Here is a 539,439-nt window from a genome sequence, read left to right as displayed (position 1 = left end):
TTTTACTTGGTACTTTGAAAGTTGAAACTATGGCGCTCTTTCGTTTGTGATAAATTTTCTGGAGGCCATCTCTATAGCCTCCTTGTAATTCCTCTCGTGCACCATCGTGGTGCTTCATGAATTTCTTTTTGATTAAAAAAAAAAAGTAATTATATCAACCTGACTAGTTTTTGTTTATGTTGTTTAACTTCTCCAACCTTCAAAGCTGAACATTGATTCTTATTCTCACTTTGATTAGCAGAGAAGGGCTTTGGCTTCTAAGGATCCACATTCCATCGGTTATCAAAGGTTTCATGATTCACGGTGGGGAATTTGATAAAGGAAATGTGAGTTCTCCCTTCATATTGAGACGTATAAGCAGAATATATTTGATATGCCATCTTATTGCTCTAAGTAGCGTATTTTGACCATTTATCTTTCAAGAAGATATGTTTTAATAGGTAGCAAGAGGTCAAGAAACCGTGTGCAAAAAAGCTAAAGGTGGCAATACCATGAATACAGTTGATGGTATTTAACTTGAGGCTTCTGAATGCATTTTATATGGCGATGCTCGAAATTTGATACTTTGTGCAGGGAACTGGAGGCAAAAGCAGATATGGGCGTACATTTAAAGATGAAAACTTCAAGTGTAAGTTGATCCTTCCTTAGCCTTGTCGTTTGGTTGGGGCTCAGTAATACCCCTGCATGTTATTTTCTGCCTAAAAAGTAATGAGAATAGGAACATCTGCCTATGATTTATATTGCAATCAGAGTTAAGAAAGAATATTCTTAAGCTTCCATTATTCTTTTCTGTGGTCACTTTGTTTGTGTTATTGTTTACTTATCTATCCATCTTACCTGGAACTCTGAAGTCTATAATGTCTTGTACAGTGCATCAGGTGAGCTTCCAATATCTGAAGCTTGATCTCATCAATGATGCCTTTGCATGATTCCCCCCTTTCGGAACTTGGGACTATTTTACCAGGTTGAAAATGCTTTTTTTGAAATGAATTTGTTGCCGTTCCATCTATAGTTCTTCATGTCTTTTGTACTGGGAATAGGAATCAAGACAATAAATACAATTTTCTTTCTTCTGTTGGATTACCTTTCATACAGTTGAAAGCTCTTTGCAGATCAGAATGGAAATGGTTTCCTTCAAAACATGTTCCTTTTTTTTAGAATCGAATTTTGGGCACATCATATGCCTAAATCAGCCGATTACCAACCGATCGAGTTATTTCTCATTGGTCAAAAAATATGTTCATGTTCTCAAGACTCCACGTGATGAATGGTGGGGTTCTCCGAGAATGTTTACATTATATGTGGTCTGTTGTTTGCTTCAGGTAAGAGGCTAGGGCCCAAGCTTAGGGCAAATGCAATGAGAAACAACTTACTGGGCCAACATTTTTGTTGGCCCGGTCCCACCTCTATTACACAAAAAGTCAAGTCAAACACGTATTCTAATACAACCACATCAGCAAAACACAAATTTCTATACACTTTTTCTTTCCACACACTTTCTCTTTCCACCCAACCCAACAACATTCCATTCCTCCATATTATCCACAACAAAACTACACCAAAACATCAAATATCAATACATCCACATCAGCAAAACACTTATCCCAATACAGCCACATAAGCAAAACACATTTTACAATACAGCCACATCAGCAAAAGACAACATCTTTGTTGGCACAATATCAATTCACCATTGCATTTGCCCTTAGCTCAAAATGATGGAGGGATAGTTGTTCCATCTGCATAATTCGGATATAGGCCCGATTGATTGAAAATCATTGGACAGTTGTTCCATCTCCTTAGTGGGCTTTTGGGTTTAAAAGGATCCATGATCGGCATAATATTATTTTTACCAATTTTTTTGGTGATTATATTTTATTCTACTTGAACGTTTTGAAGTGAGAACTCATAATAATTGGTTCTCATAACTCGTAATAATTTATATAAAAAATAGTTTAATTGATTTTTTAAGAAATTCAAATTATAGAGAGATACCCCTACAAAATTGATAACCGCGTGTAAATGATTAATGGATGATAAATTGATAAGGATGACGTATTCTACTTTCGGCTACAGAGAAAAGGAAAAAAATAAAAAATAAAAACAGAAATTCATCGCACGTGGTCCGAGGAGGATCCGATACTATCACCACCACGTGACACCCCAATTTGGCAACTACTCCACCAGGAAGTGGTCCCCGCACATTACGTTGTGTGATCCCGATTCCGCCACGTTACGGTGATACCGCCATCGTACCCGACAAAGTTTAAAAATCGGAAAGCGATTGATCATGTGGTGGATTTAGGCCTCCAAATTCGTTGAGATTCTGTCGGTAGTGGTGGGCCCTCTGTCATGTCATCCAACACTCAAAAGCCCGTCATTACAAAATCCTTGTTTTTCCTTTTTAATTGTAAGAATTAAAAAGTCATTGTCATTATGTTCGTTTGATTTGTAAGTAATCAACTAATCACCATATACGGACAAAAAAAAAAAACTAATCACCATATACTGTGTATATATGTAAGTGAGCCGTTGATTGAATAACAATCACATTACATATAAGAGATCATTCACCTATTATGTCGTGGATTCAAATCTTACCCTCTCCCCAACTCCATGTTCTAAAAAAAATATTGTGTATATAATCATGATTTTTTATTCTAATAATCTTCTACTTTTGTCCTCTTAACTATTTTTTTTCACAAAATGTTAGGAATCACATTCATCCAATAATTCATCTTATTTCTTGATTGATTTAAGTATAACAACTCACAAAACCTAATGATTGAATTAGAGAGTGACATGTCAGTCACTAGAATCCCATTTACTGGATCTTATAACTTCTGTTTTTTTCATAGATAATGCTCGAGATCCCCCCAAAAAGCTATCCTCAAAGACTCTCAACTAATGTGGTCACGTGTGTTTTCAATGAATGTTACTTTAATGACACATAGATTTATCATCTTTTTTTTTTTATGTCTCAAGAGGATGTTGCATTTTATTTTTTATCTTCAATTACTGACATATCATTTTCTCATTATTATGTATTTTTCTCTCAACCCTTTATTTTTTTTGAAATACTTTTTGCAAATGGACAAAGTTTGGCTGCCAATTTTTTGACAAAAATATTATTTAATCAACCATGTGTATATCTCTCATACCAATAATATCCTAGTCAGCACATCATCACCATATCATCATCATCATCATCATCTCACATTTGGATGAGAATGATGAACCAACCACTGTCCAACTCATTATATGATAATATATATATATATATATATATATATATATATATATGTCCTTTCTTGGCAAAATGAATACACAAAGTCCAATGCATCAAGTAGTAGTATGCAAAAGGTATTTCCATATGTAGTTGGCATTTCTATATTGTCATAATGATGCTGTTAGAAATTTTTAATTTATGTGCCATAAAGGAAAACCAAATTTAGTGAACATAGAACATAGACTCCCTCTTCATCTTTTGTTTGGTCTTATTATTAGATAATAGAAAGCAACATGTGCCCATCAATTGAAAAATCAAATATTAATAACTCATAACATCAGTTTGTTTTTCATCTCCGAATGAAATCAATACTCGCGCCCACATAAATTTCTCACTTAACATGATGGTAAGCTTGATCAAAGCTTAACGAGTGATCATTAGGGTATTGTTTCCATTGGGTATTCAACTCAAGACCTCCCGAATAACCGAGTCGTTTATGATTTGACCCCATAAAAATTCATGAACTCAACTATCACCCAAATGATTTCATTCACAATGTTATGATCATGTTACAGAAGCTAATTTTGATGATGTCAGTACATGAAATGATCGTATAATAGAATACATGGAAAAGGTACCAGATTCAATAATATGCATTGAATGTGGAAGTGGGGGGAGCTTTTGGAGAATAGGTTCCCATTCCCACCCACACCTACTTGGAGAAGATGGAGCATATTAGGGTTACTGTTTTTTCTGGTAACCTTACCAACCGCACCCCCCCCCCCCCCCCCCACCCCAAACAACCAAATAATTGGTCATCTTCATCAATCATCATCACCACTTGGCCCCTCTTTATATATATATCTATACGTTTTGGAAAAACAAAATTCAGTCTTGGCGGCTACTTGTTCTGTCTAGATAGGGTTCAGACCAGACCAGACTTTTTTTTTTATTTGTACAGTTAATGTATGATGTCTGATCAAAATGTCAAATTTGTTTACCTAGGAAGACATAAGTGGATTATGTTACTGTTAGGGAGAATCTTCACACCAATATCTAAACAAAGATTCAAGTAAATAATTAAACAAGGTCAGTCAGTCCATAACTTGACTTCATTGAAGTCTATAAGGTCAGAGAAGCTTGACAATGTACTCAAGCAACTATAGCCTCAGATTCCTAAGAAAATCAATCTAGAAAACAAACACATTCCTGAACCCTGAATCCATTTCTTTTTCTAAATTAAATCTGCGATTCAGAATCCGCAACATAAGGGAAAAAGAATGAGATTCTGCACGGAGAGAACAGCCGTGTATGCATGTATGCACAAAAAAGCATTAAGAGAATCCAAGGATGAGCAGCTAAGCAAAGCATATTTACAAGAAGCTTTACAGTAGAAATCTGAATGGGAAGTTTCTCTTGAGGAGCTATCAGCATTTACAGAAAACCAAAAGCACCTAATTTAACTGACAACTGCTTAGGAAAATGATTTTATCAAGCCTAAGTTGTAAAGGAACTTCTCTGATCTAGATCGAAAGATATTACCGAAAGAGAATCTCCCGCTCTCCTGGGTCGGAGATTTTGAATAGTCATCTTCCTTCACGTGAAGGATAGTCGAGCCAATCTCCTTTCGAACTGCTTCAATTGTTTCCGTCTTCACAGGATATCCTGATGCATCAGTGACATAGAAAACATTCACAGCTTGGGTTCCCCTGGTCGTAACCTCTGCTCGGGTGACTGAAAGGCCATTTTCTCTGAATATTCGAGTCACGTCAGACAAAAGGCCAACCCTGTCGTCACTACAAAGTTCAAGTCTTATACCCTGTAACATCAGAGTCCAATAACATCAAATGTGAATCAGATTTTGGCATGAATAGAAACTGCACCAAATTTTAATTTCAGATGGTTTAGTACCTCGGAAATTCTCCTCTCAATAGCAGCTTCCAAGCAATGAATGACCCTTTCCCTCTCTGCTTCGGAACTAATTGGGCAACCATCCACATGCCTGATGTAATATTCCTGTCAAACATGAAGAAAAATTAAGTTGTCATAATGAACACAGAAAGATTCAAAAAGCATCCCCATTATCAATGCAATGAACAATAAATAAAATAAAATAAAAAAGTGAAAAATGCATCAAGAGATGGAATATAAAAAACCTGATAAGCCTCTGCTCCTTCAGATATGATAGTTCCATGGTATACCACATATTGCATATCTGTTAGCGTGCAAACTGTGTCAAAGAGTAGCTTAGGACGGTCTGGGCACCTCAGATTAACAACAGTGTACCCCTTATCCGCACAATTTTCTACGGTTACTTGGGGCTTGCTCCTGTCACTAGCTGATCCACATTGCGAATCATTTACGTCATAATCACGATCAGCATACATCATCTGATGCAGCCTCCTTTCCTTATGAGTTGAACCCACAGAAACAGCAGTATTAGCACTTCGCTTATCTCGGTCACCTTTCAGAACATATAGAAGAAGCTGTTTGATATTGGCAAGCCTATCAGGATCATCAATCGCCAAACCAGTAGCCTCATCAGTAATGTAAGCAACTGAGGCCATTCTTGAATTGTGGGTCCAGACTTCAGCAGCAACCACATTGCATTTAAGGTCAGTAAGAACAGCAAAGATCTCTGAAAGCAATCCTGGTCGGTCCCTTCCTGTCAATTCAATGTTTGTGTGCTCCGCAGCAGCTTGGACACCAACAGACCGTCTCAGGGAGCGAAAGCTACGTGCCCTTGGTCCAAGTGACTGTGACAAGTAAATTTTACTCATCAACATGACTTGGAAAGTCACATGAATTCAATACATAAACAAAATAGCTACACTTTCGTAGTACAGGCGAAAGAGGAATCAATGAGATCAGTTATTAAACTAGAAGGCCTCGGTGCAGTAGGACCATTGGACGAATTCAGCAATGAAAGATAAAGTCTCCAATCAGTACACCAGACAATGTGAACAGTACTCCTCTGCACTTCAATTTTAACTTATTCTAGAAAATTGCTGGTCTCTACCATGGTTACAAGTAATGATGATTGAATCTAATTCTGCAACTTTATCCTTAAGCAAGCAGGAATAGAAAGCTAAAGCCATTGAGTCATGAGCAAAACAATGGATGCTATAACCAGAAAAAAGGACTTAATTTCATAAATCCAAGCCTTCTCTTCAGTTCCAATCAGAAACAAATCAATCCCAAATTCAAGTCCCAAATCAAAACCCTGTATCCGACCATTGTTCAAGAAATTCTTAAGGTTTATCAGATATACCTGTTGAATTCTTTCAGCCACATCATCCTCGAAAAGTTTATTCCCTTGGTGATCTGTAACATGAAATACTGCAGGAAACCATGGAAGGGAAAAAATGAATCAGAAACCATTGAAGTATGGCATCGCGGGTTATGTAAAATGAAGAATCGAAGAGCTAACCATCCATGAACCATTCCCCATCTGAAGAAATGTACGCTCGTCTAATTATAAGATCCAAATCAGTCAAAGCTTGAACAACCTCCAATAAACTCCCTCGCTTATTTGCACTATCAACCTGCAAATTATTGTTTCCAATCTTTACATACGAATCTTCAAGAGTTACGAAGGACATTAACCACAACAAATATATACAAATCATAAACCACTCGATCAAATACCTTAATCAAAGTAGCTTTCCTGCTTGAGGCATTATCCACTGTAACCCTGCAAACCCACATCAAGAAGATTTCACCGTCAGATACCCATGTGAGTAAACCTTCAAAATCCGCTGAGATAATGAAAATTCAGAGAAAAAACACAACGAATTCGTTTCAATTCAGAAAATTCCAAGACCAATTCACCACACGAAATTATACCTTGGAGGGTTCATCCGAATTACGAGCTTCTCAAACTCATCATCCATGGCGACAGAAGTATTCCAGAAATCCATTTCAAAACAAAGACCAGACTTTTATCTCTTTCGCGTATCAAGGACAGGAGAAACGAAAAGGGTCTGCCCTATTTTTTTTTCCTTCAATTAAAGCAGAAGAGGAAAAACGTCTAGGTTTCTCGCACTTTCCTGGATTCTGAGCTCCGTTGTGGTACGTATGTATTATGCATTTGCTGGCTCTTGAGTTGGACGAAGAGTTTTGGAGGGACAGAAATATACCAATAACAGAACAAATGACACCAATACTAAATCAAATATATAATACTATGATAATGACAAACGAAAACTAAAAATCAAATCGAAACCACAATTAATTTTGCACAATTGAGAGAAGCGCATGTGGCTCCTCTATTGTCCCTGTCTGGGGCTGTCCTTCCTGACATGGGTCCCACTCACCTTCCCCTCCTACCATTTGGTCTCTCCACTCATTAGGGTTTTTGTGTATTTTTGACATGGCGGCTCGTTCGGTTGTTTTCTTGCTGGCTTTTACTTTCACTATGTTTCGTTTGGAACATTTAACAAACACTTTGTGGGGGTCTTTCTTACTTAACCACCCAGACCCTTCACTTGAAGGAAATCTAGCAAGATTTGTTGGGGATTTAAGAGATACCTAACCCCCCTAAACCTGACTAACCTTATCAATTTGAAATATAGTGTATATATTTTTACTGAGATTCGGAGTCTTCCCTTTCACCTCTCTCCCTATTCCCCTTATCACCTTTCCATATCTAGCAGGATTCTCTGCTATGCTGGGATGGATTCTCTTGTCTCTCCAATTCAACTCTTTAAAAAAAAGGAAATCTGTCATACCCAGATTTGAATTGTTAGGCCACTTGCAGAAAAAAAAATTCACCCACATTAACATTCATTGTTTCTTCCCAAAACAAACAAGAATCATTATCATATAATATGAGAAGAAAATCTGCCTGGTTATGGACATCCTTCTCATCCCCACTCGTTGGAGTTCAATATATTATATGTTTTTGTTGGGGTAGGGTAGGCCGGTAGGGGAGGAATCCATTGTATTTATGATATAAATAATGTCAATTTGCACTTGAAGTCAGAACTCTTGCAGTGCTTCCAATAAATAAGATTTGGATCTAGATTCTATCCCAAACTCAAAAATTCTTTTCTTTTTAATTCATACTTTCTGGGTTTTCTAAGAATGGAATTATCCAAATATAATCAATGGAAACACAATTATTTATACAGATCATATTACACTGTCCAGCAGGCAAAAGTGCAAATGTTTTTGTTGGTCACACAATATAGAAATGACCCAATAAATGATCTGAGGGAGCAGAGCCAGAGACCAGACCGATGAGTACAATGAATGCCACATAATTGCTTGTTCCAGCACATGGAGAGAGCAGAGAGGGGGGAGACGAGAGACTGAGAGGGTACTTGGTTTGATTGTCTGGGCATATTCGGAGAGTGTCACATGCTAGTAGTATAAAATGAAACTAGGGTTTTGGGCCTCCATGGTCAAGCCCTTCAGACAGCGTTTATGGTACAGACACAGACAGTCATATCATAGTGCTGTAATTTCAGTTTGTGTCTTTTAGTTTTTGTTAAATTAGAATCACAGGCTGTAACTGTTTCTTGTCTAGCAGAGCCATCAGTGAGTCAATCTTGCATTTTTTGGGGGGGAAAAGTACGGATAGACCACTCAAAGATAGGGTCGTTTACAATTGGGTCACTGAAGAAAAATTTTTTCCAATTAGGTCACCCAATGTTTTTAATTTTTCCAATTACGTCACTTCGGTCAATTTCCGATCAATTTCAACCGGAAATTGCTGACATGGCCAATCGCACCTATAGATCAGCGTTCTTGCTGACCTGGATTTTACATGTCATTGTGACATGTAATATCTCAATAATTAGAAAAAAACTCAAAAAGAAAAAAAAAAAAACCCCTCACATTCTCGTCCATGTATCCTTTGTAAGCAGTTCCAAATCCACCTTGGCCGAGAATGTGGTCTCCAGCTCGCACAAAGTAAAGGCAATAACATGAGTATAAAGTACCGCATTCTTACTGGCGTCCTCTAATTTACGAGGCGTAGGATCGCTCAGATCTGAGACGGAACGACTGTGCTTCTTCTCCGACGATGGATTTCCAGCTTTACCAGACACTGATGATAGCGTATTCAATTGTTGAACTGCCAACAGATGCATTTTTCAAATCATCACTACTCTACTCCATAATTGAATATACCGAACCAAAAGAAAGTCAAACTGCAAAAGAAAAAGTAAAGTAGAAGTTAGATCTATGAAAACCTTGAGCATTGGAGACAACGACAAATTTCTCTCTAGGACCACAGCTTCCCATCTCGGCCAATTTCCTGTGTTGCTTTATCGCAGATGAGTTCCTAAATCTTGATTTATCTTTCAACGGTTTCATTGGTCGATTGTCGGATTCTCAACCAAAAACCTTTACCCTATGACTTTTAGGGTTTTTTTTTTTTTCTTTTTGAGTTTTTTTTTTCTAATTATTAAGATATTACATATCACAATGACATGTAAAATCCACATCAGCAAAAAATGTTTATCTGTGGCCACGGTTAGCCATGTCAGCAATTTTCGGTTGAAATTGATCGGAAATTGACTGGAGTAACCTAATTGGAAAAATTAAAAACATTGGGTGACCTAATTGGAAAAAAAATTTCTACAGTGACCCAATTGCAAACGACCCTATCTTTGAGTGGTTTATCTGCACTTTTCCCTTTTTTGGGGTCAAAAGTTCATCTTGACTTCAATGCTCAGTGTATTAACGTTCAACCTGTCACCTCAACAGATTAATCGACCAAAATGACCCAATTCTATCCCGGTGGTTTAGTTGGTACAAATTGAATTTCCGATGACTATTTGGAACAATTGAACATTCAGTGGTCAAATTAGAACACTAACCATCTTTCGGTGGCCAATAGTTATATTAACCCTCTAAATTTCCAATCATGCTGAAATTAGTGCTTGAAGTTGTGAACCTAAAAAAGCATAATCAAAGTAAGCTTAGCTTGCTAAGCCAATAGGCCTGGTTAGTAGATCAAACATGGAATCTCACTAAAATGGCACCAATAGAGGTATACAGCACCAAGCATGTGCTTGGTCTTCTTCTATTACCCGGGCAGGGCAAATTTTTATAGGGGAGGGGATTGGGTGTAAAAGTTGTCCCGATATGTGAATTCACGACATACAATTTGAGGTGTGGGGAGGTCGTGATTCGCCCCCGATCCGTCCTATTGTCATCCCTAATTCTTTCTTTCAAAAGTAATGTTTTAGTCATGTATATTTTAGCAATCACAATAGTAAATTGTTGGAACAGTGGGGCTAAGGAACAGTAAAAGTCATGTTTATTTATCACTTCATTTCTTCAGTTTTTCTCCTGCTTATTTAATCATTTACAGGACAAAACAAGGCAAAATGGACTGGATCCAACTTCCTCTAGGTGGTCCAAATTGGAAGACCCACTGAGACTGGACCACTGAGCCCTTTCATTTCACTCATGAAGAATCCATGCCAGCCTAGTCTCTCCCAATTCCAGACTTGCATTGGCCCCAAAAGGAAAATTTGCAAAATTAAAATTGGGATCCATTTTGGAAATTGAGATTAAGGAGATTTTCACTATGATATTTTACTTTACCTACTAACATTAGTAAAATATCATTGACAATAAGTCATTGGGCTTCGGCCCAAGAATTAACTAGCCTATGTGATTTACGGGTATTATATGTGGCCCATAAATTTACCATTGGGTGAAACCCGATGGACAGTACTATGGGTGGATTCCCTTGTCACAAAAATTGACAAGAAGTCTCACCGGTAAGAACACGCCTCAAGACTTTATAAGAAGAAAACAGAAACCAAACCCAATCTTAAAAACATTGCTTTCTATATTATACAAACTTGCAAATACACAAACAATAAAGAGTGGTATTTGTAACAAAAGTTGCAAAATATCTGAGACACTTCAAGAAAAAGATAGATCAACCATTCAATACTCAGATGTCACTGAAGACTCAAAATTACTTGTCTAACAATGACAGATTATGGCATATCACTTGTTTCTGGGTCTACGATAAGTTGATCTACTGTCTTGATCCTTGTGAATCATCTTTATCAGGAGGAGATTGCTGCTCATGATCTGCAGAGCCAGATCCACCTCTGCTCTGCACCATCTGCTGATAGAAGTGTCCAAAAGCAGGAGAATTGAGTCCCCCAGCTTGACCATCCTGTGAAAGCCCTAGCTCCAAGCCTGGAACTTGACCATTAAACATTGAATAAAAACCCATCAAACCCATATTCATATTTGGGATTTCAACACTTTGCAACCCTAATTTTGACATTATATTCGAGTTTTCGTTCCCGAAATTCGTCGTCTGTGAACCTGATCCAAACCCAGTTCCCAGATGGTATCTACCCAAATTACCCGCCATCATTGACCAATTAGACCTATCTCTGGCTGGTACAATCCCTTCCATCTTTGAATGCAAACCTATAGAAACAGAGGAAACAGAGTTCCCCTGTTCAGAAACAGAGGACCCTGAAATTGCCATTGCTGAAGCAGGAATTGTTCCTGTACCAGTTACAGCAATGATTGAAGGCTCTGCTTGCTGTAAAAGCCATTGAATTGTTTCTCCATCAGACTTGTGACCCAATTCCCTTGTCAATTGAAAAATCTTGGCTGCACATAGTGCTGGCATCCTGATTCTTCTTCCTCTACCATCCACTTTCTTGTGCCTGTCCTTGTTTGAACTTCTCTTTGGTGGTAACTGCTTCTTTTCAGTGTTGTTTGCAATCAGAGCTTTGAACTCTCTGATCCCTGAATCCTTATTCTTGTTGTTGTTCTCTGCCATGTTAGCTTTTGGAGATTTCAAGAAGGTGGGCACCTCTTGAAGTTGGTGATTTTTAGGGGGCCTTGGATCCCCATGTGAACTGGAGAAAAATGGGTCCTGCCAGCTTCCTTGATTGAATAAGATGACCTAGAAAAAGGTCTATGCTTTTTGTATCCTTTGCAATGTAGTTTTGTCAATGTTTCTGGTTTCATGTTCAAACACTTGAACCACTCAAGTTTTCAGTTAAAGTTACTACTCAATAATTACACACTTCCCCTTCTCTTTCTCCCTACCTAAGTAGACTTAACACTTTTTTTAATAATCGAGAATTTTCTATCCCAACATGCCTATATCAGATAAATGGATCAGTTCTAAACTCAATTCGTCAACCCAGTTCGTTCCACATTGACGACATGTAAGACCTGGTCGAAATCAATGCGAGATGAACGAGGTCGAAGTCCACAAGAGGAGAATTAACTCCACAAAACCTTTGGGTCATATAAGGAAATAACATAAATATTATTGAGAGTATGAGTCAAATTTGCGACCTCCCATATTTATAAAGATTTACCACAACCAACTTTACCATTTTAAAAAATAACACTTCACAACAGCTTAAAATATAAATCTGTTCATTTGTTGGTGAATGTTTATCCACAACATTTACATGAAACCCATTTCTTCACCTAATTTTGCTTCATGTGCTATCAAGAATGTCTGAAGATAGCAAGTAAATTTACTATTCTGCTTCATGAAAGAAATTCAACATAATTGGACATGAAACAGTGAGTGCTCTGTTCAAGAATTTTAATCTAGAAAGATTGTGGGTCCTTTGCATACATTTCCAACTTTTATGGTTTCTATAAGAAAGGACAGTTTGCTTCTCAAGAACAGGATGTTGTCAACTGCAAAGAAAACCCGAGTGTTTTATTCTAAATAATTAGCTTAAATTGCAATGAGTTGTAGAGAAGACTTTTTGGAGGAGATCAAATTCTTTGGGTGGTGAAGTTTAATTTGGGGGTGCTTTCACAGTTTCACTTTGTGTTTGTCTATTCAATTGTGCTGGCCAGCTTGGGGACAGCAAAGTCTCCTTTACAAGTTTGTCATTTGACATGCAACCAAACATCACTTTTATTATTAAAAAAAAAATCACTTTATTTTATAGCCTTTCTACAAATGGCAAACCATTAGAATATATATAGTTTTATGGAGCTGGACAACAAATTTGTACCAGAAATGATGCTGCCAAACCCTATTTGTAGAATACTGACAATCTTCTATCCAAACAGAAACTAACGAAAAACATTGAGATTTTTTTTTAAAAAAAAAAAACCAGAAATAATTTTTGATGAGCCCACATGAGAATAAATAACAGGAATAAATTACTTATCCATGAAATTAAGAATCTTATTTATTGAGTTTCAAATCTTGAATTTTGAAAGAAAATGTATCATTGCCTACCCAAGCACATACACCCAGTTTTGTTTTTTTTTTTTATTATTAAAGCAAAAGGCTCCTTTTAACTTTTCTACTAGAAATTGCTTGCAGGCAGCAGGCCTGTGTGCATTTTGAGACTGCACATGGATTAATTGGTATACCGTATACTAAATACTAATTACAACCTCAGCTGGGCTGGGCTTGACATGAGAATCAGGCCCACATGAACAAAATACCATTGCACATGCCCTGGCTCCTCTGTTCTCCGCGTTCAACAATTGGGTCTTAGAAAAGAGTTCTAACTCATTTGGTGAAATATAACATATGAAAAATAGGCTGTGAAATAAACCCTCATATTTTTGTAGGAGCTGGTGCCTTAATTAAGGAGATTCGGATTCTCCGTACCCCAACTTGCAGGATTTGTTTTTGTTTTGATTTATTTGATTAATCCATACTCGATGTATTATTGCGAATAATAAATTATTTCTTTGCGTTATTCAATCAATCATTGTGTGTTATTTCTACGTACAACTGCTCATTACTATTTAAGACAACATAAACAAAATAAGAATAACAAAATGAAAATTTCAATAAGCAAGAGAGTCTTTTTATTGAATTAATGGATGACATGAAACTCCAACAAGTAATTAATTAGTTTCAAACCCAATAATACATATGCTTGCATCCCTAATCTCCTAGAGAGTAGCGACCAGGGGCTTTGATAGCACACAAGCAGTAAGCGTCGCCATTACAATCACACCATCCAAATTTCTCTTTGAGGTATTTATGGCAGAGTGTGTTGCACTCTGGAATTGTGCAGTGTTGCACGGGTAAAGATATTATCTGAGAAGAAGCTTGACTGAGCTCCACAACCATGAAACCCACAAGGAGAAATACCAGAACACATTGCATACTTGCTCTACTCATCTCCATTGATATCCAACAAGAGATCTAAGTCGTTGTGTTTTTCTTTTCTTTTTTCTGTTGAATAATTTGTAAGATTACAAAGGATGATCTCAATATTTATATAGAAGAATCAATATTTCTAGAAATGGTAAAAAAGTTAATTATAGATTCAATTGCAAACGATGTATCCTATAATAAATCTCTAATTTATGATATTATAATTAATTTATCACAAGATCTGTAAGTATCAATATTCCTAATTTATGATATTATATTATCAAAAAAAGAAGTTATTAGAAGATTTTGTGCCCCAAATACCTTTTAAAAAAAAACACACCCCAAATAGGCTATAACATTATTATGTAACCATGCAATTAAGGTTACAAAAAATATAATTAGATAGGAAAAAATAACTTTTTTTTTGGAGAAAAAACGTATTGACTTGAAAACACATAAGTTAGAAAAATCATTATTTCTTGTAATGGTAAAAATTGCAATTATAGTTCCATTGCAAACGACATATCCTATAATATTAAACCTCTAATTTATGATATTATAGTTACATTACAAGATTTTGTGCCATTTTAAGCACACCACAAATAGACAATAAACAAAATTTTACCCACACCAAAAACCCTTTTATACACTTTTTTAAATGTCAAAACACTAGTTTGCGTGTGTGTGTGTGTGTGTGTGCATATACACACACATTTATATATATAAACATGTTAGGTATGTTTTGGCACTTTTGGATCACAATCTACATAACTTGTTCATGGCCGTCCATTATGATCTCTTAGAAGCTAAGAAAAGCATATCGGCCATGCATGAATTGAAATGGTCAAAAAGCTCCCGAATGAATCTAGGCTATGTCCTTTACAATAATGTTCTCTCTCCCTCCTTAGGAACCTGACTTTCTCTTCAAATCAGCTTTAAAGAAAATAATAGATTAGTATATATATGCTCCTCTCTACCAGTCAAATTTTAATAGTTACATATATATATATGTATGTATGTATATGTATGTATGTATATATTGCCAAAGTCAAAGTTTTCTATGTATGGTTTTCCAAATTGATGAGACAACAATATTGCAATTAATGTTATATGGTACTATGGTGCTACTATAGGTGCAACATATAAATACTGAATTTATCCCCACTTGTTTGGTCCAGTGGTTTGAGGACTAACGGAATATTCGTCCACACCAGGTTCGAGTTGAAACATTCGCATTAATGCATCGTGAACGCTCGGACAGGTGTGGGTTAGTAGCTTGCTGGGTCTTGGGCCTCTAAGACTGGTAAGTGACATGCCTGGAGGTTCGGCGGAGGTAGCTAGACTCTCCCCTTAGGGTTTACAATATAGGGCTCGGCCCAAAGGACTGGGTCTTGTGGTGGTTCCCCAGTGGTTTAAAAAAATATAAATATTGAATTTAAATAAGGAAAAGACAAAGTCCAATGAAAAGCATCAAAATATTTTAAATGCTTATAATTTTTCTTTCTTATTAATAAAAGGAAAAAAAGAGAGAAACTAATTAAACTACATATAAAAATTAAAAAATGAGAGAAATTCATTAAACTACAAATAAATATTTTTCTACTGATCGTTTTTAAAAAATAATAAATTCAACAAATATATTATGAAATGATTTCAAGTATTATATGATAGTAATATAAGAAGAGAAAAAAACTGAAATATAAAATGTAATATTTGATTAATTTTAAATAAACTCATATAGAACATTGTTCATATTTTACTACGAGCTACAAAACAAATCTTTAAATTAATAGTTTTATATGGAAATTTTGAAAAAATTGAAATTATTCACTCATCATAATAATTATTAAGTTTTCGTTCAAATACTTTCTACACAACGTGTGTTTATCCGCTAGAGACTTTTTTATACGATTAATTGCACAAATTCAGTAAAAAAAAATCTGGTATAATAATCTCATGCATTGTACGGATACACGCCTAGTTAAAGTGGAACAAAGAAATAATCATTCAGGAAATTTAGAGAAATTTCATGAGAAAATACTTTTGATTAACATAAAGTTTACATGAATTTCATATCACAAGATGTTTAACTAAATATTTTTCTCTGTAATTACACATAAAAATTAATTAATCTTAATTAATCATTATTTCATGCCTTACAACAGACTAATGATTTGGCTTCAAGCCATCTTTGCTTATTAACTTTTGCAATAAAAGCTTCAACTCTTCTGTTGAGTTCCTCAGTAGGCATTCCATTCTGATCTTCATCATCATCTGCACTTCCTCTTCCCTTCTCTTCCTTCTCTTTATCTCTATCATCATCGACAACTTCTTCTTCCTCCTCTTCTTCTTTCACATCTTCAAATATTTCTTCACCTTCTACATCTTCAGCATTTACATTAGTATTTCTTTCTTCAACTTGTGGCTTATCAACCACAACCACACCTTTCTCTTTGATCAAATTCAATTCCATCTTCCTCTTAACATACTCCTCATAAATCCGATCACAACCAACAGAACCAGAAGAAGATGATGACGACGACGACTTTGATTCTCCAGCAATTAGCAACCCAACAATCACATTCACCACTATGAACAAGCACGTAGGGTTAACAAATGAATACCAAGAACAAGGGAGTGTGGTGAACAAAAAGTGCTTAATGAAGTCACTTTGAGATGGGAAGAAGCAAAGTAGAAAAGTACTACATGCCAATGCAATCACAGAATGAACAAGAATGTGATTGCACAGAGATTGGCTCTTCATGGGTTTAAGCTTTTGTGTCTTCATTGTATCCATTATTGTTGAAATGGGTACAAGAAGGTTAATAGTAATTAGTCTTTGTAATTGGGTTTTGTGATTGATGGAGACATAGGTGAGATTTAGATGAGTTTCATTTCATGGCATCAAAACATGGAACAAAGAAGAGAATTGTAAGGAATGTATATATAGTAAGAAAAAAGTGGGGTGTTGGGAAGATATTTTGGTGGAATTCTTGGCACCACTTTAGTTGTGTATATATATATATTTATAATTTAATGAGAGGCTTTTTTTTCTTCATAAAGTTATGGCAGGTTAATGCATGTGTTATATTTTTAAGTGCTTTTGTTTTTATAGCCTCCATTTGCTTTCCACCATCCTTGTTGATGGTTTTTGTCAATTTGTATAATGTTTAAGAATTTATTATATTAGTTGTTCTTGCTTCCTCTTTATAGTTGAAGCATTAGAAGGCACACATCTGTTGAATGGAAAAATAAAAAGGAGGTTGTGAAAGGAGATGGACATACCCTCTCAATGAGCCTTTACATTAAGGTCATTGTCAAAATAATTTTAGTTATTTTTCGGGAGCCCGCGCAATCTTTGCGAAACTGTCAATGAAATATAAATGTTAAGTTTTAACAAATACTATACAAAACATTCAACAAATATCGAATTGTGTTATAATAATATAATAATAATTATTATTAAATTAGTGTTACTATATATATGTTTATAGAATTCAAATACAATTATCATAGAAAATCACATAAATTATTTTTTTTCATGGCTCCAAACAGGTGAAGTAATCAAGTATGCTCTGGTGATACACGGATTTACTTTTGATGGGTATGATAGTGATGATGTCAAAGAGTCTTTGTATGTGACTAGTAGTTTTTTTTTAAAAAAAATAATCAATACGGTGCTTTTCCTTTTGAAAAGGTTGGTTGGTGTTTTATATTCCCATCTCACAGTTTCTTCTTTCCATGGAGTAAAAGAAATGGAGTCCATGTGTTTTGAGATGAATGAAGCTTCATGGAAGGCCGTTAAAGGTTAAGAAATGATACATATATAAAGGTTAAAAAGTAGGTTAGGTATCAAATTGCATCATGCATCAGTCATAGAGGGAGAGAGAGTTTATCAACCTATCGGAAATCTCACTTTGAATACATCAGGCTGCACGAATTTCTTCTTTTAAGATGTCGCTTATGGTATTTAGGCTTAGAAAAAGTCTTGTTGGATATTCAACCCTTTCACATAACAATACTGTTTGTTTTGGAGTCTAATTCACTATGAATACATCGGATTACCCTCACGTGAGATTACGAGTCTCGACCCACCAAAAAAAAAACAAATTTTTTTTCATAATTTGTTTATTTTAATTTTTGTTTTAATTATTTCCTACATGATTGAGCATGAGAAGACATTTTCGTCACTGAAAATCTGTGAAGGGCAAATATGTGTAGCATATTGGGGTGGGTAATGGAACATATTTTTCTCATCTGGGCCTTTCTCTTGGGCCTGCTGGGCTTTTCCCTTCACATCTTCTTGCGTCAAGATCTCCACGTGCTTTCCTAGTCTCTTCCTAATCAGTTCCACAAGCTTTGGAGGATCGAATAATCCTCTTATAACCACCGTTGATTTCTTCATGTCTGGTTCCACTACCATAATTCCTAAAAAAAATAATAATAAAAGCTTTAACATTCCAAATTTATTACCAACGAGAGGTGACTTAGTTGGCATTCAGCTGAGTTAGACATATGTGTGCCTCAAAATTTGATTCTAATAAAAAACATATTTCTTAGTGGTATTTCAAAAAATATATTTAAAATATATTTAATTTACCTTGCATTTTTTCCACCTTTTTCTTAATCTCATTTGCACAGCCTTCACAATGCATGTGCATCTTCACTACCAAAACCTTCATTTTTGGCTGAAAAAAACAAAAATTAAAACATAGAAAAAAAAATTAAAAAATTAATAATGATGATAAATTGTTAATGTAATTAACTAAGGACAAACCTCTTCTTTCTTTTCTGTCTCCTTTTTAGGGTTACTGGCATTAGGGTTTGGTTTAGGAGAGATCAACTCAACATGCTTACTAAACTTATCTTGAAGCCTCTTCAAAACCTTCATTGGATCAATCTTTTGTCCTTTCACAATCACTTTACTGTTTGCCTTGTCTATTACAACTTCTTCAACGCCTGATTATTAGCCCAAAATATCACACATTAAATTAAATCTTAAAAAAGATAAATCACAAACAAAAATTTTAATATCAGAAGAAGAAGATAAACAAATTGAAGTTTGCATTAATCAATTACCAAAATATCCTCTTAGACAATCAGAAACCTTGTTGGAACAGCCTTCACAGTGTATGTGAGTCTTAAAGACAGCCTCTTTATTGTTGTTGTTCTTCTCTTCTTTCTTTTCCTGGTTTGTTGTTGTTGCCTCAACCTTCTGCTCTCCATTGTTTTGATTGTTGTTGTTCTTTTTCTGTCACAAACAACAAAAATAGAAATTAACAAACGTAACCCACACGCGGTTCATTTTTTTGGTAACCGAGAATAACACTATACAAATTTCTTTTTTGAACATCCGATATGGGCCTAAACTTAGACCTTCATACCCGCGTGCATAGAAGTTTCCTACCTAACAACAGGGTAAGTTAGACCAACACTCAGCAACGCGGCCCATATGGTATTACTCCCAAGTGGGAATCGAACTCAAGACCTCCCGAGTCCATACTGTTTGATTCCAGAGAGATTCACCAACTGAGCTATCACCCACATAGTTCATCAATAATAATAAAATCAATGAGGGGTTTGTTGCTACCTTTGACATTATCTTTTCTGAAGTAGACTTTGATTTGTGTTGAAAAAAACAAACAGTATGAGCTCAATTGGGGGGCTAGGGTTTATGATTTATACATGGAGTAAAATTAATTTTGTGATTAAGTATGGTTATGGTGTTACCACATAGAGGGAACCCTTTTTTGTCAATTTTGGATTTGACAATATTGGAATTAAGCACCCCATAAGTGCAATGTTTGCAAATGATTTTCTTTTCTATTTTATTCATAAGGCGTTACAAGTACTCATTAAGCCTGAAACGTTTTGAAACTTTTAAGTCTTTTTCCCTATTTTTTGGTTTTCTATCTCTATATTAAGATTTTTCATATATTAGGAATTAATAATGTTTAATCATAATATATGTCTCCTTAATTTGTAACATTAATGTATTCTTTCATTATTATTTTTTTGCTATTTATGCCCTTTATTTTTTGACAAAACTGGAAAGTCGATATATGCAATTAATTTCAATGATTCAATTAGATTTAATTATTGTAAAATTAACATAAATATTTTGAAATAGATATATACTATATCTTTTCTTTTCTCTTTTTAATTACAGGGGAAGGGGATGGGGGATGTTCGAACTCGAGATTTCTATAAGATACCACACACATGAGTGCCATTTGAACTACTCGTGGTTCTCTCGGATATATATAATTTCATGAATGACATGACGATAGAACTTTTCATTTGTTTATAATTCGCAATAAACTCTTAATTATTCTTTCACTTCTTCAATCTCTCCTGATTGATGATTCTGATTATTGTCAACTTCCTCTTCTTCCTCTTCTTCTCTTATTTCATTATGATTTCCTCCTCCATTGTCACTAGGACTTGAACCATCAGCAGGTTTTCTTCTCGGCTTTTCTTCCTTCACATATATCTTCACAGCCTTTTTAGTTTTATTGGTTATGTGATGCATTAACCTTGTTGGATCAAACACACCTTCCACAGTTACTTCTGCCTCTGACGGGCATTCACTTTCTTTTAAATGAGAATTCACTTCTAAAACCCCTACCAACAAAAAAATTAATAAAATTAAGATGGTTAGAAATGTATACATAATTATTTTTTTAAAAAAATATTTATAATTAAATTACTTCCAATCTGCAAATCCAATAAAGTATTGCTTAGGAATATTGGATTTCAAATAAAAACAATGATTTTTTTTAGATATTTGGAAATATTGGGGGAAAATAACTATTAATTACTTTAGGAATCAAACAAATAAAAATCAGTTGCAAAGTTAATTTTATTTCTTAAATAATAATAATAATACTAAGTGTAAAAAGCACCATTCATCTTCTTGATATGCTTCTCAATCTCCTTCGAACATTGGGGACAATGCGCATCATATTTGACTCCAACAATAATTCCCTGAAAAGAAAAAAACACAACAACTTGAATTAATAAGTGTGGATACGATTTTTGCAGAGATTGTACGCTCTGGGGTATCTCTATGGACATTCCTATCCTCTAAATGATAATCGGGGTAATTACTTTTCCAAACTAAAGAGATAATGAGTTTGAATGGGGAGGAGTGATTATTTTTTGAAATAAAATCATGAGATGAGGGAACGAATGCCCGTAGAAGTACCCAGAACGAATAATCCCTTGAATGCAAAAATCATATTCACAATAAATTATAAACAAAAATTGGAATCAAAACAAATCAACTTTAATTTTAATTGACAAACGTTTTGTTCGTATTCTTCAGGCGAAGGTCGAACGACTTTTTTCTTTTTGATGAAAGAAGATGATACTTTTTCCTTAAAATTTAATTTCAACTTCTCAATTTTTTCGAATGCCGTCTTCATAATTTCTTATCTTCTTCACCTTGTTCTCTTGATCATTTTTTTTAATGGGATTTTTTGGGGTAAAAATAGAAGAAAAATATACCGGTAATTAAGGTACGCATGCGGTATAATTGAATTATAGATTAGGCACTTAAGCACAAAAAATAAATGGATTAATCAGTAATTAAATTTGTTTAAGCATATTCATGCATGATACTATTTCATTTGCAAATTGAATATGATAGATTCGTCAACATTAGCAACTTGAATGATAGCTTAATTGGTGAATCTATCTAGGGCTAATCCTATGAATTCATGACGTCCTGAGTTCAATTCCCACCTGGGGAAATGCCCTTATAAACAAGTTGGGCTTTGGCCCACATTACCCTGTTGTCGAGTGGAAAACTTCTATGCGTGTGTGCTTGCTTCATAACCCGAGTTTAGGCTCATATCGGATGTCCAAAGAACAAACTTGTATGATATCTTTTTCGGTTAAAAAAATCGTCTACATAGCAAGAATATATATGATTATCAATAAGCAGGGAAATTTTCAAGCCTGTACCCAAAAAAATTATTGGACATTTAAGTACCCTTAGAATTGCAAGTTATTTATGGGTACTAATGTGGTATTTGCCAATTGCCATTGGTTATTTAAACGAATTGCGTAATGGATTGTTAAAAGCACCCAAAGGCCCTGATTAGGCCCATATATTGGGCTGGGCTTCTGTAGTCCATTCCAAAGAGCCGCATTGATGACGTGTTCTATCTTCTATGTTTATCTGATGTCTAAATAGGCTTGGTTTCTTGACACATGTGGACCAATTTTACCCGCCACGTGTACAAGCATCCACGTGGCTAGCCTCAGAAGCTACACGTCAAGATGCAGCACGAAGCGGTGTCACCTAGTGTGCATTTTAACCACATAATCTACTCCCCCATGACCCCTTCAAATCGGGAGATCGGTGGCATTCAGTTCTTTCCAACCTCTCATCAGTTTTCAATCATCAGTAAGAACAGCTAGCTTCATATTTTCACTCTGTTCCTCTCTTTGTAGGTATGTTCATGTACATTATCGATTGTTCTTCTTTTCTTTTGCCTTAATTATGCTAACAAGATGATAATCAACTGGTTTTCCTTGTTAATGATCCTGAATTTGCATTGTTACTACTCAAGGTTTTGAATTTGTTCATCATAAAATCCTGTTTTTGAAGAACAATCTCATTAATTTTTCAATCAAATTGATTAAATTTAGACAAACCCAGAAAAATTATAACTTGGATTCACTTTCTCTTCCATGGTGGTTCTGATCTTTCACTAGGTAGAAGGAAGGAAGCAATGTCGGGCGCAACTGTATCAGTGGCTCCTAGAACAGAGCCAGCAGACACATCCACTTCAGATCACACAAAGCCCCAACCAGAATTGGTTGGTGGTTCCGTGATGGGTTCATTGCGAGTAATCGAACTCCAACTCGTAGCCTTCATTATGGTATTCTCCGTGAGCGGCCTCGTCCCGATCCTCGACTTGGCGTTCCCAATTTTCACAACCGCATATCTCTTGGCCTTATCGCGCTTCGCCTTCCCGAGCCACGGTAGAGACGCATCAGGATCGCCAGAGATCTTCCAAGGAAGCAAGTTGTTTAGGCTGTATGTTGTTGTAGGAACAACAGTGGGGTTGTTCTTGCCTCTGGCTTATGTATTGGGTGGATTTGCGAGGGGCGATGAACAAGCTGTCCGGTCTGCAACACCTCACTTGTTCTTGCTTTCGTGCCAGATTCTAACAGAGAATGTTATAAGTGGGTTGTCGTTGTTTTCCCCTCCGGTCAGGGCACTTGTTCCTCTGCTTTATACTGTTAGGAGGATCTTTGTCATCATTGATTGGATCAAAGATGTTTGGCTCAACAAAAGCCTTCCTGCCAACGCAGAAATTAAGGTATCATGTCCTTTTTTTCTAACATCATCAACAGTTGAGATAATTAGGATACCAATTGATTAGCATTGATTAATGTTATGATTAATCATATATGCAGGACGTTGTGTGGTATTGGTTCGGGAGGAGTCTAGCAATAGCCAATTTGGTGTACTTTTCAATAAACTTATTTGGGTTCTTGATTCTGCGATTCCTTCCACGAGCTTTTGAAATATATTTCAAAGAGAGGGATGAGATGCACTCGAAGATGGTGGAAGATAAGCGTTCTACTGCAACGGTTGTGAATGACAAATCTCAATCCACAGATAAGAAATTTGATTGAATGTTTACTTCTTTTTTTTTTGAACATTGGTTAAACCTTAAACGATGAATGGTAATTTTAAGAATTTTGAAGTTGATATGTCTACAACCAACTATTCTGTTTTGTTTTCTTTGGTAATGCTAGATGGCTATGATTTCGAAAATGATAAAAAATTCAGCATTCCAATAATTGATATCTCAGTAGTTGGTATCTCAGTTATCCCAACGGTTGAGTTGGACGTACATAATTCAAGTGTATTCGTGAGTTTCACATGTTCCACATGCATAGCAAATCTTGTGCGTATAATTTAGTAGTTTAGTAGTTGAAATAACTGGGTTCCCTGTCATAACTAATAGTAATGGCAATCTCAAATTTTTTCAGCAAGGGCAAACTGGTAATCTGGGAGTTCAAGATCTGGGCCTTGGGTCTTGTGACATGACTTTAACCGGGTGGGCCTATTAGTTCAGCCCATTTATTCATTTGGCCCAATTGAAGGCATTTCTTTCTTGTAACCAATCACTTGGCCCAATTTGGATATGGGCTTTTATGAAATTATTGGCTAGTACAAGACCAAAGCAAGAATTATATTAATTTATATTATGATAAGTAATTTTCCTACAAAATCCAGAACCATTCATGTGGGGGCATGGAAATGATGGAATGACACCATTCATTGTCAACCAAAAACACTAAGAGAGGCCCATCATTCTTACACTAAATGACCATTCACTATCAACAAAAAAACATCAACACAGGCCCATCAGATTGTACTAAATTGTTAAGTCTCACTCCATAAACCCTATCTTCTTCTGACACTTTCTGTTCGGCTTGAAATCCTCAAGTACTGTCCTAACTATCAATGGTATCACTAGTAGTTTTTTGTTATAAAATGTAAGCTGGCTTATTCCACCCCCACCACCACTCTGGTTTTTGGCTCAATTATGCAGTACTGCTACTGCCGTCTGGTTTATGCTGTCCGGACAGGCCTGGGATCTGTCCCGACGGATAGGATGCTGGTTGAGGTGGAGGCCCTTTACTGGAAGAAGCAGATCGAGGAAATCTTGCTGTCCGAATAGGCCTGGGTGCTGTTCGAACAGCAGGCGCGAATCTGTCCTATCGTGACAGCTTGTACAAATAGAAAATTGTAGGGTTTTGTTAAACCCAATTGAGCGAGGCTTCGAGAATAGAGAGAAAACACCTTGAGATTGAGAGGGAGTTTAAGAGAGCTTTATTCATTGTATTTGGTGAATTTCCACACTTGTATTCTTCTTTGACATAGTGAAATCAGCCTCTGTTGTCTGTGGATGTAAGCTTATGCCAAACCACATAAATCTCGTTTCTTTTACGTTTATTGCTTGATTTTTTCTGCATTATTTAGCTTGGGTTATCTTGTTTAGTCAATTCTTATATATTGTGCATTGTCAGTCGTTTTTGTGATTTTGCACAACAACCACTTCATTCCAAGTTGATTGATATGAGAGATCATGACAAGCACCACCATATTAAGGTCTATGATTAGTTGTGGGGGCTCAAGGTGTAAGTTGGTGAGGCTTTTGTATGATTGAAAGTGTCAAGAATGCCTTTAGAGTTGATTCCCTTGATGCTGTTAGCAGGAAAAGGTCTCCCACAGTGTGTTTTAGGCTTTTTTTTAGCTTTTAGTTACATGTTTGGTACCCAAAAAGAAATTGGCCCAGAAACCCACCTAACCCTACATTTTTGTTACTACATGATCTACATTTTTATTAAGTTGGAACCATAAACACATGGTTTGCTCCTTGTCCTTTTCATCCACTTTTTTTTGGGGTCAAAATTGGGGATTTTTTTAAGGATTTTTGTCCAATTAATTAAATGTCCTCACACGTTTGAGTCAAAGTCTTTCAAATGAGAGTGAGACCTATTCTTCTATTATTATAAACATTTGTGATTTTGTGATTTTGATGAGGGTTTAGTAAATAGTTGGTGTCTCACATATTAAGAAACTGTTGCTCTCGCTACCAATTAATCTACTGCTGCCCACCCTCTAGAAGGTCTCGTCCCTCTACACTAGTAACACTCTATTCGTTTTGAGTAAATTCACATCTTCCCTTGGGTGATGTGAGACAAGAGACTTAACTCCATCGCTACTCAGTAGCTTGCCCAGTCAGGGTTGTCGAAAAGAATCAAATCAAATCGTATGAAATCAAAATTTTAAATCGTATCGGATTATAAGATTAACTTAATTTTTAATAATTTATTGTAAAATATATGCATATTCATATAAAATGTGAATAATTGAATCTTTCGTCTTCCTCAATATCTAGAATTGTGTGCATCGAATCACGAATTGATTGACTCATCAAACTTCGCAATACAAGTTACGAATCGTATTGTTCCACTTCAAAGTCGAAAGGAATCGTACGATTCTAAAAATCATGCTCAGCACCACCAAGCTTGACACTGCAGAATCTTATTGTCCCGGCCATTTGAGCTGGGTGTTACATATATAGTCTTATTTTCAAAGAAATTCAAAAATGATCTATATATGAGGATTTCACATGATGTTGATTAGTGCCAATTGCAGTGGTAGTGTCTTTCATAGATAATTAATTAATGAACAATCATATGAAAAGATCATTATTCTCAAGGATGTCTTCATTCTCTGTGTCTCCAAGTAACCAAATCGATTCTGAATATTCAACCATTTATGCTCATATATACTTGCTGGTAGGCCACACTTTGTTGGCTGACCAAGCAACATACATTAATTATACACTGGTTCAGATGAACAATTTCGAAGTGATATGGTGGTTAGGGTCACTATCTTTCGGGTATGCACTGGATAAACCAATAGCTCATCAATATCCTGTAAACATTATACGAACTTAGTAAGTGTCGAATATTCAGATATGCAAAAGATAAACCTATGAACTCATACAATATCCTGCTAACATGTACAAACTCAGTAAGAATCGAATATTTGGGATGCACAGGATAATCCTATAGACTCGCACAATATCCTACAACACATGTATATACGAACTCAATAAACAAACATGTACGAACTCAATAAGAATCGAATACACGAGCTTGAAAGTACGACTTCTCCTAACTATTAGGTCAGCAACTGAATCTTTTATTTCTTTATAGTTTTAGTATTTTTATCTTATATATAAAATGTAGGATCATAGTTACTGTTAATAAGTTGATAACACCTCATGCAGCGATACTTAAAGGAATAGACACCATGAGATCATGTTCTTTGGCCTACAAAACCACACGACACGAGGCAGTGGACCAACAAGAATCAATGTGAATTCTTCTCAACACTCTCCTGCACTTGTGAGCAAGCCACGTCAAACTGGATCAATTGTTTTTGATACCATGTTAAAAATTCACAAACCAAACACACCAACAATATTGTTCTCTTTGAGTTTGCCAGATCACTATGAATATATCGGGCCCGTAAGATTTTGTTTTTCGTGAGTCGTCCCACTCAATGGTATTTGAGCATAGTAAACGATTATTGATGTGTAAGGAGTTGGATTTTGCTTATAAACTACTCGACTGGGTTATGTCATACCAATGTGGAATTTTAAGTCTTGATACGTGGGGGACCCACTCTCCAATTTGGTTACATGATTTGATCTTAGAAAACGAGTAGCCAACCCACACCTTGTAACTATCCCTGTGTTTCTCTTACCATTAGGTTTACCTTTTTATGCACGAGCATTTGATCATCTAATTGTGAAGAGTTCCCATTTTCTCTCCTTACTTTCCAGGCAAACTGATAATCAGAAGAGAAAGACAGGACAAGCAATGAAGGTAATGAAAGCCTTAGTCATTAAGGTTTATACTACAAATGATCATCTCTTTTTTTGTCAGTTCTTACCTGATTATCTGGTGCAGTTACTCGGCTGGATGCCGCGGAAGTTCCGGCAGAATGGCTGTGAAGCAATCAAGGATCTTGCCATTGGTAATTAAGACTAGTTTAAATGTCCGAATCAAGACTCGAGTATTTATCGTAGAGAGACTGTTTCCGTGGTTTGAACCAAAATAAATTGAGCTTAGAGCGCAAAACTTGCGATTTGTTTTTGTTTTCAGGAAACTCCTCTACTTGTCTGGCTGGGCAGCCATCACTGGATGACCAAAAGCCAAACTTCCATAACACCAAACCATTCAAGTTCAACCAGAAAGACCAACTTCGAAACTCTTTCGCTAGTTTCGAAGCAGCGGCGACAGAAGAAGAAGAAGAATACTATGAAGTAGAACCATCGGACGCAGTAACCGAACTCTTCCATGGCTTTCTAGCTATAGGAACGTTTGGTTCAGACCCTATCAACACTGACCCTTCCACACCAACCTTCTCATTCTCTGTTGAGAACATAACTGAGAAAGAAACTGAGGCAACGGAGAACGAACTGAAGCTCATCAACGATGAACTCGAGAAGGTTCTGATAGCTGAAGATGCTTCCAACATTTCATCAGGGAGAACTAGCCATGTCAGCAACGGAAGGAGTAGCCATGGAAGTACCATTACTCTCAGTGGCAAAATCCTTGAAGCTCAGGACACTAATGAAAGCAATGTCTGTCCTCTCCAGGGGTATTTGCTCGGGTCTGCTTTCGAGGTTTCGGAGACAACAAGGACTTCTTCTGTTGCAAAGAAGGAGAACAGGACTTCACTTGGTGAGCTGTTTCAGAGGACTAAGATTGCAGAGGAGAATCTCGGAGGAGCTAAACTGGACAAGGAAGATAAGAAGAGTGACAAGGAAACAGGAGCAACTGCTGATAAATCTGCAGTCAATCTGATGAAGAAGATACTTAAGAAGAAAATGCCTCATGCTTCTTCAAGGAACAGCTCTACTACTTCCACTGTTGATTCTGCTTCAGCAGCAGAAACCAAACTCAAAAAGGTATGTATACAGTCTACTACATTTCAGATTATCATGGGCTGGTCAGGCCCATGAATAGATAAGAGGGAGTTGAGAGGATAGATTTAGAAATGCCCAGCTTGGCTAAGCAAGTAATTTTAGGCCCAATAATATTTTGGGCCGAGCAACTCAAAACCCTGTCTCACATTTAGGGGTGTACATCTGGTTTCGAGACCCGGACCAACCCCCGAGTTTTATTGGGCAGGCCCAAAATCCTTTTTATCGCTCCATGTGACTCAGACCCTACTCGAGACTCCCAATTGAAGTTCCCATGAAATTTTTTTTTGACCTCCATTTGTTCAATCATGTCTGGCATTTGTACAGATACTACAAATGTTCCACAGGAAAGTTCACCCAGAGAACACAACAACTGCAAAGAATCAGCATGAAAAGCCATCTAAAAATGAGAACAACAAGAATGGTGGTCAGAACAATGGAGAAGGAATCACGGCAATGAAACCTCAGAGAGCCCTTTCAAAGGGGAGCATGAGGCGCTACCAGAGCCAATCTAACCCTCCCCAGTTTTCTCTTAGTGACTCAAATGGGAACAGGGAGTGCTGGATCAAAACAGATGCAGACTGTAAGTACCAAGGACTCTTACATTGATTTCACATTCTCATGAATCGACTATATTTTTGTGCCTACTTGCTCACTTCCCTGTTTATCACCAAAAGAAGAAGACTCTGATTCAGTTGCATGACTTTGCATTATAGATCTTGTGTTGGAGCTCTGAAGAGAGACAGCAGTAATCAGGCAAATGCCTTTTAAATGGTAAAGTCTAGTAAACTATCAAGTGTCACTCTACTTTGAAGAATATAATTGGTGTGCATGTATTAATGTATTGTGCTATGAAGAGGTTGAGGTGTCAACTGAGTAAATAAAAAGGTGGTTCTCCTGGGAACCAACCTACAGAAATCAGTTTGGAATTGTATGCTTCTTTTCTTCCTGTATTAAACATATTTTCATTTCCATCAATATAAACTATTGAAACTCTTGAGACATCATGGGTTTGGCAAGAATAGTGGGTTTTCCCATTTTAGTTGTGCATACTCCCAATCAAAGATAACATTCCCTTCCCCCATGCACATGAACCGCTAACGGCTACAATTCCATCAACAGACTGGAAGAAAAAATAGCAGTTTGAATCAGCTGCACATTAAAACTTGAGAAGTTTCCAATGTTTATACACCATCCACATAAATTGAAGGATTTTATGTGAAACAGCAAGATTATGAATTATTTCAGGGTATAACTTACCCAAAGAATTCTCACACTTGAGGGAAAAAAAAAAAAAAAAGAGCATTCAGAGAAGAAAGAACGCAACTAGCATGTACCATCCATGTAATTTACCAACAATTCCGAAACCATACCCCTATCTGGCATCCTCCCTGCAGCACCATATATGGGTGCTAGGCCTCCATTTAAAGGACCTGGATTTTCTTTCACCTGAAAGATTTTCAAAAGTATTTAAGATTTGATTAAAAAGGGTTACAGGTAATTCAAGCAATTCAGATGCCACCCTAAAAAACCCCATTATCAACTATCATCCCTTATTCACATAAAACTTTATGTTCCTGATGAAAGATTATTAAGACAAGGAAATTTATAGTAGTCTAATTGAATGGCAGAACTGATAATTTCTTTCAATACTAAAAAGTTACCTTTTGCACAGATTCTTCCAAGTCCCGGAGGAAGCCCTCAATAACTGGTACATGTTGAAGAGTAACACAGATATGAATGCTGGTTCAAGAAGATTTCATGAAAAGGGGATAACAATCAGCTCCAAGAACAGTAAGTAATCCGTGCTTAAAAAGGAACTAATAGAACAACCATAAAGATTATTGTGATTGGGAGTGTTTGTGAGGGAGTGAGAAATCCCACCTGTTGGGTCTTTGCAATGCATTCAAATGCCAACCTTTGGATGACAATATATCATTAACTTCAAAAATGTCAATAGTGTTGGATCCAAATGCCACGATTGTCATGTCTGGCTTCCCAATGACATGTAACTCTGGAATGTCCTTTATTCTGCACAAAAATAGCTCTCATTCTACCCAGTCAATGAAGATTGAAAAGTATGAGTGAAAAACACAAACCCTTTTTCTATTTTCTTTGATACTTCCATTATTGCTTTTGTATTCTCCAAGTATCCTATTCCGTGTAATGGAAACATCATTAGCAGAATAAACAAGCATTTGACAAATTGGAATGGGTAACAATTGCAGGAAAAGACTCAATAGCTTTAGGATTATCGATTTAAAGAAGTTCATTATCACCTTCTTCTCCTAAGGATATCATTGCTGCCCAAGCCCCAGCAATCAAACTTCCAGGCCTGCTTCCTGCCATGGTAGGAGATACATACAGCCCACCTGACCACTCCGTCACTGCAACAAAGACATTTGAAAAGGCATATATAATGGAACATGAGCATATACCAGGACCACCTATCAGTTTGATTTCAGAAACTAAACAGATTATTTGCTTCCATTATCAGATTGGTTAATTGCATTTCACAAGGTAAATGCCACTGCTTTGGTCAAACCTTGTTTGATTTCCAAATTGGCCCCTATAAATTTGGTTTTCAGATATCGTAGATATTTTTTTTATAGGAAAAGAAATCGTAGATACAAATCTCAATCTCAACTGGTTAAAAGTCTATCAAGAGAAAAAGAGATGCAAGAATTAGTCTTCTTTGTTTCTTTTGTTTTTAGGACAAATGAGATACACTTACCAGCAACAAATTGATGCTGTTGCAAATCAGGAAGCCATAATCCCAGCACGCACACCAAGATGCCATGACATGAAAAGCATATCAGAAAGAATAGAAAAATGAGTCTCGACAAATGAAAGACTGAATGCATGATATTTGTTATCACCATAAAACCTTAGCATTAAATTCATGTGGCTCTCAGTTCTTGAAAATCCAATACTACAGTTGAAAAATGAAAGAATAAAAAGCAGCAGGAATGAGAATGTTAAGAGGCGTAATTAGCTAATGAGATCAACAATTTATGGAACATCTATATAATCTTCACAACTACATTTTGAAGTTATCAAGTATATATTAAATCTTGACGCTAAAATTTTCAAGTTACCAATCATTTATGATTGTAGAGCCAGTTAAGAACTTCCATGAAAGGCAACATAAGCATGATTAGAATTTCCCAATGTGCGTATTTCGAAGATCCATTCACAGTTGGCAAGAAGGAAAATGCATAGCTTGCCAGTTTAAGCAAGCATACTTGGAGCAATAAAAGTTTACTAAAGGTTCAGATGCAACAATATATTACGCCCACCTTAGATTCTAGCCTAAAAAAAGGATAAACAACTCCCGTTCACAAGACTCCAACAATGGGCGCGGTTGAAGATAGACAATATATTCACAGACCTTACCCCGACATAATATGTGGAGAGGTTGTTTCCAAGAATTGATAAGTAGCTGGTAAGCTAAAAAAGTAGCTGGCAAGTTAAAAAATTTCAGAACTATATGGAAAAAGAATCTTGAGTATTTCCTATCTTTGGCCCTCAACAGTAACTTAGCATGCAACATTTGTATGTTTTCCTTACATAAGATAGACACATGTAACCTCGTGTGAAAACACATACACAGCCCTACTGACTCAATTTAGATGAACTTAAAAGGCTTTAACCAAAACCAGTCATCTCATGTATGCTTCCACTTGACACTCATGTGATGTTTTTTAAAATATAAGAATAACCTTTCGTATGTCATGATTCCTGTATAGAACTACACTTGTTCCTTTTGGAGCCAAACCGTACTTATGCACATCAACTGATATTGAGGTTACTCCTTTGACAGAAAAATCAATAGGAGGGATTGGAAACCTGAAAAAAGAGTTATGACTTGAATACATTGGGGTTGAAAGAAAGCAAGTGAAATTTTCCCAAGAAGCAGAGCCAGCAATATTCAGAATATGGCCATATGGGAAATCTAGAAAATAAAAAATTGCATGGAAAGCCTGCAAGACCAAGGAAAAAAGAAAAGATTTGGTAATACATACCCAAGTTTACGTGCAAATGGTAGTACAAAGCCACCAAGACAAAGATCAACATGGAGACAAATTCCAGAACTAAAAGCCAACTCACCAAGTTCCTATTAAAAAAAATATTTTATACTTTCCTGTTGAAAATGACAAATCCACAAAAACAAGAACATATGTCCTTCTTACCATCACCAGACAAAGGAGTCACATACCTCAATAGGATCAATGATGCCATGAGGGAACCCAGGCGCAGATCCAACAATCTGCAGTATGATGACAGCAATATTGGGTCAACAAATACAGATGAAACCTAAGTTGGGCAAAGCTGACAACACAACAATATATGTAACCACCAAAAAGTTGCAAATGACACCTCTGTTTCTGATACAAAATTGGGAGTTTGATGCATGAAATCTGATTTTGAATGAATGGATTTCCACATTTTAATTATTAGCATAATTGATAAAAGAATACCAAAATGGTGTTCCGGTTGATCCGTCGTCTGATTGCTTTGACATCTGCTTGAAATTCTTTATTTACAGGAACACGCCAGAGCTTGATGTTAAAATATTGGGCTGCCTTGTCATAAGCTGAATGTGCAGATTCAGGTATAATCCTGATTGGGGAAAGTCATGCACATATTAAATTCCAACTGAGGGACACATTGGCAAAAAGACAAAGAACATATCAAAAGCATACATTTCAGGCTGTGTAATCCCTTTCTTAGTGTTCATATAATCACGTGACGATTTTACAGCTAACAGTATACTTTCTGTTCCTCCTGATGTCATGTTTCCACAGACTTGTCCTCCAGAAGCCTTTTCTTTACTGCCAAGTAGTGCGGCAGTCATGGAAACAACTTCTGACTCAAGCCGTGTTACACTTGGGAATACATCCAAATGCAGTGGATTCGTATGTGCAAACCTGAATGTATTCAATAAAATTATGATGAGAGCTTTGAAAGAATGGGATATACTAGAAAGTTCTTATATATAGGACATCTAACGCTAATTCTTCAAAATTTTACAAAATTTTTGGGGCTTGAAAGTACTGCCTGACCCACTCTTCAACCTGACCCCTCCCCATGATGATGGTGGTATCTATTTATAATTTCATATTACAATCTTCATTGAACTTAAATGTATCTATGATATCTCACTTTTCTCCTTCAATCTCTGCATGACAATAAATCTTTCGTGACAAGTAATGAGAAGGTAAGCTTTTCACAAATCTACAAGGAGAAAAATGAAAGATTGAAATGGTACATGCTACGGGAACTAAAGGTTCGAGTACTAATGCCCCATTCATCTGATCATTTTAGGTCTAAAATTTCCTAAATATGCTATAATTAGCTAACATTACAAGCTTTTGTAAGGAACCAGCTGGGGGAATACATTATATCCTCCATTCCTTTTGGCCATTTTTTTTATAGCATGGAGAGAGAGGAACAGAAGAGCCTTCGAAAAGAAAAGGCTTCTTTTTCTTCTTCTTTTGGTGTCATTAAGGGAAGATGGCTTTTCAGTCTTTCTACTTGGTTCAATCGCTGTAGCAGCATGAATGAAAATCAACTTTTTGAATGTAACAGAATCAACATCTTGTAGATATCTAGGACTGCATTTGGGTCACACCCCCTTCGTGCCCTGTAATACAATTCCTTTTTTCACTTCTCAAAAAAATTAGCTATTGTTATATGTGCTTCTTTTCAGAGAATATGTGCAGAGAATTCTCAATAGCGCACATCAAGCAGCATCTGCAATCATTTACTTCTACATTATCCTAATGCAATAAAGCCAACACAGTCTTTGCACCAGCCAAGTTTCCAGTAAAGGGGTAAAAAAATACTTAGAATATCAATCCAAAGAGAATCTTTACAGGAAGATACAAGCAGAGAAAAATAGTAAATTCGTAGTCCTATCTTACTTACATTGAACATGCCTCATTTATCAAAGAGAAATGTCCTTCAGATTCACTTCCTCCTATGTAGCTGGAAAACAAAAACAAAAACAAAAGAACGACTCATAAAAAAAATCAAAACAAGAAAAAGGAAAACCTACTTGTCCATTTCAATTCACAAGAACATATGTACAGCTCCATGATAATGTACATAAACATACACTGTACCAGAACATTTCCCTTGCCAAACCACATCATTTCTTTTCTCATCTTTTAATTTCTCTATGACTCCAATCCCTAAACCTGTGATTGGCAACTCTGTCCTCCAACCTTCTCTTTTAGATTTACTGCCAGCTTGCAACTTGTCCACAACCTAGAAATTCAACAAGCCAACACGTCCAAAGAAAATTTAAAAAAAAAAAATTCTACCCATATGAGCAGTAATGATGAATAGTGAAAAAGTATCAGCTCTACTAAACCTCCTAAGCCCATGTATTTTTTTCCTCATAAACTTCAAGCTACTTTTATCATCCAAAGGAAAGGCACACAAAAGGGGATAAAAGATAAAATTTCCAGGTTGGACCACAAAAGGCCCACATGTGAAGAGCATAGAATAAAGAAAGGTTAAAAGAAATGCATTGGAGATAATATCATTATTAAACTCTAAAGCCCTATAAGGAATAGTATGGACTGAGTGACATGCATACAGGCAACTGACATAAAAGCCTCTCGTCATCAGGTTTATATTGGCACAAAATTACAAGCTTCTAGTTGCTAACTTGCTATTCATCAAATATCACAAAATAAAGCCACACCTTCTTCTAAGGGTATCCAAATCCCAGTTGGCCCTTTTATTGCTGAGAAATAAATTTCAACAATGAGGTCATGTTTGTGTTTGGCTGGCCGGTCTGGAAGGAAAATAATGGATGTACTTTTAAAGACATTGAAACTTTTGTGGATATCTTTACATAAAATTGGTTAGCTACCGTAAAATTCTGGCTTTCTAGTGTTTCTTGATATTTTTTCTTTGATGTACTTTCTTGGTGCCACTTGATAAATTTTTCTTCTTCAAACAAAAACGCCCTATTGTAATGTAAGGATGGGCATTCACTAAAACGAAAGTGGGCCATGGAGTTCCTAAAATTGGTTAAGTAAATGGTACAAAGGCCATCTAGTAACTCAACGCAAAGCATCTCTAAAGAAATTTCACCCATGTGTAAAATCATTTTAGTTGAACTCCAGTACCTGTTAGAACAAAGAACAAAATGGCATATAGGCATTAAGTAACAGCTCAAGCAGCTGAACTAAATTAACCCTTTGTGGAGTAGATTTGATTAACAATTGTCAAAAATTAGATACCAAACATTATGAGCAGTTGAAACAAATTCCTGTTCTGAAATGGATTGTCAAATTCAGGTTACAGTAACCAAAGACCATTAAACAACAGTAGAATCAAACCTACGACCAAACAGTAATTAATAGCAAAAGAAAATCCGCATTCGTCAAAAAAAGGTAGCATTTAGTGCAGCTCATAAAAAAGAAAACCACACAAATACCTCCCCTTACTCAGCCCCCACACACATTTAATGCAAACAAGAGAAACAATTCGCCCTATATTCATTTCTGACCCCACGAATCACAAGCAGTGAAACTAAAACAAATTCCCAGACAGACCTTCTGTTTCTCCGCATCTATGTAACGCTTGACTCCAGGCACCAACCTGTTCGTCACAGATAAATAAACAAAAATGTATAAATCACTAACACAACACAAATTCCTTCAAAAAATTTAAAATGAGTTGTCTAATAACAGAAATTACTTGATCGCAGTGAAGAAGAACCCTAACAGGATTGTTTTCAGCCCCTTATCGTGAAGAGAAACGACAAATGAGCGAATAATCCGAGCGACGAAGAGAGTGAGGAATGGAGCAAGAACAAGAACCAGAGGCTCGTATTGTGATAAGAAGGAATTCGCATGGGCTCTGAATTCAATCAACGATGACTCCAAAGAAGTGAAATCCATTGCTTGCTTCTCCGCTTCTTTGTTTTCCTCCTCTTCTTCTTCTCCTCCTTCACCGCTTCACATATACTCAATATATGATGATCTGTCTTTTTTCCCGTTTTAGTAGTTTTTTATCGCGTACAGGATACGTCGCCGTTTGCGTGCTTCAGCTTCTTTTCCAAGGATACGATTAGGTAATTATGCTAAAATTCGAATGGCATTTACACCAAAGAGAGTTTCCCATAATGTTCAAGTATAAGATCCCATTTATGTAATTATAATTAAATCAGAGACATTTTTAAAAATATAGGAATTTGTTACATTATTCCCACCTATTTAAATTATATAAAACGTAGATAATACTATATAAGTTAGGATTTCTTACTGATGTGGTCCGTAAGTGAAAGCTTGAGGAACCGGGGGTATATAAATTATATAAAACGTAGATAATACTGTGTAAATTACGAGTCTAATGTTATATTTTTTTGTCCCCAATAAAAATCAAAGTGAACATGAAAATTCTAGACCATTGAATATAAATTCGAAATATTCAATGTCTCTTTTTGATTTTTGTTTGTGCAAAAAAAAATATCATTAAGCTCTTAATCTTGATCAAAACAGAATTATTAGTTTTTTCAAGAAAAATAAAAAAAATTTGTAACATGATCTAATGAATTTACAACGGGATCCCGTTGTAAAAAAAAATTACAATAGACCCCACCATCCGATCCGAAGCTTGAAGTGTTATAATGCATTGGCCAATTTAGAATCTTCAATTAGGGGAGGATAAATCTCTATATGTTAGTATAATAGGAGAATAATTAAGAATTTAGATGGTAAAATCTGTTAGAAATTAAAAAAAGAAAAAAAAAAGTGTCCCACATCGGTTATATAAGAGGCAACCGACAACCATGTGGTTTATAAATTCGAGTTCAACTCTTTCCAAATGTAGGTAGTCCTCTTAAGGACAAACCAAATGAGTCTTAGTCCTCAAAATGAATTGGGTTCAAACCTCTCGGAGTCTCAACTGACCATTAACTCTAATGTGTGGACATGGTGGATACAGTGGGTGGGATGCGGTTATGGTGGACATGGGCCTTTTGAATTTGGGCCGATACTTATTGGAAGAAGGGAACGGCTGAGCGAGTTGTTAAATTTGGGCCAGAACAATTCATAATGGACATCGAAGGAGGACTACTACTCTCTTTCATGGCTCTCTGGCCTCTATTATTGGATGCTAAAGACTATTAAGTACCAATAATTATGAATTACGGTCATTTTTTCCGACTTGAGTGCCCTTAAACTCATTTCTTTTGAATTTTCAGTCAAACTTTCGTCATCTTACGAGAATATTCAACGTACAGAATACTCCACTTGAAGAAAAAATGTGCTTCTAATGCCTAGCCCTTGAAAATTAGCCATGGAAATATGAGATATGGTCAAAGGCTTACCCATATATATATAATATATATATACTAGTGATTATTCTCTCTCAGACTAAGTTCTTAATTGTCTAGAAAATTTGACTGGATTCATGGTCACAAAATCAAAATCTCGCTATTGTGATGTGTTGAATGTGTTGAATCTTCTGTGTCGGTTATCATTATTATTATAAAGCAAATTAACTTAGTCATCAACGTACACATCATATTTATGCGCATGTCCCTTCATGTGTAAGAACCGCAATTACATCAAATGAATTGGTGTTAGATGGATCCCACATTTCAGAATTTTCTTATTAACCTCCAAATGTTGACCAGCCAGCCATCACAATCTATATTTATATATATATATATATATATATATCTTTCTTAGTTTAATGTAATCCATTGCGCAATGCTAATTTGACTGACCAAAATTATTCCTTAACAATATTTAAATTTATCTGTCTAATCTAGTCGGGAGCCTATGCAATGCTTGAGAAGTGTTATCAACAAAAATAATATAAAAAAAATTAAGTTTTAACAAATATTATGCATAAAATTACTTTTACAATATATGTCATCGTACTATAATTATAATTAAATTAATATTATTATATATTTGTTAAAAAAAACTAGTTCTATTGGTCATTTTTGGACTCTATTTGAAATTTACATACAATTCAAATTCCATCCTAAGACGCCACATATATAGGGGTGGAAAAAAAATCGATTTCGGGTCAGACAACAACACGTGTTTACGAAATCCTAACCCGGATTGGATTCCGAAACAACTTAATTGACCAAACCCAGATTGTTTTAAATCCGGAAAAGTAAATTGGATAACAATCTAATCCGGGTTAGAGTCCGCACAAGTAAATCAAACAAGATTTTTGTATTTGGACCCGGACATGATTTTAAATCGGACAAAAATTTTGTGTTTGAACCCGGATTTCAGACATATAACTTATGTTCAAATTTGGTTTAATCCGAGTTTTGAAAATATTCGGTCATATATATATATGTGCATGTAATTGATACATTCAAACGGACTTACATCAATAGTTGATTAATTTCAGTGTTATTAATGAGAAGAAATGGTGACATGCCATGCATGCGTGCACTATGATAGATATTTGGACACAACACAACCAACAAACAAATTCACAAAATGGTTAGGATCGTGTAAACATCAGTCATCGTCTCAGTTCATGACACAACACGGTTTCACATATATGGTCCAATATATACATATATGTTGACATGTATATATCGACAATGAATCGATCAATATGACAATGACCTTAAAGCTAACACTAATGACATGGTCCTAGCAAAACCAATTCACGACGTAATTGAATTTTCTGATTAATTCTTTTTTCAAGTCTAGATAATATATACATTAATATTAAATATAATGTTCTAATTAGTCTATTGTTATTATCATTATCTCTTTATAATATATACACAATTAGCGATGTAGGACTAGGGATATGGTATTTACAAGATTGAAATGCCACGTTGTCATAATCGTACCTAATTTGACCTGGTGACTCAGATCGACGTAGTGGTTAAGACTAGTGATTAGCCACTTGTCCCACACTCTTTTTGGTAAATTTCACTGTTTACATCTTAAATTAGCCGTTTTATGTTTTAGGAATATTTTCATAATTTTATTTTTTTTTCACCCTTTTAGGATTGTAGTCAGCCCTAATGATCATCAACTTTGATTTTGAAGAAATATATTCTCTCAAATTTGGTATATTCTAGTGCATTTTCTTTTGGTTAAACGTTGGTTTGATCTCCTTCGTTGTTTCCGTTTGCTTTGGCCTTATGACGATTTAGAAACTTCTCGATTACGCAAAATTATATGGTGGTGTTTTCTTTGTTTTGGTTATGTGTGGTTTGAATTGATAATGGCATATAAGTCCCCACTAGTCCCTTTCCAAGCTGTTGATGAGAATATTAGATGGAAGAAAAGACCAAAAAAAGGAATCCAAAGCCTTATGCTTTTTATATCAATTATTTCCATTGCTCATATAGTTTTCTAATTAAATGATAATATGATAATAATAACAATATTTTTTTTTTGAAATAAGGAAGGGAGATTCGAACCCTGATCATTAGGATGATACACACCATTCTTATCACTCCAATTATTGGCTCGGGTGTACATTAATCTTATTAAATGAATGTGAATATATAACATTCAAAACCCATATGTTTCTTTGTCGTACCAAACCCTATCATAGTGAGGAAATTAATTAATGATCTCTCGTATTGTATTTGACTATTTGGTTAATTTCTTGGTAAATCAAATTATGAGCAAGACCTTGTAAGCTATATAATCGATTAAAAATAGCCGAAGGAAACTTAGTTTAGTTTTATCTATTGAGATATGAATACTTTTATATATTAGTCTCCTCGTGCGTGTATGGTTAAACATGGACTATGAATAGTTAATGCAACTTTTACACTTTTTTCACAATACATTGAATCTCTCATCAAATGTTATCATAAAGTGGAGATATATGGGTGCACCAATATCTCAGAACACTTTTAAACACTATTTTATTGAAAAATGAATAGCTGGTCATTGGTTAGATGGTGAATTTGATCGCAATAATTTTAGTGCAAGTGGGCAGTCATGAGTTCAAATCACATATGTATTTCTATTATCACAATTTGCGAGATGTGTCCTTACTCATCCTATGAATGTCACCATGCATTATATCTTATTGTACTGGGCCGAGGCCCATGTCTCAACTGATCCATGTGGCGTTGCTGGGTCTTCCATGTAACTCAAGATTTACCAGTTAATTATCTGGTGGGGGGCAATTTGGTGGATTCCATGTAACCAAAAAAAATTGAAACATGATTAAATATTTGTGGATGCATTTTTGCATCCATGCAAATGTATTGTTTATTATGAGGTACTAATTTTGTGGATATTCTTACCTTCCCCTCACAGTTTTATTTCAGGACATTGTCACGCCTCCCCTATTCAAACCCATAGCTTCTTTAGTTTGGGAGGCTGAATACCCAAGTACTCAAGTGCAAATATATTTTTTGAAGTTTGACCGAAAAGAGAAGTATTGTTGTATGAATTCGAACAAAATATAGGTTCGCTTTTCAAATTGGAGGGTCGTAGAATATTGAGTTAGAGAGTCAAGTGAGGGGAACTTCCGCCTCCTTCACCGCACTTAACTCTCTCTTCTATAATCCAAGCAAGGTGAAGTTACTACCCCTCCTTAATCCTCCTCATTTAACTATGTAAAACATCAATTCAAGCAAACCCTTAATCGTGATGGCTTATGAAAAATTTAACTTTGATTAAATTCCTTAAAATCTCATTAATTTAAGTTAATTTAGTTGACGTTTACACATCAAGAACAAGACAAATGAAATTTGGGGGGAAGGGACCCACCCTAGCTCGCCAAGGCAGCCGCCTCTCATTGTCTTAAACTTAAATTCCAATTAAAAACTAAATCCCTCTTCACTTTTTCTTCCTTCAAGAATGGATAACTACACGGGCCTAATCTTCCCATCTTCTTCTTCTTCTCCTCCATCATCATCTTCAACTTGTAGTTTGTCCATAAACATGTCTAGTAGTAGTACTATATCTCATGGGTTAGTCTCAGAAATGGAGGTTCTGAACAATAATCTGAATATTGGGTCTCCGGATCCAATTAGGAGCAGCTTAGGTGGGTCTGAAATGGAAGATGAAGTGATGAAGAGATCAGAAGGGAGTGATATGAAGAAGAAGGGAGCAGTGAAGAAGGTGAAGAAACCAAGATATGCATTTCAAACAAGAAGCCAAGTTGATATACTTGATGATGGCTATAGGTGGAGAAAGTACGGCCAGAAAGCTGTCAAAAACAACAAATTCCCCAGGTATACACATATACATACATACATACATACATATACATGATATACTGCTTTCTTGCTACATCTCAATAACCTTCTAGTCTCAATAACCTTATTTAGGAATCTAATTCACAAATTAATTCCATATCAAAAATTTGATCATATGAAAGTGAATGGTGACATATGTTATTGTGGAATTATTACAAATATATATATATGAGGGTTTATGTCTCGAATTACTGCATATAGCTGAAGATCATTATCCAGAGATGTTTAGGTAGTAATTTTTTAATGTGTTGGATATATTTTGGATCAATAGCCTGTAATGCATCTGGCATAATCGGTTGAAAATCTCAGCCCTACTCAGTACTCAGATCTCAGTCCTACTCAGTACTCGTATCAAAGATATTATCCATTTTGGATTTATCAGTTTTCATGGATACATAAGGGCCCACACGGCTTGATTATTCTTGAACCGTTTCAGTTAATGATATTTTGACTCAGGATAAGGTCTCTTAATGTGGTAGGGACTACCTGGGTTTCCTTATAAGCCACATGGTTTGGACATCCCAAATTGATGTGGGATAGTTTAACATAATCATGAGTGTTTCTTATACATGTTTTCTTTGGTAATTAAATTACCTATATACATACATACACAATAATGTCCTCCATATTATACATGTCAAGTTAGATGCTTGAGTACGAGCTAGTGATGGGGTCAAATTATGAAAACATGAGATCGAGGATTGCTTGCATCTAATTGTCGGTGGAATCAACAGTTATCATAGTCATTCATGCTCTAACTCTACGATTTGCCATGGTGCTTTTTAATTTGCTCGTTTGATACTAATGGTATATTGATCATTTAATGATAGTTCTATATATATATATATATGCATGAAATTGTCGTAATTGGAGCCAAACCATATGGACTCGGGAGGTCTTAAATTCGATTGTCACTAGGAGAAAATAGCAATATACCCTTGTGGTCATGCGCTGAGTTTTGGCCCAACTGACCCTATCATCAGATGGGAAATTTCCATGTGTACAGGCATGATGGCTCAAGTTTAAGCCTGTATCAAATGTCCAAATTTCAAATTTGTATAAAATCCTTCTCAATTTAAAAAAAAAAAAATCCTTCCCATACTATTTCAAAGTGCATGAAAATCAAAGCTATGTAATAACCAATGTCACATTATGGCAAAACTTCATTATGTTAATTTTGAGGGTTTAATTGAAGAGTGTGTGTGTGTGTATATACACACATACATAATTAAGTACTTAATATATAATTAAGTACTTAACATGTTTTTCTATGTTTGATTGTTTTATTAGTAATTATTATATATTACTGTTGTCTAATTGCAGAAGCTACTATCGGTGTACTCACCAAGGATGCAATGTGAAGAAGCAAGTACAAAGATTAACAAAAGATGAAGGAGTTGTGGTGACAACATATGAAGGAATGCATTCACATCCCATTGAAAAGTCTAGTCATGATAACTTTGAACACATCTTGGCACAGATGCAAATCTACACTCCTTCCTTCTAATTCTATAAAAGTTAAGCTTGTTGTGTTGTGTATCTCTTTATATATATATATATATATATATATATAGTAGTGTATGTAGTTTTGTTTTCTTTCATGTATTAAATTTCACTGCATGCATGCGTATATAAATATAGAGCCCTCAATGTACTGGAATCGAAAACAATATTGTAGCAGATTCGGTTTATCATTGGAAAGTTAATCACCTTACATATATATTTGCAAGGATAAACCCAAACACATCAGCAAATATTGTAAGCTATTGGCCATGACTTCGCACAAATTTGTTCTCCTGGACGTCTTCGGGGGTACTTAGGCCCAGAAAATGCATATGTCGTATGTGAGGTGTTTGAACTTCACTTATATGTCTCTCAATTGGGTTATGTCAATCCAATATGGGATTAGTCTTAACACTCCCCCCACCATACTTGTGGGCTCAACCTAATAAGTAGACACAAGTAGAGTCATGTCCAAATTGATCAAATCCTTGCTTTGATACCATGCACATTAGAAATCCAAACTCAAACACATAAATGAATATTGTCCGCTCTGAACCATGCGCCTGCACATATTTGTTCTCTTGGGTCGTCTCTGTGGTACTTAGGCCCAAAAAACGTGTTTGTTGTGTGAGAGGTATTTAGACTTTGCTTATACGTTATTTGATTGGATAATGCTAATCTGATGTGGAATTACAAGTTTATGTCAAACTTAAGGGTTAGCTCAATTTTTTTTTAAAAGAACTTTTAGTTCGTTGATAATAAATACATTTTTGTTAGGTTGAAAAAAAAAAGGGGAAAAAGAGTGAATCAAGTATCATCCAAACACATGAGAGCACTACAGCATTGATCAGAGCATCTTAGCTGAGCATTTACAATGGTGATATGTTGTTGGGTTTATTAGAAATCATTGGAAAGCGTGATATACTGACATGACATAGTGTGGGATGAAAGAGACATGTGACATGCTACAATGATAAAGAGAGAAGTGGTAGAGAGAGAATGAAAGATTTGTTCTTAACTGTAGTGTTAAGTGAGGCCCAATCAAGACAAAGAAAGTCTAACATCTAGGCGAACCAAAGTCCCGTCCTCTCTAGTCTCCATTGCACAACAAAAAAGATCGATCAAAATGTTATTAATGTATCCATTCATTCCTCCTTGCCTCATCAAATATCACACGAAATCAGAAATCTGAAAAACATGGACCTATATATATGGCTAGAAGAATAGTCTTTATCTTTTTTCCCGCGCCAGCTTTTATCATTATTGATTGGAGTACTCGTGGAGACCACCCATATATATAGATATATATCTTTGAGTGGCCAGTGGCCACTGACACTGTCACTGTTTCTTGGATTGATTCCCTGGAATCTATCACTGTTGCGATCGATTGTTCAATCACTTGCATATTTGAGCCAGATTGGTGCAATGATTGATATGTTGTAGGGTCATATATATATATATATATATATATATGTATGTGCAAAATGTGACATACAGACGACCCTAAAAACTGCAACAGCAAATTAATTATACTAGTTATATTTATCTTATATTACTTAATATGTCAGCCAAAACCCATCTGGAGGAAAAAGATGTATTTCAAATTATTCGGTCGGTGATTCGTGCGCTTGTGAGTATAAATTGGATTTGGACTCACTATATTTTTAACAGTCTAAAATTCCACATCAGTTTCCTATCTGTTTGAATAATTTTGATCATATGTGTATTTGTTAATGGGAGGGCTAGTGATACTCCCTGCGATCTCGAAGTTTCGGCTTAAGCTTCGTGCCCTATCTGAGTTGAAGATCTAAGTAATTGGGCTTCTCCAGACTTGGGCCTTAGTTAAATTCTAGCCTTATTCTCCTTTTACCTTTTGGGCTGCAGATTGCATTGGGCTACCAATTCAAGCCTTATTAAAACAAAATATTGTAGTATCTGTATATCTTTTATTTCTGTCTTGTCAACACTATTACCGTTGGCTTTAGTTCAAACTATCCGTATAAGGCTTATAGCCGCTTGCTTTAAGAGATAACTTTTACATGTATGAAATTCAACTACTACTCTCAACAACCTTCTTCTTCTTCGTCTCCTCCATTTGATCTCTAATTCTTCCTCAAAGACTTTGAACACTCTAAAGTATAACATGGTATCGGAGCACTCTGGTTCTCCACCTCCTCAAGCAGCCTCTGTGGCAGAAAAATGTGACTTCAGGCATGATGTTTGAGGTAGACAACTTGATCAGAAGGTCTCAAACCTTATCCTTAGGTATATCATCTGTTACTTCTTGTTGTTTGTCTTCGAACTCAAATGTCAGTGATGGAACTTTCTTGCAGCCCTAAGCCTGTAACTTTAAAAAACATTTGTGAATGTGGATAAGGGTGTGATGGTTGGTCGACTCCTAACGATTCTCGACCCAATTAATAAATGATGCCCAGTCCATATGCGCTTGGAAATTGTTGGATCTCTGTGGAAAAATCCCTTAGAGCGACGTAGTTTCAACTCTCCCTCTATAGAATGGCTTGAAGATTTTGAGCTCTTTGCCATGTATCGTCTATTTGTAATAACGTAAAATCCACCCAACTAGCTGTTCATTGGACAACTAATTGGTAAATATCGGACAACTGACTGTCCAAATGATCCCATTTTGGGAGGTTTTTGACGAAAGTATAATAAAATTTTTTCCCTCAATTCTTTTCAAATTCCTCCCCTTAATTTATTTCTTCTAAACTATCGAAACAAGAGAGTTTGAAGGAAATTTCTCTTCTCTTCCCTTTCCCCAAATCCCTCAATCAAAACACACTTTTATTGTTTCACAAAGCCGGTGATAAGAATTTTAGGGCACGCATTCGAGTAACATAATTTAGTGATTGTTTGTCTTCTTCATTGATTCTTGATGTACTAGCCATATTCGAGCACATAATAGTTGATGACTTAATCATGGATGATGAAATGCCAGAGATGCTAGAAAGATATGGACTGTGCCTCCTAAAACCCTTCTCAAACAGTGCACACAAACACACGCAACCTATCAAGAACAATCTGCATATATAAAGCACACAAAAAAAGAAGACAAGTTTCTTTCGGTTCTGGGCAAGTTTTTATCCATTTCTCACTGCTCAGAAATTACAAGTGAGGAATATAAGTGAGAAAGCACATCAAGGAATTCTATTCTTTGTCTTCAATAATTACTATACCAAATTTGACATACTCACCTCGTGTTCATATGACTTTTGAACTCTCTAGATCAACCCTTTTATTTCATTTACTTAACAAATTGGAATAATAAAAATATAAATTTTTTTTTAAAGAATTGAACTATATTCCTTTGGAATATGCATTATCCCCTTAAAACACAGTCTTAATTAAGAGCATTTTTATCAGTGTCTGTATAATTGATCTTATATGTAAAATAGAGCACAAAAATTAGGGGTGCCCAAGGTCGATTTTTTGAGAAAAATTTGACCTTCCATTCGATCGATTATTGTAGGTTGGATCGGTCTTTTCAGGTTTTCGATCGATTCTCACTAATATATATTTGACAATAACCAATTAATCGATTTGGCATGATTTTTTTTTTTTGGATAGTCCAATAAAAATTAAAGAATATTGACAAAAGTAATCGTGTATTAATATTTGAATAGGTAAAATAAAGAATCCGTTAAGATACAAAGAAACAAAAGAAAAAGGAATCTTTTGGTGAATAACACGACCTATCATTGACCAAGAAAGCAAAAGAAAGGGTCATATCTTCCTGGCTTGCTGTGAAAGCATCAACTACTTTTAAGTTCTCCATAATCTATTATATATCTTAAGTCAGTTCCAAATGCTTTAAAACAAATATATTGGAATATATTATCATCAATCAATCAAACCCACCCCAAAATCCAAGATCACAAGGGCTATTTGTGGGCCCTGTAGAGGTTTCAAGCCTATCCAAAACCCATTAATCCCACACATTATTCAAGGGCAAATATGTCATTTCAAGAGCCAAAATCTCTCTATATATATATAGATTCATTGTGTAGGTTTCTTTGAACTTGAAACATCCAAAAAATGGAGACTGCCCAAAACCAGAGAAAAGGCTTCATGAGAAGTAAGCTAGCCAAGTCCTTCTCTAGAGTCACAAAAACTATCAAGGTTAGACCAACCCCACCACCAACCCAATATGGTCCTAATTCTAAAGACTTCTTCTCTGCAAAAAACTTGCCAAATCCTCCATTAATAGTGCAAAAAGTCTCCTCTGCTGCTTTCAATGACGACTCTTATGGTGGTGACCCAAATGTGGACAAAAAGGCTACAAGCTACATTTTGTGTGTTCGTGAGCGATTCAACCAAAGAGAGACTAGCTGATTCTGGTTCTTGGTAGGAATATTGAAACACACACACACACATATATATATAATGGAACTCCTCTTTTGATTACTAATTAGTTGGTTATCATGTAGTTTCCTTTTAAGGTTTATTATCTATAGAGTTCATGTAATTTTAATGCCAATTTACTTACTTTTTAAAAAATACAAATAAAAGTCTTATATTTTTATATATATAATGTTCCTATGGTTTCCTATAGGTTTTGTTTGCGTTGATGCTAATATATAGTTGAGTGATAGCCTAGTCGTGAATCTCTAGGCTCAAACCAGATAAAGTCGGAAGCTTCTGAGTTCAATTCTCATTGGGAGCAATTTCATTGTAGCCATGCGCTAGGATTTGGTCCAACTTACCATGTTGTTAGGTGTGAACTTTTGTGCTTGGGGTTATGACGACTCGTGTCTATACCCATATTCGATGTTCAAAGGACAAATTTGTACGATATCATTCTCGGTTATAAAAAAAAGTTGTTTATGGTTGTTGATACATGTTATTAACAATGGTAGAATCAAAGAATTTGGGTCCATTTAGGCAGGAAGACATATACTCATGTTAATTAAACATAATACACGCACCTTTCAACAGAGAATGCATGCCAATAAGCCACTACTACTTTTTTTGTGATTAGTAGTTGGTGCATCTACTTAACAATATCAAAGTAGCATTATAAATATGAATATATTTTTTTTTCTTTTTTTTTAATAAGAAATGGATTCTAGAACATAGGGTTCGGTGTGAACCTAGTAGACCACACCACACCTGCTGCCATTGATGTGAGATTGGGAACCTACCAACAATTTTTGTGTGTGACAATCTAATTGAAAGAGCATGGTCTTTCTTGTTAGCTACGAGGTTGGGCCGGATAGGATATTTTAGTCAAGCCCAGCCCAATGACGAATTCTCTAATTATGAGCATGACTTCTATGTCGTGTGATTGATGGTCTAACCTGTTCAATTTATGGACCGTCATATCTGTGAGTAAGATTTGACGATCCCAGACAGAGGTTGTCCAAGTTTCAAAATAAACTGGTGAGAGTTCGGGATCCGATAAAGGAGTTTTTCTTGGTTATCTTCTTGTGGTAGTTGCCGTGTCAGGGCTAGCGATGGCGGTGGCAGCGGAGACAAATCGAGGCAGAACAGAGAGAGGAACGAAATCGGCACTTTGTATGCATGAGATAGAGAAAGGGTTTTGGGATAGAGACTTAGAGTTAGGTTTGTTGTAATGTTGTTGTATTTTTTAAAATTTTAATTTTTGTTGTCATGAATTGAATGATATAGACACTTCAATAGCATTCTTCTATATGGTGGTATTGAGCTATGCATGTTTAATAAAATCCTCAAATTGTGTGGCCTTAAAAAGAGATCCCAAAAACTTATTGCTCCAAATTTGGATCTTTAAGATGAACCAATACAGATTAAACTGGCCATATCTATACTTTATTTGGGTAATATAAAAGAAAATAAGGATTTTCCTATGTTTGCGTGATATAAAGTAGTGAAGGGTACCTCTTACCTTACAAGTTGTCTCACAATAAATTTTGTTTTTTGGAAAAAAAATATATATTTATTGTTTACTAATTTTGTTTTGACAATTTGTGGACCCTTTTTGAGGATACTAGTTATTGTATTCGCTCTCAATAATGGAACCACAGTTTGCAAACAATATGGTTTGCCTGCTCAATCACTGTCTTTTTACATGTTTGAGGTCACTAAAAAATATCTACAAATATATATATATATTATACTTTTTTGTGTGTAATATCATTTTGTGTCAAGAATATAATTTCACATCGATATGAGATAACTTAGTCAAGTGGCTTATAAAACAAAACTCGTATATCCACGTTTTCTTAGCATAAGTATCACTAGCGATGATCCATAAAAATAAAGTTTTACATATCCGATATATTTATAATGAACCGATATATCTAAAAAAGATAATATTATTAATGTGTTTGGGTCGAGAATTTTAATATTTTGACAATGAATTTTGAATTTTGATTTTAAGGGATTTTTTTTTAATTTTGATAATAAAGAAGCAATGTCCTGTTTGCTCTTACTGATGTACTCATTCTAGGACAAAAGGAGTGGTGTTAGAGAGAAATAATTGGGCCTAGGTTAGGGCCCACTGAGAGGTGAGATTTTCCAATACCAGTCAGAGTTCCACGTGTCGTTACATCTGACGTTGATGTTGTCTACCTTAAAACTGCAAGAAATTTGACGTTTGGATTTGGCCCACATCATTCATATCTTCAATTTGCCAAATATGACTGGGGTTTTCACTTTCTTCTATGGTCCCCAATTCAATTAAAGTACAATCTCTTAATTATAATCTCTTGGATTATTAATGTTGTAAAAAAAAAAGTGAAATATTGTATATTATTCAACCGAATTGTTGTATTTATAGTCAATTTAATTTATTTTTTTTTGAAATATACACTTTTAATAAACCTATATATTTTCAAGTAGGTCATATGGTAAATTTTCTAAATTAATCAGAATAGAGAAATTGATCGTTATCGGGTATAAATCCTTCCAGTTGAGAGATTGAAGTTTGACTCTATAAGTTAATATATTAGGATTCACCAATATGTTTGGAGGAATTGAGAAGATCCTAATACTTCAGAATTTTTTTGGGTGGATCATAAATATTTTTTTGTTGAAGTTTAGGGTTGTGGTTGACCTAGCAAATTTCTTTTTTGCTTTCACTTTAAAAGGCAAAATGAAACAAATTGTTAGAATTGCAAGTAGACACACACGCCCTTTCATCTCTATCCTTTCAACTTAAATGGTTTAAACCCAAGTATATCCAAAGGAGACGTACAAATTTCATTAAGAAAAGAAGCAAAATTTGGTCAAGCATTAGGGTTTTTTTTGGGGGAAAAAACATAAATAGAATTTGGCCAAACAAAAATAGAAGTTCGTGAACTTAGGTTTATAGTTTTTTTTTTTTATTAGATCCAACGGATGAGAATAAAAGCTCAGGAAAAAAAATAGAGAACCACCGTGTATGTATGTATGTATAAGAATTCTCGTATGCATATCAAATCATGTTTTGAAGGCATAAATAAGTGAAGTGACACATGAGACACACTGTTTTAAGTCTCACGTGTTACAAAATCGATGGTGAAAAAATAGTTCCATATTCACTTGTGTGAGTGTGTACTAGCTTTTACCAAAGTGAGTAGAAGCAATGATCTGTCTAGAGGACCCACTTTGATTGATCATTGAAGATGGGAAGGAGAGGTATTCGGTAGTCACGGACTCATAATCAAAGAGTGGGTTGAGTGACTTATGCAGCTGATTTTTCCTCCATATTATTTTCATGCTTTTTCTCTTACATTTTATATTTTAAAAACCAATTTCTTTTTATACTTGTTTTTGAGTTTTGACTTGGCTCTTTTTTCTAGTCAATTTGCACCTAATGTTGTTGTCTAGGTCAAGTTTCATGATAGTAAGTTAGGTTTAAAGCTCATCAAACTTGACTGACTTATTTTTTTTTTATTTTTTTTAGCATCTCATACTCTCTTTATATTTGCAATTTTAAACTACTATATATATATATATATATATTCTTTAAAATTTTTTGAAATATGATTGGATAGATAAAAAGGAGTACCAAATTTGGCATGAACCCAATTAGATTTTTGAGATTTGATATGCCAATTCAAAGGTGATGGTCATGTCAATAGAACTATATTCTTGGACCTCCTCACAGTGCTTGAAACTTGGCTTTCAATAGGAGCTCATGTGGGTCTTTGTTTTTTTTGTCTTAAACCACTTGCTATGCTTTCATTGGTCCCCCATGCTTATTAATGCTCTAACTTTGTTTTTTTTTTTTTTCTAATCAAAATATTCCCTCCTAATGCATTCCATTTTGCTATTAATCCTAGAATGGATTTAATTATGTGATTAAAGTAATTCTTACTGATATTACTAAAATAACCTCCATTGGGATCCTGGTATGTGGCAAACAAAATCGAGTTCCCATCAACTTGAGAAGTATCCTCGGTCACCGATGACCCCAGCTCAGGAGGAGGCATCTGAGAAGGTCGCACGGGACAAGGTAACTAAGCAGAGAGCATCCAGGAAATCGAGGAGAGAGTAACCCAACAAGATCGAGACGCTCCCTAGTTGGACAAACATATACCTAACTTAACTGATTGTCAACCGAACCATCTTTCGTTGGTTCAAGCGAAGACTTAAACCATGACCTTATAATCAATATCATCATGGATCAATATTTTGATGTTGCTGGTAAAGTAATTTTTGTTTAATCAATCTCCTTTCTTCTTTAAAATTCATCTTTAGTCAAAAGATTAAACTTCAAAGTCTCAAAAACTATCAAAAACAGAAAAACCCTAGGGGACTATCTTGGGTTGAAAAATTCAATGTTATTTTTTTGCCCTTTCTTTTTCTCTCAAGATTAGGAAAAAGAATATTTATCTTTACATAAAAAAAAGGCAAAATTATATTTGTCACATGACCCTTCTTCCCTCGTTACGTATCAAAGGGAGCTTTCTCTTTTTCATGCATTGTTACATATTTAGCAAAGTTGAAACTAGTTTCTTCAAACCCACTTTTGGATAACTAATTAACTCACAAGACACTCAATCGCAATTTCTACAATTCTATTGGAAAATAGTGTGTTTAGATTTCTATTGATAATATCTTTCTTCTCTCTCTAATTACAATCACATGAACACCAAAGATTCATATGTTCTTCATGGCAATATTGGCATGACTTTAATATATTTAATTTCTAACTAAATTGAAGGTATTTATAAAAAAAAAAAAACTAAATTGAAAGTATTTCGAGTTAGGACAAGTAATAAAGGGATTATACATACATATACATTAATTAAATGTAAGAACATGAGTTCAAATTACCCAACACAAACATTTTGGTTATTATTTAATGAATTTTGAATTACATACAATATGATAGTATCTTCAAAATAATGAGAACTTCTAAACTAAATATAATTATTGCAATTAAAGAAAGTTTAACTAGATTGAATATACCAACAAGAGGTGGCTCGGGTGATAATCGGCTGAGTTAGGCATATATATGCCCAATGCTCGATTTCAATGAGAAGCAAATTTCTCAAGGGTATTTAAAAAAAAAAAAACTAGATTGAATATCATTTGAGAGATTTTCTTTCATTTTTTTAATAGTTAACATTTTGAAAGGTTAAAAGATCCCGAAAATGTGCGACCGAAAAAATTGCAAAATTAATGTTCATAGTCCTACCCTTACGTTTATTTTTAGGAATTGAATGAGGCATTCGAAAATAATTGATTAAGACTAACCAACATTAAATCCAAAAAAGTTGCACTATAATCCATCAGATAGAGAGAAAACACTCTCAAATTTCGATTAATTTCTTCAATGACAAATTATAGGACCGATTACAACTATAATGAAATGAAAATAAAAAATGTAAAATTAAGAAAAATGTCCCTAAAACCCTAAAAGATCCATTTGAGGCCTTAAACAATGAAATTTGACAAAATTTAGGGCGGGACTAGAAGTAAAGTGGTTAGTCTTCACAATCACATCAAAAATAGTCTCCGGTCAAGTTTTGTGTAACTCTGACGACATGACTTTTCGATCCTATTAACTAATTTGCTTGTAATTAAATTGTCATTGGTCCTATTGAACTTCTACTGTTTTACAGAATTTGTTGTGAGTAACGCAACAGATAAATAATTGTGGTAGATCTTGATTCTTTCATGCTTGCTAGTGCACATGCTTTTTTAAAGACCCTTTTGCTAAATTGACATATTAGTGCATGTTTAATTAATTTCCTCTACAATATATGACTTAAGGGAGTCGGGTTAGGGGGAGGAGAGATCCAATTCTTCTCCTCCTCCTCATCTCTTCCTCCTCCTCCTCCTATGGGAGATATATGCTAATTCTTTATCTAAATATGTCGTTCTTTTATGTTTGTGTGTTGAATAAGGATTTTATAGTGTTTCTCTTCTCCGGCTTTACATCTCCTCCATCCATCGCGAATCTTTGATCATCGACATTTTTGGTGTGCTCCGACGACATATGCTTGGTATCTAGTGATGAGATTCTCAGATCTGAGGGAGATCAACCTCTCTTATTGAAGGAGAAACCAAGATTCTTGATGTAAATCCAAGGTGTAATTTATGTAATGTTTTTTTGTTCAGTCTTTGTAACCTGATGTAGAACGGTGGAGTACAGAATCGTCCAACGATGGTCGTCTTTGAGTTTTTCTATTTTTCTAGGTTTTTTTTAGTATTATATTCTAACTTTATAACTTTATGGTGACACGAGTATTTATAAGACTCGATTACCTAATTTACTGGATAACTTAATATAATACGGTCTATCATCTTTAAAAAAAAAGGAATAGGGTAGGGTGGTAATAAAACTGAAATTTGCAAGGCCATTTCGGTAAATAGAAGGGAACATAGTATGTCCAACATACGAGGATACACCATCTGAGGTTAGGTCACATGATTTGCCCGAACCCGAAAAATGGGTCAGGTGGATTTATCACAAAGACAAATGAAATCACCTTCACTTCATCTCTTGACACGTGTCACTGTCCCCAATACCCTTTACATTCATTGCATTTCTCTTCACTCCTACCCCCGGCGGATCACACACCGTCCATCCCCCAATCAAAGACCCACGTAGAAAATTAGAAATTACACCAAGATCAAATTTTGTTAATGTCTAATGCTAGTGTATGTGTGCGTGTGGGAGAGTGCAAAAATGTATATAACATAATAAATATATACATATTTAATTTGAGCTATATATATATATATATATACACACACGTAGATATACATATGAGGTAAGAAGAGGGTCATCAAAAAAGTGAAAAAGGAGGAAGCTTTATTGGTGAAGAAGCAAGGGGAGAGGGAAGGGAAGGGAAGGTGGGAGTTGGGTGTTGGTGTTTGGGTGAAAGGAAAATAGAGGGAGGGAGAAAGAGAGAGAAAGTGAGAAATTTAATTGGAATAATGGGGAGAGGTAGGGTTGAGTTGAAGAGGATTGAGAACAAGATCAACAGGCAAGTGACCTTTGCCAAGAGAAGGAACGGACTATTGAAGAAAGCCTATGAGCTTTCCGTTCTTTGTGAGGCAGAGGTTGCTCTCATCATCTTCTCCAATAGAGGAAAGCTGTACGAGTTTTGCAGTAGTTCAAGGTATATATATATACACATATATATGCATGTGTGTGTTTTTAATCACCAAAACGACCAACCAAAAATTGGTGTCTGTACCTTCTAAAAAGAACCTTTTTTTTCCTCTCTACCTATCTACACAAAAACAGATTCTTATTTCTTGTTTTGAATTCTAACTATAGATCTTAAGTGCTTTGAGGGTTTTTCTTTACTGTTTTTGATGAGTTTTTTTTTTTTGTTTTTGTGAAAAAAAATTGTTTCAAAAAGAAGGAAAGCAGAGCTGTTTTCTTATGGGTTTCAAGGTTTTCCGTTTCTGTGATTGTCTTGGCGTTTTTAGGAGGTTGAGTGTATATGTTGTAGGTTTTGATGTTAGATCTGCAACTGGAAAACAATGAAAAGAAACCTCACTGTTTTATTCACTCTCCTCTCCTTTCTTATTACTTAATAATTATTGATAATGATTTTTAGTTCCCAAAGCCTTTGCCTTTTCTCTTGTGTTTTATTTTCTTTGTTTATGTCATCTAAAATATTATATTTCTTTGCTGATTTTCTTTTGCTTTTGTGTTCATGATACACTGATCTTCCTTCTGTGTATTTTTTGTGATAATTTTCAGTTTTGGAGTAGTTTTGTTCTTCACATACATCATCATTTCTATGTTCTTTCTCCGAAAAAAAACATGGAGAATTTGTGGGTTTTCAGTTGAACCAGTTTTTTTTATCTCTTTTCATACTCAACTTTAATTGGGTACTTCATGAAGAGCCATACAGTTTATTGGATCTCTATCAAATTAGGGTTTTTTTTCCCTCTCATATCCATCTCTCTATCCCTTCTTTTTTCTGCAAATTATCTCAATTTTATTTATTTTTAAATTTAGTAGAGCTTGCTCTCTTGCACATGTTCTTGTTGCATATGTTTCTCATGAATATTCAAAGCTGACAAAAATGTCAAGTCCTTTCAGATTAGGAGCTCTCATTCTTTTTCCATTGGATCATAACTCTCTCTCCCTCTCTGTGTGGGTGTTAGATGGTGTTTTCTGAATAAATTAAAGAGATGGAGACATCTGCTTCAAGTTTTGGGTTTTGATCTTTCCAAGAGTACCTTGGATCTGATTAGGGTTTTGTTTCTTGTAAATCTCTCTCTTCTTCTCTCTGTTTCTTTCTCTTAGATTTTTCAAGTTAGGTCCACTTTGATGGGTTTGGAAGTCTGTTGTTGATTGAGAGGGTTTCATGCTGAGCAGTCTAATATCCACAAGATCTTGAATTTCCTTCTACTTTAAACCCTGATCAATTATTGTCATCATTATTCATTATTATGTTTTTTTTTATATATGTGCAATGTCCATTCACACAAAATTTTGATGGGAATAAATGGAACAATATTAGTTTTTTATTCTAGTATATTAATTTCAAACAAACCTACAAAATGTCAAATTAGGGTTTTAGATCTCATTGAATTCTTTGTTTTCTACAATAACTGAGATACTAGTTACTAGGATCTTCATCACTTTCGGTTTCATTATATGATTTTTGCATGAATTGTTCATCACTTGGCCGGTGATAGATATGTATTTATTCTTTATAATTGACATTTTTGTTTAATTTTGTGATCTAATCACAGCATGCTCAAAACCCTGGAGAGGTACCAGAAATGCAACTATGGAGCACCAGAGCCAAACGTTTCTGCAAGGGATGCCCTGGTAACATGCTTATATATATGTACTTGCTTGCTTGTTTGTTTGTTTGGCGCACAATTTTAAACCTTTTTTTTTTTTTTTGCCTGTTTTGAAGATGATTCAGGATTATACTAATAACAATGGCCGGAATTCACATTACTCTATCCAAATAAAATAAAATTATGACTGAAAATTAGGAAGTGAGATACTCAAACAAGAAGGAAACAAGTGCAGTGATGAGTTTGTGTTGTAATTAATTGATGACATATATCTTTGAAAGTAAACTCGAAATACATCTACAAACAATGTATAGTTCTTGAATTTGGCATGTAAGCAAGAGTACTGCGCTCTTTTGGTCATGTGTTCATGGAGCTTATCACCTGCTTGAATTGATGTTTTAAAAAGTTAAATACGAAAAATTAAGGAAGGAGTAAAATTTCACATTACTTGGATTGTAGAAGAGAGTTAAGTGGGGTATTGGAGGAGGAAAAAGTTCCCCTCACTTAACTCTCGAACTCAACAGTCGATATTTTGTAACCCCCAATTTGGGAATCATAATGTGAGGTAAGATAAAAATTTGTTTATTTTTTTCTAAATTATCCTTCTTTTTTTTTTTTATCATTTCAACTTTAATAAGGGTATTTTTGTGACTCACATATCTTTAACTCTCATTAACTCTACTTTCTATCTCCTCCAAGTAATGGTGAATAAATGTATAAATAGATATTTCCTTGATCATTTCCATCACAGCCTTAAACTATTTGGGATTGGCTAATTGGAATTAAACTCTTCCTTATATTGAATATATTTTCTAAACTCAAATTGAATGATATACATAATAACCTAAGTTATCATTCTCTTACTTCATGTCTTGGAAGTTTATCAAAGCTTTCACCTCTTGCAAATTGTCAAAAACAAGAGGTGTTGGATTCAACTTTCATGTCAAGCAAAATTTCTTTAGAGTCACTCTCACAGAATATACTGAAAATCCTGTAATTGCCTATTGCGTGTGTACTGTGTGACGAGGGATTCACACACCCAGAATTTACCATGTAACACGAGATTCATTGTAGTATTGTCTTGAATGAGTTCCTCATTACAAATAAGGAAAAATAGCCATAGAATATATTTCTTGCTGGAAATTTTACTGAAACCTCTCAAGCCTGTTCTTTCTTGTGAGAAACTTCAAAAAACTTGTCACTAATATAGGTTTCTTGTACATTATTTTCTCATCATGTAAGTCATGTACTGTGAAGTGTGAACTATACATGATGTAAATGAATTTATCTCCTGTGTGACTGCAGGAGCTAAGTAGCCAGCAGGAATATCTGAAGCTTAAAGCACGCTATGAAGCCCTGCAGAGAACCCAAAGGTAGGTCTGATCAGTTCCATTCATTTCCATGCAAATTGGTGTAAACCAAGCTTGTAAAGAACTTAAGATATATTCAGCAACTTGAATTATATATATACATGGTGGTGTTTGATGTCTGCTAGGAATCTTCTGGGAGAAGATCTTGGTCCTCTCAACAGCAAGGAGCTTGAGTCACTTGAGAGGCAGCTGGATATGTCACTAAAGCAAATCAGATCAACCCGGGTACGTGTCGTTGAATTGTCATATACATTTAACAGTAATGATAGGAATCTCAAATGCTAGGATCTTTATCATTTTCGTACCTTTAATTTGATTCAACATGTAATAGAATGAAACTTCAGCTGTTGCTTTGTAAGTCAGATGTATATATACATGCACTAATACACATAGTCAAAAGTGAAGACAATGAACTTCATTCTACAAGCAATGCCATAGAATGAAAAAAATATTGACTATTAGATGCATGTGAAAGTATATATATATTGTGTATTGACTCTGTTGTGAGACAAAGTTCAACAACAATACTAGTCTCACTTCATTTCTTTGACAGACTCAATACATGCTGGATCAACTCACTGATCTACAACGTCAGGTATGACAACTACTACTATCTTTCAACTGCTCACAATTTTGCTAGTGATATCTCTTTTGTTTTGTTTCTGATTCTTATATATGCATGCAGGAACACTTTCTTAGAGAAGCAAATAAGAACTTGAGAGAAAGGGTACGTATAGGTTCCATGATCTATATATAATCACTTTCTTGCCTTGTTGGAATGGTTTTGTATGTAACAACGGGTCGTTGGCTAAAATGGTAAACTTGAGCGCAATAACTAATAGCGCAAGTGGGAGGTCGAGTTCAAGTCTCATGGGTGTTTCCAATATTGCAATTTGTTAGATGACCCTTGCTCACCCTCAACATGTGTGAATGTCATCCTGCATTAACTGGTACATGAGGGTTGCAGGACCTTTCATGTGACCGGGGGTTTACCAATCAGTTGTCTGGTGGATAGCGGGGTAAATTCGACGTTACCAAAAAGGAATGGTTTTATGTACCTAGCTTTAGAAGGTTTAACTTACTGAGGACAACATGTGGAAATGACATCTATTTGTGTGGGTAATCGATTTGCAGTTGGTGGAAGGATACCATGTACAATCACTTCAACTGAATCCAAGTGCAGAAGATGTGGCCTATGGAAGACAACAATCTCAACCTCAGGGTGATGGCTTCTTTCACCCCCTGGACTGTGAACCCACCCTTCAAATTGGGTATGACCTAAAACCATTAATTTCCTTTTATCAAACACCTTCTGTGCATGAAATGTAACTTATCATAAGTGATCAAAGCTTGAACTTTTTTTTGGGTATTGTAAATTAACTAAGATTTGTTGCATACATTGCAGATATCCAACATACCCAATAACAACGGCTGGACCAAGTGTGAGTAATTACATGGCAGGATGGCTACCATGATCATCATAAGGAGATCAAGAGAAAGGTCTCAGCCAATGATGGTTTTCACTCCTTTTTCTATAGAACAAAAGTGAGCAGATCCTGTCTCTTTCTACAAATCTGCTTTGTTGTATGTTTATTTGATTTAAACAACAAAAACTGTAACTCTCTTTCTGCATTTAAGCAGGAGGAACACACTCTTGTTGTAGTAATTTAATGTGTGGGTGCTAATGCTAGCATGGGGCTTCTCTAGCTAAAAAATTTCATATCAAATTTGTTTAATTTGAATTTCTTGTTTATTTGTCCAAATTCGTAGATTTTTTTTTTTTTTGTTTATGTTTATAGTTATTGTCTTGATCAGTTCATCAATGGTTAATGACTTAGTATTGTCTTCATACTTTTGAAAACTTAATTAATAAATAATTCAAAAAAAAATTCCATTAGCACGATCCCTCAACTTCGCGAAGACTTTCCCACCCTAAATATTTTTGAATTTTTTTTATTATATAAATTTTTCTAAATTTAACCTCTTATGCTGAGGAGACTACATCCATCCCTGAGAGTTGTGCCCCTACTTTTGACCCATATAGACACTATAGTCTTATCTTATCTTGTTCATCCTCAACCCACCCACTTATGACTTATATCACTTATTAATTGACGGAATTACGTATCTTTAACAAATTTAATCATAACATCTAATTAGATAATGTAATAACAAAATTCAATATAATTAAACAACGTAATAACGAAATTCAATGTAATTAAATAACATAATACTGTTATGATCGATTAAGAAAAAAAATATTAGGCATATAAATCATTTTCGCTTATTAATAGGCAGCCTGCATAATGAGGGGCTGAATGACCAAATCATTGGAGAGGAAACTAGACCAACAAGGGTGTGGCTCAGATTGGAGTACTGGAAGGTGCAGCCCATGGACCCCATTACATAATTTACTAATTTAGTGTTCCCCGCTTCCCCTCATCTGCTAGACGTCGCTACATTTTCGACCTTATCCACACAAAAATTAATAAATTGTTTCCATTCTTTACCTTTTCTTTCTTTTCTTCTTTTTACTCTATGACCTTCTTTTTTGTCTTCATAATCATCACGTGTCTTTAAATTTTTGGTCGCTTTGTGTCTTGTCACACACCAAATTAAATGACCAATATGGACATTAATTTTATTTTTTAATGCCTTCCATCAAAAAAAAATTAAAAAAACTTTGTTTTCTTTTTCGATAACTATCCCAATTTTTGGTATCCCAAGTCATCCCAATTTTATGTAATATATAACAAGTGGATTTGTATGGATCCCCTTAGAGCAAATGCAATGGTGAATTGGTATTGGGCCAACAAAGATGTTGTCTTTTGCTGATGTGGCTGTATTGTAAAATGTGTTTTGCTTATGTGGCTGTATTGGGATAAGTGTTTTGCTGATGTGGATGTATTGATATTTGATGTTTTGGTGTAGTTTTGTTGTGGATAATATGGAGGAATGGAATGTTGTTGGGTTGGGTGGAAAGAGAAAGTGTGTGGGAAGAAAAAATGTACAGAAATTTGTGTTTTGCTGATGTGACTGTATTAGAATACGTATTTGACTTGACTTTTTGTGTAATAGAGGTGGGACCGGGGCAACAAAAATGTTGGTCCAGTAACTTGTTTCTCATTGCATTTGCCCTTACATTTAAAACAAACCATTCATGGCGTCTACATCAAATTGGGATGATTTTGAAATAAGTTGGGATACCAAGCAGACTGAAGCAGAGTCGATGCATTTTTTTTTAAATACTCTTTAAAAATTTATTTCTCATTACAATCGAAACTCTAGTACACATATGTCTAATCTAGTTTATTATCAATTGAACCACATCTCCTGTGTTTCCTTTTGTTCAATCACGTGTTAATCGATTATACAGTCTCACTATTTTGTTCAATCACGTGTTAATCGAGTATACAGTATAACTAAGATTTAGTGGTTAAAGAAAATCAAACCACAAATTGACAGCGACACAACCGCTTTGGTTGTTAGTTCACGCTCCCTGTTTATTTATAATTATTTGTATTTTTAAATTTGACATTTTTCCAATTAATAATCTATATCTTACCTTTAAATATTTACGATCGTTGGATACATGACACGACAGCCGTTCGATTGATATTGGCGTATAATTTTAGATAAGAAAATAGCGTAAAAGATTGATCAAGCCGGTCGAACCCGCGCTCACCAAGAACATGAGAGGTGGCAGATTTATACGATGTCAGTTGAAGATAAGGTACCACGTCATCAGGGGCCCACACCTAACTCCCCAAAACTTATGAACTTACCTAATCCACTAGCGCGTAGGACGCACGCTCTTCACTGATCATCAAAGCGTGCTTTATTATAATTGCTTCTTCCTTCCAGTTCCAGAACATCCTAATCAACAGAATTATACACCGCCGCGTCTTTTTCTCTCTCTTTCCCTCACTTTTTCTCTGGAATTTTCTCTGGAATCCTATCTCTTTTACTTTTCTAGAGAAACAAACAAACAAACATAACTGTTTTGCCCTATCGGAGATTTTTCTCCTGTTATTTAGTACATTACAACTCTGTGGGAGGAGATTTGGAATTCTCTCCAATCACGCAGCGGCGAACAGATAAAATTGACTGTATTTATCCACTCTTCTCGATCTCAGCAAAAACAAAGGGAAGGTTTTGATTTTCTGGATAATTTTCTCTTGGATTAGGTTCATAGATTGTCGCTCTTTCTCGAGAAATTGAAAAAAAAGAGAAAGGAAGATGAGGAGACAACAGCAACATCAACAGCATCAAGATCAGTATTCACGGGTTTTAAACGACCTCTCGTCGCTGGTGCTCAATCTGCTGCGATCGCCTCCTTCGCCGATACAGTTCTCGGACCAAGCTCCGGTGTTGGCCCCACAGCCGACGGCGGTTTCGTCGTCCTGGAGGAGGCCGTCGTTTTCTCAGATCTCTCCGGCGGGGTTCGCGTCGCTGATGCTGGGGATATCTGTTGCGTTGATGTTGTGTGGATCGGTGACGTTCTTTATCGGGTTCATATTGATGCCTTGGGTTATTGGATTGGTTATGGTGTTCTACGTCGCTGGGATTGTATCGAGCCTCTCGATGTTGGGCCGTTCTATTTTCTGTAACGCGACGGCCCCTACTTCGCCGCGAAAGGAGGTTCCTGGTGAGGATTCTTGCATGAATTCCATAGATTCAGTTCTATATGTTGATATGTTTGGATAGTTTGTCCGTTTCGAATTGGGTTTATTACTTTATTTGTCTTATCGACTTATGTGTTTTTTGCTTTCATTGCATTTTTTCAGTTATCGAGTTAAATTAGCACATCTAGAGTCACAAGCTAAGATTTATCCTTCAATCTCATCAGAAACCTTGCGAATTCACCTTGAAAACTCTGCAAATCTTGGGGTTTCTTGAAGATGTTTCAGTCTCTGCAACTATTAGGTGTATTTTCGTGTCGCATAATTCATTGCTGCTCAATTGACTTTTTTGGCTATAATTTCCTCTGTTAACTATAGGCTGTTCACCAATAATGTCCAACCCTAAGTCCCAGCCATAAATCTTATTTTCCCAAACATCGGCTCAAAAGTTACTGATTTCTGGTGACAAGATGTCTGTATATTTTATGTTTAAATATTTTGAATAACTGGTTATAAATGCTTTTAAGTTGCACATGATTGGTGCAATCCTTGGTGAACTGAAATGGCAAGGACCCTTAACTCCTTAAGTGCTCTGCTTTTGCTTATGTATTCTTCTCCTAAAGTGCTCTGCTACCATTTTTTTTACCTCTGAGGTCCTACAAGGACATGCCCATTCATCTAATCTACAGCTCTGGATGAACCATGTGTTGTTTATTCCTCACACTCGTGAAGTGCATTACATCTAAGTGATCAAGGTGGAATAAAACAGAACTTTGTTTTGCAGTTAGTTGGATGTGATGTTTCTGGGTTGAGCAACATCTTAGATACATAAAATTCCCTTAATTGGCTATTCATATTGAGTTATATTGACATGTAATGGAATTAGAAAACCAGGAAACATGGCCCGTGAACCTCCATTAGGTTCTCATGGCTTTTGTAAAGCATTGGTAGGACATTTTATTTGATCTATTATTGTACTGATATGTTTGAGGTAGATTGAATGAAAGATCAAATCCTTGAAGTGTCAGGATCATCAGTGAATTTGTGCTTTCTTGAGAATCAAACTTCAGTCTGAATTAACTAATCGGTGGTGCATCCTGCTTCCCCACATCTTGTTTTATCCTCCTGAATTATAATTTTCAGGTTTTTTTTCCTGAGCTCCTTATTTTTGCTTCGCATAATCGCATATATCAAGTATAAATGTTCACATGTTGGTGTGAAAAAACTTTCCACCTTCTGTGTTTTGTGTAGTTTAACTGTTCAAGTCATTCAAGTGTAAATCTTGTTTATTCTTGATGATTTTGCTGACGGACTGTTCCTCTAAATTTTTCACTGGTGCAGCATGGAAACTGTTGTGAAGTGGTGGTTTGGAGAGTTGGATTATGTATTGGAAGATTGAGCGGGCACTGGTGTTCTAGTAAGTGGACGCCGCCTCCAGAACTATATATGTGAAGGGAAATCTCCCAGCTTCTTAAAGTATTGATGCAGGATTGTGGATAACTGTTTTTCCTGTTGCTATCGAAATTTTATAGATATGTTCTCTTTGTTAAGTAAAAATGGTAAATTGTTGAAGGATTTGCATACAAATATGCTCGTGTGTGAGAGAGACAGATGGGAGGTTTGTTCCAGGATTGTTTTCTATATTGAATTTCTTCTATTCAGGTATATACCTTGTGGAAATCACATATATGATATATCACTTATACTTATAAATATCATATTTATATCACTTATACTTATGGAAATCATAAGAAATCACTGCTGAAATCTTCTAGCTTACAATTCTGAGATTGTTTCAGAAAACGAGCAAAATCACAAGAAAAACAAGACCTGAACCACAAAAAACTCAATAGAGGAAACACAAGGAAAGCCATAAACAGGTACAAACCAGGGGAGATCCGAGGGTAGTGCACTGATCATCCAGTGTAGATATGGACACCAATTGCAATAAGGAAGATTGTGATGAGACCAAAGAATATGATGGTGTGGACCAGAATCGACAACCCACTTGTCTGCATGTTCCCAAACTCCACCACTCTGTTTTTCCCAGGTAACTGAAACAACAATCCAGGACTCAGCAGCACAAACAGCACCACCGCTGTCACAACAGGGCCCCAATCTGCCATCTTTCCTTGATTCGATCACAAATCACAATACATATAATGGGTTGATTTGATCTAGCTGTGTGAGCTGTTGTTTGAGGAGAGGAAGGAAGGAATAAAATTGGAGAATCAGTAGAGAAGAAGATATCCTCTGCTTCTGACAGAAAGTCGCGCATATCTTATTCGATGTAATGCCTCAACGACAGCTACCAGAGACTTAACGAATCGTGGCACCGTTGGCGCAAAGCGATGTATAGATTATTATTTTGAAGGATAGAGGAGTTTTTGGTCGGTTTGTTGGCGCAATTGTTGAAATCTTCCATACACTGTTCGGCTAAGGCATCAACAGATACCCTCTTTTTTAATCTTTTCTTGGTATTGTTTTCATTCTAATTCGAATTCTGCCGCCGTCCCTGATCCAGATAAGAAAAAAAATGATGACGGTACTTGAATCAATTTAATTAGTTAAAAGATCTAATAATGATGTTAATAGATTGAGCAATGCCCAATTTATCACCCATATTTTATACTCAATCCTATATGACTGTGTCATGGTCTCTCTCTCTTTTTTTTTTATGACCGGGAAGGCCCTAGCTTAATGGTTACTTTGTGACTCCAGAACCAGTTTTAAATCAAGGCAAGCCCTGACTATCACAACCCTCATCACGACAGCAGACGTTTTAGACTAGATTAAAACTCATGCGGAAAAGTGAGCCAAAGCCCCCCAACACCCCCAAGAAGTATGCTACAAGGCCCATGGAATCAGGGAACCTCTAGGAAATATCTCAGTTAGTTTCAAACTCCCGACCTCGTGCTCCTTTAATCCTTAAGTTCGGAGAAGTAACCAATCAGGCTATCGCCCAGTTGATATATGTGGTAGTCATTGAATAAAATTACATAGATAGGACTCACTTAACATTAACATTAACACACCACATGCATTGGGGGATCAAATGAAATTTCATAAATTGGTGTCAACATTTTTCTAAAAAAATTGCTTAATACACATACATCGTTGTAATACCCATCTGAAAATGAGATAAATAGGTCAATTCTGCCCATTAGCGTCCATAAGCAATGTATGGCACTGCATTTTCACTCATCTAAGGTGTGATAATCATGTATGAGCTTCATCAATCATTGCATTCTTTGGAGTCATCGGATGAATAGTTAGCTTATGAAAGCTTAGATATCAATGCCGACTTATTTATTTTCAAGGAGGACGGTACCTCCATGTTTTATTTCTGTGCTCTCTTATTGTCTGAGGAAAATTGTGGTAACACAAACAATTTGGCATTGATAGAAGAAGACTCCCAAAACCAAATCATATACTTTGTGCAGAGCCCAACTGTTAAAATTTCACCCCAAAAGTAAATTGAATGGATAAAAGCATCATCTCCAACACCTTTAGAAATAAAATGGCTCAAGACGAACTTCCAGCTTAATTTAACTTATCAAACCCTTCAATCAGTGACCAAAGAAAGCATTTTTCATTAGTTCAACCAATCATCACAAAGCAATTCCCCAAGATATAGATAGCACGAACGCACAATGAAACAAAGTAAACAATGAGCCAAAATCCTAGTTTTCTTTATAAATGTCTTCGAACTGAACAAAGATAAGCAAACTGGACTAGATCTGGACATGTTGACCAAATATTGCTTGACCATGGTGTATCTTGTGACTCTTGTCCTCAAGCATAGTTCAAACGGAATATGTCGTTGAACACGTAAAAGCTCCCCTGCGGCGTTGGCATCAAGTGGAACATCTGATTGCATAAAGCATGGGAAGGAATTTGGTTAATATAACACCAGAAACCGAAGAAAATGTATAGCCTTTCCAAATATTTCATTAATGCCACGACAGGAAATATGAAAATGCAGCAAACTATGCACCACGAATGCGAAACCAAGTAATACCCACCCACAAAACACTGTATGGGCTTGACTCTAAATTTGCTCCAAAAAGTAAGAGATGGTGAACACTTAGGGTATGTTCATGCAGAGGATTTTGGAGGGTTTTTAAAGGACGATTGATAAAGAAATTATGTTCGCCAATTCGCACCCAAATTATAGAGGGGGTCAGGTTCCATCCTCACTAAACAAGTTTAACAACTTGGTCACTTTCATTCTCCTCCTCTCTCATGAACAAGGTTAATGACCTTCCCTCGCCTTCACATAAAAAAAATCCCTAAATCCCCCACTTTAAAAGACAGCCCACACACCACCTCATGATTCATGAGCATAACCTCAGAGATGCTAACTAATCTGGTTTGTATGGGTGACCAGTTAAAGCAAGCCGCCTCATAAGCTGGCAGAATAATTGATCAATAAGAGTCTTTTGCTTCATTTACCCAGCAATTATCACATCAATTCTTCTGTGGAAATTCGTCATGCTAAATTTCCCTCCCAATAGAACAAGTTCTTGAGCAAAAAATGCACATGCTCATTCCAACATTTCGGACATAAGCGTAACAAATTCAATCCCCAGAATGGCTTCAGCCCAAAGTACTCATAATGATATTTGAACTTGGCTTATAGAAAAAACTTACCATTCCTGAACATGCCAAACTATTCTTAGTGCCAACTCAAAAGGGATCAAGCATACTTCGTTTAAGTTTGTCATGTACTTTTACCCGACACATACGGTTTAGCAATTTCACTGTTAAGTGGAAGGAGAAAATTACAGCATGGGAAATTATTGAACACGCACAAGAATGTTTCCACAGTATCTTCATAAGCTGGAGCACTGCATAACTACATAAGTACATAATGCCATAACTTTTCAATGGATGCCAATGTGATACTTGCAGCGAAAAAGGTCAAGAACCAGTGCACCCATCAAAAATGCATCCTCAAAATGAACTTCAAGCATGTCTAAATTAGATTGAGAGTGGCATTGCTTATATTTAACTGTTTCTGCCTTAATTTTAGTTATCTTTACAGAGTTTTGTGACAAATCTAAGCAAAAGCAATTGAAGATAAGTAACACCAAAACTCCACCATACATGATAATAAAGACAGTGGGCCAAAGCGCATAATGACCACCAAGTAACAGGAAATTTTTGCAAAGTAAGATGCGAGACAACGCAAAATAGAGGACTGAATTTGATGTGATCTGGCAAGACATCATTGCTATATTTTCTAACAACAATAACAAATAAAAAAATAAATACTTATACACATGCCTTGCCATGCACACTTATACTTGGTGAAATGAAAAAAAAAATATATTCCTAAGAAACTATCAATTGCAATAGCAACACCCCATTCTTCAACTCATTCACCCCAATAAAACACGCATGATCTTCAGCAATTTAAAAAGAAAATCCCTCAAGGAAACAAGACTACTTCATATCCCAAATCTAAGGATTTATCAATGCATAAAATGAGATTCCATGTACAAAAAAATAAAACCAAATGCTTCAAACATAGAACCACATTGATGCAGGTCAAATATTCGGATTTACCAGATACCCTGGCAGCACAAACCAGTTTCAACCACCCAAGTAAGCACAGATTAGCGTGCAATACAAAAGAGGGCGAGTATTGATGATTAAAATGGCACCAATAATTATCAAAGGACTACAAATTAAAGGACAATTGATTCTAAGCAAGAGTAATGATCAAGACTATTCCAAGATCCAAAAAGAATAAGAAACAAAACCCTAGATCTACCAAAACTCAATGAAATAGCCTTCGAAACAAGAGGAGGGAAAATTTGATTAGGAAAACCAGTACCTCCCATTCCTAGTAAAACATATCAAGCAATCGCTCGACGATTACGAACTCAAAATCGTGCAGATCACCACCCACTGACTTTCCATCGCACCTCAATCACATATTATACAGCAATAATCAAATATGGAAGTCGTCTCATCTCAAATTCATTAAACCAAGAATAAACTTCACAAAAATCAAATAATCACGCCGATCATATCCAAAAAATACAAACACACAAATACCTGGCTAAACTTGAGCGCGTGCTGCTCCCCTGCAAGTTGTAGGGTTCCGGAGACGAATACAAGCATACCACCGGCTGGACCAGAAGGCTGGCAGTCGACGGTAGAGATGTTATGCTTGCACTGCTGGAAGGGCAGACTAGTGAGCTTGGCCACAATATTCGAAGAACCCTGAATCTTCTGGCCCTCAAAGGTAAACATCGAGCCTTCCTGGTACAGGTTCGCTAGGCCGGCTCGGTTGGAATCGAACGTCGTGTAATAGTGCTCCACGAAAGCCGTGGCCAGTGCGTCCGGATCCATCTCTGCTTCGCTAATCGCCCTCTCCTTCTCTTCCTCCCTTCTCTGCTTAGAAGTCACGCGATGCTCAGAGAGAGCGCAGACACTACCAACTACAAATCACCGAAGCGAGAAAGCATGAATGTAGACGGGAACGCCAGGGTGTTTTAATATTTCTTTATTTTCGCCTGATCTAACGGCTGACGCTGAGAGTTTGAAAATATGACGAGGGGTTTACGTTTTTGATAACCGTCATGATAGAGATCCTAGGCGTTTGAATTTCAGTCATCACAGCGGTCGAGTTGTACTCATGCATTATGTGGAGTTCATAAACTCACTTAAATCTCGTGCATTCAACTCATTAGGTGTGATAATTGGAGGATAGGAGGTTGGAATCATTCTAGCTGCTCCCATCCAGAAATGAATTGCTGACATCTTTATCATTTTTGTTTTGATAATTGTGCATTGCACTTTAGAATTCCTCACTTTGTTTTTTTAAAGGAGAACTTAATTGACTTAGAAGGGTACATTTGATCAAATATAGAGAATGGATGGAGGATGTAACCTCCTCCAAAAGAACAAACATTGATTCATAAATTACACCAACAGAGGTTCAGGTATTAGCCAATTTATTTTTATATTTTGGTGTATATTGCTCTCGCACTCCAAACACGACAACTGGAAATGAATCTCGTGTAAAATAAAATCATATGGGGATAAAGAAATTCTATTGTTGTTAATTGTTTGGACTATTTCTAGAGTATCTCCTTTCACGATAAAGTTTCTGAATCCATAGTCTTGTACTAGCCTAATTCCAAATCTAAACGCCATAACCTCCACCGTTGTTGAACCACCAGGACACTTCCATTATCTTCTCTAATTATTACAATCCACCACCCTGGCGTGTATTTATAGAATGTTGCTCATAAAAATAATACACTGTAGTAACCGTACACATTGACAATATTTGAAACTTAATGGGCTTTACGAATCTAATGATATTTTTTTTTCCAACCAAAAATCAAATTAGTTGTGAAAAAGACATGAAAAACTTTGAGTCCAAACCAAATTCCATCAAAACTGAACTGACTAAAACTAATACAGCATATGACAAATCCATTGTAATCAAAGAAGAAACTGAAGAGTATATTGCATCAAAGAGGAGGAGAATAAATGTACAGATTAATCACTGTTTTAAACCTGCATCTCCCATACTTCTAAGAAATATACAAGTTAACAAGAATCGAGAGATGACTGGGATCCAATATACTATCGACATATCGGTTTCGATAACTTTAATTACATCTTAGTTACAATAAGCACTGTTTTCTTTTCATTGTTAGAAGCAAAACTTGACAAGAGAAACAAGTGGGTGTGAATAAACATCATCTTTATTACTGAAAAATATAGATGAAGCATTCTCCTTCACGTCACCAAGAACTTCTTTTTTTAACCGAGAACGACACCATTCAAGCTTGCCCTTTAGATATCTGATATGGACCTAAACTTGGGTCGTTAAGCCCACACGCAAAGAAGTTTCCCACCTGATATTTCTTCAAGGTGTCAGCAGTTCTTATTGCTGTGTCCAGAAGAGGATGCAATCTTACACTCGAAAAGTAAATACGTGCAATGGATGGAAGGGTTCAAAATTCAAGGTCTTATTTTGATTTATTTTTTTTACCTTCTTCAGCAAAATTGTCCAAAGTACTCAGACAATGATCAATAAACAGCTCAGAGATAAAACACCAGCTGTGTAAGGAAAATACCCGGCTTTGTTAATCTGGCTCTGGAAACAAATGAATGGAGACTTAATCACCATTGGCTTCTATGTACGATCTCTGCCACAAAACAAATGCTCTCCTGAAAAAGTAGAGGATAAAGTTAGGGAAGTAATCTGATTTGTTCATCAACAAAAGCTAACAAGGATTTGATGAAAACAACATTGCTTCTCGAAGCAGTGGAAGTGAGATTCCCAGGGACAAGACTGAAGTGCAAAAAGTCAAGTTCGGATGAATGCAGAACTCACTCTGAGGAAGAATTTTTGAACATGTCTAAGCCATCAAAAGCATCGCGAAGAACAAGAGCCGGAGTTTGAGCCAACAGCATGGAGGGAATAATAAGTTCTCTCTATAAATTTCCATTACAAGTTGGTGGAAAAAAGCGCAAGACTTCCCTGTACAGTTGTTCTGCTTCAAATGGCTTTGACACATATCCATCCATTCCAACTTTATAGCATTCCTCTTGTGTAGCTTGAATAACATCTGCAGTCATGGCCAAAACAGGCACGTGCCAGTTCGAAATATTTCCGTAGGCTTCCAATGATACTTCTCCATTTTGAGTAAGGGTGTTTACATCCCTTTCTATTTCCCGTATTCTCCTCGTAGCTTCAAACCTGTCAAAGAATGATACTAGAGACGTTTTAGAATTTTTCTTTTAAAAAAGCACATTTTAGCATAAGATATTTAAATAACCAAACGAAGAAATCATAAAAGGAAGAAAAGTATCACATACCCATCCATTTCAGGCATTTGGATATCCATGAAGCACGCATCAAAATGGTGGGGTGGATTAAGCAGTGAGATTGCCCTTTTCCCGCTCTCCACGCACACCACATCGGCTCCATACTTGCTCAAAGCAGCAGCTGCTACTTTGAGGTTCACGTTGTTGTCATCTACGATAAGAATTCTCCTCCCAAGAAGTAGACTGCGAAGAGACATACTAGGGAGCTCCCCATCGCGGGGGTTCGCCTTGTTTCCGACACCTGTGGCTTGATGTATGGATGCAGCCAGCATGCTTGCTCTCAAGGGCTTTATGATGACAGTTGGAGATTGTACATGAGAAATAATGACATGTGATCTGGAAGAGCTGATGGAATTAGCAAGTAGAAACAGCTTTGGAGGTTCTCCGTGATCAATATTACTTAATCTTTTGGCAAACAGAGCTGTAGTGCTTGATTCCTGATCCCAAACTTCCTGTTCAACAAGGACCATGTTGATAGCCATATTACCACTACTTAAGCTAGATAAACCTTGATTCAAATCAGAAACTAGTTCAACTTGGATTCCGAGCCGTTGGATATGGTATCTGGACACCTCAGCTCGGACAGGTCTGATGTCCACAACCAATGCTCTCATGCCTTGAAATTCTGGAGACACAGAGTTCAACTGGTTATAGACTTTCTGGCTATTCAATTCATCTTCATTGGAACAGCCATTCGTGAAGACAGCAGTAAAAGTAAAAGTGGACCCGATTTTCGGTATGCTAACAAACCCAATTTCTCCATTCATCAGATTAACCAAGCACTTGCTTATGCTTAGGCCAATGCCTGTGCCCCCATGTGTTCTGGAAATGGATGGACCAACTTGCATAAAAGGAGTGAAGACACGAGACTGAGCTTCCAGTGGGATTCCCACTCCTGTATCCTCAACCGACACAATAAGATTGATAAGGTCAGATGGTGAGGATGAGAAAGGACAAGCAGAGCCATCTTGACGAAAAGCCTTAAATTCTGCACAACTTCGGCTCCTGTCTGCAACAGGCAAACCACTCAAGGTGTTCTTTGGTGACGATTCTGTCTCCACGTCAATTGAGTCAATCACCTCCCCAACAAGATGGACAGTGACGAAGACGTGCCCTTTCTCAGTGAACTGTCAAAGTTCAAACAAATAAGTCATTGTTCTTAAAAGTCTTCAAAACAAATAATACAAGACAACTCAGGTTCAAATTGTCCAAACAGCATATTTCCGTAAAACATGTATGCAGTTATAACTGCTGACATCGACAATAATGGCTTAAGCCTAGAGTAGAATGTCCAAAACAAGAATCTTCAAAGCAGGTCAATTATTTAAATCCAAGCTACTTAATCCTAGAACTCATCATCCTCAGATAGAAAGAGAAAAAGGCGAAGCATCCATTCATCAAATTCACCTTTTCCTTGCAAAGAGTTACGATTTGAATCATTCACATGGTATATTATTATTTTCATCTTATTTTTCTACTTGTTGGAAAACAGAGCGTGGACTCAAATTGCACAATAATTTTCATTTTGCATAAAAAAAGAAAGAAGAAATCTTGCACTAAACTTCATGTTGACCACTACTCATGAGATCCAAACGACAAGTGATTGGATGGATGCTTACTTTGACTGAATTCCCCATGAGATTGGTGATGATCTGCCGAAACCTTCCCGGATCACCAATTAGCATTTCGGGAACCCGATTAGAGATGAAAACAGCCAACTGCTCTTGCCCACAAAATTGATCATGCAAATTAAGTTACAGATAGTAGAAAGTGATCAGTAATCAAAGAATATCAAGTCAAAAAAGACTTAAATAAGCATGAGGGATTAGAAAAGGAGGTATTTTTCCCCTCTGACAAGGGGTAGAAGGTGTAGTCAAGGTTGCAGAAAAGAAACCACATGGGTATAGATGCACATTACCTCAACACCTTTTTCTTGAGCTTTCCCCGAAAAGAGCGATAAAACATCATCTAATATTGCCCGCAGATCAAATCTCACTGCCTCAAGCTCAAGCTTACCAGATTCAATCTTGGCCTGGTCCAAAACCTCATTTATAAGTGAGACCAAAGCTTTTCCACTTGCCTGTGCAATTCTGACATAATCCTGTTGAGTTACATCTAGATTTGTGTCCATGAGCATATCCAACATTCCTGGAAACAATAGAAGGAAAGTTATGCTATCAAGGCGAATGGACTGGAAAAACAAATTTTTTATGCAAACATATGATATCAATGAACAAACTGCAGTTTTTAAACTCACCAAGAACACCATTCATCGGGGTCCTGATCTCATGAGAAACTGTTGCAAGAAACTAGAGAAAAGTTTGAGTTTGTTAGAGCCCAAAAAATATCAGGTTTATATTTACACTGGTGGTGAAACCTAAACAAAGTTCAACTGACTGCAATTAGTATCAAGTACCTGCGATTTTGCAACGTCGGCTGCCTCGGCCCTTTTTTTCAGCTCCATCATCTCATGATAATCATCTTCAACTTTGGCAATTCGACTAACAGTTGCATGGAATATATGCCCCACAAGCAATGCAATCACAAGAAAGCCAATGGAAGTTGTTATTGCTAACCACGGGCACGGTGGTTTTTGTTTGAATCTGTATCCCAAAAGAAAGAAGTAATTCATCACACCTTTCCACTATGAAAAAAAACACATACATATCAAAAAGGACATAACTAAACCATAGGCACGATATCAGAAAATTTGGATTTAACTTCTCTAAGATATAACAATCTTGAGTTCATTGGTACGTTATCAACAAAAACATATAGCCACTTGAACTATATCTTACATCTCATCTAAAATATAATTCAAAAATAATTGAGCTTTGTCACATCTTAGGTTCCCAATCTCTCTTCTATGGTAACAGCAAGATATTCAAAAGCAAAAGAACATATGGGGAGATGGAAAACCCGTGCAAAAATACCAATAGTTCATGAAGCTTACTTTCTAATGAAAGGACAGAATTTTCACGGTAACTTGATGTGGCTCTATAATTCCTAACGTACAGCCCCGTAGGTCTGCATTTAAGTGAAGCTGAATCCTGGTACATTCAGAGAGAAGAATTATAGATTACCTGCAATGCATCTCATGTTTCCTGAAGGGGTCCCCAAAATTAAGGGAGCTCACATGCTGCAATCCATCATCTGATATATTTGAGCCGTACATGCTTATAGGATGAGAGGAACTAGTGATATCATATACATCCACAAGTATAGTCTGTTTGCTTGCAAGCTGTTGAAGCAGCTTCTCTACGAGTGACTCGATGTCAAAAACTCCACCAAGATACCTGTTTTAGAGAAGCAGGAAAAGAGACTTGATGATTTTTTCAGAGTACTGATATGTCATTCTCTATTCCTTAATAAATCATTTGAAGGAACTCCAGACCAAACAAGTATCAATTTAGATCACTGAGTTTTTTAAGTAAATCTTATGTCTATCTATTCGTTAATAAATCATTTGAGGGAACTCCAGACCAAACAAGAATCAATTTAGCTCATCCCCCCCAAGTACCCCTTATGAAATATCAGTAATCAATATTTCTTGCTAGCAATGGAAACATACCCATTAGTTGCCTGAATCCGCTCCTCTGGAGTTGCATTTGAGGGGAGATCTGTCTTGTAAACAGCAAATGTCAAAATAACTCCAAGGCGGTTTGATTTGAGAAGCCTGAAAGGAGCAGTAAGAACCCCCTTTACTGATGCTCTAGCACGCAATACATTTTCACGATCTTCCTGCTTGTAACAATCGTATCTTCACAAATGAGAGTTAACATCTATAAACTTCAGACTTTTCTTATGAATCAGTGACACAATTTTGAGATTTATGAATAAAAGGTTTTTATAAAGCAAGACTTTCTGGAAGGTGCCCCTAGGCCATAACTGAGCTGCTAAAAAAGCAATGACAACCATCGCAAGAATCTTAATTTGTCTACCATGAATTCAACTTAATTCATAATGCCGTAAAACTCATTCAAATCTATTGACACCGGAAGGAACCAAACGACAGAAAAGTCCAGCAATTGGAAAAGGAACTCACTTTTCCAGAGAGCATATCAAGAGAAACCACGTGTGAAATAGTATCCTGTGCAAAGATGACAGGGGCGTATTCTTCCTGCGTAGGGGATGGCTCCAATGCCTCTGGATTGTAATCATCCTTATGAACTGGGTTTTGTTGGAGAGTATCCATCCGCTTAATGGTCCACCCTTGCTGCTTCTCAAATTGTTCCCTTTCCGAGTGAAGCACCCTCACAGCATATGCCACACCACTCGTAAGGGGCCTCTCGAAAGCAGTTCTTTCCGTGTACCTTGCAAAAGTTCTCTGTGAATTCTAAAAGTTAGTTTTTCTCCCTAACTTGGCAACCAAGGGGTCACAGATCAAAAGGCTCGAATCTAGGTGCCGTTTCAAGCTAAATTGTCAAGATTACCATTCCAAGCTAGCATTGTCATACAAATGCACCAAATTCACCAATTTGACATGGCACCCAATGCAAAATCATTAAATTATTCACATAATAAAGTACACAAAGGCAGAGTTACACATAGACGTCAAGGAGGACAGTCTTCATGGAGCACCAAAGAAAAAAAACATCGGATCAAAGCAATCAAGCACATGAACTGGAGAATTATGGCCTTTTTACTGAGAAAAAAAAAATCGGATCCATTTACCTGATCAATTGCAGATGGGTTTTTGCCATGGTGGAAGGTTGAGATCAAAATGGACATCGCCTGCACATGATTCATGCTCACATTGAACTGATCCTGCAGCATCCCAGCCCTCTCATCACACATACTACCAAGGGTCTCCTTCCTCTTCTCGGTGGCTTGATAACTCATGCGCCAAAAGATCCACAAAGAGGCCAATGTCGAACCAACCACCCATGCAACCAAGAGCTTCCTCCACCAGGTCCTTCGAATTCTTTTGGATCCAATATACTGGTAGTAGTGATGGTGAAGCTTCCAACTACTCCCCATGATCTTCTCCCACAAGCAATTTAGCCGGGTCTTGACACCATCACCAAGCACACCAGTCTTAATTTCAATTATTTCACCTTCAATGAACCAACTCATGGAAATCACTGATGCAACCCAGCAACATAGCACCCAAAGTAGGTGTCCCACCTTCAAACCAAACCCAAATACATGGAGCAAACTCATCAAAAAGAAAAAGAAAGTACCCACACAAGCTACCTAGAAACAGTACCCAGCTCAAAGTGGGTCTGCCTTATTGTACAAAACTCCAGCTAGAAAATGAGGGGAAGAGACCCACAATCAAATCTACAGGAAATTAACTCGTACAACCCAACAGCAACAAAAATCCAGCTTTGAGGCAAGATTTACAAGAAATGACGATTAGCAAAGACCAAAATAAAGCCCTGGTTGTCTACAAACAAGTTGGCTGCAAAGGAGAAGTGGGTATTACAGAAGATGCTACCTTATCCCGCAAAACAGCTACGGCGTCAAAATGAAGGCGACAGAGGACCCAAAACTGAGAAGGAAATGAAATTCACACGACATAGTAAGGAATCAAAGAATCCCCAAAATACTCTTGGTTCCAATCCCAAACAGAATTTGATCCATCTTTCTAATCATGTTAGCTACCAACCAAAACCAACAGAAAGAAATGGGGGCAAAGTGGCAGACTGCCTAACAAAGATTCCAACTTAGTTATCAAATCAGAAAATGGAGTGTGTGTACTTTAAGGTTAATTTGACCCCTCAAATTCACCAGCTCCTACAGACTTCACTCACAGTATAAAAAAAATGATTACAAAAGGATGATATGACAAGTTGTTTTAGTTCAAAGAAAGCCAAGAACAATGGATTCGAGGAAACACTAAACACAAAGAATAATCTGTCAAAGAAAAGATGAGGAAAGGGAATAATAATATAAGTGTTTGTAATGTCTGCTAGCATAAGCCTCCACTCACCAGAAATAGTTGCTTTCTTTTTTTTTTCCCCAACTTTCTTCTCCGTCCACATCCCCATGTATGATCTATCTACCCAATATATGCACTACACAACTTCCACACGCATTTGTTAACTACTAGACTCTATTATGTGTGTACTTTGTGCGGCTGTACTTTCTGATTTGACAAAAATACCCTTTGCATGGTATCAAATTTACCAATAGTGGACGGACATTCAACTTTTGGGTTGTCCAGTGTGAGCATTCGATGCTCTTCCAACTTGACATCAACTTCAACCCTTACCCTAAAATGGAATACATCATTTCATTTTTCTTATTTTAATCCAACAACTTATTTTATAGGGGTGAAAACGATGGTTTAAGGTCGGTTTTTTTTTTAAATTATTGAAATTAATTTAACCGATCAATCAATTTGTAATTGTTGGTTATTTGGATTATCGAAAAAAATTTATGTTTTCTTTAAATAATCGACCGATCTTTTGATTATTGTTCGATTTGGTTATATCAAAAATTTTTGTATAGCTCTATTATTTAAAGGGATATCTATTCTAACACCACTCCAACCGTTAGAGCAAATACAATGATGTGCATTTACTTAGGTATGAAACGCAAAAAGTGGTTTTTTCTTTGCCCATTACAAATTTTTGTGCTCCAATAAGGCCTATTTGTTGGTCTCTTTCTAATTGCCCCAACATGAGGGGATGAAACATTGCACGTTGACCCAAAATGGGAGTCACATCTCACACACACTCACTTTTTTACTTTTAAATTAATACTGAATCTTATGTCTATTATATAAAAAATCAAGTCAATAAATTTACACTATTGTACCAATACATTTTGTTATCCTGGTCACATCAATAAAATATTTAACCACATCAACAAAACACATATTACAACTCATTTTGTTGTTCTCGACAAAAACTTATCATTGTGATTGCTCTTACCCTAAAATAAAAGGTTTAATTGAAAATTTGTCCACCTATTTTGGATACCCATTGGACATGCTCTAAGAGCACTAATAAGTAATAATTAGTCAATTGAGGTATAGTGAGGTGAGATGTCATTGATAGGAACCTCTCAATGCGTCTCACTAAATTATTGTTTACTATCATTTGTACCACTTTTTTTTGGCAATAACTCTAAAGATACATATATTCATCTTATCATCCATATCATTCAATTTTCATCACCATTATTATGTACCAACACAACTTATACTTTTTCTAACTTATAGTCTTATACAATGGTTTAATAACCCACATGGTAGAAAGGTTAAAGAAAAATACAATAGCTATGCCAAGTAGATTATCATAAGTTAAAAAGTGAAACTCTCCCACCACATATTAAGTAATGTAGTAGTGAGTGGTAACCAACCTACCCTTATAATATATCTTATTAATGGGTTTGGCACCTTCTTTGTTGGGTTTTTTGTATCATGTGTGTTTACCTCATAGGGCTCAAATGTGGCAACAAAAGAAGCACATGCCTTTTGACAAGCAAGTTTGTTCTATCTTGTAAAATAGGCCACCTTTGAGGGTACTTTAGTCATTATAAAAGCGGGTGATGATAACGTAGGCGCCAGGTGGATAACAAGAGTGGCAAAATAGTAAAATGGGAAGTAAAGTGGTGGCAAATGTATAATGGCACTCTACTCGAGGCTTGTCATGAAGTGATTAGGCCAACACTACACACTACCCAACTTCTTTGGTTGTTTTTGGTGTCTCTCTGAGGAGCTCTTCTGATAGTGACGCGCCACGTCAGCATTAGTTTGGGTGTAAATACTCAATTTGGTTACCAAATATATGACTCGTTTTAATTCACTGATAAGTTGGTTATTCACTCTCACATCCTATAATTAGGAGAGCATGAGTGAGTTCTAACAGTGAGGAATGTGAGATATATTAAAATAAATCTATGAGGGTGCTCTTTTGATAGTGACGCTCCACGTGAGCATTAGTTTGGGTGTAAATACTCATTTTGGTCACGAAAAATATAACTCGTTTCAATTCAGTGATAAGTTTGATACTCACTCTCTCATCCTATCATCAAGAGATTATGAGCTCTTATAGTGAGGGATGCGAAATATCTTAAAAATAAATTCATGAGATTAATGTGTTTACTAACCGTCATAATTCTTTGAGTGTGGTGTGGCTCTCACAAGTACGGAAAAAATCATCCATATTTACCAAGTTTTCAAATTTCTCAAAGTCACTTAGTTATCGAAAGATGATATGTAGTAGCCGGAGTGTCATGTGATATCGTCGGAGTGACACGTGACACTTTTTACCCAATCAGGCATGAGGCTGGGGATATGGCTTCGGGGGTTTGTTTGCTCCAACTTTTAAGCACCAAGTAAAGTTGTCAAACACTTAAAAAAAAATGAAAAAAGAAAAGAAGAAGCACTAATGTGTTGAGCCGTTGAAGTGATTGACGTTGATGACAGACTTCTCAAGTGTCTTTTGCATTGGAATCGGCCCTCCCAGCTCGTCATCATCCGAGCGACAGACAGTGAGACATACAACCAAATGGTTGTTTCAATCGTTGTTACTATTTATCCTCAATCACACAATAAATAAATAAAAACTCAAGCTTTTTTTTTTTTTTATGGTAGGCATGCATTCTCAATACTTTCATAACAGATCGCCAACGAGAGTTAACTCGATTGATAATTGATTGAGTTAGATATATATGTGTTTAAGATTCGATTTTAACTGGCCAAAGTTTGAGATAGATAAACAGTTGTTTCATTTCACACAGTTTGTACCTTAATTTTTCAGAATTCACATCATAAAGTGAAAAAATTTATCATCTTCAAACCAATAATTACAGTCTAATCAATTTGACCCACTTAGAGTAAAAAAAAACCATTGACAAAATGAAAAGAGGTCGGTCCGGCTAGCATAAGTAAAAAAAAACTTGGAATTAAAACAGGACAAGAGTGAGTTTGACAATTGCAAATTATTAAAGGGCCCCCAACATCATATGTATGAATCCAGGTGTTGATGCTACAACTCTATGGGAGCCCCTTCAGTTTTTCTATTCCGTTCAACTCATGTATCAGAATTAGGATAATGCCAACTTTTGGTGATGGAAAAAGTTTATCGGATCTAACTCAATCACCCAATTTATAAATAGGAATAAGTACAAAATTGAGCCGTTTACTTTGTTCTTTGGATAAAAAAGGTCCCTAAGTTTTTTTTTATGATCGAGAAAGTCTTCGCACTTTGAAGAATGGTACAAGTGAACCTTTTATCAATTCTCGGGTTTAGCCCATGTTGGGGTCATCTCTCAATTTAGTGTTCTGCAACTTTCTTTTAGGCACTAATGAACTGGGGCTTGGGTTGTTAAAGCCCATGAAGCTTTAGTCCAACTACACTAATGGGACCCGTGCTTCTTGGGCTAATACCAAAAGGCGTTAACATAAAAGAACATGATCCAAAGAGCTTAGCCCAGTACAACACTTTTGGGTCGCCGGGTCGGTCCGGGTTTTGAACCCGATATACATATACAACCCTACCAGAGACTTATTAGTCTGACAAAGCTTTAATTGAACATGGCCCCAATGAGCCACACAACAAGAGATATGGAAACCAAACCATAAAGGGGATTTTAAAGGTGCGGAACAAATTGTTATCCACGGCTTGCGAGCAACCCCTAATTTTTATACTTGTGCTTAGGGTAATGCAATTTTTGGTAATTGAAAGAGTTTATATGATCTAATTCGGTTACCAAATGTTCAAACATTTCAACTTAAAAATTTAAAATTGAATTTTTTTGAATATGAATATTTGGACAGATTTTCGATTATATGAACAATCAAACTGTTGATGTGACATAAAGAATTTATCTGATCAATGTGAAGCAATTTTTAATTTTACATTTCAAATTGAAACGTGAAACCGTTATTCAGTGACCAAAAATTGTATTACCCAATCTGTGCTTCAAAAGTTAAGAGGAGTAAACGAAGAGACTATCTAACCGTTTGGCTCGAAAAATACTGCAGTCAACTCAGTCAGACTCAGTTCGGCTCGGTCCTCTGCACAGAGTAGTACTATTTACCGACAAGAGAAATCCTTCTGAAACCGGCCAAAAAAAGCAAGGCTGTAAAAAAAGTGTGCAAATGGTGCATTCCACATGTCGCTTTTCTTGTGATTGATTGAAAAAACAATCCACAAATTTCTTCTCTGCAAATCCTTTCTTCACAGTCGAATCACATTCATGCAGCACAGCGGACCGATTTCTCTCCGCTTCCATGGTACTGACCTGACCCGGTAAGGATTATCATCTCCAATTTGTATTTTCCCTCAACAAAAATCGGACGAGGTGAAATGATTTCATTTGATTTGATTTTGTCTTTGCAAGTCAGAGAGGATGGAACAAGTAATCGCGGTGCGAGCGGATGGTGTTTTGTAGCTAATTTTGGAGAGGCATTTGTGGGTATTGTGGCTGATACAGCGAACATCATTTGCTTGTTACGTCCGAGTTTTTGAGCTTTGTTTTGTTTTGGAGTCTTATTGGAAAAGAGGGGAAGTAAAAAGGAAGACCTTTCTTTATCGTTGATTTTCTATCTTCCTCTTTAGGGAAAAGCAAAAGAAGCTAAACGACGCCTGTTCTGTTCTGAATTGGGGAAAAAAAGAACCCTAGCTAGAAACCAGACATTTCCCATCAAACCTTTAGCTTGTTCTAATGCCCTTATCCTAATGGACGTGCATCGATTAATTAGCAGCAAGAATTTATTTTTAGTTAATGATCTTAATTATTGCTCAAACTGTTGTCAATTGATGGGTCTTTTTCATCTGTGATTTTCTTTTTACTTGTTTTGAGCTTGTTGATTGCTTTTTCTGCCCGTGTTTTTTGTTTGTTAGCTTTGAACTTTCAATGGTTGATGTGCTCTGTGTCTCTTTCTTGCTAAATGGGATAGGCTTGTGGGGTTCGTTACGGAAGGTGTTCAAAAACACGGTGTTAGTTCTCAATAATTTATCGTTTGGTCTGCTTGGGTCTTATTCATTTAAGGGCCTACGTAGTTGGTTGCAGAAAACAAAACAAGGAAAATGTGATTGGAAAGTGAAATATTATGAGAGTGGGGTTCAGTTGGTGATGGTAAAAATTTAATCATTTCAATTGGGTTTTAAAGGCAGTTATTTCTGCTTGGATTGGACACAAAGGAAAAAGGATGTGGCCAAATGGGTGGTGGTCAGAAGTAAACTTCCATGGGCAATTGACCATCTTTTGAGAGAAGTAAACTTCCAGTACTGCTGTGAAATTTGTTGGGTATTAGAGTGGAAACTCATGGCTGGTAAAAAAACTTGAGTAGAAAATGAGGGGAATTTTTTTGGATTATAGTTCAATGAGGACTTCTGACTTTTGAGGGTAACTTGAAATTTGAGAGACCAGTTGCATCCAGTTGGCTTAAAACCTTGATTGGTTGGCCTTGCAGGGATGACGGAGACTGACCTCAACAAGGCAGTTCTTGGTTAGTTAATTTTATGATTGGCTTTTCTGTATGTTCTCCTTGTTGATCCTCTCTTATACTTTGATTGGATTCCCATTGAGCTGTGGAATTTGGTGGATTTGAGCAGCCTGAGCATGAGTTAAATGTTGGAAACAGTACCTACGAAGATGAAGATGACTAACGTTTGGTCTGTGAAGGTTTCCTATATCAGGCATATACCCTCTAATTTAGAGAAACTGGTGACTGTTTACAGATGTCAGATTTATGTGGGAGTTTTGCTGGGGTTTGATTGACCGAATTAAGGATTTCTGTTACATCGCTTATAAATTGGCAACTTTTCATGCATAACATCCTACAAATTTTGATCGTATTATGTCTTATTTATATATACCCATCCCCTGATGTTATAGTTCTTGCAGGATCTGATGTCTGGTTGCTTGTCTTCTACTTAAAGAAGTGTGCAGATTAGTTTTATGTGTTATATCAAGATGGAGTGGAACACAAAGCCTCCATTCCACTGGGATTGGGATAACTTAATTATGTTCAATTCAGCATCAAGTCCTAAAAAATTACAACCAACAGTGTGGGATTTTGATGGTGAGGGGGGAATTGAATCTGGGTCTATCTACTCATCTGGTGGAGGTGACGGCAGTGGTGTTTCTGGCTCAGATCTTGGACTTGCTTCTTTGTCAAAGAGCTCGAAATCTGCATCCATCGATTCTTCTCCAACAGTGGAAGTGAAAACATCCAAGATTACTTTGATGGCAAATCAAGGTACTCCAGAAGAGTTTACTACCACAAAAGAACTTGCTCAGGCCAAGCCAACTGGTACTTCTCCAGTGCTCGAGGCTTCAGTTGGTTCAGGTGAGCCATTCCTCAGTTTAAAGCTTGGGAAACAACCACACTTCGAAGATGGTTGTGCCGTGAGCAATACTAAGACATTATCTTTATCTGTGATTCCCGTGTTGTCTGTCGCTACGGCAAAGAGGTCAAAGTCCAATTTTCAGAATACTCAAGTTCCTCGCTGCCAAGTTGAAGGCTGTAACCTGGACCTCACATCAGCTAAGGATTACCATCGTAAACATAGAATTTGTGAAAGTCATTCGAAGTTCCCGAAAGTCATTGTAAATGGTCTGGAACGCCGCTTCTGCCAGCAGTGTAGCAGGTAAAGTTTCAAACAGAGCTGACAATTTTATTTAGAATATGCTTTATCTGAAATATTGATGCTCTCTTTGATTGATCTTTGTTAAATTTGCATGAAGATATAAGATTATGGAAATTTATTGCATATAATTATTTCTAGAAGGACTATACTGGACAAGTGAATGAGAAACCATGTACTGCATTTCAACTAAATTTCTCTTTATATGTTCATGATGGAATCTTAGTAATTTCTCATATGGATTCATATAGTTGACCCCAACATTGTTTGAGATGAGGGCTATGATGATGATGATGTTTCATTCATGTAGCGAAACCATGACGTATTGGGATAAGGGCTTTGATGATAATATTGATTACAATCTTTTAAGTTTAATATGGGGAAGATATGCTTTGCTTGTCGCTAATTGAGGTTCACATTGATGTGATAATATCTTGGTTTTCGATGTCAAAGGTTCCATGGTCTAGCAGAGTTCGACGAGAAGAAGCGAAGTTGTCGTAGGCGGCTTACTGATCACAATGCTAGACGACGCAAACCACCAGCGGTCCATTTTAATGCAGCAAGGCTGCCTTCATCTTTATATGGTACTGGCACAACTCGGGCTTTGATTATCCTTTTTTCTACTGAGATAGAGTTTGTGCCTTTGTGGAGTGACTGATTATACAAGCATGCTATTGGACATTGTTTACCACTGAATATCATACTCTGAGGTTAAAATCTTTTGTTTATGCACCAAAAATTTAAAAGTAAATATAGAATATGAAGATTAAGAAACTCCTTCATGGCAGTTATATATGTTCATACATGGTTGGCAAGTTCTGATTTGGATGTGTTCAGTGCACAAAAATGAAAGAAAAGGTAAAGAAAAGAAAATTGCAATGTAGCTTCTACTACTACAAAATTGTGCATGCGAGTAAGGATTGATTTATGTCCATCTTAGACAGCAAAGTATATTAATACTCTTACTTCTGGCAACCAGTTTATCTATCTGTTGAAGAAAACATGGGTATTGTGAAAGTCTGACTGCATTTGAACATGAAGAAGGATGTATGACTTTCTTTTTTCTTTTCAAAAAACCATTTAACGTGGGACATATTTGATGACGTCGATGGTTTTCTGTTAAAATATTGTTATTTATTTTTGCTTTTAATCTTTTTTTGGTGCTATATAAAAGTTTATTTTTGATTAAAGAAAAGGTCCTTCATTCCATTTCATGGTGCATTTTCAGGAAGTTTATAATATGATGTGTTGCAGATGTTGTTAGATATAGGCATATAGCGTTGCAGTTTGGCCAAGCAAAACTTTTATTTGTGACAGTCCCCCCACTTGATCGACTGACAAGCTGAAAACATTCATGATCATGCGATTAGTATTAGATTCCCCTACCCGTCATGTGACTTATAATGATCTGTGCTTTCCTGTGCAGATGAGAAGCAGCAGATGAGTCTTATTTGGAACAGAAGCCGAAGCCCACTTGGTAATACAAAGCCTGATGCAAGTTTTAAATGGGGAGGCACATGCAGCGACAAGGTCATACAAAGGAAAGATTATATGTCAAGACCTATACAAGTTGGAGACATCGATGGGCAGCTGCATTTATCCACCCATGAGCTGACAAATCACATCACTCTATCTCACCATGATTCCAATGGGATCTTGCCACCCAAGAACAAGGGCACCATAGCTGAGGTTCTCAACCAAGGTGTGTTTTTCCTTTCATATTGTGTTAAATGAGCCATAATTGTTGCTTTTAATCTCATTCAATGTTTGCATTCAAAAAAAATCTTTCTCATTCAATATTTTCTTCACTTTCTTAGATGGTAATACTTATCAGGATATGCTTTGAGATGACATATATACCGCTGAAGGTCTTTATTGCCTCCTGTGAGGTTTGGTGTTTGGCGTTATGTTAATTGGATCGAAATGGATATAAGAAAATCTTAGGGGCGGAGTAGAATCTCTATGTAGCTGGTTAGACATAAAAAAAAGCCAACTTAAGGTGTAGTTTTCTTGTTTCTTTAAAAAGAAAATGATCAAATGAAATAGTCTCTCCTCCTGGCAGGAGCAAGTCTGCGTACCCTTCCCCGACTCCACCTCTATTTCGGGAGCCTTATACAAGAGAGTTGTTCACCTTTACCAATGATAAAATGATACCGCCAACTTTAAGCATTGCTGTGAAGAAAACTAGCATTAGTCGTTGCCATGAAATGCTGTGTCGCCAACTAAAGACATGCTTATTTTACCTGACTTTATGCAAAAAGTTAAGAGGTGACTGAATTATGCAGGCTTAGAAGAACCCAGGATCTCCTCTAATGTAGATGCAACACAGGATCTTCATTGTGCTCTCTCTCTTCTGTCAAGTGATTCTTGGGGTTCATGCCAGCCAAAGTCCTCTTCCTTCGAACTTCCCATGCACACGCACCATGCCATCATGCCTCAGACTGCAGTGCATGTGATTCCCCGAGGTCTGCCACTTCCTTCGTCAGAGTGCTGGCGGAATGAGCAACACTCTAGCAGTTCCCAAGTTCATTCTTTGGCGTCGGCTAGTGATGGCAGCAGTTTTACTCAAGGATTCCAGCTGTATGGGAGTGGCCTCTATCCTAACCAGTTGAACTGACTTATCAGACCAGATCAACCAAGCCAGCAGATAGATTCACATGTTAATGAATGTCAGTTTCTGGCAATCTATTTGAAATCTGATGGATTTTCATTTCATTTCTGCCCTTTGAATTGAATCACTATAACAGTAAATGGATGCTAATGATTTTAAGTGTGCCATCAACTCAACAATATGATATTCTTAGTTCAACTGTTGGATAATGTATCTGGAATTTCAATGGATCAAATGGGTCTTCTGAGCTCACCATTCCAGGTACAGTGCCATTGAGTACAAATATTCTCAAAATAACATTACCAATGAACAATATCTCAAGAACAATGGGGATATCACATGCAAGCTACCTCCTGAAGGATCTTTCAGAAAACAAATGGCGTTCCGGGACCATCAAAATGTACCGAAGCATTCCTATCACAAACCTGAAATATCGAGCTAGACATCGGTGTGGTGTCGACTAGAGAAACTCCGACCATTAAGTCAATTGATGGTGGATGGAATTTGTGATGAGAGAAGTGAAAGATCTTTAGAAAGAGTGAGAGCAAGATACTAACGTAGTTTAGTCTTTTACGAGATTGAGACCTCATGTATTTATCATAGTTGAACTTGAGCATTATAGTTTGCTCACACGACTGGCACGTTATCCTTGAGATAAGCCTTGGACTCGGATTGTGTTGTGGGCCTTTTGTAGAGCAGACAACCTGGGCCATGGGCTTTGTTGGGCTGCACCATGGATTTGGCTCTCAGAGGCTTATTAAGCATGACTATTGACTTCGACTCTTGCGGGTAGTATACTTGTAGGCCATGGCCCTGTAGGCTTCGCCAAGAGATAAGACCGTCGATTGAGACTCTAGTGAGCTTTGCTTGGCAAATTTGCGTGTAGACAGCATTTGGCCCACACAACTCTTTGCTGCCAATTTCAAGTCACGGCATTTGTCCTTCATATTTTCCGCAAAAAATTTGAAATAACAAAGTAAAATACTTAAGACAAGTAATCGTCGTGGAACAGAATCAAAAATAATTCAACGGACTTCAGCGCCGCTATCCTCCGGAGCCGTCACCAATGTAATAACACGGGTCTCACGTGGATTTTTCAAACCAGTCAACGGCATATATACATTAATAACACGGAGTTCTCAATAACCAAAACTACTACACTAACACTGCGAGAACCATGAACAGCTTAGATGACATTCATATGTGTGATTCGAACCTCCCCATCTCCTTTCCATGTAATTAAAAAAACTACAATGACGATGACTCGCGGTGCTTATTTGATGCGAAAAGCAAATGCAGGGAATAGAATTTGGGTTACTCCCACTTTGATTGTCATACCTTGTAAAGTTTTAATGCATCAAACAATAAATCATTAAAAAAAAAAAAAAAAAAAAAAAAAAAAAAAAAAAAAAAAAACAGCCCTAGGATTTCATAGTTTTGACAAACTCAACCTAGCAAGAATTGAGGAGATAATAACACAAAACAAAATAGAAAAAAGAACATCACCAACAGCCAAACATGGTTATCAATCCAAGCCCCATAATTTATACCTGTAAGATGTCAATAGGGATGAAACAGATGGACCAGAGGACTCATTACTCCATCAATTAGGAGGAACTTTACAAATTATAAACAAAAGCAGATGCAGAAAGCTACGACTAAAAACTAGTCAAAAGGAATGGAGATAATAGACTAAGTCATATATCTTTAAACCACTTAATAAAGTGACTTGCACCAAAAACGAAAACTTCATCAGATTAGATCAGACTACATGATTTACCAATCTGTAATTGATGCTGAGACAATAAAAGTTCTGCTCTCAGTTCTATGATTGCAAGACCAGAATAATTATGAGACCGTTCCACATTGACAAAGTAAGCACATGCCACAAATATCACATCACGTCAGGCAACAAATGGGCAAGAATAAATAGCAAATCCTAAGACCAACGACCAATTGCCAGAAGATTTATACTCTGACAAAATTCTGGTCTAACTAGGTTAGGACTCGGGTACTCCATACACTTCTAACAGAAGCATTGGCTGGAATCACGATACTTTAACCACAATAAAACATATCCAAAACAGATATTGCAGTCTGTAGTTTCGTCTCTAATACAGATAACATATCTAAATTTATGGTAACATACCAGCTATAATAGATGAGCTGATTCCAACAGTACAGAAACCAACCAATCTGTGAAATCTTAGCCAGACCAAGCTGGCTGACACATTGCATAGGAGGATCCATAAAGACCACATTACCATCGCCTTTAACACAACAACTTGACACAAATCATGAGAAGGTAGAGTAACTCAACAACTGCTGCAACATGAGGACGACACGACTGACTTTCAGACACCCATATTGAGCAATGCTGGACGACAACTCTGGACCTTCCCAACCCTCACACATGTCCTAGTACTCACTGGAACAGTAGACAATTGCAAATCAATGGATGCAAAAGAAAAGCAATGACAATTAACAATGTGTGTAGCATTGAAAGAAAAGAGGGAGAGAGCGGGAGCGAAGAGATGTGTGGTGGATGAGAAGCAGCCTTCTTGAAAAACAAAAAAAAATAAAGTTTTTTATAATTGATTCTGGTTGAGTTTGGGACGCATACATAGACAAACAACAGAAACAGCAATTTCAGGCAACTAATGTTAATACAAAACATATACATTGCACAACAGACCTGATCATTCTCATCTGGCTCAGGTAAAGGAGAGTTCTTCGACTCATCAGGTTTGTCAGCCCCACAGTTTTGTCTATTACACTTGGTTCGGAATGGATAGTTTATGTTGTTACACTTATCACACTTCCAGCTGCCATCGGGCATCTTTTGTTCTGAAAAGCAAAAGGTATGTGAGATGGAATCCAAAACAAAAAACTTAAGACTTAAGCAACTAGGACTTACTGGAACTTTTATCAGATTTTGCAGCCTGCATGAAAAAGAGCATTCTCTCAAATCAGATAATGTTGTGTCAAACTATATAGAGCACTTTCTACAACTAAGTTGTACAGAACAATGACAATGACCCATAACATGGCTCTCTAGACTTATTTTACAGTCTTAAAAAAGAAAGCAAACCAGACCTGAGATCCAGGCTTGGGTGTATTGCACTTCCTCATGTTACAAACAGGTCTGAAAGAAAAATTGATGTTCCCACATTTCGGGCAGGTCCAATCATTATCACGAGTCGCATCTAGATGCATTGGAACAAGATAAATTAGAATACAAAGAAGTTTCCACTATACTCATTCATTTCATGAAAAAAGCATAGAAGTACAAACCTGCACCCCTTTTCTGAGATTTATCATCGGGGAAAAATCCTGGCCTTGGCCCCTGAGCAAAGGATTCTCATGAATTAGTTGTAATAAGCCCCAAGAGCACAAGTGTGTATGCATGAGGGGAAGGAGAAGAAGTCAGAAGGGAATGTAAGTTCTATCCAAAGATAAGAGGAAATTCATTAAATCTAAATAAGGAAAATGATGTTTTGTTCTGTATTTTATTGAGTGCGCCAAGGGGCAAGCCAATCTATACATGAACGGATATGGATACAAATACAAAAGCAATAGTTAGAGCAGCCAAAGCTCCATAAAGTACCATAATTAAGAAACTCGCATGAAGGCTGTATAAGACAACTAAGTAGAACTCCTGATAATACGAATCTAAGATTAGCATACCATTGCTGTGGGGCCCATGGGAATACCCAGGCCATACCGATCCATCAGGGGAGGCATACCATACATCCCACCTGGAAAAAGGAGGGGAAAAAAGCAAACTCAAAAAAATTGATCATAGAACAGAGTTCCACAAACTGTGCTGTTAACAACTCATAATAATGACAATTAAGTGCTTTGAAAAACCAATTTACTTATTAACTGCAATAAACAAGATGATCAACCATAAAGTACGACTGGACATCTACGCTAGGGGAATCTTTAAAGAAATGGGAAATCAAAGACAAATTATAACAATAGAAGGGGGAGAAGAAAATACCATTGCCCATCATTGATCCACTAGAATATGGGGCTGGTCCAGATATGTGAAGTGGTCGATAAGGACTTCCAGCAGAAAGGCGATTGCCATAGTTGTAGTGATAAGCTGAACCCCCAGAATATGGTACATCATATGGAGGAATTGGGGATCCATTGAAAAAAGAAGATCCATATGGTGGCACACCAAGATACATCGACGAAGGTGCACCAGAACCTACATAGGGAGCCGAGGATGAGTAGCCCTGTGGGGCTTGCACATGCTTGGGAGCAGGTTTCTGGAAGGAAAGGAAAATAATAATTAAGGTATACAAAAGGACACTATATCTCAACATGATCAGAGTGAAAGGTACAAATTCATCACAAAACATATAATGATGCATAGCCCTAAACGTTGCCAGCCTCCAATTTTTCAATTATTAGTAGTTTTCACGTTCAACAGTTCCTGCGGCACAAAATATTTTATTGTCTTGCCAAGGGAAAAGGAATGAAATACTATGCTAATTCCTAAATACCACCAAAGTGGTTCTCCCAAGTGAATATCCAGCATTGCATTCATCTCAAAACAAAAGAGGAAAATTTGCTCACTGAATTATGATCAGCTGGCCTAGACTGAGTGCAATTACGCATGTTGCAAGTTGTCCTAAATGAAAAATTAACATTGCCACAGCTTGGGCATGTCCAATCGTCCTCCCTGCGACTACCTGCCAAACACAAAGAAATTGTTTAGACGTCTTTGCAACCATAAGTTACTACCAGCATTTAACATGGAATAAATCCCAGAGCTATGCTAAATGGTCATCAAAGGAGGCAACACTTTTCATAAAATACATCATAAGTACATGGACAAGGTGAACAGATTACAACCAAACACATGCACACTGGAAGGTGCACACAAAAGGTTTTTGTGTCTTATGAACTGCTCATTTCCTTTAAGCAAAGTCAACGAAATGTGGTCTTATGCCATATGTCAAGTTGAATTCCTGTTCATCATAAAAGACTTTCACATTATGACACCATTCAGTCATTCACAATAAGATGAAATACTACATATACAAATACATCACATCTACCATTGGGATTTTTTCTCACAATTTACTCAGGCAAATCCTAGGCTGGAAAACAGTGCAGAAGAACCACATGGAGGGGAAAATACCCCTAAACAAAATGTCCAACAAATATCAAACCAGTGAGATAGCCAGTGATTGTGTACCCAGGCAGAGCTGGAACATTTTTTTGGGATAAATGCTTAGGATTATGGTGATGCTGATGATATTAAAGCCAGTATAGAAGTTTTTAGGGTAAATGAATGAGCATTTCAACGTCAACTACAGGGAAGTAGAGGATGCGAACGTATCGAAAAAATGGATGTGGTTTAGCCAAATCGGCTTTCATTGAAGCAACCAACGAATAAAATCAACCAAAGACCATTACATAATGTAACAGAAGTGCAAGTATATCTTGCAACAAATGCTGGATCTTCTAAAACTCATTAAAAAAAAAAAAACAGAGAGATTACTGCATACCGTCGGTTCTAGCACGCTTGGCTGCTGAGGAATTTCTATTATCCACCTGAACAACCAAACAACACAAATCAATCGCCAACTAACAAATCACAAAAATCAACAAGCCAACACCTTAACAGCTCTTCATGAATTATAAACTGATAGCTCAACAACCTCACTCTTAACTATAATCAGGAAACCACAAATACAAAATCAATTGTTATCAAAAAAAAATCATAGCAATACAATATTCGAGCACATTGAATATGTCATGAAGCAACAATAAACAACACAACAGTAGAAAACCCGAATTTCCATTAAATCTTCGAATTGAACCAAATTACCAACCAAAAAAAAAGAGCTAAGCTAACACCGGCTTTTAGGGTTCACGAAACAAGCAAGAAATCGAACGAATCGGAAAAAAAGTCAAACAAGATATCGAAAGAATTCGACGACAAGGTACCTGAGACATGACGACGGTGATAGACGATTCGCTTTCGAGTCGGGTCTCTTGCGATTGCTCCGGCCGAGAGTCGCGATCGAGTGAAAAAAGGAGAGAGGAACACTGTGAATGGGGATTATAAAGCTGATGCGAAAATATATTTGGGGAATATGGACGGCGTACGAGATCTGGTGGACCCACACACGGACGGTCCAGATGTACTTCTATTTTTCCCTAATATTTGTTAGGAATAAAATGTTGTATTATAATAGTTCTTGCTAATATGCAACTTTTAGACAATATTGGTAATATCACATAATGTTTTCTTTTTTATGTTGTTTTTTTTCCTTTTCCCAATGTAGCCTATGTATATATGAAAATTAATTTATTGAATTGAATATATTTATTTTGATTAATGTGATACATTAACTTTAATAATACATTTAGTATACATAATATACCAATATATGTAGGGAGACTATCCATTAATTTATAAAGATGAATGATAAATAAATATGAATTTATAATTATTATACTACACAAATAATTAAAAAGAATTTTGACACGTGACAATCTATTAGATACATTGAAAGGGGCGTGACAATATGAGAATAAAGTTAACTTTCCTAACTTCTGATTAAAAAATGATAGATAGATAGGTAGGTAGCATAAATAGTATTGACGGACTTTATAAAGGTTCTTCGTAACAAAAAAATATCAATCTATAGATGATGAGTGCATTTACATTCTTCAACCTTGTCGCTTACCCTAACAATATTTGTTTTGTCCATGCTACTTAAACATACATGAATACATGATATCATAAATATATATATATATATATATATATATATATATATATATATATATACACACTAAAATAACATCTTTTAGAAGCTATGGAAAATTAGTGATTTTATTTATGTGGAAGGGGTATGTATTTGGTATAGATTGTAAATAAAGAAGACTAAATTTATTTTTCATTATTTTAATTTAATTACCTATGTAACCATTTATTAATTTTATTTCATATAGTACAAAAGAAATATATAAAAGAAGAAAAAATGCAATAATAATCTTACGTTAAGAGGATATATACTGCCAATATTATAAGGCACTACTGTGTGTGTATTGTTTATAGCTATTTCATCACTCCCAAGGCCTTAACCCACTCGAGTACTGAACTCGCTTTCTAATTCCTATCGACTCTGTACCCTAAAACCTTCCCACTCACTCCTCTTATTCACTTCACTTATCTTCTTCGCCCTCCTGTGTCCTTTATATTTCCTTTCCTTGAACCAATAATTCACCTGAAACCGTATAGTTTTAAACCCAACTCGAGTTTTGGTACAGGAATGGCAACGACCTATCAAATCCACGATCAAGTGACCGCCACTGGTATGCGAATGACGGATTGTAGTTTTTCTTTTTGTTCCTCTTTTGGATTTTTGTTTGTTTGGAAATATTGTGGAGTTAATCGGAGTTGTGAACAGAGATAAAATGGCGTAAGTGTGAACAATAAAGGCTCTTGATTGTTGATTTTTCTGTACTGGGTTACGGTTTTTTAAGAACTTGAGACAAACATGGAAGTGATTTATCATCAAAGTTGGGGGTTTTGGTTGGGCTTGATAATTAAATTGTATTGGCGAAAGTAAGTTGTATGAATGTCATATTGTTTAATTTACGGTGTTTTTGTGGGTTGTTATTTAATGTTTTGATGATCGTGACTATCATTAGAATATACAGATGATGAAATTCATGTTGATATGCTTCTCCACAGCACATGTCTGGCAATCGAATGAAAATTGTGATTTAGCATATTTGATGTGAAATTTAGTAGCTTTGCTCTTTAGAAACCATGTTTTTATCATCCAACACTAAAGATGCTGTACAAAATTTTGGTTTATTAAATAATCCAGTTAGTATTACATGTTTTTCGTTGGTGCATGTGATACTCATCCGGGGTGCATTACTTTTTGCATGTTTACCTCTGCTTTTATCGTAGTTATCAATTAATTGTATTTCCTAATTCTAGAGTATGCTAAAGTCTTGGAACATTTCAATGCTAGATAGAAGAGATTTATCTGCTGAACCGAATATGCTGAAGGATCAGGTAATCTTTCGACTCTGTCCTTCCATATATCATGTTTATTCTGAACGTTTAGCATCCGTCGAAGTAATTTTTGTTCTTTGAATAAACTACTGCTGTAGATGATGAGAATTTATTTCATTCTATGCAGGCTGTTGTTAATATTGGTCCTCCTACGAATAATGTAACTCAATCAGAATATTTGAGCTCCGTTGGGGATCTTAATGTTAACTTTTCTCCTACCACATATCCAGTTCAATCCCATCCAATTTACCATGGAGGTTAGTTATTAATGTGGTTCTAAAGTGTATATCGTTTGGAAGTAGTAATGGCCTAATGGGTACGTACTGCACAAGTAAAATTTAACAGTATGAATGTATTTATATTCTTATACATTTTTCCATATATTTTCTTATATCAATGATATGACTAGCTGCTATTATTTTCCTAGATCGATAATAATAAATTTGTGTAGCTACATCATTATTAAATTGCAATTTTGCTGAGATGATGATGGGTGGATCTGCGGTGGGTTGTGTTGTTACTTCTGTTCGCAATAATATTTGAAAGCTTAATTTTACCTTTTGAATTTGTAACTGTATTTCCTCTCAATTTGCTATCTGACAACTCTTTGTGCGTCAATAAGCTTGCTCCTCAGAGTATGTTCTGTTTTCTTTTTCCTTTCTTTTAAATGCATAGGGTTGTGGTGGAATTTTGAATGAAAAAGGCATCGGGCTATGAACTGCTAAACGTTACATTTGCATTGCTTCTCATAAGAGCCGTCTTACCTAATTATTGCTTCAAATGGAGGGGCAAAATAAAATTACCTCTTCTATACTGGTCATGTTCGTTATTTTTGGATGCCTCATTTATTTTTATCATCCAGGTTATAATGATTCAACTGCCCAATGGGGTGCATTCCTTCCTCATTCCCATACCGAAGGCCTGAAGAACAGTGCTCATGTAAGTGAGCTATTGTATTTTCCTCTTTTAGTTTTTGGTTTTTTCGTCTCTTTGTTCAGCTTAGTAAATACCTCAAATGCAGGGCATTTACAATGAAACTTCATCTCTTCCATTTCATGGTTACGCAAGCAACTCTCAAATGGTCCAGAGACCATATTCTCCTATCGCATCACAACTGCCTTTTGTTCCTGGCCATGGCCAGTTTTACAATGAACATTATTATCCCGCCTCAGATCTGCCTCATCAGCAGCGACTAGTTCCTCCAAACCATCCATGCAATTTGCCACCAACTTCTATTTCTCAGTCAGAGCTGTGTGCAAACATTGATGTACAAGGGGCCAGTGAGAGATTTGTGCCAAGACAAGGTTACCTGCCTGTGTTGGGATCTTCTGGTAGAGGAAACATCCTCCCTGTAAACTCTGGCAGTTTTAACTTATTGCAACAAGGGTTTGACGAGTTTGGAGTTGGTGGATTGCGGTCAGAACGGTTGAAGTTCTTGAATGAGAAGAGTTCGTTGGCACAATTGTCAGCATCGGCACATTCTCCAAAACCGATTGGTTCACTAGGGTTCCCTAAAAATAATTTTGACATGGTTAGTTTTCTTGTTATGCACTACTTATGTAAAATATATTATGAAAAGTGCACTGCGCACCCTCCTCATAGTTATAAAATCTGGAGTGGATGATTCTATTTCTTAATTTGAGGGGACAGTCTTTTCTGTCATGTAATTTGAGTGGTTCTTTTGAACTATTTAGTGGAAAATAGGGAGATGTCTTTCATTTGTTATTTACATGCTTCGAATTTCCATAGTTGCAAACATATTCAAATTGTCTCCTAGTGAATGATAAAATCTTTAGATGAAAATTTTCATTAAAGCAGTATGATTTTCCTCATCTTGATGTCCTCTGGTGTTTCTAGATTAAGTGGGAAACTGGTTTTTCATCATTTTGTTTGCCGTTCATACTGAGACTTACACGTAAGTAATTGCTAAGTGAGATTTTAATGCAATATACTATGGACATTTAATGCTGCATCTACAACTACAATATGTGATCAACAATGGCACAGCTCAGTGTCTTGTTTATCAGTTTTTGCAGAATTTTGAAATTGAGGGTTTATGGCCATATCCTCAGATGAGATAAATAGGAACCACCATGAGAATCATGTAACAGTACATGACTTTTATGATTCATATTGTTTGCCTTAGTACCAGTATCATTACTATGCTAGATATTAATCATTTTTGGATTTGAATTGCTGTTGTTTTAAGTTGGATGGAAATGAATACTTCTGATCATTGACTGTTGCTGTACAAACTATCAATCAAATTTTTTTTAGTGACTAACAATCAAACACTGTGCAGGCTTCTCAACAAAAAGAACTTTTGTCTGGTTTTGGATCTCATTCAAGCTCCAGCTACAATGGCAATCCTCAGCATCAATGTGGTAAGGGCTCTAGCTATGGAATTACGTCCACTCACAGCTTGGGAATGAGCAATCAGAACTGGCCCACATTGGACGAAGCAAGACTAGGGGAGAGGTGCAGTGACTTCCCGTGTGGTTGTAGTATATCACTTGATACGCTTAGTGAGCGAAATAGAGGACCACGAGCATTTAAGCCAAGAAGTCAGACTGCAACAAATGGAACTATGATTGATAATTTCAAGAATGACACATTTGCTGACATTTATAGAGAGTGTTATAAGACTTTTGCAACAGACTATAAGGAGGCAAAGTTCTTTGTCATCAAATCTTACAGTGAAGACAATGTTCACAAGAGCATAAAGTATGGTGTCTGGGCAAGCACCCCAAATGGCAATAAGAAGTTAGATACAGCTTATCATGAAGCAAAGGAGAAAGAGACATACCCAATCTTTCTGCTGTTTTCGGTAATTCTGATCGGCTAGTTGTCTTGATGTTGAATGAGCAGAAGTAATGTGGAAGTTGATAATGAAGAATTTAACTTGGAATAAGTTCATTTGCCATCTGAAAGCGTTGATAGTAGTTAGAAATATGGTCATTGTCTGATTTTATTTTTTAATACAAAACTTTCTGAACCATGCAAATGTTGAAATCTTTCTGTGTTGCTGTCAGGTTGTCATTCAGGCAGTGGTGGAGAGTACTGATCAGTAATGTGTGTGTTTGATTTGCTCAGTAATGTGTTTGATCCAATGACCTTTAGTTTAATATTTTAGTGTCTTGTTTCTGATTGTATCAGAGAGGCACCCCCCTTAGAGCTTTGTTTTATAAATTCTTTTGTCTGCTAAAAAACATTCATTGTGTGTGTGTGTGTGTGTGTGTTTTTCAGATGTGTGTATTTTCCCCCTTTTTTCCCCTTTCAGCACGAGATGGATGTGCTTGCTTATTTCTTATCATTTCTGAATTAAAAGCATAATTTCCTGAGGTATAATTGCATTATTATTCAGCTGTAGTCTTATTTCTTTCTTTCCTTAGCCTTATTGCTTTCGTATTTCAATTTTGTCGTTTTAGTAGCATGGGGCATTTTGCCAACTAGTTTTCTGAACAGATGAAATGTGTGCTCTTTGTTCTGTATTTTCCTTCATTGATCATACATTGGCTTAACTTGTTTCCATGTGCTACTGAGACTATCACAAGAACATGGAACTCTATATCTTCAATCGCTGATGACAATATTTTCACCTTACAATTGTATGCAGGTGAATGCAAGTGCCCAGTTCTGTGGAGTGGCTGAGATGATTGGACCAGTTGACTTTGACAAGAGTGTCGATTATTGGCAGCAGGACAAGTGGTCTGGACAGTTCCCGGTCAAATGGCACATTATTAAAGATGTTCCTAACAGTCAGTTCCGTCACATTATTCTTGAAAACAATGATAACAAGCCAGTCACTAACAGTAGAGATACTCAAGAGGTAAAAACTCGTCACGGTTTTCCATCTCTCTCTGTTTTAGGTGGGAATGATGGTTGAAATGTTGATGTGTTGCCGAAGTTGTTCCATTTGGTTGTCATAGGAGGATAATCAGTCATTAGAAGCAGTTTCGAATTTTGTTGCAGGTCATCCTAAAGAATCTCATTTCATATTTTATTACTGCCTCAAATCATGCAGGTGGGATTGAGACAGGGTATCCAGATGTTGGACATATTTAAGAACTACGAAACTTGCTCATCAATCCTAGACGATTTTCAGTTTTACGAAGAACGCCAAAAAGCAATGCGGGAAAGGAAGTCCAAACAACAAGAATCGATTCCCGTGGCTAGTCATGTCGCTGAAATTAGCGAGCAACTTAGCTCCACTTCACTTTCAGATGACTTCGTAAAGAGAATGTCAAGGAGTTTTGCTCAAGCCTTGTTGTTGAGTGAGAGAGAGACAAAGAATACTGATTTCCAAGGGGTTGGCCGGAGAAATCAATCATAAGAAAGATGAAGCCGACACTCATCGTGACAAAGTACTATATTTCATAGGTTCTTTGGATGGGGATTCTTAAACCTTAACTCCCACCTATCAATACTTCATTTGTTTATTTCTTTTGGGGTTATTTTGATTGTTCGCATGCAAATCATTTTTGGATTGCTAGCCTGAAACATATATAGTATACATATATATAATGTTCAATATCTATCTTTGACTTTGATAATGAATATTCTATATATTATGGAAATCATTTGGGTGATCTGATCCTTCATCATCAAAACCTTTATCCCTAAACTCCCAAAAGTTTAGGGTCAGCTGGAAATCCGGAAATCTACTATGTGTATTCAAATGTAGGTGATTTGATTGTAGTTGGAATATCAGATGAAGAAAAACAAACATGAAAGCAAAGATAATGTTTACATTGAAGCAGAAAAGTTGCAGAAACTAGAAGAGATGCAAAAGAAAATGACAGGAAAGCTCCTAGAAAGTTGAAAGAAACAGACAAGTGAGTAATGCATGATTTTCGATCTCCAGTTTTCTAAGCCTTCATGCCCACAAGTTAAAACACTGAGGCAAACCCAGGAGGGAATGCACATAGAGACATGACCAGAGCAATCATCAGAGGAGCAGCCAGGCTAGGTCCGTGGTTGGTTCCATCAGAGTCATCAACTTTTGTTGGAGCTGCAGTCGTTGTTCCTGCTGTGGCTGGAGCTGCTGATGATGACGAATTACCGGAGAAGATAGCCGCGTCTGGTGATTTGGGATCCAAACCTAGAAGCTCTGTCAATTCAATGGCAAAATAGTTAGCCAACTATTGAAAAGGTGATTATCAAAGTTAATTAGTTTATGGATATATTTCTATGGCACAAACAAACCCTAATCCATTATAACTCGGGATAATCAGAATATGACAATGCATTGCATCAAACATGTCATGATCAATGGAGGAGCATGATATACATTATTGCCTCCATCAGGTACAATACAACACCAAATGAAATGAAATGATACACTTGATCATGTATATACATGTTTAACAACAAAGAAGTTTTCATGGGATGATGAAATTGACTTTGATAATTCCTTACAAATGTAGGAGATCGTAGGTTCAAAACTCTCACGTCCAACATTGTTTTTGGTACAGGACTCGACCGGTATTTCTTGTCTCTGATGTGGCGTGGGTTGGGTTGGGTTGGCAGAGCTGGCTCACTTATCAAGTGGGTATGTTGGGATAGGAAATCGCCGGCGTGATGCGGGCTGAATTGACAGGGCTGACTCAGCTGTTCATGTTGGACTGAGAAATTGTCGGTCATAAAAAAAAGACAGCATACGTGTTTAACGGACATGCAGAGGATCAACTAAACAGTGTTCATGGACAAATGGTTGGTATCTTCCCTGACAGGAACCAGAAATTAACACACATGACGTTTAAGGCTCACTACTTCTTCAGTGGATCTTCTGGTTTCCGAATTTATTTTCAAAAAAAAGAAAAAGAACGAACAAGAAGAGTCGACTTACTGGGGCAATCACTGGCAGTAGCATTAGTCAAGGCGCAAGCCGAAGGGAGCTGAAGCAACTTAGCCTCCTGAATCCCCAAGCTTTTGACCATATCGTTCCCACTGTGAACTTGCTGAATGATAAAGCAAAGGCACTGCGGTTGACTCCCCTTTATCTCCTTCACCGAACTACAACACTCCTTCGTCGGCGTCTTCTCTTTTCCCGTCACAAAGTCCAGACACGCCGTCACTTTCTGAAGGTTATCCGAGCATTCCTTGCTCAAATCCTTCGCAACAACCGCGCCGCACAGAAACAAACAAGCAGCGAAGCAGATAACAACAGATCCGGCCCTCATTTTTCGTCGCTCGATCGATCTGAGCTCTGCTTCAGCTTTTCCTCTGTATACAAGCAAGAGAGTAGATCCCGCTTTTATTTGAACGGCTAGGATGGTGTCGTAGGCTTTTAATGTTGAATCTGAGTGGATTAAAGCTATGATTGAGGCCCAATTTTTGTAGACCGTGGGATTTAATTTTGACGGTGGAGATGATGTCCTAAGTTTTAAATGGAGGCCCATGGGGTAGTTGGGCCTGCAATAAAGTTCGGAGTGGTCTGAATCTGAACCTATGTGTTGATGAGGTTGAACTGTTATCTTACACGTGTTGGGTTGCATGCACGTTGCTGAGCTGTAACATATTAAAGATTTGAAATAAAAGTTTGACTCGTTGACTCTCAAATTTAATGCAATCTTGGAGTTGTCTGTACAGTCGTCATCATATACTGCTCACATACGGACGCCAGAAAGTAGAGCGTCCGCTTTTTACTCAAGGCAGGGGAAGTGGAAGTATTAAGGGTGATAAAATTATGTCCGATCATAATTGAATTTGTTTGATCCGAATTAAATCGAGTTTGAATATAAATTATATATTCAAAATTCAAATCCCAACATAATTTTTTTGTCCAGTTTAAAATCGGGTTTGAGTCAAAATATAATAATCTTGATGGTTTACTTGTCTATACCCTAATCCGAATTAGGTTATTGTCCCATTTACTTATCCGGATTTAAACCAATATGAATTTGATAAATTAAGTATGTTTGAAATCCAATTCGGATTAAGATCTAGACATAAACACATGTTGTTATCCCACTGGAATTGATTTTTTTCCATCCTTAAAATGGAACCCAAACCAATAAACCCCACAAGAAAATCACTTTTCTATTTTTTTGTGAAAGGTAGAAAAGTGGACGCCCGTAAGTTTAAAACTTACAGCCATTGAGCGTTTCCGATACATCAAATAGCTGATTTTTTGGTTTTTTAGTGTCACCAAGATTATACCCATTGTAGATACCCGAATCTACAATCGTTGAATAGTCAACGTAATTTATATGGGGGCCTTCTATAACGGAATCTTGTGAAACAAAGCAAGGCTGAGATCAAAGAACTTGGGCACCGGTGGGGTACCTACCAAAGAACCTCCGACGCTCAAGTCAGTCAACCGAAACCGGGTTGGTCAAAGCAAAGATCTCAGAATAGTAAATGCAAATGTTGGTATGGAAAATAAAGAATGCAGGGTCAAGAGAGCTGTGAGTGAGTCGGAGGTTGAAGAAGGCGAGAGAGCAAGGGGTCTGAGTCTCCTCGATTGCGTCCCCCACTCCCGAGGGAGAGGGGGGCTTTTATAGTGGGGTGATTTGCCGACCAAGGCTGACATACTGGGTACTATAGTACAATGCGCAGGCAAATATGGGAAGGTGGTGTCGAATGTCAGGACACATGGCCTATTTTGGTTGGTTGAGGTCAAGGTTGTACAGTCGTCAGGAGGCTCAATGTTGTAAGTCAACTGTATCGGCGTGCTTGTGTCAGGGGTTGTATTTGTCTTATTGAGGCTAAGTCTGACAATGGTCTCAGAGGACCATTGCCTTAGGGTGGCCAAGTCAGAACAGGGGATCATAATTTAGTTATATGATGGATAATATGCACGTACAAACATGATATGTGATGAAGTTGAGTTGGGTGATTGATACCTAAGGCGAGCATGACCAACGCTCGTCAACTGTCCACAATGTTGATCGACTTGGGCGTTGGTCAAGCTGATCGTTGACTGATTCTGACGTCGTCCATGGGCGGTTGATGGTGTGGAATGCCTTTGGTTTGGTTGCCTGATGATGACCACCCGAAGATGTTGGACGCCTATGAGCCAGACCGCTTTAGACTTATTCCGATTATGTTGACCGACTAGGTGGTTGACCAATTTGCGCATTACTCGACTCGGTCGTTGATCAACTTAGGTTCGTCTCGTTTGACTCCATTGGTCAAATTGTGCGTTGACTGTCGTATCATCCAATTGTGCTAGTTTATACACGTTTGACTGAGAAATTAGTCCGTGACGATTTTTTGCCACTACACCCATCAATTCCCTAACCCCTCCTGTCCCGAGCCACTGGTCCAAGCCCACCAGTGAATAAGTGATCAATGTGAATCAATGGTCTGGTCCGGACCATTGGACCGACCAATGACGAAGTTGAGAACTATACCATTTTGAGCTCACTCATCCTACAAAAGCCCATTTTCCATAGGCCTGATTAGATATTATTGGGCTTGTATAATACAATGTTTTGGGCCAACTGGTACTGTAAATAGTGAGCCCGGAAACTTCACATGTAATGACTAAATGAGGTCCGTTGAATTGATTAGATGGCGGTCAAAGTGATCCATTTATTTTTTAAGTTGCGTTTGATCTTGTTTGGGCTGGAGTGGAATGGGTAGCAATTGTAGTCTTTGAATTGAATTTTCTAACATGATATCGAAACAAAAGCTCGATCCATTTGAACATAACCTCTACATGTATACTTTTTGGGTTTAACATAACTCAACTCAGAAGTGTAGGAGATATTAAGACTTTATCTCACATCGGATTGATATAACTCAACCGAATATCATATAAACAAAGATTAAGACTCTCCTACACAACCGATGCGTATGCCAAGGAGCCAACAAGGTCTTGAAAGTGGACTAGCAGTATTTAGGCTGAATTTTCTAAGACGGTTAGCAATAATGCAACCATGCAACTTACATGGGTGGTTGTGAGACCAGTCTTTAAGCTCCCAACAGAAAAAGTCATTCCTCATTATGAAGTATGAACTTGTCTTGAAATTTAATCAACAAATACATCAAAAGGTTGTCTTTTTTGGTCTTTTAAGTCAATTTAGTTGACTGGCTTTTGTGTGGAAAAAAATATTGTTTTATATTGAAATCATAGAACTCGTAAAGAAATTAAATATGCAATCGAGTCAAGACTTCACCAAAAAACTCGACCTCAAATACGACTAAATTGCATGACCCGGGTCATCTACTATCATTAGAAATACGAAATATATCAGATTGATTAGGTGAGAGACAATTGCGTGGTTTATAATTTGAGCCTAAACTATTCTTAATTGTAGAAGAGTTTTTTAAGGACAAAGCTGTTTGGGTCTTAAAGCTCAAAGCGGACAATATTTTTGTAAATGGATTGGATCGAACCTTTTTCATCTCGTTCTTCTGCTTAATCTACTTCTCTCCATTTAGAAATGTGTTGTGTTTTGACCTCCTATGATAAGGTGAGGTGAGTTCTGAAACTATAGTGAGGTGAGTAGTTGTGATAAATAAGTGTTTGACTTGTCACTAAAAATATTGTGGTAAGGTGGGGGTAAAATTGGATATCTTTCCTTGATATCAATTAATTTTTGATGAATTTATTGTTGTCAAAATATAAATAGAAAAATAAAATTGATTGAAGGAAAAATTGAAGAAAAAATATATTGTGTTTTTAATGTTGACAATATGGTCAACCATGTTGACTCGGGAGTGGAGCATCTCCCTGCAACTTCAGTTTCAATTTTGAACTCACCACGATGATACCGTAACACACCGTTTGGCCAAATATTTATTTGTTCGAATGCAGTGCATTCAAATCAAAAGCGATGCATTTGATATGTGCAAATACACTGCAAACGCATCTGTTACAATTATCCATAAGATCTAGGTTGAGCCCGACTCTTTGAATTCGAATATGTTACTAAAAATATATACACTCATCATCCATTATACACGTTATTAGAAAAACTACAAATATGTAGCTATTCCGCCAATCTTGGGTTTGAATTCCATTGGGACGTATTTGAGAATTTATTTAGTATTTTGGGTGGGGTAAGGATTGTAAATATAGGATTTCTCCTATCCATAATTAAAGCAAGAACTTTAAATGCGGACTAATTTTTAAGGGGTGGATAAATGAAATAATAAGTATGTGCCATTACATTGGATCCCATATGTATATATATATATTTTTTTGAAAGGCTTACAGGTCACACACGTTAAGCCATGACCGAGAGATATGAAGGTCACTACAGCGGATGAAAAATTACCCAAATCCCAAACCCCTTGGTGAGAATAGAACCCTGAACCTCAAGGTCCTGGACAGACAATCTGACCAACCAGGCTACCTCCCATTCTCGGATCCCATATGTTCTAAATTAACCGTGACCATATAGAATGTGTTAAATAACATTAATAAATGTTGTGTATTCAACTAATAATTAGGATAACCAAATAACTGTGATCTTTATCATTTTCGATCATCTAATAATATACTTTTACGTACAAGATAGGGCTCCAATTGGGAATCCCTTAATTGAGTTAATTGTGATTCCCCATCTTTGCTCAATAAGGGGGCTTGGAAAAGTAAGAAAATCAATCAAGACTCCCTCCATTGAAGGGAAACTCATAATTACTGTTCTCCGACCCCACCAAAAAACCAAACTTCAACCATAACTCTCCATCTGTCCAAACAGAATTTCTACTTGTGAAAGAACGTGCCACCCGTTTTAATTTTTAATTTTCTCTCTCTAAAAATTACCCCCCTCTCTCTCTATATATATAATTACATATATGAATCTTGACAGAGAAATACAAAATATCTTCACGGCAAAAGAGAGAATGAAGAGAGAAGACCTAAAACCTCGTTTATACCATCCGGAGAGGAAATGGTTTCTCGCCGCGGCTATAACTGGCTTACTCATCGGCGCACTGCTCATTTCCAGCTTCATCCGCGACACAGACAACCCTCTCTTCTGCTCTCTAGCCAGCTACAAGACTGGCGCAGCCGCTAAAGACGATCCTACGCCGATCCAGCTCAAAGCGATCGTCCACTACGCCACGTCGAGCATCGTCCCGCAACAGAACCTGGCCGAGATCTCAATCTCCTTGGAGGTGCTCAAATCCAAAGCTCCCTGCAATTTTCTTGTATTTGGGCTGGGCCATGATTCCCTCATGTGGGCCTCGCTTAATCCACGTGGCAAGACGCTATTCCTGGAAGAGGATCCGACTTGGGTCCAGACCGTCCTCAAGGACGCACCGTTTCTCCGTGCCCATCACGTCCCGTACCGGACTCACCTCTCCGAAGCAGACGACCTCCGCAACACTTATCGCTCCGAGCCGAACTGTTCTCCGACGAAGGCTTATTTGCGCGGCAACGAGAAGTGCAAGTTAGCGTTGACCGGCATGCCAGACGAGGTTTACGATACGGAGTGGGATCTGATAATGATCGACGCGCCGAGAGGTTACTTCGCTGAGGCGCCGGGGCGGATGGGAGCGATATTCTCTGCGGCGGTGATGGCGAGGCACAGGAAGGGATCCGGTGTGACGCACGTGTTCCTCCACGACATAGATCGGAGGGTGGAGAAGGCGTTTGCGGAGGAGTTCCTTTGTAGGAAGTACCGGGTTAACTCTGCAGGGAGGCTTTGGCACTTTGAAATACCGTCTGCTGCTAACGTGAGCCGTGGTGGAGAGGATAAGAGTGTTAGTTTTTGCTAGAATGCGGTTGCGGTCCCCAGATGTGCTGTGGCCTATCTTTAAGGTAAATTCGTATATTGGTTTGATATTTTTTAGAGTTTTTTTGATAATTAATTAATTATTATGTGATGTATTTGTGGCCTAGTTGGCTGAGATGAATCATTCTAGACGGAGAATGTCAGAAACTATCTTAATATTGAAAGAGCTGTCTTTGGCCATGTAGATTTTTTTATAATTAAATGTGTTATTTAAGAGGGGAGTGTGGCGCCGATGGTGGGGGAATTACATTTAAGTAAGTTTTAGATTTTTTTTTTCTAGTAAAAGCCGATATATTTGACTTATTACAGGTTTCTTGACGCGGTGTGTGATAGCTTTAGCCTTTGGTTGATACTTTTGAAATATGATGAACTGACTTAAATATGCGTAATTAATAGTAAATGTTTGTATGGGCCAAAACCCAAAATGCTCATTAGGTCCAAACAACAAAACGAGACAAGGCCCACGGTTTAAAAGACGCCCAACAGGTTCAAAGTCTCCCTCGGTTTCCTTGGGTTACTGCTTCAGCAGTAGAATTTATGACGGTGTGATTTGATGCAGGTGTGAATTAGAGCATCCACAATGGGATGATTTTGAAGTGCTTGAGATAATACTTTCTTGATAAATTAAGCGTTAGATGTTCACAATGGGTACTTGAGATGATACTTTCTTGATAAGTTAAGCACTACATGCACACTTGTGATAAAAAATGACACTTGAAAAATTAGTTCATACTTGATCTTTAAAGTGTATGATAATTGATGAATAGTGAAGAGAGAGGTGATGAAAAAGGAAGAGAGATGTGATGAAAAGTAAGAGAGAGATGATGGAAAGAGAGAGAGAAGATAAAAAGGAAGAGAGAGGTGATGAAAAATAAGAGAGAGATGATGAAAAAGAAGAGAGAGAAAATAAAGAAAATGAATATAGAGTGTTGGAATGTATGGAGTGTTGATGAATAGTATAGATTGTGGGACCCAATCACCCAATTAAATTGTGCCACCTAAGAGAAATGAGAAGAGAGAGAATATAATTTAGTGAAATTTGGAGTGTGTGCACAAGTAGCACCATTGTGGATGCTCTTATATATATATATTCATGGATTGGATTCAAAGTTGTACTACTAATATTCTTTCACCGATTCACTGGTAGACAATGTGGGTGTTTGGCAGTGCGTTTGTGCTGTGTTCAGTTACAACACACCTCACAGCACAATAGTTTTTTGTGACACACCAAACAGCTTTTGAGTTCCAACTCACCTCACAGCACCACAACTTTTTACCTCACAGCACTCCCAAACGCTTACAATGTATGTTGAATTATCCTACGTAATCAAATTAGGTCAATTATTTTATTTTAGATTAATGTACAATATAAACATTAAGTGATTTTATATTAATATTATTAGTCATCTAATATAACCGTAATTTAGATACGCCAAACACACCTCACAGCACCACAGTTTTAAAAGTGATGCGCCAAACAGTTTTTTACGTTTCAACTCACCTCACAGCACCACAGTTTTATAATTCACAGCACCACACCACACCTCACAGCACCTCACAGCATTCCCAAACAAGCCCAATGATTCCCGACAGGGTGAAGATTTTTTTAGGGATTTGAAAATTGTTGGTGATATTCGTAGGCACTTGCTAACGTGCGCTGGAATAATTTTAAAAATGGTGGGTAATTGGGAAGTGGCTTGTGTCTCCTGACAAAAATACCCCCAAAAAAGGAGGAGTCCTTCATGACATTGCCACGTGTTAAGGGCCTTGAAGTAGGAGTTACTTTAATTTTCTTAAATTTCACACACATTGTCCAATCCCAATCTACTCATTTATTAGTGTGCCGTTTATACAATTTTTTGAATTTGGTAAACAAATAGAACTATGTGATGACCACTATAATGACTTCTATTGCAGGCGATTAATCCGCGTTGCCACCTGTTTGGCAAAGACAATATAGGACGGCGAACTATTGGAGTAAACCAATACATTTTCCAATTTATACTATGATATGATTCAATCTATAGATGATAAACTCTCTCTCCTTTCTCTTTTTAGTATGGTGATTATAATGGATGAACCATTCTGTCTTTTGGATATGATTCTTGAAAGCAAGATTGCATCTATATGAGTATATGCTATATGAGTATATGCTTTGTCAGTAGGTTGGGCAGATCTGATTTCAGTTTCATTATTTATTTATGTTTTGTGATACGACATATCTATTTGTCAATAGTAAGGTGGGTGGGATTTCTTTTTCGTGGGTTCCTTTACAGATTTATGTGTTTCTTTCTCCTCTCCAATCATGCAAAGCTTTATGTTGGGTGTTAGTCCATCAAGGATAAAAATTAAGCTAAAATCCACTCTTTGTTTATGATCAGTAAGTACATTGTTAGAAACAACATGTACAGGTAAATTTTCCATACAATTAAAAGATCAAATCGGAGAGCTTCACGTGCCTCTTTGGATGGTTGTCTGGAACGGTAAGATGGTAATTGGGTACGCACATTCTCATATTTGAAAGGTCGTGGGTTTAACGGTTGAGGAGTACTTTCTCCATAATCATTTGGACAGTTTATTTGGTTCTTTCTAGATAAGGGCTTATAATGTTCGAGGTCAAGAGTTCAAAACAACTTATTGAGATATTTCCTTGTGAAATCTTAATTTTGTGGACTTGTCCCACTTCTGAATCCCTTCTTGCACGGGCTTCACCCTAATCTTATCTAGTGTGGAGTGGGTTGTTCTGACAGTCCAAGGTTTACGCCCACTCAACTATTCGAAAGACATAATGAGTTGGGTAACATATAAAAAGGGTAAAAAGAAGAGAGTTAAAGTGAAACATATACTAAATTTGAGAGGAGACTTTGAGGTAGCTGACAAGGAAGGATTCAATTTCTTTCTGGATCAATTGCTACACACGAAGCTGATAACTAATGATATACATCCTTTATTTTTGGTAATTTTCAACATAATTACCATATTTAACCCAACGCCTGAAACGACGTAGTTTCGAACGATTTTCTCCTGACGAGGCAAGTCACCTCGGACGGCTGGCCGTGAACATTCTCAAGCGTACATAACACGAAGTCCGGGCGGTGGAGAGCGAGCGCGAGCCGCTCCTCTCCGAAACTCAACGCAGTCGCATCAATCAAAACATGCCACGAATTCCGATGAGCCTCGGAGATCCAATGGAGCGAATATCTGGTCCCGTTCACCATAACCGGATACGAGAAAAGACCCTTCGGTACATGCTTACACTTTCGCCGGAAATGTTGACTCAATTGGGACCCTTTGATTCTCAAATCAAGCCAGGTCTCCGGCATCAGAACAACCTTCGATTCTCTCCGATTCGCGAATTCTTTTATCGGATCGATTTGGGGATCAATGATTGTCATGTAGTAATTCCCTCTGAAAAATGGGTAGCCCTCTCCAATCATGATCATCGCGTCCTTGTAACAGGGCATGAACAGGACTAAATACTCTGTTTCGCTTAGTCCACAGTGTTTCAATGCCCGATTTTGGGCTTGAATTTCAGGGATTGACATGAAATTGCCTCGAAATGAGGTTTTCTCGGTTAGAATGTCTAGCAATCTTGAAGTCTCCAACTGGGTTTTGTCAAGATCGGAAGAGACGCCATTGAAGGAAGCAGAAGACTCTCTACTGCCAGAACTGTCGGTGATGCAGAGATTGTTTAAATCAATGGAGTCTGCTTCTTCCACAAGACCATTGTAGTACTGTGGGTACTTTGCGAAGATATACTGTCTCACATATTGCATTTCACTTGGTGTTATAGGACCTGACCATCGAAGGTCAAGGCCATTGAGAGTTGATATGGCCTCAGCTACCAAGTGAGCTGGAATCACCTTATGAGCTCTCTGTAATACATCAGAAAATGTGATTAAACTTGGTTTGATCCCAATTCAATCACTAATTTTGAGAGGAGAAGTGATGCAACTTTTAGTCAAAGAGATATCAATTTTCAACTCAGTCACGGAAAGTTCACATGCTCCAACTTAGGAAATCAAAGTTGAAAATTGTTCTAATATACACACGAGCATATTTATCATTGTTAGGGCAGATTTCTTATCTTGATTTTTTATGTCATACCTGCAATTTGACTGCCCAAATAGTCAAAAGTCTGTCTGAATGTGCATATTGAAACAATGTTTTATTTTGAGTCCTCAAGTTCTCATGTTTGAACATTCAGTGACAAAAAATTGCATCAACTCAAGAAACAAAAGTATATAAGCAGTTAAACTTGCCTTGATGACCATGCTAGTTGGTCTGCTATTTTGAAGAGGGAGTTGATCACCTTCTGCCATAATACCCTAAATACAGTACATAAAAGCATAAACTCTTGCATCATTATTTATCAGAAACCTTGAAGCAGTGAAGCTATTGAAGATCAGATCGAAAACAGAGTCAAATACCTTAGACTCTCCATTGATAGCAAGCTCTTGCTCTGCATCACTAAACATGATCTCTACCTGCTCCTCAAAAACTTGGAAGACTGAACAATTAGCAATGAAGAATGGCACTAATAAAGAAATCAAAAGACATGTTGAAGCAGATAAAAAGTTAGAAAGTGATGACAGCAGTGTCCCACTCTATGGAGCTATGCAACAGTGTTAATATGCTTATTTAAACATATTATTCGAACAAGATGACTAAGGCATCTAGTAAAATTGCAAAAAGATGTAGAAACTACAAACATCTAGGACCCATTTAGAATTATTAATTACAGAATCTTAATTCAACTAGAAGAAAAATTATAAATAATGAAGAAACCATGACTGCTTGAAGACTGCTCATGTAGTTAGCCTGTGACTGCAAAAAAAAAAATTGTAAGAAATGTAAATGTTGCTGTCAATAAAACCCCCATAACATATTTTATTGTAAGAAGAAATGAATTAAAACCCTAAAAAAAATAAAAATCAATCGGTCAAAGTGGAATTCCTGACCTTTCCTGTTAGTCAAGGTCACTTTCTATTGATTATTTACGATGACTATCCTTTTGTGCATAATTGCGTGTGTGCATCCATCAGCTAATCCTTTCATTTCCGAATAAAAAAAGAATTTATCAAATAATAATATTAATAAAGTGAAGAGAATACATAGGCAACATGAGGCCCTGTGTTGCTGTTGGCACTTGGCAACCACTTGACGATAGATTTGTTGATTATCTCTTCGGACTTAGGGCCTATGGTGCATGAAGTCAAGAATTCAAACCAACCAGTTGAGATATTTCCTTGTTGAATCCTAGATTTGAGGGTTTGTCCCACTTCCAAGCCTCTACCCGCATCAGCTTTGGCCAAGTCTTACATGTCGCTAGCATGGTCTAGACTATTCTGATGGCTCTAGGTTTACGCTGCCCACTCAGCTGTCCGAAGGATATGTTGGGCTGAGTGATCCCTGATTACGAAAAAAAACAAGAAAGTGCTGCTGTTGGTGGTCGAAATTGCAGTTGTTAGCATGGAAGCATCTGGTCTACAACCACTCTGTAAGACCAGTCACAATCTTTAAGTCACAGGCTTGACCACACATCGACAGTTAAATAGGCTATGTATTTGGTCTTTTGTTGAAAGGGCATCTCAAGCAACCTTTCTTCAACCACTGTCCACTCTCTGTCTCCCCTAAACCACACTTTTAATCAAAGCTACAGTACCTAGATGTAGGCTTGATGCTTATAAAACCAAATTATATGTTAAGCATCCTGAGGTTAGCATGACACAATAACGCACTAATCAGTGCTTGAAATGGCTATTCAAGAGAGAACTAAAAGAATACAATGCTTACTATATAGAACAAATGATTTCTAAATATTAATCCTTATAGTTGGTTTTAAAAAAACATAAACAAGAGGTAAAGAGCAGAGAAAAATTGAAAGAAAGGATCGAAGAGCGGATCTTATAGATAACCCTGGATGATCAGCATACTATACAAAAGAAGAAAGAATTTCAAACTACAGAAAGTACTTCATGCGATCATCTCTCCGCATGGCATTGTATACAGCTTGGACCTGGAAAGCACAGTAAATATTACAATATGTTTCTGGAACTGTTTGCACAAGATCATACACACATCATATCTTTAGTCTACAATTACTTTGATACAAGCAAGCCCCGTAATTAATCTCCAAGTTCTTTATAATATGTATTATCCTCTTTCCTAATCTTTTCAGATTTTCAACAAGATAGAAGATTATCATAATATTTAATAGAAGTTAATTCCACATATTTGTACATTGCCCTTCATTAGCGCATGGTTTGCTCTCAATATCTCACCGGACAGATCTATGTATAAACGGAGAGAGGGAGAGAGAGAGGAACCTGCTCACTGGAGACAACTTGAACAGGACCGATGTTGACAGATACATATTTTCCCCTTGATGATACTTTTTGCCTCACACGCCCCTGTGAGATAGAAACATCATGTAAAATTCAATCCAAGAGCTTGTTTCTGAATAGTTTTGGGTGACTAAATTTAGATGCATGGAAGATGGTCATTTATCCAAATGAAGATCAAATAGGAAATTAGAATCCACCACTCACCATTGATTTTTAGTCATCCCAAAAGGCATCATTAAAGAGAGAGAGAATCACATGAACATAGAACTAATTAGTGCAACTTTACATTTCTCCGTAGAGCAAACTTTGAGGTTATAACTTTTGTCTTATGCGCAAAGTAAACAAGAATATAGTAAACATGGAAGGTAAATTACATGGAGTATGAAACTCCCTAAGCCTAATTACATTCTTGGATGTAACTATAATTTCAGATCAAGCTGACCAACCATGAAATTAAACCTTTCCCCAGGGTTTGGAATTGTTTCTAGGCACAGGGATGAGGATAAACATTGTTCAGCACGTATGTTCAAGAAAACAGTCTGAAACATCGATTATGTACCAGCGATGAAGAAAGTCCTGTGGAGTGGATTGACCAGATGCTAAAGATAGACTGTAATACTTGCACAGCCAAGTATACCAGCATTTATTCTCACATTACAAACTAGGGAAGAAAAAAAAAAAAGGCAATCCACAATACTGTGAAGGCCATCAACAACAAAACATGCTCAACAGTCTCTATGTCATAGATATTGAACCATTAAGTGTAGATCAAAGCACAATCAGACGCTGGAATCAAGTTTTTGTGCCCTGTAGATGGGATACGACATTTTGAATTCAGCAGCTTGTCTTCACACTAAACTTCTAAATCAACCTTTTCATACACTCATCCCATTGGGCCTTCTAGATATCTCTCTGATGCAGATATCTATTCAGTTGAGATCCTATGATTTCTTCACTCCAACTTTGCAATAGCTAAGAGGAAAGCCACTTTAGTTATCCTCCAATCACAAAACAAATAGTTATTTCTACTTAAGTCCAAGCAACACACAGGAGAAATCATTTATCAGATACCTTGGTATATTACTATCAATATGATCTTCGCCATACACCCAGTGGCCTTCCATCAGAACAACAGCAGTTCACAAGTTTCCGGCTAGATCAGTCCACGCCTGTCCATTCTAGCACGAAAAACCTGTTCTATAGAATTCTATAGTAATTTGGCAGGCAACAGCAGTTTTGTGCATTTTGCAGTCATGTTGTTACTACCCAAATCCACAATACAATAATGAACTGCTGTTACAAAGTTACTAGTACAAAATTTGTGATGTTTAATTATTCTCCTAATTCATATGACCACGTTGGGATAATCATTGCTGAAGTAAAACCAAAGGGCATGGGTGCATAAAAGAGGTATGTTCCCAGCATTAAATTAACTGCAGCTAACAGCAGGTTTACCTCAGGAATTGGCTGTTGGATTACAGATTCAACAGCAACAACCATAGCTTGCACAAAATCTTCACCTCCAGTTCCAATAGCTGTGAACCCTCTAACAGTTGGATACGAGTTTACCTGGTAAATTAGTGATACCGCTGTAAGATCAAGTCATATCAAGTTAATTTAAAAGCAAAAAAGTAAACCACTCTTTCTAGGAGCCTAAATGGCAAAGCCATGACAGCATCCATTTATCTAATTCTAAAAAAAACTTATTTCCCCCTCATCAAATAAGAACTCATTCATTTAAAAGCTCCAAATCATAAATGTAATAAAGTAGACAAGTCGCAGTTCTACATATCTTCCTCAGGAGCAGGTTTACATTATGATGCAATAGCAAGATTTTTCTCATTAAGGCTTTAAGAGCTGAATGAGCTTTTCCATGGATAAAAAGAACCAGAAATATACCTTTTGGTCTAAAGCAAGCCATTCATTTGTAGAATCATCTGCTACTGTACCTCCAATAACCACATTTGTGGTCTGTCCAACCCTTCCCTCTGTCTTTGACACCTCTACATCCAACACCAACAAGATACTCATATGAACTTGAGATACATAAGTACGAAATACCTGATTTGAGGAAACATTTAAAGGTACAGGAAAATTCAGAGAAAGCATCATGTCATCCTACTCTCTTTTTTTTTCCTGGAGCAATAAAAAATTATCAAGAGAGTGGAAGATTCCTAGAAGTATGATCAAATTAGAAATGTGTACACTATTACATCCAAAATTGGAGTTTCATTGATAACACTATTATTTCTAACTAATTGCATGGACTGCATAAGTATAAACCCTTGAATTAGACAAGCAAATTTCATTTCCTTCTAACGCCCTTCTAAACTACCCAGAGACAACTAATGGAATGGATTTGACAATACTTGACTTCAGGATTTGATCTCTTGCATGTACATACAAACATATCAACTAGGTATCTGAAGGCAATGCTCCCAAAGACAATTTCCTCTGCCTTTTATTGCAAGCTATTTACAACTCCAACAACCACATGTCAACACCTCTTCTACACTCATTCTGCTCCCTAATTCTTTTGAAATGGGTCTCTGGTATTCAAACCCTAAAAGTCTCAAGGAAGAAAAAAACAACCATGTCAACTTTGTATCAAAAGGCAATGCTTCCCAAGACAACTTCCTTTGCCTTTTTACTTTTAAGTTATTTACAACACCAATAACGTCATGCCAATTGCTCTTCCACAGTCCATGCTCATTCTCCCAATTCAAACCCCAAAGCTGTATGCATCATTACATTGAACTAGTCCTTATGGTAAATATTCAGATGTAGAAAGTTCATTCTTCAACAATTAAAGATATCTGCACCACTCATATGATTTAAAAGTCCCAAAAACTGCTCAATATTCATTAGCAACAATCCACTATGGTTCAGTACAGCAAGGAACTTAATCATAGGTTCCTCCAGAAATAAATCATCTATTAGCCCTAATTCTGTTTATCTATTAGGATCGCATATCAATTAGTTTTAGAGTTCAACACTTATACAAGAAGAACTACAATTGAATTATATAAGGCATCATCAACCTTTAAACTTCCAAATAATGGTAAAAAAAACCTGAAATGGCTTTGAGCACGGCTTCTTGAGGAGGACCTTGATCATGGTCGTCCCCGTACGACGTCGACGGCCCCTCCTTGTAAGAGCAACTAAGGCGATGAGCTCGTCTCGCAGCCAAGTGAAAATCTCGACCTCTAACGGTCCTATAATGCTTCACGGGAAGTTCTCGATCGGGACGGAAGGATAGACACGGCTCCATCAAGAAGACGGAACGCAACACCATCCGACACGCCATCTTCTCCGATTCTCTGCGGTTTCTTCTGATTTATTAAATCTGTGACAGTTTTTTTTTTTAACAGGCAGTTCAGTGGATTTTCGAGGTTTATATATGGATTTGGTTCTGATTATCCATTGGATCATTCAATCAACGAGATTTTTTTTTTCTATATAAAATATGATACGTGCGGCGAGTTTACACTTAATTGTGCAATTAATGATTTAATTGTCAATATTATCCGAAAGGACAAATGCCGTTAATATTATCCGAAAGGACACATTTGTCCTCGTGTGGACGGGCATTTTACAACTAAAATACCCCAACGGGATCAAATTCGTACAAGAAAAAAGCCCTAATTTTAGTTATGAGTAATGCTAAGTCTACTCAAAATAGAATTATCCCAAATCTATGTGTCAATGTGAAATAATCATTGATTATAAATATACATATAGGACCCACATCTATGTGTCATGAAATAATCATTGATTATAAACACACGTATATGACATACTTAACATCCAATGCTCAACATTAATTGGGGTGTACGGAATTTAAACTTGAGAATTTAAAATTGAAATTTGTTCTAATATGCACATTCGAGCAAATTTTTTACTAATCGAGTAGTCAAAAATGCTAATGTGGCATAAATAAATCGTATAAAAAAATCTGTTTGTCTTTGTGTGTGCATATTAAAGTAATTTTAAATTAAAAGTTGATAACTCTTTCAATGTCCAAAAATTATATTACCCGATTTTCTCTCTTCAATTTATAAAGGGCCTCAGATGGTCTCAATCCAAGAACAGAGAGTCAGCACATAAACAAAGAGCCCAAAAGTGCTGAGTACTAAGAGCTAGAGCCCAAAACCTAAAAAGACCAAAAGTTGAGCTAAAGAGCAAAACTATGGAGTCAGCCCAGACCCAAACAAAATGGCCCAAAATACAAGCCCAAGAGTCAGCACAAAAACAAAGAGCCCAAAAGTGCTGAGTAGTAAGAGGCAAGAGCCCAAAGCCTAAAAAATCCAAAAGTTGAGCTAAAGAGCAAAACTAGAGTCAGCCCAGACCCAGACAAAATGGCCCAAAATACAAGCCCAAAAAATGCAGAAAATGGCCCCAAAAAAAGTTGGGGTAGCTTTAGTCACACCCTGTTTTTTCTAAAGACACCCCAATCTAAGTTGACCATCCCTTGTAAAAATCCTAAAAACACCCCAATCTAAGTTGACCATCCCTTGTAAAAATCAGTTGACGGAGTGTCTTTAAAAAACATCGGGGTGTGACTAAAGCTACTCAAAAAGTTGAGCTAAAGAGAAAAACTGTAGAGTCAGCCCAGACCCAAACAAAAACAGATTGTTGAGAGTGGGATTTGAACCCACGCCCTTTCGGACCAGAACCTTAATCTGGCGCCTTAGACCAACTCGGCCATCTCAACTCAATGAGAACAAGAGTTTTGAGCCTTTAAAAACCTTTAAATCTTGTTCACGCACATGATACCATCGTTAACCGTTGATCGTATTCATTCATACACAAACTGCATCTATAAGTGGCACACCCAAAATAAACCCCCCAAAGAAAATCAAATCGTGTACGTCAAGCGAGGAACCAGGTAGCCACACAAAGCAAGCAAACGAGCGACGCCCACCAAAAGACAACTTCGTCTTCGCTAAACTCCAAAAGACTCATCAAAGCGAAGCCACCACCAAATACTCGCCGAGTCGACGTGTTCAACGCCGTCGCCACTATAAATCTCCTCCCAATTTTAAATACCAAGAAAAATCAGTACACTTCTTCGTATTCTCTCTCAATCTCTCTTCAGCCAAGAAAATGGGTGGACCGATCGTGTTGACTCAGTTGGCCACGGGTCTAAGCATGCTTGCCGGAGCGGCGCTCGTAAAATCGGTCATGGACCAGAAGCCCATGGCCGGCCAGTTCCCTCGGTGCCCTAGTTGTAATGGCACGGGTCGGGTTACGTGCCTGTGTAATCGTTGGTCTGATGGAGATGCTGGTTGCGGGACCTGCGCCGGGTCGGGTCGTATGTCGTGCAACAGCTGTGGCGGGTCTGGAACCGGTCGACCTCTCCCTGTTCGGCTCTCTGTCCGTCCACCGAACCGCCCGTCTTAACTGAATTGAACGGGTCTTTGCCGCCGGAGGAGTTCATCTGGGTACCGTTCCTCTCATACTTTTTAGATATATATTCTTTTAGAAATTCAACTATGTACTATAGATAGAGAGATGGAAGATTACAGGATTGTAATCTAAAATATCTGTGTAACCATTTGATACTGTTTAAGAATTCGTATAAAATTTATTGAGTTTATGGTATAATTTACGTTTTGGGTCTACTTATGGGATCTTCATTCTTCATGTTTGGTATCTATACTGTAGATTGAACTGAATCAGATTCAGTCTGTTGTCCTTGTAGCTAATGGTACTTTGAATTACGTTTGTGATTTTTTGTTTGTTTGTTGAAATGAATTATCATTCGAGTTGTATATTGAATGCCAGAGAAAGAACTAATCTAGTAGGCTCTTTATTTGCTGGTTGAGAAAATCTTTATAATCTTTATGATGAATTGATAGATAAAAGAACTGTAATATGCAGTACAGTTTAGACTTCGGGCACCTATTATTATCTCAGATTTAACAGGCATACAGGAGGTTTGTCTGTGAAATAAATTGTGAAAGCTATTTTGGAAGAAGAATTTCTTGGCACTTTAGAACAATGACAAAATTGAGGGGTGTAATTAAGTTAAAAGCTTATCCTTGTGTATTAGGTTACGGATCATCTTTGTATATTAACCACTTAGTTTTCTTTTACGTAGTCGAGCGGGACTCTAATCAGTTGTATATCTCAACATCTTTGACTCTTCGAGTGCTCACAATCCAAGCCACATGTCCCATGTGTCACCGCTTATTGTTACGTCTTCTTGAGCCACACTATAACTGAGTGTCCCCGCTCTTTCTTCATTAATAAACCAACGAACCAAGCCACATGCTGCACTCACGTATGATACCACTCTTCGTCGTTAACTTGAGTCACAATCTCATGTGCTCACTTACATCGGCTAACCACACAACACTAAGCCACATACATGTGTTTTCACCCGTCACCATCGCAATTCCAGCCACTCCTTACCAAGCCACGAGTCAGCCCTAACCATAACTATCGGCTCCCGACACCATTTGTTGGGGAGATAGACTGGGAAGTGTCCGTGTGCATACATGTGCGCCCATGGTTAGGTTATGGGCCACTTGTATATTAACCATTTGGTTTTCGAATACAACCAATGTGAGACTCTAATCACCTGTGTATCTCCCAACAATGCTTACCAGAAATGTTAGGATTCAGCCTGTTTAGGTACTCTCCTCTTCTGGTCCGCTGTATAATCAGCCAACACCAAAATAACCTTGTTGAGTGTCTACTTTTAAAGCCTATGAGGCAACAATGTCATCGTCAATAACCTTGGATCCATTGATATCATTTCTCAACCAAGGGGAAACCCCTTAGAACAGGCCATGTGTACTTGAACTTCTGCACATGGTTCTAAAATGTTAGGTACCAGACCCATATACATCTTAGCCGACAAAGGCCTGTTGTGAGTGGGTAGTTGTTGATGGAGAATGAATTTGTAGCTAATATATGAAGCATTGTTGTTAAATGCGCAAGGCGCAAAGGCCTCCAATCGCCTTGAGGCTCAAGACACACAGTGACCTTGCCTCTCAAATTCAGGGATTTCAACTTCTTACCTGTGAAGTCATAAGAAATATGTACTGTACTCTTTGCTCGAAAATAAATGGATTAGAGTCTAATCTGTTTATAGTTTAAAGTTGATAAATATGATCCACTGATGCTTGTAGAACAAGTTGTGACTCTAACAACTATATAGCAAACATACATTTTGTTGGACTAGTACTGTAGTCTTGTTTGCTAGGGTATTTCTTTGTCAGTTGAATATTGTTTGTGAACTTCTGATGGCTAAATTATTTGTAAATAGGTGCTTTGGCCTTTCTTAGTTGTCTCTTTTATAATGTTGCTTCTGAGTGATTTTTAGTTTGCTTTACATGAACAAAATATAGATTTGATCTGTAATTTATGTGAAATAAAAGAGGAAGATTGACACTTTTAAGGTATGATAAGCAATCTCAAAGTGCCTCTTCTTGCTTTGTTATCTCTGTTGTTGAAGATTATTTGCTATTAAAAGTTTGAGACTACCTTATAAACTCTTGCTCCTACATACTATCATACTATGTGAGGTTAGATACAACTATTATTGTATTTCTGGTTAAGTGAGCTTATGGTGGAAAGAACTCAAAAGACAAAAGCTCAAAGAAGAATAGTTTAATTTCCTCGTCATTTGGAAATAGGCATCACTTCTTTTCTTATCCAGACAAGGACAAGCCGCTGAGATCTCAAAGTAGATAATACTCATAATTTAGTCTTAATTTAAGCACACAAGAATGTAGCGACTTTGGGTGTAATGACTGGTTTTTTTGGTAGGCAGTGACCACTCAGGTCCTTGACATTGAACACTAATTACTCTCTTATGCTGATATGGATTCCATATATTGATCTAGAAAATATAGGTTACAGTATAACTCATCTTCCCCAGGTTATCAAAAGTTGATAAATTTAAAAATTCATCTTAGAATAATCATCCTAGCTTCTCAATGAATGACCTCAGTGAGTTCTGGTGCAAAACCTTTAACAAGTTTTTAAAAGTTGTCTTGTTTTGAGCTAATCAGCATACCAGTCCTTTTCCTTTCTAATTTTACACAAATACCTGTTATGTTATCTTTTTTAGTGTAGTTTTAGTGTTTAATCTTTATGCACGTTTTAATAAATTCACAAAACTGGTGCTGAAATAGGTCTGTTTTTGTAACATGTAAACCTTAAGTTTGCATATTTAAACTTTTCCTTTGACTACTAATTAAGATGTCACAAAAAGAGAACAATGTGAAATATAAGGCCTTATGCGCGCATCTTCTTGTGTCGTGTGCTCTATATCATGTTATTTGATGAGATGAAAACGCATGTGGGTTCTTTACTTCTCCTGTGATTCTTCCTTTCTTATCAATGATCACTACATTTTGCTTTGATACTTTAACCTCTAAAAAGGGCTAGGGATATGTACATTTGAATTAGGGTAGAGAAGAAGGGCTGTTCAGCATACAGAGTTCTGGTCATTGAGTACGTTCCCCTGATGTATGTCTCTTTATCCTTGAACTCCTACCACTGTTTACATTGAACTCGTGATGTTTATGTTACATGGAAGCACTCTTGTCACTCTTACAATTTAGGAATTAACCTGTTCTAATTTTGATTTGAACTTGTTATAAATAAGTTTTGTTTTCCTCAAGATTGAAAATTGCTGGTTCTGTATTAGTGCTACTAATTTCAATTTTTCCGGTTGGTTCTAAAAATCCAATATGCCACTGCTTTTGAGAACAATTCTTGCTACTAATCATATTTTGTATACTTAGCACCTAAAGTTAAAGAAGAGGTATTTGTACATTGCATGAACATTCCATAAAAGGCACAAATATGGGCATTAAAAGTTCTAGTGATACAAAGGCTCTTTCCGAGCACACAAATCTTCCAAGCTCCTCTCTTGGTAAATATCTTCATCAATGTCCGTCCCACTCTTATTGCCTTCTCACTTGGGAGTGAAAGCCTGAAATGGAGCACCAAGTATTTAGTATAAGTATGCAACTAAGATTTGAGTTTTTACTGAGTAGTTTGAGCTCGAGTTGGATTGAAACTAAGTACATGTGTATGTGTTCATTATGTGTTTGAGATCTTTGATGTTATTGTCTAACCATAGCCAAAACATGCAGGAGTCTGGGAGTGGTGTTACTCACTGCAAAAACGGTGGCATGACCAGGATCAGCAAGGTGAGCAAAGAGGTTGTCAATAGGTCCAGTGCCAGTGTAGATGTGTTGGAACCAAGCACCCATCACAGCCAACATAGCCAATCTCCCATTCTTGATCTCCTTTGTCCTCAATTCCTTCACTTTCTCAGGGGATCCACTTCCCCATCCAAGTGGGTCAAACCACAACCCACCTGGGTACCCAACATCAGTCCCAGTAAGCTTGTTGTTGGGGAAAATTGGGTCAGTGTTGACACACCCTGGTTTGATAATGTCAGCCCATCTTCTTCCCTCTGCCCACCCAATAAAGATCAGCTCAACAATGAAAAGAGTGGTGGTGTCAGTGAAGTATTCCTGTTCTCCAGCTGTGTACCATGAAGGAGTGTTTAGGATGCCAATCTTTGTCAGGAATTCTGGAATGAAAATCCCAGCAGCACCCAACATTGCCCATCTGCAGTGGACAATTTCTGATTGAACGTTCCATCTTAGGCTGTCAGGATCAGATGCTGTCAAAAACCCATTAACAAATCAAGTTAATCAACTCTTTTGTACAGTTTGTGACAGGTGATAGTTAGGTTATTATAATGGCTTACAAAGTCCAAGAGGATCAAATCCAAAGTCTCCAGGGAGACTGCCATCAAGCCATGGAGGAGGAGTGCTGCCTGGGAACCAGAGAGGCCTCTCACTCTCTGCTACTGCACATACAGCAACAGATGATCTTGCAACAGGTGCTGTATATTTCTTCACTGATCTCAGTTTCTTTCCACCAAGGAATGCGGTCTTTGTTGCCCCCACAATGGATCCACTCTTTTGGGAGCTGCAATTTTCACCATCTAGGGTTATTTTACTATACTTATGTTACTAGTTATGTTGAGAAAGAAAGAAACTTGCCTGGGAGAAGAGACAGCAACAGCTGCAATGGCAGAAGAAGCACAAACAGAAGCCATTTTTTTTCCCTGTTTTCTTGGTTTGTGCAGGTAATGGGAGAGGAGAAGAGGCAAAATCTGTTAAATGTATGGAGGGAAAGAGGGGCTTATCTTGAAGGGATAGGAGGGTGATTGTGTAATCAGCTAATTGGCTGCCATTTGGCATTTAGAATCTCATGTGGAGACCCTCCACCTCCAGTTGTTTTGCTTGTCCAAAAAAATCACAAATTGGTGGCTCACATTTGATCCCATGTTTCAGCTTCTTAGGCCTCTTATGTTTTCTTTATTTTGCAAGAAGTTATACAGGCTTTAGTTTTGGAGGCCCTTTGGAGTCTTCCCTTTACTGTTACTTCTTTAAGGTTTAATTTTTTAGTAATCCAGTCTTGGGTTTTACTGGACCGAACCAAGCTTTTATACCATTGAATTACGTAACATTTTTTTGGCATCATTTGTCGATAATCTCAAAATTGTTAATCACTTGGTTGATTGTCTAATTTCGATAGGGTCAAATTATATGGACTCGGAAGGTTTTGAGTTCGATTCTTATTGGGAGTGTGGACATGTTGAGCTTTGGCGTAAGTTACTCTATAGTCAAGTCAGAAATTTCGCTTTGACGCACGTTACGTTGTCATTAAGTTGGAAATTTTTGTGAGCGTGGGTTTGACTACTCGAGTTTAGACACATATTGAATATTCAAATGGTAAGCTCATATGATATGATTCTCGATTATCATTTTTTTTTTTCTTTCAAACAGACAAGATTGTAATATACATAATTTTTTGCTCATATTTTGTTGAATATTGTGTGGGAAGTTTTCTTCTTATATGCGATTCAGCTTAACCCACTGTGGAGAACGAGATGACATTCAAGCCTTTTCGGCCTGAATAACGTTTCATGGGGGCTTGCACTGGGGCCCAAAATTACATTATTTTGATTAATCGGATGGGCCATTACCTCAACAACTAAATTGGGCTTGTTAACCACATAGACAGTAGGGCCATCCTATCGGGCTTTATTATTAGTTCTACCTGAAACTCTGAGAGTTTGAACTTTGAATCCCTAAACTTCTTAATCATTGGGCTGGCCTATCAAAAGCATGACACAATTTGGGCCCCTGCAGCCCACAAAGCGAAAGGGACTTGCCACTTGCCAATACAGTGGGAGGGAAGTAGGGAAACAGAAAGTAGAATTGACTAAGAACTCCGAAATTCAAAGCCCATCTATCAAAATCTTCTAAAATACACACTATGTTTTTTTTTTTAAAAAAAAAAAAAAGGTTTAAAAACATGCAAAATACACGCACCACAAGAGAGGAATAAGAAACCCAAAAATCTAATCTCCCCCGGTATGCCACAACTTTGGCCTTATCTTAATTTCTGAGCCAGAATCATGACACCCATTAGGGCTCACAACCACACATGCTTAGATATGGCTTTATCTACCAACTTGTCTTCACAGCCCCAAACTTTGAAACTTATTTGATTGGATTGATTTTTGTTCGTTCAGATCTAATAGATCGAGTTTAAGCTGATATCGGATGTATCAAATACAAATTTATATGGTAGCGTTGTCGGTTAAAATAAATCTACCAAAAATATCAAAACATCTTAGATACAAAATCTACCTTTTCATGCAAATGCATGTGCATTGCCATCACTAATGTGATTATGTATCACAAAGAATTATAGTCATCTAATTATGTCTAATGAGAATATACATACATACATATATATATATATATGTTTCTTTTTTATTATATTTTTTAAAAAATTGCTGCTTAGTTGCGGAGTGAACAAGCGAAGAACTAGCACTAGCTGAGCATATTATTGGGTTGTGTGGGTTTGGGTTGTGTGAAAGTAGTAAATAATGTAACATTTGATTGTTATAATTACTGGAAAAACAAACTTCCCATAAAAGTAGTATTATTATTATTATTGTGTCGGGCACGTCTTCCTCCTGAGTTGGACCCAACATTTATCATCTTGTCTATGAAAGTCGTAAACAGTTAATTAGCTTAATTAGTGCAACTTTCTGTGCATTCAAGGACAATATAATGAAAAAGATATGTGATTAATTTCCCTCCTTTATTGATATTCTAAATTTGTAACCAATAGAGAAGAGAAGTGAAGGGAAGAAAAAAAGAAACCATCTATATATTCTTCGTTTGCACGGTACACTTGTTTGGTAAACGAGAACAAGAACGACAACAAAAGATGCAAGTTTGTCTTTTCAACATCTAATATTGACCTAAACTCGGGTTGTCAAACCCACGTATACAGAAGTTTCTCGCTTAATGATGGGGTAAGTTAGGTCAAAACCTCATGCATGGCCACAAGGGTATTGATCCCAATGAGAATTGAACTCAGAATCTGCCGAGTCCATACGTACCGTTTGGCTCCAGAGAGATTCACCAACTAGGTTATCACCCGAGTGGTTCTTTGCAAGGTATACTTGATATATGTACACAATTTTCGAATTAATTACCAAATAATTTGAAATAATTATGCGATTTTCTATGGATTAGGCAATGGATTCTCATTCTCCTAGGTATACCAACTCTTTCACATAGAGACAACATATTCAGTGGCTAATAATCAACAACCAAATTCACCATAAAATCGGAGGTTATTGATCAAACACCGACCAAACATCATAATTTTTTGTTTCTATTACGTGTTAATGTCACCCCATTTGATTTGCTTAGCCTACTAATCAACCTCTCATTATCTTTGAACAGGAATAAAATCAAGATGGCCGATCTTCAAGCCCACCAACTGGAATCTGGGAATTAAAAGTCAAATTATTCGGCATATAAGTTAGTTTATAAGTTATTAGTTGTTGGCGGTGTTAGAAGAGTTCACTCAAGCTTGTAAGGTCTTTTTTGGGTACATTGGATGTGGGGAGAGTGATCAAACTCTAAATTTAATGTCTAGGTGTGGAAATGCATTATCAATTAAGATGGAGGTAGTTCCCGCTCAAGCTTATAAGGTATCCCAAACTACAATCGAAGTTTCTATATTAAAGGAAATTAATTTAATGAATGAATGAGCGAGGTAGATGAAATATAGCTATCCATAATGACGTCCTAGTAGTTTAGTTGTTATAATTTGTCGAAATGTGTTTTCATAAGGGACAAGTATTAACATGGGCCGCATAATACTCATTTAGAGTTGTTGCCCTTTCAATTATATTATATTATATGTGTAATGGTAATCACTTGGGTGAATAGCGTACATGGTGAATCTATATGGGTTCAAATCATATGAACTCGAGAGATCTTCGATTCGACTGCATTGAGAGTAATACCATTGTGGTTACGAGTTCGATTCCCGCAATGAGTAATAACTTTGTGATCATACATTGAGCTTTTGTCAAACTTATCTTATTGTTATATTGAAAATGTGTGTGAACGCAGGACTGAGTACAAACCGAGTTTAAGTCTATATTAAATGTCCAAATCACAAGCTTGTATGGTGATGGCTTCGACCATACTCAACCTTGGTTTAGCATGCATGCGACCGTGCACGTGAGGCTCTCAGGCAGCTGCTTCGGTCTCGCTCAAATCAGTTTACGAGGTTAAGCCCATAGCAATTACGTTAAGTAACAACAACATCCTCTGCATTGTGTGGCTCTAAATTCTATGGTTTTCCATTTCAAGATAGATAGAGAGGAAAAACTTCCTCTTTTACATCTCAAAGGCATTCCTGGGACTGGCGAGACGGGCAGTCGCCCATGGCCCCAAATCCCCATAACCCATATTTTTTAGAACACACTATTGAGTTTTATAAATCAACTATAATATTTCAATGAAAATGATTCTGTTTCGTTTGTAAATAAACACAATGATTGTTGTATACCGTGGCAAGCTGAGCCCTGCTGTGGCGCCACCTAAGCAATTTTGCTCCAAATTTTTCTTACGTGGCATGTAAGTGATATTCCAACCAAATGAGAAACCAAAGATAGCCCCGTACTATTACCACGTATGTCGATACAAGAAGAGACGTGCACTCCAGGCTCCAGCGACTTGAAATCAAATCATTTTAACCAAAATCTTAAGTGAAGGGATGAGTTGACCGACATGGTAAACTTGATCGCATTAATTCTTAGTACATGTGGAAAGTTGTGAATTCAAATCTCATGGATATTCTCATTATTACAATTTATAAGGTGGATTTTGTCTTTCCGCATTGGGCCTCAACCCAAAACTCAATTGATCCGTGGATTACAGAGTTTTTCATATGGCTCAAAATTGCCGGAATTTGCCAATCAAATGTCGGATAGACATTTAGGTGAGTTGCAAGAATAGCTACTGAGAGAGATGATCATGTTCATACTTCATATTATACATGCTGAACGACAAAGTTATCCATCACGTGACGTTGATGGTGGAAACTTTTGCATGTGTTGTGTGATGCGTTACCTACTACTCCAGTCTTGTCTATATACATACCACTTGTCGTTTCACGTAGTTTCCTGCTGTCGTTTCTGAAATCTTCTATAAAGCATTATATAATAAAGTGCAATCACATGGAAGTTAAGTTTTCAACTTCAAAGGCAAGAAAGATGAGAAGATAGAGATAAAAAGATGAGAAGATAGACCCTAAAGCTTTCTTTACACCTTCGTTTTCAAATCTAAATACATTATTGTCTTACTCTTATCACTCTAGGTTTCCCGAGGGGCTTCCACGTGTCATTGAGTTAGGAGTCTAATCCTGACCAAATCCAATTTCTTTTTAAAGGATCTTTGTGTTGGGATATGAAGGTATATTACGACCGACAAATGGATTCGTAGTTCTACAATTTTCCTTAAAATTTAAAGTCTAAAATTCTCATCCGATGGTTCAAAATATGTTGAGTTATTTTTTTAATAAAGTCAAGAAACATATGTAATAAGCGAGAATGACCTGATATTGTTTCAATAAAATTGAGACATTACAAGAAACAACTTCTTTATCGGCATTTTAAAACTACCATTGATTTTTGTAAAGTGTCGACATTGATCAGAAACAACACTTATGAAAGTGCCGTAAAAACGCCACAACAGAAAGTGTCGATAATTAATAACAGCGTCTATTGAAAATTTTAGGACTCCATAATTATTGAGAGCACGAGTAATTCTATTGTTTCTAGAAACCACGTCGTATTATGGACCAGACAACAGTCTGATAGACGATTCACTGACTATACCACCGGTTCAATTATATTGAAGGTCCAACCCCAGTGACATATTTTTATTGCTCTCTTTAATTTTGTCTATAAATTGTAAGATATTTCTTTTTATATTCTCTGTAAATAGTATGATCTACGAATAGCTAGTGGAAAACAATGTATGTAGTTGTGACAAATTTTTTATTATTTAAAACAAAACCATAGTATGGTATAAATTATCAAGAAATAAATTTACAGTGCAGATAGGGATTACAACTGTTAAATTATAAACATATGATTTTATGTGCATCATGTAGTGTAACCCATAAATTAGGGTTGTAAAAATTTATCAACAAAATCGAACCGTCCGGTTACCAGACCGAAATAACTGCCATTAACAGATTGTCTGATTGGTTAAATTTTCGTCAAAAAATCAAAAATAATCGGCCGTGTTACCATAAATTAACTTTAAGTCTTTGCGTTAAACTCAACAACTGAGATAATTAGGATATCATTTGTTGAGATGTTTATGATTTTCGGTAAATTTAAGCATATTGATTGTGTAGTACACTCGATGGTACAACCATGGAATCAGAATCAGAATCAAAGTAAACTCCTTTAAACATAAATAAGAAATCCCAAGTACTTACATGTATATTTATTCTATTATTGACCCAACCACAACCTGAATTCTAGTGGTTGATACTTGATAGCATTAACTGGGCTGGGGCTGGGCCTGGACCACCCAACCAACCAATTAGTCCCCAATTTCACACAGCACCCAATAACAAACACTGATAATAAATGTCCATAAAAAGAAATATTTAAGTGCACTCTCCACCATTGGATGCTTCATCACTTTCCAGCTCTTTTTCATTACATAAATCTAGTAGCAAGTTGTAATACGCCTCTCTCTTTCTGTCTCCCATTTCATTACACTTTATTTTCCTTTTATAACTTATTTTCTATTTTTCCCTGGGATAGAGGAGCTTCAATTCTTGCTCCAATTCTCTGCCAAAACTTACGTTAAATCATGAATTAAAAAGTGTATTGGACTATTTGAGTGTTCATAATATTAGAATATAATAGATTTTGAATTTTTTTCTACATAATAAATTCTAAATCATAAACCCTAAAAACTAAAAGTGAAGTCATAAACTCTAAATCCTAAAATTTAAACCTTAAACACTAATTCTTAACTCTTAAACTCTAATATATCATTTTCAACAAAAAAAATCATGATTTAACATAAGTTTTGATAGAGAATTGAAGCAATAATTGGAGCCCCTCCCATCCCTATTTTCCAGTTATATATCTTGATATGTTCTAGCCTTTTCGACTAATTATTCGAGATTACTTTTTATATTGTATATTCCTAGTCTTTTTCTTATTTTTCGAACAGCTAAGTGGACATAAACTTCATACTATCAGAATAGCTCGTACCACATTGAAAATAAGACTGGACAGAAACTCATGTAAATGAAAATGTGACTCTTAATCCCTCCCAAAAAATGGATTGAAAGCCGAGGAAAGGAGGAAAATTTATGGGGAAATACTCCCTGTTGGGGCCTATCCCTAGCTGCTCGCTCTGTCACTGACGCCAACCATTCACATTTTATCTGAATCTGAATTTTCTCTACCAAAAAAAGAGGGCTATTGGATTTCCCTTGCCTTTGCCACAAAGCTAAGCCAATTTTCATGTCCTCTAAGTGACAAAATTTTATTTATCATTTCATGAATATTCACAAAACCTAATTATCTCAATATAAAAATATAAATGACAATCAATGAAAGATGATTCGATTGATAATCAATGGAATTACATATATACGTATCCAATGTTCGATTCTAATAAAAAACATATTTCTCAATCATATTTTTGAAAAAAAAAAAGGCAAAGGTCCGGAAATTGAGTTGTAATTTAATAATTTACCGCGATTGAAGCTAACAATTACTACTCTTCTGCTACAAAAATAAAAAACTGAAAAACAATACAAAGAAAATAAAAAACCTAATTACTCAAAAAGAAAAAACCAAAAACAATCCCCTTGATTTTACGGATTTACCCTTTTCCCTATACAATCAACGGGGAGCAAAATCTCTATTTGCCGCCTTCAACGGCCACAATGAAAGATTGGCCACCTCATTATCTCTCAAGATTTCCTTGTCCTCTACCTGAGCCGTTACGACTCCGACGTATGCCTTACGCCTTTAACCGTTAACTCTCACCCATAAATTCATCTTCGCCGTTACCCTCAACCCCGCCCTCGTTGCCATCGCCATCGTTGTCAAGCCACCGTTCAACGGGCGTGCAGTCCGCCTTGTGCCTCAACTTCCAGTCAAGCGCCTGACAAGCGCGTGAGCAGTAGTTCACGGCCCCACAAACCGAACATCTCCGAAACTCGTGCTTTCTTGTCTCGGGTCTCCCGCAACCAGCGTGCGAGCATAGTCTAAGACCCGGACCCGGTGATCCGCCCCGAGTTGCAAACCATTCGGTTAAGAATCGGCTCGATGGATGTGCCTCCGGAGCCGGGACATCATATCCAAAATCACTTAACAACGGACAACCCACTCCGTTCAATTCGGCATTATTGGGGCTGACGCTAAGACTCGGATTCGGGTGTGGATGGTGGTTCCAAGTGACCCATGGGCGCGGGGGGATGGCAGGAGCCACCGCAGACGAAGAAATCACGGCGGCTAACTCACGACCATTGGCTTGAACAAGAAATCTGCGTCCCTCAGCTATATTCTGACGCACGCCGTAGCCATCTTGAAGGCAGTGCCCAAGCTCCCGTAGCGCGTCGATATGGCCGAGGAAAGCGGCTCGAGCGCATAGAGCAACACCGGCCCTTAGGTCCTTATCATTCTTTGAGCCACCGCTGCCGTTGAATTGTATAACAGCGAGAGAGTACAGAGCCGGCGCGTGAGAACTAATCGCCGCTTTCGCCATTAACGAAGCTCCACTTCCGCGATTTTGCAAACAGTAGAATCGAATCTGCGGAATTCATAGAAATGTTCATTATAACTCAAAAAAACAGAATCTTATCAACAAAATTATCATCTCTTCCGATTGTTCAAGTGTCGAGTCTTTACCATGCCAAGAGTGTAAGAAGCCTCAACATTTCCGGCGTCAGCACAGAGTTTCAAGAACCGGTGAGCAGACTCCGACCACTTCTCCGCCTTAACAGTAAACACTCTCTGTGAAGCTCTGGATAATACTAGAGAATTAAGGGCTAAACTTTTAATCCTCTTGCATCTGTTTCCCGAAAACAATCGCGTTAGTTGTTTCAGAGAATCCAAAATGAAAAACAAAAAAATCATCAATAGAATAGAATCATAAACGTACGTAGACAAAACATTGATGAAATCGGAGGGGCAACCGGCGGTAGTACTAAGCTTGCAGAGAATAGAAAAAACAAGATCGTCCGGAAGAGAATCGAAAAGATCAATCTTTCCGGCAACCTCCGGCGAGAGCCTCTGCCTCTTTCTCCTACAAACCATGGAATCATCGGCGACATCTCTCTTCTTCACTATTCTCGCGTTGTAATCAACACCCACATCCGGTCTCGGATAACAAACGCTTCTCCTTGTTCTCATCTCTATCTCTGATAAAGTGAAGAGAGAAAAAGCAAAGGGAGACCTCTATATAAAAGAGGGAACCAAAGAGACCAAAACAACAACAAAGACAGAGCCGAATCCATGCAAATTACAGTATTGACCCTCTACTTGTCCTATATACGGTCAAACGACGTTGACCAGATCTATTCGTTCGACGTTAACAAACTCAGGCAGCGAATTCTGGGCTCTTCGTCGACGACCAAACCATTTAAAGAGAGGTCAAAAGTAAGAATGAGCAGTGTAACAGAAGAGAAAGATGGTTCAGTTACACTTTCAATTGTTTTTCCTATTATGCCCTTCCTTTTTTGGTTACAGTTTGTTGGCCATTTGTTAACAAATCACTGATCACATGTCTCTTGCCCTGTTTTATTCCAATTGAAGTCATCTTGGACACCAATATTAACATGGAATAAGTGCTGTTTTAACTTATAAGGAATGTTATATTCGAATGTACTAATCAGATAAAAAAGAAAATTTCAATGTCCTGGACAAATGTTTATGTTGAAGCAGCGACGACAGATCATTTAGTATATTTACTTGGTGATACGTGGAAATCTTGTTCTGTTTCCTAACGTATAATATGAGGATCAAACTACCTTCTTCGGATGTTGATGATGTTGCCTCCTTGTGAGATGAACAATATAAGCTAAGAGGTCTCCCGAAACGTGCTCTTAGGCAAAGACGCTTTGATGTTTAGGTCAGAACGCAACGTGAGGAAGTAGGATATTGAGAACTTGTAGGTTGGATATTGAGAATTTGTAGGTCGGAGCTCTCAAATATGTAAGTAAAAGAAGTAAATTGTGTGTAGATTATACCTGTTTGGAGGTGTCTTTTAATTTACTTTATAGTGGTAGAATAAATCCTACTCGGTTTTCGAGTATGGTTTTTGTTTTAAGGAAGTTCTAACTTTGCTAGGTAACAAGCTTTTTTGGCGTTCGAATTGGAGAAGGATTCCTCCTTGGGAGTTCCATTAATTCCTTTTTGGACTATGTGTGATCCTCCCGATTTTATCCAAGATAACCCTATCAGATGTCCTGAGGTACGTAATCAAGTTATCTGGACGTTATGTAGGTATGGACAGTGAAGTATTCTTTATTTTGGGTCTAACCGAGGTAGCCTTCATAGGGAATGTACAGAGATACGTTTTCAGAACTGTAACATAACTATCACGTGTTCACTATTGAGTGAAGGGTATTTTAGTATTATCACCTATAACTCAACCATGTAGATTGAAAAACAAATTGAGATTGATTGGGATGAGTCAAGAACTAAATCACTCTCTTTAAGACTTCAAACTGTATGTAGCAATGTCGCCCCAAGATAAAATAACTCAGTGATCTCTCTGAATACTAGTGATCGATCTCTTTATATTAGTATCCTCTCCCCATAATATCACTAAAAGAACTGCAGTATAATTTTTACGTCTTTCTCATCTGTAGAAACTATAGAAGTTTTTCCATATATTTATACATTCAAAAATAAACGTTTATGTTTTCTCTTCAAAATCTGATCGACGAGATGCAATAAAAGCTTCGCATATTTGGAATTCTTGCTATTATACTTGCTACAACAAGATCAATCATTTCGTTATACGCCAATTTCACACCAAATTTGTGTTTTATACCCAACACTTCATTTCATAATAACGTCACATTAACAACTTAGGAATTTACAAACCCTAGAAGATAAATTACAATGCCGAAGAACAAATGCCAGACTAATACCGAGCAATATCGAGATGAATTCACACTTTTATTGTTAATTTATACAACGAATCAAGGTTTAACAGATAACACGAGACAATCGACCTTTCTTTCTTTTCTTTTTGTTGTAGAGAGTCAAAATTTTCGCTCATTTCGCTTTCGGGCCTGATTTCATTGTTTGACGAAATCATGATTTACTGGCTCTTTTTTATATGGATCACATGATTTACTCTCTCTTACACGAACTCAATAATTACAAATTTGAAGGGGAAAAAAGGGAGTGGAGTAGAATAATTTCAGTATTTCTGTTTTAAACACTGAAATTCCGACGATAGAACAGAAAACGGAGGTTGTGGTGGTGTAAAAACGTGTGTGATGGTGTCACGTCGCCGTAATTTATACAGTGACCGTCACATCCGGCTACTGATAGAAAAGCTGAACGTGAATGAAATAGTGGAATCCGGATTGTGCGAGTAAAAGTGGATGCGATGGAGCCATGGAGGATGAGTTACGTTAGGGACTGACGTGGCAATAGAGGAGCGATGTCCACCATTCACGTCAATCCATGTAGGACACCACCTTGTCTACCTAGTGCTTTTCGTCATCGGTGGCAAAAATTTGATTTCGGATTCAACAACATCACATTATTATGAAAAATTTACATGTTCAGATCCTAACATGAATTGAATTTTTAACGTTGATCAAATTTGGATTGATTTAAATCCAGACAAATAAATCGAACAATAACTTAATATAGGTTAGGGTTCGGATAAAATTGATGTGTTAGGACCCAAACTCGATTTTAAACCTAACAAAAATTTTGTGTTTAATTTGGACCCATATTTCGGACATATAAATTATGTCCAAACTTAATTTAATCCGGATCGAATAAATTTAATCATTCGAACTAGAGAGAGTTTGTCACCCCTACCTTTAGTTTGAGGACTCTTTCTCCAAGTGGATAAACATAATTAAGACTGAATCCGACTTTTAACATGATATCCAAGTAATAATAGTTCTGGTTGCAAAAAGATTGCAAAATAGAGCTGCCACTTGCCCCTACAATTATGGTGAAGATGTTCTTAAAAATTAATGTGATAAGATTTTCTTATCTTAGGTTTACTGATTAATTAAGTTAATAACATAATTAAGCATGACTTAGTCTTCTTTTTTTTAATATATAAATTGGAACAACGCTACGAATGTGCATTGGTTAAATTTATGAGCCCCATGTAACAACCTACAAATCACGCATGCTAAACAAGTTAATGACAAAATTCACACACACTCTCGATGGTAATCGGACCCACGACCTTCAAAGATGATAAATTCTTTACTAACAAGTTGAGTTAGGGATTGATTCCATATTCATGCTATAGGTCTTGTTTAAAAAATTACTTTAAAAGGTGGAAGTTAGAGTGTTAATTCCTCTCTAATGTGATTTCTCAAACAAAACGTCAATGACGTAGAGCAGCTAGTTTCCTGCTTTTCTTTGTCAATTTTATTACTCTTAGCATTATTTAAACAAATATTTCTCTTTCGTGGTCCAGATATTTGTCTCCTTTGGATGGGATGGTTTTGGGGAAATATTGAATGATCTCCCAATTATTCTGTTTAGCTTATTAATGTTCAAACTTGTTTCTCTGTGTTAAGTAGGCATGATTGAGTTCAAAGACGAAAACGTTTCAAAGGTGTCAATACATGTATTTTCTTGAGACTATACATCATTTGTATTAGAGATTGATATATTAAACATCACTAAATACTAGCTTATAAGATGAGACTTGTTTCTGAACTTTTATTTCTTCTCTGTTTTTTTTCTCTCTTTTTTTTTTTAAATTTTTTTATTAAGATATTATTATAATTTTCTTCAAAATTAATTTCAATTTTATTTATAAAAAAATATCTTGTACGTTATAAGTTTGAAATTTAAATTAGTAATAATTTATAATTTAACATAAAATATAAATTTCACCAAATACCTAATAACTTATAAACTATCTTATTTTTTACGACATATAAACTAACATATTTTGAAGACAAATAAACTATACCAAACATCGTTACTAAGAAATCCAAAGAAAAAGAGAGAAACCACAAACTCACACACCAAACTTTCTCATTTATACACATCTAGCGATCCTAACCATTGTTAAGAACCACGCCAAATGCGAGCTCATACATACACCCAATAGGTCCATGTCATTCTTAATCAACTACGCAAGCTCAATCACCATCCACAATTGAACTGGTTGTAACCAACAGGCTTCATTGATTACCATATAGAAAACTTGTTGAGTGATTAAATAATGCATTTGTCTTATTTATCAATAGATACGAACATCCCACATCGCGTGTCAAAATCACAAAACAAATCTAGCAATCCTAACCGTACAATTAATTCACAAAATCACGAAACAAATAATCAAGAAAATTAACGGAGATGATTGATGAAGAACAAGATATATTGCCGACGTAAAGATTTGAAATGGATGACATCAAACCATTGAGATAGGAATGCCCCAACTAGTAAAGAGATTTGTTGCGGCGGGACCCACTTTTGTTGGAAGTTTGTAGGACAGCTGGACAGGTGGTTTGCTCCCTCTGCATGGTGCACTACTCTTCTTTTATCCCTGAAACGTGGCAACATTGGGGCCTTCTTGGCGTACCCTTCACATGCCACGTAAGATTAAATATTGAAGTGAAAACTAATCAGAGCCGTTGACACGTAACATGAACAGACCTTTATTGGTTTGACTATTCAACATATCACGTGAAGGAGGATTAGGTTTCCTTTGCTTCAAAGATTCTGAATTAACACGCCACAAGTACCTCATTATGCCTGACTCCGTGACTCGTCTGATCAATTTTGACATTTTATTGTTGGTCTCTTCCTATCCTCTTTGACTCTGTCAGCACGTCAACCATTCATTGCCCAGTCAAGAAAGGTTAAATGACAGAACCATCCCCATATATATCAACGGTAAACAAATAGGACAACATTAATGATATATCTTAGTTATCTTAATTTAATTGTTGATTGTGCATCCGACTTAACAATTGAGATAACTTGGAACACAATTGCTAAGATGTTTTTATCATTTTCGATCGGACAAGACTAGAAGTCATTACAATGACCATTACAGATATCCAATCTATTTACCAAATTCGAAAAGTAAAGCTCTGCAAAGCTTATACTGATAAAAAGATTGGACATCTGTGGAGCTCTTAATCCATACTCATCCTTTATGTGAATGGCAAGTGAGCTTTTCTGGTTAGTTATAAGATTAGCGTTATGAAAATTAATCAGCAAATGGAAGCCTCTGGAACCTTAATTTGATTAAAATTTACAAATGATAAAACAATTACATAATCACATTTTTGGCGTTACAAGTTTCAGTTACGTGTATATTGCTGACAGAGTAGGTATATGATAATTGAGTGAAACATTTGTTAAGTAATTAAGCATTGTTGATTAATCTTCGATGAATTATAAAGGGCGGTTTAGGAATATAAAGCAAGTGACTATAAAACTAATTAAGTTGCTAAGTGTGTACGAAATAAACCTCATAAATCATATTTTGTCATTCCATGCATGGTTGGTGAGACGGAGAGTAACAGTTTATTTTTTGGTAATCCAAAATCTCTTAACTCAACATGTTCATTGGAAAGCATGAACCAACTCTAAAATCGAGTCACCAACTCAACCTGCTCCACACTAACGATAGATAAAAATGGATCAAAACTCATGTGAGGAGAGCGAGGCTGAAGTCTATACCCATGAGCCTTTTTAGCCAGTGAAAAAAATAATGCCTGAACTACTGAGTTTCGAAGTTGAAGTTGAAGTTGGGCCCTCATACATTTGCCAAGGAGGTCGCATTTGAAGTTTTTGAACTCTCTAAGACGGTAAGACTCCAACCAATCTTAACATAAGCCCATGAAAGAGAACTTTGTTTTCTAATTTCCTAATTGGACAACAAAAAGACAAAAGTACTCGAGACTATATATCGATGAGTCTTCTCCATGTCCTTTGTTTATTAAGCATCGGAACGCATATTTAAAAAAAATATATTTAAATTAAGAATTACGGTAGCTGAAGCAAGGTAGCGTAAAATCTATGTCGTTCTCATATATTCCTTAATATACAATTAAACCCAATTAATTAATGAAGTTGGGATTAGTGAGCATTTAGCGTAACGAACCATAAATGAGAACTACAAAGGATTATTGTTGCTTAACGCATTTGGCATTTACTTTTTGGAGGGACCCTTCTTCTTCAGTATTCCACTCTCCTGGATTTCGTGTAGAATCCTAGTGAGAGAGTACACACGTGTCGTCTTAAAGCGCTTGTGTGATCTTCACGCCATCTTTACATTCTTTGTCCTCTCCATTATCGTTTCATTTCTTTAAAATAAAGCTTGATTATGGTTTAAAATACTACTAAAGAAAGGGTTTAATACGACCTTTTACAAGCAGCTTTTTGCAGGGGTCGTGAGGGCCGACTACATTGGAGATTTGAGAGAAATAAGATTTCAATATATTTCTTCAAAATCAATAGTTAATGATTATGATGGCGGACTACAAGCCTAATAGATAAAAAAATCATCAAATTACTATAATATCTTTGAAACATAAAACGACTCATTTAAGGCCTTAAAAGATAGAATTTCACAAAATTAGGGTGGTGTCATTGACACTTGTCTTGATCACCACGTCAATTTGAGTTATCCGATCAAATTTTTTGCAATTCTTATAACATGTTGTTTCAATCCTACTAGACGAATTTCTTGTAAATATGGTGCCATTAGTCCTCTCTCTCTCTCTCTCTCTCTCTCTATATATATATATATATATATATAATTACAATATTAAATTGAATCCAATAATTTGTGCTTCAATCACAACTAACGTTATCCAAAATTACTAGACTTACCATGCCTTTATCACCATCGGCGTTACGCATAAGATACCCCAAGCACAGACCTATGAGGTTTTTATTTTTTTATATGGTTCCCAAGAGGTTCGTTTTCACATATATGACGAATAAAAATGACTATATATTAACAAAATATTAATATTAAACGATTTTTTTTCCTGTATTTTGTGGCGTAACTAGAGTCTAGAGGAGTATTAATTAATGATTTCTTTAAAAAAGAAATTCCGAGAGTTGAAGTACAATACGAAGCATGCATGCTTTATAAGGAGATTGCTTAGTGCCTGCCAGTCTTGGAACAAAACTTTACGTGGATGGTAAGTGAAGTTAACCTCTATCCAAGACGGTTAAATTAATTCACATTTTAACGTAATAATTGCTATTTTGTTAATTAAGTCAGTATAATCCTTGTAAAATAGTGTTTATGTTTCTAACCCTAATTATCAATAAAACCAAAATATGAAATTCGCTTGAATCTTGTCCGTCCAACTCAATGGCTGAAATAACGTAAGATCTTTATCATTTTTGTTTTATCTAACTTCATCTCTTAGTTATTATTATTATTATTATTATTTTTCCTTTGGAATTGAAATTTAACTATTTCAAATATGATAACGATAATCATAATTATAATAAGGTTGAATGCGATGTAAGCCTGGTGACGAAATCCAACCGTCCAAATGCCCGGCATGTTGATCATATTCATCGGCTGAAAATGAAATGTGTCAATAAAAATTTGAAACCTAGCTATATGGTTGAAAATGAAATATTATTACTGATTTGACATCAATTAACATACTCTAAATTATTTTTATAATATGATAATATTTCTATGACGTTGACTAGTACTACAATAAAAAAACACTTGGTGGTTCTGCTTGGTCTCGTCAAACTTATCTATTAATTTTATTTTTCTTCAGTTTTAATCATAAACGTTCAATCAATCTCTTTATCAGTGTTGGATCCACACAATTTTCCGAATTCGATATATGTATTGGACATCTGTGACTAATATTGCTGTGACTTGTGCGGCATGGATTCTCGTAGAAGATTTTTATTTATTTGACGGGACATGTTTCGGTATTGTGAATGGATTTGCAAACAATTCTTCTACTAGTACATGGACAACTATGTGAAGCGATGGGCTTACCAGTCTTGATCGTTACAAAGGACGATGCTATGCATGTCTCCTTGTTTTTGGTTCATTCAATTATACAAGTGAGGTCAAGAACTAGACAAGTAGAGCACACAAGCTCAAGTAAATAATGCAAAAAGCTCTAGAGAATATGTAAATATTATATGTGGCTGGATCACTAACTCTTAACAGGATCACCACCATTATTAATGTGGATAATGATTGAGACCCTCAAAAAGTGACCCCAAAAGACTCTCATTTAATGTGGAGGGTTGGATGTGAAGTGGGCCCTACATATGTGTTTTTAATCAGTGACTATTTTAATGTCACATAGATTTGGGGGATTTTTGGGGTCACTAACATTGTCCTTATTAATGTTGGATGGACATTTTATTAAGTTGTCCTCCTATGAGTGGTGCACGTGTCATCTTCATTCGAGACACGTGTCAATAGGGTTTTTCTCTCTAGAGTGTGAGTTGGCATATCATTTACATGCCACGAGTCTTAAAGAGTTGTCCCACATTGGTTGACCTTGTGCCAAACAAGTGGTTTATATGAGCAAAGTCCATCCCCTACATGCAAGAAAGGTATTTTCCTAGGCTTGAGTGAGTTATACCTAACCCACTTTCTTGGACTTAAGGAGAAACAAAGCCGTGCGGATCTGATATATCCACAGGAATCGGACAATTTAAAGCAAACAATATTGTTGACATGGGGGGTGTGGATTTCTGATAACGAGAGACAAAAATAAGCAGCAAAATATCGAGCTGAGTTGTGGCGTATCATTTATATCTTGACAATTTCATAGTAGGTGAATTGTTAGGTGGCAAATTCAGGCAATTCTTCAGGAGATTGGTTGTGAAGCTAGCATGTGTGCGCCATGCACTAATTCTTGCATAAACATAGCTAATAAAACGAGTGAAGTGACCTAAAAGTATGGCAAACGGTGGAAGATATACTTAAGTTGCCTTAATTTATTAAAAGAAAATGCGACACCCAGAAGAAGCATTAGATGCTTATGTATACATTAAGTTTCAAGGCTTAACAGGTAGAATATATTGTACATTTGGCAGGTGAGAAATTTTCGTGTGCACAAGCCTATTGACTCGATATTTATGTTTACTCATTTGTCTTAAGGGTATGTTGGATTGGGTGGTTCCTTGGTTATCAAGAAAAGATAAAATTGTACGAATCTCAAGTAGCTTAGTTGGCGATCTGGATCGTACGTAATCTCAAACTCTGAATTCGAGCATCATCCCGTCCTTGATAAAAAAAAAAAGTAGAATTGTGATGCTATATATACATATCATTCCTGCACGTGCCTGTTGGGATTAGACAATTGAAAAGATTTAGGTTAAAAGATTATATATTTCTATCTCGAAATGGAAATCGATCGATGAATGTTGCTTAAAGCACTTGCTATGGACTTATCTCGTAACTCGCTGGAGATAGATTGCAAATGCATGCGTGGTCACGTGCATGGAAGCTAGTAAGATTAGAGGACTTCCGGTAAGGGGTTTATTGGTATTTCACTCACTCGCTGCTTGTCCGTGCAAGAAAAAGTAGTAGACTTTTTGCCTCCCAGTCTATAGACAAGTACTCCTTCGTCTTTGCGTGAATGGTAAGTCAACTTTTCTTTCAACCAAACCAACTTACCAAGGATATTATGGTCATTAGGTACGAAAAATGGTATAAATATCAGTCGTCGATATCCTAGTTATTTCCCTGCCGAGTTGGACGCTCAAGATTCAAATGAATTCGAGAACTTCACATGATGTTCACTTGATACCAAACTATTGGGATGTTTATCAAGTTTAAATACAAGGGTCAAAGTCCATGACAGAGATGAAGTTGGGTGCCTATATCTACTTATTATTTAGAATATTAAATTAAATTAGTCGTAAATATTTTTGGATAATAGATTATTTTTGGTCAACAATTTAAGTATACCTTTCTCGACATAAAATAATTAAGCATGTCATCTAATCTAGGCAGTCAATTTCATGCAATCGACACATATGGTTAAATATATTATTTTATCGTAAAATTAATCCTTATATTTCCAAAAACTTCATAAGGCCATGCCACCATTGGAACTAATTAATAGTGTACTATCTGAAATTCATCATATATTATCATATTTTTTATTACAGGGAAGGGATGGAGGAGGTTCTAATTCGAGACCTATGTGAGATATCACACACATGAGTGTCATTTGAACTACTCATGGTTCTCATTGTCATATATATATATATATGCTTACGTTAATATAAATATGTTAAGCAGCTTACTTCTCTTTATTTTTAATCTCAATTTAATATTCTGTTGATGTTACTCCTCCTAGAAGGAAATTAATAAATCGTTTATTTATTATTATTATTTTTTAGAAAAAAACCCCCTTGGCATAAAACCCACGTCATTGCAAAAGGGAGTAATCCTTTTTTAAACCTATAGCTTCCGTGTGCAAACAATCAAAACTAAATAAATGAATTAATTATATATTTGTATATTAAAATTATATATAAGCTTTTACATAGTAAATTAATTAAAAGTGCAAATAATTAGTATATGTGAATATTATATTGCCACCCCTTGAGCTATAATTGACGGATGACAAGTACTTTCATGTCATTGTTGATAGCTCCATTTCATCTAACCTTATTCAGTTCTCATTTATTTTTGTATAAATTAACATATATAGAAGTCTGTTTCATTAGTAATTATCTAAACTAATAATGATTATAAAAACTCACAATAAGTTTGTTTGGGACATAACATATATAACCTGATGACGGAATATCCAGCCGTCCAAAAGATCGACATGTCGATAGTATATTAGTATTTCGGTGATGAGATTATGGGTCCGTTTGGTAAATTGTATATGTTAGCGTAAATAAATTTATCAAACACATCATATACATTAGCGTAAACGCTAAAAAATATAAGCTCCACAATGAGTTTATTTTGAAAATATGCCAGTTTATGAGAAAATTATTAAGTATTAGTTAGCTTCAGCTTTAAAAATATCACCGAACACCCGATAACTTATTTAACAACTTAGAAACTAATTTATTTTTCATAGCTTGTAAACTAACATATTTTCCCCCAAATATAAACTCTCCCAAATGGATCCAATGAAATAGCTGAGATTAGTAGTTAAATTGATGCATCATTTACACATAATAAAAACAAAAGTCATGATGTTTGGTCGGTGTTTGATCTGCAAATTCCAAAATTTTATTGCAATCACGTCGAAGATTTTCTTAATTTGTTTTCATCATTTTCAGCATAATCTATCTGTATTTGTATTGAGGGTTGTTGTACCTAGCCATTACAATCCCTTGCGCCTAAGCCATACCCAATTACATTGCAAATAATATATATATATAAAAGAAAATTCTCAAGTGCGGGATAAAGTGTGGGATCCATCTAACACCATTTATTTAGTGTAAGTGCGACCCCCACACGTGATGGGACCCATGCGTAAATGGTGATAGAGAGATTTTGCACTTTAAATAAAGTGTGGGATCCTGCACTTAAGTCTTGCTCTCTATATATGTGTGGATGTCATAATAATGAGGGAAAATCAAATGTAGTAGAATTTTATAGTCATAGATTAACACTACACCGAAAAATCCATGTTATGATTAAGCTAATTAGTGAATTAAGCGGTATACCTCACTTTCTAATTAATTAAGGCAAAATCAACGACTTTCTATGATAGTTAATTATGTAATGAACTATGTACCCGTTATTCTGATAATTAGAGGAGCTTATTATGATGTGTATGATCGGCTGAACACCATGATTATGATTGAAATATAATTAAGCTCACACAAATATTAATTAATGAAGATAATCAAAACATTTAATCAATAAATCATGAGGTACCGTATATGTGTTGCACTGTTAATTAAGTATATTTTTTTTACTTCTTAATACTTATATAATTAGGTAAATTCGAGAAAGATAACATATATATATATATTATTTATTCATTTGAGAAGAGATAACATATATTTACAACTTTATTTGCTTGAATTGAAATATATGAATTTATATCTATGTATTTATCAGTCCGGACAAATTAAATAGAGAGGGAAAGGATTGGAACGCCAACTATAGAAGACTTATGCTTTGCACATCACATTTATATATATAGTAATATATAGTTTGTGCAAGTCAAATAATTAAAATTAAATAATTATGGACTTTCAAATTTTAATTGGAGGGGCAGTTAGCTACTTAACCTACAGGAAAGGTTATCTTGATAACATATCTTATCATACATATTTTTTTATTTTAATTTCTATCATGATTGTCTTTGATAAAGAGCTGGAACAACTACTATGCAAAAAATGATCCCAAAAGAAAAAGTAAGGGTCTGTTTGATATCACTTCTGTTTCTTGTTTTTTGTTTTAGTTTTCAAAAAATAGAAAAGAAAAACAAAAAACATTGTTTGTTTGTATTTTCTGTTTTGATTTTTATGAAAACAAAAAACAAGTATTAAAAATTTTTGAAAACAAGAAAAAAAGGTTTTTAAAAGTTTTGGAAACAGACGCTACACCTTTTCTCTCTATCCGTCCCTCGCACAACGAGCCGCCTCATTCTCTTTCTCGTTTTAGGGCTTTATCTGAACCAAAAGCATTGCTCGAGCTTTTCGATTATGTAGTTTTTCCATAACAATTCCTTGCAATCGGAGGTAGTTTTTCTATTCATCCTCATCCTCTCATATGTTCTTTAAGCTTGATTTGGCTCAGTACTTTTTGCATATTTTACGGTTTACTAGATCTATGAAAAGGAAAAGGAAAACAACATGGAGTTTCACCCTTTAATCGTGATGTCATCAGCTTAGCATCTGCTAGTACTTTTTTTCTTAGTTTTATGTTTTTAGTTTCAAGTGTTCAACCAAATAAGTTTTAATTTTATGTTTTTTGTTTTTGTTTTCAAAATTTTTGAAAGTGATACCAAACACAACCTAAGTTTTTAATTTTATTTGTATGGATACGCATGTTAGTTTTAGATTTATATTGATTTATTAAATATGAAAGAAAGTAAAAATATAAGACGCATAATTATACAAATTTGTCATTTGCACATATGATATTGTCTGTCTGCGCACAAATTTTTTTTCCACTAATGTTTTAAATACCAGAACGTACCAACCGATTCAATTGGTCAAACTGGGTACTATACTCCTCATCGGTACGAATCAATCTAAAATATCGGGTTGTTTTATGTCGGTAAAAAACTGGTCAAAATTGGTTGAACCAAGATTAAATCGGTTTTATAAATATTTTTCAAAAATTATAATTTTTTTAAACTAAAATTAGCTTTCTAGTTTATAGGTAAATAAAATTTTAACTAATAACCAGATTCTCCAAAAGGAGTCATTGAGTGAATTTTTTAACAACGGCTTTAATGAGAACCTAAATCTTTATTTATAAGAGTTATGGTTGTAAATTTTTTTCAATTTTTCGATGTGTGATGTTTGTTGTATGGATTAGAAAATATGTTAAAAGTAACACTAATGAAAAATTGAACTTGGGCAAGTAGAAAATCCGAATCCTTAACTACCAAAGGAACATGATTTTTGTTATTATTGTCCTTTGCACCAAATTTATATATTTTATTTTTGTGCCACTCCATCGTTTGCATCGATTAGAGCGCATACTAGTCGCTAGTATGATTCTCGTACCGATGTTTAAAAACACCATTTCTCACCTGACTACAGGGTACATTAGGTCAAACTTAACGCGTGACTACAAGGGTATTGCTTTTAGTGAAAATCGAAATCAAAAACTCCGAGTCCATACGCTTAGCCTCATAGAGATTCACCAACTTGACTATTACCCAAGTGGCTGTAAACCTATTAAAAAAACACACAGATATATTTGTGAAACACCTTTGGTCTTAATTAATTTTAACCTTAACAAATTACTTGGGTTTTCATTCATTCTATTATCAAAACATCGTACTAATCATAGCTAATAGAAGATCTGCTACCAAATCCCTAGCTAGCATGTGAATATATTATGAGTTCCTTACCAACAACAACGTCTGATCATCATCATCATAAGACAGCATGATAATTTCGGAGGACCAAAGGACTCCCCGACACAATAATCCCACTTTTATGGAAGTTGTTTCCAGTTAATTATAATAATAATCCAAACCTCCCATTATTCACTACTTTCACAAACCAAATCCACACAAGCCAATGAGTGCTCAAGGCACCACTACTCCTCATTATTCTTCGCTTGTTGACTCCGCTACTAAGCCAAAAAATCTTAAGGAAAACGAAGAAAAGGTTAATAATAATTCATATGAGATATAATTAGAGGACTGTATATATATATATATATATATATACACACACACACACATATATATAGATATAGATATAGATATAATTCTTGTGAAGAAATAATTGTAGTAATAATAGCTAAGCACATGCAATTTAAGGAATCCAAAGGCCTTTTTTCATAAAAACATGCCGCAGGCAGCTTTAATGTTGGGTTTATATGAACACTTAACCACCATTTGTTTCCTTAAAGAGAGAGTAATGGTTGGATTTGATTTTTTGAGTGTGAAATCCTTAATTTCTTGTTTAAGAAAAGAGTTGCAGCACAATCTCCTTGGTCGGTTGCTTCAATGCAAAGAAAATCATGATTAGAAATATATAATTGAATGCATACATTTTGTTCTTGATGAACAAATTTTAATGCATGCATGTTCATCTTTTGTAGAAATTACATGATTAATTTGTTGGCCTAATTAATTTAAAATATTATTTCTACTCACCACATAAACATTTGTAGTGTTCAATTTTTGGAATTAATTCAATTGTACACATTTTTTTTTGTTATATTGTTAGATAGTCAATTTCTCTAGACGAGGTCAGATAATAGATTTAGCCCCATTATAACTTGTCTAGCACTACCAAATTTGACACTGCAGAGACTCGGTTGTTATATATAATGTTTTGCAATCTTGCCTATGAAAATGATAATTAGGTTGTGTATAATATAGTCATGGGATATATTCAAAGGCTTGATGAGTGGTGTTGGAAAAGCCAATCTAATCATGTAATATCAACTTTGGGGCTGTGAGGGCAAGTTGGTGGATAATGCCATGAAAGTATGTGTGGCTGTGCACCTCTGTATTATCCATTTCAATGTCATACGGGCCAGTCATACCAAATTTTTTATTTTGCTATATTTTCCTGGACTGGGCCGAGATGCGTTTGGGTCGCTAGAGGCCTTGGGCTTTTTTTCCTATACTAATACTCGCCCACATATCTACTAGTTGGGTTTTAGCTAGAAAGAGCCAAGGATGCGCTGGACTTGTCCCTTTATGGGCCGAGGCCAACTTCACGATTCTGATCTCTTTTAAAGTTTTGGGTCACAGGGCTCGGCCCTTTAATAAAACAGGCCAGTAACAGAAGGCAGTCTTTTGTTTATGGGCCTTGGCCCGGATTCACAATTGTGTGGATCTCCTCACTTCCATAGTTCCATGGTTATATGATTATAACGTCGCCGTCAGAGTCTCAAACAGTCAAACTCAGAGCGATTCTCGATTTTTCTTGGAAGACGCTGGTTCTACTTTGCAAAGGTATGCTTTTGCTATGCTCTTTAGCGATTTCAGGGTTCTATGTCTGAGCCCCATCACTATCTGAAGTAATTTGTTTAAGCAATTCGGGTTTTGATTTGGATGTTCTGAGGTTTTTGAATTCGAAAAAATTAGTCGTTCCCTTGATCGGAGTTTCAACTCTGAATGAGAAACAAAACTCAATTTTATTCATTTTGGTTCAATTTTGTGTTTTAAGGAGGAACGATGGGATTTATCATGGAGTTTGCGGAGAACTTGATATTGAGGTTGATGGAGGATCCAGAGCAGAGAGACCGAAGTACGAGGGACCACTTGTACAAAATGAAGGCAGCAGGCAAGAGGTTTTCGGATGATAATAGCTTGCCTATTCGACCGTACGGGTTCTGGACGTTCGAGCGTCACAATGCTCAGCTGCGATGGGATCCTCAGATCAGCCATGCTTCTGGACGAAGGAACCCCTACGATGAAGTCCTAGAGCAGACCTACAAAGATGTATCCAAGTGAATGCAAGGTTTGTTTCATCTCCTTTTTATCCTCTAAACTTGAATGGACAGATGTTGTGATTAGGATGCTGAAATGTGGTGAGTCTCAGGCTGCTTGGTGAGTTGGGTAGTAACCTTCGGCTTCATGAATCTTGGAATTGTGCAAGTGGGATATTGCTTTTAATTCAATTTTCTTCTGAGTCAGTCAGATAACAGCATTCTTAATGCTGGATGTGTATCTCTTGATTGAAAATGTTTTATCTTTTAAATTCAACAATATTAAAATTTTGTTTTGGACCATGTCCTCGTTCTATCAAGCTTTGCTAGCGCCATGAACTGGATTTTTAAGGTAATCTATTGTCAGTTTTGATTAGGTATGTTATTGATCTTGAAGTTGTGAAGTCAAGCTGCGGAAGAGAGTAGTGATGGTCTTATCTTGCATTGCTATTTGATAACTCAAACCTTTTCGTTTTAAAACGTTTTGTTTTTTTCTCTACTCTTCATGAAACCAATTCATCCTTTCAAATTTGTATTGCTTTTAGAACTTCTCTGAAATCAGTTGAGTATATCCCACATTCGAATTTGATTTCTTATCTCTTAACTTATAGCAAAAGAAATGTGCCCTTTCTGTGTTTAGCTTTGTGAACTTAGGTATAAAGACATTCTGGGATGAAATAGCACATTTATAGATTTCTTTGTTTGATGCACTGTCTCAGTGGCTTTATGACTACTAGCAGTGGACATGAGTTCCAACTTTCGAACTTTCAATCTGAACATCTGTCAGATGGTCTACTGAATTGGGAAAGAATGTTTACTTTCAGTAGTTTATACTGACTGACCCCAAATTTCTGGTGTCAAGCTAAGCTGCTGAAAGGACAGTTAAATTTGTCAAATATCAAGCGCCATTTTGACCAATATTGTTTCATTGATGCAGAAAATTCTAGAGCCATTAGCCGGCGGATGTCTCTAAATTGGTGGGATCTTGTCTGTGGACATTTGAATGTAATCCTGTCGTAAACTATGCTTTATGCAACGGGTTTGTTATTTTTTGAATCTTCCAAACTGGTTCATAAGTTCAAATAATTGTCTGTATAACACTGTTATATTGGAATTTGTCCTCTTTTTTAAAAGAAGTTTGTTTGTCATTGACTAGATATTGTATTGAGTGGAGTATATCTTCCTGTTATCAATAATTTAACATGTTCATGTGTGATATCTAAATTCATATCCTGTCAAATACTTCATAAGAACAAACACACACACACATGAGAACTGCTATCATCCTGATTCCTGATTGAGTTCTGCACAAGGTGAGACTGTTATTATAGAACAGCCTTAATTACGTTTTTCATGCCAAAGTACCGAATTCTATCAAACACAAGAAGGCTTTATTTTGAATGCAGGATTAAAGGGTTTTTTTTCCTCCTAATTCTTGTTTCAGTGCTACTTGGATGGTTTGTTTTTCTTGTCAGGAGAAAGGAAAGGAAGGAAACCAAAGATTTCAGAACTTTTCTTAGCAATGTCCTCCACTGCACCAGTGACATTCTCTGCTGCAGACTGTCCAAAACCCAAGCCTGTCTTCGCAATGTCCTCTACTGTTCCGGCCACATTCCCTGCCGCTGATTGACCCAAACCCAATCCTTTCATGGCAATATCCCCTACTGCGTCTGTGACATCCTCTGCCAACTCTGACCCTTTCTTGGCAACATCTCCAACCGCGTCAGTCACATCCTCTGCCAATTCAAAGCCTCTCTTGGCAACGTCTCCAACTGCACCGGTGACATTCCCGACCAATTGACCGGCCATTGGAAGCGGAGACAGCTTCGACAACTGATCCGTTAACTCTGCCAAAGATGGAATTTGAGGCAAGAGGCCCAGTTTACCCAATGACTTCACGGACTGAGACATAATGAATAGTGTAACGTGTAGGGTAAGATAACCCATGACTGCACTTAACCCCCCTCTTCCAGCCTCTTCAATGAGTTCCACCACTGTGCTGATATACCAAATCATAAAACTCGCTAGTCTCTTTACAGAAGATGGTGCGTACTTATCAAATACCTGAGCAGCCTCATCCATCTACAACAAGATGTTACATGCTTAGACAAATTAGCTTACCTAAATCAAAGAAACAATAAGATTTCACATAACAATCCCTATCGAGTACTTGGCAATAACCAGCATCCAGCTTAGAGAATCTAATCTCATCGGAGGACGGGAATTCGATTTTAAGTTGGTGCTACTATTTTCAAGTAGCTCGCACTGGATCTTGGCCGAGCTAATATGTCAGGTGGGTTTGCACGTGCCTTGTCAAACTCTAAATTTGGGCTTAGTGGGCTTTTAAAAGGGCACGCTTGCGAAATTATTGGTTACTCAAAAAATGAAAAAAAAACTACAAAAATGAATTTGGTCTTTTAATTACCTTGTTATCAGCAAACAAAAGAAGATCGTTGGAAACGGCTATGAACTTCTCATATGCAGGATTGAAAGACCTCTCCGCAGTTGTTACTAAGGACTGCAGCGGCCCCGAATGCTGCTTCATAAACTCGTAAAGCTTGGACATCCATGCCAATACCAGTAATGAAGCAGATCTCACAAACCCTAAATGCTTGATTTCTTGCTGCTTCTTGCTCTTATTATTCTCCATCTGCAAAGACATCAACCCAAGAGGAATTCAACTAGCTCTAAGCTATACTGTCTTGCTCCGATGGCTTGGACCAGATAAACCACTGCACAAATGGTTTAATTAGTACTTCACCTTTTTGGTGCTATTGATTATATTCTCCAAAAATCAATTAGGAACCTTTTTTGAAGTTAATCAAATGGTTTAAAGATGGAGCATGTGATGATAATGCTTTTTTTTTTTATATATGCATAGTGTATTCAAGCATTGATGTTTGACCCCCGGTCATAATTAATCGACTTATGTGATCGAGACTATTGTATATGATAATTATTTTTTTATGTGGGTGTGATGATATATAGATCTATACACATGTGCGGGTCTCTGACAGTTCGAGTTTAGACTCATAATGGATGTCTAAAAGGTAAACTTGTATGGTGTCGATCTAGATCACAAAAAAAAAGATATATATATATATATATATCTATAAAACAATATTGTAGCTAGCTCACATTCCTTGTAATTTAATTACCCAATAATATTTAGGAAAAAAGTTTGAAGACAAACTTGATTGATAATTTTTTTATTTTTTATGTTATTTTTATCATTATTACTACTTACATAAATGTTAGGGATCCAGTAATTCATCTTGTCATTTGATTGATGTAAGTGTAAAGGGTTCATAAAACATGATAATTGAACCAAAGAGTGATATGTTAATCACTGAGATGACTGAGATCTCTATCACTTCTATACTAATTAGCATGAGAGGGGTTCAAACCTAGAACGTTATCCTTGTTCAAGTTCTTAAGAAGTAGGCTAATCTCAGTTGATAATTCATATTGCAAGGATAAAAACTATTATAATCTATACGTGTGGATTTACTTTCCATAGATTTTTTTGGGGATCAGCTTTTTTTTTTTCTTTTTTTTTTTATACCAAGGAAGGGATAACCCATAAGATCAAACAAAACTAACTACTCCTGACTACACGCCTAGGCCAAGAGACTCTAATAACATCTTCTCTTAACATCTCTATAATTTCCACAGGAGGTTGATGAAGGACCAAAACTTCACGATCATGCTGAAGAGCCATATTTGCTAACATATCAGCTTATTTATTGAGTAAAGGAATTGAAAAGCATATTTAATCATTGTGCAACCCTAAAGTGAGATTATCAATTAATTTTGTACAATATCAATGTTGAAGCAATTTAATTCTTTATTGGTTTGAAAATTACAAATAATTCATGTACGTAATCACGTGGTTCTATGAAGAATTAATCATCCCTTAGCTAGGATGGTATCGTGTATCTAGTTTCTGTAAAATTTTACGATTTGTCAATCTGAGCTAAAGCTGCACAGTGAAACCGCTCGAGCGGGATAAATTGAGTGCATTGATGAGCAAAAGTGTCCCGAGAGTATATTCAAGCGAATTGAAGTTACACTCGAGGAAAAATTATCAACAACTTTCCAAATAAAGTGAGATCAAGTGGAAACATTATCACATGAACGGAATCAACACTATTGGTCGAATTAAAACATGGACAATACTAGAGGCCCCCAAAATATGACCCCAAAAGTCCCCAAATTTATGTGACATTAAAATAACTATTGACTAAAAATACACTTGTACGCCCACTTCACATACAATATTTAACATTAAACGAGAGTATTTTGGGGGTCACTTTTTGAGGGTATCAAGCAATATCCTTAAAACATTGTTATGCTGCACGAGAAAAAAAAAGGGGAATAAAGAAGCACTGCACCATATATTTGATTTTTTAAATTAATTGAAGTATTATAGTTACGTGACTAATATAATCAATACGTCGAATATTTGACGGAAAACATGAAATGAATTGAAAAAAAAAGAAAAGAAAAGAAAAGAAGTTCTCTCAGAAACACGTGATAGCTGGGGCTTTTGCTCTATAAGTGCAAATAAAAATTAATCGGGTGGAACTACTAATACTATTACTAGCAGCTGCAAAATGTCAAATTATTCACTAACTGAGTTTTATAAAAAACATTTATTTATAATTCAACCATAACAGGAAGAGATCATTTGGGGTTCAGCTGTTGTTCCCCTCCCAACCAAGAGCATGTTCTTATGCATTACTCACCCGTGAAAATAAAATTACCAGTTTCCTTCACGCTGCCAGGGTTCATCCTCATCCTGAACCAGGATCGAACACATGCATTTATTAAGTCCAAACTTGTAAAATGAAAATATGTAAAATCTTGAGAAATACTAACAGATATAGTACAAAATAGTAACACAAACTCTGTGACTCTTACTATGGTTAAAACACAAATACACCGCGTCAAACATCACAATATGCAATAAAATGTAACAGATCTTATACATATAAAATCAATGAGCCAAAGTGTTCAAGTGACCATGCAATGCAAGAGAGCTAGCGTTGAACACTCTAGCCTCTTAGTGAGCTTACCATCTCTGTATGGGGCCAAAGGCTCTTGCATCTCTCCATGTTTTTTCTCCGGCAATAAAACCATGAAATATACCATTTGCTTTCGATGACAAGCTATTTCATGGAAATTTAAAAAATAAATCGTTCACTTTGATAAATGTTCATCCATAATACCATGTCAAGAGTTAAACTTCTGTAAATAGCCCTAACAATATTTTCGGGGTGCTGTCAGCCCCATACACGCAAAAAAAATTTCAACGCATGTCAAAATGATATTGTTTTAATATTAGCTCACCTCAATTTCTCCTCCTAGTGGTGCAGTTCCATCAGCAAAATGGTTCAAACCACATCGATGCGAAAGATCCTTTGAATTATGCTCAACAACAAACTTGAACGTACTTTCAAATATTTTGTCTCTCATCTTCCTCCTTCGCATCCCGGTACACCTTCTTGTGTGCCTCTTTCCATTCCTGAAAGACCTCCCTTGCTCGTCCCTGCAGCCAAACAGAAATTATCAATCAAAATGTCATATGATTCCCTACCTAAACATACATACAGTGTATTGGTTTCTTCTTCACCTCTTCCCAGCTGCGCTGCAGGAACTCCTCATCACCAAACTTAACAAACTTTGACAAATCCTCTTTTTCGCTTTCCTAAGCTAATTCCTCCGAGATATGCTGTTCCTCCTCCTGATCCAGGCTCATACTGCTCCAGTTCCTGGTAGTAGGCGCCCCGGCCTTCATCGAAGACGTCAGAGAGCGAAGATGAACCTCCCGACTATATGCACCCATCCAGTTCCTAGATGCCACCGAGCGAAAGCTGGGAGTTGAGAAGGATCGTCGGACCACAATCGCTAATCTGGACCGTACAAAGCTCATCGTCTTCGTGATTTTGTCCACTGGGGTTATCAGATATGGCAGATCAAGAAAGAGGCGTTGCCGAAGGTAGGGTTTCGCGAGACACTTTTGTGTATTTAAATAGTAACCCCGAAGTCTGAACACTCGCTCAAGACAATAACTTGACGTCCAAGCAATAAAGCCCACTCTCATACTGTACAGAAGAAGGAGAGTCTGATCCACTTTTCCGCAAACAGAATAACTACTTGCTGCTAACGCCCAATTCATGCAAACTGATTTCCAGCCCATAGCGGATCTCACCAGCTGATTATGGGTAATTGGGTCCGTATATGGGCCGGCCTTGGTCTAATAAAGAAATCAGGGAACAATGAATAGTTAAAAGGGCCGTAAGATCTAAACCCTAGATTGTTCGCAAGACACGTTACAATACCAGAAGATTAAACCTGCTGGAAGAACAATTAACCACCATTTGTTTCCTTAAGAGATATTACTGGTTGGATATGATTTTGAGTGTGAAAACCCTTTTTTTTTAAAAAAAGAGTGGCGGAAAAATTTCCTTGTCAGTTGCTTTTAGGATCGTCGATGATCGACTTTATTTTTCCTATGATTTTTTTATTTGAAAATAACTGATCAGTCGGGTTTTTCTATTATCAATTGATTTTTTATTAATTGTTTAAAAAAAATATGTAACTTTTTTAAAAAATAACCGACCAAGGTTCTATTATGATAAATAATTTTGGATAACCCTAATTGCTTCAATGCAAAGAAAATCGTGATTGGAGATAATTGAATATAAAGTTACGTTCCATTTTCGTCAAATTTGTTTGATTTTGATAACTCGGACAAATTTTCACAATTTTAATCAATCAACCCACTTATATTTGACCTGAGGCTGTCGTAGTCCCTACTCCTTAGTCCCGAGGGCAAGCCGCCACCCTTCTAGCAGCAGGCTGCAAGCACAACTAAATGGGTATGAAAAGCCTGTAAGGAGAAGTTGTACAGGGAAGGTGGACTAGAATTTGGCTCTCAGTGAGAATCAAGGAGGGGAGGAAATTAATTTAGGAGAAAAACGAGAAATTATTTTATTCTGAAGCTTGTAAAATAAATTAATGTACTACAACATCTCTGTATAAAAAAAAGGTTTCGACTGTTTCTCAGATCAATTGAGATTACAAATTATTCATCGGACAGCCAATCTCATGCAGAATTTTCTTAAAAGCAACTCCCCAAATACTGTAACGCTGGGTATCACCTTCAGAAGTCATGTACTCTATCTGGATTTGAACTTGGATAAGTAGCTGAAGCAACCTTCTCCCGCAGCTTGAACTTTTTAGCTATCAGCGGTCTGACATCTTCAACATCCACCAAGCTCTCCAAAAAGGGAAGCAACAAAAGTAATTCTTCATCGGAACGATCATCAAACCAGCTCTCAATGGGGATTCCATTGTCCACTTGGAACCCAAATGCCTTGCAAGAAACAGAAGATTTGAAATTTAATATAAACAGAGTTATTAGCATAAATAGGGACCAAAAAAGGAAAAGAAAAGACATAGTTCTTGTTATTTATGGGCAGAAGACAAACAATATCACTTGGAGAATAAAATGCTTGCCAGAAAAATAGTTTTTAGGACATTAAGAAATATGATGTCTTGATGCGTTATAGGCTTATAGCAACAAGATTTTCTTGGAATTGAATAATTGATCATGTCACTGTATCATTCCAAGATGATTTGCATATTCTGTTTTTTCAGGATGTTCAGGATCAAACCACCTAAAAGAAGCAATCGCATTGCCAATTGCAAAAAATTTACGACTCATAAGGTGATAGCCAGAGCCGCGAATACGCTACTGATTCCACACAAAGAAAACAAAGATAGCTCCTATTATGACGTATGCCACAGATTTTGTGCAGAACTCATAAAATCAAGCAGCTACAGCGATAACCACAAAAGGGAATTACGTCACCGATTGCAATCAAGAATCAAGTCCTCTAGATTGCTCCCAACAGTAATTAAAATCTTTATCCTCAGTGGTAAAAAAATGATTTGCAAACAAGAGAGATACAGCAACAGTACCTGAGGAGAATTGTCGATTATGATAACATGAGCCAAATCACGGCCAAGTACCGACAAATCCTTGAGGTAGTTCCCATCTACATATACACAGGAGTCACGAAAAACACGATGACGAAATATCTTCCTTTTTGGATCTAGCACGTTCAAGAGCTGCTCAGCATATATACTTTGACTGGCTGTAAATATAATGATTTCAAAAAGACGAGAAACTCTGTCCATAAAATCTCTTAAGTGAGGACGGCATCGAACATACACTGTATGCTCCTGGAGATTAAAATTAACAGGGAAGGTGAAATCTGCATCATCACAAGGTTCTAGTGTGGAATGCACCAAAGTTTCTGGAACATCAAAATATTTCAGTCAGTATCCTCAACAACCATTGGCAGACAAAGGAAAGGTATGTAAAATCCAGATTAATACACAAGCATAACTAATAAAATAGCAAAGAAAAAAAAATCTTTTGAATGCAACAAAGATGGAAAACTTCAGCGTTCCAAAGCATGACACAACATCGATTATGAAAAGAACCCTGAAACCCCAAACAGTCATCCCAGACAAAAAAATGCAAACCAAATGGACAATAATGATCAGATCTTCCACAAAAATACAAACCAAATATGATGCATTCTTTCATTTAAATTCCGGGAAATAAAAAGTATATAAAGGCCATATCTCAGAGAATAATGAGAAAAAAAGTGTTCCCACTACACCCAGGGGGAAGCAAAAAACTAGACCCAAACCATTGAGCTTACATTCACAGGTTTATGGGCAGCAGAAAAATATAAACAGCCAGCAATGATATGCATGAAGCTTGTGCAATTTGGAAGGGAAAATGTAATATCTAAGCATATCCCATCAACAACTGGTTGCGTAAACAACAACCAAGGGGCAAGGGGTACCGCTTTTTCACAAAGATTTCAGAAATCCCATTATTGTCTGTTTTAGATAAACCAGATAAAATGTCTTACCATCCAAGTCCAAAACAAGACTAGTAGGAGGGCAACTCCGAGTCTGTTTAGGAAGTAGCATACGCCGAAAAGTGGGGACAACAGATGACAAATCTGGTAGGTTCCTTATGAATAGATAAGGATCAAAGTCGTCAAATTCCTCATAGTCCTCATCCTCAACACAAACATCAATTGACATTGAATCTTGACCATGCTCATCAACACATTCTAGCTTTGAGTTCTTCATGGCAAGATAAATTGCTGAAACTTCAGATGAAAGGCCAGCTCCTTCTGAATCTGTATTACAACAAGTTGATATATGTGTATCTATGGTAAGAATCTCACTGCAGTGCTGCTCATCAAAGTTTGTAGCTGGTTCGTTTGTATCCACTTCTATATCACCAAGACATGATGCATTAATTGAAGTTAATGTATTCTCAATCCCCCTATGAAGAGTATCTTGAGCAACATGACCATGAATATCCGTCCGTGAGTTCTCTATCCCACAATTCTGCTGAAACTGATCTCCACTTCGAAAGAATTTGGCAAAATCAACTAATATGAAACAAACATAAACATAAGAAGAGAAACGAGAAGTATAGATGATGCGGCAGCTAAAGAGGACTCAAAAAAGTAAAATCAAATATCTACATCATGTAGATTCATTTCATGGTCTATCAGCAAGCTTATAGATCCTACTCTATCTAGGATTAAATATTATTTTTATGCTTTCATAAGTTAGTTTACTATTGGGTCAGTTTTTAATAAGTTTACATAAGTTTTTGAAAATGTTAGGAGATGTTAGGAGACGAATCTTTCATTATGTTAAGTAAAGTCCTAGGTGAAGTTGGAATCCTATTAGTTATTAGCTTACTTTTTCAGAAATTCTAGTATTGTTTGAAGTTAGTTTTTATAGAAACATGGTTCCTCAGAGTCTATGTATATATGGATGCAATCTCGAAGAATGATGATGATGAATGAATAATATTAAGATTACTTTCAAGCATGTAACTTGCTTTTCGATTGTGTGATGCCAGGAACCCTAGGTGTAATGCTTAGCTTATCTATCTTTTCCATACTTCATTCATCTTAATTTTTTTACAATTTTCGTATCTGATTCTACTGTTTAAAAGTCCTAATTGCTAGCTCTTCAAGCCCTAATCATCAAAAAGTGGACCAAAACCCTTGATTTAGCCCTAATTACTTAAAACCCCTTGCAAGAACCCTTTCATACGAGGTTAGCGAAACCTGTTCTACGCCCATACATTACCATATTAAGTATATGTACATTAGAAAAAGCACCCACTCTTTATTTTTAAAAAGAAAACGAAAAAGAAAAGGTTTTAACTTATCACCTACCTTCACCGGGTATTTCCCCTTCAGAAACTTTGGCAACATGAAAGGCAGGAGAAAATATGGTATCCATTACATAATGAGCAGTTCCATCGTTGCAATCCTGCAGTACAGTTAAGTAATCACATATTGCTATTACGACTGTTTATCAAGAAACAATTCAAGAGTGAAATCTAAAGGCAAATAGCAGTAGCATATCAAATGTCAAAGAACACAAGTACTAATGCGACATCTACCTCACCAGCCATGGAAGGACCAGCAATCTCATCATGCGCCACACAAGTATCAGAAGTCTCGTCTTGGGGCAAGTCATACCTCGTATTCGAGTTGGATGCAGCAACAGGTACAGCACTTCTCGTCACTGAAAGTTTGAGGAAATGACAATGAACATCACCAAATAAGCTAATTATCACTATCAAAAAAGAAAAATCTACCAACGAAGGTGATTCTGATATCATGGAACTTTGTTTTTTTATAGGCTAGTATCATGAGACTTAGCATGCTACAACACCTAGAGAACAGAATGAAAATGATAAACTTAAAATGTAGATAAGACCTAAATGTAGAAGCAAATTCAGGAAAAAAAAACCAATAATGGGTCAAGGGCAAATTTAAATTTATATTACTATGTAGTAGCGGAATGTATACCATTAGTAGGTGGAGAAATGTCAAACGACGAAGAAAATTAGAATCATAGTAGAAGGCATAACCATAGAAAATTCTGGAATCCATGAACTTAGTATCGTCCTCACAACAACACTAATCATGAGGTAAATTATAGTTTATCATTAAACAAAATTTGTTATGGTTAAAAATTGATGTCATGTCAAGATTTCATTTAGCAGACACCAAGAAACAGTTGTTTAATCATGATATAATGTGATTAAATAATAGGAATCGAGATACAATATACTCAATGCATGGGGACATGCATGAAATAAAACCAAACGCATGGAGAGTAAATTGGTTTTAACCGTTCCCATCCTAAATTTATTCAGTTAAAAAGAAAGATAATCATAAATGAAATTCCAATAAAGCCACCCCAAAAGTAGCTAGAAGTTCCTCTATTTTCTACATTTTGTTCTGCTTTATAATTGATCTACACAGGCATTAGTCACCCTACGCAGATAAAATTCAGACTAGTAGGAACAAAGGAATAAAGTACCACATCTCTGCCTTCTGGATGAAGACGTAATTAGCTCTGTAACCTTCTGTTCTGCAACTTGTGCATTTTCAGACGGTTTCTTCTGAGCTCTTGACACCCTTGGGCTTGCAACTTCTCGAGAAGAATTCCTTCCAGTAATTCTTTTCTTGGTTTGCATTTCACCAAAAATATATTGTCTACCCAATCCTTCTGGGTGTTATTGGTACCTTTTTCAGCCAGAAGATAGAGCATAGAATCAGAGCATTGTGCTCAGTAAAATATTCAGTCCACAAAAAATAGTCAATGATTCTAGACTAGTACAATAATTTGTACTAGTTTTTGATAATTAAATTTCTAGACTTCATAAGACAGAGAAACTGGATGTCCAACAAAAGAAACAAATTGCAACCAGCACTTAACATGGCCCTACACAAAAAGAGAAAGAACAACCAGAGTACTTATTCTACAGATGAAGATAAAACTGTTACAGCAAAACTGAAAATATAACTTGATACACAACTCAGAAAGCAAACGAAACCTTAAAGACATCAGTTTTATTCTTAATTTTTTCAATCCACATTTAAATGTAAATTCTGATTTTCTCTTCTTTTTTTTTCTTATAAGTTATTTGGTAATATTCTTCAATCAAACCTTGCACAAGCTGCAAGTATAAGCAGTTTTCTACCACTACGCCACGAGCTCCTTTTGTTCCAATTTTCTCTTCTTACACACAAGATAACAGAATCAAAATTAAATCTGCTAGTCCAAACTTTCTCCCAACTAATTAAATGGTCACCGTGGTCAGATTATAAACTTCTACCAAAGCAAAAGGTATAACAAATTTCAAATTTCCAATACAAACGAAGAATGTGAACTCAACGTTTAAGATTTCACGCCCAAATTAAGGTAAAATCAGCTAGAAGTGAAACCCTAAAACATAAACATTTCAAATTTCAAAGTAACAAATACAAGAACCAATACCCGAACCAGCCCAGAAATTCAATTAAACCTCGATAAAACCCCAACTAGAGGTCAGCACATCGCCATGCAGAGTTTTAGCGAGCCCTCATCGAAACAAATCCTAACTCATTAAACCCAAATCTACAAAACAGACAAGACTAAGCCATGAAAACTACAAATACTAGCAAGCTTAAGCTCAAGATAACTTCAATTCAAATAAACGCTTACCAGAATACGAGATCGGGCATGAAAAAGCTCATAAGCTCAATTAAAAGCAACTCCTCCTCTAATCGAACACAGAGAACAAAACAGTGTGTGAAATTAGAGCTGAAAAAGGAAGAAGCAGCAAAGACTGAGCAGCTGAAACCCTAGATTGGTTACAGGTAGAGAGAGAGAAGGACTTGGTTTTGGTTTTTCCCTCCAAGGATGGGAAAAGAGTGGGAAAGAGAGAGAGATCGAAAATTTTATTTTTGTCTGAACGAAGGCTTCGCGATGATAATTTAAATTGAAAATTTTTCTTGGACAGTCAAATTCCTTGTATGAACAATATCAGTGAGCAGCTCGCGACAACTTTACCTACTCGCCTTTTGAGAGAATAAATTACACTCGCTTGTTTGAGTGAGCGCGTCCCATGGGCCAAGTTGCCATGCGGCCCATGCCTTAAACGGCGCCGTTTGCTACTTTTGACCATGGAAGGAGGGTCTTCAATTCATCCTTAGACATTTTTACACCTGACCATGGAAGGAGGATCCTTTATAGTAGTGCATACAAGATTCAGATCAGATTGTCCCTTAAATCGTTTCAAATTTGATATTTCAAACCTAGTAATTCTAATTTCCCCTTGCTCTTTTTAACCGGCCCACTATGAAACGTTATTGGGTTATGGGCCGGATTTACGAAATGAGTGTATTGACCATCTGATTAGATGGGCTTCCGTGCTGGACGAGAAGCCCTCTAGTGGCCATCACAAACATCCAGTCCATTTACCAAAAATTACAATTACCCATCACTTGATATCAAAACTGCATGAATTTCTCTTGCAGGAGCCCTTGAACAACTTCCGTCCACAGCTGTTGCGGACAGACTAGAAAGGGCGAGTTGCGCATCGCCCATCACTTAAGACGGTCCATCGTCATTGCTAATTGACCCCTTCGAGCTACCCCTTATGACTTTCCTTCCAATTGAATAACATCACAATTATATGGTTCACAACAATACATACATGCACAGGTAATATATAAAATTATACATCAATTACAGCAAAGAGAAACCAAACCCGAATGAAAACACAAAACATTGCCTACAGCCATAGAAGATGATAAAGACATAATAGTTTTCCTCTTTCAGATACAATAATACGGTACATGGTGAACATACCTATGATTAAAAGTCATAATTTAAGAAGATATGATCAACTTAACAAATAAGCGGCAAGAATAAAAATAAACGCATGGCTACAACTCCACGTCTCCACATGCAAAATTGAATTTACTACAACTTCCCGTGTTCATTTGGTTCATTACATGATAAATTTTGAAAACATCGAACAAAAAACAAAGGCAGGCACGGTTATTTTAAACATGGAGCAAATTTATGGGCTTATCTTGGAGGAGGGGGAGGGATATGGGATTTTGCCATTCCCACCCATGCAACGATTCCAACTGCAAGGATTATCCATCCAAAAATGTCATACTTGAGATCACTGCTCTTCTTCTTCTTGGAACTCTGGAGGAAGAAGAACAAATTAAAAAAGAAACACAAAAAAACAAACTACACAAAAAAGGAGTGCCCATCAACAGGCAGTAGTCAGATCCAAAAAGACATATCACAAATGTTTGAGGTCCTTAGCATGGTCTTAACCCATGTCCACTCACAAGTTTGTCACGAATCACATATAACAGACCATCTCCAATTAAATTAAATCCTAGGTAAGAAAATTGCCTATTCAGGTGTCCAAGTGGGCTTGATTATAGGCAATCCATACTAAAAAGTAATTGCTCAAAACCTTCTACAAAAGTAAGTAAATATTGCACACGTCATCCAACTACAACGAGGATATTACAGATCAACCAAGTCCATTATCTCAACCATGGCTAGCGCTAAACCAGATTGAAGAAGGACTCAACTTCTTACTCGAATGTATATTAACATGGAAACATGTACTATAGCACAGGATGTTCTAGAAACATAACTGACAATAATAGGCAACGAAAACACCTAAATTAAGATTGTGATGGGTAATCATTCAAAAGGGTATTATTTCGATAAGGAAGATGAGGAAGGGTTGAAAGAAACTGAGAAAGTAAAACAATATAGGTCCAAAGTTTTATTTGCTGCGGAAGGTTAACATAAAGAGAGGGCGAGCCAAGAACCTCAAAAGAATGAAAAACTATGTCAAGAGTATAGTACACACCACAAAGGGCACAGCAAGAAAAGAAAAAAGGTAATAATTCCACCCAATTAGAAAAATGGGAAGTTACTAATAGTAAAGGAGGACAATATCAAACAAACCACCATCACCAGAAATTGATCATAGTTAAGGCAGCCACAAATATTCTTTCATTCGAATACTTTATACGCAAAACAGGGAAAAGCTCCCAAAAATGCAAGCTTAAAATAAACTTGCACTTAGGTAAAGCTGCATCTCTCTCACCTTTGCATTAGTAGAAGCAGATGATCCCCCATCCCCACTCTGCTGCTGACTAAATCCATGCTTATGGATCTCCTTGTGCAACTCTGGTGCCTAAAATAAACAGCAATGAGTTCAGCCACGATAGCTTCATGATGTCAATATAGTAGCAAAAGGCGCACTTAGGCATAGACATAAATATTGTCAAAATCATTGTTCAAGCAGTTCCACTAATCCTATAAATCAATGGTTAGAACATAAGACAGAAAAAAACAACTCAAGGCATCACAAACAAACACAAGTACATAACATCATCACCAAGGAATCATCCACACAAACATTTATCCCACTACTTATCACGCGACTAAACCTCAGAGTCCAAGATATTCAAGTCGCAAGACCAATCTGTAAACCCATGACTCCCCACAAAGAGAAAAATACCAGCATTTGCCAAATGCATGCTACCGACCACCCAAGGCCACTAATTTTTTAGACAAATTTAACCATGCATATAAGGTTGTGTTCCATATATCTAGCTTGTCAAGATACGCATTGATACGAGAAACATTTAAATTATGTAAAACAGAGCTGAGAAGAAAGGTTACATGATGACCACCGTAACCCTCATACTGTCTCACCAATTACATGGCAGATGAAGCAAAACTATTATGAATGCCATAATATCAAGCCTCATGGATTTGGGATCCCTAATGTATCACATCCACTATTCCTGCTCTAAAATCAATGGAGCAAAATTATCGAAGCAAAAATTCTTATGTTCATAAAGTACATGGATTACTCAAATACTCTTAGACCAACACATTAACTAAACTGGAAAATAAACTTCAAAGAATAATATAAACAGATACGTGTTCTGCATGTTCTTATTTTTCAAAATTAACCAAAAAAAAAAAAACTTTTACCCCATAATTAACAGCCAGCTTATTCATGCAACTAAATTAGAACCTTTGAAAAGTCATATTGCATCTATCTTAGTCGTGATTTCTTGTATGTCAAGCAATCACATGGCATAAACTACTAATCAGAGAAGGTTACAAGAGAATACCTTGGCAGCAACTTCTAAAGACTTGAGGTAGAGTTCATTAGTCGAATCCTACAATGACAGGTTCCAGCATTAAGCTTCCGTTAGCAGCTGCAATGTAACACAATGCATGCTCAGAGCTTTAAACTGAATAATTACCTCATTCACTGCTTTTTGGAAAAAAACAGCAGCTTTATCGAAATAACCCTTTGCTTCATCAAGGTCAGAGAGCATAAATGCGAAAGAAGTGTTTGCATTCCCCAGGTACCACAAAGCATCATGCTTCGCAGGGTTTACAGACAAAGCCTCCTCTAATTTCGTCATTGCATCTAAGCAATTGACATTCATGCTGTAAGTTAATAAAAAACTTATTGCAGACAAAAAGACATCTAAAAATGCCGAACCTTCAGCCAAAAATACATACCATTTAACATATTCTTTGCTTCTGGAACAGTTTGAAATTGAGACAGTTCAATCAATGATGCACCCCACTTAGCGAGATTCTGTAATCATATCCAGCACACCATATTATCAAGGAAATTTTCCCCGAAAATAATTTCATTAAATATCCGCCAACATATAGGAAAAAATGAAAATTTGACGACCAATTACAACAATCGAGAAACAAAACATCAAACATCAAGGCAGAGAAATAATTAAAATTACGAAGCTATTCAGACAAATAAAGGTAAGAATACGATCAGCAAACAGTGAAAAGAAGTAACGGATTCTGCGAAAGGAGACACGTACATCGGCATCCAGAGGGTCCTTCGTGTAGGCAGCCTCGGCGGATTTTCGAGTATGCTCGAAGAGAAGCAACCGATCGAAGTCGCTTTGTGAGAACTCCATTTCTCACGTTCAGGGATGCTGCAGTGACAAGTGCTAGGGTTTTCAAATGATATAAATTTCGCTTAAGAGGACGGGAAGGACTAAAAAGTAAAATGGCCGTGGCTCGGTGGCTGCTTTCTTTAGTGTTTGAATAGTGCGCCGCGATTACTGTACAGAGTATGGTTAAAGAAAAAAGAGCGAAAATTATCTTGGAAGGTTTTAGACTTTAGACTGCTGCCACGTGGACAATGCGGTGTCGCTCAGTGGGACCTCCTCAGAACCGGGTTTTCTCCTGCCTTGTCTGTCTCTTTGCCAATTGGGTAGTTAACTAATAAAAAAAATATCCAAAAAAACGAATTTAAAAATAAATCTTATTAAATTCATTTTGTGCGACATCATTTTATTTTATTTTTTAGAGGAAAAATGCAATATATGAGACTGAAAAATTAGATACAGCAATATCCCAACAAGCACTAAGAACTTGTCCTACAAGCATCTACAATGGATGCTTGATACTAGAGTTATTAAGCACTTTAAACACTAGTTTCAAACACTTAATGTCTACAATAGATCAAAATCAACACTTGAAAGAACTCTTAATATTAGTGAATACTTAACATCTCAAGAGCCCCTTAAGAGGATAAATTAGACCCACACAACCAATCATAGCTTGACACATTGCAAACTTTCTCTCATTTTTCTCTCTCTCCACTCCACTTCACTTTTTAAATTTGCAAAAAAGAGGAAAATGGTAAATTAATTCAAGTATTTGTATTGTCTACCATTGTAGAAGACCTCTTGATATTTTGGTGATGCACAACTACCAAGAGAAAATGGAGCACTTGAAAATGAAGACTATGAAGTCCCATTGGAGTTGCTCTCATGCACTAAAATTCATTCCCATATATGATTGAGAATCGGCTAATTTGTTACCGATTCCACACACATTCCACTATAAACTTTTTTTTTATTATTATTTGTGTTCATTCTGGAAAAAATATAATAAAACATATTCAAAAAAAAAGTGATTCATTTCCTCTTATTTGTATGCAAATAATTATTGTATAATCTAAGGGCCAAAGATCACTGCAATATTTATATGACCAAGGTGATCATAAATGGTTACGAAGCTTGAGGCCAAGAGGTAAAATATAATCGGTTTCAAGCTCTCATTTGGCAACAGGACAAATCAAGTACTGCTATCAGAATTGCTTTGAAAACTTGATGTAAAAGAAAATCATAGGTTTAAACATTATTAGATGTAATTCCAGATCCTCAGTATCAATGGCAAGTCCACCTGAAAGTGTTTCAAACAACCTTATTAGGGGGAAAAAAAACATATTATTAGGCTTTGAAGAGTTTAGGGGAAGCAGATACGATTTCAGGTGGATCCACCACTAGGCTTTGATGCAATAAAAGCTTCGATTTTCTGCGACAGCTCCTCCTTCACCGAACCAGGAACAGAAGCTGCATAGTAGCATAGCAATAAATGGTCAAGATATATGAATGAAAGATACTCTTTGCTTTAGTAACAAAATATAGCAGCCATGACCATAAACATGAAGACACTAATTAAGTTCTCATGAATGGAAAGAGCTCGTAGTGCTCGGAAAAGAATTTAATCATGCTAAATTACCTATACCAAAACTCAAAATAATGGGTAGAAAAATCCCTGCAAGCAAAATGTGATTAGAGTTTCAAGATCTCAAGCAAGTGAAAACTGAATCAGTTAAGAATTATTGACATTAATTTTTTTAACTGCAGGTCAACTGGATGCTAAAGATCAAAACCCAATCTGATCGTACATCATATTATTCTATCTCAAGCATTACACTGCATGATGCTTCACATGCTCCAAGGATCTCAAATGTCAATGAAAGTGAAAGACGGCACACCTATGCCTAGCGGTGTAATCTCATCCACGAGTATGTCCAAGGTGAGATCGTGGATCCCTTTCTCATTTATGAGCGCCCTTGTTAAAAGAGATTAGATGAAGTTACTTTAAAGTGCTTGAAAGATGCAATGTGAAGATAACAAAATCAAGTAAATTGCATGTGATGCTAAGAAACTGACTAAAAACCAGAATAAATCCAAGAGTTTAGCAGTGCACACTTAGAAAGTTTCTAAGTACACATAGATTGAACGAATCTGATTCATGACCACCAAAATGCCAGGTAGTGGCAAACTGGAAAAGCACAGAGGAGGAAGCTACTGTATAACCTTATTAAAGTAACTGCAGGAAAATCACATACATTACCATATTCATTCCATCCCTTAGTCACCATTACCTTTACTAAGAGTAGCAGAGCTCTATCATAAATTTAAGGCCAGGTTGGAAAGGTCATGTCCTCTTATATTTAGGTCATTTGTAATGGGGAAAAAAAACTTCCTCCACCAAAATAACGCGAGAATATAAATTATCTCTCATGTGGCATGAGCACCTCCAATTTTTCATTTCCCCTTGAACTGATCCCTCAAGCTTCATATTATAGTTGCGCATTGGCTTTGATTTTTCTCAAAGTCTCTAGCTTTAGTACACTTCAGCTGCTACGTCTATTTTCGTTTCATGTAGTGCTGCTAAGAGACAACGTGTTCAAAAATAAAAGTAGCATAAATGAGAATGCTGATTAGGCACATGGCAATACAAGAAAAGACATTATCAGGAACCGAGGTCATTCGGTCTAAGGTAGCAAAGGCTCCGACTTAAGATAAGATGAGAGCAAATATTTAAGATGGATAATGTCGTGTTGCACAGCGTGGAGAGTAAGAGGTGTGGAGAAGAGAGAGGAGAGGTCGAAAAAGACACAGATGGAAGTAATAAAGAATGATATGGAAGAGAAAAGGTTAATGGATAGTTACAAAGGGTTTTTTTTTTTTTTCATTACGATCCATATATATTGATGGCCCCAAATAAATGTCATCAAGACTAAAATGATGGTTTACAAACCTAGGACAAAAATCAATATGAGAATTTAACTTACTAACCATAAGCAGACATACTTGTGTTCATCACATTCATTTTAAGATATATACGACAACAAACCTTACATGTGCACATGAATCAACGTATAACACACATGCACAGACATATTAAGAACCAATTCATAAGAAAACATATAAATAAAAAAATTTAGTCATAAGCAATGCAATGGGAATAGTAATCCCCATCCTCTCCCTCACCATTTAAATTTTATTCTATGCATATTCTAATACAACTAAATTTTTACTCTTATGTAAAAAATGTGGCAGAGCATGTTTCACTCTCATCGGTGGCTATAATCTCTAGATTCTATACAAGTATCCCATCATATATCAACCGCGGGACTTTGAAGTTTGAATTCTTTTCAGAGTACTTGTCAGAATAACTTCGATTAAAACTTTCTTGGTGAGGAGATAAAATCTACTACAAAAAAACGCACTACAGTCACTTTGAGCTAATAAATTTTCCCATCATCAATGCTTAAAAAAAGAATAAAAATGGGTAAACACATAACTCGAAGTATAGCCACTTTCAATCCTTTCATCGTATGGAAAAATGGAGGCAATTGGGAAATGTAACTGGGAGAAAAACAATCAATCAATTATATCTTGATGATTTTGAAATCACAGTCTATGAACCATTATATCTTTTTGCGGAAGTAAAGCCCCCTACAAGTTACAACCTTACGATTGAAATGAAAAAAAAATCAGAATAAACGAGTAATTTTACTGTTGAAGAAAATACCTGCAACGATCCATCAGGCAGTCAATCCAACTACAATCTGCAAGCCTTTCCCTTAACATTTCCTTCAATAGCTCCCTCTTCTCTGCCTCATTAACCTGCATGCACCAATCAAGAGGACTCATTACGCCTGAAGTTGCAAAATGAGTTTAAAATTCAGCAATCGACTTCTAAAAAGTAGCAGAAAGAAGAACAACCTCGGTCTTAGGCTTGCGCCCTCTTTTCTTTTTCAGTGACCGAGGCTTGCGCTCTTGTTCTTGATCTTTGATATCATTCTTATCTTTCTCTGCAGCTGACGATTCAGCACGAATCGTCATAGTTCTCCTTCAAAATCAAAGATGATTTGAACAAGAATCAGAAACAGAAACAGAAACAGAAATCAAACTGTATCGCGCTGAAATGGAAGTTGTCATTGTTAGCTTAGCTTACGTTTGCACCATTTTCTCTGTCCGAGTTAGGGCAAGAAACCCTACGAAAACGCTCCCGATGCGGAACTTGACCACAGTCCTCTGTATGTAGAGGGGAATGCTTGACGTGTGTTGCGCTCCGCTGTCCTCCCAATTTATAGTTGGATACTAGCCTGGTCTGTAGTTTCTATTTTCTAACGCCCAAGAAGATTTCGGACTTCCCGGGGATCGAGTTACCGGCTATTACTTACACTCGAATGACGAAAGTACCCTTTGGTCCTTTTATTTTTCTTACTGCTTGAGATTTTTAACGAGGGTATGAAATGTCCAATTTAATGCCACCTACTCCTTTTTCTTTGTCTTTTTTTTGGGTCATTTACAGATAATGCAAAACCTTTTTAAAATTGTTTTAATATGGGAATGAGAAGTATGTAGGGCTATAAAAAAATCATGTCAAATCGAATTCATCATCAAACATATTAATTGGTTGATTATTATTAAATATATATTAGCGAGAACGGATAAAAAAAATTACAATAATCAATTAAATTTATGTAAAAAAAATCAAGAAAAAACGTATGAAATTGATGTGGACACTTTAAAAGTATGTTTAAAGCAAATTAATAGAGTGGCAAAACTCTGTGTGGTCTGGATGATTGAATTTGTCCGATCCGGATTAAATCAAGTTTAGACGTAAGTATTAAACCAAGTTTAGACGTAAGTTATATGTTCAAATTCTGGGTCAAAACACAAAAAAATTTGCCCGGTTTAAAATTGGGTTCGGGTTCAAACACATAAATCTTGTCTGATTTACTTGTCTGGACCCTAATTCGAATTAAGTTTCCGATTTACTTGTCCAATTTAAACTAATCTGGATTTGGTCAATTAAATACGTTTGAAACATAATCCAGATTAGGGTTAAAAAATGTAAATATTTCGTAATCATTAGTAGTTGTCCAACTCGGAACTGATTTTTTGTCGCCTCTAATTTTTGTGTTGGGAAAAAAATTCAAATAAATACATTCCAATTTTCAGTTTCCCGCCAGTCAAAGCCCTAGGGCGCGAGTTCCGTTCCTCTGTACACTTCTTCCAATCTTCTCATACAACGCTTAGCATCTTCTGATGGCGGACCAAGAACAGCCAGAGCACGCAATGGATACGACCCGATCCGCGTTCCCAACGGTTCGAGTCAAGAAAATCATGAAGCTCGACAAGGACATCAACAAGGTCAACAAACAGGCACTACTCCTAATCTCTCGTTCCACCGAGCAATTTCTCCGATTCCTCACCGAGAAATCTGCAGAGGCCGCAAAGGAGAAGAAGCGAAAGACGATCAAACTTGAGCAAGTGCGAATCGCCGTTAAAAGGCACCGGCCAACGAGCGATTTTCTCCTCGACTCACTCCCGGCGCCAACCCAGCCATCGGATCGGCCGGCGACGGATAAGACCCATACTCGGTCAACCGCTGAAAAGCGGGCACCTCCCGGTACTCGCCGAATTGATCATTTCTTCTCTAAGCCCGAAAGTGAAGCTCCGGTTCAAACAAACGAACCCTAAATTGTCTTTCATTTTCCATTGTCATTTTGTGGAATTTAAGTTCCATCTGTTGTGATTATAGAATGGCTAGATTTAATTCGAAATCAAACTTGCAATTCAATTAGTGTGTCGACTAAATTTTACATTTTCACTATATCTGCTTTTTGTCTAATATTTCCTCCATACACGATGAAAGTCCGGTGAAGTTCTGCCTTATAAGTTTCATGATATTTTGCATTTCTGATCTTGAAGGGATCCCCGTATGTGAGTTGTTGCATATCTTCTCCAGTTCATTCTGTTTCTTGAGAAAAAAATTACTTTATTTTGCTCTCTTTTAACTGATCCAGTCTCTTGAATTCAGTCTCGACCTTAAAAGGAATTTAATTAACTGTTATCTGTAGTTGTGTCCAAAATGTTGCAGTCGATAAATCATTTATACTGACCTGCTGAATTATATTTAACATAAGGCTTCTGGTATCTGATACTTCCACTTAGGAGACTGATCATAAACCAGTAACATGCGAGAACAATGGACAATCTTCATAGGGTGTGTCCATAAGATTCGACAAGTTTGTCAGGGCTGTTTCACGATGGTGATGCTGCCAAATTCAGTAAAAGCATGGTGTGCTGAAGCTTAGTGCTAAGAACAAAAGGGGAGGAAACAAATGAATGTGACTGGAAACCTGGAAAAAAACCTTGAGTTCTCTAACCATCTGATTAACTCCTGATTTTACTATATTGCTTCATCTTCACATTTCGAGTTACATGACATTGTTCTGAGTTTTTATGTCTATATATCAACTAGACAGAATGATTGTCTGCTGCTCAGGTGCCAAATCTTGTTGGAATATTTTGCTTAAAAGAGCTTCTACAAAAGACTCACCTTCTCAAGTCACTTTTGCTTTTCTTCCTCGAGGGATACGTATCACAGTGCTGTTGAGTTTTGCCAAAATGCTGTCACTTATTTTTTATATTCCGCAGAGTTGATTCAAGCTTTGGTGATACTTTGTTATAATCATGGAAGACTCCATACCCAATGTTGCAGATAAATTCTGGATTGTGCCTATATTCTCTGGAGCCTGTTGTTCTTTTCTTGTCAATAAGAGAGGGATACATGTTAAGAATCCTCATTAAAGGAGGGTAAAAGAACCGTGTATATTTAAAGAAGAAAGTCTGCAGAATGTACGCAAAACATTTCCAAATCATTGTTGTGGTACCTTCTCATTATGGAGTCTTTGTAGCTCAGTCTGATATTCCTCAAGTTTCTTCAGTGAAAGATCATTCTCGTTTATGATCACATTTGTTGATGAATCATCATATACTGACTGGTCTGCTATTTCTGCTGATATTCTCTGAATCTGCCCGTGCACAGCTCTGAACTGGTTGACCCTCTCTTCTTTTCTTAACCGCATTGCCCTCAAAGCAGGTGTGATGGCATCGAGCTGCTCCTTCAGTGTTCCAGAAATCTTTTCTGGCTTTTCAGACAGTAATGATAACTGGCATGGTACGAGCCAGTGAAAAATCATTAGGTCAAGGTGAGCACTCTCCCATTGCTAGAATTTGGCGATTAAAAGGTATTGTGATGCTTATTGGTTAAACTTTAACTAGGTAATATATGGGTATAGTATTTGCATCATGAAATAATTTTTTTTTCTTGATGTCTTTAGATAATATGCAATGCTATTCCTGGATTCATACACTGTTGAATGATTTGAAGTTCTGATAACACCACGGCTACTAAAATAGGTCTCATTTATGTGAAAGACAGAGATTGATGGATAACATAATCTTCCAGGAAGCGATCGCTCGCCAAGCGAGCGGGGAATTCAACTCCTGATGCAGGTGAGCTCTTGAAATATTTGGTATTGTCCACTTTTCTCCTATAGACCTCTAAAGTCTTAACACTCTTGTTCTAGATCCAACAGAACCTTTTCTCTTTCAAACTGATGCTCACCAACTTCAAAGTTCAAACCATATCATCTGCTTATTATTAAAGAAAATGAAAAAAGGGGGGGGGGGGGGGTTAGAAAAATCAAAGCTCATTAGATTATAAATATCGCTATAAACGACCACTTGCCTGCAATTGTTGAAGTAAATAGCCACATGATGTTTCTATTAACACATGGCCGCAGAGGTTTCCAACTTTCCATTTCAATAGGTGTATGAGTTGAACCCATCTACTGTCCTTTGGGTTTTTTGTGGAACTCAAAGAGATGCTAGGATATGTCAAAGGAAATGGTTTTGGAACAGATGCTTCCACTAGTTCTTTCAGCAAATAGATGCCTTTCCCTTTGGGAAAATCCGATAAAATTGGAACGATACATAGAAGATAGCATGGCCCTTGCGCAAGGATGACAAGCACAAATCGAGAAATGGTCCAAATTGTTTTGTGTAATTTTTTTTTTTTTTTTTTTTGCTGTATTTGATATATATGACAAGTATGCGTTTGGATTCTCTTTAGATCTGATGTATCTTTCGGTTATGAGGTGTAGGGTTCTTTATTATCTTTCTGGAATTGATAGGGTAATCCAACTCCTATAGGTTGAGGGGCGTTGTGTTTTCTATTTCTATTATTATAATTCCGCAATTTCCGTATTTTATACTATAGTGCGGGATCATATGGTGGCATGGCATGCCATAAAGGGGAACAACTTTTCAACCTCTGATAATGAACCAGGTTGAGCTTCCAAATTTTTTGAAAAACTTTAGTCACACCCCACTCTTTACTATCCACATCTTGACTTCCATTGACTTTGTGTTTTTTTAGTACCCAGCACTTAACGCCCCACCCCCATTGTCTTCAAAAAACAGAGTCCGACTTCTTTCTCTCAAAAGACAAAAGTCTGCAGTCATCTGAGCTTGTTGTAGATCACGAAGGAGAGTATAGGAAGAAGACACATATCATAGGAAAAACTTAGCTCTCAATGTCCTATCTACCTTCTTTTTTTCTTTTCCTTTTTTTTTTATGGGTTACACTTAACAATGGGTGTGCTTGGTAAAAAGTGCGGTGTGACTAAAGTTTTTTAAATTTTTTTGATTCCATGAGCTCGGGTTGGGCAAGGTCCACTGAAATTAACCGGCCTAAATGTCTACCCAAGCCCATTAGTTTTCAAAGTTTTTTGTGTTAAAAGACTTTAACCAAATGGCAAATACCACTAAACTCTCAGCCCATTAACAGCCCAATTTCTCAAATCACAACCGCACCAGCCTCATAATCTTGGGCTGAGATTAATGGGATTATCTTATTCTGAGCCCAGTACGGGCAGTGAAGCAAATTAGGGTTTACATTTTATTTAAGCCCCCCTGGCTACGCCTCCTCCAGCTTCAGATTCATAAAGGAAGGAGGAGGCAATTTAGAATCTCTCGAAGCAGCCATGGTATTCCTTCAATATTCCTATGCAAGGCTACGTTGTATTCTACATCTCTACAGTTCTCAACACAATTCTGTTCTTCTTGTTTTGATATTTTCAGGTGAAGTACTCGAAAGAGCCAGACAATCCCACCAAGTGTAAGTTCACCTTTCCATTTTGAAGTCATCTTACATCTTTACTAGTTTTCTTTACATCTTGGTTGCTTTATTGATTTGTTGTATTGATGTTGGATAACGGTTTCATTGATGGATTTGTATTTCATTTGTTGCAAGCCTTGGCTTTTGTGTGGTTTTGATGTAATTTTGTCGGCCTACTTTGCAGCTTGCAAGGCTAGAGGCTCTGATCTTCGAGTTCATTTCAAGGTATAATCGTTTGTTCTTCTCCTATATGCGGATTTTGCGTTTTCGATACAATTTAATAACAGTAATTGCCCTGTTAAAATTACACATACGAGTAAAGATGATCTGGCTTGTTTAGGTTTTGTTAGGTGCTCTTTTGATGTTTATCTTTATCTTTGTGATTACTTATTGTGGTTGGGCTGCCTTGGATGTTTGGGCGTGATTTAATGTTGTGTTGATTGTTGAACCTGTTGAAAAAAGCAGTGGTCTGTTGCCCTTGTGGATAGGTCTCTCGTAAACTTCAGAGAAATTACTTGCATTGTTATTGGGTGAACCCATGCATGATTCTGGTAACTAAAGGTTCAGTAAATGATGCCACATTTGATTGCTACCGCATGTATTTTTGGAGTAGGTTCTTTTCAGTGTTTTCTTAATTCTTGTTAGATTTATATGGAGGATTGTTGAACCTGATGAAAAAGCAGTGGCCTGTTGCCATTGTGAACTGGTCTCTCGTAAACTTCAGGGAAATCGCTTGAATTGTTATTGGGTGAACCCGTGTTTGATTCTGGTAACTAAAGGTTCAGTAAACGATACGACATTCGATTGCTACTGCATGAATTTTTGGAACAGGTTCTTTTTAGTGTTTTTATGCTCGTCAGAATTGTATGGAGGATTGTTGAACCTGATGAAAAAAGCAGTGGCCTGTTGCCATTGTGAGCAGGTCTCTCGTAAACTTCAGGGAAATCACTTGCATTGTTATTGGGTGAACCCATGTTTGATTATGGTAACTAAAGGTTCAGTAAACGATGCAACATTCGATTGCTGCTTCATGAATTTTTGAAGCTGGTTCTTTTAAGTGTTTTTATGCTCTTGTCAGAATTATATGGTGGATTGTTTGAACCTGATGAAAAAAGCAGTGGCCTGTTGCCATTGTGAACAGGTCTCTCGTAAACTTCAGGGAAATCACTTGCATTGTTATTGGGTGAACCCACGTTTGATTCTGGTGACTGAAGGTTCAGTAAATGATGCCACATTTGATTGCTACTGCATGTATTTTTTTTGAGTAGGTTCTTTTAAGTGCTTTGATCTTCTTAGATTTACATTGAAGATATTGTTGTTTGAGAGATCATATTTAAAAAATATAAGCAAGTGAAAGCTAATTTGGATTCACTACGCTTTTATTGTTTACTAAACATACAATTTTAATACATCTCATCTGTGCTCATCTTTTGTTGTGATTTTCTCTTCTCTGCTTGATAGAATACAAGGGAGACGGCGTTTGCAATTAGAAAATTGCCGTTGGTCAAGGCTAAGAGATACTTGGAAGATGTTATGGCCCACAAACAGGCTATTCCCTTTCGGCGCTTCTGTCGTGGTGTGGGACGTACTGCTCAGGCCAAGAACAGACACTCAAATGGACAGGGACGCTGGCCTCTCAAATCTGCTAAATTTATTCTAGATTTGCTCAAGAATGCTGAGAGCAATGCTGAAGTATGTATATTCTGCTGTTCAGATTGTCATCTGCTTCCCCCTGTACAATATGTTAATGTTTATTAATTGATTTCCAGGTGAAGGGCTTAGATGTAGATTTACTCTACATCTCTCACATCCAAGTTAATCAAGCTCAAAAGCAACGTCGCCGTACATATCGGGCACATGGAAGAATTAACCGTATGTTTTGGATTCTTGGTATGGAAATATATATTCACTTGTTTTGTTGTTTTACTGATTGGTAGCTTTTATTGTTCGACAGCGTATATGTCTTCACCATGTCATATTGAGTTAACTCTGTCTGAGAAGGAGGAACCGGTGAAAAAGGAGGTAATTGGTTTACTTTCTTCATTGAATGTTAGAAATGTTGTTTGGAGCGGGAAGTGTTTTAACTCTAGTGTTTAGTAATTGTTCTCTAATAATATACTTTGGTTTTGCAGCCTGAGACCCAGCTGACAACAAGCAAATCAAAGAAGTCTCAATCCCTGCGCAGTGGTGCTTCTTCTTAAGTCATTACCTGTTAAGCACATTAAGGAGTGTTTTTGTAGCTTTTCATTGGTGATTTCCAATTGATGCGAGTTTTGTTATAGAATGAGTTTTTATTCAGAAGAATCTAGACTCGCTTGTTTGTTTCAAGCTATTTTTTCGTTTAATGTTCTGTGTGAAAGATTTTCTAAATTGGATCTTGACATGCCTTTTGGTGTTTGCACTTGTGCATTAGTTGCCTGGTTGTGAACCATTTTACCTTGCACGAAATCAATCTTGATGAACTCCAACAATTGATCTATTTGTTTGTACGTCCAATTTGTTGAAGAAAAGGGTTGTGGTTTGGGAAATGTAGGTCTACGTTGCAGGATGTGTATGCGGTGATTTATTAACAATGGGGTATTGTTGGGAGTTGAATTGAGCAGCTATGGTGGTGGATGGGATTGTTGAATGGTTTAGTACTGGTACCATAGTTGATCCAAGGAAGAGTTTGGAGCTGAACAAAGAAGAAGCGCATGGGGTTCCAATTAGGTGCTGTGTTGGCTTAGACCTGATTTGGAAGGTGGGTAATGAAAAATTAGGCAATGATGAGTGCTTTACCTGTAGTCAAACTAAATTTTAGCACAGGTCCAAAAGGTTACCAATAAATATGTAAGATTTTCATTATGAGCAATATCTTTGTGATCACAAGTTGAATTTTAATTCAAATTGATATATCATATCGTCTAGTGAAAATTTTTTACGTGTGCAGATCTATTGTGTTCAAATAGCAGACTTGTATGACGTTCGAATGGCGAGTGGAATAGTTATAGTAGGAATTCATATATATAAACCATTTGAGTGATAGCTTAGTTAGTGAATATCTATGAGGCCAAATCATATGGACTCAGAAGGTCTTCAGTTCGAAGGGTAAATTTATATGGTCTCATTCTTAGTTATAAAAAAAAATTAAACTTCTCTATGCACGAATCTAAATCTAATGATCAAGTTTAAAGTTTAGGTTAACCCCCTCGTCTGTAGATGTAAACGTGATCCAACGGTTGTCATTCGCTAGAACACGTCGAACAAATTCTTCAATCGTCGGATCTACTGCGAAACACCGAAGACCTACTTCTGCTGCTCTCTCCGACTCACTCCCAATAACTCCTCCTTCGCAGGGCTTTGTCTCTGTATCATCGACGATCTGTTAATTTTTCTCGGTAAGTTGATTTCCTATTCTCTTCGATTGCCGTAATGATTTTTCTGTCTGATTTCGTGCTTTTTGGTACAATTAAACTGCTCCATGTCCGTTGTTTGTTTGTCGAGAAAATTGAGAAATCTAATTATGAATCAATTAAATTTGTTCCGTAAATCTGCAACCAAACGAAGCAATTGGATCTCTGTACTTGATTTCGAGTGTAACATTTTTCTGAAACTTGATACTTCGACTTCGTATTCCGGTTTAGGTTTAACAATTTATGTGATTGAGCGATAATTGTGTGCAGAGATGGATTGGCAAGGGCAGAAGCTATCGGAGCAGCTGATGCAGATTATTCTGTTGACGTTCGCGGTAGTGGCTTTTGTGACGGGTTTCGTGACCGGATCGTTTCAAATGATGATCCTAATATACGCTGGTGGTGTGGTGCTCACCACATTGATTACGGTCCCCAATTGGCCTTTCTTCAATCGCCACCCACTCAATTGGTTGGACTCCAGTGAGGCTGAGAAGCATCCCAAGCCGCAGAAAGGTGTGAGTGCAAAGAAGAAATCTGCTAAGAAATAGGTCAATTTTTTGATTGATCTTAGTATTAGCTCTTTCTAGGTTTACAATCTGTGCTAATAGTGATATTCCTGCGAGAACTCAGTGGATGGATATTAACAATTTGCTTGTTTTCCTTATACTCTGAACATTTAAACTATGATTATCGCCAAGAAATTCTGGGTTTTTAATCTGTTATTTTTCCATTTGTTCTTTTGTTCTGTTTCTCTGTTGATCTTGCTGTTTCTCTTGATTTTTATTCACTAGTCTTACTGAGAAATTTATAAAAAGACCAAAAGGAAAAGTAACTTCCTTTTGTGATTGTTAGTTTACTACTTCACTGTAGATCTAATTTTATTTTTTGTTAAGTGGGATTAAGTTTAGTTGGAGAGGCATTGATATTTGATAAGTTGTGTTGATATTTGAGGGCTGCTCATAATATAATGTTTGGTCTTATATGTAATATCATCATAGACTCGATCTTTTTATTGGCTGGATTGCTGGATATCATGAAGTAGCTCGATTTAGTTCTCAAGCTAGCATGTTTTCTATGGAAAAATCAATGACTATAGTTTAGTAGGACGTTTGATATTTAGTTTAGATGCATCTTTCAACCTTTATATGTTTCAATACCGTCGAATCATTTGCTGTTAAGAGAATTATATCCATCCTCTTTGGGCAACTAGTGAAGCCTTCGGGGATTGCAAATGGTTTGCCTACATGAATGTCTTCTCTGGTTGTGCAACGATGCGTATATCAAACACATGATATTTGTGAATCATGGTAAATCTGCACTTACTGACTTTAATGGATTAAAGCAAGAGAGATATGTTGTATCTGGTCTGTCTGCTGTTGGTTTTGTTACTGGAGAATTAAATGTAAACCCATTATTACTGATGTCGATTTCCGAGAGAGTGGGCTCTTCTTCGGGAGAAATGAGCGGGGGAGAGTGGGCTCTTTCCTTGAGTATCTGTTTGGCTATGAGGAGATTCTTGTCCCAAGGTTTCCTGGAGACTGTTATGCTGTGGCTTTGATGGTGTTTGGCTACGGGAACAGAGATGTGGTAGTGCAGGGCGTAGACTTGGCGGAGGAGTAAGCTGCCGGTGGTGGTTGGATGGAGGAAGAAGCGAGATAGAGACTACACGCAGCAGTGGGAGAGGAGTGAATGAAATGAGTAGGCACGAGCAGCGCGTGGTGGTTTTTATCCTTTTTCTTTCTTTTTCATGCCATTTTCAGGTATTTCCTTGTGTGCGAGTGTTAGGTCCGTGGTCGCTTAGCACTACGTCATTCAGCAGCGCATGATCCACTGAATACTCGATAGCAATTAGCACATTGCTCCACTGAATTGCTACCACACATGATCTCTACTGATTTATTTGCCACAGCCCAAGAGTCAGTAATCTCCGAAAAATTCATAAAAATCTTGCAGCTTACAAGTCGAAAAGGAATACAGAGACCCCGATCGGGCCTCTTGTTTCTTTGGGCCGGCCGAGATATATGCTTGATATCAGCCTCCGCTAATGGGCCTCCACCACTAATGTATTATACTGTACTATTATGTGACCTCGACTAAACATATTTACACTTGTTCACCAACAATAAGCAATTTATTATAGAAAACCATTGTACTTTGAGGGGGGAAAAAACCTTAAAAGGGCCCTTAGAATTAAGGAATTGGATTAGAATGCATTTTTGGAGGACCTTACTTCGTGGAAGTTTAATGACATTCTAACGTGGAATGGGGTAGGTGGACCAAACTATGACTAGTTTTATGTGAATATTCCAAGTAGTTTACCAACGAATGAAATTGATAAGGTTGAATGGTAGAGAAACAATGGCAAAAAAAAAAAAAAAAACACATAAATTTGGAGACAAAGTTTTGAGTAAATCATATGATGGAGTCATGGAGATTGTGTGATAGAACTATGTTTATTTAATTATGTTCCAAGTTCAAGAAGAACGACACCACACAAATTTACCCTTTGAACATCCAATATCGACCAAAAATCGAGACTACAGGCCCTCGCACACATAAATTTTCATCTAATAATAAGGTAAGTTAGGCTAAATCCCAACACATGGTCAGAGAGGTATTGAACTTTCGAGTTCATAAGGTTTGACTCCATATAGATTCATCAATTATCATCCAATCAAATCGATTGTCTGTGATACACACTAAATATAACTCGGACATTTGTCATTAAATGTCTTTTTATCCCTTAAATGTGGTAGCGGTACAACCACCATTCTCAACCGACATTTGTCATTAAATTAAAGTTGGCCGTGATTGACCCTCCAAAATTCTTACCAAAGTTTATCCTCTTCGTTGTTCAATAGAAACTTAGACTTACAGATATTCTAATTCTAGATGCCATTTGATAAGATAATGCCTTTGTTGTATTAATTAGACTTTCCATTTGCCAATCAATTCTAATCAGAACTGAAAGCCATAAACTGTGATCTTATCCCAGTTTGTGACATGTGATCGCATCTGCTCTGACTAAGCTAAGATAATATCACAATACTAACAATTATAATAATGATTGTCATTTACATAAATCATGCAAATTAAGAGTCAAACCGACCTACCATGGCATGTTAACCTCAGTAACAACTAGGGAAGGTGAGCTAGCGAGGATAAGAACCCCAAAAAAAAGTATAAAATGATGTGCTTAAACGTTACCTATATATATTTTTTGATCTTTAGGTAATATATATATATGTGAGACAATGAGATTTCTCATGTTGTTTTAATAAAGCAACTATGTTGTGGAAATTCTAAGCACGTGATGTTCTGCAAAAACCAAAATCACATATAAAGTACACAAAGATTGATTAAACCAATAAACAAATCCAAGCCAGAATAATTGCAATGAGTCAAATCAAAATAGTAAGAGACACAATATTTATGTGGTTCTGCAAAAGCCTAGATTCACGAGCAAGAGAGACCGATTTCACTATGTTAGAGAAGATTAAAAGAAATAATATACTTACACGAGACAATCGGAACTCAATAGCTGCTCTCTCGCCTATCTCTTAGTGATCCCTCACTCTCTTGATTTACAAATAGTGCTCCCTCACCCAAATGAAAATTTATGTGGGTGTTTGGCAGTGCGTTCGCACTGCGTTTAGTTGCACCGCATCTCACAGCATCACAATTTTTTGTGACACGCCAAACAGCTTTTGCGTTCTGACTCACGTCACATCATCATAGCTTTTTACCTCACCACACCTCACAACACTCCCAAATGGTTACAATATATGTTGAATTGTCCTACGTAATCAAATTAGGTCAATTATTTTATTTTAGATTAATGTACAATGTAAACATTAAGTGATTTTATATTAATATTATTAGTCATCTAATATAACCGTAATTTAGATACGCCAAACGCACCTCATAGCACCATACCACAGTTTTAAAAGTGATGCGCCAAACAACTTTTTGCGTTCCAACTCACCTCACAGCACCACAGTTTTATATCTCACAACACTTCACCGCAGTTGACAGCACTCCCAAACAGGCCCATAGGTCTATCCCGATGACATATATGCTCCTCCTGTCCAAACTAAGTGAGGACATGTTTGGACAATTCTTGTTATGTCCTTTGAAGTTTGAATGCATGTCTACTGTCCGAACATCATGAAGGCATGTCCGGACAACGGCTCAATTTGAGCTTAATATTTCCACACGTACATGGTTGTACGTTGGGTTTTGGCCCAACTTCTATTGTCGTCAAGTGATAAATTTATGTGTGTGTTGACTTGACAAAACGAATTTAAGCACATATTGAATGTACAAAGAATAAACTTGAATAATATTTTCTTCAGTTACCAAAAAAAAGTCATGGTTTGATAAAATTTTAATTAAAATGGCATCTATCTCCTATTTAAGACCATAATATGACATTGTTTCTATTACTAAAAGAACATGTCCTAACATTGGAGATAAGTTTATTAAAATGACTCATTCCTTGTTAAGATACTTATAGAGGGTGTAGTAAAGGGTATTGATAACGTATATTGTAAGGGCACTTGTTAAGAATTCACTACAGCATATCAAACTATACCATACGTGATGACCACTCTTTTACCTAATTTTTAAATTTAAAATACATATCTTTTTCGGAGTCCAATGCACATTTTTCATAATTATCTAATGTTTTAAGGGCACACATTATTATTTTTCATAATAAAAATGAAATGTAAATTACTTGGACCCAAGTACCCAACCTGTCATTGGACTATTATATTCTTTATGTATATAGCTTATCTAATTGTGCGCCACTGGCCATAGCCCATGCCATAGGCAGGTCGCTTTCCTTGAAACAGAGGCCATTCCTTTCGAATCCGCCTCAGGATTCAACTGGGCCAATCCGCCGTCAACTTCACGCTTGGTCCAACCCAAACCCACCATCGTCAATGCACCTTATCATCTTTTGGAAAATGCCACGAAACATTATCCAAATTACGTCAACACCACAGAGAATGTAGCTACAAATCCACCTCACATATTAATTGCTTTATCATTTCAAAAAACTATATTTTTCAAACAAGTTCCATATTCTCATCTCTCACATTTCGTTACATCGTAAAATCGGACACTAAGAACATACGATCTTACTAATTTTACGATTTTGAATCAATTCGGATTATTTTTGTTTGTTGTTATAAAATTGCCAGATCGTACGATCTAAAATGCAATTTTGACAATTAACCTCTTTTTTTTTGTGATCTAATTTTTTTTTATAGTTAATCATATAAAAAAAAATCAAAGGCAGCCACGCCAATCCACGTCCAATATTGTAGAATTGGACATGCACAAACAGATTAATCCTTGACCAGTCATGTATACGATGTTGAATAAAGAAAATAACAATTAATGTATGACATGTCCTAACATGACCTCCACTGAATGCTATTTTCAAATATTGGGTTTCTTTTTTTTTTTTTTTTCCGTAAAGGATTGAGAATTTGATTGTTTGAACAACAACTCCACTACATATAATTTAATTTGTGGTGCTTAACATAAAAGCTGTTATATTCAGAAATTGACTGCCAGACTAATATCAACTTCTCAAAACCAATGTTCAAGCTCCAAATAGATAAGACTTTTCCATTGTTTAAACAATTCAATCTAATGGGATAGGTTATGTATGTAATCTTCATTTTTTAACATGATATCAGAGCAAAAAAATTGTTTCATTTGGAAATGACCTCTATTCGTTTTTAGTTGTTGAGCCTCGGACAACCGAGTCTACAAATGCAGAGAAATGTCAATATTTGTAATCTCACGATGGATTGGAATAACCTCAATGAATGTTAAATTAAAAAAAAAAAAATGGTTCCTCTTGCACAAGTGACGCATTTTTTGGATTTAATTATATTTATGAAACTACTATTCTTTCTTTATTTTATTATGATAGAAATGCGTTATTGCCCTATTTTCAAGGTAATTGCTCTACTGGCAATAGGGGTGGCAAAACTATATTCAATTCGGATGATTGAATTTGCTCGATCCAGATTAAATCAAGGTTGGATATAAGTTATATGTCTGAAATCTGGATCCATACACAAAAGTTTTGTCCGGTTTAAAACTAGGTCCATGACCAAACAATGAAATTTTATCCGATTTACTTGTTCGGATCCTAACCCGGATTAGGTTATTGTCCAATTTACTTGTCTAGACTTAAACCAATATGAATTTTATCAATTAACTACGTCCAAAATCCAATTCGCTTCCAGACATATAAATATTTTGTAAACACGTGTTGTTGTCCAACCCAAAATCGATCTGGAAGACTAGTATCGATTTTTTGGCACCATTACTGGCAGTAGCACATATCTAATTTTCAAGATAAATACACTATTGGTAGTAAAATGTCATTTTGGTAAAAATATTAAAAGCATGTTATTTTTTAATTAAAATTTAAAAATATACTAGTACAAAGAAAAAAACTGAGTCCGAACATGGTAGGCCCCATCCAAATCAAGCGGCCATGGATAAAGCAACTGACACATGGCATTCTCTCCCTAGATTAGGACAAAGAAAATAGAAATTAAGAAAATTAGTATTAAAATTTATAATTATCTTATAATTCCCTTTTTCGAGAGCGCGCACAACCCCCCAATCATCGATCGATCAAGCAGGAAATCGACGTCTGTCGTGGCTTCAGCTGTGTCGTCAGTTTTATCCTTCCCTGTCCCTATAAATTGGCCGTTTTAAGCCCACGGAATTCTCTCATTCAACCCGGCCAGTCAAATTTCTCTCTCTTCATATTATCTATCTCACCAATTCTTACCGTGCTCGAGCTATTCGGATAATTTATTCTTCGGGTGAGATTTCTATCTTTTCTCGTCAGATCTCTGTTTGTCTAAGTTTTTCGTTTTCATTTTCATTTTTGAATTTTGTTCCCGTCAGATCTATGTTCAACATTTGTTGATGCTTTGCATATCGGGTTAATGTTAATTTTGATTTCTTTGCATATCGGGTGGTGCTTGTATTGTGGTTTTGTGTTAGCTGTGAGGGAAACTGTTTATCAGAATGATTTGGTTTTTGATGTTGTTTCGTGAGTCGTTTACAGCGACAAGGACGTTGATTTCTATGCCGCGCTTGTGAAATTTATACTTTACTTTTCTTGCTTTGATCTCCATTTTTGGTGTAATTTTGCCGATGGTAGACTTATTGTTTAATAAGCAGTTTTATCGAACTTAGATCTAAATCTGTGCTTTTAAAATTTGTTTTTGTGATGTTGGGTGAAGATTTTAGACGTGATCCGTCCCTTATTTAATAAAGGACTAATAAAATATACTTAGTTATTGATATGATGAGCTGGTGAATGATTACAATTAAATTATGTAGATATTTACAGATGCCCTGCTTTTCTGGAGGATGGAGGTTTGCAAATCTTATGCTAATAATTTGGGAGATGGGTTTTTTCTTTATATTTGATGGGTTTAGTGGATGAGCAATTTATTTATGCTTGAAGGACGTTAGGAGTATTATTAAAAGCTTTTGTCTTTTTGTATTGTGTTTGTTTCCGCTTGTCTTTGTTTCTGAATGAAGTAAGGCATGGCTGCCATCTAAGTAATGTAAATTAAAAATATAGTTGGCATGTTTGACAATAAAATTATCATATTTGCAATTTGATTTTTGTTTTGCAATGTTTGGTGATGTGAGAGCTGATTTAACTTCTTTCAAACTACTGTGCAGATAGTTATAATCTTTAATACAATGGATGTTAAGGGGGGCTAAATCTTTCTAAATTCTATGGCCTTGGCTGGTATGAACTTCCTCTATCTCTCTAACTCATTAATTGATAGAGATTTCGTACTTTTCATTTTTGATAAGTTTTCTGTGATTATATGTATAGATATTCGGGCAATGTGTGGCGGAAAAGGTTGTTTCAGAGGATTGAAATATTATTTGCATAGTACGACACCAAGGAACTATTTTAAAGGCAAAACTTCTGGTGTGGAATATGAATCAGACTGGACAAAACACAGAAATTCGTCAGCATTTACCACACAAGTGATCCGTCCAACAACAGATTTTATGCCTTGGTCTCGTAAAATCCCTATAGGGGATGGATATCATGAATTTCTTTAATCAAATGTCTTATCAGTCGGAAGTTTTGATAGACTGAGCAAAATAAAGTTGTTTGTTTGTATCACCATCCAAGTCTCTCTTGATTTAGAAAAAATGCCCGGCTTTATGACTGGAAAAAAGAGGCTTAGTGAACCGAATATGTGTTTCTCCATATCGACCAAGCAGGATACCCTAGCTCGTTCAAAAAGCATTTCTTCTCTCAATTCTCAGGTTACTGATGGTTTGGAAAGCCCCCTTCTACCTGGACTTCCTGATGATGTTGCAAAGTATTGCCTTGCACTTGCTCCTCGTTCTAGTTTCCCATCTATGGGTGCTGTTAGCAAGAAATGGAGGGCATTTATTCAAAGCAAAGAATTCATCACGGTGCGGAAGTTAGCTGGGTTGCTTGAGGAGTGGCTCTATGTCTTAACAATGAATCCTGATGGAAAGGATAGCCTCTGGGAGGTTTTGGATTGTTTGGGACATAAACATCGTACTCTTCCTCCAATGCCTGGTCCTGTGAAGGCTGGGTTTGGAGTTGTTGCTCTACATGGAAAGCTTCTTGTCATGGCTGGCTATTCGGTGATCGGTGGGACTAGCTCTGCCTCTTCAGGTGTTCACCAATACGATCCATGCCTCAACAGGTTTGTTTTTCTGTACATGAGCTGTCATGTTTTTGCTGATTATGTAATCTCAACATTGGGGTATATTAGTTATGATTTTTTAAGGCATGTTCTGGATAGTAGCGAGTAGGATACTGGATATATTTTTCGCCTGCTATGAACCTCTGGCATATTCAGCTAGTAGACTTATCATAATATCATGTATTTTCAGAGTCAGGAAATATATAAATAATGTCTTTGTGCTTTCACTTGATAGCTTATAAATCTGGTCCATCCATCTTGATTCATTTCAGTTGAGTTAGTTGTGCTATTTACAGAAACCATTTGTTGATGTATTATCCAGTAGAAAATGGAAGTCTGTTCACTGGATATATCAGAGACTAATGGCCTTCAGAATCTATTACTCCTTTAAGGCTTTAACAGTAATTACAGAACCTAACAAGGTTAGTTTTTCGGTAGGATGTGAACTTGTGGGATACTCTTATTATTTTCTCTGCTGCTGTAAGAAAGAGGAACCTATGGTATAATGGTAAATTTGCTTCGCTTAAATCTAAGGGTTACAATTCAAAACCTGGAAACAACGCTTCCCCGATGCTACCTCTACTGTATAAGCTTTGTGCATGAGATTTGTTTAACCTTTTATAGACTGCTGTTGTAACAAGCATACATTATCCTTGTGCATGTGAGTTGTTTATTTTTTTCTTTACTGCTGCCGTAACAAGGGATTATTGATTGCAGGTGGTGCAAACTGGCAAACATGAATGTAGCTCGCTATGACTTTGCTTGTGCTGAGGTTAGTGGCCTCGTTTATGCTGTTGGGGGATATGGGATGGACGGTGACAATCTATCTAGTGCTGAGGTCTATAACCCTGACACCAATAAGTGGACCCTGATAGAGAGCCTTCGCCGGCCGAGGTGGGGTTGTTTTGCCTGTGGCTTTGAGGGAAAGCTTTATATCATGGGTGGAAGGTCGAGCTTCACAATAGGAAACTCGAGGTTTGTTGATGTGTACAACCCTGAGAGGCATACTTGGTGTGAGATGAAGAATGGTTGCGTCATGGTCACTGCCCATGCTGTGCTGGGGAAAAAGCTCTTCTGTATGGAGTGGAAGAACCAGCGTAAACTCACAATATTCAATCCAGAGGACAATTCATGGGAGATGGTGCCTGTTCCTCTAACTGGGAGCTCATGTATCGGATTTAGATTTGGAATTCTGGACGGGAAACTTCTGTTGTTCTCACTTGAGAAAGAGCCTGGTTATTGTACTTTGTCGTATGATCCCAATGCAGCACCAGGCTCAGAGTGGAAGACTACAGAGATCAAGCCATCTGGGTTGTGCTTGTGCAGTGTGACTATCAAAGCGTAAAAAAAATCCGTCATCAGAAGTTTAAAGGATCTTCTATCACTCTAAGCCATTGCAGATGTTTGGACCTGCCTGCCAGATTTCTCTTTTCAGTGTCAAGTCGTGCTGTCTAAACCGTTGCAGATGTTTAATTTGTGGTTTTGTCATGATGTTTAAGACCTGCTACCAGATTTATCTTTTCAGTGTCAAATAAGCTTTATGGATTTCTGCTTCATACTAGTACGCATTGTGGTCAATTTGCCTACCTTGCATTCTGCGTGTAGCTGAGGCAGCAATGTGCAAAATATATGTTAGTATTGTTTGTTTGAAGTCATATTATTGTTGAATGGAAGCTCTGATGCTGTGCCTGTGTAGAATTTAAGCCAGGGAAGAAGTTTCTTCTCCACCATTCCTGATCATGCGATGGCCTTCATACACATTCAAATTTCACCCTGGAAGAGGCAAATAATCAAACACCTGAGCTGCAAAGCACCGTAAAATTGTAACTTTTCGAGAACATGTTGGTGTGGTTAGAGCAAATGCAATGATGTGCATTTGCTTGGGCATGGAAGGCAAAAAATGATTTTTTCTTTGCCCATTAAAATTTTTTGTGCTCCAATAAGGCCTATTTGTTGGCCTCTTTCTAATTGCTCACGTTACATTGCATTCCTCCACGCTGATCCAAAATTAATACTGAATCCTACCTCTATTATACAAAAATCAAGTCAGTAAATTTACATCATTGTACCAATACATTTTATTGTCCCGGCCACATTAATAAAATACTAAACCACATCAACAAAACACATCTTTCAACTCATTTTGTTGTTCCCGACAAAAACTTACCATTGTGATTGCTTACTGTACTGATATCGTTTATATGGCATAACTAAAAAATAGTGAAGGCTGTATCTTGTTGCAGGTTTTATAACAAGAACCATGAAGAGATTAGTACAGTTTGAAAGATGTAAACAACAATTCTCCGAATGGAATACAACAATACAATAAAATTCCGGCATGATTAATACTACAATACAGTAAACTACCACCTGTTTTAGGCTGGTTGTATTCCCAATTTCCCCATAGTGTGTTGGAGATGCAAAATGTATGGGATTATATTGGCTCCGACCCTCCGTGATGTATCGTTTTCCATTTTTTAATAAATTTAGAGTATTGCTTCATACTCCAAAATATGACCACCATTTTACTCCAAATTTATGTGTCATGCAAAATAACCATTTATATTTATCATAACACACCAATTGAGGTGAAATAGTGATTATATTTTGGACGTCTCAAGCATTATTCTAAATTTTACCTTCCAAAAAAAAAACACACACCATGTTTGACAGGCTCTAGCCTAATTGTAAACCTCCGCCATGATTAATAGCACAAGTGCTGTCCAACCTGTAAACAGGCGTGCGCCTTTCCCCTTACCCGTCTCCTGATCATACTGTTCCCAGAAAAACCCTGTTTGGTTATAGTTTTGGACCACATTTCTGCAGCAATGGAGCAAAATATTTGAATCACATGATGGGTTCTATAAGGAGATAAGTAGTCATTACTTGGTTAGAATGCTCGCAATACCTAATCAAGTTACTCCTGAGGTCATTGTAGATGACCTTGGCTCTCTCTCTATATGGTCCATCTTCTGCAAGATTTAGTCCATAATATCAAATCTTAGCAAGCAACAACAACTCTGTAACAAGACTAAAGCAAGCTTATGATTATGGCTTATACCTCTGGAGTAATGGTGGAGCGCGGAAAGAATCATGTAATTCATGTTCATCCAAATTGGGCCTCTCCAGTAAGGTGCGTCGTGCTCTGTATTGTATTTCATGTATAATGTACTGCAGTGAACAAAGAGAGTATTGCTTAATTAAAGTTCATCCAAATATGATTAACATAATCTCCAAGTATCTTAGGACGCTTTGAAAAATAAGAAATGAGTATAAAGATTCAGAATCACCTTGTTTTGGCCAGAGAACATAGGCCATAGTCAGTCCACATGATGCTTCTATTGGATATGAGGTCAAGCTGCTTTTCCAGAATCCATGATTCCTAAGCATATCGGTGAGAGAGATTTATGATACGGCCAAAGAAAGGGGATGGGAAAAAAAAATCAAACCATGTATCATGGTGGCATAGATAAGCACATCAGCAAATAGATTAACAGTGTTTCCCACAATTATATGCTCCACGCAACTTACAGAAGGGATGATCCTCCCCATAAATGGGAAAATGCTGACATAACCGACATGAGGAACCAGCCTCAATTCTGGCACTTCTAAGACTTCTCGAACAAGCTCTCGAGGTGCGTTCATTTCTTTCAAACGAACCTATAATAATAAAAAGAATACTTAAACATTGTTAAGTATTATTCTGCAAAAAGGCTACAAAATTATTTTCATTATGGATTGAGTGGAGAAAAAAGCGTCTATTCCAATTGAATTTATTATTACAAACTTACACTACTCGCAATCCAAACAAATTCTAGACCCAGAACCTTTAACAGTGAAGCAATGGGGAAAGGGGAAGCAGAACACACACACCAACACATCGATGCAGCTGATAGGAGCACGGAGGACCACAAAGGACTCATCAATCTCTAAGTGACTTTTGGAGTCACAGAATCCATCTATAAGTCACTCCACACATATGGATATACGATAAATAAGATCTTAATGACTTTTTCTTTTTATACTTAAACAATCAGGATGGGGAAGGGAAATAAGAGCAGGCTATATTCATTTCCTTTTTTTGAAAAAATGAATAGAAATATTCATCAATGTTTAGACAGAAGTATAATCCATAATAACTTGATGAACAACAACAATAATAGTAATAATAATAATAACATTTGCCACTGACTACTCTATGCATCATTGACAGATCATGTCGAGCATATAACAAATACATATTAATGCACCATTTTCTGGAAATACAAATGATAAGAACAGTATACCTTTTCTGTATGATTTCCAAAATCAAAATAAGCTCCATATCCCTCATCCAAGTGCATCTGGTGAAACATGAAGCATGGATGCTGTAAGAAATCAAATTATAATTTTTGATAGAGCATGCGATTTAGTGTACATCTAAGTGAACATATCTGTAGCATATCTTCCACTGTCAAGGTAAAATATCCAAAGAACCAGAAGGGTATGGGAAACAATAACAGTAGCTAGATATGGAGTAAGAACCTGATTCAGAATTTCAAAATCTGAAAGCAGCTTAATTGTTGAACCATACTCCTGCATCATTTCAATTTTATGGGATATTTAGCAAGCAAATGATTGGTGGCATGTCTCCAGATACTTGTTCCCATTATTATACCTTTCCAGACTTGCTTTCCTTCTCAAACAACATTGCAATTGAATGAAGGCAATCTGCAGCAAGAAGCATCCAGCACCTAAGATCTACGTGACGTTCATCTTCGCTTGGGTGTGAAGCACGAGGATAATCATCCAACCCAGAGGTCAGTGTCTGAAGGTGCCACAAACAGGTAAGCTAAATAGCAGTGTCTCCTATCATAATTGAGTAAGCTTAACATTCATAAAAAGTAAACAAATAGATAGAAAAGAGTGAAAACTAGATTTCCAGATATTTAGATACTAAAATAATTACTTCCAGGACTGCCAAGAAAAATTGCTCGATAAGTATTCAGCAGATAACACATCCTATACCGCTAACCATACATATAATATCCTCAGCCCCCCAGTACGTGAAATCACCTGGAAATAGCTCTTTACTCAAAAGTGCTCAAATAGTTCAAATGAAAATTTGTACTTCAAAAAGTTGCCAATAAATATAAGATACCACAAATGGAACCTGAGGATTTAGTTCGTGAGTTGTCATGTTGTCTCTACCATGCCAAAAGTAGCTGCCCATCTGCTTCCCTGCGTTCATGAAGATAATCCAAGAATTTTCTAGAAATCAGTAATAAAGCAATCCCAGCAGTTTAGCTGCTCAAAATATCCTGAATCACTTTAAAACAGTGTATCAAATACCCTGCATCTCTGCAACCAGAAAATAAAAGGAGACATTCTCAATCATTGAAAAAGTTGAGGCACTTTTCTGACAAACAAAAATTGAAGTAAACAAAATTGAAGTAACTTTTAAGTGTCGTTTTACTTCTTTATTTTTTTTCAAGAAGAAAAATGTATTTTATGCGGCGCAAAAATGTTACTCTATCTAAAATGGCCTAAAACCAACAATTTCAGTGGTGTATATGGTCCCTTTATAATCAGCAAGCACCTTTTCATTTCCAGTTATAACAAATGAAGTTCAGAGAACTTTTATTGGATTTTTACAAGACGGTCACGATTCAATCCCCTGCTTAAGCGCTTCTCTTACAACACTTCTATTCCCGTTGTGAATGTGACAACTGTTGGAAAGTAAATAACTTGAGATGTGTTTCAAGAGATGATCATGATAAACTTTATGGGCACATTAACATGCATCCAGCATCTTTACCTGTCTGTGTAGTATTGAACCAGTGAAACCATGCTTCAAGACGAACAAAAGCCCGTTCTAGGAAGTCTAGTATGCCTCTGCTTTCATTGGCAGTAAACTTGTTTTTCTTCAAGCCATCAACTAATTCTGGAGGAAGAGAAGTGTCACGTTACAGACATATAAGCATATACAGAATGCAGAGAAACAGAATATCTCATCATATAAGCATCTAGGATGAACAAAAAGAAGCAGATATCATATATATATATCATTCACATTAGACCAATTGAACAATTGAACAATAATGATCCCAAATGTAATAATCATACATGTTAGCAAAAGAGAGGGTCGATAAAGAGAACTGAAGTGAAAACCATTTAACCAAGCCTATTGATAAGTCTATTATGTATTGTGTTTGTAATGTATCGATTGAACAACAGCAAACTCAAATCTAATACTTGTTAATGCGAAGCCCTTTCTCTTCTTCTTTTTTTTAATCATGAGTTGGTCAATTGCTTGTATATGTGGCTTATAAAAATAAAAAATTGGCTTGTTTATGGAATTACATCAATAGGAGCACAAGTATCAGATAAAAAAAGTAATTTTTATTCTCCAATAATTAAAGAAATTGTTCTCTTCAGTCTAGAAGGACTGGAGCAGCATGGGGAAACACTGCCATGCAATAATAAGTTCGTAATCTGCAACAAGTTTTTTTGAGATGAATCTTACCGCGCAGAACCAAAAAAAAAGTTGGTGGATTTCCATTTGTGGGATGCTGAACAACGTAATCCTCTGGAACTTTACTGCAATCACCATAAGAAATCTGTTACTTCCCAGCTCCCGCTGTTGAACCAAGACCTAGGTCCAAGAGGACCAGCACCCTCCAAGAAAATACCTTAGTCTAAATTTTTAGCCTTATATTTGCTACATGTACTGAGCAATGTAACCAATGTTACCTTAAAGCTTCGGCACCCAATATTTGCTCACGAGGAATCCACCCATCAATATTCATCAAATCTAACCAGTGACCAACGATATCCAAGCTTATATGAATATCCCAACGCCTGTTACCCAAATTTAATTGGTTAGAAATTTTATAGGTAATCATATCTCAAGTTAAAAATTGCATTGATATTCCCTCAAAGATACAGGCAACGGGGAATTTGATTGTATAGGAACACAGATGAATTATAGACAACTGACCAGATCAACAGTTGATGAAAACCTTCATCCCAAAGAAATCCCCTTGGAAAGATTGGACGACTTGGAACAGCTGTGTAAAGCTCAGCGGGCCAATATGAAATGAAATTATCGTGAGTTTTAACCTGCAAGAATTGATGCCCATGTATGGCTTCTTCAGATGAACAAATTCATGAAAACTAGAAGTTAATACAAAGATTAGCCATCTAGCCTGCAAAGAGTGAAAATAAAAACAACATCAAGCAAAACTCTGCCATTGTACAGTGACTATGCACAGCTGCAGGTGCAAATATGCTAATATGAGTCAAGGGAAGACAACGAGCACCTAACATCTGACGATTCTGATCATCACCACCTACAATCTGCAATCTCTCTATTTTATAGCCTTTTCCTTCCCTCTCTTGATATTTAATCGCCCTTCCCCGTTTTAGACAACAACAAAAAGAACAATTCATTTGGTAACTGAAACTAAATGATTAATCCTTAGTTATACAAGACGTGACTACTCAAAGCGCCTTTAAAGATTCATTACTTTAGTCTCTCTATCCTTATTCCAAAAGAGAGTTGGAAACGAGTTATGGGATTCTACTCCATCGGACATCGGTCGTACTTATCTGACACTGACACCAATAAAAACTAAACCTTAATCCCAATCTCCATTCATATGGCACCAAGCCACCAACACAAAATAGCATTAAACCCAAGCTCCACTCTAAGTCTCTAACAACTTCCTGTCATCTAAAGTATAAGAGTTCATGGTTCCCACAAGATTACAGTCAATGTCTCAAAGCATAACTAAGCCATTCAACCAAGAACCACATATTAACTATGTATCCGACTTAGCAGCTGACGACAAGTGAACATGAGTTGTGTCATTAAACATCCAACATTGGTTGGTATATCGTGTAACGAATTACATGGTTCTTTTGAAGATCTTGCATCTCATACCAAAATAAGTACTAAACAATCATATTTCACACAAAAAAAGATCAAAAAACAAAAGGGTATGTTACTTACATTGAAATTGCCGGGTTGTGAAATTTTTGATTGGCCATAAAAGTAGCCAATGCCGCCCAACATGTTTCCAATAGCAGCCTTACCGACAATCATGGAATCAGAATCACTCTGAACAGACAAAACAATGCTCTCAGAATTCTTAGTTTCAAACAGAGTAAAGCTCTAAATGCACAGAATTATCATTTCAAGTAGACAGAGGATCTGATTCCAAGTGGAAAACATAGCTTCTTTACATACGCAGTATGCCCTGTTACTTTCCTCTGTTAAAGTTTACCCGGGGTAAAATTAATGTGTTCATAGAGTTTATATCTCAGATGTAACTAAAGTGTAATCAGCAAATTAGTTGAGATCCCACACCACCACTATCTCACAATATAACAACACACAGCGTAATGTGGAGGTGAAAGGAAATCTATACAAGTTAAATCCCATCACATCTAAAGGTGGCACTCGATTGATAAGATTATATAAAAGGATGCGTGGGAATACATTATACTACAAGAACAAGGCTCGCTCCATAGGTAACATCATCAAGGAAAAAAAAGATGATGGCAACCTTTGAATCAGCTTCATCATTCCAAAACATTGCTCCATATTGCTACAAGCATGGTTGAGATCAATCTGATATATAATTAGATCATCTATATGCCTATGCAAGAGACATCTATGGGAACCAACAAGTACACACACCGAGGATAATGCCACACTTGTTCGATAAACAACAAATACCTTGTCAGCCAAATTAAAGCACTGTTCAAATTTTCTCTCAAATTCCCTCTGCTTCTCCTCAAGTTGATTAGTTAGCATGACACCTAAGAAAATGTCAGGAAGAGAAACACAGAACTTCGATTGTTAGATGCCAATCTATAGTAACTAAGTCAAGGAAAGACCAAAAGATGTCCACATGCACGCAAATAAGAGAAATATTCTAACTACCAGCAGGCAAGAAGGCAAAACTGTGGTTCAAAGAAAAGATAACCAAACAAAGCTAATCAGATGAAATCGAAACGAAAGAAACCTGTAAGGCTGTTTACGCGGTCTCCAACTCTTGGCTCTTTTTTGTCAGTTCCAGAAACAAAAGTAATATCTGTTCTAAACGGAATCCTACCAGAAATCTGCATGAGAGCAAACAAATCCCAAGGGATGAAAAATATGAATGACTAAAATCAAAGATGGGAGAGTCATATTCTTGATTACTGAAGCTCAACATTTTAAGATAAGCAGTACAGTGGCTACATGAAAACATACCTGAAAAACTAATATGTTTGGAGAATCATCAGAGGAGTCAGATAGCTGAAGCCGACCAAACATCCTCACCTGGAAGCATGCATGGTTACAAAATGAAGACTTAACTTTCTGAGGCAATATAAAGGAAAAACAGTATTGAAAACAGAGCTGGAAATGGACATGTAATGATGTAACGCACTTGAGCCCCAAGATTTTGCTGGACAAGATCTGATAGATTGTGAATATGAGGTGTCTTGAAACCTGCATAGTGGACCTCCAAGCCATCCTGCGCCAAGGAAAACATAAAGAAGTTAGGTCTGTATAACATACCAAGATAAAAGGGAAGACAATAATTCAAACTATAAAAAGCATAAATTCACAAACTATCAATTGGTACAGCCAAAGAGAGAATGCACTACTCGTCTTATTTTTATCATCAATATTTTGATTAAAAAAGTCAGCAGATAAATTTAACACAAAGGACAAACTCTTGGATTGTTTCCATGAAGACATGTTGTCCATGCATTACCGTTGATTTTAGATGTAGCTGCCAACCACCAATTTCTGCTCGTGAACCAGTAGCCAAAAGAGAATTATCACGAAAGTCTATGATCTCTTTACGCACACTTAGAACAATTTCATCTTCATCAGCTAAATAGAAGAAAATATGTAACGTATCTTCATCCAATGCGAACCTGTGAATTGACCAGGAAAGCAGCATATACATTTCTAAGTGCATTTATTGAACATATAAGAATTTCAAAAGGGCAATGCACAATGCAGATATTTTATTAAGTGAGTTCATCGTCAATAGATAATGTCAAACACACTAAGAAAAAAGAGAAATTGAAAATTCTAATCACTAATGGTATCCTTAAAAAGACATGAAGCTCACATCTTTCAATAAACTTGACAAAAATTATTCAAGTGACACTCTCTTGATGCCTAAATTTCAAAAGGATCTCTCTTAAGAAGTTGAGGGGACTTTAAGGCTAGCTTTATACCTTAGGCTGTGCACCATTCACAAATGAAAAGTAAAAGTGATCGACAATAAAGAAAGAGATCATAAACATTGAAATTTTTTTGATCTGTTTTTGATTAACAACTAATTATATGAGCCCTTAACATAATCTTATTGACTTGCAGAATATATATTCAAAGGTACAGAACTGATAACCGCACCTAGCAAATAACACCAGCTTGTAATTACCAAGCAAATAGATCATATATTAATGATAAATGGCATACTAGGTATCTCCTTAAACAGTTCAAACCTCACGCTTAACTACTACACATACTCATGCAGCCCCAAGAAATTTACTGAGAATATACACGTTTCAGGTTCCCGACTATATTATTAAGTGAAGTAAGATTTTCCATGTGTCTGATCAATATTTACAAAATAACACCATGGACATTTCAGTACTCCCAATAGATCCATCATTAGTTTTAGTCACACTCAGTTGACAAATTTTCATTAAAGGAATCTTTTTCTAAATGCACCAAAGTGAATATAACACAAGCAGGTCAGAAAATTTACTTCTCACTTTGCATGTCAATTCGAAGGGCCCAATCTCCCCCATAGCCACTACCCTCCCCCTTTGATTTCAAGAAACTTGTCATCAAGACCATCTCTTGGTCAACAAGTACCTGGTGTGCAAAATCACGTCCATTATGTTGTGCCCAACCATATTTGCTCAGCTCATCTGAGTCTTGGCAAACATGCCGCACAAAGTATCTCCCATCCTTTATACCAATCCACATCAAACCAGCAACCAAAGATCGAGGAGTCCTGCCAGTAATGACAACCAATTACCACAGTATAGTTGCACTCATAATATCGGAGGCAACATAGATTATCAAACAACAATATGAATAAATGACAACACATCACAATTACAGTAGCATGACAAGCATAGCAAATAACTTTTGATATATTCACAGTTCTACTCCTTCTCTATTGAGTTATTAGATAAAAAAAAAAATAGTCATATAGACTGTCAAAACAAGTTCGTAAATGTTTTTTTTTTTAAAAATTCCTGAATAGTTAAAAATTTCATAAAAGTTAAAAAAAAACCAATTATATCTTTATCCTAAAAGTTTCGGAGTTATACATGACTACGAGTGTCGATGCAATTTTTAAACGAGTGAAAAATTAGTTCAAGCTAATCATGTGGATTCTTTAATACCTTTTGATACCCCATCTCAGATGCTACAAGGAATGCCTATTCTTTTGTATCCTTGTTGAAATTATAATTATTTAAGAAATGTCTCAGGCTAGCTTCCCCATTCCATTTCATCATTTGTTCTTGTTCTGCAAGTGCTTTAATTATCAGAAAAATCACGCTCAATTTGCAATCCAAAATCGTTCATAGCCAACAGTTCCAAAGTAGATTTGGAAATCACAAAAACGAACGTGATTCAACTTTTACTAGTCAAAAACTATTTTGTATAATGCAATTTTTGAATCATAAATTGCTCGAATCCCAAGATAAACATTAGGACGATAAGTTCCCCAGTACAAGCTCTCTCTATGCTCGCCTTGAAACTGCAACAACCAATTCCCTGATTCTTCAAAATAAAATCCACCGGCACATACACACACACACAGACTTACATTCAGTACAATCTAAATAAACAACAGAAGCAAGGCTTACCATGGGAAGGTCCATCAGTTTCGGAGCTGGAAATGGCGTTACAACCCTAGACATCTCGGCTCCTTCGACGGGGTTTATGAGAGTACGAATCACATAGCCGACGATCAATAAAGCAAACACGCCAAGACCGAGCATGAATTTGACGTTGACAATGAAGATTTGAATCAAACTTTGATCTCTACTTCTATCTCCTCTTCGTTTCAGGTTACTTTTCGTGTGACCGATAGAACAGTCTTCGCCGGCGTCTGTGGAGGGCTTGGTTCTACTTCGTGCACTTCTTCGACCACTTCCGGTCATACTCGGATGAGGATTTATGCAAAATGATGTAACGGAAGCATTGATCGGAGAAGGCTCGATTCTACTCTGCAATCTTTTGGAGGTTCACTTCAGACTTGATCCTGTACTGCACAAGCCGATTTAACATGCAACATGAAAGCTACTGTAAAATTTAATTAAATGTATAAAAAATAATTAGTGTTCTGTAAAATTGGTGTCATATATTCTCAAAAATAAAATAAAAAATAAAATTAGTGTCATATAATTCTGGTGAGGGACGTTGATTTGGGAGACGGTTGTTTTTATATTTGGCGGGGGTTTGTGGGTGAAGAATTTATTTGTCCTTTTATATTTGTGTTTATTTTCGCGTCTTTGTTTTCTTTTTTGTTTTTTGAATGAAGTGGCGCAGGACTGCCATCTAACCATCTAACTAATGTAAATTAAAAATATAGTTGTTGGCATGTTTGACTATAAAAATTAAAGATTGTCATATTTGCATTCACAAAAATGACATGTATCCTATCAATTTGATAGTACATGGGAGTTCAATATGTTTATTCCATTGATTTAATGAATGGAATAACTTTATTTCATTTTTTTATCCCAATATTCATTGTCTAAAATGTATTGTTTTAATATAAATTCTATTATTTTTTAAATCACAATCTAGAATTCATTATTTTAGTTTTGAATCCATTGTTTTTGAAATTCCATGACACTAATTGCGAATATATAATTAAAACGTTTTAACATTTTATTTAAGAGACTTTAATTCCCATAAACTACCATTATATATGCTACATAACACTACTGTCGATAATGTTCCAAGTTTCCAGCGATAGATCTTTGCTCTGCAGAATCGTTACCCTCCTGCTTCATTTCATAGGCCCATTTACACGGCCCAATTAATCAAGACGCTGACGTAAGCCCTTTCTCTATCTAAGCCCTAATTATTGATTTGGCCCAAACCAGTAATTATATCACCAACTCACCAACTCTTCCTGTTGATAAAAACGTCAACTAGGGTTGTTTTTTTGGCTTAAATTAAAAACCAGAGCTTTAATATTTTTGATAAAATACAATGCAATTCCAGAACTGAAATAAAGAGAGCAATACCAGCAAATAAAGAACAATGACGTCCCGTATATCACAATGAGAAAGACAGTAACATTACAACAACTTTATTTACAGACCCAACTTCTTTGGTTTCTCTCGTAAGTAGGTCGATCCCTTCCGTAACCCTGGCATTGAGATCTGCTGCTGATTCTCAGCTCTCTTCTTCCTGTCTCTCTCCTTCCTTCTTTTCTCCGTCTCTGCTTCCACCTCCCTCAAAATTTCCATCTCTTTCTCCATGGCCGTCTTCTCTTCTTTCTGTTTTTTCTTATGCTCTAACAATGATGTCTCTGAGTCTTTCACAGAGAAGAACATTGGTCCTAGTTCTGCAAGCCATTGGGGCTCCACAGTCGTACAACACTGCATGTACTCTTTCGACGTCAAAACTAGTTCATGATAAACAACATATTCTGGAGTAACTCCCATACCATAGAGCGCGCTACTAGGATGTAAATGGCATGGCATTGCATTCCGACAATTCACATACTCACCAACACCCTTCAGTCTAGCAGCATTGTGGAAGTACGCGGAGCAAATGGCTTGCCTTACAGTATCCCAATCATGCCCACTAGTTGTTACATCGATCTTTAGGGTCTTCAGAATATCCAATAACTGTGATCTCACCTCTCTAGCCTTCCGTAATCCTTTTACATGCAAATAATGATCATTACACCAGTCTCCGCGATACTGGTGGTCTTTCCATTGCTGATAAACATTAAGTAGTGTTAAGTGATCGGACTCTGGGACAAAAAACTTCTCCCTAGCAGCATCGCTCTCCTCTTCCCTGTCTTTAGGCCGAAAGAACACTGAAGGCACTGAGAGCATTGACACTATTGTCAGAACCTCATCTAAACATCTTAGCTTTTCTCCCATCAAAAGCATCTTGGCAAGGGGAGGGTCCAGCGGAAACTCCACCATCTTCCACCCGAGCTCAGTTAAGGCTCCAACATTGTCAAGTGCACCCAGTACCCACAACTGGTACATAGAATTGAGAATGTTATCTTGTGGAGGCGGATCCATGAAATCAAAATCCAACAGGTTCTCGATTTTAAGAGACTTGAGCAACAAAACCACATTCCCAAGATTCGTCCTCTGAATTTCTGGCACTGGACTAGGCAGCATTTCATTCATAAAAGCACTCTCTGTGTAAAGTCGATAACATGTGCCAGGGCCAGTTCTACCAGCACGTCCAGAACGCTGTTGAGCAGCAGCTTGGCTGATAGGAAAAACTTGAAGGGCATCCATACCCATCCTAGGGTTGTAGACTTTCATTTTACCATATCCCGTGTCAATGACAAAAAAAATTCCGTCAACAGTCAACGATGTCTCGGCGATATTCGTAGCAACAATGCATTTCCGAGCCCCGTCTTCCGCTTTCTGGAATATCTTTGCTTGCAAATCAGCTGGCAACTGAGAGTATATGGGAAGTATCAATAGTTTAGGGACCTCTCTCGTGCTCGAGGAAGTAAGTTGTTCGATACGTTCCGCAAGGGCATAACAAGCTGCCTCAATCTCATCTTGGCCAGTCATGAATATCAGAATATCACCTGGAGGGCTAGTTATGTGAATGGTCATAGCTTGCTTCACAGCAGCTTCAACATAATCTTCGCAGGGAGTTTTACTATACAGAGTATTTACAGGAAACGTTCTCCCAGGGATCGGAAAAATTGGCACACTGCAAATTAAATAAAATTAATGTTATTGGCATTCTGCAATAAATACAAAAATTAAATAAAATTAATGTTAAGAGCTTGAAATGACGTCTATTGCCGAGAAGTTACCTTCCAAAGAAATCTGAAAATTTCTGAGCATTAAGGGTTGCGGATGTCACAATGAGCTTAAAGTCACGACGCTGCACCACCACTTTTTTAAGTATCCCAAACAGCACATCTGTGTTTAGTGATCTCTCATGTGCTTCATCCATGACGACGACACTGCAAGAATCACAATTTCAATTAATAAACAATTCATCTACGAAAAATCCGGGAAAAAAAGAGAGGCTCTTAGAACATGTTACTTGTAAGAACAACCAGAAGCAAAAAAATTACGAAACGCGTGATTGAGTAAGAGTTACAACTTAACATACCGGTATTTGTCAAGATCAGGATCTTTCAATGTTTCACGCAGAAGAACCCCATCAGTCATGTACTGCATGGCGGATATTTTTTTATTTTAATGATTTTCACAAAGCAGAACAAAACTAAAGACAAAAAGTGAAACATGAATACACAAATGCACAATTTGTGAAAATGTTTAATCATTTGTGTATTCATGTTTAATAGGATGATAAAACTCAGGCATCCATCCATTAACCTTTATGACAAGAAGTTCATACCATCAAGGAACCTCCATGTATGATAAAACCATATAACATCAGCAGATTCAGTAACATCAAACCATCATTAGATGAAGCAAAATGCTATACAGACCTTAATTATGGTGTTTGGCCCAGTCACATCCTCAAACCGAATGGCATAACCAATTTTATCCCCGAGCTCAGTTTCCATCTCTTCACTCACTCTCTTTGCAACACTCATGGCAGCCACTCGTCTTGGTTGGGTGCATCCGACTATGCCATTGATAGTGTAACCGTCTTCATGAAGGTACTGCATCCACAAGTCATCATAAATATTCAATAAGGTACATATATTTCTAAACCATAAATGATTTTGTAACAACTAATTCTACCTGTGTCAATTGAGTTGTCTTTCCAGACCCAGTTTCTCCAACAACAACTACCACCTGGTTTTCACGAACAACCTGTCAAATGCAACAACTAAAATAGTATCAGACAAATAACATGGGAAAAAAATTGAGACTTCGCATATGGGAACAAAAGTGTGTGGCAAAGGTACTGAATACTGACAAAGAGAGAAACTATTAGATACAATGATCAAAACTTGCACTCAGGCCCTCAACCTCTTGCATTCAAATCTAAGTCACTGTTGGGTGGGAATATCCTTCTGCTTACATATCATCTTACTTACATTATCCAAAAGGTTTCACAATCGGAATTGCCATAAATTTTGACCATGCAAAAAAAATGTGTCCAAAATATCTTTCAAATGGCTAAGACAGGGTCTACTACTGAGTGATGGGTCCAGAAGTAAGCCAACTCAACCAAAGGTAAGACTTATACCTGCAACAATTCATCCCGCACAGAAAATATAGGCAGATATTGTCGTTGCTCTGCCATAGACTTTGACTTTGCAAAGTCACTCACAGCCTCCCCCTGCTTCAGATGCTGCGCAAATTTTGCATCTTCCTTAAAATCAACCTCACCATCTTCGCCGACTTTGGCAGTATCAGCATCAATCTAGCATTGAAACAGAATGACAAAAACACACGTCAGCATCCAATCTTAGACGAGAAGCCAAAAAATTGTGCCTTTGTTCATATTTGAAGTATTGTACCTGTTCCGCTGTCTTCTCAACACCAAGGATATCACCAAGTTTTGAACCCGCAAGTTCCCAAAAACGTTGTCGTGACTTATTCATGCTTTGCTTTTCACGAATTTCCCTAACCAAGGAAGATCCCTTACGTGAAATTATAGCCATATCTGATGTGGGATCTTTTATGGGCATTATCGGGTCTTTTTGTTTAGTGAAAACAACTTTCCCATCCAGGAAAGGGGGTTTTGTATCTGTCACAAAGGGGGAACATATGATTACAATTTTAGTTAGAGGAAATAGATCATGCATGGATAAATTAACCCATCAATGAGAAGGTTTACAAAAAAAACTTCTTACCATGTACAAGAAGAATAACCTTACGCTCTTCCTCATCATCAAACTCTGTCTGCACCTCAGTACCTCTCACAGCTCCAGACCTCAGAAGTTGCCGATCTTCCCATTGAGCATTATCGGCTGTACGTTGCGACAACTTCTTGCTTTGAGCAAGTGTCATCCTAGTTCCATCTCTCCGAACCTGTGCATAGTGGGGCAATATTTTTTAGAAAAGAGTGAGCCCAATTGGAAAACGTCCCCATAGAGATGTTTAACTATGAGATATAGAGAAAAATTGACTTAGTTCAGCTAAAGAGCAGACAACCACTTGCACAGCAACACGCTTAATGTAAGGTGAATGTCTGAAGTTCTCATAGGCATTTATCAACGTACAAAATAAGTCGAGCTCCACACCATTTTAACCGAATAATACAAGACGGTATCATAAGATAATTCTACCAGCAACCAGAGTTACTTATTGATTCTGTTTGCTTCTTATTCAAGATTCAAATTCCATCCGGCAGTAAGTTGCTATATTTAGTAAAAACCTCAAAATTCTGATATAAATCATTCCAATAACTGTCATTTGCATCAATAAGCTTTTTATTCGTAAGTCATCTCATACTTGCAACTATTTGAGGCCTTACATTGAACTTTGAATTATCAATTAACCCTTAACAGCAGCACTACATCACTTTATTAAACAAAAAAGATTTCTTGACTTCCAAATACACGGTAAAACCCCAAATCCCATGTTTGAACCTGAAATCGGTTATTTAATCGATCCAATAACTTATATTATGGTAATATTAATCACTAATGTTGGAAAGAACAACATCATTAAATAATTAAGAGGAAAAACTTGTGCACCCACTGTGTTCATTACATTTAACAATGGATGGTTACACTTGAGCGCCAGAAAGTAAAACCAACTTTCAAGGCATTGTACACTTACCAGTCTTTTGGCCAACTCTGCCTCCTTTTTTTGGAATGAACCCTCATCCCCAAGAAAATATGACGAACTATCTCCATCGGTCAATGTGTTCCCTTCTTCTCTGTCATACCTATTTAACAAAATTTGTAAGGGTTCAACGAGAGGGCTTTTATAAATTTCATGACAAAGAAACGCAATGGGACCATACGAATTATGTCATTTAAAAGTATGCTAGACAATGCTTCAGAAAGACTTTGTATAAGTGAGCAAGAAACAGATGGAGGGTGGAGCACAATCATTGCAATTAAGCAACATTCAAAACTAAAGCTGTCAAGGATTTCTCTTCCAGACAACATATTCATCATACATGAAAGGCTCATCGTATAAACAACATTAAATTTGAACCATCAACAACCAAAAAGATAACTAATATTTAATTTATAAACGCAGATAAAATAAGACCAAATTACCATGCTCGGTCAGAATTGTATTCCATCTCCAGACGCATGCTTTCAGATATTTCATCATGGTGTTCTTCAGATGAATCGGTCTTATCCGCTTCTCCATCCTGTGCAGAAGAATTAACAAATTCACATAGATTAGAGAATTTTAGCATCTGATTAAAATCGATCACACATTGAAGAAAGATTTGTAATATTGCTTGAAATAAAATAAAATAAAACGTAAAAAGCACATGGAACTGCACAAATTCTATTTCAAATTAAAAAGTAGAGAGGCAAGCTAGAGCTGAACAATTTACTCACTACCAGATATGATTTGGAATTTCTAGTCGGGAACGTAAGTTGATGGGACCTTCCACCATGTCTAGAACTTGCAGACCTAACAGAGGACCCAGAAGCACGTATTGGGACTGGAGAAGGAGAAACACGATCCCAGGGAGAAGCAGTAACTGCCCGTATAAAACAAGCCCATAATCAACACAAGTAATGAACACCGGACAGTTTTAATATAAAAAAACATGTAAATCAAAAAGCTTCAAAAAAAATTCTAATAAATACCAGTAGATCGAGGAGTATTGTTGTCCAACCATGGAGAAACTAATCGTGCATCAGGAGAAGCCCCAAGAAACATCGGCGACGGTGATGGTTGATGGCGCCTACTAGTACTGGAAAGACCATCCCGCTGTGGTGTATCTTCCCACTCATATCTTCCATCATCCCAATCAGATCTGCCTGCAAGATCCACATTTGATTCTAGAATGAGCAACAGCCCAATAAAAGAAGACAACATGATGTGCACAACGCTCCCGCTGCGGAGGCAGGTGCAGGGAAAGGCAGATGCAGATAGCCTTACTCCCGCATTGTGGAGAGACACAAAAGTTCAAACTTATAAGAACTATGACACAAGTTTCCGTGGAATGTGTTCTCCTCTCTTTCCAAGTGACATATACGCTTAGATGAGTGCAGAAATAAAGATGTAACCATATGCAAATGCATTGGACTATGAGGCTTAAAGGAATGAGCCTTCAGACACTTTTGAAGGTTTTGAATCTCCTACCAGAAGTCTTACAAAGTTGCTCAACACCCCTAGCTTATGGTTCCAGTAGGAAGACAACCTATGTTAATTTCTAAAAACTTTGATTTACCTTCCAGTTTTAGGTTAAAAATTTGGCAGTAACCATTATGCCACCAAATTATGGTGCCTCTTAATCTAATCATTATATTCCTCTTTAAAAAGCATATGCATGTGTGTGTGAGAGGGAGCTTCTAAACATGCATTGGAGAGAACCTTTTATGAAACCAGAACAAAACTCTATTGTAACTTAAAATAGTTAAAGGATAGACTGTAAACAAGTAAAACCAAACATAACGAAAATGAGAAAAATATCATAATACCAGGTGTTCTTCTTGCACCTTCATATCTAGCTTGTTTGCTTCGATAATCTCCACCATACTCTTGGCCATATCGGCTATATTTTGCCCTTCCATTATAATCATCAGTTCGGTCATTGTCACGCCACCTCCCTGATCTTCTTTCACTTCTAGTATCATCCTTATAGTATATTCTCTCACCACCTCGATCATCTCTCTCATAACTAGGACTCCTAGACGAAGTGCTCCTGGAACTCCTAGATGAAGGAGTTGGAACCTTAAAAACAAAAGAATATTGAAAATTAAGTTTGCAATCAATTTCGAATGCCCCAGAATTCAATACAAATGAGTGCATGAATGAAGCATCAAAGGCAGCTTTCCACACATTATGTGGGAGGAATGTCTACGTACGGTCTTGTCTGTCCCGACCTCACCCCCTGCGAGAGCTCGTGCACGAGAGTTGCTTACCTTTTTCCTACTTCTATTCAAAGCTTAACTGAATTTGACAATGTTTTCTTCATCAACTTCTAGACTTTTATGTCATCATTTCAAATTTATATGATAATCTTATAATACACTATTGCTCATAGACCCACAAAAGGCAGTGCCCATACAAAACATACAATAACAACAGTGCACTTTTGAGATTTAGCTAAAAAAGGAACTGGTTTAATAGAAGTTCAAGAATTTCACTAAAAACATAAAACCACCCCACTTAAAAATTTTCAAATAAAATGATCCATTTAGAATATAAATTCCATAATTCGTATGTACATAAGCTGCGTAGTACAGAAATTAATAATGACAACAGCAGAAAGAAAATATCGGACATACTTACATCTGAAGACATTCGCTCACTAGAGCGACGACTCTCAAATGCATCCCAATCCTGTGCTTCGCCACTAACCATACTTTCTGCAATCAAGGATCAACAAATTTACTTTGACAAAATAGAAATGAATAAATACATGTACAATGTACATTTGCAGACAGCTTGAAAGCATGTCCAAGTAGAAGTGGCTTCTATAAAAATGATGCTGTTACGATTTCCCCTACATAATCCAACATGCCTCACAATATTATAACAAATACAGATTCCATGGAGCTGTTTCTCATGTGATCCACATTCCATAGGACAACAAGCTGTACTCTTTTCTTGGCCGTGAACAGTACCAATGAACAGAAAATATGAAAATTGGGAATTTTGGTCACTAGCTTTCAATTAAAAGTTGTGGGATGATCAGGACTTTGAAAAGGTAGAAATTTTGGGCTTGAAACATTAAACAATAGATCTGGTATTGGTGAGAAAATAGAATAAATAAATAAAGAGGAAAAAACAATTGCACTCTTAAATTATTTTTACTACCCTATGTGAATGCTTTTTCACCATTCAATTGGCTCTTAAATCGCACTCTCTACTAAGAACATCTCATCCATATCCTTTATTGTTACTTCCTACCACGCGTTTCTCAATCCTCTTGTACAGATTTTATACTTGAATTTTCTACATTGTAAATGCTCGAACCATCTTAGACAATTCTGTTTTCCCCCTCACTTTGACCTCAATTTTCTACATTGTGACTACCCTTGATCAGATGAAGTCATTCCTTATCCTAAAAATGATTAGGGACATATGAGTTGCATAATTTTATATTTAAAAATGTTTTGAAGATCAGCAACAATGTATTTGAGGATCAAACTCGCACACTAAGTACCCAAAAACAAAAGCAAATAAATTAAAAAAACAAAGGGTAAAAAAAATCCCAAGCAGTTGAAACGATCAAAATCCCAAGCAATTGATCGTCATTCAGGACATGAATTACAGCAGTGCTATGCTGTCATTCATATTTCAGCAATTAAGAACGCAAATTTTAAGAAATGTACCATCATCCTAAGCTGGACAGAAACTATAATTTCCGATTGTTAATAAAGCAACTGATTAGCATAAACAAAGCAAGGTGTGACTAAATCTTCCAAAGCAAATTTTAAGAAATGTATGATTATGCTAAACTGGACCTAAACTATAATTTAAAATAGTTAATAAATCCACTGACTATCATAAACAAAGCTGGGTATAACTATACCTTCAAGAGTTCTTTCACTTGAATCAACTTCACGGTATCTCCTATGCACGTGACTACGAGTAGTAGCGACCACATTACTCCCGTCTTCCTCTATGCTGGAAGACTCAAACTTCTCTTCCTCATTAATGGATGAGACTACTGAAGTAACTCTCTCTTTTGGAACCTTAAATCCACCCCGTTTTTCATTGGCAAGTACATCTAACCCTGCCAAAATCCAAATTTTGATTAATTAAATATCTCTACTTACAACAGAGTAAAAGGCCAAACAAGCAAGTCAATGGAAACCAATTTAGGGAAAAAGGTATCCAAATTTTTCAAATGAATGACTAGAATATCAAACACGGGAAGGATATGATGTAGTTTCAAACTACTAAAGGTAGATTTTTTGTCTAAGGATCGAGTGAACCAGAAACGTTTTTCACAAAGGATCCCTTGACTCTTTAAAAAAAATTGAAAAGAAAAAAAAATTAGTGGCTTCCTGCATCTGGATGGGATTGAGGGTAAACTTGGTCCAAACTCCAAAGATTCCAAGTATTCAAATCATAGACTAGTTTCATTATCAAGTGGACTGCTCCGTTTGATAGCATAAAACTATCCATTTTCAGGTAAGGAGCTCGTATAGACTCACCCCAAATTGGAAATTGGTATTACCCAACCACTCAATAGATAACGACTAAGGGATAGGAGTCATCAGGCATTTACAGAGTTAAGATTGGAAATGTTAGGCACAACTTGTGCGGCTGCCACACAGAAAGAAAAGGCCACAAAATTAAAAAATGGTATTCAAAGAACTGGGTGCCATAGTTGACAAAAGGCAAGGGAAATTAGTAATGTCTGAGGAGAAATTGGCAAAGAAACTAATGGATGCACTTCATGTGAGGATTACAAGTTGTATACATATGCAATCGAAGGGAAAGAAAGTAAATTCCGTGAGACTCTGCTCTGCCAACAGGTAAATTAATCAGGATTTTCTGCCATTTTTTGACCCTTCACTTCCATTAGATGCATTTACAGTTCCAGACGAGAACCAAAAATTGAATAGCTCAACAAGATATCATACCTAAATGGGATTTTCTCTCTGGTGCCCTGAACTGAATCCTTTCCTTGCCAGGAACATATAATCCCCCGCCATCAGTCTTGTCAGGTTCCAACATTACCATACCGGCGTCCAAATCAATTGGTGTAGCATCGCCATGTTTCTGGAAAAAAAATTTGATATGAGAAAAAAAAAAATTCTTCGCAGAAACTACAAGAAGACTTCCACATTTATCAAGCCAATGCAAGTCTAATATTCTTCAGCACATCCACTACAAACCTCCATGTTGAATTGCTAAAACAAGGCAAGGAACGTAGAGCACTCGAACCTGCAAATACCTCTAGAAACACAAGGAAAAAAACAGTTTCTTAGAAAAACATAGTTCACTGAAGTTACATCAAGAAAACATTTGAATTTAAACTTGTAATTAAATATATAAGACAATGACAAATTTCAACAAATATTCCTCCGCGAAACAAACCATCTACTACCAGATTAGCTTACACGGAACAGAATTAAACAGAGAATAAATTCCGAGCAACCTTAATTACGTTCTAATGCTAGGGATAGCTAGTGATTTCAACAAGATAGAAAACAAATTCCGATGATCTTGGCGTAATTTTCCAAATAGACTCAATGCAAAAGAGAGGTACTGATGATGAATCAAGAATGGGGGCCCTGATTTCCACCCGCATCAATATGCTGCCATTGGCGTCCGTAAAAAACGCTAGGGTTTTGGGTTGTTCTGAATTCTGATACGGTGCGTGAATTTCAATATCGTGAAAGCATAGAGACGGATTCAAGACGTACCTTTTTATCGTTGAACTCTTCTTCAGTAGCAATCCCAGGAAGAGAAAGGCAGCTCTCGTAGAAACTGAAACAAGAACAACAGAAGTTGGTTCGCTATATGAGAATGAACGGCTCTGCCCAATTTAAACCGACCTTCGTGAAGCGATACTGCTGGCTGCTGCTCGATCAGATTTCACACTCCTAAACAGGGAGAGAGAGAGAGGGTGCGTGCCTTATTGGGCCGTGTCCACGGCCCTGTATCTTAAGGCACTAGGCCCAAGGCCCGAGTCCTCTCTAAGACTCTAACGAAGCCCTTTTGTGGTGCAGATCAGCCGCGGCCGGCCCGCCTTACACCGCGAAAACCGCATACGGGCGGCAACGACGGTTTTCTGATGACAACATAAAACCGCACAAAACTGAGGTTGGACCTCGACATCGTTATCAAACCGCGAACCGGCGGTTTGCCAAAAAATCCGCTGATTCGTGTAAAGGCTGTTTCATGTCTCAAATTTGTATTTTTTTACACATAAAAAACAGGGTTGTTACTGTGTCTTCAACAGTTCAACCCCAAATTTCGTCACCCCTTATCAGTTTAATGCATAGAGTTGAGACTTGAGAATCGGAGGAGGAGAAAGAGCGGAAAGAAACACTAGATACCAACCCTAACGACTATTTAGCTCTAGGACTCATAAGATATTGGTGTTCTGCTGTGCTATTTTCCAGCTTTGTTGTGTCTTCTCCTAGCTCTGCCGTGTCCGTGTTTCCATGCTTCTGCTTCGATCGATCCTCTTCAGAGTTCAGCCTTCTGAAGATTTCTCTAAAAAGGCTCTGTGCCCTATCTCTATCTCTTTGGGTCTACAACTTCCAACTTAAAGGTTAATGTTGTTGGGCTTATTTTCTTCCTTTTAGTCCACTGCCCAGATACTATGGCAATTCAAGTTCTTTCAGGCAGGCTATTAGCCGTTGTATGCTCAGCTTTTGAATCTAATGCAATAATAATTTTATACTTCTTAATCAATTAAATACATTGTTAGTTGTTTTAGTTTGTTATATTTGATCTTTGAGTTATATATAGGTAGTATATAGTTAAATATTTATTAATTTATTATGCATTATAAACCGGTGATTCAACCCTTATCGTATCAATTGAATCTCGAAAACTTTAAACCATCAGTTTAGGCAATTTGATGCACATTACGGTTTTTAAAACTATGCCTAAAATTTGCATAAGTTTTAAATTTTAGATATACACTTCTTATAGTTTAGGTCATTTCTAGATATGCCACTATGTTGTTTAAAAATTTTAGTAAACACTCCCTATATTTAGATTTACCTCTTGTGCATCCTTTTGTCGATTTCTTGTTGAACTAATTGATGTCATGTTTGAGAACATTGTTGTTTTTGCATTGTCCGAAGAATGTGGTTGGAGAGTAAGGTATTATTAAAAGTGAAAATCTAGTTTCTTACTTTAATAAATAAAGTTCAGACGTATCTTCTGACGAAAAAAATTACTGTATATATCAATTATGAAAGAGAATGGAGAATATATCTAGAAATTATGCAAACCACATGGGTAGATTGTTGGTAATATTTAACCTTTCTTATATTTCCTTTAGCTTTTAAGCATGTATTTGTTTTCAGTTCGTCTCTTAACAAAATTCTTAATATTTAACCTTTCCTTAAACAAGGCAAGGAATGCATAGCATATATTAAGAATTATTGGACACACTCATAGTTAAGAATAATATACTGAACTTGTAGAACCTGGGCAAAAAACTAGAGAAGGAACGAGTTCTAAGCTGGAACTATACTTACACCCCAACTAGAACCCCCCTGTACAAGCAAATTTCAAACCCAACAGAAGAACATTAAAACTGAAATCGTTGCAGCACTACTTAGCCAAATCCCTTGTTCTTTTTTCAAGGTAGCCGACTACACTGTGAAGAATATGAATGATCAGAACTAGGCAACAATTTTATTACATCACATTCCCATCGAAATGGAGAAAAAAATAGAAAATTAAATTACATATGCAGCTACTTCCATGCTAGAAGTTAAAAAAACAAAAAGAAATTGTATTCCTCCCAAATGATGCCATGAGAACTTGCTTTGCTTCCCCAAAATTTTGGACTTGATTGAAGGATTGTTGGAATTCAAAGTTAATCCGGGCAAGAACAGAACATCCGATGCAAAAATCTAGAAATACTGGACATTCCACAAAGCCATTTAGACCTTCATAATATATATAACCATCACTTTCTTTCTTGCTTTCTTTGTTTCTCATGTACCAACTCTGTCAAGATTTTCAGAGACAGTTTTCATTCTAGGCCTGACTTCAGGGTCTCCTTCAGTACAAGCAAGGGCAACATGAAAAACTGCCAACACTTCCTTCTTGGCATGCACTTCTTGTAGCAAAATAGGATCCACCATATCTGACAATGGATTCTCTTCTTCAAATCCCTTCCTCACCCACTTAACAAGGTCAGGTATTTCTACCGAAGAAGTTGATGTCGTTGGTGAAAGCTCCGGAGATTTCCCAGTTAGCAATTCAAGCAAGACAACTCCGAATGAGTAGATATCCCATTTCTGGGTTGGTCGACTACCAGGTACTCGAGCCTCTGGGGCTTTGTAATTGTTGGTTTTCTCTGTTTGGATTGTGTTTAGATAAGGCAATGCACCACCCATGAAGCCACCTGAAGTGGACGGATTGTTGCCTGTAATGGTAATGAGTTTATTGAGACCAAAATCAGAAATGAGAGGCTGGAATTCATTGTCCAGGAGGATGTTGGAGGGTTTAATGTCTCCATGGACAAACTTTCTTGGACTGCATTCATGGAGGTAGGCCAACCCCCTGGCTGTTCCCTTGGCGATTCTCAGCCTTGTCGACCATGACAGGCTTGATGATGCCTGACCACCTCTGCCTGTAATAATAAGAAAGTAATCAATAAGCACATCAGTGGATTACCAATACGATTTGACCTCATAAAACCCAATTCACAATCTTAAAAACTATAGCTAATCCAAGTATTTGTTGCTGTCACAGTTGGCAAGATACAAGAAACTTTTTGGGGAAGGCACATTTCTCTTCACCAACCAGTTATTGAAAATTATTTCAACTGAATTCACCTTTAAATTAAGCACAACAGCTGGGGAAACCAGAGAAATTTCATTCTCTGCCTTGTGTTGCTGGCAAATTAACATAACCACAGGGATAACTGCTGCACAGTCATGTCCTCTCTAGTCTTTACATTCAAGTTCCACCTATACTTGTCCAAGATTATCAGACTTGGGGGACCAAGATAATTAGACCCTGGGTCCAGTGACAATAACAAGAGAGACCAACTGGTCCCACCTAGTCAAAGAAAAAATACAAAAAACAACTCTTGATTTCCATATTTGCTTGGAGGGCAACCAAGAAGGCAAGAAACGTCAAGCTCACTTTCAAATTGAAACCAAACTTCCCTAAAATATCGAAAAATGGTCCATGAAGCTAGAACTTCCATATGCAAATGTCAAATGATAGACAGCATAGGAGGGTCATAAGACCATAAAGATAAGACTATCTATATGCCTTTCGAGTGGGGTTGCAGCATTCATACGCTTAAAGGGAAGGCTCACTAAAAGCTAGTAGGTAATGGGTTGGGTGGTGGGTCAGAGTCCTCTTAACCATCACTCGTTCGATTAAAGATCTTGAAATGATCAAGCCCCAACTTATTACCACCCCATACCAGTCCAGTGGTGCATGTCAACTAGTCTGGGACCCATAGCTCACAACGCACACCAACTTACCCGGTCAACATGCCTCTACAGGCCGGAGATTTCCAACTCCTTTCTCAGTTTTAATACAATCCATGATAAGTCAAACCCTACCAAGACTAAATAGTCCAACTTGTTTCAAAGTTTTTCTTAAATCAATTCCTATTATCAAATTGCATGTAGACATTACTGTTCCCCCTTTTGTTTTCAGTCATTCACTGCAACTACTTTTGTATTATTTGGCCATATTTTGGCTTTTGAGTCAAACTGTAAAGTCTTTGGCACTTTCTGGAGTACAGTTCACCAAGGGAAGTGAATTATAGCTCCACGGGTGACGGGGTCCCCCAAAAGTAGAAGCGGAGACCGGGGGCGGGACTCACAAATCATGACCTGTAGCCCGTTGGGGCATATTAACATGCAACCAGCCGTAACCCAAATCATAACTAGCACTGCACGTCTACTAAATGTTCCGCTATGCTAATAAGCTACAACTGATATGATTGCAAAAGTTCTACCTCATTTGGATTATAACAAGTTTATTAAGATATTCCTGTTAAAAATAATTAGTTCGGCTTTCATTATTGTAAATCAAAGTCTAGCGTCACAATAGTATTACACCCAGTTAGAATCGAACTGGGAATCTCTAAAGTCCATACCATTAGCCACATAGAAATTCAACAACTAGATTATTACCCAAGTGATTTACGTTCCAATTCAAGCCCACTAGAATTCACTTTTAAATCAAGTTTGAGCTCAATATTTTATATATATAAATGATATCAACTAGGGATGCTAAAAAATTATCAGAATAACCGAACCGAACGATCGGTTATTTTAAAAAAAATTAATGAGAACCGATAGAATAATTGAACACCGACCAATGAGATGGTTAAATTATTGTAAAAAAATTGATTGTTTACACCCCATATCCAGCTCTCCACAACAAAGTTTTTTTACCTAAATAATATATTGTATGAAGTAAAAAGTGATATAGCTTTTGAAAAATAATAATGAAAAAAAAAGTCAAATAAAATAAAATAAAAATAAAAACTGACCTCGAAGAGCATTAGCCAAGTTGCCATTAGAGATAAAATCACTAATAAGAAGCTTTTCGTCTGGGGCCCAATAGTAAGCCCTCAACTTAACCACATTCGGGTGCCTAACCTTCCCAATCGCCTGCACCTCCGCCACAAATTCCTTACACCGCTGCTCGCCGCCTTCTCCGAGCCTCCTCACCGCCACCGGAATTCCGTTGCCAAGCACCACTTTGTATACGATCCCCAGCCCACTCTTGCCCAGAACGTAAGCAGATGCCCTCAACAACTCATCAAGCTCAAACGTGAACCCCTTGTCAATGGCCACAAGTTCCCCTTCTCCCTTACTTTTTTCCGGCTCTTCCGGCTCCGAATCTTCGTTTCCGATGCCATTAACGCAAGAACAGAGTAAACACGCATTGGGTTTCTCGTTCCCACCCAACTTGCTTTTGCCAGTACAGCTACATCCGTTCGAATCGTCTTTCTTTTTCCAGTAAACGTAGACGATGATCAGGCCGATGACAGCTACGACGGCGGCATCTGCTACTGAGATTAGAATGATCACGCCGGGACTCAACCCTTTCTTCGGACTATTACCGGACTCAGGCGATGGACTCTGGCTTCCTGGTGGAGTTTCTGTAGATTCCCGGCAAGTTTTTTGGAGAGGAAACCCGCAGAGCGAGGGATTGTTGAGAAAAGCCGTTGGTCCTTGGTTTGCAAACGACCCCGTTTGAGGTATTTCGCCACTGAAATTATTGTTTCGTAGGTCAAAACTCACCGTTACCGGCAGATTCCCGAGCGACTTGGGAATTCTACCTGAGAGATGATTGAAGGAGAGATTCAGAGCACCAGAGAGAGACTTCAGCTCACCGAGATCGTTCGGGATCGATCCCTTGAGCTCATTTGCAGAGAGATCGAGCTGAACCAAATTCTCGAGTTCCGGCCAAATCCCCGCCGGAATTTCACCAGAAAACTTATTCCTCGCCAGAATCATCCGCTGCAACTGTTTACAATTCCGTAACTCCGAAGATATGGAACCAGAGAACGAATTATTAGAGAGGTCTAGGTTTTGCAGTCGAGGGATATTGCAGATCGAAGGAGGAAGCAAACCGGAGAGATTGTTACCGTAGAGAAATATACTATGAAGCGACGTCGCATTGAACAGCTGAACCGGAATCGACCCGTAGAAATTATTGTTATGAAGGTTAAGCCTCCTCAGATACACTAAAGACCCCAATTCGGACGGAATATACCCCCTGAGATTCTTCCCTGCAATGGCTATCCCAACCACGCGAGGGTCCGGGAATCCAGTAACATTCATGCAGGAAACTCCAGTCCACCGGCACGGTGTGGTGTCGTTCTCCTTCCAGTCGGAGAAAGGGGAGCCGTCGGATGGCTGATCAACGGCTGATTTTAGAGAGAGCAGAGATAAGCCGTCAGGAGTAAGGGAGAGAACGAAGCTGTGATTTTCGAAGTTAAAGAAGAAGAGGAGGAGGAAGTACAGAAGTACGAAGAAGAGGTCTCTGGTTTTCTTCATTGTGATGGTGGAGTGTGTGATTACTGGTTAGCAATGGCGGAGGTGTATTTACAGGTGGAGGTGGAGGGGAGTAGTTGGAAAATGAAGGGGGCTTTTATGAGAGAGAAAGAGACTTAAGAGGGACGAGATTTCGATTGGAGGTGGGACCCTCCTCCCGCCAAAAGTGGGGAGAGAGAGAGAGAGAGTGTGTGTGAGTGAAGTGTTAACGGTGGTGGATGGAGTGGAGGCGATGGGGGAGTAGAAGAAAAGCAAGGCAAAGCCAAGTGAATTTGTGCGTTGGCTGTTCATGAATCAATGATATCGATACTTTGTATGCATTTAGCTTGCCAAACATTTTGTTTTTAATGGATAACGACACCATAAAAGTTTGTCATTTCAACGTATCATAACTTAAACTCAGGTCGTAAATGCATCTAATTTCCTAAATGACAATCGAGTAAGTTGAGTTAAAATCGAGTTTATAGTCACAAAAATACTACTCTCACTAGAATCAAGATCTTCCGAGTCAATATTGTTGAGCTTTTTTGACACGATAAACATTTTTGTTACCATTTTTTTTAAAAAAAATAATCGATATCCTTAGCTACCCTTAACATTCCATTGAGGTTGTTATCTAGAATTCAAATACTAGTGATATATGAGTTATTCATTTAAATTGTTTTTGATAAGGATGGATGATCCTTAAGTGGAAATATCATAATCTATCATTTATGTTGCAAATTAGAAATCACTTCGGTGACAATCTATTTGTGAATCTATCTATCTGGGGTCAAACAGTATGAATTCATGAGATTTGGAGTTCAATTTCCACTGATAACAATATCTATGTTGTCATTTGCTGAGTTTTGACCCAATTTATCCTCTGTCGTCAAGTGGGAAACTTCTGTGCGCAAGGGCCCCATTTTATACTCTACCAGATTTTTAAAGGGTGAGCTTGTATGGTGTCATTTTCGGTTTAAAAAATGCAAACTAAAATGAATTTGTCTCTACCAATATATATTTATATGGAATATACTATATAGTGAAGGCATGGTGTCTTAGTTGTAAAGCATAAAAGCCAAAATTTTCCTACACCACAAGCAAAAGATTTGTGCATGTAGTCTCTCGTGGCGGTTGCTACCAAAAATGGATGGATAGGACCCTGCAGAGAAAACCAAATTAGGGAAACCTATAAAGTACAAATAGTTTGCTTGGAAATCAGTTGTGGTAGAAATGTCTGCACAACACGACAGGATTCTCACCTAGTGACTGACTGTTTGACCTACAGTTAAAAAAAATTTTGAGATAATCTTTTACTTTTTATTTGATCTAAATATGTTTGGATAGGTTCTCTCAATTCATTTTTTTTTTTAGCGAGAATGCATCGTACAAACTTTAAAACTCTTTAAAGACATAATAGATCTTTGACCCGTCAAAATTCTTGGTATTTGAATTATCTCACTCTCCTGATATTTAGATTGTCTCACTCTCGTTTGTCTCAGGTTTAAACTCTAAAAATATGTGGTACTTTCCATAGTACCAAAAGCAAAGATTGTTCAAAAAAATCATCAAAACCGAAACCGAAATGATTGATCTATTTTTTATAATACAAAATTACATATTTCTCAATTAAAAACCTAACCAAATCGACAAAACCGACCATTTGATCGGTTATTTTCATATAAAAAAATCGATCAAAACCGATCGCAAACACACCTACCAAAACCCACAATTTGTTGAGAATTGGTGTCAAATTTTCAATTGAATAAAAAAAGACCACAACGGTGCTTATGGTTGTTAATATATTTCCAAAAGACAAAATAAAACGTCCATAATACTCCATGTCAGTAAGTCAATAACAATCATATAAATGCAACTATAATCTTTCGATATCAATGTCATAAATAAAAATAAAATAAAACAATGTCTACATGATAGGATTGGCAAATGATTCGCACGAGTTTAACAAAGCCAACATGGATAATTGTAACCAACAAGAGGTGACTCGATTGACAATTAATTGGCTTACGCATATGTGTACCCAAAATTTGATTCCAACTGCAAACATATTTATCTACAATATTTCAAAAAAATATGTATAATTGTATCTCAATTTTCCTCTTATTTGACGTATAGAAATGCATACATCTAACCCATCAAATATTAACCATGAACATATTAATGACAAGTGACTCGGTTGACAATCGATTAGGTTAGACGTATATTCCAATAAAAAACATATTTAAGCGGTATTTCAAAAAGAAAAACTATGAACATGGATAATTGTATTTCAATTTTCCTCTTTGACGTATAGAAATGCAAACCTCTAACCCATCAAATAACTATGAAAATCTATAATGGGTTTTTCCCATATAATGTTGGCAATCTATATTCACTCAAGTACAAAATGCATCATTATCATCATGAAAATTTTCTTCAAGGAACAATTTTGATGAATTCAACAAACTTCATCAAATGATAAGAATGTGACTTCACTACTGATGTAATCTCTTAACGTTCTATTGATGAATTTTACTCGCCACTTTTCCTTCAATGGCAATCACTTTCTGGCAACCAACCCACTTTCTAGCACTACAATAACATAAAATAATCTCATTGACACTTCTGTTTCACATTTCCATGCACTCACATCCCACCCAGAGTTAATTAACTTGAGGAAAAACATACGCGACTTGTCAACATTATATTAGTCAATCGTCTTAGTGCAGAAAGACATATAATGATTAAATCTCTCTCAATTATGAAAACATGCTTAGAAGCTAACTAAGTGATGAGAGAGACGGTCACTTATGAAAACAAAAACTAGAGAGAGAGAGAGAGGAGGGTATGGACTTTACAGCTTATACCATTATTCATATAACACATGATTAATACTCTTATAATATGTCTATAAGCTCAGTATCTTCATATGTTTTTTTCCTCCTTAATCAGAATCAAGCAATAGCTAGGTTTCAACCACTAGGTTTTCTAAGCAAGTGACAATTTAGAATGTCCTAAAGAAGGCAATATTCCCAAGACGAAGGCAAACAATAGCTTCCTTTGTACTGAAGGGAAGCAATTGATGTGTCATGAATTGAACCTTACCCTCATTAGCCTTTTAATAATTCAACTTACTAACAACTACTAATAAACCTGGGTCCCATCCATAACGATATTCGTTTTTCATCAATACACATTCATCACACCCCGACCATAATGCTAAAGGCTGTAAGAGAAACTTAATGGAGGAATATCTCAAGATTGTCTTCTGATTTAAAGTCCGAACAAAAAAAAAATATCACCTCATCACTATCATCCCCATTTTCCATCCATTGGCAACATTTTCTTCTCATCTTTCAATTCCAACCCTGTTGCATAAAAGTTCATTCACATCAGCCGTCGGCTTTTCGCAGTTAGGAGAGTTAACAATGAGTCCATGGTACCTTCCCTTAAGCAAACCTCACCTCATTTACACCATTCAAAGCCAAAAGAATGCTTCATGATGTGTCTTAATGCTGTGGCTGCTCAAGATTTGATCAAATGCTTAGATATTCATCGTCGCCCAACTCTCAAAGGGTCCGTTCATCCAAGCTTTCTTTGGAGAGCTGGAACATTTTCACTTCTTTCAAAATTTAATAACGTCATTGACACAGAAACCCCTACATGACCTATAACCATAAACAGAGGGACCAAGCAGTACTATACAAACTTAACTTCTCAAGCCTTCCAGTGTCAAAACCCACAAGAATCTAGACTTGGAACTTTATGTTAGCTACTAAACAGGCTCGCCTGTTTCTCAACAAGTACAGTTGCACAGGTAAGCAAGCTGTTCTTTGATGATTAGACCACGCGCAATCAGTGGATGCAACTCAAATCCAACCAATTACCCAAGGAAAAAAAGGCTTGCCATTTGCCACCAGCTAGCTACCCTTAACAGTCATAAAAGCACAGGGTTTGCATAAATATATCACACAAGCACAAAAGGGCACATTAATTGATCATGTGTCTCCAGTCTCCAGAGTAGAGCTTGCTCAGGCTGTCAGGCATATCGAAATTTCAGTAAAAACAGAAATGTCTCATAGCATTGAATTCCATGGTCTTCAGATAATAGCAGTAAGGTTCTCACACATTTACCGAAAACCAGATCTACCAATGAACTGTTTTGATATAAGCACATAATACATAATCTAAAGAAGAAGAAAAAACAACTCTTCCATTGGATACAAGGAAAGGAGGAAGGTCTTAAACCTGGTCTAAATTAAGCGAGACCCTCATGCCCCGGCAACTTCAGTCATTTCCTGTTCCACCGTACTTGGTGTGACTGGATAGTATTTGTAGTGGAGTTCTCCAACATCATCACCTGATAGCTTCTTCCAGCCATTTGGTCCCACATGATAAACTGAGAAAACAACAAGACAAACCAAAGTAAGTATTGAAAGCAAGCACAGACGAAGAAGTCAGAATGCAGCACCACCGCTTCCACACCCACCCACACAGAGGAAGCGGAGAAGGGAGGTTGGGAGAGAAAAGAGAGAGAGTACCGCTTGCAACTCCCCCACTAGCTCCATCTCGGAAGGTTGCGTGGTAAATGGCTCTTCTAGCCAACTCTGCAGCTTCTTCAACTGACATATCATATCGATACCTGGTATACATCTCCCAGGTCAATGGGCTATTGTCTGTGAGGTGTAGATAATTCGGGGGAAAAAAAGAAAAAGAAAACTACAACCTATTACTCGGAATGACAGACAGGACAAGCTAAACAACTATAGATGCCTATTAAAAAAAATTATGTGAACGCAACTCCATCCTCTGATGGAAACAAGGAGCACATAATGAGGAAAGACGAAGTTGCATGATGGGAAAAGACAGTAGTCACAATCACAGATAAATATGATGATTAACAATTTCCAAAAACTCGATGCAGTAGCACAGATTCCCGTAAGGTTCCATCCTACAGACACCGTACTAATATTCTCATCATGCACCAAACGTGAAACAAACTATCAAACATCTTCTACAATAAGTTGTGGGCCATAATCTCATTACAGGATGCCATGCGGCAATTAAACAGATTCGTGCGCCACGAAATCTTCAAACTACACCTACTCCAACAATCTAATCATGCAAATCTCGAAAGATAAACTTTCTCACTATGCTTGGAAAGCACTCCTTTTTTTCATTCTAAATGGTTTCCTTATTCAGCATGGCATTTTGTTTCCTAAGGATCTCGAGAGCAGACAGAAAAATTCATTTGCAAGACTGGCTCAAATATCTGCATAGTAATGGACCTTATAAAAAACAAAGAGAGAGGGAAAGAAAACACACCCATTATCAAGTACACCATAAGCATATGGAGAACCAGATCCAACAGAGAATCGCATTCCTTTAAGCCTTCCTCCTTCACTATCCACATAATATAGTCCAGGTCCCTAAAACCAAGAGAGGATAAAAACTCACGTGAATCAAGAAAAAAATATGCAATCTAAGTATGCAGCCACTTCTATATGTCATTACCGTTTCATCCCATCCAGCAATCATAGTCCCAACAGATAGACCCATTCCACGATAAGAATACAGAATGTTTGCCAGAAGTTTGGATGCTCCTGTAACTGATATTCTCCTCTTGTTTGCCAATTCATGCAGTCGACACTGAATTACATCAAACAATTGTTTGTCAGCACATTAACTATGACTATGTGAGAACAAAATGGAGAATGATTTCAAAAGCCCCTGTGCTAAATAAACACGCAGAAAAACCATGCAGGGCCGTCATGTATTCACAGCTAGGAAACCAGGGAATAAGATCTCACTAGGCTAAGCCACCTATCCAGTACTTTGGATATATAAATTACTCACTGTCTACCAAACAATTTCCACGAATTTATTTACAAAACTGACAACACAACTTGAGTATGAATATCAAACTTGCTTTGACATGTATCTCACAACTTGAGAAGATGTGAAAATGAACAAAGCCTCAACATTGAGGCATGCAAACTCTCCACCCTATTCATCGACTAACTGTGTCTGCCCTTATTCATCGTTCGTCTGAGAGTGTATTTGGCAGGACTGCAAGCATGGTTGTGAATAATGTAACTACTAATGATTGCAATAAAAAAGTAAACAACTTCTATGCACAAGACTCGTAGTAGGCGGGTCAGGCACAAGCAAGATGTATGCAAACCTTACCCCCTATATAATATATGGAAAGACTATTTCCAAGCATTGAGCATGTGACCTCTAGGTTACACACCTGCAACTCTATCACTGGGCCACATGCTTGCTTGTAAAAAAAAAAAAAGTAAAGAAAGAAGCTAAGATCATTGTCACCAATGTTAAGGTTGTGCTCACATGAAGGTTTCGGTTCAAGGATGCAATGAATTTCAGAATCGAAAAAGATGAAAAGACATTAAATCTCCAAGATAGGTCAATTGGATATTAGTACCAAATACGATACGGTTGAACATGCATCCATGAGGTAGTTTTAATGCCCTCCATTACGACTAGGATGTACCCACAAAGCTACGATACTTTGGTAAGACTAAATTTGCATAATTAACCCACTGTGGATTGCTTCTCAATGTCAACGGCAAAACACCAATGTTTCAAAGATCCTTTTTCTTTCCCAGAGGTAAGACATAAGTAACTGATACAGCTTATGAGTTTCGAACTTTTCGTTTGTGGTAGACAAGGTTTTTGACTTGAGCAACACTACTCATTTCCTCAGCACCAACTGTAATGATCTAAACTGATAAATGTTAATACTAGCCACCAGTATTCACAACAACAAATTCCCTGTGCAATTATAAGTTGTTGATAGACCATAGTTTATAGGATGCACATTGAAGAAAACTATAAAAGTGTGTCACCTTAATTCCCAGATTTCTGTGCCAAAACTGACAGTCAGCAGCTCCTCCAGCCATCGTACCAAGCATGTAAGGATTAATTTCAATTATTTTTTTCACTGACTGGGATGCTGCAAGTACAGGAAATGAATGTTATAATCTACAATTACTCCGAAACCCCTTACCTGGATGCAACTATGAATGATGCATCAACATGAATTTCTATGTAAAACATGTGAAGATAAAAGGCATGTAAATGCTGTTAAAACATGCTAACTAAGTCCGAGGAAAAATGCCTAGGTGAAGACTAGTGAGTGTGCATTAAGTATGCTCATCTGTAAGTTCACGGAACTCTTAATCACCTATCCAACAATACAACAAAATAAGATGGGGAAATAACATTCTCTTGTAAGGTTGAAGGTTTTATCCAACAACAATAGTCGACGCCAATGTATAATCAAATATGAATATGTCTTACACAAACCAGTTGGAGATAAGCAACGAAAACATAAAGTTCAAACCAAATTACAGATATAGCCGCCCATGCTAGCTCGAGAATCAGCGGCAACCATAACGCCCTCCTTAAAAATAAAAGCAAGAGTAGTTGTCCCCTTGGCATGCTTCAACAACTGTGTCGTCTCCTTTTGAAATGCATCAAACTGATACAAAGCAAGAAAAGCATCAACTGAGCCGCAAATTCAACTCCTCCAACGTAATATCACAATTTAACAAAAAATTTGCAGATACGCGTATGTAAATCTCACATTAGTAACATCCGGAACCTCGAAAGACTGTGCAGACTGTGCATTCGAAATCCCCTCAAGAGTTTCGTTGCCCGTCCCAAAGTGTGGCATAGGGGATTCAAGGCCACTGGTGTCAAGCTTCATGATCTACAACGACGGAAAACAACCGAAAATCAAATTGCGTGAATATAGAAAAATAAATCTCACTCGAACAATCGAATTAAGCATGATATATTTACAGATCGAATTACACGATTATGCATAAACCCTATAAAACCAATCTTGTAGCGATTTTCAAGAGTAGCTGAAATTTACATAACAAATCGAGAGATAAACACGCAGTACCTTTGCAAGAGATGATAGTGTATGAGAGTGATCGAGAGCTTTGCGCGGATTGATGAAAACCGGAACGAGTGACTTGGGAGGAAAAAAAAATGAACATAAAGGACGTTTTCTTGGGGCGTGGGCAAGAGATGGTGGGCGGGCTTTTGTTTACTTTGAATCCACTGCTGGATTCTTAATGGGCCGATCTTGGACTAAATAAAATGTTTCAATGGATACGGCCCTGATCCAAAAAAGGGCCAGCTCAAGCCCAATCTTTGAAGGAGCCTTTAGCAGGCTTGTCACTTTTTTTTATTTCCAATAAGCAGGCATTCTTTACAGTGGACACTGGGCATTACCCTTTACATGTAGTTTTAAAATTCTATTTGTCTTTTTTTAAACCGATTATAACACCATACAAGTTTGTTATTTAGACATCTGATAGGGATCTAAACTCGGACAATCAGGTTTGCACGAACATAAATATTCCACTTGATAAGTTAAACCAAAACTTAGCATGTGGTAATAAAGATATTGCTTTCCGTGTCTTTCTATATTTGTGCCAAAATGTGAGCGGGTAAAATTTAATGTACAATAATGCTAACTCTATGCCCCTTTTTTTCTATTTATAGATAATATTAAACAAAAATAAATAAATAAATTGGTCACATAAGTTTTGATATAAAGGGAACAAAATATTTATCGTGGTGGTCTCAATCAAATCAGTACAAGCTTTCTTCATCCAAGTATTTTGGAGGACCAACAATTTGGGAGATCACATGCAAGGAGTGATTGTACATTATTGTTTTAGTGGCACAAGTCGGTCATGATTAGATACCTCAATTACTTAATTTGATTTGTTAATTCAACATTAGATGCCTTAATCACTTCATTTGATAATTAACCACCACGTTTTTTTCATTTACGTCCATCTAATATTCCATCATTCGGATTTTTAGGATTGTTGTTGAATTTCCCTAATAGACGAGTTATAAGCTACTTATAAATAAAATAAATGTGAAATTATAGTAAACTTGTATGATGTTGTTCTCGATCGGTTATAAAAAAAACCCTGGTTGGTTTAATAAAAAGATCCATTCTTGAACTAATTAAGTTTTTAATTACAATAGTCTTTAATCTTTAAAGGGATGCCCTCAAATGGCTCACGAGTGTTTTGTGTTCATTTCATACCTAACACAATTTAATTTAAAAAATAGTCATAAACAATAAAATATTACAAAAAAAAGTTAAATTCCATGCATTTCATGAGTGTGTTAAGTCAATCACATAAAAGTTAAACGGCAACTTATTTCAAAATAAAGTAGTCAAAGGCTCAAAGCTATGCAATTAATGATTATGTTACAAAGAATATATGCTTGCATGCTTGTTTTATGATAATTTCTTTTTGGTGATTTGATTTGCCGTTTTGTCTATTTTAAATTGAGATATTTGGACTAATAATTAATTAATTAATTAAATATTAATTTTTCAAGTCCAATATGCTTTCAAATTATTAGAATATAGAACAACATACATTTAAATCCAACAAGCTGCCACTCAATTGAAAGTGCCGATCAAGAGAGAGCCGAGGTGCTGGGTCGTACAACCGGCATCCTAGGAGCACCACTTAGGTGATCGACACCTAAGGGAACCGAAAGTCGTAAGAAAATCAGACTCTTACTCGGAAATGAAGAAAATTGATTCACCTCCCGGAAGACTCTCCTAAAAATCAACGAGGAAGAAACATTTCGTTATCAAAATTGGACTTCCCAATACCATATAAGAGGACCTTCGCGCCAGGTAATTCTGAGTCTCAAAATTTGTACTTAACTTCTAATTACTAATCAAGGAAGAACTCCGAGAGATGAGAGCACTCTTAATCCCGATCCATACTTGTATTCTCGGGATCCTCATAACTCTCACTCTTCTTTTATGTATATCATCCAATAACAGTCGAGCAATCACTTCATGACAACTAACCCAACCTACAAAAACATTGGGAATTCGAGCAAATTTTGGATTTCAATCACATATAGGGCTTGTTTGGGAATGTTGTGAGGTGCTGTGAGTTATAAAACTGTGGTGCCGTGAGGTGAGTTGAAACGCAAAAAGTTGTTTGGCGCATAACTTTTAAAACTGTGGTGCGGTGCTGTGAGGTGCGTTTGACGTATCAAAATTACACTTATATTAGATGACTAATAATATTAATATAAAATCATTCAAGGTTTACCTTGTACATTAATCTAAAATACAATAATTGACCTAATTTGATTACGTAGGACAAGTCAACATATATTGTATATTGTAAGTGTTTGGGAGTGTGGTGAGGTAAAAAGCTGTGGTGCTGTGAGGTGAGTTAGAACGCAAAAGCTGTTTGACATGTTATAAAAAACTGTGGTAGTGTGAGGTGTGTTGCAACTGAACACAGTTACAACACACTACCAAACACATACATGGGACTTTTTTGGGAATGCTGTGAGGTGCTGTGAGGTGTGGTGTGATGCTGTGAGTTATAAAACTGTGGTGTTGTGAGGTGAGTTTGAACGCAAAAAGCTGTTTGACGCATCACTCTCCGAATAAATAATTAAAGTCGTTTTCATTAGCGTATGACACATTGACACTGATTGAGATTAGTTTTTATTTAAAAAAAGAAAGAAAAAAAAAGGTCGTGTATTGTCGTGACTAAAACAAATTCCGAATGAATCTAATTTTGACTTGTCTCTCATTCTTCAAAGACGTGACGCATTTGTTTCTTGTGCTCCCTCGAGCGGAGACCGCTCGATTTTGCTTTCGATCGTATCCACCAGTTCATGTGGGGTCTTGGTCCCACTACTCCAACTGCCATACCTTCTGGTCCCACCAAAATTTTATAATATTTTTCTCGAATTCCTACAATGTCCTGTAGTTTGATCTAATTTACAAAGTTCACATTTTTTTTGTGGGTAAGCTTTTGTGCTATTTACTTAATTAATTACTCGTTTGATAAACAATTTTGACAATAACATATACAATTCTTGAAATATTGGTAGATATTTTATTATATTTTTGTTATAAGCATATTGATGTTAAAATTATTGTGACAAATTACGTATATGAGTACTATGCATTTAAGTTGTAACGGATTAAAATAAATAGTTAAATTTATGGAAAAAATTTATAATATTAATAAAAACATTTTAATCAATTAAAAAAAATTAAATGTTAGAAGCTAATTTAATTAATTATTCTATAAATGCTAGAAGCATTAAAGGGTAATTTAATTTTAAAAAAGCTAAAAATGACATATAACCTTTGTGATTGAGATCATTTCTAACTACGCACCTTTTGATTCAAAATTGTTAGAATGACATCTCTTATACTCTGTGTTTAAGTACCACCGCATGTTGCTTCATTGATTGACCGTTATTTGACTAACGGACTCTAAAACGATATCATTTTGGTCTTAACCAATAAAGAAAATGGTAAAACGGTTTTTAGAATAATACAAGACAAAGGAAAGTGATAAAACTACAATTAAACCTCTATAAATAATACCCAATAGTCCAATACACTTCAGCTAATGACAAGCAGAAAGTATGTTTTAATAGCCTTTTGTTCATATGTTTAAGAATCCGTGGTCACTATCCTTGGGATGTGATTAGGTAAATTCCAATTTTGTATATATGTTTGATCAGTTTATGTGGCTGAAGAATTATCCTCATTGTCAAGAAATCATTAGAGATTTTGCAATAAATGATATGGTCAGAATCTATCTAGGGGTACATCCCGATTCTGATGGGTCTCATTTGGTTTGGTTTTAGAAATGTTGGAAGTGATTGCGATTACTCATATATAATAATTAATTTAACTCGTGTATTTCACCAATCAAAAATAAATACTCATTTCCTAAGTCCTATTTCCTAGTCAGTTTTTTTTTTAATATTATTTTATTCATTTTCAAGCAGCTTATGACAATAGATCTCCTTCATCCATCGCGGATCTTCGATCGTTCACATTTTTTATGTGTTACGAAGACGTATATTTGGTTTTATGGTGATGAGATTTTCAGATCTGAGGGAGATCGGTCTCTCTGATTGAATAAGAAGCCAAGATCCTTGCTGTAAATCCAAATTGTAATATGTGTGTTGGTTTTTATGTTTAGCCTTTGTTACTTGCCATAAACCGATGGAGTACGAAATCATTCGGTTGTCGTTGGGTGATGTCCGGTGTAATACAGTGTTGTCCGGGAGTGTCCAGCGATCATCGTGTTTGTGTTTTTTAATTTTTTGCCTTTTTTTTAATTCTTTTAATTGTACTCCATTTTTTATGATGGTCCGAATGTAAATGGATCTCGTTTATCTAATTTATCGAGTAACATAATATATTGTGACCTCTTGAAAAAAACACCTTGTGACCAAACTTTAATCAACCACAAAAATATAGATTTGAAAGGAGCTTTGAAAGATTGGTCATGAACAAAGAAAAAAGAAAGCATCCACATGGTGGTAGGCGAATTGCATTCATTATATTAAATTCAATGATTAATATTATAGTCAACAAGAGTCACAACAACAATAGAAAATTGGTATAGTGGGACCTCTCTCAACGTGTCACATATTCCATAAATCACAACACTAAGGTTTTGTTTGGTATAACATTAAAAAGGACACCCAAAAGAACAGGAGTTTTTAACAATAAAAAAATGTTTTATAAAAAAACAATAGTTCATGAATTTAATCATTTTTGTTAAGAGTGGGACAATCCATATTTATGTGACTGAAAAGTCCACAATTTCTCATTAAAAAAATCAAAATGTCATTTTAATTAATTCAAGCCATCTTATTTTAAAAATTATTTAACCGATCTTACATGAGATATGGTGGTCGGACTAACCCTTTTTTTTTTTAATGTTTATATTATTATTTAAAATAAATGACTAAAGTAATAATCATATTTGAAATTAAAATATCAAATTGATCATCATCCATTAACTTAATAAAAAAATGAAGAAGAAACTAAAAATTCTTCATTTTGTCCCGTATTAAATCTAATTAATTTATCACTATTATTAGTATTATTGATTATCAACAATTACTGATGTCAATTTAAGCAATAAAAACAATTTTCAATTACCAACGTGAATCATTAAATATATATTTTTGTTTAACCAATGTTATATGATAGTTATCAACGTAAAATACCACAAATTGGAATAAAAATAGTTTTCTTTATTCCAATTATGTTAAAACTTAAAACTATCACATCGGATAGTTGGGGGAAAATGATCAAACATATAAAGAGGCCCACATACCTTAACACACAACAACCGATGTTCTAAGTAAATTTTGGAGGTCGGTTGGGCCAGACCTCCTTAACCTAATTCAGGGAGGACAAATCTGTGAGGGCTGAATGGGTTTAGAATGGATAAACTATTGTGTGTAGTTGAGGGTCCAAATTATATTAAATTATTCAATTATATTACTAAAAGTTAGACAATTTAAGTACTTGTGTTATACAAATTTTATATTATAAAAGATTTGGGTCCATGAATTTTCATCATAAAAAACATTACAAACAAAAACAGAAGACAAAATATCAAGAGGGTCGAGGCTGATAGCTTTTTGACCGTCGATCTGGGGGGGGGGGGAAGTGGAATTCCCGCGAAACCCGGATCTGATGACGTGTAATAATTGGGACGTTAAATTCGTGGTGGAAAACACGTCCACATGCACTCCTTTGTGCGGACTCCACTCCCAATCAAATTGATTTCTATTGACAAAAATAATTATATATGTATTTGAAATTTTCATAGATCCTAAATTTTATTTTTTTTTTTGATAGGAGATCCTAAAATTTAAATTTAATTGACTTTCAATAAAAATATAACACTAGTTATAAAAGAATAAGATATTTGTTGTATACAATTTAAAAAAAAAAACCTTTATGGTTAGCCTCCATGTTGGCTCCACTTAAACCACACTCACAAATATACCAAAAATAAATACTGACTCCACCTCTATTACACAAAAAATGAAGCCAATAAATTTACACAATTATACAAATACATGTAACATTTAACATTTCATTCACATTCCCAACCAACCAAGCAAAATACCTCTCCCAATATATTTAATTGTCCCCAAAAGCATTACACCATTGTGGTTGCTCTAAGTGAAATGACATGTGAGACCACTATTTTGGGTCTTATGTGTTCAAAATCAATGGTGAAAACATATGTCCGATATTTGTTTTAAGTCTGCATAAGATAATTGCGCTCTATATGTGTGTGTAATAATATCTTAAACTAATTTCGTATGTCATAAGTTAGTTATTACTTAGAAAAACCATAAATACTTTCTCATTGGGTATTCAAATGATAATAACATGCCAAATTTAGAAAGTAAAAATCGAGAGATGAAAAACTTCATCATCTTTATAGTTGTTGTGTTAGAGACATAATGATTAATGATGCATAATAGTTGCATTTATGGTTTTATTTAACACGCGAAAGGCATCATAAATCATAATCACAACTTTTTGTAGGATTAATTTAATTTTTACTTTATTGCATTAACTCAATTGAATTTTAATATCTAGAGGATATTATTGTAATTTCGCGCATTTATGACAGATCTGCTACCCAACAAACGAGGAAGTCGGCAACTGTCGGCCGGTGTAACCGGGGAGACATTAGCGGCGAAAATTCCCCAATTATTTAAAATTAATTCCAATAAATAATTATTTTTATATTCAACTTCCCAATCGCATTCATTATTTGTTAAATTTTCATAACTTTATCTTGAAAGGATGAGCAAGGGGAACTAGCGTAGCAAATCCCGTTTAATGTGTGACCATAATAATCCTGACATGTTGTGAAATATTCGGTTTAAGCCATGATTATTGTACAAATGTGAATTCATCATCACAATTTTAACTGACAATGAACCATTTCCACGAGTGTTTGTGAGGCTCCCAAAAAACCCAAATTTTAGAAATAAAATATGAATAAATATCGCATTTTATTAGTAGTTAACTCGCAACCCTCTTTAGGAGAGTTGAACTCTTACTACTTGGTTGTTTCTTCCCAACTTAAATCCACTCCCCTTAAGAGTCTGTTTGGATTGAGGAAAGGAGAAGGAATGAGAGGAAAACTCAATAGAATGAAAGGTAAAATATTTTTCATTTTTTCAGGTTGGATATTTTAAAAATTAAAGAATTTGTTACTTCTATTTTTTATAAACATCATAAAAGAGAGAAAAAAAAGAAAGAAAACAATTGGTTTCATTTACCAATCTATCGTTATTTTTATATTAAAGTATTATATACAATAGATAACTTAATTCAACATTCTCTCCGCTCCAAAACGAGTAAACGACCCCATTTTGAAATAGGTATTTTGATAAAAATTTGATGAAATCTTTTTCTAAACTCATTTTCATTCTCCTCCCACTGAGTCCCATCCGAAATCTCTAAATCCAAACAGAATCTAAAATAGGAAATATATATATTTTTAGCATTTTCACATATTCATTTCCAGCCAAGAGTCCAAGCCACCTCAGTATCTCTCCCTCCCCTCTCTCTCTCTTGCGAGAACTCGTTCTCTGCGAAACGACCGATTTGAGGCCGAAAGAAAAGAAAGAAACCTAACTGTAATGTAGTGAGATGGAATAGTTCAACAGATCATGTAAACCCAAAATATCCGTTTGTTTACCTGGAATTTTGTAAATGCTATTTGTATGAAACCTCCCTTCGATTTTCTCGGTACGTGATTTTATTTTCCGCTTTGTTTCCCAAACCCTAGATTTTCGCGGTTTCCGAGTTGTAAATATTTGGTGTTTTTTTTTACTTAATCTGGTTTGTTTCGTTTTCGCTGGTTCTTTTGCGTGCTTTCTGTTTCCGACTTCGCGTTTTCAAGACTGGAAGGTGTTTTCATTTCCTCATTTCTTCTGATTGATATGATTTTGATTTGCTGGGGTTATTCTGTTTTTGGAATCCAAACTGAGGGAACGTCTAAATGTATTTGTTTGTTCTTTTCAATCCCTTGTTGGTTGTGTTGTTAACAACACCTTTTTATCTTCGAGGAAACGTTGCAATCAAATTGGCTTGCCTTTTCAGGTATATCGCAAGTTCTTGGCGCGTTCACCTTACTTGTTTGAATTTGTATTGATCTTCTGTGCTCCATTATTTTCACTCCATTTTATTTTGGCTTTAGGGACATGAATTTGAAAATTTTAAGCCATTTAATTCAGATTAATATGAATAATTTTTTAAATGGGTTTTGTGATTAGTAGTTGGTTTTTGACGTATCTATCCAAGAAAATGGGATTGAGTTTTTTTTTTTTTTAAAGATTTTCTATTATAGTTGAATAAAACAAAAGTTTCTTTTAGCTTCAGTTACAATTTGTTTTCTCTCTAACTAATGTCTTTTTTGTTTGAGTGGGTTTTCTATCAATTATTACGAAGATGCTTGTTTTACTAATCGGGTTTTATTATCCCTTTTTTCATTTCAGGCCATATAAATTTGCTTTATATGTTTCCACAATAAACACAGATTATGGATATTGTTGATGTTGAAGAAAATTTATTTGCAGCGAGTGATGCCAAGGTATGGGCTTGAGTTTTCAGAGGAAATTTGAAATGTAGGAACTGTATTTTGCTGTCTTGGCTGTTTGTTTAAACTTAGCTATGAAAGTATTTGTCCGTTGTTATTCAAAATTTTTGCTTGTTCAGACCGGGATATAACTTGCAAAAAATTAACTTTTTTTTAATTGTTCCATACCTGAAGTAGATAACTGAGAAGGTGTTCTTCTTTATATGCAGCTACATGGAGAAATGTGCAAGTCACTCTCTGCAATTTATTACAAAATCTTGTCAATTTTTCCCTCTTTAGAAGCGGCACGACCTAGGAGCAAATCCGGCATTCAAGCATTGTGTTCTTTGCACATTGCCCTTGAGAAGACCAAGAATGTTCTTCGGCATTGTTCGGATTGTAGTAAACTTTACTTGGTATGCCTTATATTTGCTGTATTATTATTATTTTATTTTGAGCTGAGATGCCGTGTGATTTGTTTTCTCTAATATAGATGTTCTGTCATGTAGAACTATGGGATATGTTTTCCTCTGTAGATTGCCTTAATCTCTTGGAGACTGTTCAATAATGTCTGCATATTTGCTTTATTGCAGGCAATAACTGGGGATTCTGTTCATTTAAAATTTGATAAAGCGAAGTGTGCTCTGATCGATAGTCTCAGACGTGTGGAAGATATTGAGCCAGAGGCCATTGGATGCCAGGTAATTTTATATTAGAGACAGTTTCAACTCATGGTTGTAAGGACTAAGGAGTGGGGAATCTTATTTTGGTAATGCAATGGATAATCATTTCAAGAGAATTCAATTAAATATTGAGAGTGAGGGTTAGATCTTTGGAGATATTTCTGTGACTTTTTTTTTGGATAAATTATGGGGTTATATTCTTAATATTTAGAGGGAGGGAACTCAGGGAAGAAGTGAAACTTGCATATGGTGGCTTATCCTTGTTATGTCATGGCTTTTCACTAATCAGACTTCTCTCTTTTCTTCGAATGATTTTTTTTTTCTGTTTTGATTTCTGCAATCTTTCCTCATGCTTTTAGAATTACTGTAGGCTATTATTTCTCCCCGAGTCCCTGGTGGTTATGCTTTGTGGCCTTTTGAAGCTTTTACTTTAATATGAACCTTATTTGAAGTATTATTTACCCTAGCAAATAATTCTTTTCAGATTCTGGAGATTGTAAGCGAACTTGAGAATACAGAATTATCGCTTGATCCTCTAGAGAAACAAATTGGTGATGAAATAATTGCATTGCTTCAGCAAGGGAGAAAATTTAGTGACTCAAGTGACAGTAATGAGCTTGAATCTTTTTACCGTGCTGCTACTAAACTTGGTGTTACCTCGTCGAAAGTGGCTCTTACAGAGAGAAGAGCTCTCAAGAAACTCATAGAGAGAGCTCGTGTGGAGGAAGACAAGCGAAAAGAATCAATTGTGGCTTATCTCTTACATCTTATGAGAAAATACTCCAAGTTGTTTAGAAGTGATCTTGTAGATGAAAATGATTCACAGGGCTCAGCGCCTTCTTCGCCAACAGTTCAGGGTTCTTTCGAGGATGGAGGGTCTGGTGTGAATGGTCATGCATTTGAGAGGCAGCTGACAAAACTTAGTTCCTTTAATTTCAAGCCAAATTTTAGGAAATCTGGGCAGATACCTGTTCCACCGGAAGAATTGAGGTGTCCAATATCGTTGCAACTAATGCATGATCCTGTCATTATCGCATCAGGACAAACATATGAAAGGATCTGCATTGAAAAATGGTTTAGTGATGGGCATGACACCTGTCCAAAGACTCAACAGCAACTCTCTCATTGTTGCTTCACTCCTAATTACTCTGTTAAAGGTCTTACTAATAGTTGGTGTGAACAGAATGGTGTGCCTATTCCAGATGGTCCCCCGGAATCCCTTGATCTGAATTATTGGAGGCTTGCTTTGTCTCAGTCAGAGTCCTCAAATTCAAGATCTGTGAAGAGTGTTGGCTCCCGCAAATTGAAGGAGGTAAAGGTTGTTCCTATAGAAGAGAGTGGAACCATTGAGGAGGTCGAAGTAAATGAAGCAGAAAATTTATCTCCTCTGGGAGATGTGTCTCAGCTTGATGTGTTTGATAGATATCAGAATTTTCTGACTATCTTGAATGAAGGGGAAGACATAGGGAAAAAGTGCGAAGTTGCAGAACAAGTAAGGCTCCTGTTGAAAGACGATGAGGAGGCCAGAACTTTTTTGGGGTCTCATGGCCTTGTTGAGGCGCTAATGGTGTTTCTTAAGTTCGCTGTTCGTGAAAGGAACATGATGGCCCAGGAAATTGCTGCTATGGCTTTGTTTAATCTTGCTGTCAACAATGACAGGTTTGTAGGCCTTTAACCTCGTATTTCCAGTATATCTGTGAAAATATCTGCAAAGTTTCATATTTCCTTCAAAATTCCTCGTGGCACATGAAAAAAGTTATGCGATAATTACAATAGAATGGTCTGATTCTTATGACATGTTTATTAAATATTTCTTGCGTTCTTTCTATTATTCTCATCTCCTATCATTGATATATTTGAATGTAGTCAATTGAGTCCCTTTCTTCAGGAAGATGGTTGCCTAAGTTTGTTGTCTCTGTCTTCTTCATTTTGTCTGCTTCAGATAAAAGGATTTGGTGTTCTGAAGATTGGTTTTCTTCCCTCTAATGTGGGCTCCCAATCTCATATCTATTTTTTTCGCCATGTCCTTCCACATTGCTTATTCATACTAATTCCTGCTATGCAAATTAAAAAAACGTGGCACTTTTATTTTTGCAAGTCAAGCTGAATATTCATTTTGAATGGAAAACTATGATTAGGAAGTGACTAAATCATAGTACAGAGTTCCTTTGTGTCAATGGAATGTTGCATATATAAATATGTACTTCTCATGGTGATTTAGTTTGCACTCATTGATTGAGAACACTTGGTAGTGATAATGGAACAATATCTTTCCCAAAATAGGAGCATTCCCTTTTCTTCTTTTTTTTCAAGCTTGAGCCATTTTTCTTAATTTTGTCAAGATACTTTATAAAATGTAGGAGCAGAAAAATTAGTGACCAATCCTGGATCGACCAATCATAAATGTATGCTTGCTGTCCAATGTATAGTATGAGTTGCTATATCTTCTATGGGCCTGTGGCTCAACTATTTTGTTTTGTGGCTTTATCCCTCCTCGTAATATAGTTACATAATATGGATATCCGTCAATAAATAATTAATAATAGTTTATTGTTTCCTGAATTTTAGGAACAAGGAAATGATGTTGGCAGCTGGCATGATACCATTGCTGGAGGATATGATCTCCAACACAAACTCCCATGGCTCAGCAACTGCCCTCTACCTGAATCTCTCTTGCCTTGAACAAGCCAAATCTATCATTGGCTCGAGTAAGGCTGTTCCCTTTTTAGTCGGGATCCTTCAAAGTGAAGCGGATTCCCTGTGCAAACTTGATGCCCTTCATGCCCTCTATAATCTCTCCTCTCATTCTTCTAATATTTCAAACCTTCTTTCGGCTGGCATCATTAGTGGACTCCAATCTCTACTTGCTCTTACTGGGGACCATACTTGGACAGAAAAGTGCATAGCTGTCCTGATATATTTGGCTTTGAGTAAACCAGGAAAAGAAGAAATGGTCTCTGCACCTGGCCTTATTAGCTCGCTTGCAGCAATACTGGATGCTGGTGAATCCATTGAACAGGAACAAGCAGCCTCATGCCTTTTGATTCTGTGTAATGGGAGTGAGAAATGCAGTCAAATGGTCCTACAGGAAGGGGTGATACCTGCATTGGTATCGATTTCAGTAAATGGGACGACAAGGGGGAGAGATAAGGCTCAAAAACTATTGATACTGTTTCGTGAGCAGAGGCAACAAGATCGACCATCTCCTGATATTACTCTAAAGCGAGCTGAGACTAGCTCCAAGGCAATGCCTGCTCCAGAGTCAAATCCTTTTTGTAAAACAACGTCGAGGAGGAAGATGGGAAAAGCTTTTAGCTTTTTCTGGAAGAGCAAGAGCTATTCGGTTTCCCAGTATTGATTCTGTGCTGTAAGTTTCTGTTGTACCTTCTTTTCTGTATCTTTTAGTCGTCATTGATTTCTTTTTTCCTTTCCGTAGAGAAGAGTTGTACAGGCCATTGTAATCTGTGGATTTTTGTTTTTACCTTGCCTTCCCTTCTGGCTAGGAAGATATGTAGCCATGTATTTCATAATTAAAGCAGTAGAGTTGCCTTGATATCAGGCTTTTCTCCTTTGGATTTAAATTTTCTTTGTGAAGTTGTGATTTAATTAGCTATGCAGTGTAAACGGTCGGTTACTGTAGGTAGGTTTTTGACATTAATTTAACTGACTAATCGGTTGGTTTGGTTTCTACCTTTTTTTAACATCCCTAATTACATGTTAAGGGATGATTATTTAAATTCACAAGCTGTAATGCTTCACTGCCAGTGACATTGCGCGTACAGGGGCCTGTATGGCAGCTTAGAATATCTCCATTTGCTGGCCTGAGTGAAAACACGGCATCCATTGCTCTGGCTGTTCTTCTGATTCTTCTCCGGTCTCCATTATAGTTGGAACCTCTTTGGCTTTTCTCTTACTTCGAATCTTCGTCGGGCTTCCGAAAGTCCCCACTCTTGCCTTCCTCTTACTACCAACCGGTGTTTCACCTTCAGCAGATTCCTGTTCTTCTTCTCCGTCATCTTCTCCCAGTTCGCTACGCTCCGTCTTCTTCTTTTCAAGGAATTCAACGAGCCCCTTGAGGGATACATTGGCATCTTCATTTTTCATGAGCTCTTCTGCAATCTCTGCCGGAGTTACATTGGTTTCCGTTATCAGTTCATCGAGTCGAGGGAACAGAGAGTGGTCAGAGATGCCTAGATAGTTAGAAGCAAGAATCTTGAAGCCATTAGGAGTGCAGTAGGACATGTTGATGTGCATATCCATCCTGCCTGGCCTTAAACAATGCAGGGTCTAGCTTGTCCTTGTGATTGGTTGTGAAGACAACGATTCTCTCATCGCCACAACTTGACCATAGCCCATCAATGAAATTAAGTAACCCAGATAGAGTTAACTGACAAAGAAGATGAACAAGAATCATTAGTCACAGAATTAGATGATTTAGTAAAAATATTTGGTCACAGAATTGTAAGAAATTCCACCCCGCACAACCAACTATATTCTCCGCTACTTTGGAGTTTCGATTCTCATGGATAATCGGATTACCCTCATGAGTTTGTTCCTCCTAAATCTAGTAACCATATTGTCGCTTTGGGGTTCCGATTCCCGTGGACATATCGGATTACCTTCATGGGTTGTTCCTCTCAAGCCCAGAAATTGGCCGAAGCCCAACCCACCGAGCTAGGAAAAAGCCTAGATGATTGTAGGGAAGTGAGCTTACCTATATAAACCATTTGTCTAACCAATGTGGGATTTATGTTCATAACACTCGCCGCACTTGTGAGCTTAGTTATGTCAACAAATGGAGTATAAGCTACGTCGAATTGGATTGAATTGCTTCATTACCATGTCAGAAATCCCACCCCATACAGCCAACAATATTATCGCTTTGAGGTTTTGGTTCCCGTGAATACATCGGAAAAGGCCTAGTTGATTGTAGGGAGCTGAGCTTCCTCATATAAATCACTCAATGGACATTTGTCTAACATATTCTTAACAAGAATTATATGATTTAGTAAAAAATACTAGGTCATAGTCTAACCTGGCCGGATCTTCTTGCTCGTTGATTCTGTAAATCAATGCTGCAATCAATATCCTCAATCACAACTATTGATCTGTTTTTGGTGGAGACTAACAGGTTTCTTAGGTTTGAGTTGCCGAAGATACTCCCAAGCTCCAAGTCATAGATGTGGAACTTCAAGTAGTTAGCCATGGCTGCAACCAAGCTTGACTTCCCAGTACCTGGAGGACCATACAACAAATACCCACGTTTCCACGCCTTCCCAACTCTCCGGTAGTAATCTCTTCTATTCACAAACCTGTCTAAATCATCCATCAATGCCTTCTTGAGAGCTGGTTCCATTGCCAATGTTTCAAAAGTTGATGGATGATCAAGATTAGTTGATCCCCATTGTCCGTCTTCTCGCTCTCCACCGCCTCCAAGGGAATACAGCTTCACTATCTTGGATTCTTCTTTGATGGCATTTGATTTCTCCATGACAAAAGGCAAGAAAGAGCTCAGTACCTTCTCCATGTGCTTCTTATTGAAGCTAAGTTCAATGACCCTGCTCTCAAATCTTCCATTTTGAGCCGGCTCTTTTGTTTCAGTGCAAACTATTTTCCATATCAGTTGGATTCCTTGGAATGTGTCAAGAATTTTTTCTCCTTTATTGATCGTCAGTTTCAGGATCTTCTCTCTTGGAGCTTTCAGGACCCTGATCTTCTCAAGCGAAGAGCTGATTTTCGTCCCGAGATAGAGTTCTGAAGCTTCATACATTTGGTTAATTGAGTAATCAGTGTACTCATCAATGATAAGAGTTGTCATTTGGGAAGATGGGGTTCCCCAGAAGGATCCGGTTTTTGATATTATCATCTCTTGGAGTTGTTTGGGAACCAACTGGGTAGTTATGGTTTGGACTTCATTGATCACGGTTCGAGCCAGCATTGCAGATGCAGTAAAGGCAGAGTATGCTGATAGAACTGATGTTGTTGAAGGCATGGTTTTGAGAGAAAACATGGTGGGGATTTGGGTTTTTCTGGTGAATGAAAAGGAGAGATTGCTATGTGTTTGCTTGATTGCTTTAGATACGGTTCATGTGTATGCTTATATGGAAGAAAAATTCAGAAAGTGAAGTTTCCATGGGAAGTTTTTGATGTTTAGTAGCAAGTACCATTCCAAAGTCAACTTTCTACCTGTCATTATATATACACGCTACTTTCATTATGGGAAGAGTCTTCTCGAGCAATTCTTTGCCCATATCCCTTTGGAAGTTTGATATGATCTTAAACTCGAGCCATCAAGCCCGCATACACAGAAATTTTTATCCTGACGATATGGCTAGTAAAAAGTCGATTCTAGGTCGAACAACATCACATGTCTAAGAAATATTTATATGTCCGAACCCTAACCGGATTGGATTTCGGACATACTTAATTGATCAAACCCGGATTGGTTTAAATCTGCATAAGTATACCGGACAATAACATAATTCGGGGTAGGATATGGACAAATAAACCGGACAAGATTTATGTGTTCAGATCCGGATTCGGTTTTAAACTGGATGAAAATTTTGTGTTTGGACTCAGATTTCGAACATATAACTTATGTCCAAATTTGTTGAATTCGGGTTGGAAAAATTCGGTCATCCGAATCCCTGCCAGATGACATGGTAAGTTGGGTCATAACCTAGCATATGGTCACAAGGGTATTGCTCCTGGTGGGAATCGAACTCAAAAGCTCCTGAATCCATACGGTTTGAACACAAAAGGATGGTTTACAAAACATTGTACTCAACTAATAGAAATTGCAACCATAAATGTATTTTTTGTCAAATTCACAAACAAAACTTATCTGAACATATGGTTAGCACACTTTACTGCTTCTGATAGCAGTTCTTGATATGCATTACCACACTCATTTCCTTATTACATATAGAACCAACTTATAATTGCAGTAGGAACACCAAGCTGGACCTAACTCCATCCTCCTTTTCCCTTTTTCGCCGTCTTCCTCTTATTTTTCCCAACTTTGCCGTCACATTTCCCCCGGAATTCCTCACTTTCCTCCTCTTCTTCATCAATGTCTTTTCTTTTGTCTGCATTAGTGTCATTACATTTCATCAGCTTCTTCCTTTCAATAAAAGCAGCGACTCCTTTGAGTGCAATATCCACGTTTTCGTGTTTCATGAGCTCTTCTGCAACTTCTGCAGGAGTCACCTCTACTTCCTTCATCAGTTCTTCAATGTGAGTGAGGAAGGGATGACTCTTAAGTCCTAAGTAGTTGGAAGCAAGGATTTTGAACCCACTTGGAGTGCAATAAGACATGTGAATATGCTTGTCCATTCGTCCCGGTCTCAGCAGAGCAGGATCAATTCTTTCTTTATAGTTTGTCGTAAACACGATTATCCTCTCATCTCCACAGCTTGACCATAATCCATCAATGAAGTTAAGCAATCCGGAGAGCGTTAGAAACTGACATCAACAAGTAATGGTGTTATACCAGCAGTGCATCATGTAAAATCAGTTTTCATGGTTGAAAAAGGACTTGATACTCACCGTAAATTCATTTTCTTTGTAGCTTCCATTCTGTCGATTCTGCAACTCAATGCTACAATCAATGTCCTCGATAACAAGTATCGATCGATTTGCTGTGGAGACTACCAACTTCCGGAGATCTGCATTGCTGCGTATACCTTTGAGTTCCAAGTCATAGATGTCAAATTTCAGATAGTTAGCCATTGCTGCTATCAAGCTTGACTTGCCAGTACCAGGAGGTCCATACAACAAATATCCTCTTTTCCATGCCTTTCCAACTCTCCTATAAAAATCCCTTCTCCTCACAAATCTGTCCAAGTCATCCATCAATTCTTTCTTGAGCTCTGGATCCAATGCCATTGTCTCAAATGTGGATGGATGGTCGAGGTTGATCGATCCCCACAGACCTCCATTTAAACTTCCAAGTGAGTGGAGCTTCAGGACTTTGTTCTCTTCTTTAAAAGCTTTTGATCTCTCCACCACATATGGAAGATAAGCCCTTAATACCACTTCCTTGTATCTTTTGTTGAAAGTAAGTCGAAAAGACCGATTTTCGGTTGTTTCTGATGTATGGGAATAGTTATCATAATCAAAATGTGACTTCTGTGTTTCAGTAGAAACAAATTCCCAGACGAGCTGGATTCCTTCGAATATGTCAAAGACCTTTTCGCCTTTGTTGATTGTGACCGAGATGTTCTTCTCTCGCTGCGCTTTGAAAACCTTTAGCTCGTTAATAGAAGGCGTAATTCTTGAGCTCAAGTAGGTTTCAGAAGCCTGGTAGATTTCATTAACTGAGAGTCCATTGTACTCATTGATAAGAATAGTCATTTGAGAACATAGACTTCCAAAAAGCTCACCAAGTACTGATACCAAATTTTCTCTGATCTTCTGAGGTAGAAATTTACCAGTCATCGTCTGTAACTCATTGAGAACGGTTCTGACAAGCATTAGCAATGCAGCAACAGAAGTGTACGCTGACAATATCGATGTCATTGAAGGCATGTTCGACACAGAAAAGAACATGTTAAACTTTAAGATTTTCGGGTTTCTGAGATAGGAGGAAACCTAGCTTGGTATGAATGGATGGAAGTTGTAAACAAGATGGGTGGCCTTTTATAGAACAAGGTTTCCTGATATGCATAAGTTAATTCCTTAATGTTCTTAAGCAATTCTGAGAAGCAACAAGGCAGTTGAGTCTACTGAACTTTTTTGGTTTTATGGATAGAGTTCATGAATTTCAGGAATTAAATTCTTGGCATCAGTTCTTGGAACATTCTCCAGAATCTCCATCACTTGTTTTTTGTTTTAAGTATAGAATTTTGAATGCTACCACAATTGCTAGTGCGCTTCTTCTTCATGATTATTCTTTCTAAACCAAACATCATTGACCTTACAAATAAATCATATACGCGTCGAAATAACGAACAAATCAACGTTTAATCAAGGAAATAGACACTAGAATCCAGCAGATTTGAGAGAAAGGTTTTCAATATATTTCTTTAAAATCAAAAGTTAATGATGACTAGTGCCAACTACAACATCAAGGTAATGAACAACACAAAAACACCAAAGGATGAAAATGTCCCTAAAACATTAAAAGTCTCATTTGGACCCTAAACAGTGTAATTTGTCAAAAATAAGGTGTGGCCATTAGTCATGATCACCAAGTTGAAATGAGTCACTCGATCAAATTTCAAGCCATTCTGACAACGTGACGTTTCGATCCTACTAGTTGATTTTCTTGGTAATTGAGTGTCTACATCAACATCATTCACTGGAGACCATAAAATAAATATTCTTTCTCACAGGCATAATATGCTTGTGGGCTCATTTATGGATAGGAAACCTAATCACGATAGGAATTTACTATAAATTGCATAAACGAGTCACTCGATCAAATTTCAAGCGATTCTAACAACGTGACGTTTCGATCCTACTAGTTGATTTTCTTGGTAATTGAGTGTCTACATCAACATCATTCACTGAAGACCATAAAATAAGTATTCTTTCTCACAGGCATAATATGCTTCTGGGCTCATTTATAGATAGGAAACCTAATCACGATGGGAATTTACTATAAATTGCATAGACACAATGAACTTTCAAGTTCTTGTTGTACAGATAATGCAGAGATTGTTCAGTATTCTGGATTTCCATCTACGTCAACGAAGAAGTTGCTAAGAAATTTTCATCTGACTTTCCCTGGAAATCTAGGACATATTTTCGCAGAAAATTCAGCTTGCTACTGCATAAGTTCCACCCTTGTTGGCCACTAACTATTGTTCATAAAGTAAGCAGAACTTCACAGCAAAATATTCGTAGTATGTATGATTCACAGATCACAAAGAACTGCCCTTTCATTTGTCATCCATTCATCTAACTTGACAATCATGTATAAGAAACAGAACGTGACATCGATCTTCCTTCCCTTCTTATTCTTGGTTGCATGAGCCAAGCAGTCTCAAAAAGCTCTAAAATGTCATCTTTGCTTTCAGTACTTTCATCATTTTCGTTATTCCCTCATCCTTTGTTGCGTTGGGTTTCTTTCTCTCCGATATCAGATTGTTGGACCTGCTTCTCCTTTTGATATTCTCTGTCTGTGTTTTCAGTTGTCCCCTTCTTAATGCTTCCTTGTATGTGCTCTTCATGACCGTGACATACTGACATCAACTCTGTCGGGTTCTTCAGCTTGCGGAGCTTCAGCAATGGGCGGAAATGCCTCTCTAACTGCAATTGCAACATGGGTTTGCTTCATCATCAACAGTCGTTGACTCAACATTGCAGTCATTGCAGCTCTTATCGACACAAATTTCCTTTTCCTCAGTAGATTCTGTCAACTACAGAAACGCAAAAGTTGAGCCAGGAAATGACACCAAGGCCGGCCCGATCCGATAATGGAAATTGGTGGATAACCATATAAACTTTGCTGGTAGCATCATCAAACTTCCCTGGCAACATTTCCACAATTTCTACACACTGGTCAATCTTGTTGAACATATACTTTTATGGTGGAAACACTGTCTCGACAATGCTTTCAACAGCTAATATACAATCAAGGAACTCCTTGTAAATGCACGAGATCGCAACTTTAACTCCCAACCCCTAGAGTTTCAGCGTTATTAATTTCCCACACGAGTTTTGGCCAGGTGTTTCGCACGCGTGGAGCGCACTGGGCTGACGACCTGAGTTTAGAACTGACCCGGGTGTCCGGTGGGAATGGTGAGCCTGGAGAATTCTCGGCTACCAAAAAAAACACTAATATAATATCATCAACAGAAGACAGGAGTGCTAGAGACTGATACTGCAATGCAAAAAAACAATGGTTCGATAAACTTGGCAATTTTGGCTACCCTTTTTCAGCCGTTGAACCTATCGGCCATTCAAATCTTGCCCCTTTGTGTAGACTTGGTGAGCAATAGCTAAGCCTGAGACTCCATATGTATGCAAAGGACGCCGCCTGGAGCTCATTCTGCCGGAACCGGCAGTCTCTCTGGATTCCTGAGAACCACAATTTCAATAAATTCTACAAACAAACATGCCTCCAAAAATCTCAGAGATCATCAACTTTTGCATCGCAGACGAAAAATTCAATGATCAAACATGCCTAAATCAACAAGAATTTCGTTGCGATATCTGACAGACAACAAACAACCGTACAAAATAATTTCTTTTTCTGATATCAAAAATTAAATAATAAGATAATTATAAAACATAAACAAATTCATACTTTGACTCTTACCAGTTACCTTCAATGAGAAAGGCGATCTGCAATCCACGATTTCTGGTTATGCCCACCAATGAAGGAAACCCCGATTACTGCGAGCTTCAAATGCCCGAGAGAAAAAACGACGCGATTCGTTTCCAGTTCTTGATTTTGGACAGTCAACGGGGCTTTGAGGTTGACGAATCGGAATGACTATTGGGCTTCTAAAGGATCTTGGGAGGAGCCCACTTTTATGGGCCTAATTTCACGTTGGGTTTGTATATATGAGATGTTGGCCCAGTGCCCAAAAGTCATACTCTATGGGTTTGGACCATCTATATATACTTAAAGTTAAACTACTTATTCTTTTCTCATCTTTTAGATTTGAGATTTCTTCTAGATCAAGCTGTAAGATTGTTCCTAAGGAAATTGTAAGTTGGGTCAAAACCTAATACGTGATCATAATAAAGGTATTGCTTTCCACTTGATAACATGGTAAATTAGGTCAAGGCCTAGTGCGTGGTCATAAAGATATTGCTTCCAATGAAATCGAACTCAAAACATTCTCAGTCAATATGATTTGGTTTGTTTTGGTCATTAGCTTTATAAACAAATTAAGAATGCAAATCAAAGAACTTGAAACTCAAATTATAAAACCAGACTACACATTAAAGCCTCATGTAATTCATTTATTTTGCGCCCGGTTCAAAGTTTTTGAAAAACATCATATTAGAAGGCAAACTGATGATGTAAAATGATCAATCCACTACCACAAGCTTGTTATATTCTTTACCAGAAATGGCATCTACCATGCTGCTTACAGGATCCAATTCACCACTTTCTTTCAGAAACATTTTCAGTAAATTCTTGGAGAACCCACTCACCAATGCCACCCCTTTTTGGTTGCTTGGCACTGGAGTTGCCTTGGAGTCTCTGAGGTTCCAAAACACAATCTCTGGCACTGATGAGAACCCTTTTTCCTTGAATTTCCTTGTGATTGCTTCATAGTCTGTTTCCCAATTGTTTTCTGATGCCTCATCAAACTCCATATCACTAAACACAAATAGCCTCTTTATCATCTGATCCTCGCTCAGTTTGCTCTCTTCTGCAACTTTCAAGATCACATCAAAAACCTTCCGAAAATTGGTATTCATTCCCCACTCCATCCTTTCGATCCACCGAATCTTTGATCGAAGATCATCTCCTTGAATGTTCTGAAGCTGAGGATTACGGCTAAAGGTAATGAGGCTTCCCTTCCAAGGGAACTCACTCAACTCTGAAACTAACATACCAAGTGCCACACTTACATCCATTGGCACACCAGTCATGCTTCCTGAAACATCACAAATAGCAAGGCAGTTCTTGAGAGACCCTTGCGAAGAAAGATCTTCAACCATTCTCTGCCATTGTAACAATGCAACTTCAACTTCTCCATCAGGGCTGTCTTTCACTGATGCTATAATCTCATGGGGAAGCAATGCCCCAGCTGAAATCTTTGCCTTTCCTTCTTTCACTTTATCTAGGTATTCCTTGAACCGTATTTCATCGTGTTTGAAGAAGCAGTCGGTGTAAGTTTTCATAGCAATGGATGGTACTTGGCTATAAAGAAGTGAGTCCCATTGATTGGAAAGACATGTATATTTCAGGCAATTTTAGGGCTTTGCGAAGTGGCACCAGGATTTTCTTTCGAAGACGATCTCTGATTCTGTAAGCATAATGTGCATCTTCAAGGCCTTCATATTCTGGGTATTGATCTCTTGTGAAAATTCTCCTTGCAATGCTCTCGCAAAGAAGAGTTGAACGATCATAAATAGAATTTAGAGAAGGACACCACTTTGCAGCAAGACTGATATTGCCCAAGTTTCCAGAATTCAGATTCTTCATATCTGATTTCAATTGCTCAGCAAAAATTGTGGATATCTGATTATGCAAAGCCCGAAAAACAGGATCATTATTGTACCTTTCTATGCCTTTTTTGCCTTCAGAAATTCTTTTCTCCTCAGGTCACATCTTTGCCGGATTCTTGTACTCGCGATAGTCCCTCCTCTGATAAGCCCGCCTTCTCTTCTCCGCGAGTTTCTTAGCATCGGGACCTTTCAGTAGAAGATCAAGAATCTCAGGCAAGTCCTTGAAATACCCAAATTCAGCAATGGAAGCAGCATTACTTGACAAGGTTTTTGGGTGATTCTCATGAAGCCACAAAGCTGCTGCATAAAATCCCTCCCTGTCCATCTTTCCCGTCCCTTTAACACCTCTCAAGTTGCATAATAGTTTCAGAGCCATCAATGAATCCTGCTCCCAAGCCAACTGCAGCCTCTGAGTCAAACTGGAGGCCGGTGTATTCGGAACAACATGGAAAAAAAAGTCTAAGCAATGATTGCCAGTGGAGTAGAAAGTTGGAGAGTTATTTTCTGTGTAACCCATATATGGTCTTGTAGTATCATTGAAGTTAGCCACCATGGCATCCATGAATGGATCTTGATGTGTCAAATATATACATACATTTGTGCATCCTTTACACATAAGTTCATTGCATTTTGAGTTGATTAAGAGTTAATATTGCCTAAGAAAGCTATATTTGCATATTGTAGGTGTCAAGGCAAGAAAGGGAGGAAAAGAGTGCAAAATGAAGATTTGGAGCCCAGTACTGATTTCCGATCGATCGGCCATATTCCCGATCGATCGGACCTGCCAAAACACCTAAAAATATCATCGAGACAGATTGTATTTCCGATCGATCGGACTATTCCCGATCGATCGGAGTACTATTCACAGCACTGCGCAGTTTCGCGGAAAAGACCCGAATTCACGTGTTTCTAAGCCAAAACGACCCCAACTTGTTTTGGAAACGACATAAGAGTTTGGAGAAGTATAAAAGGACATAAGATAGGGTTTTGGAGGGGAGCTTGGAGGCTGGGGAGCTGGATTTCGTGCTACTTCCATTGGAGAGCTTGGAGGCTACCTTGGAGCTTGGAGAAGAAGAGGATCTACAAGGGGGTTTCCTCTCTCCTTTTCTATCCTAGTTTCTATGGTTGATTTCCTTTGTTTAATGATGTATTTTGCTTCCATGAGTGGCTAGATTTCCTACTAGGGTCTTAATGTAACCAAACCTTGAAGATTCAATAAACTTGATTTCCTTATTTCTTGATTTCTCTCTCTCTTGATTGTCTATGGGTGTGATTAATGCTTTTGAGTGTTTGGCCATCATTCAATTGATTTGCTGCCTAGATTGAGACCGGAAGGAGATATCTAGGGTTTGCCTCAAGCCATAGATGACATAGGGTGCATGAACCATAGGAATATAGGTTTGTGACTTATGCAATCGCTAAATGATTTCCATAGTTCGTAATGGGTTTTTGATATATTAATCCGATTGTTAGGAATAACAGAGATTTATATTGAAAATACGTTTGATGTATCTAGGAATAGAACATTGAATAGGTTGGGAAATCGATTGTCATTATTGAGAGATGAATTAGGGATTAAGGAATCAAGGGAATTGAATTGGATAGGTGAGGTGAAGTTAAGTACCCTAGTGCTTTCCATCATTGATTTCATATTTGTGTTTGATTTGTTTTTGTTCTTTTTAATTAGTTTAGTAAAAAATCAAAAACCAATCGCTAATCCTTTTCTCCAATTTACATAATTGTAGCTTGTTTGACATTGATTTCTTTTGTCAACACATCCCTAGTGGAAACGATAATTTACTCATCTCTTTATTACTTGTGCGATTTGTGCGCTTGCAATTAAATCCATATCAGATCTCCAGTACTGACTGGAGTGTTTTTGTTGTCTCCCATGAAAGGTTTTCCATTACTGGCCATGCTGTTTGTGTTCAGTTCCACCACGGAGGCAGGGGTGAGGTAGATTTCCGGCGGCCCAAGGAGAGGAAAAACAGAGTTAGAATAGGAGGCTTTCATTATCGGTAGCTGCAAATTCGAGGAACGGACAAGTTTCTGACCCATTTTTGGTTCACCTGACAAATAGAATCACAATCATAAGTAGCATCAAAATCACAATCCCAAATGAGAAGAAACTTCAAATATTTTTATTCCAAGAGCTTATAACTGATCAGAAATTTACATGAACAAAGTTGTTCTGTTATTTAGAACATCAATTTTCATCAAACACCTTCCCAGTCTCTTCAAATTTGGAATTGGGACATTGAAGAACATGAAAGAAAGAAGAAATAACCAAATTGGGATTGTGAAAAGACTAACCAGAACATTAAACTGAAAACCCATAAATTTATAGGTGCACGGCAGCAATAGATGAAATAATCCACCATATATAGTAGCCTCCCAACTAACAAGAACTCACCACTCTCAACACATTCCCATACTCATCAATTATTCCTTCACTATGTGATAAATTTACCAGAAAGAAAGAGAAAACCCTAGCCCTAAATCGGGGCACAAGCCTTTTCAACAACAACAAAAAAAAATCAGTGGCAAACGCAAAATGAGAATAAAATCACACATCAACTAATTTTCATATGCCTTGAAAACCCATTATTCAGAAACGGATTTGCGACCTAAATGCACACTCAAGACATTGAACAATCTATGGATTATATAAAATAGTCGACAATGTCACTGACCTGTTGAAACTTTCCAATATCTTATACGATCTCCACCGCGAAGGAGCTCAAGATGGCGTGAGTACGACGGAAGGCAATGTCGTGCTAATTGATGAGCATGGATGCGTGGGTTTGACAGTATAGTAATAATATTTACAGAAAAATGGGATTTCGAAGACAGAGAGAGATGTTTTAGAAGGGTTTATCTGGGACGTGGAAGGGATTTATTGTGTTACGAAAATGAAGGGTCTCTTCCGATGACTTGGGCATCAAGTAACTCACAAGACTAAATATTCTCATTAATGAATAATGAGATTTTTTAATTAATTTTTATACGCAGACTAGAGGCCGCTACGGCCTAGATTGGTGAATTATGGTAATACGTTTTTATTTGGATCATAAACTCTGTTTGGCTTAATTAAGGCCATGATTTAGTTCATAATTTGGGGATGCCATTAAGCCACACTTCTCTCACGGTTGGGATTGGGGCTGCAATTCCTTCTAGCTGGAATTGGCTACAATCTCTTCCAATTAAAATGGGTTATAGTATTTTGGGTGCTCATGATGTTAGATTATATATTTTGGAAAAAAAAAACCTAAATTCTTTTATTTTTTGGTAAGTAAGTGGGATGGAGATTCGAACTTGGGTATCACAAAGTCGAGTATATGCCTTAATCATCTCGGCTTAGTTTCCAGGGTTGTTGATCCCTAAACCCTAATATGCTTTTCGTGGAGGAAAAAAAAATATGATTTAACATGGTTTTAGAAGGAATTATAACAAATTCTTGCTAAAAGATTGCTCGTGTGAGATTTTTTTTTAAAAAGAATTTCGGAAAACGTATGCTTAAGATGAAAATAGAAGAGATTTTCCTTTTTCATTTTGGGATGAATTAGAGATTCTAAGATTAAATTGAGGGGAAAAAACCATTACCATTGTTATTTGCTATTAATTGTTGAATATAACTGATAATAAACAAAAATATTGAGCTAATGGTTAAGAAATGAAACACTGTTATGCACAAGCACATGCCTTTATGTACATAAATAAATAACTAACAAACTAACAAAAAGGGAATAGTATGCCTTTATTCACCATCCCTCCATACTTCCCGGAGGAGCCGATATCTGACAACTTTCCGGCCTTTGTTACCCTTTGGCGTCCAGTCAGGTACTGTCGAAGGTGAAACCTTTAAGTTGTTGATATCAATGGAAGTTATGGGGGAATCAAACTCATCAAGCTCATCACCACTAGTAAGCAATGTTGATCCACTTCTCAGAAGGGTTTCATTTCCCACCTCTCCTGTAATGCTTCTTAGGGTAGATGTAGGAGGAGCTGAATAGACTGTAGGAGCAGCAGTCCACGGAAAGCTAGTGATCAACACTTCCTCGTCGTCCGAAAAATCCTAAATGCACAGAAATGGTTAAACCAAACGAGCGGAGCAGGATGTGTAGGAAGACAGGAAAGTTCTTGATTGACTCACCTCAGAATCCAGGGAATCAAGAAAAACTTCTGGGATTGGATCTGGGTTGAATTCGTCCGGGACAAAATTGCTAAGAACCCTTCTAATCATAGGCGCACCAAATGTAGGGCATACCTTAAAAGAAACAAGAAACAGTTAGCAGCAAAAACAACTGGCATGCTGAGATAATAATTTAAGGTCCTAGGTTTCACCTCTTTTCTGGTGGATTTGTCTGCAAGCATTTCAAATGGAAGCATCATGAGATCGCTCAATGCATTAAGAAGATGGAATGCCTTGAAGTGTGTCTCACATTCTCTTCTGTTGTCATCCGACTCATTTTCATTGTTCAGAATGTCATTGTCATCAATGCCGAAAAGATCTGTTAGAAATCTAGACCAGTTTCCAACCTGGTAAATAGAAAACATAGAAAGATCAATGTCAGCAATTTAGGACGGAGCATCTCCAACGCCCCAATATCATTGCTGAAGAAGCAACAGTTTCTTAAGAGAAATACTTCAGGAACTGGAGAAGTAATTAAGAGCGAAGGCTTGTTCTTCTGATCACTCACAGCATTTTTCAGTTGTACACCAGCACCAAAGCTCGATTTTCCGGCAGGTATAGGCAGAACCTTAGCATCACTAATGGGGTCTGACATAGGATCTGTTGGCATATCTTCGGCTGATTCACGAAGAATGGCATTGAACATGGCCACATCTAACCTATCCACCAACTGCTCCATCACCTGAAAACAAAGAACTTGCATATGTTTTATAGGGCAATAAGAAACTCCATGAGGAAGGAGCACGAGTTCCAAGCACATTATTGTATTTACTTCATAAGAATTTCTAGCATTTGAAAAGGAAATAGTAGTCTGAGCATACCAATCTAGCCAGTAAAGGCAAGCAGCCACATTCGTGGCCACTAGCTCGAACTGGACAAAGTCTTTCACAGGCATCCTTAAAAGCCTTCTTCCAAAGATCGATAGAAAAATTTCCTTGTTCTTGATCTCCCAATCCGGGCATCCTGGCATGACTTTTCTTTGTGCTGGTGCTCTTCACAGCTGTGGATTGCATATGCGGAGTAAGAGTCTGGAGAGCACAAAACAGACAGCAGATAAGCCAAGAATAGAACAATATCTTAGGTTGTGATGTAACTTTTCAACTAAAAAGAATGCAGTGGCAGCAGAGAAAGAAGAAGACAAAAATTGGACCTGCCACCAGACTGACTCAATGATTCGGGAGAATATCCAAGCTTCAATCTTTTCCAGAGCAACTACAAATGTTTGGGGTTCTTCCCATTCATCAGAACCTTCTATCATATCATTTTTCTCTTCATGAGGAGAAAACATTGATTTTGGAGAAAATCTCTTGGTCTTTGTCCTCTCGTTATTGATGATGGCTCTCAGCACAATTGAATTTGACAGCCAGAAAGTTAACCTGTTTGAAGAAGATGCAATGTCCAATGAAATATCATCAATGGAACAGAAAAGCAATATCTGAAAACTGGGAACTTAACTGAATAACCAAACTGAAATTTATATGAGTTAGGGTGCCTATTACCAATATTTCTGCATGTCCTGACTAACCAAGTTCCTAGTGTTAAAAAACATATATGCTGAATTTGAAGAAATCAACTGTTTTGAATTAAAAATTTCGAAGTGTTGTCAGTATCACACACCTTGGGACATCATTGCCACATGCTTTGGAAACCAAAACTAATCCTGAGACCACAGCTCTAGCCGCACTTGCACTCCTAGCTTTAGATCTTGCTTTGCAAGCATGAAAATAAAATCTAGACAGGCGCCAAACTGGAGCATGGACCTTACTTGTAGAACCTCCATGCTCAGCCACAACAGAATAAAGGCCAACCTCAAGAGCAGCAGCTTCCTTTAACTCTTCCTCAAGCATTTCAACTTTGGACTTCAGTTCATCTTTGTTATCCGAATAGCCACTGGGTTTTTCCTCTCTTTCACTTGCTGCTTTTATATTACCATTGTTAACACCTCGAGATACATCAACTTTTGATGCCTTCTCCAGGAACTGACTATTCCGGGAGAGGCCATTGCTTGTGGTGGATTCCAAATGCAATGGAGCAGAATTCACGTGCTTTAGTTTATTGTTTATAAGAGTTCCATTCGGCACTTCAAGTGGTCTATTGGCTACTAGAGTATTACTTCTTAATTTGACTTTCTCTCTTGCAGCATCTCGAGGTAATTTTCTGACTATATGGTCATCCGTATAACGTTTCTCCACGTCCAAAATCTCCCTGTCATGTCCATTCTTTTGTTGCTCCTTTTCTTCTTTGTTCTTCCAACCATCAGTGTAAGGTTTAATGGTTAGAGAATCCTCCAGACCATTTCTCTCACGGCTTAAAGCCTTCTCATCCATTTGATTGATTTCAGGAATTTCAAAGCTTGACCATTTAGGGCTCATACCTAGCGAACTTTGTACGTCTGGTGACATAACATTGGCTGCAATATCACTTACTGGATCCCTGAGTTTACCAGTGGATAAGCCTGTTGATGATGGATGGGTTGAACTCTCATTCATATCTTTGTAACTTGTTGTTGATGATGGCTGCGATGAACTCCCATTCGTATCTTTGTGAGCTTCAGCTATCATATTCACCACTGGGTTCATAGCTACATGTCTGGATAAAGCAGGCTCCCTGTTAATCCTTCCCGTGTTGTCCTCTAACAATTCTGATCCACTCGGCATATTAAGAGCAACTGGCTGCGGAACAGTTTAATATTTCAAACAAGGATTATCTTAGAACAACCATCTAGTCAATCACATTGTGCAAACAAACAATTGACTACTATAATCAGATCAATTCAAAAAGTTCCTTAACTATGTATGACCAAGTGGAAGGAATTGGTAGATATGCTTACCATACATTTCATAAACCGGAGAAGTTAACAGATACCTTACCGTGTCTGGCATATTACTTGACATGAAAAGAAACAGAAATAACTCAAGGGAAGCAAATGCAATATGTAACATATTTGCATCCTACAATTTTATGGTAATTGTATGATGCTCTCCGCAAATGTAACTTTCCCTCTGGGTTTGTTGAATGCATGATCCTGGAAATTGCTAACTCTGATTTTATTGTGCCTGTAAATAATGGATCTCATAAATTTCTTACGGAATAATCAGGATTGCATTGTGGGCTCTAAAGCCTATTCGTGTAGAGAAGGTAATGTGAAAAACCCAAAATTTGGACAAAAAGAACCAGAAGCTGGAGTTAACAGTTAACACTATACACTGACTTTGATTGCAAATTTGGGGCCTTGGAAGAAATTGGATGCCAACAATGGTGTATTTAAATGGCTTCTTTTTGAACCTTTCGTCCACCTTTTGACTTGATTTTGCTCAAGATCAAAACACAAATAAAACTCTCGATATAATTCAATTCAGTGCCATGGACACCATGGTTTTAAAATTCACTCAAATGGACAAAATGCTAAAATGGGATGCAATTAATTTGAACAAATTACGAGAACAGGAAAAAGATCAAAATATAATAAATTACCTTATCATGTTGACCGGACGAAACTCTGGTCGATTTCAAAGCAAAAGAGTGTGAAGATAGTGATGAATGAGCAGAAAGGTCATCATCATCATCATCAGTAAATGCGGCAATCTCACTTCCATCGTCAATCACTTCTTTTGTCACTTCTGAAACAGATTCACTCCCATCTTTGTCCAGTGATGCTTCTTTCGACAAGCTGCTCTTTGGAGATGAGCAGGAGCTATCTCTATCAAATGACTGAAAGGTAATATAAAGAGATGGTTGTTGCGCTGTGTTCTTAGCACTCTTCTTGACATTGATTGGAGCATGAAAGCTTAAGCTTTCTGTGATAACTCCATGATCTGCAAGATTTATAACAGCTGATCCCAAGAGTTGACCTCTCACTGCCTTCTCCTTTTTTATTTCATACAAGTAAAACTCTAAGTTGTTCTTCTGGAAACCACCCCCTTTTCTTGATGATTCCGGAGATAGCTTAACCGGAAGCCTAAAAGACTCACCGAATTCAACTTTCCCATCAATGACATTAGTAGTTAAGTAACCAGAACTCCGATCACCATTTTCCCAATGAAGCACCACAGATTGAATAGACCTCAAAGATTGTGATGGAGGCCAAGGTTTAATCTCCTGGACATGAACAAGGTAATCAAGCTGCACTGGAAGGCCCTTTCGATTCTTCGATCTTAACCCAAGAACCATACTTACTGGCTTTGGTCTTAATTGATGAGGCCAATCACAGTGTCACTCTATATTCAGAAAATCTCCACACCAAGTAGAGCCAATACAGGCTAGATCAGAACTCCAAATCACATATATTTAAGTAGAGACATAAAAACTCTAAGAATTTTACAGATATAAGTTAATTTTAGGTAACAAAAAAAAACAAATGGACAGAATCTATCAAGAGAAAGATCCAAAAAAGAGGGTAGAGAGAAAGTTCAGGTCTTCACAATAAAAAAAAATATAAAGAGGGGAAGAGAAGGGAAGCAGCAAACACTCAAAAAAAGGAGTATGAGTATCAGAATCAACTAACCCAATCATACTTTGTACAGAGACTCCAGAGAAAGAGCACCCAATAATGGTTTTAGACAAACAAATAAACCATAATAAATAAGAGAAAAGAGAAAAGCCCAGTTCATTGGAGGAATTACAGAACCAATGGAGATGAAAGGAGTAAGGACATGAAAACAGAGGGTTTTTTAGTCAAAAACTAAAGCCAATTTCAATTAATATAAAGAAACCCAGGCCACCTGATCAAAACCATCATCATCACAGCATCAAAGCAGTAAATCTAAGAGAATGAAGAAAAAGACAAACAACCCACCAACCCACCTCAAAATTCAGCACCAGATCCGGATAATCTCCACCAAAACAGCAATATAATCCAACCCAGAAGCCCTGGCATCAACACAAATTCAAATTCTGTGAGAAGAAGTGAAGATTGACAAGGAATATTGAAAAGCTGAGACACCAGAGAAGGAAAGGAATATGTAGCGGAAGAGAGGTTAATACTGCATTGTCAGATATGTGATATTCTATCTTTCCTCAATTTGTTTTGGGTGTGAAAACTGAAAAATCAAAAAAATGGCTTTTCTGAAAATGAAAATGTTTTTTTATACATACATACATACATACATACATATATATATATATATAGTTGATAATTAAAAAATTTGAAGGTGGATTTGAATTTTTCTTTTAAATTTGAAAATTTTAAAAAAGGGGTAAAGATTAGTTTTAAGTATTGTATTATTCTGTTCGCTCTTACAGGAATTGATAAGAAGTTAAGAACAGATGCTAAACCTTAGCCATTAAGGGTTGAGAAAAGTCAATTGTTTTAATTAAGCTTTCAACTTTGAAGAAAAAAATAACCATTTTGGTTCACTTCTTTTTTTACAAAATCTTAGAGAAATTATAGAATATTTGTTTGGACAATATTCTTTAATAAATTTAGTATTTTAATATATAATGAAATGTGTATTCATCAAACAACAATAAAAGAAATGGAACCAAACATTGGACTACGAAAATCTTGTTTGTCTTTTGTCGGGATTATGTCAACTAATTAAGCAATTAGTCTAATTATTTTTAGAATTAAAAAAAAAAAACTCACATTGATGATAATTCATAACCAAACAGTTTTGACTAAAGATGAGGAAGTAAATAGAAAAGTCGAAGTGTTGACATCTGATTAAAATAAAAGTTGTTGATGAAGATTTTTTTTTTCCTGTACTACGTAATCATTTTGATGATAACATAATGGTGAAGAGTCGAATCACATAGATTTTGAAATTTCTCAATTTGATTATCAAATTGAACAATATATTTGTGGTCACGTATATTGGGTGTGGAAATTCTAAGTCTTCATTGTCTTCCCCTAAAAGACCTATTAGAGGGAAGTAGGGTTTGCTATTATATACAAGATTTTTGTTGAGTTATTACCCGATGTGGGACTTTTTGTCCAACACCCCGCACTTGTGGGTTGGGTATCTTTGCCCAAGTCCCAACGAGTGAACTTCTTACCGAGGATAAGTGCACACCTGTTCTTATACCATGTAAAAATTCTAGGCCCCCATTGTCTTCCCCTCGTGGGCCAGGTATCTCTATCCAAGGCCCAACGAGTGGACTTCTTACCGAGGACGAGTGCACACCTACTCCTATACCATGTAGAAATTCTGGGTCCCCATTGTCTTCCCCTAAAAGGTCTATTAGAGGGAATGAGGGATTGCTATTATATACAGGATTTTTATTGGGTTATTATCCTATGTGAGACTTTTTGTCCAACATTGGGTTTTAATGAAATTTGTGTGCATCGAAACTATTCACGTCACGAGTTTAACATCATATCATATATGTGCATACTTGCATCTCGTTTACAAACAAAAAATAATAATTACTGCCATGTGCAGTGGTAATCGAGGCAATTTTTCATTCTTCGACACTTTTCAGCTAAAATTGAGGCAGAGATGAAGGGAGTTAAATTTTTTTTCCCTATCCTTTCAATGGATGATACCGTGGTAACAATGGAGAGGTGCCAAGGTCAGGGCTCGTGGATTCCAATCTCAATTGGTTAAGAAACAAAACTTGGAAAGATAAGCATAGCCTGCTCAGATGGATTGATAATTGTACGAAATTGTACATCTAAATCACTTGAATAACATGTTATAAAAATGAAATTTCTTTTGAAACGGTGGGAGAATTCGAAACCTTAATTATCAAAGTAATACACTCCATTCTTATTACATTAATTAATCGTTGAGTGTTGTTATAAAACTTTACAGCACAAGGTTTTTAGGAAATGACATTTAGAATGATACAATGCATGCACTCACATATGGTATTATTGTTTGCAGTACTTAGGTTGGCCCCACATCAACCTTTTCTCGTACCACCATCGTATCAATCCAGAGACTTTTAGAACAACCACAATAATGTGGTTTTATTATAACCAACAAAACGTATTGCAAAATGTGTTTTGCTTACGAAATTAAGTATTTTGATAATATGGTTGAATCAACAAAATATATTGATATAATAATGTAAATTTGATAGATTACCTTCTTGTGTAATAGAGGTCAATGGCGAACCTAGCAATTTGAATCAATGGGGGCACAAAAGTATTAGAGGGTCCTAGGACAGCGCCTTATGATTTTTTTTTGGGTTCTATAAGTAATCGATTTATGATTATTGATTCCAAATATAAAAACACATTAATAATAGTTTAAAGCAATAAGAAGATACATTGTAAAATTATCACAATAGCATTCAATATGTCTCCATCTTTTATTTGCAAAGCCAATGATAATTCATATGTAATCCCCAACACAGTCAACATTAGTTCCAAATTAAAAATAAAATCAAATGATTGCAAGTATCTCAAAAGGTCATGTGCTGGAGGTTTTTTTTTTGTTGAATATGTAGCGTCACATGAAACAATTTATAGAATTTATGACGTTGAGTTGGGTCTAAACTAGTTAGTGGATTGGATAAAAATTAATGGCGGCCTTAAACTTTATTTGACATGTAATTAACTAATCATAGCATATTTAGTATTAAATTTATTTTTTCACTGGGGGCACGTGCCCCCCTAGTCCTTTCCACGTCGGTACGCCATTGATAGAGGTGGTGCCTAGTATTTATTTTTGGTGTAGTTATACGTATGGTTTAAATGAGACCCATATGTTAGAACTAACATGGAGGCCAACCATCTCTCATGCCCCCATGTTCTCCACAACAAATTACCACCATTGAGCAATTGCAATGGATGAATTTTAAGGGGGCAAGGATCCAATTTATTATCCCATTTGTTGAGCCATAGATAAAAAATGGTTCCAATGAAGCCAATTTGTTAGCTCTATTTTCATGGGACTAGCATGGGAAATGACAAATCCCATGCCCCCTTGTTGTCTCTTCAAGTGGGTCTCATAACAAAACAGACTTACATCTACACCAAAATTAATATTGAGTTCCACCTCTATTACACAAAGTAAAACCAACAATTTTACACTGTTGTATCAATATATTTTGTTGATCTAACCACATCAACAAAACACTTTTCCCAATACATTTTGTTATCATCAGCAAAAAAACTTAGAGTCTATTTTATTCTCATTCCCAAATATTGAGTCTCACCTCTATTACACAAAAAGTTAAGTCAACAACAATATATTTTGTTGATCCAACCACATCGACAAAACACTTTTTCCAACTTATTTTGTTGTGATCAGCAAAAATCTTATAGCCTATTTTATTCCCATTCCCATTAAAAGAAACAACAAAAGAGTTCCATCCCCCGTAAAATTGAGCCATTGTAGTTGCTCTACTACCATCTCTTCTTTGACAATGAAAGCCTACTTCCCAAAAATTTTCTACATATGAATTTATGTCAGGTACCTGCCACGCAGATAGTTGAGAGTTTGAGACACAAAAATTAGGGGAAAAAAAGAGTTAGGAACGAAAATTAAATGACGTTATACAAAAGTTATATCTGTTATTTTAAAGAGGCAGACAGAACATAAATTAAAACTTGTTGTAGAGGATTCCGCAAAACCCTAATTACTTTTTGAAGTTCGCGCGATAACACAATCTGCAACTTTGAGATTCCATTCTCTATCAATGGCGGAACTTCCGATCCTTCAATTTGAGGAGAAGATTATAGATACCGTACAAAAGAATCCTGTGACGGTTATAATCGGGGAGACTGGGTCGGGGAAAAGCACCCAGCTCTCTCAGATACTACACCGCCATCGTTACACCAAATCCGGAATCATTGGCGTCACCCAGCCCCGGCGAGTCGCTGCCGTCTCCGTTGCTAGGTAGAGTGTGTTTCGTTTTACTTGTGACTATGAAAGTTGCCCTTTACTTGTAGTTACCAATTAAATTAATGAATTTAAATGCGTTTTTCTTAAGATTCGTATAATGTTAGTTTTGTTGAATAATTGAAAGTTCGTTTAACCTGTTCACAGTTATCCAAAATAGTAAAAGAAGCATCATAGTCTTTGTATCCTCATTTTCTTGGCAACCAAACGGTTTATTAGATTTTGTTATTCTAATTATAGGTAATTATTCCGTGTACCTTATTGTTGGATAACCTGTGTGTCTGGCTAATTTATGTTTGAATTATCTAATGTGCATAGACGAGTTGCACAGGAGCTTGGTGTTCGGCTTGGGGATGAAGTGGGTTATGCCATACGCTTTGAAGATAGAACTTCTGAAAGAACACGAATCAAGTAATGCAACTAACTTGTTTTGAACTTTCAGTCTGTTGTCAATGATTTGCAGAAATTTTTTGATATTGGGGTTCTGAACTGCTCAGATATCTGACTGATGGAGTGCTCCTTCGTGAAAGTCTGTCTAACCCCGAGCTTGATCAGTATTCAGTCATTATATTGGATGAGGCACACGAGAGAAGTCTGAACACGTAAGATTTCTATCTTCTTTTTTTTCACAACTATCTTCAGCACGCACTATTTTGATTTTTTCAGCTTTTGGAATTACATGATACTTTTCCAAAATATGTCATCTTGACTGATTTTTTGAATCAACTTATTTGTGGGGTTTCAGAGACGTGTTACTGGGGCTAATGAAACGCTTGGTCAAACTACGCACTTCCAGTTTAAGGGTTCTGATCACTTCAGCAACTCTTGATGGTGAAAAAGTGTCGAAGTTCTTTTTGGACTGTCCTGTATTGAATGTCCCAGGGAAGTTGTATCCTGTGGAAATATTATACAGCAAGGAGCGCCCTACGAGTTATCTTGAGTCTTGTCTTAGAGTAGCTATTGGTATGTGTTGAAATATATATTGTTTCTTATGTATGTCTCTTTCTTGATAATTTCTTTTGTCATATTTGGTGGCTTCATGTTGTTTATGGAGGTTTTTGCTTGTGTTGTGTAATTAATTGGTTCCTTGCAGATATACATATTCGAGAGCCTGAAGGTGATGTTTTGATATTTATGACTGGACAGGTAAGTATTTTGTTGTATAATATTTTATGGTTAACTGTTTTCTACTGGACTATGATAACTTTTGATATGGGACTTTGGCAAATTTTGATGTTACCGCTTGTTGTACAATACTCCATGTTGATTCTAATGGTTCCATTTGGCATTATATAGGATGACATAGAAAAGTTGGTCGCAAAGTTGGAGGATAAAATTCGAAGCTTGGAAGAAGGTTCTTGCATGGATGCTATAGTCCTTCCCCTTCATGGTTCTTTGCCACCTGAAATGCAGGTAATCCTTTTATTTTTCAACATTATTATATATATAATATATATATCTGCCTAGTAAACTTCAGTACCTATTTTTCTCCCACTGCAATTATTGCATCTACTACTTAAGGGTTCGAGAATAGTTACTGTTTTAAATTTTAATATGAGGCATTCAAATAAAATCTCTCACTTTTTTTACCAGTATGTCATTCTCGTCTTTTTATTTGGCGGCAAGTGTCATGTAAACTTCTTGGTCAATTGCAGTGCACTTCCTTTACCTTTGTTCATAGTAATAATCATGGTGGTAGTGGTTTCCGGTTTCCATCAGCTTGCGATGTTAATGCATGTGCCAAACCATGGTGAATTGGTCTTGCTGAACAAACAGTTTCACTTGGACTGTATGAAGCTTTCTGACTTAGAAGTAATCCTCAAGAGCATTCTTTAGTACTTGTTCGTTCTTTCCTTCTTCTTTTTTTCTTAATGTTATCAGGCTCTATGCTGTTTTCACATTCACTTGTCAACCAATTAACGCCTAAGCAGTGGCCTTTGTTTCGAATTAATTGAGCACGAGGGTACTATCTAAGTTCATTGTATTTGAGATGCTCATTGTATTTGAGATGCAGATGTTTGGGGTCTTTAAGATATCATAACACTTTTTGGGTTGATGCTCATGTTTACCATGGTCGTGCAGGTGCGTGTATTTACTCCTCCACCTTCAAACTGCAGAAGATTTATTGTTTCTACGAACATTGCTGAAACTTCTTTGACTGTTGATGGTGTTGTGTAAGGAGACTTGACACTCGTAGAATTTTTTCCTTTATATCAGTGTTGTTTATTCTTTGTATGGTATCATCTTGGTTATTCTTTGTATGGTATCATCTTGTTTATTCAGTTAAGTGGAATACTTACACCGAGGAGTTAAGTGGAGTACTCACTGTCTTTATCCTAAGTCTCATGCGTTGAGCTCAATGTATTAATATGGTCCTAACTTGGCTCTCATGATTGCAAATTATGTTTGGATGACAGGTATGTTGTTGATTGTGGGTATGTGAAGCAACGGCAATACGTACCATCAACTGGCATGTACTCACTTGATGTTGTCCAAATTAGCAAGTAAGCACTTAATGCTTTAATGGACTTTTACTGTTAACAACATCCGAGAAGTCTCCATCGCAGCTTGTCTTCCATTTGTGGTTACCCTATGACTTAAATTTGAGTATATTTGTGTATTCTTTTATCTCTCTGAGCTTTGATTGGTCGGTTTTTCACCACCCAAGATCTAATTATCAAATGAAGGGCATTGATCTGATGAATTTTACATTCTGTCCTTCACTTTCAGTAAAGAATTATCAGATGTCTTTAAGTAACTCATTCCTGCACACATTTGCGTGCATTGATTGCTTGGAAGTTGGAAGTACAATGACCTCTCCGTATATTTGCAGAGTGCAAGCTAATCAGCGTGCAGGGCGAGCTGGAAGAACTCGTCCTGGGAAGTGCTATCGCTTATACCCCTCCAGAGTTTACGAGGAAGAATTCCTTGATGTAACGGTTCCAGAAATACAGCGATCTTCTCTCACTGGCAGCATTCTTTATTTGAAATCATTGGATCTGCCAGATATTGATATTCTCAAGTTTGATTTTCTTGACCCCCCTTCCTGTAAGAATAAATTCTTTCTTTTTTTATTAACTGGTCAGGCATACATTCAAACTTTGTTCCAAGTTCCATTTCTTCACTTTCTCCTCTTTTTCTGCCCTGCTCTGAACACCCCCCCCCCCCCCTCACAACCATGTCAGCATTTTATGTTGGAGGTGGATATTATTAATGCTGAATGGATTTGCTGCAGCTGAGTCTCTAGAGGATGCATTGAAGCAATTATATCTTATCGATGCTATTGATGAAAATGGATCAATCACAAGCATTGGGCGAACTATGGCTGGTATTACTTTTCTCTCATTACTGAGTGTTTGTTATTTATGGATCTTAATATCATCTAAAATTTTTTAGGAATAATGCTTGCTTTGTTGGGAGTGTGGTTTGAAATGTTATGCTTTTAGCTCCTTATTTTACTGTAAATGCTTGTGTAGCTTTATGTCTTGGGCTACTTCAAATCCATTGTTTTCTTCCACAACTTTTTCAGTGTCTTTTCTTATATACAGTGTATTTTCATGTTAATTGTTACTTTTCTTATACTATTTCTTGTTGTTTGAAATAATTTAGTATTTATTGGATCCCAATATCGAGGCATTCGCTACCTGATGCTGATGTTGATTTTTGAAAAGCAATTTATTGATGTTGATATTACTTTTGGTGTATAAATGACTTTTTTTTCCTTGTTTAATGCAGACCTTCCTCTAGAACCCTCACTTTCAAGGACATTAATGGAGGCAAATGAGTATGGTTGTTTATCCCAAGCTTTGACTGTCGTTGCCATGTTGTCAGCAGAAACAACGTTGTTACCTGGTCGAAGGTTAATTCATTGCGAATTTGCTGCTTGACTCTATGATACTTTGTGCCAATAACTATCAAACCCATATGCTAAGTGTACATTACATTTTGATGTCATCACAATCTTATTGAGCTCATGTCTGACAAAGCAAAAACTGACTGGCGTTTGACTATATGATATGGTTGTCTGTGATTTTAGATGTTTGGCCAAATTTTGCGTTTCTTGTTGTCTTTCATCAATTATTGTTTGCTACTTAGTTTATCTCTTCGGATCTGTGCAGCTTTTGGGACTTTTTAACATTGATGGCATATTGGGATAGGGGTGTGTGTTGTCTACTTGTCTGTATTTTTTTTGTCCCTCCCCCCCCTCCCATTCTTGGTCAAAGTTGCAAAAGACTTCAGACAATGATATCGCTATCCGTTGCTTGTGCACGCAACAACAAGACTTCCTTTTGTTGATTCAAGAATTAATACCCTACTCAGGATGTTTGTTCCTTCCTTTAGTGGGCAAGAAAAGGATATTGACAAAGGATTGCTCATGAATAGTAAATCAAGCATCATAGACATGCTGACATGATTGTACGTGATATATTTATGTTTGTTCTGTAACTAAACAGTTGTTTTGTCTATATTCACTTGGGTCTTGAATAGCTTTATGACGATATAGACGGAGTGTTGTGTTATGATCTCATAATATGCTTATTTCGCATGATTAAGACATGTACAGTTAATCTAGGAAATCTTGATTGCTAAAATATGGACCATTTAAACTTCAGTTTTATGGTTGACATCCTTCTTGTGGCCCAGGAAGGCATGTACAGGTGAACATGTGACCCAGTGGTAGAGTTGTAGGGGTGCAACATAGAGGGCACAGGTTCAATTTCTAGAATTAGGCGCTCCACATATGTGGACATATTATGTGGGGTAAGATCTGCTTACATCTTGCATTTGCCCGACCCCGCCCACTATGGGAGCTTTGTGCACGGGTGTTTTTTACTTTTACTATCCTTCTTGTGGGATAGTCTTACGTTTGTCTTCCATGCGCTGGACGCTCTTTCGTTTTTTCCGTATCTAGTTCTTTTGGCCCAGTCAATGACTAATTTTACTGAAAAAAAGGATTTGAAACTTGATGTTATTACTGGTTCCATAGAATTGAAAATGACATTTGATACATCACAGATGTTAAAAAAAAATCTTTCACATTCCTGAATACCTCATCCTTGAGCCAATAAAAGTTCTGTGTGTATGCAGCAAGGGGGCCAGCAAGGGTGCTGAAAAGAAGAGGAAACACACACCCTTGGAACTTCCTGATGGCTCTGGTTGGGGTGATCATATCCAATTGCTGCAAATTTTTGAGCAGTGGGATCAAAATGGCTATGATGTTGATTGGTGCAAAGATCACGAGTTGCAGGTAATTCTGCCTTCCATTTTAGAAGATGTGTTATATGGGAACACACTAAGGATGCGTAGGTTTTACTTAAATCAAACGAATAAATGAAGTTGATGTCTGTTGTGCTTTGATAATTTCCATGTGTAAAGTTTTTGGAGCTTACATATTGTAGGTGCGAGGGATGATGTTTGTCAAAGATGTCAGGAAGCAATTATGTCAGATAATGCAGAAGATCGCCAAGGGTTGGTATTTTTTTTGAGATGCTTACGTGCGATAACATGTGGTGCAACATAGAGGTCACAGGTTCAATTCCTTGAAACCCCTCTCCACATTATGTGGGGGTAAGGTCTGCGTACATTATGTATGTCCCCGACCCTGCACACTATGGGAGCCTTGTGTAGTTTTGCAGGGATGCAATCTAGAGGTCTCAAGTTCAATTCCTGGAAACAACATTTCCACATATTATGTTAGGTTATGGTCTGCTTACATCCTGTCTATCCCTGATCCTACCCACTGGAGGAGCCTTATGCACGAGAGTTTATCTCTTCATATATTATATGGGGGTAAGGTTTGCATACATCATGCATGTCCCCAATCCCACCCTCTGTGGAACCTTGTGCACGGGAGTTGTTTACCTTTTTACCAGTTATTGGTATGGTCTAGTTGGCATAAGTAATGTTTTCCCTTTTTTAATCTTTTCTTGCAATGCTATTCTTTTAGGTTATGTGCATATAAGTTGATGCTTTATCTAGAAGTTTGCATATTGTTAATTATTCCTTTTCCACCTGTAGGGTTTTATTTACCTACCACAAGGCCTTTTCCATTGATGCTATATGTTGTATATGAAAAGCAGGATCATTAGATGTACGACCAAAAGAAAGACGGAAAGAAAGCCGTCAGGATTATAAGGATTTGAGGAAGGCTTTATGTGTTGGTTATGCCGGTCAAGTTGCTGAAAGAATGATACGCCACAATGGCTATCGGACAATAGGTTTCAAGTCCCAGCTAGTTCAGGTATTTAAATTTTGGCTTTGTTATAGGTCAGAGATCTATTACTTATGGGGGCATCTTTATAATTTTGTAAATTTGATATGATGTTTGAAACACCAACCCATGTCAGTTTGGGGACATTTCGATATCAATGAAACGTCAAAGAGTCCCTGACAACCTTGTATCTTGCTTGTAAAAACTGTTGTGAAGGATTCATTTCCTTGTGGTCTGAAATTGGAAAAACAATAAAGTAGAGTCTATGAGAGTATCTCACCTTCCATTTGTAATTTGTGATCTTGCAAGTTAATTGTTGTTTCAAATATATTTGAATGCTTTATTCTTTTTGGCTTTAGGTGCATCCATCCTCGGTGGTAAGATCAGATGAAGAGGGCATGCTCCCAAATTATGTTGTGTACCATGAGCTGATTGTCACATCTCACCCATACATGCGCAATGTGTGTGCTGTAGAGATGCCATGGGTCACACCCATTCTAAAGAAGCTTGAGAAGATTAGTGTCAGTAAACTGAGGTAATTTTTACCATTTCTCTACTTGTTTCGAAGAAGTTTTTGTTAAGAGAATAGCAAATTGTTCTATTTATTACTCTATGGGAACATATCTTAGCTTGCCCTCGTTGCTTGTGTGATAAGCAGTGGAGGATCTGGTCATGTTGGAGAGGAGACAAATCGAAAAATCGTGGACTTGCCCAAGAAAGACATGAATGTTCAGGTCCCTGATGACCATGAAAGTAGAATTCAGGCTGCTAAAGAACGCTTTCTTGCTCGGAAGTCGAAGAAATGAGTTATCAACTCACAGCATATTGAGGAAGGAGCACAAGTCACTTCTCCTTTTTTACAGGTCAAGGCTTGCCAAATTAAAGCAATTATCAACCTGGGATTACTGATTGGTTTCCAATATTTTCTGGTAAAACCACATGTACCATTCGTGAGACACACGTCACAACTTGGCAGATGGTAGTGTATTCACAGTTTTACATGGACAGGTACTTCACCCTTCTTTCTAACACATGGAAATAACACAATTCGCTGTTAGGTCGAATTTTTAACAAATAAAAGCTGTCAAAATTGTACAAAATCTCAGATTTCGAAACACTTTTGCTTCTTCCATCCATAATGCTAACCACATGGTTTACACTATTTATCTTTTCCCTTGTAATCCTTTGACTGAGAAAAATCCCCATATATGGAACAAGGCAACTTAACTTTGTGTAGTCGTCACACATACCTGTATTATTCATCCAATCATGAACAAATTGTGCCTTTTTAGCTTTATTAATGATATGGTATTTTTGATGTGTTTTTAGAAGCTTTGTGGAAGTTCCCTTTCATGTCTGGCATCTTTCTAATTTTGAGAAGCTCATAAAGAACGCTCTTGGATATTTTAAATTAGTTAGCTTGGATTTGTTGCTTGTCTACAGCAATAAGGTTTGTTGAGTTGTTGCCAATACCAGCAAGCGATTACTGTTTGAGAGGCTGCTGACTTTCTAGAGGAGCACGAACTTTAAGTGCAAGAAAGTCCTCTCCCCGAGAATTAGATCCCCTATCTTGTGTTTGTAAGTATATGTGATGGCAGATAATGCATTGATCAAGCTCTATGGTTGTTGATGACCATGCCTGGAATACAAAAAGGGGAACTGAAAGTTGGGGGAGAGTTGAAGGCCTAGTCAGTCTGAAGCAAACTCTGAAATCATAGATTGTTTTGCCAGATTTTGTGCAGAGGAATGGACTGAATCGTTTGTTTTTTTCTTTTTCTTTTTTTTTTAAGTATATGAAATTATTAACAACTGATTTTTTTCTCTTGCATTTGTTCCCACAAACCATCACATGAGCTAATGTAGTAAAAAATTTCTTAGACTGAAGCTACCTTTGCCTTTTGTTTTGTTTTCAATGCGTTCGATTTTCCGAAATGATAAAAAAAATTCTACTTTAGGTTTTCCTTGCATTCTATTTCTGGATGAAGAGGAGATTGAATCATCGATTCATGTAATTCAATTAATGTATTGTTTGACATAGAATGATTTTTCTAGAACTTGTCAATAGTCTAGTGGTTATCTTTGGCTTAAAGGTGAAAGTCCCTTAAGGTCGGTCGGGAGTTTGAACCATGGGATGTAATTCCCTGAGGTTTTTTGGGTCGATGGCACGAGTCTGTTTCTTGGAGGGGTTGAGTCCTATTATTATGGCTCACACTGAGCTTTAGCTCAGGGGCGGTTATTCGAGGTTTAAAACTAGTTTAGGAATCATAAAATGATTGTTCGGCTGTGATTTTCTCAGTCATAAAAAAAAAAAAAAAAAAACACTTGTTGATTTATGTTATAGATGAAATATAAAATATACTTATTAAACAGAATATTTTCATGTGAAATTACCTATAAAGATATTGAACATATTTAACAAAATTAATAACCTAGGTAACATGGGTAAATAAACATACAAAAAATGACTTCCCCAATGATATAAATTAAATTAAAAATTTCCGTTGGATCGACCGACGTACCAATAGATAATGGGCCTTGATACTTATTATATACCCATAGAAAAAGCGATAAAGCATAAAAAAGCCCAAGGAAATATTTATACTAGATTTGCGGGGCCACCTAACGGTGAAACCCTCCAAAAAAAAGCGTATGCCGCTATCAGCGGCGCGCACACGGTATTCTTTAGTAAAAGGCGAAAGAATAGTTCGCTATGTGCGCACCGCGCGGCTGCGTGATTTTACAAGGGGTACTCTTCATACTTTTATTCAAACCCAACTGGTCTCTGTTTTAAATGTTTTCGATGTGGGACTTTAAAACACCAAACGACACAACTCCATCCGTTTTGTTTTGTATAGATAAACGGCTCGCTCTCCCATTCAGCTATGCGTCTACGGTTTGATTGACATGATTATATCTCTTCCATCAACGAACTCAAGATTTTATCTGGAATTGCTCGATCGGAGCTCCATCGAGAGGCTTTACTTTCATGGGAAAGCATCACATCGAAGTAGCGTAACCTCCCCTGCGGACTCCTCTCCTTCAGAAATCAAACCATTCTCAGCAAGTTAATCGTCAAGAGGACGTAACGGGCGATGAAGGAACTGATCTCGATCGAAATCTTCGGAGGCTGGAAACCTTCTCGACATTTCTCGGCTTCAATCAATATTCTCTGAGCTTCATTTTATCTTGGACTGTTGTCGTGCTGGTAGGAGTGGCACTGCCGATTGTGATACTGGAGTTCCCGAATTGTGACGGTTGCGACTACCATCACATAAAGGATTTCGAGCTTGATATCGTGGCATCAGGAAGTTTCTCTTTGTTGATCGTAGATTCGTAGTAGCGGTCACATGGACTGATTACGGCTGCCTCTATTTTTTCCAGATTTCGGTGAGTCTTGGAGCTTATGCGTTTTTATGTGCGTCTATAGTTGTTTTCATGCTTAATTGATGCGAATTTATTGTTTCTTGATTCAAGAATGCCACATATATGAAGATATGGGGGATTGAATTGTCATTCACTAGGAACTCTAATTCTGTTTATATATATATTTTTTATTCCATGTAGTGTTTCTTGCAAATTGTTGGCACTGTGTGCATCAATACTAAGATTTTCATGAATCGCTATTTTCCAAAACCTGCATATTGGCATCGGCTTTGGGAAGGGTAGCCTTTCGTGTTGGCATCAGCTTATTCATTATCTGCATATGCTAAGATCAACACATCTATGATAATTGCTCTTTGCTGGGACAAAATTTTGAAACTAGAGTTCGGAATTTCTTATATTTTGTTGCAAACAAATGAATAGAATTCTTAACTTAGTTGAGTTCATTGGTAAATTTGGAGAATCAATCTAAATATCTTAGGTTAATTGGTCTGTTTCCAAATTTGGTGAATCGAACTAAATACCTTAGGTTAATGTTGTAGACTTGTAGTACTTAGAACTTTGCAAAAGATGAGATCCTATGTAAAGAGCTTCCCAGTACCAAATATTTTCTCTTTTATAATCGAGCTTAAAAGGGAAAGCGTGATGAGTCCCAAAAAGACTATTTAATTCGTCTTCCTTCTGATACAGCTTAGATTCACCATGTCCTGATTACTGATTAAAGAAGAGGAGAAGTCATCATTTTCGATCATGAGAATCTGGAAGACTCAATGTGAGTCTGTAATGCAGTAATGCCTCTTTTCATTTCATTTCAATTCAGGAATTTTGAAGTTAATCACATGGCTGGCATATGCTCAACAATTCTGGGTTATGTGATATTGATGAAGATCAAGGATTATAGCGCCCAAAGCCCAAAGGGAAGTAGCTTTTTTCATTCCGATTATCTTGCATCTTTTGAGTTGTCATTCTTTCTTTTGCAATATTTGAAATACCGTTTGTTATCGAAAAAAGAAAAAAAAAATCATTTAAGAGTTAGTCCAGGAAATATACCAGATAGCTTGATCTATGACCATCTATTTTAGAGATTCCATATTAGATGGTAGTAAGATAATTTTTCTACATAATTTCTTGCCACAGGAATCCATGCGCTTGCTTATATGGTGGTCAGTACCATGTTTCATTCGAAAGGGTTTCGTGTGAAGTTATCCGTGGTTTATACGTACGTAATGAATCATGGTGACAATCTATTGCAATCATATTTGGTTTGATCTTATCCTGGACTTATCACTTATGTAAGTTCAATATTTCTTACAGCCAGCACCTTATTTCACTTTGTCTGCAACCTGCAAGTTATTCACTTCGATGACTGTGCAAAGCTCCTGGAAAGGGAATCTGATGATTTAGTGCTTACGGAGGAACATGTCCACCTAAGATATCATCTCTCTAAGATAAGCCGTAGATTCCGAATTTATCTTCTAGAGTTCTTGGTTGTCACAGCTAGCCAATTCATGACTATTCCTGACCACTGCGTACAGTGGAACAATTACTGCCATAAATGGTGGTATTTTGCGGTAAGTCCTTCACTACTCATTTCTTCTTTGCACCTTTTCAGACAAATCATATTTGTGAATTTAAGTCCTTCAGGTCCCTTTTTCAATGGCTTCTATATGTATCTGAGCCTCTGAGGCATTCTCTCAGATGTGGGGCACAAATATCTTGTATAGGATCCTTAATTGCAAAATGACCAAACAGTTTTTTTTTATGCACACCATTTGTTGAATACTTCTATTCAATAAATATTTGGTTTTGTAATTGTTTTGCCAACTTCTCAGGTCTCCTCCGTCGTTCAGGTCATTGGGATAATTATTTCCATACATACTGCAACAAAAATATCCCATAGAGCACAAAACATTACTTCTCTAGCAAGTAGATGGCATGCATTAGCAGCATGCTGTCCTGCTGATGCATCTCAACTGAGAACTTCAAACAGTGAGTGTGGGCAACATGGAAGCTGCCAGTTCTCCAAACTCGCTTCACATAAATTATTCTGAAAGTGATTTGGTGTCACTCGACTATGTTTCAATGCCTACAGATTCACGTTTGGCTTCTTACATGTCCTCATATCACAAGAGGCATGCCTTTGGTAAGAATTCGTATCTTCGTCTGTATGAGTTCTGACTCCCTCTTTGCATACCATATTAAGCATCATGATGCATCACATCACTTCTAAGTTGATTAACTTTCACTGATGTTGGCACATATTTGTGAGTTCTAATTTTTTTCGTAAAATTCAACATTGCGAGAGAAGGAACAAATCAAATGATTAAAGCATGTAATAATGCATTGTTGTCTACAAATCAACTGCACTCATCCATTATGGAGCACAAAAAATGGAAAGGGGACCAAGGGAGAAAAGGGTCAACAAGTATTGTTCTTTCCATAGTATGTTACAAATCACATTCTAAAATTTTTATTTCAGTAAGAGCAGGGCAATGATTAGAGCCTATTGGCAAGCATTAAACTCTAGTATCTAGGAAGCAGCAATATCAATTCTGGCCTTGGAGTTGGAGGTGCATGACCTTGTGCATTGTAGAGAACTAGAGATTGAGAGCAGAGGTCAAAGTTCCACCCTAAACGTAAAACTGGTTCCTAAACACCCTAGGTTTATGAAAAGTATCTTATGCAATTACAATGTCCATGTAATGTTCATTCGAGTCCCCTATAACGAACAAAGGAAGAGGTTAGGCTTATGTGAGGTGACCCCCATTGTGATAGTTGCGCATCATTGCTGATATACTTGGCTGATTATGAAATGCACATGATCTTTGTAGTCGAGCACTTGAGTTTCTTATTTTCTTATGAGTCGAGAAATATTGGATGAGCATCACATTACATAAGCTAGTCATTTAGGATTTAAAGCTTTGAACAACGATAATGATTTATGACTCTTTTTGGTATAAATTGAATGATTGTGTTTTGATTTTCTCATTAAGCTAGAAGAAAACAAGAATACGAAGGAAACTTTTTCTTTTTCTTTTTCCTGTGCACTACGGGCGACCTCGAACTTCTAGGTGATTCTTTTTGGCCAGGTAAATCATTTTTTGCCTAAGCAAATTATATGATGCTCCCAGAAATCCTATGATCTTACAGCATTTTTTGACATCATTTAGTCGCCACTAAAAGTTTTTTACAGCGACGTCCGCAGCACCATAGATTTTATTGTGACGGAAGCGAAGTTCCGTGACATCATTTAGTCGCCGCTAATATATATATATATATTTTGTGTGCACGCGCGCCGTTTTAGATCAGTGTTGAAATGGATTATTGTGTACTAGTACACAAATAAATGTATGCTCAGTATATTTTCTAATAACAATCTTTCTAATTCCCATTAATGCATATATTTGTGCGTCATGCATACATTGAGCAAAAAAAAATCCTCTGACATGAAAAACTCATTGTTGAGGGAAAACAACTTCTAAAATAAGGAGCTGTTTTCCATTTTTTAGTATCATATTTTCAGTTACTTATTATAAATTTGGTTTGACTAATTTTATTTTCCACACCAAACATCATATGATCAAGAAAACATTTTCAGGATCGCCACCCAAATGGTGCATAGGAGCGTTGGAACTTGCAAGGCGCCAACTGTTGCAACTCACAGTGGACCGATTGTGCGCTTATGGAAATGCTACAAGATACAAACGCTGTTTTACTTACTAGCAAGCCTGCATGGCTATATTGCCCACTAAATAACGAGGGTCATCCACCCCCCACCCCACCAATATCGAAATGCATGATGTTTCACTATGCTACAGAATATTCAAATAATAAAATATTTGTATATTTAGGCTCATCCGGAAGCATACACCAACCTCAACCTGGCCACCTTACTTGATAGTGGAAAAGCTCTTCTTTAAGTAGCAAAAGGCCCGTCGCCACCACTACCCACAGAAAGCTATGTAAGTACCATCATTCTAATCAAGGCATGCCCTCCTATCCCACCAAGAATGATGTTCTCAGTCAGAGAGAGCCCATGGTCATGACATCTCACCCCTCCCCCGCACACTCCTCTATTCTATGACAAAATGATGAAAGAAAAAAAAAATACTAACATTTATGGTTGCTCACTTGCTCTATCAAAGTGCATTCGTTCATAATAGCTTTCGTCAAATGGAAAAAAGATCAAAAGAAGCTTTCCTTAAGCCAACTATACACCAAACACTAATTGCACAAAATGCCAGAGTCATTAAGAAAAAGGACATGCAATACCAACAGAAATACAACAGAGAATTCATTCCAAAAGAAATCTGAACAATTCAATTTTTGGGTAAATTTATCAAGGCCATAGCCACTTTCCCCAAAAGTGATGGCAGACACGACCAATCTGATGCAGGACAGAAGCCAAAAAAATGGTGATGTTCCTTGAAAGAGAGGACAGGGAGGGAAGAAAAAGGCCAAAATTCATTCTCAAGTAGAATCGATGAAAATAATATGTTTGCAAGTCATAATGCTAGCACAATAAAGAACACCTCTTCACCGCAACTACCATCTTGACAACTTTCCAAGGCAAATAAAATGCAACACCACAGTTTATAATAGTAAAACTGACCAAACAGCAACATCCAGAACATGTGCTAAAAAATAAAACAAAGAACTTTTCAATATAAAAATAAGATGGTGAAAGAAACTACTCATAAACATAAAGAACTAACGAAAAACCATTCCCAGAAATCACTTTTGAATACCAATCTCAAATGAGTATCATTTCATTTCATTTCATAAAAGAAAGTCTAAAATTAGTAAATTACCAAAACTAGACTGCGAAAAGAACTGAACAAGCTCAATTAATCACCTCCACCAGTTTTAACTGTAGTGGTGAGGGGTTGAAGCGTTTCATCTACAAAGATGCTTGGGGTTTTGTAGATGAACGAAACCTACGGGTACAATTCCACACAAGTTACTGATTAAACTAATGCATGAAAAAAAAGTCACTACATCAAATCTGAACAGACCAACTATTTCATTTCAACAAATTATAACAAACCATGTATAGTACCTCTAGCGAGCCTGGATAACACCTAATTGGAAGTTCTATAAAATCCACAGTATGCAGGGAGCCGCCTCAACCTGCTTGCTTTGATGCTGCAGTGACATTCGCAGACGATGTCATAAAAAATTTCTGGGAACTACTAAAAGGTTTGAATTTTCTCATACCATCAGCACAGAAAAGAACAAAAATTGCAAATAGCTGGCCTCTTCACTTTTAAGTTATAAGTGATTGAACTAAATGAATAACACAAGTATTAAAAAATGATGTACTTAACGAATTCCTATATTTAGCAAGCACAACATTAGTCCAAATTCAAATACTTTGTTTTCATAATTTGAAGTTTTTCACCCTTCTTTCATGCTATGAATGGAAACATAGAAACAAAGGTTAAGACCAAATTGCTCATTTGATTTGACACCCTCTCAACAGAAGTGAGCCATCTACAATTACAATTTACAACTAGTGAGAATCCATTATATAACACGGGTTTGCCTAGCTTTTGAGAAACAGTGCAGTTATGACCATATATGCTACATCAATCCCCCAACAACAAGAAAATGAGAAGTTTCCATATAATCCACCTGCTTAATGTGTATTTTCTTACCCTTGAATGTATTTGTGGGTTTTAGAAAGGATCTTGCAGCAATTTATGTTTACATACTAGTTAAAAATGAAGTAAAAATTAGCGCATGTATAATAGTTTAAGTTCATCCATCAAGGTCCCTGAAAGAATGATCCTGATATAGATCAGTCTCTACCATGTTACTTAGCTTCTCAGCCAGAGCATTCATTGAAGTCTTTTTTTTTATTTTTTTATTTTATGAATGTTCATTGAAGCCATATTTCATGCTACAAGAGCATTCTCGCGTATTTTTAGCAGGGCACCAGTATCACCACAAGTTTGCCCAATAATATTTAACACCACATATGTACCCAAAACACAGCACTAGATCAAACTGATTAAAAGGGCAAAGAACACAAACTGCAAGAATCTTTAGTTCCATCAACACAATTCAAACAAAAACTGGCATTACTTTATTGACTTAGAACATACACCACCTTTTTTTCCCTCTATTGGCAACACTGTACTACAGAATTATAGCAAAAACTATACCTCAGAATTATAAATCACTCATTCCTGTAACCAAATCCTTCACAGTATGGCCTCATGGAAGAAATAATAACCCCGATCCCTGACAACATTCCATATACATCGAATTGATATATTACCTCGGAAGTACATTGGTTACTGTCAAATTCTTCGTCAGTGAAAAGCTATGAACGTCTTCTCCACTTCACACCAAAGGTCTCTTGCAAACACAATGTGAACATTAAAAAAAAAATACAGAACTGATATGGACAGAAAGTCCACAAGGTTCTACTATTTAAACAGAATTTTAAAAAATTGTTTACAATGTCAGAACCAAAATATGTTACATATCCAAGTTCCAGCCATTTTAAAAGAAAGGGCATTATGCCACACCTTGCAATGCAAGCAGTGCCGCAGATGATTTTCTAAGCTCAACAAAGTTAACCTGCACTGGTTTGATAGGATGACGCAAATAGATTCTCCACCCAGATCATCACTTCATTCACTTGTCCTGCTAAAAAACAGTATGAATGATCGTCTGAAAAAGAATACTGTGAATTTCATCTCCATGCATGCCTCTCACCTCAACCATGTCCATTTATCACAAACAGTCAAAACTAAAGCATGGAGGAAAAATCACTGCCAGTAAAGCTTAGCCAAACAAACCACTGGCCCCAAAATCCCCTTGCTGCAACTCCTTTTTCCGTTGCTCTTCCAGAGGATCAGGACTCTTCATTATTCTCCGTAGACGCCTGTTAATAACCCCAAAAGAGACTCAGACAAACAAAATGAACACATAAAGCTACTCCTGAGAAGAAAAACTATCAGACATGTCAAGGGTAAAAAGGTCAGGATACCTTTCTTGAGCATGTTGAGCGGGAAATGTAGGCATAAAATCTTTAGACTTTGGGAGAGGAACTTCTTTAAACCACTCATGGTCAAGAGCAGCTTCGGCAGTTATCCGCTGCATGATGCCCATGACATTTATAAAAGTCACTAAACGCACTACAAAACCATTAAAAACCCGTAGAACCAACAGCTAATTAGTGCTTTACCTTCTCAGGATCATAAGTTAAAAGTTTGCTCAACAAGTCAAATCCTGCGTCAGACAAAACTGGGGATCCAGTGAAAGAGGTTGCTGGAAATTTCTTACGCAGCATATTATACCTGAAAGGAGTATACCACCAATTAATAAAAACAAGTAGAAGATACTATCTCACTGAAAGTATCACCAAAAGAGGCCACACAGCCAGACCAAGATCACCCAAAGCAGGAGCCTGGGAAAACAGCAGCAATATATGAACATCAGCACATAATCATGGCTTGGGAAGCTATAGAGTCATGAAAAATCCACACTTACTGGTGTTTGACGAAATTGACCTTCACTCCTGGCAGCTTTGAAAACCCAGGCCAAATTGTTTCATTTGGTGCCCCAAGGGTTCGAAAAATCTGGGAGCAAAAACCCTTAGTATAGTTACAATAATGGTGAAGAATACAAAAGAAGATAACATCATGCCACGACAGCAACTTCAAGTCCAAAAAGTACATATCTACTAAATATATTTACCTTTCTTCACTGCGAATTTAATTACCTTATCAAGTTGATCAAATTCTGTTTTCCCATTGAACAGTGGTTCCTTAGCTAATAATTCAGCCATAATACAACCAAGTGACCACATGTCAATTGCCGTTGAATATTGTTTTGCTCCCAGCAAGAGTTCGGGCGCCCTGCATATGACAAAAGGGATATTAACTGGTTCACTCAAAAATTATCTAATGTATAAGGAGAATGCGTGTGAAAACATGTTAAAGCCACCTATAATCAGATAAGAACTCCGAGCCAGACGTGCACACAAGTATAGTTGGCTAAAAAAGCCAAAGTATAGCTGGCCAAACAGTGAAAATCACGCAGTATGCAAGAGGAGACAACAATACCACTAAACAGAACAGGTCCAATAATGAGAATATTTCTCGCACACTTAAGCATATGTAGATAGCTTTCAATCAGAGGCTTTGGCTACAATCAATTTATCAAAATAAAAATATACCAACCAAAATGCAGATAAATATTTGAAATAAAATCTCCATAAACCCATAGGTAAAGAAGTTCAGAAAATCATGTCAAACAAATATGTCATCTCATACACATTAAAAGATAAGCAAACAAGGCAACAGGGATAATCAACTCTACAAGATGGGAAATAAATAAATGTGCAAGTGCTGCTCACCTGTACCAAAGAGTAACCACAAGATGTGTGTAAGGTTTCAATGGACTCCCATACTGACGAGACAACCCAAAATCACAAATCTTCAACTCACCTCGATTGTTTAAAAGCAGGTTAGACGTCTTCATATCACGATGAAGAACCCAGTTATCATGGAGATATTTCACACCCTCCAAGAGCTGAAGCATAAGGCATTTAACCTCACTCTGGCTAAAGGGCTGCTTCATTGACTCCATGAGTCCTTTCAGATCATGTTCCATATATTCCATCACCATAAAAATACTATCTAGGCTACTCCCTACAACAACTTCTTTAACATCCACAATTGATGGGTGATGAAAGGAAAGGAGAATGTTTATTTCCCTCAAAGAAGTTAATGGAAAACCTTCTCTTTCTTTCTCCATCTTCACCTTTTTCAATGCTACAATTTCTCCTGTCTTCTTATCTTTCGCTCTATATACAACACCATATGTTCCTTCATCTATCTTATTTAGTCTTTCAAACTCGTCCACAATTCTACAGCCCTGAATCATGTTTATACTTCTTTGGGGAGGAGACGGGGGCTCTGGATTTGCATGAGAATCAGTTTCTTCCTCAGTATCCGTACCTGAATGGCTAAGACTAGTATTGTTGCGTTCCTCATCAATGTCCATGTAATCCTTCTCAAAATCAGTACCAGTGCAATCATCCCCACTCAAAGACCTAATATGCACACCTCGTTCATCAGATTCAGATGATCTTGCCCGAGCTTCTCCAGAGCCTTCTCTCTTTGGCTCTCCTGCCTCGGGAGTTATAGATTTACTCCGTACTTCAGCATCCAAGGGCTCTATATGCATCATTTTCTTCTTCCTTTTAGGCATTTGCTCTTCTACAATTTCACCTTCATCCATAGGAGAATTGTTTTCAGCTGCCCATCTAGAAGATGAAATATTCCGGGTTGGCACATAATCATCATCTTCAAGCTGTTCTGCTTCCTGATATACTTCCCACTGTTGCTCCTTTATTGGAGAAGAGGACAGACCCGAAGGGGATCCAGAAAGAGAATCTTGGGCACCGCTAAAAGCCACAGAAGGATCAACTGGTGAAGACAATTGCAAATCATTGGTTTCACTATCCTCAATTGGAGATATTTGTATGCCCCCACCAGGAACAACATTAGGCGATTGACGATACACCTTGGGGAGTGGTGGTGGTAGAGGAAGAGCTGACACAGTTGTGTTAATTCCACTTGTTGATGAATTACTTACTTCCCTGTCATCTCTATCCCAAACTATAGGTGAAAACTTCCTCTTTTTCACCAAAGGTGAAGCACGAATCCCATTCACAACAGTCTCGAAAGCCTCAATATCTTTAATCAGTGATTCAGATTCAATGGCATCATCAGAACCACTCTCACTTGACAATTCACCAGGCTCCCTATCAACAGCTCTAACTGAAAAACCACATTGCTGGGGCTCATGTCCACCACCACCGCTGCCTGAATCACTCCTACTTGAAGAGGACCTGTATCCACCGTTAACCACATCCCTCTCCTTGAGGTCTTTCTGTCTAACCCTTCCCTTATCTCTTACCGCGCAAGCTTGAACCCTTCTATCATTAAAAGAATTACCACCATTCCTGCTCCGACCATACTCCTCCTTGGAATAAGCAGATTCCCTTCTCGACACCTCAATACCAGACTCGCGGCCCCTGAACTCGTTATCACGAAAACCCCCATGTCTCCCAGCCGCCATAAATTCAGTGAACTAAAACCTCAACGAAGTAAAAAACCCCCAACACCAATTCCAACCAATTCACCTATAAAACCCTAGCCGTATCACAGAAGCAATCACTTCACCACTCTTTTTTTTTTTTCAATTTTCACAAAAAGAATCTCTAAACAATATCTAAAAGCAATAGCAATCAAGCAGCAGACCAATTAACTAAATTGATCTAAGACTCTCGATCCTCCTGTTGCCACTTGAATAATTTAAAGATTTAAACAATATTCAAGAAGAAACTCTAAAAATTGAAGCGCGGGACGATGAAGCAAAAAGGGAAAGGAAAAAAAACCCTAAGAATCGAGAGGATTGAGCGATGAGTATCGACCTCTCATACGTGATATGGCTTACCGGAAGTGGAGAGGAAACCCTAAGAGAAGGCGATCAGTGCTTGTAGAAGGATATGGAGGGAAAGCGACAGATGTCCAGTCGAGAGACGAAAGTCAAAATATAGCAACCAGAGACGAGGAGGAGACAGAAAACGCGTCTTTTAGGTCGCGCTGCGATCCGCGACGGGATGGCCCTTGATTTTTTATTTCCTTTTAACACGGGATCATTCGGAGAATATCGCGATCCTCCATACTTTGTCGGAACGTTTTGTTTTCTTAATTTGGGCTGAGCTAAGCCCAAATATGATTCATTGAATTTTGCATCAGTGCATAAATGGGCCATAATCATAAGGCCCAGGTTTTATTTACCCACGCATTCCATTCTCTAACCATTTTCTTATCTAGTAGCCCAATACAAAACCCGTGCAATATAATCTTCTTTTCTTTGGGCTCATTACAAGAAACCCAAACTGAAATAAAACAAAATTAACCACATGAATTACCACAAGGCCTTAATATGTTAATATCCCACATCGGTTTGGAATGTCCAAACTATGTTGTTAAAACCCATGATGCTACCACACTATAGTTATGGGTAAATTCAAGTGGACAATATCTTTGATGTGAATAGGAATGGAATTGTCAACATGGTTGGTATCAGAGCCTCTACATGTCCACTTGTTGAGTATAGTATAATTTAGCCCACGAGTGCAAGGAGTGTTAATATCCCTCATCGGTTTGGGATGCCCAAACTAAAACTATGTGATTTATAAGAAAACCCATAACCCTACCACAGTAAGAGGCCTTTTCATGGATCTAAGTAGTATAAACTATGTGCTTTATAAGAAAATTCACGACCCAACCATACTAAGAGGCCTTTTATTAGGCCTAAGTAACTGAAACAGTTCAGAAAGAACAAAATCCTGTAAGTCTACATATCCACGAGAATCAGTAAACTCAAAGCGGATGTAAACTCAAAATGGATTTGATGTGAGTAGGTTTGGGATTTTCAATCTAATCATCTATCAAAATTAGCTCTATAAAAAAAAATTGTTGTTCGCAAATCATCACCGGTTTAGTCTTCTTGTGACCCAGTCAAGCCTCCTTCAGGGTCCATAATTGATAGTCACTGTAGGGCCCAGGCCCAAAACATCCAAAATTTGTGGACCCTATGCCAGCCTTTTATTCATCGAAGATCGATCACGCACCATCACCGTCGATTATCCAAATACAGTAAAAACGGGTACACGCAATTATATACAACAATGACAAGCCCATATCTGCTACGACCCATTCAAGGACACGTGAAAAAGCTCAGAAACCCATATTATTATAAAAGCCCGACAAGGCCCACCTGATACACTGACACCTTCCTCATCCACCGTCCACGTGTCAAACATCGGAATAGCCACCCTCTGTAACGGTTCCAAGGACAAACCATAAACAGCTCTCTCTTTCTCTCTAGGGAGCAGCACAAACTTAGATTTCTCCAAGACTCCGTTTAAGTAAATAACTAAATACATATAAAGTTCCCTGTTTTCAATGAAAATAACGGTTAAATTTTATGCTAATTTTTAAAAAATAATTTACCATAAATGGTTAGTGTTTTTTATTAATCTCCTCATGTGATACGATGTATGCAGTTTATCTCAATTGTTGCATTATATATACAAGATTCAAATGAATTCATAGGTTTCACGTGTTTCACATGATACACATACAATTTTATGCGTCAAACTCTGTAGTTGGGATACCAATTATTGGGATCTTTATCATTTTTATTTTATCTGGCAATCTTACAAATCATAGTATTTTTCCCAACTATACCAAATATTGAGTTGGACGTACATAATTTCATATGAATCATGTGAAAATTTCACATAAATCATGTGCTTATATTTCAACATTTTGATATTTGGAATAGTTCTGACAAAACATTGAATCTTAGCATTTTTTATACGTCATTGGATCTACATCTCTAGACTGACTAGTCTCAGAAATCTATGATAGTAAAGAGTGTTATTCTCTGCAAAAAAAAAAAACCAGACTTCTCAGTTCATCTTTTTAGTGGGTATGAATAGCGAAAGCTTCTATGCTTCCTATAGCTTGAGTTTTGAGCCTCCTGTTCTGTATTTTTTATGTACATTAATGAGTTCTTAGTGGGCTTTAGATACAAGTTCCTTCAAAGGGTCCACTATTTCTTGATTTGAAGCTTGTTTCAGATATTGTTGGAGTTAACTGGATGACCTTTAATGGGGTTTTCCTGGTTCTAGAATTCCCAAAACCCATTTAGAGTTCTTAGTTTGGAAACATTTACAGAGATCTCGCACTACAGACATTGTTCAAGCTCTGTGTTGAAAAATGAGATCTATAGAGGATAAAGGGTGTTACAACAATGGCGGATCAACACCAGAGACTTCAACCAGTACAGTCATTAACAACTTTGAGTTTCACAAAGGCCATGTTAATGGAGGTCATCATCATCACCATAGAACAGCTTTAGGGAAGCCAACACCATCAAAATGGGATGATGCCCAGAAATGGCTGGTGGGTTTGTCAAGAGTTGGAGGAGGAGGAGGAGAAAAGAACCAGAAGAACAAGCCAAGGAACTCCAATGCCGATGACCGGAGACTGATTGCTCCAGTTCCACAGAAGGAGCAGGACTACTCAAGCAGTGAAGATGAGAATGAAAAGCAAAATGGGTTTCCTCTTTCAGAGACAAAGAAGGTTGATTGTGAAGATTCAATGTGGAGAATCAATAAATCAGTAGCAGATAATCCAACTTCTGGTGGAATCAGATCAATTTGTTTGAGAGATATGGGTACTGAAATGACTCCAATTGCAAGCCAAGAGCCTTCAAGAGCAGCTACACCTATCAGATCCTCAACACCGGCTGCTCGGAGCCCGATTTCTTCTGGATCTTCCACTCCTGTTAGGTCTCAAAATGGAGGAGGACAAGGTGTTGTTGAGGCAACTAAGGGTCCTGAAAGGAAGGATTCAGAACAAGCTAGGAAGTTAAGTCCTCTAGAGGCAAGAGCATTGGCTTGGGATGAGGCAGAAAGAGCCAAATACATGGCAAGGTGGAATCTATTTTGTATTGTGTTTTCTGTGATTTGCAGATATTGGAAGTGATAATGATATTGGTGTGTATTGTTTTGTTGTGTAATTTCAGGTACAAGCGTGAAGAGGTGAAGATTCAAGCCTGGGAAAATCATGAGAAGAGAAGAGCTGAGATGGAAATGAAGAAGATGGAGGTATATATCACTAGTTCTGTCTCAAATTTATAGTTCTGGAAATTATGTTAGAATGCTATTGCTTGCAATGCAAAATATATTAGTGATTTGTATGTTAATACAGTAGAACATGTTATCTAGTGGTAGAGTTGCATGAGTGTAAACTTGGAGGTCATAAGTTCAAAAATCATGTACAACTTGCATGTTCTGCCCCACTGTGGGAATCTTGTGCATGGTTCATAAAAGAAAATTCTCTAAAACAATTGAGAAGGGATGAATAGGGCGACCAACGTAGCAAACCCCCCTTGGGCGAGTGTCTGTGGGACGCAATGTTAAAAATCATGTAATGTTAAAAATCGCTTGGATTCTAGCTGTTGAGCTAGTATATTAGATGGGGTGTCCCCCTCTTATTGTAAGCCGGTTTGCAACAGAAACATTGGGGCTCACATTTCTTTACATGGTATAGGAGCATGCCCAAGGTATTGATGGGGAACATTGGCCTCTATCTTGTCCACGTATTGTGCCTGGCATGACTCGGTTCACTTGTATAGGAAAGTGTTAAAAACAAAATCCCACATTGATTGGGTACTAGCGGTTGGGGGCTAGTATAATTAGATAGGGTGTCCCCCTCCCTTGTAATTGCAAGGGAAACATTGGGCCCACATTTCTTTACAAGCAAAGTCCCCCAATCCATGTTGACGAAATATGAGCAAATCTTGCATTTCATGAGTCTTAAATCCGCAACCCCCTGAAGAAGAAACAACTCTTGCCAACTAGGCTACTACCCCGTTTGATAAAGTGTATTGCTCAATGGGCATAAGGGTATAGTTAGACGTTCGGACACCGCTTAAGCTCATGGGTTCATTCTGTTAAGAGTAAAGATTCAAATTCACCATTCATAGGAAATAATATACAGAGACTTCAGGGTTTTCTGATTTGTGAATAATGCACCAGGTAAAGGCAGAGAGATTGAAAGCTAGGGCACAAGAGAGGATGGCAAACAAGCTTGCGGCGACAAGGAGAATAGCGGAAGAGAAGCGAGCGAACGCTGAGGCAGAACTGAATGAGAAAGCTGTTAAGATTTCTGAAAAGGCAGATTACATAAGGAGAACGGGTGACATGCCCTCTTCATTCTCCTTCAAGTTTCCTTCCCTCTGCTGGTAGCGACTCTGCAACAAGACTTAAAACACCCGCAACTCAACAGATTAAGGTACATTACATAGTCTGTTTTAGGGATTGGCGTTACTTTGGCACTGGACGTTCCAATAATGAGTACTATCGGGTCGGGTGAATTCAATAATGGACGCCGGCGCTCAATCGCAGCACTGTTCCAATAACAATGTCACTTTATGAATTTAATTTGTTTGATCTCTTGAAATGCTGTACAAGTTTTAACTCTCTAATTTTTATGATCATGTAGTCTGGGAAAAGCAGAACCCAATAATCAGTCTCATGACATCTGAAAGTGGATAGTGCATATATATATATATATATATATATATATATATATAGTGGAGTTGAAATTGTGAAAAGAAACTGGATTCTGTAGTGTTTAGGTTACACTCAAACTTGAGTATCAGGGTTATTGCTAATTTTCATCGATCTTTTCCTCAACGTATTAAAGTGGTAAATTTGGACAACTTGTTTCGGATAATGGCAGTATTAGATTTTTTAATGGATACTGTTTTTGTTGATCATGCATTAATGAGGAGCAATACCATTGTGATCCCACATTGAGTGTGAGAAACTTTTGTTCGAGTAGACCCATATTGAATGTGTAAAAGACAAACTTATATGGTATTAACATAGGGTCGTTGATTGAGATGGTGAACTTGACCGCAAGCGGGAGGTCGTGAATTCAAGTCTCATGGGTGTTTTCATTATCGCAATTTGCAAGATAGACCATTGCTCAACCCAGTGTGTATGAACGTCACCTTGCATTATCTTCCCATACTAATCAACTTGTCCATATGAGAGTTATAGGGTCTTTCATATGGCCCGGAGTTTACCAATCAATTGATCGGTGGGCAACTGAGTGAGTTTCATGCAACCAAAAAAAATGCATCATAATTTTTTTAAAAGACCCTTATTTCAAATAAATAATAATTGTTCCAGATAAGCTTTTAATTTGTTTGGATATTTGAGAACCATGAATAGCTCTCTTATAAAGGTCTCAAGTTGGAGTCTCACCATTCCCTTCCTTGTATTCAAGAAAAAAAATAAGATTGTTTAGATATTTGGGACATTTTCTGGGCTGATTCTCTTAGTGGACCTTTATTGGTCTAGCCCAATCAACTCGGCCCACTACGAGAACCGATCAGTAGCATTAAACATTTAAACCAAACCCAACTATCGCTGTGAATACAACTGAATATTGGCGTCATTTCGCCCTCTTCAAGCAGCTCCAGTGACAGGTATCTGATGATCTATGGCACATATAGGGTTTATCAGGGGTTTTACTACTCTCTACAAAGCAAAAGCCAGAACCAAAGCATACCCGTTTGGTTACTTTCAGTGTAGAGCCCTATCAGTATCCGCGAACTCCAATAACGGTCCTGATGATTCAGTGCTTCCAGTTCTGATTGTTGGCGCTGGACCTGTTGGTCTCGTCCTGTCCATACTTCTCACCAAATTGGGTATTTTATTTATGTTCCTTTAGTTCGTTTTCATTGGATTGCCGAGAAAATTCTGGGAAAAAGAAGGAAAATGTACTTACTTGTTATCAAAAGTTCACCTGTTTGCCTATATTATATCCCGGGTGACTTCTTTCTTTTCCTTCTTTGAACTCTTCTGTAGATTGGAAAAGTAGGCATCTAATGTAAAACAATTCATTTGATGTTTCGAAACTATTACACTTGTTATGTGGCGCACGGAAATGCGGTTTTACCTGAAAGCATGCTCAAATAAGTTTTATTGTATCCTCAATGGTGATTTGAAATGAAATTGTTCTGGAACGTATGATCTTGTGATTATGGAGTGTTTGTTCTGTTGAAAACATAGTATAATAGTACCCAAAGTTGCTTTTAGTTTCTTTCTTTTTTTCATGTCGAAAATGTGTTCGGATGGTGCACCATATTTGTAATTCAAATCTTTTCTGCCCTTCTTGGACTAGAAATTTCGTATCTCCTTTTAGTATAGTTGGGGGGTCAGTGTGTGAAAGGTGCTTATGTTCTTTTGTAGGTGTGAAATGCACTGTTTTGGAGAAAAGCAAATCGTTTTCTAAGCATCCACAGGCACATTTCATCAATAATCGGTCAATGGAGGTCGATTTTATAGTTGTGGACTATACTATTTTGGTTAATTAGAGGAGATTCAACCTCAGTACTGAAGTCATTGACCAAGGGGTTTCTTGATAGGTGTTCCGCAAGTTGGATGGTCTTGCAGAGGAGATCCAGAGTAATCAGCCGCCAGTAGATTTGTGGAGAAAGTTCATATATTGTACCTCTCTTACTGGCTCAATTCTTGGTTCAGTCGATCATATGCAACCGCAAGGTTTAAACAAGCTCTTGAATATAGCAATAATTTTTATGGGAAGGAAACTCCTTACTTCTTAGCCCATTTATTTTGTAGTCCTAATTTTTGATTTATAGAAAATATAAATTATATTTCTATTTTGATTGTGGTAAGGATTAGTCCCTGAGTAATTCCTTTTATTTTGGTAACCAGATTTTGAGCAACTTGTGAGCCCAGTTTCTGTTGCACACTTTTCCCAGTACAAATTAGTGAGATTACTACTAAAGCAGCTGCAAAATCTTAGCTTTAATGTTGTAACACCTGAACATTCTGAAGGCCTTAGTAATTGGTCCCTTGGGGGAAAGGAATTATTAATGGGGCATGAGTGTGTCTCTATTGATGCCACTGATCAATTGGTTACTGTGACGACTTCTTACCTCAACGATGGGAAGTATGTGGAGAGAACTATCCCATGCAATATCCTAGTTGGTACAGATGGTGCTGGCAGTACTGTAAGAAAGCTTGTAGGAATCAATTTGCAAGGTGAAACAGACTTGCAAAAGCTTGTCAGTGTTCATTTTATGAGCAGAGAGCTTGGTCAGTACTTGATCAATGAAAGGCCTGGGATGCTGTTCTTTATCTTCAACACTGAAGCTATTGGGGTCCTTGTTGCCCATGATCTCATGACAGGAGAATTTGTATTGCAGGTAACTAAGACCCTAAGATGTGTTAGCATATTATATGTCAATGTAATGCCACATTGCTATCGTTCAAAAAATTTAATATTACTGTATTGTGTATTGTGCACCAGAAACTAACTAATAAATAATTTACTGCTTCCTATCTTGTAGATGCCATACTATCCTCCTCAGCAAAACCTTGAAGATTTCAACCACAAGGTATATAATTCATCAGTTTACAATAGATTATTCAGATTAATTATTTTATCCCTCATCTGCTACCATTATGCGGTCAAGGACTAATGATAGAGTGAGGTTGAGCGAATGTGAAACCATTTCATGCTATCATACTTTTGACAAGCTTGTTGATTAACTGCAGGACATAGCATTTAGATTTACTTTTAATGACTTCTTTTCCATGTCACCTAATGGCTTTTCTGTTGCAAGTAATTTTTTTTCCAAAGTATTTAACTTCTTGCAGATGTGCAAGAAGCTTATATACACATTGGTTGGTCGGGAGCTTTTAGATTTAGATGTAATAGATGTAAAGCCTTGGGTCATGCATGCTGAAGTTTCTGAGAAGTTTGTGTGGTGTGACAATCGAATAATTCTTGCTGGTGATGCTGCACATCGGTTTCCTCCGGCTGGTGGTTTTGGTGAGTGGCGCTCTTTAGTGAAAGTCATATGGGTTGTGTGTTTTTCTGTTTTCAAGACAATCAAGGAGTCTATTGGAATGATTTGTGGATTTATATATTGATGATACTGACTCAGAGTCGATACTAATAGCTACATTTTTGTGAACATAAAGTCCATCAGTCCGATCCGCATTTTGCCCTCTTTCTGTGTGTAACAGTGAATGAGTTTCCAAAGCCTTCATATTTGGAGCGTACTGATGGCACAATATTAGATACTAAGGTGGTTCTACGCATCACAACTGATAGTTAATTGCATTCCTCTGTTTATGTGATTTATGCAGGAATGAATACTGGCATTCAGGATGCTCATAATCTGGCATGGAAAATTGCTTCTATAGTAAAGGGAATTGCTCCATCTTCACTGATTCATACTTATGAAACTGAACGTAGGCCGGTATTGTTATTATCTTTTTCAATTGGTTTCCATTAGGTTTTCCTACTGAAGTTCGATGAGTCCTTGACCTCCTTAACTTTATTGTGTTAGATTGCCATTTTCAATACAAAGCTTAGTGTTCAAAACTTTAGAGCAGCCATGGCAGTTCCTGCTGCACTAGGTCTTGATCCAACTGTTGCAAACTCAGGTAACCCAACACACTCATTGCATTGCTCTGAATTTTTTTTTCCTGTTTTCATTAGTGAGTCAAATCTTTTGGGTTGCTAGATGCTTGCATGGTCATGCTTGTTAGTGACATGTGATTATCTTTTATTTGGCTGCTTTTTCAGTGCATCATATTATAAATGAAGGGGTGGGTTCCATTCTACCATCTGGATTACAGAGGGCAGTTCTGGATGGAATTTTTACGTTAGGTCGTGCTCAACTTTCAGAATCTTTGCTAAATGAAAATAACCCACTTGGGTCTTCGAGGCTTGCAAAACTAAGGCATATATTTGAAGAAGGCAAGAGCCTTCAACTCCAGTTCCCTGCTGAAGATCTCGGTTTCCGGTATTTTTACCATGTCATGAGAAATAAAATCAGACAGAGAATAGTTTTTCATTTGTTTGAGATGGTTTTTTAGAATATCTGACTCATCTGTGCTACTAGTGTAGGTACCGCAAAGGAGCTCTCATTCCGGACTGTGGTAGTGCAACAGTTGTTCCTGAAGCACCTACCGGTCGTCGAAGGGATTATGTCCCTTGTGCAGATCCTGGTTGTAGGATCCCCCATATGCAAGTGAGGCTATTGTCAAATTCGTCTAATGAGGTATGTAGCTGGAAAGTATTGACATCGGACTTCTTTACCTGTGATATTGTTGGGGGAGTGGTCACCTTAACTGAATCTACCTTTTTCGGTCCTGTTGCCATCCCGCATACAGGCCTTTGTGCTTTTTTCTGCAATTGATTGACGGTTTCAAACATCAGTTCTCCCTTCCCCTGAGAGCAACCAACTTCTTTTCATTGATGGTTTCTGATTCCAACCATCAGGTCATGTGTTTACAATAGACACTGAATTCATCCGGATGAAGATGTGTAGACTATTTTTCTATTTTAACATTTTTGAGTTTATGGCAGGAGAGCATTTCTACCTTGGATATGGTGTCTGGAGATAAAGTTGAGTTCCTCCTCATAATAGCGCCAATAGATTCATCCTACCATCTTGCACGAGCTGCGTTCAAGGTGGCGGAGGAATTTAAGGTTTCTGTTAGAGTTTGCGTATTTTGGTCAGCTGATACTGCTGGAGGCGTCGACATAGGAAGTAAGGGGGCATTGGCACCTTGGGACAACTACATAGATGTCGCGGAAGTTAAAAGCTCATCAAATCCTTTGTCATGGTGGAATATCTGTCAAATGACAGAGAAAGGCGCCATTTTAGTCCGTCCTGATGAGCACATTGCTTGGAGTGTGAAGTCGGGTGCTGTTCGCGATCCTAGTTTGGAGATGAGAAGGGTTTTCTCTGCCATTTTGGGCGTAAATTCTACCCAGTAGACAAAACACCATCAATTGATTCTTCGATTCTTTGAATAAGATGGAATTTTCCTCATGCTTAAATGTTGGAGAATAATGTCACCTGATCTGAGCCATGACAATTCATGAACCAGAGTGTATGGTTCAGAATTTCCTGACATGGCAATGAGATCTCTTATTTTTCAGCTAAACAATCAAAAATGTATCAAAGGAGTGATATGAATTTCGAACTCGTGGAATTATTTTTTGTGTATATTTATAATTTAACAGAATTTGTGTTATTTTGTTTTTGCTTCTCGGATAAGTTCCTTCTGAATGTGAAGCAAATTTAAGCAGTATGCCTTTTGAACTAGTAACATTTTGTCCGCTTTGCGTCAGTTCATATGGACTTGCACTGTTTGGATAAGTTCCTCTCTGAATGTGAAGCAAATTTAAGCAGTACGCCTTTTGAACTAGTAACACTTTGTTTGCTTTGCGTCAGTTCAAATGGACTTGCACGGTTTTGTCTTCTTAGGCTTAGTACCAACTCATTGATTTAAGCCCAGACAATTATCTGTTACTAGTTTGGAAGTTTTGTCTATCATATTATGCATTTTACTTCTTTCCTTGGACGATGTAGGATTTAGAGTACTGAGCCTCTTCACCACTTTATAGCTTGCTCAATAAAACTAAACTTGCACTATAGAAGCGCATAGCCCCACTCACACCGTCACTCGAGCCGGGTACTACAAATGCTGAATACCGTTCCAGGGCTCACTTGAGCCGGGTACCACACTGAGGACAGTTCCCATTGCCAGTATTTAGAAAATAACTTATTAATTTTGTGCTCCAAAATCCAAGTACAGGCAAGTGCAGCTGGACGATTTTTGAACCAAAATATAATAACTACAAGAAAGCTGCCACCGGAGAAAACACAAACTTCCAATGCTTATCACTAACCTAATTACAATAAACAGCTTTACAATTATGTCACCAACATGATGTGGTGTTTCATACAAATAAATTGGAATGAATAAGAAGAAACAAATTGGCAATAATCCAAAAGCCCTTCACACACAAAACCAGTCACATTACAAGCACTCAGCATTCTCCTCCATCTAACTGGAGGGAAGAGCAGGGTTGTATGGTAGAATGAATGACTCACATTATTGTGCAATTGCACTTGGATTCCAGCTTCTGAGGCTGCTTCGTACTGTCCATCTTTTTGGGAAGCCCAACATTTTGCATCATAGATTCGTCAACATTCTCATCGTTCTCAGCTTTCTTTGAAGGGGTTTTCACATCAGCTTCCAATCGTCTCTGCCTCACTTTCTGGGATTTTGGGCTGCGTCTTGCAATGTTTCTGCCATGTTGGTCGTTCTTGCCAAAGTTGAATTTCCCCAAGATCGTGACAGTTGGCTGGAAATTTTCTACAGGGTCAGAAGATTCCTTTTCGATTGCTATGGTTGCAGCCTGATAGGCTAGATCGTAGACAATAGAACTGCAGAATAGTATCGTATCTGTTGCTTCTTCGAGTATTAGGCTTCTTCCCTTGCTTTCTCCCTGACATTCTACCAATACGGTTGACTCCTCTGCCAAATTGGAAATAAATTTGTCAGGAGCTGAGCTTATGCACAAAATCAAGAAATAGCATATTTTAAAAAAAAATGGTAAACCGAAGCACATCTTGCTGTAAACAGAGGCAATCTCTACTTCACCAACCATAAAAGACTAGTTGAAATGTTCTTACAAGGACAAAACCAGTACAAGAGGATAATTGTTGAGTTTTTGAATGGCAAAATAAGTGATTGTCAGGGCACCAAGAAGTCGTCAATTAGAGGAAGATACAACAGGCAATCCTAAAGGGAAAGACAGGAAGCGAGAATCAGAGACTGGCAGAAAGACTCCAAGAGTCTAATATTTTGTTATCGTAGCTAGATAACCAGAACTTGATTTTGGCAGGCATATTATCTAGGACATAGTTAGTCATATTTCTTTGTCCCTGAAGATTCTGCTGCTCCTGTCCAACCAAGCTAGCAAACAAATTATCAGTGGAATACCATTTGTTTTTCAGAAGCACTCTGAATAACCTTCCTCTTGTTTTCCTTTGCAAAGTGCATCTCAAACAATTAACTATGAAGGCAAATTACTATTGACTACACATTTGATATCAAGCAAATTCCAAATAGTAGCCACATATTCCAGGTCCAGCTACAATAATGAAGATGTGGTTGACCGTTTCATCTTCAGCTTTGCATAGGGCACACCTATCTGTTAGCTTGTGCGAAGGGGACCGCTTAACCATAGCAAGAGCATGAAAAATAGTGTTTCTTATCCTTATTTGTGGCAGAAGTATTTACTAGTTCACCGGGGAAATATGTCGGTCTAGCAGAAAAATTAGAGGGTTTAATTTGATCCTTTCTGGAGAAGTAGGCGGTCTTCTTGAGCAGGCCTTTTATTCGGTAGGTAACATCGATGAAGCTACTACGAAGGCTATGAATTTAGAAATGGAGAACAAATTAAAGAAATTACCTTAAATCTTTGTGTACTGACCCTGAATCAAATTATTTGGAATTCAGAAGTGAAAGAAATCATTTTATCACAGAACCCTCCTTTGTAATTTCCGAGCCCAGCCAGAAAAAGATAAATGTTGAGTTCTAATGCAAATTGCACACATAGTTTGAAAAGCGTCCAAAATACCACATCATAATTTTTCAATCTTATGAAATGTGAAGATAGAAATACAAAAAACGCCTTACGGAATGGAGGTATAGATATTCTATTTTTTATTTTATTTTATGGCACAAATATAGATATTCTAATTAATACAAAGATTGAGGGCCAAAATAGATGATCAGATCAAATCAGAATGCAAAGCAGAACATACCTGCTGTATCAATATCTGAAGCAGTGGGGACTGATGGCTCCTGATATTCATTTATTGTTCTCCTGGAATCCACTGAGAGGTCATCATTCTGTGGAACTGCAGTACTCTGACAACAATCGTCAGTTTGTATTTCAGATACTGAATTCAAAGTGCTTTGAGCTGGAAATTCTGTAATTTCCACAGTATCAAAGCTATGGCTTTGCCTTGCGTATCCTGCTTCAGTAGATGACTCGGAAGTGATAGCCAATGCTTCTATATCAGAGGCCCTCCTTGCATGATCTCGGAAACCTTCACCAATTTCATTTAAAGCATATGCTGTTTTTTTACTCTCAGAACATTCTAATAAATTTACCTCAAGAATTGCCACATCAGAAACATCCACTTCTTTGTTCCCCACAGTAAGCAAATTTACATGAGAAGAGACAGGTCTTTCCTCTGATTGAAACTTCACATCAGCATCAGGAGCCCCTTCATGTATGCTTGTTGCAAAACCAGGTGCCTGGTGAGCACGGTCCGAAACTCCAGGCAAAGATAATCCAATACTTTGGGGTTTAATGTTCAAATCAGACCAAGGCAGGACTTTCAAAGCCAACTGCTCTACCTGTCTAGCAGAGCCAAAATCGACTGAGGATGATGCAGAAGCACTGCCACGCCCAATGGAGCTTCTCAAACTGTTTGTGCTGTCTCTTGCATACGAAAGATCATCACGAGGTATGGAAGAGGCAATGAAAGTTCTACCTTGAAAAATAGATCCCTTGCTACTGCTTGACAGATTCAGCAGTATAGAAATGCCAGCAATTTCTGAAACATCTACCTTTTCAGAATGATCGTTCTTCTGTTGTGATTGTTGTCCTTCAACATCATTATCGGGTAGGCTATGACCAACAAACAGTTGTCCCGTTCCTTGCTGGTTAGCAAAACTCCGGCCATCCCCTTCCACCAGAGACCTTGCAAGAGAATTCTCACGCGAGTAAATCTGGCTATGCTCAAAGTTTGAAGCCTCGCCTTGCTTAACATCCTCGTCATGCTGGGAAGAAATCACCTCATCCACTTCACTGACCAGTGATACTGTATTGGGTACAGCTGTCAGGCGCTCTAATTCATCCACAACTTTATTTTCTTCAGAAATCTTCTTAGATGGCTCGACAGCATCATTAGCAACTGTCCTCAAAATAGTGGCAAGATTGTCTTCCTTACTGCAATCCGGACAAAGATTTATACCATTTTCCACTGGCTGAGTGACACGATACCTGTGACCACATCTACAGCAAAGTTCTGAGCTTTCAAGACTGTAAACTTCGGGATAGTCATCCCTGAGACTCTGAGCATCAGGAACCGTACTAACTTTTGCATCAATTTTATGGGGGGCAGGCTTATCAGAGTTACCAGAGTCACAATGAATTGCAAGGTCCCTATCATAATCATCGACCCGAATGTTAAGTGACCTATCAAAAGTTTGATGCTCCTCATCTTTATCGAATGCGTCCACCTTATCGAATGCAAATACTTCTTCCGGAACATCAGGATACGGTACTTTTCCGCTTCCACCTGCCAAATCATCATGAAGGTGATCACTCCCCTCAGTATCAAGTGCAGCACTGGTACCTTGATCAGAACTTGTGTTACTGCTGGTCGTTACCGAAGAATTCCTAGACATCATCGAGCGATGAGCAGAACTTGTTTTCCCAATATAAAAGGTGGTACTTGGGACACTTGATAACAGAGGCCTGAACATATTCTGCGGACTTTTCCGATTATCCTACACATAAATACCAATTAAGTATAACTAACAAAAAATGTTGACCATGAAGTATGCAAAAATATTTTAGGAAACAAAAAAAGATATATAAAATATAACATGATAAGATGTTTCATCATTGATGTTGCAACACTCTTAAATATTATATTATATGATACAAAGTTTCCAAGGGGGGGGAGTGATATGTTTAAGCTTAAACCAGCCTACCATGTAACATAATCTATAAGATGTAGCGTTGCTAAATTGAAAATATTTTATAACTCTGAGGTCATTTCTTGCTATGCGACATCGTGACTATTCCACAAAAAGGTTTTCTTTTGGTTCACATAACACTCATCCACATTTGACTAGTTTTCTTCTTCTTATTGTTAATGTTAAACCTCTATTTTTCTGCTGAAAAAAACTAACAACCTAAGATCCCTGACTCGTTTTCTACTCATGCAATTCAAGCAAAAGGTTTCCCATTTATTATATGTCAACCTGTAACCATGCAAGGAAGAACATGTCAAACAATAAATGCATGCAGGCAAAGCAATCAATGCTTCAAAATTGTAGTGGAAATGCCAAAGTTTCCTTACCAATAAGGGAGGTAGGGGTAAATGTACCACATTGAAGCTATCTCAATGAGAAAATGGGTATGATTCTATTTGATCAAACCTATGGGACCTAAGGAGTGACGAAATAAAAATAGAAACAATTCACGCGTATCCATGGACTCTTCACAGGATATTTGTGTCTCGAAAAAGAACCAGCATAGAAATTAGAAAGTTGAAGAAACTAGTGAGCAATGTAACACTATGAGGGGAAAATGAAGCATCAAGTCATAGTCAATTGACTTTCCAGATTCTTTTCATACATACAACTAAAAAGATTGAACCAATATAGTTTTAAAAGATATATAGCTTAAAAGGAAAGAATAAAAAACAAAGAGACAGATCATGCACACCCCCATCCCCTTTGCCCCCAAATCCATGGAAAAAAAAGGCACATTTAGTTCTGCTGGCGCTTATACCAAACAATACAGAGAGCAGACAAACTAATAGAAACCTTGAAGCTGTGCAATGAATCACAACAGGATTAAAGATACACAAACAGCATTCAAACATTCTGGGCAACAATTTTCTAGATAGTTGCAAATCCACAATTTAGTCATAAGGATGAAATTCAAATGAAATGTACAACAATGTACCAGTTGTCGAAGTGCAGAGTCAAAGGCTCTTTTTGGAGCAGAACCAGGAGACAATATTCTAGATGACTTCCTAGATAAGCTAGGAGCTCTGTTATTTGAAAATGATGGGCCAACTATGTTTGAAGCTAAGCGATCTAAGCTGCCCACAGGAACGGATTGTAGAGAGTCCACATCATCATCACCAGATGATGCAATAGAACCTCTACTGTGCGAGCTAAATTGGTCCCGATCATGACTGTGTGATGAAGTGACACTTCGAGAAGCAGTTGGAGACATTGATTGCCTGCCAACTCTTGAGCCCAAATCCCTACCATTTCTGGATGCTGGCGATGAACCCCTCACGTATGATGCTGGCCGATCAGCCAATGAAGTTCGAAGATTGGGTGGAGCCTCTGAGGAGAAACCAGGGATATTGGACTGCCATGCTCTGATTTTGGGTGAGGCAGAGTTCCCTCGACTTGTTCTTATAGGGGAGGTTCCCCGAACCCCTGATGCAACCCCAGTACCACTAGACCCTGTGCTCATCCTGCGTGGAGTTGGAGTTGAAGACCTTGGAACGGGTGTGGAGGGTTTGCTTGGGGGAGGTGAAGGCCTTCGCACTGGAGTGGCAGGGAACAAGTTACGATTTGGACTGGAATTAGGTGCTGAAGATGGCCGTCCCTTGGACTGAAATGTGCTATTCCCAGACCGAGGTGATGGGCTCAAGCGCTTCGGACTTTCACTACCCCTGCTGCTTCTGTAACCCTTCTCCATCTACAAGGATGTGCATGTCACGTATAGCAGGAAGAAGAAAATGAACATCACAATTGCAATGAAAAGATAATGAGAATATGAGAAAGCACAATTACTCCAAGTATTGAGCAGAAGACCTACCGTGGAAGATCTCGACAAAGAAATTGGCTGGCTCCGAAGTCTGCCTCTGCTTGCAGCATTAACTGGTGGTGGCTCATCATCCAGTGAACGAAAAAGAGGAGTCTCCGGAGGAGTTAAAAGCCTACTCAACAAGAACAAACATTCCATCAAAACCAATGACAAGAGAATTATTAGTATCAATCCAAAAGCATGATAAAACATTGAATTGCGAAGTGTGATCTTTATTGAATGAATTCGATTCAATTTCAACTCGTGGGTAAAACTGACATGCTGCCAAGAATTAAGTGCCACGAAACTTAGATAACCGACCGAAGACATTATATTACAGTATCATAAAAGGAAAATTTGAGAACTTTCCCTTGGCTATGAGTCCACCATTGTCTAGTATTATCTCTGATCATTAATGGTGATTTCAACTTACAATAATAAACATGACTCACCAATCGTAATCATTCTTCTCCCCATCTGCATTAAGTAGTTCACTACTCTCCCCTCGAACAGGGATTGAGATTCCAAGCTTAAAATCTGAAAAGTGTTTCAATTTTGTTGCTGCAATTAAGAATTAAAATTGCAAAGATTAAGAGCCTTGTCAGCAAGAAGAAACAAAAACAATCCATAGTCAATAACAATGTACAGAGGACAGTGTAGAAACTTACAAAATGTGTCTTCAAAATCATCCGTTGACTGAAGCAAGAAATCTTCCTTCTCTCTCGACTGCATTTCATTGAACAACGCGAGATCGTCGTCTTTCTGTCTGAAGAATAATCCACCCTCAAGACTGCGCCCTCGCTTGTGAATGTCTGCCCTCATTTCTCTGCCGGGAGAGACTCTCAATGCCGGAGAAGGAGGCATATCCCCAACCACAATGCAGAGTCAAAGATGCTACCTTAAACTCTTCATACAACCAGTATTCAGAAACCCTTTTGCCAAATCAAGTAGCGTATACTATACATTTGACTAAAACCCACAGTGGTTGTAACTTGTAAATAGAACTGTTCCTCTTAAATACCAAATTTATTGGATTCTCGACCTTCACCTGTGACAATGCGCACGCTCAACGTGGCTATATAGATAGCAGCTAAACCGCGGTCACACAATCACAAAACCCTAGATTTCGCAAGTCAACAATCCCAGCAGTCACAGTACAATCACGCTAACCCGTTATTCAACTTAAACCAACCTCCAAGCCTCCTTCAAATATCAAATTACAGGCCAAACTAACCTTTTTCCGGGTAGCAGGTAAGGCTAGACTGACGGGCATTCCAAGTCAAAATTCACCATATGGAGAGCGAAAGCTCGTTGAATGCGATTAAGATCCCGGATTCGAGATAGAAAAGTACCGAAATGCCAACTAGTCAATGAAGAATGTGGCCTTGGACACACGGATCTCAAGCAATTTACTGCTATATCTGGAAATGGTACTTTGTGTGCAGATCGAGACTTCTTGTTGACATGGATCGTATTCTCAACTTTCTCGCATTCTCTCTCCAACCAGAAATCGAGAGAAAGTGAATTCCGGGTAGCAAACTAACCTTCACTGTTGTTTGTTGATCAGATATGCTTCTTTCCTCCGCAGCAAAGCTTTCATTTCTTCTATCTCACACTGCTTCTCCCTGCACTACCATTTTTCCTTTTCTTTTTCTTTTTTCTCTAAATATTACTATTTATTTATTAAATCTTCAATAATGTGGTTTACAAACTAAAATTAATAATTTGTGCATTTTTTAAAACAATTTTTTAGGATAACAAGTTATTAAAATATTAAATATTGTCTTGTATCGGCCAAACACGTCCATATCCATGCAATTTACGTTTTTTTTTTATTTATTTATTTTGTTGACTGCGTCATTTGCTTTTCATGTATTATTGTCTTAATAATATTCTGTATTAACATGAATTATTAATCAAAATCATGTAACAGACTATAGAGGATGATCGAGTTGGCTGAGAATGAATTCAACTCTCCATATCAACACACTATACGCAAGGGCGAAGCCATGGTTTGGTGAGCGGGGTTGCTAACCCCTTCAAAAAAAGTTAATTAATACTAAGTATAACGTAAATTAAAGAAAATACTCTCATTTTTTAATTTAGACCCTCTGTTGCAATAAATCATGTTTAAATGATTAAAACAATAAGACATGTGAGAACTATTACTTATCCTATATAAAATTTTTGGTTTTTAATGTTATTTTTCGTATTTTGAAGGTATAATTTGTAGATAATCCAAAACTATCACTCAAGTGATTCAATAATTTCATCACTATAAATGAAAATTTATTACAAGACTTATTAAAAAAAAACTATATACAGATACTAGTTGAATTCCTATTTTTGCGGGTCATTTTCATTACAATTGTCATAATTATTTATTTTCCCAATATTGAATACTGTATAATAGATTAATAGGACAACATTTAATTTCCATATTAATTGCCAACTATCATTTCTACAATCCGGCTAACCAAATTTATATTTAATTATTTTTTAAAATTCGAACAAGAACCAATTTAAAAATTGATTTCCTGTAACCTCTATTATGAGTTTATGATTAAAAAAAGTGATTAGTAATTTAATCAATTAATCCAAAAAAATTATACATGGAATATCAAGATGTTATGATTAGTTGTATCCATTTATGGAAGGATACATTGGTTGGTAGTAGTAGAAAATTAAATAAAAAGGTTCAACCATAATGATATATAACTACTACTCTTTTGCTCACCTAATGCTTGTTTTTCAAAAGAAAAAAAAAACATCTATTGAATATTGTATTGAAAGTTTTTTATTTTACACATAATATGGTGTTTAATTAGGAAGAGTGAGTTGCACTGAGAAATAATACTATGATTAATTTTGACCTAATTGGTAGAATCAATATTATTTGTAATATTAGGTAATATTGTTTGTAATATTAGTAAATATTACGAAGTTTAAAATAGCCAAACGCATTTAACTATTAGTTTTGTAATCCCATTTTAACCAATTATTACTCAACTATATAGCCATGAAATTTTGTTGAAATCATGTAATCCTCCACCTTCTTAGTTCTTTTAAAATTGTTTTTTTTTTTTTGAGAAATATATCTATAATTGAAATCGAACATTTATCGTATATATGCCTAACTCAGTTGTTTATCAATTAAATCACGTCTCGTTGGTAAATTGTTAGCTACTTGCATATTGCATAGGTTAGAATTAGATAAAAATAATTGTTTTTGTTTTTGTCTCGTATGGGTGTTGTAATGAAAAATGTTTAACGTTGATAGGGTGAGAAGTGAGAACTCCATCAAGTCCACGTCATCCGCCAGTTAATGCGTCATTAGGATTAGGATAAGCATGGTTTAGAAGTCGACGTCAGACTAATGAGTCTATTTCACGGCCGACAAGACATATGAGATTTCAAACCAAGCGAAAATATTAAAAAAAATAAAAAGGAAAATATATATATGTATGTATGATGATGATGTATCTTTCAAGAGAAAAATTGAGTATTTTTACTATTTTGGGTATTTATTAAGAACGAAACAAAACCTTTGGTTATCGGGCATCTTTTTTTGCACGTGAGACCCGTGAGGCTCATTGATTAAGTACCGCATGATGACGACAGGACGTAATTAGTGATATTAGTTGTGACACGTGGACAGCCCTTATAAATAGGTTGTCGCATATCTGCATAAGATTGCCCTTATAAATAGATTTTATTTATTGATTTTTTTAGAGAGAGCCGACTTGAGAGAGTTGTTTGCGTTGTAAACATCGGGAGAGTGTCTTCTTGAGTTAGAGAGGAATTTGGGTTGATTCTTGAGTTCAATAGCTATCTCTTTTGTAATTTTCTTCATATTAGTGGAATTCTTCATTGTTCGTTGTTCGATAATATAAACAAATTGTACCAAATTTCGATAAATCTTGTGTCTTCTTTTTTCTCTTTTGTTTCCGCATACTTTTCATATTGGAATTTTGTTTCGTTTAAACGCAATAACCAAATAAGTTGTCGCACATCTGCACAAGATCGCCCTTATAAATAAGTTTTATTTATAGGTTTTTTAAAGATAGGCGACTTGAGAGAGTTGTTTTGCGTTGTAAACATTGGGAGAGTGTCGTATAGAGCAAGAGAGGAATTTGGGTTGATTATTGAGTTCAAGAGTTCATCTCTTTTGTAATATTCTTCATAATCATATTAGTGAAATTCTTCATAGTAGTGAAATTTTTCATTGTTTTTCGCCTGAGAACATAAACAAATTGTGCTAAATTTCGTTAAATCTTGTGTATTCGTTATCTCTTTTGTTTCCGTATACTTTCCAAATTCGAATTTTGTTTCGTTTAAACACAATACCCAAATCAATGAAGAACAATCAAAACTGTGGACAATGAATTTCTCAACCTAGTGAAATGTAACTAAAACAAGTGACATAAAATGTAAAACCAAGTTCCAGTAATGGATTCTCCATTCATTCATGTACATTCACAAAGGGTTTGGAATTTACCCTAAATTATTTAGGAAACAAGATTATGGGTACCTGCAAAACAAGAGAGTATAATGACAATTAAGAGAAAGTATGCCATATTAGGCGGTGGTGGTTAGAAATCTAAGTCGAAATATATCAAAACAATATTGTCTACTTTGAAAACTCGAGCATATTTGTTATTCTCTTGAGTTGTCTCCATAATATTTAAGCTCAGAAAATACCTTTGTTGTTTGAGAGGTGCTTTAACTTTGTTTATATCAGGTTATGATAATGCGATATGGGATTACAAATCTTAACACTTATCGCATTTATGGGCTCGGTTATGCGAGATTTAATAAATAAACGTGCGGGTAGAGTGGACCAGCTAGCAGCCCAAGCTCTGCCAAACGGACTATATGATTTAGAAATTCAATAATATTGTCAAAACTACACCGTATCGCTGATGCATATGGACACTGGTGGCGCTCAAAGTAGGTTGACCTGTTGATGGCAGAACTGGGGAGTTGGGACTTCGCACAATAACCTAATTCTCGCTGATCTACGGTATCATGTGGGCGGCTCTACGATCTCGATCGCTTCCTTTCTTGTCAACGTCGTCAAAAGATTCATATCCTCTAATCGGTCGCTCATGGAAGCTTGGCTTTCCAGGCCTCAATCACAACTTTACTTCCTCCACAGTTGGCAGTGCCGGTAACACCGGGTTTTTAGACCTAGAAGAGGTGGAAAAAGTTCTCACCGATGTGAAGGCAGACAACGTGCAGGTGATACCTGTCAATAAGGGCTGTGATTGGGCCGATTTCATGGTGCTTGCCACTGGTAGGTCCGCCTGGCACGTCAAGAACATCGCTCAAGCCCTAATTTACCAGGTAGTTCAGATTTTATCCGCTTCGTCCGCTTTCAATTGGAAGTACTAAGTACTAGCATAATCTGAATCTTGAATTTTGGCTTATTTATTTGTTGAATATTAAATTTTGTCGATGAAAAATCCGTTGATTGACTTAGTTTTTAGCTTGAGACATGTTATAAGGCTGTTGTTAATCGATTATTGGACTGGCTGCCAGGAAAATTGAAGAGAAGCAAAAGAAAAGGGCGGATTTAGTATTTGTTTTGTCTGACATGGTTAGAGAAAGACAGTAAGGAAAACAGCTAAACCAGTAATGATGGATAAATATTACTTTTTTTTTTTTGGATATAGAGCAGTTTTCAACCAGAGATATTGGAGAAGAAATGGAGAATCATATTTTCTCTTTGTTGAATGGTTAATGATAATGCAGGCCAAGCAAAAGCAAAGGGGAGCTGGTCGAGTAGTCCTACCCAGTGTGCAAGGACAAGAGGGAGGAAAATGGATTGTCGTCGACTCGGGTTTGTGCTCCAATTCCCACTCTTTATTGCTAAGTTAGATTGGGTGTTCGTAAGCGATATTGCATCATAATAACAAGAATTTCCCACACCCAAACAAAATGGTGACATTTTTTCAAACTCGGAAACTTAAGATGGGATAAGTTTTGTTGCATACCTATTCATTTGGAAATGGTTGCAAATGAGCTAGACTAGTGTCATGCCCTTATGCTAGGATAGTTATTTTCACTTTAATGATTTGTACCTTGAAAGGAATTGAGATTGACTTGAATTTTGCTAACTAGTCCAATGCTGATATTTTAAAGGAAGTTTATGACAATGATATCACAACAAATACTAATAACAGAGAGTTATTTTTGCCTTTAGGTAAGATCATTGTTCATGCTCTTGACGAGAAAGCTAGAGCTTATTACAATTTGGAAAGTCTCTGGAACACAGAAACATCTCCAAAGGATTCAATTCAGGTCAGTTTTGGTTTATATTTATAATGTTGTCACCTTGAGTTTTTTTATTCATACTTGCATAAGTACCCCATTCACAAAAAGAGCACACATTTGTTTCAGTTCTATTTCTGAAAGTTTTTAGATATGCAGAAACATAGAACCCAGGTTTGCATAAGATTGTTACAAGAGGAATTATTGAAGTTAGGGCAAGACATCTCAAGCTTTTATTGATGTAGCCAAATGTTTGCTGGAAGATACTTAATAAATAATAATATATAAATTATCTCAGGACAAATTTGGTGGTCTGTCTAATGAATGCTCTGCAATGTAAAGGGACTAGTAAATCTACTTGGGGCAGAATATTGATATCATGGCTGGAGCTGTTTGGCACAACAACATGGAGTGCATTTTATTGTTTGAGCCCTCGTTCTCATTCACTTCGATGCTAGAAAGTTGTTAAGGGCTGCAATGTCGTGGGTTCAATGCATGTAGTATTTTTAATTAGAAGAACTTTACTATGCAATTGGTTACAATAGAGAAGCACCCCAAAAGTAGTAATTTTAGACGTTAAAACCTTTTCAAGGTGAAGCACATTTAGGTGCTTTTGCAAGAGTCAGAAGGATGAAATAGAGTTACGTAATTATAGCTAGGAAAAACTTATACAGTTATTTAGTAATTTAAACAAAATTATTTTTGATATGGTACTAATTCAAAGGATAAACATTTTTTGTTAATAAAGTACTTCATTAAAGTCATCTTCTATCAAACAGGTATTTATTTTTTCTTTAATTCTTTTCTTTTCTTTTTTTGCTAAGCAGTTGTCAAAAGCCCTTTCATGTGAAGTACTTCACTTAAAGTCACATTGTACCAAATGGCCCTTAATGTAAATGATATGATCATATATAATGTACTAGACTTAATCGCCCCTTAGCAATTGTACTGGCGGCCTTTACCATCGGATTGGTGCTCCATTCATTAAAATTTCTTTTATCCTTAAAAAAGGAATAAGGGCATATTTCTAGATGAGCAGAATGGGACCTTGCTTAGCTGAAAATTGTCGAGGGGTTGAGGGCATTCCGAATGCGCTGAAATGATGGATACAAACACGGTACCCTTTTTGCTATGAGAAATTTAAAATGCTTCTGTATACATTTATTATGATCACTTTATCCTTGGAAATTCTTATCCAATTGGTTGGGAGACTATTAGTTGCCAAGTTTCGCGAGGAAAGAGGGCAGTTGTTATATATCAAAATTTTCTCATAGGAGGGGAGAAATGTATCCAGAACTTAAAAACAAATTTTCCTTCTTCATTCATTTTTTTTTTTTTTTTTCTGTTCAGGATTTGGAGAAAGCATTTGTGAAGATTCGTCCGAAGAATAATTCGAAGAAGCCAATGCGGAGAAGTGCTTAAGTTGCATTATTTAGGGAGATGAAAACATCCCTAGTCCTCCATCTCCAGAACTCAGCCTCTCTGAGCAATTTTGTGCCCATAAAAAGGAAGAAAAAAAAAGGCGAGGGCGAGCTTGCTATTGTACTCTTCACATCAGGAAATCCCATGCATATTGTTTATGTGAACCATAGCTTTATTTTACCTTGGTAGATAAAATTGCTCTTCGAGAATGTTCATTGAAGTGGAACTGTAGCAACTGCCTCATTCATTGAACTCTATAATGCAAAACTAGGTGTAAAAGATCTTTCCATGGAGCAGCTATTGACAAGAGAGAGACCTAATCTTTAAATACGATTCTTGTGGAGTGAGTTTCTGCTTTCTAGTAAGCCTTTTGTTCTGAGTATTGTTCATTCATACATTGAGGTTGTCTATACAAGCAACCTTGCTAAAAGGAAAAGAAAAAGACTAATGTTGGGGACTCTCAAAATATGATCAGTAAAATAGGGTAATAATTTTGGGGTCTGTAACATTAGTTCTGTAATTCCAATAAACTCTCTCTACGCCAATCAATATATCGCCATCCAATCCTACGTTGCGGCTTCATCACTTCAATGCAAGCAACTGGTTGTATGGTACCTATACGATATACCCGTATACGTAACACATAGTCCGGTCCTTTCTGTCAACAGCCACAAATATCCGCCAAGCGCGAAAAATGCCCTTGACAAATAAATAAGTCACACAAACTTCGTTTCCATCGCCATTGTTAACCGTCTCCGGAGCTTCCAAAGAAAGACTTCACTCTTCAGCGTCATATAATCAAACGAAAGCTTTTCTTTCTCCACTTCATTTCTGGCTACTACTCTCTATTCTTCTTCCATTCTCTCTGGACGGAGACTCGCCGGGACGCTAATGGCCGCCGTTGCTGGATCGAATGTTGTTGCTTTCAAATCAGCCGCAACCTCAACCTCCGCTAAATCATGGAGTTCCGGTGAACCGCGTATGGTACAGTTAGGGCAGTGGTCTCGCGTGTCTACTGGCATCCGATCGGGTCTGGTCTGTCCTCGCATTGAACTCCAGTGCAGATCGAGGAGCCCGTTCTCCACTTCTGGTACTATTTTCCACGGAGTTTGAAATGATTAATTTCTCCTGATAATTTTGTCAAGTGATGGAATTTACATGCATCATTCCTATGATGCTCTCTGTAAAGAAGTGGAAAATTTTAGTTGTACTTGCACATACAGGTGCAAGAGCTCAGGTCGCCACTGTTGAACAAGCAAGCACAGAGGCAGCTAAAAATGTTGAAGTACCTGTAGCCATAGTGACTGGAGCATCTAGAGGTATTGGCAGAGCAGTTGCATTGTCTTTGGGGAAAGCAGGTTGTAAGGTTAGTGAATTGTTGTGAGTGCATTTCTTTTGAGACTGAATGCAAAAAATTTCAAAATTAGGAAATTTCAAAATGGTATAAAGAGAGCAGGTTTCCGAATGTTTAATTGTGAAAGGAGTTGTTCGGGTATTTGATATTGAATGGTAGCATTTATTTCCTTTCATTAAGTAATTAACCACACAGGCACAAATCTGTAATCTGTGGAGCACACTGTTATTCACAAATGATTTTCTGTTGCGTTTTCTTGAAAAGAGGCTTAATCTTTTGACTAGGTTGATGCAAACTAAGTTTCTTGGACTAAGAAGTTACTAGTACAAAGAATGCCTCCCTTGAATTCTCTAACTGATTGCATTCATGGTCTTAATTGAATAGGTTTCTTCTGTTACTTTCCTGAAGTCCTATCATACTTTCCATGCACATTTTATATTGTAACTGCACGTTTATGACTCCATATGGAAGTCCTTCTGTTGGTTGAGGAAAACCTTTACCCTGAAATTGATGCGCGTGTGAATATCTGTTGCTATTGCAGGTTTTAGTAAATTATGCAAGGTCATCCAAGGAGGCTGAGGAAGTTTCCAAAGAGGTAATAAACTAATAATCTCTTGAATTTGCAGAAACCTTTATGCCTACATAGACACTTTTTGATCTGGGCATTTTTCTCTGGTTAGGCTATAAATGTTAAAAGTATTAGTGCCTCATAAAGCCTTTGCTCTTCCCACTAGGTAGAAGATGTTGATCAACTTTGTTTGAAGAAGTTTGTGATATAAATTTATCAAATTGGACATACGATCTGGATCCTTTATAGCAAGCTGAAGCTAGTAAACCACATATATTACTTTATTTCTTTCTTCTTCCCCCCCCCCCCCTCTCGAACTTGACCATGAGTCTTTTCTTCTTAGTTTCTGTTTGTTTGCACTGTGCTTTTATACTTTGTAAGGAATTTTTTTGTTGTTTATACCTTTCAGTATCTATCATAATCTGTCATGTACACAACTTTGTGAAGATGTTGCTAAAATATGATGCATCATCAATTTGATGAACTATATTTTATGTCTTTCAGATTGAAGCATCTGGTGGCCAGGCGCTTCCTTTTGGGGGAGATGTTTCTAAAGAAGCTGATGTAGAATTAATGATAAAAACTGTGAGCAAATATTTTCTTTGCTGCTTGAGTTAGTTTATTGTCATTTTACTTGTTAAAAAAGTTGGTGCATCTCATTTGCAGGCTATTGATACTTGGGGAACCATTGATATATTGGTTAACAATGCAGGTTTATTAAAGCTAGCACTGAGTCACTTCTATATCATGATTTCTATCTTTTCTCTGATTGATTTATCATGGTTACAGGAATCACTCGGGATACTTTGTTGATGAGAATGAAGAAATCTCAGTGGCAGGAGGTTATTGATCTGAATCTGACTGGCGTATTCCTCTGCACACAGGTTTGTGTGCTTCAAGTTCTGGCTAATAACATCAGTGGATGCTGGAGTGTTTTTATTAATAATTGATACTGATATGGGCTACTTCTTGCAGGCAGCTGCCAAGATCATGATGAAGAAGAGAAAGGTAATAGGGGATGGCTTATGCTGTTTTTCTTATGAACCTGTTTGTCAGTTAGGCTTGAAAGAACCTAATCACTCAAAAGCAAGCAATCGACCTTGCCTTAAACATGCTTAAGCATTGGTCTTTTTTCTTGCCATGTTAAATATACCATTTCAATTTTCAATCAGGGGTCTTTTTTGTCTAATGCAAGAGATATTTTCTGATATATAGGATTTTAGGATTTAACTTACCTTTTCTAATATGGCTATAGGGTTTATCTTGTAGTATTATAAAACTACTTTGCTTAAATTCATTAGTTTAAATAACTTAAAATTCTTATCGAAAGAAGGTTGGCTAACCCTCTAATATGTCCATATTCTCTCGGCTGTGGCCTTTACTCCCTTGCAGTTTCACACTTGTACATGATTGCATTTGAATAATTAGCTTCAATTGCCTAATAATTTGTAAATAACAGAGCAGAACTTAAGAAAGATAGGTAAGTGCTTCAGGGAATATTCTCCTTTTGTTCTCTGTGTATTTTTCAATATGTTTTCCTTTCTTATGGCGAAAGAGAATCGACGTAGTGGACTGCAATTGAATTTATTATGGATTCAATTAGCCGAGCTGGCCTCAAACCATTTGAGACAATGGCTTTGATGATGATGAAGAATACTTGTCTTATTCAAACTTCTGATTTTGCAGGGAAAGATAATCAACATAGCTTCAGTTGTTGGTCTGGTTGGCAATGTTGGACAAGCCAACTATAGTGCTGCAAAAGCAGGAGTTATTGGATTGACAAAGACAGTTGCAAAGGAGTATGCCAGTAGAAACATTAATGTGAGTATGTAGTATTTATGTTTTTTTAACCCATAAATGTATGCATTGGAAGATCCATGCAATCAACCACAATGATAGTTGGTCCTGATGCTGTTATATTCACTCAGGTCAATGCTGTTGCCCCAGGATTTATTGCATCTGACATGACTTCTAAGCTTGGAGAAGACATTGAGAAAAAAATATTGGAAACAATCCCATTAGGTGAGAAATGATCATATAAGATAGAAGTAACTTCTAACATCAATCTCTAATTCAATGGGTCCTTGCCTTTATTTTGTTTCTTTTTCAATTTCCTCCGGTCATCAGTTTTTTGCTGGTCTTAGATTCTGAACACATGCTTTTAAGCTTGCAATTTGTTTAAAGCATCATCTCTCTCTCTCTCTCTCTCTCTATATATATATATATATATATATAGATCTTCAATATATTCGTTGTTCTTAGTGAAGTTTATTTATGCACCCTACGATCATTGTCTACATTGACAGGACTAGTTATTGTTATATGCAGGAAGGTACGGCCAACCAGAAGAAGTTGCAGGACTGGTGGAATTCTTGGCTCTTAATCCGGCCGCCAATTACATTACTGGACAGGTTTGGAATCCATTTTACTTCATTGTTTTTGTAGTGAGTTTTGATCAGTGAACGGTATAGATTTGGCCATGTCTTGAGAAGCCATGATCCTGATGGGTGGTATCTACTGCCTCAAATGAAAATGGAGCCTCTCCCCTGCCTCCTTAATTTGAATCCCCACCACCCCCCCCCCCCCCCCCAAAAAAAAAAAAAAAACCTGTGTATGGTATTTGCTAGTGGAACTGCCATTGGCATAACATAGGTTTTGATGATCTTATCCACGACTTTAGGTTGCCTTGGAAATTGCTAATCTCTACTAAAACTTGGTAATCTTAACTCAATTCAACCAAATAAGCAATTGCATAAGCAAATGAAACCAACACGTCTTGGGCTCACAAAGACACCACAACATTTCCTCATCTTTGAGTGTGATTTGATGAATAGATCTGTGGGACTTCAAGATAGCTTCTAAACCCTAGTTTCAAATGAGACTCTTGAGAAATTGCAAATGAAACGTCCAAATTAGGTTTAGAAGAGCTGTTGCTATTTAAATTAGTCTCGACAGCCAACAGGCGCCACCTCGAGGGGGCCAGGTGTCGCCTGGCAGATACATCACTTATGCCTGCCGCCACTTCAAGTGGCGCTCTAGGGGCGGCCCCGAGGAGGCGCTTGGCTGAAGAGGTGCATCTGCCGGGGATGCTGATGCAGGATGAATAGTCCATGTTGTGGAAAAATCTCACATCAGTGGTGATTGGCCCAGAGTTGCAGTGTATAAGTGGGTCAATCCTAACACTAGTTAACCGGTTTTCTAGTGGGTAGTTAGGGCCTGCTTGTTGCTGGGCTTGGGCTAGGCTTGTGGTTGTTGCCCTCGCTGCATCAGATGCCCTACTAAAACTTCCAGCAATGATCTGACGACGATGAAAGCTTGACCGGAGATACCTGCATGGACCGAAGGAGTGCACCAAACACAAAATCTCTAGGAGAAATCTTATTCAACTAAAACTGACTCAAAATCTGGGGTGTTCAATATGAAATTTACATTACAAGATGTGTCTCTCTGCAATACGCCAATTACAATAATCTTTTCAGCCTTGATACCAGCTTTGTCCTTTTGTTGCATTGTTTGGCATGGCTTGGTCTGTATTGCCTTGGCCATTACAAGGCAGGACTAGCCACAAAAATGGGAATCACCTTATGGCCTTGGCACCACCAAGCTAGACATAGGCAACCACCTGTTACCACCTTCTACCTCTTTTTGATCCTCATCATTGTTATTACACTGCTGCTTATTTAGGCCTTTCTTTTTATTTTTTTATTTTTTATCTCACAGGTCCTCACCATCGATGGAGGAATGGTCATGTGAGCCAGCAACGCAACCTGCCTGGTGAAGTTGGTGGAGACCATTCTAGCTTCAGGATTACAGTTCTAGTTGGGGTTGACTATAGTAGTGGAGGTTCTCCTTAAGTCAGTTATGATCAATAATGAAGTAATCAGTCGAGTAATTTACCGAACGTTACTGCACATGTTTCTGAATCCAAACAGGGACTGTATAACAGGTTGTTCAGACTCTCTTTTTTTGACAACTACAGGAATGAGGTTCTTGCAATCAAACTCACAAGGTTTAAGCTGTGCATTGAGAACTAGTTTCTAATTCTTACCCAAAATTGCAGAGAGAGCCTTTTTTGATATAAAACTTCTTGCACATTATTCTTACAATAATTACTTCGTGTATACACGCTATATGCAAAATCAAAGCCAATGCAAAGCTTAAGTTCAGAAAGCAAAGTTCAATGGAATCATCCTACTTTTTTTTTGTTCTAATGGTCTTGTGCTCTTAACCGGTATTCCATCTTCTGAGCATTCAAAATTATGCAACCAGAGAAGCGGCCTGCTTGTGTCTCTGATTAGGCTGTGCACAGTATATTGAATCCTCCACAGCTAGTCCTTGTGCATTAAAGCAAAAGTACTGGTTCATCAACTTCTTATTGAATGATGCTTGTTTCTTCCTCCATGACTGATGATTTGATGAAGAAACTCCTGAGAGATCATCACCCTTTTGCTTGTCTATTGAAGCTGGCGAAGACATGGACGATCGTGAGAAAGGACCGGGAGATAGTACTGCCCGAAAAACGCCTTGCATAAGCCCTGCAGTGAATTTCTTTCTGGTTGATGGACTGGGAAAAGACAATTGTTTTGAGTATCTTTGCCGCAATGCGATATGATAGTCCTCCACACTTCTGCTTAAGTTGAAGGTCTCAAAAGAATCATTGAAACCTCCCATTTCAGTGCTTGCAGTACTCTTTTCTTTCCTCTTGCGCCACCGAAGGAAAAACTTCAGGCGCTTGGCAGCATGATTTACAGAACCTGACTGCTTCTTATCCAATGAATTAACCAAGTCAGAGTCACTGAACTCACTCAAGCCTGAACCATCTCCAATACTTTCTAGATCACAATCAACATCCGATATGTTCTCACAACCAGTGTAACGGAATATCTCCGCATCAGGAATCCTAAATGAAGTTCCGGGACTTCCTCCTATACCGTGCAGCCCTCTTAGATTGGATTGTGTGGCAATTCTAGTCACATTACTCCGACCATTGGAAAGGCCTCCAGCCAAAATCAACTGCTTAATCAGGATTTCTGAAGAGGCTGCTTTTGGCCGTTGCTTCAGGAGATCTAGCGGGGTCATGCCATTGATGTCACGGATGTTAAAATCGATTGATGGGACGGTCATCAGAAGTTCCCCCACACTAGCCTGAACGTTCTCAGTGACTGCAATGTGGAGGGCTGTTCTTCCATCATTATTCTTGGCATTGACAAGGTCTTGCACATTAACGATCTTACCACTTACCAACTCTTTCACGAGCTCAATTTGTCGGTCCACTCTTCGAAAACCAGGGGTTCGGAAACTTGACACGGCCATGTGAAGAAAAGTATCTCCATATTTGTTTTTCAGAGAGGACAATGAAGGAGATGCAGCTATCAGAACCTCTACTGTGGCTAGGTAACCCCTGTATGCAGCTATGTGTAATGCAGTGTTCCCTTCATCATCTGTTGCGGTTATGATATCATAGGATGAAACTAACTCTTTAACTACCTGCATAAAAAGAAGCTTAAGATGAAGGAGATCTTCCTTGACATGATCAATTAACTAAATCGCGTTTTTTTCCCATTGAACTTTCACAAAACAAGAAAGTTTTTTACTATAAAGGATGTCGTCAATTAGATTAGATAAAGGCTCTATTGTAAAGATTGAATTAAAGAACAATGCACATTGTATGGAAAAGATTAAAGTTTTTTTTTTATTCTTTTCAGCACCATTAACGATCAGTAACTTTCAAAAGAACTAGCAATCATTCTCGCAGTCAGAGAAATCCACAACTCATATGATGGTTTACTTGATCATAGAAAAAGAAAATCAGATGGAAAGATCAACCACATCTAGTCTATCCTAATTTCACCCTGCCATTGGATCTGGAAGGCAAAAATAGCTGATAAGAGCTAGAATAGTATGATTATAAAGATGTTCTCAGTTCTCACCTCAATTTGTCCTCTACCTGAGGCAGAATGCAAGAGAGTGGCTCCTTGAGCATCTCTATAAACCAAAACATCAGAACAATCCACATGAAGCTCCTTCAAAATCTCCAAATTCCCACCTCTAGCAGCAGCATGTACAGCTCTATTCATCATCTCCCACCTAAAATCTGATTCACTTTCACCCACCACTCTATAAGAATGATCAAGCAAAACCCTGAAAACCTCAGAATCCTTGCTTCTTGCTGCAGCATAGAGTATATCAGTAACACCAAACTCTCCTTCCCCAAACACCAAAAGTGGGTTTCTCTCTAACAATTCCTTGACAAAGTTCACATCCCCAGCTGAGGCAGCAGTGTAGAGAAGCCAACCGCCATAGCCGGCTCTAATCAGAGAGTTGTGTCCTTTCTTTGTTTCACAGTCAAGCAGAAGCATTTTGGCAACCCGAGACCTGCATTTGGCTACATCCTCAAATTGAGCCTCGTCGTCCCAGACAGTTTCGAGCCGCCGAATACGGCGGAGGGAAGTGAGCTTGATGAGGAGATTGGTGTCAAGATGAAGAAGCTCTCTAACCAGGTCATAGTGGCCATTTGCAGCTGCCCAATCAATGGGAGAAGCGTACCACCACTGGTCTCCAGTACTCTCCCACCTGAGAGGGAAGTATGAAGGCGGCATTGTAACAAACAATTGGTAGGCAAGAACAAGGTTTTAGTGAAAACTAGATTGAGATTCCATCAAGATAAGCCTGACCCATATGAGGATCAATAGAGAAAATATTGAAGACCCATTAATGGAAGTGTCATGAACAACTGATAACAGGCGAAGGAGGAGAAAACGAGGCAACCAGAGACATTGTTTGTTGCTTTAACGGGACTAGATAACTAATTGAGCCAAGAAAGACAATACTTTTAAAGATTGTTTTGAGGAAAATAAATAAAGGGGAATGATCACATGATCCGAGATTTATGGCGTACAAAAAAGGCATAAAAAAAGCTTAGATTCCTCAGAAAGAGAGATACAACAATGCAAGGAATGGACAGAAAAGAAGATAACATTACCCCACTTGGCCATTTGGACTCTCTCTCTCTGCTATTAACTTCCTATTTTGGTATGGATTCATATAAATTCATCCAACAAGATTAGACTATTAACATTGATAATTAGCCTTTTCTTTTTTGAGTTTTGAACCCTTTTGGGAAAACCATAAAGTTTTTATCAAAAATACACCCAAACTATTTATTGTCCACTTTGTGATTTCGGTTCCGTAGATATATCGGAATACCCTCACGGGTTTATTCCTCATGAACCCAATAATTAAACCTTGACCCAAATCACATAAACCCATGAAAAAGCCTCATTGAATGTAATGGAAGGGCAAAACCCAACTGATATGGTATATTTTGGTCTTCACGGTATTTGTGGAATTATTATCATTCTTGAAATGATGATGATGTTCTTGAGCTTATTCTCCTTTAATGCATGAGGGGTGTTCCAGTTTTTGTGTAATTCTTTTATTGCTAATATTTTTTCCCCACTTTTGGAGGCCTTATGTAAATTATATTATTTAAAAGAATAAGATTACTAGTAATTTTTTTGGAAGGAAACCAACTTTGTATTTTGTGCAAGTGACGGAAAACAGGCCACCCCTAGTGTTTTTTCTTCTGTTTATTTTGGTCAATTGTGCAGCCAGCAATATAACATGAATGGGAGCACAATTTTAGGCAATCAAATAAATGAAAAAAGAAAGAGTAACCAGACATGGTCTTAATAATATATCATTATTTGGTGAGTCAACATCTTCATAGCATAGGGGCATCAACAAAGCATTTATCTTTTCTAACATATCATCAATACATATACCCAATTTATGTAAAGCACAGAATTGTATTCAAAGAGCAACAGCTAGGCCATGTTTGCCTTGCAAACAACATTTGATTATCAGCTAGGCCATGTTTGATTTAAGGCAATCAAGTGGCCCCATAACATGCACATGGTTTTGTTTTGGGATGAGGAAGGCTATGGGATCCTCAAGGACCTACTACTCTCCGTGCATCTTGGTTTTTGCTTCACCTTCTTCTATGATCTATCAGCGTCTTTGGATCACGAGATTGAATTCTTTCAGAAAAGTTTTGATTTCATGAACAGAAAGCATGTGACAGCTACAAGTATGTAAATGCATGAAGAGCAAAACCTTTTTAACAAATTGGAATCCAATGCAAAGAATGAGGCAAGCAGATGAATCCATGCCATGTGTTTACAAGCCTACAACTTAAATGGCACAAGGGTTCACATTACTATGCATGCTCTTAAGCTCATCACAGACCAAAAGATGATACTAAAGAGCATATCTATCAAGTTTGTCATTCAGATTTACTTGGCGAATAATCAAAGTTGCAGACCAAAGAGAGCATTCAACAAGAAACTTTAAGGTTTTAAGATATGGGACTCGCCACCATAGCTTGCAAACTCACCACAAATGGATTTTGCATAAGAATTGCCTTGCGATGCTGACTCGGATCAGAGACAGGACCACCACATCAAAGGGGTGGTAGATCAAAGCTTGGGCCGACTTGTTGACTCCTTGTCAGCTGCCTGTAACCACGTAATGAATCTTAAATATAGCTGGGTCCGCACTTTCCTCAGCACATTTCATTGGACAAATGTTTGTCTCTGGGAATTCAAGAAGACAGGAAGAAACCTAAATGCAGAAATACATCAGTAAGGCAAAGCATGCCTGGAGGGGTGTGTGTGTGCATATAGATATATAGATGAAAACGCTTTTTTAATAAACATAGTCTTACCTTCAGCAGTTGTCCAGCTAAAAATGTATTCACGATACTCGTAGAAATGGATCCATGTCTTTCCTCAGTCCATTCAGTGCAGGTCAGTGAAAAAAATACGTATGATATGTGAAACAGACATTTACAAGCATTATCATCAAGAATACTGCTGCCAACTATGACAGTGAAAATAGTAAGGAGAGTCTCTTCCGCTAAAATATCGTAGCTCATCTTCTGCTAAATAAACTAAAAAGCCTCCAATTGCGAAACTAGTTTGCATTCCACCATCTTAGATGGCCTCATTGGTGATATTTATCTCTGATCCTGCAACAAAAAGAAGTGGAGTTCAAATTAGCCAGACATGGTAATGTCAGACAGCATGATGGAAAGCATAAATCATTAAAATTACAATGAGAACATTTTAGGAGGTTCAAGACCTACAGCTCGCACTCCACAGTACAAAATATTTCCAGAGCCCGTCTCATTTTGCTTTTTCTTCATGATGAAGAAGTGCACAAAGCATGAAGCACAACACAAATCTATGATTTCCGGAGGTGAACATAATGGAGAAAAATGAATTGAAGCTATAGAATGTCAATAGCATTTCTTTACCCTGCCAAAAGTGATATTATTGTTTTAAGAAAAAAATTCAATGTTCAAATAACAAGATGAGGTAGAAAAGAAAGAACCCTGACTTGCATGTTATAGGTCATAATTTCTTCATGACAGCTTGAATTCTATCAGCAGCATCATCCATATTCTTTAGTTTGACTTCGTCAAGAAGCAAAAGACATGTCTGATATTGCGGTATTATGTCTTGACTAGTCATCACCTCGAAGAGCTGGCATGCCCATTCACATTTGTTTGCTCTACAAAGACCGTGAATTAAAAGTGTGTATGTTGATAAATCAAGACTGAGATAATGCTTGTGAACCATTTCATCCAACAATTGGTTCAATAAACTATCAACTTTTCCTGTTTTGAAGCACAACTTGAGCAATGGGTAATACGTCTGAGCATCAGGCTTGCAATGACCTGAAGTTTCCATCTCCTTCAGGAGATCAAAGGCATTCTGCTCCTGAGCATGATGACATAACATGGCAATCATAGTATTGTAAGTAGACGTGTTTGGTGAAACACCAGTCTTGGGCATCTCTTCTTTGAAAACATAAACTGCCTCCGATATTTGGCCAGCTCTCCCTAGTGTATGGATCAAGGAATTGTAGAATAGAACATCTGGTCTACATCCAACTGATTCCATTCTCTTAGCTATCTCTAAAGCTTCCTTAAATTCGCCTGCCTTTGTTAGAAAACTCATGATGGTGGTGTAGGTGACAACATTTGGCGGGCATCCATGAGCGTCCATCTCATCAAGCAGCTCATAGACCTTTCCAAAGTTGTATTGGCGGCAATAAAAATGGATGATAGTTGAGTAGCTGATGATACAAGGATGGCAGCCATATCCCTTCATTTCTTGGATTGTCCAGTGAGCCTCATCAACCCGATTGACTTTGCACCAACCATGAATAAAAATATTAAATGTGTGCGCATTTGGTGGAATATGAGATTTGAGCTCCAAGAATATTTCACGTGCCAGCTCAATATTTCTCTCCTTGCAAAGTGTGTCCAGCAACAAGTTCATAGATTCTGTATTCTTCTCCAATCCATAAGTTGCTAACTCATCAAATGTCCTCACCGCATATTCCCAGTTCCCTGCACCAGCTAACCTTCTCATAACCTTACCTATTGTGTTAAGTGTGATAAGGTGACCCTCACACATTTCCTTTAACAGAGACTTCATCTGGTCCACCTGTTTTGCCTTCCCCAATATGTCAACCATCGTATCAAATGCCTGTAGTGTGAGTTTGTAGTCTGAGCGCGACTCTGCCCATCTAAAAATACCCAATGCAGATTTCCAATCATCCTTAAAGCGGTGCAGCAGCTTATTAATAAGATCATCAGAAGGCTGTATAGCATTACACAATTGGTCATGAAGGAGAGATTGGAAAACTTCGTTGTCACTGTTTCCAACATTAACTCTAGCCACAAGAACATCAAAATTAGACTTGTTTCTTGGGTCTGTTAATTTCTCTTCTTGATGAATAATGCTAGCTCTTTCAAAATGGGAAACTTCGGGTGAAGAAAAAGCACGCCAATATGTCTTGGAGGAAGCATTAACAAAATAATCTAAGTCGAAGAAGTTGCTTTTAAGGCATTTTCGGATAGTTAGCATCATGAAGAAGAAAAAGAATCAGAATTGAAATTCACACCTGCATCCAAGATAACACAGAGCATGAGCCTCTTCACAAATCTTATCACCACAATGTAACAGTAGAAGTAAGAAGCTGGTATGAACAGCTTGAATCTCGAAAGTACAAAAATATTGGGATCACAATTTTGATCCCATTTGGTGATCATGACTCTTTAATGCACTCTTGCAAAAACAACTCTTGGGAATTAGTGAATTACCAAATGAATTTAAACAGTAAACAAACAAACAACTCATGATAAGTTAGAGGCGATATAGCCCATTAGAACCATAAGTTCCTTGTTGCATTTCAACAACAATCAACAATATGCCATACTTAATTATGATCATGAGTTCAAAGAAATTTGATTCCGTTTCAATAGAAATCGGCATTCTTCCCCAGACGTAACTGAATATAAATTTAAAATTTCCTATTCCATCATTCGCCACCATCACTAGCAACCAAAACGTGAACTTTGAATAATCAAACAATGAATATCAATGACAATCCAAAACTTCAGGCACCCAAATGAATCCTTCTCGTTTTTACATAACCAAAATTAAATAAAAAAAAACAGTTTAAAAAGTACGAAAAATCAAACAAGAAGTTCACTGAGGCAAATCATCAAACACTTACCGAGCTCCAGCCAACAGGACTGTTTGTGGCCAAAAACCGAGAATTATTTGTGAGTTTAAAGGGACAGAGAAGGATTTGTTTTGAATTAGAATTGAAGCTCCAGCTTTGATGTGTGGTATAGAGTCTATCTGCAAGACAAGACGAAGAACAGTTGAGTTTTTTTAAAAGTCTCAACTATAAAACGCAAGGTTAAATACTGGAATAGAGACGGGGGAACAAGGTTGAGCCTTTCCTACTGTACTATAATACGGCATGACGAGCATGAGATTGACCAATCGGTGCTCCACAGATGGCTGCTAACGTCACGTCCGATAAAATGAAAAATAAAAAAAGGGAGGATTCCTTCAACGGTGGCCGTTTAATTTTTGGAAGTTGTGATTTGTGAATGCCTAAATAAAAATATCAATTTTTTACTTCCGAGTAAACTTGAGTAATTATTCCTAAACATTTGAAACAGTGGTCTGATTCTTTGCTTTTCATTGCATCACATATTGAATTGAACATGAGATCTGGACAAGTTTATCCTTTGGATACTTAAGCTATGACCATCACGTCCGTACGTACAAAAATTTCTTAACGGACAACAAAATCAATTGTCTTTGTTCTTTAGATATCCAAAATGTGTTTAAACTAGAGTCACGTCCATACACACGGAATTTTCCCACCTAACAACAAGATCAATTGAGCCCACCAGTGTTAAACATTACAGTGCATGACTACAAGAATATTGGTCCCAATGTTGAACATGAGTTCCTAAATTGCATCCAAGAATTCAGACACCATAATTTGATAGTACAGCAGAATAATAGTATTACATAATCAAAATTCCACTCCAGCTAAAGAAACTCCCCCCCCCCCCCCTGCAAATTTCCGAATTAGAACTCCAAATTGAGGGGAATTGCAATCTGCTAAACATCATTACATTTTTAAGCCCTACATGACCAAAGCTCACTTTCACAGCTAACAGAGGATGGGGAGATAGCAAGAACATAAAGAGGAACCAAGGGAGATCAACACAACAGTCCACTGGGTGAAGTAGAAACACTGTTCTAATTTGCATTTCAAAATTCAAACTACTCTGAAAGGCAGAAACTGGGATCACCCAGTTAATTTTATAGGCAAAAGTCAAAAAAAGGCATAAAATACCTGAAACATACCAAAAAAAAAAAAGGTAGAAAGGCAGCACATGGTCTTTTATTCAACCTCTCTCTAAAGATGGAACATCCCATCCTAAAACCCTCAACAAAATTAAAACACTACATATGAAAATAAGCTTGAACGATCATCATATCATTCATTAGTACTTAGTAGGGCGTCTTCAAGCTAGGGTCTTGGCCATGTGAACAATCAAGTCAATCACACGTGTACTGCAAAACAACATCGTAGCAATGGAGATAATTAGCAAGGCACCCAGGAAGAAAGAAAGCATCATATAAGTTGACAAGTACAAATCCAAGCTTAAAGGGGGATTTGTTTATATACAAGTGTAAGATACCAAAAATGTAAGAAACATGGATTTACCTGTAGCCCCACTCGTTGTCATACCATGAGACAACTTTAACAAAGTTCTTGCTCAAAGCAATACCAGCCTTAGCGTCAAATATGCTCGACCTGCACCAAGTACCCAAAACCAGGAAACATGAGCTCCCTACCACACCACACAAGACTAATGTGATATCCAAGACAGCTGGTTCCAATAATAAACTGGAATTTCCTCTTTATTAAGATTTTGATGGGGGAACCAGAGGTCCCTTTGAACAACCTTCATGTAATAATGGGGGCTACAACTTCAAAATATAAATAGCCAACCAAATTAAGAATGAACTTCATCAAACACATTAGTGCAAGCAAGCTAAAGCAAAGGCAAATCTCAGTGAGGGAAGGAAACAATAAATTTCCTCCATATCCCTTACCTGCTGTCACCAACAAAGTCAGAGGACACCACATCATCTTCAGTATAGCCCAAGATACCCTTAAGATTGCCTTCGGCTTCCGCCCTACACAGTCCCAGGAGGAACAGAAAGATTAAAACAGATAAATGATATTGCAGTGTTTTAACTTTTAAGAGCAAAACAAAGCGTGGATTAAGAGCACATACTTAATGGCAGCTTTGATATCCTCATAGGTAGCTTCCTTCTGAAGCCTTACAGTGAGATCAACAACTGAAACATCCACAGTTGGAACGCGGAATGCCATTCCAGTCAATTTGCCATTAAGTTCTGGAAGAACTTTTCCCACAGCCTATTTTTTTTACAAAAAATAGGACTACACAAGTTAGTCAAGTATCTCAAATAACATAGTGATATATTCATTTAGATATTGGTACCAAACAATAACACCAATATGCACAACTAGTAATTATTGGATACATACAAAACAATGGGTATACCTTGGCAGCACCAGTGCTGCTGGGAATGATATTGAAGGAAGCAGCTCTTCCACCTCTCCAGTCCTTCATTGATGGGCCATCAACAGTTTTTTGGGTGGCTGGGTCACATTATACAACAATAATTCATTCCAGTCCAACTTCCAATCACCATTGAAGTGAAAAATAAAGCACAGAACAGGGGTATAAAATGTCTGGTGCTCACCGGTTATGGAATGCACAGTTGTCATGAGACCCTCAACAATTCCAAACTTGTCATTGATGACCTGTAGAAAGGCAACAGTGGAATAATGAGTACGATACAACTGTAGCAGATATGAACAAAATAAAACGGGTATTCAATCTACCTTGGCCAGGGGAGCAAGGCAGTTAGTAGTGCAACTAGCATTGGAAACAATATCAAGCTCGGGCTTGTATTCCTTCTCATTAACACCCACCACAAACATTGGTGCATCCTTGCTTGGGGCGGAAATGACCACCTTCTTTGCACCACCCTGAGGAACATAATAATAGAAATCAGCCATTACTAAAATAAGACTGATCCATAGCAACAGTTAACCCAGATTCACATACAACTGGCTTCAGAATCCACAAAGATATTTATAACGAAAAGCTAAGCACACGAAGGCAGAACTATAAGTGAAGTAGATGCAAATAATATGCATTAGAAGAAACATATATTGGAAGAAAAGCTGCCATGACCAAAACCCAAGATGACTATCTCGCAACAAAAAATAAATCCATAAAGATGAGCAAAATGACCAAGGCAGAACTATAACCGAATATTACGAGGATGAAAATGGACATGCAATGGAAGAAAAGCAGCCATTACCAAATCCCAAGACCACTATCTTGGCAACAAAAAATGTAAACAAACACAAAATATATTTCTAAAAATCAAGAAAAACAAAAATCAGGAGATGGAATTGGAATTGGAATTGGTACCTTCAAATGGGCAGCGGCCTTATCCTTATCGGTGAAAACTCCAGTTGACTCGACGACAAAATCAGCACCAGTCTGGCCCCATGGGATCTCCTCAGGGTTCCTTTAAAATCACAAAAAAATAATCACAGATCTCAGATCTACATAATCTCTTAACACAAAAAAAAAATACATCGAAATGGCGATGAAAATGTATGATAGCAAGGGTAGGTGTACCTGATTCCAAAAACAGTGACTGGTTTATCACCAAAGAGAAGTGTCTTCTCGTCCTTGACCTTCAACTCATGCTTGTTCCACAAACCATGAACACTGTCGTATTTGAACATGTATGTCTGTTCGAGATCCAAACAGAAACGATTAGCTAGTCCATAAATATACAACAAAAACACACAAATCGAATCAAAACTAGGATAATCCTAACAAATCTACCATGTATTCGGTGGAAATGAACGGATCGTTAACAGCAACAAGCTCGACATCGTTCCTCTGTAGAGCAACTCTCGCAACCAAACGGCCAATCCTTCCGAAACCTAACAAATTTCAAATCAAATCATCAAATCCATATCCGCAACACAAAATCACAAAAAATAAATAAATCAAAAACAGATGAGAAAATCACCGTTGATCCCGATCTTAATTTTCTTGTCAGATGCTGCACCAACCAAATCACATTCAAATCAGAAAGATTAGCTAACTCGAAACCAGCTTTGAAACATGAAAGAAACGAAGATCGAACGAAATGAGAGACGATTACCCATTGGAGGATAAGCGAATCAAACGATGAAACAAGGACGAATCAGAAGCAAACGAGGCGTTGAGAGTGAGGTTTTTTAGTGGAAAGTGAGAAATCCAAGTTCGAGTTTATATAATTGGAAAATAACAATCAAAACAATTTCGAAAAAAAAAACTCAAGAAAAGGAAACGTCACGCGCTAGCTGGAGCATTTGGATCTCACTCGAAGGCGTGAGAATCAAGGTGAGCCAGGTGGCAAATTCGGCGTTTATGCGTTATCCGGTGGGCCCGGTGTGGTAAGATGAAACTTGATCAACGGCCGGAAATGGACAGAAGAGATGGAAACCCGAGCTCACGTGAGCCTGAGCATGGGTGAATACGTGAAGTGTTGGCCGGTGATCATGTCAAATTATGGCATCATCCGTTCAAGAAAATCCATTATTTTTTATTTCACCATCCTCCTTTTTTATTTTTTATTTTTGGTCTAAAAATTGAAAAATCCATTGCCATAATAAATATTTTTTTTTAAAAAAAAAAAGTCTGAAACTGAAAGATAAACCACAACTGTTCTTTGGTGGAATGTTGACATCTAAAGCGTGATACCTGACATCACTTTTGGCGATGTGATCAGGCTCAAAACGTGATCCGATGGTGCCAGAGACTTTATTATTCTTACATAATAACAAATTTTCTTTTTTAAAAAATAAATTTATTTTCTGAAAAATTTTTGTTGCTTGGTCAATAATTTTTTTTTTTTTGCCTTCTAATGGAAGTCAAACAAAATGAAATAAATTTCAATTTTGGATTATTAACTTTGAATGTTTAAATATTCGGTAATGAAATTGAAAAATAATTTGTCTTTTGTTGACGAGATGTTATATTAAACTGAAACATAAATGTTTAGCTGAAGTAGTCACCAACCTGTTGCCAAGGCACCATAGAAATATATATATGTATTTAATGATTTGGTAGTGTAGGCAACGCTTGAAATATTATAATGCAAATGATTAAAATAAGAAAAAATAAATAAAAGGAGGCAGAGAGAGTGATGCTGCAGTTAGGTGAAGTATAGGTGAAATAAGGACAACCCCTCCCTCCTTTTGCTCATTTCTTTTATATAAAAATAAATTTTTAAGAAATAATAAGTAGAAAGTATGTAAGATTTTTTTAAAAAAAAATTAATATTTTACACACTTTCTCAAAGGATGAATTTTATTTAATAAATTTAGTATTTTATTCATATATATAAATACATCATTAGATTCAAAATAATTGTACTTATTATTTTTTATTTTTCTAAATACTGATATTAAAAAGTAAGGAAAAAGACTGAAACAGCAACAAACAGAAGTTATGTGGCTTCTGTAGAACCACACAGGCCCAACAGGCCCAATGAGTTAAAAAATAAAGGCAAAAAAGGCCGTCAGTCAGCCCAATACATGAAATAAAAAATTTCTGAAAAAAGGAAAAACCTTGGCTTCGCCCAGGCTCGAACTGGGGACCTTCAGTGTCTTAGAATGACACGTAACCGCTTGGTGACCGCTGTCGTGTGAATTTTATACAACAAAAAAGATCCAACAGGATCAAATGCCATACACAAAAAAAATGCCCAATATGGCTTCGCCCAGGCTCGAACTGGGGACCTTCAGTGTGTTAGACTGACGTGATAACCAACTACACCACGAAACCATTTGTTATTCATTCTTATACTTTAAATTATCTAATACGTATTCTCAATAAAAATAATGGCTCACTTTTCAGTGCTGTATTCAAACGTTGTGAAGCAACTTTCTTTCTTGGATGTATTCATTTATTTGTTCTTCTCAAATCAAAATCATGGTCGACTCAATGGCTGTTTGGGAATTCTGTCAAAGATTATACCTTTGCATCAATGTAGTAAAGTAATATATCATTTTTCTAAAAAAATTAATGAGTATTTGGCTGACATGGTGAACTTAAACGCGGTAAATACATCATAACAAATGTGGTAGTATTTTCTTGACCCGTGTTCAGAAAAACGCGAATAAAAATCTTCCGACACTCGCTTAGCCCGCGGTTTTATAATCGTGGATAAAGTTTATAACCGTTGTTTTTTTTTTACTTATACCTGCCCGATTTTAGCCGCAGTTATAAGGGCATTCAATGCATTAAAAATAGGAAAACAATTGATTGGTTATTGATCAAGGTTGACCACATTTTTTCCTTATTTTATTACTGTACACACATTGAAAGAAATCCTAATTTTGTGGAGACCAGGTTGGTAATAATTATCAATCCCTTGTACTTATAAAAGAGATCAAATTAAGGTAAAACTTCAAAGAAATTAAGTTTTTGTTTGAGAAGAAAGAAGGGGGTTGTTTTGTCTCTCTTCTCTCTTTCTCAATAATTCCACAGATTCTAACATCATGGCCTCTTCAAGATGGTTGAAGCCTGAGGTACTTTAATTTCATTGTTTTTTGTATTAGAAACATTGATTTGGTCATTGCTGATTATCCATATATATAGGTTTATCCTCTGTTTGCATCAGTTGGTTTGGCAGTTGGAATCTGTGGGATGCAACTCTTTAGGAACATCACTGGCAATCCTGAAGTCAGGTATACACATATACAGTCTTATCACCATATGAGTTTATTGGCCCCCGTGAATGTATCGAGCCCACATGGTTTTGTTCCTCTATGGACCGTCTTACTTAATAGTGCTTGAGCCAAGAAAAAATTAAGATCTTGTTGATAGAGTGGGGAGGGCTTGTCCTTATAAACAATACTGAATCCTCAAATCTTTTCGATCATAAGGGATTCCTAACATATACTATATATATATATGTATATGTATATGTATATATACACACACACGTATGCATGTATGTAGGATCAAATGAAATTAACGAATGTAAGATTTGATGTGATATGTATAGGGTAATGAAGGAGAAGAGAGCAGCAGGAGTTCTTGACAACTTTGAAGAGGGAGAGAGATATGCAGAGCATGGTCTGAGGAAGTATGTCCGCAATAGACCTACTCAGATCATGCCTAAATTCAACGGATTCTTCACCGATCCAAACTAAACTTTTGACCTTGATGATGATGCTCGATGATCAACAACTTATATAATTTGCTTTTTTTCGATTCTGCTTTTTTGTTGTGCATGTATGTTGTTCAATTTTATGAATATATATGCAGATTTTTGAAGATTAATAAAGATCATATTCCAATTTGATCCTCATTTTTCTTGATGATTGTTCAAAGAACGATTGATTATCATGCTTGATCTTGAAGATTGTTGTCAAGATGATGGGTTAATCTGATAATGTGATTCAAAAGGAAACCAAATATTAACAAATATCCTCAAATCTTTTTGTTTTTTTTTTTCTTCTATCTTTGGAATCTCTTTCATGTACTATATATTATTTAAAAGAGTGGAATTAGACCATTCAAATGGGGCAAGTGAGCCATTTGTTGAACGACAATCACATTGTATGTAGGGATCACCCACCCTTTAAATCATGGGTTCGAATCTTATCCCCTCTGTTTCAAAAAAAAAGTATTCAAATGGGGAGAACCATGACCAGCTCAAATGACATTAATGTGTGTGGTATCTCATAGAGGTATCGGGTTCGAGTTTCCCATTCCCCTGTCCCTGTAAGGAAAAAAAGTTCAAATGGGATATTCGGGGTCTATAATTCCTCAATAATTCATGAATATGATGGATTCATGCGGATTCAAAGGCTTTCTAGAATCCCTTTCAAAAAAAAAAAAAGGCTTTCTAGAATCTAAAATTTATATCTAACGATCAAATGGAAAAGGCCCAAGGAGGCCACGGATCCAGAGGCCCAAATGGACTTCCTATGTTGCTTACTTGTTATTGGGGCCCACGACTGTGTGCGAGCGGAGTTTTGAAATCTTTCTTACCGTTGAAAGCAAATTTAAAATGTTTACGTTGAAAAACCAGAACTAGCCGTTAACTCGCCACTTGCGCCTGAACCGTCGATTTCACTAACAAATTCAAACCCTAAATCCCGCAGTATCTTCCCAAACACAACCTATCCGCCAAAACCCTTCTCTCTCTCTTTGACTCCAGTTCCGGTTCAGTGAAATCGCCGACTTCTTCTTCTCTCGTCTTTCATTTTTTCTTTTGGTTTCGGAAGGATAGACGATTATATATAGTCTTCTTTTCCGTGGGGTTCCACAACTGAAAGATAATATCAAAATGGCATCGAGAACGGTTGCTAAAGACCTAATCACTCTTAGAGGCTCTGCTGCGATTGTGAGCGAATTTTTTGGTACGGTTAAGGCTTTTTATCTCCCTCTTCGATTTGATTTCAGATTTTCTTTGTATGGGTAGATTGGGATTTATGAAAATTTGGCTGATTCTTGCTCTTTCATTGAACCCTTTTCAGGTTACGCTGCAAACAGGTAAAACTATGGGATTCTTATTTATTTTATGTTTAATTTATTTTGAAGGATTTGTGGGTCTAGAAAGTGAATACTAGGTGTTCGATGAATTGTTTCTCAGTATTCTTTATAACCGCGGAGTCTATCCAGAAGAAAGCTTTGTGAAGTTGAAGAAATATGGGCTTCCCATGTTGCTTACTCAAGATGAGGGTGTCAAATCTTTCATTGCCAACCTGAACGCTCAGTTGTCTGGTAAATGCTTCACCTTGATATGCATTGGTTTTCCTTTCATGTCCTGTTTGTCAGTTATGAAAAAGAAAGTTAACAGAAGTTAAATTGGTATTGAATATAGGCATTTAGAGTTGATGACTAAAAATGCTCGTGTCTCGAATTCTGCAGAGTGGCTGGAAGAGGGGAAGCTGCAGAGGATTGTTCTTGTGATAATGAGCAAAGGAACCAATGAGGTTCTGGAGAGGTGGAACTTCAGCATTGAGACGGATGGAGAGGTTGTCGAGAAGGGGTAATTTTCATAATTGCCTATCTTCATGATTTAGAGTCTTCCTGTGTTCTTAGGGATTTATGGGTTTTTCTGATGAAGTCATGTGATTTCAGTGTGTCAAGGGAGAAGAGTGACAAAGAAATTATGAGAGAGATACAAGCAATCATGCGACAAATTGCTTCAAGCATTACTTACTTGCCATGCCTTGATGAACCTTGTAAGAAAAGCACAAGCTTTTGAACCTGTTTTCAGATTGGTTTTGCTATAATAATTCTGGGATTGAAGTTTGTTTTGTCTTCCTTGTGTTGTTTTCTCAGGTGTATTTGATGTGCTAGCATACACTGATAAAGATGTTGCAGTTCCATTCACTTGGATTGAGAGTGACCCGAAACTGATTGCGAATCCACAAATGGTGAAGTTGCATTCTTTTGATACCAAGGTAGGTTTTGTGAAGAGCATTTTTAATAGAAATGATTTGAGGCATTTAGTTGGGGGTGTGTCTTCTTATCTGTTCATTAGGGACTTTGTTACTGATTTATTTGCTGGGTTGTACAGATCCACAAGGTTGACACTCTTGTATCCTACAAGAATGATGAATGGGATGAGGAGTAAGGTTGACATTTCTTCCAGCGGCCTGCGTTTCTCTTCGACTAGAGCAAAGATTGTGAATCTTTTTATTCACATTTTGTATGATTTCACTGACTCTGATTGATGTGTTTCTGTGAGAACAAATCTGCGTATTTTCAAGTGTCCATAAATATCTACTAATCTTTCAGCTTTTGTGCTCTTTTGATGCCAGAACAAATTGCTTTGTCACAAGTCTTTTGATTGTGCTGCCTGCCAAAACCATTTAAAGACTCTTGTCAAACTTTAGCACTGAAGGTGAAAGGAAGGGATAATCCAGAAACAATTCATGGTCCAAAATCATTCTGATAGGTAATCCAGCAGCCCTGGTCAGCAGTTAGGAGACCATGATTCATCTGGGAAGGCCATGTTATGGAACTTGAATGAAGTTGTTGGGAACCCGGTTAAGAATCCAACAACAAACCGATCGAATCCCAACTGCCACACGCCCAAATTGAGGATAAGTTTGATTGATTGAATTTTTATGAATCAAAGTTTTGCATTTTGGTTGAGAAAAAGTCTAAAATTGCATAGTTCTTCTTAAAGCAATGCCTATCATTAGCAAATGGCAGTTAAACGGTCAACTCTCCCCAGCTATCCACCCAAAATAACCCAACTCTTAACAACCAAAGCAACACAACATTACAGTTAAAATAAGCATATGCCAGTTAACGTAGACGAATTAAAACTGCCCATTTTAGGACTCATTATCAAGGCAATGCAGACGAGATAACGCAACGATTAGCAGAGATGGATTCTGGACCATCCTGGGCTGATCAGTGGGATTCTCAAAATCCTGACCCTCTCCCTCAGCCAGCTTCCGACAACGACAAGAAGGAGGATGGGAAAGGCAAGTTTGGGAAGACATTGTTAAGCTTGAAATGGATAAAAGGGATTGGCAAGAGATCTCAGAAGTAATCAATCACTAATAGGGTCCATTGTCATCCTTCTTGTTTCAGATTCCAGGGTCGTCTCCTCATTTATGATTCAATAATGGATACTTGACCTCTTTCTTTCATTACAAACATCAACCCATCAACCTTCAAAACCTTCTGTTCATGTAGTTATGTGATTTTCCTTCACTTACTTGATCAAACAATGTCATTCAAGAAACTAAATAATATATACGTGCAACTATCATATTACTCATGATATTAGGCAGCAAGGGCAGAACCAGTTAGCAGCCCAACCGACCATCTAAACAAGAAAATCAAGAAACCAATTACCAATGCAGCTCAAAATAAGAACTCAATACTTCTTTCAGCGGTCGTATGTGACGATTCCAGCAGCAGAATTCTATGAATCAGAAAATATTAAATCTCTGCTGCTTATCATATAATAAATCTTGGCAGCAGAGTATAAACAAGACTAAACAAAAGAAACAAGATTCAACATCATGTAACAAAAACTGCAACCATTTGAAAACCATCTCATTCATGACGGCATCACCCTGGTAATGAAAATAGTACATTATTTATAGATGATACATGTAGTGATGAACCACTAAGACATAACAGTAAACTACAGCATCCACAAAGCATCATCCTTTATTTTCTCTATCGAGAAGAATTATGCAGTCTGGTGTTCATAAGAGACACCTATAAAAGCTTAAATGAAATGAAGCAGCATAGCACAAGTACGAGTTGAAACCAATTAATGAGGAAGGAAACTTAAATTGTTACTCGTAGAACTATGCAGATTGGGTAGCCCAATTCTGACAATGGAAGCAACCATCTTTATCAGCAGGAAAACATTAGCGCTGTAAGACACATGTCCAACGCTCCCATGTCAACTTTATCCACAACAATGCGAGCTACTCACAACACTAACAACAGCCCAGCAGACAAACTTGCACTCCAAATGACTGGTCCTTCAATTTCATCAGGCCACACAGAATTATGTAGCTCGTACAATTGGGGACAAGTTAAAGACTATGCTTGCTTCAATGGACAAATACGGACAGATGAATTATGTTATAATACAACAGACGAGCAGCCTAGCCACTTCATCCTGCCGAGAAAATGACGAATAAATCGCGACCACTTCCAGGTACATCCACATGTTGGTTCCCAACATTTACCAGCAAACCAATGTATGCTTCGCAGGACTTCTAGTAAATGCAGCTACACATGTCCCTTGTTATTAACACTATACTGAAGATGGCAGCCTTCACTACTTCCAAGAACATATTATTTCTTTTTATTTTTGTCTCTTTTTTTTCAACAGAAGTGCAAGGACACCTCAGCTGGAACTACCAAAGGCAGAAGCTGACTCTCAGCTGACTCGGAAGGTAGAACAATATATTATGGGGAATTCAATAGTTCACAAGGGTAATCAAAATTTTTGCAGATGTCTGAGTAGCAAACTATGCATTCCTCCAACATAAGGTAAAACCAGAAGACATGAACAGATATTAGCCTCTAGCCATGAACTCTGAGTCTCTGACACTACAGCTCAAGTCATCGAGAGCAGGTGGCCCGGAAAGACCATTCTTGCTGTCATGCCTCTCCTGGCAATCCAAGAGCTGTTTTCCACAAGCTGAACAAAGCAACTCCAAACAAAAGGTTTCCTCATATTCACTGTCATTAATACAGCGACCACACTGAGCACAACGTGGTATACAAATTGTGCATGCTCTGCACACCTGAGTAGTGTGCTTCTTTCCCAGGCAACCCTCCGCTGGGCAATCATAAACTAGCCTCGGGTTCTGACATATAGGGCAGCTTTCGATATCAATTGGACAATCATTCTCATAGGACAAGTACATGCTCCCCCTGTGATAGAAACGCAGCTTGTCGGAATTCTGCTGCGTGCTACCTATGCCCAACAACAACTTCAGCTCTTCAAAATGCTTCTGAGTGACACCATAAATCCAACCAATCCTTAATTGCTTCACTCCTTGAGCACCAACATTCTTAAATGCCGTCAAGCTTGTCACTATGCCCTCAATACTGAGTCTTGTACATCCAGGCACACATAGCTGCATCAAGGTAAGGAAAAAAACAGCTTAAGAAACATATAGAACTAATTCAAGTTACCATTAGCTAATAGCCTAATACCATACAAGGCAACAGAGATAGATTGGTTGGCTTCAAAGCGGACGCTTCAAAGACGCGAAACGCAAAAGTCATAAATTATTTAATAAATTCAATAATTATAACAAATAATAAAAGCATTCATGGCCTTAAGTGGTAAGGACTTCTGATAGAAATCTGTGACGTATGGAACTTCCAAGGGAAAATTTGACAAGTCCCCAAACACAGAGCACTAAGAACAATGCAACCCAAAAAAAAAAAATTAACAGTCCCGGAAAGACAACATAAGGAAATTAATTAAACTCTAATGGAATATACCAAAAGTGAAAGACAATGCTTGTGCACCAATTATGGCTTTAACATAAAAGAAAAAAGATTAAAGAATAAAATCAAGTTGCAGGATTCAACTAACCTTGGTTAGCCTTCCATTTTTTTCGAGCACACGTTTTAGACCATCATCAGTAATCTTTGAGCATCCCACCAGGGTTAAGCTCTCTAGCTTGCCAAGAGCCCTATTAGTTAATTCCAAAAGAATATCATCAGTAATCTTCTCATTTAATGGATGAGCTATGTGAATATTCTTCCAGCAGAGAGGATCATTTCGAACTGTATCACGCAGAGTTTTGCAAACTGTTTCAACAGCAAGAAGATCTCGCACACCCAGATAGGCAAAGGCATAATGCAAAGCCGGATGAGGAGCTCCATCATCATCAGCCAAACTAACTCCACTGCACTCCCCAATTTTTTGGGTCTGAAAGCCCACACAACCCGCATTTTCACTGCTCCTGATTTCATTCCCCAACCTCCAAATGCCATCCATCTTACAAGCTGATACAACATCATCATGACTTAGTATTGCATCAAATTCTTCACTCTGGAAGTCTACAAAACCCGCATCTTCATTACCCCTAGTTTCATTCCCCATACTCAATATGTCATCCACATTACAAGCTGATCCGACACAATCATGACCTAGTGATGGCCCAAGTTCTTTACTCTGAAAGTCCAAGAAACCCCCATCTTTATTGACCCTAGTTTCATTCTCCAAACTCAGAATACAATCCACATTACAAGCAGATACGACACCACCGTGACTTAGCAATGCATCCTCTGCTTGCTTCTCCTCTAAACACCTGCTACTACATCTACCATCCACATTTAATTTTTCATCAAAACCCATGTTTGCAGAAAAAACACTATACTTCATTGCATTACTCCATATAAAATTAAGTCCAGCATATAACTGATAATCCCCATCACCTGTCCCCACATCATTCCTCCTAAATCCACCACCATAGTCCACCTCCAAATCTTCAAGCCAACCAGTTATCGCAGTAAAAGTGGTACTCATATCCATGCCAAAGGGATCTGAAGGCAAGAGATCGAGAATGTCGCTGGAAACGGACTCGTGCGACCCACACCTATCAGCCCCGTCCCTTCTATAGTCAAAACACTCCTCAGCTTTCTCTTGGATGCCGTCCACAAGGTACCCATTCGCAATTCTCATAGACGAAGCCAATTTGTCCTCAGATAAATGCGCAGGAAAGATGGGTCGATGTGAAAAATTCAAGGCCATTATTCTCTATAAAATATATACAATATGATAAGCAAACCCCAGATGTCTAATCTTTTTTTTTTTTTGTTGAAGAGGAAAATAAACGTATTCTTTGGAAGTAATGAATGAAACGTAAACCTAGAAAAAAATAGGGAACAAGTGGAAGATTGTAGAAGACCAGGGAAACGAAGGATCTACCAAGAAAACCCTCAATTTCGGATGACAAACTAAAACGACGCAACCAAAAATTTCACGGAGTTTCTTCCAAAACGGAACGTAAGATCAGCTACAATCAAATCAAAAGAAAAGGAAAAGAACGAGGAATCGTCAATCTAGATTTTATCTACACAACAAGAACCAAACAATAATTTTGTTTAATTTTCTTCCTATTCCTAACCCATCTAGAATAGCAAACTAGGGCTTGCAATCAATCAAATACGATAAGGGGAAAAAAAAAGGAATAAAAGAGTGACCTGAATCAGGGATAACCAAATCAAATCCAACCCACAATCATCACTCAACCCAAAACCCTAATTTGGACCAGAGAACCAATCAATAGAGTCTCCCGGCATCGAATCCTCACCAAGAAACAGAAGCAAAACCTCGCCTTTCCTTCTCGTTTCTCTGATTCTTCTTCAAGCACTCGGAAGGTAGAATCTTGGGAGAGGTGGAGAACGGATTTTTGGTCTTTTTCTCTCTGGTTTGGGGAATTCGATCCGAATAGTGAGGACAGGGAGTCTGTCAACCAAGTTCGAAGAAGAAACGCGAGCGAGCGAGCGAAACAGAAAAATAGGCATATAAAGGGTAACAAAAACACTGTAGAAAATAAAATAAATTCTGCGGATGGAAAAATAAGAGAAAACCTAAAAGGAATCGGTGAAACTGACACGTGTCGGGTGAAAAATTGGCTACTCTGAGTTCTCTTCTCTCCGTTTACGGTTTAAGGTGTGGCGGGAGGGTGGAGCTGCTCTCCGAATCACGCGGTGCTTTCGAGTCCGCTCGATATCTGATCGATCGGACAGGAAATCATGTAGAGGATAAAGATTGGGCATGAGTGAGTGAGCCCTTGCGTTGTTTTGGATCTCGAAAATGATAAAAATTCTAACAATTCGTATTTCAATTATCTTAACTATTGAGAGTTTGACGTACATTATCTAAAATAAATCTGTGACCTCCACATATCTTACATGATGAACAAAAATTATGTTGTGCGTGTATAAAACAGTTAAGATAATTGAAATATCTATTAATACCGATTGGACCTACATTTAATAAAATAAAATAAAAATCCGACTCATACCTTTAATATTTTAAATTATAAAATGAAAAATGTCTTTATAACTTGCCAAGCAAGATGAAGACTTCTTTTTAGGTACTTTTACTATTCATCCTTTTATATTGTTCTTAATCTACAAGTACTCAATTGTCCTTTTCTAGAGATGCTCAACAAAAAGGGCAACAAATTTTTAAATCTCCTTTTTCCAATATTTTCCTTTTTTATTTCTTTATGAAAAAAGTTGGAGACCCTCAATTTACAACTCTCATTTTACTCTTAATTCATGTGAAATCTTTGATGTTAAATGGGTGTTACATGTATATTTATGATAAATAACTATCACACATGCCACATAAAATTAGGTAAAATAGGTCAAAAATTGGAGAACAATAACATCATTATTTTTTATTTGAATTATGTCAAAATTCATATTCCGGGTGCCTTGGAAAGTTATAAAATATTGGAAACAAGTTTCAGGTGAGAAATTAATTAATTGTAACAGTTGGAGGTTAACCAAACACTTATAAGTTTGTTTGATCACAATCATACAACTTTAGAGAAGCAGTATTGATGATGAATTGCTTTATATTAAAGAGATTCGATAATAATAATAATAATAATTGTTTTTTTGTGAATAAATTAAATAATGCCCCATTGTTATGTTTTTTTTTTTAAATAATTTTGTTTAGAGTAAAAATTACATTACTAAGATATGATTATTTTCAAATTAACATATAAAGATGAATTTGTATATAATAATGATAATAATAACAATAATAGTATATCATCCGATTAACTAGATTAGACTGAAGAATCTTACCTAAAGCCTAATATTTTAAAAAAAATCTCAAAATTCCACTGGAGCCCCGCCCCCCAGTGATAAAACTACAAATCCACCTCCACTCGTATGTGTGATATCTTGTAGAGGTATTGAGTTCGAGTCTTCCCTTGTATTAAAAAAAAAAAAAAACACAACTAGATTGGACTGAATTTATTGCTGCCCATGAGAGTTTTATGAACATTAGTGAATCTATTATCCATTAGTATAGGAATCCATCCTACACTAAGATCAGAATATTTTATCTTCCATTTTCATTAGATGATAACTTTAACCTAAAGTGTTTCAAATATTCTAGCAGACATATAAAGTTTTTTTTTTAAAAAATCTCTTTTTATAAACATATTTTTTCTTAATTATCCTTTTATTTTCTTAATTTCGTCGAGTTCTTTATGAGTTACGATTTCGTGTCCTAGTAAAGCACATATTTAATGCCGTTGATTCAGTTTTCCCATCTACCTGTTACGGGATGTTTGAATTTTTTTTTTTTTTTAATTAACAAGGACGAAAAAGATGGTAAAAGAATCTACGTACTGTTATCAACTTATGTCTTGTTGTCTCCCAAGGAATCCTTCATTAACCTAAAATATTCCTCAAAAGACAACCTGCACAAGCATCAAATTAAATTCACATCTTGAAGCTTAATGTTTTGACAACGTGTTAGGGGGGGCAACACAAAGTTGTCTAAAGCTTCGAAACAGATCCATGAACAGGAGTAAAGTATATCAGTGCAATCAACTTTGCAAAGAAGGGAGCTAAGCTATGCTTATTGTTAAATATAATTGAGACCCCTTTTAATAAAAGATAAAACCGTGCGAGTCTTTTAAAACTCCATCTCGAATTCTCATAAACATGGTACCATCTCACCATGGATGATCACAACCCACCGCTCATTAAAAAAGTTATCACCATTCAGTTGATACTAGAATGTTGTATTGGGGGTTTGGCTGCTACTCTTGTAATAAGGGTTGTAAAAAAAAAACCTTGTCAAACTAACCATTGGGTCGGTTATTATCAAATGTATATTGGTGGGAAAAATCAAAAAAAACCAATCAATTATTCAATAACCAACGGAATGGTCGGTTAAATTATGTCAAGAAAAAACAGACAAAAACAGAACGAAACCACCTTCGGTTCTACACCTTCTAAAGGCCGTAACGGACCATGGGCCAAAAGGTCCAAGCCCACGAGAATCAGTGTTATTTGTTTGCCTCTTTCTTTCCGCCTTAGGCGTGAGTAACGGCAAATTTCCCTCTCAATTGGCGTTTGGTCAGTGATATAATCCAAAAGTAAAAGCTTCAAAGAAAATGGCAGAGGGCCAAGAAAAGAGCGAGAAAATGACGAAGCAGATGCGTAACCAGAACGTTCTCGTTCTAACTGGTGGTGCGGCGTTGTTTGCGGTCGCCGTTAACATCGCAATCTCCGCCTTTAACTCTCACAGGCAAAAGGCCAAGTGGAAAGGTAATCTCTCTGTATATTTATTTATTTTTCTCCCTTTTCTTTTCAATTTTATTTTCTCGCTTTGTAATTTTTCCAGGAAGCCAAGCAGTTCTACGTTTATTCATTTATTTTTGTTGTTGTAGTACATTGTGTTACTTCTATAAAAGTTTTTGCACTTGTTATTTGGTCTTCCATTGCTGTCGTTTGTTTGTTACTGTGTGTGAGCAATTTACTTGGATTCTTTGGGCTATTATTTTTGTTGTTGTTGTTATTTTAGATTTATTGGGCTCTGATGTTCGTGTTAATCTATCTGCGTCTGAGATTCTCAAACTAGCTGACCAGATAATTGCCGAGTCAAAGAAGGTTCACGATGCAATTGCTTCTGTCCCTCTTGACAAGGTATTTTCCATTAACAACTCGTGAAATCAGTTGAGACACTCTGTTTTATTTAATTTTTGTTTGGTTTGTAACTTTGTATAAATATTACTTCGAACATTTGGTGTGGAAAATAGGGTTTTGGTAACTACAGTGATTTACTATGTCAAGTTCTCACATTACTTGGAAATTGTTCTTACGTGCATGGTTTGTTACTTCAAATGCTTTTCTTGTTTGCTATATCAAAATATGCAGGTTAACTATATGAATGTGATTGCACCACTAGCTGAGCTGGAGGCACGACAGTTTTCACTGATACAATCTTGTGCATTCCCCAAGTTGGTGTCCACTTCGGAGTTGGTCCAGAAAGCAAGTGCTGAAGCAGAGCGGAGAATTGATGCACATGTTTTGAAGTGCAGGTTTGCTATATTCATTTTCTTATTCTATATCCTTTATGCTACTTATTTTACTTTCTTTTAATGGTTGGGCATCACGTAGGTAAGTTTTGTCATTGTCCAGTGTTTGGTGGTGCACTCTATAAAGGTCGCTGAACTAATGATGTCCTGTCTTTAGTTGATGGTCGTTTCATAAGAATATGAAGTTTCAGCGTATATCACTAAGTGATCAATCAGTTCACAAGTACGATCAAAATACAGATCACTTAGTCCGCTTACCAGAAAGCTTTAGATGTCAACTTTAATGGAGTGGAAACATTTGGTTGTGTTGATAAAAAAACTTTCAGCTCTCATTACATTCTAAGCATTATGACTCAAGTCACACAATAGCATACTTTGATATCACAATCAAAAAACTTGTTAGTATTTTACTTGGATTGAAGTTCTAAGTTTTAAATCCCTTTACCACATACGAAAATAAATGTTGTGCAATTCCGTGCAAGTGGATCAGTAAACGTGAAGATGTATACCATGTCGTCAAAGCTTTTGCCGGACGAGGGGAATGGAAGAATCCTGAGGCTAAGCTCTATATTCAGTGTCTGGTGAGAAAATTTATCTCATATGATCATGATTGCAAGATTTGGGGTAGCCAACTATAATTACTTGCCTGCTAAAGCGTTGCAATTTCAATTATTTAGCAGAACAATTGTTTCATGACTACGTAGCATAGCCTACGAACAATGGGAACATTTCTTAGGAATGTTGCCAGTTTTAGTTTAATGTTTTCTCTAAAGATTTATATTAAGCTGTATGAGTTGTTCAATTCAAGTGTTGATTCTTCCCTGATCAGTGACAGGTGAGAGACTTTGAACATAATGGGTTGAATCTTGCTGTTACCAAGAGAGAGGAAGTACAACGCTTGAGAGCTCAAATTGATGAGTTAAGCTTTAAATATGTCCAAAATTTGAGTAATGATGGCACTTTTCTTCTTTTAAGTGGGGCTGAGCTAGTTGGATTACCACCTGAATTACTTGAGGTCTGGGTTCCTTTGAGTTTTCTTCATTCTTTTTGGAGGAGTTACTGTTTCATTTTATCAGTCCTGTTAACAGATGCAAGGGATCAGAAGCTTTTGACAAGTGTACAAACACAATAAACTATGCTTTTTTCAAATTTCAAAAATTATACTAAAAGACAAGTTTACACAATCTTACGAGCCACATTGGTGCATTACCATTGCCCAAGGGGCACTGGATAACTTATTCGTTATTTTATGAGGCACCTGACCTGAGGATTTCACTAAACAAGTTTACTTAGTGAAACTTATATCCCTTTTGTTCTCCCTCTTTTACATCTCAATAGTTGATTGACTATCTATTTCGTCATAGTATAAGTCTCTTGGCTTCTCTTTTATTTGAATTACCTTTTCATTTCCTTCTAACAAATCTCTGGAACAGTAGCGATAACAGTATATAAGAGGAAATCATGGTTGATGGTTCAAGTTAAGATTTCAAAGTCAAAAGATCATGTAGTGGTCTATGCTTTCACCAATTTTCAGAGGGCAGAAGCCTTTTCCAATTTTCGAACAGAACTAGAATTTGCTGTTGCATCTTATCTTGATGGGAACAACTTTTTACTGTAATAAGAAAAGGCAAAGAGATGTTAATGTCAGAATTTGGCTAATTTGGCAGCACACTTTGGTTCGAAACCCACGATCCCTTTTCCCACACTCACTAAGAAGAAAAAGAAAAAAGAAAAAAGAAAAAGTGGATTTTCCGTCAATACTTTTCTTTTTTGTTTACTGGACTGAATTTACTCTGGTGCAGAAGTTGGGCAAAGCTGAAGATGGTAAGTTTAAGGTCACACTGAAAAGCCCTCATGTTGCAGCGGTACTGGAGCTTTGCAAGGTATGATTTTTTTTTTGGGCATCCAGTATCGTCAAACCTCACATGCTTGGTTATCTTGTTGATTATTTTATAAAGTTTTTAAATGATACAAAATTTCAATTTGCTTGATAGGAACTTGAAGAGTGATGAAATAATTATACTTAGATTTCTTTCAATTTCTGGCGAACATGTGGCCCAATGGTAGAGTTGTCGGGTGCAACCTAAAGGTCACAAGTTCAATTCCTGTAAACAACCTCTCCACATAATATGTGGGGGGATAAGGTCATTGTACATCCTACATGTCCCCAACCCCACCCATTGCTTGAGCCTTGATCACGGGAGTTGTTGTTGTTTGTTTGTTTTTTTTTTCTCCTTTAGGTAATGCTATTGAGATTTCTTATTATGACCTCGTTGCCTAAGTAGACAAGATTTAATACTTTTTAGGAGTGATTCATATTTAATTAATAGAACTTTAGGAGTTTTATTTTTGGTCGATATTAGGAATTATAGTCAAATTAGGTTGGTTATTAATAATTTTAATTTAATTTCTTTCTATTTCGAATAGGACTGCACATACATTCTCTGCTTGTCAGTTGTAGATATTCATGAGTCATGACTGTCAATTGCACAATTGCATATTGTCATTATTCCAGCCTGAATCTTTTTTGTTTTTTACTATTTTGACCTCATGTAGTTCTACTTAATTGTGTGATGACAGAAATCACGTCGATTACATTACTTGTGTTGAATTTGTAAAGGTTGGAAAGACAAGAAGGGCAGTTGCAATGGCATATGGAAAGAGGTGTGGAGAAGTCAATCTTTCTATCTTAGAGGATTTGATAAATATTGCAACTCTCTCTACTCATAGAAAACGTAGATTATATATAATCACTGGACAAAAGGTTTGGATTATAAGCTCATCATCATCAAAGCTTTTATCCAAAAAAGATTAATGTGTAAATTTTACTCCTCTAAATGAATTATTTATTTTAAAGTTAAGACTCACCAATGTTCATTCAATGCATACATTTTTTCTGCCATCTTAGTTGGAAACTTGAAGTCGGGAAATTGGAAATCACATTTGTTATTGATAGACAAAAGCTAAATTACGATGTGTTTCAATCGCTTGGAGTTATGGTGTATGATTATATGCCATTCATATACCCCTTGCCAATTTGCCAATTGCTTCACCTTAGGAAGTTCTTTTTATTGACACTTTTGCCTGATATGTGATCTAATAATACCATTAATTTTAACTTAAGCCTTGAATATTACTGCCATTAGTTGCATTATTATATTGTGATTCAACTGAATGCATTTATATTTCACATGGCAAGTAACCTTTTTGTTGAGGTATTTTTTAATTGTTTATTGATGATATAGGTTCAGTTGCGCCATAAATATGCTTGCCTACTTGGCTATTCAAATTATGCTGATTACGCCGTTGGCCTTAGAATGGCTAGGACATCTACAAAGGTTTGTACCATTGTTTTTTTTCCTTTCAAATGCAAAAGAAGTTTTATAAGAAGGCGTCTAGGATGTTTTATTGAAGGTTTGTACTATTGTTTGTTATTGCCATGAAACAAGCTTACTGTAAGCATTCAAGATGGGAATAATTAAGGAAGAGTATTTGTGGTTCTCATTTAAGTTTTAAACATTATCTATCGTAGTTTGATTTTTGTGACGATGTAACAATTTACCACAATGTGTTATTTGTTTACTGAAAAAGGTGATGATTCTGTGCATGATGGCCTTCCAGCTTCCAGCTAATTGGTCACCAAAACAAATTCCATCCAAATCAAGCCAATATCTTATGTTTACCCCTTTAAAACTCGGTCATTATTTACATCAGTTGATAGTTTAGCTTTTTCATTATAAGATCAATTATAGGATGTTAGTTACTGAGTAATTTTCTATTTTGGTGGTATTCATTACTCTAATTATTGAATGATCAACCGAACAGTTTAAAGCTAGTTTCTGTTGAGACAATCTTAATGTGAGTGATGGGTATTTCCCATTTTCAGCACATGAATTTTCCTGTTTTGGGCAAGTGAATAGATCTTGTGTTTTTTTTTCTTTCATCAATCTCGGACACTTTCCGATTTGAGTTGAGAATAGGGATCATGCATGTGGCTGTATCAAGTTGGTTATATTTGAGTTGCCTGTCTCTGTTTCTGTCTGTCTCTCCCTCTCTCTCTGATAGCATAGCAGAAAATGGATACCCTACGGTGGACTGTAGCTGTCTTAGCACCCCCAGATTGTTTCACATTACAGTTTAGGAATCTGTATTGATGGGTTCAGACATCCTTTTTGCGAATATTGAGATCTGGATGGTTCACTGCTACTATTTATCAATATTATTTGTTTGAAAATGATATTTGCTTATGTGATGTTCTTATTATGGTTAGGTATTTGAGTTTTTGGAGGATATCTCAGCCAGTTTAACTGATGCAGCCAGTAGGTAACTTATCATGTTGAAAGACTTAAAGGTCAGTATGCTCTTGGTGAAGGTCTTCTTTATGTTACAGTCTCTTTTGTGTCTTGTTAATTTTGAGTGTTACCTGGCTTCAGAGGAAAGTGGAAGGAGAGTTTCCATTTGGAATTGAAGATCTTTTATTCTACGTGAAGAGGGTTGAAGAGCAGCAGTTTGATATAGACTTTGGAGTTGTTAAGAAGTATTTTCCAGTTGATTTGGTTGTATCTGGGATCTTCAAGATAATCCAGGACCTCTTTGGTATATTTTAGATGTTTTTGATATGCTCCCTCTCTCTCTGTGGGGTGTGTGAATGTTTGGGTGTGTTTGTGTGATTAGTGAGGTCTAGTTGAGGAGTACTTAACATCATTATGGTTAATTATCAGCTATTCTCAAACAGGTTTACGATTTGAAGAAAGTGCAGATGCTGAGATTTGGCATAGTGATGTTCGTCTTTTTTCGGTTTTCGATTTAAATTCTGGTGAACTCATAGGTTATGTGTACCTTGATTTATACACAAGGTTCAAATTTTTTACTTCATTTCTTAAGATTTAACTCTTCACTCATTTTTATTTGCTTTTGAAAAACTAATTTGATTATTTCTAACAGGGAAGGAAAATACGGGCATACCTGCGTTGTGGCTCTTCAGAACAGTGCATTGGCAGTCAATGGTAGACGGCAGGTAGACTAATAGTGCTCATTTTTTGTGTCCCCGACTCCCTGGTCCCTGAAACTATAAGTAGAAAACTTTGTGAACTGTATATTTTGCTTTAGTTTTACATTGGACTCTAATATCCTTTCAAGGATTATTGTTTTAGAATATTTTTCTTTCTATTCTCAAAGTTAAAATCTAATGATTAACCATAGCAAATTAATCTAGTATTTGCCTCTGGTGGCAGAAGAGAATTGATTTGCTTATGACCACTTGTAGTATATATCCGGCACCAGAGAAGCTTTGGTGCAAGAATACTCATATTTTTAGCAGAATGAAAATACTTGTTTTTTAGCCCATTTAGCGATTTCAAGTTAAAACTGCCACAGTTTGACTATATTTCTTACTAAATGATTACTAGAAGCAGAACCCAGGCAGCTACTGGTGCTGCCACTGGGAAGGGGATGCATATACCACCACAATTCCTGTTTAAATCTGTAGTCAACTGTGGACCACACTAGCAAAAGGAATAAAATAATCATCTTCTTTCAGTCACTCCCACTCTTTACTGGGGGTAAATGTCCACTATAGAAATATCCTATCATTTTTACCTTTTCACCTGGGTTTCTGATTGCGCATCCCCTGCCTTGTTTTTGTGTGTGTCTGTGTGTCTGTGCCTGCATGTTCTTGCAGATTTGCTATATCATGTAAGTAGTATCTTACACACATGGTCATCTTCCTAAACTTTGCTTAAACTAATTGATCCTTGGTTTTTATGGAACTAGATACCAGTTGCATTACTTATATCACAACTTCAAAAGGACATGGGTGGTCATCCTGGATTATTAAGATTCTCAGAAGTGGTTAATTTTTTTCATGAATTTGGCCATGTGGTATGTTCTGATTACTAACATATTTTTATTTACTATATTTCCTTCATGATACATTGCTGTGGCTGTTGTATAGTGGTGTCTTCTATGATTTGACGGTGTAGATAAATAACATGGCATTGACATGATTGGGATTCTAGGTCCAACATATATGCAGTCGTCCATCCTTTTCAAGATTCTCTGGACTGCGTGCCGATGCTGATTTTGTGGAGATTCCTGCGCTGTTGCTAGAAAACTGGTAACTAGTGGATTTTTTTTTTGTTTCTGGAATTACTAGGCACTAACTCACCTTACGATGGTTTATGTGAAATGTAGGTGCTTTGAGAACTTCTCTTTGAAGTTGATATCTGGCTTTTATCAGGTAATGCATATTGGATGTTCTTTTACTCAACATTCAGGGGTTTCTTATGCTTATAGCATGGTCAACATCTCTCTCTCTTACACACACACACACGTACACTTGCACACACTCATATCGGGTTGACATCTATCTATTTTTATGTGCATGGGCATGTTTGACTTGTTTGCATTTTGGTGGTCTACTTTTCAAAGTTTTGCAATGGTTTGTAAAGTCATTTTGTTATCTTTCTGGAAGTTACATTGAGTTTTCTGTCAGTTGGTCCTTCTATGTTAAATGTGTAGATGACACCTATGAAATTAATGATGACTAGGATATCACGAAGCCCATCAAGGATGAAATAAGTAAATCACTCAAGCGATGGAGGTATTCGTGTTCTGCTCTGAAACTGAAGCAAGAGATTTTTTGTTGTAAGTTCTCCTACTATATTATTGCCGTCAGAATTTCATTAATTAATTAGAGAACTTATTGCTTTACTCGTGCTATTTTATCAAATCATTTCTTTTTCCCCCCTATCTTGTGGTTCAGAATCATCTAGCTTGCACATAGTTGCCGAAAGAAAATGCTATTTTGTCAAATCATGTCTTTTTTCATATCTTGTGGTTCAGAATCTTCTAGATTGGACATAGTTGCAGAAAGAAATTAAAGAATATTTAACAAGAGGAGCTGTGGGGAGACTTGAGTGTTTTGAACTTCGATAGATTTTTTGATACCATTCTAAAAAATAATGGCAGTCTCAGGTGACGGTTTGAAATGCCAATAGATACTTAACCTTTTGACTGAAGATTATCAACGATAGCCTTGAGCTAGAAAAGGTTTGTTTGATAAGTATTTCAATTTTCTATCGACAGTGATATTTATTTGCATTGCCATGCTAATGGTGGTGATGTTACAGCATGCATATTGTACTTGGTCTTTCAGGAGTTCTATGGAGATGCAAATGACCGAGAAAGCATTCCCAATCAATTTGGAAATGCTACTTCAGAATGCCGATTAATGGAATTTGAAATCTATCTGTTGTGAATGCCTGAGCAATAGCATTGTCCCCATGTTTCGTATAAGTTATAACATTGCTGTTCTTTTGTTTTCAGGTCTTTTTGATCAAATAATACATTCTGCTGACAATGTTGACATTGATGAGTTATTCAAGCATCTTCATCCTAAGGTGAAAAACTTCTTCTGTTGTAACTTTTGAAGGTTTGTTCAGCGACATTATGGTCATATGCAACTTTTTCCTCCAGATCATGTTGGGTTTGCCAATACTAGAAGGAACAAATCCTGCATCATGTTTCCCGTGTAGTGCTATTGGTTATGAAGCTGCTTGTTACAGTCGTATCTGGAGTGAGGTACAGGTTAATTCTCCAAAATTCTTACGGCATCATGTGCTCAGCTGTTATTATTATACTTTTCTGCTATCCAGTGGTCAATTTTCTCCATCACAACCTTGGAGTGACAAGTTTAAATCCTGGAAACAGCCTGTCTGCAATCCCCTAAGGCTGCATACATCTTGCCCTCTCCCTGGAACCGACCTGCACTGGGGAAGCCTTGTGCATGGGACCTTAAAGGAAAACTAGTGCTTCTGATTGCATCCTATAAACAATACTGCTCTGTTATTGTAACCATCTATCTTGGTGTATTCGCTGCCTGTTACAATGCTCAGCTGAGTCTTTAAATGTGATTTACAGGTTTTTGCTGCGGATATTTTTTCCTCAAAGTTTCAAGGCGATCTTTTGAACCAGCATGTTGGCATGCAATTTAGAAATAAGGTAAACAAGTGAGTTCAAAAGTAATGATTCATGTTCTTGTGAGATTGTAGCATTTTTTCTTTGGCAGGTTTTGGCTTCAGGAGGAGCAAAGGATCCTGTTGAAGTTCTGTCTGATTTTCTTGGAAGAGAGCCATCTATTCATGGTTTTATTGACAGCAGAGCCAAATATAGTTCATAACGCAAAAGGAGGTCTTGATAAATCTGTTTCTAACTTTCTACACCTTTCTGATCCAACATCATATAATTGACTCATTATATGGCATTTCAGGTTTGCACGCAAGTCATTATTGCTTATCTCAATTCTCACAGAAGATGATGGCATTATAATATGCTTGTAAAAAAAATATTACTAGCTATCATATCCTCGTGCATCTTTAGCTGCAGCAGCTTTAATGCCTTTTATTTAATAGAGATTCTCCAACCAAACAATAACAAATGTATTAGTAGAATTAGCTGTAGGTTGAGGGTTTTTCTTTCTTTCTTTCTTTTTTAATATGGGATCGATTAGGGGGATGGGTATAGGTTGACATGGATAGCAAGGCGTATAGGTTTTGCCATTTTTTGCATTTGTTGATGGCTTTATCATTCTAAATGATTTCGAAATTTTCCCAAGAGCTATGTGATCAAGAATTACTCCTCATTTCAATCCCCACTATACTCCAACCTTTATTGTGTGCACTTTGTTATAGTAGAGTGATACCAGAAGAGTTTGTGTATGTTCATCTTTAGTTATCCAGTGGAGTTCGAATGATCATAGTTTTTCTAGTAGGAGATAAGGTAACTAGATTGATGAATACCTATCACACATACCGACACACACTGTATACGGGCACTTCTAATTTGGACTGTGTGTTTATTTAGGCCTTTGGCCAAGTCCTTGTTTGTGTGTGCATGCTTTGGCCCCCTGGTTTCTCTGTAAACATCTCAGGCAGGTTACTATTGTCATTTTCTGAATGCAGGATACCTCAAATTTGGCTCGTAGCTGCCATTTAGCAGGCAAGTCAATACTGTCCTAGTGGTTGGTGTTGCCAACATGTATGAATACATACATATATATACACACTTTATGTGAATGGTGTGCATGATCGTGTTATTTGATTATTTAGCAAACTTGGAGAGATCATGATCATTATATTCACTTGGGCCTAAAATTAATTTGCAGATTTTAAATTATTAACAGCTTACTTTTCTTATTGTGGGCCTAAAGAAAAGAAAAGTATATGGAATCAATTCAAGTTGCAGTTGAAAAAGGCAGTATCTGATCTGATCTGATCAAAGAGGGTAACAAGGGTGACAAAGCAAAAGCTGATGAAGAGAATGAAATACCTAATTGGCTTTACTATTTTTGTGGTGCACTTTAGCTTCTGTCTTTTTTGGACATTAAAAGTTGTAACATGTACGGTTGCTTTAGTTTGTTCAATTGGATAAAATATAACAATAGTATGTCGCATACATAAATAACCTGGGTAATAGTGTAATAGTGAATCTCTAAACTCGAAAGGTCCTGATTGTTATTCTTATTGATAGGAATACTTTTGTGATCACACGTTATGTTTACTTCAACTTATTTTATCTTCAGGTGAGCAATTGTCGTATACGTGGGTTCAAATGACAAATTTCCTTCTCACTTTTTTTGAAAATTTCCATTTATGTTAATAAAGGTGACTATTGGGTTGACTTGATAATGAGATTTATCAAATTTTTAGAGATTTATTCCCAAATAGAATATTTATTACCGTAAAAATAAACTAATTATGATAAAAATAAAATTCATGCAGATTCGTTCACTTGTAAACTCCGTGTCTACGCGTGTTGCCCTTTAAACAAGAGTGGGAAGGAAACCAGCAAACGATGTCGTATGATAAGCACAGTTGTTTTACGCCCATTGTTAAAGGACTTCCAGTATCTACTTTCCTTTTGACTGGGGCACACAAACACATCACAGAAACGAGTAAGATAGACAAGGAAAGGAGGCAAGGATTGACTTGTAGCACTCGAGGAAGAATAATCACGATGAAGAAATTAAATATAGAATTTCAATAATTGTACCAGTCAACAAGCAACAACTACAAGAGAATTACAAGAATCAGAGCTTGAATTCGTTTTGGTAAGTCCTTTGCACCAGAAAATCAAAATCCCGTCCCTTGATTTTCTTTTTTGGTATTTCCTAATCTGGGTTTTCTCTGTTCTCTTTGTTCGAAATCGCTGTTTGATTGTCGGTGTTTTGATTTTTGTGCTTCGTTTTTCTAATTAGGTGTGTTCTCTGATCGTTATTTCTCATTCAGGGTAGTGGTTATATAGGTGCATGTGATGATACACTGGGTTTTCTTATCTCCTTCTCAAGCCAATAGAGAGTGAGGAAACGGGGATTTCTCTATTTGAGGTGGGAATTTCAGATTTGGTGCTGATCTTATAGTAATCGTGGTTTTGCGCTTGTGGGTTTCTGAAATTATGTTGAAAGCTTAAATTTTTTTTGACGTTTCATAAGCTCACCAGACTGCATACGAGTTCCTGGTTTGGGTTATTGAGATTTGGAAGAATCAGGTTTTGCTCTGGTTTTGGTGCTCAACTGTGTTTGGTTTTGATTTTACGGAGGGGAATTTTGGGTTTTGGAGCCCTCTCTACTTTTTTTTTTCAGATACGCACGTGAATAAGCTATTGGATGGGCTATAGTGACAGGTTTTGATCTGGATTAGTTGTGTCTGGAAGAATTGGGAATTGATATAGAGCAGTGTTGAGTCTTTCTTGAGGGGGTGGCATTTGGTTTGTTCTTGTAAATTATGTTAAAACAGATACTCAGCAAGCTACCTCGAAAGTCGTCGAAAACTGCAGAAAATCGTGAGCATGGAGGACACCATGCTATTTATTCAAATGTGTCCACTGGTTCGAGAAACAGTGATCTAGGAACAACCAAGGCTGGGAATTCGACCATAACATCTCTTCCTTCTTCTAATTCGGTTTCAGATTTGGGACAGAATTATATTAACCAGGTACAGCGAGCTGCAAATTTGAAGCAAAATGGAAATTCAGGATTTTCTGCTTATGAAGCATTGCCTGGATTCAGGGAAGTCCCAAACTCGGAGAAGCAGAACTTATTTATAAAGAAGCTGCATCTGTCTGATTTGGTGTTCGACTTCACTGATCCAACAAAGAATCTGAAGGAGAAGGAGATCAAGCGACAGACATTGCTAGAGCTAGTGGATTATGTTACTTCCGCAAATGGTAAATTTCCGGAAACTGTCATGCAAGAGGCTATTAAAATGGTGTCTGCAAACTTGTTTAGGGCATTCACTCCACAGCCACGTGATAACAAGGTCATAAATGGATTTGATATGGAAGAGGAGGAGCCCTCAATGGATCCTGCATGGCCACACTTGCAAATTGTTTATGAATTCTTACTAAGGTTTGTGGCATCACCTGAGACAGATGCAAAATTGGCGAAAAGATACATTGACCAATCCTTTATCCTGAAGTTGCTTGATTTGTTCGACTCTGACGATCCTCGAGAAAGGGAGTACCTGAAAACAATTCTTCACCGGATCTATGGTAAATTTATGGTACATCGTCCATTCATCAGAAAAGCCATCAACAATATCTTTTTTGGATTTATCTTTGAGACTGAGAAGCATAATGGGATTGCTGAACTGCTAGAAATTCTGGGTAGCATTATCAATGGATTTGCTTTGCCACTGAAAGAAGAACATAAAGCTTTTCTTGTCCGTGTACTTATTCCCCTGCATAAACCTAGATGCTTGGCCATGTACCATCAGCAGTTATCATACTGCATCACTCAGTTTGTGGAGAAAGACTGCAAGCTTGCTGATACTGTTATCAGGGGTTTATTGAAATACTGGCCTATCACTAATAGTTCAAAGGAAGTGATGTTCCTGAATGAATTGGAGGAAGTTTTAGAACCAACTCAGCCGCCAGAATTTCAGCGCTGCATGGTTCCCCTCTTTCGACAGATTGCAAGGTGTTTGAACAGTTCACACTTTCAGGTACTAAGTTTCTATATGTATGTTTCTCCTTTATTTTTGGGTTTCGTAATTTTTAAAATATCATAGAAAGTTGGGTGCTCCATTTCCGGAGTGTTCGTTAAATATGTTATGCAAATAAGATCTGTTCTGCTATGTTTTAAGTTGTAGGTTATCATCTGCAGTTCCTCGGGCATCTTGTTGATTCCTTTTTTTCCCCTCTTCTTTGGTTTATTATTTTTGGGTCTGGAGCGTTTCTGTTCCTTAAAGTCTGTGATTGAATACATGGAGTTGCCAATGTTCCATGTTTGTGTGCTTTGTGGCCTATTTGGGTTTTGGCAAGTCAATGTCCCTGTAGTTCGCATGGGATTTGATATGACAGACATGTTCACCAGCATTGAAGTTTTCCTTTTCACTTATGGCTCTCCTTGGCTTTTAGGATGTCTCTTCTTGGTGTTTGAGTTAGTTTATTTTGAGAGCCTACAGAGCTGCAGATTGAGGATGAATAACATACAGGTCTTATATTGGAGTGTACACAATAGATTGAGAAATAGAGGGTTAGTCATTAGATACGAGTGTAATAATTTAGAGAATAGATAGCACATTGTGGAAAAATATTTTGAAGTATACAATTGGGTACTGGTTGGTATTGTTGGAAAGAAGCAACAAGCTCTTCTAGACTCTTCTCTGAGAAAGAAACTGAGTTTTACGAGTGCATGGATGACTGGCTCCATGACCAAATTCTGGTTGCCTAGACAGAGCAGCAAACTCTTTGAAATTCTTAGCCTTGATGTAAACTAAATTATTTGTCCTTTTTTTTAAAAAAAATCTCTGTTGTTTTCACTATTTACATTCTTTTGGTTGCACTTAGTGGCCCTTAATAAAATTTTCTTTTGCATTCAAGAAAAATGTATACAATTTGGTGCTTTCCCAACTGGATGAAACCTCAAAATAAGCAACATCAAACTCTCTGTCAGTTAACCTGGTTACAGACTTGACAGCAGTTATCTACTTGTTTGAAAATCTGTGTTTTCATTGGTGGAAACTGGAAAGGAATCGCTTTATAGAACATTAGAACTTAAAAGGAGTTGTTCTTGGTACTGGACCTTTTAGAAACTTTGGCTATGTAACATGCTGAGATATGCAGGATCATTCGATATTAATTTGTTTTCTTTTCCCTCCATTGCGAATCTATATGTAGTTGACTGCACTAGAACAAATAAAACTTGACCTCCGTGTTTGTATGTTTGTTGTGGCTGTGCGCTTGTTGCACCCTTTAAACTTAGGGTTTAGGTGATTGACAGTTCTTGGTGTGATGTCCTTAATTACTACATTGCTTAATACAACTACTTTTGCCGTACCAGGTGGCAGAGAGAGCTTTGTTTTTATGGAACAATGATCACATAGAGAATCTGATCACACAATACCGTACGGTCATATTGCCCATTATTTTTCCTGCCTTGGAGAGAAATGCCAGAAATCATTGGAATCAGGCCGTCCATAACTTGACTATGAATGTCCACAAGATTTTCCAAGATCTTGATCCCGAGCTCTTCAAGGAATGTTTGCTTAAGTTTGAAGAAGATGAATCAAAGGCAGTTGAGATCAAAGCTAAACGTGAAGCTACGTGGAACCGTTTAGAAAATCTTACTGCTCAGAAAACTGCAAGTAATGCTGCAGTGCTTGATTCTTGCAAAACAAACATATCTTCAGCTTAGTGAGAACAGGATACTATCGATGCCAGTCACGTTTTTTCCTTCTCTCTGATTAAGGTGGGATTCATAAAATAGAAACATTGTCCAGATGATGAACTGTTTATGGATTGTTCCTCACCTGTTTCAGAAGGAATCTAATACGCGGTACGCTTACTGGCTTGTCCTGAGGCCAAATGAACATTTTCTAAATTTCTCTTGAATCCTTTAGATTTCTTAGCTTACAAGATCATATTGTTTTGAAAATGTGATAAGCTTTAAAAGAACTTTTGATAGATGATAATCCGATTGGCCGTGAGGATGGGGTTCCTATTGTAAAATAAATATTTTTGTTATATTGTTTCTAATGCTCTTTTTTTCATGGTTCATGTTCTGAGTTGATCTCTGTGTGTATCTCGACTGGGTTTGCATTTTCTTGGCTAACACTATTGTCTCATGAGCATTCCAATCAATTGCATCATATCACACACTTTCCGCGATGAAGCAAACAAACTTGTTGCTCTTGTGAAATTTTGACAAAAAGAGGATTGTGAAATAAAAGAATATTGTGGTGCAATACATTTGGTCTTGTGTTCCTTTTGACTTTCCTCCTACCTTCACATTCTGTAACTAAATAGTTTATGATCTGCTTACTTGGACATTTATCACATCATCCTTGACTTGTCACTTCATATTTTCCTTTTGAACATGAATTTTCTTATGCGGATGTAAAGTGCGGATGAGAGAATATCTATTGTTTTTGTAAACAAATGGGATTCAAAACAGTGTGCTCTACTTGTTATTACTCACAAAAAGTGATATGCGTTTTAAGTCTGCATAGGAGAATTACTATTCATTTGAATATCTTATTTGTGATTTGAAGTTACTATGCCTGCCTTCTTTGATTTGGGTTATGATCTTCAAGTACTGGCTTGCAACATTTAAAGCTGAGATTGTCATAAGAGAGAGACCATTGAATCTTGTTTTTCAAGCCCCCCATTGATCTTGATAGTTCAACCTTCCTTTCTAGACCAGCCTAGTCCTCCATATTGGACATGAACAAATATATCTCAAAGTTGGATTGGAGTACACGTACTTGTAAAACATATTATCGTTGAAATCGAATGTGCTATATGTATTGGATACCCTGTATAAATCTGTTTTTATTACATGCGAATATGTGATTCAGTGGTGAAAATAGACTTGGATAAGGCCAAACTTGCTTCTACAAGCCTTGACTACTTTAAATGAGGTTGTTGGGCCATGTAAGTCGGACAGAGTTCGGGGGTATTACAGTACTACACAAACATATCCTACGTATTTTCACACTTCAATTGGAATTCCATCACGTCTAACGACTTTATCATCTTTCATTATCAATAGACTTCCTTCACTTAATCCACGCTAATATGCTTTCTCATGAGAGGCATGAAGATCTTCCGATGTTTTCACAGTGACTATTGTTAAGTATTGCCACTATTGTGGATATCTACCAATACATCAAAATCAATTTTAAAATAATTTCTTAATAAATTATAATTTAGCTTTTTTTAAAAATTTATAATGGTTTTAAAAAAAAAAAACTAATTTAGGTTGATATCATGACACTCACTGCCACCACTAAAATTTACTCAATGGTGAGTTTCTCTTCACCTAATTAAATAATAATCTCTCCATTAGCTTATTAGCATAATGGCATGTTATATTTACTTAACTTAGAAGAAATTTTGGGAACTTTACGAAATTCCCAGACGACAATTTTTTTTAAAATTTTTTTTTTTGAACTCAAGAAAATGAACAAAATGACACAATTTTTTTAATTTCAAGTGTCAAAGATTACGGCTTTAACATAAAAGGGCGTCAAGGATAGCATCTTTGGTTGATTCCAATCTTACAAAGGTATTAATGGCTGTCGGATTTGGCAAATTTGGAACAGTTGGACTGTTTGATAAGGTTTGTTGAAGAATACCAAATTTATGTATAGTTGATAGGCACTATATAGGATAAAACAATATTTCTTTACCTTTAAAGGTGTGTTTTTTTTTTTCCTTCAATTTGTTAATTAGATATAGATTAGAGAGACAGAGTGACAAATTCACTAAATCAGAACCTAATGACATTCACACCCCATAAATGGAACCTCGAAGAAGATAAAAAAGTTGAAGGAAAGGAAAAGGAGTGAAAGGAAAAGAGGAGCCCTCTCTCTCTTTCTGGCCCAAACTAATCGAGAAAACGGAAAAGGAACTCTTCTCTGCTTCTATTTGAAGTCACTGCCTCTGTAAGTATCATCACATATTCATTGCTCCTCTTATTGCATCTGGGTTCCCTTTGTTTCTAATCTTTTTTTTGTTTACTTGTTCTGGGTTCTGATTTCAAGTCTTTTTTCCTTTCGATTTGGGTTACCGTAGTTTTTGGCTTGTATGGTGATGAAAAAACCCTTTTTTTGGGTGTTTCTGATAACGCATATGCGGTTTGATTAAGCTGAGTTTGCTGGTCGTTTGGTGTAGGGAAGTCAACTTGAAGAGTAAAGACGAGATATAGCTTCTGGATTTGTTGTTGTGTTGCTTTCTGTATTTGGGTTCTTGAATTTCGAGTTTGAGGGTATCTGTTTCGGTTCTTGTAGTTCTGAAGTTTGGAGAGAAGTTTCCAGTTATTCAGATGATGTGTCAAAACAAGAGGCCCTTCGTTGGTGATTTGCTTGATGCTCCAAGGATTTCCCTTGTGTTTGATTTGGGAAAAGGATTGTGTGACTGGGATTTCAAGTTATAGAATTTGTGGGTCTGATTATTCTTGGGTTTGAAATGAAATTTATGCATCTGACTGATCTTTAATTGTGATGTCAAGGTCCTTGTCCTTAGAGCAAATCTGATTTAAAGGATTCTCTGGACAAGGCAGGTTGGAAGGAATTTTGATCATTGTAAGTTATGATCAAGCAAATACTTGGTAGGCTTCCAAAGAAGCCTTCTAAGTCATCTGAGAACCGTGAATTCGTGGGTTCGTCAGCGCCAACTTCAAATGCATCCGTCAGTTCAAGTAACAATGACCTTGCAAGTGATAAGCCAATAAACTCAAGGAACGCTTCAATCCAGGGTCTTGATCTTGATACGATAGGCTACAGTCATGGAAGTATGCATACCCAATTTACAAGTCTAAAACTGAATGGCAATTCAGTTAGTGCTCCGTATGAAGCATTGCCAGGATTCAGGGATGTTTCCAGCTCTGAGAAGCATAATCTATTTCTTGGAAAACTAAGATTGTGTTGTGTTTTATTTGACTTCACTGACCCAACAAAAGAATTGAAAGAGAAGGAAATTAAGAGGCAGACGTTGCTTGAGATTGTCGATTATGTTACCACTGCAAATGGGAAGTTCACAGAACCTGTTGTGCTAGAAGTTGTGAAGATGTTATCTGTGAACTTGTTCAGAACACTCGCGCTTCAACCTCATGAGAGCAAGCTTTCTGGAGCCTTTGATTTAGAAGAAGAGGAACCATCGATGGACCCTGCTTGGCCGCACTTGCAGATCGTGTATGAGTTCCTTCTGAGGTTTGTTGCATCTCCGGAGATGGATGCTAAATTGGCTAAGAGATATGTTGATCACTCTTTTGTTCTTAAATTGTTGGATCTCTTTGATTCTGAGGATCCCAGAGAGAGGGAATATCTGAAAACAATTCTACATCGCATCTATGGGAAGTTTATGGTGCATCGTCCGTATATTAGGAAGGCAATAAACAACATCTTCTTTCGTTTCATTTTTGAAACAGAGAAGTTCAATGGAATTGCTGAGCTTTTGGAAGTCTTGGGCAGTGTAATTAGTGGATTTGCTACTCCACTAAAGGAAGAACACAAGTTGTTCCTTGTTCGTGCACTGGTGCCTCTTCATAAGCCTAAATGCTTGCCAATGTACCATCAACAATTATCATATTGCATCACACAGTTCGTGGAGAAAGACTGCAAGCTTGCAGATACTATTATAAGGGGCTTGTTGAAGTATTGGCCAATCACCAATAGCTCTAAAGAAGTCCTATTTCTAAGTGAGCTCGAGGAAATCTTAGAAGCTACTCAGCCGGCAGAATTTCAAAGATGTATGGCACCCCTGTTCCGTCAAATTGCGCGTTGTTTGAGCAGTTTGCACTTTCAGGTATGAGCCATCAAACAAGTAATCTAAACGTATATTATGTCTTTATTGCCAATGTCATGCAGCTTAGGTTCAATGTTTGGGTATTTTCACTTGCTTGCTTCTTTTCAACTTATATATTGTTGAATGCTCTGCACCATCTTCATTGCTTTATTTTTATTTTTTATTTTGGCTCTCTACCTTTCTCTAGGTCAGTTTTATATGCTTTTTTTTGCTCTATTCTTTTTGTATCAAATAGTATTAGTTGGTGATTCTGGCTCAATTAGTTTTTCTTCTATGATGAGCTGCTGGCATTGTTTTTGGTTTTTTTTTCTCAATGGCCTGGGGGGAAGTAAGCTCACCAGGAGAAGATTTCGTTATTTTTATGTCGTGCCATGACATAAATAGGCAGTAATGTTCGTTAGCACCTGAAATTTAGTCCCCTCAATCCCTGGAAATGCATCAACCTGATACTCCTGTTACCTGTTATGTTATTATATCTTCATTGTTTGGGATAAAGGCTTGATGATGGTGATGATGATATCTTCATTAATGAAGAAATTGCAGGCCTGGGTGTTGGCTATGTGGTAGTATTTCTATAATCTTATCATTTTAATTAAGTAAATATGCTCACATGTGCATTTGGATGTTTGTAGTCCTATACATGTTTGGCCAAGATTAAAAATTCTCTTATTGAGCATCAGTTAGGTATGAGAGCACCCTATTCATGCTTTGTGAGCATATAATTTTTAATAATATTGATCCACTAGAAATACAGAATCGGAAAGGAAACACCAATACACTGATTCCAAGCATTGGTGCTTAGCTAAGTGATTTAACAGATATTTGACACTCATTGGAATAAATAATACTTTATGAAACACCTTTTAAGTCAGTGAAAGGAGCTCTAGTTATCACCTTTTTTGTGGATCAATGGATTGATATTTGATATTGTTGGTTTCTACAAGAGGGTTAAGATTTATAACCCCAATCACCAGAAGATTAATGATAAATGCAGATATCAAGTTCTTTGGAATAAATGCTTAGATTACTGTCGAAACTATTTTGTGCGAAATTTTTATATTGCATTGGCAACTTTTCCTTTTCTGTGGTTGGTTGATCACCAATGACACATATTCTATGATTGGATTTGTGGTTTAAGGTTATTGAAAAATTATGGGCAAGTGGCAAGCGCATAATATACGCTAAGGATTTTGGGAGGTGCAAAATTTGGAGATAAGATGAAGAAATTATGGAGTGGGCAACGGAATTTAATACTGTGATGTCCCACAATCCCATAATGGATCTGTGCGGAATGACTTTATGCTATATATGGAAGGGCATGACCTCAACATTGTGAGACTCCTTTTGAGGGAAAAACCGTGAGACTTGATGGCCAAAGCGGGCAATTCCTCACACAAGTGTCGGGTCGGGTCGTCAGTTTATGATGTACCTCATGGTGTTACGGTGGGTTTATATGGTTAACCTATTTCGCTAAACAAGAAAAATAAGAAAAAGTACAAATGTGGAAACAGCAAATTAAAGATGAGCCTATAGCTCAATATAAAACATTAATTTCTAACACTTTGTTACAAATAAGCGTATCAAAAATATTTCAGTGGTGGTCCTTCCATGGGATTCAAATTTATTGCTGGGATTTATTGACATTATTTATATTCATTTTTTTGAAACATTGTGGGTGCTCGGCTGGCTTGTACTAATATGTAGTAACCCGACTAAATAATTTTGTTTGGGCAACTCCATTATGTGTGGCTTTCTCCCGAAGCAGGTATGAAATATTACTACATGAAAAAAACAACTAGTTCCTTATCTTGAACTTCCTAGCCTTGGTTATATACTTATTTCACATATTGCTTTTATATCTCACGCAGTGTCAGTTGTCCCATGCTATGCTTTCTATGATAAAAATTTAACCGGATGTCGCTTATACAGGTGGCGGAGCGGGCATTGTACTTGTGGAACAATGATCACATTGAGAACTTGATCAGACAAAACCGCAAAGTTATATTGCCGATTATCTTCCCGGCCGTGGAAAAAAATGGTCGTCACCACTGGAATCAATTGGTCCAGAACTTGACACTCAATGTCCGTAAGATCTTCTTGGATGCTGATCCTGAGCTGTTTGAAGAGTGCTTGCACCAGTTCCAGGAGGATGAACGAAAAGAGGAGGAAATCAAAGCAAAGAATGCTGCCATGTGGAAGCGCTTAGAAGAGATTGCTGCAACAAAAACCTTCTAGTATCGTTCCCTGAATTATACCCACCCCCAACATCTCCAATATTGTGCTGTAGGAATTCAAGAGTTTCAGTTCTATTGATAGGCGCGGGTTGACAAGATAGCAATGGTACTATCCAAGAAGTCGAGATGCATACAGATTATTATCCAAGTTCCACTTCATCTTGCATTCCTATTTTCCGCGCTATTGTGAACCGCACCTCCAAGGGTACCATACAGCTTCCATGAAGTCCAACGTTTCTCCCTTGCACGGCTATGACATCTGGAGTACGCTGCATTCACATTTTCAGCACAAGATGGTAACTTTGGCATTTTTATGTCTGGTCTTTGAAGAGTTTAGGGTAAGTAGCTACGGATCACCGGTTTATGTACACTAATATTTTCAGAGTCAAGTTTGTGCCTACTTAGTGAAGCGATATTTGTTGTGTATGTATCATATAGTTTGATGTGAATTTTAAGAGTGTTATGTTTGGCTGGGTTTATTGGTTTAGAAGATCATAATATTGTTCAGTGTCAAGTCTTGAAAGATTTGCAGGTGTTTTTATACTCTTATCTTTTGGAGAAATTAAGGACTTTGAGGAATTAATCAACATATCACCACTCGAAACGACGTAGTTCACATTATTATTAATTCATGCATATATAGACATAATCACACGCACACATTCAAACTAGATAGGCATCTCTCAATAGTTTGTATTTAGTTATCTCAACTTTTGAGTTGTACGTACATGATTTCATGTGCATCACGTAGGACACGTGAAGCTCACGAATTCACTTGGATCCCGTGAGTCTAACTCAATAAATGGAATCCCTGAGATATCAATCGTTGAGATCTTTATCATTTTCGCTTAACACTCTTGTGAAGCAACAAGAAACTCAATCAACTCCTCATTAGCTTCAAGCTTTGTCATGTCCTCCTCCTTCAAGTGAACCCAAGCCTCAATCCCATCCCCAGACACAGTGTCCATGAACACAACCAGATTGTTAAAAGTAAGACAACCAGAGCCAACCCAAACAGGCCTTCCCCACCCAAAATCAGCTTCATGAAATGGAAACCTGCACCAGCTAGTGAAGTTCAAAGCCACCATCTTACCTCTATTGAAACTCTCTGCTGTGTCTTTGATCATCTCCAGGTGCTTGTTCCCTTCTTGAAGCTGACTCTTCACATACTCCTTGTCAATTCTACTTATTGAGTTTCTAACCTGGCTAGCCAGATTTGTACAAGCACCCATGAATGGATTGGTCATCGCAATCCGATACAAGTTCCCAAATGCAGAGTCGGGCAATGGAGGATCCATCCTTGGACGCAGGTTCACCGCATGAAGCACGATATAGAATGTGTCGGTTGCTGCTTCGTCGATGTTCATAGCAGAGACGAAGCGATTCCATATGAAGTTTGTTAAGGCCCCTACGCGTGATGGTGGCACGGAGGTTGAGTTCACATGATCAGTGTATTTAGCTCTGAGAGTCTCAATTGCTGAGGCATTGAACACAAACCTCTTAGCCACAATGTTCTGGTTTGTAATTCCGGTGCTTGGTTCGAACCCGGATATGTTTTTGGGCGGGAAGAGTGTGGCGGAGATGAACTGTGGACGGACTATATCAGATTCTCCGCGAGCAGTTTCAGCCCAGCTTTTCAGAAATGTCAAGAAAGATGAGGCATCCGCAAGCTGCAGTTGCAAGATGTTCATGTCATTAGAGTCTCACATCAGCACTGAGAATGGTAAAAGTTGAATTCATACATAATAAGCTTTTACTATTGTTGTATAAAAACGTTAAGAGCTGTTGAGAGTTTATTACAAGTTCATTTTTAGAGTTTTTGTCAACGTTTCTCATACAAATCTTCAATATTCCCTCAACACAAACCATAGTTGTTGTAGTCTACATTTACGTCTCTCACAAAGACACACAAGTGAAAACTACAAACAAGATTAAACCAACGTTTAATCATGGAAAATAAACACTGGAATCCACCTGCATATTGAGAGAAATTCTTGGGTTTTTAGTATATTTCTGCCAAGACAAAAAGCAATACGAAAAATTCCAAGCCGATACCTTTAAGAAGACTTTTGGATATCTAGATCCACTCAAAAAACACATGGACACATAAGTACCTATGAAAATATCAATTACATCACTACCCCGCTATATATCAGTTTATGTTACTGTTTCAAATAGTAACATGAAAGAAAATGCCTTAAATCCATATTATTTTGGTGACGGTTCGCTACATCACCACCGTCGTTAAACTCCCCTCACTGAGACGCACAATGTCAAATTCCGTCCAAAATGGCTACCGAAAAGGGAGAGTCGAAGTTGATCCGTTTTCCTCGTGTAATGTTAGGTATTTATGTGGGATTATATAATTTTTAATTTTTAAAATAAGTACTTATGTGGAAAAGATGTACTTATATAACAAAGTATTTTTTTTTCTTCGACTAAGTGTCCAAAATTCATAAAGTGGGTACTAATATGTCATTTTTCAAAAATAATAAGTCCTAGATCTGACCACAATTCTAATATAGTGAAAAAATACGAAAAATGTCCCTAAATAATACTAAAAGGCTCATTTGAGGCCATAAACAATCGAATTTATCAAAAAAAGGTGGGGCTAGTGATATAACACTATATAGTCTTGTCAACCCTGTCGAAACGAGTCTCCCAGTCAAATTTCGTATAATTCTGACAGCATGACATTTCAATCCTACTAGTCGTTTTCTTTATAATTAATTGTTACTATTCCTACATCACATACCCTTTTAGTAGTTAGCCAAAAAAATTATTAGGAAAATATTGAACCAAATATTCACAGCATTTTCCAAAGCTTATAAAACCAAAGTTGAATCAAACACAACCTTGTGTGATATGCAGACTCCAATGGCGACTCCACCACACTGGAAGATGTTGAATTGGACACCTAGTGGTAGTTCTTGAACATCATCCAGTTTGAAAGGAAGCAACTTGTTGAGCTCAATTGGAACTGGATTCTCAAGAACATCTGAGAGTTTGCACTTCACTTGTGCTTCCAAGTAAGGCACACCCTCATCGTTACAATCTACATAAATGTTGTCTTTGATGCGTCCGGACAGTGGGTAGAAACTGGTTAGGACATCAGAGATTGATTGCTTGAGGTGGTTGGATTTTTCAATGTTGGTTTTGTTAACCTCTGATGGGTAGAAGAGGGCCTGAGGGTTGTAGACAGGAGGAGATATTTGATCAAGGAAGGAGAGTTGGTAATGGTGAAGGTGATTAGGGGTTGGAGAAGATGGTTTGATTGTTTCTCTAGAGGTCACTTCAATTTCGATCTTCATTTTTTTCTGCTAAGTAAATTTCACGTAAAACTCTATTAGACAATTGTAATTGTTGATCTTCAAGTAGTGCATGTATAGCTTCTATATAGATTATATATAGAGAGTGAGCAGGCGGTCGCAATTCAACTCCCACACCCAATAGTTTCGACATTATTTCCTTACACGAGTCAAAGGCCCATGGGAGGTTTTGCGGAGTTAATTAACTCTCTTTTTTGGGTTTCGTCCCCATTCCCCGACACAGACTTCGGCTCGATCTTACCCGTCGTCAACAAGGAGCGGGTTGGATTGGTGACCCAAATTTAGAGCTGACCCAACTATTCGATAGACATGTCGAGCTGGGGAATTATAGGTAAAAAAAAAACATATGAACAAATTTAGGTATACATTTTTGTGTATGATTAGAGTTTGTTAAATATTAATGGCCCACACGGGTAGTTGTCTGGCAAGATTGTTTGAATTTATGTTACCTCCCTGAAAGGGTACTTGTTTGGTGAGGTTGTTTGAAATTATGTTACCTCACCCTGATCCAGTGGGAGGGCTTCCCAGAGAAGTGACTCATATAACTACTCTAAAAAGGACAAGCATTTCTAAGCTGAAGATCTTCACGCAAGAATCTTTTCCTGGAATGGTCGAGCAAGTTATTGGGTCTTCTTTTAATTTCTAACCCGACGTCTATATAAAAGCTTATATGTCATCTTTTAATTGGTAAGTCAATTGGGTGTTTCGTTGTATAATTGAATATAAAAATGATAAATATCACAGCAATTGGTATCCCAACCGCCGTCGAGGTGGATGCACAGAATCTAAGTGAATTCGTGGGCTCCACATATCTCATGCACATAAAATCTTGTGCGTACAACTCAATAGTTGAGATAGGATAACAATTGCTGCGATATGTATCATAACTGAATTCAATAAGTTTTTTTTTTAGTATAAGTACAAATACAATATAAGACACACCACCAAATCAAGCCTATGAAAATACAGGTGTCAATAGGTCCCACGCAGGAGACACAAATCAAGCCCACATACAAAACTCTTATTGTAAAACACATATCATATTCTCCGCGAGCAGTTTCTAGTAGGGTTAGAAATTAAGCACCAAAAGCACATAATAATTATTTTTTTTGAAACAGTTATGAATAGAGATCTTAATAGTTAGTATCTCCGTTGTTGACTTATATGCACATGATTTCATGTGTATCATGTTGGACATGTGGAGTCCACGAATTCACTTGAATCTTGTGTTGGGACGCCAACTATTGAGATCTTTATCATTTTCATTGTAGTTATGATAGGGGATCCCAGTAATTGATATCCCAGTTATCCGTTGAGTTGGACGCACATGATCCAAGTGAATTCGTGATGGGTTTCACATGATACACAAGAAATTCTGTGTGTATAACTTAACAGTTGGGATACCATTGAATCATTCAATACATATAAATCTAATTAGGGACTTTGAGGAATTAATCAACATATCACCGTATCACCAATCGAAACGACGTAGTTCACATTATTAATTCATGCATACATAGGCGTAATCACATTCACACTAAACACTTTCGGGTCACACCTCCAGATAAAATATCGGCGACTTACTTGAATCCTGTGCAGAGAACTTTTAAGGATGCAGTGCACAGGTCCGAGAGTTTACTCTACCGAGATAGGTTCAAAGGGCCCCGCCTCGGAGATAGAGGTTCCCAACAAAAAAAAAACTAGAGTCGTTAATTAACACTATTGTCAAGCAACAACAAACTCAATCAACTCCTCATCAGCTTCAAGCTTTGCCATGTCCTCCTCCTTCAAGTGAACCCAAGCCTCAATCCCATCTCCAGTCACAGTGTCCATGAACACAACCAGATTGTTAAAAGTAAGACAAGCAGAGCCAACCCAAACAGGCCTTCCCCACCCAAAATCAGCTTCATGTAATGGAAACCTGCACAAGCTAGTGAAGTTCAAAGCCACCATCTTACCTCTATTGAAACTCTCTGCTGTGTCTTTGATCATCTCCAAGTGCTCATTCCCTTCTTGAAGCTGAGTCTTCACATAGTCTTTGTCAATTCTACTTATTGACTCTCTCACCTGGCTGGCCAGATTTGCGCAAGCACCCATGAATGGATTGGTCATCGCAATCCGATACAAGTTCCCAAATGCAGAGTTTGGCAATGGAGGATCCATCCTTGGACGCAGGTTCACCGCGTGAAGCACGATATAGAATGTGTCGGTTGCTGCTTCGTCGATGTTCGTAGCAGAGACGAAGCGGTTCCATATGAAGTTTGTTAAGGCCTCAACGCGTGATGGTGGCACGGAGGTTGAGTTCACATGATCAGTGTATTTAGTTCTGAGAGTTTCAATTGCTGAGACATCGAACACAAACCTCTTAGCCACAATGTTCTGGTTTGTAATTCCGGTGCTTGGTTCGAACCCAGATATGTTTTTGGGCGGGAAGAGCGTGGCGGAGATGAACTGTGGACGGACTATATCAGATTCTCCGCGAGCAGTTTCAGCCCAGCTTTTCAGAAATGTCAAGAAAGATAAGGCATCCGCAACCTGCAGTTGCATGATGTTCATGTCATTAGTCTCAGATCAGTTGAATATATACATACATAATAAGCTTACTATTGTTGTATAAAAGGTGTTGAGAAATCTTAAGGGGTTATTGTTGGCATTTTGGGGAGCTTATAAACTTTTCAAAACGCTAACAAACCATAGTTGTGAAAGTCTACATTTGCTTCTCTTATACTGACGTCGGCGGGAAACTACGAACAAGATTAAACCAATGTTTAATCAAGGAAAATAGACACTGGAATACACCAGATTGAGAAAAACTCTCAAGTTTTTAATATATTTCTTCAAAGACAAAAGATATAAGTTCTAGGATCAGCTACGACCCTAATACAGTAAAAAAACACAAAATTATGAAAAAAAATGACCTTAAAATATTAAAAGACTTATTTGATCCCTAAACAGTGCAATTTGCCAAAAAAAGGTGGGACCAGTGGCATAGCACTAGTCTTGTCAACCATGTTGAAACTTGAAACGAGTCTCCCAGTTAAATTTCATGTAATTTTGACGACATAACATTTCTAGTCGGTTTTCTTATAAAGAAATTATTAGGAAAATATTGAACCAAACATTGATAACATTTTTCACAACTTATAAAACAAAAGTCGAATCAAACACAACCTTGTGAGATATGCAGACTCCAATGGCGACTCCGCCGCACTGGAAAATGTTGAATTGGACACCTAGTGGTAGTTCTTGAACGTCATCCAGTTGCAAAGGAAGCAGCTTGTTGAGCTCACTTGGAACTGGATTCTCAAGAACATCTGAGAGTGAGCACTTCACTTGTGCTTCCAAGTAAGGCGCACCCTCATCGTTACAATCTACATAAACGTTGTCTTTGATGCGTCCGGACAGTGGGTAGAAACTGGTTAGGACATCAGAGATTGATTGCTTGAGGTGGTTGGATTTTTCAATGTTGTTTTTGTTAACCTGATCTGATGGGTAGAAGAGGACCAGAGGGTTGTAGACAGGAGGAGATATTTGATCAAGAAAGGAGAGTTGGTAATGGTGAAGGTGATTAGGGGTTGGAGAAGATGGTTTGATTGTCTCCCTAGAAGTCACTTCAATTTCAATCTTCATTTTTTTCTGCCAAGTAAATTTCAAGTAAAACTCTATTAGACCAAGTTTATACAATTTGTGATCTTCAAGCAGTGCATGTATAGCTTATATATAGGTTATATATAGAGTGAGCAAGCAGTCATAAGTTCAACTCTCACTCTCAACAATAGTGATGTTATTTCTTTGCATGGGGCAAAGGCCCATGATACGTTTTATGGAGTTAACTCTCCTTTGTGGGCTTCATCCTTGTTCTCCCCGCATAGGCTTCGGCCAGATCTCACCTGTCGCAAGCGTAGAGTGGATTGGGTTGGTGACCCAAGTTTAAAACTAACCCAGTTGTCCGATGAACATGTCGGGCTGAGAACTTCTCGATTAGCAAAAAATTGTGTGAGTAAATTCGGATATACATTTTTGTGTATGATTAGGGTTTATTAAACAATAATGCCCACAATGATACCTCACCAACTCATATTATTTTATTTGAAAATTGTATTTGTTTCGTGAGACTGTTGAATGAATATATGTTACCTCACCAACTCATATTATTTTATTTGAAGATTGTTTTAATTTGTTTCGTGTGAATGTTGAATTTGTGTTTTAAAACTAAAAAGGACATGCATATATGACTCATTTCATGTTAGCTACAAATCTAAACTTAAGATCTCCAAGCCATTCTCTTTTCTTCAAACAGTTGAGCAAGTTATTATGTTTAGACAAACAAGTGATCTAGGTTATATCATGTGTGCAAGTATATATATATTTTTTAATATAAAAGAGCTTCACCTACTACTCCACTCAAAATTAAAAAAAAAAATTGGTAATTCAATTGGATGTTTGAATGTATAATTGAATACGAAAATTGATAAATATCTCAGCAGCAATTGGTATCCCAGTAAGTGAGTTGGACGCATAGTGAATTTATGGGTTCCACATGTCTCACGCATATAAAATATTGTGCGTGCAACTCAATAACTGGGATAACTTTTTTTTTTGATAAAGGAATAACTGGGATAACTGAGATACCATTGATGGGATCTGTATCATTAAGTGAGTTCAATATGGTAGTGATGAGAGGAAAGGTTTCATGCAATACAAGAAAAAAAAAGAGAGAAATCTAACGAATATAATTTAATTGATTTTTTTTTGGTCAAAAGAGTTAAACATTTTTATTTTTTATGATGAGAAATTATGAGCTTTCGACCTGTGTAAACCTCAAATACTTGGATTGTCCCACTCTTTTCGAGTATTCGTTAAATTATTTTGATGTGTAGAATTGAACTTGGATTCTCTAACTGGAAGGTCCAAAACTAATGAAAATATATGATATTTAAAGTCATTGGGCTTGAATTATTCCTTTTAAGTAATATAGCCCATTGTTATGGGTCAACATTTAGAAGCTTCACTTGCGGCCCATTAGCATGGTTGAATAGACGGTCTAAAAGATTCTCATACAGCATAACAAGCATTTTATATTGGCCAACTGCCCACTAAGACCATTGATAAATACAATTTGTACTTTAATTTAGCCTGATTTTATTCATTTCCACTAATTGCATAGTAAATATTCATTTTGGCCATCAAAAAAATTACACTCGTTTCAACTCAGTCACCCACTATTCAAATCCTTCTCACGACAGGTCACTCCCTCACCGGAATATTACGTATGGAAGTTGAAGTTGAAGTCTCGTGTGGTATCTCCTCACATTATTTAATGATTTCATCTATTGACGTGTGAATAAAAAAGAAATTGAAAATGGCATGACATAATTAAATATATTCTCTCACTTCGTTCTCTCTACAAAACAAAAAACCCCCCATAATTTCTCTCTCTTCCATCCAACTTGACCTGTTTCAATCAAAAATTGATAGAGGTGGTGGACCTTGGTCCAATGAATTGATTGGTGGTGATGATGGCCGTTTGGAGGTGGATGATGGCCGGAGAAGCTTGAGTTATTAGTGCCCATAAAAAGGTACATATAGCATGTTCTTAAGCTCCCATTATAATGAAAATGGCTACTTTTTTGCACCAATAATCAATCATTACTTATAAGTTCCAAGACCAAAACACCACTTTGTGATTAACTTCACATTTTGGTTGGATATTTTCAAAAACAAAGTACTTAAAAAGAACCTAAAATTAGTGGACATTAGACCGGAAAAACATCATGGTTTGTTTTGTTTTGTTTTCTTAATGTTAATTATTAGTCAAAATTTTGTTGGTTTATTCAACTTTGAATAATAATAATAAGGGACTAAAGTTGTGTGCTTTTGAGAGTGGTGTAGGAAGAGGGTTTTCAAAAGAAAAATAAATAAATATTAATGTGAATGAGTCTAAAAGGAAATGCCCACTAACAAAGTATACTTTTAGCTTATTAATTAGGGAATTATTTTATTTATTTTTTTTCCCATAATTTGTCTTCACATTATCTTTTCTTGACCCTAAGAAGTTGGACAAAGCCCATCAAGGCCCAAAAACAAGAGAGCAACTAGGATTAGATGCTATGATGGGCCTTCTAGGCCCATTACAATTAGCATTAGTACACTGACGCACTTTCCAAAAAATGGTTAGTTTTGAGGTCGGAAAATCTGAGTCAATTTTCTTATAGGCAAAAAATCTTAGTCTTAAACCAGTAAGATCAATTTGTTTAGGGGTTCAGGCATCTATAACAACTATATTATAAGCGAGACCGTTTCAGGTCCTATCCCATCCAATCTCACCCCATTCGTAGCCGTAGATTTGAAGACGGATCAATGTTTTGTTAAAACATTCTTTTTAAAGCATGTAGGGGCAGGGTTGAGATGCTCCCATCTTTTTTGAGGTCTTATAAGTGGGACCATCCCGTCCCACCCCATTCACAACAGTATATTTGAAAACTAATTAATGTGGCGTTAAGACATCAATACCCTTGTAAAGCACAAAGAAGAGATAAAATTCCCTATTATAAACACCATAGCTTCAGAGGTTTCCTAAATATGCAATCATGGATATTAAAGCAATTCTGTTACGCTAAAACCTTAGCAAGATTAACAAGAAAGTATAATATCTTGATCTTCCTTGCACTTAAGGGGATCTCAAGTGCATTAGTGAAGAGAAACAGATTGAAGACCTTGCAAGCAACCAAATTGAATAACTGTAATAACCTTATCCTCAACAACAATCCATTTTTAAGGTTATATTAGTCTCTTTCAAGTGTTGTTACAAGTGCATCCCAAGTAAATTAGTTATGTGCTTTGCTTGCTTCATCACAGGAAACATTGGCATGGATCCCAATGTTTTTGGGATTAAAATAATGCAAAAAACAAATATGTCCATAGAAAATCTTTGGGGTAATATAACTTTTGATCGTTGAACGTATTGTCAATTTCCAACTTCGTTACTGAATGTTCAGACGTTCCAACTTGGGAACTCAAAGTTGAAAATTGCTCCAATATCCACACACGAGAAAATTTCTCATTGTTCGGATAGATTTGTTATATTGATTTTTATGTCACATCACCAATTTAAATGACTAAATAGTCAAAAATCTAGTCATGTGTTCATATTAAAACAATTTTCAATTTTACGTTCTCAAATTTGAACATTTGAATATTGAACCTGATCAACTTTTTTAGTGACAAAAAAAAGTTGCATTCTCCCAAAATCTTCATTTGGGCACCTAGTGTGTCCAAAAAGTCGACTGAAATAAGTAGAAAGCAGAAGCCAAATAACTAGGAAAGAAAGTTCATTCCAAATCTATCCATCACATACACAGTCCAGAGTAGTCATGTCATCTTCATCATCACCAAATAAGATAAGTCAGTGTAATTATTTATCATAAGCAATGTTTAAGAGGCAAGTTCCATAACATGCATATGGCACATGATACTGGTTTTACATCAAATAGTAATAGGTATATAACAAATAGAACGCCAATCTCTGTCATTTTCATTCAGCACTCAGGGTTCCAAAAAGCTGAGTTGAATGCCAAAAGCATACCATTGTTTTATTATTCCCTTCTATTTACAGGTGTTACACTTGACAGACTTGCGGTTGCTCGGACTTCTGTTTCCCCGGGCTGCAAACTGAGACTTTATTGAGAATTCTGACAGCTTATCTCCTGGCCATCTCCAGCATCTCAGTTTGAGTAGACACAGCTCCGAAGAAACTTTCTCCACAGCCGACCACTATGGATGGGACCAAACATCTCCATACCAGATTCTATGTACAATGGGTGGTTTGGCACCTTATACTACATAGTACTTGCTCATTGTTCAATAAGTCAGATCATGTAATCAAACAGAAATGTATGAGTTTCAGGCATTACTAGAGGAAGGCTTTCAACGTAATTGTAGAAACGTGATAGATTTTCATTTGCAAGAGTAACTGCATCAACTATATCACCGTTACTTATGAGAACCCATAAGTCCATAGAACCAACTCTCCTCAGGCTACCACGGCAAAATGGGCAGGACTGAGATCGTTCATTCCTGTAAACATAAAGAACAGACTTGATGATGAATAAACAGTAAAATGCTTATAAGAAATTTATAATAAGAATTTTGTAGAAATTAAGGTACCAGTCACGGAAGCAGCGGAGGCATAATGAGTGCCCACAATTAGGCAGTACCATCTTTGCAATATTCTCCATGCATATCCCGCATTCTTCATCCTTCTCAAAATCTTTATCGGATGCCTTCCTCCTTTCTTCCACTCGCTTTCTGCTCAAAGTGTTCGTGCCTCGGGGTCTCTTATTCTTATCTTCTAATTCAACAAACTCAGCCTCAAGTTGCATAAGCAATGGGTATATAACAGCTGCAAGAACAACCCCAAGGAAATCATAATAATGTCAGCGAAAATATCAGAAAAAGAAAGTTTTGTGCTGATAAAAAGTGAAACCTCATAGAAGAAACAAACCATAGAATTCCCTCAGGGAGGCCTTCCTTTCTTTAGATGTCGATGTTGGGGTTCCATCAACACAAGACTGGACAAATGATATGGAGCATTATTTGAGTTTCTCCACGGACAGAGAAATATACACACAACCACACTGAAGAGAACAAAAGGAATTAAAGAATATCTACCTTGTACACAAATATGTGAAGAAGGCCCAAAGAACTGGGAAGGGTATCTGTACAACTATAATCCATCCATTCAAACAGAAACAACACCAAGGGAGCAAAAGGGCTGTAAGACAATCTCATTTGAACACCATCCCCACCATAATCTCCTGGGATAGAGGCTGCCCTGCAAAGCCCCATTTCAAAACCAATAATTGCTGAAAATCATACCTTTTTAGCAGAATTCTCAGCAAGAATTAGAAGCATGAACAACTCTGGGATAATCAACTACGAAAACAAAATTCAAGGGGAATAACTGGAAACTATGCCCTAAAGACTATCTACATATGGAAAGACAAATTACTGGAACAAAAGGGTATGTTCAAGAATCAAAATCGACCCTAAAAATTTCCATCCACCTACCGCAATTAAGTAAAGGCAACTGCACAACTAAAAACCCTAGAAAGGGAAACAGAAAGCAACATTCCAGGCCAACAACCCATTTCAAGGATACAAATAAAATCCACAAAAATTCAAAACTTTTTGATTCTCATAATAAATAAATTTAAAGCAAAGCTACTAAAAGGAGAATAGATGGAACTCACAGAGTATTAGCATGTTCTATATCAGCTTCAAGAGCCTTAAGAGATTCTCTATAGGATGAAGACTTGTTTGGCTGTCTTTGCCACATCTTCTTTCACCCTTTCTGGGTTTTCTTCTGATTAACAAGAGAAAATTAAAAAAAAAATTGAGAAAGAAAAAAGGAAGAAGAGAGAAATTGCCAAAAAGGACCCGCCTTTGTTCTGGTGAGGGACCTTCTGGAGGAGAAAGAAGATTAGATAGGTACTGGGTTGGTTTTAAAAGAGAGAAGATTGAGACAGAGAGCAAGCTTTGCTTAGTGTTCAACCTTGTAAACAATTGAAGAAAAGAAAGGAATGCCTTGTTATCTCTCTCTCTATCCGAAGCATCTTTTCATTATTTTCCTAGCCATTTTCCTTGATTATTTTCAGGTGTGGGCTGGCATCATTCTCATCTCTCCACTTTTCCCACTTTTGGCTTTATTATTCCGTGACCGAATTCAATTGTCTTTTCATTACATTTAGTATTATGTCTTAAATGAGATTAATATTGAGAAAAATCTACTCAAACTACGACCCAATTCAATCATCCTTTTTTAATGGGGAAATAACCGTAGAAGGACACTTGAGCCACCGGTTACAGTGGTAAAAATGACGAAGATTAGAATCTCTCCTCCCGCTTAAAAAAAATAGAAAGAGTAAAAAGTCTTTTTAGCAAGCTACAAAGATGTTAAGTCTATTCGATGACAGTTGCGAATCTCATTATTTTTTATCTTAGATATCTCAAATGTTAAGATTGACCCATGCGATTTAATATGAATTATGTGGGATATGGGGAGCCCACATTTCATATGGATTATTGTCATATCAGCATTTATGATAGTTGAGGTAAAAAATATTGAGATTTTTAACATTTTCGAAACCTATTTTTGGGTGGAACTAATCTGGGCCTGATGGGCTATCTAGCCCAAGGTCGAGGTTTAATGAGCCCAAACATGATTGACACTTTAACAGTATGCCATCCTTAGCTACATCTTTTGTTCTTTTCGAAAAACTGCCCTCCATTCCAGTTCAGTCATGGCAGCATGTATTTGGGTGATTGTGAAGCTTGTCAAAAGTGAGTCACTTCTAGGCCCATTAGAGATTGCTTTTTCCACCTAAAGTGGGCTCATGGGCCCTCAAAACAGCCAACAGTACAACTTCTCCTAAACAATTTGATCACTAAACCACAAAATGCTATCTTAATTTGGTTGGAGATGGCATTGAAGATATTCTCACTTGGATATACTTTATTGAATGAAGAATACTTACTTGTGTGAAATTTGGATTGGTTGTGGGGGTTATCATTGTTGGTTTGTGTCAAGATCCAAAGTAGCTATCATCTGCATAACTTTTTCAAAGGTGGAAGACAAGTTGGGGGTCCAATAGAGATTCTCTGGTGAAAAATGTCAGGCATTTCAGTGTTTTTTATTTTTTATCTCAATTATTAAGATGAACGCATATAATTTATGTGAATAGTGGATCTCACATGATCCATAAAAAATCATATGCATCAATCTCAATATTTAGAATAGTTGAGACAAAAACACTGCGATCCATAAGATTATTATTGTGTGGCATGCGAAAGCAAAAGTAAATTAAAGCAAAGGAGATGATTAAATACACTTATGGTATTAAAGTTAAATCATGATTTTCCTTCTTTAGGGCTAGCTTCTTCTGTTTTTTTTAATGGCCAAGATTTTCTTCCTATCACTATCAAACACACATAGTAATTACACATTTAGCAGAATTATTCACATCTTTTACCAAATTTATGCATTAGCATGGAACCCACATAATATTTTGAATCTCTGAACCTGTCTATGTTGAATTTGTCTGCAATCACCAAATATTAAATAGGGATTTGACCCTAATTTAAGGAATATCTTTGTATCAAAAACCCAACTGCCCACCGTAAACAATTATGTAGTTAGTGTACCTAAAATGTTCCTGATATAAAGAGAGTTTTTTCTTAAAAAAATAAACATAAAGATGATGTAGTACAATGGTGAGGAGGAGTTTGATTGATCCTACTTTAGCGGAAGCCATGGCTGCACTCTATGCAGTTCAGCTTTCCTTAGAGCTAGGATTCAGACATATTATCTTAGAGGGAGATTCCTCAGTTATAGTTGCTGCAATTAAAGGTGAGGAGCTCAACCTTACAAGTTGGCGTTCAGTTATCCTGGAAATTCGAAGATTGCTACTGAATTTTTCTGGATGGTCGGTGTCTCTTGTGCGTCGTGAAGCTAATGCTTCTGCACATGCACTAGCCAAGATTTCCTTCCAGTTTCACGAAGCAAGAGTATGGATAGAGGAGGCTCCAAGTTCAGTCATGCAAGTTGTTAATTCAGATAAAAATTCTTGGGAGAGTTGGCAGCAACATGGTCACCATAAGTACTGACTTAGACGGTTATTATAGTTTTCTTTCTCTAGCAATTTTGATTATAGTATGTTGATATAGTCTACCTTTTTAGGCTTGTTTCATTCCACCTATTGGTGGCCCGAGTGCCAAGTTTGGTCTCATGTTCTTTCACTCAGCCGATGAGTTGATGAATATATATATATGTGGTCCCTGACCTTTTCAAAAAAAAAAAGTAATAATTTATGTGGAGACCAACAAGAATAAGGATTAAGATAAGAACAAAAGAAATAATTAAATGGGTGGGGTGGGGATGCTCTGAAACCGTTCTATTCCTCTCTTTAGACGAGTCCACTATTTGACCCTTTTTGGGTGTTTGGTGGGTTAGGTTGAAACTTGAAAGCTCTTATAGAGAAGAAGCAACCCAGTTGGGCTTTTAAAGTTTTTTTGCTTTGTTTTATTATTCTGTTGTAATCGGAGAAGGATAGGATGGAGATGATGTATTATCAGCTAGCAAAGAGTTCCTACCAGGACTCCTTGAAGGTCTTGGAGGCCGATATACAGCATGCTAATTCCCTGTGAGTGTTACTCCAATATCTTTATTTCTGCTCTTTTGATTCTATTTTCAGTTGGGTTTGCTTTGTTTAATGATTTCCTGAAATGGGTTGTCCCTTTTCTTTTGTGGGTTGGATATTGATCATTTTTTTCGTCATCAGTTTTAAATTTTCGTATTAATTTCTATGTTCAATATGAATTTGGGAATTTATTTAGGCTGTTACGCAAAATCGCCCAACTTGGAAATTTTGTGTCTTATCCATCCTTGCATATTTATTATTTTTTTCGGTTCTTGGGTGCGCAGGTGTGCCCTCGAAGGAGGGATTTTTATATGTCTGCTTAGCTATTAAATAGTTGAAATGAATTTGAAACTTGAACCTGTGTTGATGCAATAAGGGAGGCATTGGAAGTGCTTTCAGTCGTTATGCCTGTGTGTTGTTGATATTTTGTAGAATTGGGAGATAATGATTTGTTCTTTTATAGACTGTTTGAGAGAGTAGACAGAATTGTGGAGATAGATGCATTGGTTATTTTTACGGGTTGGCTAAAGTGGTATATTTTGTCAAATGAATTTTTTACAGGGCTGCTGCCATTCCGAAGGGGAAGGGTGGTGCGCGTCTTGAGATGAAATTGGTTTATAATCACTTAGCTGCGCTATATTTGTTTTTATTACAATGGATGGATTGTTCCTGCATTTGTCTACTCCCCAGATACCTAAACCTCTTCCACATACTTGTGTACAAGGTGATGGTTCTTGTTTTGGTGATTGATTATTGCTTGATGAATTAGAGTTCACATATCTTGTGATATATAATTGATTGCTCTGGTATTTAATACAGGTTTATAGTGATGATCGGCCAAAATTATCAACTTGTGGAAGGAAAGCAACAATGAAGGAATTTTATGGTATGCATATGCTCTCCATCAAACACATACAGTTAATATGTGATTTGGCTTGTGTCATTTGCTATTAACTTGTGCATTTCTGTCAAAAACTGTATTTCAGGTATTATATTACCCTCTCTTCAACGTCTCCATGGCAACTTGGGGGAGTCGGATGATTTGGAGGAAGGTCATCCTGGCACCAATAGCTTCAATAAAAAGATAGTAGAAAGAAATAACAGGATTGTAGATATTGATTGGGAGAGAGAAGATGAATGTGGGATTTGTTTGGAACCTTGCTCCAAAATTGTCTTACCTAATTGCTGTCATGCAATGTGCATCAAATGCTATCGCAATTGGTAACTAATTTATTTGATCCCTGTAAAATCCGTATTATTTTTCTCCACTGAAAAGGCTAGATGTTATCATTGTTTTTATGCTTATGCTCATAGAGTTTCATTCCCAATTCAGGAACATAAAGTCGGAGTCATGCCCTTTCTGTCGTGGCAGCTTAAAGAGAGTTAATTCAGAAGATTTATGGGTTCTCACTTGCAATGGCGATGTAGTTGATACGAAAACAGTCTCCAAGGAGGATTTGTTGCGTTTCTACCTCTATATCAACAGCCTGCCAAAAGATTACCCAGATGCCCTTTTCTTTGTGGATTATGAATACTTGATATGATTTACTGAATCAAAAGTGAAGTGTACAGTTAGAACTTAGAACATTCCAGCCTTCAAATGTAAATAAGGACTAGTATGCAGAATTCTCTTTGATATTGAATTGATGGTTGTACGAAGTGCAAGAAATTCGCAGAATTGATAATGAAAAGTGTTCATCTCTGGAATTGGCTCCAATGTTTGATTCATGAACTTGTTGAGAATTGCATGCGAAACATCTGAAGTGTGATTGGATTATACAATATAAGTGTGATAATACAGTGAATTTGCTGATAAATTGTTGAATTACAACTGTTGACAAGCTTGAGTGCAGGTTCAGTCATACATTGGTGTCAGTTTCACTCAAACCAGCTACCCAGATCAGTTTCTGCGGTTAAGAAAGCCAGTAACAGTGTAGCCATTGTTCTTCACTCCCAAAGAAGAAAAATGAAAATCAGAAGGGAAACATATGCAGGTAATACTATTATTGTCCTCCCATGAGATATTACAATGGAGTAACACAATCTAGTGTCACTTCTCTATGCTTTATTATTAATTGGCACACAAGATTGAAGCTATGTTTGCATTGTCTTCCTTTTGCTGCAAACAATTCAATCCACACCTACTTTGACTCATCTTTCATGAAGTCAATTACATGAATAGAAAAAGGGAAAAGAAAGTGTACACTGCATCTAAGAAATATTTATCTGGCTCTCTGAATGCATCCGTTCGGGGCCATATATAGAAGAATATATATCATCTGTCGCCTATATCAGCAACCCTTTTTTGTGCTTGATCAGCTGAAGAAACGGTGGTTGACAGAAACCTGGTTTGTGGAAGAAGAGATCTGAAAGAACTTTATGCATGGCCTCTGTGAGATGCACACCATCCCAGTTAATGAACTGATTAGGGTGCTTGCAGGTTGACGTGCCGACGGATCCACAAAGACGATGCAAGTCAAAGTTGAGTGGTCCACCTCCAGCTCCGCAGCAGGCCTTGAAGGGCTCTTGGAAATTGTACTGCTTGTGGTTTGACAGGACATTTTTGTAGGCACTGCTGTAATCAACATATGAAATGACACAATGAGGGAATAGTTTCCTCAGTATTTCCAACTTCTTCTGGAGGAGCTTGTTGTGAGCTTTTATCAATCCATTGGCAAGGGATGCACATCCCATACCATCGCGGTCGTGGAATTTAGACAGAGCCAACTGCAATGGGCAGCACCCAGCTGGTGGCAGCCCCTGAACCACAAGGTACTTGGCTCCCCTTTCTATCAATGTCTGTCGCAGGAAAAGAGAAATTTTAAATTAGTAATTTTTTACGTTGATACCACTTGTTGGGGAGATACAACACCATAAAAACAAAGAGGATGTTTTTCTGGTTGTCGCATTACCTTTACAAGGTTGAAGACATGGCCAATGTTCATTTCTGTAAGCCATGGAATGGAAATGGAGGAGCCTAATGTGCGAGAATAGTCATTGCCACCCATCTCACCAACCCAGAAGAGAGAGTTGTTCATTGAACCTTTGCAGTCAACATCACTTAATCCCTTACATTCAACCTCCGCGAGGTGCTTAGTAAACCAATCAAGCTGAGTCTTGAAAGTCTCAGGGATCGCCTTCCACATGAGCGCGTGAGCGATCTTGTGAGCAGCAAAGAAATCGCCAGAAAGACCAGTTGATCCAGAAATTGCAAAGTTGACTCCCTTAGAGAAGTTTGCAGATGTGTCTTTGTATGCTGGAGGGGTTGGTAAGCCAAGAGAGTCACAGAGGAAATCAATGACTAATTTTCCATTGCAGAGCCGTGAACCGGGCAAATTCTTCCCCCCGTTAGGATCAGCAAGTGAAGCAAACTTTGAAATCAAATCAGTAACAAAGGACTTGAGACCTCCCAGCAACTTAGCATTTCCCGTATCAGTATACGAGTCTCCAAATGCATATACCTTCTTGAAAGTTCCTTGGTAACTGATTGAAGAATCCAAAGCATCGCCTGACGGGGAAGCTTGTGGTGTCGAAGGTTGTGAATTTATAGTATGTTTTGGTATTGAAGGTTGAGGAATATCATGTGTTGTCTGTTGTGGATTTGTAGTCTGTTGTGGTATTGAAGGTTGAGGAATATCATGTTTTGTAGGTTGTGGATTTGTAGTATGTTGTGGTATTGAAGGTTGAGGAATATCATGTGTCTGTGCATTTGAACGTTCAGGAAGATTTGGGATAGGTTCTACTATGGAAGTTTGCGGATTTGGGGTGGGTTGTGGCATAGGAGGGGGTTGTAATTTCAAGTGAGCAGAAGAGAATGATGAGGAGAGGAAGAGGACCAAGAATGCTACTTGAAGGCCATTGATGAAGTGCTTAGAATTCATATTTTCTATGGGTTTTCAAAGAGAAGGATTGCTGATTTGTTTTTGTTGTGTAAGACCCGGAAATTCATTCAGTATTTATACTTGTGTTTTGGGTCTATTTTGAGATTATTTTTCATGTATGAACCTCCTTGGTTGTAGGAGAGCAGAGGTGGACATTCATCTATGCAGTTTACTTGGATAGGACTAATGTCCAAAACCTGAGGATTTGAAGTCAGATGTTGTAATAGCCTTGATTATGCTCCATTGACCTATTTATGGATGGTTTTGGGCACTACTCCTTCCTTCATTATAGGCTGCAATGTTCCAATTTGATTCAACTACTCCTTTCAAGTTGCTCAAATGGGCAAGCTAACCCTCAAAACATTTGAGGGGTTTTTTTACAGAACAAAATCGTGCGGGCCTGAGGCCCAACACATGCAATACCTCAGGTAGATTTGGCCAAATATCTCTCTTATATTCTTCTTCTTCCCCGTACTTATTCTTCTTCTCCCTACTTTTTTATTCTCATATCTCTCAAATTCTTCAATGTATAACATGGCATCGAAGCCATTCAATCTTCAACCCATTTGGGTCGCCTGTTGGGCCCTATAAATAGTTCACCCACACGGTGAGAGGCACAATCGTAACATATACAGTCCATTTGTTGGGCTTTAAATTCACCAAACCCACAACTGCGAATGGGTGTTATGACTACAAAAGTTCCACGTCGCTTGGTGAAAGTCAAATGATCTGGTTTATAAATTTGGCCCAACATCATAACACTTGAGACGCCATAAAAGCGCACAAAATCTCAACGACATTCTTAATAAAACCTAGGGACAATACCTCAAGTTGTTGAAATGGGCCTAACTAACCCTCAAAACTCTCGAGGCGCATTTGAAATGACAAAGTCTTGCGGGTCTTAACAGACAATATCTCAAGCGGATTGAGTCATACCTCTCTCATTTTCTTTTTCTTCTCCCTACTTTGTTCTTCTCATCTCTTTCAAGTTCTTCAATATTTACATAATTGGATGGACAATCTTCTCATTAATTTAATGTGATGAGTAAAAATTTCCCAAAAGTAGTCATCCCCCAACCAACTATCACAACATTTAAGATTTCAACTTACTTTAAAACCCCATAATGGATTCCAACACTAACGTAGAGAGCACAACAAGAAACCAAAAGAAAATGCAATCCACATGCACCCACCACCTCTCAACACAACCTTCATGGCTTCTTCTTCTTCTTCCTTCATGCCTTGGTCTCCTCTTCCTCCTCAAACAAACCTTCTACCTCCTCCAATGGCTCTACGCAACCTTCTTCAGATCCCACAAAGACCTCACGAGCTACGGCCCATGGGCCCTGGTCACCGGACCCACAGACGGCATAGGCAAGGCCTTTGCACACCAACTAGCCCTCCATGGCCTAAACTTGGTCCTAGTCAGTAGAGACCCCATCAAGCTCAATGCAGTCTCAAGTGATATCCAATCAAGTTTCCCAAACATCAAAACCAAGATTGTTGTGTTTGATTTTGCAAGTAATGAAGGTTTTGGAGTTATTGAGGAGGTTGTGAAGGGGGTTGATGTGGGTGTTTTGATTAATAATGTTGGGATTACGTACCCGAAAGCGAATTACTTTGATGAATTGGAGGAGAAGGTGTGGAAGGAGATTGTTAGGGTTAATTTGGAAGGGATGACTGGTGTTATTAGAGCTGTTTTGCCAGGGATGATCAAGAGAAACAGAGGTGCCATTGTTAGTATTGGCTCTGGTGCTGCCATTGTTGTTCCTTCACATCCTCTCTTCACCATCTATGCTGCCACAAAAGCGTAAGTGCATATTAATTAATCGATTAAAATAGATATTCCAACAGTTGGTATCACAATTATCCCAGCTACTGAGTTGTACGCACATAATTTTATGTGCATTATGTGGGACATGTGGAACTCACGAATTCACTTGAAACACGTGTGTCCAATCCAATAGCTCTGATGACTGGGATACCAACTTCTCAAATCGTTATCATTTTTTGTTAATTAATTGTGTCTTAAGTTTTCCATATATATGTGTGTGTCACATGTTTATTTGTTATGTGCAATTTAATTTTGTTTATTTAAATTTAATATGCATAGATGCTAGATTAGTCTATTTAATTTTGTTTATTTGAATTTGTGCAATTGAATAATATATGATTAGAAAGTGAAAATTAAGAAGAATTAATTTTTGTTGAATATTCATTAGCTTTTATATTTTTCTTAATTATATACTAATATAATTATGTATGTATAGGTAACCCATGCTACATTGATTGTAGTATTTACTATGTATCCCAATATAGAAAGAAAAAATAATAGGTAACCTACATTAAATATTTGTTACTCCAAATGCCATGAAACATAAGGTCCCCCGTAAAAGCTAGATCCATCCATTTTTCATGCTTTTTCATGGGTTGGGGTGGCCTCTAGTGTACTCCAAGTTGGTGAACTCTTTAAATGGTCTTCCTTCTTCTTCTTCTTCTTTTTTTTTCTTCCTTTGACAAACAATTGTTCAAGATAGAGTTCATGTGGAGGACAATATATATATATACAAGAGGGCTTCTCCTATACGGACGGGTCGCATCTCAGCCGTTGGATTTGACCAATAACTAAGATGAAAGTTAAAAAAAATAAAGAAGTCATTGTCGGCATCCTCGACACCAAAGATCGTCCGACTACTGTTTCGGACTGTTGACTTACAGAAACGAAGCTCTCGACTGTCACAAATATTTTCCGACCAAACACGGCCTGAATCACAATGAAAATTAGACAGAAACTGAGCTTCAAGCCACGACACCGCCATCTTTTCTTGTTTTTGATTCGACCAACTTCGACATCCTCTCCAACCAATCACAATACCATTCAACTCTTCTCGATGAAACGCACCTTCCTCAACTAGTTTTTGATTTTGAAATAGTCGTTGAAATTCGATGACTCATGTACAACTCGAACGGGGTCGTCGGGTCTGACAGTTGAGATAAGAAACCCATAAATTTCAAAATTTAGGGGCTTCCATATCGGATAATTTTCTATATATATAATATAATATAACTATTAAATGCATTAACAAGTATCAATTGGGTTGACTTTGGTGCAGTTACATTGATCAACTATCAAGGAGTCTGTACATGGAGTACAAGCATTATGGGATTGATGTGCAGTGTCAGGTACTATAATTTTTATTATTAATTTTATACTACCTAGATGATAATAAAATAACAAAATATAATATTCAGTCCCTCAATTAGCTCTAGTTTCACTTTTGTTCTTAAACTTTTTTTCTCTTAATTTCATCCTTCAAATATTGAAAGGTATCTATTTCATCCTTCAAATAGAAGAGTAGATGGAAAAATCAAACGTGACATCTATTTGACATAGTGGAGTAATCTTATTTGACAAACTTTGACAAATGGGAACGATATTATTCATAAACTATTAATGTCTAGCACTTTTAGTGCTTAAACTATAGAATAAAATAGTTTGGGGATTTTGAAGAGTTAGGTATTTTGGAGATTTTGTGAGATGACAGTTATAAAATTTAAGCCAAGTGGGATGACAGGTGTAAAAATTACGCTAACTGGGATGTCAAGTATGATTTTTCTGATGCGAAAATCATTTGAGGGACGAACGAGGTACCTTTGAATAGTTGAGTGACGATTTTAAGAGTAAAAAAAGTTTAAGGAAAAAAATGAAATTAAAGGTATAATTAAGGGACCAAATGTATATTTTAACCTAATAAAATGTGTAGCTGCTCTTTCATGAAAGTAATTGCTTTTCAGGTACCACTATACGTGGCAACAAAGATGGCATCCAACGTGGCATTCATTGAGGGCCCGTCTTTGTTTGTGCCAAGCCCAGAAGAGTACGCAAGGGCCGCAATGTCTCGAGTGGGCTACGAACCACGGTGCATTCCTTACTGGGCTCATGCGGTCCAGTCTTTCTTGGCCCAATTAGTTCCTGAGCCCATTCTAGATGGTTGGCGTCTCTCCATTGGTATCCGCAGGAGGGGCAGCGATAAGCTTGGCCCACTGGATTTACATGTCAAGTAGGCTCGTGTAGCTAGGCCCATGGGCTTTAGCCCAATAGCTTATTACCAAAACTCTATTTGTGTTATCGATCATGCGATAAAATTAATTTTTAAATATAATTTCTATTTGTTTGGGAGAACCATGAGTAGCTCAGATGATACTCATGTGTGTGATCATAAAGGTCTCGAGTTTGAGTCTCCCCCTGTGTATTCAATTTTCAATCCCAATGAATTTGATTTTTGTTTCAAATAAAGATATATCTTTGGATTCGTCATTCTAAATACTACACATTTATCCCCATTCCCTGTATTCAATTTTCAATCCCGATGAATTTGATTTTTGTTTCAAATAAATATATATCATTGAATTCATCATTCTAAATACTACACATTTATCGTTTTTCCAAAAAAAGGAGGACTAAAATGGTGCACCGATTGTGGGACTAGTGCTACACCATGATATGATATGGTTGTAGGGATCGGGGGCATAGCCTCACGGTATGGTACAGTTGATGTGAGTTGGTATTTTTATTATAGGGGTATAATTGTATTTTGAGAACCCGGGTAGATTGCTATAAAAAGTAGAAACCCTAACGCAATTGTACACCACTGTAATTCTCATATTGAAAACAACTGTAAACTCCGTGGACGTAAACACTCTTGCCAAACCACGTAATTCCTTCGTGTTTTTCTTATTGTCTTCCATCTGTTTCGATTGCAGTGTTAATATTACTCTATTATCTACGTGTTTGTGAGAACCTGTTTTACAGCATTAAAATAATAACAAATTCCGACTCTGTTCTTTGGAATTTATCATACCCGATGTTTACTAAATGGCGATTTCATGAATACTTCAGTAGGATCCAATCCATCTCTGCGTAGTATATTTACCACGGGCCGCCAAAACTTGTTTTTCGTGGGCTATCACCATTGTTACTTAAGTCCAAAAACGTGTCTTCAAAATATCAGTGGCATAACGAACATACTAAGCTCACAAAAGACACTATCTTCTTTGGGCTCCAGGCCTCTAGTTCACCGTGGATACATCAATTTTACTCTCAAAGTTGAGAACTGGCATGGAACTCCTCAAAAGAGGAAGTCACACTAGATGGACTGGTGAAACTTACTTAATATCCCTAGCTGCCCTACTGGTCTCTTGTTTAATGGTTTATGCCAGATCAATGTGGGATTTTATTCTTCAGAATAGATACAACAACATAGACCAAAAAAGAGCGAAAGAGAGTAGAAACTTCATTATCATAAAGGGTGATTTTGTTCAATTACAAAGTAACTTAATTTGTACTATCACAACCAAACCCAAATCACTCAGACCTCATCCTGTTGATCTGGTTCAAAGCAGGTTGTAGAATGTTATACAGAACCCACAGAATCGCAGGTGCAACAACAAACAGCAGCAGCTGACCTCTGTTGTCACTGGTGGCAGCAACATCAGCAATCATAGCAATCTCACTAGCAGATGCATCTGGTGTCCCCATCAGACCAACCAAACCACCAAGTCCAAGCCCAATTATAAGCCCCTTTGTGGTTCTCATGCGGTTGATCTGGTTCAGTGCTGGTTGCAGAATGTTGAACAGGACCCACGCAATTGCGGGAATAATTGGGAGCAACAGAGCAATCCCACGGTTGTCTCCTTCGGCAATCTCAGCGATTTGTTGGGCTGCAAAGGCCGCATCACATGAGCTCAAGCTGGAAAATATTGCTCCAGCAATTGCAGCTCCAGCGAGGGAAGATGATGATTGGAGCTGATCAGTTGGTTTTGAGATGGTTAGACCTTTTGGGATGTTTTGAAGGGAGAGAAGGGAAGTGGGTTTTGAAAATATCTTGGTGGGGTTGCTGTTTTTGGAAGAGCAAATCGTCGAACACTTTGCGTGCAGGATTGCCATTGTTGTAGCCATAGTTGCTGCCATTGATGATTTTTAGTTTATTTTTTCTTCTGCTGGGGGTTCAGGATCTGTTGTGCTAGAAGGAATTGGAGAGTGGATTAAAGACAACTCAGGAAATATTTGGTCCAATGGAAATTTGTTCACTGGATTCTTCTCTTATCCAGAGAGTGGAAGTGGTGAGATATGAACCTCAAATTCCATACCCCACTTGGAGTCTCTCTTATCACTTGCTTTTTTAACTTGACACCATGGTTAGCCATCACACATTTGTGATTCCTCTCATGGACTAATTCCAATTAAGCCGGAATATCCCTCTCCATATGACATAGTTAACATCACTTCTTTTTGGAACATGAAACTCACCCAGATGCTCATCGAATATCTGGTTGGTAAATTTTGGGTTACATGAGATATCTTGCAATTTTCATGGATTAGTTGAGACTTGAGTAAGAGGTTCATCTCGTAAATTGTGATAATGAAAACACTCATGAGACTTAAACTCAGGACCTCCCACTTACATTAAGAGTTAGGCATTCGAGTTCACTATCTCAGTCAACAAAATGTTATCACATACTTAATATCACATAGACATTTCTTTCAATTTTTTTCTACTCAAAGGCATAGTCTACAAAAAGATTCATTGCATACTGTAATGCCAAATCAAAGCACCTTTTTCACTGCCTGTAAAACTGTAAAAGCTTCTACAAGTGTATACCTAAAAAATGGGCTTTTTTGTGGGCTAGCTGAACAGAGTCCAAAAGAACTTAGTCCAAGCCCAATTATTTTTCTGGGCCTCATTTGATCCTAATGTCTCTGCTTCTTTCTTCTTTGACTTGCAAAATACCAACCCTGACATAAGAAAGAAAGCAAGATATTTTAATTTATTTATTAAAATGAGTTCCACTTCTTCCTCCTCCTCCTCATCTATCACAGCCCTTCGACATCAGTAATTCCCAGAACTCGGGAAGCAACTCTTCGGCTCCTGAAAATTATTGGGTTTTCAATTAACTGAACAAAAATGTTCACTTTTCTATCATTACAACCGAACCTCGTACTCTCCCCTTCACCGAACCGGACAGGAACCTCGTACCCTCTCCTTCACCGGACCCAGTTTTCTGGATTCTCCGACCACAGGCCGTCTCTTCGTGGGTCGCTCCATGTGACGCGTTCTGGGTTCATGCCGGGTATGCTACCCGACCCGGATGGAGCTGAGGTTGTGATTAAGGAGTTGTTTGGTAGAGCTGAGAGCATCCTTTATACGATTGCTGATGCAGCTGTTTCTACGACGGATACGGTTAATGCTACCTCCAAACAGAATACTGATTGGTTCTCTGGTATTACCAATTACATGGAGAGTGTTCTGAAGGTGCTTGTTTTATTGTGACTATGAAATTTATTTTTTGTCGTCGTTTTGTGGAGTTGTACAAGTTGAGTTATTGATTGGATTTTCTGGTTCTGTGTCCAATTTCAGGTGTTAAAGGGTGGGCTTTCTACCTTACATGTCCCGTATGCTTATGGGTTTGCTATAATTCTGCTCACTGTTCTAGTAAAGGCTGCCACATTTCCTTTGACCAAGAAACAGGTCCTTTTTTTTTCAACGTTTATTCGTTAATTTTGATTTCTTGCTTCGTAAATGCTTTTGGGTGTGTGTTTTGAATGTTGGAATATTGACTTAATCAGTTTTCTGGGTTGGAATATTCCATTGGGAACACTATTGGAGTTAATGTTGTAGTGTTAGTGATATGGGATTTAAACCTGCACAGGTAGAATCTGCAATGGCTATGCGGTCCTTTCAGCCTCAAGTGAAGGCTATCCAGCAACGGTATGCTGGAGATCAGGTGAAATTTCTATTTCTATCAGTTTTTATGTGTTATAACTCCAGTTGCCAAATAGGTTGTACAGAATATTGAATGCAGAAATAGGTATAATTTGATTTAGTTTCTTTGGAATAGTGATTAGGTTAATCTTGCTGTAAAAAGGATATTAGCACGGATACTGGTTTCTTTAATTGTTTTTGCAAAATGTGAAATATACCTTTCTCTTTTGAATGTGTACAGAATAAATGGAATTAATAAGGGCACCATGGGGGTGCCATCCAGTTACAATATCTTCTACATGTAGTAGACTAAGGCACTAAGCTCACTCACAACAAATTCTGTCCTATAAATGAACTGATGTTAATGATGTTATTTCCTGCAGGAGAAAATTCAACTTGAAACTGCTCGATTGTATAAACTAGCTGGCATAAATCCCTTTGCTGGTATATATTTTCCAACTGACTTTTGTTTACTGGTCTTCTGCTACTTATTATGTATTAGTCATTGAAATTTTTAGATTCTAGATTAAGTTTTTTGTAGGTTCATTTGTGGTTTTCTTTCTTCCTCATTGCGAATCGTTAACAACTAGTTTGCATTTATGTGTTTACACGTGAAGATTTTCATTGAAAATGTCAACCCTTTTTAAAGGACTTTTGCCTATACTTTTCCTTCAATGCCCCGACCCCTGTCCACCGTTTTTTTTTTGTTATTCAATTAAATTGAGAATATTTCCATGAGAGGCTCAAAAAAAGAGTTTTGGTATTTGTACCTGGCTTGAGTACAATGGGATGGAGTTTGGACTTATGATAATCTGAAAGTACTTAGTGAGCCATTTGGGATCTTTGTGGTTCTTATGGCACCAGCTATGATGCCTTTTTCACTCGTATGATAATTTTTGGCTGTAGTTCTACCTTGTCATGGTCCTCATGGATTTAGTTCCCATAGTTTTTCTCTTTGTTTTATTCTCCATCTCATGTGGCTCTTTTCTTCATTTCAGTTGATAAAATAATATTACTTTTACATCATTAGTTTGTTTCTAACAGGATGCCTGCCTACACTTGCCACAATACCTGTATGGATTGGTCTATATAGAGCCCTATCAAATGTAGCTGATGAGGTAGTGTGCTCCCTTTTCTCTTGTTCTTTACTTCAGTTTGTTATTAACAACTTATTCACATTGTCTCATTTAATTTCCCTTTTGTTTTATTTATTTGAGTAATTATCTCACATTGTAATTGTATGCCTTTGACTACTTAGGGGCTTCTCACAGAAGGCTTTTTTTGGATACCCTCCCTGGCTGGTCCAACCACAATTGCTTCACGTCAAAGTGGCAGTGGCATTTCTTGGCTTTTCCCATTTGTTGTACGTGGCTTATTTAAAAATTGAATTTGTTCCCTTGTTCCTCTGACCCTTTTGAGTGCCTTAATGTGAATTCCAAACTCCCCTATTTGTGTCAAAACTAAAGTCAGATACTGTAAAAGCTATAGATCTTTATCTGAAATCTTGTTGTTTGCGTCAGGACTGCATGAGAAGTTTTTGCTATTGAAGTCACACAAAATGATTTGTACTTTGCTATTCTCTATCTTTGCGTGTGTGTTCTAAATTTCCAATGGGAAGTAAACTCTGTATGAAATGCATTGGTGGAGGGTAGGGTATAGTTGTTTTTGCCTAAGATATCAATTTTGTTGCATTATGGAGACTATATTCATCTTTCACATTGTCTAATATTAATTCTTTGATTCTTTTTTTCCCAAGTTTGGTTGCTATTTATCTTGAATATAGGAACTCTGGGTTACTCGAATTTTTATGCAGGATGGTCATCCACCACTCGGATGGTCTGATACTTCGGCATACCTAGTCTTGCCAGTGCTGCTGGTTGCCGCACAATACATCTCTGTCCAAATCATGCAATCATCTCAGGTCAGTCGTGTCAAGGCATAGATTTCCGTTCAACACTGTTCCAGAGAGTTTTGGAGTCCATCTGAGTAATAGATAATATAAAGAAAAAAAGGTGAAATGTTATTGAACAGTCGAGCTGTGTCAATAACAAGACCACTCATGCATCATAGACATGTCAAATTTTAATCCTAATAGGACTTCAAAAATATTTTAATTGGCACCAGGAAACTTTACTAACCTTATTAGACACGGACTTCGTTCAACTACCAAAATTCAGTTCTGCCATTGGGTTGATTGCACATTTTTTGGTTGTTAGTTTTGGTTGATATTTTGAGTTCTCCACCTTTGTAATGTTAAAAAAAATTGTTGCTGGTTCTTTTTTTTTTACATTAGGCCCATAGGGCAAATGGACCCAAATCCCCACCCCTACATGGGATTGAACCCAGGACCAACGTCTTGGTGGGGGTAGCCTTACCACTGGTACTTGTTTTCTATACATAATTTAACATATTGTGCTACTTTCAGAGTAATGATCCAAGCATGAAAAATTCTCAAGCATTAACGAAGATCCTTCCTTTGATGATTGGTTATTTTGCTCTTTCAGTTCCCTCTGGTCTAAGCCTCTATTGGTGAGCATATGTAACACCTTTTTTCCCCTTATTTTCTGAGAATTTTACCTTCCGGTTTGGGACTTTTTCAGAATATTTCTTTGTTTCCAATTTTCATTTTCATTATGCTTATATCTTCTTCATTTTACCTTGATGTTTTTGCAGGCTCACAAATAACATACTGAGCACTGCACAACAAGTATGGCTTCAGAAATTAGGGGGCGCAAAGAATCCTGTGAAGCAGTTAAGTACTGATATCATTGAGCAAGAACAACAGCAGCTTCAGGAGTCTCCGCCTGAATTAAACTCAACCAAAAGTATTGCGGGACAAGTAGAGAAGCTGACTTCCGAAGGGCCTCGTCCTGGTGAAAGGTTAGGAGTTTTCACTATGTAATTTGTTTATTGAAAAAGCCATAGTCATTTATAGTCCAATTCTGTTGATATCTCTCAGATTTAAACAGCTAAAGGAGCAAGAGGCAAGGAGAAGAAAACAAAGAGAGGAAGAGAAGAAACGAGCTGAAGAGGGAGCTAAACCAAGGCAAACAGCAGATGAGGTGCAAGAGAGAGAAGTCAATTTACTTGGCAGGGAAAATGGGGCTGGCGCGGTAGGATGTACCATTGTTGAAGAAAAGGGTGAAAATTTCCATTCTTTGTCCTCCACCCGAGATTCCTCCAACGTTGGACCTATGAATGGTGATTTATCTCGTCAGGACTTGAACGAAGGTCAGACAAAAACTTCCATGTTGGGGATGGAAAACAGTGATATTGCTGCTAATCATGAGTTCAATAGGACAGATCAGCCTCAGTCTCATGACAATGCAGCAAAGGTATATTCGATATATGCTTTGAAGCTTAAGTAAACATTTGCATCATTTGTTCATACAAACTATCTGCAGTATTACTAATTTAGACTAGTCATATTCACATCAGGAAGCAGTTGAAGTACACATCAGTGTTACCTCTTCAGAAAACATGCGTTCAGAAGAAGATACACAGCAAGTTGGAAGTGAGTGATCCATGGAAGAGAATTATAGTAATATGACCACAATTTGAGAGGCTAAGTTGACTGCTTGATTCTGTAAGCATCCCGGCAAAGGTTCATAAGGGTTATCAAGGATTGCCAATTTGATTGAACCGAACTTCATCTCGTGAACCGAGACATCTCTATGACTCTATGGTTCTAGTTACCCAGTATTTGCCATGGCACAAATACTGGAGTCAATAGCGATACTGTGAAAGTAGTCCGATTCATTGCTGGTTGTCTTCTGTCTGTATCTCAATCTTCTCAATGCTCTGTCTAACATGTAAAACAGATAATAAAGCCGTTTCTTCGCAAGAATAACTTGTTTCCATTGTTGTTAAGGCAGCTACAAATTATTATGGTTAAAAGGTGGTGAAAGCTTCTTGGTCCTAGTTACAGATTTCTGTACATTTTCAGTTACATTGAGACCTGCATTTGGCGTTTTGATCTTGCAATTTTAAACTTATTTTTCAAGTTCTATTAGCATTCACAGGCTTGTAAACCTGTAAAGTGTGAGAAATATATATGCTGCATGTATTGCAATTGCAGGCTTGTTCAAGCACACTAAAACTGTAGGAAATGAATAAAAGAATAACCTGAAAGGGTTTAAATGCCTTGGCGTGTAGGTAAAAGCTCATTCCTCCATGTGTTTACGGGGTAGGTTTACACGGGTTAAGGGCTCCTACAAGAGAAATCACTACAATTTTTAATCATACATGTTCAGTATATTTATCAATGTGGAGTTCACACAATTTTTTGAATTTGGTAAATAGACTGGACGTCTGTCAGTCTGTCTGTGATAACCATTGCAAGTGCGTTCTAGTGTAATGGAACCACCCACATGAACACCTCTACAACATTTTGTTTTACATTACCCCTGTAAGGACAATTTCCCCGTGTGCTAGGTCAGATTCTTACACTAACATGCATGTTTTGATTTCTTGTCTCTCTTTGTGTGTGTATATATATATATATGCACGCCAAGGAGACGAAACCCCTCTTTAAGCAAGCACACATAAATCGTCTTGTCTTGGGGTTATTTCAACTTTGCATTTATGTCATTATGGTATGTTTTCCTTGCACATTTTTATCATTACTTGTGTTGTTACTCTTACCGAGCCGGGGACAACTTTTTTTACCGAGAATAATACTGTTCAAATTTGTTACTTAAGCATTTGATATGAATTTAAAGATTTTTTTTTTTACCGAGAATAATACCATTCAAATATTTTTTTCTTTTCTTTTTCTTCACAAAAATATGAAATTAAAGACATAAAATAATAAGATGACATAGTGGGAGTCTATTTTGGAGACTTAATTTGTTTATTCAAGCTATTGCAAATAATGGATGATGAGGCTGACCCTATACCTCTCCTTTCAGTGTTTTGATATTCCAATACGGAAACCCTAACCCTAACCATAAATTAATAATTGAACCAATCACCATTCAACACGTAATCTCAATGTCTTACCCATTATTAATTTCTAGGTTAAATAATCAATTGATAATACCTATAAATTGACTCTTTTATGGTTAAGTGGAGATGGTATGGACTTAGAACCGATCGAAATAACCGTCGATAATTTAAGTTCATGTTAAAAAATTAAAAAAAAAACTCGACCGTACTGACTGTTTACACCTTTAAATTAAATTAAATGATCAATAAAGTTTCCGATTAAAATATTTAAATTTGTCACGTACTCAATGTGGGGCAATTAGTACCACCATGATCACTACATCTGTCTCCTACAACCAGCAAATATGAGGCGTGGAATAGAAGTCTATGGTACACATCTATACAAATTTGGAACATGTGACTAGAATATATAAATATATAAAGCGGTGCTCTAATGCGGGATTCTGCATTTTATTTAAAGTATGAGATCCATCTCACACCATACACGTTAGTGTAAGTGGGCCTACAAGTGATGGGGTCCACACGTGTATATTGTTAGATGGATCCCACTTGAACACCAGCCTATATATATCTATATCCCACATATATATATATATATATATATATATATGCATGCATTCATCAGTACTAGATATATAGGAGGGATGAATTTCACATGGGCACTCTTATTCAATGTGGGACATGAACTTTAATATTACACCTTACAAGCAGCCATGTATCTACTTAATATCATTAATTTAGATTATTCATGAATCTCCAATTACGGTAATAAGTCACCATAAAATTAACACTCTTTTTATCATTTCATGTACGTAAGAATTGACCATTCCAACAACACAAATACACATAAATGTGATTTCAATTGCGATGACTTGAACCAGAGGTTGGGTAGTCAAAACCATAATTAAGATAAAACTGTTCAAAATCTCAACTCTATTCACATTAAAAATATTGTCCACTTTGATTTTATCGATTCTTGTGAATATATAGAGTTCGCACGACTTTGTTTTTTCATGAGCTATCTCATTTAATGGTATCTGAGCCTAAGAAAAAGCATCTCATTGTGGTAGGAATATGGTCGTCCATATATACCATACGATTTGGATTTATCAAACGGAAGTGATATTTAAAAAAAAGTTTAAGTGAAATTTTTTTATGCGGGTATAAAATAAGAACCATTTTTTAAAGGTGTGAATAAATAAAATTCCAAATGATGGTTCAACATATTCCAAATGTAGGAGAATTCATGTGCATATATACACGGTGATTGTAAGCATACTTACTCCTCTCTGGCTCTCTCATTGACCACCATAGGCAGGCACCAAATCGCTTTAGAAAAACGTGTTAGAGACACCTCTCGCTGTACGGGTTGTAGCTATTTTACTCAAGACATTCTACTGCAGATGGGTCTGCTCTTAATCACGTCGAAGGAGAATTGCTATGCTGGTTGCATTGATGACTGAACGATGTCTTTCTTAAAAAAAGAAAAGCAAGAGAAGGGGAGACCTCCCAATTCTCATACATAGATGGTAGATAAATTAGAAAGGCCTGTTATTTCTCTCCCTTAATTCATTCCTTCACTCCTTCTTTTCTTCTTTCTTTTTCTCTGTCTTTCATACAATAAAAGGAAATCCCTTTTATTCTCTTTGGATTATCATCTGTTTCAATTTTCATCATCAATTCCTCACTCAAACAGAGCGAGCATCCCTGTTTCGGATACCCAATTGGATTTTCTTTCTAATTTTGGTCGAAATTTTGCTGCTTTTGGTTGAGAAACCTTGGAATTTTATGCGGTTTTTGATAGATGCAGATGGGTCTTTGAGCAATCACGGGTCTTTCTGATATGTAATTCTCGATTTTTGGTTCACTTTTGATCGTCTTTTGCTTGATCATCAGAAATTTTAGTTGTGAAGTGGATTATCTTATTTCAATTTACGATCCGGGTATCTCTATAAAACCAGTTTTTTTTTTTCTTTATTTTGTGAAGAAAAAGTGAACCAAACAATTCCCCTGTTTTGGGTTTTGAATGATTGTTAAGGTATGTTTTGCTTGTTTGCTTCGATTGATCGGATCAGTTTGACTTCCGGTGATGAGTATACGTGAACAGAAGTGTTTTCTTTTGATTCCAGAAGTCTTTTTGTCTTTGGGTTTCTTGGAATATCCTTTTATGGAAGAATAGTATTCTTCTTTTCAAAGTCGTCTTCTTTTGGTATACCTGGCCTGGCTTTGATTCGTTCCCTTGATAATATCTGTGAAGTCATCTTACCATTTTTAGGTTTTGGGTTTCTATATCTCTATATTCCAATGATCTGAGTTGAATCTGTTTGTTCATTTTTGAGACAATCTGATTCATGGGTTTGTAGCTGCTATATTAATTACATTGATTTCTCTTATCTGTGCATAATTTAGTTCCGGTTTAATATGTAGGTTTGAGAGTTGAAGTTTGCTGATCCATCCATAATTCAAGGTAGAAGACGCCTACAATTCTTACTGCTAAAATATGAATAATTTGTTTAGACTGATATTGAAGTTTCTAAATTTGTTCTGAAGATGATCATTGAGAGTAATGTGATGTCTTACTGCATTTCAGTAGTTTAAAATCTCCTGCATTGCCAAGTTTGGGGACTGGGAACTCTTGGCAGTGCCCATGGATGCCACAACGAGTGGATCTCCGGCTATACGATGCCATACCATCCCTGACCAGCCAATTACTGCCATTGTTGTTGCTGCTCCTGTGTCAACATTCCAACGTTCTCAACGCCATTGTTTCGGGGACTCTCACCCCGGAGAATTTCCTTTGGCTGCCAACCCCTCCATAGTGCTTCATGTCCTCACCGCGTGTAATTTGGACTCTCAAGATCTTGCAAAGCTTGAGGCAAGTTCTCTTTTTTCTGCCCTTTTTGACAATTTAACCGCTTCTAACTTTAGGATTGTTAAATGCTGCTCTCATTTGATTGTAAATGTGTTTGCTGCAGGCAACATGTTCCTTCTTCCGGCAGCCAGCCAATTTCGTCCCCGACATTGAGTTGTCTATCACAGAGCTTGCTGCATTGGATAGGTGCCAAAAGAGAGCCATATTTAAGCCAATGACAGCCGAAGAGCGTCAAGACTTGAAGCAAAAATGTGGGGGTTCATGGAAATTGGTACTTAGATTCTTGCTGGCTGGAGAAGCATGTTTCAGGAGGGAAAAGTCCCAGGCAATAGCGGGGCCTGGTCACAGCATTGCAGTGACCTCAAAGGGAGCAGTCTACTCATTTGGCTCTAATAGCTCTGGACAACTTGGGCATGGAACCACTGAAGAAGAATGGCAGCCCCGACAAATTAGGTAGCTGATTCCCTCATTGCTCCTTAACCTGATAATGCAAATGCAGGCCTTATTCAAAGTGAAGTTGCTGAGTTAAGCTGAAGTTAATGGAAATTCCATTATATTGCAGTTCCCTGCAAGGTATTCGGATCATCCAAGCAGCTGTAGGGGCTGGTCGGACAATGCTGATTAGCGATGCAGGACAGGTCTATGCCTTTGGAAAGGACTCGTTTGGGGAAGTTGAATATGTTGTCCAAGGAAGTAGACTTGTTACAATCCCACAGCTGGTTGAGTCACTGAAAAACATATTTGTAGTGCAAGCTGCTATTGGGAATTTCTTTACTGCTGTGTTGTCAAGAGAAGGCAGAGTTTACACATTTTCCTGGGGAAGTGATCGCAAACTTGGTCATCAAACTGATTTGAATGATTCCGAACCCCATCCTTTGTTGGGGGCACTAGAAAACATACCCGTCGTTCAGATTGCTGCTGGATACTGCTATCTTCTTTGTCTGGCCTGTCAACCTACTGGAATGTAAGCTCCTTCTTCTAAGCTATAGTCATTAAGGCTTGAAAATTATATATAATTGCTTGTCTCGTCAAGTTTTGAAAATCATTGCAAATTACTTAAAATCATTCTGGGTTTATTAATGGATTTTCATTGGCCATATATTCCACTATTGGTAGCAGTCACCTGTTTGAAGTTATTTTTATCCTTCAACTGTGACCTCATATGACTTACCTTTTTTTCTGAACTTTATCAGGTCAGTATACTCCGTTGGTTGTGGCTTGGGTGGGAAGCTTGGACATGGGGCAAGAACTGATGAAAAGTATCCGCGACTAATTGAGCAGTTTCAGTTGTTGAACCTTCAGCCAGTGGTTGTTGCTGCTGGTGCTTGGCATGCTGCTGCGGTGGGTCGAGATGGACGGGTTTGCACGTGGGGTTGGGGTCGTTACGGATGCTTGGGCCATGGGAATGAAGAATGTGAGTCAGTTCCTAAGGTGGTGGAAGCATTGAGCAATGTCAAATCTGTTCATGTTGCCACAGGGGACTACACTACCTTTGTGGTGTCTGAAGATGGGGATGTGTTCTCGTTTGGGTGCGGCGAATCTGCTAGTCTTGGACATAATGCTGTTGCCCCTGCTGATGGACAGGTAAGGCTTTCTTCTGCTTCTATCTTTATCATATTTGATTCATATGTCTCTTGCGAAAAGTCTCACGTCGATAAAATAAAATCTAATAGACAGGTTATAATAAGCCCATGGTTTCCTTGACTTGTGTTTTAACGCTGTGAGCCCTGAAAGGCCATGGAAGACCTGTGATGGCTTTTCTATGCGATTAACCGTGGTTGAATAAAATTTTCCTCTGTTTTTTTACAGGGAAATAGGAATGCAAATGTGTTGGGTCCAGAGCTAGTAACCTCACTGAAGCAGCTGAAGGAACGGGTTGTGCAAATCAGCCTTACCAATTCCATATACTGGAATGCCCACACATTTGCACTCACTGAATCTGGAAAGCTTTATGCAGCTGGGGCCGGAGACAAAGGGCAGCTGGGTATAGAACTTGTTAACAACCAGACCGGAAGGGGGGATCCAGAACGGGTCGATATCGATCTTAGTTAAGCCCTTCTAATTTAGTCATTATCATACTCTGCATTTGGTGTTTATATTTCTTGTACATAGCAAAGAAAGAATTTGCTTAGATTATAAGTTAGGAAGGTAATGGCCCTATTACAAGTGTTGCATGATGAATGCCAAGAGTAAAGCTACCAGTAAACCAAAAACTCCTTAACGTTTGTCATCTGAGGTAATTTTTTCAGAGAAAAATATATTAAAAAAAATTTTTTTTTAAAAAATGAGAGATTCCATAAATCATGGATCATTAGATATTTGGTAAAAGCACTCAAAATTCAACATCTGACACATAAAGTCGTGCGAATTTAATGTATTCACAGGAATCGTAAAGTCATGCGGGTTCAATTTATTTACAAGAATCAATAAATTCAAAGTAGACAATCAACATCCAACAATGTCACATTAATTAATTACATCACTCATCTTTTATGCAAAATCTTCAAAAAAAAATCTATCTTTGTTTTCCTTCCTTTTTTCCTTTTTGGGTGTTCAATCATATTGACTTTCCCGCCAACCAACGGCTATAAAAATGCAAAGCCTGTCGTGGTTTGTCTCTAGCAACGCTATGCCCTGCACCCTGCATATGTCATATGATGACAAAGAGCAAGAATCATCAAATCTTTCTTAGAAAAATTTTAGTATTTTTTTTGGCAAAAGGGTATTTTTCATCCCTTAACTATTGGTCGGGTTTAATTTTCGTCCCTTAGTTTTTTTTCTCCCTTTTTCGTCCCCCAATTATGGGAAAGTACCCTTTTTGTCCTTCGAATAAATCCGGTGATGGAAAAATCCAACGTAACGTCCTATTGTTCGTCAGATCAGATTTCTTCGACGTGCCACATAGGTGTCACGTAAGCATTTTCAGACCCTAATCTCACTTGAAGGACGAAAATGGGAGAAAAAAATGGGTTAGGGACGAAAATGATACTCACCTCATAATTGAGGAACAAAAAATACATTTTTACCGTATTTTTTTTAATCTTATATTCCCGACCATCCCGAACCCTCCAATATAAAGAGTCAGTGCAAAATCATAAACTATAGTGATATAATTTAATAAGCACAAACCTTAATTGTAAGGAATGTGAGTTTGTGATCATATTCTTGTAAATATCTGCATTCAGAAACACCTAATCAGACTGAATATATATGCAAAACACAACTATTATACCCTACAATAATCATATATATATAATTAATTAATTTACCCGCCAACTTGATCATTAACCATCCATGGCCTCCATTTATCAACTATGTCATATTCGAGTGATCTAATCCATGCTTGGCTTCCAGTAAATGGTACAGACATATCATGGTCTCCGCTACAAGTTTTTGGTCATTATAGATATATATATATATTGCTTATTAGTAACATTTATATTTTTTCTAATGGTATTCATAATAATATAAAATTTAACTAAACTCTGATATTAATAAAGTCCAGATTTAAGAGAAATTAAATTAAATTACCTGAATATGAGCACTTGATATCCTTCGGTTGTGAATTTCATATGGTTTGAAATCATACTTCCAGCATCACGATTATATTCTATGTTGTCTGTGCAAATCTCCCAAGCCCCAATTCTCTTATCCTTTTTATAGGGATAAAATGCATATTTAATTAACCTTCAACCAAATTCTTCTATTATTTGTGAAATCATAATTCCACCATTATTTTGAAATATTGTTTATGCTTCATTTGTTTTAGGAAAAATGCCAATTTGGGAAGATTATAATTTTCTGGAGGTTTCTGTCCGGACAACAGGGGTGATGTTTCCATCCATTTTCACTTTAGAGAAGGTCGATCGACTGAAGCATAGGTCACTTAAAAGGCCGGCTGTTTCGGGATTATTTGTAACACATATGTTGGGACTTGTTTCTAGGGTTTTAGAGAGAGATAGACAAAATAGAGTGGTGAGAGCTTTGTGAGATCAATCTTGAGTGAACAAGAGTGTGATTTCTTGTGAGATTCTTGAGAAAGGGCGATTAAGGGCTTTGTTGAGCAAACTTGAAGGTTGTCCAAGAGGCTCAATTTATTCATCTAATGGAATACTCGCGTAATCCCATGAACGTAGGCTTCCTCCAACCAAACCATATAAATCTTTGTGTGCTCCTTTAATCCTATTCTCTACTTGCTTATTTACTTCTCCTTGTGTGCTTGGTTATTGTTTGTTGGATTGTCTACCTTTTGTCCCGGTTGTGTGTTTACCGATATTGTTCATTGAGGTGAGATATCTTGGTGTTGTTCCACTGCGCTATACCCCAACATTTTTTGTTTGATTTAAGGAAAATAGTAGAGTCGTTGAATAGACTATTTACCTCTGCATGAATTGCTTTCCTTACTGCTTCATCATTTAGCCATGCAGTTGCAAGTTCATCATTCTACATATATAAAAGCATAATCACATTGTTTTCTTATTCTTTAATTAAAAGAATAAATAGTATATTAGACATAAATTAATACCATATAAATGAGTTCTTTATATCTAAGCCAATATATATATATATATATATATAACTCACACGGCAATCATCATGGCCTTCACTATTAGTCCATAATGTATTTTCCAGTTGGGATTTTGGTGGATGGTAACATGGCTCAAGAATATTGTACTCATTCAAATCAGCAATTGCCTGTAAATTAATCACCAATTCGACCGACATATAATTAATGGTAACTCATTAGATAATTAATACTTTCTTGAAAATAGTTTTGAAATGAAAATTAGGCACCAAATACCAAATTGAATAAATTAATAATCAATTTAATTACCACATAAAGCTGCTTAAGGTTAAGCTTACAATCTTTATCAGTTGGGCTGAAATATTTTCCTTTACAAGTAGTTTTAATATCCTGAAACAAATTAAAACATGTATTGCAATGCATGTGATGAGAATTAAGAAAGTTAATTGGGAATACTTAATTATTAAAGGAAACTAATTAGAAGTTGTTAAAAGTGGTACCGAAATGTATTTTATTTATAATCCGGTTTAACTAGCAGAAACATGCAAATAAGAACAGTATATATATATAGATCAAAGGCAGTAAAATTGGCATACAAGTTTAATTTGATGGTATGAAACATAAGATTTATTGCCTATCTCTGGTGCTTACAGTTTCGATAGCAATATCGTCTCTTAGGTCTACTCGGATCTCTTAGTCTTAGTAGCACGACAAAAGAAAACGACGAACCAAGTTCTCGTAATTGTAACTTGGTCTCTACACTAGAGATTGTATTAGGATTCAATTATGTGAATTCTATCAATCAAATCTATCTTTTATTTTGTTCTGTGATTCGAGCTCTCTCTCACGTTAACAATCATGATATTAAAATAAACACAACTTATCCAAAAAAAAAAAAAAGAAGTACCTCAAAAAGATCATCGGAGATGAGTCCCATCCCATGAGCAAAAGGAACTAAAGCATTGCGATAAAAATGTGGATCTGTCACTCCATTTCCCACCATGTAACCCTACTTAATTATATACAATGCATATATGACATTATTGAAAATATTGTTTGTTTTTAGAGAAAGTCATGAAATCTACATTTAATTTGCTTACCTTGAAATTAATTTTGGGTTTAGAACCATCTTCGTTGCCTATAAGAGAAGTAGATTTCAATTAGCCTAACTAATTAATCACCAAGATCAGTATAGTATGTAATGTATAAGATTCAGGTGAAGGTTTTGGGTAATAGAATTATTAGCATTTGGGGTTGGGTCTTTACAATTCCTTAAAATCTATAATTCACATATAATGGTGGAGAAAAAGTCAGAAAAATTTTAAAAATATAAAAACAAAATGTGATGTGATGTGATGTGATGTGATGTGGTACACCTCCCAAACCATTGGATTAAATTTATAAACTCTCTTATTCTAAAAAAAATTGGAACCCTGGATCCAGAATTATATTATTATGGTCATTATGCACTAGTCAAAGGCCAAGGCCCCAGTGAAATATTGATACAATAGTGGGCTTTGGTATATTTTTTGACAAGGCCCCCAATGATATTTTTTAAGAACCCCTAGTGCCTATTCCAAAATACAAGCCCAATAACCCATATCAATGGATACTTGGTTGATAGCCCAATATTTATTGACACTTGGCAACCCATCTTTGTTGACAACCTTATTAACCTAAAAAAAAATTCTGAGGAACTGTCCCCGGACCCCGATACTTATTTGTACCTCTAGTGGTTTCGAATCATGAATCCGTCATTGGCACTAGTTGATGGGAGACTCTCAAAATGACTTCAAAAATGGAAGGCAAACTAATTTTAATATAAGAAAAAATATATATCAATATATAACAATGTAACCATATAGAACCTTCAACAATTTCTTCAGCAAGGGTTGGCACATAAACGCCACCGTAGGACTCTCCAGCCATATAAAAGGAATTCTCTCTAAATTCTGGAAACAGCTCAAACCACTAAATTGCCAAAATAGAAATACAAGTTAAATTTATTTATTTTTTTGCCAAAATAAATAGTTTAAATAGAATTATTGAATGCTTTTAAAAATATTAATTTGGATCAAAAAGTTATGTTGAAAAACATTTACCTTAAGCAAGAACAAATAGGTATCAGCAGCAGTTCTAAAGTCTCCAGTTTGATGTTTTGTTATGTCTTTAGAGTAAGACAATCCAACACCAACGGGAGAATCCAAATAAATAATATTTGAAACCTAAAAATAAAATTTTGAACAATCATATATATATATATATATATATATATATATATATATATATATATATATATATATATATATTATTGATGAATTTATATTTATAAAATAACATAAATTTAATTAAAATTTGCTTAACCTACCTTGGACCAACTGTAGGGATTCAGATGCAACACTGCAGGTAGGCTTCCATCTTCCTTTCCAGCTTCAAATGTGAATGGACCTATATCATATTTTTAAGAATTTACACATTTATTGAGGAAAATGAAAATTAGCTAGGAAGTAAAATTTGTATCGAGTATATCTTGGTAAATCAATAGGCAGGCATACCATGTTCATAGATAAATCCATCAAAGCTGGAGCACCCAGGTCCTCCATTAAGCCATAAAACAATAGGACCCGTCTCTCGGTTTCCCTCAGAAACCACAAAATAGTAGAACAAATACCTCCCATAATTTACATCAACATGCCTTAACACGTAAAACTACCTAATTAGAACTATATTTTTTTTTGAGTAACCGAGAAATCAACGAGCCCAACATGTTGAGTAATGGGCGTAAATCTCCGACTGCTAAAATAACCTACACCACATTGGTGATAGGTAAGACTGGCCGAAGCCCATGTGAATTGGGGCTCGAAAGTGGGACAAACCCATGAAATCAAGATTCCACAAGGAAATATACTAACTAGTTGGTTTGCACTCTAGACCTCATGCACCATAGGCCCTAAGTCCTGAGAGATAACCCACTAAGCTACCGCCAAGTGATTAATTAGAACAATATCAATTTGTATATATTTCTATATCCAACCAAATGAATAATAATAATAATAATAAAAAAGGTTTAAAAGAATTTACCCTGAATAGTGTTCGGATGGGAAGGTGCCCTTGAAACCAGGAAGGAGTGTAATGAGAGCACCATCAGGAGCTGCTTCAATGAGTGTAAACCTTACAATCAAACTCAAGCAAACCAGTACTGAACCCAAAAGAAGATGCAACTCTTCCATGGCCATGATCATAAATCTTGATCATTATTAATGTTCTTCAAATCTCTCTTCACATATAGCAGATACAAAGGGGGTGATTAATTACATTTAAATGTTTTTTTCTATGTGGGGTGATTGTCTGATTGAGGGGAAAGGCATAGAAAAAAACATGTTAATTGCTTCTTTTTGTAGAAATCTAGACAGAAATGAGAAAGAAATTGCCGGATAAGCATCTAAGGCCATAATGAGTTTTCGATGTCTGAAATATGAATAATACGAAAAGTGACAGATGTTTTTTTTTTTTATTTTATTTTATGAATATCACTAAACAAAGAAACAACATCTTTCATGAATAATATGTGAAGGGGAAGATCATTCCGAGCCACCAAAAACAGAAAAAGTCCAGCTCAACGGGTACATTCTGGGTATAAACCCTAGCCACCTCTTCCTCTCCCTTTTCATCTAAAGTTCTCGACTCATTTTGGCATTACGTGTTGTAATACAGAACCTCGCAGAACAATAACCGATAATAGAACAATATAATTAAAGAAAGCAACCGAAAGAGGGAAAGAAGAAAAGAAAACACAAAGTTTACGTGATTCGGCAAGTGTGTCTATGTCTACGCACGTCCTATGGAGTCTATGGCTGTTTAATTGTGTATCTAGTGTATTCGAATCCTATCCACCACTGCCTGTGGGGCAGAGTAAGATTGTTCTATCTAGATGACCCCACAAAAATGATGATTTCCCTAAATGGTAGAAGTCAGAAAATTATTTATAATGAAATTAATATTATTACATATATGTTTATAAACTCCAAATACCATTACCATACAAATTACATTAATTTTTAATTTTTAGTAAATTTTCATTGGTTACTACCACAATACTTTTTTGAATACAACTGATGAAGGGAATGGGGGAGATTCGAACTCGAAACCTCTATGAGATATCACGTATATCAGTGTCATCTGAGCTATTCGTGATTCTCACTACCACGCGACTTATAAACCACTGTATATAGATTGATCGCTTGCCACATATTGCTCAATGGCTCTTATTGTACGGTTGGCATAAAGTACTGTACGTACGTAGAGGAAGTCACCGCTAATTTAGCAAATTCATATATATATATATATATATATATACACACACACTGGATCTGAAGTGTATATATAAATGAGCTAGTGGTTGGAGAGGGAATGTTATGCATATAAATATTTTGAGCAGCATTAATTCTTTGGCACATGACCACTTGATGTAGCTCTTTCCTCCTTTGACTTTGTTATAATTAAGAACCCTAATGATTGTGTGAGAAGCAAAACAACAATAACCCTACGTGTTTACTTGGAATAAACCCTATCAACATGAGACAATAAAATTATAAAACACACACGAATTTCCTCGATGAGAAAAACCTCATTATACCACAATATTTTTTTTGTAAGAGTTTTATATATAATAACTTAATTACTACATCCAAAATATGATTAATTAACCTGTACAATAGAATAATCAAGTTTGAGGTATTAATTATATATGCTAACATTAATATATATTTCTCTCCCTCCCTACTTAATTAATTAGAGTAGTATGGCTTAAAGTCATACACTAAGCTTTAGTTCCCTTATATTCCTTCTACCTTTTTTTCGTGACCGAGTAACTAGTCAGCCCAACATACTTTTGGATAGTTGAGTGACCGTAAACGATAGGTAAGATTGGATCAAAATCCATGCAGGAGAAATGAGACTATCAACCCCTCCCTAAAAATGAACATGCTCACAGAATAAAAAAAAAATCTTAGAGAAATATTTTCAATTTGGTTCAAACGCACAACCTTAACATCATCCACGGCTTAAACCAAGATATATAACCAACTAAACTATTGCTACATAGTTGTATCTTCTTTCTACCATTTCCATGCTAATCATAAATACAATGCGTACATTTATATATATAATACGAATATGTTCCCTTTAAATGTACGTCATTAATTAATTACTTTATTTCACTCGATTGATAATATACATTGATAATAAGTTTCCCGACTCAAATAAATATTAAAAATTATATATCATCCTATAACTCAAAATCTATGACGTTAGGTCTTAGTTTAGTTAGCGATTAGGTTTGTGGGTTATGTTTGTTAGCACTTAGCATCAATGCATCATAAGAATTCCCAAATTCACCATATTATTTGTCCAAGACGTTACAAATTTTTCATTGAGTGGAATCCCACCTCATACCAGTGATTTGGCTTGCATATGCAAAGGAATCGAATTTCATTGAACCCATAAAATCCACCTTGTGTTCATATTAAGAGCTCTACCCATCTATATATATATATACTCTTATAAAAATCTATGTGTTCTTACTGAAGAATAAAAATCTATTTTTTATGATAATTGTATTTTTAAACTCTATAAACATAGGTATAGTATATTAACTTGATTATAATCCTATTACTATATAAAAATAGTGAAAAGGTAACTTTATGTATAATATTTGTTAAAACTTAAAAAAAAAATGTTGAAAAGTTCTCGAATTGTGCGGGCTCCCAACTAATATATAAACCCTAAAATTGAGCCCTAATACTTTAATTATGCCTCTAATTAGAGAATTCTTGACCAACATCTACTCACCATATATCATATATAAAAAAAAAAAAAAAAAAAAAAAAGAGACGTCATTTTAACCGCAAACAAGATTCAACAAATGCTAATAAGGTCGGGTTAATTAAGAATAAATCATTTCAGTTGAGAGATTCAGAGTTCAACTCTCCGACCATATCAACATCCCTCTGATTTATCAAGATACATAGAAAAAGAAGAACGATTCAAAATTTCAAACACCTCGGAAAAATATATGGACCAAAAGCTTATAACATCTCATTATAAAATGAAAATTCAACAAATACTTGAATAATGGTTTGATCTTGAATACAAAGTGACCTATTAAAAAAAGTGATGTTTATCTAATAATGCATATAAGTGGGAATTATTATATAGTGCATGCTATGATTGCCTACCATGACCAAGAAACTTCCACGTGGAGGGTAGCCGTCAATCAAACGTGTTGAATGGATTAGATTGAATACGATTTGTTGCCTTTTATTGAGCCAATGATCTTGATCAACGGCCAAGAGATTGACTAGTCAGAAGATCGGACGGTGTGCGTTTTTCTGACTCTGAAATTGAGGGAGAAACAATGCTCACATGGGAGAACGTGAGATGCCTATCTAAATGGGTTGCCCCCGCGATCAGCGCCTACGTCAGCATTTTGTGACGGATAGTACGGACTTCGCATGTTAGAAGTATTTTTTCTTTTATCTTTTTAATAACATCTTTTTTTAAAAAAGAATAAGTAAATACGTAAAAAAATGTAATTATTCATATACAAGAATTTTCGTATGCATTCTTAAAATACGGATTTATATTTTTACCATTAATTTAGAACATGTAGAACTCAAAGCAATGACCCCAATATTTATCGTTTCACTCATTCACACCCTAAAAAAGTGATCTGCATAACTACATAAGAGAATTGGTGTGTATATGAAAAATCATAAATAAAGGTATGGTGAGTTCTGATTTTTTGTATGACATTCGAGTCATAGTTCTTGAAAGGATAACACATGGTATCCATGTGAAAGGAAGTAATGCAGAGAAAGAATACCTGCAGACAAAAAAAGACTTAAATTTATATGCCTTTATTTATGATAAAAGGACTCAAATGGAATTTTATTTTTTTTGCTCTAATTTTTTTTATGAAATAAAATTTTTCCTTGTAAAAGATATATGAAGCATTAGATCAATTTCAATACAATTAACCGACAACCAATTAGTTGATAGCTTACCCACGTGTTAGATTTTGAGCCAACTGATTATGTAATGAAGTTGAAAATCTATATGCGTGCAGGTCTAACGATCCAAAAACTATAAATTTATACGACCAAAAATTAACATTAGTGGGCCCCACCAGCCCAAATTCCATGTGGCATGTGGGCCCATAAAAAATATAAACTTAAAATTTTTTGTTTAATTTAATCAAACAAAGCCGCGACATTACTTCTCCTATAAAAACCCCATTACAAAACTCTCTCGATACTCAAATCATCTCCATAATATATTTATCTCCTCGACCTTAGCAATTCCAATGGCTCCTCCATTAATGTCTCTTTTAACACTATTCTTTGCTTCTCTTCTTCTTCCTGCCCCAAGCTTCATCTCCTCCTCACCACTTCAAGATCCTGAATTAGTAGTACAAGAAGTACAAGAGTAAGCTGTACATATTATGTGTGTGTATATATATATATATATATATGATGCACATGAAATTCAATGCATGGTATACAACCGCTGTAATAACTGAGATACCAGTTACTTACTGGGATTTCTATTACTGTATGATTAATTGACAATGTTGTACGTTTTTTTGGTGGCAGGAGCATCAATGCATCGAGGAGGGAACTGGGTTTTCTCTCGTGTGGGACGGCCAATCCTATCGACGATTGTTGGCGGTGCGACCCGGATTGGGAGAAGAACCGGAAACGGTTGGCGGAGTGTGGAATCGGGTTTGGCAAGCGAGCAATCGGCGGCCGGGACGGGAGGCTTTATGTAGTGACGGATCCGAGTGACAATGATCCAGTGAACCCAAGACCAGGTACGCTCAGATACGGTGTCGTACGAGATGAGCCACTCTGGATCGTCTTCGCAGGTGACATGGTGATCAAGTTAAAACAGGAGTTGATCATGAATTCGTTCAAGACAATCGACGGTCGAGGATCGAACGTACACATTGCTGGTGGGCCGTGCATTACGATTCAGTACGTGACGAACATAATAATACATGGGATTAATATACATGATTGTAAGAGAGGAGGGAATGCTTACGTGAGGGACTCTCCAAGTCATTATGGGTGGAGGACAGTATCGGACGGTGATGGTGTGTCCATCTTTGGAGGAAGCCATGTTTGGATTGATCATTGTTCTTTGTCAAATTGTAATGACGGTCTGATTGATGCAATCCATGGATCAACGGCTATTACTATCTCTAACAATTACATGACACATCATAATAAGGTCATGCTGTTAGGGCATAGTGATAGTTATAAGAAGGATAAGGGTATGCAAGTCACAATTGCTTTCAATCATTTTGGAGAAGGCCTTGTTCAAAGAATGCCCAGGTAAATTTGCATGTTCATTTTTTATTTTTTTTGGTAAAATCTAGGAACCACCCAGTCCGACATATTCTTCATACAACCCGCACCACACTGGCGAAAAATAAGACTGGAAATTTTGGTCTTGGGTGCTGTTTTGAAGTTTGTTGTGGGTTTAATTCTCAGATGCAGGCATGGCTACTTTCATGTGGTGAACAATGACTACACACAATGGCAAATGTATGCAATTGGTGGTAGTGCTGCTCCTACAATTAATAGCCAAGGCAATAGATTTTATGCTCCCAATGACAGAAACAGCAAGGAGGTTAGTAATTGCTCAATCAAAACAGCAGTTTTATGGATCCTCAAATGTTATAATGGATACACATGATTTCATATGAATCATGTGGGACCCACGATTTCATATAATCATGTTCGTTCATCTCTGCATTTGAAATATCTAGGACAAAAAAAATACTGAGATCCTTAGCAATTAGCATTTTAACAATCGGAATATGCACATTTTCCCTAAATTTGGGGTCTCAATTGTGTGAGTTAATTTGATGTGTTAGGTGACAAAACATGAGGATGCACCAAGGAGTTCATGGAGGAGATGGAATTGGAGGTCGTCTGGAGATTTGATGTTGAATGGTGCATTTTTCACACCATCAGGTGCAGGAGCTTCGTCTAGCTACGCCAAGGCATCGAGCCTTAGCGCGAAATCATCTTCGCTTGTGGGTTCAATCACTGCTGGTGCTGGTTCACTGCGTTGCAGGAAGGGAAGGCGTTGCTGATTAGAGCCCAAAATGTGGGTTAAACAACCAACAAAATAAATTCCAAGTGTAATTTACAAGGGAATTAGGATTTAATTCACCTTCATATACACTATATCTATAATTTTACTTTTTTATATATATCTTTTTTCTTTACTTTGCAACATGTAATTGATGTTTAATTCACCTTAGAGAGCATGTTTCTGGTAGACCCATCTTTAAATGCTTAAAGAAATCTTGATGGGTTGAAAAGAAACAAGAGCAGTTTGAAAAGTTGGATGTTCAATACTTCAATCTGATGAGGCTTCATGTTGTTCAATTCGTTTCTCCCTCCCTTTCTCTTTACTTATTTTTTTTTTTTGTTACGTGACAACTGATTGGTAAATCCCAAATCATATGAAAGACCCAACAACTCCCATGAATCAGTTGAGATATGGGCCAAGACTCAGTTTGAGAAGATAACGCAAGATGACATTCACACACGTTGGGCCGATCGACTGAATAAGAATTTCTCTTACAAATTACGATAATGGAAATACCCATAAGACGTGAACTCATGACTCCCCGCTTACGTTCAAGATCATCTCAACCAATGACACGTTATTTCCTCTCTCTTCATATGGGTAGAGTACAATCGCGTTAAGTTCATCATCTAAGCCAACGATTCGTTATTCCCCCTCCCTTCATATGGGTAGAGTACAACTACAGTCTGTGTGGACAGTTGAAAAGAATGCCCCATGGGTCCATTTTTGGATTGAGATCCCCATTTTAGGGACGTATAACAACTTTCTCTGCATGTTTTGTCTGACAGTTGCATTAACAACTTGACCCTATTTGAGCATTCACCGGTCACAAGATAAAACCAATGCCCTTAATTATTGAAGCTCATGTCTCTTGACAAACCCAGTAGTGGAAATGGATCTGCAAAACAAGGTATTCATTGCCCTATCCTGCTCACATTAAGTGTAGAGTCGGCAGCGAGATTAAATAACAGAATCATTCAATGTGACGAGTAACAAATATAAGGCAGTCTTAAAAACTACCACTGACATTTTTGGGGCATAACATGAATGCAAAGAAAGGGCCATCTACTTCTTAAACACACCTGTAGTTTGGATTCAAATTATAGACTATAATTTTAAACGAATTACGATACCTCTAGATCAGCTGCAAGCCTGGATCACACGCGATATAGAGGTCCTCTGCGATAACCTAAACAGACTTTCTTATAGTCGTCAAGTTTCTTAATATTCTTAATAACAAATAAGCAGGCATAGGTTTTTCCTGGTGCGAGTGCATAGCCTGGTGATCCGTGAGCAAAGACTAAGACATGATAATTTAACAAAAGATGAGCAATCGTATTTTACATGTCCAACAACCACACCAAAATCCGTAAGCAAAAACAATGCTCACATAAGCAAATTCAAGTTGCAACTCCAAACACCCCAAATCAGGCCTACAAGTAATAGTCGTGAAGACGCACATCAGACTACTAATTTAGAAATCAGACGGGGAAATCACATCATCGATTTTCAGTATCATCTTGACAACCTGTGTAGCCAACAAGATCTGCTGTTGCTTCCCTATCAAAGTCTCGAAGACGTTTTGCCGACGCATGTCATTTGTACCAACATCATTGCAATCTATTCCATAGTAGGGGTTGTTCTCCTGCATATCAAATGCAAAATCAAAACTTAGATGGCAGTTCATAAAAAACCCAAGCCACATATTGAGAAGAGAGGAATAAATCAGAACCGCAACAGCTAAGCAAAATTCTGTCATGCAATCACATTTACCTTGATTTGCTGAGATTTAACAGCAGATAATGTCTCAATAGGTTGGAGGCCACTATTTTCTGCAAGGGCCATGGGAACAGAATCCAGAGCATCCGCAAATGCCCTAATGGCATACTGCAGAGAAGAAAAAATAAATAAATAAACAAATGCACACTACATTAATAGTTTCATGCAAAAAAGTGAAGGAAATAAAAATCCAATAATCCTGAACCTGCTCAACTCCTGGATGCCTATCAGAGGCAGCCTCAACGGCAATTGAGCAAGCAATCTCAGCTGACCCACCACCATATACAATAGACTTGTTGCGTATGAGATTTCTAGCAACACATAGTGCGTCATGGATACTTCGCTTTGTCTCTTCTATCATCATTTTGTTACCTATTTAATCAAGCACAAAATCACCATGCGAGGAAATAGTCTACAAATCATGAAAAAGAAAATGTTCCCTAATTTTTTTCTGAGCTCAACTTTCTAAATAAAAGAATGCTGGAACACATATCTACCTCCCCGAATAAATATAGTCACAGCCCTTGAATTTGCACAATGTTCAATGTACAGCATTCTATCTTTCGTGGTACCAAAGGACTTCTCACGAACCACACCAGCCTTTTAAAAAGAAATGAAATATATCAGAAGCAATGCAAAGACTTAACTTACAGAATATTGCTGGAAACATTTGCAATCAACTTCAACATAGAATGGGAATATATAGCATTAAAAATTGTACGGATCAAGAGGCCCAATAGCGGAGGGGTTACAAGTTTCAGAAAACAGGCAATTAAACCAGGAAAGTGCAGTCAACATACATTTACATGCTATATAAGTTTTAAAACTAAGAACAATTATTTTCATTGATCTCAATTCCAGCTGTTAATCCAAATCCATGAAACTATACATCACATAAAAATAATGACAAACTGAAGAGAAAGAACATACCTTTCCCAGTTTCTCCGTGGTCAACTCCTGGAACCTTGGCACAATTCTTCCACCTTCAAAGATGTACGTACAAGCAACGTAAACAAAAAGTGGTGGGTGGCATAAAGTACTAAAGCTGAACTAGTCCACTGAAAAACTAATTAAAAAATCAATTAAGCATCGATGACCTAAATAAAACAAACCTGTGGCTATGGCTATCAGCTCTAACTCCACACCACCAACCCATCGGACAGCAGGTAAGTTTCTATGCATTAACAGGTGGTTGGCCTCATCATCAAATCCCCATTGACAGATCACCAATGTAGCACCAACATCCTGCAAAGAATATTTCATCCATAAAGTGGAAAAGATATTGGAAGATGACAGAAATTTTCAATAAACTAGCATATGCAAACCTACTTTGCACTTCTGAACCATGTCATCAAAATACTTATGCTCTTGCTGACGTAGAGTCTGGAACTTTTCAACCGTATCAATGTCCACCTTATGCTTTGTCTTTGGCTTTGGTGGCTCAAAAGGACAAGTCAAGATGGCAATTTTTGCATCTTCAATCTGCTTTGGCATCTGTGGATGACTCATATCCTTGTCCACAACAATGCCATATATTAGCTCAGTATCTTCCAGCTTACCCCCTACTTTCCCTTCAACCTTGATTAAATCCAGATTAACATCCCTCCTCTCTAAATCTGCAACAGCAACAACTGCGTTAACTGCAATCTCAGCCAAACTGCGCTTGTTGCGATTCACCCTACAGAATAACAAAGAAAACTTTCAAAATCAGAGTAGTTACATGCAAAATACACATGATAATTATCCATTGTCATAATTACTATGCATGCCAAACATAAAGTAACTCACAACACCAGACACCAAAAATTAGCGTTGGGAGGGAGCCAAGGTGAGGCTAGGGTGTTAAACCATCATTAAATTTCAGCCAAATGTGAGTCCATGAAGTATGATAATGACCATTGAAACTGTTCAAACTAACGCAAAAGGGGTCAAAGCTGTAATGCAGGAGAAATAAAGAATCTAAGCATATGAATAGGCTTACCCAAATTTAAAATTGTCCAACACAGTCCACATTAAATACCTACTAGTCAAGGCTACAAGCTAAATCGGCTTCTACAAACCAAACTTTTGGAAGTTGGACCATACATTTACAGGAACCAGTATATATATACATATTAGTAGCACCAGTATATATATACCTATTAGTAGCCTTCAACATTTAAATTAGCACAAAGTTGAAAATATGAGAAGACAACAACAATTTCAAACTAGCAGAGACGCATTGGCAAAATTCACAGGTAAAGAAATCGATTGGATATAGTATTAATATGACCAGATATCAAAATACAAGATGAAAGCCTTTTGGAATGGTGACTCCCCTCCTTCAATGAGCAAAAGGATGAATTAGATAAGGAATTCAAATCAAGTTTCTGAACACGGGAAAAGTTGGAGCCTTCACAGTGATGAAGGCCAAGGGATAAAGCATGAAGTAAGCAAAACAACACAAGGAAAAAAATAGAAGAACTTGTAACAAACAACAATGCTTAAACAAGTATCCGTATGAAATATTTATTGCATCATGAAGTGAATATTTATTAATTGTACCATGGAAAGCGGGAAAGTCACCAAAATATATAGGGTAACAAGCTATACGTATAACAAGAGCATCACAGAGCGCGATGAAAAATAACATTTAATTATAGAATTATCAAACTCTTGAAAATGACAGTGTTAAAACTAGGATTGAGTGTTGATCTCACATCTTTGAAGACAAAGTAGTCATGCAAGTTTGAATCAAAGGCTCCAGATTCGACGATTCAAATTCAAATTTCTCAGATATATGCTCCAAATGTTCAAAGGCTATTCTAGAAGCCATCTCATAGCCCTCTGCAATCCTAATTGGATGTATCCCACGCTCCAATAACCGCTCAGCCTGCTCCAGAAGCCCACCAGCCAATACAACAACACCAGTTGTACCATCACCAATTTCATAATCCTGACTTCGGGATAGTTCAACCATCAGCTTAGCAATTTGGTTGTCAACATCCATCTGCTCCAAGATTGTTGCTCCATCATTCGCTGAAAAGACATTGAATGATTTAAAGGAAACTGACAGTGTAAAATTAAAATGAGGCAGCATGAGGAGAATTCTGTCATTCAAATTTGATATATTCAAGACACAATTAAACCAAAAACAGTCTCTTGCCCCAAACAAAATAATGTGGACACAAGATCCTATGATAGAAATGGAACGCAAAACAGGTCATCACGGAAAAATACATCATTCAGATACCTGAATGACTTAAACATCAAATAAGGCAAATTACAACATAAAGCAGTGATAACTATCAAAAAGAGAGAGATTCACTTCCAGGAAACAATAAATCAAGAAAATTGTAGTTATTCAGGGTAATACTCCTGAATCATCAACTATATATCAACAGATTGTCCAATCCCCTTCAACTACTATGCATTCATGTGCCTTGTTTGTCAACTTAACTTGTTATAGTGCAAGGAACCACTGTACACAAATAGAAACCCTAAACCCTACTTGAGCAACAAACTAAAAGCAATAAATACAAAAACTCAATATCAGTAACAAACATTAAGCAATGAAATTACTAGAAGAATCTCATCTCACAAAACATAGCATAACAAAAGAAAAGGATAGACTAACAGATAGTGACGTCGCCGTCGGGGCTCTGGAGCATCTTGTCCATGCCCTTGGGGCCTAGGGAAGTGCGGAGGATGCGAGCCACCGCTTTCCCTGCAGAAATATTGGCCTTCTGCGCATCGAGTCCTCTCAATCTCGTCTTTTGCTCCTGATCCTTTATTATTATGAACGGCCTTCCGAACTCATCGAAAGCCAAAGCCATTTTCCCTCCTCGTATTCGGCCGGGGCCGGACTTTTACACTTCCGATCTCCTCTTCCTTGTCGATTTGAAGAACAGATTCAGAGGCACTGCACGATAGATGCCAATGGCGACGAAGAGTGTAGAAGCACTAAATCGGTTGTCATTTTTGGTTTATTTATTCAAAAAGCATCCCATTCTAGGGTTGGTTCGAAGTCTGGGCTTTTATTGGGCCAAAATGAATGGGCTCAAAAATGGGCGATAAAAAATAAATATTCGGGTTCAAGGCCTTCAGGCCCGTCAGCATTATGGCATCGAGTCCTCTCAATCTTTTTATTTTATTTTATTTTTGAAATTTTGTTCATGATGAGGGATGAGGGATCCATTGCCATTTGGAGTATGTAAAATTCGGTTACCTGAATCGTCTCACTCTTCTTGAGTATCTTGGCAAGTTGTAGGATGTTAATGTGTAAAGTAGGAGTGTCCACGGTCGGTTGTGGTCAATTTTTATCAATTATTTGACATAAATTTATAGTCAATCGTTCAGTCGATTATTGGCAGTTTGATTGATTTTTTCGATTTTTCAATTGATCTTCACTAATGTGCATTTGACAATAACTGACCAAATAATTAGTTCAATTTGACACTTTTTTTGGACAGTCCTAGTATAAAGTTGAATTTGAGTCTCTCGCTTGGAATGATTCGTCTTATGAATTCCTTCGTTTTTTGGTAATTGAGTATGACACTATAGAAATTTGTTATTTGAATATCCGATATGAGCCTAAAGGTCGATAGGTTCACGCACACAAAATTCCCCACTTGATGACAATATAAGTATGAGCAAATACTCATGACCACCAAAAATATTGCTTCCAATAAGAATCGAAATTAGAATCTTCCAATTTCATACCATTTGTCTATTCATCCTTATTTTCTACAACTCACGAACCACATCCTCTCTTTTTTATTATTATTTTACATTGACCATTACAATACAAGTCAAACAAGAAACGATAACCAAAAGAAAATGTAAAAAAAAAGAGAGAGGAAGTGCCAAAATTAGTATGAAAAAAAAAATTCCCATGAACACAAACCACTCACAAAAATTCCACCTCTCCAAAAATAAACCCTCCACCACCTTCGCATCCATGGCAATCCTCACCCTCCGCCCGCATTTCGCTCTCATTTCACAACTCCCTCCATCACTAACTTGCTATTTAAACCCTGAAACCAACCCCTTTCTCCTCCATCATTCACATTCTGCAGTGTTTCTCTATACAATCAAGTTTGGAGAAAACATCTGCAAACTCACAAGTTCAATCAACAAACAACCAAACGAACAATGGCACGCCAAATCGTCGTTCTGGCACTTGTCCTTTTCGCAGTCATTGGGTACGTTTCAGCAGCCGACGAGGCCCCCTCACATTCTCCCAGCGGAGGTGGCGACGCCGGTGCAATGGCACCCGCTGCAGGGAATGATGACAGCATTGGCAATACTGATGATGATGCAAGTGCACCTTCTGGAAATGGTGGAGATGATGAGGTTGTTGCTGGGCCTGTTGGGAGCGAGACTGGGCTTGGCCCATCTGGGGAGACACCGCAGAGTGGTGCCGCTGGTATTAAGGTCTCCGCCGTCGCTGGAGTTGCCGGAGTTGCTGGCTTCTTCTTCTTCTAATAAAAAAAGAAGATGAATTTACTCTGTTTTTTGAAAATGTTTTGATTAGTGTTTTGTGATTTTGTATATTTGAATAAATTGGAGTTCCAATATTTCCATCCAACAAATAAATAAATTTATCATAAAGAAAAATAAATCATTGCCAATTGAGATTATAGTAAGCAATGATTAATTTTAAGTTTGTTAATTTTCCTAGCAATCTTGTTCCACAAATTTGGTTATTAATCTTGTTTTGTGACTGCGTGAGTGACCCTGGTAAGGAAAAAGGTTTAAAAGAAGAAAGACAAGGCTAATCTTGTCATTTTGATAATTATAATTTGTAATAAAAATGAACAAATTCCATTTATATTGATTATTATAATTTGTAAGTTGTTCAGAATTTGCAGAGATTAAAAGATAGGGGAAGAAGAATGGATGAACAAAGAAAAGAGATGAGAAGTAAATTGTGCTTTCATTGCTTCAGTTTGATGTACAACAATACAATATATAGAGGATAAATCAAACGGTCAAGTGATGTGACCGAGGCAACGGTAATAAAAATGAACAGTTGTTGTGCTGTCCATGAAAGGCCTTTCTGTTTCTGCTCTGTTTTTGCTTCTTCTGCTTATCATCACATCAGGTAATTACTCAAGTTTGCTTCAATTTACCCTAAAACTGAAGTGTAATCCATGTTCATCATAATAAATATATATATATATATATATATATATGTTGTGACTTGTGAGTCCTAGAGATGCTGTCCGGACAGTCTTTGATCTGTGTCGTTCAGAAGAGTTGCGGTCCGAGTAGGCCCACCTGCTGTCCAGACTGGTGGTGTGCTGTCTACTTGCTTTTACTTCCGTTATTGTGTGTGGTTATTACTTGTTTGGAATGCACAACCTTCTCCCGACTGATTGTTGTCGGTTATTGTTCTTTGTGGGTGACATTCCCTGTGTGTTCCGCTGCGCTGTCCCCCGAACACATATATGTATATGAATGTCGAATGCAGAGAATGAGGCGATCAAGGGAGATTATACTTTGATTACGTGCATCGCGCCAGAACCGCCGGGAGGAGGAGAATGCAAGGAAGAGGAGTGCAATGATGGCTGCGTGATCAAATATGACGAAGGCTCTCATGGATTCTGCTATGGCTCATCCCAGAAATCAGATGCCGTTTGCGTGTGTCGTTACCCTTTGTTAATCCTAACTTGAGATTGTACTCCTCTTTCACAGAATGCACATCTTCCTGCAAATTTACATGAAACCCAGATCTTTGATTTCAGGTATATCATACTGGTAATGTGATACTTTTCATTTTCAAAACACAAGAATGGTCACTTAATAGGTGTTGTTCCATTCTATTTTTTTGAAAACCCAAGAACCACCTAGCCCGACATGCCTTTCAAACAGTTGAGTGGCTTAAAACAACTCATAACCTCAACATGCATTTTGGACAATTGAGTATGTATAAACTCCTAACCGTCAGAATAATCTACACCACGCTGACGACATGTAAGATTGAGCCAAAACTATTAGAATAGCTCGTAACCCCAAATGCATTTTGGTCAACTAAGTAGGTATAAACCTTTGGCTATCAGAATAGTTTGCACCACGCTGACGATAGATAAGATTGAGCCGAAACCTATGCGGAGGGAGGCCTAGAAATAGGACAAACCCACGAAACTAAGATTCCACAATGAAATATCCTAGCTAATTGGTTAGAACTCCCGACCTCGGGCACCATAGGCCCTAAATCCGAATAGCTAACCAATTAGGCTATCCCCAAGTGACACAACCATTGTAACATTTGCAAAATATGTCAACCGGCGACAAATCGATGACTATACAAGCCCCTATCATACTAAAAGATCAATCAGAGCATAATAACAACAACCTTGATTCAGGATGTAAAATTCACACCCAAAAACATGAAAAATTTCAATTTTACTGTAATCTATGCGTCAACATCTAAAGACTAAAGACAGCAAACTACACTAATCTTTGACAGATGAGATAAAGCAAATCATCTGTTGCATTCAAAGCAACACCACAAGCATTAGAAAATAAACATATAGAAAATGCAGATTTCATCTGCAAATTGTAAACACAGTCCCTGCAGTTCTCTACACTAAGATTTAAACACCGGGAACGGGAGGTAGATGACTGAGCTGCCAATATGCATATACAAGGCTTAATCAGAACATAAGAAAGTACTCTTAAGAAAAAATATATATATTATACATCAAACTAACAAAGGCTTAACTAATCAAGAACAACTGTACATAAAGAATGGCTTCCCAAAGCTCAACTCTAAAAAGAATTAAAACAAAAAAAATACACAAAGGTGCACATCATCAGGCCTCCAAAGTGAGGGAAACAAATCGAAAACAACTGCAGCCGCTCATAATACATCAGAAATCCCCAGCTCATAATATTTAAACTGCACCAACCTCAAAATGTACACAAAAAAGACGAAACAATACTTCTGAAACAATTCCTATACAGTCCTCTTAAGCTGTTACTACATCTATACAGGTTACAATGACTAATTACAGGGGGAACAGTGATTCCTCACTACATTATGCCACTAGCTCTATCTCCTCACCAACTCCTCTAAGTTCTAACAAAGAGAGCTCAAATGTTACAACAAAACAAATATGAACAAGTATTGGCCTCAGAATCAGTACATCACTTTTTACAAGCTCATTGATGAGCCATGACTTATCCAATAAACAACAAAAAAGGCCAATATATGATGTAAACCTAACACTTTTGCACTCAAAACTTTACAAAACACAACCTCGTGACTTACAAGAGCAAAAATAGGGTGATTATACCAAAAACTAGTCACCCTTTCCATGTTTTACAACTGCATAACTCCATCCTCCCTAGACATATTCTTGTTGACTCATATTTTACAGACTCTTAAGTGGTGCCTGAATAAAAGGAAGGCAATCAGTCAATGCTGCTTTTGCAAACTTGATTTAGCAATGCCATGATCAAAGGAATCCAAGGCACCCATCTAACACAGCTTCCTCGAAGCAAATAGGCTGAGTCAATCATGAAAACAAAGACAGCCCCCACTCCTGGATACGAGGACAAGACACGTTAAAAAAATTAATTTGCCAACGACGCCAAATATTCTCTAATTCAAATCACTGGTTAAAACTGCAGTGCACTGGAAGAGCTATGTCATATTTTAGAACATATTGAACTCAAGTATTCTAATTTTTTCCTTTATCCCATTACAAAATCCAATGGTCATTAAACTTCTAGAAAAGAGAGGCATAAGCAGTCAGGTTAGATGCAAGTTACCTAGAAAAACTTCAAAGATCAAGCTTAAATTGCAAGGAACGAGTACTTCACATTACAATTACAAGGACCTTAAACCATTGCCATCAATAACAAGTTCTACCATCCTCCACAAATACTAAGAAACTCGTACTTTTCACCCTTTCCACATAAAAGCGAAAAACAGCACATTGAAGATACTCTATGGAACTGAGGCAGTAACCTTTCAAACCAGTAAATAAGAGTATGCAACCCACTGCCATGAGATGTGCAGGGAAAAATTGTTCAAACAATTCTTAGGGCTGGCTATCTTTTCCAGTAGAAAAAACATTACGACCTTGCCGGAACAAACTGTGTCAAAAATGCATTCCTATTTACTAAAGAGTTTTGAGAAAACTTTAAGTCCTATGTCAAAGTAAGCTAAACAAGTGTTTTATATTTCCTCAGAGAAGAGGCAGGGAAAAAGAAAACGAAAATATATAACCAACAAATCAACCTAACAGAGCCATTTTCCTAAACTAATCACGACCAATGTGGGCAATTTGTTTCCTTCATTCCATTCTATCAAAGGCTACTTTCCACAGGATTCTATATCTAAATCAATAAACTATAAAACTGAATAGAAGACACATTTTGAACATCACAAGAAGCTGAAAAAGAAAACCTGAGACTTCTCAGGTTTATGATACGAATTGCACATACTTTAGCTGAATATAGAATGAACTAGGAAGACATTTTTTCCCACAACAGAAAGACAAGAGAAATGAAAACCAGTATGATAAAGACAAAGGACAAGCATTTTAATATAAAACTAAACAGGAACATCAAATAAGTTTGATTCAAATTTCCGTGAATGAAAAACGGATTTCAAATTTTCCGAGTTATATGCATCTACTCATGCTAAAGCTATTGCTTAAAAAGCAAGTCAAAAGTAGTGCATAAAGCAGCAGTTGATCTAGACAAGAATGTAGAAAATAAATTTTCAAGTGCATCGAGATTATAAGCCAAAATTCCAAAAACAGCCGTTTCAGAAAGAGACTTCAGAAGGACAAATACCAATGCTATTAGACATTCAGCTGCAGCATACTAAGGTCACACCCACAAGAATGTTCACATTGACATACCACTTAATGTTATCAAATTGTTTTCGAGCACACAAATATTAAGCAACACTCTAATCTCAGCAGAATTTAGTATGAAAGAAGTGGGGGAATCTATTGTTCCCTCATGGCCAGAGACGTAGAACTTACTTCTTCCTTGAAGAAGTCACACTCTTGATGCAGGTCATTTAGCCAGAGAGAACGGGTGAATGCTGCGTAGCAACCCAAGGGAGTCATACTAAGAGTACGAGTATAAATTTCAACATTATATAAAAAGGAAAGAAAAGATGAACAGCAAGGCTGTTTCACTCTGACGGCATGCGTCTCCTCTTCCCATAATCCACATCCCTTGATCGAGACCTATGATTTTCTTCCGGCATTGCACGCGACCTGCTCCGTGGTCTAGAAGAAGATTGCCCTCTGTCCCAGTCATCCTTGTAACCAGAGTCGCGTTCTCTTTGCCGATGGTCACGGGAATTATCTTTTTCTTTTTCTTCCCGATACCGATGCTCCCTTTCAGGCCTATCCCAGTCTTGTTCCCTCTCATCTCGCTGCCTCCTATCAGTGTTCCCTGACCAGTCACGATCAGAACCTCTATCCTTTTCCCGAGAAGCAGCAGTTGGCCTACCTCCCTTTTCATGATTCACCTCTCCATAGCCATATTCAGAAGCACCATCATCACCACCGTAACTTGACTCCCTTGTTCTCCGATCTTGCTCTTCTCCTCCCCATGCTCCCATGCTAGAATCAGCCCACATTCCTGCATGATGCCCATCCATATTTGAGGAACCCATCATTCCCATCCCATTAGGTGCCATTCCCCGGGCAAAGAAGGCTGGGTTTACATGAGGAGCCACCCCTGCCAGTCCCATTGCATTAACAGCAGGAAATGAAGGAAGCATGCCAGGAAAACCAGGGCCTGGAAACCCTCCATAACCACCACGACCCATATAAGTCGGATCAAATCCAGCTCCCATCATACCTTGAGGATGCATCATACCACCACCAGGAACTCCAAATGCAGGACCTGCAAGGCCTTGTCCATAGCCTCCACCACCAGCTGGACCTCCTATTCCAGCCCCACCCATGTTCTTTGCACCCATACCTCCTCTTCCCCGCATATGACCACCACCCCCTGGACCTCTATTTAGCATTCCTTGCCCACCCCGTCCCCAAGAGCCCCTTCCATAGTTCCTCCCTCCATCTCCACCTTGATAATTCATATTATTACCTCTCCCCATACCATCATTCGTGGGCCTCCTTCCCTGAGGCTGAGACTGAGACTCGGGTTGGTTTTTGCTATAAGAGGCTCCCATCTGCTTCAGTGTTTGTGGAGAAGCAAAGGCAACAACACAAGCTCGCCCATTCAAAAGATGGCCATTCATTCCTTCTTTGCAAGCAGCTGCAGCATTAGGGTCATAGAACTCAACTTGACAGTATCCCTTGGATTTACCACTAGCTCTCTCATCAAAGAACTTAATCTCCTTGACTCTTCCATACTGAGATAAAACACTCTCTAGCTCTGCATCAGTTGTCCACCAATGCAATTCACCAACATAGAGCATGGTCAATCCATTATCTACAGATGGTCTGATCTCAATTTCATTAAGACGATTCACATTTGCATTCATGCCAGTTTGATTAGTCGGAATCTGTGGAACACCTTGTGGAGCTCCAGACAGAGGATTCAGAGCAGGTGCGAGGTTATTGGACATTCTCCCAGGCATACCGGCAATATCAACCCCGATGTTTGGTGGCACAGAAGTCGAACCCTGAAACCCAACATTTCGGACTTGAGCATCACGAGCGATCTCCAAGACCTGCCCTTTTTGTAAAATAGAAGACCCATCTGGGTAGCCAGTAGATCCCAATCCCTGTCCTTTAATGGGCAGTTGGACTCCCTGCTCAGGAAAACCCGTCCCAGTGTTAGAATACTGCCTTTCAACTGCAACCTCAGAATTACTTAACCCATGTGTGCTCCCAGCTTGAACCTTTGGATCAGGAACATCAATTTTCTGAGCTTGGAGTCCTCCATTACCGAAATTAGCAGGAGGTGGAGCCTCAGATCGGTGCATCTGGAGGAAGCCCTCTCCAACATTAACATCATTGTATAGGTCATCATACTCATCATCTTCCCCCATCATTTCTTCATCTGCAAGTGCTGATATTGCTCCACCCCCCTGATACTGCACCTTCTGACTAACTCCATATTCTTCATCACCGTAATCTATTTGCTCTTCAGCTGTTGGGTCCATTTAGAATCAAGTCAAAATAGAGATAAATTCCTCCCCCACTGTCTCTCTCCACCTGCATGAGCCGGAGAACAGCACATTTATAATTTTAATTTTCTACTTAAATTAATAACATCTTATAGCAATTGAAATAACACGAGCAACATAAAGTCATAAACTCATGATTTTCACCCAAAAAACAAGCAAACAATCAAAAACAAGATATATTGACCCTTTAAAGCACTTATTCGGAAGTTCTAAACATCAAGACAATAAAAGATCATAGATATTCAACTCCTTCAAGAAGAGCAAAGTCAGATCTTGCTGCACAGCATCAAAACCCGAGTGTAAAAGTTGCCAAGACAGAGAGCATACACACAACATCAGGAACCAAAAATCTAGTTCAGAGCTAGAACAAAAAGGATAACTCTCAAACGATCCTAATAACTCTTATAAGAAAATCTCCAATACCCACACCCACTTCCTAGAATCCTATTAATTATATCAAATATCAATAAACCATGTAGTTCTTCACATTCTCTGGTGCCTAGGTGATAATACCCATGCCATCAAGCATCCTAAAAGCATACAATTCCTCCAGTATCTACGAGACTAGCTTAATCTAGCTTCCACATCGTGTAATCTCGAGGAAAATAACAAAAAAGGGAGGTCAAATAGAATATACCCATTTCACAAAAATCCACAAAAATAAAGGGAAAATGGAGAATCACAAGCAACAACTAGCAAACATTGGAAATAAATAGCAAACTCCAACCGATTCGAGCATCGTCGAGAATAGGGTTTCATACTGTTTTGTTTTCTGTATTGGTCTCGGCAAACAGGCTCAGACAAAACCCGCAAGAAGAAACTGTTTTCCTTGAGGAAACTAGACGCTGATACACGCGCTGCAGAGGCCAAATTTGTATGCGTAGCAGGACATGTCTTCTGGATTGTAGCATAAATTAGAGCTGATGAAAGCAGAAACCGGGCTCGGGTAAAAACTTAAAGCCCAAAGTGTTGGGCCGGCCCCGATTGTTTGGGCCAACCTCTCTATCCAAGCCCGGCCATGTAACACGTCTCTTATAATGCTATGGGCGTCCACTCTAATAATGTGAAAAGGCCCAATGTAATGGGCTCAAGTTGTTGGCTTCCTGCCTTCCTCATCATTTCAAAAGAAATTGGATCCTTTATTTAAGCCCAAAAACATTTCAACCCAATTCTCAATCAATCCATCTCTCGGTCTCTCCTATGGCTTCCTCTCTTCAGATTTGTCACCGTAATTCCTCTTAAGAAAAAATTTCAAGTCGTCAACCTTTAGCTCCCTTTCTGTAAATTCCTGGTTCCGCCAATAAATTGTTCGATCAATGCGAATGGACATGAATGATGTGAATATTTTATTCTTTGATGCTACATCTAGTCCATGGCAGACATTCCATCCCTAATTCTTTGATGCCAGACAAGCATCCAACTTTGCTCCAATGGATACTCATAGAGGACAATTCTCAAGAAAGTTGATATTATTGTTTAGTGAATGATGTAGCATTGCTAGAAACTGGTTTGTGTTCTCCTATTGTTATCAAGTGTTGCTTTCATGCCCATTGAGATAGGATCTATTTATGGGGCCTTAAGGACACCAAGACAAGGCATGGCCACAGAGTTTATACTCACTAGTCCCCATCACTTCATATTCATTTGAGGATCTCTAGTCTCAGCTGCTAAATGGTCTTATTATACCAAACTAGGTATCTGAGCATCGCTAGTTGTCCCGTTGGGTTAAGGGTTCTGCCGTAGAAGTCACTATAGTTTTCCTCAAGTTTTAATCATAGACGTCTAGTATGTTTATCAATATGAAGTTTTCAAATTTTTTGAATCGTTGGGTGACTTATAATACAAGGGCTCTTGTCCGGTTGCAGCCACGTGGCAATCCTGAGTGCTTTCTCAAATTTACTATGCCAAAAATGCCCTCAACAATTGCATAAATCCCCAAACTAACCCAACTGGACACCTTTGACGCCCGTATGAAAAGCCTCGAACTTTATATTATTTTATATATGTATGTATAGCCCAGGTGGTTGTGATGGTGGGCAAAAACCAGAAAAGGAAGGACAAAATGCAGCATTCCTTAGAACAGGGGGAGCAAATGAGTATGGTCCCATGGAGGCTTTGTCTCTGCCTAACTTTCTTTTTTTCTTCATATATTCTATGCATTGCACACTTTATGTCCATAAAACAAAAAGGAATCCGTGAAGTTCAAGACATAAGAGAGTCATTTAAGACAATATCATACCATATTAAACTCCACTCTACATTTTAAATTCCCGGCGACACGTGCATCTTCTCGTCCTACACTCACCAAACAATTATACATTGATATCTACTAGATTGCTTTCTCTAATTCTAGTAGGATTAGTTTGATGTGCCTATATAAATGCATGAATAGTTTTATTAGCCATTGTATAAACTTTAAGTTTATTATTTAGAGAATTGTCTCTATGTGTTCTAGTGGATTTCAGATGGTTCCTGGTGGATTTTGAGTTTTCATGAACTAAAGCAGTTTAATTCTGGCTCTCCACATTTCCATCCCGCAACATGCGATCACATAGTTATCTCGTATAATATAGGAGTACAATTAAAATGTAATGATCCCACGTATTGAAAAAGATATATACATGATTCAAAAATTACTAACTTGATCGTCGAGACTTTATTGACCAGGGTTTTGTAGGACAGTCGGCAACTCTCAAATACAAAATATTGATTTGTGGAATCTTGCCCCCATAAAGATCTTCTTTTTATTTTTTTGTTGATAAATGTAATGGTCTAATTTTTTTTTTTTAAATAACATTTAAAAATATGTTTTTCATTGTAATTGAATATTGGACACATATAAACCTAACCCAATCGATTGTTAACCAAACCATCTCTTGTTGGTTGTAACAACGTAATTAACTCAAGCAATTTGACGATATTGTTTTATCTTACCTGTTTTTTAATGGGCGATATTACTGTTCACTGCACAAAAAAGAAAAAGAAAAAACACTTTGACAATAAATAAATTGAATAGGATGTACAAATTTCCAAACATGGAGAATGTTTTGATTGTTTGGAATCTAAAACAGTAAAGTATCTACTGGAAAAGGCTAGTTGGTGTACAGAAAAAACATCTCTTTCACTTACTTTTTGTGAATATATTTCTTTTCTTTTCTTTTTTCTGTGAATATAGTGTGGCCCAACAGGTTATGTGATTGAAGTGGGGAACAACATAAACCTAGCTAAGCTATTAGGCCTCCACCATATTATTATATTTCTTAGTAATTTTTACAATATTTAAATGAACTCATAAGGTTGTTAAAATATCAACATATGCTTGGGATATGTTTGGGATGGAGAAACTATGTAGTTTATAAGGAAAGTCCAGTCCCTGCCACTCTCTGAATTATTTTATTGGGTCTATGTATCACTACGTGAGACGGTTTAAAAAGAATAAAGTCGAGCGAACCTGATGTATCCATGGGAATTGAATCACCCAAAGTGTATAATATTTTTGATGTGAGTAGAGCTGAGATCGATTTTCAACAACTAGGATGTGTGGTTTAATGAAGGATAGGCTTAACAAATATGTTAAATAGTGCATTTCTTTACCATTATGATATGGAACTCACAATCACTATGTTTTCCATTATAACCGAGAACGACAATATATGAATTTGTTATTTGGACATCAATGTGGGCCTAGACTCAGGCTATTAGGCCCACATGCACATAAATTTTTTACCTGACGCTATGGTAAGTTGGGTCAGATCCTAGCACGTGGCCACAACGATATTGCTCCCAATAAGAATCGAATTCAAAGCGTCCCTAATCCACACGGTTTGATCCCCATAGATCATCAACTAAATTATCACCAAAATGATAGAAGATAATATATTTCTGGTTAATTAATGTTTCCCTTTACCGATGACATATATTATGCGAATTAAGTTTTCACTATGTATCAACCTAAGCTAGGTGTGATTTTTGAGGGAGTAGTGAAAAAAAAATTATGTGTATATGTATATGTACATACACACGTGTATGTAAATATTTGAGAAAAAGAAGCAACGTGAAAAGGGAGACAATACCATGCAAAGTCTCAAAAGACCAAATATTAAACAACTTGGGGTTCCATGCGGGACGTGGTTGGCCGTTGGGGGCCTTGAAAAAATATATAGATCTTTTTAATGTTCGGTGGGACCTGCATTCATTTTCTTTTTCGGTGCGGACGGGATAAATTTATCCGACTTGCATATTAACCCATAAATTATGTACACTCGACAAACATATAAAAAACACATGTTTGGGTTCATACTTTTGGAGCGGATTGATCGAATTTTGATAGGAGAGCATGACTATCATACAACTAACAATCATGTTTGGAACCGAGAGAGACTATAAGAAAAACTCTATCGGGCGCATATGTATTGTTTGTTAATTTGGCTATAATGAAAAAGGATCTTATTGATTCCACACACACGTTCAAGTTAGATTGCTATGATTCTATATAATGAGCATTTTCTAATAAAATATCACACTTTTATTTAAGTTTACTATATATGTATAAAGGGTCATAGAACGAGCCGCCTTAAGGTAAGTTCTCTTAGAAAGTCAAGTTCAAAGACATGAATAAATATTGTTCATTTTGGATCGCATGTCTACACGGATTCGTTCTCCTAGACCATCTCCACAATATTTAGGTCCAGAAAACGTGTTTGGTTGTGTGAGAAGGGCTGAACATTTACTTACACGTCACTCGATTGGATTACGCCAATTCGACGTGGGACAGAGTCTTAACACCCTCTCGCACTTGTTGATTGGGTTGTCAAACCGAACAAGTGGATAGGTAGAGGTCATGTCAAAATGAGCCGAGTCTTAGCTTCGATCCCATGTTAAAAAATCCAATCCAAATACTACAAACGAATATTGTCTATTTTGAGCCACTAGCACATATATACAGATTTGTTCTCATGGGTCGTCTCTGTAATAGTAGGTTCATAAAACATGTTTGGTTGTGTGAGAGAGACTAAATCTTTGTTTATATGACATTCGCTTAGATTATGTCAATCCGATGTGGAATAAATTATAGTTCTCGCTAAACAATCTTTGAAATCACATTAAGAACTATTGTACACAAATTAGGGAGGGTTGTCCTTTTTAATTTGAAGCTTCTTCTATTGAATTTAAATTATACCCAATAGGTATTTCAAGAGAGCAAGACAACACACGTTGTTATTTCATTAAAAGAAAAACACCAAAAAAAGGAAGAAAAAAAAAAGTATAGGTGCATGGATATAGTAATAAAAAGTTATGCACTTTAACCCAAATAAAAAAATAATGACAATATCAAAGTTATTTGGTTTTTTCAAAAATTGAAGAGAAGCCTCAGTCTTATAAATAGGGGTTGCAAAACTCTGTTCGATATGAATGATTAAATTTATTCGATCCAGATTAAATCAAGTTTGAACATAAGTGATATGTCCGAAATATGGGTCTAAATGTAAAATTTGTGTCCGGTTTAAAACTTGGTTAGGATATAAACGCATAAATTTGTCTAATTTACTTATCCGGATTTAAACCAATCCATATTTAATCAATTAAATACGTCTAAAATTTAATTTGGATTAAAATCTAAGCACATAAATATTTTGTAAATACGTGATATTATTGGATCCAAAATCGACTTTTTTTTTTTGTCACCACTACTTACAAAAGGTAGGAAGGAAGTGAAAAATCCGAAATAACTTTTAAAACAGCGGTGTGCATGGACCAGGAGCTCCAGGTGCCTTTCACTTTGGTTCCAAATCTAATAATTCAAAGTCAGACTGGATATGTCTTGTCCCATCATAATAATTCCCCATTAATTTGCAACTTATGTCCATACCCCAATTTTCAACACATCCCCCCCTTATTTCCTATGGCTTTCCACACATACCCCAATTTTCAACTATCATCACAAAAACACCCCTTTCTACTATCTCCTAAGAAATTGGGAAAAAAAATTCATTTTCCATGTGTTTATGTAAAACCCATAGATTTTTTTCAAAAAATATTGATTTCTAATTATTTTGAGGGGAATTGGTAAAAGCAATAAATGACATAGGGTTAAGAGAGTAGGCAAAACATCAATCATTTGGGTAATAGTCTAGTTGATAAATATTTAGAGGACTAAACTACATAAATTTGAAAGGTTCTAAGTTTGATTTTCATTAGGAGTAATATCCTTGTAGTCATTCAATAGGTTTTGTCCCAACTTACCCCATCGTTAGGTGAGAAGCTTTTGTACGAACATATCTGACTAGGACTGTCCAAAATTACCGATAATAACCTAACCGAACAGATGGGTCAATTATTTTAGAAATAATTTATATATTTTTTAAGAGCCGATAGAAAAAAGGGACCGAAATTGAAAAACCGAAATAACCGACATATCGACCGGTTAAATTAATGTCAAAAACTGATCGTGACAATCCTATGACAACAGAAATTTAACATCATATCGAATTTTCAAATGATAAATTTGTACGATGTGATTGTCCGTTACCAAAAACCTAGTCAAAATATATTTATCAAAAAAGAATATAGTAGTCACTAGTCAAGATATGAGATTTAGGAAATCACAATTTTACAAAGACCTATTTAATGACAAAAGGGTAATTTCGTAAATTCAAGAGGGGAAGTAATTCATATATACCCAGAACATTTTTAGCGAGTCTGGTTCAGATAGAAAGTAGAGCAAAAAGGAAAGCCATCTCCTTATGTGCCTTTCTACTGTAGAAGACTACTGACACAGAGAAAAGGCTAGACGAGCCTAGAGAGAAGAAAGTCTAGAAAGAGAGAGACCACTGTCACTTACTAAAAAGAGTAACCACCGCGGGAACTGCACTCTTCTGCTCACCGACCGCCATGGAAGAAACCGGCATCGTCCGCTTAGCAGGGAGTCTAGACCCGACAGCGCAGGAGTTCCGACCCAGATACCCCAACCACTCGACCCATGATAACCAACTAATTTCACTCTTTCCACCACCGCAACAACCACAACTCTACTTCCCGTACAACGTTTCTCTTCCTCCGCTTTCACTTCCTCCGCTTTCACTTCCTCCGCCACCGTATCAACAGCAACCGAGTCATGATCTCCCGTTCTGCCCCCAGTATTCTACGCAACCGGGATACGATAGCGGGGGCACCTCCTTTCCTAATATCCTGCCTCCGTCCACGGCGCCCACGCGGAGTCTCGTGCTATCTTCGGTCCCGAGTGACGTCAGCGAGTCAACGGTCAGGAGGGAATTGGAGGTGTTTGGGGAGGTGAGAGGGGTCCAGATGGAGAGAGCACTTGATGGAATCGTGACCGTTCATTTTTATGATCTGAGGCATGCAAGGAGGGCGTTGAGTGAGTTACAGGAGCAGCACATGCACCATCAAACCTGCCTCAGGGCCCACTACGGTAATTTCTTACCGCCTCCACCACCGTCGCGTCGGTTCTTTTCCGGCCAGCCCGTTTGGGCACATTTTACCGTCCCGGCGAGCAACGCCGTCCCTGACGGGAGCAATCAAGGGACAATTGTGGTCTTCAATTTGGATCCTGAAGTCACCGCTACCAGTCTCAAGATGATTTTCGGAGTTTTTGGTAAATTTGGATTATGCTTGTTTCTTCTCTATTTGTTTGATTTGGAGGGTTTTAGGGAGTTCTTGCTTCGATTTTGTTCTAATTCTGAATTGTGTCTCAGGTGAGGTGAAGGAAGTGCGGGAGACTCCATTGAAGAGGCGTCAAAGGTTCGTTGAGTTCTTTGACACCAGAGACGCTGCGAAGGCTCTTAACGGAATGAACGGTAACGAAATTCACGGCAAGCATGTAGTGATTGAATTCAGCCGTCCCGGCGGTTTTAGTAGAAAATTCTTCAACCCCAGAAAGTGTGTTGGTCCTCAAAATTCTATTTACTCAGCCCCACCTCCACCACCTCCTCCTCCTGCGGTACTGTTGCCTCATGAATTCTCCGGCCGTTTTCCTCCTCGTGCTTATCTTTCTCGTCAAAATCATCATTCGTTTCCAAAGAAGTCGTCAGATCATAGAAAGGTAAACCCTAGCGTCATGGAATCATCAATTGAAGGTGCAGTTGGTTCTTTGTCGTTAAGCGGTGCAGTGGAGCGTGTGGATAAGGTCGTTAGAAAAGGATCTTCAAAGAAGAGTGAGAAGAAGAGTGTTGAAAAGAGTCGATCAACAGGAAGGATGCGGCCATGGAAAGGAAGACATGGCAAGAAATTCGACATCCAGTTTCTTATAAACGAAGAGGCTATTACGGAATCGAATTGCAGAGATTCAAGAACAACTGTTATGATCAAGAACATTCCCAACAAGTACAGGTAATTAGTCCACTGTGCAGTTCTTCTTCTTTTACTTCTATCTATCATCATTCGATGAACATTTCTGGGATATTCATGATGTTTCCCTTTTGAGATATTGCAGTCAGAAGCTGATTTTGAACATGTTGGACAACCATTGCATTCATTGCAATGAACAGATTGGTGAAGGCGATGATCAGCCATTGTCCTCCTACGATTTCGTCTACCTCCCTATTGATTTCAAGTGAGATTTCCCTTTGAATTAATTAATTGTTTCTTTCATAATTGGTGTTCACAAAGTTTGATGAAGATTGAAATCCCCACACAGCAACAAATGCAGTGTGGGATATGGGTTTGTGAACATGACTTCACCAGAAGCAGCCTGGAGGCTGTACAAGGCATTTCATCTTCAACATTGGGAGGTCTTCAATTCCAGAAAAATCTGTCAAGTCACTTACGCAAGGGTCCAGGTATATATATATATATATATACACACACACACACATATATATGCTTCTTTCTCTCTCTAAATAGTCAATGGTGGGTTCTGGGTAGTGATATTTAATGATTAATTTCTAATAAAAAAGGGATTGGAAGCGTTGAAGGAGCATTTCAAGAACTCCAAGTTCCCGTGCGAGATGGACCACTATCTGCCAGTGGTATTTTCGCCGCCTCGAGACGGTAGACAACTGACCGAGCCTCTCCCCGTTGTTGGCCATCAGAACAGTCAGTCCATCGCTATTGGTCTACCAGACGATGCTCTTGCCCTTGCTCCTGCCTTTGATGATGATGATGATGATGGTGGTTACGTGGTCGGTGAAGATATGCTGGATAACAGCAATGATTATTATGACGACGACCACACTGACCAAGAACAACAAGACCCGGGTTGCCCGAGCTGTTACTGTAGCTCAAACAGCGGCGTTATTGTGGATGACGAAGATGATCATGACAATAATAGTAGTAGCTGACTACCTGCTTTGCGTTTCTGATTGAGTGATGTCAATGCGAGTTCATCGATGGCCTACCCTTCATCCAATATTACTCGCAACAATCAGTGTGATCCTTCACTGCTGGCTAGGTGATCCATCCCAATTCCTCCATCTCTCTTAATTTCCTCTTTTAATTATTGTAGTTTTATTTTTTTCCTTCCCCTTCTCTTATGTTTTAGTTGTCTGTTTAATCTCTGTAGTGTTGTGGAATAATATATAGTTTTCCCCTTTTTCTTGTTGGATATAGAGTCTTTTATTTTTATTTTTATTTTTTATTGACTTGGTAGTTCTTACAATAAGATCTCTATATATGTGTAGGAATATAAATTGATGTTCAACTTAGTTGCTATTGTGGCAGCAATTAGCCATTCTTGATTCTCAGTCCCAGATATGTGGAAGAATATCAGGTGGATTAGGAAAAAAAAAGAAACAGATTGAAATTAGGTGTACCAGTAATGTATTTTCTCTAATCAAGATTTGAAGCTTTTATAAGAGTAATGTTATATCCATCAAAAATAAGACCCTTATTTTACGGTCAAATGAAATCAATGTGGCATAGTAAATAGTCATTCATTATAAACACTTATGTAGGGTTTATTTAACATTCAACTCTTTATCTAGAGTTAAATGGGAGTGTAAAAAATTAGAAGACAGAATTTTTTGAAGAAAGTCATAAAACTGATCGTATTCATTTAGCTCAATGACTTAGGCAAGTGAATTGAGGTTTATGGACACTCAAATCACCATAAAAATGAATTATATCTGAAAACTTCAAATAGAAATCCGATTACATCGAAAAAAAACATTGGATTACACACTATATCGAGATATACTCGAGAAGATTAATCAAACAAACACAAACAACTTAAACATATCAGACAATGTCGGATTAAACAAACAAAGTTATCTCCCAAATAGAAACTATCTGCCTTTATTATTGAAAACAAACAAAAGCCTGAAAAAAAAAGGTGTTTGAGGAACCTCGACTGCTCTCTAAACGTGAAAGAATAAGGCGACTGATGGTGTTAAGAGAGAGAAGCAAATTAGTGAGAAAAGTTGTGAGAGAATTGAAGTATGTTAATATGGAAGTTGGAAGTGAGTGGTGGTCAGTGGAGACACGTAAAATCACAAGACATAAATGAAGATCGAAGTTTATTACTATCTGGTTTTAATAACATCACAGCTGTTATAAATTAAGTTGTGAGCGTTGGTGCTTTGGACTAGAACAGTCCAAGTTTCTTTAGATGCCTGAGGCTGAGGGAAAATGGACTAATTTTCCTTTGTCTTGTTTGCTTCATTTTTCGTTAACTAACTTAAGCTGAAAAGTGAAATGTGAAGATATTACATAATGAGAATGAGAAGCAGAAGCAGGAGAGCAGACCGAATGTATTACACTATTTTTATTTTTTGTTTCTTAATTGTGAAAGGTGAGGTGTATTTATATGGCATTTCAGATGTTTAATGGACGGACCATCAACAAGTAATTCTAAATCATACAATCTACTTGTTGAGTCTGGTATAACATAGTCTATAAATGCGGAAAAGTGTTAACATATATAGATGATTTCAGTTCTTAATTAAGCATCATCAATGCGTTTTTTTAGAGGTAAATATTTCATAGTAACTCTATAATTAAGGGTGTTTTTGCGAGAATAATATTGTGATGAGTGATTTTCTGGAAAGATAAAACCGTGCAAGCTTGATATATTCACGTAGAATCGAAGAACCCAAAACGGACATTGTGTATTATGCTGAAAATTCTAATAATATGCATGTGTATATATAATACATTCCCTTCCTTCCTTGTTCCATTAACAGCTATGGCAGACCAGTTTGGACAAAATGAATCTAACCACAATGGAGTTTGATTTGATTCGAAAGACACTGGCTCAGTTTTCTACGTAATGATATTTGTAGCAAGTCTTTAATCTGTTTTTTTTTCTCTGAAATTCCAACTTGTCAACGAGATATATCGTTGATTCAGATAGAGAGAGAAAGAATAAGGAGGAAGTGTGGCCTCGTGATTCTGAGACATGTCTGGAATTCTAATGCCACGTAAGATAATCAAGATGACGTGGCATCATCTGTGGCTGTAAAATTAAGGCCTTTTGAGTTTTGACGACACAGATGCCATGCCATGCCATACCTAGCTAGTAGCTACCTAAACCCAAAAAAAAAAAAACCCTAAAAAGCATCTGGCTTCTGTGATTTCTCTTTCATTCTTTGTCACATACTATATCCATATCTTATATATAACACATGGGGCCACACAACACATACATACATACATAGATATGTACATACATATATATAGAAGTTAACCTCCACCACCACCACAGCACCACCTCCATCTACAGTACTCTATCTGTCCCATTATAATGCTTTCTGTCACATCCTTCATCCTCTTTCGCTGTCTTTTTTCTGATTTCGTGGGGTTTTGCCACGTGTCCCTCAACTCCATGCTTGCCACGTCACCTATCCTCTGGTTCTCTAAACTGGTATTGTTGGCATCAAATGAACTGACACATGCCCCAATTTTTATGCAAAACAAAATTCCTCTTATATCTATACACATACACACACATACATCTCAAATGATACAAATAGAGGGGTTGCGAAATCTTGAAAATTCGGATTGCTGTTTGGCTTTTCACTGTAGAGGATGAGAGAGAGATGGAGCCTTGATGGTCTTTTAATTTCACGTATTTATGTATAACACATGCAGCATTGCAGGCTTTAAGGACAAGGTAAATATTGAAACTTGAAAGGCTTTGTTATATGGAGGAGGAAGAAAGCACATCTGTGTTATTGTCATATACTGCATTTGCATTTAATGCTGGGGATTTTGCATTAGAAAAACTACCGGCAATATTGCCAGGTCATTGAGAAATCACATGGACACAATGTCCTTTCCTAGCTAATCGTGCTTCTCCTGACCATTCCCTTTCATTTCTTTCTTCTTTTTTTTCCACCTGCAACAATAAAATCTAATGTGTGTTTAAGTTAATGGTGTAATAATATCTATTATTAAAGGGGAACATTACTAATTGTTGTCATCATTGGATGCTTCAGAAGCTGCTTAGATTATATATGTATGTGTGTATGTATATTTTGTACCTCGGTAACACAAGATTATGGTTCTAATAAAGTATTGGGTTATGCACCTGTAATTGAGGCGGACAATGATACCAGTGCAACAACCTTAAGTTAATGTACACGGAAAAAAAACCCCGCATTGGAGCAATTTGCCTAGTGGTAAAGTGTATGCTACTTATGTTATTCTATCAGGTTCAATTCCGAAGGTATGAATTCATACATAAATTTATCATAAGTTTGTTTATCACGAGTAGTTTATAGGTTAGTACGCAGGCTTGATGAGTTTATCCTGTTATTGGATTTTGATCAAGAATTGGGTCCATGCATAAATCTGATGGGGAGCATATGTTCTGACAGCTAGGTGTGTCGTCCAGACAGCAGAGGATGAATACGCTTACGTTGACGGACAGAGGTGTAGTTGTTTAGACAATTTGAGTAGTCGTCAAAACAGTTTACAAGAACTGTAGTTTTTCAGTATAAATATTAATGACGTTTTAGGATTGTAACTTAGTTTAATTGTGAGAGAGCGCGCGTAAGGTATAGAAAACTTTGTGATAAATCTCTTGGGTGTAATCGAGTTCTGATATTGAAAGAAAATTGAGGGTGTAGTTATAATAATTTTACACATAGTAAATCTTTTCAGGTTTTCTTTCGACAATAGTCGTGATTTTTTCTTCAAATTTAGAGTTTTATACGTATTTTCATGTGTTGAGATTGATTTTATTATTCAATTCAATGTTTTGTATTGTCGTATGATATTTTCGTTAAAAGATGATCTAGTTAAAGTTCCCAACACCAATGTACGTACATGGGCAAAGAATGGTGGTTGCGTTACACAACAAAATTAAGAACCATAAGGCAACAACTATTGTTTTTTTTAAGGACCCATAAAAAGATTTAAGAAGTTGTTTTTTTCTTTGTCGTTGTAGGTTTTTGACCGCAAAAAGATTTTGTGGGGGATGGAAAGGGTGGCATGCGTGCGTGGGCATGACATTTTTGGGCTAATCAAGGCCACACGGTTGCCCATCATGGACTCATATTTATTAATTAACCCCCCACCATAATTGGTTTTTGAAAAATCCCAAATAAAAAAGCTTTAATTAAATTAAATATATTATATTACTTGGATAAGAGAGGGCTTTGGAAAAATCATTTGTACGGCTGTTTGTCTTGTTTTGTGTTCTGCTTATGTTTTTTCTTTCTTTCCTTCCTATTTTAATGCCTGATTTTTTTTTAATTTTTTATATTTAGCTGTTCATCTTCTTTTGCTCTCTCTGTCTCTGTCTCTGTCTCTGCCTCTGCCCCACCTTTTGGTTTCTGAGTGTTCACTTTTTTCTGACAACTATTTGATTAATAAAAATGTCAAAATAAAAAAGAGAAAATATTGGTTGGATTTATTACATAGTAAAAAGAGTCTTATAGAGACTAAGAAAATTAAAAATCAAAGAAATACATTAGAACCTAAAACAATATAAATATATTTTAATGCTCCCTCGAAAATTTAATATGATACCACAATATTTAGCTTGCGAATAAAGATTTCTCATTGCAAGAAGAGATTGACGGATGGCATTGATTGACCGCACTGGCGATAAGTATCGATTTAAAATCCAAAACTAAGGGCGTTTAAAAAAACCGTAAAGCTGAATTAATAGTCAAATTAAATGATTAGTCGATTATTTTTAAAAAAACAAAAAATTATTTAAAACCAACCGAGAATCAAAATAATTATCGATAACCGTCAATTGATGGACTAAATTTATGTCAAAAATTGCCCATAACCGATCATTTAAATCCCTATCCAAAACAAAAATCATTGAGTGTACGGCAAAATTTCTAAGGACTGCATATGCAGTAAAGCCTCCAAAGAACGGATCGATAATTAACACCAACAACTGTGTGAGGCTATTAAGTGGGCCTCCAGGCCCAGAGAAAGGCCCACAGTGACACTACAGTATAAACCTTCTTAAAACGGAACCTCTTACAGATGCTGAGCCCGCTCCAATTAAATACCCACATTGATTGCAGAGACTTCCGTCTTGACGCTAAAAATGCGGCCGACAGCTGCCGGCAACTGGATCTCGTCGTTTTCGAACAGCAATACATAACTTTATTTCAATCCAAACCAGCAACAAAAACATCACACCAACATCACCCACGACCACATGAAATCATGTGCGTATAACTCAGCAGTTGCAATAATTGGGATACCGATGACTGGGAGGACAAACAACATAGAAACGTTTAAGGCCTGAACAACACAAACAAAAACAGAGCGATACCATGACCCATCTACTGAACTGGAGTTCATCCTTTCTTCCATCTTTATTGATGGTGTCTCTTCTTTTGTTGTCTGGGTTGAGCTTGAGTGGGTAGGAGGCTTCCAAAGTGATGCCACAAAGATTTGACATTTTGACCCACAGATTTTAAAAACTCATTTAAAGGAAAAGAAAAATTATAACAAAAGGGACAACCAATACAACAGAGGGATGCACACAAGAAGGCATTTTAATATGAAAACAAACACACTGAGGTAGAGAAGAGCTTCAAAATGAAGTGAAATCTAATTAAATCAGCAGAAGTTCAAGAAAAAACAAATCCAGTTGTGTCACAGCATCTTTGGTATTCAAATAACCAAACTGTCGTTGTTCCACATCATCCAGTCATGAAAAAGACCAAGTGAAGTGCTGGTGGGAACTATAAAGTAGCAACCACATGAGCATATTTGGAAGTGCATACTACAATCACCTTACTTGGAAATCTTTCAACAAGAAGCAAGACCACAACTCAGATGTGAAACCTTAAGGATGTAGGAAAAGTTGTAACAGCACCTTCTCATGTATGGGATACATGGAAGAAGGTACATGAAAGCTTTTAAAGATGACTGCCAATATCGTAAATTTCATTCTGCGTACCTTAAGATGAATGCCACAACCAAGAATGTTAGGGATAAATGCGATGATAATGATGCACTTTCAAACAAATACATTGCAGTCTTACTCTGCTATACATCCATGTCAGTTCTCAACCTTTGAACTTGCATTAGCATTCCGGAGGACACATCGACAACCTTAGTAAAATATAGCCAACGAAAAACACACTTCCAGAAATAAATTGTGTTTCTAGCAAGAGAGGAAGGCTAAATATCAGTGAATTATTCAAGAAAAAAAAAAGCACAAGACAAAAATTAGACAACAGAGAAAGATGCCTCCTTGAATTACACACAGTTGTTTGATTCTTGAAAAAAAAATTCACGCTTTAATAAAGCAGTTTTAAACTTTTAATAGACTCATCTGCTGCAGCAGGTATTGGAACTGCAACACCAAAGCATATCAACAAAATACCAATAAGTGTAGCCTAAGGCTCCTAACCCGCCAATAATATGCAGCATTCTCAATTTTCCTAAAGATTTGACAAATCCTCAAGGCATTTCACAAATGCAGCCAGGGATTCATACAAAGAAATGATGCTTCTTACTTAGCTAAAAGCACATACATCCAGTGACGCTTCTGAGTCAAATAGTTCCTTGCAAACATCAGAGCTAAACAAACACAAACTACACTCCAATTCTCTTGCTTCAATCAGAAAGAGGTAGAAATTTATCAAAAAGTCAAGATAATCAAGTTCCCCATGGCAATCATGGTCATTATGCTTAAAAGATTATTTGTTAAGTCTTAAATGTAACATAATTCAAAGTAAAAGAGCCACATTGAATCAAAGTACAGAGTGAGACACCAGCATGCATAACTCTTCAATTCCATTTCAGGCCAGAGACTCCTTCTGTTTGGCGAGTAGCTCGTCTCTAACTCTCCTAATTTCCGCTTCCTTCTCCAACCTCTCCTTCTGTAACAACAATTGTACGAAATTAAACTTAAATTTTTTTACATCAACACATAAAAATCAGGGAAACTGTGCCTAATCAAACCAGTTAGGGTTTTTTCCGCATCATAAAGAAAAATTATAGTAAAAAAAATACATTTCAAGGCGAGATCAATCAATTAAATTCACATATACACATACATGTAAATATATATATATATATAAAAAGAGAGAAGACCTTCTCGTCTTGATGGAGGGCGATCCAGACGTGAATTTTATCCATGGATTTCCAGAAGACGAAGGCTCCCAAGGACATGCCGAAGTAGGTTGCCAGTCTCACCATCTTCGATTGCTGCTTTGCACACGAGAGCTCCGGCAATAGCGATCTACCAATTCGGTCGTCTCGGAGGAGCACAACTACAGTGTTGGATATGCCGTATGAAGAGCTTCGCAGAGAAAGTTCTATTGTACGATCCAAACACTTCCTCCGCCATGCTCGATCGATCTCGTAGGCAAGCCCACAGACTTTCGCAGTATGGGCTTCCCTTTTGATGGGCCGTACCGGCCCATTCATTCAGCTTTCTAAAAGAAAGTGGCATTTTTGGTAATTTAACAACTTTTTGTGATCCCAATTTCTCTTTAAAATCCCTGATCTGTAGAGAGTTTCGGCATGGGATGGCTTGAAAACCCTAACGCCGCTTCCCTGCAATTCTCGGAGTCCGGTAGTGGTAGCTTGCGCCGGGGTTCGCTTCGTCGTTTTCACTTGTAGATTTGAGTTCCCTTTTTCGATGTCAATTTTATTGTTAGTTGTGTGAAAATTTAAGGATTTGTCGCTTTCGATAGGCGTTGCGTTCTTCGTCGGATTATAAATCCAGAGGGACGCGTCAACGGAAGCGTACATTTGATATCAACGGCGACCGATTTCTGCACAGACTACGCAGTTTATGATAATGGCGTAGTCTGATTCAGTGTCGCGTTGTGACATTTCGTTCATGTTCATCAAAATCCTTATCTTGATTTGCGATTTGAAGAGTCGTTGCTTCATAATGGTGAACTCTCCCTTGATTGATAGTGGGAGACGTTCAAGTTTCCGAAGCATAGATTGATCGTACTCTTTGTGCCAGTTTTAAACAGCGAGGTGTATGCTTTCTGGTCGCACTCTGCTACCTGTCTACTGGTATATTTCTCAGTTCATTCATAGTTCTGTTTTTCCTTAGATTTAGATTTTATTTTGGCTTGGGATTCGAAATGTTTGAGCATTAGCGGAACATTTTATATCATAAATCACACCCGAAACAATCCCACCAATCCGCTTTGGGGTTTTGATTCTCTGTGTTTGTTCCTCATTTATAAATGATCCGCTTGGGGTTTCAGTTTTTGTGTTTGTTTCTCATGGGTACAGTAATGGAGTCTTAGCCCAAGACACTAAACTCATGAAAAGGGGGAGCTCCTCTATTTGTTTCATTTCAGGCTAAACAAGCCATGTACGTTGTAGTTTGGCTGCCTTGCATTTCTTGATGCACAGATGTCTTAAGATTGAAGGACAAAAGAAACTGATTTTATTGAATGGACATGGGTGTTCACTGGCAATCTTTTTGAAGATTTCTTTCCTAGCTGGGATTTCTATTAACTGGCCTAGTGGCCTGTATGTTTTGGGGTCCGGACATAAGGCACACCAACATATATCAGTATAGCACCATCTAGGTATTGTCTAAATAGGCATGTCTATGAAGATGTGGACTATCAGGGACAGAATGACCTGTGAAGACTAAGAGCACTCACATTGTATGTAAAATAGATATAATAGGTTTAATAAATAACAGATTGTACAAATTGTCTTGAAAAATACAAAAATACACTACATTGGTATCTCTTAACATTATCTACTTTTTATACTTGATCAAATGGATATTTATTTGTAGATAACCAAAAAGTAAATAGATAAACATTTAAAATATTAAAATGATGAATACCTTTATTTTTAATAGTAATTAAATGTAGTAAATGCTTGATCTCTACCTCAAATTTTTATTTGTAATTAATTAATATCTATCATATAAAATATTCATTATTTATTAAATCATTGTAATATTCAAGCATTACAAAAGACATTAATAACATACTATTTTATTAAACTTAAAATAGAAAATATTAAAACTTAGGAAATTACATATAACTTAGAAACTTGCATTGCTATGAAGTTCAGTATGTGTTTTTCTATCTTGGATGCGAATGTGCTGGTCAATAAAGTTTCGAAACTCATTAGTTCGTAAGTGTTCCAGTATTGACGTTGGAGGATCATCTTCAACTTGTTCATATATGTCTACAAATTATAATTTATTATTAATTATATTTTTTACTAATTATTTTTATTTATAATTAATGCTAATTATTTTTTCTAAAATTAATATATAATGACACACTTTAATTTTTACTTGAAATAAGATAATATAATTTAGACAAGTAATAATAAAGTAAGAAAGAAACTATTATTTTAATGCTGTAGAGATTTTAGAATAGAGATACTGATGTAGTTGTTACTAAATAGAGAATCTGTAAACTATCAAAAAGTGTTGTTTGAGTAGATAAAATAGAGAATCTATTGAGAGAAATGTGAGTGCTCTAAGAGTAATATTATTGTCGAACAGTAGATGTGCATTATCAACAAACAATAGGGTTTAGTTTTCTATATAAAATTTGAACTTGTTGCATAAATTATTCAGTCATATCTATGGCAAGCCAGTGTTGTCAGGAGTACTGGCATTTCATTCGTAGACAACAGAAATCTTCATAGGACGCTTACATTTTTCACAAAGAACAGTTCCTTCAATCAATCCTTTATCGAATGGAACAACACTGACATGGTTGCAAGGCCCTGGAAGAGGTGGAGGTGGTTCAATGGCAGTTCTAAGTGCACCCAAGAAGCCTAACTTCCCAACATTCTCTGCCCACTCTGGAAACGAATTTAAAGTTTCCATCAGCTTTTCTCCATGAAGCCTTACAACATCCGCGGAGCTCCCTCTTCCAATTACTGCCCAGCCAACGGCTTCATCATCAACCTCTAGCAATGCTGACATATTTTCTAAAATGTTATCAGTTTTACTCGTCTTTCCGGATTGTTGTTTCGATCTTCTCATACACTCCAATCGCAGCCAAAACAAATATATGGTCGTGAAAGAGAACAAGCTTTTATGTTTTCCAACTCTGATGATGTCTAAAATGCTTTTCACATTTTCACTAAGATTCCTCTTACCAACAAACACCATCTCAAGCTGCACTCTGGAACTTTTAATCAGCAATATCTTAGCGTGGAATTCCTTGATCCAATCCAGGTTCTCACTTCCGTAAATGCAAATGTTTCTGCCTTCGTCTACCTGTATCAGTTCCAAGGTTAAGCAATGCGAGTACAAAAGGGTGTACATAAATGTGCAACAAAGGCAGTCTTAAACCAGGGCACTCTCCCAAGAAAAAAAAAACTGGGATAATTTCAGGGACATAATGTGGCAGTCTCTGAATAGCAATTCTAAATACAGGCTGAGGCAACCCGCCGAGTGGTAACTCTGAATGTGGATATTTATTGTCTTACCCATTTACTTAGTAGGGGATCAATTTGATAAGTGAGAAGCTGCAGTGTCCAATTCTCTTCTTGCCAAAGTTCTGCTTCTCTTGAAGTTGAGAAGGGATATGCCTTGGCTCCCCAGATCAGTACCATATCGATAGCATTTGAGTTGGTGACCGTCCCCTTCGAATCTAGCACTACCATAAGAGGTTGAGTGTTGTAGTTCCATGCTTCTTTTATGTAGTTTACCACAGCATGGTTGAGTAGCCACGGTTGCCAGAGTGAGTACCAGGGCAACAAATTGGACAAGAAATGGAAAGTCTCCTTGTCAGCAGCAGTCCATGTATTGGAATTCGACATGGGAATCCATACAATGCCATAACTTCCTTCTAACTTCTGGTGATGAGGGTGATCATATGTCTGGCGAACAAGCAAAACTAGCTCCTCAAATGGAAGGAGTTCTGACTTTGAGATCAGCAGTATAACTACCTTATTTCTTAGTTCTGATACATCCACCTGTTTTTGAAACAAAGCACATGGTGAATAGGTTGCAGAAGTAATTCTATTTTTTCTGAACATAAGAAGCTTTGGGATGTTGCTCCATTGGACTTATTATAGTGGACAAGTCATAAGTACTTGTTACCTTTTGCCTTAGAATAAGAGCATAATTAAAGCGCTAATCTCATTACTCAATGTCATCGTCTTATAGTGATTTCCACGTGCAGGTGTTATGGTGCATCCCCATGGGTGTTTTCATTATTGCAATTTGGGAGATGGGCCCTTACTCAACCCAGTGTGTGCGAATGTCATCATGCGTTATCTTCCCGCACCGAGCTTTAGCCCAAGTCTCAATTGATCCATGGGGTCGCGGGGTCTTTCATGTGGCCCCCGTTTATTGGTCAATTGTCCGGTGGACAGCTGGGTGGGTTCCACGTTACTAAAAAAGAGAGTAAAGAGATAGAACAGTCGTAGCTGCTGCTTTTGTCCTCTTTATATTTTACTTTTCTGCCTCGTATCTTTAGGGATGCAGTGCAATTGAAGAAGCATAAATACCTTTCCTTGTGTGGAACAATCCTTGAGTGATAAGTCATCCCTGATAGCTAGTAAAGTGCAAAGAACCTCCTGGTTATCATTGTGGGTCTCCTTAAAAAGGTTCAAAAGCTTCTCATAGATCTTCTTTTCTGCAATTTATGCAAAACACAGGGAGTCATGACTGATAAAACCCTTCTTTATGATTCTGAAGAATCCGAACACTAACCTATATCCTGATAAAACAAATCCACCAATCGCCAGAGGAGACTGTGAATGCTGCTCAATCTATATGACAGACTTGAGAGCTCCCAAGCTGCAATTATAGTTGAATGCGAATACCTGAAAAACCAGTAATTTGATTTCTCTTAACTATTAACAATGAAAGATTGTACAATGTAATATCCTAATAGTCAAATGATAAAATAAAAAAAGAAAAAGGGTGATTGAAGGGAAAGAACATGCACTTGCTCAGGCTTCAGGGCAATCAAGTCTAGGAATTGAGAAGAGCAGGCTAAGGCGCTTCTGGTGACCCAGTAAGAAGCGATGTAGATCCGGGACTTTGTGGTGGCTATTGCTTCTTCATTACCCAGTCCTAGATGTGCAAATGGCAGGACCTCAAACTTGATAATACACTTGGTCACTTCCAACATATTTTTCGTTAACAAGCTCAGTGCCTTAAATCGAGGCTTCTCCATGCTTAAGTCGCCAGGCAGCTGTTTAAGCATTGCAACTAATGCTGCCAAGGTGTTGCGAGGATTTAACTGCATTTGAAGCCAAAATTCACCATAGATTGTAGCAAACGCTGCAAGTACTATCACAACCTTGGCATCCCATCTATAATTTCCAAGCAAATCAAACAAGATCATTGCCCTGGCATGGAGACTCCCTTCACCAGAGCATTTGTAAAGCATCTGCAGCCAAGAAAAGTGATCTGAAATATCGAACAAAATGTGATCGACAGAATCGGAGAGGAAGAATATTACCTGGCGCGAAATCTCATAGATGGCATGTCCAAGAAGTTCTTGTGATCCAATTACTTCAATGTTGTTTATGTCATTTCTTGCCATGCCATCAAGATGTAAATCAGAGACCTGTAGATGGAGTCCATGAACTAGTATCCATCCATATGTAAACATTTGAATCCTGAGAAATCAATCCAAATAAGGTCTTTACCAATGATCCTGATGGAGTAGCATAGCATATGATTTTCTCAACGGCCTGAAGCAAAAGCTCAGAATCTAGATGACGACCATCGGGGTCATGTGTAAGGAGTAGCTTCCTTACGAGTATATCTTCATCTAAAGACAATGAGGAATGCATGTAATTTCTCTCACTTCCAAGAAAGTTCATCCTCAAAAATGATAGCAACTCTTCAACTTGGTTAAAAAATGCATGCATGGAAATTCTTCATGACCATATGACACATAAACTCTTATTTATCTAAGAAAGGCTATAACTACTATTCATACACTACAGTAATCTGGAAGTGACCGTGATGGTCCCAAATTGTAAATCTTTTGCAGTTTCCTTCTAATCAACTCACAAAGAAAAGGCTCAAGAACACAAATTCCAATCGTGAAATTGCAACAAGCAAGTATTACAAGGCTTAGAATAATGGACAGTATTTGAACAAATCTTATCTCTATACTATTAAGAACCCAATCCGGAAAAGGAATGGGAATAAAAGAAAAAGATAAAGAGGTCTCTTCAACATTTTTAGCATATTATTTTGAGTGGGAGAAAAGAAAAAGAGAAGTAGACAAGAAAATAAAGAAAAATATGCATGCATCTAGAAGATCCCTCCAAATAAGTGCCTCATTCCGAAATTCATGAATTTCTTACATCAAAAATATCATTTATATGGGGGATAATCTCTGCATACTGCGGGAGTATTATAAGTAATCAACCTCTCCTTCATTAAGGGAAACTTTCATTATCATTGTATCTCACCAACTGCTTTCTTATTCCCTTTTGTAACCTATATATAATTGCACATTGCTATACTTTCTTCCTAGGAGACTAATCTTGACTTGTCCTTTATATCCCAACACTTTCTTGATGGTTTGAATCTTGGAAAAAAACAAAGCATCAGGTCATGCCTTGATGGCTTTCAAACCAAGATTTACTTCAACCTAAGTTAGGTTGATGTTCATGATATGGAGAATCATCGACTAAAGTTGATGGTTTTCAATCAATTCTCACTTCAACAAAACTCGGGTTGTGATGTTATCACCCACCACAGGTTTTAGAATCGCACTTATTTCATTACTTCTTATAATAATTATGTTGTTACTGCAGCCATTTTGAGAAAATAATCAATACAAGATAACAAGCAACCTCACTAGTCCTACTCATTAGGTCACACTTAACACCCATGCGGCTGATATTATAGATTCCTTCGCCCTCTGTACTTCAATTGCGCATATATTATAAAATTAAGAGATTTAGACCGTCCCATTTGGTCAGAAGATATCAATCAGCAGTATTAGTTATAAACAGCAATGGCAAGCAATGTTGTATTCTCTGCAATCGAATTTGTTTATGCTCACCTGCCATTGTGGGATATATTTGTTGCTTTCTTGGGGAAAACAGTTCTGAGTTGTTTGCTCCTGTGTTGTGTCGCCAGTTTTGGGGGTCACACCACGCTTGATTTTTCATGCCAGCGACCTCTACGTCTGGGTCACCAAGAATTTGATCAAAATCGGAGGCACTTTCTATTACAGAGGAATGCGGAAGGGAAGGGCTTATGGATTCATAACCTCTGACCATTCCAATATTGGAGTATATGCTCAAAACAAACTTCAAAAACTATCCAAAAGGCAAGTAAGAGGGAGAAGCAATACCCACAAATCACATGTGCCAGTTGAGATTAGAGTAACGATAAATCGCGTCAAAATGAGCGTTAAACATCTCACGCACATGCAATAAAAGATTCTAAAAATAGCTAACTTAACCATTTTGACCTCGTACGTTTGCACCACATTCCTTGGTGTTGATTTGGCAAAAGAGTTGACTTCGTTGAGTAGGGTTGTCTAAATTTAACCGACCGACCCAATCAATTCATTAATTGGTTATCGTCAAATATATATTAATGAGGATTGATCGAAACTCTAAAAAATTCAACCAAACCGACAATAATAATCAAATAGGATTTCTTGTTAATTACATAAATAATAAAGTGGGAAACAAAATTAATACGAGGACTAAATAGTAATTAGAAGGTTTTAGGCAGTCTAGAAATGGGAGAAGAAATAGATAAGAAGATGAAGATTGAAGACTCACGTTTTTAGCCTTAACGGCGTTACAAAAGTTGGTTTCTTTTTTTCCAAGTCTCGAACTTTTTTTTTATTAAACTGCAAGCTTCGTTATCGTTGTTTCCCTAGCTCTCCTCCGTCGCAGTTCTCTCCGACACGGCAATACAATTGGTCTTCGTTCCTAGTAAGTTAATTCACTACGTTTAGATCTGGTAACAGGATCATTCTTCGTGTGAGAAGTTCTTGATTCATTCCCTAATACTCGTATTAGCTTCGATTTGTTTGCAGTTCACTTTTCTATTTCCAATTCTTCGGGTATGTACAAGGGTTTTAATTTTTCATTCTCTGGAGCCGAGAGAACGACTTTGGTTTAGGATCTTCCTTAGTATTTTCGCTTTTTGATGCATTAGGTCATAATCCAAACCATTATTGCCGATTATTGTGCTTTTTTGTTGATTTAAATTAGGCTAAGTTTGGAAATAGATGCCATAGTAATTCGATGTTACTTCTTAGTTCACTATTCTTGTAGTCTCTGGGTTAATAATTTAGTGTTCGTGTTAAATCATGTTATTAAGAGTCAATTTCTTCCGTTCTGTTTGTAGATTCGTTTGAGATTTAAAGAATGTCTGCTATGGAGCTCCCTCCCAGGGGTGGATTCAGCTTTGACTTGTGCAGAAGGAATAATATGCTCGCTGAAAAGGGTGCCAAGCCTCCTTCTTATCGAAAGACTGGAACTACAATTGTTGGTCTCATTTTTCAGGTGTTTATCCTGCTTACTTAACAATCAATATTTTTTCATTTTAATTGTTGTTGGAAATTGGTTGTTTGGACATGAATATTATTAATTATTGGGATTCCTAACTTTCATTTCTAGTTATGGGCAATATGATTTGTGATACATAGCTACTGTGATTTGGTCCACTGCTATGTAACTCTAAATGGGTAAGGGGTGCCTTCGAATCATCTTGAGCATGCCATTTAATGAGAATCAGGAATATCCAAGTATTCAATATGGATTCTGCACAGTGTATAACTAACATAATGATGTCGCACCACTAGGCTGTTGTTCAATATGGATTGTGAGCATTATTTATGGACTCTTTAATTATGTGATTGCCATCTTACTTTTCGCCTTTGGGTGTGTTGATAAGCTTCCAAATGGAAAAAGGTTGTATGTGCGCCTTTGATGAGACTCGTAAATGTTTAGGAAATTGAATCACCGCCAAACCGTTGCTTGGCTTATATCTCATGAGGAATGCCTTTCATGACCCATCTTATTGCATCTCTTTATCTCCTCCAATCTCCATTCTCGTTAGTTTTTTCCTTCTTGAATTCTTTAAAATGAATTCCCTCAAAAGTTTCTGAGAGGTGCTCACAAGACATTAATAGCCCATCTCATTTGGTGCTCCATCAACAATAATTCTTGTATCTTCTTTATTCTATGTCTCAGGATGGTGTCATTCTTGGAGCAGATACTAGAGCCACTGAAGGACCGATTGTCTGTGACAAAAACTGCGAAAAAATACATTATATGGCACCTAACATTTACTGCTGTGGAGCAGGAACTGCCGCTGATACAGAGGCAGTAACAGGTAAATAACTCCTGTGCACAAGGCTCTCGTAATGGGCAACCTCACCCACATATAATATGTGGAGAGACTATTTTTAGAGATTGAACTCGTGGCCTCACTAAGCCACATGTTCGCATGTTACTGTTGGAGTTCTCCATAAAAGACTTGTCAAGGGCAGGGCTACGAGTTTTCTTTGAAATTTTGTGCAACAATTGGTTAAATGTGAAAATCCTAACAAGTTGGTGGGTCTGCTTATGACTCTTTTGCCTCACTTTGAGTTTTTTCTACTATTTCTAGTCAACTCTAGAAGCTAAGACATCACTTGCGGTTTTCTTTAAAGTGGATGAATAATGTGTATTATTTGATGATTGCCTCGATGGGCTGAAGTCCCCATTCCCTACTCAGCTTGTTTATGCTATTTTGATGTCAAATCACTATGCTTGTAAATATTTAGTGGTCTTATCAGTCATATTTTATTTATTTTTATTTTGATGATGTGCTTGCCCAGACATGGTCAGTTCCCAGCTGCAGTTACATCGGTATCATACTGGTCGAGAATCTAGGGTTGTGACAGCTCTTACTCTTTTGAAGTCTCACCTTTTCAAGTAAGCATATATTATTAACGTTTAGAGTGTTATGGTGTGTACTTGATAACAAATGGAAGGCCTAAATTGTTGGTTTCTTGTTTAGCTATCAAGGTCATATTCAGGCTGCTTTGGTGCTTGGTGGAGTTGATGTAACTGGACCCCATTTGCACACTGTGAGTTTGGTTATACTTACGAGCACCTCATTAGACTAATGTTTTTCATTCTATGAGGTACTGACTATGCACTATATCCAACAGATCTATCCTCATGGATCTACGGACTCTCTTCCATATGCTACAATGGGATCTGGTTCCCTTGCCGCAATGGCTATCTTTGAGTCAAAGTATCGTGAAGGTCTAACAGTAAGTTGTTTGCTATGTGGTGGGAAGTCCTTTCAATTTTGAACAAGTTATATTGAGCTGTGAATTGCCTGTGATCTGTAAATCTGTTAGTTGTAGCCACCTAACCAAATTTGCCACATATTATTTATTGATGAATGATGTTGCACAAGATGAATATGTCCTTGCTGTTGTGTTTATGCCTGATATATGAAATAATTATCATAAGTCTGATGGCTGCTATTTGCTTTTTCATGGCGCATGCGGTCTTATATCTCTATGTTATTTGACTTTTCAAGTATTCTTCTGCAGAGAGAAGAGGGAATTAATTTGGTGAGTGAGGCTATTTGCTCTGGAATATTCAATGACTTGGGAAGTGGAAGCAATGTAGATGTTTGTGTGATAACCAAGGTTTACGTCTTAAAATCACATCTTGTCAAATTAAGTTCTTTATAATACCCAATTTCTATTCTTCTTTAACTTTTCTGGACACTAACCAACTGATAATGATTTTGCAGGGCCACAAAGATTATTTGAGAAACCACCTGCAGCCTAATCCTCGTACCTATGTCAATACAAATGGATATGCTTTTCCAAAGAAGACTGGTTAGAACAACTTCTGTGCATCATTTTGTCTTATTACCTATGTCTAGTATGATTGAATTGCTTTTGCTTTTGCTTTAATGTAATGACTTGGTCATGGTATTTTGTGTCTTCCATGTTACTCGCATGACTGATTTTGGAATATTAGCAGTGGACAAACAGTTTACTGGATAGGGGAAAGGGAATAAATTGATGTTTTAACTTGGTTAATGTGTTGTGAACATAAAGATGAAGTTTTAGTTCCCTGACCCAGCAAACCTTTTCTGCTGTGTTATGGAGGGTTTCAAGAGGAAATTTTAAAGCATTTACACATGATATTTGAGCAAAATGTGAAGCCAATCTAGACTGGAGCTGTGATTTTCATATTCTAGTTTTGTTTCCCACTTCTCTTGCTTTAACTGTAAATTATGTAAAGGAACAGATGGGTTACTGGATGGTTTAGTTTGCCATCCACTCCCTTCTATTCCCCCTCTCAACAAATGCCACAATAGGCCAAGAGCTCCCTGATAAAGAACAATATTTTTTTGGATGGTTTGTTACCGTCCCAATGGTTTCTCCTAGTTTTATGACATGAATATTTGCAGTGTATCTTTATTGGTTCTATTGTCAACAAATGCCACGACTAGGCCTAGAGATCCCTGTTAAAGAACAATATTTTTATGGATGGTTTGTTGCTGTCCAAATGGTTTCACATAGTTTTGTGACAAATATTTGCGGAGTGTATTTTTATTGGTTCTGTTGTATGATTGTATGAAGAGTCGAGATATGTAGTTGATTGACGTAAAAACTCTTGATCCACCTTTTATACTTTACATGCAAAGTGATTGTTCTTTTGAGTAATAGTCTAATGCCCTGATTCTGTTATGGTTACAGAGGTACTAATGACCAAGATAATTCCATTGAAAGAGAAAGTTCAAGTGATTGAAGCAGGAGATGCAATGGAAGAATGATGCTTCAGTCAGACCTCTCTCTTCGAGCAAGTCAAGATCTTTAATTACTTGTTCAAGTAAACAACTGGATAAAATGCAAATGTGTCTTTGCTGATACTTTCATTTTTTCCCCATGAGCAAGCTACTTTTGTCTTTGTGCCTTGAGACTGTAGACATTATTTATATTGAAGTTCTACTTGAGATACCTTGTTAAGCAATGAATTAGTAATGTTTCAAACTTGTCTTGATTGGTAAGTTATCTCAATGGGATATCGTTGAAATGCTATATTTGCTGATGGTAAATTCGTTGCGGCTTGCGGCTTGTTGATCTGAATGTGCAGTCAGTGAGTAAAAAGATTTTATTGCAGTTGATGAAAAGGATGAATAGGTCGTACGATGGTATAGTTTTTGGCAGCTTCAGAATTGCCCAGTAAGGATAAGTCAGTAATACAAGGAAAGTTAGCCAGAGGAATCAGCAGGTGGAAAATGGTTTTCAATCTTTCTTCTTACAGTATGGACAGATGGAAATCATGTTCTTCTGAATTTCTTCGCTTCATTGTTGTTGTTTTTTTGTTCTTATACCCAGCTCAAAAGATCTAGTAAGAAATCTTTTCTGGTTTTCGGGTTTCCGGGTAGACGCAGGATTGCTTTGGTTTGTGTTGAACCTCTTGTGCTGTCAACTAGTTTAAACCACTGGCTGCCAGGGTCACACATGTTGTCTCTACTAAGGCATTTGCAAGGGCTGGTAACAATATTGTTATTAGAGTCTGTATCCAGGCAGACAGTGGTTCCATTGCTGATCATTGATGAGAGGTGCATTCCGGAGTCAGATAATATCCCATCTCGAACTAGAGCCGCTGCAAATTAACCCCATTTTCGCCGGCTTGTCGCAATCGTCTGCTTGTAGGCAAGAATATGTTCCTTTTACTGATAAGATCTTCTGGGTAGAGTAAGTCCATGCCTCAGATTCACTACAAGGACCCAACTTCAGTGGTTCAAGAAATGAGTTCCTCTGGACACACAGACCCGTAAGTGGATGAAAAATCACTTTGTGTAATTCAGACTCGGATACAACAGGCCCTGCATCATGCGATAAAAACACAAAGATGAGACCAAGACATAGCCCGTGCAGGAAATAATGTAAAAATTGCTAGACGTGGGAGTTGAACTTGTCACCTCCCGCATTTGTAAGGAGTTACCACAAGCCAACTTCAACATCCCAATCAAAGCTTCTTTTGTTAGGAAAATGAACACTGTTGTACCTTGAAATGGAGTCTGCATAGCAGATATTCTCTGTAGGAAGCTTGAATTGCGAGTTTCACACCAATTCCAGCTTAAGATCCCATAAGATTCATCCAGTCCAAACACACCTTGCCTCAAATAGTAACTCCCAACCAGTGTCCACAAAGCCCAGTCTAAGTCAAGTTCAGCAGCCACACCAAGGAAGCAATTTATATACCTGTTGTCATTGACATTGATCCCTCTTTGATCCAATCCAAATTCACTCACAAACAATGGCCACCCCTGCTGCACCAGAAATCCTGATAACCTCATCATATTATCCGCCACTCTCCCGCACACTTGGTTCGGATTCCCCGTCTCCCATGCCTTTCCATCTGTAAATCCATACCAATGCATCTCAAACACCAACTTTCCAGTGAAGGTAAGGTTCACTGGTCGATTTCGGATGAACGACAAGTCCTTGTCGTAATTCAGACCGGATAGAATGACAAGCACATCTGGGTTTGCTGAGTGTACTGCTTCAGCTCCTCTCTGCATATACCTAACTCGTTTTGAATAACAATAGAATTGATCAAATGCAGGATATTGATAAACTAATGTATTGAACATTCAAATGTATATGGTGTACCTGTACCAGTCATTGACATCCTGTTTGGAGCCTCTGAGTTCATTCCTTAAGCTCATGCCAACCACATTAGACACTCCATTGAACATAGTGGCCATCCGAGTCAAGCCATTGATCCAGAGTTCCGGCTTGAAGTACTGGTCACCGAAGAAACCATTGCCATCATTGTTGCTGCAACACCACCCTGGCTTGCTTATGTGATTGTCCAGTATCACCATCACATTGTTCTCACCAAGACTTGACACCACTGCCTGTAATTATGATAACACTATTAGGACTAAGAGCAGTCGTTAACAACAGGTCGTTTGCTGGAATGTGAATTTAACCGTGATAACTCTTAGTGCAAACGGAAGGTTGTGAGTTCAAGTCTAGTGCATTTTTCCGTTACTGCAATTTGACAGATGCGCTCTTGCTCAGCCAGTGCTAATGCCACCATATGTTACATTTCCCGCACTGGGTCTTGGCCTAGGTCTCAATTGATTCATAGGGCTTGCCCGAAGCTCGGGGCACCACAATTTTTTTAAACAAATTTTACACTAATCCAATCCAGTCCTAAATCAGTCCAAAAATCAGAAAAAAAAAAAACTTTAACACTCACGTACATGACACATTAGTACCATCTCACTTTGTGATTATATGGCACCACCTTACAGTGTCGTTTTGGGCACCAAAGTGGCTAGGGTCGGCCCTGTCATGGGGTTGTGAGGTTTTCCATGTGAACCGGACAGTCAGTTGTTGTTCCATGGACAACTGAATGGGGTTACACGTTAAAAAAAAAAAAAAAAAAACCCAACAACAACTACTAAGAGCACTTGTCAACGATGCCAATAAAAGAAGTGGCCAAATTTAGGTAAGTACCTGGTAGGCCTGAATGAGTGAAAGATCAATGAAAGATGGGTTGTTGGCTTTGACACCAGCAATTGATTCAGTCAGGCCAAGGTTTTGAAAAGACTGCCTCACAGTCATTGAACCCAAGGTGTCATTTGTGACCAAAAAAAGAGGCCAAGTGAGCCTAACACAATTGAATCCCATCGACACAATTTGGTTGGATATCACATCCACAGGCTGCTTACTAAGTCCCTCTGCCACCATGACTTCAAGGTGTGAAACCCAGTTCACGCAAGCCAGCTTCACTCGCTGCCCACTGTCGTCGACGATCCATCGGGAGTTGGTGGATAGAGGCAGAGCAGTGACAGGAGCAAGAAAGATCATAATAACAAGTGTAAGAATAGAGAGGGTGGAGAAGGAAAAGAAATTCCTCATTTTTGTTTTTCTGGGTTTGGGGAGAAACATAGAAAGTCAAGCGAGTCTTGTTTATAGGCTTACTTAGAAGAGTCATCCATACACATCATCCTCCATCCATCCAGTTTTTAGTCTTGTTAGGTAAATGATAAAGATGTCATAAGTCGAAATTCCAATTATCTCAACTGAGTTGGATATACATGATTTAAGTGAATTTGTGGGTTTATCATATTCCACATAATGCACATGAAATCATATACGTACAAACCAACATCAACGGGGATAATTGGGATACCAACTGTCGAGATCCCTATAATTAATTGGTCTTGTTATGATTTGGGTCTATTCAATATGGTTTGATAGCGGGATCCACATGTCCCACATAATGCATGTGAAATCATATACGTAGAAATCAATAGCAACGAGTATAATTGAGATACCAGTTGTCGAGATTCCTACCAATTAACTAGTCTTGTTATGATTGGGGTCTATTCAATGGGGTTTGATAGAGTATGATTAAGACATCATTGAAATGGTAATTGATTAGCTCAAATAAAAAGTAATAATTTTATTTTGTCGTAAACTAATCATATACTCTTTTCCCAATTTAAGGTGAAGGTCATGGTGGTTGGAATGGGTCCTTCAGGGAAAACGTTACGCTTTTGGAACGTTCTGTCTACTACTCTTTCTTTGTTGTTGCAACTACTCCAAGAAAAGTTTTAGCCACAGAGAGAAAATTGATAATCTTTTGGGAGAAATACTGGTGTTGGGAGGGGGCTAAGATGGGCCTTCAAGTAGTAAGCTAAGATGGGCCTCAAACATTAGTGGGTTCCAAAATGCAATACACCCATGTTTCTTGGGCTAATTTTGTTGGGCTTAATTGTACTCGGCTTCCTTGGGCCTTTACTAATTCTCATGCGATGTGTTATTAAATAACTGTTATGAGTTATGACTCTTCAACCGTTTTATATCACTTATATTTTCATCCATACCTACCACATTGGGATTGAGGGGGGAATCGGTTCACTGGTGAACAAGTTAATAACCTATTCACTTTGTGAACCGTAAGATGTTTCTCTCTAGATCTGACGATTTCCCCAAAGATCACCTGTTTGTACCCACTCTCTCCAAATCAAACACAATACTCTTTTGGTTGTACTCTCTCTCTTCAAAATCAAACACAAAGATATTGAAGCTTTTTATTTTGAGTATTTTTAGGTTTCTATCTTCTGGTTGTACTATCTCTCTCCAAAATCAAACACATAAATCACGTCTCAACGAGTTCTTTCTTTAATTGAAGAAGACTCCTTTGTGTTATTAGCCAAGATCTGTGTAAAATAAGCAAAAGAAATCTCTTATTCAAAAGCTGATTATTCTTTATTCTCTAGATACAAGATCAAGATCTAGTTGTTAGAGAGAGAATACAATATAACCGAAGAGAGAGAAATTAGAGATAAGTCATGAAATTGAAGATGCGAAGAGAATACAAACCGAAGAGAGAAGTGAGAAATGGAAGATAATTGAGATAGGAATGAATTTTTTATCAAACAAAGTTATAACCGTGAGATATAAATAATAAATCTTTTAATCTAACGGTGGAGAAACTGAACAAGTTAATAACCGGTGCACCATTGCACCAGTTCCCCCCTCAATCCACTATTAGATTACCTCATTCAAAACTCTCAAAACGACGATACTTGAATCATTAGTTGGAGTGATAAGGATTATGTGTATCACCCTAATAATAGTTCGAATCCCCTCCCCCATTTAAAAACAAGCTCTCAAAAACTCTAAAAACAACGGGCCTAAATCCTAATAATGAGTTTAGGCTCATTTAAACAGTAAAAAAGACATGGCTAATTTATTTTTAGATGAAATTTGTATTTCAAAAATTAGATTAACATTTTACAATTTAAATTGAAAATAAATAAGAAGGATAAAAACTCAAAATTTAGGGTTTTAATAGGCTATTGACCGGCTTGACTTACTAAATATTTATGCAAATTATTAGGAGGATTTGACTTGCATTGACTCCTATCTCAACTGCATTTCTATACATCTTTTTTTCACATTTTCAAATAAAAACCGCAAAATTTTTTTGAAATAAGAGAGGGGATTGTGGGATTCGAATTTTGATCATTATGATGATACATATCGATCTTATAACTCTAACTAGTGACTTGAATGTAAAACCGAAACAAATTTCATTTCATATTAAAGGCATCTTTAGAATTTAATTTTTTTCACATTTTCAAATAAAAACCGTAACAAATTTTATTTCATATTAAAAGCATTTTTAGAATTTATTTTAGAAGAATAAAAATTCAAAAACTGCGAAAAAAAAAATAGAGAGAGAATGGTTGGTAGCTTTCGCTGTTGTGTTTTCTTTCCCTCGCTTCGTCTTCTTTCGGTGAAGACCCCTTTCCTCAATTTTATCTTCAAGTACGATTCGTCGTCTTCTTCGATCTAATACTTGAAGCAATCGGGATTATCGACAAACAGTTCGTCTCCAGTTTCAGTCTTTTTGGATACATTTCCCTGTGATCGCTAGAGCAACCAATACTTCATTGTCATCGAACTTCAATTCTAGGGTTATGAAGTATCGGTTAGGTGGAGATTGATTTGATCGGCTAAAAATAGTAATCGCTGATTAATTCGATAACTAGATGGAAAGTACCGGCGACGAGGACGCTGATGCCGTGCTCAGCGACGTGGAGGGGGAGGATCCGGTGCCGATTGTGATTAAGAATCCGTCTCCGGATGAATTATCCGTGGAGAGGTTCCGCGAGCTTTTAACGGAGCTCGATCGCGAGCGAGCGGCTCGCGAGGCGGCGGAGAATTCGAAATCGGAGCTGCTGGTGTCGTTCAATCGGTTGAAGGCGCTTACTCATGAGGCTATCAAGAAGCGGGACGAGTGCTCGAGGCAGAAAGAGGAGGCCTTGCGTGAGAAAGAGGAGGCTTTGCGTGAGAAAGAGGAGGCTTCCATATTGAATGAGAGGAGCTCTGTGCAGTTGGCGGAAGCGAATAGAGTTAAAGACGAGGTTCTGAAGCAGAGAGATGATATGAGTCAGCAATTGGACGAGGCGGTGAAAGCCAGGGAGTCTCTGCAATCTGAAATTCAGAAATCAACTCATATGCTGGTGAGTGGATTGGATAAGATATCTGGTAAAGTAAGCAACTTCAAGAATTTCGCAGCTGGTGGATTGCCTAGGTCACAGAAATACACGACAGGTCTGCCAGCAGTGGCTTATGGTGTTATAAAGAGGACTAACGAGATTGTTGAGGAGCTTCTTAGACAGATTGATACCACCACGAAATCCAGAAATGAAGCGAGAGAACAGATGGAGCAAAGGAACTATGAGATAGCAATTGAGGTTTCTCAGCTTGAAGCCACCATCAGTGGTTTAAGAGAAGAGGTGGAGAAGAAAAGTTCCTTGATTGAGGATATGGAGAGAAGTATAACTGAAAAGGATGGGAAGATAAATGAGAATGAAAGGGAGATGTTGGAGAAGATTCATTCCCTGGAGAATGAAGTAGTGGAGCTCAGGGATTTAGTTGGTGAATATGATATTAAGTTGGGGAATTTGGAGTCTAAGATGGAATCACAGAGGCCTTTGTTGATTGATCAATTGAGTTTTGTTTCGAAAATTCATGACCAGATTTATGAAGTTATAAAGACAGTTGATGCAACTGATCATTCAGAATTGTCGGAGTCCTTATTTCTGCCGCAGGAAACAGACATGGAAGAAAATGTACGTGCTTGCTTAGCAGGGTTGGAATCTATTTATGAATTGGCAAGAGTTGTTGTTGAAAAAACTAGAGATTTAGTAGAGGAGAACCGTCATGAAGCAAAGGGTTTGGAGGAAACAGTGGGTCGATTAGTTAAGGAGAAAGAGCATATTGGTTCTTTACTCAGGAGTGCTCTGTCCAAGAAAATGATATTAGATCCTTCTTCCAAGACAAATGAGCTTTTTACGGCTGCTGAGAATGGTTTAAGAGAGGCTGGGATAGATTTTAAATTTAACAAGCTTCTTGGAGATGGCAAGATTCCATCATCTCATCATGACACAGATTTTCCAGAGGCAGAGGATGAGATATGCACTTTGGTAGGTGTATCTATTGTCGCTTGCTGTTGATTAGATTTGAATTTTGATCCCTGTTTTCAATCTTAAATAACTGTTACTGACATATATGTTGTGCCCAGGCTGGTGCTCTGGAAAATATTGTCAAGGCTTCTCAACTTGAGATAATTGAGTTGCAGCATTCTGTGGAGGAATTACGGTACCTTCTATCATTTCTGAACCCATAAATCTCCATTTAGATTGTGAATTTTTTTTCTTTTACCTGTGCTGACGAGGTATTTCTTTGGTACTCATGCTTTACTGTATTAAGGGCAGAGTCAAGTTTACTTAAAGCACATGTAGAGGCTCAAGCCAAGGAGCTCACTGATAGGATGCGGAAAATAGAGGAACTTGAAGAGAAGGAGAGAGTGGCAAATGAAAGTGTAAGATTTTGATCTTTAACTGACAGTTGGAAACTTTATCGCTTAACTTGTGCAATTCAAGACCATGTAGAAAGTAGTTGACTTGTCAGACATTATGTTATTTGTTACCCTAATTTTCACAGAAACCCTAGAATAATTTAACTTGTGCTTGTATTTGAACCTTGTCCTCTTTTTATTCCCGTCTTGCAGGTTGAAGGGCTTATGTTGGACATTGCTGCTGCTGAAGAAGAAATTACAAGATGGAAAGTTGCAGCAGAGCAGGAGGCTGCTGCTGGACGAGCTGTTGAGCAGGAGTTTGTAGCACAGGTATGTTTGCCAAGTTTTAAGTTTTATTGATCTGCTTGATGCTTCTGGCACGGCTGTAATTTTGCATTTATCTGAGAAATTTTAGTATTAAACATTCAAGTGGTTGTGTGAGGTGTGTCTGGAGGCCACTTTTGGGCATAGTGTCTTGTATCTGCTGGTAGATAATGTGGCTATCAAGTAATGCATTTTAGTTAGAATTTTTTTGAATACAAATTGACAATAAAAAATAATTTTTCTCGCAAAGTCAAGGAAAGAGACTTGGGAACAGGAAGTAATTTCTGTTGCGGCAGGGAGGGAGTGGTCACTTCTGAAACTAGTGTTAGACATTCTATGTGGAGTCTCGGTAAGAATCTCGGCCATTATTAGGTCTGGGAATTATCGAGTAAGAAACAAATGAGTACTTCTAAGTGCACACATTGAAGAAATAGTGAATCTTCTTACTTGCATCATCTGGTCTTTACCGTATCTATAAGAAATCTAAGGTTGCTGGATGTTTCACAGCTAAGATCGATTTACCATTCTCAGGTCTTTTAATTAGTTGCCGTCTAAAATTTATGCATCTTGCACATGCATGTGACATTAGGTGCTGGTTGTGTACTCGCAGTTTTCAACACTTAAACAGGAACTTGAAGAAGCGAGGCAAGCCTTGTTGGAATCGGAGAAGAAATTAAGATTCAAAGAAGAGACAGCAGCGGCAGCAATGGCAGCAAGAGATGCGGCTGAAAAATCATTGAGACTGGCAGACACAAGAGCATCTAGGCTGAGAGAGAGGGTAGAGGAGCTCAGCCATCAGCTTGAAGAGTTTGAAAACAGAGAAGACTCCAGGGGTCGACATGGCCCTAGATATATATGTTGGCCATGGCAGTGGCTGGGGATGGACTTTGTTGGCTCTCATAGACCTGTCAGCGAACAACAGAGTTCAAATGAAATGGAGCTTTCTGAACCCCTTCTCTGATTAAAAATTATTTCCCCTTCTTGTATTTATTGTGAAATTTCAAATCCACGCATTTTAGGTTATAGCAGTTTCATTCTTCAAGGCTCCCTTGTTTGCACTACTTGTTTTTTCTCTGAGGTCTTGCAGCAATTGCTTTGGTTAGTTTTTATACTTCATAGGGGAGTGACGGTCAGCTGCAGTGAACGTTTGATCCTCTATTTTACTGTTTGGCCTGCTGGTTTTTGCTATCAGTTGTTTCAAGCTAATAATTTATAAAATTATGGTGCTCTCTCCATTGGTTCGTCAGTGAATGTTATTATTTGTAATGGCTGTCATTACCATACTATTTTTCTTATGGTTTTTTCATTGTTGTGATTTATATCATTGTTGTGATTTATATTGTAAAGATGATTCAGATTCTTACCACTCTCAGCTTGAAATCTCACCTTACCCACCTACAAACACACAAGTAGAACACATTATTTTTAACACTTGTGCACAGCTACATATATACGTGTATCTCTCATGGAAAGTACTTGACAGGCAGAAAGCTAAGAGCCATCTTTCTACTGACAGTAAGACCTGGTGCCTCTTGCATGTCCAGATGATCTTCATTCCCATCAGGTATTCTCCAATTATAATATGATATAATAGATTTGCTGATGAAATCTCCATTGTTGTTGTTGCTATCTGTATCCCAGGGCATATTCTTCGACCAGATCCAGACGGCAAGAACTCAAAATGTAGCCCTTTGAGGTCGATGGAGCTATTTTCAAATCTCTCAGGTAGGATTTTATCCGGCTCCTTCCAACTGCCCAAGCATTGACTAGGATCAGTGTTCTGGGATAAATGTTGTGGCCGCTGATGTTAAATTGTGAAGTAGACTCTCTGGCACTCCACTTTAGAGGAAATTCTACAAAATAAAAAAAAAATAAAGAAAAATTGTTTTCATGATATAAGCAAGGAGGAATGAAATTGAGTAATTGACATATATCTAACATGTTTTGGTTTATATTTTATGCAGTTCAGTACTCTCCTTCCCAGAGAGGTGGTGTGAATACTGTATGTTTCCTTATAATTTAAATAGTTGATTCTCATTTCTCAAATTTTCAAGATAGAACCTTTTAGATTACACGAGGTAAATATTGAGGAGGTTAGCTTCATACCAGGTCCAGAGGAAAGCCTTGATATTTTTATCTTCCGTGAAGCAAACCGACCCAAGTTCGCTCTAATCGTCTCTGTTCGTCAATCACTTCTTACGAGTAAGCTCTGTAGTGCTATGCCGACCAGGTTAGACACGCCCAAACTGCTCGACAGGTTAGTTAAGTGAAGGTTCAGCACAGAATCGAACTCTGAGACCTTGAGCAAATTGATGGCAGAGTATGAAAGGAAACATCGGTATATTCAAACAAAAATAAAAAAAATTCAGTAAGTCAAAAAAAAATCAAAGGTCGAGACCCGGTCCGAAGACCCGAGCATTATGGACCCAGGTCAGGCTTGCGCTTCATTTTGCAAGTCAGGCCTGACTCGATGCTCAAAATCGAGCTTGGTGCGGGCCTGGGTCTGAAAAAGTTTTTTACTTACCGTTTACATCTTAACCGAAACAGTGGAGTCCACCTAGGAACTCAAACATGTGCCAGGGAACGGTGTGGATTCACTCCATATAAACATCCAACGACGGGTAAAGGCTAAAAAGGAGCGGCGCAGATTAATCCTTGAGAAGTGAATCGAACGACTCTCGACAGCAACCAGGGCTAGGGTCATCATCTCCTGCGAGACACTCCGTGTCTTCAATGCGCTCTCCATGGCCATTAGGGCTAGGGTTATAATTGAATCGATTGATAGAGTAGGATTAGGATTGGAATCGAATGGAGATGGAATATTTCACGGAATTTCCTCACAATTACATGGATCGTCGTCCCAGAGGCCTAGGGTTGGTTGGGAACTCCCTCAAGCTCAACAGAAGGTAATATTTTATTGTCTTTTTCGTTTCTATTACATTTGGTTTGTAGTCTTATATGTTTTTCTTTTACATTTTAGCTCAGTTTGTATATGTGGAAGGTGTTTTGCAGAAAAATTTCCCGGGTGGTTCTTAGATCGTTTCCCGGTGAAGTATGGAAAGATCAATTATAATTGAATTTGGAGAAATTGTGGATCTTTCGAAGTTTTTGCATAAATTTTTATTTGGACAATGGTAATTGGGGGAAATTTTAGAAAGCACCTAAATTAATGATCTGATAGTTTTCCTCAAAATTGACCCTTAGAAAATTTCATGGGATATCTAGTCATGTCAATTCAGATCTTCTTGAATATTGAAGAATATTCATGATGTACTTTCAGTTGGTGGTTTTGGGATGAATTTCTGGATTAGAAGTTCGAGCTTTAGTTATTATAAAGATGCAAATTTTTAGTGTTACTTCCTGTTTTGCTCATTTTTTTTATTTAGTTTGTAGTCTACTTTTTTCTTTTATCCTCTATCCACTTGATTGAGTTAGAGATGTGCAACCTAGAAGTCACATGTTCAATTCTTGGAATAGACTCTTCACATATTATATGTGATAAGGTCTACGTACATCCTACATGTTCCCCACCTAGCGCACTGCGGGAGCCTTGGCAAAAGATGCTTGAGATTATGTTGTATTTACTCTTTTGAGATTTTGATCCAGTGGTATATTTATATTTGCATTTCATTCGATTTACATATGCTTGAAAAATGATGCATGAGGGAGATCATGTAAATGAATAATTGAGGCTGGGTGTAATTTTTATAACTTTTTTCTGCTTAGTGGAACATGAATGAATGTCTGTAGGCTCAGTCAGGAATTTTTAATTGACAAGATGTTGGAAATGGGACAAGCTTTCAACCATCGAGGGTACTCAGAGACAATGCCCGTCTATATGTAAAGGGATTAGCTCTTAAAGGATCACCCCCCTGGCGAGATGATGACAAAGATGGCCATTACATTTTTGCTCTCGGAGAAAAATTAACTTCTCGCTGTAATTACACTTTATCACCATTGAAAATCTTTATTTTATATATCTGTGTACCTAATATGGCGTGCTATAAGTTATGAGAGAACTCGCTATGTTGTTGATCTTGGTATTTTGATGTTTCCACACAATTTGGATATTCTTCATTGACTTTAGATTGAGTGTATCTTAGCATATTCCTTGAAATTCCTTGGATTCAAGTCTCTTTTTGCATTGTAAGAGATGAATGATGACACCCGTGCTCAGGAAAGGGAGAAAAAAATAAACAAACTAGCATGTTCTTCGCTATTTCAATTGATGCTCGGCTTTTAAAGTCAGTCTCCCTTTTTTCTTTTTCTTTCCTTAGAATTACTGTTCTTTCTCTCTGGCAGTGCACATTAAAATATGGCTACAATTGTCGGTAATGAATTTTTGAGATTGTTTTGAAGTTTGATGCTTTGAAGTTTCTACATATTGTCTTTCCTGACCTACCTTTCACTGTTGGAGATTTTTGCATGGAATTTGTTTATTTTTACCTCCATGATTGACATTTGTTGTTTATAAATTTTGATTCCTTGTCTGAAATTTTCATGGTTCTCTGTGATTTCTACACTTTTTTTGTTCTGGTACTTGCAGATAAGATCCACAGAAAAATTGGTGAAGGTAAGATTCTCACAGTTTTTCCTATTGTTGAATTTGTATTTTGGGGATGTCTAATTCATACTTGACTGCTCTTACTTTACATCCTTTGTGCTGTTCAGGCACCTTTGGTCAGGTCTTGGAATGTTGAGATTGGGAGATGAGAGAGATGGTTGCCATAAAAGTAGTGCGGAGTATTAAAAAATACCGCGAAGCAGCAATGGTAGAAATTGATGTACTCCAACTCCTCCAAAAGCATGATGGGAATGGAAGTCGGTAAGCATCATTCATTCACAGTCATTTTTGTGTATTTCAATCAATTTTTAGGTGAATTTGTAGTCAGCAGTTACGTGGGTTTATTCTTTGCAGTTGTGTACAAATACGGAACTGGTTTGACTATCGTAACCATATTTGTATTGTAAGTATATGATTGATTTGTGGTAAGATGATTTTCCCCAACACTCTATATTTTGGGGTTAAGATCTGTGGGTGAATTTAAATGGTTTGAACAGGTATTTGAGATGCTTGGGCCAAGCTTATACGATTTTCTTCGGAAAAATAATTACCGCCCATTTCCGGTTGATCTTGTCCGCGAGCTTGGCAGACAACTTTTTGAATGTGTGGCATGTGTGTACTGTTACTTTCTGCTATTTCTCTTATATATCCTTATTCAAGTTGGAGGCAACAATTTTATTTGCGTTGTACATGTCTGTGACCTCATGGTTGTTTGTTTTGTGTCTGTTTTGTTTAAAGTACTTTTCAATTCACTAATTACACTGCATTCATTTATGTCCCGTGAAGGCAATCGTCATCGTCGTCAATGTGTTATGATAAGTGTGATGATGAGGTTATTATAAAAATGCTCACGTTTGTCATTGTGAATTTCTCGCAGTCATGCATGATTTACAACTCATCCATACTGACCTGAAGCCTGAAAACATACTTTTTGTTTCTCCAGAATATGTAAAGATACCTGATTACAAGGTATGCTCTATTTTCAATTTTTCTTGTAATATTTGTCATTCAAAAGAAAATTTTGTTTCTCGACAGATTTAGACAATTTTGTTCATTGAATGTTATTGTAATGATAGCGATTCTATTTTCCAGGTTCTTCAATTTTCCTTCCCTATGAGGGGTGGCTTGGGGCGTTAAGACTTTTAGCTTCTTTCTTTTAACATCTGATGTTTAGATCTCTGATTTCTAAATCATTCTAGGTTACACCGAGGTCTCCAACTGAGGGATTATGCTACAAGAGGTTGCCAAAATCAAGTGCTATTCAGGTAATTGATATTGGCAGCACAGCTTACGAGGAACAAGATCACAACTATATTGTCTCAACTAGGCACTACCGTGGACCTGAAGTTATTCTTGGTATGTTACTCTTTACCGCTACCTTTTCCTCTGGATGAATATCTTTATGAATACGAATCAAAAAGGGCATAAGGTTTTTACCCCTCTTTTTCAGGTCTTGGATGGAGTTATCCATGTGATATATGGAGTGCCGGCTGTTTCTTGGTAGAGTTATGCTCGGTGTGTTTATGCTTCACATAAATGCATTGATGACTGGTTCAAATGGCACTATTGTAACCATTTTGACGAACAGATATCTGAGAAGCATTTTCTCTCTTTTTTTAAAATATTTTTTCCAGGGAGAAGCTTTGTTTCAGACACATGAGAACTTAGAGCACCTGGCCATGATGGAGAGGGTTTTAGGCCCATTACCACCGCACATGTTGAAAAGAGCAGAGTGCGTGCTCTTTTAAGGACTTCTGAGATTATTACTTTTTAAAGAGAACTTCCATGTTGATGTTATAATGTCATGTGAGAACTTATTCCCTCAACTGCAATATTCTTTTTCATGTTTTTTTTTGGTTCAGCCGGCATGCTGAGAAATATGTTAGAAGGGGTAGGTTGGACTGGCCAGACGGGGCAACCTCAAGGGAAAGCATAAGAGCTGTTCTGAAGCTACCCTGACTTCAGGTGTGATTCTCTTTCTGCTATGTTTTGCTTTTGTTGGCCTATGTCCAGATGTTTTCATTCCGCATAAAGCTGTATTAGCATCGTATTTAAAACACTAGAATTTTTTTTCTTCCTTACAGAATCTAGTAATGCAGGATGTTGATCACTCTGCTGGGGAGCTTATTGATCTTTTGCAAGGTCTCCTCCAGTTTGATCCATCCAGCAGATTAACCGCTCATGAGGCCCTTAGACACCCATTCTTTAGGGATCACTACATGAGATACTAAGGAAGGAGAGTGGTTTGTTGATCACCCCAAATGGTGTTTGCTTGGCCCATTTTTTAGGTCATAGCTCTAAAGAGATCGAAACTGGCTTCTGCTGCTTCTAGATTGCAGTTATTCTTGTCTCAATGAAGGGCCTAACCAGGAATCTTGGTTTGCTATAAGCCTTTGCTTTTTTGAGCTTTTGTAAATAATCAATTGTTTGGAGACACTCCATGTCAAATTCATTTTTCTGGAAATATATATTGTTGTGCTTTTCTAGTTGTATCAAACAAAGTCCACACATTTTATAGGGGGAGAGATTTTTTTGCGTGACTCCTCATCTTATGGAGACGACTATTGATCTGGGATTTTTGGCCAATCGTTTTGGCGTTATTTTCCGCACAGGCTTCAAATTCGGTCTAGTCTTTCTTGTCCTTAACATTTAGAGCTAGTTGGTTTGGCGACTCAAGTTTAGAACTGGTCCAATTGTCCAGTGGGCATGTTGGGCTGGAGAATTCTCGATTATCAAAAGAAACAAGACTACCAGAGGAAAACAATGGATTCGATTATGATGGAAGAAAATGTGATGGATCATTTATATTGTCAAATACACGTAACAAAAAAGAAATGAAGGACAAATCATTTGAAGTTCACAGTATGGGTATCCAAAAAGGGTTGATCATCGTTTTGTCTTGCATCTGTGTGCCGTAAGTACTCCATTAGGAGGTCCAGTGACCATGATGGTGCAATGACCATATAACCAATATGAGTATTTCAAGAAACTTCCCAAGTCAGATCGAGCCCTGATCAAAGCTTTTACATCAAAGACGACGCCATTGCTGCTAATCTGCTTCTGCAGCCATTGGCTTTCTTTCAAAGAAAGACCAACCTGACTAGTTACCATATGAACATATGTAAATCTGGACTCAGCCTTTGCTGCTGAGAAAGGCTCGATATACTGGGTTGCAATAAGTTTACCACCATAGTTCAGATCAATGACAATGTAACTGAAGTCTATACGCACCTTATGGTTTGGATTGGTGAAGTTTGTGAGCAGAGTCATGTCAGCATTGAGCAGATTGCCCATGTCCAGATATGCAAAATTCAAGGTGGCGCTGGAAACATCGAATTTTGGGCTGCGAGGTCGAAAGACCAGATAGACAATGAGCACTGCTAAGCCTCCCAGAAATATGATAATCCAAAATATGGCACAGAAAACTGCAGTCAGCCATGCTAGAGGTTGGGTTTTTTGGGGTGCCGGCACAAATATCCGACGGTGGCCCGGAGTCTCATCGCCATGGGCCTGATGGGGGTTATCCTGATGGTGTGGCACCTGCACTCCTGGCAGAGGTTGATGGCCTTGGAGCTGTGGTTGTGCAGTTCTTGAATCATTTGAGAATGGCTTTGGTCCTTGATGTGGTGGTGGACTATGTTCATGGATTTGCAGGTGCTGTGGAGGGCCTGGTGGCACCGCAATGGGTGTAGGAGGATGTTTTCGGCCACGTTTGCCATGCCGTGGTGGCGGTGGAGTAACCCGTTCGCCATGACGTGGTGGTGGCGGAGTAAACCGTGGAGCGGGTGACGAGGTGTGCTGCCCTTGACGGTGTGGTGGGAGTGACACTCTTGGGGTGGTTGGCGGGTGGGAATGCTGGTCTTCAAGGTCTGGTTGTAGGGGTCGAATAAAATGTGGGTTGGTTTCGATATAAGGAGCCATAGTAGCAGAAAATTGTGAGGGATAGGAGATGAAGTAAGAGTAAAGAGAAACAATTGAGAGTTTATGAGAAAGCCAGCGGGAAAAAGGATCACTTCATGGGGACTCCAAGTAGGATTCTTGTTAAGGCAAAGTGGCAAAGAATAAAACATAAACCAAGGGATGGAGGCAAGTAATCTTAGTAATGCCCTTTTGTTAAGAGCAACAATGGTCCAGATTAAACTTCCCAGTCGTTTAGTAAAGGTGCTTTTGATCCATCCATCCCTACGTACCTGTACCTGTACCTGACCTGCGTTTTCCTCGACCTTTGCTACTTTTCTAAATGCAACAGGACATTAATCATCACCAGAATGTCCGAGTGCCGAGCAGCAACCAGTTCAAAATTCTTCATTCAACAGAATCTGCTTGTTAGTTGAAGAAGTACGTGAGTGTCAGAAGCTAGCTCCTTTGAAGCGAATTCATGGGTGGAATGCTGCAAGTCTCACAAAACTACTGATGCGAGCTGCATGTAGGTTACGAAGTTAACATGCCACTTTTCATGTGAGATTTGCAGACCATTTTTTTATCGAGAAAACTGCACGTAGGTTATGAAAACCAAATTTCTTTTGACCTGTAGACTGTAGTCACTTTGACAGCAGCATTGTGTAATTACAAGGTAGACGCTATGGCAAGGAAAATCAGCCAACCAAGGATGCACACTGATACTTCACATTTGAATTAGAAACTGCAACACAAAATTATAGCTAATGATCACTTTGATGCACTAAAATGATCGCTTTTGCAATAAAATAATCTTTCCAATTCTACATTTTCAGTTTCTCTCGTAACGTATAATCAAACATCACAACATCACGTTCTTTCAGCACCACAACCATTTTATCTTCATAATTTCCATCCTTGAAATGAAATGCGGTTCTATCCAACTGGACTAAAGGTATCTACAATACTAAGAACAACAAAGTTAAGATGGTCATATACATAGGATTGACTTGCATATCTTCTCTTATGTATTAAATTTCAAAGCATATGGTATAAACATTATAAAGCTTCAATTAATTGGAAGCTTTATATATAATCAGTAAGAAAATAAAATATAATAAAGAAAACTATAATCTCAGACCTGAATGATGACTATCAAAAACTGTAGGAAGGGTGAATTGGTAGCAACAATCCCTGATAAGATGAACTCCAAATAAGAATATTTCACTTTCTGGGCTCTGCACCAGATTATAGAAATCAAGCTGGCACCAGAACCACAAATGTCAACCTGAAAATAAAGAAACTTTATTGTTAGAGACAATGGTGTAAAAATCAATTCTGGTCAGCTTCTAATACCTATGCCACATAAAGACTATTGACGTAGGATTATCAATTTCATTTAGCAATTCCCAATCATCAAGATAACTGATTATTCAGAAAACATCAATAAGACCCACTGAATCTTTTTTGTAATTGAGAAGAAGTCCACAACACACATGTTCAACCATAAAAATGGCAGGCATGACTCATGAGTCTTTTACGGTCATGTTTGAACACTCATGCCAACAGTATAACAGCCAGCAATTGTCACACCATAAACGGCTTCACAGAACAGTACAAGACAACGAATGGTGAATTAAGGACTTTATGATCCAAGTAATATGAAAATGTGACAATTATAAACCACCTTCACTACTGGCACTGAGAACCATTATCAAGAGTCTTTCCAGAGAAAGTCCTTTATATATTGCTTAATATATTTCACCGCAGTCCAAATACTAGTTTCAAGGGATGTAAACAGACCATTCTTAACACTTCCTTTTTAGGAGCTATTTAAGCAATATTTTCAACTACAGCAGGGTAACAATGTTCGATATCTTTTATAGCCAGGTTTCAGATAATTCAAATAAATAAGACATACAAGAAGCTCATAAAAATGATTCAGTATAGTGAAAACCTGGCAATAAAAGATGGTCAGATGCAACCGTATGTAGAAGCTGAATGTTACTACTACTGTTAACGAAGTGAAAGAACTAAAATTCCGCTCCCTCAGAGTAAACGATTCAAATGGACATCCTAGCTACTGTAAAACATTAACATGATAAGCACATATACATGCCTTTAGAGAAGGATGGGAACAATGGAATATGAACCATATTCACATGCCAATGAAATATGAACCATATTCCGCTTTCATGTGACGTCTCATGAATGCATGGCTTCAATTAATTTATCCGAAACAACCTTATCAAGAGTAAATCCTTTCTCCATCATCTGATCCCAAACCCTACAAGCCACCGGAAGCTTATTTTCCCGTACAAGCCCTCCAATTATCAATTTATAAGTTACTTCATCAGGATCACATCCTCTGCTCTGCATTTCCTCATATAGTTTCATGGCTTCGCTGACCCTAGAAGACTTGCAAAGCCCATTTATAAGGGCATTGAATGAAACAACATCAGGGTTAATTCCCTGCTCTATCATATCACAGAACACACTCTGAGCCATCCCAATGCTTCCAGCACTGCATAGGCGATGCACCAATGTTGTAAATAATATACGATCAGGCAACAGACCTGTCACTGTCATCTTATCAAGTAGCTTTTGTGCTACATCTGAACTACCTTCTCTAAGAAAAGCATTGATAAGAATATTGAATGTCACCACATCCGGTGCAATTCCCATTGAATCCATTTCCTCAAAGAGCTTGTAAGCCATTCTAATGTGGCGTGCCTTGCAAAATGCATCAATAAGAGTGTTATAAGAAACAATGTCAAATAATCCTTTTGGTTCCATCTTATTCTCCATAAGCAAGTAAGCTTCATCCAGGCGGCTGGCTTTACAAAGGCCCTTAAGCAGCTGATTATAACTATAGATATCAGGCTCTATCTTACTCCTCTCCATCTTCTTGATCAATTTCTCAGCCTCTTCCAACATAAGCTTATTACAACAATAATTTAAGAACACGTTATAGGTAACTAAATCTGGTTTACATCCATTCCTCTTCATAAATGACTCAATTGCTTGTGCCTTATCAATCCTATCAGCTTTACAAAAACCACTAATCAAAGCGTTGTACACTAAAATACTGAACTGAGCTCCAGCATCCTTCATCAAACCAACAGTAAGCTCATATGCCAAATCCACTCTCCCTCCATCACACAACCCAACTACAAGTGCCCCACAGGCCTTATTATCCGGTCTAATCCCTTTGTCAATCATAAGATGCCAAACTCGAACAGCTTCATGGAACCTGCATACTTTACACAACCCATCAATTATAATGGTATATGTTACAACATCAGGCTCTCTCCCTCTCCTGGCCATGCTATCAAATACCTCTAGAGCCAACTCTATTCTATTTTCACCACACAAAAAATTCAAATAAATATTAAAGGCCCAAATATCCGGCAGCAAGCCCAGTCTCTCCATATCTAACAGTAACTCACCGATTGTACTAAAGTCTTTAATTTGGCATAAACCAGAAATGTAACGGGAATATGTAAATGAGGTTAAAGAGAATCCTAGAAGGAGCATTTGGTGATAATAATGCTGAGATAGGTCGAAGCGGGATTGGCGGATTAAAACGCCAATAAATCGGTTGTAATCTATGCTAAATACACGGCAATTTGATTGGGTCATTTCGTCGAACACCTGGATTGCGTGATCGATGAGGCCAGCTTTTACGTAGTTAGCGATACGAGCACGGTATATGAGGCGGTGCGCGCCCAGAGTACGATGCATATGTATCAGGGTGAATGCATAGTAAACTGTAGCTCGTAGTGCTGGGGCCTGACGGGGTAGTCAATGACTCAATGCAGGCTCATTTAGAGAATCAAAGAGAGAGTAAAGTGACAGCTCATAGCACTAAAAATAGAGAGAAAGAGGCGGCGGACCAAAAGGTTGTGCGTCTGGTACTCTGGTTTCGGCGACGGAGGAGAGAGGAGTGGAGGGAAGAGAATGAAGGAGGCAAAGAGACGGAGAAACTATCGCAGCGAGAACAATTTGGGGGCCCAAATCAAAACCAAAGTAAGGGTAACGTCCTTGTTTTAAACTGGGCTTCATAATTGGGCCGTCATGTATATCTCAAAGATACAATAATGGGCTTTTTTGATGGTATTGGGCTTACTGTTGTGCGGGTTTCAGTACTGTGTAACCTTGTAGGTACGCTCATTTTGATACATGACTATAGGTCCGTTTGGTAGAGAGTACGACCGACGGAATATATACACGACTATGGGTCCACTTGGTAGAGAGTACGACTGACAGAGTAAATAAAGCTGCAAAGAGAAAGATCCGTTCGGTACAGAGTATGGCTGTTAGAGTGTGTATAGCTGCAATGGACAACGTGAGTACACACACTCTGTTCCTATATTTCTTGGGATTTAATCAACAAAAGCTAATAATTGTCCTCAAGAGTCTTACTCCTCATGCCAGCTTAAGAGACAATAATGGGCTTTTTTTGATGGTATTAATTGGGCTTCCTGTTGTGCGGTTTTCAGTCGACTTGGCTAATCTGGTCCACCTTCGATGACTGCAGAGACCATCAATAATAAGCAACATTTTACTCTCGCTTAGACTTATATATAGTCCTATAATGCAAGGTAAACATACTGTACAAAAGTTTCATCATTAATTGTCCCAGTTTGCCTTGCATTCAACACGAGCAGAAATTTTTGCCTCTATGAAACTTTCACAAGATGCATATGATTTTGGACGATCTAGACCTAGATATGGTTAGTCGGTCACTCTAGACCATTTTGCGCTCTTAATAAAGCCATCGTTGGACCCAGCGCACCACGTCTCAAGCCCTTGTAGGACATTGGCTGCCTGCCTGAAGATTCAGTTTTATACGAATTCTCTTCATGAGACAGTTGTGCCTTTTTTGCATTCAAAGCCTTGCTAATTTCTTCCCATGCATTTACTTCTCCATTCTCTGCAAGTACAAGAAAAAGAACAAGTGTGTAAAATTAATCGACACCACTCATTCCATGATTTGCGCTAACTTACAACAGCCAGATCGCGCTGGGGATCAATAGGATTAGCGATACCTTGGGTAGCAGCAACTTTGCTATTCCCGTTGGACCTCAAACTGGTTTCAGTAACTTTGTCTCCAACAGGAACTTCATTGACCTCATTGGTGGCTATTTTAGCCGAATTTGAGTTGGCATGCGTGACAATACTGATGTTCACAAGGGAGGAAAAATCAATCTGCAGAGATCGGATATGAGAAAGTATAAGATTCAGTAAACTCGTGCCCGACCAAGAATAAGTTACTCCAGCCATAACTCTATTCTAAGATAGTCAGAATGTGATCAAGATTCACTGGTCAACAATTCAACCACCATTTAAGACAACTCTTGAACCATTTTTTATCGGGAGAGAAGGAGATGAGAGGAATAATAGGTGACTCCTTTCTCATGTGAAGAAAATATTAAGTGGGCGAGTAGGCGGATTGGAGGGAACTCAAAATAAAGAAGAGAATGTATTGATTAAACTGGTCTAAATACCTCTACAGAGCCATCATCCCCATATAGGGATGTCTCTGCTTGCGATGCAGATGCCTCATCATCATCATCAACCTTCTTCTCAGCAAGAATTGGATATTCCGGGACCGGTACCAGCATTATGTTATTGGAATCAGGGTCATACCATGATACTTTTCCAACCTGCAGAAAACAATAACGCAAGAGATTGTATGTTGTCTCAACAACTCATGAGCTACTTATAGATTTAAAAGTAGAAAGAATCATACACGCAAGGATGAAAGCTCTGGAGTCCAGGATGATGATAGCTCTATTAGGCGATACGAAATGACATCTCCTTCCTGAAACATAGGAAACAAAAAGTAAACCTTCATACCCAATTAGAACATGGTCTGGTGCAGTAATTTTATTTATATTCAAATAGAATTCCAAAATACATAGTGTGTTCAAATCAGAGTACCGAGAAATAAGCTGCTTAAAAGTCATCAAATATAAAGCCCATTTCCCCTTTTTTCCCCATTTTTCTCTATCAAAATATGATTCATAGAAGTAGTAGCACAAAATTATGAAATAAACAAACCTTTGGCAAGCCAGTAAGGGGTGGAAGCTTATCGAAGTCAATGCAATCATCCTTAAGTGCTACTTCTTCAATGCTCCTGACTTGGCTTTGGGGTGGTTTCTCCATCTCAGGACATTCTTCATTGAAGCTTTTATAGTCATTCCTTCTACAAGATGCACTATTTTCTTTGCCCCATTTTTGACCCTTTTTCTTACTGGTTATTCCATTCCACTGAAATGTTTCCTGAAAATTCACCTTGAAGATAATGTTAGCATAATGGAAAATGGGATCAAATTGTAATAACATTGGAATTATAGTCAAGGAGTCAACGGTAAAATATCAAAGAGCTTTCTGTATTTTCAGGAAGATCCATGATGGCACTTAATCCAGGATTAGAAATTTTGTTTCGTATTTCTTTTACACTGCTGAACTGTATTTTAAGGTCATGGGCCTAAAGAAGCTGTTTTATTTACAGCTGAGTAAAGAAACAATAGCACCTCAGCCTAATTGAAACAAGAAAAGGACAAGTAGATTTCCAGCCCATCAATTCGGTTTGGATTGATTAGGCTAGACTAGCTCCTTGGTAAATTCTAGTGTTGCATCTCTTAGAACTAGTATAGTTTGGTTCAATTTCACAAATGTAGAGAACTGAACCAACCTAAACCAACATGAATTCCTACGAAAAGTAGACAGTTACAAAAATGATAGGCTATAAAAAACTGAAGCCAGATAAATCAAACATACCATACGCAATTCATTCTGCTGCACAACCTGATCAGCATCAACTGGAACAAAAACATAAATCAGAATAATTCGTAACTGACAAACAGTTCTAACTATGAATTTCTGGCATCCCTTGCCACAAAATGCAAGGATTAATAGTTGCAGTGCATGGACATAGAGATTTATTACGAAAGCTAAGCTACTTTAGAGCGAGAAAATCAGAGATACAAACTCGTAAGCATGCACATGCATACACACAGATTATCAGACCTTTACCGAGGGCTTCAAACCGGATGTGACCTGGCCTAACAACAATAGGAACAACATCATTTTCTACATCACTATCTTGATCTTGCTGCGGATGTTCTTCACAATATCCACAATCTGACTCTGGATGCTCTTCAGAAAGTTCATGATTACTTTTTTCAGGCGATTGCATATCAACTTTCTCTGGTAATTGGGTCTGGTGTAGCTGCAAAATAAGATAAGATAAACAATATTATCAACTGATAAAAGGTCTTTTGGCTATTACCAAAGACTGATACATGCAATACTTTCTTTCCTTTCAAACAACAATCCGAAATACTAGACCATTAACTTGCAGAAAAAACCTCTATCCCCCATTCTCCCGAAAGGAATTTTAAGCTAAAACACAATGCTTGCAGATACTAGGACAAAATACTAGACCATTAACTTGCAGACAAAACCTCTATCCTCGCCTTCTCCCGAAAAGGGCTTGGAGCTAAAACATAATGCTCGCATATCCTAGCAACACTTATGACCACCTACCTTCTCCTTTTCAGCTTTCGCCAGTTCCCTCAGCCATCGCCTCTTGGCCTTCTTACGCCGTGCACTTCTACTGGGGAACTAACAAACAAGGAATCACAAGAGTAAACAAATTGGAACTCTGGTGAATTAATTTCAAGTACATACAAAGCTTCAACTTCTGATCCCTATTGGCACTCAAAGCCAATGAATCGTCAAATTTTTTTTTCTTCCCTTTTTTCCATGCAATAAATCAATTTGAATTGAATCAGTATAATTTGGATTCCTACATAAGTTCCAGCCAATATTGTACAAATACCACAAACCAAGCGCTAAAATTTGTTCGCCATCCAGCTCAATCAGCTATGATGCTCTTCTCAGACTCTTCATTTAAAAAATGAGGTGGGTGACAAGGGAGGGAAGAGTAGTTATGTGGTCAATTACAAAATTGCTTATAGGCCAAAATCGCCATAAATATAATTTAATTATGCTAGGTAAAACTAAATACTCAAGACATTCTAAAACAGTTAAACACAGCTGTTTTAAGATATTTTGAAAGATTCAAAAGTTGAGTATTAAAGATCAAACAACTAGATGCAAGCTGCAATAATTATATAACTTCAGCCAAATTGCCAAAATTCCTTATTGCTTGATAAAATTCTCTGGACAACAAACCAAGATGATTAAAACAAATCAAGAGCGTCCAACTTAAGAAAATCAATGCTCGAAACAAGAAAACAAAGAACAAGCCAAAAAAATGAATCTAACCACAACCTGTTTAACTCCACTATGTGTGCCAGATGCATCCACACTCCCATTGCCATTTTCTTGAAGCTCACAGGATCTATGAGAATGAAAATAAGTATTTTGTAAGCTAAAGAGAGTTTTTAAAGTAGGTTGAGAGGAGTGTTAGCCCAAAAGAATAATGCTTGAGACCCCAAAATATGAGTCCCATTTCACCCCCAAAATATGTCAGCCCTACATTTATGTTTATAATCAATGGCTTTTTGACATGCCACATGGATTTGGGGGTAAAATGGGGGTCATATTTTGGGGGTCTATAGCATTACTCTAGCCCAAATAAACATCACGCATAAACATGCAAAAGTTTGTACACAGAAAGTTAGCACTAGGCCCATTCTTATCATGACTAAGAAGGGTATAAGTAATATAAACAATGCCCAACCAAGTTACCATAACTCACAACCATCCTGGTGAGCTATGATTTGTTTGGATTCCCAATCCCAAATATACTCATCCTATTCTGGAGTCCCAAATATATAAATTCTATAAGCCATTGGGTAAAATGAGGCTAAAATAATAGTTAAGCCGACCTGATTGTGTTTGTTCTTCTAGTTAAGCAATCAATATAAGCTGTGAGCAAGCCTACCCTTGTTAACATTAAGTGGAGTACCACAGACCACAGTCCACAGTCCCTTTTTCGTTTCCCTTTCACGTGAGCTCATGATCTAGATTCAAGGTGACTTTGGATGCAGACGAACAATTAGCATATTTGTTAGAGCCAAAACATAAAGATTGCATGTTTCATTTAGCCGACCTTTGGAAAAATCCATAATAGTATCACACATAAAATAATGGAAATAGTCAAAAAGATATATTTAACATAATTTTGATTTAAAAGAGGATGAGTTAGCATTTAACATCAGATATTAATCAGCATAACTTACATTTCCAGAGTCGGTATAGACTTTCCAATGATGATGTTACTTCTTTCATCAACTCCAGGGGTACTTGACTTATCAGGTTCACAATGTAGCGCAGATAAATGGTCTTTCTTCACACGACACTTTTTTGGGAGGACACTGTGCTGACGCAAATTCTGCTCCTTATCGACATGATTGTCAGTGTTTTCAGGACCAACTTCGCCTTTTCCACCAGTGGCAGATTTCTTTTTCTTCCTCCTGTGCCACAGGAATAAAATTAATGACATATAACCCCAGACTCAGCCTAAAAACCCAAAAAGAAAAAAAAGCAGAAATTTGTGAGAAATAAGTTTGCAACCAATAAAGGCACAACTATTGGCAAACAAGAGAAACCACCTATGCAAACATATAATACAATGCAACTTCCCAAATAGTCAATAAAGCCAAGAATACACTAATCATAGAAATTCATAATCTCCTATAAAACATTAAAAGATGTGAAATTTCCAATACTTCAACAATTATTCCAATATTAACTTTTTTTAAAAGAATTTCACCAAAAACATTGGAACATTCTGATATCAACCAATCAATGCCTAGTCACCTCCACAATGACAAGATGTGTCGAACGAACTACAGCCAAAAGAAAATTTAAGTTCTAAATATCTAGACATCAAGCCTATTCCAACCAGGCTTTAGAGAATCCAAAACAATTTAATTTTAAATCATCATCAGGAGGCCAAGAAAGATAGCATCTCAAGGTATTTTTATCATATATTCAGTAAAAATAGAGATGCAGGGGTAAGAAGAATTACGAACTCAAGTAGAAAAGAGACCAAAGAAGACATGGATGAAAATAGTATGAAAGGATACAGACTCTATAGGATTATTGGAGGGTCTAGCTCTAGAAAATAGCAAATGGCGGAAAGAATTCATGTTGTGGATTCCAACTGATTCGCTGACGGTTTCATGTAGCCGACCCCAAACTGCTTAGGACAAAGGCTTTGATGATGATATTTAGTAAATGATTAAATATGCTTTGTGTGGATGTCAAGGACCTGACCAAAGCTGAGACGAAAAGGCTATGATGACTTAGCCCATTGATCCAATTCACTTCAACAGACAACATGGTTCTGAACTCAAATAACATTTGCACCATCATAATACTACAAATTCGAAGACTGTGATAAACATGCTTTGACGCAGGTGCACAAGCTGAAATTGTAGCTTCTCGAAAAAATCAGACAACAAATTTCATTAGATACTGCGTCAAACATACTTTGAGCTCTGAAGTTTGCTCAATGCCTTTCTCTTCTTTGAAACTTTGTTTTCATCAGGATGGCTTTCCACAGCAAAAGCATCCACAGACTCCTCATGTTTATCCTCTTCCGATTCACTTTCATAGGCTCCTGTTTCCTTTTGAAATTCCTCATTGGCAAGAGGCTGCACACCCGTTGCTAAAGGTTGCTTCTCCACCAATTCTAAATCCAAATGATTCCCTTCATCTTCCACCATAACTATCTCAGACAATGTACCCTGTTTCTTTTTCACACTGTTCCAAAAGAAACAAAAGTGGTAACTCCATACATAAGTATCTAGCAGTTTATATATCTTTAATTAGTGAAAGGTTATTCGACAAACTGACCGAACTATGTCTTTGTCCTTCAAAATGGTAGTCAACTCAAACGGCGGTAATACAAAGCCATCCATCTGCATTACAATCATCTTAGAGAATGAGAACACAGCAGAAAGAGAAAACACAAACAGATCAACAGAATCTCCTCTCATCATATTCATATACAAAGAGAGACCCACTTGAAACCAATTTTCTGATAATTCAATTCTCAATAATTAAGATTTAAGAAGCCATTCTACGTACTTGAACAGAAACTACTTTCGATCGCCCATAAAACGCAGAAATTCTAAAAATATACATACCAAAAAAAATCAACCAAGTTAACCGCTAGCTTCTCTGTTTTCTGGCAAATACGAACCGAAGCTCAAATTGCATTCTTAAACGGGATAAATAATGCAGAAAGTAGAGATGCATACAGAAAGAATAAGCCCGTGAGGGCAAGCATCGTGAAGGTGGAAAATGTGGAGCAGATACGAGGCCAAATCGGATATGGTCTCTTGCTGGGGCTTTAGGAGAATCCAGCTCCGCCTTAGTCCCAACTTTTTCTGCGACTTGCTCAAGACGTTGCGATCCTCGAACAGTACACGAACCCTCGCTGTCTCCATGGTGCACCGCCACTGCTAGAGGAAGAAAGGTACTCTCGAAGCACTGCGTTTCTTAAACCCTTTTGCGAGGTTTCTGCTGGAATTACTAGAACTGGGCCATGCCGATTACACTGGTTGTTAGTGAGAGTGGATTGGGCCCAAGTCATTGATGAATGATGACTTTGAAATGCGAGGCGGTCCACAAAAGCCAGCCCATGTATTTAACCTGACTATTCTTCAATCAAGTATTAGGCCCATCAGCCCAAGATGATGCTACACTCGTAGGTCGAATTCCGAAAGTCATCGAGATAACTGAGATACCAATTTTATAAATTAATAATTAGATTTTCTTTTTTGCAAAATGATATCCCAGACTTTGTAGATTAGAAATTGCATATTCTTTTTTGGAAAATGATATCCCAATAATTGGTATCCCAGAGCTGTGCTGAGTTGAACGAACATGATCCGAATGAATTCGTGGGTTTCACATATCTCACATGGTCCACATGAAATCATGTATGTAAGATTCAACCCTTGAGATAACCGAGATACCAATTGCTGGGATCCTTATTACTCCATTAGCATATGTGGAATCATACCAAATTTCGTAACCATCTTCTTCTAAACTTCTAGTCATCAATGGTAGGGGAAAAAATCACTGATCACTCGAGAGTTACAATGCCATGGAGTCATCCAAACTTGCATAAATTTAACCTCAATTTATCTCTGGCCAGACGTTATAGTGGCCAAACCATGCAAACAGAAAAGAATAAACTGCAGCATAACCCCTGAAATACAAAAATGACAGCAGGCCACCTGCACAACTTATAAAGTCCTTTCTCCATCAACAGAATTTCTCTGGAACTTCATAGACCCCTGTCAAAGGCAAATCACAATACCAGTTAAAAATAGGCGACAGACAAATTTATTGAACCTGAAACGGTTAAGCTCCATTCAACAACGAAGAAATAATAACGAAGCAGCAGAGACAGAGTCAATAATAGAAATAATAAACTGGGGATAAGTCTTGGATAAGAGAAAATACAGTACAGGTCATCGCCTAGACTGCACAGATATGCCAATGCTTCGCACTATTCATCAAGAAACAGATTGAACCTCCAAATTTTAGAATCTAAGGATTGGAAACAAACATCCATCCCCCCTTTTTTCTGTTTTGAACAAGGAACCCTCCCCATATAGTACTTAAAGATTCAATGACCACAAGGTTCGAATTATAAAGGTGCTGCAAAACATTGTCACACACATAAACAAGGGTAGGGGATAAACTTCCATTAGACTTTTTTTACCCCTGTAAACTCAATAAAAAATAATGTGTTCATTAAGCACATAACAGACAGTAAGTCAGTTAGTAAAGAAAAGGCTCAAATTTTTCAAGATATTCAGTGAAATCTTCAAAAAGCATACAAAACACCAATTCAAAAGTCTGTTAAAACATGAATCGCTACCAATGTCCTGAAGGATATAGCAACTATTTAATTTCCTCAAACAATAAGGCACCGTTCAGTACTTTTCTTTTGTTTGAGTGAGCGAAGAATAATTGGCCAGTTCACCGATATCATTTTTGGTGAATTATAACATTTGTTTCAAAGCTAGCAAGACTAACCCTGATACACAAACCCAACATATCTCAAACATAACCAACCATGTAAGGCATACACATAGACACACACAAGCATATATATCTTCCTGCCATTAAACATTAAACCCAGATAGGCCACAACCTTACTCAGTTACTCTATCAGCCTTCTCAATTTCTTTTGTTCAAATAGCAGCATATTAGCTTCTTCACTGAAACTGTGGCATCAGAAACTATGGACAACAAAACCGATCTTTTCCTTTAATGTAGTATAAAACTTGATTAATAGCCATACATCCTCCCAGCAATTGTGGCAAGCATCTTTCCAAACTAAAGACAATAAAATAACAACAATGCAACAGCAACAAGAAAGTGATACAGAAAGCCGACCTGACTTTCCTAATGAGGATGGACTTGAGCTTGCGAGAGAGTTCCTGGGACTGGAGCCTGCGCTGAAGATTCTTCTGCGCCAATATGCGCTTCTCTGAGTTCTTGATGTGGCGAGTCTCCACACGCTTTATCATTCGTTCAATCCCGCCCGATTTCATGTTGCCGTCCATAAACCTAAGCGCCTGCTCCAGGTTGCCGTTCATTACCTTCACCCGTATCCCTCGCCATTGTTGAATCTGGCGACCATCTCGACACAGCGAGTTGAGTGAGTGTGATGGAAACCCACACGTGCCTACAGCACGAATCAACCCCCCTTGCCAACCAAAGCCCAACCGACGCCCTTACGGGCCGGCTGTAACCAAGGCCCATGGGCTGAATCCCATGAAAACCTTGGCTGGTAGGTTGAGAGGACCCTGCGCTTATAAGCTAGGTTTGGTCCTCCTATTTTTCCGATGTGGGATCTCAACATTCCTTCCCCCTTGGGGGCCGACGTCCACGGCGGCTACGCTCGCCTGGCGGCTACGCTCGCCCTTCAGACGGCAGCCCTCTCCCGGACGGTAGCCCTTTCCCGGACGGTAGTCCTTTCCCGGGCGGCAGCCCTCTCCGCCAACGGAGACTCTCAACGAGAGCACCAATGATGAAAACCCACACGTGCCTACAGCACGAATCAACCCCCCTTGCCAACCAAAGCCCAACCGACGCCCTTACGGGCCGGCTGTAACCAAGGCCCATGGGCTGAATCCCATGAAAACCTTGGCTGGTAGGTTGAGAGGACCCTGCGCTTATAAGCTAGGTTTGGTCCTCCTATTTTTCCGATGTGGGATCTCAACAGAGTGACTCGACGACCGGAAGAGAGACGTTACTTGCCTCGCTATTGAGTTCATCTCCGGTGTCCGATGTCTTGGTTTGGCTGTAATTAGGGATTTTGTTGACGTTTATTGAGAGTGTCATATTATTTTATTGGACAGAAAATAATAAAATAAATAAATAAATAAGAGACAGATAAATAAATATCACCTATAAATATAAAATTACAAATTTGAATGATGTATAGTGTCAAAAAAATACTAATAAAAAGAGACAAATAAATAAATATCACCAATGAATTTGCATAACGTTTAATGTATAATACAATCTTATTTGAGTCATATACAAATTCAAGATGATAAAAATAATAACAAACTACCTTGAAAGTTAGATTAAAATTAAAAAATCGATCACCTTAATTAAAAAATATTTGATAATCAAATAATTTAATATCATATATGCATCACATTGTTAATGATTAGATGTTAAAATGAGGGTCTTGAAAATCTCATGAAATCCCTAAAATTAATGGAATCAATTATGATTATTGAAAAATCTCAATTTCTTTAAAAAAACACAAATTTAAACAACTCAAATTCCAAACATTGGATAGTATCAAATTTCAAATAATCTGATTATATATATATTGTCAAATTTACCGTGGTATCAACATATTTATTTGTTTTCATTGCTTATCCCAAATCCAAACTCAATTTTTGAATCTTTTATTATTATTGATAAGATGTTCCTGACATCCATCCAGCATTGCAAAATCATAATCAGTGTTGTTTGTTATGTTCTCATGATTCGGTGAGTAATTCATCGACCTCTACTTTCATCAGTATCAAAGTTTGGGGTTGTGAATCTTGCCATCGAAGCAAGATTTTTTGATGGATTGTGAGTTATAAAGATGTTCTCATTAAGTTGATAAACTCAATAATAACGTTAATATTCCTTGGCTTAATGTTTCTTTCATCATCATACCAATTGATGAGGTTGGTAAGAAATATTTGCCTCTAGGATTGAAAAATTCAAGACACTTTCTTCCTCTAATTTTCTATTATTGTGTTATATTTGGGGTGAATTTGAAAAATCACAATCTTGAATATACTTAATATTATTATGTTTTTAACTGAATTTAATTTATAATAATAGGGTGTACGGGTACAAATAGTGGTCATGACCTTTTAAATAGCGGAACTCGATCTCAACCACCCACCCAGTGTTCAACTGCTCACTATGAGGAAGCAGGTTCACCGTTGTCAGTAACAAAATCTCGATAACAATTCAGACAGCAGACAAAGCTGGCTACTTTCAGTCCAAAGCGAGCAGCTGCGGAGCTGAGGCACTCTGCCTCCCTCGGGAGCCGAGCCTCATCTTCTCCCATGAAGCGCGACGAGGAAAAATCCCCTCTTGTTCGTGACCAGCTCCTCCCCGATGGCGAAGAAGACGAGGATCGAACCCGACACGCCTCTCGAGATCGTGAACGTCCGTTGTGGTGCAATTTCAATTCAATTTGTCCCTTCCTCAGTGAGGATCCTAGGGTTTCTAAACACGCGTCCAGGATTTCGATGTGCTTTCTCGGTCTTGTGGCGCTTGGTGCGGCGATCTTGATTTTCTTTATTTATAACCAATTGGTGAGTGTTTTCGAGAATAATGCGTTTTGGGATTTGCACTGCTTGGAAGAAATATGAAATTGTAGCTTGTAGGAGAGGTTAAAAAGTGAATGTGCTTCCTACTATGCGTTTGAATCAGTTTTGTTATGGATGAAAGAGTATGAATTTGTAGTATATTGTAGAGTTTAACTCTTTTTTTTTTTCATTTTTTTTTGGGTTCACAGCTCTTATGCATTGTACATGTAGCTAGGATTTATTTTCTCATTAACTAAATAGAAGTATTGCATGTTGCACTGATCTGAACTTTTTTAGCATAGAATTCTCATATTCTTTGAATGTTTCGTAGATCCGGAGTTGGAGTAAAGAAATAGGGGTATGAATGTATACATAAAGTTCACATATTTGTACAGTGAGATGGATTTTCAGTTTATTGTTGGAGATCACATAGTTGTAACATAGAGAATATAGTTTTTTTCCCCTTTCTTTTGGTCATTGACTTTTTTCCTCCCAATTTATTGTAGAATGCTCCATACTTGTGTCAAAAAGACGGCGTTGTTCTTCACTGCCCACACGTAAGTTCTTGAAGGATCATATGCACGCTCTGAATGTCCAAGTCTAAGTCTTAGTCTTAATGTTTTGGGCTGTCTCTATCTTTTTGTTTTTTTTGCCATGTTTTTAGGTCAATGATCGCACTTCACTCTGGGAGAATCCATACTTCGCAACAACTTCTTGGAAGCCTTGTGCTGAACGCCGGAATAGTGGATTATCAGGTATTTTGGCTTTTGTTAATGGAGATCAATTCACCTAGTGTGCTTATTATATGATCTAGTTCAAGTCTACCTTTAACGTCCGGCCCCCATTCCCATGGTAACTTTAGCTTAATCACATTACTTCACTCTGTGCAGATCTTCCTTCTGAAAATGAAACAAATGGTTATGTGTTTATCCATGCTGAAGGCGGTCTGAACCAGCAAAGGATTGCGGTATGGATTCTGTTGAAATGCCTTGATGCACCCTTGCTTTTCAATGCCTCACCTGGCACCTCTAGTTAAGCTAAACTGGCTGTAAATTAGAATATCCAGAACAAGGCTACATCTAACAATGTTTATCGTCTTCCATTTAGATGAATTATTTTTATTCAAGTTAATATTTTCATTTTCTTGTTCTGGCTTTGTTTCAGAATAACGTTATTCTGGTGTATTTCTGTGTGCAGATATGCAATGCAGTGGCTGTGGCCAAAATTATGAATGCCACCCTTATTCTACCTGTTTTAAAGCAGGACCAAATATGGGGAGACCAAACGTGAGTTATCAAAGGCTTATGTTATTGTAGTATCCATTGTACTGTCACATCATTGCAAACTATTGTCACATGCTTAAAAATAACAAGGGAATGTTGTGATGCTTTGTTTTTCCTCATTTTTATTTCTTATCTGTTATCTCTACTTTGATTATAAGCTGGAAAACTCTTCTTCTTTTTTCTCGGGGGACTAGTTGCCTTTGATTTCTGATATTCCAGGATATGACAGATATCCAATGTGGATAATGCCGTTTAAGTCGGAGTTAGAATTTTGTTGTTGACGCTGAAACATCGGCATGTGGTTAGTTGAAACTCAAATGGCTACTCAACTCTGTTGAAAATGATTAATTGTTATCTTTTCTGTGTCAAGTCTATTTTTAATATTTCTTCTTTGGTTGGACTCATAATTATACGACTTATCAATATGTGGTTAACTTGTTGAAGAATTTCCCTTATTTTTGCTTCCAATTTATATGCTCAATTGATAAGTAGGTCACCATTGATTGCTGGTGTCTTGATTTCAAAACTCTGAAGTTCATTTCTCCTAAATGTGTCTACAGGAAATTTGAGGAAATATTTGATGTTGATCATTTCATTGACTACTTGAAGGATGATGTGCGAATTGTCCGCGACATCCCTGAGTGGTTTACAGATAAATCGGAGTTATTCACGAGCATAAGGTTTGGCTTCTGAACAAGTGGTTTTCTAAGTGCATTTCTACTTCTTGTTCATTATTTCATAGATGCTATCAGCTTAGTTTCTGCTTGATGTACTTAGATGGATCCCCTAGATGCTTTTCTTGATTAAATTATGTTTTATTCACAAAACAATCCAATCATGCCACGTGCTTCGCTCGTTTCTAGAATTTTCCTTAGCAGGCAGTTACTATATTATAATAGCTTACCTTCTCCCATAAAGACGTAACGGAACTGCATCCACACAATGTTAAGAACAGTTCTCATTTGAAGTTGATTTTTTTCTAAATAAATTCAAATTACTTGTTGCAACAAGTAAAAGCATGTTGCCATTATTATTATAAGGTGAGGACCTATGTGTCATTATAGGGCAACTCAAGCATATGATAATCACAATTATGTAATATGTTTGAAATCTATTGCTTGCTACCCATACTGAATGCTACTCCTCCTGAAACTGTTTCACTATGAGAAAAGGGTTCCCTTTCCAAACCATGTCTCACTTCTCTAAGGATTTCATGCTTAGCCTGAGAAAATTTAGCGTGGAGATCAGTTGCATGCTAGTACTTGGTATAGACGTGGTATATAAATTTAATATAATTTCAGTTGGATGCCAATGCAACTGGCTTTGAAATGAAATTTTTTTTTCCTGTAGACGGACCGTGAAAAACATTCCGAAATATGCACCGGCACAGTTCTACATTGACAATGTACTGCCTCGAATCAAGGAGAAGAAGATAATGTCCCTAAAACCTTTTGTTGATCGACTTGGGTAAGTCAATGGTCACCAAATGCCACGAATTTCCATTATGCTAACAGTATGCTTGGGTAGCTTACCCTGTTTGTCACTCTCTTCATTATGTTTGTGCGAGTACTGTCTTACAACATTAAAATTTGAAATTTTGGATCAGGTATGATAATGTTCCTCAAGAAATCAACAGGCTAAGGTGCAGGGTTAACTATCATGCTCTAAAATTTCTTCCAGAGATAGAGCAAATGGCTGATTTACTGGTATCAAGGATGCGAAACCGAACTGGACGTTTAAATCCTTATATGTATGTTAAACTGGCAGAATAAATCTCACTGAGGTGTTGGAAAGATTTTGTTAATTTAATTCCTACGATTTTAACAGTGTTTACTAATGCAGGGCTCTTCATCTTCGGTTTGAAAAAGGGATGGTAGGGCTATCTTTCTGTGATTTTGTGGGGACAAGGGAGGAGAAAGCTAAAATGGCAGAGTACAGACAAAAAGAATGGCCTCGACGGTACAAGGTGGCCTGTAATGAAGCATTTCAATATTCTTTTATTTTTTGCTTTTTTTGTGTGCTTATGCATGAATCTCTCTCTTGTTTATCTTTGGTTCTCATTTATATGGTAATTTGTCTGGCAGAATGGTTCCCACCTATGGCAGCTTGCCCTGCAAAAGCGAAAGGAAGGGAGGTGCCCCCTTGAGCCTGGGGAAGTGGCCGTGATTCTTCGGGCACTGGGATATACTAATGAGACCCAGATTTACGTTGCTTCGGGCCAAGTGTATGGGGGACAGAATAGGATGGCACCGTTGAGGAACATGTTCCCATATTTGGTAAGTCCTTTGAATCCATTTTTGTGCTGGTTTACTGAAATTTTCATATAGTATGTTTTTAGTTACTTGATATCCAATCTACAATTAACAGTTGCAAGAGTATCATGATCAAATCATTTTTCTTGTTCTGGGAATAGAGAATTCTGTCGTCTTGGGGAAATCAGACTGGAACTTAGCATATTTAATGAATTCTTTCTATTTTATCGCTGTTAGATCTTCGGTTCCTTCTGTAGTTGTTTATTATCTGTTTTGGCGTTGCTATTATATGTGTGAGAAATCTTGTCAAAAAACTTGTAAGAAGTCCTCACAAAAAGCGTCGGCCACTTTTGTATGCGCTTCCTTTCAATTTATTTATTTATTTCTTTTTGAGCAACGAAGGAGGAATTTTTAGTGATTGCGGTGCCAAAGGGTGCCTCCCAGTTGCATGAAAAGACAGAACTCGTTTTTGGATGGAAAATACAGAATTCATTTACTAGTGATCATGTCTATTGTCTAATGCATCAAAGAGTGAGTTCATCGATACTGTAGGTGCCCATGAACCTAGGGCAAACGCTAGAGATGCATATATATGTATATATAACAGCATAGTGGGTTTCAATCCCTTCAAAGGCCCTTCTATCCCTTTCTTTCCATACATTCATAAATGTTCTAGTGGGATTGAGCCAACAAGACTTATACCAACTTTGAGAAGTGGGTATTGAAAATTGTTTTAGCCACTTGGACGCGTTATTCTGATGATTTTTGTACAAGCATGGAAAAGATAAATGAATTATTCTCTTTTCTCGAAGTTGATTCGTTCATTTTGAGATTTCATAACAGGTTACAAAGGAGGACTTGACTACAAAGGAGGAGTTGGCTGTTTTCAGGAAGCATGTGACAAGCTTGGCAGCCCTCGACTTCTTGGTGTGCTTGAAATCTGATGTGTTTGTGATGACCCACGGAGGTAACTTTGCAAAATTGATCATTGGGGCACGGAGGTACATGGGTCATCGACAAAAATCAATAAAACCAGACAAGGGCCTAATGTCTAAATCTTTTGGGGACCCTTACATGACGTGGGGCGCGTTCAAAGAGGACGTTGCTATCACCCATCAAACCCGTACTGGGTTGCCAGAAGAGACATTCCCCAACTATGACTTGTGGGAGAACCCTCTGACTCCTTGCATGTGTAAAGCTTGACGGCAAGGATTTCCAGTTGGAAGTTTTAACCCCCTGATTTGTTTAGAGACCATGTTTCTGAAGAAATCACACGCCAGTCTTTTTGAAATCGAGAATTCTCTCACCGGAAAGTCCTGAAAAAAGAAGAAGGTGATAACGGAGCTTGTGGTTGCAGAAATTGACGTTTATGTGAATCTTGGGTACATTTAGAGATTGTGGCTTGCTGGAAGCAGGACTTTGACGCAACCTGCAATGCTATGAGGCCTCTCTCTACTGTTGTGCCCAAAAAATCGGATATACTCGTAGCAATATTGTGATAGTATGTAATTCTGTATCATCCTATATATCATGTGTTATACCTGTGAAATGAATGATATTTATTCGAGCCCGCAGTGCTTTACGATACTTCAGATTTTCTCATTTTCTGCATTCCTATGAATGGTTTAAATTAAGTGTAGAGTAGACAGGGACAACAAGCTCTGCACACCACCGGTTACAAACATGTTGAGGTTGGTTAACCACCGATTATCCGGAAGGAATTGGAATATCAATCCATAAAGAATGCATCCATCCATGTCAGTTTCTCTGAGACTCTAAAGTATGTATCTTTGCCAGTGTGATTCTGTCACCTAATAATTATGGGTGGTAAAACTCTCATGTTCGGTTGATTGAATTTGTTCAATTCGGATTAAATCAAATTTGGACATAAGTTATCTGTCCAAAACTCAGATTTAAATATAAAAATTTTGTCTGATTTAAAACCTGGTTTGGGTCTAAACACAAAAAATAGTATCCGATTTTTTTGTTCGGACCCTAACCGAATTAGGTTATTGTTTGATTTATTTGTCTGAATTTAAATAAATCTAGATTAAAATCCGAACATGTAAATATTCTATAAACACATGCTATTGTCCGTTTCGAAACTAATTTTTTGACACCCTACTAATAAGGACTAGTGATACCTTATTAGAGATTTCTGTATATTCTGAAATTGGAAGGCGAACATGTCATGGTGTGCTTCTTATGCGTAAAAAGTACATTTGTCGTACCATGTTACTATGTTACGTTTTGGACAACTTTTCACTCGTGGATGTAATAAGGTGACGGCAATTCAATCAAATAAATTACTATGTTACGTTTTATCAATTCAATCAAATAAATTAAAAATGAGATCAACGCCCTTTTAAGACTTTGACGTCACGTTTTCCACCATATTTTAGTGCAATAATTCCTCTAATCGAAATTTTATTTTTTTTAGATGTCACCCTAACAACACAAACAAAATAGTAATTTAATGATGTGTTGCCCTGTTGTAAGGCGTATGATAATCATATTTTCCCATCAAGTTCAATCATCTCCGAAACCATGAGTTTACGTGGATTTTCAATGAACTCTCTAGAGACGTGAGTTTACACATGAACTTTCCATAGCTTACTTGGCACAATTGGACCAGTACGTAAACCCAATGATTTTACTTAGTGAACACTATGGCTGTCCAAAGTTATAGAACATAACTGAATCGATGGATCGGTTTTTGTAAAGTCCCACATCGTTTATTGATGAGTGGACAATGTCCTTTATAAAGGCTAAGCCCACCCCTTACCATTAATTAGACATTTTTATATATTCATGTGAGTTGTGCTTAGCTCACTTGTTTGGTTTAATGAGAAACAAAGCCGTACAGGTCCAATATATCAATAAGAATCGAACAATCTAAAACGGACAACCTAGAGCGAACAATATTATTAATGTGTATGGGGGTATAGATTTATAATAACGCTTTTATAAAAAATTTTACATATTTCTTTAGAGAAAACCGATTGAAAAAATACGACCAATAACCGAAAAATATTCGTGGAGAAGAAGTGCGTCCAAAAGTCGGAGTGTCCGGATTTTTTTTCCTTTTAAGGCAGTTTATGTCGATGTGATTAAACTGATTAAAGACACGAAATAGTGTATTACTGTCGACCCTTGGAGTTTTCCATGGTTCAGAGTTAACCTTCACCATTGTCTTCATGCCTATGGTCTGGTTACTGCATGTATTTTTGCCGACCCATGGAATTTCCGTAAGTTCATAGTTAACCTTCAGGGCTTCACTGCATACAGAAATGCTGCGTGTTCGGATCTCGGGACTGGACACGCAGTAACAGACCATGAAGAAAGTGAAGCAGCTGACCTTTCTTTGTTTCTTGTTCTCCTTTTCAGGTTGCAGGTGCATTTTCTTTCCCTCTCTTCTTCTTCTTCTTTTATTCCTCTTCGCATTTGCTTCTACCTTCTGCATCTGGGTTTTGCTGGGTAAATTTTTGTCCAGTTCATGATTGCTATTACTAAAAAATCCATTAATTTTGCTTGACAATGAGCTGTTTGTGAAACCCATTTTGCTATTTTGATTTTTGGGAGCCTACTCTTCTGGTCTTATGAAGTTGGGGAAGAAGAAAATGAAGGGTTGCTTGCTTTCACAATTTGCTCTCTGGATTAATCAAAGCAATCTTTTCTTTCTTGTAAGCCATTTCAGGGTACTCTGAAATTTCATTGAAGCAAAAAGGAGGGCATGCGCCTACACCACCAAGAGGTTGGAACTCCCACGATTCTTTCAGCTGGACAATTAATGAGAAGCAGTTGTTGGAAAACGCTCAAATCTTTTCCGAGCATCTACATCCTCATGGATATGAGGTATAAACTTGGTTTACAATTTGTGTTTTAAGTTTTTGGAATTTCTTCCAGTATCAGAATCAAAAATTAAAGATAAAGCTTACTCATTAGTCATTATCCTAATTCAAATGTTCATCATTGCTTGTAGTATGTTGTGGTGGATTATCTTTGGTATAGGAGACGGGTGCATGGTGCTGGCCCCGATTCTCTTGGATACGATGTGATTGATGAATGGGGAAGGATGGTCCCTGGCCCAAAAAGGTGGCCTTCATCTGTAAATGGAAGAGGTTTCAGTAAAGTAGCCGAGAAGGTGCATGCCATGGGTTTAATGTTTGGGATTCATGTGATGAGAGGAATAAGTACACAAGCATATAATTTGAACACTCCTATCTTAGACCGTAGAATGGTATTTTTTCCTTATTCCTCATTCCTCATATGTTGTCGTCTTTCTTTCTTTCTTTCATTTTCCCTTTTCTCTTGCGTACTAGAACATGAGAGTCCTTTGGTTTTTCCCTCCTAAGGAATAGAATATCAGTTCAACTTCTGTTCGCCCAGACATGGGTTTTTTCAATTTTCAATAGGGTCGTGCCTATGAAGATTCGGTTCGAAAATATACAGCACAAGATATAGGGATCCCGGAAAGGTCTTGTTCATGGATGCCCAATGGTTTCATGAGTGTAAATACTACGATGAAAGCAGGAAGAGCCTTCTTGAGGTCACTTTATGAGCAATACGCTGAATGGGGTGTTGATTTCGTTAATCTAATCACAACTTGAAAGCCATTCCGTTTTATTTACTATGTCAACATCATCCTAAGAACAAAATTGATTAGGGTATTTAGATGATTCTTGGGAAGGGGATTATTTTATCATGTGATACGAATCACTGCCTGCTATGAGCCATCCTTTTAAGGGCGTAGAGACAGTGTCTGATTCCATATTTAAACGTAGCGCATGGAGACTCAAAATCCTCCAAGATCTCATTGCAAATTTCATATTGGCCAGCGCATAACTTTTCAACTTCCATCAATTACAATATTATTACTTTATGATTGTAGTCCCCATTTTATTTTTCAATTGCAACTGAACAGTTTAAATGGGCTAACTTCCTTCTCTGACGGTTCAGTTTTTGTCTCTGTTCTAGTAACTTCTAGTGTCCTCCCTACCTCTATTTGCAGTGAAGCATGACTGTGTATTTGGTGATGACTTTGATTTACCTGAGATAAAAATTTTGTCAAGGGTACACGGCAGCAATCTTTGATGCATTTACTAATAATTGACTAAATTTGGAATTCCAATATATGGATCTTCTTTGCGCAGATCCTGCGAGATCAGAAACAAGATATCTTGTATTCTCTGTCTCCTGGAACCAGTGTGACACCGGCTATGGCCAAAGAAGTAATTGGATTAGTCAACATGTATAGGATAACCGGTGATGATTGGGATTTATGGGGAGATGTTGCAGCTCATTTTGCTGTTACAAGGTTGATGAAGAGTTTTTTAAACGCTAGAGTTGGCAGCACTTCTATAGTCATCCCAGTTTTTCTCCTTATCGATCAATTTTAGACCTTTTTTTTTCTTATTTGATGTTATATATGATGATATTGCTTTAGGGACATCGCAGCTGCTAACATGATTGGTTCTGAGGGCTTGCTGGGGAAGTCATGGCCCAACTTAGATATGCTACCACTGGGATGGCTTACTGATCCAGGTTTGTGAAATATTGGTGATTGCTGTTCTCTTTCAAACTGGATTTTGGAAGCTTTACCAGAGTTGATGAAATTCCTTGAATAATGCGAGGACTTTTTCATGGATTCTAGGTTCCAATCAAGGACCACACAGAAAATCTAATCTTAATCAAGATGAGCAAAGGACTCAGGTATCTTTGTCTAAATGTCTGAACTTGTTTGCTATCAATCGACAATAAACTTCTCTTGCGATAATGTGCATTTTTCGTCACAGATGACTTTGTGGGCTATTGCAAAGTCCCCACTCATGATTGGAGGAGATCTTAGAAAGCATGATGTTACCACATACAATCTGCTCACGAACCCCACGCTGTTGGAAATGAACTCTTTTAGCTCAAACAACAAGGAGGCATGCAAACAATTATGTCGTAGACGTCATTGGAAAGTTAATCTTGCATTTGTTTAACCTGCAATTTATTATTTTCTTGCATTTACAGTTTCCTTACGCTACTGTTTCAACGGAGAGTAAGGCTTCCACAAGCCGATTAAGATATCCAAAAGGAGTGAATATGTCAGAAACGCAAGCTTTGAGTCTCACTAGCTGCAAAGATCCTGATGCAAATAATTGGTCAGTCGAACATCTTGACCAAGATCTTGAGCAGATCTGCTGGAAAGAAAACTTGGCAAGCAATGTCCGGAAACCTTTATGCCTATACAAGAGAAGACCATTATTGGCTTCGTAATAAACCTTCATCCAGATCACATGCAACCGTTACTTCTACTCATACTGCTATTTGTCATTGACTTACTTTTAATGCCAACTTAGGGATGAAGAGATAATATTCAGACAACAGTATGAAGGGAAAATTCATCTATCTCTGAACGATGGGATGGAGTTTTGCTTGGATGCTTCACCACAGCGGAAGCTCGGAGCAAAAGATTTCAAGAGAGGTTCATTTTCTCCCTGCAGCTTGGATGCCAACCAGGTATTCCTGTTATGTTAAGGCCTAAATCTACGGAGAATTAACATTTATCATCTTGTCAAATGACAGATGTAGGAATTGAATGTAAATCTGAAGATTCTTATAAAATACATTTGAAAACTGTCTGAATTTTAACAGATGTGGGAGTTGAAAAATAATGGAACCGTCATCAACAGTTACTCTGGCCTGTGCGCTGTCGTTAAATCAGTGATAGGTAACTAACTATATGAGAAGCTGATTTCTCAGAGGTTTTTTGTTTTTTTTTCTTTCAATAATTTACTGAGGTCTTTTAACGCAGCTAAAGCTGATACTGGGAGAATTCGAGCTTGGATTGCAACTGGAAGAACTGGTACGGTTTCCTCAGAACTCATAGATTGATTTGGCATGAAAAATATCCTTATTTCCAGGATGTTTTTTAAAGTTACTGAAACAAGAATCTCTTAAAATGAGATCTATGCCATAAGAATGATAGAGGGAAAAAAAGAGTAAAAGACAAACATACATAGATAAGCAATCCCTTGCTGGCACTAACGTTGAGTTTTTGCCTATCTTGTTTTAAGAGAATTAAGGATCACTGGCATATATCCTGCTTGTATCCAACTCCACCCACTGTGGGAGCTTTGTGCACGGGAGTTGTCGGAAACTAATTCATCAAAGTTGTTTGAGACATTCTCTCTTGTCAATTAAATTGTTGTTATTCCTTTGCTGTTTGTTCAGGGGAGGTGTATCTTGCCTTTTTCAATCTGAAGCCATACCAGGTGAAAATATCTACATATCTATCAGATATTGCAGAGGCTCTTCATAGTAGAAAATTAAACCCCTGTAAAAGCATATCAGAGATTTGGAGTGGAAAAGATTTTGAGATAACACAAAGCTTAATATCAGCGGACGTGCGAAGTCATGGTACTGCACTTTTTGTCTTGAACTGTTCTTAGTTTCCAAGATAATCTGAAACATCTATTCATTGTGAAGGATTAGTTTCATTTGATTTGAATGAAAGATGAAGGCAGTGGCATTGTGTGTGTGTGTTTTATATATATATATATATAGAAATAGATAAGACCTTGGAAAACTTCTTGTATGTTTAGAGGTCTGTGATATTCTTCTTTTGAGAGTTGTCAAACAAATTTTCTTTCCTTTCCTGGAACTCGCATCCATTACGTTTTAGTTGAAATTCATTAGTGAATATGTGCTTAAACTCGGGTCGTGTAAAGAAGTTTCTCACCTGGTGGTAAGGTAAGTTGGAAGCCCAACGTGTGGCGACAAAGATATTACTTTAAGTGGGAATCAAACTCAAGACCACCCATGTAACAACACGAGAGAGTGCTTATTTTGGTTTAATTTAGATTTTTCTTTATTTCGATTTTTCACCCTCAACTTTCCCTAAACCACACTTTTCTCTCCTAAAGATATATGTACTACCAATTTAGTCCTTGATTTCAGATTTTTCAATCACTAAAGTTATTTTGTACCCTGAAAATTCGGGATTTTACATCCAGAGTCCATACTATTTGACCGTATAGAGATTGACCACTAGACTATTATCCAAGTGATTTGAGTTCACAATCTTACAAATTTAGTCATTTTCAATTCATTTCACCATCTTACAAATTTAGTCATTTTCAAATTGTGAAATATTGAATGATGCAAAATCAAACTTGAGATCACCAAACATTAATTAGTGGCTATGTATGGTTGGTTGGATAACGATTAGAAATTGAGTTGAATAATATACTTGTTTTGTTTGTGAGCAACTGGACTTTAGTGGCGGCTCCGGCCGCCGCCTGGTGCACTTGGTACCACCGAGTGAATCTATATCATGATCAAATTCATTGACTCATATATGTGTCGTGTGTGTGTGTGTTATGATTTGGTTGAATACTTTATTATCCAATTTTGAATGAGAAAAGCTTTATCTATCATTCACCCACACAATCCCATTGATTTTGGAATGTGGGGTTTGTAGTAATAAGTGCATTAGCTCAAAGGCCTAATAAACTAATTAGTAAATAAATATGATGAATTGTTTTTTCTTTTCCTTTTGACCAAAATGATGTTTATGTTTCCCATTGGAATTTAAAAGGAAATAATTAATCATAAAATGGTGTATGAGTCATGAGTGAATGCCAATTAATGTTTTATACTTTGTTTTATGACCCACCATTTTCATATCCTTAGGTATCAGTTGTCAAGACATTAATACCTTTTGTACATAACAAAGGGTGGTGGCATCCCATCCCATCTATTTTAATAAGAAATTTTAAAAAAAATAAAAATGATAAAGATTCTAACCGTTTATGTCAGTAGAGTTGTCCGGGAAAAAAGGTGTGAAATCGATCATTTGATAGGTTATTATCAAATGTATGTTAGTGAGAATCGATTGAAAAACCGACCAAACCACCAATAACTGATCGAATGATTAACTAAATTTATGTCAAAAAAATCAATCAAAATAGATTGTGGACACCCCTATTATTCAATTATATAGTTGTTAAAACTGAACAAACTGTCAATAATCAACTAAACAATTGGCTAAATTTATGTCAAAAAATTTGACCGAAACTGACGGTGAACACCCCCGGTATTCAGTTATCCAAGTAAAATCCATTAGATCCACATATTTTACATGATGCACATAAAATTCTGTGCGTATAACTTAACAACAGCTGATGACAGGATAACCGAGATACTAATCATTGGATCCCTATCATTACGGCAGCGGTCAACGGAGGTGGCACCCTTCCATAGCCGTAGATTTTGGCGCCTGCTTGCAGCCTTGTCTTTATAACTCTCTCCTCTCTTCACAGTTCACACACTGAAACGGCGCGCCCTTCAAGGATCTATCCCCGTTTACTTGCTCAACCTTCACGAATTCTCATATTTTCTTTCCTCTGTTTTTCTTCTCTCTCATTTTCTCTTCATCCAAACATGAACTCTTCTTCAACCTTATTAACTAATATTTCCTTTTCTTGCTTTGCAAGACAATTCCAAGAGTGTAGCCCCAATCGTGGGCAATTTCAATTAAGACTTAAAAAGAAGAGTAAAGCGATATCATCTTTTAAATGCATTCAAATCTCTGATTGGGTTCTTCCGAAGAGATTTAACCTTCCGGAACCTAGTTTATCGGTTTCTCGGGCGGCGATGACATGCAAGGTGGTCGATGAAAAGCTGAAGAGGCTTGTTTTGGAGTTCGAATCTCTAACGCAGTCGATCGATCGAGTCAAGCGGCTGTTGCACTACGCGGGGAGGCTGCCTCCTTTCGACGAGTCGGCTCGGGTGGAGGCGAATCGAGTCACTGGGTGCACGACTCAGGTGTGGCTGGAGGCGAGATTGGACGAGTCTGGGAGAGTCAGATTTTGTGCCGATAGCGATTCGGAGATTACGAAAGGGTTCATTTCGTGTTTGATTTGGATATTGGACGGGGCAGAGCCGGAAGAGGTGTTGATGGTGAAGAAGGAGGATTTGGGTGCGATGAATGTGGGGCTCCACGGGAAGGCCCAATCGAGAGTGAACACGTGGCACAATGTGTTGATTAGTATGCAGAAGAGGACTATGACTTTGGTAGCTCAGAGTCAGATAGAGCCGTTTCCGTCGCTTGTTGTCATCGCTGACGATATTGGCGCTGATGGAAGATTCAACGAAGACGACGTTGAGGTTGGTGGTTGCTTATACGAAAATCTCTTTGTTTAGATTATCGTCTCTGGATGAAATTTTTGTTATATAATTTATTGTTTGTGAAGTTATGCTCTTTTTTTCTCGAATTAGTTGAAGAAGGTTGCTTATTTTTCTATTTGGTTTCACTAGTCCAAGGAAAGACATAAGTTCCATGTAAAAGCTCTGGCCTTGCATCCACATCTCTGATTGATAGATTATATGGCAGATGCAGGAGTCAAGATGGCAGAAGCTGGATGCCAACTTATCACGGTCGTAGCCACAGATTTGGACTCTGAGATGGGAATAGAATCTGGCTTTGCAAAGGTTTTTTTTGTTTCACTGAACAGTTCTTACTTTAGCCTCATTGATTAAGCCAAGATATCCAACTTCGGCCTGTGTGCGATTAGAGGTCATTTAAGTGATTACTGTGTTTCATTTAGGAGAAAATGATGTGTGTTATCACGCTCATCTTCTACCTTACATTATAGTGACAAAAGCTCCTTTTTCATGCATTATAGTGACAAAAGCTCTTTCATAGAGGCAAAATACAGTTTCAGAACACAGATACAATTTGCTTGTACATTTTCTCATACACTGTGTGCAACAATTCTCCAGGTAGAATTTTAAATTTTTGGGTTTGTCATTCTTTTCTGTTTATACTGTGTGTTTACTTGGAAGGGCTTGATTGATTGCAAACGTGGGACTTTTGTGGAGCTGCTATTGGCAACAGAGATTACCGCAGAAGAAGAGAGCGTTAGAGATACGTTCAAGCACATAATAATAATGGTTAAATATGATTGCAACATATATAGTTCAAGCGATTGTTGTATAGATTGAAAGGTACTGAATATGAATGTAAGGATATATAATTGCTCATGGATTCTTTTCCTTGGCTGTCTATAATATTCACAGCATTAACTGCTTCGATTTCTATGTATAATTTGTATGTATGCTTATGAAGTGATGTGTAATGTTACGAAGATGGCTATGCGACCAGTTTTTATGTGGAAAGCATGATAACAGTGGGCTTCATTGGATTTGGACTAGGAGGGTTCTACTTTCTAGCTCGCACAGTGAAAGATAGGCAATATCAAATTGATCTATCATTTAGTCACCCATTTGAACTTTAACCCCCCTCCTATTATATATATTGCTTCCCTTTGCAAATTACTTAATTACACTTTTATATATGCTACGTGCTTGTAGAATAAGCCGCAACGTAGTCCACGTGGCATGTACTGTTTAGGATAATCGATCTTGCTAAACTAAAAGTCAAAAACGATAAAGATCGAACGGTAAATAAAGAAGTGGCACGTAGACGGTGCCCACCCACTCCCTTTTTCCCAAAATGTAAATAATCTTGACCGTCCATTACACAACGCGGGCTACAACGAACGGTCTTGGAATTCCTGAGCAATATTCGCCCATTTTTCCCACTCGCCAGTAACTAACCACCTATCCTCTTCTCTGATTGGCACGTCTCCGCACACCTTCTCCCGTCGCGCGTCATCCAGATCCCGTCCCTCTCCCTATCTCTCGAAACGCATTCTTCATCTCTTTTCCGGTTCATTTCGCCAGAAACAACCCTCTCCCTCTCTCTCTCTCTCTCTCTCTCTCTCTCTCGATCACGAGCACCAACCGGTTACCCTCCGTTCCTCTTCTCTGCATGTTCTCGGAGCTCCGGCTCCCTTGACGGAGCCCCAGCTCGCTACCCGTTTTAGTTGTTAGTTTAATTCAACCGTTATTGCCTTTTAGATCTTTCTTATTACCCTTTTCATCATTTTCGGATCTTTGATTCTGTTTTCCCTTCGAAGATGTCGAAACCGTGGGGAGGCGTCGGTGTTGGCGCCTGGGCCGCCGATGCAGAGCGCGCTGAAGCTGAGGAACGTGAAGCTGCTGCCGCTGCCGCTGCGGAGCCACAGAGCTTTCCTAGCCTGAAAGAGGCTGTTATCACCAAACCTAAGAAGAAGAAGATGAGCTATGCGGAGTTCTATGCGGCCTCCAGCGGAGCCGGTTCTGGAGGTGGGTCTCGGGCAACTGGATCCAAAGGACTTACAACCGACGAGATGCTTCGGCTTCCTACTGGCCCCAAGGAACGCACTCCCGAGGAAATGCAATACGGACGAAGCGGAGGCGGATTTTCGTCTTATGACCGGTCCTCGGGACCCCCTTCTGGACGCACGCGAGATGAAGGCGATGGGTCGTGGGGTGGCGGCAGGAGGTCGTACGGTGGATTTGATGAAGAGCGTAGAGGCCCGCCCTCTAGGGTTTCTGATTACGATCAACCGTCTCGCGCTGATGAGGTTGATAATTGGGCAATATCTAAGAAACCTTTACCTTCTATGGATTCTGGTCGCCAGAATCGTTACAGTTCTCTTGGTGGCGGTGGTTTAGGAGGTGCTTCCCGGGCTGACGGGACGGACAGTTGGGCCGTCGGGAAGAAACAGCTCCCTACTCGATCTTCGAATTTTGGTTCTGGTTTCCGCGATTCTGGACCGGAGCCTGATAGATGGACTCGGGGCGGATCGCGTGAGCCGGAGCGGGAGAGACCAAGATTGGTATTGGATTCGCCGAAAGTTGGCAGCGAGGGGAGTGTAACCAATGAGCCAGTGAAGACAAACAAGACCAATCCTTTTGGGGCTGCAAGGCCAAGAGAAGATATATTGGCAGAGAAGGGATTAGATTGGAAGAAACTTGATATGGAAATTGAGTCGAAGAAGACGAGTAGGCCGACAAGCGGGCACTCAAGCAGGCCTTCAAGCGCGCAATCAAACCGTTCAGAGGGGCTAGGGGCAATGCAGCACCTGGGCGTGGAGAATGTGGTTAAGCCAAGACCAAAGGTGAATCCTTTTGGGGATGCAAAGCCCAGGGAAGTTTTGCTGGAGGAACGAGGTAAGAATTGGAGGAAGATTGATCTTGAATTGGAGCATCGAGGTGTGGACAGGTTTGTATTGCAATCTCTCTCTTTGTTTGCTTCAGTTACGGGGAATTTCTTCAGCATTTTCATAGTCTCCGTTTTATGGGAAATTGTTCCTTTCCCCTGGTTTAGTATTTTTGTCACCATTTCCTATGATTCTAAAGATCCTTAATTGCTTAGCAAATTAGTTATCCAATGTCTGTTGATGAACATTGTTGAATACTTTTTTTGTGATTTCCTCTGTTGCTGTCGAAAGTGCAATGCATTACTTGACGTTAAAACGTCTGGTCATCTAACTGCAGTTAATTCTATTAAAAAAATAGAATCGAAGATCGTTTGAATTGACAAAGTGTGTTGATATATGCATAAAGATAGCATTTTGGATGACTTGCTTGTTTATTGTATTTTTACTTTAACATTGGCCTATTGGGGTAGCATTTTCTTTAAGAAGGGCATCTCTTGACTTCGTAAATCCTGGTTATTGAAATGGTGATTTCATTTTAAATGATACTAGTATGTCTTACGTCATCGAAAACAAATAGATGAATACATTTGTTCCTGTTTTCTTTAACGACTCGGACATAAATGAGGGAACGGTCAGTAATGTGTTTTATTTTCTAACATGTAATTGATTTTTTTGTTCTTTTAGTCCATCTACATCAGAGAGGAACCCCTGGCTCATAAAGGGGGAAAAAATAGAGCATGTATTGTGAATTTTCTGAGAAATGAATTGTTAATTCATTGTCTGTCGAGTAGTAATATTGCTAAAGATACCCTTCTTATCAAGGGTGACAAAGATGTGGTAGGGCACTAATAGTAATTCGTGATTGATTTTTTATTTTTGAAGTTGGTGGTGGCATACAATAGTCTGAGTGACAGCCTTAGCACCTAGCACCTCATCTAAGGTTATTGCTTAAGCAGTCTTTGGCTAGCCCCTAAAGTGCCTTTAACACCGTCTGTTTACTATTACATTCCTTTTTAATAACATAAGTGGGGAATATTTCCATCGAAGTTGCATTATTTGGGCCTTTTGATATATGAAAGTCAAATAGGCTCTGACATCGAGCTGGATATATGAGGGCAAGAGTACAAGACACAGTTTTCGGGGCCACCTGCTACAAAACACTAATTGCTGACAAGTCAACAACCCTTGGTAAGTGAAAGGGGACAGTACATCGAAAACTAATCCAAACAAGGTTTGCTTGGTTGTAACTTGTAAGGGAAGGGACTCCAGGACCCGGCTATAAACTCCAAGCTTTCGGGTGGGAATCCTGCTATTTAACTGAGCATATGAGCACAAGGCAGTCGAATTCTATGTTATGTTTGGGCAAGATTATATCTTGTTGACAAGTCTAAATGAACTTCGTTGCCTTGTACTAATTTTATGTTATGCAAAAATTTTGCCTTGTGACTCGAGGACCCGACTATAAACTCAAAGCTTCTGAGTGGGAATCCTGGTAGTGCAGCATATTTAACTGAGCATGTGAGGAGCACAAGGCAGTTGAATTCTATGTTAAATACGGGAAAATTTTTAGCTTGTTCACAAATCTAAATGAACTTTATTTCTATGTTATGCAAAGCTCATGCCTTAGGCCTTATGCAGGTAACTTGTAGCAACAACACATGTTGAATTAAGAAGGAAGAGTTTCCATTTCAAAGGGAAAGGGACGACCTTTTTGCCAACCGATATGTTATGTTCTGAAATTAAGACAGTCATACAAAAAAGATGATTTCATAGCAACGATCTTCCTTGTTAATTTGACAAGTATTGTCCTTGAAACTGATATATTCATGTGGACACCCCTTAAGCAACTCTTCAATTCTTATTGATTTGGTGTGCAATGTACTCTGAACTGATTTGTTCATGTGGTTTTGGCTACATTCTTTCGTCTTGCTTGCTTATGTGATAATTTGACTTGAAACTGATTTGTTGATGTGTGACTTGAATTCCTGCCATCATGCTGCTTGCGTTCTTGGTCCCTAATTGGTTAAAGATGTTTCAGGCCGGAAACAGAAGAAGAAAAATTGTTGAAAGAAGAATTAGATCATTTAAAGAAAGAGCTTGAGAAGGAATCTAGCGTAAAAGCAAGTCAAGAAAGCCCTCAAGGAGACCGTCCGAGCTTACAGGATACAATAATTCAGAAAGAAAGTGAACTGGAGATACTGATCCGTGAATTGGATGACAAAGTTCGGTTTGGTCAAAAAGCCATTGAAAGGCCTGGTTCTGGAGCTGGTAGGGGCGCTAGTTTTGCTGAAAGACCACCATCTCGATCTGGATCAGTTGATGATTCTAGAAGTGTGGAATTCACAGATAGGCCTCGCTCACGTGGTACAGGAGGAGATATGTGGGCAAGGCATGGTGATGATAGAAGGTCATTTCAAGGTGGCAGGGAAAGAGGATTTCTTGGTAACAGAGAAATGGATAGGTAAGTTATTTAAATAGTCATGCTCTTCCGCACTGTTTCTCTCTTCTTCCATGTTCTGGTCTAAGAGGCTATATATTTACAAGGTAGATTGAAAGTTTCCCTGTTATCCAACTGTTGATGTTGGACATATTAGATCTATAAGTCACAGGATTTCTCTTTCTTTCCCCCCTCTTTTCTTTATTTTCCTTTATCTATATTTATATACCTATGCATGTTTGTGGGTGTGTTTGTCGTTATGTATGTATGTATGCATGCATGTATTCAGTATTCCAGCTTATGCATACATACACGACTCACTGCAAATTTGTCCAGAAATAAGCTTTTTTTTGCAAGAAAGGGAACTTTAGAATGATTGTAACATTTGCTACTTTTTCATTTTGCAGGCCGAGCTCTAGAGAGAGATGGTAAACAGCTGCTGATGGGGGCTTGGTGGAGTTTACGTCTTCAGCCTTTGAGAACCAGAACCAAATAATATATTTTGTCACCTCTTCCTTTTGTTTTTCCTTTAATTTTTGTTTTATTGTTCTCTTGTTTTGGCTCTAGGAAATAGAGCAAGGATTAAAACCTGTAAAATTGCAATTTTTGTGTCTTCCTTTCTGTCTGTGTTGAGGCAGAGAGATTGTAATGTTTCTAGGACACAAATTTATTGAACTGAATGGGATTCACTAGTTTTTAATTTTTATGACAGTTGTTCCTAATGTTATAACCCCCCTTATTTGGGTTGGGTTCTGTGTTGCTTGAGCTATCACTGCTGCTGCTAAGCCCTTTATTGAAGTGTTCTAAGCAGGATATGAATTAGCATTCCAGAAAGTATACTTTGTTGTTAAATTTTGAAAAAAAGAAGCAAAAAAGAAACTTGCATTGTCTTCACTGGGGATCCCACACAGAATCTCTGCTTCAGTTGACCAGCATTGGGTCATATAGGAATCAGATCCCTCACCAATCACTTTCCAACTACGAGACATATCTATCTATCATTCTTTCGCTTGTTTTATTATAGTTATGATTCTGTATGTTGAAAATCTAAGCTCTACTGACATTAATGATATTGTCCGTTTTGGATTTATCAGTTACCATAGATAGATCGGGTTTGCACGGCTCTATTCTTAATGGATCGTCTCATTTAATGATACTTGGATCCAAGAAAAAGTCTCTTATCGTGGTAGGGACTCGGGTTTCCTTATAAACCACATGTTTTGAACATCCCAAACCGAGTTGGGAGAGTTTTAACATTAGCCAAGCAAGAAACCATGGTAAGGCCTAACTATATTTTGAACAACTTGAGTAATACCTTAATTGATGAATCTCTCGTGGCCAAATCGTATGGATTCGAGAGACCCTAAGTTTCATTCCCACTACCAACAATAACCCCGGTTACGCGTTGAGTTTTGTCCAAACTTATCTGTCATCAGGGGAGAAGCATATGTGCTCGCGATTTGTCACCTGAAGGTTCGTGTTTAGACCTTGTTCAAAAAACAAGGCTGTATAATGTCGTTTTGGGGGGTTTTTTTTTAAAAAAAAACTAACTAATATTTTGTTTGAAAGAGAAAAATACAATATAGTAGTATTTTCATATTTTGTCATAAAACAATCTAGCAGTCGCAGATTATATTTTATCTAAAATAAATATTGAATAAAAAAATAAGCCGTATCCATTAAAGACCAAGAGAACTGTAGTTTTGGTTCTCGCCAAATGGGCAGCTACAAGAGAACTGTAGTTTTGGGATTCATCTTAGTCTACTGTAATCCTTTGTTTGCTGGACAAAAAAAAAAAAAAAAAAAAAAGAGAACTGTAGTTGATTGCCCTCCATAATTTCTCCTTCTCTCTGTCTCTCATGGGATCTCACTGCGACCTATACCTCCTATTTGTGCTTCTGATTTCAGTTGTCTTACTACCAACTCCTCTACTTTCTTCTTGTAACTTTCCGTTTGTCGTCAACTTCGGCGACTCCAATTCCGACACCGGGGGCCTCTCTGCAGCATTCGGACAAGCTCCTCCTCCAAATGGAGAGACTTATTTTCGCTCCCCCGCCGGACGCTTCTCCGATGGGCGATTGATAATTGATTTTATAGGTTTACCTTTCTTTCTGTCTTTAGTGCGCAATCAAAAACAATTGACAATGTTTAACGATTTGTGTATTCTGCTTTGTTTTCAGCGGAAAGTTTAGGGTTGCCGCATCTGAGTGCGTATCTGGACTCAATTGGATCGAACTTCAGTCACGGAGCCAATTTTGCGACGGCTGGATCAACCATTAGACCCCAAAACACCACTATTGCTCAAAGCGGGTACAGTCCGATCTCAGTAGACGTGCAGTTCGTTCAATTCTCAGATTTCCATAGAAGATCTCAAATATTTCGGAATCAAGGTAATTATTGAGAATTCTTAAGCTAGAGAATTCGGTTAATCAGCATGAAATTAATCAACTTGATGCAGGGAAGGTGTTCGACGAATTGTTACCGAGAGAAGATTATTTCTCGCGAGCTTTGTACACCTTTGACATTGGCCAAAACGATCTCACTGCTGGTTACAAGCTCAACATGACTACTGAACAAGTCATGGCTTACGTTCCTGACTTGCTTCACCAACTCTCCATTGTCATCAAGGTCTCGCAGAAACCCTTACTGGTTCATCTTCTTCGTTCTTTTTGTTTTTTAAAATATATTTATATAGATATCTGATCTACTGGATATGGGCCGCAGAATGTGTATGCTGAAGGAGGAACATCTTTTTGGATACATAATACAGGCCCAGTGGGCTGTTACCCGTATGTGTTGGACCGTTTTTATGTTACTGCAGCCCAAATAGATAAATTTGGGTGCGCCAGCCCGTTGAACGAGGTGGCCCAGTATTTCAACAACAGATTAAAAGAGGCCTTGGTCCAACTGAGGAAAGATCTTCACATGGCTGCGATCACCTACGTTGACGTCTACATCGCCAAGTATACTCTCATCAGCCAAGCAAAAAGATTTGGTAAATTTTGTTTTTTTATTATTTCATTTGATGATTGATGATTGATGAGCCCAATATAAAATGAGCGATGTTATATATCCTCAATTTATGATCCACATTTTATCTCTAATCGAGGGGCGTTCCTATGGTGGAGCGACATATACCCCCGAATTCCCGGAACCTATATTTTTTCAAAAAAAATACAAGTGTTATAGTAGTCCCAAACCCATTTAAATAACATATGACATTTAATTTTTTTTAAGGGACCCCTTATTGCTTGTTATAGTAGTCCCAAACCCATTTATACCAGGGCCTTTGAAAACTCAAGTATGCCACTGTCCAAAACTTATGTGGCATGGGTGATAGTCATTAATTAAAAGTATGCATATAGGGTCCATTTAACATCCAATATTTTTTTGGTTACCAATAATTCCTCATCCTGACATGTCAACTAGACGGTTGAGTTAGCTCTAAACTCGGACAGTCAACCCACATCCAACACTAAACACTCCACATGTGTTGAGGATAAATTGGGGGTCTCATATATTTTTCATATAAAAATGCTTCTTTAATTTGCAATTTATGTGTTGTTTAATTTGTAGGGTTTGAGAGACCTCTTATTGCTTGTTGTGGTCATGGGGGCAAGGATAACTACAACAGGTATGTAAAATGTGGTGGTAAGATTACCAAAGATGGGAAGGACATTTTAATTACAAGATCATGTAAAGATCCATCGACTCGAATTATTTGGGACGGGACCCATTTCACAGAGGCAGCTAACAAGTGGGTATTCAATCAAATTGTTAATGGGTCGTATTCCAATCCTCCAAGCCCATTGAAAATGGCCTGTCAAACAATGTTTGGAACATTTTGAACGAATCTTCGAGGGATGTATTTTTGCTATATCTATATTTTTCATTCTAATTATGTTGGTAGATCTTGGGTGTCGGGTGTCTGCTGTAATTTAACATGATTTTGGGAGAAATTTTTATCAATTCTTAACTAAAACAATCGTAACCGTAACCCCTCGCTCCCAGTCTTTAGAGTGTCAATTTCTCTGTGGCTAAAACCAACAAAAAAAAAGAGTGCAGAAGTAGCCATTTTAACAAACTGCCATCACCTTCACTTTAATTTGGAAATTACAACAAAACAAAATTATTACTTTTTAGTTGAGCTAATTAACTGTCATTTCAATGATGTCTTAATCATATTTTATAACTAGTTGCATGCCCGCTCTTCGCGTGGCACATATTTTGATTGGAAAATACAGATGTGTGGAAGTTTTTCAATACTTTGTTAACATGAAGAGCAGTAGAGCTTTAATTGTAAAAAATAGATATGATTGTGAGATGAAGATAAAATATGTACACTACTTATTTTTTAATTTGCTAAGAAATTTTTTTCTAATAGGGTGTAAGAAATTTGATGCATAAGGAATAAGTATGATAAGAGTTTATCAATTTTTATTTGCGTCGCTAGTATCTACAAAGTGTTATAGGTCACCAAAGACATGTTTATGAGACAATATTGTATCGTTAGTACAACAATCTCTACAAAGTGACATTTAATATCGAGAAGTACAATGTAGCAATAAGTAGTATTTTTGAAATGATATTTTTGGAATAAGATTTTTGAATTTATATTTTTGAAATGTTATGTATGACTAGTAGATTTGTGCCTATAATCACTTTGACCTTCAACAACTCATTGAATTCTACCGTGCTTTCCTGTCGCCACTTACATGTTCCAATACCAAATGGGCTGAATTTACTTACACATTAGAACAATATAGCATGAGAAAAGCCTTTCATGTTGTGTATGTTGCAATCCAAATAGACTACTAAACCTGACCAAACTCTAAACATGCACAATACATCAACTAAATACTTCAAAAACACACAAAATACATCAAAAATTCCCACAAAATGATGGTAATTAATGCCAAAAACACACAAAATGTTTTCAAACTAAATACTACAAATGAATTTCATTAATTGAGTAATATCAAAAGACTCTCATAATTAGCAATACATGACCTTTGAGAAACCAAAACAACATCAAACCACTCCTATGAAACATTAAATTCCCATACAATTCAATATAATTTTAAAATTTTTTGAATACTATTAACTGTATGAGTGTGGTTGTGGGTCTTAAAGTGTATGAATGTGGTTGTGGGTATTAAAGTTTTGCAATATATTTATGTGTGTGGTTGTGGGTCTTAAAGTTTTCTAATATATTTTAAAATTTTCTTTTGTCTATGTAGGTTTTTTTGTAAAGACGTCCACGTGACACCACTAATTAAGGAGAAGCCTTGTGGATCCTAAGTTATATATATATATAGAAACCCCACCCATTGAATAGACACACTCAAATCATAACAAAACTAAAAGCTGGATGGTTGGTTGGAGGATTCTATGTACGTAGGGCATGTAAACAAGACTCTCTCGACTGTGTTTCTGTCCAAACCCACAAAAACATGAGGAATTTCTTTGCCTTCTCCGCCCTCTCTATTCTTACACTTGTTATCATCTTCCTTCCTCCTATCACTGCTCCTCCTCTATCCACCAACTCCCGATGGATCGTCGATGACGACGACGGGCAGCGAGTGAAGCTGGCTTGCGTGAACTGGGTGTCACACCTTGAAGTCATGGTGGCAGAGGGACTTAGTAAGCAGCCTGTGGATGTGATATCCAAGTTAATTGTGTCACTGGGATTCAATTGTGTTAGGCTCACTTGGCCACTTTTTTTGGTCACCGATGAGTCCTTGGGTTCAATGACTGTGAGGGAATCTTTTCAAAAACTTGGCCTGATTGAATCAATTGCTGCTCTCAAAATTTACAACCCATCTTTCATTGATCTTTCACTCATTCAGGCCTACCAGGTACTACCTAAATCTGTCCACTTTTTTTTTATTGGTATCTTTAACTAGTGCTCCTGGTTGGGATAGTGAAGTTGATTGTGGTAACTCCTCGTAAATGTGGGACGTCGCAAGTTCAACTTTCACGCCCAGCAATTTCGGTATTATTTCCCACACGGTTTTCGGTCCGATTTTTTTTATCACCAGCGTGGAGAGGGCTGGGTTGGTGAGCAAAGTTTAGAGTTGGTTCACTTATCGGTGGACGTGTTGGACTAAGAAATTCTCAGTTACCCAGAAAAAAGTTATGTTAGTCCTAACAGTATTATAATTACAGAAAGTGGTGTCAAGTCTAGATGAGAACAACGTGATGGTGATACTGGACAATCACATAAGCAAGCCTGGGTGGTGTTGCGGCAACAGTGGTGGTGATGGCAATGGTTTCTTCGGTGACCAATTCTTCGATCCAGATCTCTGGATCAAGGGCTTGACTCGGATGGCCAAAATGTTCAAAGGTGTGTCTAATGTGGTTGGCATGAGCTTAAGGAATGAACTCAGAGGCTCCAGACAGAATGTCAAAGGCTGGTACAGGTACACCATATACATTTGAGTGTTCAATACATTAGTTTCTCAATATCCTGCATTTGATCAATTCTTTTGTTATTCAAAACAAGTTAGGTACATGCAGAGAGGAGCTGAAGCAGTACACTCAGCAAACCCAGATGTGCTTGTTATTCTATCCGGTCTCAGTTATGACAAGGACTTGTCGTTCATCCGAAAGCGACCAGTGAGCCTTACCTTCTCTGGGAAGTTAGTGTTTGAGGTCCATTGGTATGGATTTACAGATGGAAAGGCATGGCAAAACGGGAATCCAAACCAAGTTTGCGGGAGGGTGATGAAGAATATGATGTGGTTATCAGAATTTCTGTTGAAGCAGGGATGGCCATTGTTTGTGAGTGAATTTGGAATGGATCAAAGAGGGATCAATGTCAATGACAACAGGTACATGAATTGCTTCCTTGGTGTGGCTGCTGAACTTGACTTAGACTGGGCTTTGTGGACACTGGTTGGAAGTTACTATTTGAGGCAAGGTGTGTTTGGACTGGATGAAGCTTATGGGATGTTAAGTTGGAATTGGTGTGAAACTCGCAATTCAAACTTCCTACAGAGAATATCTGCTCTGCAGACTCCATTTCAAGGTACAGCAGTGTTGATTTCTATTTTGAATTTGATTATTTTTTTGATAACCGAAAATTACCCAGCTCAACATGCTCACCGAACAACTGGGTCAGCTCTAAACTCTAGTAGCCAACTCAGCCCGCTCCATGCTGGTGACACTTTAGACCAGGCCGAAGCTCGAGCGAAGCTCGAGCGAGGAGAACCTCCCATGCAAAGGAGTTACCACAATCAACTTCACCATCCTAACCAAAACTTCTTTCTTTGTTTGAATTTGATTACTTCAAAGCTCAAACATGATGTGTTTTCATCGCATTCTGCAGGACCTGTTGAATCTAAGTCTGAACTACACAAAGTGATTTTTCATCCACTCACAGGTCTATGTGTCCAGAGGAACTCATTTCTTGAACAACTGAAGTTGGGTCCTTGTAGTGAATCTGAAGCCTGGACTTACTCTACCCAGAAGACCTTATTAGTAAAAGGAACACAATCTTGCCTACAAGCAGACGATTTGGACAAGCCAGCAAAAATGGGGTCAATTTGCAGCAGATGGAAGATTATCTCAAAATCCCGAATGCACCTCTCATCAAAGGTCAGCCATGGAGCCACTGTCTGCCTGGATATGGACTCTAGTAACAATATTCTTACCAGGCCTTGCAAATGCCTTAGTAAAGACATCACATGTGATCCTAGTAGCCAGTGGTTTAAACTTGTTGACAGAACAAGAGGTTCAGGACAAACCAAAGCAATCATGAGTTCCGAAAAGATTTCTTGTTGGAGTTGAGACTTGACCTTGGATGGGTTTTTTTGCTTATACTTTTTTCTAAAAAATAACCTCAGAAATCTCCAGCCCAATGTTCGACCTCTAAGCCAGATCTAAATCCCAGGCCACACCTCCACTATGCGATAGATCTGATTGGGCTGAAGTCTTGTGAATAAATATCGCTGAGAAATATGTTTCTCATTGAAATCAAACTTTGGACACACATATCTCTCATCCAGTCGATTATCAATCGAGTCATACCTGTGTGTTTGACTTGGTCTATGTTTGTTGTATTGTGTTTATTTTCACTTATGTTGACTGCCATGTCACTTGATTTATTGTTTTTTTATGATGTGGTTGGTGGTTGCTGTAGCAGGTAAGCAAGTTCTAGAACTATGTCTAGGTCTTATTCTGTGAGAGTGTTTTTGTCTTTGTGTCTGAAAATGAAATTGTGTTTTAATTGCAGTGGTAATTGGAATACCATAAATGATTTGGTATTGTGATTCCTTAATTTTCGTAAGGCTTTCTATTATTGGTAATTGTAATACCATTACATTGTTGTGTTTAATATGTACCTAGCATTGTAATGCAATACGATTATCATTATCGTTGCATGATGGTGCAAACGGGTTAACAGAATTTGTGATCACTAAAAGATTGTATGTTTTTTAATTGTATCAATTAAATCACCCAAAATTTAATTATGCCAATTTAATCTCTTGTCGAAAAGGTTTCGATCATACTTACCTTCAATTGCAATAGCACGAGTACTAGGGATAAAAATCAAACTATTTCAATTGATTCGAACTGCCAATCCAAGACAAGACCGTGAATTGGATCCATATGATTTTGAACTTGAACCAAAGATTGTGGTCGCCATTGCTAGGGCTTTTGAGATAGATGATGATATATTAGGGATTTGATGATGTTTTGGGGATATTAGAGGTTTTATGTATTTTTTATTTGTTGACACATAAGCATCGTTTGTCACATCAGCAGTATTTAACATTGGTTTAATAGTCAATTTGTCACATCAACAAGTTGATTGATCGAGTTTGGCAAAACCTACTCGGGTGATCAAATTGGAACAAATAAACTTTGAGTGATTAAATTGACACAACTTAACTTTTAGTGACCAATTTAGAATACGAGCATGTTTTGGCCTCCTTTTAATACATCCTGCTGCTTATCAAAAAAAAAAAAATTTAGAATACGAGCAAAATCTTTCAGCTATTAACCCTGATGCAAGCCAAACGCATCCTAAGAAAATGGAATAACATTCGTCGCTGCCCCCTCCCGCTCCGTGATCGTTGGGCGGAGTAGCCGTTGATTGTTGGCCAACACCCACACAAGGAACTGCTTGGTTGGCTATTTAAACTACGACGGACCCACTTCTTCACTCTTTCTATGACTGCGACCGTTCAATTAATCAATTCGCATTGAAGTGGTGTCCCACTAATTCCCCTAATTACGCGTTAGTAAGCTTTTTTATGAAAAATTAGTCCTTTTTCTTCTCTTTTTTCCAAAACAAATTGGTGAGAATCCATCCAACATCATGTTAGTCTTTGAAGTCTTTGTGAAAACATAATGCAAGGCAGGTCGTTTCTGACTTAAAGTCAAATTCTACAAAATTGTTTGTCTAGTATTTTAGGTGTCGTTTGGTTCGCAAAATCCAGTTTTACAGGAATAACGCTATGTTTGGTATACAAATTTCGATCGGAACGGAATCGTGAATTTCAGCAAAATCTTCTATTTCCATGTTTAGCAGGCACAAAACTAAAGGAATAGAATTCAGGTGTTGGTTTTTCGACAGGAAAAGAATTTCGTTTTGCTAATATTTTTTATATTTGGTTTGTGAAATCCTTAAAATCTAGAATTTCAAGGAAAACTGAATTCCTTCCAAACGGAGAATTCTCCTTTCGTAGTAACACATCATTTTTAAAATATCTCACAATTATGTATTTAAATATGCCATTTTTTATATTATTAAATTTCTCATTTAATTAAATAGGATCACATAAAAATAAAAAATTATTGTTTACTATTATTTTTTCAATTGTAGAGTTTTTAATTTGGATATTCAAATTAAAGTGTTATTTTTTAATTTAAACCTTTCATTTAATGTAAAATAATTATAATTTCTTTAGGCAAACATGACCACCAGCAAAAACCAATGACGTCAGGAAAGTAATAGTATTATAACAATGTGATCCAAACATTGTCATGAAATGAAGATGTCCTGACATTCTCTTTCCATTTCATCTCCAAATCCGAGAACCAAACCGTCATAACTTCAATGTAATTAAAAAGAATATATTTTTATATTAGGCAAAATTGGTAACAATATTAAAAGTCAAGATTAAAGACTTTATAAACTTTCCATAATGAAAAAGATTAAGAAAACCATAAATTAATTACTTGTAAATTATAATAAAAGACTTGGGAGGGAGAGACGTGTCGTGTATGGTTGACAATATAAGAAAAAAGAAGACGCAAATTTTGGAGGAGGGAAGGATTTTGTCATAAAAGAGGAGATGATAGTCCATTACTACTCATACTCTTCTCGCTAACCTCTCTCACGCTTTTGCTTCCCTTCGGACTTCCAAAAGGAGCGATCACGATTCACGAACTGTTTGAGCTTCTGATTATCAGTTCCGTTTTCGATAATAGCCAATAGGTATTGGCTTTTCGCGTGATTCAGTCGCAGCTTTCTGTTTCCGGTTCAGGTGCGTTTGCTGGTTCTCGTTTATATGTAATTTTTTACATTCAATTTCGTCGTTCTCGTCGTCTGAAACGGCTAGAAGGGAAAGGAATGTGAATGTCTCTGGTTTCAGCCTGCTGTTAATGTAACTCTTCAGTTTTTTTTTTGCTGGAAACTTGCAGCGTAAGTTGATTTTTATTTATTAATTTTGATTTATGGAATCGATTTTTTGTTTTGTTTTTGTTCTTGCATTTGCATACCAAAATCAAAGAATTGCTGATTGGTATTGTTGGCTTTGAGATTATTTGAATTGAATTCTGGAAACTATACACATGGCTGGCTGTGTGAGTGAGAGATGTGAGAATCAGTCTTCAGAATGAATGTCATCAAGGAAGAAGGATTAGAAAAGCATTATGTATGACAGTACAAATTTGTATTCTTCACTACTTGATAGCCGCAGCTTTTTATGATTTGGAACTTACTTTTAATATCATTGGTACTGCACTTGAAGTTCAGTTCGTTTTGTTATATGGAAGTGCGACTAATTTCGGTATCAATGTTTTTGTTACATCAGGTTCTCTGCTTTTTCCTTGATGTCTCTTGATTGTAGACTCGGAAAACTATTAAATCCGTGCGCTGGAGTTGTCACTTTCTACCTTGTTACTTAAGATTCTGAGTATAAAACCAGAGAACACCATAGAGAATGGGAGTCCTTATGCGCAGGTCAGCTTCCCCTGATGGCTTGTTGGCTGTATGAGAAACTATTTTGAGGTATTTTTACATGATACAGCAACTCCTCTTACTGTGACATTTGTGTCTATTGACAGCAATGGAGTTAGTAAAAAGTTGAATGAGACTACGAGGCTTATGGTAACTACATTTTTTGGAGTAGCTTTTGGCTTCTTAATAGGAGTATCCTATCAACCATTTTTATTGACTAGGGTATGCGGTTTTAGCTTCTCTTTTTCTCTATTAGTATGTTTTCATTTTAGTTTAGCTGGATTTTTGAAGTATTGTGCTGTGCTTTGCAGCTAAGTCTCCAATCCAGCATTGCTCCTACTGGTGGTAGCGCATACATTGATGAAAAGAGATCAGGTGTCTCAACCATGAGGAATAATGGTACCGGCTCAACTCAAGCTCCAAATTTGAATGATACACCAAAGCCTCCAGCTCCAGAGTTGAATGATACATCAAAGGTACTCTCTTAGGCTATCGCTTATCCATAAACCTGGCATGAATTTTAGTTTAAACAACACCCTTGCACAAAACTCTCGCAGTGAACGAAGTCGGGGACAGACAATATGGGGAGAAGTTTTTTTCAGGAATTGAACATGTGACCTCTAAATGCTTTGAAAAAAGTGATGTTCATACTCACATTAAACTATTGACTATCAAGGGAAAAAAGTAATGCATGTTCAAAAATGATCTCCCTGCAGATTTGGGTTCCATCGAATCCTCGTGGTGCAGAAAGACTGCCTCCAGGAATTGTTGCAGCAGAGTCAGACTTGTACTTGAGGAGATTGTGGGGTTTACCCAAAGACGTGTGTATTCTAGCACCCCTTCTATGGACAACTGAATTTTTGGCTTTCACTCGTGCTTTGTGATTTTATTGGCATATAGAAATTCCTGTTTGCTGGTCCTGAGGCATATGGTAATTTTAATAGTTGAGATAAGTTGGTCTATATGAACCCTAAAGAGAAAGACTATCATTTTGTTTCTTGTATTGATACTTCTGCTAATACAAAATATTGGCTATCATGTCTAGCACAGACTTATCTTTGACAGAAAATCGCAGCATAGATTAACAGCACAATTTTGGTAGTATTTAGATATGTGTGAAGTATAAACTTCCTGTTGTGTAATTGGTGCAACCGGATACTGGCTATAAAACTTCATTGACAGCAATGTCTCAGATTCTTTTCTTCTTCCTTGTATCTATTCTTACTTCTTCTTCTTTTTGCTGAAATAGCTGTAATGATCATATATTTATACTTGATAATTTGATTCATAAATCTTGGGGCATTTAGACATAGTTAATACATGCAGGATTTGACCAGCAAGCCAAAGTATTTAGTGACATTCACTGTGGGTTGTGAGCAGAAAAAGAATATTGATGCTGCTGTGAAAAAGGTCAGCCTCTCTCTTTTGCTCTCACACTCTGCTTGTTTGTTATGGAGAGGTAGGTTTGTTGTTTGGGGTGGAGGTCATAACTCGTACCAGTGAAAGCCGAACTAATTTTGTCGATCCTGCAGTTTTCAGAAAACTTTTCAATCCTTCTTTTTCACTATGATGGCCGAACAAGCGAATGGGATGAATTTGAGTGGTCAAAGCGCGCTATTCATGTGAGCGCTAGGAAGCAAACGAAATGGTAAAAGCTGATTTTTGTTTGGAGTTAACTCACACAATGAATTTTCTGCTTTAACGAGTTGGCATTTGTACAATAATTATGATTTTCTCTTAAGGTGGTATGCCAAGCGGTTTTTGCATCCTGACATTGTGGCACCATATGACTACATATTTATCTGGGATGAAGATTTGGGACTTCAGCATTTCAATGCAGAAGAGTAAGTACTGAGTATATATAAACTAGTTTTAATGTTAACCTGTTCCAGTTACGAAATTGCCACTTAAGAACTGTTGACATAATGCTAGATATATAAGACTAGTGAAGAAGTATGGATTAGAGATTTCGCAGCCAGCTTTGGATCCTAACAAATGGTTTACATGGACAATGACAAAGAGAAGAAGTGATCATGAAGTTCACAAGTAAGATCTCGATCTCGATCTCTTCTTTCCTTTTGCCGCCTCCTGAAATATTGAATTCTTAACCTTGTACCTAAACTGCTGCCAGGGAAAGTGGTGAGAAGAAGCAATGGTGCTCAGGCACACATCAGCCTCCATGTGCAGCGTATGAGCAGCTTTATTTTTATTGTTTTTCCATACTTGTTTCTTTGCTTCATCTGTTGATACTAATGGAATTTTACTCACTAAGTCATCCGGTTATACTGATTTAGGTTCGTTGAGATCATGGCTCCAGTATTTTCCAGAGACGCTTGGCGATGTGTCTGGCACATGATTCAGGTATGAAGGGCTGCATTGGTGGCACTTCCTATGCACAGTTGCTTACTTCCTTGCCGCACTACTTTAAATTCTTATTTCCCGACTCTGATCAATTGCAGAACGACCTGGTTCATGGGTGGGGTCTTGATTTTGCCCTCGGAAGATGTGTGCAGGTGTGAGCCTTCTTCTATACGCCGATTTGATTCATTTTTGGTCAGACTGTGACTGAACTTTATGTTGAATTACATCTCTTGAATGGATGCAGCCGGCCCATGAAAAGATAGGAGTTGTAGATGCTCAGTGGATTGTTCATCAATCTGTTCCCACACTTGGGAACCAGGTGAGAAACATCATTGCCAACATTTAGATATTCCTCCTCTAAACCTCCACAAAGGAGAATTCATCCCAAAATACTTAGTATCATAAAGTCACTTTTTTTGTAGGGCTTTGCAGATAATGGGAAGGCGCCATGGCAAGGGGTATGTAGTGTATCATTTCTTTAATTTAGAATCCATGTACTTTTTTGATAACCGAGACAAGCACATGTTTTTTGGACATCTAATATTGATCTAAACTCATGTCGTTAGGCCCGCGCGCACGAAAGTTTCTCACCTGATCACATGGTAAGTTGGGCAAAAGCCCAACGCGTGATCATAAGGGTATTACTCCCAAGTGGAAATCGTACTCAAGATCTCTCGAGTCCATACGGTTTGGTCCTAGAGAGATTTATGAACTGGGCTATCATCAAGTAGTTTAAGATACAGTTTAGAATCCATGCATTTTCTCTCACATGCTGGTATGTTAAGCTGTTGTTGGTTGATGGACTCTGCTGATATATTCTTATTACTGGTGCTAGGTGAAGGAAAGATGTAGAAGGGAGTGGAAAATGTTCCAGAAACAGTTTGAAAACGCAGACAAAGAATATTTCAAGTCCTTGGCCGCAAATCATTCAGAATATACAACTCATTAGGATAAAACGAAGTATAGAAGCTAATCACAGATCATGATATTGTAGCTATTCATCCTTGTATACATTTAAAAATTATTCATCAATAAAGCACCATTTTTTTTACACAGGCAAACATCTTGATTTCTTTTTTCTTTTCTATATTCTTTACATTGGAATTTTCTTTCTTACTTGGTCTTTCTTAGCCTGTTTTGGTACAAGGAATTGCCACTTCCATAGAACGTAACGGATACGAAAATGATAAAGATCTCAACTCTAAAATCCCAATTATCCCAACAAAGTTGATCCCAATTATCCCAACAACTAAGGATTCAAGTGAATTGATTCAAGTGAATTCGTGGGATAATTAGGTATCCGTATTATTACTGTAATGGATATGGGATATGGGATATGGGCATAGCATATTCCTATGGATTTTCTTTCAATTTGTTCTCTCTTCCCACCAACCAACAACGTGGTGCCATGAATACACAAACCCAGAGGAATATGTTCCTTGGAACATAATTGCCAGCTTTACGGCCAGATAAGCATGCCTGGCTTTTAAACCAAACCATGTGAGGGATGTCCCCAGTCAGAGAAACTATTCAACGTTATATATATATATATATATATATATTCAAATCTAAGAATACTGGACCTAGGTGAAAGCAAACACCTGGCCAAAACCAACTACATTTCTGCTCTAATGAAAATTGGGAAAAAAAAAAACAGTTAAAAGAAATATTTAACTGAGAGATAGAAGTGTATGTAGTTCCAACAAAAACATATAAAAAATGTGTTCAATAGATGCAAAGAATTTGCTATGTTCCCAACACAGCAATCCCCCTGCCTATTCAACAAATATGACCCATCCTGAACAATGTCTACTCTAGAAGAAGGGTTATATACAAAAACTCACCCAGCAAAACCCAAGAATTTCTCGAACCCCGCAAATATTCTCCAAAGAATTCTATAGATTTTGCTGGACAGAAGGAGCAGCAGCATCAATGACGCACCGTACTCATCAATTGCTCAGTTGAATGCTTCGGAAGGAGAAACAGAAGCTCGCCTTCAACTAGCTTTACTAGAAATTTACAGCGGAGGCATAATGAGAGTCACCCACTTTCTCTTATGCAGTTTCCAGGCAAGAGAAATTTAAGCTGTTCTGCATTCTCCAAAAGGTATGATGGGAGGTGAACTGCTGAGAATGAATGAGGAATCGGTCCCATCTTTCCAATGATTTCCTTAAATGTGTACTCCTCTGGAAGCATGTCAAATAAATCGGCCCCCTTGCAGATGACTCTTTGAACTCTCTTAGGGTTCAGGTAACGAGAGAACCTCACCCTATCAAAATGACTGTAAGCCTTCATCTTAAAGATGAATTCACTGATGCGCCGAAAGCAAAAACTACAGTGCCACCCTGCATCTGCCAAGATATCATCTGTCTGGCGATAATGCGCATACCTAGTTTTACCAGTCTGGTATCTGTGTACTGAAGCTCTCCAACTATTGTTATCAACAAGAAACTCAAAAGAATAGAGATAATTCTTCAGCTGAAGATGAAGGACCTGCGGTATGTCATCACACCATCTTAGAAGATTGATAGTATGTCTGCTTGGTATCTCATCCACGTCAGACATTATCAGCAAGTCATCATCAGAAATTCCTGCTATTTTGAGAAGCTGGTCCAGTGCCACTCGCTGGTATGCCTCCTCAACAAAAGGGTTTTCTCCTTTCTTAAATCTCCCACCAACAGTTCCGTAAGTCAACCTAGACTCAACAAATTTGAACTCTTCTCGGTGGCCGGCAAAAACAAGAGGCTTTGGTAACCCAGTAAATGTTGAATTAGACTCAAGAAGAACAAACTGGGTTATGTATGGATACAGTTCTTTCCATCTTAATGTGAGAATGTCCAACTCGTTACTGAACAGCACTGCATCATAAACATGCCTTGGGTACTCACGGATCCCCCAACCATGGAGTCTACAGAGGTTCTCCATTGACACATTCTCATGATAGTAGTGTGGGATATCATGGAATGGCTTGGGCGGCATTTCCCATAGTGGACGCAGGAAGTACGAGATCTTTTGCCCATGTAAATAAATACCAAATACGCATGTTGGGATAAGAACGAATAGAAGTAGATAGGTTTTTAAATCCATACCACGAAGGATGCATTGGATTCTAGACATGCTCAAACCTCTGCTTGATTCCTGCACATTATAAAATTTACTTCAAGGGATCAGAATGATTTATTGAAAGGCAACGCCAAATTTAAGAATTACAACACTTCAGTCACTCCGGAAAAGAACCATGAAAATTTACAAATGATTAACATCCCTATCATCAACAAGAAAAGGCTGAGCATAATTTAGATAAACATAAGTTTTCCAGCTCCTAACTTCTCTCTTTATTTGTTATGATCTGGGAAAGAAATTGCATGTGTTTATTCCAATAAAAAAAAATACAAAGACTTAGATCTGCACAAATTTGGCAGCAAAATGTTTCCAGCAACATTCAGTTAATTATAAAATGTCAAGTAAATTTGGGTTAAAAGGTTTCCTTTTTCTTTAAGCAAACGAAAAGTTTTGCTTTTATCTTCCATCAGTTTCCATGGTAATTGATAAAATTCCAGATTGTCTAAATACTTTCTTCTTTTTTTTTGAGAAGCAATTATCAGATTCTGCTAGTATTCCAACTAATCAATCAACATTCGATTTCTGGTTACAAAGATTTTTCCATTCAAAAACAAATTTCGTGATCTCAGATTTACATCTACAAAACAGCACAGGGTCAGTCAGAAAAGTTCAGAAAATATCCACATTGACATTTTCAAATCTGCAAATGTTTTGCATCCCCTTAAGAGATACAAAATCCTCACCGTCTAAGAGGCAGATGATTTTGACTGATCAATAGAGGCAGAATGAGTAACCCATTGGAACGAAAGTGAAAGGAAAGCAAAACGAGAGAACCGATAACCCTCTTACATTTTCTCGGAATCCAAACAGAACCCAGAAACCAACAGGAAGAAAATCATAACAAAAGCAATCAAACCTATCAATTTTGCATTCATAACAAATTAAACACAAACCTGGCCACAAACATCGCCGCATATATCATCGGTCTTCTTCGAGCAATAATGTCCCCCGTTCTCACTCATCATCCACCACATTGTTATTCTTCTCTTCTTCAAATTCCAAAAAAAAAAAAAGAACACTCTTCAACGCAAACCAAACAGATCAGCCCCAAAAATAGCAAACCGTCCGGAACCAGAACTCCGAACAAATGTCAAATTCGTAAAATCAAACCCTCCACCGGACACGTAGATCTCCGCTCTTCCTCCTACTCCCAGCCAGACCCATCAATTCTAGCCGTTACTCGCGCAGTCGCCGAACCTCTCTTCAACGACAGTCCTTAAAAGGTCGATGTGTCGCTCCAAAATTGTCGAAAACACCATGAATATAAATAATTTAAACCCAAAAAACGAAAACCCATAAAGAAAAAAAGGACCTAATCAGAGTGGTAGAGAGAAAAAGCTCGGCTGAACAAAGAAATGGGTGGCAGTTGTAAAGACTAGAAGGCAAGGCAAGACTAGAAAAATACCCTTGAAGACCTTTTTCCCTTCTCTATATGTTTTTTTTTTTTTTAATATGGTTTGTGAATGGGATTTCTACCAAAGGAATGGTCCGTTCGGTGTTTGTTTGGAGAATAAAAGTATTAACCACCATTTAGGGTGGGGAAAAAAACAGTTTCGGATCAGTTTTAAATAGGATAATATCATGAAATAATAATTTGGATTGAATTTCGGATCTATTGAATTGATTTAAATTAGACAATAATTTAATTTGGATTAGGGTCTAAATAAGTAAATCGAATAATATTTCTGTGTTTGAATCTAGACTCATACCCTATTTTAAATTGAAAAAAAAATTTATATTTGAACTCAAATTTAAACATATAACCTATTTATAAATTTAGTATAATCCAAATCGAACAAAAGCGATGAGATAGAATTTTGCGATTCTTACACCATGGGCGCAATTGCCGGAGTCGGAGTGTGTGTTGGTAATCGAGGCGCGTGTCGGGCTGTGGGCGGGTCCCGCATATTGAGTATTGACCGACTCAACCCAACTCTGCCGCGTCGTTTTGACACAAGTTACGGGTGTGAATAGGTAATTTTATAGTCTTGACACGTGAACATGATGTAGTAATCTTTGTTGGGCCCCAGTGTTTGGGCTGGGCTGGGCTTTTTAAAAAGCATATGTGCAAGTCGACAAGTCAAATACTAATAGAGGGGATTATGGGTCCTACCACGACGTTGGCAAAAATCAACGGGCATCTTTATATCGCAACGGTCGAATATGTTAGGTGTATCATTATTAAAGGCATATGAAGGTTTTTTTTTAAATAATCGAGAACGATTAAACATTACCCGACAATAAGATAGGTTGAACTTTGATCAACGTATGACCACAAAAATATTACTCTTAGTATGATAAACTCAAAATTTCTCGAGTTCATATAATTTAACTACAGAGAAATTCACCAATTAAGTTATCTTCTAAGTATAGAACAAAAGGGAAAACTTAAAAGGCAATGATTTGCAAGTCGCAGTTGAAGGAGTCAACTGTGTAATGCTAGTATTAAAGTACCTTAAATTATATCCTATCCACCAAAAGTGCCCTCACCAACCTTTATTTATGAGATTCTAACAACAATACTAATCGAGTGTAGACTTTCTACAGCTACTATCTTGCTTTTTATACCATAAATAGTTTTTATTTTGTGTTTGTTAGAAAATCCAGCCTATAAACACTATATTAATATTGTCCGTTTTAAATCAAAAGCTCACACGACGTTATTCTTCTTAAACTATTGTTATGGATTCTTAAGCACAGAAAACGTGTTAATTGTGTGAGAGTGACTGGACATTTACTTATATGTCACTCAGTTGAGTTATGACAATTCAATGTGGGTTGGGTTATGCCCCGACAAGTTGACAGATAGAGATCATGTCCAAATGGATCAAGGTTTTGGGTCAAAGGCTTGCATAGCTTGATTCTTCTTGCACCGTCATCATTGATTCTTAGTCTCATAAAATGTGTTGGTTGTGTGAGAGGGATTTGATCTTTATTTATATGTCACTCCATCACGTTACGCCAATCCTATGTAGGATAAAGTCTTAACAATGTTCTCTCTAGTAAATCAATTATAGCTTATTGCTTTGTTAAACCCAACTTTGGGGTTGGGGATACCCAAGTCAAAGGGACGAACTCTTATGGTCTTATGAGATGCATTTTTCCGAGTGTGCGTTCTATTTAGATTTCGAGTATCTTTCAATAATATTGGGTGTTCCTAATGTGTGGGTTGTATATCTCCACTTCTTGTACTTTCATAGTACTAATGGACATTGACGAATAGATAGGTGTTTTTTGGATAATCGAAAACGACATAATACAAGTTTGACATTTCGATATTCGATGTAAACCTAAACTCGGGTCATTAGGCCTACATGTATAAAAGTTTTTCATCTGACAACATGGTAAATTCTTTGTATATTTTACGCGTGGCTGAAGAAATATTGCTTCCAGTGAGAGTCGAACTCAGGATTTTCCGAGTTGATACGATTTGACTCAATCGAGATGACGAATAGACGTACAAGTTACGTTCATATGTCAAACAATTGAAGTCAAACACAATTTAGGAGGAATTGACATAGAATAAGCCAATTAGGTAAGGTCAATAGGTCGTTTAATGTATTAGAAGTTAAGAACGTTCAACGTTTGTGAAAGCTTTGGTGTTTGGTCGGCAATTAATGCGGGTTTTTAAATTGGATTGCATGTGATTATCGTTAACTACTCTTTCATAAAACCTCCAAATTTGATTTTTTCCCTCTACTTGATCCATTAATTCCATGTCCACGAGTCATCGTCCAAAATTTTTTTTTTTTTTTTTATGACAAATACAAAGTGCTTTTAGCGTAAGTGAGAGGCCTTAAAGTTTTCGAAAATGATAAAAATCTCGACAATTAGTATCCCAGTTATTTCAACTGTTAAGTTGGATGTCAAGGAATCAAGTGAATTTGTGGGCTTCACATTTCACACATGATATGTAACGACCCGTCCCGACAGGACCCGACAATCGTTACAGGCACCATGGGCCACTACCCCCAACCCATCACCACACTGGGCCAGCCGCACTGAATCCCCCAGTACCTGGTAGGTTGTTGGTGAGAGTCGAACACACGACCTCCCCACCCTTTAACATAGTGCCCATGGCAACCTATGCTACCAACTAAGCCATGTCGGGACGGGTCGTTACATAAAAACTGCCTTTTTATAAATTTCCCCTGCCAGACACGGGCCTCAGGGTACTCTCCAGGATCCATGGTCCAGACAGCCCAACCCATCACCACACTAGAGCGGACGCACCGACTCAACCTAGTACCTGGTAGGTTGTTGAAGGTAGGAGTCGAACTCCTCACCTCCCTTTAACATAGCGTCCTAAGACCAACTATGCTACCAACTAAGCCATGGCCTAGTTGGTAGCATAGGTTGCCATGGGCACTATGTTAAAGGGTGGGGAGGTCGTGTGTTCGACTCTCACCAACAACCTACCAGGTACTGGGGGATTCAGTGAGGCTGGCCCAGTGTGGTGATGGGTTGGGGGTAGTGGCCCATGGAGCCTGTAACGACTGTCGGGTCCTGTCGGGACGGGTCGTTACATGATACATATGAAATCATATGTGTACAACTCAATAATTAAGATTTCAGTTGTTGAAATATCTATCATTATTGAAAAGTTTTGGCATACAAGACTACAATATTATTCTCCACACATAAAATTAAAAAAAAAAGTCCTTTTATTTAGAGATTCATGGACTTAATGAGGAAACGACAAATTTTATTAAGTAAAATCTGTTATGAGATACGAATAGGTGAAGGTATGATCATAAATAGAAATAAAATGAGAACACGAATAAATTCATAAACTCATGTAGCAAATCTTAAATTTTTGAGCAAATTTTAAATTTTTGGGATAAATACTTGGACAATGATTATGACAATAATAGTATTATTTTTATTTTATTTATGTATCTTGGACATCATATTCATATGCTTATCTTTATTCATTCGTTTGCTTCCATATTTATTAATTCAGGTAGTAACAAATAAGAATTCCAATTAATTATTTGAGCTTTGTAAAGGTGGCACGTGCTCAAAGTATGGTGAGTTGTGGAGATACTTTTTGTTAACAAAGAGATACATACATACATACATATATATGTATGTATGTATGTATGTATGTATGTATATATGGTTCCATATATATATATATATGTATGTATGTATGTATGTATGTATGTATGTATATATGGTTCCATATTAGGCTTTAGCTTTCCATGGACAACTCATGTGCTAGCTTTTCACCGTAGTCCTTAGAGCCTTTCGCTAGTTTTCCTTTTTAATAAGGGAACTTAGAAGCCAAGAAGAGAAAAGAGAGAAAAAAAAAAAGAATTATTACCCTCGATTCACGTGTAGATTAATACCCTCGATTCAATTGGCATATCCAGCAAACTTTTTTGGAGTTGGAGTGACCCATGGATGAATGGTCTTGTAATTGTCTAGTACGTATGAGACAAGAGGACTCACGTTCCCTAGAGCTTAACATGGAGTCCAATGTTATCGCATTTTGGATGAGTTTATCCTTAAAAGTATCCAAAGATTAATACCTATAACCTAATTTGACAAGTTATATAGTTGGTTCAAATGTGTTATGTAATTGTCCGATACGTGGGAAGGGAGAACTCACGTTCCCAGCGCTTATCATGTAATATGGGATCCAATCTACAACAGCCCAACGTTAATCTCGTACTCGGCCCAATAATGACAAATTACTGCATTCATATGCATAAATGCATTTTTTGTGGGCCCAATATAAATGAATTAATCCAAGAGTGAGAAAACGAAAGAACTTCTGGACAAACATAGTTGAGGTCCAAAAACTAGATCAGTAATCTTTTTCTGAAAACATCACATTGAAAAAGCATAACTGAAGCCACTCTCCATACAAATGGTTGCTGGGAACCAAGAAAGAACAAAGAAAAGAATGCAATTCCCTGCAGAAAATTTCCATTTGTACTAGTTTTTTTAATGGTTTCATTCTCTAGTCTAAAACTAACTTCATTGTTTCCTCCCCCTTCCTCTCTTTGCTTGCTGCACTTCTGCCTGTTCTTTCCCGGTAACCTCTGAAATATCCGCTGCATAACCAGAAAGGCAATAAAAATAAGAAAATATCGACGCATTTGACTAGCTAGGAACACTAAAAGAAGTTATGTTACTATAGCTGGCATCCACTAGCAATCAAGTAATTGGTTGATAACTGGATATCATAAAATCATGAACTCAAATTCCATAGGCGTCTGGTGACTATTCCATAATTCCACTCACAGGACAAACCAGTGCCTCAAGCTACTTTACTTCCAGACGACAAAATACTGTATTTCCACTGGACATGCATAATATTTCACACGAACATAAAAAGGCTTAGGAGATAGACAATACCATCAGGGCCACGAGCCATCAAGGCAAAGAAAATGTTGTTTAGCTTTTCCATCTTTTTGGCATCTTGTGCCTGGTCTGATTTAAACTTGAGACACTGAAAAGAAAAGCAAAATAATCCAATATAAGGTGAAATCCTACAACTTTCAATTTCATTGGTTGGATGAAGCAAAAACACCCAAACAAAACCATTTTGTACTAACTATTCAGCAATAGAGGAACCCCCATATGTATGTAGGGGTCCATTATGCACACATACAGTAAATAAACATATGAGAAGCTACGGTATGCACTTACAATACGAGCAATCATGTTTAATCTTCCGCGGCATAAGCTTAAGTAGAGCAAAGGATGTGTGAGTTTTAAACTGAAATTATCAGTCCTTTATCCCAAAAGCTTAATAAAATCAAATTCTCATGTCCATGAGAAAGTTTGTAAGGCAAAAAATAAAAAATAAAAAATTAATACTCCCCATCCCTCGCCGTGGCAATAGACTAATAGGTTCATCTTTTTCTCTATTATTTTGGAAAATTTCCAATTAAAGCATTACAACCAACAACGAAAGGAAATCATTCAAACGACTAACTAACAAATTAAATTTGAAGAGACCTAAAATCACAAACTCAAGGTATGAGCTGAAGTTGAACAAAAGGAAACTTTTCCATATATCCCAAAAAGATTACAAATCAAAGGTCAGAATGAGTTTTGAGATGTGCCAACAATATACATAACTTTTGCTCAGGTAAATTCCAAAGGATAGCCAACTGAAGCACTAACTCGTCAGCCGGATTAGCCTTGTGGGACAATTGTTCGCATAGAAAACAAAAGAGGATCAAAAAAATCGGTCTGATATTATACTAGATAATAAAAGACAAATATTACTTCAATTTTTTCATATGTATCTATACCTCATCACTGAGATGAACGCATTTTATCCCAAACAATATGTTGCGGTTGACTACACAAATCCACAAGAGATTAGCGAGAATTCATCAAAGGGATTCTCCCAAGTATTCTAAACTATCAACAACAACTCACCCTCAGCAAACAAAATACTAAAATAGACAGATCCATAACCACTTCAAACTCATTGCAATTTCACCAGCAAGTTATCATTCCAATTCAAAAGAATAACAAGAGATGTTCATTTTGGTGGCACTGGTTTTGGTACTCGAATTGCACGGTTTAGCTTTTCAGCAAAAGGATTTGGAATTCATAAGAGATTCTGGGTGTCACAAATTCACAGAGAGCACAATACAACATTCTACTACCTCAAAAATGTCTTAATTCAAGATAAAAATCAATCCAATCCAGCGAAACACGATCAAAGCATTGTTACTTGGCACATTGATTGCATTATAGACTGTTATACATAACTATCAACTAATAAAGTGGAAAATATCCTAAAAATAAATTTAGTACGTGAAGAACAAAAGGAAAATTAAACAGAGAATCATACCTCCCGGTTATCAGTGACCTTAAGTATCAACTTTCCATCGCAGTGCCTGTACTTCATCGAATACCGCGTCTACAAGCCCCAATTCATATGAAGAACAAATAACACGATAACAAATTGTTACCAAAACAAATTCCCAGTTCAAATTCTAAGAACATTAACGACATAAAATCAATCGAGATTGATAACTGTAAGCTTAAATTGATTCCCAAATCAAAACTCCAAACTTGCTCCTAAATTTCTATTACTTTTCAATCAAACAGAAAGGAAGGGGAAATCAAATAAAAGCAAGACATAATCAGAAGGAAAAAAAAAAAAGACTTACGGATTCCGGATCGGAACGGAACAACTCTACCGATCTCTCCACAAACTCCTCCCACGATGTTACATAAACCATTATGATGATAATATGTAGATAGAACTCTCCCAAACTTCGCTTCAACAATCGCAGAAACAGTCGAGGCACGCTCGCGCAGCTCTGCGGCTGATCTGAATTTTTGATTGTGAAGGAGAAGGAGATTCAAAAAGCCCCGTTGAAGCCCACTAATCGAAACGGACTGAAGAAAGGTCTAAAATCCACAAACTACTGGGCCTAGATATTTTTCTTCTGTAGCCCATTAAAGTCCAGCGAGGTTGAAGGGACGCTAATCCTGGCTGTCGAGCAAAAACTGAATATTCATACTCCGGCCTCATTATACAATGGAGTCTGGACAGGCCTAGGTGCCGACTTCCCCAAGGCCCATAAGAATCAACTGATCAAAGCCCACAGGAATAGGGGAAGCAAAGATACTTGGGAGAAGTTTGTTAGGAATTACGCGCGGCGGATAACTATTAGTCAACATGTGAATTCTGGAACAAACATTTGATTTTGTTTAGCAATTTAGGAATGCTATTTTTTCCCGGCCGTCGCAAATGTGAAGATTGACGCACATGATTTATGTAAAATTATAAATCCCACATACCTCACATGATTCATATAAAATCACATGCGTCAATCTCAACATTTGAGATACCTAGGTCAAAAAACACCGACATCCTTGGTATTTTTGGATTTCGTTTATCAAAGACCACACGAGTGCAATTTGAGTGTTTACATGTTTCCTTAATAAACAACGGGTTATTGACTTAGGTGATAAACTTGACTGTGGTAACTTTTAACACAAGCAGGAGGTCGTGAGTTCAAGTCTCATGGTTGTTTTCATTATTACAATTTGCGAGATGGATCCTTATTCAGCTCAGCGTATACGAATTAATACCATCCTTCCTTCGTTATCTTTCTGCACTGAATCTCGACCATGTGGTCCGAGATTTAGTAACAAATTGTCCGGAGAACAGCTAGATATGTTATATGTTAAAAATTTTCCCTTCACAACTGGGCTATCGGCTCTTGCAAAACATTTTAACAACTAACAACAAAAATTAAAGATGCTTGATTTTACAACTTTGATGGGACAACTACACAGGTTACCAAAATCTGTCTTGTGGGTGAAGATTTGTGGGGAAATAATGTCAGGTTGTAACTTAGTTGTGTCTGTTCTTATACATAGTCTTGTCATTTTACAACTTCTGGTCCATAAAAAAAAGTTAAATCAACATTTTTAGGAAACAAGACCTAACATTTTCTGTCACATGGAGCCCAATTTCGTTCTGGCACTCTTTTGTGCCATTGTTCTAACATATGTTTGTTTCTTCCTCTTCTTGCTGTGGTACATGTGATGCTTGATTTAGACAACTTGTTTTTTGCATTGGTGGCTTAGTTTTGTATGGTTTCAGCTGCATAAATGTTCCCTGCCAAAATGGCTAAGCCACAGAACCATTGCTCCCCACCTGTTCGATCAAATTCCCAAGTGAAAATTAGTGTTTGTAGTTTGTACCCTCATTATCTATCTGACACTGCTTTTTTTTTATCATAATTTCTCAAAGTAATACTGCTTCATGTAATCTGTAAATGCTTATAAAAGTCCCACAAAAATAAACCTTAATTCAACTCCAAACACTTGAGACACATTTTAAATTGCATACCTAAACTTGAAGCGGACAATACCTCACAAAGTAGTGTTGATTTGGACTATTCACGCTCGGTGATCTCACGGGTATCCAAATTTATTTCAGCTCATTCCTTTTGGATTAACATTCTAGGCAGGACCACTGAGTATTCTCCTAATCTTAATTTATGGGATAAGAAAAGGTTTCTCTTTTTTTCTGGCCAGAGAAGCAAGAGTCAGAAAATTTGGATAGGAAATTGAGGCCTATGTTCAAATGACAAGGTGGAAGTGGTCCTATAATCCTACCGGTGCAATCACTCTCAAGTTATTTTTCTTTCATAAGTGGTGGCATTACGCTATCATTTTTTTGAGGGAGGAGGGAATCCAACGTTGTATGCTGTAAAAATTATAAGGAGTAGGTCCCAATTAAGCCTGTTAAATGTCCCTCATCGATTTATTAGAAGCAAACTATGTAGTTTATAAGCATGGTCTATCTCCTTATAACTTGAGACGTCTTTTAAAAGGATAAAACCACAAAAACCTTGAGCCCATAGTGCGGACAATACCTCAAATGGATTACTGGATTGAACCAAACTTTTTCACTCCTCCTTCTACTTCTACCTCCTTTCTTCAAATTATAACAAAGCCAACTCACGCTTCTTATCACTCTTTTTTTTTTTTTTAAATAACGAGAAACCCGCTATCCAAAACAAGACTACATTGGACCTCGTCTTACATGGTAAACTCCAGATACCCGAGTTACCCATCCCCCACGCGTCAGACAATTATAAAGCTTTTGGTCAAAAAAATTGATGACTCTCAATTGAGGGGCAAAAATAAAGGTTAGTGATATGTATGTGTCAATCTTATCATTTCCATCTTTAGAGAATAAGCAGCCTCCCAAATGGACTTCTTGAGACATAGGACTCTTAAAAATTAAAGTGGTAAGAGCTCTCTTTAAGACTCTTGTTCAAAGTTGCATATATATAGGTTTATTTTTGGGAATTAACGGCCAAATCAGCAAGTAGTTGTGTTATTCATGAATCATGTATAATGATTGAAAACTTATCAAAAACTCCAAAAGCAAAAGAAAAGTTATCATGACACATCTACTTGATCAATCTCATCCTCCTCCTCATCATCTTCTTCTTATTCAAAGTTTATCTCAATCGACCATAGTATATCTGCCTGCCTTCATATATATATATATATATATATATTTATCTCCTCCTTTAATAAAGTTGATATGAACCCACACACCATTAAAGAACTAAGCTACTACTAGTGTTTTTTTTTTTTTTTTTTACTTAAGAGAGTCATATATTCTTGTTATAAAGGCTGCTGCTGCTGCAGCTTCAATGGAGAAAAAACGAGAGTAGGCAATCACCCTTGTATCATTGAAAAGCCCTAATCAACAATCATATAATCCGTTTGCAGGTGACAAGAGCAGCACCTCCATTAGGAACTAAATTAGAAAATGAATTTCAACTTTTTTTTTTGGTAATCGAGAATTCCCCAGCTCAATATGTCAATCGGACAATTGGGCAGCATTAAATCAGGGACCTCCTACATTTTTAAGGAGTTATCATCGTCAATTTCACCATCTCAACTAAAGTTTCTTTATTAAATGAAATTAACATTAAATAGTTAAAAAAAAAGTGTGAATTTATTCAAGTCAAGGGAAGACATCAAGGGGAAAAAAGAGGGAGTGAATGATGATTTGATTGACTACTTGTCAATAATTGTAGCAGAAAACCATAACCAAATCATGTTTTTATTAATTAGATTTACAATCAAATAATAAGGTAAAGGTAAAATTAATAATGTGCACGTCGTGTCACACTCATATTGCCTAACCATGCGTCTCACGCCAACCTTTGACAAACTGAGAAGGAAAGACTGAGTGTGTGTTGTGTCATGGAATAATGGGGCACTTTGTGCCACGCTCTGTGCTTTGGTCAACTTATCATATCGTTATATAAAAAATTTTTGTGCGTGCAAGTATAAAGTCTTAAATTTAAACTTATATTGGATGTTCACGTCGTGTTCAGTTATCAAAAAAGAAAGTGTGGGCCCTAATCTTTTTTTACCAACTACAAATTGTGATTGTCAAGCTAATCGCACTATCAGGTTCTATCCACATAACTCGTCTGTTAAGCACCTAATACTAGACATTAAGCAGACCAAAAAGCTACCATTTGTGCCTTCAAACTAATTACTAGACCTACCTTTTTCAAATGTATAGAATACAATTATTATAATTATTGTAATATAAAAAAAAACATATAAAGTGCAAAATTTTATACATATAGCCTATGTACTCGAAAATTATATATATATATATACACACACATGCTCTTATCCAATTTATATTCCTCACGTCCTTGAGGATTTCATCAGTTGGCGGCGAATTTGTGGAGAGCAGAGTGCGCCTAGGCCTTCTTCATGTTGGCTTCCTTCCTCGACCTAATAAGGTTTTTCTTTATCAATGTTGATGCGCCCGATGTAATGCTAATGCTTGGTTTGCGGTTGGATGTATGGTGTGAGATTGCTGTGACAAACTAGTGGTTGCTGCAACGTTCCCAGTGAGTCTATTGCATTCAGTTGAGAGCGCAAAATTTTACGCCATCAGAGAAGATATCAATCTAGCTACATCTTTCAGTATAATAAATGTATTGATCATTAACGATTCGAAGGGGTAGTGAAGAAGATTTAGTCTGCAGATCTCCATGTGAATGAGGATGACAATGTGATTTCATAAATTAAGAATTCACGAGGGGTGTTATATAATCTCGGGTTTCTATATTGCCCTAGGACTTCTAATGTTGCCCATTATATTACAAAATTTGTTCTACTTCGGGGGTATGGATTGCGTCACATGAGCCTTATTAGCTTCAGGAAATTGTATTGATATATTCTTTGTCAAATGATTCTTAATAATATGTCCTCCTTCCTTTAAAAAAAATTATACACACGAACAACTTCTCTAAATTAAGAAAAATAAAATAAAATTTCATAGTATAGCCATAAGTAATAACATTCAAAAGCAAGAATATAAAACAATTCATGTGCAATCACAATTCATTTTGGGCATATAAAAGGTCGTCCCTAATATTCATACATACATACGTTTGTGTATATATATATGTGTGTGCGTATGTGTGTATAATAAGTTCCATTTTACCGGAATCTCCTACATTAAAAATCAATCTTTTGGAGTGGAAACACTTGGACCAAGTAATGACTGGATATGCCTGCATTGTGGCTTGTAGGGTTGACCATTCTTGATTCATTAATTAATTTAGCGACACAAAGACCCCACAAAGATGTGGTCGTACATACATATATATATATATATATCTAATAAGACTTGGGAAAGCTGAGTGTGACTTCAATGGCCAGAATCCAGAGAGATGTCGATCGATGCAGCCAATTAACCTACAACTGTGGAAATCGTGAATGTTACAATTCATCACAGAAAACTGAGCAAAGGGGAGTCATGAGTTTCAGATATGCCGGCTTTAACTTGTCGGGATGACTTACCCTGCAATCTCTGCATGCCTTAATACGTACAAACTTTCAAGATTATAAATATCACTGACACTGAAGAATCATTATAACGTAACTTTATGTTATGGGAGTTCTCATATACCGGATCCCATAAATTTTTTAAAGTGCGAGATCCATTTTCAATCATTCATTAAGTCAAAGTGTTGGGCCCAAATGTTGGTAATCGTCGGTAGAAAATAAATCTCGTACTTTAAAAAATTTATGGGATCCCGCGTGTGAGAACTTCCGTGTGTATATATGTTTATAAGTCCATTAATTTGCTTCATTGTCTGCGTAAAATTTAGTAGGCGGAATTAATATGTGACAGCTCCAAACCTGGCCCGACCAAATTCAAATTTTATGTCATTTCAATGTTCTTAAATAATTTGCTGGAGTTAATTCTATAATAATCCACAACTAATCTGTTTTAATATATAATTTGATTTAGCTTTGTTTAATATTTCTTGTGGAATCGGTATATATAAAGGGTCCAATATGGAGAGTGGGGCCCTGGGGAGAAAGTAGTTGATGGGCCCAAGATACGGTCCCACAAAAGGGCCCAACGGTCGGCTGGCCACCCCATTAGGTAACAAGAAGAAGGACCATTAGGATTTTAGGTCCTTTACAGGATTTTTGGATCCGATGAAGAGAGACGGCCCTCCACTCTTACTCTCCCTTTTGGACGGTGAAATGTCAAGATTGTCCATAAATACCTACCATGGTTTAGTTGGACCAAAATTTTGAGTTTAACTCTTCAACCAACACTTTTTTTTGTGACTGAGGAACCATCCAGTCCCATGTGTACTTCGGATAGTTGAGTGGACATAAATATTGAGTTGTCGGAATAGTCCGTATCACACTGATGACAGGTAAAATTGGTTGAAATCCATGCGTGAGAAATGAGGTTCCTAATCCCTCATCGGAAGTGGACAGGCCTAGGGAACAAGGAGAACTCTATGGAAATACTCCCAATTGATTTGAACTCCCAAGCTTAACGTTATTTACCTTAAGTTCAAAGATGTAACCAAATGAGCTATTGCTTTGATACCAAAAACTTACGATTGGGGATTGATTGCGAGCACCCTGTTAAGGTGAAACCTTTGATTTTCTTTAACAAATATTATAGGTTAATAGTTACTCCAAGATTGTGCTTATCACATAGAAATCAGAGTGTTCTTGTTTAGTCTAATGTACAGAAGACTACAACAAAAAGGACTCATATTATTGAATTAGAGAGTGAAAATGTAGCAGGAAGTAAGAACATTTTTATCATTTAAGTGATGTGAAGGGAGCAGTTGGGCACTAACAGATGTGGGGTTGCACAACTTGGGCTATAGATTCATGAAATAACATCCTCAGCAAGACCGAATTTCACAAGAGTAACTCTTAACATGTAAGAGTTTGTACTTTGGACGTCTGATATAGACATAAATTTGAGTCATCAGACTCATGCGCATATAAAATTTTCACCTGACTACAATGAAAATCGAATTCAAAACCTCTCAAATCCATACAGTGTAACCTTAAAAAATTCACCAACTAAACTATCAGTCAATTAATCAAAATGGTTGTAAAAAATAAATGCTGGCAAAAGTTGAAAATGATTGTCAACTTCTATATAACTAATATACACATTTTCAACGTTTCATTAATGAAATCCATATATCCTTTTTTTAAGAGTAAGAACACTTGTATTAACAACAACCAAGCACAGATTACATAATACGAATAGGAGGATCCTCCTTCGAAAACAATATAAGAAAATAACAATACAATAGCATGAGCAAATGTATATAATTTTTTTTTTGAAGCAGACAACGGTCTTAAAACAACAATTACGACACTGAAGTGAATTGCGTTGAAAGCTCCCAAATAAAGAGATTTGGAGAGGAGCTCCATAAACATCACTTGTTTATGATATTTGAAGATATTGTTTCGTGAATATATCCCACACAAACAATATCCATTCTTCCTTGGTCATGGACCATATGCCATTATTACTAATTAATCCAAGAAAAAGATGCCCTGTCCCAATTTTATCTTTTATAATTACTTTTTTGAATACAAGTAGAAATACAATATACCACACATCACCAGATCAAACCTATGAAAGTATAGGTGTCAACAGGCCCCACGTAGGAGGCACAAATCAAGCTCACACACCTCCTTATAAATATTCGGAGGAGGTGAGACTAGAACCCATGACCTCAGTCAGGGACATGTAAAGTCACTGTCACTCAACCAATGACTCATTTGCATCCTTTATAATTACTTAAAGAATTGCCTTTTATTTTTAATATGCAAATTTTTATGTCGCAATATAGTAATTCTATTATTATTTGCTTTAAAAAATATGCCACGTACGTACCAACATATAATTAATAACAGAAATTGAGAGGCGTACGATGTGCCGTATAATATAGTGTTTTACTAAAATAATCCGGGGGTGTATACTACTGTGAAATAGGAAAAGAAAAAAGCGCGGTAATGATGACAAGGACGGGGCACAAGTGGGCCCAGGATAACACGTGGGGGTGGCCTTTCTCATTTCCCTCTACGGTGGCACATTCATAGCAAATATGCCTTAAAACCATTTTAATTTTATTTAGGCATGTAAAACTGAATGGTCCATTTTTGGTTTAAAACTTTGCGACAATAATTGACCGATTGTTTGATTAAATTTATGTTAAAAAACTGAAAAAATCGATTATTTTCACCCCTAATTTTATTCTTCCAAACAAAGTAAAAAACAAAACGAATTGTTCATAGTTCCCCTTGTTGGATTGTGCCAAATCAAAGTTGCAAGCAATTTTCTTTGTTTATTACATGTGTACAATATCTGTCTAGCATATTTTTTAAGGAGAATCTTTTACTGCCAAAAAAGATTCGTTTGTTGAAATAGTAAATTTGATCGCAATAACTCAACTCAGCATATATTAATTATCAACCGATCAGTTGTATGATAGATAATTGAATGGGTTCTATGTTACTAAACAAAAGCGGAGCTTTTACTATTTGATTTGACTTGGTGTTAGTGTGTGTAATCTTATCGGATTAAAGTTGGGTTTTTGATTATTTGTTTTTGCATGTCCAAATCATATGGTGTATAAGAATTTTTGACTGAAAAGACACAGTCTTTTGATTGTTCGATCTTGAGGTTGTCAATTTTTTGCCCTAAAAATTCATTCGGAACAAACCCACAACAGGAAAAAGTTAAAAACAAAAACCTATTCCTTGGCTTTTGGAATTCCTTCTCTGATACCCTTCTTCCATTTCTCTTACCAAAAAAACCATTAATTCTCTACCCCCTTCTAATTTTCTTTCCATTACTCTTCATGGGGATGAGGTCTCTGTACAGGATTTGAGGTCTCTAAGTGTTCTATTTTGGAGAGCAACTTTTAATTGTTGTTGGAGGAGGAACATTCAAAGAACAGGTTTTGGGTGGACTCTGAATCAGATATTTTGAAGTGGGTGTGATGAAAAATTGCTAATTGAGAAGTAAATCAGAAGAAGGAAGGAGCAGCCATGAAGTTTATGAAACTTGGATCTCGGCCAGACACTTTTTATACTAGTGAGGCTGTAAGGTAAGGATGCCATTGATAAAACATGAAGTTGTTGGGCAGTTGTTGTTCTTTTTTGTTGTTTTGATTATGTATTTTCTTTGAAGGAGATGAGAAAAGGAGTTTCTTTTGCTTCAAATGCAGGTCTGTTTCCTCTGAAGTTTCCAGTGACCTCATAATTCAGGTGAAAGGAAGTAGATATTTGCTTCACAAGGTAAAGAAAAATGGTCCATAATCTTTAGTAGTCAAGGTGTTTGTTAAAAGTCTCCTGAATTATGATGTTACTGTTTTCTCTGTTTTGATTCTATGGAAGTTCAATTTTATTTTATTTTTTTTGCAGTTCCCTCTGTTGTCTAAGTGTTTGCGTCTGCAAAGGCTATTCTCTGAATCAACTGAATCTTCTAGCCACCAATTAATCCAACTCCCTGATTTTCCTGGTGGAGTTGAGTCATTTGAACTCTGTGCGAAGTTCTGTTATGGTATCACAATCACTCTCAGTGCCTACAACATTGTACCGGCACGATGTGCTGCCGAGTACTTGCAGATGACTGAGGATGTTGAGAAGGGGAACTTGATATACAAAATTGAAGTCTTCTTCAACTCCTGCATACTTCAAGGATGGAAGGATTCTATTGTCACACTACAAAGTACAAGGGCCTTTCCATTGTTGTCCGAGGACCTTGGAATCACTAGCAGATGCATTGAATCAATTGCCTCAAAAGTCTCTACGCACCCATCAAAGGTGAGTTTGTCTCATAGTCATTCGAGAAGGGTTAGGGACGATGTTTCATGTAACGGGGCGGAGAGCCAGAGACTTAACCAAGCAATCAAAGGTTGGTGGGCTGAGGATATTGCAGAATTGGGGATAGAACTTTATTGGAGAACCATGATAGCTATTAAATCTAGTGGAAGAGTACCCTCCAAACTTATCGGCGACGCATTGAAAATCTATGCATCTAGATGGCTACCCAACATATCACCTAGAGATGGGAATGTTTATAAGCAAGAAGGGTGTGATTCTGATGCAGATACAACGTCAGGGATAAACTCAAAGCATAGGCTGCTATTGGAATCAATGGTAAGCTTATTACCGGTAGAAAAAGGCGCTGTTTCTTGCAGTTTCCTTCTTAAACTCTTAAAGGCATCAAATATTCTTAATGCTTCTTCTTCATCAAAGATGGAATTAGCAAGAAGGGTTGGACTTCAATTAGAGGAAGCAAGAGCCAGTGATCTATTAATACCTTCACTATCAAAAAAAAAAGACACCTTATATGATGTAGATATAGTTTTGACAATATTGGAGGTGTTCATGTTACAAGGGCAAAGTCCACCTACTAGCCCTCCAAGATCCAAGCTTGGGTTTGAGAGGAGAAGGTCAAGGTCTGCAGAGAATATTGATTTTGAGCTCCAAGGGAGTAGGAGGTCGTCTTCAGCATCTCATAGCTCAAAATTGAAGGTGGCAAAGCTTGTGGATGGATATCTTCAGGAGATTGCAAGGGACGTAAATTTGCCTCTATCGAAGTTTATTGCAGTTTCAGAATCCATCCCTGAATTCTCAAGGCTTGACCATGACGATCTCTACCGAGCCATTGACATCTATCTCAAGGTATGTTTGGTCTCATTAGTTAAAATTTGTTAAGCTTGAGTTAGAACAAATGATGTTTGGGTCATTAATTTTCAAATGTCACATTCTAGGATTCTCTGTCCACTACCAACAGATAACCAACTCTTTTGACCTTGGAATCATATAATTCTTGTCCGAATTCTCTCGATTCCTTAGTGGTTAGGATTAGGCCGACCTAATACATCCTGAATACTAAAATGGGACGATTTGAGTTGTGTTCATCGTGTCGATGATCTATACAAGATTATAGGTACTTACACGTCAAAGTAACAATGCAATCTTTTTGGTTTTCCAATAGGAAAGGAGAGAAATTCCAGGACCATAGTTGCTATTGTCCTTTCAGGCTGAGAAATGCTGATGGATTTTCTTCTGTGTCATTTTACTTTGTATTTTACTCCCTTAAAATGATCAAATTTCAAATTACCCAGATTGTGTTACTAGCAGTGGAATTTAATGTTCATGTAAGTAAGCTAATTCAGGTCAATATGCAGGCACATCCAGATTTAAACAAGAGTGAAAGAAAAAGGTTGTGTCGAATCTTGGACTGCAAAAAACTTTCTATGGATTCCTGCATGCACGCTGCACAAAACGAGTTACTCCCGCTAAGGGTAGTAGTACAAGTTCTTTTCTTTGAGCAAGCTAGAGCCACCATGAATGGTGGCAAAATGACTGAACTGCCAAGTAACATCAAGGCACTTCTGGCCGCTAACGGTATTGACCCTTCAAGGCCTACAGCACCATTAAGCACTACTACTTCCATTCCAGCAGATGATCAATGGAGTGTCTCAGGCCTTAAATCACCTAAGTCAACTTTAAGGATGAAGCTGACCAAAGACGATGATTTGGACATAAATGGCATGAACCCGGATGGAATTGGACGATCTTCCAAGTTTAAGGCTTTCTGTGCCATTCCAACGCGACCCAAAAGAATGTTCAGTAAGTTAATGTCTACGAATAGAACTCCTAGTGAGAAAAAATGAGCGAGTTTTGTTAATTACTCGATTGGAAGTAAAACTCAATACTCTTGAGATCTTGTGATTCTTGAGAAAATGCTTTGTAATCTGTAGCTCACGCCAGAAATGCCCAATGTGCATTATTGATGTAATCTAAATATAATAAGAATCAACAGTTTCAGGACAGGACTATGTCATTTGTGGGAAAATAGAACATCAATCTGAGTTAGAGATGAACAATTGTGAGCCAATATTTCTGTTTTTTTTTTGTCTTTTCAACACCTGCATTTGTCTCTTCTTCATCTGATTGGATCTTAACATGTTAATTGAAATAGTTTCTTGGTACTTTATTGTGTCCAACACTACGCAGTGCTGTTAAATTTGGACTTTCTTTGTCATACTCTATTTATATTTAGTTAATAGTATACTATCCCAGTGAATCATAAGCATAATAACTTTTGTTGGCTTCAACGACTATCCGATCTTATGCTCAGTCGGATTCATTTTGGTTCAGTCGAAATTATTGGGCGTGAAGAGTTACCACAATAAACTTCACCATCCCAATCAAAGCTTGTTCAGAATCAAACTATGAGTGGCTAACAATTAAAGAAGATGTATAGTTACACCAATAATATATGTATTGACATGTTTGAGTGTTGCTGATGATGATTGGTGCATGCTGAAGAAGGCATTAAAAAACATGGGTAGTTATAAAGCAATCCATGAATGATTGTGGCAGTTGGGGCATCATTGTTCTCTTAGTCTTGTAGTAATCATTGTAGTCAATTATAGTCATCTTGGTTTTCCTCAAATAAGATCCCCATGTTCAAGCACCTTGCAATATTCCTCTCCACACACCATTAGAGCTACTTAATTAGTCTTTTTACAATCATTAATCTTCCTCCTTTATGAGCTAAACCATTAGACGACAACATCTCATTTTCCTTACTTTTTGATATCAATATTTTTAAAAAATTTAGAAAAATAATAAATGATAAGAATCAATGATTTTGATCTAATATTGTATTTTACATTGAATAAAAAAAACAAATTCTTTAAAGAAAATACATTAAAAAAACTTGAATAATTCTAAGCCGTTGGATGTAAAGTGTGTAACATGTTATCTTATTTTCTTAAAAATTGAATAGTTGAATACATGGTAAAAAATTTACACACTTTTCTATTTATTATTATTTGAGATTTTTCTAAAAATATTTTATATCTAAAATATGAAAAGTAGGGGAATAAGAGCAAACATATCCCAATCCCGACAGAGTGCTTGTTGATTGACTACAATGTAGAGTTTAATCTGAACCACTTCACAATAACCTAGTTGGTTATCTCTTCAAACTTAGGGCCTAAGATGTCCGAGGTCGAGAGTTCGAACCAATCAACTAAGATATTTCCTTGTAAAATCCTGGTTTGTTGGGCTTGTCCCACGTTATGGCTTCTATCCACGTGGGTTTCAGCATAGTCTTGAATGTCGTCAGCGTGGTGCAAACTGTTCTAGCTGCCCAAGTTTACACCAACTCAACTATTCCAATGACATGTTGGACGGAGTGGTTTAGCGTAATGAAATTGACGGGGCAATGAAATGAACATTGATTTCATTTCAACCCATTAATGATTGAGTTGTTAAAAGTGGTCCATTTCATATGCGCATGCTCAATCTGTAGCGCTGCACGCGAGAAAAAAAATTCAGGCTTTGCATGATTCAGAGAGCAAGTTTTTTCCATGGCCACCCTAGCAGAGACAAACACACACACAGAGATATATATATATATATATATATATATATATATGCATGTGAATGTGTATGCACTTTATTCTGATGAGAGTACATCCTAATGTTTTACGATCAGAAGGTTTGTGACTTATGATTCGTTGCTGTCATTACAAACACTTTAAACTGCTTTACTTTAACTGAACAACAGCCTATATGAAGCTAGCTAGGGTTTAGCTTTGTTTTTATGTCTTGACGTCGATTCATTTTATTGGAAACAAAAAAAAAATAGGGCATACTTTGATTCAAACCAAAACTTCATCAATTGGGTTGGGAAATGCCCTAGGACATCAATTATTCAATTCGGTTGGGAATGCCAATTAAATCATTCCATGAAGTTCAAATATATATATATATATATAACCAAATTATTTCGATACTATGTTGGAAATCCGCACCCTAAACAATTAATTATATTGTCCGTTTTAGGGTTTCGATTCCCGTTGATAAATCAGACTCCAAGATAATATAAGAAGAGTAAATGCAAACTAAGTCACAACTCGCATGTTAACAGAAAAGGACAATTATTGTACAATGTTGACAAATACGTATTAAACTTGGGGGAAGATCACAGAGTAAGAGAGCCCATTGGGTGTGTCAAGGTGATTAATGAGTACGAGGCAAATTTGCATATCATTGTTTTTTTGTTTATTTTTTTGAAACGGGGAAAGGGAATTCAAACCCTAGTCATGAGGGTGATACACACCATCCTTAGTTATCACTTCAAGTAGTAGCTCGGATATATATGTCATTGTTAGCTACTAAGAAATTATAATGTCAAAACAATGTTAAAGAAGAAGTTAATGGGGGAAAACTACAGTGTAAATTTATATAATCATTCAACTAATTGCATGCTTTGTAGTCTTTATGGTTTGACCTTATGATTATGCCTCAAGAAAGTGATCAGTTAAGTGGAAAGTCATACATGTCAAGGGGCTATATGTATAAATATTTTATATTGTTTATATTTTGGATTTCAATTTATAGAAAATTACTTGGACTCCAAAAAAACTAAGCGCTTGTTATTATCCGTACATTGCATGGGTTCTTTATATGATGTCTTTAACATTTAATTGGTTCAGATTTTGAATTTTTTTTTACTTTCTTGGGCTCCTCTTCAATATGGGCGTTTCAGCTGGAATCTCTTGATCAAAGATAAGTAGCCTGAAACAAGAATAGGTCAGTAGGTTAGATGGCCATAGTCGTGGATGATCGTGATTACTCCAACGTTCAAGTCAGTCTCAGTCCATCTCTAATAACAAGTGTAAGTATTTTTTGTAGTACATCAAAGAATCATCCAACATACCTTTACTTGTCTCTTTGTATTTATAGTCCTCCATTGTATGTGGGGCCTTCCTACATGTTATGAATTATTTGGCCCATTAATGTTAATGGCCCAAAATCGTGCCATGACCAAAGGCCGATCTTGTGCCGTGATCGTGGGATCTCTTATTACCTGCTCCATTCCTAGCCCGAACACGTGTCTGATGATTCTGCAATCTTTGGAATGAGATTTTTTTATTCCTTTACAAAGATTGAGGTCTCAAGCATTACTCCCTTCAATGATAGTAGGAAAAAGAAAACAAACACTAAGGCTAAATGCTGAATTCTATTTTACATTGAGACCACTAAATTTGTAGAACGAGCGTTCTATTGGGTTACATTTGGGCCCACGGATTAAGGCTCTCCCAATTAGAAAAATGAAGAGTTAAAGAGATGAGAGTTAAGTGAGGAGTTAGGAGGGAGACTACCTTTGCACTCTTTTTTGGACATTGTGAGTTACAAAAATATCATTATTAAAATCAAAATGAGTGAAAAAAAAAATTATGAATGATTATAAAAAAGCTAATATTGTGAAGCCCAAGCCCGACCAGTTGAAGCCCGGCCCGTCCTGTTGATGCGCAGCTCATCTAAAAGGCCTAAGCCATGACACTTGGTCTTGTAGCCTCTCACCATTGTGACTACTTTTTTCATTCTCTCCTCCTTGTAATACACTAATTAATACTCATCTACTTCCCTCCCTTAAACCAAACCAACAAAATTCTAACCATCATTTCTCCTCCTTTTAACACCTACCTCCACCATTCATTCATAATAATACCACACAAGCCTTGGCTGACAGTAGTGCAAGACGAGTGCCATTACAAGAGTAATCCTTGAAGAGTCTCTCTCATCAGCTTCCACTGACATTACAGAATTGACGCAGATTTGGCTATTGCAAGAACGGCAACACGAGAAGCTATTCGGGCCCGAAATTATACATCCAACAAGGAAGCTACAGCCCTGTCCGTCAAAGAGCCGTCGTGCAACTAACAGTGCGTTTTGTATTATTTGAAGCAGCAAAGCGTCCGGACTTCGGCCGTTTAGGGGGTTCACGCGAATGAGGACCAGCACTACCAGTAAGAAATGAAAGTGGGCTTAATCTTGGGCCAAGGGATGAAATTGGGCTTTTAGAGCTCGTTTGTAAGTTCAAACTTTAGAGTCTTAACCCAGGCCCAAGCATATTAGGCTTTTTCTTGAAAAATCACCAATCCTTTCAAAAGCTCGATTCATTGGATGCACCTGAGATTATTACAATACCATAAAAGGGTTAGTGGTAAAATTACATCTTATTTTAAATCGACTCACAATAGCAACTTTTACTTTCTATATGCATCATATCTATGAATTTCACTTCAAAGCGCACTTTTGCTCCTTCTTTAGTATTCATCCAAATGCAAGCTTTTACCAAGTAGTTGAAAGATTGAAAATGTGTATCGTCAACTACAAAATATTACTATATTTTCGTTAACTACTTGTATTTAGTTTTAAATTCCCAACATTGAAACAAATCAAATCAGAAAACAAAAGGCAAACATACCAAATTAAGGTTTGGAAAAACGGTGACCCATATTTAACTACTAGGCGTAAGAGTTGAATTTGCGACCTCCCACATTTACAATGAGTTACCACAATCAACTTATCATCCCAACTAGAGCATCATCCCAACCAGAGCATCGTTAATTCTGCAACTTACACCTTGCTAAACATTCCCTACGTCCTAAAACTAGAGAAATAGAAACAAAAAACAAACAGTAGTTTTTCTTTAAAATGCCATAACATCATGCCTTCTTTGCATAAACCCTCAATAATTACTTCAATTTGGTAGATAGTAAAATGGATGATGGAATTTTTCTGACCAAAAGATAATGTGAAGTTCTTGTGAGTTCGTTTAAGATGTTAAATATTGGGGGAGAATTCATGTGTATACCTGCCCGTCGCTAAGCTCCCTTTGTCCTTGGATACATCATCTTCAAGCATCTCTTTTTTGACCTCTTCAATCTTTCACCAACCTGCAAATACCATATTATAAATTCAAATCAATTATCTTTAAAAAAAAAACAAAATGAATTAAACGAAAACAAGCCAATAACGAATTAACCCTAAGATAAAACCAGAGTCGCCATGATTATAAACAAAACAAAACAGAGAAGTTCAAATAGCCACTGGATAAGGGGCTACACAACACGACATGAACCTAATAACGAACGAAGGAAAAAAGGATGAAGCCGTGACCGCAAGAGAACAAAAAAAGGCATGGAACGAAACAGGGGACTAAACGGGATAAGCCCGAATCAATGGCAAATCCAGACAAACAGAACGGATAAGAACGGAAAATTAGGCGATTAGGGAAGGAAAACTGGGTGAAGGAGATGGAACAACAAACTCACCATCACAAAACAAGCAGAATGAAAATTCATTAATGTCCACGGGCCAGAAGAAAACGAAAAAAGCAATCCTTCTTGACGAGATTTACAGTCCCAGTTACATCATATTTGAGCTAGTCTCCGATTTCATGTTTTCTTTTTAATTCATATATATTTTCATTTCGCGTCTTTGTAGTATATCTGCATCTTCTGTTTGGGTCTCAATTTAGGTAGGTTTGGCTAGGGTTTCCATGAGCATAGTACGCATAGTGAGGCCTCTTCCCAGCAGATTTCGCTGGAAGCCCTACAGGCTTCCGGATCTGGTGATGGCACCGATCAGTCGCCGGCATCGACGATCTTGAAATTGAACCACTACAA

The 539,439-nt window shown here is 37.2% G+C and overlaps 92 protein-coding genes, 9 non-coding genes and 6 pseudogenes across 162 annotated transcripts in view; 53 read left to right on the top strand and 54 right to left on the bottom strand.

Annotated features, from left to right (window-relative positions):
- LOC120007489 (photosynthetic NDH subunit of lumenal location 5, chloroplastic-like) overlaps positions 1-1,078 on the top strand; it is a 1,883-nt gene extending 805 nt beyond the window's left edge. The window contains exon 3 of one of the 2 annotated variants that reach the window (XM_038857744.1): positions 242-1,078. In XM_038857744.1, the coding sequence (XP_038713672.1) occupies positions 242-261 (20 nt within the window). In that variant the 3' untranslated portion in view covers positions 262-1,078. Of the gene's footprint in view, positions 217-241 lie in introns of those variants that run through there. The other variant, XM_038857743.1, reaches the window with a different exon arrangement.
- Positions 1,079-4,524: 3,446 nt separating this feature from the next.
- Positions 4,525-7,360, bottom strand: LOC120006926 (ACT domain-containing protein ACR4-like). The gene is made up of 7 exons (XM_038857051.1): positions 7,076-7,360; positions 6,878-6,923; positions 6,660-6,774; positions 6,501-6,568; positions 5,386-5,985; positions 5,141-5,245; positions 4,525-5,048 (listed from the first exon to the last, which is right to left on the bottom strand). The coding sequence occupies exons 1-7, from the start codon at positions 7,147-7,149 to the stop codon at positions 4,704-4,706; spliced, it is 1,353 nt and encodes a 450-aa protein (XP_038712979.1). The 5' UTR covers positions 7,150-7,360; the 3' UTR covers positions 4,525-4,703.
- A 474-nt stretch (positions 7,361-7,834) lies between these two features.
- LOC120006927 (probable serine/threonine-protein kinase PBL8) lies at positions 7,835-9,536 on the bottom strand. Its single transcript, XM_038857052.1, has 2 exons — positions 9,427-9,536; positions 7,835-9,308 (listed from the first exon to the last, which is right to left on the bottom strand). The coding sequence occupies exons 1-2, from the start codon at positions 9,476-9,478 to the stop codon at positions 9,067-9,069; spliced, it is 294 nt and encodes a 97-aa protein (XP_038712980.1). The 5' UTR covers positions 9,479-9,536; the 3' UTR covers positions 7,835-9,066.
- Positions 9,537-11,005: 1,469 nt separating this feature from the next.
- LOC120008003 (transcription factor TCP20-like) lies at positions 11,006-17,118 on the bottom strand. The gene is made up of 6 exons (XM_038858505.1): positions 16,698-17,118; positions 12,822-12,886; positions 12,649-12,725; positions 12,372-12,469; positions 12,249-12,274; positions 11,006-12,128 (listed from the first exon to the last, which is right to left on the bottom strand). Exons 1-6 carry the CDS (start codon positions 17,116-17,118, stop codon positions 11,235-11,237), a joined length of 1,581 nt encoding a protein of 526 aa, XP_038714433.1. The 3' UTR covers positions 11,006-11,234.
- Positions 17,119-18,477: 1,359 nt separating this feature from the next.
- Positions 18,478-19,875, bottom strand: LOC120008002 (heavy metal-associated isoprenylated plant protein 8-like). Its single transcript, XM_038858504.1, has 5 exons — positions 19,810-19,875; positions 19,401-19,566; positions 19,099-19,280; positions 18,922-19,009; positions 18,478-18,749 (listed from the first exon to the last, which is right to left on the bottom strand). Exons 1-5 carry the CDS (start codon positions 19,873-19,875, stop codon positions 18,478-18,480), a joined length of 774 nt encoding a protein of 257 aa, XP_038714432.1.
- Positions 19,876-20,649: 774 nt separating this feature from the next.
- On the bottom strand, positions 20,650-21,748 carry LOC120008001 (heavy metal-associated isoprenylated plant protein 7-like). Its single transcript, XM_038858503.1, has 3 exons — positions 21,629-21,748; positions 21,227-21,308; positions 20,650-20,945 (listed from the first exon to the last, which is right to left on the bottom strand). The coding sequence occupies exons 1-3, from the start codon at positions 21,746-21,748 to the stop codon at positions 20,650-20,652; spliced, it is 498 nt and encodes a 165-aa protein (XP_038714431.1).
- Positions 21,749-22,690: 942 nt separating this feature from the next.
- Positions 22,691-24,155, top strand: LOC120008101. Of its 2 annotated transcripts, XM_038858615.1 has the most exons (3): positions 22,691-22,781; positions 23,046-23,656; positions 23,754-24,155. In XM_038858615.1, exons 2-3 carry the CDS (start codon positions 23,063-23,065, stop codon positions 23,973-23,975), a joined length of 816 nt encoding a protein of 271 aa, XP_038714543.1. In that variant the 5' UTR covers positions 22,691-22,781; positions 23,046-23,062; the 3' UTR covers positions 23,976-24,155. The 2 variants fall into 2 exon arrangements, with proteins under 2 accessions (XP_038714543.1, XP_038714544.1); XM_038858616.1 differs by lacking the exon at positions 22,691-22,781 and having other exon boundaries at positions 22,848-23,656.
- A 3,480-nt stretch (positions 24,156-27,635) lies between these two features.
- Positions 27,636-30,142, top strand: LOC120007860 (protein LAZY 1-like). Of its 3 annotated transcripts, none has more exons than XM_038858328.1 (4): positions 27,636-27,755; positions 27,840-27,906; positions 28,035-28,843; positions 29,186-29,568. In XM_038858328.1, the coding sequence occupies exons 1-4, from the start codon at positions 27,750-27,752 to the stop codon at positions 29,465-29,467; spliced, it is 1,164 nt and encodes a 387-aa protein (XP_038714256.1). In that variant the 5' UTR covers positions 27,636-27,749; the 3' UTR covers positions 29,468-29,568. The 3 variants fall into 3 exon arrangements, with proteins under 3 accessions (XP_038714256.1, XP_038714255.1, XP_038714254.1); XM_038858327.1 differs by adding an exon at positions 29,575-30,142 and having other exon boundaries at positions 27,666-27,906; positions 29,186-29,441; XM_038858326.1 differs by having other exon boundaries at positions 27,666-27,906.
- LOC120007859 (sphingosine-1-phosphate lyase) lies at positions 29,995-36,854 on the bottom strand. Of its 2 annotated transcripts, XM_038858324.1 has the most exons (15): positions 36,578-36,854; positions 36,433-36,478; positions 34,980-35,131; positions 34,790-34,849; positions 33,565-33,789; positions 33,340-33,481; positions 33,078-33,128; positions 32,884-32,975; positions 32,581-32,707; positions 31,593-31,608; positions 31,138-31,245; positions 30,958-31,012; positions 30,743-30,889; positions 30,523-30,601; positions 29,995-30,307 (listed from the first exon to the last, which is right to left on the bottom strand). In XM_038858324.1, exons 1-15 carry the CDS (start codon positions 36,778-36,780, stop codon positions 30,185-30,187), a joined length of 1,626 nt encoding a protein of 541 aa, XP_038714252.1. In that variant the 5' UTR covers positions 36,781-36,854; the 3' UTR covers positions 29,995-30,184. The 2 variants fall into 2 exon arrangements, with proteins under 2 accessions (XP_038714252.1, XP_038714253.1); XM_038858325.1 differs by lacking the exon at positions 33,565-33,789.
- A 4,828-nt stretch (positions 36,855-41,682) lies between these two features.
- LOC120007005 (probable WRKY transcription factor 75) lies at positions 41,683-43,818 on the top strand. Its single transcript, XM_038857145.1, has 2 exons — positions 41,683-42,074; positions 43,422-43,818. Exons 1-2 carry the CDS (start codon positions 41,698-41,700, stop codon positions 43,603-43,605), a joined length of 561 nt encoding a protein of 186 aa, XP_038713073.1. The 5' UTR covers positions 41,683-41,697; the 3' UTR covers positions 43,606-43,818.
- An 11,046-nt stretch (positions 43,819-54,864) lies between these two features.
- LOC120007828 (agamous-like MADS-box protein MADS4) lies at positions 54,865-59,931 on the top strand. 2 transcript variants are annotated; one of them, XR_005470256.1, is made up of 9 exons: positions 54,865-55,156; positions 56,754-56,832; positions 58,113-58,180; positions 58,303-58,402; positions 58,731-58,772; positions 58,863-58,904; positions 59,312-59,448; positions 59,583-59,722; positions 59,819-59,931. XR_005470256.1 is itself a non-coding variant. In XM_038858290.1 (8 exons), exons 1-8 carry the CDS (start codon positions 54,972-54,974, stop codon positions 59,650-59,652), a joined length of 723 nt encoding a protein of 240 aa, XP_038714218.1. In that variant the 5' UTR covers positions 54,865-54,971; the 3' UTR covers positions 59,653-59,930. The 2 variants fall into 2 exon arrangements, 1 of the variants encoding a protein (XP_038714218.1); XM_038858290.1 differs by having other exon boundaries at positions 59,583-59,930.
- A 2,121-nt stretch (positions 59,932-62,052) lies between these two features.
- LOC120007830 lies at positions 62,053-64,464 on the top strand. 2 transcript variants are annotated; one of them, XM_038858292.1, is made up of 3 exons: positions 62,053-62,825; positions 62,965-63,103; positions 64,141-64,464. In XM_038858292.1, the coding sequence occupies exons 1-2, from the start codon at positions 62,417-62,419 to the stop codon at positions 62,979-62,981; spliced, it is 426 nt and encodes a 141-aa protein (XP_038714220.1). In that variant the 5' UTR covers positions 62,053-62,416; the 3' UTR covers positions 62,982-63,103; positions 64,141-64,464. The 2 variants fall into 2 exon arrangements, with proteins under 2 accessions (XP_038714220.1, XP_038714219.1); XM_038858291.1 differs by lacking the exon at positions 62,965-63,103 and having other exon boundaries at positions 62,065-62,825.
- Positions 64,465-64,665: 201 nt separating this feature from the next.
- On the bottom strand, positions 64,666-65,392 carry LOC120007831. Its single transcript, XM_038858293.1, has one exon. The coding sequence runs from the start codon at positions 64,923-64,925 to the stop codon at positions 64,716-64,718; it is 210 nt and encodes a 69-aa protein (XP_038714221.1). The 5' UTR covers positions 64,926-65,392; the 3' UTR covers positions 64,666-64,715.
- A 934-nt stretch (positions 65,393-66,326) lies between these two features.
- LOC120008136 (nuclear transport factor 2B-like) lies at positions 66,327-69,289 on the bottom strand. Its single transcript, XM_038858670.1, has 2 exons — positions 68,866-69,289; positions 66,327-66,669 (listed from the first exon to the last, which is right to left on the bottom strand). The coding sequence occupies exons 1-2, from the start codon at positions 69,160-69,162 to the stop codon at positions 66,595-66,597; spliced, it is 372 nt and encodes a 123-aa protein (XP_038714598.1). The 5' UTR covers positions 69,163-69,289; the 3' UTR covers positions 66,327-66,594.
- A 971-nt stretch (positions 69,290-70,260) lies between these two features.
- Positions 70,261-77,692, bottom strand: LOC120007425 (histidine kinase 3-like). Of its 3 annotated transcripts, none has more exons than XM_038857637.1 (13): positions 77,594-77,692; positions 76,333-76,785; positions 75,704-75,985; positions 75,230-75,399; positions 74,742-74,954; positions 74,075-74,261; positions 73,916-73,967; positions 73,577-73,806; positions 73,278-73,376; positions 71,650-72,785; positions 71,165-71,530; positions 70,905-70,998; positions 70,261-70,682 (listed from the first exon to the last, which is right to left on the bottom strand). In XM_038857637.1, exons 2-11 carry the CDS (start codon positions 76,732-76,734, stop codon positions 71,266-71,268), a joined length of 3,036 nt encoding a protein of 1,011 aa, XP_038713565.1. In that variant the 5' UTR covers positions 76,735-76,785; positions 77,594-77,692; the 3' UTR covers positions 70,261-70,682; positions 70,905-70,998; positions 71,165-71,265. The 3 variants fall into 3 exon arrangements, with proteins under 3 accessions (XP_038713565.1, XP_038713566.1, XP_038713564.1); XM_038857638.1 differs by lacking the exon at positions 77,594-77,692 and adding an exon at positions 77,099-77,581; XM_038857636.1 differs by lacking the exon at positions 77,594-77,692 and having other exon boundaries at positions 76,333-77,582.
- A 4,000-nt stretch (positions 77,693-81,692) lies between these two features.
- On the top strand, positions 81,693-87,021 carry LOC120007210 (squamosa promoter-binding-like protein 2). Of its 5 annotated transcripts, none has more exons than XM_038857417.1 (5): positions 81,693-81,866; positions 83,467-84,212; positions 84,663-84,793; positions 85,636-85,911; positions 86,495-87,021. In XM_038857417.1, the coding sequence occupies exons 2-5, from the start codon at positions 83,521-83,523 to the stop codon at positions 86,824-86,826; spliced, it is 1,431 nt and encodes a 476-aa protein (XP_038713345.1). In that variant the 5' UTR covers positions 81,693-81,866; positions 83,467-83,520; the 3' UTR covers positions 86,827-87,021. The 5 variants fall into 5 exon arrangements, with proteins under 5 accessions (XP_038713345.1, XP_038713343.1, XP_038713342.1 ...); XM_038857415.1 differs by lacking the exon at positions 81,693-81,866 and adding an exon at positions 82,074-83,068; XM_038857414.1 differs by lacking the exon at positions 81,693-81,866 and adding an exon at positions 82,075-83,068 and having other exon boundaries at positions 83,175-84,212.
- A 1,826-nt stretch (positions 87,022-88,847) lies between these two features.
- On the bottom strand, positions 88,848-92,891 carry LOC120007212 (ranBP2-type zinc finger protein At1g67325-like). Its single transcript, XM_038857419.1, has 10 exons — positions 92,788-92,891; positions 92,346-92,391; positions 91,408-91,523; positions 90,824-91,097; positions 90,508-90,578; positions 90,115-90,166; positions 89,917-90,026; positions 89,738-89,762; positions 89,516-89,667; positions 88,848-89,248 (listed from the first exon to the last, which is right to left on the bottom strand). Exons 1-10 carry the CDS (start codon positions 92,794-92,796, stop codon positions 89,246-89,248), a joined length of 858 nt encoding a protein of 285 aa, XP_038713347.1. The 5' UTR covers positions 92,797-92,891; the 3' UTR covers positions 88,848-89,245.
- A 1,014-nt stretch (positions 92,892-93,905) lies between these two features.
- Positions 93,906-99,456, top strand: LOC120007696 (YTH domain-containing protein ECT1-like). Of its 3 annotated transcripts, none has more exons than XM_038858092.1 (8): positions 93,906-94,164; positions 94,840-94,879; positions 95,007-95,136; positions 95,742-95,818; positions 95,901-96,410; positions 97,182-97,706; positions 98,496-98,708; positions 98,904-99,456. In XM_038858092.1, exons 2-8 carry the CDS (start codon positions 94,865-94,867, stop codon positions 99,210-99,212), a joined length of 1,779 nt encoding a protein of 592 aa, XP_038714020.1. In that variant the 5' UTR covers positions 93,906-94,164; positions 94,840-94,864; the 3' UTR covers positions 99,213-99,456. The 3 variants fall into 3 exon arrangements, with proteins under 3 accessions (XP_038714020.1, XP_038714018.1, XP_038714019.1); XM_038858090.1 differs by having other exon boundaries at positions 94,836-94,879; XM_038858091.1 differs by having other exon boundaries at positions 94,802-94,879.
- A 108-nt stretch (positions 99,457-99,564) lies between these two features.
- LOC120007697 (non-specific lipid transfer protein GPI-anchored 1-like) lies at positions 99,565-101,292 on the bottom strand. Its single transcript, XM_038858093.1, has 2 exons — positions 100,728-101,292; positions 99,565-99,989 (listed from the first exon to the last, which is right to left on the bottom strand). Exons 1-2 carry the CDS (start codon positions 101,278-101,280, stop codon positions 99,769-99,771), a joined length of 774 nt encoding a protein of 257 aa, XP_038714021.1. The 5' UTR covers positions 101,281-101,292; the 3' UTR covers positions 99,565-99,768.
- Positions 101,293-105,396: 4,104 nt separating this feature from the next.
- LOC120007475 (probable methyltransferase At1g27930) lies at positions 105,397-108,736 on the top strand. The gene is made up of 2 exons (XM_038857722.1): positions 105,397-106,598; positions 108,490-108,736. Exon 1 carries the CDS (start codon positions 105,632-105,634, stop codon positions 106,553-106,555), a length of 924 nt encoding a protein of 307 aa, XP_038713650.1. The 5' UTR covers positions 105,397-105,631; the 3' UTR covers positions 106,556-106,598; positions 108,490-108,736.
- A 679-nt stretch (positions 108,737-109,415) lies between these two features.
- On the bottom strand, positions 109,416-111,134 carry LOC120007474. Its single transcript, XM_038857721.1, has 3 exons — positions 111,003-111,134; positions 110,835-110,900; positions 109,416-110,447 (listed from the first exon to the last, which is right to left on the bottom strand). The coding sequence occupies exons 1-3, from the start codon at positions 111,048-111,050 to the stop codon at positions 109,554-109,556; spliced, it is 1,008 nt and encodes a 335-aa protein (XP_038713649.1). The 5' UTR covers positions 111,051-111,134; the 3' UTR covers positions 109,416-109,553.
- A 154-nt stretch (positions 111,135-111,288) lies between these two features.
- On the bottom strand, positions 111,289-116,356 carry LOC120007476. 3 transcript variants are annotated; one of them, XM_038857724.1, is made up of 5 exons: positions 115,992-116,356; positions 114,819-114,922; positions 114,375-114,488; positions 112,902-112,985; positions 111,289-111,399 (listed from the first exon to the last, which is right to left on the bottom strand). In XM_038857724.1, exons 1-5 carry the CDS (start codon positions 116,224-116,226, stop codon positions 111,307-111,309), a joined length of 630 nt encoding a protein of 209 aa, XP_038713652.1. In that variant the 5' UTR covers positions 116,227-116,356; the 3' UTR covers positions 111,289-111,306. The 3 variants fall into 3 exon arrangements, with proteins under 3 accessions (XP_038713652.1, XP_038713651.1, XP_038713653.1); XM_038857723.1 differs by lacking the exon at positions 111,289-111,399 and adding an exon at positions 111,409-112,070; XM_038857725.1 differs by lacking the exon at positions 111,289-111,399 and adding an exon at positions 112,298-112,591 and having other exon boundaries at positions 115,992-116,354.
- A 1,196-nt stretch (positions 116,357-117,552) lies between these two features.
- TRNAL-AAG lies at positions 117,553-117,633 on the bottom strand. The gene has a single exon. It is a non-coding gene; the product is annotated as a tRNA-Leu (tRNA).
- Positions 117,634-117,778: 145 nt separating this feature from the next.
- On the top strand, positions 117,779-118,676 carry LOC120007858. The gene has a single exon (XM_038858323.1). The coding sequence runs from the start codon at positions 118,026-118,028 to the stop codon at positions 118,320-118,322; it is 297 nt and encodes a 98-aa protein (XP_038714251.1). The 5' UTR covers positions 117,779-118,025; the 3' UTR covers positions 118,323-118,676.
- A 2,966-nt stretch (positions 118,677-121,642) lies between these two features.
- Positions 121,643-123,406, bottom strand: LOC120007857 (chlorophyll a-b binding protein 7, chloroplastic-like). Its single transcript, XM_038858322.1, has 4 exons — positions 122,960-123,406; positions 122,662-122,885; positions 122,060-122,574; positions 121,643-121,872 (listed from the first exon to the last, which is right to left on the bottom strand). The coding sequence occupies exons 1-4, from the start codon at positions 123,013-123,015 to the stop codon at positions 121,855-121,857; spliced, it is 813 nt and encodes a 270-aa protein (XP_038714250.1). The 5' UTR covers positions 123,016-123,406; the 3' UTR covers positions 121,643-121,854.
- A 6,635-nt stretch (positions 123,407-130,041) lies between these two features.
- Positions 130,042-131,855, bottom strand: LOC120006967 (F-box protein At1g67340-like). Its single transcript, XM_038857090.1, has 3 exons — positions 131,489-131,855; positions 131,236-131,398; positions 130,042-131,137 (listed from the first exon to the last, which is right to left on the bottom strand). Exons 1-3 carry the CDS (start codon positions 131,737-131,739, stop codon positions 130,361-130,363), a joined length of 1,191 nt encoding a protein of 396 aa, XP_038713018.1. The 5' UTR covers positions 131,740-131,855; the 3' UTR covers positions 130,042-130,360.
- A 15,140-nt stretch (positions 131,856-146,995) lies between these two features.
- On the top strand, positions 146,996-148,835 carry LOC120007129. The gene is made up of 3 exons (XM_038857316.1): positions 146,996-147,146; positions 147,361-147,654; positions 148,560-148,835. Exons 1-2 carry the CDS (start codon positions 147,056-147,058, stop codon positions 147,645-147,647), a joined length of 378 nt encoding a protein of 125 aa, XP_038713244.1. The 5' UTR covers positions 146,996-147,055; the 3' UTR covers positions 147,648-147,654; positions 148,560-148,835.
- A 5,758-nt stretch (positions 148,836-154,593) lies between these two features.
- LOC120007416 (CTD small phosphatase-like protein 2) lies at positions 154,594-160,562 on the bottom strand. 3 transcript variants are annotated; one of them, XM_038857619.1, is made up of 8 exons: positions 160,244-160,562; positions 160,037-160,156; positions 159,077-159,282; positions 158,148-158,272; positions 157,918-158,014; positions 156,580-157,113; positions 155,612-155,949; positions 154,594-155,003 (listed from the first exon to the last, which is right to left on the bottom strand). In XM_038857619.1, exons 3-8 carry the CDS (start codon positions 159,231-159,233, stop codon positions 154,791-154,793), a joined length of 1,464 nt encoding a protein of 487 aa, XP_038713547.1. In that variant the 5' UTR covers positions 159,234-159,282; positions 160,037-160,156; positions 160,244-160,562; the 3' UTR covers positions 154,594-154,790. The 3 variants fall into 3 exon arrangements, with proteins under 3 accessions (XP_038713547.1, XP_038713546.1, XP_038713545.1); XM_038857618.1 differs by having other exon boundaries at positions 160,037-160,562; XM_038857617.1 differs by lacking the exon at positions 160,037-160,156 and having other exon boundaries at positions 160,244-160,561.
- Positions 160,563-161,294: 732 nt separating this feature from the next.
- On the bottom strand, positions 161,295-164,624 carry LOC120007417 (mitochondrial import receptor subunit TOM20-like). The gene is made up of 6 exons (XM_038857620.1): positions 164,437-164,624; positions 164,111-164,189; positions 163,846-164,015; positions 163,711-163,758; positions 162,669-162,758; positions 161,295-161,740 (listed from the first exon to the last, which is right to left on the bottom strand). The coding sequence occupies exons 1-6, from the start codon at positions 164,533-164,535 to the stop codon at positions 161,615-161,617; spliced, it is 612 nt and encodes a 203-aa protein (XP_038713548.1). The 5' UTR covers positions 164,536-164,624; the 3' UTR covers positions 161,295-161,614.
- Positions 164,625-165,754: 1,130 nt separating this feature from the next.
- Positions 165,755-168,820, bottom strand: LOC120006814 (transcription and mRNA export factor ENY2-like). Its single transcript, XM_038856904.1, has 5 exons — positions 168,665-168,820; positions 168,433-168,559; positions 168,239-168,333; positions 166,410-166,486; positions 165,755-165,981 (listed from the first exon to the last, which is right to left on the bottom strand). Exons 1-5 carry the CDS (start codon positions 168,673-168,675, stop codon positions 165,896-165,898), a joined length of 396 nt encoding a protein of 131 aa, XP_038712832.1. The 5' UTR covers positions 168,676-168,820; the 3' UTR covers positions 165,755-165,895.
- An 873-nt stretch (positions 168,821-169,693) lies between these two features.
- Positions 169,694-170,299, top strand: LOC120007887 (nuclear transcription factor Y subunit C-5). Its single transcript, XM_038858363.1, has one exon. It carries the CDS (start codon positions 169,765-169,767, stop codon positions 170,197-170,199), a length of 435 nt encoding a protein of 144 aa, XP_038714291.1. The 5' UTR covers positions 169,694-169,764; the 3' UTR covers positions 170,200-170,299.
- Positions 170,300-170,301: 2 nt separating this feature from the next.
- LOC120007997 lies at positions 170,302-173,554 on the bottom strand (annotated as a pseudogene).
- LOC120008295 lies at positions 172,463-172,565 on the top strand. Its single transcript, XR_005470422.1, has one exon. It is a non-coding gene; the product is annotated as a U6 spliceosomal RNA (small nuclear RNA).
- Positions 173,433-176,093, top strand: LOC120006862 (60S ribosomal protein L17-2). The gene is made up of 7 exons (XM_038856971.1): positions 173,433-173,555; positions 173,650-173,686; positions 173,871-173,911; positions 175,148-175,378; positions 175,456-175,558; positions 175,641-175,708; positions 175,819-176,093. Exons 1-7 carry the CDS (start codon positions 173,553-173,555, stop codon positions 175,885-175,887), a joined length of 552 nt encoding a protein of 183 aa, XP_038712899.1. The 5' UTR covers positions 173,433-173,552; the 3' UTR covers positions 175,888-176,093.
- On the top strand, positions 174,142-174,270 carry LOC120008342. Its single transcript, XR_005470461.1, has one exon. It is a non-coding gene; the product is annotated as a small nucleolar RNA snoR74 (small nucleolar RNA).
- On the top strand, positions 174,360-174,488 carry LOC120008344. The gene has a single exon (XR_005470462.1). It is a non-coding gene; the product is annotated as a small nucleolar RNA snoR74 (small nucleolar RNA).
- Positions 174,576-174,704, top strand: LOC120008340. The gene has a single exon (XR_005470459.1). It is a non-coding gene; the product is annotated as a small nucleolar RNA snoR74 (small nucleolar RNA).
- On the top strand, positions 174,795-174,923 carry LOC120008341. The gene has a single exon (XR_005470460.1). It is a non-coding gene; the product is annotated as a small nucleolar RNA snoR74 (small nucleolar RNA).
- An 810-nt stretch (positions 176,094-176,903) lies between the features above and the next one.
- On the top strand, positions 176,904-177,819 carry LOC120007762 (probable signal peptidase complex subunit 1). The gene is made up of 2 exons (XM_038858187.1): positions 176,904-177,063; positions 177,349-177,819. The coding sequence occupies exon 2, from the start codon at positions 177,351-177,353 to the stop codon at positions 177,624-177,626; it is 276 nt and encodes a 91-aa protein (XP_038714115.1). The 5' UTR covers positions 176,904-177,063; positions 177,349-177,350; the 3' UTR covers positions 177,627-177,819.
- Positions 177,820-183,787: 5,968 nt separating this feature from the next.
- LOC120006907 (F-box/kelch-repeat protein At1g67480) lies at positions 183,788-187,489 on the top strand. Of its 2 annotated transcripts, none has more exons than XM_038857027.1 (4): positions 183,788-183,938; positions 184,816-184,885; positions 184,976-185,834; positions 186,552-187,489. In XM_038857027.1, the coding sequence occupies exons 3-4, from the start codon at positions 185,305-185,307 to the stop codon at positions 187,177-187,179; spliced, it is 1,158 nt and encodes a 385-aa protein (XP_038712955.1). In that variant the 5' UTR covers positions 183,788-183,938; positions 184,816-184,885; positions 184,976-185,304; the 3' UTR covers positions 187,180-187,489. The 2 variants fall into 2 exon arrangements, with proteins under 2 accessions (XP_038712955.1, XP_038712956.1); XM_038857028.1 differs by having other exon boundaries at positions 183,832-183,959.
- Positions 187,287-198,134, bottom strand: LOC120006906 (mannosyl-oligosaccharide glucosidase GCS1-like). The gene is made up of 22 exons (XM_038857026.1): positions 197,712-198,134; positions 197,531-197,602; positions 196,595-196,848; positions 195,584-195,749; positions 195,254-195,340; positions 195,076-195,144; positions 194,846-194,942; positions 194,557-194,639; positions 193,828-193,935; positions 192,814-192,935; positions 192,567-192,674; positions 192,340-192,413; positions 191,632-191,757; positions 190,987-191,054; positions 190,492-190,641; positions 190,359-190,409; positions 190,121-190,177; positions 189,366-189,494; positions 189,125-189,216; positions 188,896-189,005; positions 188,743-188,806; positions 187,287-188,654 (listed from the first exon to the last, which is right to left on the bottom strand). Exons 1-22 carry the CDS (start codon positions 198,006-198,008, stop codon positions 188,516-188,518), a joined length of 2,523 nt encoding a protein of 840 aa, XP_038712954.1. The 5' UTR covers positions 198,009-198,134; the 3' UTR covers positions 187,287-188,515.
- An 857-nt stretch (positions 198,135-198,991) lies between these two features.
- Positions 198,992-209,688, bottom strand: LOC120007491 (pre-mRNA-splicing factor ATP-dependent RNA helicase DEAH7). 2 transcript variants are annotated; one of them, XM_038857747.1, is made up of 18 exons: positions 209,522-209,688; positions 208,991-209,051; positions 208,736-208,874; positions 207,676-207,879; positions 206,430-206,506; positions 205,616-205,868; positions 204,779-204,952; positions 204,524-204,669; positions 204,230-204,327; positions 203,781-203,889; positions 202,850-203,027; positions 202,514-202,743; positions 202,240-202,416; positions 201,789-201,860; positions 201,530-201,706; positions 201,187-201,248; positions 200,882-201,034; positions 198,992-200,775 (listed from the first exon to the last, which is right to left on the bottom strand). In XM_038857747.1, the coding sequence occupies exons 2-18, from the start codon at positions 208,994-208,996 to the stop codon at positions 199,173-199,175; spliced, it is 3,858 nt and encodes a 1,285-aa protein (XP_038713675.1). In that variant the 5' UTR covers positions 208,997-209,051; positions 209,522-209,688; the 3' UTR covers positions 198,992-199,172. The 2 variants fall into 2 exon arrangements, with proteins under 2 accessions (XP_038713675.1, XP_038713676.1); XM_038857748.1 differs by having other exon boundaries at positions 204,527-204,669; positions 209,522-209,687.
- Positions 209,689-211,371: 1,683 nt separating this feature from the next.
- Positions 211,372-216,238, bottom strand: LOC120008091 (receptor protein kinase-like protein ZAR1). Its single transcript, XM_038858605.1, has 2 exons — positions 214,312-216,238; positions 211,372-212,421 (listed from the first exon to the last, which is right to left on the bottom strand). Exons 1-2 carry the CDS (start codon positions 215,825-215,827, stop codon positions 211,781-211,783), a joined length of 2,157 nt encoding a protein of 718 aa, XP_038714533.1. The 5' UTR covers positions 215,828-216,238; the 3' UTR covers positions 211,372-211,780.
- Positions 216,239-219,847: 3,609 nt separating this feature from the next.
- LOC120007023 (proteasome subunit beta type-5-like) lies at positions 219,848-223,850 on the bottom strand. The gene is made up of 8 exons (XM_038857174.1): positions 223,740-223,850; positions 223,416-223,541; positions 223,181-223,310; positions 222,676-222,782; positions 221,321-221,455; positions 221,132-221,235; positions 220,348-220,448; positions 219,848-220,205 (listed from the first exon to the last, which is right to left on the bottom strand). Exons 2-8 carry the CDS (start codon positions 223,536-223,538, stop codon positions 220,078-220,080), a joined length of 828 nt encoding a protein of 275 aa, XP_038713102.1. The 5' UTR covers positions 223,539-223,541; positions 223,740-223,850; the 3' UTR covers positions 219,848-220,077.
- Positions 223,851-231,103: 7,253 nt separating this feature from the next.
- On the top strand, positions 231,104-236,520 carry LOC120007892 (U-box domain-containing protein 6-like). Of its 2 annotated transcripts, none has more exons than XM_038858368.1 (6): positions 231,104-231,455; positions 232,205-232,299; positions 232,515-232,700; positions 232,878-232,985; positions 233,452-234,626; positions 235,536-236,520. In XM_038858368.1, exons 2-6 carry the CDS (start codon positions 232,249-232,251, stop codon positions 236,323-236,325), a joined length of 2,310 nt encoding a protein of 769 aa, XP_038714296.1. In that variant the 5' UTR covers positions 231,104-231,455; positions 232,205-232,248; the 3' UTR covers positions 236,326-236,520. The 2 variants fall into 2 exon arrangements, with proteins under 2 accessions (XP_038714296.1, XP_038714297.1); XM_038858369.1 differs by lacking the exon at positions 231,104-231,455 and adding an exon at positions 231,614-231,809.
- A 130-nt stretch (positions 236,521-236,650) lies between these two features.
- LOC120007893 lies at positions 236,651-239,015 on the bottom strand (annotated as a pseudogene).
- Positions 239,016-239,764: 749 nt separating this feature from the next.
- On the bottom strand, positions 239,765-241,562 carry LOC120007905 (AAA-ATPase At3g50940-like). The gene is made up of 2 exons (XM_038858386.1): positions 240,516-241,562; positions 239,765-240,431 (listed from the first exon to the last, which is right to left on the bottom strand). The coding sequence occupies exons 1-2, from the start codon at positions 241,515-241,517 to the stop codon at positions 239,934-239,936; spliced, it is 1,500 nt and encodes a 499-aa protein (XP_038714314.1). The 5' UTR covers positions 241,518-241,562; the 3' UTR covers positions 239,765-239,933.
- An 857-nt stretch (positions 241,563-242,419) lies between these two features.
- LOC120007678 lies at positions 242,420-248,706 on the bottom strand (annotated as a pseudogene).
- A 980-nt stretch (positions 248,707-249,686) lies between these two features.
- LOC120007566 lies at positions 249,687-255,174 on the bottom strand. Its single transcript, XM_038857876.1, has 9 exons — positions 255,100-255,174; positions 253,771-254,530; positions 251,914-252,968; positions 251,447-251,672; positions 251,118-251,324; positions 250,805-250,978; positions 250,449-250,643; positions 250,258-250,371; positions 249,687-250,179 (listed from the first exon to the last, which is right to left on the bottom strand). The coding sequence occupies exons 2-9, from the start codon at positions 254,464-254,466 to the stop codon at positions 249,862-249,864; spliced, it is 2,985 nt and encodes a 994-aa protein (XP_038713804.1). The 5' UTR covers positions 254,467-254,530; positions 255,100-255,174; the 3' UTR covers positions 249,687-249,861.
- Positions 255,175-258,756: 3,582 nt separating this feature from the next.
- LOC120007912 (probable pre-mRNA-splicing factor ATP-dependent RNA helicase DEAH4) lies at positions 258,757-267,180 on the top strand. 4 transcript variants are annotated; one of them, XR_005470265.1, is made up of 17 exons: positions 258,757-259,082; positions 259,404-259,496; positions 259,583-259,687; positions 259,831-260,048; positions 260,179-260,231; positions 260,382-260,498; positions 261,168-261,259; positions 261,503-261,589; positions 261,919-262,133; positions 262,321-262,413; positions 262,821-262,944; positions 264,174-264,333; positions 264,485-264,554; positions 265,166-265,326; positions 265,656-265,831; positions 265,955-266,304; positions 266,740-267,180. XR_005470265.1 is itself a non-coding variant. In XM_038858396.1 (16 exons), the coding sequence occupies exons 1-16, from the start codon at positions 258,883-258,885 to the stop codon at positions 266,100-266,102; spliced, it is 2,112 nt and encodes a 703-aa protein (XP_038714324.1). In that variant the 5' UTR covers positions 258,757-258,882; the 3' UTR covers positions 266,103-266,620. The 4 variants fall into 4 exon arrangements, 2 of the variants coding, with proteins under 2 accessions (XP_038714324.1, XP_038714325.1); XR_005470264.1 differs by having other exon boundaries at positions 266,626-267,180; XM_038858396.1 differs by lacking the exon at positions 266,740-267,180 and having other exon boundaries at positions 265,955-266,620.
- A 728-nt stretch (positions 267,181-267,908) lies between these two features.
- LOC120008292 lies at positions 267,909-268,025 on the bottom strand. Its single transcript, XR_005470419.1, has one exon. It is a non-coding gene; the product is annotated as a U5 spliceosomal RNA (small nuclear RNA).
- A 37-nt stretch (positions 268,026-268,062) lies between these two features.
- Positions 268,063-272,533, top strand: LOC120007558. 6 transcript variants are annotated; one of them, XM_038857867.1, is made up of 8 exons: positions 268,068-268,683; positions 269,498-269,896; positions 269,992-270,248; positions 270,510-270,666; positions 270,770-270,820; positions 271,671-271,766; positions 271,968-272,025; positions 272,276-272,533. In XM_038857867.1, the coding sequence occupies exons 3-7, from the start codon at positions 270,186-270,188 to the stop codon at positions 271,979-271,981; spliced, it is 381 nt and encodes a 126-aa protein (XP_038713795.1). In that variant the 5' UTR covers positions 268,068-268,683; positions 269,498-269,896; positions 269,992-270,185; the 3' UTR covers positions 271,982-272,025; positions 272,276-272,533. The 6 variants fall into 6 exon arrangements, 4 of the variants coding, with proteins under 4 accessions (XP_038713793.1, XP_038713792.1, XP_038713795.1 ...); XM_038857865.1 differs by lacking the exon at positions 271,968-272,025 and having other exon boundaries at positions 268,063-268,683; positions 269,368-269,896; XM_038857864.1 differs by lacking the exon at positions 271,968-272,025 and having other exon boundaries at positions 268,067-268,683.
- An 868-nt stretch (positions 272,534-273,401) lies between these two features.
- On the bottom strand, positions 273,402-279,339 carry LOC120007557 (cyclin-dependent kinase G-2-like). 8 transcript variants are annotated; one of them, XR_005470187.1, is made up of 10 exons: positions 277,049-279,338; positions 276,413-276,548; positions 276,181-276,269; positions 275,876-275,987; positions 275,678-275,784; positions 275,404-275,572; positions 275,214-275,334; positions 274,961-275,038; positions 273,737-273,822; positions 273,402-273,614 (listed from the first exon to the last, which is right to left on the bottom strand). XR_005470187.1 is itself a non-coding variant. In XM_038857863.1 (6 exons), exons 1-6 carry the CDS (start codon positions 278,776-278,778, stop codon positions 275,473-275,475), a joined length of 2,274 nt encoding a protein of 757 aa, XP_038713791.1. In that variant the 5' UTR covers positions 278,779-279,338; the 3' UTR covers positions 274,724-275,472. The 8 variants fall into 8 exon arrangements, 1 of the variants encoding a protein (XP_038713791.1); XR_005470185.1 differs by having other exon boundaries at positions 275,214-275,331; XR_005470184.1 differs by having other exon boundaries at positions 275,214-275,572.
- A 1,812-nt stretch (positions 279,340-281,151) lies between these two features.
- On the top strand, positions 281,152-283,786 carry LOC120008075 (remorin 1.4). The gene is made up of 3 exons (XM_038858585.1): positions 281,152-282,214; positions 282,307-282,388; positions 283,322-283,786. Exons 1-3 carry the CDS (start codon positions 281,496-281,498, stop codon positions 283,529-283,531), a joined length of 1,011 nt encoding a protein of 336 aa, XP_038714513.1. The 5' UTR covers positions 281,152-281,495; the 3' UTR covers positions 283,532-283,786.
- Positions 283,787-284,751: 965 nt separating this feature from the next.
- LOC120006942 (putative polyketide hydroxylase) lies at positions 284,752-289,401 on the top strand. 2 transcript variants are annotated; one of them, XM_038857068.1, is made up of 11 exons: positions 284,752-285,003; positions 285,548-285,630; positions 285,724-285,859; positions 286,034-286,527; positions 286,672-286,719; positions 286,982-287,156; positions 287,477-287,589; positions 287,680-287,776; positions 287,919-288,138; positions 288,243-288,396; positions 288,705-289,401. In XM_038857068.1, the coding sequence occupies exons 1-11, from the start codon at positions 284,796-284,798 to the stop codon at positions 289,116-289,118; spliced, it is 2,142 nt and encodes a 713-aa protein (XP_038712996.1). In that variant the 5' UTR covers positions 284,752-284,795; the 3' UTR covers positions 289,119-289,401. The 2 variants fall into 2 exon arrangements, with proteins under 2 accessions (XP_038712996.1, XP_038712997.1); XM_038857069.1 differs by having other exon boundaries at positions 288,509-288,847.
- A 596-nt stretch (positions 289,402-289,997) lies between these two features.
- LOC120007533 lies at positions 289,998-297,430 on the bottom strand. The gene is made up of 6 exons (XM_038857816.1): positions 296,441-297,430; positions 296,225-296,333; positions 295,785-295,905; positions 294,912-295,664; positions 291,964-293,722; positions 289,998-290,668 (listed from the first exon to the last, which is right to left on the bottom strand). The coding sequence occupies exons 1-6, from the start codon at positions 296,634-296,636 to the stop codon at positions 290,238-290,240; spliced, it is 3,369 nt and encodes a 1,122-aa protein (XP_038713744.1). The 5' UTR covers positions 296,637-297,430; the 3' UTR covers positions 289,998-290,237.
- Positions 297,431-300,721: 3,291 nt separating this feature from the next.
- On the top strand, positions 300,722-303,822 carry LOC120006966 (protein Iojap-related, mitochondrial). The gene is made up of 4 exons (XM_038857089.1): positions 300,722-301,118; positions 301,527-301,614; positions 301,978-302,075; positions 303,396-303,822. Exons 1-4 carry the CDS (start codon positions 300,801-300,803, stop codon positions 303,465-303,467), a joined length of 576 nt encoding a protein of 191 aa, XP_038713017.1. The 5' UTR covers positions 300,722-300,800; the 3' UTR covers positions 303,468-303,822.
- Positions 303,823-304,141: 319 nt separating this feature from the next.
- Positions 304,142-309,343, top strand: LOC120007570 (3-oxoacyl-[acyl-carrier-protein] reductase 4-like). Its single transcript, XM_038857881.1, has 11 exons — positions 304,142-304,557; positions 304,691-304,833; positions 305,363-305,416; positions 305,894-305,974; positions 306,056-306,101; positions 306,179-306,273; positions 306,365-306,397; positions 307,076-307,210; positions 307,318-307,411; positions 307,718-307,800; positions 309,110-309,343. The coding sequence occupies exons 1-11, from the start codon at positions 304,359-304,361 to the stop codon at positions 309,140-309,142; spliced, it is 996 nt and encodes a 331-aa protein (XP_038713809.1). The 5' UTR covers positions 304,142-304,358; the 3' UTR covers positions 309,143-309,343.
- Positions 309,344-309,457: 114 nt separating this feature from the next.
- Positions 309,458-312,370, bottom strand: LOC120007568 (death-associated protein kinase 1-like). The gene is made up of 2 exons (XM_038857878.1): positions 311,320-312,370; positions 309,458-310,876 (listed from the first exon to the last, which is right to left on the bottom strand). Exons 1-2 carry the CDS (start codon positions 311,986-311,988, stop codon positions 309,647-309,649), a joined length of 1,899 nt encoding a protein of 632 aa, XP_038713806.1. The 5' UTR covers positions 311,989-312,370; the 3' UTR covers positions 309,458-309,646.
- Positions 312,371-313,072: 702 nt separating this feature from the next.
- LOC120007569 (pentatricopeptide repeat-containing protein At3g04130, mitochondrial) lies at positions 313,073-317,204 on the bottom strand. 3 transcript variants are annotated; one of them, XR_005470192.1, is made up of 5 exons: positions 316,979-317,204; positions 314,789-316,363; positions 314,115-314,417; positions 313,785-314,011; positions 313,073-313,406 (listed from the first exon to the last, which is right to left on the bottom strand). XR_005470192.1 is itself a non-coding variant. In XM_038857880.1 (3 exons), exon 2 carries the CDS (start codon positions 316,327-316,329, stop codon positions 314,803-314,805), a length of 1,527 nt encoding a protein of 508 aa, XP_038713808.1. In that variant the 5' UTR covers positions 316,330-316,363; positions 316,979-317,204; the 3' UTR covers positions 314,427-314,706; positions 314,789-314,802. The 3 variants fall into 3 exon arrangements, 1 of the variants encoding a protein (XP_038713808.1); XR_005470191.1 differs by lacking the exon at positions 313,073-313,406 and having other exon boundaries at positions 313,506-314,011; XM_038857880.1 differs by lacking the exons at positions 313,073-313,406; positions 313,785-314,011; positions 314,115-314,417 and adding an exon at positions 314,427-314,706.
- An 801-nt stretch (positions 317,205-318,005) lies between these two features.
- LOC120006813 (glyceraldehyde-3-phosphate dehydrogenase, cytosolic-like) lies at positions 318,006-321,188 on the bottom strand. Its single transcript, XM_038856903.1, has 12 exons — positions 321,061-321,188; positions 320,926-320,958; positions 320,736-320,836; positions 320,523-320,638; positions 320,310-320,409; positions 319,712-319,858; positions 319,570-319,630; positions 319,368-319,465; positions 319,077-319,219; positions 318,892-318,975; positions 318,500-318,589; positions 318,006-318,345 (listed from the first exon to the last, which is right to left on the bottom strand). Exons 1-12 carry the CDS (start codon positions 321,062-321,064, stop codon positions 318,297-318,299), a joined length of 1,026 nt encoding a protein of 341 aa, XP_038712831.1. The 5' UTR covers positions 321,065-321,188; the 3' UTR covers positions 318,006-318,296.
- A 1,465-nt stretch (positions 321,189-322,653) lies between these two features.
- Positions 322,654-322,727, bottom strand: TRNAV-AAC. The gene has a single exon. It is a non-coding gene; the product is annotated as a tRNA-Val (tRNA).
- A 660-nt stretch (positions 322,728-323,387) lies between these two features.
- On the top strand, positions 323,388-324,241 carry LOC120006958. Its single transcript, XM_038857084.1, has 3 exons — positions 323,388-323,473; positions 323,544-323,632; positions 323,953-324,241. The coding sequence occupies exons 1-3, from the start codon at positions 323,444-323,446 to the stop codon at positions 324,098-324,100; spliced, it is 267 nt and encodes an 88-aa protein (XP_038713012.1). The 5' UTR covers positions 323,388-323,443; the 3' UTR covers positions 324,101-324,241.
- A 790-nt stretch (positions 324,242-325,031) lies between these two features.
- LOC120007868 (mitotic spindle checkpoint protein MAD2-like) lies at positions 325,032-326,713 on the top strand. Its single transcript, XM_038858338.1, has 7 exons — positions 325,032-325,315; positions 325,433-325,448; positions 325,549-325,679; positions 325,827-325,947; positions 326,040-326,143; positions 326,244-326,365; positions 326,482-326,713. The coding sequence occupies exons 1-7, from the start codon at positions 325,243-325,245 to the stop codon at positions 326,536-326,538; spliced, it is 624 nt and encodes a 207-aa protein (XP_038714266.1). The 5' UTR covers positions 325,032-325,242; the 3' UTR covers positions 326,539-326,713.
- A 587-nt stretch (positions 326,714-327,300) lies between these two features.
- On the top strand, positions 327,301-327,468 carry LOC120007070. The gene has a single exon (XM_038857236.1). The coding sequence runs from the start codon at positions 327,301-327,303 to the stop codon at positions 327,466-327,468; it is 168 nt and encodes a 55-aa protein (XP_038713164.1).
- A 479-nt stretch (positions 327,469-327,947) lies between these two features.
- LOC120007531 (F-box protein SKIP14-like) lies at positions 327,948-331,941 on the bottom strand. The gene is made up of 2 exons (XM_038857812.1): positions 329,998-331,941; positions 327,948-329,530 (listed from the first exon to the last, which is right to left on the bottom strand). The coding sequence occupies exons 1-2, from the start codon at positions 331,159-331,161 to the stop codon at positions 328,964-328,966; spliced, it is 1,731 nt and encodes a 576-aa protein (XP_038713740.1). The 5' UTR covers positions 331,162-331,941; the 3' UTR covers positions 327,948-328,963.
- A 2,537-nt stretch (positions 331,942-334,478) lies between these two features.
- Positions 334,479-344,979, top strand: LOC120007779 (annotated as a pseudogene).
- Positions 344,980-345,398: 419 nt separating this feature from the next.
- On the top strand, positions 345,399-349,540 carry LOC120007428 (serine/threonine protein phosphatase 2A 57 kDa regulatory subunit B' theta isoform-like). 3 transcript variants are annotated; one of them, XM_038857646.1, is made up of 3 exons: positions 345,399-345,593; positions 345,788-347,484; positions 348,825-349,540. In XM_038857646.1, the coding sequence occupies exons 2-3, from the start codon at positions 346,267-346,269 to the stop codon at positions 349,176-349,178; spliced, it is 1,572 nt and encodes a 523-aa protein (XP_038713574.1). In that variant the 5' UTR covers positions 345,399-345,593; positions 345,788-346,266; the 3' UTR covers positions 349,179-349,540. The 3 variants fall into 3 exon arrangements, with proteins under 3 accessions (XP_038713574.1, XP_038713572.1, XP_038713573.1); XM_038857644.1 differs by having other exon boundaries at positions 345,772-347,484; XM_038857645.1 differs by having other exon boundaries at positions 345,741-347,484.
- Positions 349,541-351,234: 1,694 nt separating this feature from the next.
- LOC120007426 (serine/threonine protein phosphatase 2A 57 kDa regulatory subunit B' theta isoform-like) lies at positions 351,235-356,038 on the top strand. 3 transcript variants are annotated; one of them, XM_038857642.1, is made up of 3 exons: positions 351,235-351,429; positions 351,664-353,290; positions 355,220-356,038. In XM_038857642.1, exons 2-3 carry the CDS (start codon positions 352,076-352,078, stop codon positions 355,523-355,525), a joined length of 1,521 nt encoding a protein of 506 aa, XP_038713570.1. In that variant the 5' UTR covers positions 351,235-351,429; positions 351,664-352,075; the 3' UTR covers positions 355,526-356,038. The 3 variants fall into 3 exon arrangements, with proteins under 3 accessions (XP_038713570.1, XP_038713569.1, XP_038713568.1); XM_038857641.1 differs by having other exon boundaries at positions 351,659-353,290; XM_038857640.1 differs by having other exon boundaries at positions 351,560-353,290.
- Positions 356,039-356,113: 75 nt separating this feature from the next.
- On the bottom strand, positions 356,114-358,890 carry LOC120007427 (stemmadenine O-acetyltransferase-like). The gene is made up of 2 exons (XM_038857643.1): positions 358,380-358,890; positions 356,114-357,194 (listed from the first exon to the last, which is right to left on the bottom strand). The coding sequence occupies exons 1-2, from the start codon at positions 358,833-358,835 to the stop codon at positions 356,373-356,375; spliced, it is 1,278 nt and encodes a 425-aa protein (XP_038713571.1). The 5' UTR covers positions 358,836-358,890; the 3' UTR covers positions 356,114-356,372.
- A 1,432-nt stretch (positions 358,891-360,322) lies between these two features.
- On the bottom strand, positions 360,323-362,537 carry LOC120007204 (stemmadenine O-acetyltransferase-like). Its single transcript, XM_038857405.1, has 2 exons — positions 362,025-362,537; positions 360,323-361,388 (listed from the first exon to the last, which is right to left on the bottom strand). The coding sequence occupies exons 1-2, from the start codon at positions 362,481-362,483 to the stop codon at positions 360,579-360,581; spliced, it is 1,269 nt and encodes a 422-aa protein (XP_038713333.1). The 5' UTR covers positions 362,484-362,537; the 3' UTR covers positions 360,323-360,578.
- A 3,684-nt stretch (positions 362,538-366,221) lies between these two features.
- Positions 366,222-368,500, bottom strand: LOC120006912 (E3 ubiquitin-protein ligase AIRP2-like). Its single transcript, XM_038857035.1, has 5 exons — positions 368,105-368,500; positions 367,524-367,686; positions 367,357-367,423; positions 367,020-367,254; positions 366,222-366,929 (listed from the first exon to the last, which is right to left on the bottom strand). The coding sequence occupies exons 1-5, from the start codon at positions 368,188-368,190 to the stop codon at positions 366,722-366,724; spliced, it is 759 nt and encodes a 252-aa protein (XP_038712963.1). The 5' UTR covers positions 368,191-368,500; the 3' UTR covers positions 366,222-366,721.
- Positions 368,501-370,796: 2,296 nt separating this feature from the next.
- LOC120008069 (E3 ubiquitin-protein ligase AIRP2-like) lies at positions 370,797-372,778 on the top strand. The gene is made up of 5 exons (XM_038858579.1): positions 370,797-371,053; positions 371,612-371,774; positions 371,870-371,936; positions 372,037-372,271; positions 372,384-372,778. Exons 1-5 carry the CDS (start codon positions 370,965-370,967, stop codon positions 372,592-372,594), a joined length of 765 nt encoding a protein of 254 aa, XP_038714507.1. The 5' UTR covers positions 370,797-370,964; the 3' UTR covers positions 372,595-372,778.
- Positions 372,779-373,336: 558 nt separating this feature from the next.
- On the bottom strand, positions 373,337-374,931 carry LOC120007993 (GDSL esterase/lipase At3g48460-like). Its single transcript, XM_038858494.1, has 2 exons — positions 373,963-374,931; positions 373,337-373,849 (listed from the first exon to the last, which is right to left on the bottom strand). Exons 1-2 carry the CDS (start codon positions 374,929-374,931, stop codon positions 373,337-373,339), a joined length of 1,482 nt encoding a protein of 493 aa, XP_038714422.1.
- Positions 374,932-376,092: 1,161 nt separating this feature from the next.
- Positions 376,093-379,159, top strand: LOC120008094 (very-long-chain 3-oxoacyl-CoA reductase-like protein At1g24470). Its single transcript, XM_038858608.1, has 3 exons — positions 376,093-376,741; positions 378,045-378,114; positions 378,727-379,159. The coding sequence occupies exons 1-3, from the start codon at positions 376,104-376,106 to the stop codon at positions 378,994-378,996; spliced, it is 978 nt and encodes a 325-aa protein (XP_038714536.1). The 5' UTR covers positions 376,093-376,103; the 3' UTR covers positions 378,997-379,159.
- A 1,044-nt stretch (positions 379,160-380,203) lies between these two features.
- LOC120007123 (photosystem II core complex proteins psbY, chloroplastic-like) lies at positions 380,204-381,092 on the bottom strand. The gene has a single exon (XM_038857309.1). It carries the CDS (start codon positions 380,900-380,902, stop codon positions 380,297-380,299), a length of 606 nt encoding a protein of 201 aa, XP_038713237.1. The 5' UTR covers positions 380,903-381,092; the 3' UTR covers positions 380,204-380,296.
- Positions 381,093-381,786: 694 nt separating this feature from the next.
- On the top strand, positions 381,787-386,678 carry LOC120006867 (ALBINO3-like protein 1, chloroplastic). Its single transcript, XM_038856982.1, has 11 exons — positions 381,787-382,244; positions 382,350-382,460; positions 382,642-382,716; positions 383,078-383,138; positions 383,739-383,812; positions 383,953-384,057; positions 384,508-384,615; positions 385,120-385,223; positions 385,368-385,574; positions 385,654-386,029; positions 386,133-386,678. Exons 1-11 carry the CDS (start codon positions 381,897-381,899, stop codon positions 386,214-386,216), a joined length of 1,653 nt encoding a protein of 550 aa, XP_038712910.1. The 5' UTR covers positions 381,787-381,896; the 3' UTR covers positions 386,217-386,678.
- A 2,240-nt stretch (positions 386,679-388,918) lies between these two features.
- LOC120007751 (ultraviolet-B receptor UVR8-like) lies at positions 388,919-392,694 on the top strand. 3 transcript variants are annotated; one of them, XM_038858164.1, is made up of 7 exons: positions 388,919-389,170; positions 390,069-390,108; positions 390,232-390,516; positions 390,617-390,966; positions 391,076-391,477; positions 391,707-392,097; positions 392,323-392,694. In XM_038858164.1, exons 3-7 carry the CDS (start codon positions 390,289-390,291, stop codon positions 392,563-392,565), a joined length of 1,614 nt encoding a protein of 537 aa, XP_038714092.1. In that variant the 5' UTR covers positions 388,919-389,170; positions 390,069-390,108; positions 390,232-390,288; the 3' UTR covers positions 392,566-392,694. The 3 variants fall into 3 exon arrangements, with proteins under 3 accessions (XP_038714092.1, XP_038714093.1, XP_038714094.1); XM_038858165.1 differs by having other exon boundaries at positions 388,919-389,187; XM_038858166.1 differs by lacking the exon at positions 388,919-389,170 and adding an exon at positions 389,201-389,486.
- A 376-nt stretch (positions 392,695-393,070) lies between these two features.
- On the bottom strand, positions 393,071-398,451 carry LOC120007992 (annotated as a pseudogene).
- A 3,928-nt stretch (positions 398,452-402,379) lies between these two features.
- On the top strand, positions 402,380-404,471 carry LOC120007919 (probable pectate lyase 5). The gene is made up of 4 exons (XM_038858406.1): positions 402,380-402,523; positions 402,691-403,431; positions 403,591-403,729; positions 403,977-404,471. Exons 1-4 carry the CDS (start codon positions 402,402-402,404, stop codon positions 404,196-404,198), a joined length of 1,224 nt encoding a protein of 407 aa, XP_038714334.1. The 5' UTR covers positions 402,380-402,401; the 3' UTR covers positions 404,199-404,471.
- Positions 404,472-405,486: 1,015 nt separating this feature from the next.
- LOC120007801 (T-complex protein 1 subunit epsilon-like) lies at positions 405,487-409,926 on the bottom strand. Its single transcript, XM_038858254.1, has 9 exons — positions 409,596-409,926; positions 408,679-408,997; positions 407,309-407,657; positions 407,092-407,224; positions 406,910-406,962; positions 406,477-406,579; positions 406,185-406,351; positions 405,974-406,087; positions 405,487-405,845 (listed from the first exon to the last, which is right to left on the bottom strand). The coding sequence occupies exons 1-9, from the start codon at positions 409,792-409,794 to the stop codon at positions 405,675-405,677; spliced, it is 1,608 nt and encodes a 535-aa protein (XP_038714182.1). The 5' UTR covers positions 409,795-409,926; the 3' UTR covers positions 405,487-405,674.
- Positions 409,927-410,999: 1,073 nt separating this feature from the next.
- Positions 411,000-411,556, top strand: LOC120006868 (anther-specific protein BCP1). Its single transcript, XM_038856983.1, has one exon. It carries the CDS (start codon positions 411,113-411,115, stop codon positions 411,443-411,445), a length of 333 nt encoding a protein of 110 aa, XP_038712911.1. The 5' UTR covers positions 411,000-411,112; the 3' UTR covers positions 411,446-411,556.
- Positions 411,557-413,831: 2,275 nt separating this feature from the next.
- LOC120007457 (cleavage and polyadenylation specificity factor subunit 6-like) lies at positions 413,832-418,988 on the bottom strand. 3 transcript variants are annotated; one of them, XR_005470170.1, is made up of 3 exons: positions 418,856-418,988; positions 415,966-418,122; positions 413,832-414,510 (listed from the first exon to the last, which is right to left on the bottom strand). XR_005470170.1 is itself a non-coding variant. In XM_038857694.1 (2 exons), exon 2 carries the CDS (start codon positions 418,068-418,070, stop codon positions 416,121-416,123), a length of 1,950 nt encoding a protein of 649 aa, XP_038713622.1. In that variant the 5' UTR covers positions 418,071-418,122; positions 418,856-418,988; the 3' UTR covers positions 415,703-416,120. The 3 variants fall into 3 exon arrangements, 2 of the variants coding, with proteins under 2 accessions (XP_038713622.1, XP_038713624.1); XM_038857694.1 differs by lacking the exon at positions 413,832-414,510 and having other exon boundaries at positions 415,703-418,122; XM_038857696.1 differs by lacking the exon at positions 413,832-414,510 and having other exon boundaries at positions 415,703-418,122; positions 418,822-418,953.
- Positions 418,989-424,695: 5,707 nt separating this feature from the next.
- Positions 424,696-427,653, top strand: LOC120007456 (protein terminal ear1-like). The gene is made up of 5 exons (XM_038857693.1): positions 424,696-425,706; positions 425,807-426,440; positions 426,544-426,663; positions 426,748-426,889; positions 427,007-427,653. The coding sequence occupies exons 1-5, from the start codon at positions 424,986-424,988 to the stop codon at positions 427,388-427,390; spliced, it is 2,001 nt and encodes a 666-aa protein (XP_038713621.1). The 5' UTR covers positions 424,696-424,985; the 3' UTR covers positions 427,391-427,653.
- A 6,411-nt stretch (positions 427,654-434,064) lies between these two features.
- LOC120006980 lies at positions 434,065-434,805 on the bottom strand. Its single transcript, XM_038857107.1, has 2 exons — positions 434,565-434,805; positions 434,065-434,350 (listed from the first exon to the last, which is right to left on the bottom strand). The coding sequence occupies exons 1-2, from the start codon at positions 434,667-434,669 to the stop codon at positions 434,270-434,272; spliced, it is 186 nt and encodes a 61-aa protein (XP_038713035.1). The 5' UTR covers positions 434,670-434,805; the 3' UTR covers positions 434,065-434,269.
- Positions 434,806-435,361: 556 nt separating this feature from the next.
- On the top strand, positions 435,362-435,511 carry LOC120008346. Its single transcript, XR_005470464.1, has one exon. It is a non-coding gene; the product is annotated as a small nucleolar RNA snoR137 (small nucleolar RNA).
- A 1,434-nt stretch (positions 435,512-436,945) lies between these two features.
- Positions 436,946-440,264, bottom strand: LOC120007552 (protein SIEVE ELEMENT OCCLUSION C). Its single transcript, XM_038857854.1, has 7 exons — positions 440,091-440,264; positions 439,901-440,008; positions 439,386-439,828; positions 439,144-439,256; positions 438,939-439,066; positions 437,913-438,401; positions 436,946-437,700 (listed from the first exon to the last, which is right to left on the bottom strand). The coding sequence occupies exons 1-7, from the start codon at positions 440,235-440,237 to the stop codon at positions 437,092-437,094; spliced, it is 2,037 nt and encodes a 678-aa protein (XP_038713782.1). The 5' UTR covers positions 440,238-440,264; the 3' UTR covers positions 436,946-437,091.
- Positions 440,265-442,203: 1,939 nt separating this feature from the next.
- On the top strand, positions 442,204-446,485 carry LOC120007549 (proteasome subunit beta type-7-B-like). The gene is made up of 9 exons (XM_038857852.1): positions 442,204-442,355; positions 442,774-442,931; positions 443,622-443,763; positions 444,251-444,347; positions 444,433-444,502; positions 444,587-444,691; positions 444,980-445,078; positions 445,186-445,273; positions 446,144-446,485. The coding sequence occupies exons 2-9, from the start codon at positions 442,794-442,796 to the stop codon at positions 446,218-446,220; spliced, it is 816 nt and encodes a 271-aa protein (XP_038713780.1). The 5' UTR covers positions 442,204-442,355; positions 442,774-442,793; the 3' UTR covers positions 446,221-446,485.
- Positions 446,486-446,686: 201 nt separating this feature from the next.
- LOC120007548 (glycosyl hydrolase 5 family protein-like) lies at positions 446,687-449,378 on the bottom strand. The gene is given in 5 exon segments (XM_038857851.1): positions 446,687-447,034; positions 447,036-447,279; positions 447,462-447,982; positions 448,070-448,317; positions 448,925-449,378. Coding segments are annotated over 5 exon segments (1,707 nt in total). The 5' UTR covers positions 449,360-449,378; the 3' UTR covers positions 446,687-446,775.
- A 2,278-nt stretch (positions 449,379-451,656) lies between these two features.
- LOC120007547 (uncharacterized protein At3g49055-like) lies at positions 451,657-455,347 on the top strand. Its single transcript, XM_038857850.1, has 5 exons — positions 451,657-453,414; positions 453,513-453,589; positions 453,701-453,812; positions 454,002-454,118; positions 454,723-455,347. Exons 1-5 carry the CDS (start codon positions 451,975-451,977, stop codon positions 455,071-455,073), a joined length of 2,097 nt encoding a protein of 698 aa, XP_038713778.1. The 5' UTR covers positions 451,657-451,974; the 3' UTR covers positions 455,074-455,347.
- On the top strand, positions 455,326-456,158 carry LOC120007550. The gene is made up of 2 exons (XM_038857853.1): positions 455,326-455,676; positions 455,754-456,158. Exons 1-2 carry the CDS (start codon positions 455,363-455,365, stop codon positions 455,797-455,799), a joined length of 360 nt encoding a protein of 119 aa, XP_038713781.1. The 5' UTR covers positions 455,326-455,362; the 3' UTR covers positions 455,800-456,158.
- A 393-nt stretch (positions 456,159-456,551) lies between these two features.
- Positions 456,552-461,173, top strand: LOC120007546 (annotated as a pseudogene).
- A 255-nt stretch (positions 461,174-461,428) lies between these two features.
- LOC120007895 (uncharacterized protein At1g08160-like) lies at positions 461,429-463,173 on the bottom strand. The gene has a single exon (XM_038858373.1). The coding sequence runs from the start codon at positions 462,595-462,597 to the stop codon at positions 461,563-461,565; it is 1,035 nt and encodes a 344-aa protein (XP_038714301.1). The 5' UTR covers positions 462,598-463,173; the 3' UTR covers positions 461,429-461,562.
- A 9-nt stretch (positions 463,174-463,182) lies between these two features.
- LOC120007894 (pentatricopeptide repeat-containing protein At1g13040, mitochondrial-like) lies at positions 463,183-466,583 on the bottom strand. Of its 3 annotated transcripts, none has more exons than XM_038858372.1 (3): positions 464,818-466,583; positions 463,715-463,861; positions 463,183-463,318 (listed from the first exon to the last, which is right to left on the bottom strand). In XM_038858372.1, exons 1-3 carry the CDS (start codon positions 466,315-466,317, stop codon positions 463,301-463,303), a joined length of 1,665 nt encoding a protein of 554 aa, XP_038714300.1. In that variant the 5' UTR covers positions 466,318-466,583; the 3' UTR covers positions 463,183-463,300. The 3 variants fall into 3 exon arrangements, 2 of the variants coding, with proteins under 2 accessions (XP_038714300.1, XP_038714299.1); XM_038858371.1 differs by lacking the exon at positions 463,183-463,318 and adding an exon at positions 463,369-463,532; XR_005470261.1 differs by lacking the exon at positions 463,183-463,318 and having other exon boundaries at positions 463,728-463,861; positions 464,693-466,583.
- Positions 466,584-467,123: 540 nt separating this feature from the next.
- LOC120006824 (coilin-like) lies at positions 467,124-474,112 on the bottom strand. 6 transcript variants are annotated; one of them, XM_038856915.1, is made up of 13 exons: positions 473,823-474,111; positions 473,416-473,480; positions 473,050-473,322; positions 471,795-472,028; positions 470,881-470,950; positions 470,131-470,208; positions 469,612-469,813; positions 469,363-469,403; positions 468,640-468,873; positions 468,329-468,400; positions 468,084-468,242; positions 467,625-467,784; positions 467,124-467,509 (listed from the first exon to the last, which is right to left on the bottom strand). In XM_038856915.1, the coding sequence occupies exons 1-13, from the start codon at positions 474,009-474,011 to the stop codon at positions 467,319-467,321; spliced, it is 1,968 nt and encodes a 655-aa protein (XP_038712843.1). In that variant the 5' UTR covers positions 474,012-474,111; the 3' UTR covers positions 467,124-467,318. The 6 variants fall into 6 exon arrangements, with proteins under 6 accessions (XP_038712843.1, XP_038712844.1, XP_038712846.1 ...); XM_038856916.1 differs by having other exon boundaries at positions 469,618-469,813; XM_038856918.1 differs by having other exon boundaries at positions 468,640-468,861; positions 469,618-469,813.
- A 514-nt stretch (positions 474,113-474,626) lies between these two features.
- Positions 474,627-476,902, bottom strand: LOC120007865. Its single transcript, XM_038858335.1, has 3 exons — positions 476,814-476,902; positions 475,978-476,249; positions 474,627-474,866 (listed from the first exon to the last, which is right to left on the bottom strand). The coding sequence occupies exons 1-3, from the start codon at positions 476,859-476,861 to the stop codon at positions 474,857-474,859; spliced, it is 330 nt and encodes a 109-aa protein (XP_038714263.1). The 5' UTR covers positions 476,862-476,902; the 3' UTR covers positions 474,627-474,856.
- Positions 476,903-477,985: 1,083 nt separating this feature from the next.
- Positions 477,986-483,552, top strand: LOC120007839 (protein PECTIC ARABINOGALACTAN SYNTHESIS-RELATED-like). The gene is made up of 11 exons (XM_038858302.1): positions 477,986-478,421; positions 478,922-478,972; positions 479,080-479,170; positions 479,306-479,382; positions 479,613-479,701; positions 480,259-480,378; positions 481,049-481,165; positions 481,305-481,448; positions 481,541-481,664; positions 481,783-481,974; positions 482,794-483,552. Exons 1-11 carry the CDS (start codon positions 478,170-478,172, stop codon positions 483,151-483,153), a joined length of 1,617 nt encoding a protein of 538 aa, XP_038714230.1. The 5' UTR covers positions 477,986-478,169; the 3' UTR covers positions 483,154-483,552.
- Positions 483,553-486,737: 3,185 nt separating this feature from the next.
- On the top strand, positions 486,738-489,389 carry LOC120007984. Its single transcript, XM_038858479.1, has 11 exons — positions 486,738-486,837; positions 486,962-487,023; positions 487,104-487,267; positions 487,397-487,494; positions 487,604-487,662; positions 487,746-487,880; positions 487,969-488,210; positions 488,298-488,457; positions 488,593-488,668; positions 488,753-488,803; positions 489,172-489,389. The coding sequence occupies exons 1-11, from the start codon at positions 486,738-486,740 to the stop codon at positions 489,387-489,389; spliced, it is 1,365 nt and encodes a 454-aa protein (XP_038714407.1).
- Positions 489,390-491,026: 1,637 nt separating this feature from the next.
- On the top strand, positions 491,027-493,088 carry LOC120007218 (sufE-like protein 2, chloroplastic). Of its 4 annotated transcripts, none has more exons than XR_005470166.1 (3): positions 491,027-492,108; positions 492,259-492,432; positions 492,787-493,088. XR_005470166.1 is itself a non-coding variant. In XM_038857427.1 (3 exons), exons 1-2 carry the CDS (start codon positions 491,383-491,385, stop codon positions 492,383-492,385), a joined length of 777 nt encoding a protein of 258 aa, XP_038713355.1. In that variant the 5' UTR covers positions 491,033-491,382; the 3' UTR covers positions 492,386-492,432; positions 492,627-493,088. The 4 variants fall into 4 exon arrangements, 2 of the variants coding, with proteins under 2 accessions (XP_038713355.1, XP_038713354.1); XR_005470165.1 differs by having other exon boundaries at positions 492,627-493,088; XM_038857427.1 differs by having other exon boundaries at positions 491,033-492,108; positions 492,335-492,432; positions 492,627-493,088.
- Positions 493,089-493,668: 580 nt separating this feature from the next.
- On the top strand, positions 493,669-498,174 carry LOC120007217 (eukaryotic translation initiation factor 4B2-like). Its single transcript, XM_038857425.1, has 3 exons — positions 493,669-495,052; positions 497,029-497,451; positions 497,835-498,174. The coding sequence occupies exons 1-3, from the start codon at positions 493,923-493,925 to the stop codon at positions 497,857-497,859; spliced, it is 1,578 nt and encodes a 525-aa protein (XP_038713353.1). The 5' UTR covers positions 493,669-493,922; the 3' UTR covers positions 497,860-498,174.
- A 1,052-nt stretch (positions 498,175-499,226) lies between these two features.
- Positions 499,227-501,304, top strand: LOC120007819 (GDSL esterase/lipase At3g26430-like). Its single transcript, XM_038858277.1, has 5 exons — positions 499,227-499,524; positions 499,608-499,817; positions 499,886-500,055; positions 500,152-500,422; positions 501,004-501,304. Exons 1-5 carry the CDS (start codon positions 499,287-499,289, stop codon positions 501,273-501,275), a joined length of 1,161 nt encoding a protein of 386 aa, XP_038714205.1. The 5' UTR covers positions 499,227-499,286; the 3' UTR covers positions 501,276-501,304.
- Positions 501,305-502,791: 1,487 nt separating this feature from the next.
- Positions 502,792-505,717, top strand: LOC120007198 (glycosyl hydrolase 5 family protein-like). The gene is made up of 4 exons (XM_038857397.1): positions 502,792-503,285; positions 503,596-503,849; positions 503,937-504,457; positions 504,758-505,717. The coding sequence occupies exons 1-4, from the start codon at positions 502,881-502,883 to the stop codon at positions 505,216-505,218; spliced, it is 1,641 nt and encodes a 546-aa protein (XP_038713325.1). The 5' UTR covers positions 502,792-502,880; the 3' UTR covers positions 505,219-505,717.
- A 1,983-nt stretch (positions 505,718-507,700) lies between these two features.
- Positions 507,701-512,030, top strand: LOC120007889. The gene is made up of 15 exons (XM_038858365.1): positions 507,701-507,923; positions 508,473-508,621; positions 508,726-508,840; positions 508,930-509,094; positions 509,335-509,439; positions 509,945-510,028; positions 510,151-510,266; positions 510,361-510,462; positions 510,551-510,664; positions 510,750-510,806; positions 510,913-510,979; positions 511,078-511,131; positions 511,224-511,298; positions 511,402-511,437; positions 511,815-512,030. The coding sequence occupies exons 2-15, from the start codon at positions 508,602-508,604 to the stop codon at positions 511,926-511,928; spliced, it is 1,224 nt and encodes a 407-aa protein (XP_038714293.1). The 5' UTR covers positions 507,701-507,923; positions 508,473-508,601; the 3' UTR covers positions 511,929-512,030.
- A 601-nt stretch (positions 512,031-512,631) lies between these two features.
- On the bottom strand, positions 512,632-515,528 carry LOC120007957. Its single transcript, XM_038858449.1, has 2 exons — positions 514,996-515,528; positions 512,632-514,117 (listed from the first exon to the last, which is right to left on the bottom strand). The coding sequence occupies exons 1-2, from the start codon at positions 515,074-515,076 to the stop codon at positions 513,020-513,022; spliced, it is 1,179 nt and encodes a 392-aa protein (XP_038714377.1). The 5' UTR covers positions 515,077-515,528; the 3' UTR covers positions 512,632-513,019.
- A 4,334-nt stretch (positions 515,529-519,862) lies between these two features.
- Positions 519,863-522,435, bottom strand: LOC120007089 (signal recognition particle 9 kDa protein). Its single transcript, XM_038857263.1, has 4 exons — positions 522,247-522,435; positions 521,925-521,993; positions 520,469-520,562; positions 519,863-520,164 (listed from the first exon to the last, which is right to left on the bottom strand). Exons 1-4 carry the CDS (start codon positions 522,316-522,318, stop codon positions 520,088-520,090), a joined length of 312 nt encoding a protein of 103 aa, XP_038713191.1. The 5' UTR covers positions 522,319-522,435; the 3' UTR covers positions 519,863-520,087.
- Positions 522,436-530,597: 8,162 nt separating this feature from the next.
- Positions 530,598-533,778, top strand: LOC120006991 (BTB/POZ domain-containing protein At1g67900-like). Of its 2 annotated transcripts, none has more exons than XM_038857125.1 (4): positions 530,598-531,039; positions 531,160-531,229; positions 531,356-532,621; positions 533,131-533,778. In XM_038857125.1, the coding sequence occupies exons 1-4, from the start codon at positions 530,981-530,983 to the stop codon at positions 533,617-533,619; spliced, it is 1,884 nt and encodes a 627-aa protein (XP_038713053.1). In that variant the 5' UTR covers positions 530,598-530,980; the 3' UTR covers positions 533,620-533,778. The 2 variants fall into 2 exon arrangements, with proteins under 2 accessions (XP_038713053.1, XP_038713054.1); XM_038857126.1 differs by having other exon boundaries at positions 530,599-531,039; positions 531,123-531,229.
- Positions 533,779-536,965: 3,187 nt separating this feature from the next.
- LOC120007711 overlaps positions 536,966-539,439 on the bottom strand; it is a 3,129-nt gene continuing 655 nt past the window's right edge. Inside the window, exons 2-4 of one of the 3 annotated variants that reach the window (XR_005470238.1) lie at positions 539,086-539,439; positions 538,626-538,707; positions 536,972-537,937 (exon numbers count right to left, since the gene is read on the bottom strand). The exon at positions 539,086-539,439 is cut by the window's right edge and continues 253 nt beyond it. Coding sequence is in view for 1 of the 3 variants with exons in the window: in XM_038858108.1 (XP_038714036.1) it covers positions 539,283-539,439 (157 nt within the window). In the remaining 2 variants the exon portion in view is untranslated. Of the gene's footprint in view, positions 537,938-538,625; positions 538,708-539,081 lie in introns of those variants that run through there. The other 2 variants (XR_005470239.1, XM_038858108.1) reach the window with 2 other exon arrangements.

Source organism: Tripterygium wilfordii, chromosome 10 (genome assembly GCF_013401445.1).
Source record: "Tripterygium wilfordii isolate XIE 37 chromosome 10, ASM1340144v1, whole genome shotgun sequence".
NCBI classification, from domain to species: Eukaryota; Viridiplantae; Streptophyta; class Magnoliopsida; order Celastrales; family Celastraceae; genus Tripterygium; species Tripterygium wilfordii.
This window is presented reverse-complemented; position numbering and strand designations above follow the sequence as displayed.

What these genes read in the sequence shown, in the direction of transcription:
- LOC120007475 (XM_038857722.1), top strand. Translation starts at nt 105,632, where the DNA reads ATGAATCTTGACAGAGAAATACAAAATATCTTCACGGCAAAAGAGAGA.
- LOC120007905 (XM_038858386.1), bottom strand. Translation starts at nt 241,517, where the DNA reads ATGTTCTTTTCTGTGTCGAACATGCCTTCAATGACATCGATATTGTCA. An exon ending in ACAAAGAAAATGAATTTACG is followed by an intron (nt 240,432 to 240,515) that starts GTGAGTATCAAG and finishes TGTTGATGTCAG; the next exon opens with TTTCTAACGCTCTCCGGATT.
- LOC120008003 (XM_038858505.1), bottom strand. Translation starts at nt 17,118, where the DNA reads ATGGATACAATGAAGACACAAAAGCTTAAACCCATGAAGAGCCAATCT. An exon ending in AAATGCTGAAGATGTAGAAG is followed by an intron (nt 12,887 to 16,697) that starts GTGAAGAAATAT and finishes TTTTCTTTGCAG; the next exon opens with TTGACAACATCCTGTTCTTG. An exon ending in AAACCATAAAAGTTGGAAAT is followed by an intron (nt 12,726 to 12,821) that starts GTATGCAAAGGA and finishes TTCATGAAGCAG; the next exon opens with AATAGTAAATTTACTTGCTA.
- LOC120006967 (XM_038857090.1), bottom strand. Translation starts at nt 131,739, where the DNA reads ATGAGAACAAGGAGAAGCGTTTGTTATCCGAGACCGGATGTGGGTGTT. An exon ending in TTCATCAATGTTTTGTCTAC is followed by an intron (nt 131,399 to 131,488) that starts GTACGTTTATGA and finishes TTCGGGAAACAG; the next exon opens with ATGCAAGAGGATTAAAAGTT. An exon ending in CTTCTTACACTCTTGGCATG is followed by an intron (nt 131,138 to 131,235) that starts GTAAAGACTCGA and finishes TGAATTCCGCAG; the next exon opens with ATTCGATTCTACTGTTTGCA.
- LOC120007552 (XM_038857854.1), bottom strand. Translation starts at nt 440,237, where the DNA reads ATGCATTCCTCATTGTCTTTAGATGAAGATATACTCGTAAGGAAGCTA. An exon ending in CTACTCCATCAGGATCATTG is followed by an intron (nt 440,009 to 440,090) that starts GTAAAGACCTTA and finishes CTCCATCTACAG; the next exon opens with GTCTCTGATTTACATCTTGA. An exon ending in TTGATTGCCCTGAAGCCTGA is followed by an intron (nt 439,257 to 439,385) that starts GCAAGTGCATGT and finishes CTGGTTTTTCAG; the next exon opens with GTATTCGCATTCAACTATAA.
- LOC120007476 (XM_038857723.1), bottom strand. Translation starts at nt 116,226, where the DNA reads ATGGCGTGTCGGATGGTGTTGCGTTCCGTCTTCTTGATGGAGCCGTGT. An exon ending in TCCAACAGCCAATTCCTGAG is followed by an intron (nt 112,986 to 114,374) that starts GTAAACCTGCTG and finishes TCTATCTCACAG; the next exon opens with GGGCGTGTGAGGCAAAAAGT. An exon ending in AAGTTGTCTCCAGTGAGCAG is followed by an intron (nt 112,071 to 112,901) that starts GTTCCTCTCTCT and finishes CTGGTCTTACAG; the next exon opens with AGTGGTTGTAGACCAGATGC.
- LOC120007198 (XM_038857397.1), top strand. Translation starts at nt 502,881, where the DNA reads ATGAGGAATTTCTTTGCCTTCTCCGCCCTCTCTATTCTTACACTTGTT. An exon ending in CACTCATTCAGGCCTACCAG is followed by an intron (nt 503,286 to 503,595) that starts GTACTACCTAAA and finishes TTATAATTACAG; the next exon opens with AAAGTGGTGTCAAGTCTAGA. An exon ending in TCTGCAGACTCCATTTCAAG is followed by an intron (nt 504,458 to 504,757) that starts GTACAGCAGTGT and finishes CGCATTCTGCAG; the next exon opens with GACCTGTTGAATCTAAGTCT.
- LOC120006980 (XM_038857107.1), bottom strand. Translation starts at nt 434,669, where the DNA reads ATGGTGAGACTGGCAACCTACTTCGGCATGTCCTTGGGAGCCTTCGTC. An exon ending in CCCTCCATCAAGACGAGAAG is followed by an intron (nt 434,351 to 434,564) that starts GTCTTCTCTCTT and finishes TTGTTGTTACAG; the next exon opens with AAGGAGAGGTTGGAGAAGGA.
- LOC120007218 (XM_038857427.1), top strand. Translation starts at nt 491,383, where the DNA reads ATGAACTCTTCTTCAACCTTATTAACTAATATTTCCTTTTCTTGCTTT. An exon ending in TCAACGAAGACGACGTTGAG is followed by an intron (nt 492,109 to 492,334) that starts GTTGGTGGTTGC and finishes ATTATATGGCAG; the next exon opens with ATGCAGGAGTCAAGATGGCA.
- LOC120007894 (XM_038858371.1), bottom strand. Translation starts at nt 466,317, where the DNA reads ATGCATCGTACTCTGGGCGCGCACCGCCTCATATACCGTGCTCGTATC. An exon ending in AAGGATTTACTCTTGATAAG is followed by an intron (nt 463,862 to 464,817) that starts GTTGTTTCGGAT and finishes CTTTATTTTCAG; the next exon opens with GTTGACATTTGTGGTTCTGG. An exon ending in TTTTGATAGTCATCATTCAG is followed by an intron (nt 463,533 to 463,714) that starts GTCTGAGATTAT and finishes TTAGTATTGTAG; the next exon opens with ATACCTTTAGTCCAGTTGGA.
- LOC120007557 (XM_038857863.1), bottom strand. Translation starts at nt 278,778, where the DNA reads ATGGCGGCTGGGAGACATGGGGGTTTTCGTGATAACGAGTTCAGGGGC. An exon ending in AATTTGATCAACTTGATAAG is followed by an intron (nt 276,270 to 276,412) that starts GTAATTAAATTC and finishes TTTTGCTCCCAG; the next exon opens with ATTTTTCGAACCCTTGGGGC. An exon ending in TAACTTATGATCCTGAGAAG is followed by an intron (nt 275,785 to 275,875) that starts GTAAAGCACTAA and finishes GGCATCATGCAG; the next exon opens with CGGATAACTGCCGAAGCTGC.
- LOC120008091 (XM_038858605.1), bottom strand. Translation starts at nt 215,827, where the DNA reads ATGAAGAAAACCAGAGACCTCTTCTTCGTACTTCTGTACTTCCTCCTC. An exon ending in CTTGGCTAATGCTCTTCGAG is followed by an intron (nt 212,422 to 214,311) that starts GTCAGTTTTTAT and finishes TTATTATTACAG; the next exon opens with GCAGAGGTGGTCAGGCATCA.
- LOC120007889 (XM_038858365.1), top strand. Translation starts at nt 508,602, where the DNA reads ATGGGAGTCCTTATGCGCAG. An exon ending in AACCATTTTTATTGACTAGG is followed by an intron (nt 508,841 to 508,929) that starts GTATGCGGTTTT and finishes TGTGCTTTGCAG; the next exon opens with CTAAGTCTCCAATCCAGCAT. An exon ending in AGTGATCATGAAGTTCACAA is followed by an intron (nt 510,665 to 510,749) that starts GTAAGATCTCGA and finishes AACTGCTGCCAG; the next exon opens with GGAAAGTGGTGAGAAGAAGC.
- LOC120008002 (XM_038858504.1), bottom strand. Translation starts at nt 19,875, where the DNA reads ATGAACTATGTGGGTGATAGCTCAGTTGGTGAATCTCTCTGGAATCAA. An exon ending in AAACAGTATGGACTCGGGAG is followed by an intron (nt 19,567 to 19,809) that starts GTCTTGAGTTCG and finishes TGACAGAAAAAG; the next exon opens with AACAACAACAATCAAAACAA. An exon ending in AAAGGTGGAAAAAATGCAAG is followed by an intron (nt 18,750 to 18,921) that starts GTAAATTAAATA and finishes TATTTTTTTTAG; the next exon opens with GAATTATGGTAGTGGAACCA.
- LOC120007697 (XM_038858093.1), bottom strand. Translation starts at nt 101,280, where the DNA reads ATGGGCCTCCATTTAAAACTTAGGACATCATCTCCACCGTCAAAATTA. An exon ending in TACTGCCAGTGATTGCCCCA is followed by an intron (nt 99,990 to 100,727) that starts GTAAGTCGACTC and finishes TTGAATTGACAG; the next exon opens with AGCTTCTAGGTTTGGATCCC.
- LOC120007549 (XM_038857852.1), top strand. Translation starts at nt 442,794, where the DNA reads ATGTCTGCTATGGAGCTCCCTCCCAGGGGTGGATTCAGCTTTGACTTG. An exon ending in TGATACAGAGGCAGTAACAG is followed by an intron (nt 443,764 to 444,250) that starts GTAAATAACTCC and finishes GTGCTTGCCCAG; the next exon opens with ACATGGTCAGTTCCCAGCTG. An exon ending in TTGAAGTCTCACCTTTTCAA is followed by an intron (nt 444,348 to 444,432) that starts GTAAGCATATAT and finishes TTTCTTGTTTAG; the next exon opens with CTATCAAGGTCATATTCAGG.
- LOC120006942 (XM_038857068.1), top strand. Translation starts at nt 284,796, where the DNA reads ATGGCACATATAGGGTTTATCAGGGGTTTTACTACTCTCTACAAAGCA. An exon ending in TTGAAGATTTCAACCACAAG is followed by an intron (nt 286,720 to 286,981) that starts GTATATAATTCA and finishes AACTTCTTGCAG; the next exon opens with ATGTGCAAGAAGCTTATATA. An exon ending in ATGAAACTGAACGTAGGCCG is followed by an intron (nt 287,590 to 287,679) that starts GTATTGTTATTA and finishes TTATTGTGTTAG; the next exon opens with ATTGCCATTTTCAATACAAA.
- LOC120007865 (XM_038858335.1), bottom strand. Translation starts at nt 476,861, where the DNA reads ATGAACTCAATAGCGAGGCAAGTAACGTCTCTCTTCCGGTCGTCGAGT. An exon ending in CTCTCTTCCGGTCGTCGAGT is followed by an intron (nt 476,250 to 476,813) that starts CACTCTGTTGAG and finishes GGGTTTCCATCA; the next exon opens with CACTCACTCAACTCGCTGTG.
- LOC120007566 (XM_038857876.1), bottom strand. Translation starts at nt 254,466, where the DNA reads ATGGTTCTTGGGTTAAGATCGAAGAATCGAAAGGGCCTTCCAGTGCAG. An exon ending in TGTGGCAATGATGTCCCAAG is followed by an intron (nt 251,673 to 251,913) that starts GTGTGTGATACT and finishes TTCTTCAAACAG; the next exon opens with GTTAACTTTCTGGCTGTCAA. An exon ending in ACAAATCCACCAGAAAAGAG is followed by an intron (nt 250,372 to 250,448) that starts GTGAAACCTAGG and finishes GTTTCTTTTAAG; the next exon opens with GTATGCCCTACATTTGGTGC.
- LOC120008069 (XM_038858579.1), top strand. Translation starts at nt 370,965, where the DNA reads ATGGAGATGATGTATTATCAGCTAGCAAAGAGTTCCTACCAGGACTCC. An exon ending in ATACAGCATGCTAATTCCCT is followed by an intron (nt 371,054 to 371,611) that starts GTGAGTGTTACT and finishes AATTTTTTACAG; the next exon opens with GGCTGCTGCCATTCCGAAGG. An exon ending in AACAATGAAGGAATTTTATG is followed by an intron (nt 371,937 to 372,036) that starts GTATGCATATGC and finishes ACTGTATTTCAG; the next exon opens with GTATTATATTACCCTCTCTT.
- LOC120007819 (XM_038858277.1), top strand. Translation starts at nt 499,287, where the DNA reads ATGGGATCTCACTGCGACCTATACCTCCTATTTGTGCTTCTGATTTCA. An exon ending in TCAAATATTTCGGAATCAAG is followed by an intron (nt 499,818 to 499,885) that starts GTAATTATTGAG and finishes AACTTGATGCAG; the next exon opens with GGAAGGTGTTCGACGAATTG. An exon ending in CAGCCAAGCAAAAAGATTTG is followed by an intron (nt 500,423 to 501,003) that starts GTAAATTTTGTT and finishes TTTAATTTGTAG; the next exon opens with GGTTTGAGAGACCTCTTATT.
- LOC120007857 (XM_038858322.1), bottom strand. Translation starts at nt 123,015, where the DNA reads ATGGCTTCTGTTTGTGCTTCTTCTGCCATTGCAGCTGTTGCTGTCTCT. An exon ending in GTTGCTGTCTCTTCTCCCAG is followed by an intron (nt 122,886 to 122,959) that starts GCAAGTTTCTTT and finishes TGAAAATTGCAG; the next exon opens with CTCCCAAAAGAGTGGATCCA. An exon ending in ATTTGATCCTCTTGGACTTT is followed by an intron (nt 122,575 to 122,661) that starts GTAAGCCATTAT and finishes GGTTTTTGACAG; the next exon opens with CATCTGATCCTGACAGCCTA.
- LOC120007456 (XM_038857693.1), top strand. Translation starts at nt 424,986, where the DNA reads ATGGAAGAAACCGGCATCGTCCGCTTAGCAGGGAGTCTAGACCCGACA. An exon ending in AACATTCCCAACAAGTACAG is followed by an intron (nt 426,441 to 426,543) that starts GTAATTAGTCCA and finishes GAGATATTGCAG; the next exon opens with TCAGAAGCTGATTTTGAACA. An exon ending in TACCTCCCTATTGATTTCAA is followed by an intron (nt 426,664 to 426,747) that starts GTGAGATTTCCC and finishes ATCCCCACACAG; the next exon opens with CAACAAATGCAGTGTGGGAT.
- LOC120007474 (XM_038857721.1), bottom strand. Translation starts at nt 111,050, where the DNA reads ATGTTTAGTGATGCAGAGCAAGAGCTTGCTATCAATGGAGAGTCTAAG. An exon ending in CTATCAATGGAGAGTCTAAG is followed by an intron (nt 110,901 to 111,002) that starts GTATTTGACTCT and finishes TACTGTATTTAG; the next exon opens with GGTATTATGGCAGAAGGTGA. An exon ending in CAACTAGCATGGTCATCAAG is followed by an intron (nt 110,448 to 110,834) that starts GCAAGTTTAACT and finishes GATGTATTACAG; the next exon opens with AGAGCTCATAAGGTGATTCC.
- LOC120008001 (XM_038858503.1), bottom strand. Translation starts at nt 21,748, where the DNA reads ATGAAGACGGCATTCGAAAAAATTGAGAAGTTGAAATTAAATTTTAAG. An exon ending in CTGAAGAATACGAACAAAAC is followed by an intron (nt 21,309 to 21,628) that starts GTTTGTCAATTA and finishes TTTTCTTTTCAG; the next exon opens with GGAATTATTGTTGGAGTCAA. An exon ending in GCATATCAAGAAGATGAATG is followed by an intron (nt 20,946 to 21,226) that starts GTGCTTTTTACA and finishes TTTTGTTGGTAG; the next exon opens with GGGTTTTAGAAGTGAATTCT.
- LOC120006958 (XM_038857084.1), top strand. Translation starts at nt 323,444, where the DNA reads ATGGCCTCTTCAAGATGGTTGAAGCCTGAG. An exon ending in CAAGATGGTTGAAGCCTGAG is followed by an intron (nt 323,474 to 323,543) that starts GTACTTTAATTT and finishes CCATATATATAG; the next exon opens with GTTTATCCTCTGTTTGCATC. An exon ending in ACTGGCAATCCTGAAGTCAG is followed by an intron (nt 323,633 to 323,952) that starts GTATACACATAT and finishes TGATATGTATAG; the next exon opens with GGTAATGAAGGAGAAGAGAG.
- LOC120006862 (XM_038856971.1), top strand. An exon ending in GCCAGACAATCCCACCAAGT is followed by an intron (nt 173,687 to 173,870) that starts GTAAGTTCACCT and finishes CCTACTTTGCAG; the next exon opens with CTTGCAAGGCTAGAGGCTCT. An exon ending in ATCTTCGAGTTCATTTCAAG is followed by an intron (nt 173,912 to 175,147) that starts GTATAATCGTTT and finishes TCTGCTTGATAG; the next exon opens with AATACAAGGGAGACGGCGTT.
- LOC120007568 (XM_038857878.1), bottom strand. Translation starts at nt 311,988, where the DNA reads ATGCCGCCTTCATACTTCCCTCTCAGGTGGGAGAGTACTGGAGACCAG. An exon ending in CAGGTAGAGGACAAATTGAG is followed by an intron (nt 310,877 to 311,319) that starts GTGAGAACTGAG and finishes CTTTTTATGCAG; the next exon opens with GTAGTTAAAGAGTTAGTTTC.
- LOC120007417 (XM_038857620.1), bottom strand. Translation starts at nt 164,535, where the DNA reads ATGGAGTTCTCACAAAGCGACTTCGATCGGTTGCTTCTCTTCGAGCAT. An exon ending in AGGACCCTCTGGATGCCGAT is followed by an intron (nt 164,190 to 164,436) that starts GTACGTGTCTCC and finishes ATATGATTACAG; the next exon opens with AATCTCGCTAAGTGGGGTGC. An exon ending in CTTTAGAAGTTGCTGCCAAG is followed by an intron (nt 162,759 to 163,710) that starts GTATTCTCTTGT and finishes TGTTTATTTTAG; the next exon opens with GCACCAGAGTTGCACAAGGA.
- LOC120007123 (XM_038857309.1), bottom strand. Translation starts at nt 380,902, where the DNA reads ATGGCAGCAACTATGGCTACAACAATGGCAATCCTGCACGCAAAGTGT.
- LOC120006868 (XM_038856983.1), top strand. Translation starts at nt 411,113, where the DNA reads ATGGCACGCCAAATCGTCGTTCTGGCACTTGTCCTTTTCGCAGTCATT.
- LOC120007533 (XM_038857816.1), bottom strand. Translation starts at nt 296,636, where the DNA reads ATGCCTCCTTCTCCGGCATTGAGAGTCTCTCCCGGCAGAGAAATGAGG. An exon ending in ACTCTGCACTTCGACAACTG is followed by an intron (nt 293,723 to 294,911) that starts GTACATTGTTGT and finishes ATTTATGTGTAG; the next exon opens with GATAATCGGAAAAGTCCGCA. An exon ending in TTCAGATATTGATACAGCAG is followed by an intron (nt 290,669 to 291,963) that starts GTATGTTCTGCT and finishes CCAATTTGGCAG; the next exon opens with AGGAGTCAACCGTATTGGTA.
- LOC120006991 (XM_038857125.1), top strand. Translation starts at nt 530,981, where the DNA reads ATGAAGTTTATGAAACTTGGATCTCGGCCAGACACTTTTTATACTAGT. An exon ending in TATACTAGTGAGGCTGTAAG is followed by an intron (nt 531,040 to 531,159) that starts GTAAGGATGCCA and finishes CTTCAAATGCAG; the next exon opens with GTCTGTTTCCTCTGAAGTTT. An exon ending in CCATTGACATCTATCTCAAG is followed by an intron (nt 532,622 to 533,130) that starts GTATGTTTGGTC and finishes GTCAATATGCAG; the next exon opens with GCACATCCAGATTTAAACAA.
- LOC120007425 (XM_038857636.1), bottom strand. Translation starts at nt 76,821, where the DNA reads ATGAGTTTGCTCCATGTATTTGGGTTTGGTTTGAAGGTGGGACACCTA. An exon ending in AAACATGAGATGCATTGCAG is followed by an intron (nt 74,262 to 74,741) that starts GTAATCTATAAT and finishes TTTGGGATACAG; the next exon opens with ATTCAAACAAAAACCACCGT. An exon ending in TCATGGGGAATTCAGTCAAA is followed by an intron (nt 72,786 to 73,277) that starts GTAAGCATCCAT and finishes GAACTTTGACAG; the next exon opens with TTCACTGAGAAAGGGCACGT.
- LOC120007089 (XM_038857263.1), bottom strand. Translation starts at nt 522,318, where the DNA reads ATGGTTTATGTAACATCGTGGGAGGAGTTTGTGGAGAGATCGGTAGAG. An exon ending in TCCGTTCCGATCCGGAATCC is followed by an intron (nt 521,994 to 522,246) that starts GTAAGTCTTTTT and finishes TGGGGCTTGTAG; the next exon opens with ACGCGGTATTCGATGAAGTA. An exon ending in GATGGCTCGTGGCCCTGATG is followed by an intron (nt 520,165 to 520,468) that starts GTATTGTCTATC and finishes CTGGTTATGCAG; the next exon opens with CGGATATTTCAGAGGTTACC.
- LOC120007984 (XM_038858479.1), top strand. Translation starts at nt 486,738, where the DNA reads ATGGAGACTCAAAATCCTCCAAGATCTCATTGCAAATTTCATATTGGC. An exon ending in AATATTATTACTTTATGATT is followed by an intron (nt 486,838 to 486,961) that starts GTAGTCCCCATT and finishes CTCTATTTGCAG; the next exon opens with TGAAGCATGACTGTGTATTT. An exon ending in AGAAGACCATTATTGGCTTC is followed by an intron (nt 488,211 to 488,297) that starts GTAATAAACCTT and finishes ATGCCAACTTAG; the next exon opens with GGATGAAGAGATAATATTCA.
- LOC120007919 (XM_038858406.1), top strand. Translation starts at nt 402,402, where the DNA reads ATGGCTCCTCCATTAATGTCTCTTTTAACACTATTCTTTGCTTCTCTT. An exon ending in GTAGTACAAGAAGTACAAGA is followed by an intron (nt 402,524 to 402,690) that starts GTAAGCTGTACA and finishes TTTTGGTGGCAG; the next exon opens with GAGCATCAATGCATCGAGGA. An exon ending in CTTGTTCAAAGAATGCCCAG is followed by an intron (nt 403,432 to 403,590) that starts GTAAATTTGCAT and finishes TTTAATTCTCAG; the next exon opens with ATGCAGGCATGGCTACTTTC.
- LOC120007912 (XM_038858396.1), top strand. Translation starts at nt 258,883, where the DNA reads ATGGCGGAACTTCCGATCCTTCAATTTGAGGAGAAGATTATAGATACC. An exon ending in TGATATTTATGACTGGACAG is followed by an intron (nt 260,232 to 260,381) that starts GTAAGTATTTTG and finishes GGCATTATATAG; the next exon opens with GATGACATAGAAAAGTTGGT. An exon ending in ATTAGTGTCAGTAAACTGAG is followed by an intron (nt 265,832 to 265,954) that starts GTAATTTTTACC and finishes TGTGATAAGCAG; the next exon opens with TGGAGGATCTGGTCATGTTG.
- LOC120007801 (XM_038858254.1), bottom strand. Translation starts at nt 409,794, where the DNA reads ATGGCTTTGGCTTTCGATGAGTTCGGAAGGCCGTTCATAATAATAAAG. An exon ending in ACTACTTTGTCTTCAAAGAT is followed by an intron (nt 407,658 to 408,678) that starts GTGAGATCAACA and finishes GTTATTCTGTAG; the next exon opens with GGTGAATCGCAACAAGCGCA. An exon ending in GACTATATTTATTCGGGGAG is followed by an intron (nt 406,352 to 406,476) that starts GTAGATATGTGT and finishes TTGATTAAATAG; the next exon opens with GTAACAAAATGATGATAGAA.
- LOC120006926 (XM_038857051.1), bottom strand. Translation starts at nt 7,149, where the DNA reads ATGGATTTCTGGAATACTTCTGTCGCCATGGATGATGAGTTTGAGAAG. An exon ending in ATTCGGATGAACCCTCCAAG is followed by an intron (nt 6,924 to 7,075) that starts GTATAATTTCGT and finishes GTGGGTTTGCAG; the next exon opens with GGTTACAGTGGATAATGCCT. An exon ending in TTGAGAGGAGAATTTCCGAG is followed by an intron (nt 5,049 to 5,140) that starts GTACTAAACCAT and finishes CTGATGTTACAG; the next exon opens with GGTATAAGACTTGAACTTTG.
- LOC120007831 (XM_038858293.1), bottom strand. Translation starts at nt 64,925, where the DNA reads ATGGCAGATTGGGGCCCTGTTGTGACAGCGGTGGTGCTGTTTGTGCTG.
- LOC120007696 (XM_038858090.1), top strand. Translation starts at nt 94,122, where the DNA reads ATGGCAACGACCTATCAAATCCACGATCAAGTGACCGCCACTG. An exon ending in CAATCTTTCTGCTGTTTTCG is followed by an intron (nt 97,707 to 98,495) that starts GTAATTCTGATC and finishes AATTGTATGCAG; the next exon opens with GTGAATGCAAGTGCCCAGTT. An exon ending in ACAGTAGAGATACTCAAGAG is followed by an intron (nt 98,709 to 98,903) that starts GTAAAAACTCGT and finishes CAAATCATGCAG; the next exon opens with GTGGGATTGAGACAGGGTAT.
- LOC120007839 (XM_038858302.1), top strand. Translation starts at nt 478,170, where the DNA reads ATGAAGCGCGACGAGGAAAAATCCCCTCTTGTTCGTGACCAGCTCCTC. An exon ending in CCGGAATAGTGGATTATCAG is followed by an intron (nt 479,171 to 479,305) that starts GTATTTTGGCTT and finishes CACTCTGTGCAG; the next exon opens with ATCTTCCTTCTGAAAATGAA. An exon ending in CAAATATGGGGAGACCAAAC is followed by an intron (nt 479,702 to 480,258) that starts GTGAGTTATCAA and finishes ATGTGTCTACAG; the next exon opens with GAAATTTGAGGAAATATTTG.
- LOC120006966 (XM_038857089.1), top strand. Translation starts at nt 300,801, where the DNA reads ATGTGGGCGGCTCTACGATCTCGATCGCTTCCTTTCTTGTCAACGTCG. An exon ending in ATGGATTGTCGTCGACTCGG is followed by an intron (nt 301,615 to 301,977) that starts GTTTGTGCTCCA and finishes TTTTGCCTTTAG; the next exon opens with GTAAGATCATTGTTCATGCT. An exon ending in CTCCAAAGGATTCAATTCAG is followed by an intron (nt 302,076 to 303,395) that starts GTCAGTTTTGGT and finishes TTTTCTGTTCAG; the next exon opens with GATTTGGAGAAAGCATTTGT.
- LOC120007204 (XM_038857405.1), bottom strand. Translation starts at nt 362,483, where the DNA reads ATGAAGATTGAAATTGAAGTGACTTCTAGGGAGACAATCAAACCATCT. An exon ending in GAGTCTGCATATCTCACAAG is followed by an intron (nt 361,389 to 362,024) that starts GTTGTGTTTGAT and finishes ATGCAACTGCAG; the next exon opens with GTTGCGGATGCCTTATCTTT.
- LOC120007859 (XM_038858324.1), bottom strand. Translation starts at nt 36,780, where the DNA reads ATGGATTTCACTTCTTTGGAGTCATCGTTGATTGAATTCAGAGCCCAT. An exon ending in CCATTTGCACGTAAACTTGG is followed by an intron (nt 32,708 to 32,883) that starts GTATGTATTACC and finishes CTCTTTTTTCAG; the next exon opens with GTTTCCAATCCCTCCTATTG. An exon ending in TGGAAGAATCTGTGCAAAAG is followed by an intron (nt 30,308 to 30,522) that starts GTAACTTTTTAG and finishes AAAATCTTTCAG; the next exon opens with GTGAAAGAAAATCCAGGTCC.
- LOC120007428 (XM_038857646.1), top strand. Translation starts at nt 346,267, where the DNA reads ATGTTAAAACAGATACTCAGCAAGCTACCTCGAAAGTCGTCGAAAACT. An exon ending in TGAACAGTTCACACTTTCAG is followed by an intron (nt 347,485 to 348,824) that starts GTACTAAGTTTC and finishes TTGCCGTACCAG; the next exon opens with GTGGCAGAGAGAGCTTTGTT.
- LOC120008101 (XM_038858615.1), top strand. Translation starts at nt 23,063, where the DNA reads ATGTCGGGCGCAACTGTATCAGTGGCTCCTAGAACAGAGCCAGCAGAC. An exon ending in CTGCCAACGCAGAAATTAAG is followed by an intron (nt 23,657 to 23,753) that starts GTATCATGTCCT and finishes TCATATATGCAG; the next exon opens with GACGTTGTGTGGTATTGGTT.
- LOC120007751 (XM_038858164.1), top strand. Translation starts at nt 390,289, where the DNA reads ATGGATGCCACAACGAGTGGATCTCCGGCTATACGATGCCATACCATC. An exon ending in TGGCAGCCCCGACAAATTAG is followed by an intron (nt 390,967 to 391,075) that starts GTAGCTGATTCC and finishes ATTATATTGCAG; the next exon opens with TTCCCTGCAAGGTATTCGGA. An exon ending in GCCTGTCAACCTACTGGAAT is followed by an intron (nt 391,478 to 391,706) that starts GTAAGCTCCTTC and finishes GAACTTTATCAG; the next exon opens with GTCAGTATACTCCGTTGGTT.
- LOC120006912 (XM_038857035.1), bottom strand. Translation starts at nt 368,190, where the DNA reads ATGTGGCAAAGACAGCCAAACAAGTCTTCATCCTATAGAGAATCTCTT. An exon ending in ATAGAACATGCTAATACTCT is followed by an intron (nt 367,687 to 368,104) that starts GTGAGTTCCATC and finishes GGGGCTTTGCAG; the next exon opens with GGCAGCCTCTATCCCAGGAG. An exon ending in TTCACATATTTGTGTACAAG is followed by an intron (nt 367,424 to 367,523) that starts GTAGATATTCTT and finishes TCATTTGTCCAG; the next exon opens with TCTTGTGTTGATGGAACCCC.
- LOC120007957 (XM_038858449.1), bottom strand. Translation starts at nt 515,076, where the DNA reads ATGTGGTGGATGATGAGTGAGAACGGGGGACATTATTGCTCGAAGAAG. An exon ending in GCGGCGATGTTTGTGGCCAG is followed by an intron (nt 514,118 to 514,995) that starts GTTTGTGTTTAA and finishes TATAATGTGCAG; the next exon opens with GAATCAAGCAGAGGTTTGAG.
- LOC120007550 (XM_038857853.1), top strand. Translation starts at nt 455,363, where the DNA reads ATGTTATTATTTGTAATGGCTGTCATTACCATACTATTTTTCTTATGG. An exon ending in ATGATCTTCATTCCCATCAG is followed by an intron (nt 455,677 to 455,753) that starts GTATTCTCCAAT and finishes TCTGTATCCCAG; the next exon opens with GGCATATTCTTCGACCAGAT.
- LOC120007005 (XM_038857145.1), top strand. Translation starts at nt 41,698, where the DNA reads ATGGATAACTACACGGGCCTAATCTTCCCATCTTCTTCTTCTTCTCCT. An exon ending in AAAAACAACAAATTCCCCAG is followed by an intron (nt 42,075 to 43,421) that starts GTATACACATAT and finishes GTCTAATTGCAG; the next exon opens with AAGCTACTATCGGTGTACTC.
- LOC120007427 (XM_038857643.1), bottom strand. Translation starts at nt 358,835, where the DNA reads ATGAAGATCGAAATTGAAGTGACCTCTAGAGAAACAATCAAACCATCT. An exon ending in GAGTCTGCATATCACACAAG is followed by an intron (nt 357,195 to 358,379) that starts GTTGTGTTTGAT and finishes TTGCAACTGCAG; the next exon opens with CTTGCGGATGCCTCATCTTT.
- LOC120007416 (XM_038857618.1), bottom strand. Translation starts at nt 159,233, where the DNA reads ATGCAAACCAAGAAAAGAATTACTGGAAGGAATTCTTCTCGAGAAGTT. An exon ending in GTCCTTCCATGGCTGGTGAG is followed by an intron (nt 158,015 to 158,147) that starts GTAGATGTCGCA and finishes ACTGTACTGCAG; the next exon opens with GATTGCAACGATGGAACTGC. An exon ending in AGGGGAAATACCCGGTGAAG is followed by an intron (nt 157,114 to 157,917) that starts GTAGGTGATAAG and finishes GTTTCATATTAG; the next exon opens with TTGATTTTGCCAAATTCTTT.
- LOC120007023 (XM_038857174.1), bottom strand. Translation starts at nt 223,538, where the DNA reads ATGAAGCTTGACACCAGTGGCCTTGAATCCCCTATGCCACACTTTGGG. An exon ending in TAGCATGGGCGGCTATATCT is followed by an intron (nt 222,783 to 223,180) that starts GTAATTTGGTTT and finishes CTGTACTTGCAG; the next exon opens with CATCCCAGTCAGTGAAAAAA. An exon ending in TATGGTGTACTTGATAATGG is followed by an intron (nt 220,449 to 221,131) that starts GTGTGTTTTCTT and finishes GATGTATACCAG; the next exon opens with GTATCGATATGATATGTCAG.
- LOC120007868 (XM_038858338.1), top strand. Translation starts at nt 325,243, where the DNA reads ATGGCATCGAGAACGGTTGCTAAAGACCTAATCACTCTTAGAGGCTCT. An exon ending in CCTGAACGCTCAGTTGTCTG is followed by an intron (nt 325,680 to 325,826) that starts GTAAATGCTTCA and finishes CGAATTCTGCAG; the next exon opens with AGTGGCTGGAAGAGGGGAAG. An exon ending in GCCATGCCTTGATGAACCTT is followed by an intron (nt 326,144 to 326,243) that starts GTAAGAAAAGCA and finishes TTGTTTTCTCAG; the next exon opens with GTGTATTTGATGTGCTAGCA.
- LOC120007993 (XM_038858494.1), bottom strand. Translation starts at nt 374,931, where the DNA reads ATGAATTCTAAGCACTTCATCAATGGCCTTCAAGTAGCATTCTTGGTC. An exon ending in ATGTCTTCAACCTTGTAAAG is followed by an intron (nt 373,850 to 373,962) that starts GTAATGCGACAA and finishes TTCCTGCGACAG; the next exon opens with ACATTGATAGAAAGGGGAGC.
- LOC120007860 (XM_038858326.1), top strand. Translation starts at nt 27,750, where the DNA reads ATGAAGGTAATGAAAGCCTTAGTCATTAAGGTTTATACTACAAATGAT. An exon ending in AATCAAGGATCTTGCCATTG is followed by an intron (nt 27,907 to 28,034) that starts GTAATTAAGACT and finishes TTTTGTTTTCAG; the next exon opens with GAAACTCCTCTACTTGTCTG. An exon ending in CAGAAACCAAACTCAAAAAG is followed by an intron (nt 28,844 to 29,185) that starts GTATGTATACAG and finishes GCATTTGTACAG; the next exon opens with ATACTACAAATGTTCCACAG.
- LOC120007129 (XM_038857316.1), top strand. Translation starts at nt 147,056, where the DNA reads ATGATTATAACGTCGCCGTCAGAGTCTCAAACAGTCAAACTCAGAGCG. An exon ending in GCTGGTTCTACTTTGCAAAG is followed by an intron (nt 147,147 to 147,360) that starts GTATGCTTTTGC and finishes TTGTGTTTTAAG; the next exon opens with GAGGAACGATGGGATTTATC.
- LOC120007558 (XM_038857865.1), top strand. Translation starts at nt 270,186, where the DNA reads ATGACTATTCCTGACCACTGCGTACAGTGGAACAATTACTGCCATAAA. An exon ending in TCAACTGAGAACTTCAAACA is followed by an intron (nt 270,667 to 270,769) that starts GTGAGTGTGGGC and finishes CAATGCCTACAG; the next exon opens with ATTCACGTTTGGCTTCTTAC. An exon ending in TCACAAGAGGCATGCCTTTG is followed by an intron (nt 270,821 to 271,670) that starts GTAAGAATTCGT and finishes TTTCTCATTAAG; the next exon opens with CTAGAAGAAAACAAGAATAC.
- LOC120006907 (XM_038857027.1), top strand. Translation starts at nt 185,305, where the DNA reads ATGCCCGGCTTTATGACTGGAAAAAAGAGGCTTAGTGAACCGAATATG. An exon ending in TACGATCCATGCCTCAACAG is followed by an intron (nt 185,835 to 186,551) that starts GTTTGTTTTTCT and finishes TATTGATTGCAG; the next exon opens with GTGGTGCAAACTGGCAAACA.
- LOC120007070 (XM_038857236.1), top strand. Translation starts at nt 327,301, where the DNA reads ATGGATTCTGGACCATCCTGGGCTGATCAGTGGGATTCTCAAAATCCT.
- LOC120007457 (XM_038857694.1), bottom strand. Translation starts at nt 418,070, where the DNA reads ATGGACCCAACAGCTGAAGAGCAAATAGATTACGGTGATGAAGAATAT.
- LOC120007426 (XM_038857642.1), top strand. Translation starts at nt 352,076, where the DNA reads ATGATCAAGCAAATACTTGGTAGGCTTCCAAAGAAGCCTTCTAAGTCA. An exon ending in TGAGCAGTTTGCACTTTCAG is followed by an intron (nt 353,291 to 355,219) that starts GTATGAGCCATC and finishes TCGCTTATACAG; the next exon opens with GTGGCGGAGCGGGCATTGTA.
- LOC120006906 (XM_038857026.1), bottom strand. Translation starts at nt 198,008, where the DNA reads ATGACCGGAAGTGGTCGAAGAAGTGCACGAAGTAGAACCAAGCCCTCC. An exon ending in ATTGACATGCAAAGTGAGAA is followed by an intron (nt 195,750 to 196,594) that starts GTAAATTTTCTG and finishes GTCAATTCACAG; the next exon opens with GTTCGCATTGGATGAAGATA. An exon ending in AGCAAAATCTTGGGGCTCAA is followed by an intron (nt 195,145 to 195,253) that starts GTGCGTTACATC and finishes GCATGCTTCCAG; the next exon opens with GTGAGGATGTTTGGTCGGCT.
- LOC120007762 (XM_038858187.1), top strand. Translation starts at nt 177,351, where the DNA reads ATGGATTGGCAAGGGCAGAAGCTATCGGAGCAGCTGATGCAGATTATT.
- LOC120006813 (XM_038856903.1), bottom strand. An exon ending in GCCTTGCTCCCCTGGCCAAG is followed by an intron (nt 319,631 to 319,711) that starts GTAGATTGAATA and finishes GCCTTTCTACAG; the next exon opens with GTCATCAATGACAAGTTTGG. An exon ending in GCAGCACTGGTGCTGCCAAG is followed by an intron (nt 319,220 to 319,367) that starts GTATACCCATTG and finishes TAAAAAAAATAG; the next exon opens with GCTGTGGGAAAAGTTCTTCC.
- LOC120007858 (XM_038858323.1), top strand. Translation starts at nt 118,026, where the DNA reads ATGGGTGGACCGATCGTGTTGACTCAGTTGGCCACGGGTCTAAGCATG.
- LOC120007570 (XM_038857881.1), top strand. Translation starts at nt 304,359, where the DNA reads ATGGCCGCCGTTGCTGGATCGAATGTTGTTGCTTTCAAATCAGCCGCA. An exon ending in GAGCCCGTTCTCCACTTCTG is followed by an intron (nt 304,558 to 304,690) that starts GTACTATTTTCC and finishes TTGCACATACAG; the next exon opens with GTGCAAGAGCTCAGGTCGCC. An exon ending in GCGTATTCCTCTGCACACAG is followed by an intron (nt 306,274 to 306,364) that starts GTTTGTGTGCTT and finishes TACTTCTTGCAG; the next exon opens with GCAGCTGCCAAGATCATGAT.
- LOC120008136 (XM_038858670.1), bottom strand. Translation starts at nt 69,162, where the DNA reads ATGGATCCGGACGCACTGGCCACGGCTTTCGTGGAGCACTATTACACG. An exon ending in ACGCGCTCAAGTTTAGCCAG is followed by an intron (nt 66,670 to 68,865) that starts GTATTTGTGTGT and finishes TTATGCAATCAG; the next exon opens with ATGTTCCACTTGATGCCAAC.
- LOC120007531 (XM_038857812.1), bottom strand. Translation starts at nt 331,161, where the DNA reads ATGGCCTTGAATTTTTCACATCGACCCATCTTTCCTGCGCATTTATCT. An exon ending in AAAATGGAAGGCTAACCAAG is followed by an intron (nt 329,531 to 329,997) that starts GTTAGTTGAATC and finishes ACCTTGATGCAG; the next exon opens with CTATGTGTGCCTGGATGTAC.
- LOC120008094 (XM_038858608.1), top strand. Translation starts at nt 376,104, where the DNA reads ATGCAATCCACATGCACCCACCACCTCTCAACACAACCTTCATGGCTT. An exon ending in ATCTATGCTGCCACAAAAGC is followed by an intron (nt 376,742 to 378,044) that starts GTAAGTGCATAT and finishes ACTTTGGTGCAG; the next exon opens with TTACATTGATCAACTATCAA. An exon ending in GGATTGATGTGCAGTGTCAG is followed by an intron (nt 378,115 to 378,726) that starts GTACTATAATTT and finishes ATTGCTTTTCAG; the next exon opens with GTACCACTATACGTGGCAAC.
- LOC120007217 (XM_038857425.1), top strand. Translation starts at nt 493,923, where the DNA reads ATGTCGAAACCGTGGGGAGGCGTCGGTGTTGGCGCCTGGGCCGCCGAT. An exon ending in GAGCATCGAGGTGTGGACAG is followed by an intron (nt 495,053 to 497,028) that starts GTTTGTATTGCA and finishes AAGATGTTTCAG; the next exon opens with GCCGGAAACAGAAGAAGAAA. An exon ending in GGTAACAGAGAAATGGATAG is followed by an intron (nt 497,452 to 497,834) that starts GTAAGTTATTTA and finishes TTCATTTTGCAG; the next exon opens with GCCGAGCTCTAGAGAGAGAT.
- LOC120007212 (XM_038857419.1), bottom strand. An exon ending in CCATGGGCCCCACAGCAATG is followed by an intron (nt 90,167 to 90,507) that starts GTATGCTAATCT and finishes TCCTTTGCTCAG; the next exon opens with GGGCCAAGGCCAGGATTTTT. An exon ending in ATCTCAGAAAAGGGGTGCAG is followed by an intron (nt 90,027 to 90,114) that starts GTTTGTACTTCT and finishes CAATGCATCTAG; the next exon opens with ATGCGACTCGTGATAATGAT.
- LOC120007887 (XM_038858363.1), top strand. Translation starts at nt 169,765, where the DNA reads ATGGCGGACCAAGAACAGCCAGAGCACGCAATGGATACGACCCGATCC.
- LOC120007828 (XM_038858290.1), top strand. Translation starts at nt 54,972, where the DNA reads ATGGGGAGAGGTAGGGTTGAGTTGAAGAGGATTGAGAACAAGATCAAC. An exon ending in TTTCTGCAAGGGATGCCCTG is followed by an intron (nt 56,833 to 58,112) that starts GTAACATGCTTA and finishes GTGTGACTGCAG; the next exon opens with GAGCTAAGTAGCCAGCAGGA. An exon ending in GAACCCACCCTTCAAATTGG is followed by an intron (nt 59,449 to 59,582) that starts GTATGACCTAAA and finishes CATACATTGCAG; the next exon opens with ATATCCAACATACCCAATAA.
- LOC120006824 (XM_038856915.1), bottom strand. Translation starts at nt 474,011, where the DNA reads ATGGAGACAGCGAGGGTTCGTGTACTGTTCGAGGATCGCAACGTCTTG. An exon ending in CGAAAGCTGAAAAGGAGAAG is followed by an intron (nt 469,814 to 470,130) that starts GTAGGTGGTCAT and finishes CTTATTTTGCAG; the next exon opens with CTACACCAGACCCAATTACC. An exon ending in CAAAGTTGCTGCTACCCAAG is followed by an intron (nt 467,510 to 467,624) that starts GTATCGCTAATC and finishes TTGTACTTGCAG; the next exon opens with AGAATGGAGAAGTAAATGCA.
- LOC120007892 (XM_038858368.1), top strand. Translation starts at nt 232,249, where the DNA reads ATGGATATTGTTGATGTTGAAGAAAATTTATTTGCAGCGAGTGATGCC. An exon ending in ATTGTAGTAAACTTTACTTG is followed by an intron (nt 232,701 to 232,877) that starts GTATGCCTTATA and finishes GCTTTATTGCAG; the next exon opens with GCAATAACTGGGGATTCTGT. An exon ending in CAGAGGCCATTGGATGCCAG is followed by an intron (nt 232,986 to 233,451) that starts GTAATTTTATAT and finishes AATTCTTTTCAG; the next exon opens with ATTCTGGAGATTGTAAGCGA.
- LOC120008075 (XM_038858585.1), top strand. Translation starts at nt 281,496, where the DNA reads ATGAGATCTATAGAGGATAAAGGGTGTTACAACAATGGCGGATCAACA. An exon ending in AGAGCCAAATACATGGCAAG is followed by an intron (nt 282,215 to 282,306) that starts GTGGAATCTATT and finishes GTGTAATTTCAG; the next exon opens with GTACAAGCGTGAAGAGGTGA. An exon ending in TGGAAATGAAGAAGATGGAG is followed by an intron (nt 282,389 to 283,321) that starts GTATATATCACT and finishes ATAATGCACCAG; the next exon opens with GTAAAGGCAGAGAGATTGAA.
- LOC120007547 (XM_038857850.1), top strand. Translation starts at nt 451,975, where the DNA reads ATGGAAAGTACCGGCGACGAGGACGCTGATGCCGTGCTCAGCGACGTG. An exon ending in AGGATGAGATATGCACTTTG is followed by an intron (nt 453,415 to 453,512) that starts GTAGGTGTATCT and finishes TGTTGTGCCCAG; the next exon opens with GCTGGTGCTCTGGAAAATAT. An exon ending in AGCAGGAGTTTGTAGCACAG is followed by an intron (nt 454,119 to 454,722) that starts GTATGTTTGCCA and finishes GTGTACTCGCAG; the next exon opens with TTTTCAACACTTAAACAGGA.
- LOC120007210 (XM_038857417.1), top strand. Translation starts at nt 83,521, where the DNA reads ATGTGTTATATCAAGATGGAGTGGAACACAAAGCCTCCATTCCACTGG. An exon ending in TTCTGCCAGCAGTGTAGCAG is followed by an intron (nt 84,213 to 84,662) that starts GTAAAGTTTCAA and finishes TCGATGTCAAAG; the next exon opens with GTTCCATGGTCTAGCAGAGT. An exon ending in AGCTGAGGTTCTCAACCAAG is followed by an intron (nt 85,912 to 86,494) that starts GTGTGTTTTTCC and finishes TGAATTATGCAG; the next exon opens with GCTTAGAAGAACCCAGGATC.
- LOC120006814 (XM_038856904.1), bottom strand. An exon ending in GGCGCAAGCCTAAGACCGAG is followed by an intron (nt 168,334 to 168,432) that starts GTTGTTCTTCTT and finishes TGGTGCATGCAG; the next exon opens with GTTAATGAGGCAGAGAAGAG. An exon ending in TGCCTGATGGATCGTTGCAG is followed by an intron (nt 166,487 to 168,238) that starts GTATTTTCTTCA and finishes TCTTTTAACAAG; the next exon opens with GGCGCTCATAAATGAGAAAG.
- LOC120007895 (XM_038858373.1), bottom strand. Translation starts at nt 462,597, where the DNA reads ATGGCTCCTTATATCGAAACCAACCCACATTTTATTCGACCCCTACAA.
- LOC120007491 (XM_038857747.1), bottom strand. An exon ending in GTGAGCGAATGTCTTCAGAT is followed by an intron (nt 205,869 to 206,429) that starts GTAAGTATGTCC and finishes TTTGTTTTTAAG; the next exon opens with GTTCCAACTCCTTCATCTAG. An exon ending in AGGTGCAAGAAGAACACCTG is followed by an intron (nt 204,953 to 205,615) that starts GTATTATGATAT and finishes TGGATCTTGCAG; the next exon opens with GCAGATCTGATTGGGATGAT.
- LOC120006927 (XM_038857052.1), bottom strand. Translation starts at nt 9,478, where the DNA reads ATGGGAAGCTGTGGTCCTAGAGAGAAATTTGTCGTTGTCTCCAATGCT. An exon ending in CGTTGTCTCCAATGCTCAAG is followed by an intron (nt 9,309 to 9,426) that starts GTTTTCATAGAT and finishes ATCTGTTGGCAG; the next exon opens with TTCAACAATTGAATACGCTA.
- LOC120007830 (XM_038858292.1), top strand. Translation starts at nt 62,417, where the DNA reads ATGAGGAGACAACAGCAACATCAACAGCATCAAGATCAGTATTCACGG.
- LOC120007569 (XM_038857880.1), bottom strand. Translation starts at nt 316,329, where the DNA reads ATGATGCTAACTATCCGAAAATGCCTTAAAAGCAACTTCTTCGACTTA.
- LOC120006867 (XM_038856982.1), top strand. Translation starts at nt 381,897, where the DNA reads ATGTTCACTTTTCTATCATTACAACCGAACCTCGTACTCTCCCCTTCA. An exon ending in TATCAAATGTAGCTGATGAG is followed by an intron (nt 383,813 to 383,952) that starts GTAGTGTGCTCC and finishes TTGACTACTTAG; the next exon opens with GGGCTTCTCACAGAAGGCTT. An exon ending in TCTGGTCTAAGCCTCTATTG is followed by an intron (nt 385,224 to 385,367) that starts GTGAGCATATGT and finishes ATGTTTTTGCAG; the next exon opens with GCTCACAAATAACATACTGA.